General features: G+C 41.4%; 3 protein-coding genes and 1 long non-coding RNA gene across 11 annotated transcripts; 3 read left to right on the top strand and 1 right to left on the bottom strand.

The window, feature by feature from the left end:
* The first annotated feature begins 41,360 nt into the window (after positions 1 to 41,360).
* LOC140459730 (AP-3 complex subunit mu-2) lies at positions 41,361 to 78,166 on the top strand. The gene is made up of 8 exons (XM_072554182.1): positions 41,361 to 41,713; positions 54,655 to 54,826; positions 57,165 to 57,302; positions 59,562 to 59,647; positions 61,603 to 61,736; positions 67,539 to 67,746; positions 73,866 to 74,010; positions 76,078 to 78,166. Exons 1-8 carry the CDS (start codon positions 41,441 to 41,443, stop codon positions 76,176 to 76,178), a joined length of 1,257 nt encoding a protein of 418 aa, XP_072410283.1. The 5' UTR covers positions 41,361 to 41,440; the 3' UTR covers positions 76,179 to 78,166.
* Positions 78,167 to 81,513: 3,347 nt separating this feature from the next.
* LOC140459729 (deoxycytidine kinase 2-like) lies at positions 81,514 to 115,178 on the top strand. Of its 2 annotated transcripts, none has more exons than XR_011953855.1 (7): positions 81,514 to 82,109; positions 88,972 to 89,087; positions 98,776 to 98,969; positions 103,295 to 103,442; positions 109,985 to 110,100; positions 111,692 to 111,778; positions 112,787 to 112,892. XR_011953855.1 is itself a non-coding variant. In XM_072554181.1 (7 exons), exons 1-7 carry the CDS (start codon positions 81,761 to 81,763, stop codon positions 114,744 to 114,746), a joined length of 1,062 nt encoding a protein of 353 aa, XP_072410282.1. In that variant the 5' UTR covers positions 81,516 to 81,760; the 3' UTR covers positions 114,747 to 115,178. The 2 variants fall into 2 exon arrangements, 1 of the variants encoding a protein (XP_072410282.1); XM_072554181.1 differs by lacking the exon at positions 111,692 to 111,778 and adding an exon at positions 114,708 to 115,178 and having other exon boundaries at positions 81,516 to 82,109; positions 112,787 to 112,886.
* Positions 115,179 to 124,769: 9,591 nt separating this feature from the next.
* LOC140459728 (uncharacterized) lies at positions 124,770 to 148,213 on the bottom strand. The gene is made up of 3 exons (XR_011953854.1): positions 148,197 to 148,213; positions 126,681 to 126,891; positions 124,770 to 125,380 (listed from the first exon to the last, which is right to left on the bottom strand). It is a non-coding gene; the product is annotated as an uncharacterized lncRNA (long non-coding RNA).
* A 7,401-nt stretch (positions 148,214 to 155,614) lies between these two features.
* tet3 (tet methylcytosine dioxygenase 3) lies at positions 155,615 to 536,348 on the top strand. 7 transcript variants are annotated; one of them, XM_072554180.1, is made up of 12 exons: positions 155,615 to 155,982; positions 162,891 to 163,793; positions 240,538 to 240,594; positions 380,794 to 383,569; positions 408,307 to 408,397; positions 444,108 to 444,201; positions 454,435 to 454,643; positions 477,584 to 477,734; positions 490,670 to 490,759; positions 507,753 to 507,890; positions 509,527 to 509,866; positions 520,620 to 520,966. In XM_072554180.1, exons 2-12 carry the CDS (start codon positions 163,047 to 163,049, stop codon positions 520,682 to 520,684), a joined length of 4,758 nt encoding a protein of 1,585 aa, XP_072410281.1. In that variant the 5' UTR covers positions 155,615 to 155,982; positions 162,891 to 163,046; the 3' UTR covers positions 520,685 to 520,966. The 7 variants fall into 7 exon arrangements, with proteins under 7 accessions (XP_072410281.1, XP_072410274.1, XP_072410275.1 ...); XM_072554173.1 differs by lacking the exon at positions 520,620 to 520,966 and adding an exon at positions 525,376 to 536,348 and having other exon boundaries at positions 155,618 to 155,982; XM_072554174.1 differs by lacking the exons at positions 155,615 to 155,982; positions 520,620 to 520,966 and adding exons at positions 156,519 to 156,664; positions 525,376 to 536,348.
* Positions 536,349 to 547,267: the final 10,919 nt, after the last annotated feature.

The following is a 547,267-nucleotide window of genomic DNA, read 5'->3' as shown; positions in this document are numbered from 1 at the left end:
ATTGAAGAAATAAACCGGAATGAACCTTTACTTTAAAACTGCCTCTTTCCCCACCGTTTCTGTGCTAATATTGGGAACAAACTCTTAATAGAAACGTATGGCGTTCTGTCCCTTTCTCAGTCCCGGCTCAAGGAGAGGTATCTGTGACCAAGATATCCACTGCTGCTAGAAATCAATCACCATGGGATTTATGACAGTGTCCTTCTTCCTTCCATGTATGGAGGTGAGTCATCAGAAGTCCTGATGCTGTCAAACAACAAAGTGGGCGGAAGTGGGGACTACAGGTGAGAATCAAGATGAGAGTGGCGCTGGGAAAGCTCAGCAGGTCAGGCAGCACACCAGGAGCAGGAAAATCGACCTTTCTGGCAAAAAGCGCTTAATCGGGAAATATGTTTTCAATTCACCACTGATCCCATTGGTGTGATGCAGTGGCAGAGTTCATACTTCTGAGCCAGGAGGCCAGGTTCATGTCTTATCTGCTCCAGAAATGTCTGAACATGTGGATTAGGAAAATGTTTGGAGGCAGTGAAAGCTTGCCTTTCAACTTGTTTCCGGCTCCCTCACAAGCAGACCATGTTATGATGCTTCTTAATCCAGGAGAGTGTAACATTTCTCTATTTAGCAACATCTCTGTGTAATGGAATTCACCACCATTATCCTCTGGAGGCATCCTAAACTAATCAAATTGGTTTTCAATTAATCAGTTTAGAGAAGCAAGTACCACGTTGTATAATGAGTAAATGCCTTGAAAAAAAATTACAAACAATCCACAAGCAGCAAACTTATCTTTTGTTAAGGCTGGAATGTCCTTGGGTTATTTTTTTTAAAATTAAAAAAACACTTCCCTTCCTGCTCAACTCACTGATCCTCACCTCTTGGTGACAAAAGATTGACCAGCATTCTAAAGCTTCACTAATTGCTGTAGAACCATTCAGTTTTTTTTTGTCGTACAACCTCACATGAAAATGAAAGCAAACAGCATAAATGGCCTGACCTTTCTCAGGTGTTACAACTCACTGGAAGTTACAATCTCAGGCAAATGCTTAACGTGTTGCTGACATTCTTTTGTTGACAATGTGAACACAAGCATTACCTAGTTTGTTTTGAATAGGTTAACACCACCATTGGAAAAACAGACAAGGGGAATGCCATACAAACTCATTAAATGTTCATCCATTCACATTGCTAACAGTAATTTCTAGGCTAATGAGATGATGCCTTGTGAGATCTGCAGCACTCTCCTCCCTCACTTGTGTCATTATACAGTGTGTTTTAGCACTTGGCTTTAATTGGAAATTACAGTTTTGCCTACTTGTTCAACAGGATGAATGTACAAGATGATAATGAAGGGATAAACACAACCCCGAATGTTTGCGAAGGGGTAGCATCATAGTGTAAATTCTGCGGTGCAAATCCTTGGAATTTCCTGTTCCAAATGTGGTAGATCACATGCCAGAAACTCCAGTCTGTCAGGGACACTTATAAACACATGACAATATAGACCACCATGTTTAAATGTTGCTAAACATGACAAAGTTAGGCGGACAGGTAGGTCGTACTGAGGAGATGGGGAGGCTGTAGAAAGATTTAGACAGTTTTGGAGAGTGGTCCAGGAAATGGTTGATGGAAATTCAACATGAGCAAGTGCATGGACTATTTTTTAAACAGTGAGAAAATTCATAAAGCCAAAGTACAAAGGGATCTGTGAGTGCTAGTCCAGGATTCTCAAAAGGTTGATTTGCAAGTTGAGTCTGAGACGAAGAAAGCAAATGTAATGTTGTCATTTATCTCAAGAGAGTTGGAATATAAAAGCAGCGATATGTTTCTGAGACTTTATAAAGCTGTAGTTAGGCCCCATTGAGAATACTGTGTCCAGTTTTGGGCCTCACACCTCAGGAAGTACATACTGGCACTGGAGCGTGTCCAGCGGATTCATATGGATGATCCCTGAATGGTAGGCCTAATATATAGAACATAGAACATAGAACAATACAGCACAGAACAGGCCCTTCGGCCCACGATGTTGTGCCGAACTTCTAACCTAGATTAAGCACCCATCCATGTACCTATCCAAATGCCGCTTAAAGGTCGCCAATGATTCTGACTCTACCACTCCCACGGGCAGCGCATTCCATGCCCCCACCACTCTCTGGGTAAAGAACCCACCCCTGACATCTCCCCTATACCTTCCACCCTTCACCTTAAATTTATGTCCCCTTGTAACACTCTGTTGTACCCGGGGAAAAAGTTTCTGACTGTCTACTCTATCTATTCCTCTGATCATCTTATAAACCTCTATCAAGTCACCCCTCATCCTTCGCCGTTCCAACGAGAAAAGGCCGAGAACTCTCAACCTATCCTCGTACGACCTACTCTCCATTCCAGGCAACATCCTGGTAAATCTTCTCTGCACCCTCTCCAAAGCTTCCACATCTTTCCTAAAGTGAGGCGACCAGAACTGCACACAGTACTCCAACTGTGGCCTAACCAAAGTCCTGTACAGCTGCAACATCACTTCACGACTCTTGAATTCAATCCCTCTGCTAATGAACGATAATACTCCATAGGCCTTCTTACAAACTCTATCCACCTGAGTGGCAACCTTCAAAGATCTATGTACATAGACCCCAAGATCCCTCTGTTCCTCCACCTGACTAAGAACCCTACCATTAACCCTGTATTCAGCATTCTTATTTGTTCTTCCAAAATGGACAACCTCACACTTGGCAGGGTTGAATTCCATCTGCCATTCCTCAGCCCAGCTCTGCATCATATCTAATATATGATGATTGGCTGAGGATCCTGGGATTGTATTCATGAGAGTTGAGAAGGTTGAGAGGTGATCTAATAGAAACTTACAAGATAATGCATGGCTTAGAAAGGGTGGGCGCTGGGAAGTTGTTTCCATCAGGCGGGCTGATTATGACTCGTGGGCACAGCCTTAAAATTAGAGGGGGTCAATTTAGAACAGAAATGAGAAGACATTTCTTCAGCCAAAGACTGGTGGGCCTGTGGAATTCATTGCCATGGAGCGCAGTGGAGGATGGGACGTTGGGTATTTTCAGAAATTCTTCATCTCGCAAGGAATTAATAGCTACCGGGAGAATGCGGGTAAGTGGAATTGAAACGCCCATCAGCCATGATTAAATCGTGGAGTGGGCTCGATGGGCCAAATGGCTTTGCTTCCACTCCTATGTCTTATGGTCTTATGGCCTTCAATTTTGTTGTTCTGTGTTCTGGTCTCCGTAATAGAAAAAAGGGCATAAACATTTTCATTTTAACTAAGTCAAAAAACACTGATCAACATGCAAAAAAGATTTAGAAAGATGGAACATGAAAGGTGTAATTACAGCCATTCGGAAATATTGAACAGACTGGAGGTTTGTTTTGACTGGAGGTGACCTGATTGAGATCTTTAAAATGATGGATTAGTTGGACAGGATAGAAATAGAAGGTTTCCATTTCCAGAAGGATTCAACATTTTGAACCATAAATACAAAACTGTCATTGATGAATCCAGTAAGAAAATAAGATAAAGTGACAAGTATATAGAGCTCATTACATAGGAAGAAGATAACTAAGATGCTTTCAGAAGGAAACTAGATAGATCAGAGAGAAAGAAATCAATAGCAAGATATGGTAAAAGGTTGAGATAAGACAATATAGTGGGAGGAGATTTATGTGGCTATTTGGAGGGAGTATTCAATGAGATCCCAGGTCTCGCTGTTCATGCACACTCTGTAAAACAATACCATTAGCTTGTCTCACCTAATTCTTCTATCTAAAATGTATCAATTAAGTTGACCCACCATCCATCATGTCACCTCCTCTACCCTGCCGTTGTACATAAGTAAACACCAAATTTCCAGTTGGGATTGAACACTTGAAACAGTTCCAGATTTTGTATTGCATCCGTGACAGTGACACACACACAATCTTTAAAGAGGCAGCTACTAATTGGCCCAGAAGTGGGTTCACTGCCCAGTCTTAGGCATCTGGTGGTGCTGTCAGGAGGAATAAATTAAAGTCAGCTTCAGCTTGTCATTGTCTTTGCAAAAGGATGCACAGAGGGAGCCAAGGGTCAGGGCTGGTTTGGACGGTTATCCCCTGGGGAACCCACTTGTTTCTGATGCCTCCATCTTGGAGAAGATGATGTGTTGCACTGGGGTGGTCAAGGTCAGAAGTCACACAATAGGTTTATTTGAAATCACAAGCTATCAGAGCACTGCTGAATATTTTCACCTGATGAAGGAGAAGCACTCCGAAAGCTCATGGTTTCACATTAACCTGTGGAACTATAACCTGGTGTTGTGTGACTTCTGATCCATGGCAGACACTCAAAGGAGGCCGTGGAGGTCAGGAGGCAAGCAGTGTCAGAAAGGATAAGGGTCAATAATATCAGATAAAGTGTCCTTGAGTGCAAATAAATAGAGGTCATACTTGAAGAAAGCCATTTCTCGTCTGTACATTGCTGGAAGTGGTGAGCTTTCTTTAATGCTCCATCTCTTGATCCTGTCATGAAGTAGAGCACATCAAGGTTGTCAAAGGCTTTGAATGGGTGGTGGGATGGGCCAGCTTACTCTACTGGCCACAGTCGAAGAGGTATCACTGGAGTTGGCAAGGGTACTATTGCAGCCAAGGGAAATCAAGATACAGGATTTTGTTATTACAAAACAGGATTGTTTCACATCTCAGTCTCCAGGTCAGAGGTGTTTGGTCACTCCTATGTAGTCCACATTGTGTCTGTGGTGACTACTGTTATACATCACATTGAGTGTGCTGAAGTAGCTGCTAATTTGGGAAAGTTATCATGAATACCTTCCTGTGTCTCCCACAGGGCAATTGTGGTGGGGTCAATGGTTAGCAGAAATCCAGTTACCACTGGCCTCCTTAGCTGGTTAAACTGCATAGTATTTTGCATACAATCAGGGAACTCTGGACAAAGCACACCTCACACATGAGCAGCAGTCAAACAGTGAATGGTGGCATCTGCCTCTATTCAAGGATAGAGTGCAGATATAGCTTTGTTCCTTTAGGTGGAGATCATTCTGGGCCTCAGGTGTCACATTTAAAGAGGAATAGGAGCAGATTTGTTCCCACTCGGCCAGAGGCATGGGCTCACAACTGAGGAATTAATGTCCTCTGTAATATTTTAGGATTAGACTGCATGACAAGGTAGTCAACCTCTTTGAGATTCTGACTGGATGCAGGAGTAGCATCCTCACCTGCACTGCAGGAGTAACTCTGCAGCATGACTCTCAGTGTTACTGATGGTGCAACGGTGCATGGTGTGGACTGTAGTCACGTTCCTGCTAGTAGACCTACCCAGCATGCAATAGCAGTATTAAAGTACTTAAAGAGTTGAAGAGGACAATGGAGGAGCAAATGGAAGGAACCAGCATTATGTTTGCCTCCTTGGTCCCTCTGACTGAAGGATCTTTCATTCAGCAAGAGACTGTAACAGCACGTGTCCCTATCATGATACTGAAGTGTGAAAGGCACTGGCATCTCAACCAAGTGTAAAGAGACAAGTGAGCAGGCTTCCCTTCACCTTCAAGAGAGCACCCAGTAGGAATGGCCATTGGAGCAAATTGACTCATTGTTAAATACACATTCTGGACTCTTGGGTAATGTCTTTGAGTTTTTGTCCTTATCGTGTTCTCTATCACAACATTATCAATTCTGCCAATGGGCAGATTTTTATGTCCTCATTACTTGTTGTAGGTAAAGCCAGTATCTGAGTAATTTTCCACCAGTGGAAGGTGAGAGACAAATCCATCTATTATTCAGTCTGAGAACAACTCGGGTGAGTCTTTGGTGCATTAACATAGTCCTTGCATTATTGTCAGTCTGCTGATGGCCATCTAATGCCTGAACGTTTGTTTCTCTGCAGCTTCCCATTCTTCTTCCTTTTCCTCCTCTGCTATAATCTCCCCATCCTCATCGAAGGAAATGAGGGCATTGAAGATCACCCTCTCTCGCCCCATCTCCGGACTGCTGTGCAGTGTTGTGATGGGTAGCATGCAGCAGATGAACAAAATAAGAGACACTGCAGCAAGTTCACACTGGAGGGCACCGTGCAACAGGTGAAGACAGCAGAAACATATCTTCAAGAAAGGAATGGCTTGTTCCATGCAGATGCATGTTAGAAGATGGCGTTGGTTGCAGTTCCTCCCTGTAGTTGTGGCTGTGTATCAGAGAGATATCAGGTCACATGCTGTCAGAAGATAACCCTTGTTCACCAGCAGCCACCCATGGAATCTGGACAATAGCTTGGAGTGATCTGGTCAGTGGAAATGTTGGAAATTGAAGGCATCATGAGAGATGCCAAGGAAGCACGTGAGCTTCTGCAACTTCTGTTTCCTGTAGTCATTTCCAGGCAAAAAAGTGCAGATTCTGGAAATCTAAAACTAATGCAGACAAAGATGGAGAAGCTCATTTTCAGCAGGTGTCAGCAGAAACAGAGTTCCCATTTTCAGTCAAATATGATTTGTCTTTTGAACCAGAGTTCTACGAACAGTAACAGAGCAATTTACACTGCTGTTACACTATCTGACGGGAACCTATCTGGGGACCATTTAATTCTCTCTGACTTGTGTGGGTACATTGTCAGTGGTAAACTATTTCTCATCATTGGGCATGGTTTCTAATTTATGTAATCTGGTTCTGACATCCACTGGATAATGGATATTAGGGGAATATCAGCTCACAGGGGAATAATGGGAAGGGAGTGAAAGAAGCTGATAGGTTTGGGTGAGAGCTGCTCACAACAAGCTTACCAAGACAGTTGTGAGAACCTTTAATTCAGCCTGTTGCGTGGGTGTCACATTTCTGTCTCTGAACACCTGGATGTGTTCAAAACACTTTCATAATACCGGACGTATCATATCTGAGAACCACAGTGACAGCTGATAGAGTGTGCACTCTGAGCTTATCTATCTGTAACTTGATCTTGCTGTCACCGTGGAACACAGACATTCAGGCCAGATTTATAATTCTTTCCAAGAATTGAGTAGTACACTACCGTGTACTGAAGACTGCGTCTCACTCTCAGCAGAGCTGCGTCCAAAACAATCTCTTGTAGCTGAACAACTTTATCTCCAACAGGGATAAAGGCAGGGAAAACCTCCTTTGTGTCCAGTTCACAATGTGAGCGCTGTTAGTTCAAGCCCTACTGAAGAGACTTGAAGGTAAGCCCAATGCAGTATCACTGCACTGAAGTGGAAGTGTTGCAATATCCGAGGTATCATCCTTCAAATGGGTCATTGAATGATCCCAGGTGTGTCCTTTCAAGTGAATGTAAATAATTCCTTGGGACTGTTCAAAGAATAACAGAATTGTCTGCTGAGTTTAGAAGTCAGCAGTTGTCACTTCATCAACCTGACAAAATACAACAATATCTGACATAAAACCTCATGAAATTTGGGGACATTAACAGAAGAGAAACCCAACTGAGTTTATTTCTGGTTCCCTAATAGATGTCTTGATTTGAGATTTCTTGACTTGGATGGGCTGAAGTGTTTGTTCCTGTGCTGTACTGTGTTGTGTTGATTGTGTACCAGCATGTCATTGGTACATGATGGGACAACCTGGGGTTGAAGCTCAGTGTTTGGTCATTTCAGTGAGCAGATTCTCAGAATGAAAATTTGCTGCAGGGTTGCTTGAGTGAATCCCTGCAGATTTGGTCTCTCAGTTAAATAGTTAGATTATTGAGGGGAACCAGAGCATATGCTGCTTGTTCACTTTGAGAACAACTTAGAGTCATACAGTCATAGAGATGTACAGCACGGAAACAGACCCTTCAGTCCAACTTGTCCATGCCAACCAAATATCCCAACCTAATCTCGTCCTACCTGCTAGCAGCCAGCCCATATCCCTCCTTTTACACAGTCAGCTGTATCAAGGGACTCCACAGGAGTAATTGGACAAAATTTGACATCGAGCAGCAACAATGAAGTGTTCAGACAGGTGACTAAAAGTCGGTTAAGGAGCATCTTAAAGGAGGAGAGAGAGAGAAAGAGAGGACTGGTGAGGTTCAGGGGAGGGGACTGCAGAAGGTAAGGCCTCAGCAGTGCTAAGACACAACATCCAAAGGTGGTGTTAAAAATTGAGGTTGCACTAGGGAGTGGAATAGACCAGAGTAACTTTATTTGCCATTTCTATCATATAAAGCTGGTCCAACAAAAATGAGATAGTATTCCTCCAAGACCAGGGTGCAATATGAACACACAGAGGCTAGAATTAGAGAAAATGCAGACGTCTCAGAAGGTGGAATGGCCAAAGCAGATTGCAGAGATAAAGAGATGGTCAATGACATGGAGGAATTTGAACACGCACCAGAATTTTTCACAAAAACAGAAATTGATGGAAAAACTCAACAGATTTGGCAGCATCTGTGGAGAGAAATCAGAGTGAATGTTTTGGGTCCAGCGACCCTCCTTCAGACCCTTCTTTTGAAGGAAGGTCACTGGACCAGAAGCGTTAACTCTATTTTTTCTCCACCGATGCTGCTAGAACTGTTGAATTTTTCCATCAATTTCTGTTTTTGTTTCTGATTTCCAACATCTGCATTTTTTTGTATTTAGAACTTTTAATTTGAAGCTTTGCTGAACTGGGACACAATGTAGGTCAGTCCGTACTGAGATGTTGGGTGAACAGGACAGTTGAGATCTGCAACTATTTGCACAGGGGTGTGTGGAATAACATGGGCATCAATCCATGAGAGTTACAGCTCAATGCTGCATCCACACACAGAAATGCAAAACCACACAATAGAAAAAAAAACTTTGTTGTACAATACAATTCGAAAATGTTGAAATTTGAAAAAATTGAAAATAATCTTCATCGGAAAATAAGTGATCAACCTTCAGCTGAGTTTCAGACCAAGATATTCCTGGTGACACCTTTTCGGAAATTTCAAGACAGAAACTTGCTGTTGACATCTCTCTTAATAAAGGCAAATTACTGTGGATGTTGGAATCTGAAACCAAAAGAGAAAATGCTGGAAAATCTCAGCAGGTCTGGCAACATCTTATAAGGAGAGAAAAGAGCTGATGTTTCAAGTCTAACTGACCCTTTGTCAAAGCTAAAAAAAAAAGGGAGGTATTTATACGAGGCCGAGAGAAGGTGAGTCATGGCTCCAGAAGCAAAGGTAGCAATAAAGAGGTGATAATGACAGTGCATAAAGAGATTATAGGGAGATTAGGGGCAGTGAATGACCAAGGCTTAAACCAGTGGTATGTGACAAAATATGTGGGGGATGGAGGGGATGGGTGAAGCAGAGGCAAAATGGAAAACAGGGGAGAAGGATAGCAAAGGGGGAAGAGCAAGAGTTTATCAGAGCTGAAAAGTGTGTTGCTGGAAATTATAACAGTCCATCTTCCACAGCTACACTGGCACCACCCCCCACCTTTCCCTCCACTACATCGATGACTGTATCGGCGCTACCTCGTGCTCCCACGAGGAGGTTGAACAGTTCATCCACTTTACTAACACCTTCAACCCCGACCTCAAATTTACCTGGACCGTCTCAGACTCCTCCCTCCCCTTCCTAGACCTCTCCATTTCTATCTCGGGTGACCGACTCAACACGGACATTTACTATAAACCGAACGACTCCCACAGCTACCTAGATTACACCTTGATCCACCCTGCCCCATGCAAAAAATGCCATCCCATATTTCCAATTCCTTCGCCTCCGCCATATCTGCTCCCAGGAGGACCAATTCCAATACCGAACAACCCAAATGGCCTCCTTCTTCAAAGACCGCAATTTCCCCTCAGATGTGGTTGACGATGCTCTCCACTGCATCTCCTCCACTTCCCGCTCCTCCGCCCTTGAACCCCGCCCCTCCAATCGCCACCAGGACAGAACCCCACTGGTCCTCACCTACCTCCCCACCAACCTCCATATACATCGTATCATCCATCGTCATTTCCGCCACCTCCAAACAGACCCCACCACCAAGGATATATTTCCCTCCCCTCCCCTATCAGCGTTCCGGAAAGACCACTCCCTCCGCAACTCCCTCGTCAGGTCCACACCCCCCACCAACCCAACCTCCACTCCCGGCACCTTCCCTGCAACCGCAAGTAATGCAAAACCTGCGCCCACACCTCCCCCCTCACTTCCCTCCAAGGCCTCAAGGGATCCTTCCATATCCGTCACAAATTCACCTGCACCTCCAAACACATCATTTACTGCATCTGCTGCACCAGATGTGGCCTCCTCTACATTGGGGAGACAGGCCGCCTACTTGTGGAACATTTCAGAGAACACCTCTGGGACACCCGCACCAACCAACCAACCCAACTGCCCCGTGGCTGAACACTTTAACTCCCCCTCCCATTCCGCCAAGAACATGCAGGTCCTTGGCCTCTTCCATCGCCAGGTCATGGCAACACGACGCCTGGAGGAAGAGCGCCTCATCTTCCGCCTAGGAACCCTCCAACCACAAGGGATGAATGCAGATTTCTCCAGCCTCATTTCCCACCCCCCCCCCTCCCCACCTTATCTCAGTCCCAACCCTCGGACTCAGCACCGCCTTCTTGACCTGCAATCTTCTTCCCGACCTCTCTGCCCCCACCCCCTCTCCGGCCTATCAACCTCACCTTAACCTCCTTCCACCTATCACATTCCCAATCCCCCTCCCCCAAGTCCCTCCTCCCTACCTTTTATCTTAGCCTGCTTGGCACACCTTCCTCATTCCTTAAAAAGGACTCATGCCCGAATCATCGATTCTCCTGCTCTTTGGATTAGATTAGATTACTTACAGTGTGGAAACAGGCCCTTTGGCCCAACAAGTCCACACCAACCCACCGAAGCGCAATCCACCCATTCCCCTACATTTACCTAACACTAGGGGCAATTTAGCGTGGCCAGTTCACCTGAACTGCACATTTTTGGACTGTGGGAGGAAACCGGAGCACCCGGAGGAAACCCACGCAGACACGGGGAGAATGTGCAAACTCCACACAGTCAGTCGCCTGAGTTGGGAATTGATCCCGCGTCTCTGGCGCTGTGAGGCAGCAGTGCTAACCACTGTGCCACCGTGCCACCCACAAACAGGTGCTTGCCTGATGCTGCCCGACCTGCTGCGCTTTTCCAGCAACACATTTTTCAGCACTGGCTTCAGCCTTGGTCATTCACTGCTCCTAATCTCCCTATAATCTCTCTATGCACTGTCATTATCACCTCTTTATTGCTACCTTTGCGTCTGGAGCCATGACTCACCTTCTCTCAGCCTAGTATAAATACCTCCCTTTTTCTCCCTTTTTTCAGCTTTTTGGTGACATCTCTCTTACCTGCGTGGAATAGGTTGAGGCAGGTATGGTGCTGTTCACTTGTCTGTTCTGTTATTCATGGAGAGCAGTATCCTGACTCTTTCTGGTATGCTAACTCAAAAGTTGCCAGTTCTAAACTGAGTGAAATAAAAGCCAAAATTGGTGGAAAGCACCATTTGAAACAAAGGAAAGGCAGAGATTGCTGGAGGAGCATGGGAGGTTGGTAGCATCTGTTTAGATTAGGTTATATTCCCTACAGTATGGAGACAGGCCCTTCGGCCCAACAAGCCCACACTGACCCTCCGAAGAGCAACTCACCCAGGCCCATTCCCATAACCCTATATTTAAACCTGACTAATGCACCTAACACTGCGGGCAATTTAGCATGGCCAGTTCACCTGACCAGCACATCTTGGGACTGTGGGAGGAAATCGGAGCACCCGGAGGAAACCCACACAGACACGGGGAGATTGTGCAAACTCCACACAGACAGTTGCCTGAGGTGGGAATTGAACCCGGGTCAACGGTCCTGGACTGAAAGCATTGGCTCTGCTTTCTCTCCACAGATGTTGCCATGTCTGTTGAGCTTTTCCAGCAGTTTCTGTTTTTGTTGCTGATTATCCTGGTTTGATTTTTACTTCTTTACTATTTGAAAGAAGGATTGGTGATAATTGCTTTGCTAGCTTTGCAGTCGGTGACTGAGTTGCAGTTACTGTCTGGTTTTGTCCCTGCTGATTTATACCCTGTAGGGTATAAATGAAGGAGGTGATGTTGCAAGCCGGTCTCAAACTGGTGTTTATTGGCCAACTTCATTATTAGAGACTCTGACTTTAGGGTTGTTGCAGGAAGTTCTGTTTTTGACTTGGATTCAGCAACAACTGATCATCATCAGAAGACAAAATTATGGAGGAAGCACTGAGTGTGGCACAGACACAGAATGCTGTTTGGGTGGGGGACTGCATTGTCCAACATAGACAGTGGCTCAACAACGTCACTCCTGACCAAGCTGATCAATTCTATAGTGCTAGCCTGGGTCTGCAGCATGTGGTGAGGGAACCAACAACAGGGAAAAATCTACTTGAATCTGGATTAGAGTTGTAGTGGAAAAAAAGTGAGGACTGCAGATACTGGGAACCAGAGTCTAGATTAGAGTGGTGCTGGAAAAGCACAGCAAGTCAGGCAGCAACCAAGGAGCAGGAAAATCGACATTGCGGGCAAAAGTCCTTCATCAGGAATGGAGCTCCTGATGAAGGGCCTTTGCCCGTAACGTCGATTATTCTGCTCCTCGGATGCCGCCTGACCTGCTGTGCTTTTCCAGCACCACTCTAATCTAGACTCTGGTTCCCAGTATCTGCAGTCCTCACTTTTGCCGAGTCAAAAATCGACTTGATCTCATCCTGACCAATCTGCAGATACATCTGCCCACAATGGTGGGAGTGACCATTGCACAGTCATTGTGGAGTCACAGTTCCATCTTCATATCAAGGAAGATACGTAATGTTGCACTATCACGATGCTAATGGGATAGATTTCAAATTGATCCAGCAACTCAATACCAGACATCCACCATCAGCAGAGTTGTATTCACCCATAATTGATACTGCACATCTACCTGACGATGTGGAAAATTTACTAGGTATGTCCTATCCACACAAAGCAGGAAAAATCGAATGCAGCCAGTTGATCCCCTCCAACCCTTAGTCTACTCTCGATCATCAGTAAAGAGATGCAAGGCATTGACAAACAAGGGACTGGGGTTATCATGAAGGACTGTCCATCTTAACATTTCCCCTCGCTTGAGACATGATGATCCTCAGGTTAAACCACCACCAGTTGTTTTTCTTTAATGAGAGAGCAATTGTATGGTCTGGTAGGTGAAGGGACTTCACCTGATGAAGGAGCAGTGTTCTGAGAACTTGTGATTTCAAGTAAATCTGGTGGACTATAATCTGGTGTTTTATGAATTCTGACTTTGTCCACTCCTGTCCAATATCGACAGTCTGGTAGGATTGAGTATGGTGGTGGAGGGTTGTTTTTCAGACTGAAGGTCTGTGACCAGCAATGTGCCACAATGATTGATGCTGGGTCCGTTTCTTTTTATTATTTATATAATGTGAATATAGAAGGTATGATTCGTAAGCTGGAAGATGACACCAAAATTGAAGGTGTATTGGACAGCGAAGAAGATTACCTCAGATTACAACAGAATCTTGATCAGATGGGCCAATGGCTGAGGAGTGGCAGATGGAGTTTAGTCGAGATAAATGTGAAGCGCTGCATTTTGGAAAAGCAAATCAGATCAGGACTTATATACTTTATGGTAATGTTCTAGGGAGTGTTGCTGAACAAAGAGACCTTGGAGTGCAGGTTCATAGTTCCTTGAAAGTGGAGTCACAGGTCGATAGGATAGTGAAGAAGGCATTGAGTATGGGAGTTGGGAGGTCATGTTGCGGCTGTACAGGACACTGGTCAGGCTACAATTAGAAGACTGCATGCAATTCTGGTCTCCCCTGTTAGAGAAAGGATGTTGTGAAATATGAAAGGCTTCAGAAAAGATTTACAAGGATGTTGCCAGGATTGGAAGATTTGAGCTGTAGGATGAGGCTGAACAGGATGGGGCTGTTTTCTCTGGACTGTCAGAGGCTGAGGGGTGACCTTGTAGAGGTTTATAAAATCATGAAGGGCATGGATAGGATAAATAGACAATGTCTTTTCCCTGGGGTGGGGAAATTCAGAACTACTGGGTATAGATTAAGGTGAGAGGGGAAAGATATAGAAGGGATCTGAGGGGCAATTTTTTCACGCAGAGGGTGGTGCATGTATGGAATAAGCTGCCAGTGGAAGTGGTGGAGGCTGGTACAATTACAGTATTTAAAAGGCACCTGGATGTGTATATGAATAGGAAGGGTTTGGGGGGGATATGAGCCAAGTGTTGGCAAATGGAACTAGATTAACTTAGGATGTCTGGTTGGCATGGATGAGTTGCACTGAAGAGTTTGTTCCCATGCTGTACTTCTCTATGACTCCCCGACTGTTCCAGAATCTTTGCCTGTCTCAAGCTTATCAGCACAGAAATACTATTCGTTTTGACCTGAGCATTCCACTGAATTTTACGCTGTGCTGTAACAGGAGCTACACTTGGTGCATCAGCACCCCCTGGTGGTATACTCAGTCTCAGCTCAACATTTCTTGTGAAACACATCAGACCTTTGCTTTGACAGGAAGGTCTCTGATAGCCTTAGCCTGTGCCACTCAGAGATACAACCACCTATATGTGTAACAGGGGTGTGGACAGCTACTTCAACAGCTTGGACTGGGAAAGGCTTTTCTCAGCTATTTCAATAGGGTTTGATTAGATGAGATTCCCTCCAGTATGGAAACAAGCCCTTCGGTCCAACAAGTCCACATCGACCCTCTGAAGAGTAACCCACCCAGACCCATTCCCCTACCCTATATTTACCCCTGACTAATGCACCTAACACTATTCACCTGACCTGCACATCTTTGTGATTGTGGGAGGAAACCTACACAGACACGGGGAGAACGTGCAAACTTCACACACAGTCGCCCAAGGCCAGAATTGAACCTGGGTCTCTGGCGCTATGAGGCAGCAGTGCTAACCACTGAGCCACCCTGCTCATTGCAGTCAGACTGTACCACGGCATATGTCCCTCACGAAAATGTTTGTGCAGAAAAGCACTTTTTGATCACAAGTCTATCAGCTTGCAGTCCTACAGGAAAAGACTGCCAAAGTCATCTTGCAGAATGCCTCAAAAGCCGAACTTTCAAACAAGCGCTAACTTGGCTGATGGAGAGAAATTCCTTCCTTGTCAGATCCCTTCCACAGGTCCATAGTTTCAGCCCTTCTCTACATTAGCGGAGAGACAGCTGCCTTGGAGAAGAGGCTACAGACCACTACCTCGGAATTGTGCCTTTTCAGCGCAAGTCTGGAACAAGCTGCTGTGTTTTTTAGTCAAGTTTCATTCTGAGCATTAATCAGGGTGTGTCCATAGCCTGGTCAGCGAATTGAATTATCGTAGCTTGTTTGGTCCCTTTTTTAAAAATTTGTAATAATGTAAGTTTAGGAAGAGCAGGAGTAAGCATCTAGTTTAAACTGGTTGAAATTATTACTAGCTATTACTGAAGGTTCCTTATGAAAAAAGAGATAAAGTAATCAATTAAAATTACAGATACTAAGATATTAAAAGCAGTGATAAGACAAAAGCATACTGAAAAGCAAGTCCCTGTGTGTCTCTGTGGAACTGTATATCATTAGACTTTGCTCCTTGAATTCCTTAACACTTGAAGTCAGATCCAAGAACTGCAAAAGTTTTTGTAATTAAATAGGTCGTATTTTCTTGTATAGATTGCAGATGTTTGGTGTGAGAGAAGGTTCCTTGTCCCTGACTGGATCTTGGTTTTGGCATGTTCACACTGTTAAACACTACTTCAGCAGTTGGTTTCTCTGTATCTTTTCTCTTTCACCTCTCTCAATTAAATTTCCTGCTGAGAGTGATTCTTAAAGCTTCTTCTTGGCATTCTGCATCATGGAAGTTCTTAGCCAAGGTTGGTCCAGCTCAAAGCTCATAATGATCACATGTTAATTTTCAGGAATCAAGAGTTCCACAAATCAAAATGCCGAATATTAAAGTAAAAACTTCTCTTCACCAGATAGAAGGTATATATGGGCCTTACTGTTACAAGGAGATTCAGGAGTCCAAAGGATTACCATAAAGTCTGCCGTCTCGACCTTACCCCTCATCTGAGAAATAGTGACACTCAGGTTAAACTCACCATCAATGGTTTCTCTCTAATGAACGACCCATCCACTCCTTTGGACTACAACGATTTTACTTTTACCTCACATGATCTTGCTAAATCTCAAAGAACTCCGGGAGACTGAAAGAGAAAGGGAGAGATCGTGTAATTTAGATCAGACACACAGGAGCATTACATACTAAATAATTTATGAGTTCAGGGGGTAATGCAGCAATGTATCAAAGATTTTGGTAATAAAGTTATCAGCGTGTAGTCACAATATATTTTCAAAAGATGACAGCATATTTCATTGATATTATGGAAGAGAATCTCATCCTGCACATCACTCTGCATTTGACAATGACATTTAAAATGACAAACAAGCGAAAGTAACTAGATCTGCATCCATTACTCTTTATTGTTTATATTTAATAACTGCAAAAATATATCTATATATATTTATATGTATATATGGGACCAACTGTGTACAGAAAACAAGCTACTTGTGTGGCAGCTGACATAAGTTGCTCATGTCTGCATTGTCTGCTGGTAATGCAGTTTGCATGAGATATGCAATGAATTTCTCATAAACTAGCAGTTCCAAATATGCACCATCTGTACAATGGAAGACAGTAATGCAAATTGCATTGAAGCGCAATTTTAATGTTGACTTTCATTTCCTGTTGTGGATAATCATTTAATAAGTGTCACTGCTCAGTTTATAATCATGTACTCACACTCCACCATGTCAAAATTCACTGGCGTAAATGGAACCTAAAGAAAGAAACCAGTTGCTGACAATGGAGATCTGATTGGCTGGCAGCTCACAGACACGTGATTTCTAACTGAGTGGGACTAAATTGTTTGTGAGGCCTAACCACGGCCAGTTATCTGCCTGGGTGCACTTATATAGCTTCATGCCTCCTGGTAACAGTGCTGCTGAGAAGCCAGTCAACTGATAATATATAAAACACCTTTATATAAGATATATATAAAGCCCATATGCACTTTGGCCTGCATTTTATGAATCTCACTGGTGGTTGGGAAACCAACCTGGAATTATGTGGACCACTAATTCCTGTCCACCTTGATGAAAGACATCAGGTAACACACCCTGTGGGAAGCCAATTTGCTATTTGCAGGAACTTGTCAATTGGAAGATGGCAGATCTGGAAACAGAGAGGCTATGGACTGTAGGTTCGTCCTAGCAATCCATTTAAAGGCACACCCGGTAAGAAACTGTGGAAATTGCACCACGAGTCACTTTTTAGATGTTGAAGAACGTGTGGAAGAAATTAAAATCAAGTGAACTATACCACTAGTTAAGAGCTTCAGTTAAACGTGGATTGCTCATCTGCTATTCTGAAACATTCAAGATCTTTGCCAGGAATGAAAATGCTTTGGATTGCAACTGACCCATTCCCTAGACAGATTATACGTGTTAAGGGAAGTCTTCCAAATCAGTCCTTTAAATCTCTTTGATTTGCCACAGATGTGAAAGTGGAAGCAGGAACTGGGCTGGGCCCGAGACCAGGGTTTAATAATGATTCCTGCAAAGCTGTCTCCAAGTTGTAAGTGTCCTCATGCCTGTTGGTATGAAAATGTGACCTCCCAGACTGAACCAGCAAACATTGATCTGCATTATTCTCACACAATCTGAACATTTAATGACAAGTATCCTTTTCTGTTCATGAATGCTTCGGCTGTCCAGATAGTGCTTTTATAGGTGGATGGGGCAATGACTTATTCTTTCTCTCCATGGGAATCTGGTCAATACTGCAAAGCATCTGATTCTTTCTGCTTGACTTGCATTGTCACATGTATAACAGATACAATGACAGGCACATCTAAACATGGCATCCATGAATAGCTTATTGAAGTCATGTGCTGCAGACTGGATGATCGCACAAAGCCTCCATTTACTTATTAAATTATTTGGAGTTGAGGAAACTCAACTTTTAAGGCCATCAGCGTCAGTTGGCCACCCGCACAGTTGGAAACTAGTACACGTGTCCAAGTGATGTGACTGCTTTCCTTAATAGATACAGATTTGGAGACTTATCATTCTGGGCATCTCCAGATAACAGTCTAGCTCTGTGCTCTCATTTGGGAGGGTAGAACATCATCTAGCCCATCACTATTCAAGTGGTTTCCCAACATCATGGCCTCCTCCTTCTCCTCTTCCACGTCTCTTCCTTACAAATTCCTTTATCATTGATTTATAACACAAATAGTCGAGGACTCAATATTTCTGACAGCACTTCCTCTTTGCCCCCTTCCCTGGAGAGATGCCCTGATGTAGATATAGGTTGTGAAAACCAGAACTTTCAATATGAGCTAAGTCTCATAGTTTCTACAGCAGACTTTTATGTTAAAGTAAGCCATAGTCCCTCTTGCAGTGTTTATCTCCACCTTTCGAACAGTGCATGAGAAAATGGACCACCCACCAACCTTTTTTTCCCATGCATCCGTCACGTTATGGCTTGGGAAATGTTATTTTCCAGTCAAGTGGTTTTGCAAACAATCTTGTAAATCACATATGTAAAATTGGAATGTGAATTGTAGAATTTATGGCCAATTCCGGGCAGATTGGCGTGATGATGTTAAGTTTGCAAGTCAACGTCATGCTTCTGGATTTCAGGCAGACATGAGATGATGGCAGTACCCCTTCATAAACATGAAATTTTCACAACTAATGCAGTACCCTCATCTGTTATCTTATCAAAACTCAATCAGTTGTTAAACAGATTTATTACAAATAAAGCAACAATGTCTTTCCTGAAAGAGTCCACAGCTTTCCAGGGACTGTCAATGTTTGTAAAATCTTTGCCACAACCAAGGTTAAACTGGCTGGTTTGTGGTTGAATGATTTATTCTTACAGCTTTTGTGTTTACAACTCTGTAGTCTTTTGGGATTACCCAGTGCCCATTAAAAAGCATTGGGAGATAATGGCCAGTGCCTCTGTAACTTGCATCTTTGATCCTCCCAATTATGTATTTAAAAATATAAAGAAGTCTTCAGGATTTTTTTAGTTATTACACATCGTTTTTTTTTGCCCTTAGTTCAGTTTTCACTTTGCCTCTATATTTTCCATGTCATATGAATTAATAATCTGTATCAGCCAATTTTTCTGCTTCAGCCTACTCTCCAATCTTTGATCATCAGCTTGTAAGTACAAATTAGTGTTGCTGTGTGCACCTCTTCTAACTTCATTGCAATGCAGGGAAGAGCAGCTTCAACGAGCTCCAGAAAGTCAACGATCGTCTTCGCCATCAAATGCGCTTATTGATGGTTATCAGACAAACATCTCAATTCCAGTCCTGCTTGTGTCTCTTACAATCTGTGAGCAACATACTCAACTTATTGAGACAGGTACGAAAGGACATTGAAATACTTCAATCTAGATTTTAGTACAGGTACAAAATCCTTTATCCAAAATGCTCGGGACCAACTGTTTTTTGGAATTCTGAATTTTTCGGTTTTCAGAATGTGACAGTTTAATGGTGAAATTTTCAAAAATTCTTACCAGAGAAGCTGACTTAGAAGGTGCTCGGCCAACGCACCCCCCCCCCCCCCTCCCCTCTCATGTTGCATCTGAATGACACACACTGAGTGGGTGTTGACTTGGGGTGTTCACAGAGAAAGGCCAGGCCTGTTGGTGCTTGGCCACGCCCCCCATGTCACAACTGACTGACATACATGGAGTGGGTGTTGACTTGGGTTAACTGTTTGCTCGCCAAACAACTTTGTAAATGAGTAAAAAACTTCACAAAAAAAACCTTCCAACTTTGGAGCTTTTTGAATGTTTGGATGAAGGATCTTCTACCTGTATAGTATGATGCTGAAACTGTGTGTGTGTATGTGTGTGTGTGTTTATGTGTGCATGCATGTGTGTGTCTGTGAGTGTGTGTATTTGTGTCTATGTGTGCGTGCTTGTGTGTATGTCTATGTGTGCGCGCACATGTGTGTATGTGTGTGTGTCTGTGTATGTGTGTGCGCACACGCATGTGCGTGTGTGTGTGTGTGTGTGCATGTGTGTATCTATGTGTGTGTGCGTCTGTGTGCGTGTGTGCTGTCATTACCTTTCTGAAACTGACAGGAACTTTTGAATCAGCAGAAGCATGGAAATCTAGAAGCTGCAAGGCAAAAGTGAGGACTGCGGATGCTGGAAACCAGAGTTTAGATCAGAGTGATGCTGGAAAAGCACAGCAGGTCTGGCAGCATCCGAGGAGCAGGAAAATCGACGGTTTGGGCAAAAGTTATTGCTCTTTTCTGCTCTTTTTCCTGCTCTTTGGATGCTGCCTGACCTGCTGTGCTTTTCCAGCACCACTCTGATCTAAACATCCAGAAAGCTGCAGTCAATGCTTCCCTCCAGGATACATCAAAACAGACCCCCAGATGCAAATGGACATGACGAAACCATGAAATCGTGTTCCTTTTTTATCTTCACATCCAGAAGTACTCTTGTATACAACTGAATGGCTTTTCCACTACCAAATAACTGTGAATTATTTTCTTTTCATGTCATTAGTTTTATTTTAAGAATCAGTGAAAAGGCCAGACCTGATTGTGTGAGATTAACTCATTTTTTTGCTGGCGTTTCGGCAAAACAGCTTTATTGTCAGTAACAGACTAATTGTATCATCATGGAAAAAGTCCACACATCTTTTGGAATCTAATATTTTTTCTTTACTTTGTAATATGATATTTGGCTTGTACCTGAATCCCAATTCAAATCATTCATTTTGCTCTCATCATCAGTGAGAAGTTCAGTTTATTTTATTTCCTGTTTTCTTATCTCTTTGAATACTTCAATCCAATGAGGTGCTTACCCAAGCTAATTTCCCCACTGTGATTGGACACCTGGAAAGCTCTATGACTTAATATTTTCCCAAATACTTATGTTCCTCAGGAATGTATGGTCTGTACACATAAATTAGCCTTAATAAATGTCTGATAGATACTTCAAGACCACAATATCCATGCTCAGTTGATTTATGTTATGGGAACTAACATAATCATTGCTGCATCGAGTAAAATGCCCATTTGGAAGCATGAGTTCAACTCATCTGCAGTTACTAGTGTGGAAATGTGGCTGTCCACAAGCATTGTTCCATTGGATTTGCTATTTTTCCAGCAGGAATAGGTGAAAATTTCAACACAAGCAACATTTAGGGTAATCTGAATTTAATTTACTCCAATTGCACTGCATCAGCAAAAATAAAAATACAAGGCAAACTTATGGCAGGAATTTGCAAATAATTGGGAGGTTTGAGGTATAGTCATACCCTCCTGTCTCTGACCACTGACTGAATTTGAGGTAGTTAATCTAAGGGGTGTGAGTGCCTCCTGAAACACACTGTCCAGGTACCTTTCCTCCTTCCTTGATGTGTCACAGTGTTCGTAACTCAGACTCACAAAGCAGACGGCACTGTTGGGAGTGAGGGCATTACTGGCTAAGCCACCATTTATTAGCCATACCCAACTGCCTGGAGGGCAGTTAAGAGTCAACCACATTGTCAAGGGTCTTGAGTGACATGTTGTCCAGACCAGATAAGGGTGGCAATTTCCTTCCCAAAAGAACATCGGTGAACCAATTGGGGTTTTTCCCAATAATCGACACTAGTTTAATGGTCATCATCAGATTCCAGATTATTTTAATAGAATTCCAGATTATTTTAATAGAATTTAAAGTCTACCAACTGCCATGATGGGATTCTAACTCAGATCCCCAGAATATTACCTGGGTCTCTGGATTAACAGTCCAGTGATAATACTAGGGCATCACCTCCCCAGGTGGGTGAATCATGGGTGAATTAAATCTTTGTGTTGATTGGGTGTAGTAGTGATGACAAAGAATTCATAGATTGCATTCGGGATAGTTTCTGAAGCAATATGTCATGGAGACAACTAGGGAGCAAGCAATCTTGAATCTGATAATGGCAATAAGGCGGTTTAATGAATGACATCAGTGTAAATGATCCCCAAGGAAGTAGTGATCATAACATGATCAAATTTATTATTCAGTTCAAGAATGAGAAACCTGGGTCAGAAATGACTGTGTTTAACTTTAATAAAGGGAACTACAATAATAGATTTAGCGAAAGTGAATTGGGCAGATAGATTACCAGGAATGACAGGAGTTGAAAAGTGTGGTGCTGGAAAACCACAGCAGGTCAGGCAGCATCCAAGGAACAGGAGAGTCAATGTTTCGGGCTTACGCCCTTCAGCAGGAATGTGGAGGGGGGGGCGGGGGGGTGGAGGCAAGGGGGCTGAGAGATAAATTGCGGGGGGTTGGGGGTGGAGCTACGGGGAAGGTAGCTGGGACGGAGATAGGTAGATGCAGGTGGTGGGGGTTTGCTAGTGACAGGTTGGAAGGGGAGGGTGGAGTGAATGAATGGGAAGGAAGATGGACATGTAGGACAGTTCAAAAGGGTGGTGACGAGTTGGAGGGTTGGATTTAGGATGAGGTGGGGGAGGGGGAATAAGGAAACTGATAAAGTCAATGTTGATGCCATGTGTTTGAAGCGCTCCAAGGCGGAAGATGAGGCATTCTTCCTCCAGGCGTTGGGTAGCATGGATTTGGCGGCGGAGGAGGCCCAGGACTAGCATGTCCTTGGCGGAGTGGGAGGGGGAGTTGGAGTGGTTGGCCACAGGGCGGTGGGGTTGTTTGGTGCACGTGTCCCAGAGATGTTCCCTGAAAAGTTCTGTGAGTTGGCATTCTGTCTCCCCAATATAGAGGAAACCATATTGAGAGCAATGGACACAGCAGATGAGGTGTTTGATTGTGCAGAAAAATCTCTGCAAGATGTGAAAAAATCCTTTGTGGCCTTGGATGGAAGTGGAGGGGAGTTGAGGGCACAGGTTTTACACCTCTTGCATTGGCAAGGGAAGATGCTGGGAGTGGAGGGTGGGTTGGTGGGGGAGGGGGCATGAACCTAACGAGGGGCTCACAGAGGGAATGGTGTCTGTGGAATGCTGGTGGTGGCGTCTGGTTGTAGGTTGCAGAAATGGCAGAAAATAATGCGCTGTATCCAGAGATTAGTGGGGTGGAAGGTGAAGACCGAAGGTGGGGGAGGGAGGGTTTGATCCTTGTTGCGGTTGGAGGGGTGGGGTTCAAATGCAGAGGTGCGGGAAGTGGATGACATGCACTGGAGGGTATTGTTGATCATGTGGGAGGGGAAACTGTAGTCCTTGAAATTCAAGACCATCTGGGATTGGAATTGGTCCTCCTGGGTGCAGATACAGCGGAGGCAGAGTAATTGAGAGTAAGGGATCGCATTTTCACGGGGGGTGGGGTTGGGAGGAGCTGTAGTCCAGGTAGCTGTGGGAGTCGGTGGGTTTGGAATAGATATCTGTGTTGAGTCAGTCACCAGAGATGGAGACAGAGATCCAAAAAAAGGAGGGAGGTATCTGAGATGATCCAGATAAACTTAAAGTCAAGGTGGAAGGTTTTCATGAAGTTGATGAATTGTTCAGCCTTCTCGTGGGAGCACAAGGTGGCGCTAATACAGTTATTGATGTAGTGAAGGAAAAGGTGGGAAAGATGGTGCCAGTGTAATGACAGGAAGCAAGCAATGGCAGGCATTGAAGGAGGTAATTCATACCTCTCAGCAAAAAGACATCCCAATAAGGAGGAAACATTCTAAGAGAGGGATAAACCAAACATGGCAAACCAAAGAGATTTGGAAAGTATTAAGCTGTAAGAAAGAGCATATAGGGAGGCCAATGTCAGTGATAGCTTCAAAGACGAAAATAAAATCAGAATCCATCAAAGGAAGACTAAAAAGGAAATAAAGGCAGAGAAAATAAACTACAAAGGTAAATGAAATGAGGAAGATAAAAATTGACAATAAGAGCTTCTTTAAACATGTAAAAGGGAAGCGAGAGGTCAAAAGGACCCTTGGCACCTGAAAAAATGCATTTGGAGGGATGGTTTTGGGAAAAAGGAAATGGCAGAAGAGTTAAATAGATATTTTGCGTCAGTCTTTACAGTGAAAGAAAATGGGGGGTGGATTTAGTGTTATTACCATCACTCAAGGACTAGAAATAGACAAACTGATGAGGCTAAAGGCTGATAAGTTCCCGGCCCTAATGGCTTGCCTTCACAGATCCTAAAATTGACAGATATTGGATGTATTGGCTATAATTTTCCAAAAATCACTAGATTCTGGAGAAATACCAGAGGATTGGAAAACTATTAATTTGATGTCACTGTTTAAAATGAGATGGAGGCAAAAAAATGAGTTACTGTAGGCCAATTAGCCAAACAGCTCTTTTTGGAAACAAATATTGGAATCAACAATGGAGGAAGTGTTATGGGCTAGGCCAGACCACTCAAAACATTCTTAAGCAGGTGGCTAAGACCATAACTTTACAATTTGTTTTGGTAAGTGTACAGTGAGAATTACCTGGAGTAAGTTAGCTAGGTTGACTACCAGGTTTTAAAACAGACAAAAATGTAGTCACAAAATTACATAATGAACACAAAGAACAGAATAAAGAACCCCTACAGAACTCAGTCCATCCAAACTAGACTTAATTATACTGTTCCAAATCTACATAACAGTCCCAATAAACAAATCTCCTTAAACACAGTAAAAATGAAACCAAGTCTTACAGGTCAAAGTCAGAAGGGCAGTAGGAGAGAGAGTCTCGCAGCCTGTTTCCACACAGCACCAGAGCTGAACACCCTCACTAGTCCTAGACTGAACTGCTGAGCTTAACTTCAGTTTCCAGGACTGGCCACTCTCCTTTCATTGTACAGGTCACTTCTAAACATAAAAGCTTTGGCCTAAAATCTCACCTGTTTATGTATGAACAAAAAGGCCTTTCATCTCTGGACCAAACCCAGCTTTTTCGGAGCCTGGCCTGTTTATGACCCCTCTGAAAAAAAAACACAAGGACACAGCATCCTTGAGAAAAGGAACAACTTTTCGAGAAAATGGACCGGCTTTGAGATAGGAAGTAATAGCAGAACATTTGGAAAATCATACTCTATTCAAACAGAGTCAGCATGGCCTCATGAGAGGGAAATGGTGTTTGACTACTTTATTAGAGTTTTTCAAGGAAATCTCAACCAGAATGGAGAGAGGGGAACCCCAGTAGATGTGTTGTATTTGACTTCCAGAAGGCATTTGAGAAGGTACCTCACAAAGGTTAAGTCAATAAGAGCTCATGGTGTTGAAGGTAATGCATTGACACAGATAGAAAATTGGCTCATGTGCAGGAAATAGCAAATGGGGATAACGAGTTCTTTTTCAGGTTGGTGATTTGTAACCAATGGACTTCCACAGGGATCAGTGCTGGGACCGCAACTGATTATAATATATTTCAATGACTCAGAGGAAGTAGGTGAATATGCTAGAGCCAAGGTAGAAAAGCAGGTTGTGAAAGGGATACAAACAATTTACAGAGTGATGTTGATCGGTGATGTGAGTTGGCAAATGGAGCAGAATGTGGAAAAACGTGGACTTGTACATTTTGTAAGGGAGAACAAGAATGGTGAAATAAAAAAAAAAGCGCAGAAAGCTGCAACACAAAAAGACTTGGGGATGTTTGTGCATGAAACACAGACAGCTGGCATACAGGTGTGGTAGGTAATCTGGATGGCTAATGGAATATTGGCCCTGATTTCAAGGGAGTTGGAGCAGAAGAGTAGGGAAGTCTAACTGCTACTGGACAATGGCTAGGTGAGAGTATATGTGTAGCACTGTAAGCAGATTTGGTCCCATTATTTAAAGAAAGATATTTTTTCATTTGAGGCAGTTCAGAGAAGATTCACTCGGAAGACCCCTGGAATGGAAGGACTGTTGGATGAGCAAAGGCTAAACAGGTTGGGATTCTCCTCATTGGAAGCTTGAAGAATGAGTGGTGATCTCATTGAAACATATAAGATTTTTCAAGTGCTTGACAGAGTAAATGCTGAGAGGATGTTTCCCCTCATGGAAGGGTCTCGGACCAGAGAACGTCGTCTCAGAATTAAGTGGCACCAATTTAAAACCGAGGTGAGGAGGAATGTCTTCTCTCTGAGGGTCGTGAGTGTAAGGAACTCTTTGCAATACAGATGTGTGTATTTTTAAGGGAGTCGACGTTTCAGGTTGGGACCTTTTATTCAGTCCTGATGAAAGGTTCCGACCTGAAACATCAACTCCCCCTCTCCTCTGATGTTGCTTGACTTGGTGTGCTCTCTCCAGCTCAACTCTTTATCCACTCTGACTCTCCGGCACCTGCAGTTCTCATTATCTGCAAGTGTGCGTATGTTTAAGGCTCAGGTAGATAGATTCTTGACGAGTAGGGAAATCAAGGATTTTGGTGACAGCGTAGGAATGTGGACATGTACAATGTCAGATCAGCTGTGGTCCAGTTGAATGGTGGAGCAGATTCAAGGAGACAAAGAGCCTACTCTTGTTCCTACGTCTTATGGTCTTATGGAAGCGATGTCTGATTATTGGCTGTCCCTCGATTTGAAGGCGAAATCTTCTCACAGTCGAGAGAGGCTGCGATTGTGAGACTGAACAGGCCAATTCTCACCCCACAGATCTCTGAACACATGCGGCCGAATGTTCCATGAGGCAGAGGGTTTCAGGGTGCAGGGGTTCTTCCTTTTCTTTCCTCTGCTGTGTTATGGACCAGGCCAGACCCCCTCAAAACATTTCCAACTTAATGATGCTGTTCCAAACACTTGCCACATCCCCAAAAACACCCCCTTGGAAAAAAATCCAGCTTATTACAGGAGAGATGTCACAGAGAGAGAAGATCTGCATGGAAGATCTGGGTTCCCAGCTAAAACTTGACCAGCAGCTGCAATTAAAGTAACTTGCTAAAACCAAACCAAACCAAACTGAACTGGGAGAACTGGCCACTTCCTTTTCATTGTACAAGTGTTTTAAAGAAACACTTAAAAGCTTTTTCAAATAGATATTTCAAGATATATCAGAACCTCTGCCTTTATAAGCCCCCCGGAAAAAAAAGGACAACATTACCTTGTTAAAGGAGTCACGTTATCAGAGTTGTCACTGATCTGCCTTGACGTTCAGGCATTTGGACTCAAAAGTGCAATGTAGCTTGATGGATAGGATGTCGCTAATTTGTATAGTTACTAGCAAGTTGTTCCCTAAGCAAAAGTAGGTATTGCAGATGCTGGAGATTCGAGTCCAGATTAGAGTGGTGCTGGAAAAGCACAGCAGGTCAGGCAGCATCTGAGGAGCAGGAAAATCGACGTTTCAGGCAAAAGCCCTTCATCAGGAATGAGGCTGGGAACCTTGGGGGTGGAGACATAAATAGAAGGGGGTGGGGCTGGGGAAAAGGCAGCTGAAAGTGCAATAGGTGGATGGAGTTGGGGGTGAAAGTGATAGGTCGGAGAGGAGGGTAGAGCAGGCAGGTGGGAAGGAAGATTGACAAATGGGACAGGTCATGAGGATGGTGCTGCACTGGAAGGTTAGATCTGGGGTAAGGTGGGGGAAGGGGAAATGAGGAAACTGGTGAAGTCCACATTGATGCCCTGGGGTTGAAGGGTCCCGAGGCGGAAGATGAGGCGTTCTTCCTCCAGGCATCAGATGGTAAGGGAGTGGCGATGGAGGAGGCCCAGGACCTGCATGTCCTCGGCAGAGTGGGAGCGAGAGTTGAAATGTTTGGCCACAGAGCGGTGGGGTTGGTTGGTGCGAGTGCCCCGGAGATGTTCTCTGTTGTTCCCTGTCATTCATGCTGTGCTTCCAGGAAAGGTTCAAAGTACCTGTGAAGGTGCTTTTAGTCCTCCTCTAGAAACACTGGCCATTTGAAAGTTAGGTTAAAGAAACTTGGTGGTGGAGACTTATTCAACTACATGGACACAGAGTTCAGGTCATTGAAAATGATTTCACCAGGATTTTACCTTAATACATGCTTCAAGAAAAAGTGTTTGACAGTACTCCAACTGAATCCAAATGATGAGGGAGAGGTATTGCAAAAGGAATTTCAGTTGCACTCTTACTTGCTACTAGTACACTGTCCAGGTCTTCCTGAAGTACAGGAGTGTAGTCATGACAATTGTGTGACTTTTATTGACTAATCGAGGTCTTTGTTATCAAACATTCCCTGCCGTAGTTGAGTCAAGGTTCAACTGGAATAGTTGACTCTTTCTTGGCTCTTCTCATCAATGGAGTTGCCAAGCAATGATAAATGCTCAACATACTCTTCACCGGCTGACCCATTGTCTCAGCCTGCTCCTGTTCCACTGAACTCATCTCTGCATATCTTGACGCTGTCCTGTTCCCCTTCATCCAGGAACTCCCCACCTACGTTTGGGACACCACCCACGCCCTTCACCTCCTCCAAGACTTTTGTTTCTCCGAACCCCTATGCCTTGTTTGCGATATGAACATCCAGCCTCTGTACTATATCTATCTGCCATGACGAAAGCCACCAAGCCCTCCATTTCTCCCTCTCCCGCCGTCCTAACCAGTACCCTTCCACTGACTCTCTCATCTGCCTGGTTGAACTGGTCCTCACCCTTAACCCAATCCTCCCATTTCCTCCAAACCAAGTGGGTAGCCATGGGCCCCCACATGGGCCCCAGCTCTGCCTGCCTCTTCGTTGAGAACAAGGAACAGTCCATCTTCCGCAGCTACACCTGCACCATCACCCACCTTTTTCTCTGCTACACCGATGACTGTATCGGCACCATCTCATGCTCTCACGAGGAGGTTAAACAGTTCAGCAACTTCACTAACACCTTTCACCCTGGCCTCAAATTCAACTGGACCATCTCGGACACCTCCCTCCCCTTCCTGGACCTCTCCATCTCCATCACTGGTGACCAATTAACCACGGACATCTACTACAAAACCACTTATTGCCACAGCTACCTGGACAATACCTTCTCCCATCCTGCCTCCTGTAAACACGTCATCCCTTATTCCCAATTCCTCAACCTCCTCCTCATCTGTACCTAGAATGACCAACTCTACCATAGAAAATCCCAGATGGCCTCCTTCTTCAAAGATCACAATTGCCCCTCCCACGCAGTCAATGATGCCCTCCAGCACATCTCCTCATTTCCCGCATCTCCGCTCTTGAACCCCACCCCTCCCAACGCAACAAGGACAGAACCCTCCTGGTCCTCACCTTCCACCCCACCAACCTCTGTATACATGGCATCATCCTCCATCACTCTGCCACCTACAAACAGACCCCACCACCAGGGATATATTTCCCTCCCCACCTCTATCAGTGTTTCAGAGAGACCATTCCCTCCACGAGTCCCTTCTCAGATCCAAGCCTCCCCACCAGTCCTCGTGCCACTCCTAGCACTTTCCCCTGCCACCGCAGAAAATGTAAAACCTGCACTCACAGTCCCCCCTCACCTCTATCCAAGCCCCCAAAGAATCCTTCCACATCCGACAGAAATTTACCTGTACCTCCATAAACGTTATCTACTGCTTCCATTGCACCCGATGTGGTCTCCTCTACATTGGGGAGATAGGATGCCTTCTTGTGGGTCATTTCAGAGAACATCTCTGGGATACCCGCACCAACCAACCCCACCACCCCGTGGCTGATCACTTCAACTCCCCCTCCCACACCACCAAGGACATGCAGGTCCTGGGCCTCCTTCATCGCCAAACCCAAACTACCTGACGCCTGAAGGAAGAACACCTCATATTCTGCCTTGGGACCCTGCAACCACACGGTATTAGTGTGGATTTCACCAGTTTCCTCATTTCCCCTCCTCCCACCTTACCCTCGTCCCAAGCCTCCAACTCGGCACTGTCCTCTTGATCTGTCCATCATCTTTCCCATCCACCCTCTATCATCTATCCGCTCCACCCTCCCTTCCGACAGGATGCTGTCTCACCTGCTGTGCTTTTCCAGCCCCACGCTCTTGACTCTGATCTCCAGCAGTCCTCACTTTTCTCCTTGTTGAGCTCAACATATATTCTCTCACACTTAGGAAGTGGAGTATTTGGTAGAGAAGGTGTGGACTGATCTGATTTTTTTTGCAATACGAAGGATTGGTTCAGTCTCTAGTTCACAGAACTTCACAGAGATCAAAGTTGGTTTGCAAATCAGCTTCAGAGTGGCAACAACACAGACTATCTATGGGTTGGTAGATCATCAATAATAAGGTTTGTGAGTTTAATTTTGACACAGAAGTGATTGAGGTTAACGAGATGTCCATCAAGGTGGTATTTAACATTCACACCAGCAAACAGTTGATCCTAGATGAGGTGAACATTTTGTAATCAGTATGTATATTTTGAAATGAAGCAGTGTGTTTTTAACCCTTGAGTTTGTGGACACTTTGAAACACATCAGCAAGCTTTTTGTGAGTTTGATTAAAGACGATGATTTGTCCCCATGTTTACGCTCAAATCTAATATGTCACATGTGCTGAAAACAAAAAGTGCTGGAAATCGGAGGAAGCATCCATGGAGAGAGAGCAAGTTAACGTTCGATTCCGCATGACTCTTCATCAGAGCTGCTTTACCAGTTATACTTTATCAATTGTGTAATTGGCTTGCTATTAAAAACACACAGTGCAGGCCTGAGATCAAAGAGGGTTTCACTCCAAAACTGCCGTCTTGGTAAAACAACAGCCAAAATTATATGAAGTAGCATTATTGCAGGAATCTCTGAAAAAGGTGGGCTCTTTACTTGCCATGCAATAGTCTTCACATTGTGAGGAGGTTGTTCTTCTGTGTTGGTGAATTTGAAAAGGATCAGGCTTGGAGATTGGACGAGATTGCTGTCTCCAGATCTCACGGTATTGTGTGAGTGTGATTCTGAAAACAGGTGGCAAGTAAAGGAGTTCTTAATCGAATTCTGAGAACCTAATTTTGTTTGTATTTCACATTCAATATTGAACCAGTTTATTTACTGTTTGAATTTTAAATTTTATGCAGGGTCACGCAAGTTCTCTCCACGGGATAGTGGCTTAAGTTAGTAAATTAAGGAAAACAACTGAAACATGCAGAGTTCCTTGGAAGGCAAAGGGACAGAGAGGCATAAAGAACAAAGGATGTGCAAAGATCATGTGTTGTGGAGGGAAGGGTGGGGAGCAATCGGACATGGGAAGAGTGAAACACAGACAAATGGTTTGGAGACGACAGTGGGGTAAATGGCAGCGCTGAGATTTCCAGGAGAGTGCTGTGGGATACAGAGGAGTAGGGGGAAGAGTGCTGAGTAAGTTATTGAGGGATAGTTGGCACAGTGGGAAGTCAGGGATGACAGAAAGAAAAAGAGCAACTAGAGAGAGAGAGAGTAGGACCCTTTCAAACTCAACAAGGTGGTCTTTGTGTGGAACATCAGGATGTGGGAGAGATATTAAATGAATATTTTGTCAGTTTTACTGTGGAGAAAGAAATGAAGGCTAGAAAACTCAGAGAAATAAATAGTCATAGAGTTACAGAGATGTGCAGCATGGAAATAGATCCTTTGGTCCATGCCAACCAAATACCCTGAATTAATCTCATCTCATTTACCAGCACTTGACCCCTATGCCTCTAAACCCTTCCTATTCATATACCCATCCAGATGCCTTTTAAATGTTGTAATTGTACCAGCCTCCTTCACTTCCTCTGGCAGCTCGTCCCATACATGCACCGCCCTTTACATGAAAAAGTTGCCCTTTGCGTCCCTTTTAAATCTTTCCTATCTCAGTTCTAGACTCCACCACTCCAGGGAAAAGACTTTGTCTATTTAACCAATCCATGCCCCTCATGATTTTATGAACCTCTATAAAGTCACCCCTCAGCCTCTGATGCTACAAGGAAAACAGCCCCACCCTATTCAGCCTTTCCCTTTAGCTCAAACCCTCCAAACCTGGCAACATCCTTGTAAATCTTTCCTGAATCTTTTCAAATTTCACAATATCCTTCCTATAGGAGGAAGACCAGAATCGCATACAATATTCCAAAAGTAGCCTAAATCATGTCCAGTACAGCTGCAACATGACCTTTCAACTCCTATACTCAATGCTCTGACCAATAAAGGAAAACAACCCAGATGTCTTCTTCACGATCCTATCTACCTGCACTCCAAGGTCTCTTTGTTCAGCAACACTCCCCAGAACCTTACCATTAAGTGAATAAGTCCTGCTCTGATTTGCCTTTCCAAAATGTAGCACCTCACGTTTATCTAAACTAAACTCCATCTGCCACTCCTCAGCCCATTGGCCCATCTGATCAAGATCCCATTGTACTCTCAGGTAACCTTCTTCGCTGTCCACTACACCTCCAATTTTGGTGTCATCTGCAAACTTACGAACTATATCGCCTATGTTCAAATCCAACTCATTTACCGTATATACTTGAGTAACAGTCGATCTCATGTGCAAGTTGACCCCCTATTTTTGGCCAAATAATGTGGAGTTTTCCACGTATCTTGTGTAAATGTTGACCCTCGTTCTTCACAGATAACAGATCAACGTTTATGAGTCAGTGCGCCGGCCGTCACGTCCCGCTCCAGCTTTCCAGTCTGCTGGTTGTTTCATTCTTGCAGTTCACTGGCTGTTGTGTTCTGCTCTGGGTTTTCAGAATTACCGTAATTTTTTTTTTCCTTTATTCATTTAGAGATCAGTTGGGCTTCTGCTAATGATACGGTATGAATTCTGACAGGCATGAATTTCAGCCCCTCAGAAATAGTATCCATGTAATAGCTGACCCCAGAAATTTAACCTTAAAAAGTAGTCAAAACATTTGACTATTACTCAAGTATATATGATATAGAAATGATGAAATACAGTGGACCCAGCACCAATCCTTGTGGCACTCCACTGGTCACAGGCCTCCAGTCTGAAAGCCAACCCTTCACCACTACTCTCTGTCTTCCATCTTTGAGCCAGTTCAGTATCCAAATGGCTAGTTCTCCCTGTATTCCATGTGAATTGCTAAACAGTGTCGCATGAGGAATCTTGTCGAACGCCTTACTGAAGTCCATGTTGATCTCGTCCACAGCTCTGCCCTCATCAATCCTCTTTGTTACTTCAAAAACTCATTCAAGTTAGTGAGACATGATTTCCCACGCACAAAGCCATGTTGAATATCCCTAATCAGTTCTTGCCTTTCCAAATGCATCTAAATCCTGTCCCTTAGGATTCTCTCCAACAACTTGCCCACCACCGAGGTCAGGCTCACCGGTCTATAGTTCCCTGGCTTTTCCTTACCACCTTTCTGAAACAGTGGCACCGTTAGCCAACCTCCAGTCTTCCAGCACCTTACCCGTGACTATCGAAGATACAAATATTTCAGTGAGGGGTTCAGCAACCACTTCGCTACCTGATCAGGTGCTGGGGATTTATCCACTTTTATGCATTTCAAGACAATCAGCACTTCCTCCTCTGTAATATGGATATTTTTCAATATATCACCATCTATTTCCCTACAGTCCATATCTCCTGCGTCCTTCTCCACAGTAAACACTTTTGCAAAATACTCATTTAGTATATCCCCCATCTCCTGCAGTTCCTCACAAAGGCTGCCTTGCTGATCTTTGAGGGGTCCTATTCTCCCCCTAGTCCTTAATGTATTTATAAAATCCCTTTGGATTCTACTTAACCCTATTTGTCAAAGGTATCTCATATCCCCTTTTTGCTCTCCCGAATTTCCTCTTAAGTATACTCCTACTGCCTTTATACTCTTCCAAGGATTTACTCAATCTATCCTGTCTATACCTGACATATGCTTCCTTCTTTTTCTTGACCACAACCTCAATTTCTCTAGTCATTCAATGTGCTGTACACCCACTAGCCTTCCCTTTCACCCTAACAGGAGCATTTAGTCTCTGGATTCTCAATATCTCATTTTTGAAGGCTTCCCATTTTCCAGCCATCCCTTTACCTGTGAACATATGGACCCAATCAACGTTTGTAAGTTCTTGCCTAATACCATCAAAGTTGGCCTTCATTCAATTTATAACTATAACTCTTAGATCTGGTCTATCCTTTTCCATCGCTATTTTAAAACTAATAGAATTATGGTCGCTGGCCCCAAAGTGCTCCCCCACTGACACCTCAGTCACTTGCCCTGCCTTATTTCCCAAGAGTAGGTCAGGTTTTGCACCTTCTCTATTACGTACGTCCACATACTGAATCAGAAGATATTCATATACACACTTAGCAAATTCTTCTCCCGTAACACTATGGTAGTCCCAGTCTATGTCAGGCAAGTTAAAATCCCCTCCGATAACCACCCTATTATTCTTACAGATAACTTAGATCTCCTTACAAATTTGTTTCTCAATTTCCCACTGACTACTGCATAGTATTGTACAATCTCAATAAGGTGATCATCCCTTTCTTATTTCTCAGTTCCACCCAAATAACTTCCCTGGATGAAATCCCAGGAATATCCTCCCTCAGTACAGCTGTAATGTCATCCTTTATCAAAAATGCCACACCCCCTGCTGTCTTGTTCCCCCTTTCTATCCTTGCCAGTCGCATGTGTATCCTGGAACATTAAGTTGCCAGTCTTGTCCATCTCTAAGTAATGTTTCTGTACTTGCTATGATATCCCAGTCCAATGCCCTGAGTTCATCTGCCTTCCCTATTTGGCTTCTTGCATTGAAATAAATGCAGTTTAATTGATCAGTCCTACCACATTCTCTGTTTTGTCCCTGCCTGCCCTGACTGTTTGACTTGCTCCTTTTCCCAAATGTACCAGTCTCAGACTGATCTCTGTCCTCACTATGTCCCTGGCTCCCATCCCCCCACCTAAACTACTTTAAATCCTCCCGAGCAGCTCTAGGAAATCTCCCTGCCAATATATTAGTCCCCTTCCAATTCAGGTACAATCCATCTTTCTTATGCAGGTCATTTTTACTCCAGAAGAGATTCCAATGATGAAAAAATATGAACTCTTCTCCCTGCATCAGCTCCTCAGCCACATGTTCATCTGCTCTATCTTCCTATTCCTACCCTTACTACCTCGTAGCACCAGGAGTAATTAAGGAAGGACCTCGTTTTAAATTACTGCCTAACTTTCCATACTCCCCCTTCATTATCTCATCCTTGTCCCTTCCTATGATATGAGTTCCAATGTGTACAACGATCTCCTGCTGGTCCCACTCCCCTTTGAGAGTATCCTGAACTCTCTCCGAGACATCCTTGATCCTGGCAGTAGGAAGGCAACACACAATTATGATTTCATATTGTCAGCTGCAGAAACGTCTGTGTCTCTGACTAGAAAGTCCCCTATCACAATTGATTGTCTGGAACCTGACGTTACCTGATTACATTAGAGCCAGTCTCAGTACCAGAAACTTGGCTGTTCGTGCTACATTCCTGTGAGAGTCCATCACCCCCTACATTTTTCAAAACAGCATACTTGTTTGAGGTGGGGATAGCCACAGCAGACTCCTGCACTATCCATCTCCCTCTCCTACCTTTCCTGGTGGTAATCCATCCACCTGACTTTATCTGTGGTTTTTCTCCCTTTCTTTTACTGCCATGCATCACACCCTCTAATTCCTGTAAATTCCTCATTGCCTCTACTTGTCGCTCCAACTAATCCATGTGATCTGATTGGATTTGCAACCAAACACTTACTGCAGACATAATTATCAGTAACGTAAAAATTCTCCGTAATCTCTCATATCTGACAGGAATAGCTCACTACTCTCTTAAAGGCCATCTTTGCACCTTAACAATCTTTAAAATAGTACAATCTTACTGCTCTAAAAAACATTGCTCCAGGCTAACTTACTACCTGTGCGTTATATTTTTAAATTTTAATGAAGAGACAGATCTCAATATAACATATAACCAAAACGAACCCACTCTACTTACTCTTAAAAAAGACAGTTATTGATGTTTGGAAAATAGTTTACATAACAGAAGAGGAATTGCTGGCAGTCTTAGAAAACATTAAGGTGGATAAATCTCCAGGACCTGACTGAGTGTATTTCAGGATGTTGTGGAAACTTAGGAAGAAATTTCAGGGCCCAGAGCAGATACTTTTGTATGATCTATAACCACGGAGGAGTGAAAGGTGGCTAATGTTGTGCCTTTATTGAAGCAAACTAATAAGGAGAGCTGGGAACTGGAGGCCTGTGAGTCTGACATCGCTAGTGGGTGTGTGGTTGGATGTGATCCTGAAAGATAGGATTTCCATGCATTTGGAGAGGCAAAGAACGATTAGAAATAGTCAGTATTGTTTCATATGAGGGAAACCATGTCTCACAAACTTTTGTTTTTTTTTGAAGAATTAACCACAAAGATTGATGAGGTCAGAGCAGTAGATGCTGTTTACTTGGACTTTTGTAAAGCGTTTGGTAAGATTCCGCATGGTAGACTAATTTGTAAAATTAGATCACATGGGATTGAGGGTGAGCTTGCCAATTACAAAATTAGTTTTACGGTCGGAGACAAAGGGTGGTGGTGGAGGGTTTTATTTTGGATTGGATGCCAGTGACCAGCGATGTTCCATACGAATCAGTAGTATGGGTCCATTTTTGTTGGTCTCTTATATAAATGATTCGGATGTGAATATGGGAACCATAATTAGTAAATTTGTGAATGACACCAAAATTGTTGGGAAAGTGGACAGCGAAGAAGGTTATCTAAAATAACAGAGATCTTGATCAATTGGGACAAAGGGCCGAGGAGTGACAGATCGAGTTTAATTTGCATGTCTGTGAAATATTGCATTTTGATAAAACAAACAAGGGCAGGACTTAAATGATTGTTGGTAGGGCCCTGGGTAGTGTTATAGAACAGAGAGACCATGGGGTTCAGATACATGATTCTTTGAAATATGCATCACAGGTAGACAGAATGGTTATGAAGTTGTTTAGTACACTGGGGACTGCACAGTGGCTCAGTGTTTAGCACCGCTGCCTCTCAGCACCAGGGTCACAGGTTCGATTCCAGCCTCAGGCAACTGATGTGTGGAGTTTGCACATTCTCCCCGTGTCTGTGAGGGTTTCCTCCTGGTGCTCCGCTTTCTTCCCACAATCCGATCCAAAAATGTGCAGCTTAGGTGAATTGGCTGTGCTAAATTATCCATAGGGCTCAGGTATATGTAGATTAGGTGCATTAATCAGGGGTAAATACAGGGAATGGGTCTGGGTGGGTTACTCTTCGGAGGGTCAACGTGGACCTGTTGGGGCAAAGAACCTGTTTCCACACTGAAGGGATTCTATGGTAATGATGATATCACTTGCCCTCATTGTTCAGACCTTTGAGTATATGAGTTAGGATGTCATGCTGAGGTTGTGTAGGACTTGATGAGGCCTCTGTGGAGTCCTGTGTCCAGTTCTGGCCGCCCTGTTACAGGAAGGATATTACTGAACTGGAGCAGTTCAGAAAAGATTTACCAGGATATTGCCAGGAATGGAGGGTTTGAGTGATAAAAATAGGCTGGGAATTTGTTAATTGAAGCTTGGGAGGTTGAGCGATGATCTTATCGAGGTTTATAAAATCATGAGGGCATGGTAAGGTGAATAGCAAATGTCTTTTCCCTAAGGTGCAGGAGTTCAAAACTAGGAGCCACTTTTTAAGGTGAGAGGAGAAACGTTTAAAAAAGGACAGGAGGGGCAACATTTTGACACAGGGTGGTGGGTGTGTGGAATGAACCTCCAGAGGATGTAGTGGATGAGCATATAGTTACAACATTTAAAAGACATTTGGATAAGTATATGATTAGGAAACAATTAGAGGGATATGGGCCAGGAGCAGGCCGGTGGGACTAATTTAGTTTGGAAACATGGTCAGTGTGAACTCGTTCGACCAAAGGGTCTGTTTTCACGCTTATGACTCCATGATGCAGTGAGACACCCACTGACCTGGCAGGTCTGAAGCTTGAGCAGGCTTACTTGTATAAAATTTCATTGTCAATTTGCAAGGGGGTCTGTGGAGTTTGACTATCAAATCCAAATGATACTTTACGTTTTACTGATGCCTGAACAACTGCCCAGTTCCAGCCATTACTGTACTTTGGCAGGTGTACCAGCTGGAAGGTGAGCACCAGAATCAATGTCCTGCAACCCTTACCCCCGTTAGAGATTTGCTGGATAGTTGCGCCTACTATGCCCACTTCACATACCAGTGCATGAACATTCTGGGTTGGCAAGGGTCTTTAGCTGTGGCAGTGTCTAGTTGTTGCAATTCCCATTGAATGATAGCTATAACAAACAATGGTGCCTCTTCCTTGATCCCAAAGGTGTACACTGCCAGGAGGCAGTAAAGCTTTCGATCAAACTGGAATTTTTAATCAATCTGTTCAGAGAAATCCTGACATTCTGTACTGCAAGACCCTCTGCCCATTTCAAATAGTTCTGGATTGAGTATATTCCTTTCAAAAGAGTAAACAGTTAATTTGTTTCAGCCGTACCAATCCTAAATAATGTTTCTTTTTGCCGAGCAGTCTAAGTCATTGCGGGCTGTGTGATCAACAAGAGGAAAGCCGATTTTTCCATTCTCTGGAACTTTGAGGTCAGGAAAACTGCTGGAAAGACTTGGCAGGCCAGTCGATATCTCTCCAAAGAGTTCACGTTTTATGGGAACATGACGCTCGATGAGAACTGGAGAAATCAGCTGAGAGGAAATCTCAACCTTTAAATTTGTTTTCTTTCGCAGATGCTGCCTGGATTGTTGGATCCTCCATGCCATGTTTTGCTTACCTTTCAGATTTTCAGCACTGATTGGATTAGATTCCCTACAGTATGGAAACAGGCCCTTTGGCCCAACAAGTCCACACCAATCCTCCAAAGAGAACCCACTTGGACTCATTCCCCTACATTTACCCCTGACTAATGCACCTAACACTATGGGCAATTTAACATGGCCAATTCATCTGACCTGCACATCTTTGGATTGTGGGAGGAAACTGGAGCAAACCCATGCAGACACGGGGAGAATGTGCAAACTCCACACAGACAGTCACTCAACGTGGGAATCAAACCCAGGTCCCGGATGCTGTGAGGCAGCAGTACTAACCACTGAACCACCGTGCCATCCCATTTAGCTTTGGTGCTGTCGATTTTGGAGGTTTTCTGTGACCAAGACAAGTCACGACACAACTGGTCCTTTTCAGGGGGCGGAACAAGTTGACATGAGTGACAGAGGAAATCGATTTGCAAAAATGAAAGAAATTCCAACCACTTCATTTTACAGCATTGGGGGATGTGTGTGTTGGGGGGGGTGCACGTTGGTAAGGGAAGCAAAGCACGTCCTCTTTACCTGGTTGCCAAGTCACTGGAGAACGTGGAAAAAATTGTGTTGTTTATTTTCTATGTTGGTACGGCCAGTTTTGGGTTGTGAACGCATCTCCCATTGTTTCATTACATTGAATGAAATAGGGAAAGGTGCAGGAGTAACGGCTTCATCGTGGATGGGTGGCGGTTCTCCGGAAGGAGAAAGTGAGGACTGCAGAAAGTGAGGAAAAGCACAGCAGGTGCAGGCAGCATCTGAGGAGCAGGAAAATCGACATTTCGGGAAAAAGCCAGTGGTTCTCAGGAAGACTGTTCTCAGGTGACTCAGTGGTTAGTACTGCTATTCCACAGTGCAGAGGATGTGGGTTTGATTCCTGCCTCAGGTGACTGTCTGTGTGGAGTTTGCACATTCTCCCCATGTCTGCGTGGGTTTCCTCCCACAGTCTAAAGATGTATAGGCCAGGTGAATTGGTCATGCTAAATTGCCAATTTTACAATCCCACCGACTCCCACAGCTACCTGGATTACACCTCTTCCCACCCACCTCCTGCAAAAATGCCATCCCATATTCCCAATTCCTTCGCGTCCACTGTATCTGCTCCCAGGAGGACCAGTTCCACCACAGAACAAACTCGATGGCCTCCTTCTTTCAAGACTGCAATTTCCCTTCCCGCGTAGCTGAAGATGCCTTCCAACACATCTCATCCACATCCCGCACCTCAAACCCACCCCTCCAACCATAACAAGGACAGGACTCCCCCGGTCATCACTTTCCAACCTACCAACATTCGCATAAACTGCATCATCCGCCGACAATTCCGCCACTTCCAAACGGACCCCACCACTAGAGATATATTTCCCTCCCCACTCCTTTCCACATTCCACGTTCCCTCCATAACTACCTGGTCAGGTCCACGCCCCCCAACGACCTCCCGTCCTGGCACCCTCCTCTGCGACTGCAGAAATTGCAAAACCTGCACCCACACCTCCTCCCTCACCTCTATCCAAGGCCCTAAAGGAGCCTTCCACACCCATCAAGGTTTTACCTGCACATCCACTAATATCATTTATTGTATCCATTGCTCCCGATGCGGTCTCCTCTACATTGGGGAGACTGGATACCTCCTCGCAGAGCGCTTTTGGGAGCATCTCCGGGACACCCGCACCAATCAACCACATCGCCCAGTGGCCCAACATATCAACTCCCCTCCCACTCTGCCGAGGACATGCAGGCCCTGGGCCTCCTCCACTGCTGCTCCCTCACCACCCGCCTTCCTCAGATGGGAGGAAGAACACCTCATCTTCTGCCTCGGAACACTTCAATGCAGAGCATCAATGTGGACTTCACCAGTTTCCTCATTTCCCCTCCCCCCACCTTACCTCAGTTCCAACCTTCCAGCTCAGCACCGTCCTCATGACCTGTCCTACCTGCCAATCTCCCTTCCCACCTATCCGCTCCACCCTCTCCTCTGACCTATCACCTCCATCCCCACCCTCATTCACCTATTGTACTCTTTGCTACCTTCTCCCCAGCCCCACCCGCCCCAAATTATCTCTCCCTGCCTCTATTCCTGATGAAAGGCTTTTGCCTGAAATGTCGATTTTCCTGCTCCTGGGATGCTGACTGATGTGCTGTGCTTTTCCAGCACCACTCTAATCTAAATCATGCTAAATTGCCCATTGTTAAAAATCACACAACACCAGGTAATAGTGCAACAGATTTAATTGAAAGGACTCGCTTTCGGAGTGCTGCTCCTTCATCAAGTAGTGTTAGGTGCATTAGTCAGGGGTAAATACAGGGGAATGGGTCTGGGTGGGTTACTCTTCGGAGGGTCAGTGTGGACTTGTTGGACCGAAGGGCCTGTTTCCATCCTGTAGGGAATCTAATCAAAACAGGGTCTTGTATTCCACAACCACCTGATGAAGGAGCAGCGCTCCGAAAAAGCTTTGTGCTCCCAAATGAACCTGTTGGACTCTAACCTGGTGTTGTGTGATTTTTAACTTGGTCCACATCAATCCTCTCCTGTGACCACTGACCATTGAATGGGAGCACAGAAGCTGGTCCCATCGCTGACAAGTGAGAGTGCGCTGGTCATCCTCCAATCACTGGCCGTCCCGTTGAAGAAAGGGGCGGTGTTAGCGCGGGATTGGCCAATGAGACGGCAGGAGATCCCGGAAGCGATTGGAGAGGCGGAAGTTCGGGACTCAGCGGTGCAGAGCTGGCTGCAGACCGAACTGAGCCAGTCGCACCGGGGAACCTCGGCCGGAATTATGATCCACAGCTTGTTCCTCATCAACTCCTCTGGGGACATCTTCCTGGAGAAACACTGGAAGAGTGTGGTGAGCCGGTCGGTTTGCGATTACTTCTTCGAGGCGCAAGAGAAGGCGAGCGAGTCGGAGAATGTGCCCCCCGTCATCCCGACTCCACATCATTTCTTAATCAGCGTCTACCGGGATCGCATCTTCTTCGTGGCTGTCATCCAGAGTGAGGTGCCGCCGCTGTTTGTCATCGAGTTTCTCCATCGGGTGGTTGACACGTTTCAGGTCAGTCGGAAGTTATTAAACCATGTCCTTCTTTCGGGGAACACGAGCGGCATGGAGAGGTTAAATAGACAAGGTCTTTTCCTTGGGGTGGGTGGGTCCAGAACTAGAGGGGCATAGGTTGAGGGTGAGAGGGGCAAGATATAAAAGAGACCTAAGGGACAACTTTTTCACGCAGAGGGTGGTACGTGTATGGAATGAGCTGCCAGAGGAAGTGGTGGAGGCTGGTACAATTGCAACATTTAAAAGGCATCTGGATGGGTGTATGAAGAGGAAGGGTTGAAGGAATGTGGGCCGGGTGCTGGCAGTTGGGACTAGATTGGGTTGGGATATCTGGGTCAGCATGGATGGGTTGGACCGAAGGGTCTGTTTCCATGCTGTACATCTGTGACTCTATTATCCTAATAACTGGGAGGTATTCCACCAAAGATCATGAATGCATATCAAGTGTGAGGCAAATCATTCACCATAAAAATCAATTTCTAATGAGATTCTAAATGAGAAGCTGGCATTTCATTGTAAAAATCACAAAACAGCTATGTGGTGCTCCTGAGCTCCTTCTTACCTTTACCTTTCTGACTTTAGTATTGCTGGCCAAAGCTGACCAAAATCCTGCATGCAGCAACGTGAAGTTCTGGTTCATTGGTTCATTCTTACAACTCTTAACGTGGGCCTGTTCAAGAGTTTCTTCAACCCCCAGGGACGAGAGATATCAGACTAAGCCCATCGTACAATTAGCTTGCATTGTGATATTAACCATAAGCTCCCAAAATAAAGCCTTGTTCATACAATTATGAAAGGCATTGGCTTTTTGTTTTTTCGTGTTTCTGTGAATCTTATTGTACAGAACATGTACAGAAGCTTCAACTTCTGATTTAGATTGGTGACCTGTCCATGAGAAAATATCCCATTCAAGCTATGTCAAAATGATTGTTTGCTTGCAGCATTTTGATGACTGTTGCAGCTCTTGCAATCTGCTGAAGAACAACACTTGGACCAATTTTACTGTTGAATTTGTGTATGAGTTACTCAGTGAATGAGCGCTGGGAAAAATAATTTGTCTGAGGTCCCTATACAAGATTATTTCTCACATTTTATGGCTATAAATCTTCACATATTGACTTTTCTATGAGAGGTACAATTGGATGACACTCTTGAATCAGCTGTGTTATAGAAGTCTGACCCAGAAGGTTAGCTCTGCAAACAAGGACAGCGTGTAACAGAGCAAAATTAGTGGATAATTCAACAAAGAACATTACAGCACAGGAACAGGCCCTCTGGCTCCAGGTCCGTGCTGCCTCATTTTGCCCTTTCATACTAAAACTATCTTCTCTTACAGGATCTGTATCCCTCCCTATTCACGTATTAGTCCAGGTGCTTTTAGAATACTGCTCTTGTATCTGCTTCCACCACCAACTCTGGTACTCTGGTGTGTTTCAGGCACTCCCTACCCTTTTTGTGGAAATGTGGTTCTCACATCTCTCTTTTTAAACTTCCCCTTAAATTAAGTGGGTAAGCAGACTGCGTTGAGGATAGAAAATTACAGCTGGATATTCATAGGTGAGGAGAATGGGCCAGCATCTGACAGATGGAGTTTGATGTGAATAAGGGTGAGGTTGTCAGAGTCATTGAGTCGTATAGCATGGAAACAAGCCCTTCAGTTCAACTCATCTGTGCTGATTAGGTTTCCCACACTAAACTCAACCCATTGTCTGTTTGTCTAATTTCTCTCTAAATCTTCCCTATCTGCCCAAATGTCTTTTACAGGTTGTAACTGTATCTGCATCCAGCACTTCCTCTGGCAATTCATTCCACATACAACCCACTCTGTGTGAAAATGTCCGTATTGGTCAAAAATACGAGGGCAAATTGTGATTTAAATGGGAAGCAGATTCCAAGTGCATTGGTGCAGTTAGACCTGGGCAGTTTTGTGCGTGAATCACAAAGTGGCAATGCGGTTAGAACATATAACAAAGACAAATGAACTCCTTGGTATTTACTGCGAAAGGACTAGATTATAAAAGTAAAGTGTTGTCACAATTATGTAAGCTGTTGGTGAGACCACATCTGGAGCTTTGTGTCCAATTTGAAAGGATGTGGTTGCACGTGGGACTGTTCAGAGGAGGTTCATCTGATTAATTCCAGGGGTGAAAGGGCTATTGTAGGAGGTGCAGTTTGGCTTGGGCTTCTACTCATTGGAGTTCAGAAAGAATGAGAAGGGATCTGACCGAGGTATGTAAAATGCTAAACAGTTTGATAAAGTGGACATTGAACAGATGTTTTCCCTTTGTGGGATAGTCTCAAACAAGAGGTCATAGATATAGAGTGAGATGAGGTAGGTTCAAAACTCAGATGAGGACAAAGTACTTTTCAAGACAATTGTCAACTGAGGAGATTGTACATTTCCTGGTTATACATTTCTTTTCTTTAGAATCTCTTCAGGAAAAAAAAACTTCTGGTTTTGAGAATGTGTATTGGGTATGAGCAGGTTGGAAAGAGTTTTGTGAAATGAGGTTCAGCTGAGCATGACTCAGATCAGATAAGAACATACAATTAACAGTGGGGTGCTGGAGGCAAGGATAATGGGTTAACCATGTGGAAAAGCAGTCATTATGTAGTGCCATTTATCAATATTGGAAGCATACAGTATGTAAGGTCAGCTTAACAAGGGGAAAGGTATCATTATGTGAAGCCAGTTAACAAGGTTAAGAACATTGATTATATTACAGCAGAAGGCTTAATCTCTACTATTAACATTCGCTTATTGTAACAGTCACCCAATTAATATGTATGTTGCCTTATTTGGATGCTGTTTTCTTTGTCTTTCCTTTGTTTTTCTGCACTACACTGGCTGTGGCCAGCCAGTCCAGAGTCAGTCCTCAACTAAGGAGATTCTCATCTCCTGGTTTTTTTTTGAGGAGATTCTAAATCTCCTCTTTATATTTTTTCCTCTCCTGGTTATATATCTTTTCTTTAACAAGCACAAACAAACAATACAGAAACTCCCCAAAAAACAAATATCTTCCCTAAACAAAGGTGGGTGGGGGGGCAAAAACAAAGAAACTCTCCCCCTCTTCAACAGCAGGAACGCACTGACTGTTGCCCCAGCCAGCACAGAGCCAGTGCCCTAAACTGAGGAGATTCTAAATCTCCTGTTTATTTTATTATTTGTTTGGTTATTTTTTTCCCTTTTTTAAATCTCCTGTGTATTTTCTACGTGCCCCCCCCATTGTGTATGTACAGGGGTCTCCTGGTTATACTGGTCAGCCAAGGATTTCTTGATTGGGGCTGTTAACCTGGACCAATCAAACACTTTGCCGTTGACGAGGTCAACTTGATTCCAATCCCTACAATCGGCAAAAGAGAATGCTGCAAACAGAAGTTGACAGAATGCTACAGTCACTGCAAGTTCCTGGTTTTTCTTATATCAGAAGAGGCAAAAGAAAAATCTGTAGAAGTACATTATGGTATCAAATGCCTCCCGAATGATTAAGGGGTAGAGTACAAAACCATTTGTCTTGTTAAGTTCAAGACAATGGCTGATTCTATTTTACTGTTGATCTCACAGCTACAGCACAAATAGGAATCTTAACATCTTTAATTATTGTCAAGTGCATGACCCAGTCTGTGACACACAGGCCTGAGTTGCTTCATTGGGTTAACATAAGAGTCATTGTGTCCTGCTGTGATCTGGTTCATCATGTGTTGACTTCTGCAAACACACACACGATCATGTGCTACAATTCATTCTTCCAGATGAAGTAGGGAAGCTAAATTTAGGAGTTGATTTCTCTCCTTCTTTCTCATTAGCTCGCATTTTAAACCAACTGTGTGAAGTATTTCACTGCACTGAAACTTTCTGAACACAGCAAATCCACAACATTGCTTGCTTATGTTCAGTGAAAGAATACTTTGTGAAAACCAAAACAGACAAAATATGATCAGTCAAGCAAGAGTCCAGTCAAAAATCTGACTTGTCCAGTAATTATAGCATACGTCGGCTGAAATAATAACAGTACTTTACTGAAGAAACTCTGTTGTTAACGAGCCGCAAATAGAATTTACGTGGACAATGCCTTTTGCAGTTTGATGGCCAAGTTGAAAAACAAAGTGATGCATTGAGTGGAATGGAACAATGTTAATGGCTGGTATCGGTTTTGTACTGCTACCAGAGTTCGAAAGAAGCCAGTTGTCAGAGTGCTCCAGCTCAACTGTGGCCATGTTAATGGAGTTCCCGTTGGAATTTCATCGGTTTGAGGTAGAGTCAATTATTTGAGTCTGCATTTTCACAGCTTGTGTTTTGCAACCACTGTATATGCACATGTCCATTCCCCAAATCTATTTGGGGAAGAGACTGTCATCAGATCATTGCCCCATTCCTGCCCCAAGATAATTGTAAGTTATTTATCCCACCTGTTGCTATTCCCCTGACTAAATCTCAAACTCCAAATTTGAGGAATGAACAAATTTGTATGGCATGGTGAGATAGTGATAGTTCCTCTTCAAGAGATATTGAGATGGTCCTTGTCTGCTATCCACAACAACAGCTCAGCTCAGTCACACTCCTGCCTTTTCCACATAGCCATAAAAATTGTTTCTACTCTGGTGACTCACTGCCCTTTTCACAGCCACAATTGAATATATCTCTACCATATGCTTAGGCAGTGCATTTCAAGCACGAATCAGGCACTGTCTTTTTTTTTTAATCGGTAAGTGAAACATTTTTTTCTCAGCTTGCTGTTGGTACTTTGTCAGTTAGATTGATATTTCTGTCACCAGGCAATTGACCCTTCCACGAAAAGGACCAGTTCTTCTTTGGTGACTTCGTGTAGACCCTGTCATGATTTTGAACATCTTTCAAAATTTCCAAAGATGATAACCTCAGCTTCTCCAGTCTACCCACAAAATTCCTAATCCCTGGATCCTCTACCTTTAAATCTTTTCTGCATTCTTTCTAAAATGCAGTGCTTGAATTGGACACATTTCTTCTATTGAGGCCAAATCAGTGTTTCATAAAGGTTCATCCTAACTTCCTGACTCCTGTAGTCTGCTTCTGTACTTGGGGAAACTCAGAATCCCACCTTTCGAAATCACTTTTTATACCTTTTCTGCCACCTTCACCAACTCTGTGCACCCATCACACTTGGTTTCTCTGTTCCTGAACTCTCCTAAGAATTGCGATTTTTTTTTTTTTTTTTTTTTTTTTTTTTTCCCCATAACTACGCTCTTTGTTCTTCTGAATATATCCAGCAATTGAAATTGCATGACGATTATAAAAGAGGGATTCCTTATTCCATTGGCAATTGATCTTTATGAACTTTGATGGATTAGGGTAACTAACAGGAATAAAATGTTGACTATGCACATTAGCCTGATGCTGCAGATTTGAGAATATTGTTGGAGAGCGTCACTCCCGATTTCTAACCAGTCAGTTAACAAGTTCAGACACACTCATGCTCCCTTTCTCACACACTGCCTGACACGCGCACACGTGCACACACACTACCTGACACAAGCACACGTATATAAATCTATGGGGTGAATTTGCATTTGCAGATACATTCTATTTTGTTCAAAAAACACATGGTCTGTAGGCAGTCAGTCCATGTGGCTTTTTATCGATTCTCACTTTGGAAATAAAGCCAAGTCTGACTCCAGGTTGAGACACAAACAGACTCAAAACAAGGCCTCACACTTAAAATGCATTGTTTGACCTGAGATGTCACATTTATTCTGATAAAACCTGACGTTACCTTGGGGCAGTAAATTGAAAGAAATTCTGGGATTTACGTACCAATCTACCGAAACCTGCAGCTCTATTCTAACTGATTGATGGCCGTATAGGTTTGTTCAATACATTTGCATCAGTTTTGTGATCCTTTGATCTTTTACTATAAATTCTGCGTCTGATGTATTCTCACTCACTAGCCATCTGAGGAAGGAGGGGGACTTTGAAAGCTTGTGGTTTCAAATAAGCCTGTTGGACTATAAGGTGGTTTTGTGTGATTTTTGCCTGTGTCCACTGCAGTCCAACACTGGCACTTCCACCTCTTCTGTTATCATGACACCTCCCAGATATAATAAACCATCACCCTTGAACTCGATTCCAACTCCCAGCTTCTTTCCATCTCCCCTCTCTCCTCTTTTTTTTCTCTAATTTTGCTCTCTCTCTCATTTCTTTCGATACTTCTTCTTCTCTCTTTCTATTGTTCTTCCTTTTGGATGTAGGTTTGCTCGCTGAGCTGGAAGGTTCATTTCCAGACGTTTCATCACCCTACTAGGTAACATCTTCAGTGGGCCTCCAAGCGAAGCACTGTACATGATTCCTGCTTTCTATTTATAAGTTTGGGTTTCTTTGGGTTGCTGATGTCATTTCCTGTGGTGACATTATTTCCTGTTCCTTTTCTCAGGGGCTGGTAGATGGGATCGAACTTGATGTATTTGGTGCTAGAGTTCCAATTAGAATGCCACGCTTCTAGGAATTCCTGTGCGTGTCTCTGTTCGGCTTGTCCTAGGATAGATGTGTTGTCCCAGTCGAAGTGGTGTCCTCCTTTATCTGTCTGTAAGGATACTTGTGAGAGAGGGTCATGTCGTTTTGTGGCAAGTTGGTGTTCATGTATCCTGGTGGCTAGTTTTCTGCCTGTTTGTCCAATGTAGTGTTTGTGACAGTCCTTGCACAGTATTTTGTAAACAACATTAGTTTTGCTTGTTGTCTAAAGGGTCTTTCAAGTTCATTAGCTGCTGTTTTAGTGTGTTGGTGGGTTTGTGGGCTACCACGATGCCAAGAGGTCTGAGGAGTCTGGCAGTCATTTCTGAAATGTCTTTGTATGGGAGAGTGGCTAGGGTTTCTGGACAAGCTTTGTCTACTTGTTTGGGTTTGTTGCTGTGAAATTGGCAGACTGTGTTCATTGGGTATCCATTCTTTTTGAATACCTGGTATAGATGATTTTCCTCTGCTCTGCGTAGTTCCTGTGCTGCAGTGTGTGTTGGCTCGTTGAAATTATGTTCTGATGCAGCTTCATTTGTGGGTGTTGGGGCTGATGGCATCTGTAGTTCAAATTTGGTCTGTATGTGTTGTTTTCCTGTAGACGCAGGTTTGAAATTGCCCATTGGCTGCTCGCTCTACTGTGATATTTGGGAATGGCCGTTAATTGTCGTCTTCCTCTTTAGTGAACTTTATGCTAGTAAGGGTATTATTAATGGTCTTGAAGGTTTCCTCTAATTTGTTTCATTTTGTGATGACAAAGGTGTCATCCACATAGCAGACCCAAAGCTTGAGTTGGGTGGTTGGCAGAGTGGTTTGTTCGAGTCTCTGCATTACTGCCTCTGCTAAGAATCCTGATATTGGAGATCCCATGGGTATTGCGTTGGTTTGTCTGTAGGTTTGTTGTTGAAGGTGAAGTGTGTGGTAAGGCATAGGTCCACTAGCTTGACATTACTGTCCTTGCTGATGAAGTTAGTGGTGTTTGGTCTATGTGTCTTTGGGTCTTCTAATAGTGTAGTCAGTATTTTCTTGTCCAGGTTAATGTTGATTGATGTAAACAGGGCTGTTATATCAAAGGAGACCATTTTTCATCCTCTTCTATCTTAGTGACTTTAGTATTCAGGAATTCTTGGGTGGAGTGGATGGAGTGGCGTGAGTCTTCTACTAGATGTTTTAGTCTTTGGTGTAACTCTTTGGCTAATCTGGAGGTTCCAGATAGTGCGACTATGGGTCTGAGGGGGGGCTCCTGGTTTGTGAATTTTGGGTAGTCAGTAGAAGCGTGGTGTGTTGGCTTCATCTCGTTTCATTTTTTTTTTGGAAGTTGGTCTTATTTATTTCTCCAGATTTCTGAACGTTTTTTTTTTGAGTAAGGCTGTGATTTGGCTCTCAAGTTGTGGGTTTGGGCTATCGCCACTTGTTGGTAAGTGTTGGTATCTGTAAGTAGTGTGTTCGCTTTTTCAACGTAGTCTCTTCAATTTGAATGACTGTCAGGTGTCCTTTGTCTGCAGGTTGGATAACCATGTTTTTATCTTTTATTTTGTTTCTTCTTTCTTTCTCAGTCTTCTCTCTCTCTCTCTCATTCTTCTCTTTTCTCCCTCACTCGTCTTTCTCCTTCTCTACTTCTTTCTCCCTTCCTCCCCCTTCTCCCTCCCACCCTCCGTCTTCTTTCTCCCCTCCCCCTCCCTCCACTTTTCTTTCTCCCTCCACCTCCCTTCTCTCTGAGGCTTCTTAGTATTTATCAGTTTCATCTCTGTTGAAATACCCTTTCCTGGTTCTCGAGCCATCTGAGGCTTCCTGCTTGTAAATCCTGGCTTTCTGCTCCTTTGATTTTTCTCTTGCCCAATTGACCCAATCCCTTCCCAGTCGACCGAGGACACCACTCCCTGTAAGAAGGGGCCCAAAGTGCACTTTCCCCGTCCATTACCAATTTAGTTGGAGGCCCTACTACACTCTTCACATTTATCACTTCACACTTCTCAATAGTAAATTGCACCTTTCATGTGTCTACTTCTGTGCATGACCCTATCCAGGTTCTCTTCAAGAGTATCACTGTTCACCTTCTACATTTTTTTGGCTTCTTCACATTCTGATGATTGAGTTGAGATCATTATTTTTAGTCAAAATAGAGTTGGCCACAAACAAATCCCTGGAAAACCTCACTTCATACCATCCTGAAAAATACAGCTCCCCCCTCTCCCCTGACCTTTCCCTGTAGCCTTGCAATTTGTTCATTCCAATGTACAGACTACCAGTTCTACTGTGATGTATCCTGCCAATGTAACTAAGACAGAATAAAACCTGATCTGGACAGTGAACGTGATCCTCCGTCATTTAAATATTCATGTTAACAGACGCTGCGTAGCTCATGTTGTAGGTGACCCTTGCCACAGTTTGTGTTGCTTTGCAAGAAATAATTATTATTCTGTCCAATTGCAGTTGGCTGTGATCAGTTGATTTGACCATGAAATGCTTCTTTTTTTGCAAGAGTAGATCGTTACGAATGGATCAAGATTTGCAATGGTTGATTCCTGTTCAGAATGAATGAATGACTGACTGTGTAATATCTGTCTCTTTTTGTTTGGACCTCGCCAACTACTGAACCATATTATTTGACAAGATTATCCAGCTCAGCAGCTAGCTGTGTTCATCAATCAATATGATGAGGCACAAAATTAACTGTGTAGTTTTCTGCACTTGTGGTGAACTGTGACCATACAGAGACAGTGTACAGGTTCCAAGATAACTATTGAGCACTCCTTGTCACAAATGGACAAGAGAAAGGATCCATTGATAGACAGAGCACATGAAATCAAATCCTTAAGAAAGCATAGCAGAATCTTTGTCAGATTCCATGATCACCTGTCAAGTCATGTGATAGGTCTGATACTGCCCTCACGGAGCAAATTGCATAACTATAGGCTTATGCTTATTGGTTAGCCCTACTTGTCATATGCTCCTTCAAAATGATCAAAGGTGAGAAAATATGACCCTGATACTGTGGGTGCCAGCCACCTTAAGGGATGGAAACAGAGTGCATACAAGCCCAGTAGTTTCAAAACACTTTGGAACTGAAAATATGGTCCTGGTGTTCTGCATTTATAGACTAATGAACTTGCCTATTGATATCTAAAAAAAGAATAGAGTACTCTAGTAAGAGTGTCTGAAATGTTAAACATGTCGAATCAGTTGCGGGCAGCAAGAAGATTCTTTGAGCACCTTTTGGACCATCTTACACTCCAGACCACATGAAAAGTCTCCCAAGAATTGTAGAAAATTAAGGGGCAAACTTGACAGAGGAACTTAAAATACTCACCATCAATAGAGAAAAAGTACTGGAAGACTAGTCCCTTGGATCTGATGACTTGCATCCTTGCACTATTTTTAAAAAAAGAGGGTGTACAGACTGTGGACAGCTTGGTTGTCACCTTCTAAAGTTTTTTTAAATTGTGTGTAGGTCCTTGAAGACTGAAGAAGTGCAAATGTAATGCTTTTGGATTTCTTTAAGATATTTGATCACATGCCTCATGCTGCTCAACAGAGTTCAGTGTTGGGAGAAATATATTACCATGGCATGGACTTGTTTCACTGGCAGAAAACAGTCAGGATAAAAAAGTCATTTCAAGATTTGATAATCTGAAACAAATGGGGTGACCCTGGGGGTGGGCCCTGAACTATTTCTTATTTTTTATTCATGATTTAAATGAAAAGACTAAGTGTGCTAACAAATTTGCTAACAATACAAAATGGAGCTTTGACTTTGACTTTTTAGGAGAGACTGGGAATTTTTTCACTCTTTGAGGGATGGCTTTACAAAGGTTTATAAAACCATGAGGAGCATAGATAATGTGAATAGCAGGTGTTCTTTCCTGAGGATGGGTGGTTTTAAAACAAGGGGGCATATTTTTAAGGTAAGAGGAGAAAAACTTCAAAAAGACATGAGATTTTTTTTAATACAGGGAATGGTTCATATCTGGAATGAACTTCCAAAAGAAGTGGTGGCTGTGTGTACAATTACAGTGTTTAAAAGACATTTGCATGAATACATGAACAAGAAATGTTCAGAGGGATATGGGCTAAGCGCCAGCACGTAGGACTAATTTAGTTTGGGATTATGTTCAGCTTGGACTGAAGGGTCTGTTTCTGTGCTGTATGACTGCAGTAAGGAATGCCAATTGCGTGGAGGATGGATTGTGTCTGCAAATGAATATGAAGAGGTTAAGTCACTCGTTAAAATTTAGCATATACAGTAAAACATAGGGGAAATGTGAAGCTGTCCACTTTGGAAGGAAGAACAAAAGAGAAAAATAATTTGCGGTACATGGGATCTGAGTGTCCTTGTATTTGAATTAAAGTTAGCATAGAGTTCCAGCAAGTAATTAGTAAGGTAAATGTAATGTTGCATCTTCATAAAATTAGGGAAGTCTTGTATCACTCTAGAGGGCATTGGTAACACCACCTGCATTAGGTTTTGCAGTCTGTCTCATGACAGTGTGCTGTCCTTGTGACACAGTGGCTGACATCCCTGTTTCCAAGCCAGAGTCTTGTCTCACCTGAGGACTTGGTGGTCACAGAAAGTGCATACATGATGCAGCTAAACTGGTTGAATATTAACTTGCAAATCTTTCGAGCATAAACCAATGGCATGGCACGAAAGCAGGAGAGACTCTTGGTCAGATGGAAAGAAAATTGAATCCGTGATCATTCAAGAAAAACCTCAGAACATAGAAAGCAGGAGTAGTCTATTCAGGCCTTGCTGAACTCTACCGTGGCTGATTTTCCAACTTGGAACCTTGTTCTTGCTTTCCCTCTGTACCCTTTGATTCCTTTAGCCCTAAAGTGTGTCCTTCCACCTTGAAAACATTCAATATTTTGTCCTCAATCACTTCTGCAAGAGGGAGTGCGTGTTTAACAGCGTTTTCAACTTGCTGAGTAAATTATAACAGTGGCACCACTGTACGTGCATTGGAGGCAGTTTAGACAAGGTTGAGCGGGTTGATTCTTGGGATAGGTTTAGAATTTTGGAGTTTAGAAGAATGCAGCTGATATTTTTGGCACGAAGTTCTAAGGGGACTTGACAGTGTAGGTGCTGGGAAGATGTCTCCTTATGGCAGAGGGTGACCATTTCAATATGAGGGGTCCCCCCATTTAGGCAGATGAGGATTTTTGTTTCCTCTGGGTTGTTAATCTTAGAGAATTCTCTATCTTGAACATTTAGGCGGAAGGGGATTTGAGGAAAGGTTTTTTTTGCTCAGAGGCTGGTGAGGGTTTGGAGTACCCTTTTTGGAAAGATTAGATTACTTAGTGTGGAAACGGGCCCTTTGGCCCAAGTCCACACTGACCCGCCAAAGCGCAACCCACCCAGATCCATTCCCCTACATTTAACCCTTCACTTAACACTATGGGCAACACAGCCAATTCCCCTAACCTGCACATTTTTGGACTGTGGGAGGAAACCGGAGGACCCGGAGGAAACCCACGCAGACACAGGGAGAATGTGCAAACTCCACACAGTCAGTCGCCTGAGGCGGGAATTGAACCCAAGTCTCTGGCGCTGTGAGGCAGCAGTGCTAACTACTGCGCCACCGTGCCGCCCACAGATTGTCGAAACAGATAACCTCTCTACCTTATAGAAATTATGTAGATGAGCACTTCAAGTGTCATAACATCCAAAGCTGTGGACCACGTCCATGGAAATGGGACTAATGCAGGTGACTGGTTATTTTTCGCAGGATAGACTCATTGGGCCAAAGGGTCTCTTCTGTATTGTATGATTCTATGGTTCCTGGCTGTTAGCTTGTGGACTTATGGCATGGTAAGGCATTGTTTGATTAACTGTTGTGAAAATGGCATCCAGATAAGGATGCAAAATTATCACTTGGAGTTCTATCTTGCTCTCACCACACACAGATGGTCCTTCGTTAATGTTTGAGAGAGGCCATTCAATATAAATGAAATATGGGATCTTAACAAATATGTTGAGACACATGAACATGGACCTATTATAAATTCCCAGAATTCTAGGGTCTTGGCTACATTGAAGACAGTGAATCACAAAAAGATATAGAATAGGCCTTAGGCGATCATATCCCACAATTCAGAAAGCCAAGTTTCACAAGGTGTATCAATCTGAGAATGCTGGAGCGTTTTTTAATTGAATTTAATACATTGGCTATTTCAATGGTCAATGAATGGTGTCCACAGCATTATTTAAACCCAATATTTGAAAAAAATATAAAATTGAAGATGAGGTAATCAAATTCTGTTGAACAGCTATTAAGTTATATCCAATCTTTTTAGTTTTAAAATTATTATAATCAGTCCACTTTCATTAATTTCCCTGCCTCTGATTAAATCAGAGCTAAAAGTAATTCATAATGATTTGTTGGAATATTTTACTAAATCTCATATGTCTTAATTATTGCCAATATTGATGATGTTTGTTGATCTGCTTTCTATCTAGGATTATTTTGGAACCTGTTCAGAGGTGGCAATCAAAGACAATGTTGTGGTTGTATATGAGGTGTTGGAAGAGATGTTGGACAATGGCTTCCCATTGGCAACTGAGTCTAATATTTTAAAGGAGCTGATCAGACCCCCTACTATTCTCCGTACTGTTGTGAATACCATTACTGGTATGTATTGTGGCACATAGCAAGAGAAACTACAAAAATAATAGGAATTTATCATGTTTATGAGAGAGTCTTCATGTACCCTAGGCATAACTTACAAATGAGGAGAAACCAGCTATCTAATTTCTACTCCTTTAAGGCTGACAAGGTCCATTTCTCTCAAATATCAGTCATAGAAATCTACAGTACAGAAAGAGGCCATTCAGCCCATCATGTCTGCACTAGCATAAAACAAGAACCTATTCGAACATTTTCCAACATTTGGGCCAAAGCCTTCAATGTCTTGACATCACAGGTGCGCATCTCAATCTTTCTGAAATGTTGTGAGGGCTTGTGCTCCTACCATCCTGACAGGCAGTGAATTCCAAATTCCCAACACCCTCTGGGTGAAAACTTTTTTGCCATCCCCCCTCAACCTTCAGGCTATTGATCAATGATCCCTTCATCGAGGTGAAAAGTGTTTTCCTGTCCAGCCTATCTATATCCCTCATAATTTTATATATCAACATTTAAAGGCATCTGGATTGGTACACGAATAGGAAGGGTTTAGAAGACTATGGGGCAAATGCTGACCAATGAGTGTAGATTAATTTAGGAAATTTCGTCAGCATGAATGATTTGGACCGAAGGGTTTGTTTTTAAGCTGCACAGCTCTTTGACTCAATTGTGTCCCTTCTCACTCTGATCTGCTCCAAGGGGAAAAAATACCCAGTTTGTCTAATCTATCTTCAGAACTAAAACTCACCAGCCCAGGTAACATCCTGGTTAATCTCCTCTGGACCCTCTCCAGTGCTATTCCTCCTACAGTGTGAATTGCAGAACTGCATTCACTGCTCCAGCCATGGTCCAACCAATGTTTTATGCGGTTTTAGTATAAACCCCCTGCTCTTAATCTCTAAATCTTGGCTAATAAAAGAAAGTATATCATATGCTTTTGTAGCCACTTCATCAACCTGTCCTGATCCCTTCAGGGACTGGTGCACTTGCATGCCAAGGTCCTTCTGATCCTTAGTGCTTCCCAGGGTCCAGTCGTTCATCATGTATTCCCTTGTCTTGGTTTGTCCTGCATCACCTCATATTTATCCAGATTGAATTCTGTTTGTTTCCAATCAGCACATTGAGCAGCCTGACTCTAGCCTCTTGTAATCTGAGGCTATCCTGCTCACTATTTGCTTCCCACCAATTTTTATATCATCTGCCAACTCACTGACCAACCTTCCAACATTCATTTATTTACAACTCAAATAGCAAGTGCCCCAACACCGAACCCTGCTGGACATGACTTCCAATTACTAAAACACCCCCTCTATCATCACCATGAGCTTCCTGCCCCAAATTAGATTGTCGATCCAATAAGCCAGATTTCCTTGGATCCCATGGACTCTTGCTATAAGTCCCTTATGCAGGACCTGATCAAAAACCTTGCTGAATTCCAAATTGATGACATCAAAAGCATCGCTCTCGTCCACACACCTGGTCACCTCTTCGAAAAATTCAATCAAAAAGTCCTATCAGTTATATCGTCAGAGTGTTATACAGCATGGAAACAGGCCTTTCGGCCCAACACATTCATGCTGACCAGGTTTCCTTGCCCTGATTGCCTGCAGGCATGAAATGTAAGTTGGATATTGAAGACCTACTTGACATGTAATACTGCTTCAGTATCAGTGCAGTGAGGCACCTTCCCTTTTTTGTATAGTAGCAGTGAAATACAGAGGCATCATGGCTTATTCTTGATACTTCCACAATATTTCATTTGTCCATTTGCATGATTAAGCTGCACTACTTATTTGGCAACACATTTTAAAATATTGCTGCTTCTAATTGCATGACCAATGATATTTTACCTTAGAAATAGGTACAGTTGGTGCTGTTTCATGATACTCGGTAGAGTAGATGCTTTATACTGGATTGCCAGTATTGCCGTTGTCTGCCGAGGTGCAGTTCAATCCATGTGCTATGTCTTGGCAGCAGGACATTAATTGCTTGCAAGCAAAATATTGCATTCACAGGAAGATGTAGGTTTGTAAGGAGTACTCCTGAAGTATTTTGAAAGAATTCCTGAGTAAGATGTTCATAGCTGGCAGCTTTTGATCATGTAAAAATATTAAAACACGCATTGAATTTTAGGATTTGCTGAATCTTTTTTGAATGTAATTTTCTGTGGCAGTTTTTATTGAGATACTCTTTGAATCACAACATTCAATTAAACATTTTGAATCAAATATTTTATTGAGCAGTAGCTTTTCAATTTTTAATTTGTCTTGACTGATGAATTTTCCTGAGAGATGTAGCTTTTTCATTTTGTACTTTGCATTCTTCATGTTTGTGTTATTTGTAGGTAGTACCAATGTTGGGGACCATCTCCCCACAGGACAGCTGTCTGTGGTGCCCTGGCGCCGTACAGGAGTGAGATATGCTAACAATGAAGCCTACTTTGATGTGGTGGAAGAGATTGATGCTATCATTGACAAATCAGGTACACATGACGTTGTAGCATTCTTTGTTATTGATGAACATTGTTATGATACGGAACAGCTGAACCAAACCAAACTCTCTATATCTGTCTTCATACTACATAAAACTAAACCATCAAAGATTCCCAACTGACAATCCGATGGTTGCAAGCTAGACTTTGCGATAATGAAGTCCAGATTTTGAATAAGTAAATTTCAGACTCCCAGTTTTGGATCTTAAACAAAAGACTTTACTAAAATTATTGTGCATTTAATAAATAGTTGAGAGCAAACTTAAAAAAAAAACTAAGTTGATTATTGTCTGTACTTAAAACATGTGTTTTCGATCCCCACTTACACAAAGGACAGGCAAACACAGTTCAGGGATAGATAAAATCACAAACTAACTATGTAAATGACTTTCCTGCTGCATTGGTCACAGGCATAAATGTGGACTCTTTGACTGCTTTTCCTAACATGTGGTCCGTTCACTCTGGCAAAAGCAACAATACGTAACTCATCTCTCCACTCTTTTTTTTGGGTTTCTGGAAGCTAGTGGAGAGGTGCCAAAACTTCATGCTATCCCAGAAGCAGCCAAAAATCATCTTTGAGAAAGCATCGTTTAAAACAAACCTTTAATTCTGGTTCCGTCCTGATGGACTCTTCCCGGGGCCTTAATTACCATTCAACAGCTCCCTCTGCTTGAACACAGGATCCCTTCCAGACTTGCTGGAACCGATTCCCAGGGACTGATATTGTTAACCGCCAGCTTCTGCAATCAGATTAAGCTTCGCAGGGTCCCTACATGCATTGGAATCCCTTTAACTAAGAATCAGATTGCAGTTAGCCACCAGGCCTGGCCTTCTGAAAAAACAAAATTTGTTTGGTCTTTTTTTTCTGTTGCCACAAGCTGTCTGAAAGTGGTTCATTTCTGGCTTGCGCTTCAAAATTGATACAAGAATAATAACAAAAATAATGAAAAATCAGCGAGGGTTCTCATAAGACCCATTGTGTTTTGTTGCCCGAGAACTTAACATAGTTGACATTGAATGTAAACCATAATTTTCTATCCTGGCTGACTTGTGAGCTCAGCGTCCGTGTTTGAAAATTCCATCCAAATGCAGTATAAATAGACACGGACCTATCCTGTTTTACCTAAAACTATTCATTGCTATCACTAAAGCTGCCCCCAGGAAGTACGTAATGGAGCTGTAATTCAATCTTAATGCTCATGTAATACCTATGAGCTGATTAAGCTTAGGCACATCTTGATTCATTCGGAGTCCTGTTAAATGTTGCAAGCTGTCCATCATTGTTTGATATAGTTAAATGTGATTGCTTAACCTCTGTTAATGCTCCTATTTTAGTAGTTCTTCTCTTGACTGTTTGCTTTATGTGTAACCTCATCCCCATATTTGTTGGTAAATATTATTAGCCACTTGACCTGAATGTTAATGTTGACTACTTGACTGCTGTGCCAGACTGGACAGAAAGTGTATTCAGCCTAACCTCTTTCCAAACAAGTTACTGAGGTCTATTATTGCATGCGGCCTATGAATTGTAACAATGGTGCAGACATGAGATTGACTTCAGACTCTCAACCAGTCAGCTGACTTCAAAGTAACGTTTGATCAATAGAGGATATATTGCTTCAGCTGTTACTAAGGTCAGAAGTGTAGAAACATACTATTTTTTTTCCTTGAGCTCTTGCTACATTGATGGTGCATCGTGCTGATTCTATCTATATTTAGGCTGGTTCATTGAAAGAACTATTCAAGTTACCCACTTCTCTACTTTTGCACCAGGGCCCTGAAATATTTACTTTATAAATACTTTCCCTTTCAAAAGTTACTTTTGAATCTAATTACATCACCCTTTCTGCTTGAGAATTAGAGTTGAATATCGCCCATTATGTGTCACCATCTACAGTTAGCTGTGTAATAGTATTCAGAAAATCAGCTTTTGTGTTATGCTGTGTTTGTAAACTCTGTAGTGGTAAACGTCTGACACACTTGATCCCCATTGCTCATACCCCCTCAGAAGTGCAAGGCTAAATGGAGAAGTGTTCAGATAAGGCATGTGTGCTCCAGAATCAAAGGTGCGGTTTCTGAAAAATCATATCTTGTTTTGATTAAAATCAAAATACCTCCATTGGATGGTTCAGATTTCTCTGAAATTATTTGAATTATAAGCAAATATCTAATTGTTCATGCATGTAGTTCTGATTGCATTTTTTTTTGTCTGAATGGTTTTCATTAATGCTGATCTTACACTTGCTGCAGGTTCAACAGTATTTGCTGAAATACAGGGTGTCATTGATGCTTGTGTGAAACTGACTGGAATGCCGGATCTCACCCTCTCCTTCACGGTAAGATTTGCTGCGCAGTGCTTGAGCAATTTCAAATATCACTGAGAAAACATTTTCTACAAAATGATTATACGAGGCCTTTTGTTTTTAGCCTGTGGGTGAATTGGTCAGCTGAAAGCCAACATCTAAGATGATGGGGACTTGTGGAGGTGGCTAGGATTGGTGATCCTGTCAGCACTTTTGACTGAAGATGGTTAAGACATTTTTCAGACTTCTTCATTGACTCGTTTTGACTCTGGCATCGTTTAGGATGTGATGTTCATCGAGTTGTTTAGTTGGCTTTCACCATTCATGACAGGAAGTGACAGGACCAAAGAGCTTTCCTCTGTTAGCATGCATGGAGTACAGCAGTGTTGCTTCATTGGCTTGTCCCTCATTTCAGGTACCCCTTATTGCTAACATGCTCTTCTACATTTTTTCATGAAATCAGGGTTGGTCACTTGACTTGGTGACCATGATGGAATGAGGGTTAGGCGAACGATGTTACAAATCTTCGTGGAATACCAAGTTGCTGAAATGTTCTTTATTGCCTCATGGATGCCTAGTTTTTGAGGTTTGATCCGGGTTCTCCAACAATCCCATTTAGAATAGTGTTCATGCCACGCAAAACAATGAAGAACTTAACATAGTTTGTGTGAATTGTTTTCATACTTTGCAGTGGTCACTACTCTTGATATTACCACAGAATTGTGAAAGGCAGATTGGCAAAGTTGAGGCCAGGTAGATTTTTCTGCTGTTGGTTCTTTAGTCATCTACTACAAGTCTATACTGGATACTGCCAGCTCACTCAGTAGCAGTCCTACTGAGCTGCTATTGGGGATTGACATTGAAGTGCCTACCTAAAATAAAATTCTGTGTGTGGTATAGACAGTGCTGTTTAACACAATGTTCCTTTAATCATTCAGGGAATGTGGCCAGGTCACTATTTGTTACACATCCATAACTGACCTTTCAAAGGTGATGGGGTGTTGCCATTTTGAACTATTGTGGTTCATTTGGTGTAAATACTCACATAATATGGAGGAAGTCCCAGGATTTAAACCAATGACAGTGATGGAATACACACATACTTTGAAGTCTTGGAGGAGGAAATTACAAATGATGGTGTTGCCATAATAGATCTGCTGTCGTCACCCTTGTAGATGGTAGTAATTATGGACTTAGAAGATGGTGTCTAAGGATCTTGGGAGAATTTCTGCTGTGCATTTTGTACGTACTGAGTGCCAATGGTGGAGGGAGTGGATGTTTGTGGAGGTGATACCAATCAAGTAGCCTGCTTTGGTGTCAAGCTCCTTGAGTGTTGTTGGAGCTGCATTCATCTGGGCATACGGGGGAACGTGACCTTGCACTATTCGACTTGTGCCTTGTTGATGGTGGACAGGCTTTGGGGAGGTGAGTTACTTGCTGTAGATGTTATTTAAATAGTGAGTTCAGTTCAATTTCTGGCCAATGCTCTCCCCCAACCCCTGCCATATTGGTCATGGATGGTGCTCCCATTGAATGTGAAAAGATGATAATCATTGCTGAGCACTTGTGTGGCGCAAATGTTTACCGAAACCTGGATATTGTCCAGATTTCTCTGCTGAGTCATCAATGACTTAGGCGAGGAGAAAGCAATCAGCAAGTGGTTCCTTGCCTCCGTTTTATATAATGCCATGAACCAAGGCAGGTGCTCATACAGAGTTTCTATTGTCTTGAATTCACTATTGAAATGGACAATTGAGGTAAATGATGAAGTGCTTCGAGACTAGTGCGACCATAGAAATGAATGACTCTGCTTGACTTTCAGTCAAGGTTTGCTCTGTAAACTAAGAGGAAGGGTTGTGGAAAACTGTTGATGAGTTTGGGCTCGTGACAAATGAGGTGCTGTGCTCCTAACAAATTGGGGCTGATCATTGATGTAATGTTCTGAAAAGATCTGTGAGTAATCATATTACCTCTTGCCATGTTTGCAGAATCCTCGACTCTTGGATGATGTCAGCTTCCATCCTTGTGTACGTTTCAAGCGTTGGGAGTCAGAACGAATTCTTTCCTTCATACCACCTGATGGCAATTTTCGTCTCCTATCTTATCACGTCAGTTCCCAAAAGTAAGTAACACTTCTTTGGGTCAAAGAGTATTTGGAAGAATTATGAATATTTAATTCCCTTTCTAGATTTTTCTTTCATTTGGAGACCAATGTCTCAGCAGTGAATAGCCGAACAAGTCTAGTATTCACCTGTAGATGAACGGGGATATTCAGACCTTAATTTTAAGATCTCTATTTCCTTTTAATTTTGCACTGAAAGACTTACATGCCAAATGGATGTGTAGTTTGATAACTAATGCAGTTTTTATTTTGTTACTTGGATGTATTTTGCTGTAGCTGTCATTTTAAAAGCATGAAAGAGATATCAAAAAGTATGTATTTACAATCTGTCATCTGACTGAGTTACCTTTACCTTTGCCAAGTTTCATTGATTTATTTTGTTGTTTTAAGCAGAAGGATTGTCTGAATGAGGACTAGGAGTGGGACAGTTGGCTGCTTGAGCTGCTCCACAGTTTAATAAGACATGGCAGATTTAATTGTGGCCTTACCTCCATTTTACTGCTTGACTCCCTTAGTCAGTCAAAAATCTAACTTAGCCTTGAATGTTTGAATATATTCAATGACTCAGTCTCCAGTGTTCTCTATGAAGGAGAATTCCTAAGTTTAATAATGCTTCAAACAAAATAAATTCCTTCCTATGTCATGGGATACCCTAAATGTGTAAACTGTGGGCCGTAGTTGTACACTTCTCCACGAAGGGAAAGAGTCTCACACCCAGCCAAGCCCCCTCGGAATCTGATCTTTCAATAAGGTCATCTCCCATTCTTCTCAGCTCCCATGAATTTAGGACCAACAACTCCCCCTTCCCTTGTAAAACAACCCCTTCTTCCCAGAAGACAACCGAGTGAACATTCAGTTGTTTCCAATGCAGTTTTACCCTTTGTTAATTAAGGAGATAACAAAATTGTTTGCAGTACACTAGATGCAGTGTCATCACTGCCTTGTAGTATTAAAAACAATTTGCTGCTTTAATATTCTTTTTCCATTTGCAATAAAGGCCAATGTTTAATTGCCTTCCAAATCACTTGCTGCACCTACACACTTGCTGTTTGGTGAATCGTGTACCTATTGTTTCTCTGGTTAGTTGCATTCTGTTTCTCATGCTTTATTTTTCCTGCTGAATGAATTTTTGTCAGATTTTCCCACACTATATTCTACCACCATTTTTTTTTCTACCTCATCCATTAACCTGTCTATACTCCTTTGCAAGCTCTTTGTATCCTCCTACAGTTTGCTTTCCTAGTTATCCAAGTATAATTTGCAAATTTTGCTACAATACAGATTTTCTCTACTTCCAATTCATTACTATGGATTATAAATAGTCGTGGCCCTAACATTGATTCCTGATCTTTTGAAGCTAAAACTTGATAGAAGAGAGAACGTGTAATCTCTTTCCCTTTGACTGTGTACTACCATACTACTATTCCACTTCATGTGTCCCCTATGTATCAGTGCATGACAATTCTCTGGTGTATTGGGGATTATGTGGTCATTTGCTGATTCATTTATTTTTCTCATCTGACCTTAAATTATTTTTAATGTTGGATTAGAGTCGACAAGTCAAATATTCATTTTCTTTCAATATGCCAGTAATTTGAATACATTTAGGTCAAAGGATATTGTCACAGAGTCATAGAGATGTACAACACAGAAACACACCCTTCTGTCCAAGTTGTCCACGCTGACCTGACATCCTAACCCAATCTAGTCCCATTTCCCATGACTTGGCCCATATTCCTTCAAACCCTTCCTGTTCATGTACTCATCCAGATGCCTTTTAAATGTTGTAATTGTACCAGCTACCTCCACTTCCTTTGGCAGCTCATTCCATTCACGTACCACCCTTTGCATGAAAACGTTGCTCGTCAGTTCCCTTTTAAATCTTTCCCCTCTCACCCTAAACCTATACCCTCTAATTCTGGACTCCCCACCCCAGGGAAAAGACTTTGTCTATTTACCCTATCCATGCCCCTCATGATTTTATAAACCTCAATAACGTCACCCCCTCAGTCCAATTATAAAGAGGCCATCAAAACAATATTAAAAAGGTTTTTCTGATTAATATACAAATCAAGTAGACCATACCTTTATCCTTCAGTTGCAAACAAAACTGTAGTGTGATAGTAAAGAAAACAAATGTATCATTTAGCAAAGGAACTACACACTCCACTTTGTACCCATGGCTAACTTCAAATGCCTGGTTGTTAAATTCAAACATTGATCCTGTTTAATCTTGTATTCTGTTTAACTACAGATCACAACGTATTTACTACTGGATTTATTCAATAAGTGAAAACTCATTCCATTTCAGTACTAGTCTTTGGCTTTGTAACTCTAGGGTTGAGAGTGTGATGCTGGAAAAGCACAGCAGGTCAGGCAGTATCTGAGGAGCAGGAGAATCAATGTTTCGGGCAAAATTAAGCCCAAAATGTTGATTCTCCTGCTCCTGGATGCTGCCTGACTTGTTGTGCTTTATCCAGCACCACACTCTCAACTCTGACCTCCAGCATCTGCAGTTCTCTCTTGCTCCCACTGTAAATCCAGGGTCAAGGATATTTGATCGTAATTTTTCCCTATCTGCATGCTGGTTTTCTCTTTTACTATTGTGACTAGAAGGAGTAAGAATTGAAAACTAGCATATAGGTAGTTATTTTATGATGCGATAGTTGTATTCTTGTGCAACCCTGGTATTGTAGAAAAATTGTGCTTCAGTAACAGTTCTTAAAGAGTTGGCGATGTAATTGCATTGTAGCCAACATGTTGGAAATGTTCATGCTTTAGAAAGTGTCCCCAATTTCTCAATCGCATTATAGCGCATTTGTGTTGACGAAATTTGTGTTATAGCAAAATGACCTGTACTAGTCAGTCTTACTAGGTTAATTGAAAATATGTACAAATGATACAAGCACATTTTTCAAGACTGAGGATGTAATTGACGAGGTTAAATAGCAGACCTTTTGTAAATTTTATTCATCCTTGCACAAGGACCAGTTCTTTGATCATCTTAAATGTTTGAAATATCTAAGTAAGATTATTATTCAAAGATGACATTGATAATACAGTATGAACATCTTTCAACTGCAGATCGTCTTGCAATGGAGCAATACCTGTGTTTGCTGAATTATATTGGCAATTTAGATGGTTCGGGAGTTAGACGGTGCTGAATAAAGCTGGCAGGTCGAATTTAGCATTTTAGTACTTTTTTGGATATGTTAGCAGAATTGTTGCTACTTCCTGCCATTCACTGTAAGTAAGTTAGACTGTCAACATTTACTATATTTTGGGTTAATTTTTGAGGTGTTCAACATCCCCATGCAGTCTGTATTGCCTAATGAAATGGGAAAGTGTAATTATTGGTTTTGTAGTACACTATTCCCTCACGCCTATCGACTTTCTTTCATTCCTGCTCATTAGAACAGTCTGATGCCTATGAACACGACTGGAATTGTTGAAAGGAAACCTAACTACTTGCATATTTAGGAAATGTTGTCCTGTTGATGTTCTAATGTTAAGTAACTCTAAAAGTGAAATGTGAAATTAGCACCAACTCCAAAGTTGAATGGTTTAAGCTAGTAATATTACTTTTGATGCAGAATGTGAATGTTCAGGATAATTACATTGTATCTCCCAGGGAAAGGAGAATGCACGGGCTACAACGTTTCAAAACGGCAACTCACCATCGCCACCTTGAAGGCACCTAGGAACAGGCAATAAATGATGCCCAGCTTGCTCTGTCCATGTCCAACAAAAGCATTAAAAAAAAAATTCACATTTCCTTTTTAACCAATGTTTAGCTATTCCTGTCAAGTGAATTGTTCAAAACACAAAACCTAGCTGTTGTGTCGCACTTGTGAAACTAAAACCAACAGTCAGCTGAAGCAAAATATTGCCAATGTTCGAAATCTGAAACCAAAAGAGGTTGCAAATACTGAGCAGGTTAACAATACTTATGGATAATGAGAGTTCATATTTGTGGAGTTGTTGCAAATGAACAACTCCGCCTGAACAGCAAAGAAATCCACAAATTCATTCACCTCGGAAGAATTTCCTGCTCCTCTCCATCTTAAATTGGCAATCACTCCTTCTCAGATTATGCCCCAGTCCTCGACTCTCCCATGAGGGCAAACAACTTTTCCACATCTACCCTGTCAAGCCCTGTAAAACTCTTACATATTTTAATTAGGTAATTTATCATTCTTAGGAACTCCACTGAGTACAGGCCCCAACTACTCAACTTCTTGTTATAAGACAGTTTTTCCACATGGTACAGGTAGACAACCCTTTACCCGAAATCTGAAAAGCTCCGAAGTCCATAGGTTTTCTGTGAATTTTTATCTCATTAACAAGGTTGTTTGGCGTGCAAACAGTTGACCCAAGTCCACACCCACTCGATGCGTGTCTCTCGGATGCGCTGTGTGGGGGTCTGGCCCAGCACTGGCAGGCCTCCATTTTGTTTCAGAACCCGTTTTACTCACGTAAGTTTATTCTTTGGAAAGACTTTTTTTTTTAAATTTCACCATCAAACGGCCACTTATTCGAAAAAATCTGAATTCCAAATACCAGCTGGTCCCAAGCATTTCAGATAAAGGATTGTGCACCTGTGTCAGTCTAGTGAACCTTCACTGGACTGCCTCAAATGCAAACATATCTATCTATAGATTTGTGATCCAGAACTGTTCCCAGAATTCCAGCTGTGATTTGAATAGTGCCTTGTACACTTTAAGCAAGACTATTCCATTTTTACTTTATTCCCTTGACGTAAAGTCTGGCATCCCATGTCCCTTCTGTATTACCTGCAGAACTTGGAGGCTAGCCTTTTAAGATTTGAGGATTGCCAAACTCCTTTGTGCTGTAGCTTTCTGCTGACTTTGTCCATTTCAATAATCTTCAGCTCCTCTGTTCTTCCTTCTCTTATTAATGAAAAGATGTTACAATAGCAGTTTTCTAATCATCTGGGACCTCTCTAGAATCTAAGAATTCTTGGAAGATGATGACCTGTAGACCATAAGAAAAGAACATATGGTATCTCTGTTGCGACTTCCTCTCATATTTTAGAATGCAGGTCTCTGCTTTCCCTTGCACCTTTCCTGAAGTGATGTTCTTTGTATTTATTTCCTCTCTTCTCTTTGTCCCTTCATGGTTTTATAATTGCTATTGGCTGATGCCAAGACTGGGAGACAGTGAGGTCTGCAGATGCTAGAGATCAGAGTTGTGTGTGTTGCTGGAAAATCACAGTAGGTCAGGCAACATCCGAGGAGCAAAAAATCGACGTTTCGGGCTGGAGCCCTTCATCAGGAATCCAAGACTGTTCAACTCTTCTGCCATTTTTTGGTTCCCCATTCCCAGCCTCATTCTCTCCGGGGGTCTATGCTTACTTTGGCCCCTCTTGCTTTTTTATATATTTAAAGAATAGATCTGAAATGTTAGATGTGTATTGCTTTGCATGTGATGCTCACGACCTGAGTATTCAAGAACCTTTTTGCTTCGATCTGAGTAACAGCTGACCTTCTAACAGAATTGGATTTGGCTGTGATGCTGCCTCTGGTCAGATGTCCTTCTAGCTGCATGGCATCCAAATCTGGGGCCTTTCCATTCAAGATCTGAAGCTCACGCTAAAATAATCACCACTAGGTAAAGCATCCATCAGCCGTTTCATTGCAGGTTTCTTTAAGGATGGGTGAGTGGAAGAAATAACAAAAAAATGAAATGCTGATGATACTAATGGCTTTTCCCTCTTGCATTATATCTAGCCAATCTGAATAGATACAAACACTTTGACTGTCTGTATTTATTGCCTTACAGTTTGGTTGCCATTCCTGTCTACGTAAAGCACAACATCACCTTCCGGGATGGCAGCTCCATGGGACGGTTTGAAATTACTGTTGGCCCCAAACAAACAATGGGGAAGATGGTCGAAGGTACAGTAGTGACCAGCCAGCTGCCAAAGGTGGTTCTGAACATGAATCTCACCTCCACTCAAGGGAACTACACCTTTGACCCAGTCACCAAGGTAATTGGAAATGATGGCTGATAGCACATCAATGAGCACGTAACGATTCAAAAATAAACTCCAGATTGCAAAATTATTCATGTACAAATATATTGTTTCTCACCTAAAATATGAAACCAGAGATTTATAACTTAATCTAAACACAAGAAAAAAATTGTTGTACACACTGTCAGATAAAAATGTCTTCAGCTTCAGAGTCCACTGTCCTCATCTATTGAATGTTTTTGTTTCAAAATACATTTTGGTCATTGTCATACAGTCTCATAGAATAGAAAGAGGCCTTTTAGCCCACCATGTCTATGTGGACCAACAAACACCACTAATCCCATTTATATGCACTTGGTCCATAGCTTGCTACTCCCTGAATTCTGATGAAAATGTTTTGAAGCTGTTAATTACCAGTCCAAATTCTCAATGACCAAATACATTCAAGATTAATGTGAAAGTGCAGTGACTTTGTGCAGCTGTGGGAAGGTTAAAAGCTAGTTTTTGTTTTTGCAAGGCTAATCATGAAACAATGGCAAATCACATACCTTGAAAGGTCACTTGTTTCCACATTTACCAGCCTTATGATACATGCAAAATGGATCCAAGTTAGATGATTAAGTATGGAACAAAGCACAATTCCCTTTCATTAAAAGTAGGTTTAATCACAGGATGCAACCTTGCATGCTGACAACTATCCCGGTACCCCTGAGGACTCTCTGTCATGATCGTAATGAGGTCAGCCAAGAGGACCTCCTAGAATGAGTTCCCTGATTGGGGTTAATCTGATCTAATCGAGGAATCCTGGCTGACAACAGGATATAAACAGGAATATTGGTGGTTCTGTTCACTCAGAGTTGGCTCTGAGGAAGCTGGATCAGTGTCAAGGACTCTCTACATGTGAATGAAGGGTGACTTGGTGACTGGATACTGGCTTCAATAGAGTTATTTCGCTCTATTTTGCAGCTGACTCCCTTCATCAATGATCCCAGTACCACCTCAAACAATGCCCATCGGTCGTGTATAATTAATGTTTTTTTAAAATTATTTTATTAAAATGCATTCCAAATTCTTTTGACCAGTTGTATGAAAAAAAATAACTTCCTCATCTTGTCCTTTATAAATTCTGGACTGATACTTATTTTTCGTTCCTTCACTTTTGATTATCAGACCGGTAGAAATTAATTTTCTCAATTTCTCAAAGCTTTGAAACTTTCTATTCAAAGCTCTCCCTGTGCCACCCCAAGTTTTTATCTAATAAACCTGCGAGGACAGGTTTATTTTCTCCAGGTTTTCATAGTAATTGGATCCTCTCAGTCTTGTATTTGCTGAATAATACAACACAACAGTTTGTTTTTCTCTCCAAAAACAACAGATACTGCACTAAATGAGGCCTAACTAACCTTGTAAACACTGATCGTCACCTCTTAATTTGTTGTTAATCTGATTCAACACTCAAATGTGAATGGAGTTCAACAGATTTTGAAAACGTTCCGTCTGGATGTGTAATAATTGAATAGAGAGTGGGATGAGTATTGAAAAGCAGCTAAGTGGGAAATGTTATGTGGTTGAAATTGTGTTCTCGTTAAATATTATGCTTCCATCCAGAACAATATTTTAGGTCATACTGTCCTATGTTCATCCAAACAATGGGAAACAACAAGTGGTTTGGATTTTAAGAATTCTGCGAAATGGATAAAATGATTTCCCTTTGACGATCATCACACCTTTAAAAGTGTGGCCAGTAATAATTTCATTCCTTAGAATGGTTTTCAGTAGCTTGAGGTAATTGGCCTAAGTATTGAGAATCAATACTGTTTAACTATTTGAGTATACTGGACGCCATGACATGGAAACATTCAATGAAATAATGGAATTAGATGGAGCTGTACCATTGAACAAGTTATGCATGGGAAATAGCAAGTTAAAGCATTTATAAGAACCAACAATTGATGGTTGTGAATTAGTTATTTAGCATTTGGAGCCAATAAGTGGAAGCAGTGAAGTATACTTACAGGCTTGATGGCCAGAATTGGCCATTGCTATTCCTACAAATTACCACAAGAAATGATGTAGAAAATATCCGTTTTGAAGTTGAAACCTTGATACAACATAAAGTAAATCAGAATTAGGTCTCATTTGTGATATTTGGAATGGATAAAAGAATGATGTAGCACTGGAGGCCATTCAACTTATCAGCATCATCATGCTAGCTTTTGGCAGAGTCGCTAATTCATCCCATTCCTTTCTCTTCTTCTGTACCTCTGTTTCTTTTCCTCTGCATTATTTGTCCAAGTTGCCTTTTTATGTTACTCAGGAATCTGCATCCACCACCTTTTTTAGACAAGTCTATTTCCAACCATAGCTTGCTGCATGAAAATATTCTCCTTATGGTCATCCTCTGGTTTTTGCTCAATCAGAGATATTGTGTTTCTTAACCCTTGACACTTCTGATGTGGAACCGAGTATTTTTCTCATTTTAATCTGTCAAAATAATTCGTGGTTTTGAGGATTTCTGTCAAACTGTTTGTTCTTTGGAGAACAACCACCGCTTCCCACTGTTTTCATCCAGTTGAAGTTTTTTCACCATGATAGCGTTCCAGTCTATCTTCTGTGTACCCTCTCCAAGACCATGATGTTCTTGCTAACGTGTCGATCCCAGAAAGGAACACGAGACCTTTTCAAAGTACTTTTTGGGAATTCTTTGTTCCTCCTCTAAACAAACAAAAGACTCTGGTGTGTTTATTAAGGCAAGGTTTTTTCTTTTTCTTTTTTATAGTGTGCTGGTAAGTACTGTGATTGCAAAAAAAAATTTAGTTCCATTTATCTATTATTTGATATTATAGTTGAATTAAGTTCAGCTAAAGATTAAAAATGGCAGGAGATCTCAGACCTGCGTTATGCTCCTCTTGCTCTGTGTGGGAGCGCAGGGATATGTCTGATGTCCCTGATTACTTCACGTGCAGGAAGTGTGTCTAGTGCAGCTCTTGTTATACCACATGATGGCCCTGGAGTTGCGGATGGATTCACTTAGGAGCATCCGCGATGCTGAGGATGTCGTGATTTTGCACTTTTAGCGAATTGGTCACACCGCAGATTAGAATTGCTGAGGGAGGAAGGGCATGGATGACCAAAAAGCAGAGAACGAGCAGGAGGGCAGTGCAGGTGTCCCCTGTGTTCATCTCCCTCCAGTAAATGGAAAAGCCCGAGGGAAAATTGATGTAAAGAGATCTGGGTGGTCAGGTCCATTGTACCCTGAAGGTGGCAATGCAGGTCGATAAGAGTGGTCTAGAAGGCATACGGAATGCTTTCCTTCATTGAGTATTGAGTACAAGAGATGGCAGGACATGTGACAGTTGTGTCGGACTTTGGTTCAGCCATATTTGGAGTACTGTGTATAGTTCTGGTTGCCACATTACCAAAAGGATGTGGATGCTTGGGAGAGGGTGCAGAGGAGGCTTACCAAGATGTTTCCTGGTATGGAGGGTGCTAGCTATGAAGAGAGGTTGAGGAGATAAGGATTATTTTCATTGGAAAGACTGAGGTTGAGGGGCGACCTGACTGAGGTCTACAAAATCATGAGTGGTAAGGACAGGGTGGATAGCAAGAAGCTTTTTCCCAGAGTGGGGGACTCTATTACTAATTCAAAGTGAGAGGGGACATGGTTTTAAGGGAAATATGCATTGAATACCTTGCCAGTGGAGGTGGTAGAGGTGGGCATGATAGCATCATTTAAGATGTATCTAGATAATACACAAATGGGCAGGGAGCAGAGGGACACAGATCCTTAGAAAATAGGCGACAGGTTTCGATAGAGGATCTGGATTAGTGCAGGCATGGCGGGTTGAAGATCCTGTACCTGTGCTGTAATTTTCTTTGTGAGCATTAGACTAGATTAGCATTTATTGTGCCTCCGTAATTCACCTTAAAAATGTGATGATGCGCTGCTTTCTTGAATCACTGCAATCCATTTGATGTATGTACGTCTCTAAAGCATTAGGCAGGGAGTTTCGGGGTTTTGACTCCATGTCGGTTAAGGAGCAGGGATATATTTCCTACTCAAGACGGTGAGTGACTTTCAAGTAAAATATTGTAGGTGCTGGAAACCTGAAACTTTCAGAGAATCTTAGAATCCCTACAGTGTTGAAACAGGCCATTTGGCCCAACAAGTCCACACCGACCCTCAGAGTAAACCACCTAGACCCATTCCCCTACCCTATTACTCGACATTTCTCCTGACTAATGCATCTAGCCTTCACATCCCTCAACACCGTGGGCAATTTAGCATGGTCAATTCACCTCAGCTGCACATCATTGGACTGTGGGAGGAAACCCACACAAACATAAGGAGAATGTGCAAAGTCCACACAGACTGGAATCAAACATGGGTCCCTGGTGCAATGAGGCAGCAGCGCTAACCACTGAGCCACCGTGCTACCTCAAGAGTACTGGAGAAACTCAGCAGGTCTGTCAACATCTGTGAAGAACAAAATAGAGTTAAATGTTTCAAGTCTGGTATGACTACTTTCAAACCCCATCAGGATCTTTGGCAGGATATTGTGTTGCTTGGAAGGAAATTGGCAACCAGTGGTGTTCCCATGGATCATCTTCCAGATGGCATTAGTTTGGGGTTTGGAGGGTGCTGTTGATGGAGCCTTTGTGAATTAATGCAGTGCATCTTGTAGGTGGTATATATTGCTGCCATTGTGCATTTGGTGGTGAAGGAGGTGAATGTTGAAGTTCCCAATGATGTTGGCTGCATTGCCAAATGGTGTCAAGCTTCTTGAATGTTCTTCGAGCTGCACCCATCCAGGCAAGTGGACAGTATGACGATGCTGCTCGTTGAACAAGGTGAGGTTGCCCTTGTAAAGTTTTTTTTAAAAAACTTGTACAATGAAAGGGGAGTGGCCAGTTCTCCCAGCTCAGCTTTTCTCTGGTTTGGTTTGGTTTGGTTTGGTTTTGCTTTTTAGCAGCCTGGCTGTTCAGAGTTACTGGTCAGTTGTGAGCTGGGAATCTTAAAAGAAACCATTACATGGAAGGAGTTCCTTGTTGAATCTGTCTGCTATCTCTCTCGCTTGTAAGTCCCTGTGTTTGATTTTACCCTTTGTGCCATGGGGTGTTTACGGGGATTATTGCAAGTATTTGCAACAGCATTGTGAAGTTGGGATAATCTGTTGGGTTTCTAGACAGGTTAAGTTATTCTGTATTCTGTTATCTTCTGTTTGTGTTTCATTCAGTAGTCTGTACATAAATTCTGTTTTGTTTAACACCCAGGGGTTTTGACCAGCTGCATTACTCCTGGAAAATGCACTGTACACCTGCTCAAAACAGCTAGAAAAGTTCAGGTCTGGGCTACCTTCTTGAAATATTTTGAGGGTCTGGCCTGCTCCATAACATCAGTATTCCATTACAATCCTGGTTTATGCCTTGTAGATGGTCCACCGGCTTTGGGAGGCAGGAAGTCAGTTAACCACCATTGAAATCCTAGCCTGTGATGTGCTATGGTAGTCACAGTATTTATGTGGCTAATTCAGTAGTTTCTGGGCAGTGGTGACCCCCAGCATATTGTGATGGTGGATTCAGGAATGGAAATAACATTGAAAATCAAGGGTTAGATTATCTCATTGGAGATGGATGTTGCCTGGCACTTATTGGTGCGAACATTACTTGGCACTTACTTGTCCAAGCCTTACTCTGAATGGAAACAGACCGCTTTATAATAGGAAGAATCGCAAATGGTGAACCCCGGACGAGTTTGAATCAGCTTTACCAAAGTTTTGCAGAGCTTCCTTATTTTGGTATTTTATGCCAGTATTTTCAAGTCTTCTCAAGATGACCTTCCGACTTGAAAGATTTGTCTACACCCTGGTTATCTCTGTTCCTGCACCTGCTTTAAAATTGTACTCACCTTGTCTTTCCTCATTAATCTTTCCAAATATGTAACCATTCCGTTTCCTTCCGTACAGACCAACTATGCTTGGCTTTTTGGGGAACTTGGAACATTTTGGGAAATATTTACAGATTTCGTTTCTGCTTTAATGCAGTGAATGTTTTGTTTTCAATATGACAAATTTTGTGATTTGAGTACTTTTAAAACTGTAATAATACAATAATTTGTTCTCAACGTTTTGCAGATACTGTCATGGGATATCGGGAAGATTAATCCACAGAAGCTGCCCAGCTTGAAAGGTTCCATGAGTCTCCAGGCAGGTACACCCAAGCCTGATGAGAACCCCAATATTAACATCCAGTTCAAAATCCAGCAACTTGCAATTTCAGGTAAGAAAGGCAAAAAAACCCCTTGATTTTTAACTTGCTTTTCGGGGTGGTTACTTATCGACTCTGGGAGTAAAGGGTGCCCTTGTGCACCTGCATATTTTCATAAGCTTGGAGGTTTTCCTGCTGTTTAGAGAGCAGGACTGTCTGATTCCATGTGTGCTTTATTTTGAAGACCGTGGTTACCACGTTTTGCTTTCTCATTTTCATTCTTTCTGAATTTTTGCCCTGCTTATTGTAAATGAAGTCACCGTATGTGGAAATGGGCAGGCATTTCACTGAGGTAAAAGAGGCATAACTGGGTAGAAAGGACACTCCCATACACTTCTTCTACCTGCACATTTGTCTCTATTGTTCTGACATTTTGAATTCAAAAGAGGACAATTCTGCTTCTGAAAAATAAAGCCCAGAACATTGTACCCACTTCTCCCTGACCTTTAAACACATTTTAAGTTTTTTGAGTAGAATAGGTACAAGTGTAGAACTAGAATACCAAAGAAAGTCATGCAAAGAATCAGCTGTACAAAATTTGCAAGAAAAATATTGTTTTATGCTTTGTTGAATTTTGCTGCTTACAGTACTGTGAAATATTTTATTATTATGCTCTTTTTCTTCACATGAGTGAACTGAATTGAATTTATTGTCATGTGTACTGAGGCACAGTGAAAAGCTTTTGTCTTGCAAACAATATGGGCAGATCAGAGTTAAGTAGCACAGATAAGTAACAGGTAAACAGTGGCAAAAACAAAAAACACAGGTACAGGTGAATGTTATGAGTTTGTGTCCATTCAATATTCTAACAACAGCAGGGTAGAAACTGTTACAAAACCAGCTGGTGTGTGTGTTCAGGCTTCTGTACCTTCTCCCCGATGGTAGAGGTTATAGAAAAACATTGCCAGAGTGGGATGTCTCTTTGAGAATGCTGGCGGCCTTTCCTAGACAGTGGGCCTGGTAGGTGGAATGTATAGATGGGAGGTTGGCCTTTGTGATTGTCCGGGCCAAGTTCACCACTCTCTGTAACCATCTCCGATCTTGAATGGGTACAGTTCCCATACCAGATAGTGATATATCCAAGGGGACCTCACGAAATGGGTTGTATGTACTGATGATAAAATTGAGTGCAATGGAGTGTGGAAAGAGCCAAAAACATCTTTTTATGGATTTTGACAAGAACTTTAAATGGACTGAAAAGAATTATTTGATTGTGTTTAGTCTCTGTTAGGTATTATAGAAATAAATAAGAAATACTTGAACTTGTGCAGTATCTTTAGGCAGCTAATGTTTTGTCTTGAAGCAAATAAAGGATACAAAATGGGAGTTTTCTATTTTTAGGCATCATGCAGTGAGTTTCAGCATTAATCATTCTGTTTAAAAGTTGAAATTCACACATCAGGTTTCACACATGAGCTTTCAGAGTGCTCCACCTTCAGGTAGCTGTGAGGTAGGATCATAAGGCACAGCTGTCCAGAACTGCTCTACAGTTACCTGGTAAAGGAGCAATGCTCCGAAAGCTAGTGCTTTCATATAAATCTGTTGGACTATAACCTGGTGTTGTGTGATTTTTTTTTTTTAACTTTGTCCACCCCAGTCCAACATCAGCTCCTCCATATCATTCTGTTTTAAGTTTGAGGGGTTAGAAAAATCAAGTACACTTCGATTATAATTGGGTTTATTGTCACATGTATTCACATGAGTGCATTGCAAGTTTACCAAGTCACCAATTGCAGTGCCACCTTAAAGTACAAAGGTACCTAGGTACAGTGTGATGCTGTACCAATCTCAGAACAGCATTTTGTTTGACAGCTGTGTGATTTTTGATCCGTTATCATTATGACCACAGTGCTACTGCAAATGTGTTTTCTGCTGGAATATGGAACTAGATACAGATTATCAACTTGACTTTACAACTGCCAGAGTCTTTGGATTGTCCCTTCATTTCTTTCGACCCTTTTCATTTTGCGTACTGTGATCCACAAAATGCAATTTTAGTTCTATGGACTATACCTTATTGGCATTGACTTCCGAGTGGAATAAACCCTTTAACTGATATTGTGTTCCATCTTGTCTCAGGTTTGAAGGTAAATCGACTGGACATGTATGGTGAGAAATACAAACCATTTAAAGGCATCAAGTACATGACAAAAGCTGGAAAATTTCAAGTTCGAACATAACTCTTCTGAAGGCAACTGCTGCCGCAGCAAGACTTTCTTTGCCTCCCCGTTTGCTGACCAATTTAATCTTCCCTTTTCCTTGTGTGTTATGTTATTAGTACAACCAAATGACATCGTTAACCGTACTTGAGGGGCTTTTGAGTTGAACTCCAAGTTAACTTGCAGTGTTCTTGATGTGAGCCAAAGGGTTTATACTTGATGTGCCCTGCTGTGAAATTTATTTCCGTCATCCTGACTTTTAAGAAATGCTGTTTATTGTCATCAAAGAAAATTACTTAAATCTGTTAGATTCTAACTGGAAACATGCAGTTTCTGGGGCAAGATAAAAGCTGAAAAATTGCAAAGTGGTGTTAATTTTGCATTGCAGGGTTGGCATACGGAATAGAAAACGCAGTGTTATGGAGAGCAGTGATACTGTGTAGCACCTTCAACCAAACTCTCAAAAAACCGTTGTCCTTTGTTTTAATGTTGTTGTCATTATTGTCACTGTTGTCACTGAGGATTCTGATTTCCGAAGGTGAGGATTTAATTTTATGTTACTCCCCATCACAAGGATACGTGGTTTTCACGTGATCTTGTTGTTCTCCCTAAAGGAAAACTGATAGTCCAATCTTGAGGCAGCATAGTTAGTGGTGCACAAATCCCATAAAGGCTACATTTCTGAACCATGTTGGCTGGTGTCCTTGCATAACAACAATTATGTGCAGTACAGAATTCTCTCTTGGCATTTTCTTTGAAAGATGCGTTGTATTTTCTGCAGTGCAGTGGACTGCTGCAAGGCTATTTCTTGGATCAGATCTTTCAATCTGTTATCTTGGTTTATTTTCCAGACCATGCCCGTACGCTATAGTTTTTAAAAAGTGAATTGTCAACTCTTGTGTGTCCCTAATGTCGATGTGGAAATGATTTGTGAAGTCACTGAAATTATTCAACGATCTATATATTCTGTGACTGGAGCATTTGAGCATCCAAATGGGTATTCTATTAGAAAGGACCATATAAAATAATCTTTAGAAATGAAGCAAGATATGGTGAATGTTTGTAACAAAAACTTAACTTGAAAGTACATATTTAGACATCTGTTTGACATCCTTTCATGTTTCCTGATTTTCAATGTTGCCTTGTGCAAGAATGTCTCAGAGAGAAATATGCATTTTCCTGATTTTCATGTGTACTTGTTGGCACTCTTAATTTGAGGGGTAGTGGATTAAGTAGGAAACATCTACATTTCAAAGTATTATTTGTCAACAATCTTCAACTACGATGAGATTACAATTTTGGTGAATAAGATGATGTCCTTACAGTCAGCTTTATGAATTCACAGCACAAATTGTCATCTTCACTTGCTCTCTTGCCCTGGATTATTTTTCCCCACGCAATTCTTTGTGGAATTATTAAACTTCAAAAGCTATTGCTAAAGTAAATAGATCTTGCAGTTCTCCCAGTAACTTTTTTCCTCTTGTTTATTTTTGTTTCACCACCATTTTGATGTGCAAATCTGGAAATAGTAAACCTTTGTTGATGCAAATAATTGAATTCAACACTGAACACTATTAACTGAATTTGATAAGAAAGTGAGAGAGTATTTTCAGATAACAAAACAAAGCAAAATAGACATGTACTTTTTTTCTTTGTCATCTCATGAAGACTGAACTTCCTGTATTTGGTTCATTTAACCATGTTGACACCCAAATAAAATAAAGTAGATCCAGTCATTTAAAGATGTGACACAGGTTCGTGTGTAACAAACACCAAGATTACCTGAAACTGTTATGTCATTACATCCTTTTGGCAGATTTGGGTCATGTCTTGTATATGTTTTAATTTATTTTCTTTTAAGTATTTGGAAATATTTAACGAAATGAGTATTGGTGCAATTTCCTGTTGGTTAACGTTATTCCTGAGTATGATTCTGTAAGAATCTGATCATTTTGCTTGAGGAGTGTTATTCTTTAGCATTAAATAAAGTAAAACATTATTGTAACCGATATCTGCATAATGTGTTGTTGTGTCACTTGAAGTCCTTTCTCTAGGTGACATCCTCAGTGCTTGGGAGCCTCCTGTGAAGCCATTTGTAGTGGTTTGAATCTCCCGCTTCCACTTCCAGTTGTCAGTTGCAGTGGCTGGTATATTGGGTCCAGGTCGATGTGTTTGTTGATAGAGTCTGTGGATGAGTGCCATGCCTCTAGGAATTCCCTGGCTGTTCTCTCTTTGGCTTGTCCTATAATAGTAGTGTTGTCCCAGTCAAACTAATGTTGCTTGTCAAATTCGACAGAATTTGGCATAAGAATTAAGTAGGTACTTCAGAACTGTGTTCACTGGAGAAGACACCAGCAATCTCCCTGAGGTAACAGTGGCTGAAGGACCTGAACTGAAGGGAATTTATATTTGCCAGGATTTGGTGTTGGAGAGACTATTGGGTCTGAAGGTTGATAAGTCTCCGGGGCCTGATGGTCTACATCCCAGGGTACTGAAGGAGGTGGCTCGGGAAATCGTGGCTGCGTTGGTGATTATTTTCCAGAGTTCAATAGATTCGGGGTCGGTTCCTGAGGATTGGAAGGTGGCTAATGTTGTACCACTTTTTAAGAAAGGTGGGAGAGAGCAAGCAGGAAATTATAGACCAGTTAGTCTGACCTCAGTGGTGGGAAAGATGCTGGAGTCTATTATAAAGGATGAAATTACGACATATCTGGATAGTAGTAACAGGATAGGTCAGAGTCAGCATGGATTTGTGAAGGGGAAATCATGCTTGATTAATCTTGAATTTTTTGAGGATGTAACTCTGAAGATGGATGAGGGAGATCCAGTAGATGTAGTGTACCTGGACTTTCAGAAAGCTTTTGATAAAGTCCCACACAGGAGGTTAGTGAGTAAAATTAAGGTGCATGGTATTGGAGGCAAAGTACTAGATTGGATTGAAAATTGGTTGACTGATAGGAAACAAAGGGTAGTGATAAACAGCTCCATTTCGGAATGGCAGGCAGTGACCAGTGGGGTACCGCAGGGATCCGTGCTGGGACCGCAGCTTTTTACGATATATGTTAATGATATAGAAGATGGTATCAGCAATAACATGAGCAAATTTGCTGATGATACAAAGCTGGGTGGCAGGGTGAAATGTGAGGAGGATGTTAGGAGATTACAGGGTGACCTGGACAAGTTAGGTGAGTGGGCAGATGCATGGTAGATGCAGTTTAATGTGGATAAATGTATGGTTATCCACTTTGGTGGCAAGAACAGGAAGGCAGATTATTACCTCAATGGAATCAATTTAGATAAAAGGGCAGTACAGAGAGATCTGGGTGTTCTTGTATACCAGTCAGTGAAGGCAAGCATGCAGGTACAGCAGGTAGTGAAGAAGGCTAATAGCATGCTGGCCTTCATAACAAGAGGGATTGTGTATAGAAGCAGAGGTGCTTCTGCAGCTGTATAGGGCCCTGGTGAGACCACACCTGGAGTATTGTGTGCAGTTCTGGTCTCCAAATTTGAGGAAAGACATTCTGGCTATTAAGGGAGTGCAGCGTAGGTTCACGAGATCAATTCCTGGAATGGCGGGATTACCTTACACTGAAAGACTGGAGCGACTGGGCTTGTATACCCTTGAGTTTAGAAGACTGAGAGGGGATCTGATTGAGACATATAAGATTATGAAAGGATTGGACACTCTGGAGACAGGAAACATGTTTCCGCTGATGGGTGAGTGCCAAACCAGAGGACACAGCTTAAAAATACGGGGTAGACCATTTAGGACAGAGATGAGGAGAAACTTCTACACCCAGAGAGTGGTGGCTGTGTGGAATGCTCTGCCCCAGAGGGCAGTGGAGGCCCAGTCTCTGGAATCATTTAAGAAAGAGTTGGATAGAGCTCTCAAAGATAGTGGAATCAAGGGTTATGGAGATAAGGTAGGAAGAGGATACTGATTAGGAATGATCAGCCATGATATTGAATGGTGGTGCAGGCTCGAAGGGCTGAATGGCCTACTCCTGCACCTATTGTCAGAAATGTTCATATTCAATGTATAAACAAATAATACTGCACCCTCTCTCCCCACCTCACCCTGTTACTACATTGCTTGTTATTTGAATACAACATGCCTTAGAAATTGAAGTGGAGATGTCACTTTTTTAAAAATAATAGATTCTAACCTCACATATTTAATGCATTTTCTGATCTGAGATATTACTTTTTTTAAAAAAAACCTTGATATCTCAGGACTGTGGCTTGATAGAACTTCTGAAATTTACATATTATCAATTAAAAACCTGCATCCCCATTCGAAGTGATTAAAGACTCAACAGCAATCTACTTTTGTTCAATACACTGCATCAGATGTATGAAATTAGACCTTTTTAGTGTAAATTCTGTGTCCTATGATCCTGCCCCACTAGCTACTTGACGAAGGAGCGGCACTCCCAAAGCTTGTACGTTCAAATAAACTTGTTAGACTATAACCTGGTGTGGTGTGATTTTTTAACTAAGAAATTAAAGATCCATGCAGTTAACCAGCAAAGAAGGCCTCTTACACAATATTAAACTCAGACTTTCAGTTAACACACTCTGGCCAGGACAGCAAGTCGAGGACTATGTTCAGTGCCTGTCTTCCCTGTGAATTGTCTTATACTTTTAATTTGTATAAGTGATGGGAACCCAGGAGCAATCTTCTGATGTCACAGAATTGCATCTCAATAAGTTTAAAGATCACAGAGCGATTGGATCAGAACACTGGAGAAAAACTTTATTTCAAGTAATACTCGAACTCTTCGTACTGGGAGTCAAACTGAGAGCATATTAAGTTAGATCAGTTCTTACTGATTGTTATGGTAAGTCAGAGCCTGACAGACCAGTGATGATCACCGGCAGCAGTATTTAGTATTAATATTTAATAAACAATGTTACTTTTGAAGGCTAAACCTGAAAACGACTTTAATTTCTTCACCACCAGTCTGAAAAGAACCCAAACTCGGTGTGGCGTCCAACCACACAAGGTAAGATACTTTTCATATTCTTACGTTAAATGATTAAGTGCACAAAACTGACCCGCTTTAGTCTATGAGGTAAAAACAATGACTGCAGATGCTGAAAACCAAATACTGGATTAGTGGTGCTGGAAGAGCGCAGCATCCAACGAGCAGCGAAATCGACGTTTCGGGCAAAAGCCCTTCATCAGGAATAAAGGCGTCAAGACACTGAATTAGCCGTCGTTCCTTGAACATAACCTTGATACAAGCTGTCAGGCCATTTTAGCAGGAGGGATTGAAAAGCAAGAGACGGTGGCTAAGGCGAAGGGCAGGACAGGAAACCGCTTGGGGATGATACAGAGGGGTTGGACCAAATGCTCAAAGATGGTGCAGAAGAGGATGGATGCGAAGCGATCAATTGTGCATCACATTCGATTTTGTGGTTTTGTTTTCGCTTATATCATCCGCAGCCGGATATCTGGAATCCTCTTGAGATGAAAACAACCCAACCTCCTCCTCGGTGGAAAAGGGCTGCTGGAAAACCTACGTTGTTCAATTGCATTAACCCGGAACTGTTCCAGCAGAATGTGAGGAGGTTGGTTTCAGCAGAGAGGAAGCGAGGTGATGGAACGAGAACGTGAACTGCAGCATGATGTGTGCGGGGGTTCTGAGCACAGAGCTATTGAAATGGCTTTGTCCTTCAGAGCTCTCCTGATCGGGACAGGCGTGAAGTTCCCGCAGAGCCGGATGCTCCACAGAGTGGCGTGTTTATTCCCCGACCCACACAACGTTTTGCGAACCCGAGGACGGCGCTTGCTGCCCACCGTCAGCCCCCACTGGAAACCGGGCGATCGGGTCGAGCTGATGATGGGAACAGAAGCTGCTCGGAAACGCGTTTGTTCCACAACGGAGCCCGCTGAGATTCACAGTAAAAGTCAGGCACTTACCAGGATTTCAGTCGAGGGCAATATCGGTAGGGACTCCGCAAAGAACATTTGAAAAATATAAAATTATTTGCAGGAGACTTAACCATCGCGTGAATTGTTGGTTAAAGAAAATAGTGCAGAATTTTTTTTTGCTTGGAAAGGAACTGGAGCTATCATACAAAACGTGTTTGTTTTGAATAGTGGCAAAATTAAGCGGGTAAATGTGAAAATCTTGGATTGTGCGAGTTTTAATTTTCAAGTGCGCTGTCCGCTGGTTTCCTCGTGGCCATCGGGTTCAAACTAACATTCATTGCTTTGTTTTCAATCCCAACTTCCTTCAGGCCAAATTTACATATCAATTTGAAATCATTAAACTTCCCAGGCACTAAATTATATCGCGCAATCCCTCCTGCAACGTGTTGCTTTCTTTTGTTCCTTGTTGCTGTTTTAATTCTTTGCAGTTCACTTTAGTTTCTCAGTTTACAACTGTAATACAGATGTTGCAATTCTGAGATTGAAAATAAACTTTAAAACTAAACTGTACAACGAATTGAATTGAATTTATTGTCACGTGTACTGAGGCACAATGTAAAGCTTTGTTTGCGAGCAATATAGGCAGGTCACAGAGTTAAGTAGCATATATAAGTAAATAATAGGTAAACAGTGGCAAAACAAAAACACAGGATAGCTATGCTGCGTTGCCAAATACCAGACTAATGCCATTTACATGTTCACTGATGACACCAGCACAGTCAGTTGAGTCTCAGATGGTGACGAAACAGACTACAGATGGGAGGTCGAAGACCTGGAAAAATGGTGCACTGAGAACAACCGAGCTCTCAATGCCAGCAAAACCAAGGAACTCATTGTTGACTTTTGGCAGGATGTTACTTATGCCCCCACCCCACACATTAACAGCACAGAGGTGGAATTAGTGGAGAGTGTCAAGCTCCTGGGAGTGGTCATCCACAACAAGCTTTCTTGGACTCTTCATGTGGATGCACTGGTTACAAAGGCCCAACAATGTCTCTTCTTCCTCAGGCAGCTGAGGGAATTTGGCATGATGGCGAATACCCTCGCCAACTTTTATAGGTGTGCCATCGAGAGCATTCTGTCTAGATGTATCACTACCTGGAATGGCAACTGTATCATTCAAGATCGGAGACGGTTACAGAGAGTGGTGAACTCGGCCCAGACAATCCCAAAGGCCAACCTCCCATCGATAGAATCCATCTACCAGACCCACTGTCAAGGAAAGGGTACCAGCAATCCCAAAGATCCATCCCACCCTGGCAATGTTTTCCTACAACCTCTACCATCGGGGAGAAGGTACAGAAGCCTGAACACACGCACCAGCCGGTTTCATAACAGTTTCTACCCGACTGTTGATGGAATACTGAATGGACTTGCAAACTCTTAACATTCGCCTGTACCTGTGTTTTTGTTTTTGCTGCTGTTTACCTATTATTTACTTATCTATGCTACTTAACTCTGTGATGGGCCTGGATTGCTCACAAGACAAAGCTTTTCACTGTGTCTCGGTACACGTGACAATAAATTCATTTCATGTTGAGAGTTTGTGAATCCATTCAGTATTATAACAACAGTAGGGTAGAAACTGTTTTCAAACCGGCTGGTGCGTGTGTTCAGGATTCTGTGATTATAATATTTTTAAAGGTTTAGTCCTGTTAATAGATGTCATTGTCACGAAGTTTAAATAGTTTAACCACTCAGTAGATGCCTGCTCTCAACTTCATCCTGAAATACAAACATATAATAACACACACAATATCCTGGTGTTTATTAATAGGGACACAAAGTGCAAGCTGAAGGTTTGTGCTGAATTTTATAAGACATTATTTAAACCTCAGCTGGAGTGTTGTGTCCAGTTCTTGGCGCCATGTTTTTAGAATAATGTGAATACTAGCAAGTTGACAGACTTGTGCTATGAAAAGCGAGTGGTGAAATTGGGACTGTTTTCCTTTCAAAGGAGAAGGGTATGGGAAGATGTGACAGAGGTTCTCGATATCGTGAGCAACCTGGATAGTGTTGGGAGGGAAAGCCTGCCATTGGTCATAGTCATAGAGTCATCGAGATGTACAGCACGGAAACAGACCATTCGGCCCAACTCGTCCATGCCACCAGATATCCCGAACCAATCTAGTCCCACCTGCCAGCACCCAGCCCATTTCCCTCTTAAACCCTTCCTATTCATATATGTATCCAAATGCCTTTTAAATGTTGCAATCGTACTAGCCTCCACCACTCCCTCTGGCAGCTTATTCCACAAACATAACACGCTCTGCGTGAAAAAATTGCCCTTTAGGTCCCTTTTATTTCTTTCCTCTCTCACCCTAAACCTATTCTCTAGTTCTGGACTTCCCCACCCCAGGGACAACACTTTGTCTATTTATCCTGTCCAAGCCCCTCATGATGTTGTAGACCTCTACAAGGTCACCCCTCAGCCTCCGACGCTCCAGGGAAAACAGCCCCAGCCTATTCAACCTCTCCCTGTAGCTCAAATCCTCCAACCCTGGAAAAATTCTTGGAAATCTTTTCTGAACCATTTCAGGTTTCATAATATCCTTCCATTAGGAAGGAGACCAGAATTGAATGCAATACTCCAAAAGTGGCCTAACCAATACTCTGTACAGCCACAACATGACCTCCCAACTCCTGTACTCAATACTCTGACCAATAAAGGAAAGCATACCAAATGTCGTCTTCACTATCCTATCTACCTGAGACTACACTTTCAGGGAGCTCTGAACCTGCACTCCAAAATCTCTTTGTTCAGCAACACTCCCTATGACTTTACCATTAAGTGTATAAGTCCTCTTAAGATTTGCTTTCCAAAAATGCAGCACCTCATATCTATCTAAATTAAACTCCATCTGCTTCTTCTCAGCCCATTGACCCATCTGATCAAGATCCCGTTGTAATCTGAAGTAACCTTCTTTGCTGTCCACTACACCTCCAATTTTGGTGTCATCTGCAAACTTACTAACTATACCTCTTATGCTCACATCCAAATCATTTCTATAAATGATGAAAAGTAGTGGACCCAGCACTGATCCTAGTGGCATTCCACTGGTCACAGGCCTCCAGTCTGAAAAACAACCCTCCACCACCACCCTCTGTCTTCTACCTTTGAGCCAGTTCTGATTCCACAAGGCTAGTTCTCCCTGTATTCCATGAAATCTAACTTTGCTTATCAGTCTCCCTTGTCGAACACCTTACTGAAGTCTATATAGATCACGTCCACCACTCTGCCCTCATCAATCCTCTTTGTTACTTCTTCAAAAAACTCAATCAAGTTTGTGAGACATGATTTCCCATGCACTAAGCCATTTTGACTAACCCTAATCAATCCTTGCCTTTCCAAATACATGTACATCCTGTCCCTCAGGATTCCCCCCAACAACTTGCCCACCACCGATGTCAGGCTCACTGGTTTGTAGTTCCCTGGCTTGTCCTGACCACCCTTCTTAAACAGTGGCACCACATTAGCCAATCTCCAGTTTTCTGGCACCTTACTTGTGACAATCGATGATACAAATAGCTCAGCAAGGGACCCAGCAATCACTTCTCTAGCTTCCCACAGAGTTCAAGTGTACACCTGATCAAGTCTTGGGAATTTATCCACTTTTAAGCGTTTCAAGACATCGAGCACTTCCTCCTCTGTAATATGGACAGTATTCAAGATATTGCTATCTCTTTCCCTACATTCTATTCTTTCCATATCCTTTTCCACAGTAGATATGGATGCAAAATGCTTGTTTAGTATCTCCCCCATTTCCTGCAGTTCCACACAAAGACCGCCTTGCTGATCTTTGAGGGGCCATATTCTCTCCCTCGTTACCCTTTGTCCTTAATGTATTTGTAAAAACCCTTTCAATTCTCTTTAACTCTGTTTGCCAAAGCTATCTCATGTTCCCTTTTCGTCCTCCTGATTTCCCTCTTAAATATACTCCTACTGCCGTTATACTCTTCTAAGGATTCACTTGATCTATCTTGTCTGTACTTGACATTTGCTTCCTTCTTTTTCTTCACCAAACCCTCAATTTCTTCCGTCATCCAGCATTCCTTACACCTACCAGCCTTTCCTTTCACAGGAATAACCTAACCGGAATATACTGTCTCTTGACTGTCGTTCTCTCATTTCTGAAGGCTTCCCATTTTCCAACCGTCCCTTTACCTGCGAACATCTGCCCCAAATCAGCATTTGAAAGTTCTTGCCTAATACCGTCAAAATTAGCCTTCCTCCAAATTAGAACTTCAACTTTTAGATCTGGTCTATCCTTTTCCATCACTATTTTAAAACTAATAGAATTATGGTCGCTGGCCCCAAAGTGCTCCCCCACTGACACCTCAGTCACCTGCCCTGCCTTATTTCCCAAGAGTAGGTCAAGTTTTGCACCTTCTCTAGTCGGTACATCCACATACTGAATCAGAAAATGTTCTTGTACACACTTAACAAATTATTATCCATCTAAACCCTTCACATTATTGCAGTCCCAGTCTATGTTTGGAAAGTTAAAATCCTCTACCATAACCACCCTATTATTCTGACAGAAAACCAAGATCTCCTTACAAATCTGTTTCTCAATTTCTGCTGACTGTTCGGGGGTCTATAATACAATCCCAATAAGGTGATAATCCTTTTCTTATTTCTCAGTTCCACCCAAATAACTTCCCTGGATGTATTTCTGGGAATACCCTCCCTCAGTATAGCTGTAATGCTATCCCTTAGCAAAAATGCTCCCCTCCTCTCTTGCCTCCCTTTCTACCCTTCCTGTGGCACTTGTATCCTGGAACATTAAGCTGCCACATCCCTGAGCCACATTTCTGTTGTTGCTATCATATCCCAGACCCATGTAAGAAGACCGAGAATAAGAGGATACAGGAATTTTCTAAAGAAACCGCTGCAATTTGCGACCTGAGAAGAGATATTTTCATACAGTGAGTAGGTTGGGTTCAGAATGCACTGCCTGGAAGTGTGGCGGAGGCAGGTTCAAACAAAATATTCGAGAGGGAGGAGAATGTTACTTGTATTACATTATGGTGAGAAAGCAACAGCACAACAGTAACCCATTATACCGATTTGGACAGGTGCTGCTGACAGTGTCCTGAAGTACAATCTCATCTCTGTATTAACTGAAAAGCACAAGAGTGGCCATGTGTCTTCTGGAATGTACTTTGTAAGATTCTATGGAAAAACCGAAATCGCTGGAAAATCTCAGCAAGCCTGGCAGCATCTGTGAACAGAAATCCAAGTTCAAGTTTTGGGTTTGGTGACCCTTCCTCAGATTCATTTGAGATTCTGTGTCCATTTTGGAGAGAGATTTGCTTTCTTTCCAAAATGGATAATATTATAATTACAGGGGTTAGACAGGTCGAGATGGATATGAATAAGTAAATTGTGAGTGTTCTGTGAAAAGCATGCTCAGTGCAATAATAGCTTGTGTCCTTGAAGAACAGATTTTCAAAAATGTTAGGGTATTTTTCAAATGGGAGAGGTGAGCGTGGTTGGCTGTGCTAGCTTGTTTCGAGAAGTTGTGTTCCCGTGCATGTGCTGCACTTGTCTGAGGCCATAGAGGCGCAAGTGCTGTCAAAACATCATCGATGAGTTGCTGCGGTGCATCTGATGCATACTGTAGACACTACGCTGAGTGGAGGGTATGAATGTTTGTGATGGTGAGCCAAATGCCAACTGACCTATTCTTGTAACCACACTACGCAGCTGATCCAATTATGTTTTTAGTCCATTGGTAACCTCTAAGATGTTATCTGTGGGATTGTGCTGTGGTAATGCCATTCAGTATCAAGGTTAGATTGTGTTCTGCTGGAGGTGATCCTTGTCTGGTAACTGTGTGACACAAATGTTACTAGCCACTTATTATCTCAATCTTGAATGTTGTCTTGGTCTTGCTGCGTACGGCTGTGAATTAGATCAACATCTGAGGAGTCATAATGGTATTGAACATTGCACAGTTGTCAGTGATTCTGTCTTTGTGATGGGATGAAGGTCATTTATAAAGCAGCTGAAGATGATTGGACCGACTGAAGAACTCTTGCAATAACGACCTGAGTTGGGACAATGAGCCTCCAGTGATTACAACCACAACAATCTGTGTAAGTCTGATTCCAGACAAGATAGAATTTTCCACCTGATTACTATTCAGTTAGAATATCTTGGTGATTTCAAACAGATCTTTAGAAACTCTTTCGTGTTTTTCAAAGAGTGGATAGTATAGGAAGAAACACAAAGAACAGCCATACTCTAATCTATTTGTTCCAGTTACTTATCAAAACTCTTTAGTAAATCACTATCCATTTAAGAATGAGCAATTCCTTTTGGAAACTATACTTGTGATCACATAAAGTGCTGACACAATATGAGAATGTAACACAAGAAATAGGAACAGTAAGAGGCCATTTGATTCATCCCCAGCTTACCCTGTCGTTACATGAGATTTTGACTGACCTGGTTGTGGCCTTAACTCCATTTTCCTTTCCTTAACCTCTGACGCCCTTGTCAATCGAAAATCTGTCTAACTCAGCCTTGAATATATTCAGTGACGTAGCTTCAACTGCTCAGTAAGGAAGAGGAATTCGAGATACAAACAAGCCTCTGAGAGATAAAAAAAAATCCTCCTCCTCTCCACCTTGAATACAAAAGCAGAAAATGTTGGAAATACCTGACAGGTCCAGCAATGTCAGTGGAGCAACAAGTAAACTGAACATTTCAAGTCTGAAAGCTTTGGTTTTGGTGGTCAAAGTAGCCAGGAGGAACTGGTATGAGTATCTTACAGGGTAATCAAAATGCAAACAAAAGCTATTGAACACTTCATGATCATGCTATTGTATTTTGTGAAGACTGACCAATTTCTTTCTGCTTTTACTTAGCTGTTGGTAAATCCACATTTGCTGAACTGTTGGAGCAGGTAGCTAGTAAGCAGTGGGAAATTATTCGGGAGCCTATAGCCAAATGGTGCAACATTCCAACTTCCAGCGACAGTGAAGTAAGTATCATATCCTTACAATGTGATGAAAACTGACCAAATGTAGAGGAGACCGCATCGGGAGCAACGGATACAATAAATGATATTAGTGGATGTGCAAGTAAAACTTTGATGGATGCGGAAGGCTCCTTTAGGGCCTTGGATAGAGGTGAGGGAGGAGGTGTGGGCGCAGGTTTTACAGTTCCTGCGGTGGCAGGGGAAAGTGCCATGATGGGAGGGTGGGTTGTAGGGGGGCGTGGACCTGACCAGGTAGTCATGGAGGGAACGGTCTTTGCGGAAGGCGGAAAGGGGTGGGGAGAGAAATATATCCCTGGTGGTCGGGTCTGTTTGGAGGTGGCGGAAATGTCGGCGGATGATTTGGTTTATGCGAAGGTTGGTAGGGTGGAAAGTGAGCACCAGGGGCGTTCTGTCCTTGTTACGGTTGGAGGGGTGGGGTCTGAGGGCAGAGGTGCGGGATGTAGACGAGATGCGTTGGAGGGCATCTTTAACCATGTGGGAAGGGAAATTGTGGTCTCTAAAGAAGGAGGCCATCTGGTGTGTTCTGTGGTGGAACTGGTCCTCCTGGGAGCAGATCCAGCGAAGGCGGAGGAATTGGGAATACGGGATGGCATTTTTGCAAGAGGTAGGGTGGGAAGAGGTGTAATCCAGGTAGCTGTGGGAGTCGGTGGGTTTGTAAAATTTGTCAGTGTCAAGTCGGTCGTCATTAATGGAGATGAAGAGGTCCAGGAAGGGGAGGGAGGTGCCAGAGATGGTCCCGGTAAATTTAAGGTCAGGGTGGAATGTGTTGGTGAAGTTGATGAATTGCTCAACCTCCTCGCGGGAGCATGAGGTGGCGCCAATGCAGTCATCAATGTAGTGGAGGAAAAGGTGGGGAGTGGTGCCGGTGTAATTACGGAAGATCAACTGTTCCATGTTGATGAATTGCTCAACCTCCTCGCGGGAGCACAGGGTGGCACCAATGCAGTCATACGGTTTGGCAGTGGTGGAGGCCCAGGACCTGCATGTCCTTGATGGAGTGGGAGGGGGAGTTGAAGTTGAAGTGGATGATACATTCGTATGGTAATGGTAATTTCTGTTGACATCTGGACACATGTTTCTATTTGGACACAGCGAAGTAGAAATAGAAAAACTTTTATCAGTATTGTCAATAATTCTAAGAGAGGTGCAAGGCAGAAAATATAATTGAGAATCAACAGGAATACTGCTGGTGTATGGGGAGGTGAAACAGCAAATCAGAGAAGCAAATACAAGCCATGAGAAAAGACTATCAGCTCATATAAAAGGAAATCCTAAAAGCTTCTAGAGGCAAATAATTCGTAAGAAGGTCATTAAAGCCGGAGCAGGGCTTATGCGAGGCCAAAGGGAGGATTTGCGTTGGAGGCAAGGGCATATCTCAGGTTTTAAGTGAACACGTTGCATTTGTCCTTGCAAAAGAGGAGGATGCTGCCCAGGATAGTGGCAACAGAGGAGGAAATGTTCAAAATGAATAAGGCAGAAGTATTGAAGAGATTGTTAGGACATCATGTCAACAAGGCATTGGGGCTCGAGGAGATGCATTCAAGGATTTTGAAGGAAATGAGGGTGCAAATCTTGGGAGAAACCTTTCAGTCTTCTTGGACTTAAGGGTTGTGCCAGAAGACTGGAGAATTGCAAACATGGCCTTGTTCAAGAAAGATTATAAAGGTAATTACAGGCCAGTTACTTGAACTTCGGTGATGAGGGAAAGTTGAGAAACAACTAATTCGGAGGAAATTAGTCGTCATGTGGAAAGAGGTAGGTTGATGAGGAAGTATCAGCATGCATTTCTGAAGGGAAAATCATGTTTAACTAATGTATGAGAGTATTTGGAAGAGGTAACAAAAAGGGTCCAAGGCTCCATACGCATTATTGATATGGTATACATAGATTCCAGAAGGTTGAATAATAGACAGAGATCCGTAAGGATCTGAGTAAACGGTGGGGGGGGGGGGGGTGAAAGCTGCAGCCCTTTTGATTTGAAACTGGTACCAACTCATTTGCATTTAAATGACTTTTTTCTCCTCCTCATACTCCCCAGATACCTCCTCTGATCGTGATGCAAAGATTTCACTATCCCTACCTACAAGTTTGGTTTGGATGGCCATTTGTTGAACCATCTTTTCAAATGAGATGAAAAAGGCTTCCACGTCCTTCTTATTAAATTTAGGCAATGTTTGGACATACTTAAACTGTTTCTCACTAGGCTTCTGATTACCATGTGCTTGCTCATCCTCACTCTCTTCCTCACTGAGCATACCTTCAGCCTTCTCTCCATCCTTTTAAGCTGACTTTCCTATTTAAGTTTCAGTTTCTGATGTTCAAACTCTCTCTCTCTTTTTCTTTTTCTTCTGCTCAAGCCCTTCGTTCTTTTTCTTTCTCTCCTGTTTTTAACCGTAGCTCAGACTGTTTTCTGCTGCCCTTCCCTTATCTCTCGTCTCTAACTCAAGTTGCTTCATTTGCGGTTGAAGTTTTGCCATTTCTACAGATTCTCCAGCATGTTTAAAGGCTGAGCTACTGCTGTAATTATTTTTCCTTTCCTCACATAAGCAGGCAGTTCCAACCCCAGCTTCTCTGCTAATTCCTGCAGCTTGGTTTTATTCACCTTTTGCAAAACTTCCAAAGTCACTGCATCCACTTCCAGAAATCTTTTGGTGACTGAAAGAGCCATTACTATCCCAAAACTTGTCTCCCGAACCAAACCAACCCCCGACATAAAGACACTAGCACCTACCACTCACTGTTTAAAATCCCACAACTAGCCCCCAATCTGTTATCGACTAGGCCTGACCACTCAAAACATTCTGAAGCAGGCCATCCAGACCATAACTTTGCAATTTGTTTTGGTAAGTGCACAGTGAAAATTACCCGGATTAAGTTAGCTAGGTTGACAACCAGGTTTTAAAACAGACAAAGATTTACTCTCAGAATTACACAATGAAACACAAAGAACAGAATGGAGAACCCCTACAGAATTCAGTCTCTCCAAAACAGACTTAATTATGCTATTCTGAATATATACAACAATGCCAACAAACAAACTGCCTTAAACACAATAAAAATCAAACAAAGACTAACAGGTTGAGGTTAGAAGGGCAGGAGGAGAGAGAGTCTCACAGCCTGTTTCCACACAGCCCACAGCTGAACTCCCTCACTAGTTCTGCACTGAACTGCTAAGCTCGAGAGTTGGTCATGCTCCCTTGACTGATACAAGTTACTTCTAAAAACATAAAAACTTTGGCCTAAAGTCTCACCTGTTTACATATCAACAAAAAGCCTCTCTATACCTTTTAATCTCAACCAAACCAGACATTTCGGAGCCTGGAATGTTTTACGACACCTCTGGGAAAAAAAAGGATCCTTGAGAAAAGGAACAGCTTTTAAAAAAGGGACCAGTTTGTGTGGAACTCCAGAAGGACTTTGACAAGTAGTGGAATGGGCGGATAAGTGGCAAATGACATTCAATGTAGAGAAGTGTGAGGTGATGCATTTTGCTTAGAAGAGCATTGAGAGACAATGTAAAATAGTGGGTACAATTCAAAAGGGGGTGCGGGAGCAAAGACCTGGGTGTGTACATACACAGACAGTGGCAGAACAAGTGGAGAGAGCAGTAAATAAAGTGAACACTGTTCTCAGCTTTATTATTAGAGTGAAGGACATTTAACTTATACCAGAACTCAGCTGGAGTATTGTGTGCTATGTGTTGTGAGTGCCACGTCACAGGAAAGATGTGAATCAATTGGAGATAAGTTTCCAATAATGTTTCCAGTGATGAAAATTTTCAGTTATAATGGTAGACTGAAGAACTTGAGCCTGTTCCTGGAGAGAAGACGGTCACAAGAAGATTTGATAGAGATATTCCAAATCAGGAGCAAGCTGGACAAAGTAGATTCAGAGAAGCTGTTCACACTCACAAAAGAACGAGAGGGCCTGGATTAGCAGTGATGCGCAAGTGAGGCAAGGTGATGTGAGCAATAACTTTTTCACATTGTGAGTAGTTCGGGTAGGAATGCATTGTCTGGGGGAGGCTCAAGAGTGAGAGCAAGGCAGCCTGGCATTATAGAAACATTTCCTCAAACATTCCCGTGCTTTTACTGACAGGGAAATATCTCTGTGCTTGGTTGCTCCTAAGATTGAATTTTCATGTGAATTTTGGGAGGGTTTTGGGGTAGATTTTCCAGTCACCCCTACATGTTGTGAGTCCAGATTGAGTCCTAAGTCTGGTGATTCTTCTTCTTAAACAATTTGCCAGAATAAACCGAAGTATTAAACTTGAACCTCAAATGAAATTGTAACATTTTGCAATATCACACTGTTGCCTGCTTCTTGAACCAAAATACTTACATACACACTTAATAATAAAACTTGTGAAATGAACAAGAGATTTTTTTTGGGACTTGTTAATTTGGCTTTATTGCAGCTATGATTTGAAATTTTGGCTCGACTTCCTCTGAGAAAATGAAAGGACAAGCATGTGTTATCGACATTACATCTTGGCAGGATTGCGAATTTGAAAAGAAAATGCACCTTACTAAAATACAGTAATATCTTGCATTCTGTAGACCTGGGTGCTATTCATTGTTTTTTTCCTGAGGTTGCAAGGAGTTGATGAGCTATAGTGTCACTGAATTATCTCTAATCAAGGTGTGATTGATGTTTTTTAATAAACTGGGTCAGAACACTACTTTGAGATCATTGATCGCAGGTCCAAAAAAATTCCAGAAGTTGCTACTTTGTGCAATTATGTGGCTAGGTGGTGGTACTGCTGTGTCTGAGTCAGAAAACTGTGTGCTACTGCCACTGTGTCAAGCACAAAGAAGTTATTAACATGACAAGACAGTCCTGAGGTCTAATGTTTCATGGGCAGAGTTAATACTTTTGAGTGCGAGTGTAGTTGTGACAAAAGCAAGGAACACCGTTGTTAAACCCGAGATGAATTTATAAAAATCCTTGTTATCTCTCTATGTCTCAAAGTGCTTTATATGAAGAATCAACCAAACAGTTTGAGTTAACTTCTTGGAAACAATTGAAAAATTGGTTGATTCGATTCAGGGGAGGTTCATATGTTGCATTGTATCCAACAGTGAACCTTTCATGTTCCCAGATACGACAGCCATTTTAACTTTGCGATTACGGAGGTTACTAAAGTGAACGCAGTACATTCACTGCCCAAATTTTCACCAGCAATGTTGAGCCACCAAATTGCATGAAATCACATCTGTGTTCACATGCGTGAACCTGTAACTTATTTGAAGAATTGACTCCTCCGTTAAACTTATAACTTTCAATTTGTTGCAGTGACTCTACTTCTACTTTAGAAGATGAATAACAATAAGCAAAACATATCTGAAATTTCTTAGCAGTGAAACATTAAAAGGTAAATATTGTCTCTCTTTGTTAATATGAACAAGAAGATTGAAAGCATGAGACAATATAATGTTCACATCACAGATATGTCTATGTTTGCACAGAAGTAAATATTCAATTCATGTAAGGTTTCTGAAATTGTAAAATAGGAGAGTTAATGGGGGAAATCAGAAACCTGCATTCAAGGAGGAGGCAAGAGTGCAGAACTCAGGAGAGGTTACTAAAATCTCCAGCACAGGCATAAATAGAAGAGCATATGGAAGGGTTAGCCATCAAACTTCAAACACACTGGACAAGCAAATAACATTGAGAAGAGGGGTGGTTAATACAGGACTGAAGGGGTTATATCTGAATGCACGCAGTGTAAGGAATAAGGTAAATAAGCTTGTGGCACAGATCGAAATTGGCAGGTATGACATGGTGGACATCACAGTGACGTTATTGCAAGGGGATCAGGACTGGGAGCTGAATATTCAAGGATATACATCCTATCGAAAAGATAGGCAGGTGGGCAGAGGAGGTGGAGTTGCCTTATTAGTGAGAGTGGACTGAGAAAATCTGGTTGGTAGTCGATTGCAAGAAAAGGGATTTGTGGAATGTCTACGAGATAGCTTTTTGGAGCAGCTTGTGGTGGAGCCCATGAGGGATCAGGCCAAACTGGATTTAGTGTTTGACAATGAGGCAGACTAGATAAGGGAGCTTCAGGTGAAGGTGGCCTGAGGAGGCAGTGATCATAATATGATTGAATTTACTCTGCAATTTGAGGGGGAGAATATAGAATCTGAGGTCATGGTATTACAGCTGAATAAAGGCAACTACAGAGGTATGAGGGAGGAGCTGGGTAGAATAGACTGTGAGAGGAGCCGAGCAGGAAAGACAGTGGAAAAGCAATGGCAGAATTTCTGTGAGTAATTCAGGAGATTCAGCAGAGGTTCATCCCGAGGAAAAAGAAGCACAGTGCAGAGAGGATGAGGCAACCATGGCTGATTAGGGAAGTTAGAGATAGCATAAAACCAAAAGAGAAAGCATATATATAATGTGGGGAAGGGCAGTGGGAAGCCAGAGTATTGGGAAGCTTACAAAGACCAACAGAGGGCAACAAAAAAGTAATATGAAGGAAGACTGTAAGTTTCTTTAGAATGTGTAAAGAGCAAATGGGAAGCAAAAGTGGACATTGGGCCATTGGAAAATGACGCTAGAACGATAGGAGTGGGGAACAAGGAAATGGGAGAGGAACTGAATAATTACTTTGCGTCAATCATCATTTGTAAGACACTAGTAATATCCCAAAAATTCCAGAGAGTGAGGGGGCAGAGCTGAGTATGGTGAACATCACCAAGAGAAGATGCTCGAAAAACTGAATGGCTTGAAGGTGGATAAACCAGGTGGACTACACTCCAGAGTTATAAGGGAGGTAGCTGAAGAAATAGTGAACGTGTTAGGGGTTATTTTTCAGGAATTGCTCGAATCAGGAAGGGTTGCAGAGGACTGGAAAATCACTGAGGTGACATTCCGACTTAAAAAGTGAGTAAGGCAAAAGACAGAAAGTTACAGACTGATTAGCATAACCTCAGTCATGGGTAAGATCCTGGAATCCATTGTGAAAGGTGAGATTTCTGAATACTTGGAAGTGTTTGGTAAAATAGGGCAAGGTCAGTGTGGTTTCATCAATGAGAGGTCATACCTCAGAAATCCTCTAGAATTCTTTGAGGAAGTAACGGGCAGGTTAGACCAAGGAGAGCCAATGGATGTTATCGACCTGAATTTCAAGAAGGCCTTTGACAGGGTGCTGCACAAATGCTTCTGAGTAAGATGAGGGTCTGTGGTGTCAGAGGCAAGGTGCTTGCATGGATAGAAGCCTGGCTGTCTGGCAGAAAGCAGAGAGTGGGGATAAAAGAGTCCTTCTCAGGATAGCAGCTGGTGTTCCACAAGGTTCAATGTTGGGATCACAACTTTTCACTTTATACATTAACAATCTAAATGAAGGAATGGAGGGCATTCTGGCTAAGTTTGCAGATGACACAAAGATAGGTCGAGGGACAGATAGCATTGAGGTGATGGGGAGGCTGTAGAGGATTTGGACAGGTTAGTAGAGTGGGCAAAGAAATGGCCATTGGAGTACAATGTGGGAAAGTGTGAGGTCATGCACTTTGGTATGGAGAATAGAGCCATAGACTATTTTCTAAATGGGGAGAACATTCAGAAGTCTGAAGTACATAAAGACTTGGGAATTCTACTCCAGGATTCTCTCAAGATAAACTTGCAGGTTGAGTCATTAGTTAGGAAGGCAAATGCAGTAATGGCACTTATTTTGAGAGGACTTGAATATAAAAGCAGGGATGTACATCTGCGGCTCTAGAAGACTCTGCTCAGAGCACATTTGGAGTATTGTGCACAATTTTGGGCCCCATATCTCAGGAAGGGTGTACTGGTGTGAAGTGTGTTCAGAAAAGGTTCACTAGAATGGTCCCAGGAATGAAAAGCTGAACATATGAGCAACATTTGAAGATTCTGGGTCTATACTCAGTGGAGTTGAGAATGTTGAGGGGGGATCTCATTGAAACATACTGAATGGCCTGGACAGAGTAGATGTTTCCATTGATAGGAGAGTCGAGGACCCAAGGGAGTAACCTGAGAGTAAAGGGAAGACCTTTTAGAACAAAGGTAGGGAGAAACTTCCCCAGCCAGAGACTGGTGAACCTGTGAAATTCACTCCCACAGAAGGCTGTGGAGGCCAGGTCATTGAGTATATTTAAGACAGAGATAGATGGGTTCTTAATCATCAAGGAAATCAAGTGTTACATGGAGAAAACAAGAGAATGAGGTTGAGAAACTAATCAACCATGATTGAATGGCGAAGCAGATCCGATAGGCTGAATGGTGTAATTTCTGCCCCATGTCTGATGGTCTTCTGGGAAACAAATATGCAACTCAAATTGAATCATGTGAAAGGATTTCCACAAAGAATTTTGATTTTGTAGTAACATAGTTTACTGTGAGATTCCCAACAGAAGTGTTATCCTTGGAAATAATTCTGAATCATTCATTGTGCCGTAAAGAATTGATTATTGACTGCTCTGACTGCAGATGCTGGAATCCAAAGTCTACAGACAGGAGGCTGGAAGAACACAGCAAATCAGGCAGCATCAGGAGGTGGAGCAGTCGATGTTTCGGGTGTAACCCTTCTTCAGGTCCCACACCCAAAACTTCGACTTTTCTTCCTCCTGATGCTGTCTGATTTGCTGTGTTCTTCCAACCTCCTGCCTGGCTAAAAGGGAATTAAACAACTGAAATGATGGACCAAGAATCATAGATATCCAACAGTGTCGAATCAGGCCCTTGGCCCTTTGAACCTACAGCAATCCTCCGAAGAGCATCCCACCCACAACTCCCCTATCCCCACCCTATCCCTATAACCCTGCATTTCCCATGGCTGTTCCACCAAACCTGTACACGTTTGGATTGCGGGAGGAAACTAGAGCATCCAGAGTAAACCCACACAGACACAGGGAGAATGTGCAAACTCCAAATAGATAGTCGCCCAAGGATGGGTGGAGAAGTGTGGATAAAATTACTGAAGGATGATGGGGAAAAAAAGTGTTCCATGTGGCTGTTATCCTTGCTGATCTGTTTGTTAAATGATAAATAAAAACTCGAGCTAGTGGTAAAGCACTGTGTGTCACTTTCGCAAAGTTGCAACAAACTTGGCACATCTCATCTCAACCTCGGCTGATGCTCATGGGTAGAACTGATGAAGTGTTGCATTGTTGGGAGCCAAATCCATCAGCTGAGTGAAACCAAGAGCCCATTTGCCCAATTTGGTGGAGCATTTTGAGAAAGAGTCCTCCCTCATGATCTGGCTGATGTTTATCCCTCAACCAATGTGAAAAAGAAAGATTATGTTCTTACTATTTCACTTCTGTTTGTGTGTCCTTCCTGAGTGAAAATTGACTGTGAGATCTGCATAGATTATCACAGAAAGTATACTTGATAAGTACTTAATCGATTATCAAGTGCCATTGGGTATCCTCAGTGTAGGAAATACAGGTTATACAGTTTCTGTAAACGTAAAGTTAACAGCATGATATGGTATAAAATAAATCAAGCCAACAATGTCACAAGTCAGTCAGCAGAAAATGAAAATGGATTTGTGTTTCAAATGAAATTTGACTACAGTGGGATTATTCTGAAAATGACACCTCTCTTCCAGCTGCTGACTCAGCAGATGCAAATGTGCAATATTTTCCATTGTATTTCAGTATTCAGCTTTCGCAGTTTTTATTAACAAATGTTTGTTATTCCCCAGGAACTGTCTTCCACACAAAAGACTGCTGGTAATCTACTTCAGATGTTGTATCAGGATCCCCACCGTTGGTCCTATACCTTTCAGTCATACTCCTGTATGAGCCGGATCAAGGTCCATTTGGCACCAGTATCTCCCAGACTACTAAGTGCAGAACAACCAGTGCAGATATTTGAAAGATCAGTCTACAGTGACAGGTAACTTCATGGCTACAGTGTTGACTCTTAATGCTATCGACTTGGTGTGTCCACCAAAATGGAGTGGGAAGTGCAAAACTTCAGTCACCATCTATTTCAGTGGAATACCTCAGTGCCTCATTGGTGACTTCTCTGTTTTATTGAATGTATCCAGGAAAGACATAGTTAATCTTTTCGATCTTAAAGACATCAAGGAGTGTGGGGACAAAGTGGGAATGTGACATTGAGGGAAAGGATCAGCTATGATAATATTGAATAACAGAGCAGGCTCAAAGTGCCAAATAGCCTATTCCTGCTCCTAGTTTATTTGTTTCATTATGAGTTAACTACACTGAGACCGGTATCCTGTCACCAAGTTACCCTTTATTTGCACATGAATGGTCCTTGACCCTCATACTACCTCTTCAGCTCACAGAATGTCAGCATCTCTAATGCTCCCTTTTCTATCTTATCAGCCAGGGCTCCCTGATTGGACCACATTAACAGCCTCAGTTAGGGACCTCAGATTCTATGAGGTCCACAGACTGATCTCATTACAATCACGACACATTCCACTTATTGTCGTGAAGTGAGTAATTATGGATTTTTTTTGAGTTATCATTTGCATCTGTGAAATCCACAAGTAGCATAGTGGCAGTTTTCCTGGATCATTGATCCTAAGACCCAGGATAATAGTCTGGGAAGATGGGTTCCAAACTAAGGCAGCTAGTGGAATTCAGTTACTTAATCAAGCTGGATGATTTGATGGGAAGGTTATTGGGAAACAAAATCCGCACTGAAAAGTTAGTTTCTTGGTCAGTGTTCATGACACTATCAGATGATCATTTAAAAATGTCACTGGTTCACTAATATCCTTCAGGGAAGGAAATCCGCTGTTTTAAACTTGGTCTGGTCTACAGAGCAACACTGCTTGGTTGACTCTTGTGGGGTCTGGCCTAGTCCATAGCATGTCCCACAGGTCAATTGAGCAATATCCTGGAAATATCATACTCTCTGCACCCAATGTTCAGCAGACAATGGATCATACATATTCTTCACCATCCCTGTCTGAGCCACTTTTCCATGGACAGAGCAGATCCATCATAGAGAGTGGCAGCATTGATGACTGTTGGAAAGGAGCTACCATCTGAATACTTGATATTGAGTTTGAACCTCATGATTTGGGAAGGGAAATCTGTTGATTACCATCCACCCTGCCTCTGTTGAGGAACTAACATTATCCCATATTGAACACAACTTTGAAAGTCGTTGAGGGTGGCAAGGACAGAGAATGTCCTCTCGGCAGGGACAGTCATGTCCATCTCAAGAGTGGCTCAGTAGCATTACTAAAATCTGAACTGACCGAGTCCTGAAGGCTATTCTGGTTGTTGGTCACTCAGCTTACCCATCAAAATAACAGCACCATCCTTGTAGAGATGAAATCCCACCTTCACATTAACAGTACCATCCATCATGTTATCTAGCACAACAGTACTGAGAGCACTTAAACTGCTCAGACCTCTGTAATACTGGGTACTTGATCTTCAGGGAAATGATAGTGAAAGTTTCTTTCAACACATAAGAAACAAATGAGAGGCAAAAGTAGAAATTAGGCCGCTCCAAATTGATGCTGGAAGGCTCGAAATGGGAGATAAGGAAATAGCTGAAGAACTTAATGAATACTTTGTGTCAGTCTTCACCATAGAAGACGTGAGAAATATGTCAACAGTTAAGGAGAGTCAAGGACCAGAGTTGAGTATGGTCGCCATTACAAAAGAGAAAGTGCTAGAAAAGCTGAAAGGTCTTAAAAACTGATAAATCTCCTGGCCCCGATGGGCTACATCCTCAAGTTCTGAGGGAGGTGGCTGAGGAAATAGCAGAGACGTTGATTGTGATCTTTCAAAAATCACTGGACTCATGGAAAGTCCCAGATGATTGGAAAATGGTTATTGTAACCCCCTTATTCAAGAAAGGATCAAGACAAAAGATGGAAAATTATAGGCCAATTAGCTTAACCTCAGTTGTAGGTAAAATTCTAGACTCCACTGTTAAGAATGAGATTTCTAAATTCATGGAATTGCAGGGTCGGATTAGAACAAGTCAGCATGGATTTAGTAAGGGGAGGTCGTGCCTGACAAACCTGTTAGAATTCTTTGAAGAGATAACAAGTAGGTTAAACCAGGAAAACTCAGTGGATGTTATCTACCTAGATTTCCAAAAGGCCTTTGATAAGGTGCCTCATGGGAGGCTGCTGAGTAAGGTGAGGGCCCATGGTGTTCTAGGTGAGCTATTGGCATGGATTGAGAATTGGCTGTCTGACAGAAGGCAGAGAGTTGGGATACAAGGTTCTTTTTCGGAATGGCAGCTAGTGACAAGTGGTGTCCCACAAGGCTCAGTGTTGGGGCCGCAGCTGTTCACTTTATATATTAATGATCTGGATGAAGGGACTGGGGCCATTCTAGTGAAGTTTGGTGATGATACGAAGTTAGGCAGACAGTTAGGTGGTTCTGAGGAGGTGGGGAGGCTGCAGAAAGATTTGGACAGCTTAGGAGAGTGAAGATTAAAGTGCTGGAAAAGCGCAGCAGGTCAGGCAGCATCTGAGGAGCAGAAAAATTGACGTTTCGCCCAAAATGTCGATTTTCTGTTCCTTGGATGCTGTCTGACCTGCTGTGCTTTTCCAGCTCCACTCTAATCTTGACTGTAATCGCCAGTATCTGCAGTACCCATTTCTGCCTAGTTTTGGAGAGTGATCCAAGAAATGGCTGATGAAATTCAATGAGAGCAAATGCAAGGTCTTGCATTTTGGAAATAAGAATACAGGCATGGATTATTTTCTGAACGGTGAGAAAATTCATGAAGCCAAAGTACAAAGGTACCTAGGAGTGCTAGTTCAGGATTCTCTAAAGGTTGACTTACAGATTGAGTCTGTGGTTAAGAAAGCAAATGTAATGTTGTCACTTACCTCAAGAAGGTTCGAATGTAAAAATAGCGATGTGCTACTAAGACTTTATAAAGCTCTAGTTAGGCCCTATTTAGAATACTGCAACCAATTCTAGTCCCCACACCTCAGGAAGGATATACTGGCACTGGAGAGTGTCCAGCAGAGATTCACACGGATGATCCCTGGAATGGTAATGAACGGCTGAGGATCCTGGGATTGTGTTCATTAGAGTTTAGAAGGTTGAGGGGAGATCTAATAGAAACTTACAAATTAAAGTGTGGCTTAGAAAGGATGGACGCTGGGAATTTGTTTCCATTTCTGGGGATACTAGGACCTGTGGGCACACCCTTAGAATTAGAGGGCGTCAGTTTAGAACGGAAAAGAGGAGACATTCAGCAAGAGAGTGGTAGACCTGAGGAATTAATTGTCACGGAGTGCAGTGGAGGCCGGGACATTATTTGTCTTCAAGGCAGCGATTGATAAATTCTTGATCTCGCAAGGAATTAAGGGCTATGGGGAGAGTGCGGGTAAGTGGCCATCAGCCCATCAGCCATGATTGAATGGCGGAGTGGACTCATTGGGCCAAATGGCCTTACTTCCACTCCTGCGTCTTATGGTCTTATGGATACGTGCAAGCATTGTAACGAGTTGTCCTCTGTGAAAAACAGAGCCAACCTCTACTTGCATCCTCGGGACTGTCAAAATTAGAACCTTGCAGCCGCTGCCAACAGCATACTCCTAATATTGATACTTTTCTGAACATCACCATGAGCAACGAGTTGTACATAGACCCTGATAAGTAAGATTACTGTGAAGTTTAAGGGCTGTTTCCCGAGCTGTCTTTTTCTTTAACTTCTTGAACGAAACATGGCTCCATCATAGAATTGTCCAGCAGAACCAAACTCACTATTTGTAAGCTCTGAGGCTCAACACTTATTTGGAACAATGTTTAATCAAGGAAGCCAAAACTGACCCCCCCACCACCTTCCTTCAGCATCCAGTATCTGCATTTTCTATTGTGTATTGAAGAGGAAATAGAATTATAGTTGACTTTTTTCCTGTCCTCCCCTGAGCCATGGTGTAATTGATGTTTTGAGTAACCTTACTGCTGCCATAGCATAAAATAACTATTGTACAGAGGGGATTGAATTTGACCCTTGACCTGCTGTATTACTCAGCTGCTTTATGAATCAAGACACTGAACAATAGAGAATCCCTTCAAGGCTTCAATTGACTCTCCAACTTAAAATTAATTATTTCATCAACAGCTCGGATGCTGGAATTACCACCTGACTGGAAATTTGCAAGATGCGTGAAGAAGTTCCAAAGTAGAACTATACATTTCTCTGGTTGTTTTAAGGATTAAGAAACCTGAATTGAGTCATGTTTATGGTTCTCTATGCAGATATGTATTTGCATCCAATCTATATCAAATTGGTTGGTTGAATGAGATTGAATGGACCGTCTACCAGGACTGGCACACGTACCTTCTCAACCAATTTGGGAGTCGAGTGGCTTTGGAAGGAATTATCTACCTTCAAGCATCTCCTGAAGTAAGTTATGTGCTGAAGTCGAACAACACTGACTAATCATTTTTGATTTTGATGTTTTAACGTGCATAATTAATCAAATGGTATTGTGAAATCTGAGAGAGTATGTTTAAGCTTATAATGTGACCTATTTGGCACTTCCCACACTTCTGTGAAGGAAATTTGATGCAGGCAAATGCAACCAAATTAAATCTTTAAGTGAAAGAAACAAAAAATAAAGTGGTGGTGACTGTATGCAGAGTTCCACTCTATCATGCTAATAGTGGGAAGGCATTAAACAGGGAATTAGAAATGCAAGACATAAAGGTACAACTGCAAGTATGGGTGACATTAATCTGCATATAAATGGACAAAATTAAATTCCGTAACAATACCATTTGAGGAGCAGTTCCCAGAGTGTGTACAGGGAATGTTTTCTGGATGAATGCATTCAGGAACGAATGAGAGAACAGGCCATCCTAGACTGGGCATTGTGCAATGGGAAAGGACTAATTGACATTCTAGCTGTGTGAGGACTCTTGGGGAAGAGTGAATATAATATGACGGAATTCCTCATTAATAGAGAGAGTGATGTAGATGACTCCGAGACCAGGGTCTTGGACCAATACAAATGAAACTTTTCATGGTATGAGGCACGAGCTGGCTCTCATAAATTGGGGCATGTTATTGAAAGAGATGACGGTGGATAGGCAACACTAAAAAATAAAAAGAGCATTTGGATGACCTGGAACAGTTGTTCATTCCTGTCTGGCATAAAAGAAAAAGGGGAAAGGTAGTCTGACCATGGTCAACAAGTGAAATTAGGTTTGTATTAGATCAAAGAAGGTGTATACAAATTGAGTACAAAAATTAGCAGATTTGAGGATTGGGTGCAATTTAGATTGCAGCAAAGGAGGACAAAGGGATAAATTCAGAGGGAGAAAATAGAGTAAGTTTGGGGAGAGCATGAACACTGATTGTAAAAGCTTCCATAGATATGTGAAGAGGAAAAAAGAAGTGAAAACAAATATAAGTCCCTTATACTGGATTGGAATGGTGCTGGAAAAGCACAGCAGTTCAGGCAGCATCCGAGGAGCAGGAAAATAGACGTTTCGGGCAAAAAACTCTTCATCAGGAATAGAGGCAGAGTGCCTGAAGGGTGGAGAGATAAATAAGAGGAGGGTAGGGAGAAAGTAGCATAGAGTACAATAGGTGAGTGGGGGTGGGGATGAAGGTGATAGGTCAGGGAGGAGGGTGGGGGAAGGTAGCAAAGAGTACGATGGGTGAAAGGGGTTGGGATGAAGGTGATAGGTCAGAGAGGAGGGTGGAGTGGAAAGGTGGAAAGGAAGATAGGTAGGACAAGTCATGGGGACAGTGCTGAGCTGGAAGTTTGGAACTGGGGTGAGGTGGGGGAAGGGCAAATGAGGAAACTAGTGAAGTCCACATTGATGCCCTGGGGTTGAAGTGTTCTGAGGCAGAAGATGAGGCGTTCTTCCTCCAGGCGTCAGGTGGTGAGGGAGTGGCAGTGAAGGAGGCCCAGGACCTCCATGTCCTCGGCTGAATGGGAGGGGGAGTTGAAATGTTGGGCCACAGGGCGGTGTGGTTGATTGGTGCGAGTGTCCCAGAAATGTTCCCTAAAACGCTCTGCTAGGAGGTGTCCAGTCTCCCCAATGTCGAGGAGACCGCATCGGGAGCAACAGATACAATAATTGATATTGGTGGATATGCAGGTAAAACTTTGATGGATGTGGAAGGCTCCTCTGGGGCCTTGGTTGGAGGTGAGGGAGGAGGTGTGGGCGCAGGTTTTGCAATTCCTACGGTGGCAGGGGAAGGTGCCAGGATGGGAGAGTGGGTTGTTGGGGGGGCGTGGACCTGATCATGTAGTCACAGAGGGAACGGTCTTTGCGGAAGGTGGAAAGGGGTGAGGAAGGAAATATATCCCTGGTGGTGGGGTCTGTTTGGAGGTGGCGGAAATGTCGTCGGATGATTTGGTTTATGCGAAGGTTGGTAGGGTGGAAGGTGAGCACCAGGGGCGTTCTGTCCTTATTACGGTTGGAGGGGTGGGATCTGAGGGCAGAGGTGCGGGATGTGGATGAGATGCATTGGAGGGCATCTTTAACCACGTGGGAAGAGGTGCAATCCAGGTAGCTGTGGGAGTCGGTGGGTTTGTAAAAAATGTCAGTGAAAGTCGGTCATCATTAATAGACATGGAGAGGTCCAGGAAGGGGAGGGAGGTGTCAGAGATGGTCCCGGTAAATTTAAGGTCAGGGTGGAATGTGTTGGTGAAGTTGATGAATTGTTCAACCTCCTCGCGGGAGCACGAGGTGGCGCCAATGCAGTCATCAATGTAGCGGAGGAAGAGGTGGGGAGTGGTGCCGGTGTAATTACGCAAGATGGACTGTTCTACATAGCCAACAAAGAGACAGGCATAGCTGGTCATGCCCACCCCTTTGATCTGGAGGAAGTGGGAGGATTCGAAGGAGAACTTGTTAAGGGTGAGGACCAGTTCGGCCAAACGAATGAGAGTGTCGGTGGAAGGGTACTGTTGGGGACGTCGGGAGGGGAAGAAACGGAGGGCTGGGAGGCCCTGGTCATGGCTGATAGAGGTGTAGAGGGATTGGATATCCATGGTAAAGATGAGGCGTTGGGGGCTGGGGAAACCAAAATCTTGGAGGAGGTGGAGAGCATGGGTGGTGTCTCAAACGTAAGCCCCTTCTAGTGAGACACAGGCAAAGTTATAATGAGGAACAAAGAGCTGGCAGACAAAGTGAATAAATGCTTTGGTTCTGTCTTCACAATGGAAGATACAAATAACACCCCAAATATGTTGTGGAACATAGGTTTTCATGAGAGGGAGGAAATGAAGGAAATAATATTCGTTGAGAAATTGTATTGGGAAATTTGAAGTGATCCAATGCTGATAAATCCTGAGGGTCTGATAATCTACATTGAGTGAACTTGAGGAAGTGGCTGCAGAAAGAATTATTTCTGGTCATCTTTCGGGATTTTGTCATGACTGGGACAGTTTCTCTGGATTTGGAGCATAACCAATGTAACTCCACTGTTGAAAGGAGGAGGTAGAGAGAAAATGGAAACATTAACTGGCTTGCGTGGCATTGGTCCTTAGACTCACAGGTCCCTGGTGCTGTGAGGCAGCAGTGCTACCTAATGAGTCACCATAATGCCCTTTTTTTATTCTGTCGCCCCGGCTGACCTGTTAGCCTCCTCCTATTTCAGTTCAGCTCCTTTATATAACTGTTGATGTCCCCAATTTACACCCTTTAATGTCCCCACTGCTGGAATCTAGTGTGAAAGATTTACTAGCAGACCACTTGGAAAACACTGATAGGATTGAACATAGCCAACATAGATTTATGTAAGGGAAACTGGTTGACAAATCAATTGGAATTTTTTGAGGATGTAATTTCTTGTCGAATTGAGCATGGGGCTGGTGGATTTGGTTCACTTGGACTTCCAATAAGGTCCACAACAATTTAGTATCTAAATATATAATACATGGGCCTGGGGGTTGTGTAGAGAACCAGAAAAAAGAACTGGTTGGCAGGCAGAAATCAAAGAATAGGAATAACAGGTCTTTGTCTGAGTGGCACACAGTGACTAATCAAAGCTTGGACTCTGCTCTTTACAATATAATTATTTAGATGAGGGAAGTAGATGTAATATTTCCAAGTTTATAGACTACATGATGCTGGGTAGGAGGGTGAGCTATGAGGAAGATATAAAGATGCTTTAATGCCATTTGGACAAGTTCAGTACGTGGGGAAATGCTTGCTAGATGAAATGTAACAGGGATAAATATGAGGTTATCCAGTTTAGAAGCACGAACAAGGAGGCAGATTATGACCTAAATTGTGATAAATTGAAAAGGGGAAGGTGCAGCGAACCCTGGGTGTCATTTTTCATCAGTCACTGAAAGTAAGCATGCAGTTGCTGAAAAGGTCAAGTGATATGTTGGCCTTGATAGTGAAAGGATTCAAGTACAGGAGCAGGGAGGTCTTGGGGCAATTGTACAGGGCCTTGGTGAGACTACGCCTAGTGTTATAGGTGCAATTTTTGTCGTCTTATCTGAGGTAGGGTGTTCTTGCTGTGGAGGGAGTGCAGCAAAGGTTTCCCAGACTGATCCTTGGGATGGCAGGACTGACATATAAAGAAAGACTAGATTGATGAGGATAATGTTATTTGCGATTTAGAAGAGTAAGGGCAGATCTCCCAGAAACCTGTAAAATTCGAACGGGGCGAGACAGAGTAAATGCAAGAATGATATTCCTGATGACCATGGAATCCAGAACCAAGGGTCACAGTTTAAACATATGGGGAAGGCCATTTAGGACTGAGATGAGGAGAAATTCCTTCACTTTGAGAGTGGACAGTGGATGAGGTTAAAACATTGAATGCTTTTAAGAAGGAATTAGATTCATCGGCTATAGGGATCAAAGGCTAGTGGAAGAAAATGAGAACAGGATACTGTTTTGATCATATTAAATTGTGGAGCAAGTTCAAATCACTGAATGGTCTACTCCTGCTCCTAGTTTCAATACATTCCCTCACAAACATCTTTTTTCAACACCAGGACAACTTTCCTGATCATGTATTCCATCTTGACATTTTTTGTCCCTTATAGAGTCATAGAGTTGGACTGCATGGAAACAGACCCGTCCATGCTGACCAGATATCCCAACCTAATCTAGTCCCATTCACCAGCACTTGGCCCATTTCCCTCTAAACTCTTCCTATTCATATACCCATCCAGATGCCTTTTAAATGCTGCAATTGTACCAGCCTCCACCACTTCCTCTGGCAGCTCATTCCATACACACGCCTACCCTCTGTATGAAAACATTGCCCCTTAGGTCCCTTTTAAATTTCTTTCATAAAAACAGCTTCAAATCCCTTAGTCTGTCCTCGTAAGACCTTCCCTCCATACCAGGCAACATCCTCGTAAATCTCCTCTGAACCCTTTCCAAATCTTCCATATCCTTCCTATAATGTGACTAGAACTGCATGCAATACTCCAAGTGCAGTTTTGTCTGTAATCTATTTATAAAATCCCTTTGGATTCTCCTTAACCCTATTTGCTAAAGCAATCTCGTGTCCCCTTTTTGCCCTCCTGATTTCCCTCTTCAGTATACTCCTACTGCCTTTATACTCTTCTAAGGATTCACTCGATCGCTGCTTTCTGTACTACCCACGCTGAACATAATCCCAAGCTAAACTAGTCCCTTTTCCTGGCCCACATCCCTCCAAGTCTTTCCTATTTGTGTACCTCTCCAAATGTCTTTTCAACACTGTAATTGTGCCCACATCCACCACTTCCTCAGGAAGTTCATTCCACATGTGAACCACCCTCTGGAAAAAATTTGCCCCTTTTTCAATTTCTCTCCTTTCATTTTAAAAATGTGGTGCTGGTCTTGAAATCCCCGATCCTAGGGAAAAGACACCTACCGTTAATCGTACATATACCTGGTATGATTTTACAAACTTCTGTAAGGTCACTTGTCAACCTCCTGTGCTCGAGTGAAACAAGTCCCAGCTTTGCAGGCTTCCTTTATAACTCCAACTTTCCGTACCCAGCAACATCCTGGTAAATCTGACCCTCTCCAGCTTAATAATATCCTTCCTATAACTGGGCGACCTATCTTTTGTGAACTTTTTGTGAACTTTAATATTAGGTACCTAGTCCTTTCCACAATTGCCACTATATAATACTCCCACATCGCCATTTACATGTAGGTCACAAACTTTGTGCACCAGACAAACGTGAATCTGTTGTCACAATCTTTGTACAGGGTTTAAATGAGAAACATTAAGAGTACTGTGCACTTGTCTGGACTCCATGTTTCGGTAGAGATGGAGTGAGAGAACAGAAGATCAAACAAGATGGGCAAAATTGCTACCAGACGTAAAAGGTGATATCTATCTGGAAAGACTGAAAAGCCTGGAGCTCTTTTCAGTGGAAAATAAAAGGCCAAGAAGTTACCAGGAGGTCTTTAAAACTATGCAAGAGTTTAGGTGGGTAAATGTAAAGAAAGTCCCAAAAAACTGGGGTCATAAGAATAAAATATAAACATTGACTAAAAAAGGAAGCAATGTCGGAGTGTTTTCTTGCATTTGAAGAAGCCGTTGAGTGGTGTTTTTAACGGGATCAGTGCATGGTGAACTTATCTCTCATGTCTTATTTACATAAATGGGCTGGACTCTGAAATCACCTGCAAGGTTGTTGCATTTATGAATGATACTAAAGTAAGCAATACATTGAAAATGAGACTGCAGTGGGATATTTTCAAAGATACAAATAAAAATGAAGCTTATGACTCAACGCTGCGAAGTTTGCTCAGCAGGATGAGGAAAAGCTTCTGATCTACGTTTACAATGAGAGACTTTTCCCATATGATAGTGTTAAGTCTTGCTCCCCAAAGTGACATGACTTTTGACCAAAGAAAATTGATACATTTAACTGGTAATTGGAAATATGGGGTTACATGCATTATTTGAACTGTTTTCTGTCTCTGAAAGATTTTGAGAGAGCCATCATTTCTTTTCCATAGAAGTGTTTGGAAAGATTACACCGAAGGGGTAGAGATGAAGAAAAGGAAATTCAGCTGGAGTACCTGAAACAACTCCATTCACAACATGAAAACTGGCTTGTGAAACGCTGTACAGAGTAAGTGGTTTTGATTCTAATTCTTCTGTTCTTTTGCGTTTAATTTCATGGCAAATTGCAAATTCTAATGACAGCTGATGAAAATGGACTCAACATTGAGTTCTTCAATTTCAAGTAACCTCCCTTGCCTTCCCCCGACTCTCTTCTCAACCCCTCCTTCTTCCTTCCACTCCTCTCGGCCACCTACCGGATTCGTTCCTCCCATTGACCAACTAGGTCATACCCTTTACCTGCTTTCACCACCCTGCCTACGTCACCTCCTTTATCTGCAGCTACTCCTCCACTCACTCCCAGTCCTGAAGAAGGTTTACACCCAAAACATTGACTTCTCCACCTCCTGACGCTGCCTGGCTTGCTGTGTTCTCCCAGCCTCCTGCTTGTCTGCCACTGATCAAAATGGGATGATTTTTTTGTTCCCTGAACCTTAACTTAATGGTTCTTCCTGCCATTTTGCTATTCTTTTTCTGCTTTGCTTCTCAAAAAAGCACAATTCAACAACTGAGTCTGCAAAAATGCAGCTTAATGCCCAGAATTCTGTAAAAGTTAAATCATTGAATGATACGTCAGACTAGAGCTGTCCAGTGAGTCCCACTCTGCTGCAGTTTCCTTCTTTCCCTGGAAAATTTTCCTTTGCAATATTTAGCCAATCCTCTTTCAAAAATTACTATTGAATCTGCAAATGCCATACTTTTAGAGAATGCATTCCAGATCAATTTGCTGTGATACCCTTGGTGCCACTGACATTTCATTGTGTCTTCTCTCTGTTCTGTCACTAGAACTATCACTATTTCCTGCATTTGTGATTTTGTACCTCTGTGTTAGATCACTTCTTGGTATACGGTGCTCCAAGAAGAACAAGTTTTCTGGGCTCCCTCCAGGGCAACTTTTCCACAAAATTAAATGGAACAATCAGATGTTGTGTATTTAGTCAGTTTAGCGTAATTTCCCTATTTTTGAACTCTCCTTCTAAAATCATATGAAATAGGAGCAGGAGATGCCATTATCCCACTCGAACCTGCAGCACCTTTCAATGTGCTCATAGCTGATGCGGCCTTAACTTGGCTTACTTGACTGGTTTGTGTCCTTACTCTCTGGACTCCTTTGTCACTCAAACACTCTCCAATTCAGTCTTGAGGGTATTGAATGTCCTAGCCTGCACTGCTTTCTGGGGAAAACCATTCCACACAGTACCAACCCTCCCTTATTTATAAACTCTCCCCCTCTACTTCAGATCCCAAATGAGGGAAACATACTGTCAACATCTACCTTGCTGAGTCTCCTCAGAACCTTGAATATGTTCTATACTATAATGGGTACAGACCCAACTCTCTCAAGCTGCTCTTGCAAGACAGCCCCTTCATTTTAAGAATCAGCCTCATGAAGTTTTTTTGTGAATGCAAGTCTATCCCTTCTCGTGTAAAGAGATCAAAACTGTAAAGGAGATAAAAGGAAATTGAAATAACTGCACAGAGGCCAGTATCCTGTCACCAAGTCACCCATTATTTACTTGTGCACAGTATTCTGGCTGTGGCCCAGCCAGTACCTGAACTGAGGAGCTTCTAATCTCCTGTTTATATTTTTTCTGTCACAGAAAGCAAACATCTCCCTAGCCAAGGAAACACTCTTCCTCCTCACAGTACACTGACTGTGAGGCCAGCCAGCTGAGGACTGAACTGAGGTGATTTTCATCTCCTGGTTATGTTTCTTCTGTTTATATATATATTTTCAGCCCCCTAAACTGAGGAGACTCTAAATCTCCTGTTTTTTATTTAATCTATTCCCCTATACCACCTTACAGCGGTAGTGCTTATAGTGTGTGTGTGAAAGTGTGAGACACAGTGAAAGACAGCAGGTGTACAAATCTTTGTTCATTTTCCACTCACCAAGAAGAAAAGAAACACGAGACCGGCCAGTGACTACCAATTCCCTTCTCGTCAAAGGGCAATGCTGCGTGATCAAAAAAGTGAAGGGGAGGACAGGACTCTCTTGATTGGCCAGGTCGACAACCCCACTCAATGACCTCATCGTCTCTGAGGTTAACCTGCTTCCAATCATGACAGGAAGGGGGTCAAGAAGTGCTGGACTGTATGTGCAAGGCGACACCAGTAAAAATGAATCTTCCTCAATTTCTTACAGGCAGTATAGTACTTCCAGAAACTTTTGTGTTTTTTAAATCCTCTATATAAAGATTGAAACTTTGTAGCCAAATATTATTTTCAGTAAAAATGATCTGTAGCTGGATATTTACACTGGAGCAGTGCCCCCCCCCCCCCCCCACTTACCCTCACTAAAAAGTCAAGGCTGTCCCCTATCCGCAGTGATTTAGCATCACTTGGGCTAAAGGCATGATTTCTGCCCTATCTGACGTGAAGTCTCATGTCTCAGAGCTGCTAACTAATCAGAGGGCCAATAGATTTAAAGCACAACACTGCTTTGGGAATGCAGCCAGTGCCCATCAATGGTGATAGAATTCAGCTAAATATCATCCTGGATCTATTTTATCAGATGTAAGAACAGCACAGATCAGACATCACCCAGAAGGAGAGAACAAGTAATGATCATCCAGTGAGAACAGGGATGAAACGCTTTTAGTCAGTTTGCTAGCTGCAACCTGGAGAGGAATTATGATGTGTGGAAGAGTTTTTTTTCCATGAGGAATTATATCCACTCTTTTCATTTTCAACAGACTGCACTTTGAACATCTGAAGAACATTCCAGTCTTGGTGTTGGATGTCAATGAAGAGTTTGAAGATGATAAAACAAGACGAGAAAAGCTGTTTGAAGATGTAAAGTGCTGTTCTTTCTTGTGATTTATTTTGTTCGGTTTTCCTCAGTTTGTTTATTCATTGAATATAAGCTGAGAATTTGTTGTTCATCTCTAATTACCCTTGGATAGATACTGGTAAACTGTCTGTCGATCCATTCTAGTCCTCATGGTGAAGAGATTTCAGTAGTGCTGGTTGACAGTATGCTCCAGGATTTTGACCTAAAGATTCCGAAGGATTTCTGAAATATTCCTAAGTCAGTATGGAGCGGCACGGTGGCCCAGTGGTTAGCACTGCTGCCTCACAACACTAGGGACTCTAGTTCAATTCCAGTCTTAGGCGACTATCTGTGTGGATTTTGCATATTCTCCCTGTGTCTGCGTGGGTTTCCTCCGGGTGCTCCTGTTTCCTCCCACAGTCCGGGGATGTGCAGATCAGGTGAATCGGCCATGCTAAATTGCCCATAGTGTGGGGTGCATTAGTCAGAGGGAAATGGGTCTGGCTGGGTTACTCTTCGAAGGGTCATTGTGGACTTGTTGGGCCGAAGGGCCTGTTTCCACGCTGTAGGGGAATCGAGTAACATAGATAGAAATCAATCGATATTGGCACTCCCATACACTTGTGACCCTTGTCCTTCTTGGAGGTAGAGGTCACAAATTTGGGAAGCACTTAGTTGAAATCTTTTCACATGAAGTGAGTTTAGCATTGTTGGTGAGGTCACCATTTGTTGCCCGTCCCTCATTGCTCAAGAACTAGTGGTGAACTGCCTTCTTGAACCACTCCTGTCCTTATCATGGAGGTGCATCCCCAATTCTGTAATAAAGGGAGTTCCAGCTGTTGAAGAAACCAAGGCTGTTTGTTGCAACACATCTTGTAGTTGATATTCATACTGCAGCCACTATTTGTTGGTGGAGAAGTCAGTGTTTTGGGTGGTGGATCGGTGCCAAATCAGTGAGCTATTTGTCTAGATGGTGTCAAGTTTCCTGAGTATTATCGGCTTGGCCCTGCTCCAGGCAGATGCAGAGTATTCCATCATACCCCTGACTTATACCTTGCAGTCACTCACCACAGAATATAATTGAAGGAGGATTCCCATCTCCTCAAATGTTACTCCTTCCAAAGAATATATTGACATCCTGGTCCCAGGAGAACTTTAGTTTTGGGCTGAGTATTGAAATTCACAAAAGAGGCTACAGCATGGCATTCTGCAGTCACAAGCATCTGTTCACATTGTACTGTCTGTGGCTACGCAAGTGTACAACCACACCCACTTTCTCGCATGGGAACTTCAAGCAGAAACACCCATGCTGATCTCTTTAATATCAGCAAGGCTGCAGTATGAAATTGTGACCAGGAAGTTACTTCTGTATTTTATGTGCGAACTGGAGCATCAAGAAAACTTTTACAGGGATGCGGTCTTTCCATTGAGTTACATTACAATAGGCCGTCTCCAATCATCATGGTCAATTGAAACTTCTTCCAAATCCTACATATTCTGTGTGACAACATAAAAATTACTGCACATGTGCTGATAGTTGTCATGATGCATGAAGCTTTCAATATTTATCTGTCCTCAAAATCTTCAAGCAAAACAATCAAGGCCTATATTGTGCTCCCATGATTCTTAATCCCGCAGCATTACCTCGGCAGTAACAAGGGTGTTACATCAAGGCATAAAGTAATAATTGGGGTAACTGTTGGCAACAGTTGTGCAGAACATTGGTGATTGCTGCACACATTTCATTTTTGGTCCTGGTCCATGAAAGTTCCGGGTTTTGTTCATAAAAGAGGTTTTGATGTTGTACTGCAGTGTCTTATTTTTGGTTCTGCTTCCTCTTTCAGGTGAAGAAGTTTGTGAACAGTCTGAAGTTGGAAAAATGAAACACCCTTGTCATTTTGAGAACCTGTTTTGAATAGGAATAATGTAGAGTGAGCGAAGACTCGGTGACTGAGATATTCGTCCAGGTTTTAGTGCATCGTTCATGTCAAGCTCTATCCTTTATTTAAATAGGACTTGGGTTCAGTTGTGCAGATATTAACTCTTACTGTGTTAATGGATTTTCTGCAGAACATTGGGTGGTATTCTCATGGCGACACAGAAACGATTGGAAATGACAATTAATCTGGTCTCTTTCAATGGAATATTTAACACTCCATACTTTCATCCTATCCAATTTTGTTTTTTTTTAAACATAAACCATCACATGTAACACAAGATCAAAACTGATTTTTAACTTTTCTGCTGATTCTTGGTTTTGAACTGAGGATTGTTGGTAATTTATAATTTACTCAATAAAATTGCATGGTGGATCACTTCGAAGTAACTTTACTAGTGCCATATACTCAAGTAATAATCAATCTCATGTGAAAATTTGATCCCTAATATTTGGCCAATACTTCTTCATTTTTCACACATCTCTTAACAAGTCTACTGTCAGTTTTTTAAGACCCTCTGCTTTGAGTCTGCTTATTTTCTCACGGTGCACTAAGAAAAATAGAATAGAGATGGGTGTATGAAGCAACGGGCAAAAGTGAGGACTGCAGATGCTGGAGGTTAGAGTCGAGAGAGTGGTGCTGGAAAAGCATAGAAGGTCATGCAGCATCTGAACAGTAGGAAAATCAATGTTTCAGGCAAAAACCCTTAATCAGGAATGAGGCTGGGAACCTTAGAGGTGGAGAGATAAATGGGAGGGGAGTGGGGCTGGGGGGAAGGTAGCTGAGAGTGCATTAGGTGGATGGAGGTGGGGGTAATGGTGATTGGTTAGAGGGGAGGGTGGAGCGGAGAGGTGGGAAGGAAGATGGACAGGTAGGACAGGTCATGTGCTGGAAGGTTGGAACTAGGATAAGGTGGGGGAGGGTAAATGAGGAAACTGGTGAAATCCACATTGATCTCCCTGATTCAGTGCTTGATCATTGAGCGCAGTTTCTCCACTGAGGTACTGTGCAAATTTTAATTTAATTTCTCTTGGAAAAAGACTGAAAAAAACTGTAGAATCAGTGTAACTAGCACCTGTGCGCTGTCAGCAAATTATTTAAATTCCTCAGAAACTAATCTAAGCTCACTCAATTGTCATAAACAGCCAAATGGCCGTCTAGAAAAAGAAGAGATTATTGACAGCTTATTGAAAGAACTTTCTGAAGAGATGACAAAGGTGGACAGAGATAAGTCAATGGATGTTGTTATATGAACTTCCAAAAGGCTTTTGATAAAGTCCCACGCAAGAGATCATCAACCAAGGTGAAAGCCCACAGAATTGAGGGGGAAATTGAGGGCTGATATGGATAGGAAATTAGTCAAGTGTCAGGAAACAGGGTTGAAATCATGCTTAAGTGCTCAAGATGGTGGTTGGTGCAGAGATCTATGTTGGTGTCTCAGTTATTCATAGTATCAATTAACAATTTTGATAATTGCATGAAGTCAAATATCCGACAGCATAAACTTACAACAGGATATTACTAGATGAGGTGAATGGGCAAGGTTGTGGCAGACAGAAAAGGATAGATTGGGTTATTTTTAGAAAGCACCAAGTGAAATATGTACTGTCCAACAAGATTTAGGGGTTCAGGTGCTTAGCTCTTTAAAATGCCTGAACAAGTGCAGAAAATAGTCTGGAAGGCTAATGGAATGCTGGCTTTCATATCAAAAGAGGTGGAATATCGGGATGCAGATGTTATGCTGCAGTTCACAAAACCCAAGTTACACCTTACTTAGAGTACTGTGAGCAGATCTGGGCAACTCCCACCACCCACCCGTTAGGAAGGATGGCTTGGGTCTGTATGAAGATCAACATAGTTTAAAAGGATGCTATCTGGACTTCAGGGGTTATCAGGGGAATGATTTGATGGATTTAGCCTTTATACTGTGGAATGCAGAAGGTTAGGGGTGATCTGATTGAGGTTATTAACAGGAAAAGACAAGGCAGATAAAGATGAACTATTTCCACTGGTTGAAGGTTCTCGAACCAGAGGCATCATCTCAGAATCTGGGCCAGGCCATTCAGGGGAAATGTTAGAAAATACTCAACTCACAGACTAGTGGAGATTTGAAACACTGTTCCTCAAGCGGTGGTTGAAGCTAATTCAGTTGTGATATTTAAATCTGAGATAGATAGATTTTCATTCAGCAAGGGTATGAAGGGATATGGGCCAAAGACAGGCATGTAGAATTAGGCCACAGATCAACCATGATCTTATCGAGTGGCAGAAAAAGATCGAGGGGCTGAATGGACTGCCTCTGTTTCCATGTTCCAGTCCACTTAGTTGTGAACCATGTATGTCTGAGACTGAGATGTTAAAGATCTCGCATGGTTTTCTGTTTCTGTATCAGCCCTGAGCTTCAGCGTAACCCCCTTGACAATATTATCGATATAAGATTGATGGAGTAGCAGAAAGCAGAGGAAACTGTCAAAGAATACAGGAGAATATAGATAGACTGGAGAAATGGGTGGAGAATTGGCAGATGGAGTTCAATCCAGGTAAGTATGAGGTGATGCATTTTGGTAAGTCTAATTCTAAAATGAACTACACTGTAAACAGAAGAGCCTTAGGAAAAGTTGATGAGCAGAGAGATCTGGGAGTTCAGGACCATTGTACCTTGAAAGTGGCTGCGCAGGTGGATAGAGTGCTCAAGAAGGCATATGGTATGCTTGCCTTCATCGGACGGGGTATTGAGTATAAGAGCTGGCAGGTCATGTTAAAATTGTACAAGACTTTGGTTCAGCTGCATTTAGAATACTGTGCACAGTTCTGGTCGCCACATTACCAAAAGGATGTGAACGCTTTGGAGAGGGTACAGGGAAGGTTTATGAGGATGTTGCCTGGTATGGAAGGTTTTACCTATGAAGAGAGGTTGAGTAGGTTAGGATTGTTCTCATTAGAAAAAAGGAGATTGAGGGGGGACTTGATTGAGGTCTACAAAATCATGAAAGGAATAGACAGGGTGGAAAGAGTTAAGCTTTTTCCCAGAGTGAGGGATTCAATAACAAGAGGTCATGCATTCAAGGTGAGAGGTGAAAAGTTTCAGGGGGATACACATGCAAAGTACACAGAGGGTGGTAGGTGCTTGGAATGCATTGCCAGCAGAGGTAGTAGAGGCAGGCATGGTAGATTCATTGAAGGTGCGTCTGGACAGATGTCTGAGTAGGTGGGGAGCAGAGGGATACAGATCCTTAGAAATTGGGCAATAGGTTTCAATAGTGGATTTGGATCAGCACTGGCTTGGAAGGTCGAAGGGGCTGTAAATTTTCTTTGTTCTTCTTCTTTGTTCTTTGTATAATAGTTGACCCCTTAACTTGGTGAAAAAGGTGTCTCATATTTCACTGTGATACAAGTATACACAGCATATATTTTGACAATATTTTCTGCTGGTTTTCAGTTTTGACTGGTTCAGGTTAAGGTCATGTATGAACTTCCTCATCGGTTCAGTGCTGGTATTTCTGCTGGTGGAGGAGTCACTGTTTCCTGTGCCTATTTCTTCCAGCCTTATTATAGTCTTATGTTCGTAAGTGTAGCTGAAAAGAGAGTAACTTTGGAGGTTTATAATAATGCCAATAAATGTTAAAAACTTCCTGTTTAATATATCGCTCCTGACAGTCACTCAATGGTTATCCTGTTGTGCAGAATCACAATTCTCAGCTATTAGCTGTACAGATAAAACCTAGGGGTGACTTCACTGACAGAATACTTTCAAAGCATATATAAAGGAGCAGAAAAATCAAATTACTTGGAAGATTGAAATATTAATTACCGTGTTAAACTTCCACACTGTGACACAGCTAAAATTATACAGTGAAATAGAACTTTTGGGATGGCATTAAAATTGGACAGCATGTGATGGAAAAATGGGTCAGTGGGCACCGTTTCCTCGTGCTTTGTGTACAGGATTCTGGGCCCAGTGATTCAAGGTAAGTAGTAGTATACTTGCCTAAAGTTCACTGGCATGCCATTTCCTTGCCACAGTCCTCACTCTTGGCCATTCTGTTGCAGCTCAGCTTGGTCATAAGCAGCAATTAACTTTTTAAAATAATTTAGACTAATTAAGGCCTTGAACAGGGGTTGACTGGTTTCGTCCCCATCCTGCTATTGTTCATTCGCCTTCAAGCCTCACCTTCTCTGCCTGACCACTGCCAATATTGTGCGCTCACACAACTTAAAAAAAATGTTGATCAGATCTCTGACTGCCACCTACCTTCCTCACCCACATTTCCTTCTCATGGTCTGACCAGGATAGTTTCTTGCCACTCCTTCTAAGACTATCACATCTAAACTTTGTTGGGGAAACCGAACTGGATCTGTCTTATTTTCCTATAGCCTGGTCTAGATGCTGTCAGACGTGGAATATCTTGAGGAAGTCGCCAATTTTTATAGGTGTGCCATCAAGAGCATTCTATCTGCATGTATCACTACCTGGTACGGCAACTGTACCATGCAAGATCGGAGATGGTTACAGAGAGTGGTAAACTCGGCCCAGACAATCACAAAGGCCAACCTCCCATCTATAGAATCCATCTACCAGGCCCACTGTCAAGGAAAGGCTGCCTGCATTCTCAAAGATCCATCCCACCCTGGTAATGTTTTTCTACAACCTCTACCATTGCAGAGAAGGTACAGAAGCCTGAACACACGCACCAGCCAGTTTCTACCCTACTGTTTTTAGAATACTGAATGGACTCACAAACTCTTATTATTCGCCTGTCCCTGTGTTTTTGTTTTTGCTGCTGTTTACCTATCATTTACTTATCTATGCTACTTAACTCTGTGATCGGCCTGGATTTCTCACAAGACAAAGCTTTTCACTGTGCCTCGGTACACGTGACAATAAGTTCAATTCAATTTGTCAGGGGAAGTCCTGATACTGGTCCAGAGGTCTGTCAGTACAGACTTGCTCTGCCTCCATTTTGATCAAATGGTCAGTTGTTGAGTTCAGATGCAGCATTTTGCAGCCTTGTAGTTGGCTCCCTTCTAGTGAAAGATATTATTGAGAGTCCACCACACATGCCAGGTTAATAGATCAGAGTTCTCATGCTATTTTGCTTCTGCTGAAAAATGCAGTTGATGATTTTCAGATGCTACGTCTGTCTTCAATTGTGAAGCCAAACATAAGCGGTAAATATCAACTGTTATTTGTCAAGAATTGGGGATGCATTATCATTCAATAAACATGCACCGATTTTGTTCCTTGCCTGTTGATGAAACTGTTATATCTCATGATGCAGAATGCTTAACTATTCATAACGTGTTCATGCTTGTCTCCTGAATTGAAGTTTGCCTCGAGCAATTCCAACACTTGCAATTTATCAAAGCCTCCCCTTCTGTACAAATGAAAGTAAGAAGCCAATCACTTTAGGGAACATGCAAATGAATATGCATACAAGCAGCTCCCACAAATAGTGTGTCATACTGATCAGAATTTGTTTTTCTTTCTGTGTTTGAGGGATAAATATTGGACAGAGTCCTAGGAATATCTCTTGTACTATTCTTTGCATGTTGTAAATACTTTGCAGAACAGCTGATATCTTGGCTTCCTGTCTCATTTGGAAGATGGCACCTCTGAGATTGCAGCACTCCCTCAGTGCTGCACGAAAGTGACAACCTGAATTTCTGTCCTGAAGTTTTGAGAGTGGGACTTAAATTAATAAGTTTCCGTCTCAGAAGTTGCAATACTACCCGCTGAGCCTCAAATGACATGAATGAGCTGGTGAAACCTATTCAACTGATTACTGGATTTGCAGAATTTTGCTCAAACATTGGAAATTAAGAACCTATTGCCTTGGGTGCTCTTCAGAAGCTCTGGCCGGAAACTTTGAGGGGTCTGAGCAATGTGGCAAGATTTGTGGAAGTAATGGACAAGAAGTCAAGTGAGGCCAATCTTGATGTTAAGAGCAAGCCCGCTCCATCTTTCATGCTTTTCACAAGCAGCACAGCGAATTGCTGGTTTGTCAGGAGCAAGTTGCCAATTAAAGGGGATTATTGCTTCTTAAACTCCCCTTGACCCAACTCCCCTTATTAATATTCAACTTCCTGTCTTACTGAACTTGCCAAATAAGCTTGACATAGTGAAAATTCAACAAGGAAACTAGGGCACACTGAATCTGAGCAACTTCTGGTGTATTAGGTTAAAGTGTAGATCAGGGCACATTCCACATGCACCAGCTGCATGCATGCCTTGTCCATGTATGTTGTCATCTAGCATCTGCCAACCCTACATGACCAGCATGGCACTTCTCTGATACACTGGCAGAGTGCTCTGGAAGCACAGACGTATATTGCAATACACAACGACAACTAGCATTGGCAGGCTGCTGAGCAACAGTTTGCATACATGGACCTGAATCCAGCTGAGGAGTTGGACTGGGTTGCAACTCCGGGTTTTCTCTTTTTGTCCGTGCTAATTTAGCACTTACCTACATAGAGTCATAGAGATGTACAGCACGGAAACAGACCCTTCACTCCAACCCGTCCACGCCGACCAGATATCCCAACCCAATCTAGTCCCACCTGCCAGCACCCGGCCCATATCCCTCCAAACCCTTCCTATTCATATGCCCGTCCAGATGCCTTTTAAATGTTATAATTGTACCAGCCTCCACCACTTCCTCTGGCAGCTCATTCCATACACGTACCACCCTCGGCGTGAAAAGGTTGTCCCATAGGTCTTTTATATCTTTCCCCTCGTACCCTAAACCTATGCCTTCTCGTTCTGGACTTCCCCACCCCAGGGTTGGCAATCTCCATGCCTTGACCTACTGTACCAACTGGTGCAGTTACACAAGGGAATGGATGTCTTGCTGCACAGCTGTGTGCTGCAATAAGGATAGAACCCCTCTGGTCCTCATCTTCCACCCCGCCAATCTCCAAATACAACACATCATCCTTCGCCATTTCTGCCACCTACAGTCAGACCCCACCACCAGAGATATATTTCACTCAACACCCCTATCAGCATTCCACAGAAACCACCCACTCTGCAACTCCCTCATTAGGTCCATGTCCCCCCTCCCACCAACCCACCATCCACCTCTGGCACCTTCCCTTGCCACCTTCAAGAGGTGTAAAACCTGAGCCCACACCTTGCCCCTTAACTCCATCCAAGGTTCCAAAGGATCCTTTCACATCCGGCAGAGATTTTCCTGTGTATCCAAATACCTCATCTACTGTGTCTGTTGCTCCCGATGCGGTCTCCTCTACAGTGGGGAGACAGGACACCCACTTCGGAACATTTCAGGGAACATCTCCGGGACACGCGCATAAAACAACCCCACTGCCCCGTGGCTGACCACTTCAATTCCCCCTCCCACTCTGCCAGTGACATGCAAGTCCTGCGCCTCCTTCATTGCCAAATCTAAGCCACCCGATGCCTGGAGGAGGAATGTCTGGTCTACCTTGGGAAGCTCCAACCACTCGACATCAATGTCAATTTCACCAGTTTCCACATCTCCCCTACCCCTATCCTATCCCAGGTCCAACCCTCCGACTCGGCACCGCCCTCTTGATCTGTTCTACCTGTCCATCTTCCTTCCCACCTATCCGCTCCAATCTCTGCTCTGACCTATCACTATTACCCTCCCCCCCCACCTTCATCCACCTAACACCTTCCAAATTACCTTCCCTCCAGCATGCCCTCCCATTTATCTCTCAGCCCTCTTGCCTCCACCCCACATTTCTGAGGAAGGGCTTGTGCCCAAAACATCGACTCCCCTGCTGCTTGGATGCTCTCTGATCTGGTGTGCTTTTCCAGTTCCACGCTTTTTGACTCTGATCGAGAAAAAGACCCTTTATCCTGACTCTTTGTTTTTTGAGAGTCAACCAATCCTCTGTCCATGCTAATAACCTGCCCCTAAAGCGATGTGTTCCAAATTTAGTTCACAACCTCCTGTGAGGCACTTTGTCAAAGGTTAAATGGTGGGTTTAGAATTTTTTTCAAATTTACTATCACTGAGGTCCCCACATTGGAAATATAATGACTGAAATCACTCAAAGAATCTCATGTTAAACCAAAATGGCATGAATTTGATTCTTGGATTTCTTTAGAAATAGACGATCTTGGATGCTCATGTCCTCTGAATTGGACTGGGACTGGTGAAAATCACGACCACTGAACTATTACCGATAGCTCCTCGCCCACCTTAAATGACCAACAAAAGCAGCATTAGATTTTACCTGCGTGCTCAGTTCAGTGGCTCCCAATAAATGTACACACAATTTGCATTTCTTCTGTCATGCAATCTTGGAACCAGACAAATAAAACAGTGCATCATGTACAACTGGAAAAATCGCAACCATCATGCATGGTTCCAAAAATACAGATTTTAAAATGTAATGCCATTCCTCCATTCAGAGCAAATTGATTTAAAGTTGCATTTTCTTGTCTGAGTGTTGCAATTGACAAAGTGACACAATAACGTTCTTTGTTACGTACTTAAACACACCACATCCTCTCCTAGCACACGCCTAATTTATAGCTTTCACTGATCAAGAACCTGTGGTACATTCTCTTGATAATAGACTTCCGTTATGCCTCTGAAAGATAACATTACAATGGGTGTTCCACAATGCCTGAGGTACTGCAAGTCTCACAAACACACACACACATGCCGAAAAGAGTGAATGATTCAACTGTGAGAGCACACAATGTTTTATGTTACCAACAGGATACTTAAAACAGTATTTATAGCTCATGGATTGCTCTTAACTGTTAAAACATTAGTCACACGATGGGTTGTGCCAAATGAACTGTTCTCCAATTCTTTTCATAAACTGGAAATTGTACCAGGTTATAAATTCATAGAGGCATACAATATAGAAGCAGACCAATCAACCCATTGCGCCCATGCTAGCTCCAAAAAGAGCATTCATAATTTCCTCAACATCAAATTAAAAATTATTTATTCAAAATCCTAAAGTATTTGAGATCCCGACAACTTGAAGTTGAAAAAAAATTCTCAGATCTCCCCTCTAAATCTTTGTCAACCATTTTAAATAATAACCTCTGATTATTGATTCACTCACCAGCAGAAATGATTTTGCACTATCGACTCTTGTTTTCCTATTCGCACATGGGACATGTTTGTCGCTGGCATTTACTGCTTGTCCCCAGTTGCCCTTGAGAAGCTGGTGGTAAGCTACCTTGTTGAAGCCCTGCAGTTCACATCCTGTGGGTTGACTCACAATGCCGAGAATTTTGAGCCAGCAACACTGAAGAAACGTTGAAGTATTTCCAAGTCAGGACGGTGAGTGGCTTGGAGGGGAACTTACAGGGGGTCATGTTCCATTGTGTCAGCTGCCCTTAACTTTCTAGATGATACTGTACACACTGCTCTGACTGAGGGTCAGTGATAGAGAGAGTGGATGTTTGTGGATGTGGTGCCAATCAATTTATCCTGGATGGTGTCAAGCTTCTTGAGTGTTGTTGGAGCTGCACCCATCCAGGCAAGTGGGGAGTATTCCATCACAATCCTGATTTGTGCGTCATTGATAGTGCACAGGCTTTGTGGATTGAGGATGTGAGTTACCCACTGCAGTTTTCCTGGTCTATGACCTGCTCTTATAGTCACTGTGTTTTTGTGGTGAGTCCAGCTGAGCTTCCGATCAACAGTAACTCCCAGGATCTTGATAGCAGGGAATTCAGTGATGGTAACTGAGGGGGCATTGGTTAGATTGTCTCTTCTTGGCGATGGTCATTGCCTGACCATCCCCCATTTGTGTAGCACAAAATTGATCTGCTACTTTTCATCCCAAGCCCGGATACTGTCTAGATCTTGTTACCTTGCAAAGTAATTGAGGAGTCTGGACGGTGCTGAACATCTACAATTCTGACCTTATGATGGAAAAAAGGCCATTGATGAAGCAGCTGAAGACAGTTGGGCTGAGGACACTACCCTGAGAAACTCCTGCAAAGATGTCCTGGAGCCGACGTGACTGACCTCCAACGACCACATCCATCTTCCTCTGTGCCAGGTATGACTCCAATCAATGAAGTGTTTACCTCAATACTGATGAATTCCAGTTTTGGTAGGACTCCTTGAAGCCACACTCAGTCAAATACAGCCTTGCAGTGCTGTTACTCTTCCTGCACTTCTGGAATTCAGCTGTTTTGCCCATGTTTGAAGCAAAGATTGAATGAGGTTAAGAACTGAGTGGTCCTGGCGGAACCCCAACTGGAAATCAGTGTACATGTTATTGATAGTGCTGCCTGATAACACTGCTGATACCACCTTCCATCACTTCAGTGATGAGCCATGGGGCTGTCATTGGTCAGGTCTTGCTTTTTGTGCACAGAACATACCTGGGCAACTTTCTACATTGCTGGCAGATGCCAGTGTTGTAACTACTGAAAGAGCTTGGCTAAGGGAGTGGCAAGTTCTGGAGCATAAGTCTTCAGTAATATTGCTGGAATGTTGTGAGGGTTCATATCACATATAGTGAATCGATTTGGCTGAAGACTGGCGTCCATGATGCTGTGACCACTGGAGAAGGCAGAGATGGATCATCCACTCAGCATTTCTGGCTGCAGATTTCTGTGAATGAACATAGAACATAGAACATAGAAAAATACAGCGCAGTACAGGCCCTTCAGCCCTCGATGTTGCGCCGACCGAAGCCTACCTCACCTACACTAGCCCAATAACCTCCATATGCTTGTCCAATGCCCGCTTAAATGACCATAAAGAGGGAGAGTCCACCACTGCTACTGGCAGGGCATTCCATGAACTCACAACCCACTGAGTAAAAAATCTACCCCTAACATCTGTCCTATACCTACCACCCCTTAATTTAAAGCTGTGTCCCCTAGTAACAGCTGACTCCATACGCGGAAAAAGGTTCTCACTGTCAACCCTATCTAAACCCCTAATCATCTTGTACACCTCTATCAAATCTCCCCTAAACCTTCTTTTCTCCAATGAGAAAAGTCCCAAGTGCCTCAGCCTTTCCTCATACGATCTTCCTACCATGCCAGGCAACATCCTGGTAAACCTCCTCTGTACTCGTTCCAATGCCTCCACATCCTTCCTGTAGTATGGCGACCAAAACTGCACACAATACTCCAGATGAAGCCGCACCAGAGTCTTATACAACTGCAACATGACCTCAGGACTCCGGAACTCAATTCCTCTACCAATAAAGCCCAGTAAACCATATGCCTTCTTCACAGCACTATTTACCTGGGTGGCAACTTTCAAAGATCTGTGGACATGGACACCAAGATCCCTCTGCTCATCCACAAGTAGTCTACCATTAGCCCAGTAATCCATCTTCTTGTTACTCCTACCAAAGTGAATGACTTCACACTTGGCTACATTGAACTCCATAGTGATGTCAGGCAGCAGTGCTAACCACTGAGCCACTGTGCTGCCTTCTTGTTGGTTCCCTTACCACTTACTACACACCCAGTCTAGCAGCTATGTCCTTTTGGACCTGACCAGCTCAATCATTTGTGGTGCTACTGAGCCACTCTTGGTGGTGGACAGAGAAATCTCTCACGCAGAGTGCATTGAGCACCATTGTCATCCTCAGTGCTTGCTCAAAGTGTTTTTCAACATGGAGAATTCGTCATTTTTATCACTTCTTAACCTGCCCTGTTCTAAGGAGAACAGTTATACCTTTTCCAGTCTCTCCCTCTGGCTGTAGTCCCTCACCCCTCAGATCATAGTAATAATTTTCTGCTGTACTCCTTCAGAACCCTATGCCACTTACTTCTAGTGTATTGGCTATAGCTGTCCACAGTATGAAACAGTGATCAATAAAGAGCTAAGTCTTAAGAAGATTGCTTAACACATGAATGTTTGTCAAACTTCACACATTCATTCAATTCCTCACCTTTGCCTGAGACTTGTGTCACGAAGCAGTCAGCGGAAAATTGTTTCAACTCATCGTGTAATGATTCCACATCAAGGTCCATGTGTCGTGTGAACCCATATTCCCACAGAGGATATAAAGGAAGAGAGGGAGGGAGGTTCCTGAAGACCCAGCCATCAATGTTGAAGAGTTTAGACTTGGTAGAGAACTGAAGTATAGGGCTGTTGTTTTCCTGAAAAAGGTTTGCGGGAAAGAATGCACGTTTTAAAATCAAAGCAGGAAAGACAGACTTGAGAAATTCTGCAAGTTCAGATATCAGCAGCAGGCTTTTGAACAACCTCAAGGATAAAATGTGGGAGGCAAGCCAGGTTAAAATAATTAATTTACAAGATATGAATGAGGGGTTCAGCAGCATATGAGTTGAGACAGGGAATATCACAGAGGTGAAAATAAAAACTTGTAGAAAGGTGACAGAGAACTCAAATTTAGTGGAAACATAAATATAAATATAACAGGGCAGAAGTGGGTCCTGCAGATGTTGGAGATTAGAGTCAAGATTAGTATGGTGCTGGAAAAGCACTGTAGGTCAGGCAGCATCTGAGGAGCAGGAGAATCGATGTTTCAGGCAAAAGCCCTTCATCATAAATATAACAGCCAAGATTGTGCCCAGTCTTGTTCAACCTTATTGGGACTGGTGGTGAGGAAAAATAAGGCTAAATCTTACTTTTTTGGCTAAGTCTGAACTGCATCAAGGTTTTTGGAGAGATTTCCACCACAAGGGCCTTGTATGTTTTCTCATTGTATCTTATTAAATTTACTTGACATTAACTAAGTGCCTCCCCCCGACTGCAAACACCATGACCAGTTCTGGGCCCACCTTACCAGACACCGTTCCCAGAACAACTTGCCGATCAGAGGATAGCCACCAAAAGACCAGCACCCCCTAACCCTGTGCAATTTTTAAAACCAAACAATGTGTACCTGGAGGAACGTTGTCATATCAAAGCTGTCTTGCTCATGAAGGGGACAGATTGTAAACATTTCAGGAAGGGGAAGATGGCACTATGATTCCCTCTCACTTTGTCAAGCTACCACCCACATTACTGACAATGCATGGCCTCCGCACTGCCTCCTCAGCACACCTCACCACTATTCAAGCAGCACCATCCATGCCACCCACTTTCACCTCACTCATTAAAGATGAAGGCGGCCATAACAGTGCAAAGCAAGCCTGCTTGGGTGGATGGATGCCTGAAATTCAGCTGATCACTTCCTATGAGAAATAGTCCTGGTCCCGGTAGGAGAAAACCAGGACCGCCACTTCTGCATTCACATCCTGTTAAGTGAGTGAGTAACAAACTTCGTTCCACTGCGACTCTCACCTGAAACCCAGTGCCATTGTCGTTCGTTGCACATTACTTCAAAACCACTGGTTACAATGTCTTGTCTTTCATGTTGTGGGTCCAACCAGTATCTTAGCCACAGCTGCTGCCCTAGATGCCGTCTACACAATCTCGGAGAACAAGAGTACCATCAGCAATACTGCCTCCGGCAGTCTTCCCCATCAGCCCAGATACTGACACCTCGTTTGGAACGTTACGCCTAGAGAGTGTTTGAGCACAATCTTTTAAGCTCTTGACTGCAACAGTTCCACAGCTGGCTGAGGAAACAATGCCCCAGATCACTGGCACTCAGAGGACTGTCGGAGACCTGGCACTTGCTCAGCCACAGCTATGTGACGGTGGCAGTCAGGGACTTCATCAGCATGCACAGGAACAGGAGCAGCAGACAGTTATGTGGGTACAGTGAAGCTGCAGCGGTGCTATGAATTATGCAACTGTCTATTTGCCTCCAAAGACAGGTTGGTACAAGCCATGGAGAGCCTAGTTCAGCATCTTCAGGGTTTGCTGCTCTCTACTATCTTCACAATCAAAGACATGGGATGGGAACCTTGACACACACGCATGGGGTGGTCCATGAAGAACTAAGCTGAAGGGGGAAATGACATGCAGTCCCCTCAGAAGACTCCTCTTTGGACATGCCAGAGGTGGACAAGCCCTTCACCTCCATTCAGCCTATCCACCTCTGACAGCTCGAAGTTCATGCTGGGGATGGTCAACCTGCCTCTGACACCATCCAGACATAAACACTCTAGGGCCGCCCACCGAAACCTCCAGGGCCAACAGACTCCACTGCTGAGCCTGCTCCCTCCACATTTGCGATGGAACCAGGGATGACACTAAGATATCATGGGAGGGAGATGAAACAGAAAACCTACTGAGGCCACTTTCAGTGGCATATGTAAAAATGCACTGTCACTGATTTTGGACTTGTGTCAAAATGCCACTGATTTCACCTTACATTGGATTGCTTGCCTCTCTCTGTAGGCCCAGATGGCTTTGCAACAGCATCAGGCATCATTTCATGGCCACACGGACAATGTTCCATTGATGGAGGTCTGTGCAGAGAGCCTGCTGTATCGTCTTAAAGCAAGAAGAACAAGACATACACATGTCAAGTGTTCTCAAGCACACCCATGGTACTCCTGACCATAGATGAACACCCTTCTCCTGGCTGACCTGCTTTTCCTTATTCACCCATGCAGATATTGTTACTCCCTCTACAACTGCCATCCTCTCTTCCCCAATCCCCAGTGCCAAAAACTAACTTTATCGAGTCTTATTCTGCTGGGAACGGCTGCCACTGCACCCACCCCCAACTTCCCCAATGCCTTCTTTTTGCAGATACTCTCATCTAGAAGGGCCAGGGTAGCAGATATGTAGGAACACCACCTCAATATCCCCTCCAAGCCACTCACCACCCTGACTTGGAAATATATCACCATTCCTTTACTGTCGCTGGGTCAAATCTTGGAATTCCCTTCCTCATGGCATTGTGAATCAACCCACTGCAGGTGGCCTGCCACAGTTCAAGAAGGCAGCTCACGACTGCCTTCTCAACGGTAACTAGTGATGGGCAATAAATGCTGGCCAGCCACTGATGTCCATGTCCCACAAATGAATTTTATAAAATCTAGAGCCCTCCTCCCAGGGTGGCTCAGTGGTTAGCACTGTTGCCTCACAGCGCCAGGGACCTAGGTTCAATTCCCACCTCGGGTGACTGTCTGTGTGGAGTTTGCACATTCTCCCCGTGTCTGCGTGGGTTTCCTCTGGGTGCTCCAGTTTCCTCCCAGAGTCCAACGATGTGCAGGTCAGGTTAATTTGCAATGCTAAATTGCCCGTAATGTTAGGTTCATTAGTCAGGGGTAAATGTAGGGGAATGGGTCTGGGTGGGATATTCATTGGAGGGTCAGTGTGGACTTGTTGGGCCGAATGGCCTGCTTCCATACTGTAGGGAATCTAATCCCTCCTGAGAATGTCACATGTGGTTATTTGTTTGCTGCACATGCAGTTTGGTTTCTGCGAACACTGCTGGCACATGGTTAAGGTGCGAGATTAATGAGTTAGGTCCTTGATTAGTCAGAGGATCAAGGGTTCTGAGAAAGCAGGAGGATGCAGTTGATAAAGATATCAGCCATCGAGCAGACTCAATGAGGCATGTGGCCCAGTTCTACTTTTATATCTTATGGTGTTTTGGTCTTAACCATATATACATCAACAGGAACAGATAGGGATGAAATTATAACCTTCTGTTTGAAAAGGATAACTTCGCATCTATATTGGCTTCTATTATAAATGGTGTTAAAGTAGAAAATTTTGACCTTCACTTTGGAAAAAGCAATATTGAAAGTTAAGCTGAAACTCTATGCTTGTTGTGTAATGATGAGCATCATCTGTAACTGCTACATGTTATAAACATACATGTTCACATACGTGCTTGATTGTGAATAATCTTAACTAAAGTACACTCCCATTTTATGATCAAAAGGTGAATGCATTTTGTTCCTTTGATAAATCTCTTATGTCAGTGTAATATCCTGACTATATACGCACATAATTTTAAACTACCTATAGTCTAAGGCAGGGTTTCATATTTTGTTACATATTTATGTTGTTGCCTTGTTTGAGAATGAGACCATTTGGCTTTCTGATATTGCCAAAATTCAGTTACACAGGACAGCTGAGCCAACAGGGGGTGCCAATTGGCCTCATGTTGACAACAGCTCGACACCTGAACTTGCAGGAAGTGAGCAATCAATTCTGTTCACATTTCTTTACAATTAACTTGATGAAAGAGGATTTTTTTTATTGTAATGACAGAAGGAAGAGTTCCTAGTCTTTTAAAATCTGTTAGCCTACACTTCTAAATTTTTCACAAAAATACTTTGCGACTGAGAATCTGAAACGTGGTCTTTTTATTTAGTCCTATGAATGTTGCAGCAAGAGGTGACTGTGTGGAGTTTGCACATTCTCCCCGTGTCTGCGAATTTCCTCCGGGTGCTCTGGTTTCCTCCTACAGTTCAAAGATGTGCATGTTAGGTGAATTGGCCATTCTAAATTGCCCATAATGTTATGTGCATTAGTCAGATGGAAATGGGTCTGGGTGGGTTACTCTTTGGAGGGTCGGTGTGGACTTGTTGGGCCGAAGGGCCTATTTCCACACTGTAGGGAATCTAATCTAATCATCTAATCTAACCATGTGGTCCTTATGCACTGCACCAAATTTATTACGAAAGATGACCTTGCATAATTTCTTGATATTAACTCCTCCATAAAAATTTGCTCATATTCCCTGAGTACATTGAACCCAACACAATCTTAGGTTGGGCCAAATACCTGATCAGTTTGAAATTCTTAAAAGTTGCTTTTGAAAGAGAATTGTATTTATTTAGATGTAGCACAGACATTGCTGGAGGTACCTAAAAAAAGAAACCAAATCACTTCAAATCATTCGTTTTCCATTCAGGAAGTAGGCAGGAACCACATCAAGGATACTGCAGCTGAGATTCTAATCCTCGACTTGGTTTTGCTCATGAATTAATATACTGCCATCTCTCTGGCGTTGTTTCAAAATGATGGGGAATCCCTTTGTGTGAATGACAATGCAGAACTTTAGCCAACCAACTGTCTGCTCCTATCACGATCACTAGACATCTTAACTTATCACGGGACATCTTAACAGAATGCCAAGCAGCAGGGGAATGGCAAGCGAAGGGGCAGAAGACTAAATGATATTTCAGAGAACTGGAATGTCTAACCAATCTATTCACCCTGAACTTGACTAATGATGTTCCAAAAAATGTCCAAGGTGGCACCTATAGCATTAGGTACCAGCGTAGTTAAGGATTCTTTGGGGTCTGAGCATCAAGAGCACTCAGTGTCCTGTCACACAACCACCCTCTTCCAATTGACTAAAATGTAGTCGGGTGGAAATGGAAACAAGCCCATATTTGGGCACACAAGAGGAAAAGGATCTATACCCTCTTTCTAAATACTGAGGCCTGAGCTAACCCAATTTTACACTTTGGCATACTTCAAATTCATTTCATGTAATACAGTCAGTCAACCGGTGAAGAGGAGGATTTGTTGGAATAGCCAGAGGTTGTGATCTATGTTGGGATCAACAACATCAGAAGAAAGTGAAATGAAGCTTGGAAGCAGACTGATGAAGTTGTGTTGTAAATTGGAAAGCAGACTTCCAAAGTAGCAGTGTCCAGATTACCCAATCGTGCTATGCAGCTGTAAATATAGGACTGGAAGAACAGAGCAGATGAATGCATGGCTGAAGAGATGGTGCAGGAGGGAGGGCTTTAGATTTCTAAGGCTTTGGGAATGTTTCAGGGGGAGACAGTTCTCCACATGTTGGACAGGCTACACCTGAATAGGAATGGAACCGACATCCTCACTGGGAATTTTTCCAATGCTGTTGTGGTTCTGTTCGCCGAGCTGGGAATTTGTCTTGCAAATGTTTCGTCCCCTGTCCAGGTGACATCCTCAGTGCTTGGGAGCCTCCTGTGAAGCGCTTCTGTGCTGTTTTCTCTGGTATTTATAGTGGCCTGTCTCTGCCGCTTCCGGTTGTCAGTTTGAGCTGTCCACTGTAGTGGCCGGTATATTGGGTCCAGGTCGATGTGTTTGTTGATAGAGTCTGTGGATGAGTGCCATGCCTCTAGGAATTCCCTGGCTGTTCTCTGTTTGGCTTGCCCTATAATGGTAGTGTTGTCCCAGTCGAATTCATGTTGCTTGTCGTCTGTGTGTGTGGCTACTAAGGATAGCTGGTCGTGTCGTTTCGTGGCTAGTCGGTGTTCGTGTATACGGGTCGTTAACTGTCTTCCTGTTTGTCCGATGTAGTGTTTTCTGCAGTCCTTGCATGGGATTTTGTACACTACATTAGTTTTGCTCATAACAGCAACAAACCAACAGCCACGCTCAGACAACAACTCACCAGAACAAAGGACCCGATACCCAACATGAACAAAACTAACGTAGTGTACAAAATCCCATGCAAGGACTGCAGAAAACACTACATCGGACAAACAGGAAGACAGTTAACGACCCGTATACACGAACACCGACTAGCCACGAAACGACACGACCAGCTATCCTTAGTAGCCACACACACAGACAACAAGGGACAACACTACCATTATAGGGCAAGCCAAACAGAGAACAGCCAGGGAATTCCTAGAGGCATGGCACTCATCCACAGACTCATCGACCTGGACCCAATATACCGGCCACTACAGCAGACAGCTCGAACTGACAACCGGAAGCAGCAGAGACAGGCCACTATAAATACCGGAGAAAACAGCACAGAAGCGCTTCACAGGAGGCTCCCAAGCACTGAGGATGTCACCTAGACAGGGGACGAAACATTTGCAAGACAAATTCCCAGCTCGGCGAACAGAACCACAACAACGAGCACCCGAGCTACAAATCTTCTACCAAACTTTTTCCAATGCTGTTGGGGCAGATTTAATCGAAACTGGCAAGGGGATGTCATCTTTACCAGTAGTTTAGAAGGGAGAAAACCTGAAATTGGAATTAAGATGTTCAAACATGTGTGAGTGAGTTTGTATGAAAGAGGACACATACAAGATAAGAAAGAAATGAGTTTAGCAAGGCTAAAAGGAATATATTTTAATGCAAGGAGCCTTAGGAATAAAACATAAAAATGAGGGCACAGATATGCATGCCATAGAGTCACAGAGATGTACAGCACAGACCCAAACCCTTCTGTCCAACTCGTCCATGCGACCAGATATCCTAACCTAATCTAGTCCCATTTGCCAGCACCTTCCCCATCCAGGTGCCTTTTGAATGTTGTAATTGTACCAGCCTCCACCACTTCCTCTGACAGTTCATTCCACACACACACCACCCTCTGCATTAAAAAGTTTCCCCTCAGGTCTCTTTTACATCTTTCCCCTCTCACCTTAAACCTATGCCCTCTAGTTTTGGACTCCCCCCATGCAGGGAAAAGACCTTGTCTATTTATCCTATCCATGCCCCCCATAATTTTATAAACCTCTATAAGGTCACCCCTCAGACTCCAAAGCTCCAGGGAAAACAGCCCCAGTCTATTTAGCCTCTCCCTATAGCTCAAACCCTTCAAACTTGGCAAGATCACTGTTAATCTTTTCTGAACCCTATAGGAGGGAGACCAGAAATGCACATAACATTCCAAAAGTGGACAAACCAGTGGCCTGCATAGCCACAACATGACCTCCCAACTCCTTTACTCAGTGTTCTGACCAGTAAAGGAAAGCATATCAAATGCCTTCTTCATTATCCTACCTACCTGCGATTTCACTTGCAAGGAACTATGAACCTTCGTTCCAATGTCTCTTTGTTCAACAACACTCCCCAGGACTTAACCATTAAGTGAAAAGTGCTGCCTGATTTGACTTACCAAAATGCAACACCTCATTGTACACATTGGAACCAATGACATAGGAAGAGAAAAGGATGAGGTTCTGAAGGGAGAATATAAAAATTTATGCATGCATTTAAAAAGGTCCTCGAGAGTAGAAATTTCTGGATTAATCCCGGCGCTATGAGTTAGTGAGGGCAGGAATAGGAGGATAGAGCAGATTAATGTGTGGCTGAGGAGCTGGTGTATGGGAGAAGGATTCACATTTTTGGATCATCGGAATCTCTTTCGGGGTAGAAGTGATCTGTACAAGAAGGACGGATTGCACCTGAGTTGGAAGGGGGCTAATATACTGGCAGGAAGATTTGTGAGAGCTACTCGGGAGGATTTAAACGAGTAAGGTGGGGAGATAGTGAGAAAAGAGATCAATCTGAGACAGGAACAGTTGAGAAAAGAAGCGAGTCAAACAGTCGGGGCAGGCAGGAACAAAGCAGAGAACAAGGTAGGACTGATTAATTAAACTGCATTTATTTCAATGCAAGAGACCTAATAGGGAAGGCAGATGAACTCAGGGTATGGCTCGGAACATGGGACTGGGCTATCATAGCAATCACAGAAATGTGGCTCAGGGATGGACAGGACTGGCAGCTTAATATTCCCAGATACAAATGGTATAGGAAGGATAGAAGGGGAGGCAAGAGAGGAGGCGGAGTGGTATTTTTTGATAAAGGATAGCATTACAGCTGTAATTTGGAGATGCTGGTGTTAGAATGGGGTGTGCAAAGTTAAAAGTCACACAACACCAGGTTATAGTCCAACAGGTTTAATTGGAAGCACTAGCTTTCAGAGCGCCGCTCCTTCATCAGGTGGTCCTTCATCAGCTGTACTGAGGGAGGATATTCCTGGGAATTATCCAGGGAAGTTATTTGGGTGGAATTAAGAAATAAGAAAGGGACGATCACCTGATTGTGATTGTGTGACAGACCCCCTAATAGCAGGAAATTGAGAAGCAAATTTGTAAGGAGATTTCAGTTATCTGAAAGAATAATAGGGTGGTTATGGAAGGGGATTTTTAACTTTCCAAACATAGACTGGTTAAGAAAAAGAAGTAAGCATTTGTCACGTATAGACAGGATAAATCGAGTGAATCCTTAGACGAGTATAAAGGCAGGATGAATATACTTAAAAGGGAAATCAGGAGGGCAAAAAGGGGACATGAGTTAGCTTTGGCAAATATGGTTAAGGAAAATCCAAAGGGTTTTTATAAATACATTAAGGACAAAAGGGTAACTAGAGAGAAAATAGGGCCTCTCAAAGATCAGCAAGGCAGCCTTTGTGTGGAGCAGCAGGAGATGGGGGAGATATTAAATGAATATTTGGCATCAATGTTTACTGTGGGAAAGTATATTGAAGACATAGAATGTAGGGAAATAGATGGTGACATCTTGAAAAATATCTATATTACACAGGAGAAAGTGCTGGATGTCTTGAAATGCATAAAGGTGGATAAATCTCCAGTACACTAGAACTCTGTGGGAAGCTAGGGAAGTGATTGCTGGGCCCCTTGCTGAGATATTTCCATCATCGATAGTAACAGGTGAGGTGCCGGAAGACTCGAGGCTGGCTAACATGGTACCGCTATTTAAGAAAGGTGGTAAGGACAAGCCAGGGAATTATAGACCGGTGAGCCTGATGTTGGTGGTGGGCAAGTTGTTGGAGGGAATCCTGAGGCACATGATTTACATGTATTTGGAAAAGCAAGGACTGATTAGGGGTAGTTAACATGGTCTCCTTCCTATCAGAAGGATGTTGTGAAACTTGAAAGGGCTCAGAAAAGATTTACAAGGACATTGACAGGGTTGGAGGATTTGAGCTGTAGGGAGAAGTTGAACAGGCTGGGGCTGTTTTCCCTGGAGTGTTGGAGTCTGAATGGTGATCTCATAGAGCTTTAAAAAATCATGAGGGGGCATGGATAAGATAAATAGACAAAGTCTTTTCCCTGGTGTGGGGGAGTCCAGAATTAGAGGGCATAGGTTTGGTTTAAGGGGAAAAGATATAAAAGAGACCTAAGGGGCAACTGTTTCACGCAGAGGGTGGTACGTGTATGGAATGAGCTTCCAGAGGAACTGGTGGAGGCTGGTACAATTGCAACATTTAAAAGGCATCTGGATGGGTACATGAATAGGAAGAGTTTGGAGAGATATGGGCCATGTGCTGGCAAATGGATCTAGATTAGGTTGGGATATCTAGTCAGCATGGATGAGTTTGACCAAAGGGTCTGTTTCCATGCTGTACATCTCTATGACTCTATGACCTCACATTTATCTAAATTAAACTCCATCTGCCACTCCTCGGCCCATTGGCCCATCTGATAAAGGTCCTGTTGTACTTTGAGGTAACCTTCTTTGCTGTCCACTGCACCTCCAATTTTGGTGTCATCTGCAAACTTATTAACTATATCTCCTATGTTCACATTTAAGTCATTTGTACTTTTATTCTTATATAAGAAGCAAGCGGGTAACCAGAGAACGGATTGGTCCACTAAAGGATAATGAAGAAAGGCTGTGTGTCGAACATGAGAGAATGGTTATTTTGCATCAATATTCACTGAGGAGAGGGACATGGTGAATGTTGAGATTAGAGATAGAAGTTTGATTAGTCTGGATTGCATTGACTTAAGTAGGGAAGATGTGTTGGGTAGGCTAGAGGTTATTAAAGTGGACAAATCTCCAGGACTGGATGGGATCTAACCCAGGTTGCTGAGGGAGGCAAGAGAGGAAATAGTTGGGGCCCTGACAGATATTTTTGTTGCATCCTTAAATACAGGTGAGGTGCCGGAGGGTTGCTCATGTTGTCCCCTTTTACAAGAAGGTAGCAGGGATATTCTGGTTAACCACAGAGCAGTGAGCCTGACCATCAGTGGTGGGAAAGTTGCTGGAGAAGGTACTGAGGGATAGGATCTATTTATATTTAGAAAACAATGGGCTTATCAGTGATAAGCAACATGGTTTTGTGCAGGGGAGATTGTGTCTTACCAACTTAATAGAGTTCTTTGAAGAGGTGACCAAGTTGATAGATGAAGGAAGGGCTGTAGATGTCATATACATGGACTTTAGTAAGGTGCTTGAGAAGGTTCCCCATGGTAAGTTAACAGAGAAAGTGAAGTCACATGGTGTGCAGAGTGTTCTAGCTAGTTGGATAAAGAATTGATTGAGCAACAGGAGACAGACAGTAAGAGTTGAAGGTAGTTTCTCGAAATGGAGAAAGGTGACCAGTGGTGTTCCACAGGGATCAGTGCTGGTGCCAGTGTTGTTTGTGATACACATAAATGATCTAGAAGAGGGCACTGTTGTTATGATCAGCAAGTTTGTAGATGACACGAAGATTGGTGGAGTAGCAGAAAGCATAAGAGACTGTCAGAGAATACAGGAGGATATAGATAGATTGGAGAGTTGGGCAGAGAAGTGACAGATGGAGTTCAATCCAGGCAAATGTGAGGTGATGCATTTTGAGAAGTCTAATTATAGAGCAAATTATACAGTAAACGGAAGAGCCTTGGGAAAAGTTGATGAGCAGAGAAATCTGGGAGTTCAGGTTCATTGTACCCTGAAGGTTGCCACACAGGTGGATCGAGTGGTCAAGAAGGCATATGGTATGCGTGTCTTCATCAGACGGGGTATTGAGTATAAACGCTGGTAGGTCATGTTAACATTGTGCATGACTTTGGTTCAGCTGTATTTCGAGTATTGTGTACAGTTCTGGTCACCACATTACCAAAAAGATGTGGACACTTTGGAGAGGGTGCAGAGAAGGTGTACGAGGATGTTGCCTGGTATGGAAGGTGCTAGCTATGAAGAATGGTTGAGTTGGTTAGGATTGTTTTCATTAGAAAAAAGGAGATTGAAGGGGACCTGACTGAGGTCTACAAAATCATGAAAGGTATAGACAGGGTGGACAGAGATGAATATTTTCCCAGTTTGAAGGATTCAATAACGAGAGGTTACACTTTCAAGGTGAGAGGTGAAAGGTTTAAGGGGGATACACGCGACATGAACTTTACACAGAGGGTGGTAGGTGCCTGGAACGCGTTGCCAGCACAGGTGCTAAAGGCAGGCATGGTAGATTCATTTAAGGTGCATCTGGACAGATGCATGAGTAGGTGGAGAGCAGAGGGATACAGATGCTTAGGAATTGGGCGACAGGTTTAAACAGTAGATTTGGATCAGCTCAGGCTTGGAGGGTGGAAGGTCTTGTTCCTGAGCTGTAAATTTTCTTTGTTCTTTGTTCTATGATGAAAAGCAGTGAACCCAGCACCGATCCTTGTGGCATATCACTGGCCACTGGCCTCCAGTCTGAAAGGCAACCCTCCACCACTACCCTCTTTCTTCTTCTTTCAAGCCAGTTCTGAATCCAAATGGCTAGTTCTCTCTGTATTTCATGCGACCTAATCTTGCTAACCAGTCTACCATGATGAACTTTGTCGAACGTCGTACCGATGTCGGAGTATTATACCATAACTATGACTAAGACTTGGCTGAAAGATGGGAAAGATTGTCAGAGCAATATTTCAGGTTATACCAGAGTCAGGTGAAATGCAGAGGGGCATAGAAGGGGGTGCGGGGGGGTTGCAATATTGACTGAGCTATTCATTACATCAATGATGGGGGATGATTTCATGGAAGGATCATCATATGAGGCCACATGGCGAGAAGTAAAAATCACAAAAGGAGAAAAAAACACTATTCATTGGGTACTCTCGGTCCCCAACAGTCAGAGAGAACCAGAGAGTCAAATTTCATCAACGTTCAGGAGGGAAACATCTTGGACATAATGACTGTAATTCAGTTAGATTTATGATAGCTGTCTTAAAGAAGAAAGATGGGCCCAGAATAAAGGTTCGAAACCAGGGAGAGGCTAATTTTACTGAGATAAGATTTTGCTCAGATGGCTGGGGAACAGCTACTTTCAGATCAAACTTATTAAGAGCAGTGGGAGGCATTCAAGAAGGAAATAGTAAAAGTATAAGGCAACTAAGTTCCTGGGAAGACAAAGGATTGGATCAAGGCCGAAGAACTCTGAAGGTCAAGGTCTGAAGGATGAAGATAAAAGGAGAAGCTTGTGGGCTCAATACAACAGAGTTCCTACATGGTATAAAAAGCACAGGGAAGAACTTAGCAAGGAAATTAAGAAATTCAAGAGAATGCATGAGAAAGCCCTGGCTGGTCAAATAAAAGAAATGCCAAATGGTTTTGCCATGATGCTGCTCCTTTAACAAGGTAATGGGTTTTTCTTCAGAGAGGTCGTAAAAGCAGCGATTCTGAAATGTCTGGTTTAGATGGGTTTTAGGGCCAATTTGATTATAGCTAACAGATACTGCCTCAGGAAAAGGCTTTCAAGGTAAAGTAAAACACTTGTACAATGAAAAGGGAGTGGCCAGTTCTTCCAACTCAGCTTTACTGTGGTTTGGTTTGGTTTGGTTTTTATCTGTCTGGCTGTTCAGTGAAAGCAGTCAGGCAGTTTTGAGGCTGCTGATCAAAGAAACAGATACATGGAAGAGGGTGTTTTATATTGCTATCTCTCTCTCTCTCTCCTGAAAGACCCTATCTTATCTTTGGTGCTAAGCAGTGTTTATGGGGATTGTTGTAGGTACAGCATCATTAAATTAGGATAATCTGTTGGATTTTCAGATAGGTTAAGTTATTCTGTATTCTCTTCTCTTTGTTTTTCATTCGGTAATCTTGTAAATGAATTCTGTTTTGTTTAAAACCAAGTGATTTGACCATTTGCATTCCTCTTGGAATATCTGTGTTATACTTGCTGAAAGGAACTAGCAAAGTTAGGATCTAGGCTACTTTCTTGAAATGCTCTGAGGGGGTCTGGCCTAGTCCATAACAGATTGGGGGCTCATCTGGGATTTGTTCTATCGTTACAAATTGGGATTAGGATTGCTGGGCTCAAAGGCTGCGAATGGTAGGTGTTCGTGTCTTTTGTTGATTTCAGTTGGTTTAAACTGTGCTTGGGATTACAATGGCTCTTTCAGTCACAAAGAGATTTCTGGGGGTGGAAGAAGTGACTTCAGGGTATTTGTAAAAGTTGATTAGGGGCATGCTGCTGGAATTAGCAGACAAATGGAGCTGCAGCTGCCTCCTTCCATGAAGAAAGGAAAGATAATTACAGCATTTAAATTTGATGGAAACGCACCAGAATCTTTCGAGATGGCAAAAATTGAGTTGAAAATGAAGCATCTTGAGTTAGAGGCAAAAGACAAGGAAAGGGCAACAAAAATGAAACAGTTTGAATTGCAATTAAAAGCAGAGGCAAGAGAAGAAGAACAAATAACTTTAGCAAAACAAAAAGAAAAAGACAGAAAGGACAGCGAGAGAGGAAAGGAAGAAAAAGAGGGAGTTTGAATTTCATCAATTGGCACTTAGACAGGAAAGGCAAAAGTGAGGACAGCAGATGCTGGAGATTAACGTCGAGAATGTGGTGCTGGAAAAGCACAGCAGGTCAGGCAACATTCGAGGAGCAGGAGAATCGACATTTTGGGCAAAAGCCCTTAATGAGGAATGAGGCTGTGAACTGAGGGGGTGGTAAGATAAATGGGATGGGGGTATTGGGCTGGGGGGAAAGTGGCTGAGAGTGCAATAGGTAGATGGAGGTGGGGTGAAGGTGATAGGTCAGAGGGCAGGGTGGAGCAGATAGGTGGGAAGGAAAGTGGACAGGTATGACAGGTTATGAGGGTGCTGCCAAGTTGGAAAATTAGATCTAGGATAAGGTGGGGGGAGGAGAAATGAGGAAACTGGTGAAATCCACATTGATGTCGTGGGGTTGGAGGGTCCCGAAGCCGAAGATGATGGGCTCTTCCTCCAGACATCAGATGGTTAGGGAGTGGCGATGGAGGAGGCCCAGGACCTGCATCTCCTTGGTGGAGTGGGAGGGGGAGTTGAAGTGTTCAGCCTTCATGGGATTGGTTGGTGCGGGTGTCCCAGAGCTGTTCTCTGAAGTGCTCTGCGAATAGCCAGGAAAGTCAGCTTAAAAGGATGGAGATGAAGACTGAAGGCAAACTTAGTGAAGAATGGAGGGAGGATGAGCAAACATATCGCTGCCATGGGCCGAGTAGAATCTGTTTAAATATCTTCAAGCATTGCCTAAATTTGAGGAGAAGGATGCGAAAACCTTTTTCATCTCATTTGAAAAGGTGGCTAAACAAATGCGGTGGCCAAGCAAAACATGTAGGTAGGGCTAGTGAGGTATTTGCATCACTATAAGAGGAGGGATCTGGGGCATCTTAACATCATCTTAATGCATACGAGCTTATGCCAGAAGCCTACAGACAATGTTTTAAGAATCTAAGCAGGGACCCTAGTCAAATCTACATTGAGTTTGAAATAATCAAACAAAGTAATTTTGAGAGGTGGATAAGGTGGGTCAAAAACAGAGCAAACCTATGACGCTCTTCGAGAGACAATTATTTTGGAGGAGTTCAAAAATTCACTTCCTGAAGTAGTGAGAGCTCATGTGGAAAAGCAGAGAGTTTGAACAGCAAGATTAGGAGCTGGAATGGCTGCTGATTATGAGTTGGTCCATCAATGAAAGTTTGGCATCCCAAATAAATTTCAATCCATGAGAGGTGTAAATTGAGGAAAAGAGAAATCCTCACAGTCTAAGGGAAAGGCAGATCTCAGGGAGGGCCAAAAGGATAAAATGAAAACCCTTGAAGGTGAACCAGAAGTTAAAAAAGTTCCGATGTTTTCACTGCAATAAAATAGGCCACAGTATTGATGAATTAGGAAAAGCATTGGGAAGCCAGATGTAGGAAAACAGGATAAGCCAGTGAATTTTGTTGGAGTGGTAATGGAAAGGGCAGTGGAGGCTAGAAAGCTGCACCAGAATGTAAAAGAGGTTACAATATTAAGAGATACAGGATCCTCTCAATCAGTGGTGTTGGAAGATGAGGAGATATGTATCTCTGAAGGACTATTGCCAGAAAAGGTGCAAGTCATGGGAAATAATGGTGAGACAAGGAGCACTCCATTATGTAGAGTGAGGTTAAAGTGTCCAGTGAAGAGTAGGGAAGTCATGGTAGGAGTACTGGACAAACTCTCAGCTCTGGGAATACAATTTGTCCTTGCCAATGATATAGCTGGTTCACAGGTAGGATTGCTGGCTACTGTGGTTTAAAAGCCAATGGAAACTCAACTCAACTATTGTAGGACACATATCCTCAGAATTTTCCTGACTTTGTTTTAATGAGGTCACAAAGTCACCAATTGAAACAGGAGAGATCAAACAATATAGAGAAGAAAGTTGAAGTGGAATTAGCAAAGACCCTGTTTGATCAGATGGTTGAGACAAGCCAGGAGCAAATACATGACAAAGCAGACATCATTAGCTCAGATAAATTAACTGAGTTACAGCAGAAAGATAAATATTTAAAGCAATTGTCTCAAAAGGCACACCCAGAAAAAGAATCTGAATGTATCTCTGAATGTTATTATCTTAAAAATGGTGTCCTAATGAGGAAATGGAGACCATCACATATTTCGGCAGATGAGATGGGCAGGAGTTCATCAAGTCATATTGCCAGTGGGTTATAGAATGGAAATGTTGTGAGTGCCGCATGACTTACCAGGAGGGGATCATTTAAGAGTGGGAAAACCTCAAGCTAAAATACATAAGCATTTATCCTGGTCACCACACAATAGAACGACTGTGATTGCAGTAGAGAGGTGCAGATGAGATAACCTGAGTGGTGCATTGGCTAGAGGGTCAATCTGAGATATGAGGAAAGATTGGGTCGGCTCAGGTTGTTTTGCCTTGGAGCAGCAAAAGTTGAAAGGGGACCTTTTCGAGATGTATAAGATTATGAGGGGCATAGACAGAGTGATTAGGAATTCCCATTAATCACCAGGGGGCATAGGTTTAATAAGGCTCAGAGAAGAGCTGAGGAGAAACTTTTTTCATTCAGTGAGTTGTGGAAATCAAGAACTCACTACCTGGATGAGTGATTGAGTCAGAAACTCTTGTAACAGTTCAGCCGTATTTCAATCTTCACTTGTGTTTCCATCGCTTCCAGGGCTACATGGGCCAAGGGCTAGAAAATGAGATTAATGTTGCCGGATCTTTGTCAGCTGACATGGACAAACGATGGACTTTATGGCCTCCTTCTGTGCTGTGTGTGAGGCTTTGAGAACAATTTTGGACTGGTGGTAGCATTCTAATTGCAAATCAACCAGAGAATCATCAGGATTGGAGGTTGAAGGAGAGGATCATATGGGATGGGGTAGTATATAGGGAGTTTGGGTGGAAGGCAAGAGATAAGGGGAAGAATCAGAGACCATGAGGTCAGTTGGGGTTGTGAACACTATGAGCTTACTTTCAATGTTAATTCCTAATGAGCACACCAGACTCAGGTCGGGTAGTTTGAAAAAGCTAACATTAGGTGACAGTATGAAAGTCTTATTGACTGAGTGCAGTTTCAATTTCCTCTTGGTCTCAGATATATCCATTTAACAGGCTTTGGAAAGTCCAAATGATGGGTGCTACATAGCCGGATTAATAGTGCAAAATAGAACAATATGCATGAAGAAACAGGTTCTAAAATATTGATACATTTAATCCGTAATGAAACAAATCATATCGCATTATGTTGCGCTGAAATGAGGCGCTTTTGCACAGATTTCTGGGTATGTGCTTTACCCACCCCATTCAAATCTGGAACTAAGAATTTCATGGCTCTTTCCTCACCAAGAATACAGTGGTATTAAACTGATTTGATTCCGAGAGGTACACGTTGCTACTGCACATGCTGTCTCCCACTGAGGGAGATAGTGGATTTAGCTTGAAAGGAGAGGACAACGTTTATTTCTGGTATTCTACTCTGATATTTTGTTCATCGTCAGAATTTCAGACCATCGGTGCACCATCGAGAGCATTCTGTCTGGATGTATCTCTACGTGATACGGCAACAGGACCAGTCAGGTTCGGAGACAGTTACAGAGAGTGGGAACTCAGCTCGGACAATCACAAAGGCCAATCTCCCATCTATAGAATCCATCTACCAGGCTTGCTTCCAAGGAAAGGCCACCAGCATTCTCAAAGATCTATCCCACCTTGGCAACATTTCTACACAACCTCTACCGTCAGGGAGAAGGTACAGAAGCCTGAACATACACACCAGCCGGTTTTGTAACAGTTTCTACCGGACTGTTGTTAGAATACTGAATGGACTCATAAACTCTTAACATTCGCCTGTACCTGTGTTTTTGTTTTTGCCGTCGTTTACCTATCATTTACTTATCTATGCTACTTAACTCTGTGATCGGCCTGGATTGCTCATAAGACAAAGCTTTTCACTGTGCCTCGGTACACGTGACAATAAATTCAATTCAATTCAATTCAATCCAATTCAATACCATAGGCATAACCTCCTCACTCATTTATTATTTTTCCTGCTCCTACATTCACTGAAATCTAACAGGTAATGTTGAGAAAGTGGAGTGGCTGCAGGGCTTGGACAAGGGTAGGACAAGGAAGTGGTAGATGGAATACAATGTGAGAAAGTGTGAGGTTATGGACTTTGGTAGGAAGAATAGAGGCATAAACCATTTTCTACATAGGGAAAGGCTTCGGAAATCAGAAGCACAAAGGGAATTAGGAGTCTTTGTTCTGGATTCTTTTAAAGTTAACATGCAAGTTCAGTTGGCAGTTCGGAAGGCAAATGCCATGTTAGCATTCATCTCAAGAGGGCTACAATACAAGAGCAAAGATGTACAGCTGAGGCTGAATAAGGCTCTGGTCAGACCACATTTGGAATATGCTGAGAAGTTTTGGGCCTCATATCTAAGGAAAGGTATGCTGGTGTTGCAGGCAGGGTTTACAAGAAAGAGTCAAGATTAGTGTAGTGCTGGAAAAGTACAGCATTTTCTGAGGAGCAGGAAAATCGATGTTTTAGGCTTTTTCCCGAAACATCAATTTTCCTGCTCCTCGGATGTTACCTGACCTGTTGTGCTTTTCCAGCACCACTCTAATCTTGACTCTGATCTCCAGCATCTGCAGTCCTCATTTTCACCAGTTAACAAGAAAGACCCCAGGAATGAAAGGCTTGTCACATGAGAAGTGGTTGAGGACTCTGTGTCTAGACACTGTGAAGCTTTGAAGAATTGTGTGGGAAATCTCATTGAACCTTACAGAATACCATAAAACCTCGATAGACTGGACACAGAGAGATATTTCCACTGGTAGGAGAGACTAGGACCTGAGGGCACCGCCACAGAGAGAAGGCACGACCTTTGAGATGAGGTGGAATATCTTGATCCAGGGGGTGGCAAATCTGTGGAACTCAGTGCCACAGTCAGCTATGGAGGCCAAGTGAGTGAGTGTATTTAAGGCAGAGATAGAGGGGTTCTTGATTAGTCAGGAGATCCAAGAAGGTAGGAGAATGGGGTTGAGAAAGAGATCGGTCATGACTGAATAGCAGACCAGACTCCATGCCTAATTGTATTTCCCTGTTGATAATCTTCCAGAATATGTGACTGACCTATCCACTATCTTAATAGTCTGTTGTATCTTTGAAAAGAAATCCCTTACCTGTATAGTTTCAGCTCATTTGCTTTCATGTGATTTGGAACTTTCTGCCCTTTATGAAGATATTGCATGAAATACAGAATAATCTTCTGCTCCTAAAAGAGTGCTGAGTCCAAAGTGACTGTCTCCAAACAAAACACCTTTCATGCTTCAACCTTGATTCATTTATCAGCCAGTTGATGTCAGCACATCAACAATTGATATTGATCATCAAATATTGATCCAACAATTATGTTACTTGGGTTATCATCTGACGTGTGTTTTAAATATTTTGGAAATCAGTTAAAATTTAGTTAAAAATACAAACTGCTGACTAAAGACTGACAAGAAGTTCAAAAAGAACAAAATCACCAATTTCTCTCTTTAAGCGTGTGAGAAGAACATGGGAAGAGTGTAAAATTGTAGGGATTCTTCTTCTTCTTAAATAAAGGGTACTACGCCAAGGGTGACTAGGAGCAGAGAAACCTTGATGTATAGTGTACATCAGTCATCAAAAGTGGCAGGACAGGCACAGAAAACAATCAATATGGCATGCAGTATCCTAAGCTTCATTCATGAGAGTATAGAGTACAAAAGCAAGGATGTTATGCTGAATTTGTATGAGACATTATTGAAACCTCAGCTGGATTATTGATCCAGTGTGAGGACACACTGAGGAAGGATGTGAATGCATGAGGGAGAGTCCAGAAGTGATTTACAAAAATGGTTCCAGTGATGAGAACCTTCAGCTACAAAGATAAATCGCTGAAGTTAGGACTATTCCTCTTAGAGAGGAGATGGCTAAGAGGAGATCTGATTGAAGTTTTTGGAGTCATGAAGGGTCTGGACAAAGGAGGGAGAAACTATTCCTCCTTGTACATGGATCAAGAAAGAAAAGCCACAAATTTAAAGCAATTTGCAAAAGAAGCAAATGAAAAACAAGATCTTTTTTCACACAGCAGGTATTTAAGGGGTTAGAATGCATTGCTTGGAAGTGTGGAAGTAGAAATTTCAATCAAGGCTTTCAAACGGACATTAGATAATGATGGTAAAAAGAAAATGACTGGCAATTTTATTTGCTTAGCTGGTGCACATACTGTTATGAAGTTGTAGATGTGTACTGTACCTTTTAGGGGAGCTGAAATTTCTGGCTGGTGCACAGTGTGCTAAAAGATTTAAAAATGTAACATTTGATTGACACAAATAGCTGGTGAACATTGCCATGGTACAAAAACAAATTCAAATTCAGCAGTTTAAATTATGCCCCAGCCACCAAAATCCAATCAAATTTGAATTTTACTTTTTTGAATGACATCAAACCAATGAAATGATCTGATGTTTTGGGGTATAACATAGGAATTATGAACAGTTAGAGGGGGAACAGCAAAGAGCTGCCAAGCACCAACATAACAGCCAGCAGAATAGCTCTCTGAAAGGTACCTGTCCATAAGAAATTTGTGCAGCAAAACATCAAAGCCGACCAAGAGAAATCTGCAGAGAAAGTTCGACATCTGAAGACAATAATTGGGTTTGAAATTGATTTTGCCATAAATTTAAGACGGCATGTATCAGACCAGTATTGTAGAGTGGGTGGGGGATATAAATAGGCTTAAAAGAAAGGAGTTAAAAATATTTGTTGTTTATTGTTCTCATTTGGACTTAAAGAATAAAATTGTTACATTTTTTTCTTTAAATAATGGTATTTGGGATTATTCTTTGCCACTTGAAATTTTACAGATTAAGGCACAAGGTGAGCATTTCGGTATGGCTGGTTTAAATTAGCAGAGGGGTTTACCCCATGTTGTAACAATACGATGGGCCAAATGGCCTCTTTCTGCAATACAACAGTTCTGTGACTCAGTGATATTTTTGGGAGGTTGCTGTGCACAAATTGGCTGCCACAATTTTTGACAGTACCGACAGTTCAAAATTTACATCAATGCAGGTGAAGCACTTGGGGAAATCCTTAGGTTGTGAAAATTAATTCCAAATATTTTTTTTCTCTCGATCAAAGGTATGTTTTGCTGTTTCAGGCAACTGTGCAGTAACTCTCATTCATGTTTGTGATGGTGATTAAATTAAGCCAGTGGAGGCAAATCAACGGGAACTTTCTATTGTGTATATGCTTGACATAGATACCAAGAGATAAACTTCTTCTTTGGATAAAAATGCTTAAGTAGAATGGGGGAAGTAAATACGTACTGTTAAAGATGACCTTCATTCTTGTGATTCACAATATCTGCAAAGGATACAATATGGAAACAAATTAGAATCATGGATCATTTCAATGGTTCTAATCATGACATTTTAACTAAATTTCAATTCAACACACCTACATTTTGCAACAAAATGTAACCATATGTAGTTAAAAGTTTTAAAATTGTATGCTGAAACTTTGAAATAAAGACAGAAAACACTAGCACTTGGAAATAAAGACAGAAAACACTAGAACCACAAATAGATCAGGTATTATCTGTGAGCAAAGCAATAGTGGGTTAATATTTCAGGTCATTAGCTGTTCTTTTCTGTTCTTATTACCATATATTATAAAATTAAGCTACACTTGTACATTTCGACCATGCTTGTCCATGAGACGTGGCCATTGCAGGAGCCTGAAAGGTTCCCCAAGGTGATGGACAAAGTACAGACAAGTGTAAATGGATAATTTTGCATGAAACTGTACTTCTGGTCAGAAGTTATTTCTTAGCCGCATTTGTTGCTGAGGAGTTCAGGAGAACGAACGGAAACTATCAGAAAAAAATGCTGGAGAGAGACAGTCTGTGATTGGAGGATCAAAGAATGGTGCAACACAAGCGATTCACTCAGCTCAAATCCAGGAGCCGCATCAATGAGTCTGCAGCAGAAGGACTGAAAGGGCTCAGGAAGACAATGGCTTGGAGTGGACACCAATGAATGTTGGGCCAGTGACAGTGTTGGCATGAGAACTGAGAAGGCTGTGAGGGGTGGGGGAGAGGAGTTTGGCAAACTATGATGGATCTGAAAGGTGTAGGTTTGAGGGACTGGGAGAGATGGGTGAGTGAATAACTGGGTTGAGTTCGTGGCAAGTCAGTGGGATTGAGCTGGATTCAAATCCACCCTTCTGGCTTTTTCCCTCCTCTGAACCTCTACCATCAACTAACCATCCATTGACTCCCTTCTGATGCAAAAACCTGTCCACAAAATAGGCTGAGAGAGGAGGAATACCTGGGTTAAAAGGTAAGCTAGTCATGACCCTCAGTTTGAGGTGAATTCTACAGAAGTCAGCTTGGACCATGCCTCCCACCAGAGGTAAACAAATTTTGCATAGTCATGTGTTATGGACTAGGCCAAACCACTCAAAACATTCTTAAGCAGGCAGCCCAGACCATTACTTTGCAATTTGTTTCAGTAGGTGTACAGTGAAAAGTTAGCTAGGTTGACTACTAGGTTTTGAAACAGATAAAATATTTATTCACAAAATTACACAGTGAAACACAAAGAACAGAATAAAGAACTCCTACAGAACTTAAGTCTATCCAAATGACACTTTATTTGCTGTTCCGAATATACACACCCGTCTCAATAAGTAAACCCTCTTAAAAAACGTTATAAATGGAACAAATGCTTACAGGTTGAAGTTAGAAGGGCAGAAGGAGAGAGAGAGAGAGAGAGAGAGAGGGAGAGTTTCCACACAGCTCACTGTTGAATTCCTCATTAGTTCTGGACTGAACTGCTCAGCTAGAGAGCTGACCCTTCCCCTTTCATTGTATAGATCACTTCTAAAACATGACCACTTTGGCCTGAAGAAGGGCTTATGCCCAAAACATCGATTCTCCTGCTCCTCAGATGCTGACTGGCCTGCTGTGTTTTTCCAGCACCACATTTTTCGGCTCTGGTACTCCAGCATCTGCAGTCCTCACTTTCTTTCACTTTGGCCTGAAGTCTCATCTGTTTATATATAAACAAAAAGGCCTCTCAATACCTTTTAATCTCTGTACCAATCCAGTCTAATCAGCACCGGGAGTTGTTTACGACCCCTCTGAGAAAAACTAAGGACATAGTATCCTTGAGAAAAGGAAAAAGAGGAACCAGCTTTGTTACATTTCCCCCATAAAAAATGAACCACAATACCAAAAGATGGCTTCATTTTTAAAAAAACTTTCAAAACAAACTGGTAAGTAGTCTAAAACACACACATACACTATACTAACTATACACATGCAAACATGCACAACCACATGCAAACTCAGGCCATGGCACACCCACCACTGAACACCCCCCTATCTCATTCAAGTCTCGATAACACATCTGCAGTCATGTTTTCGCGACCTGCCACATGCACAATTGTCACACTGAATGGCTGCAACAACAAGCTCCATCTAAAAAGTCTGGTCTTCCTTATTATTAGCACATCAAGATCAACAGTGACCTGGAGTAGACCTTGTAAAATGTTCCCCATCATCCGCTGGAAAATTGCACAGGCTTATGATGTCCCAAATGGCAGTGTTGTATATTGGTACCAACTCTTATGGTTATGATTTGCAGCATACTTTTAGGAATCCTCATCTAACTGCAATTGCAAGTATGCATGTCTCATGTCCAACTTTGTGAAGGGCAAACCCTCTGCTACCTTTGTGTGTAACTCCTCCATATGAGTGATTGGGTACTTACTGAGCTGTGGAAAGCAGTTTACCATTTGTTTAAAATCCTCACAAATGGAACTTCACAATCAGTACAACTGGTACTGCCAATTCCACAAACTGGACAGGTTTCATATTTTCTTTGCTTTCCAGCCTTCTGAAAAACCTCTGGATATTTAATTAGGATTTCACTCAGGCATCCATTTTTGAACTTAAAAATGGTGACTTAATCAAGGTGAACCTTCCCCAACCAATGTTGCCGCATCAAGCTGGGGAGCCTTTTACCTCAATCAGTGGGAACTGAGCCAGCAGCTTCTCATAAGAGACCAGAACCGAAGTTGTCCCCTTGATCTGTAAAGGTTTCCCAGTGTAGGTTCTCAGACGAGCGAGGCCTTGCATAAAGTTAAAGGTTGGCATCCAGAGTGAATTTTGTTAAAACTGGTTTTGCGATCACTAAAAACGACTGTTTTAATTCACCTCCATTAGAACCGGATGACCACTTAACCCAGACGTTTATTTTGATTGGTTCTGATTTGGAAGCTGCTAAGTGTTCCAAACCAGTTATTGGTGGACTTTCCAGGCTGTGCAATTGCCTGCCGGCCTAAGAGTTAGTCTATTTGGGTCTGGTGCGACTCTCTCTGTCTCAAAACCACATACCGACAGCAACTGCAATGGCTTGCCAGCCTGGATCCTGAAAAAATTTTTATCTGTTCGGCTGAGGCTTGGCTTTGTTTTGAGATTTTGCTGTGGGCAAACTGAGAGTCCATTTGGTCTGGATAAGTCCTGGATGAGGCTCTGCAATTGTCTTCACTCAAGTGGTGTTCCCCATGCTCAGTCAGTCAGGAGAGGGTGCTACTTTCATCAGAATACCCTGCAACTCATATACTCCACTTGCCACATTTTCCAATGATAACCCCACCTGTAGTGCCTGTTTGAAGTCCAGCTGGATTTCAGCTTGTATGAGTTTTTGTATGGTTAAATCATTAATCCCACATTGCAAATGGTCTCTCAGCATCTCATTAAGGGTTAAATCAAAGTCACGGGTCTCGGCGAGTCATCTCAACCTAATCAAAAATCTTAATGCACCACAGGGAGTAGAGTGTTTTTTCCCCTCCAACTCTATTTTCATTTAATCCCTGTCCACCTCTTCACTTTTTTGATCACCCAGTGTTGCCCTTTGATGAGGAGCACACTGCTTGTCATTGGCCACTCGGGTGTTTCCTTTCTTCCGGGTGGTGGAATACAAATAAAGAATTAAACACCTGTTGTTCTTCACTGTGTCCTACACCTACACACACACACGACATGGGCGCTGGCACTACTGCAGTTCGGCGGTAGTCTGGGGATAAGGAAAGAAAAATCAGAAATCCTGATATGGATTCCCCTGCTTCATGAGTTTAGATTAGATTACATTACAGTGTGGAAACAGGCCCTTCAGCCCAACAAGTCCACACCGACCCACTGAAGCGCAACCCACCCATACCCCTAATCTAACACTATGGGCAATTTAGCATGGACAATTCACCTTACCTGCACATCTTTGGACTGTGGGAGGAAACCAGAGCACCCGGAGGAAACCCACGCAGACACGGGGAGAACGTGCAAACTCCACACAGTCAGTCGCTTGAGGTGGGAATGAACCCGGGTCTCTGGCGCTGTGAGGCAGCAGTGCTAACCACTGTGCCACCGTGCCGCCCACTGCCAAGTAAAAACAATGACGACTCAATTAGAGGAGGCTTGGGATCATAACATACCTTAACTAAATCCATTAAGTTTTGAAAGATCTTCGTATCTCGTGGCTCAGGGAAACCTAAACTCCCAATAACTGAAAAGGCTGCGGGTCTGTAAACAGTCAGGAGAATTGTTGCTTTTCATCTGCCCCAATGTCATTTGCCTGTAAAGAAAAATGCCCAGAAGGATCAAATGAGTCAAGATTACTTCATAAAAGCATGATGCCAAAAATGCTTACCCCTACTTAAAGGCAGCTATCGAGAGTGAATTTCTTCAGGGGTGTGGTTTGCTGTAATCACTACTGAAAAAAACTCCACATAGGCCAATACCCTGTCACCAAGTCACCCTTAATTTACACATGGAAAGTCCTTGACACTGATCCAGCTCTCTCAGCCAGGCAGGATGTCCGACATTGTTTTTACCTGTCAGCCTGGGCTCCCTAATTGAACCTGATTAGCATCCCCATTCTGGGAATTGATGTTCAATGTGGTATACCTGGCTGACCTTGTAACCATGGGAAATATCAGAATATCATTGGATTTCTTTCTTTCATTTTTGTTAAGATAAAATCTGAGATGAAATCCTTCTGATCTACTGTGATGGATTGAAAGTCAACTTTAGGGAGTTTTGCAACATATTTTGCAGTGAACGTCAGTTATGTCTCCATTATTCAATGCAAAATTGTTTCTTCCTCTACTTTATTGATACCTATGTTTGGTATACTGTTATAATCCTTCCTGATTTCATTGACAAATCATCTTCCCAAACTTTACTTCAGAATTAACATTAAAGCTTCAAGCACTCATTTCAGTGAATCACGTGTAAATTTAGACAAATTTAATTGAAAATGCGGTGCCAGTGAATTGTAAGTGTTCCATTATGTTACTGACTCCAACATGCAGGGCTTTAACTTTTACGAATATAAGAATAACAGCAGGAATGGACTATTCAATTCTTTTGGCCTGCTCAATCAGTCAATATGATCATGACTGAGCTTTGATTTCAACTCCACCACCCTGCCCATTCCCCATATCTCTCGATTACTTGAGAGATCTAACATTTTGCTCATGCCAATGTTGACTTTACTCAATGATAGAACCCTCTGATGAAGAATTCCAAAGAAGTAATTAATGCTTACTTTCGTCCTAAATGGATAACCCTTTACCCTGAACGTGCGCTTCTTGAAACCCTTGCCAGGAGAACAAACCTTTCAATATCAGCTCTGTCACGCCCCTTCAGAATCTTGTATGTTTCAATTCGATCAATTTTCATTCCTCTAAATGTTGGAAACCACAAGTCCAATTTACTCAGGTTTTTAGTGTCGACTGCATTCGCATTCCAGGAGCCACTCATGTAAATTTTTGATGGATCAGTTCCGATATCCTTAATAAACAGGTCAAAACTGTGTGCAGGTATGGTCTGTCAAAGTCTTACACAATTGTACCGAGACTTCCTTATTTTTGTATTCCAGTCCCATTGCATTTGAGTTCAACATGGCAATTTTCTACCTAATTACTTACCATACGTGCATCTGACATTTTTGTATTCATTGTACAAAGTAAACCCAAATTTCTTAGAACATCAGTATTTAAAAGTTTCACATTAAAAAAAGTTTGTTTCTCCTATTTCCAAAGTGAAGAACCTCAAACTTCTGAATCCACCACCATGTCACACAGTGTACCTATATCATCTTCATTTCATTCAGTCGTTTTGTGTGCTCCTCGAAGCTTACATTTCCCTACATTGGTTATTCGCTAACTTAGATATTTCATTCATTATCTTTGTATAAGTCATGGATATGGATTGTATACAATTACAAATTATTTTTCTTAATTTTTGGACAAAAAAAGATTAGATTTTTAAAATAGTCGCATTCCTAAAGGAAAGTGTTTCATTTTAATTGCTATTCTTTACATCATATTAAAATTACACATTGTATTAACATTAAGGCACGTGTGTAAATGCACACTGTTTTTTGATCAGAAGTCCAAAGGGGCTTCCTCCCACTCCTCTTCCCTTCTTCCTCCCCTTCTCCCCACACTTCTCCCTTCTCCTCATCTTTCCGTGCCACTTGACACAGACACACAATAAACACGAATGTCCTTGGCCAATCTCTTCCCATATAGCCTTTGCTTCCTGAACTTGAAATGAACAGTGAGTGGAAGTCAGCCGGCAGTTGAAAGTACCATATGTTTAACATAAAAATCTAAATCCTCCTCTTGAAACAAAATTTATTGATGTTTAATTAAAAACCAACATGCAAAATAATAGACCGACAATCGCAAAATTGTGTAGATTGTGTGATTATTAGTTTATAATTGATAAGGCACCCGAATAGCATATTTGCTGTGAATGGGAGTTGGGTGGATAATTATTGTAATTTAGTCTGATCAGTGGCACGACGAACATACATGTGCAACTCTCTTGAGATCCTGCAAAAAGTATTCCATATAATGCCTCATTTCGGATTTTAGACACAGTTGCACATTAAACAAAATTACAGAACGATACTTTACATTAATTTGGTGGTAGATTGTTGCCTTTGCCAATACTTCACTAATACGTCTTTTAATCCACATATTTTGAAAGGTTTAAATACGTTCAAAAATAAGTTTTCAACAAATAATTGTCGCAGGTGAGCATTTAATAGCTAGGATTTTCAGTCAGTATTATTTTCAATCAAGGCAGTAAAGGTAGAAAAATTAATTAGATTCAATTATAAAATGTGCATGATTTAGATGTTGCAAATAGACTAGAATTTAGCTTGTGAATTCTTGGAGCACTAACTTTAAAAATATGAACTTCTGTGTTTCTGCATTTGATTATGGGGAAAATGGCAACTGTCAATTTTTGAAGTAATTTCAGTAATCTGGGAGCTAAATCAGAAAAAATAATGTTTCCTGTAACAACTGATATACATAAGTCCTTACCTCCATTATCATCGGTTATAAACTGAAGGTTAAACTGAGATAAAAAAGCCTTTCAAATTAGCTTGTGCTTCAATCACGTTTTAAGTCAATGACTGACTTGGAGGAATATTCACCATGTAAAAATTTGGCAAAACCCGGAAAGTCCAGCTGTTGTGTCGCAATGCTTTTTTACAGGAGTTCAGTTAAGGACATCACATTTCCAGAGTACAAAGTACCAACCACGAATCGATTTAAGCGACTTAGACTGAAATCAGTCGAGACAAGGGAGATCTTGGGAAATATTTGCGACATTTATAAAGGTTTACTGCGGTGTTGATTTATATCAGACAGCTGTTCCTGGATTTGGCAAGAAAAGTCTCCCCTTTGCTCGTCAGGAAGACCGACTGTGATGATGCCTCCCACCGCCTCTCCCCCCAACCCCCAACCGCCCCGTCAGTTTCACAGTTTCTAAGCGACGGTTCTTACACATTAACCTCATTTTGCCGCTAAGGGGACGGGGGCCCGGGAGTGTTCTGCTAAACTGCTTCCCTTTTATCACTTGCAACACACGTTGCTTTTGGGCTTTACGCTTGCAACGTGCGTTGCCTTTCTGGGGACTCTTTCATCTTTCTGCAGACTTTTCAAACGATCACTTGCACTTTCACTGTCGTGAACAATGTGACTTCATTCTTCCAAAGACAACATTAGTTCAGGCGTTCCTTTCGCCCGGTAAGTCTGCTTTGTTCAGAGAACTATCTTCATTTGATATGTACGGATTCACTGACATTATAGTCACTATATATATTTTTTAAAAAGAACAGGCAACTCCAGGTTCTTTTCTTTAAAGTAACATCGAATCCCATAACAAAGCAACTCGGAAATTCAATGAGACAGACGGACGCGACGAGATCGAATTTGTCAAAAGAAACAATTGTGTCCAAAAAAAAAGTCATTTTAGTTGTTCAGTCCTTGTGTACCGTGCACTATATTACGATACATAGTCATATGCACGGCGGGCCTGTACATTTGCAATTTCATTCTATTGTTTGAGCCCGCCTGTGCTATTCCAAGCCAAGCGCGGCTGGGTCGGAGGTCTGGGATGCACACTATTGCAAACGGCTTGTGAATCCATTCTGTTCCCCGACCACGCACTTTGAAGAGATTCAAAGTATGGCACTTTAAAGTTCCCCTTTTTTTCTCAGCCACGTGCTGAGGGCTGGGGCTTTAGGGAAGTCTTGGAACTTTTTTTTTCCCCCGGCAACAGTCCGACCAGACTGATTGAAATGAGTTAGGGACTCATTTAAATGAAGAGAAGCGTATTGTTTGAACGTCAGGATAAACCAATCCCTGTGCAACTCGATCCCAGGAGCGGCGAAATCGTATTTTCACTCGGTTCCGGCCAAATATGTTGGTGAGCAGATCAGGCTTTGTCACACATCCATTGTTGGCAGAGGAAGTCATATCGCTATCACTGTTCGGAATACTTCCCAACCTGCATGAAAAGTTATTACAGTGTTTGCCCGCGTCAATTATTGAATCAATTCACATCAGAGAAATTCGTAAAGCTTAAGACGAAATAAGAGGCCTGTGCTGGCTTTGTGATCTGTCAGTTAATGACTAGATCCCGGTGATGGGAACAAAGACCTTCAAACTCAATTGCAAACACACAGCACTCCTCCCAATGTTTTTAATCTGGAATTGTAAACGCGCAAAGCTGATCGTTCGGGCATATTAACGATTAGAATTTTCCGGCAAAATTATTTTGAAATGAACAATTATCAAAAATAATTTCAAAGTATTCAAGTGGTAACGTTGAACAGTGACAAAGAAAAAGGGGGACATTTTCCAAGTTTGTCTTGTGGGTTCCTTTAGGCAAATGGATATGTTAAATACTTTATCAAAACAGAGAAGTCTAGGGAATCGATTACTTCTTAGAAATTCAAGGAAAAGTCCACTGGACCTATCAGGTGAATACCTAAACTTTCCAACTGGAGAACCTAATTTTCCACTTCACTCACCTTTAATTTTACTCAGGGATCCTGAATGTTTGAAATTGTGGTCTCCTGTGGATTGTGGAAGCTAAGGCTGACAAACAGGTCCTTGAACTAAAGGGCAGTGGAAAATCATGGTGAACCAGCTGAAATGTGAAATTGAGGCCATATCTGAATAGTCTTTTTGAAAAGCATAGCAAGCGCAGAGGCTGTGTGCCCAACTCATTGAGTCATAGTCGTAGAGTCATAGAGGTGTACAACATGGAAACAGACCCTTCGGCCCAACTCATCCATGCTGACCAGATATCCTAAATTAATCTAGTCTCACTTGCCAGCACTTGGCACATATCCCTCTAAACCCTTCCTATTCATGTACCCATCCAGGTGTCTTTTGAATGCTGTCATTGTATCAGCCTCCACCACTTCCTATGGCAGCTCATTCCATACACTCACCATCTCTGTGGGAAAAAGTTACACTTTAGGTCCCTTTTAAACCTTTCTCCTCTCAATTTAAGTCTATACCCTATAATTTTGGACTCCCCTCCAACACAGGGAAAAGACCTTTCTATTTATCCTATCCATGCCGCTCATAATTTTATAAACCCCTATGAGGTCACCCCTCAGCCTCCGATGCTCCAGAGATAACAGCCCCAGCCTATTCAACCTCTCCCTATAGCTCAAACCCTCCAGCCCTGGCAACATCCTTGTGAATCTTTTCTGAACCCTTTTAAGCTTCACAACATCCTTCCTAAAGGAGGGACATCAGGATTGCACACAATATACCAAAAGTGGCCTAACCAATGTCCTGTACAACATGAACTCCCAACTCATATACTTAGTGCTCTGACTAATAAAAGAAAGCATATTAAATGTCTTTTTCACTAGCCTATCTACCCGAGACTCCACTTTCAAGACTCCTCCCATATTTCTATTTTTTTGTTCTCTGCACTTCATTGGACATATTACTCTGAAACATTTATCAATTTTTAAGCATTTGCTTATTCTTATTTTTAATGAGTTGCTTTTTTTTCATGGTTTACTTTCCTATTTTCTTTAGAAGTAGCAGGTGATTGGTCATAAGAAACACTTACAATTCAATTTTTACTAATTCTCTAAACTCATTCTTGTGTGTGACAACAATATTTCCCTTCCTGAACAATTAAGATTGAATGGGTTCCAAAAACAAATTCCACAATGGGGACGATTGCACAATTTTGAAAGATAACTATCCCAGATGTTAATGTATCTTCTTTTTTTCAACTGTGAATCTATTTTAAGGTTTGAACATTGTTTTGACCCCTGGTGAAAACTGAGAGGCAGTGGGAAGGGAGTGTGGTGCAATTGGAGACCCGTGACAGTCATTAACAGGGAAGAGAAAACCTATGAGATTCAGGGTGGGGTGAAGCAAAGCAGCAGTAATTGCCATCTCAAAGGTCATGATACCAGAATTTCTGCTAGGAGACCCACCTAAGGTTTGAACTGCCGCTGTGAGAAGCTCTCGTTAAAGTCAAAGAGAGGAATTGACCCAAATCAAGCCATGCCGGATAAAGGTAAAGTCACTATTGTCCCACTCTTTCAGAGAGAAGTAACTACTGGTGATTTAACCTAAGAGTCATCATACATTAAGCAAAGTTGAGACCTTCAAGCTGGTAAACCCAAGGAACTCATTAATGACTTTCGGTGAGATGTTACTCATGCCCACCTACACATTAACAGCAAAGAGGTGGAATTAGTGGAAAGTGTCAAGCTCCTGGGAGTGGTCATCGACAACAAGCTTTCTTGGACTCTTCATGTGGATGCACTGGTTACAAAGGCCCAACAATGTCTCTTCTTCCTCAGGCAGCTGAGGAAATTTGGCATGACGGCGAATATCCTTGCCAAATTTTATAGGTGTGCCATTGAGAGCATTCTGTCTGGATGTATCACTACCTGGTATGGCAACTGTACCATTCAATATTGGAGACGGTTACATAGAGTGGTGAACTCAGCCCAGACAATCACAAAGGCCAATCTCCCATTTGTAGAATCCACCTACCAGGCCTGCTGTCAAGAAAAGGCTGCCAGCATTCTCAAAGATGCATCCGACCCTGGCAATGTTTTTCTACAACCTCTACCATCGGGGAGAAGGTATAGATACCTGAACACAGGCACCAGCTGATTTCGAAACAATTTCTACTCTACTGTTAGAATACTGAATGGACACAAACTCTTAACATTTGTCTGTCCCTGTGTTTTTGTTTTTGCTGCTGTTTATCTACTATTTACTTATCTATGCTACTTTGTAATCTGCCTGTATTGCTCGCAAGACAAAGCTTTGCACTGTGCTTCGGTCTGCGTGACAATATATTCAATTCAATTCAAAGTAACTTAAACAGTGAAGGAGTTGAAATCATAATGTTTGTCTCATTCTGCATTGCAAACCAGTCATCCAGCCAACTGAGCTAACCAACCCCCAAAGCCAACACTATACTTTAGGTATAAAAGGTTCCACTTTTCACCTTTATCATTTTTATTGGCAGTGATCTTAAGTTTGGAAACTGCTCTCGAAGGAGATTTGGTGAATTTCTGCAGTAGATCTTTATAGATGGTGAACAAAACTGATTGTTTGTGGGGAGCAGACTTGATGGGCCGAATTCTGATCATATATCTTTTGAACTCATGAGGGCTGTATGTTTATGGATGTGATGCTAATCAAGTAGGCTGCTTTGCCTTGAACGATGTTGAAGTTGCACTTATCCTGACAAGTGTGCATCAATCCATCACAGTCCTGATTCATACCTACCAGTTTGTGGATAGACTTTAGGAGTTGGGGGTGAGTTGCTCACTGCAAGATTCCAAGCCTCTGACCTGCCATTATAGCCACAATAATAATATGGCTTATCCAGTTCAGGTTCTCATCAATGGTAAAGTCCAGGTGTTGATACAGACGGATATTCAGTGATAGTAATGCCATGAAATATCAAGACACAATGGCCAGATTCTTTCTTGTTGAAGACAGTCATTGCCTGCAACTTGTCTGGCACAAATGTTACTTGTCAGTTTTCAGCCCAAACATGATATATTGCATTTGACATAGTCAGCTTCAGTATCTGAGGAGACACAAATGGTGCTGAACATTGTACAATCATCAATGGAACATGCCCACTTCTGACTTTACAATAAAGGAAGATCATTGATCAAGTGGCTGAAGATGGTTAGTCCTAAGGACCTCCTGCAGATATATCTGGGAGCTAAGATTACTGATCTTCAAAAACCACACTTGCCTTCCTTTGTGCCATTTATGACTCTAAATCCTCAGTGGACAATTTGCCCTCTGTATCCCAATGACTCCAGTTTTGCTCTGAGACATTAATGCCCCTCTTGCAGCCTTGATGTCAAGGGTTGTCACTCACATCTTACCTCTGGAATTTAGTGCTTTCGTCCTTGTTTAAACTAAGGCTGTAATGAGGTCAGGAGCTAAGTGGTCCTGAATATCAGTGAGCAGGTTATTACCGAAGCAAGTGCTGCCTGATAGTACTGTTGATGAGACCTCCCATCATTTCACTGCTGACTGAGTGTAGACCGATGAGGCACTCATTGGTCTGTTTTTTTGTAGAGGGTATACCTGGATAATTTTCCACATTGTTGCCGAGATGCCAGTTTTAAACCTGTACTGGAATAAGACTGCTCGGGATGTGGCAAAATCTACAGCACATATCTTCAGTACTTGTGCTAGGAACCTTAAACTTTACAGTATCCATTGCCTCCAGCTAATTCTTGATATCATGTGGAATGAATCGTATTTGCTGAAGACTAGTGCCTGTGATGCTGGGAATCTCTGGAAGAGGCCAAGATAGATCATTCACTCAGAATTTCTCACTCAAGATTGTTGAGAATTCCTCATCCTGATCTTTTGCATTTATGTGCTGGGATTCTCAATGATTCAAGATGGGGGCATTTGTGGAGCCTTCTCCTCCTCCAGTGAATTGTTTCCTTGTCCACCACAACTCATGTTGGGATGTGGCAGTAATGCACAGTTTACTGCTGATACATTGGTTAGACAAACACTCAGCTTTGTCTAGCACTTGATGTTCACGCAATTCAGCATGCAATTAACCTTGTTCTTTTTGTAGCTCACCAGGTTGACACCTCATTTTTATGTATGTCTGTTTCTGCCCCTGTCATGTCCTCCCACACTCTCCCGATTTGGTGGTAATGATAAAGTGGTGAACATGTTGGAGTGTGAAGCTGCAGATTGAAGTACAATTCAACTGCTACTAATGGTCTACAGTGCTTCACGGATGCCCAGTTGCTAGATCTGTTAGAAGTCTCTTCCATTTAGGACAGGGGTGGTGCCACACAACACAGTGCAAGGTATCATCAGTGTAAAGGCGGAACTTCAAAGCCACAGGGACTGTGTGGTGGTCACTCTTATTGATACTGTCGTGTAAAGATGCTACTGTGGCAGGCAAATTGGTGAGGGTGAGATCAAATGTGTGTTTCCCTCTTGTTGGTTCCCTCACTATCTTGCACAGACCCAGTCCAGTGTCTCAGCCCATAGGTCTCCACCAGCTCAGTCAGTAGTAATACTGCTGAACCTCTCTTGCAGTGGAAACTGAAGTCTCCCTTGCAGTGTATGTTCTGCACCCTTGACCCTATCAACGCTTCTCAGTATGGATGTATACTGATTGTTCACCCAGGCAGGATGGTATGTGGTAATCAGCAGGATGATTCCTCAGCCATGTTTGACCAGCTGATGAAGGAGCAGCGCTCGGAAAGCTAGTGCTTCCAAATAAACCTGTTGGACTATAAACTGGTGTCATGTGATTTTTAACTTTGTTAACCCCAGTCCGACACCTGTACCTCCAAATCATAAATAAGCAACAATACCGCGAAGCCATTGCCTTCCCCAAGTTTTAGGACACATTGAAATCATAATTGACACTGTTTTCAGTCAAGAAATTTAGTTTATACAATCACATGCCAATAATCTTAATTTTTCTTCCTGTTGCATTTTCCAAGTGTTACAATTTGCGTTTTGCAAACTGAACTGTTCCAATGTGAAGTAAAAATATCAACCACGTTCAATGCATTGCACACAAACGAAGTCGTTGATTCATCAAGAATGTTGAGCATTGAGGTGCCCTTCGTAGATCTTTTCATAAGAATGCACCTGATATAAAAACTAGGAAATTGGTAAAGGGGGACTCTTAAGGCTTTTGAACGCTTTCAGTCTCAGTTATTCAAAGGCTGATGATCTTCCACTTCAAGACCATTTTTTTCCCCCTGCGCTCTCCTTGTATCCCTTAATGTTTGTAATATGTAGACATTATCAATCTCAGTTTTGCAAAATGAGAAAACACACTAAAAACATCTGAGACTCCACTATCCGTTTGGGTACAGAATTCCAAAGATTTACCTCATGACAAGGGAAGAAATTCCGAGTCCCCTCAATTTTAAATAGCCCGTTCGTTAGTCTGAGACTGTGCGTCGCGTTGTCACCTCGTTCCCCAACCCCGCCCAAACATCCTTCAGGTACGCGCCCTGTGGAGATCTGTGTTTAGATGCGATCACGTCTCATTCCTTCTTGGTTTCAGTGAACTTCAGTTCAGAATTAAGGTTTACAATCAAACTTTGGTTTCAGTCACATTATTTTTTTCCTCTTAGACCTTTTTCACCGAACTCCGAACAAGACTTCTGATCCAAGCGAAAGCAACCAAGATGAAAAGCAGTGTGTGTGGAAGAAATTGGGCTCAGATGATGGCGATGAAGCACTGATAACTTGTTTTGAGGTGCTTTAGATGATGAAAACTGTGTTTGAACATGCTCGACTCCACAGAATATCATAACAGTACGTTATCAGAGAAAAACGGGCAGTGGACAAAAGAAGATTTGAGCCTGGTGGAAAAACCATTGGCCATCAATGGTGTGGAATCAGGGAAAATCAATCAACTGAATGGGAACTCAGTCCACGCATCTGGAAATTCTAATGCAGGATCGCGAAGACAGTACGCGTTTCATTCTTTTATAAACCAAACGGAAAGTCCTGTTCTCATCAAGCCCATTGGAAAGTCAAAAGGATTAGTTGGGTCTGACACCCAGAATTCAAAGATCAGGAATAAATCCGCAAAGAAATCCGTGTTATCTTCATCTTCTGCTATAACCTTCGTTTTCCCCAAGACAAAAAAGGCAATGCTGAAGAAGATGAAACCTGTGATTAACTCAGATAATAACTCAGCATTTACAAAGGAAACATCTGAAGAGGGCTTTGAGAGCGGGGCAACAATGGGAGACCATCAACTGACCGATGAGTATTCTAAGTCTAGCTATGAGGACTGCGATGTTGACACCATAATGATGCCATCTAAACTAAAAACATCGGTCTTGGGTTCAGTGGATACACCTGTTTATCAAAAGAAGAAACGCAAACGCTGTGGGGTATGTGATCCTTGCATGAGGAAAGATAATTGTGGGGAATGCAGCAATTGCAAGAATCGCAAGACTGGACATCAGATCTGCAAACAGAGGAAATGCGAAGAACTGAAAAAGAAACCTGGACTTTTTCATGAGGTGAGAGCATTTTCAAGTTTTGGGGATTAAGGGTTATAGGAATTTAACAATATGTGTAATTTGGAGATTTCTCATCTTTCTTATCAATTTGCAAGGAGCACAGAAGTGGGGGGGGGGGATCATTGTCAATTAAAAATAATATTAACACTACATAACAATACAAGAAGAAGCAGAACTTTTAAAAATGCCTTTTAAAATGTCAGTTTCTCTAGGTATAAGGATCAATCCAATAAATCAAGGATTCCAGCAAAAATAATTGACATGGAATCTGAAAAAAAAGCCTATCAGCTAGGATGGTCACATTACGATTATAATTTCAGTTGTTGCAAGCAATTCTAAAGCTGAGAAAGATATTGAATGTAATTCGGTAGACTGCAAAGACACAGATTGCTTAACCAGTATTAAAGATATGCTTTTGTATGACCTGGCGAAACTGGCTCAGCAGTGGCCTTCTAGGCTTGAAGTCAGAAAATTGAGGCTTTAAGTGTTGCTCCAGAGACTGAAGGCATAATATCCATGCTGACACTTCAGTATGGAAGAAGTGCTAACATTTTTCAAATAAAATGCCAAGCCAAGATGCCACATATGCTCAAAATACAGTGCAGGGGCCTTTGAGGGATGGAGACAAGCAAAGTCTGAGGGCTAATGCACAAAATGAGAGGAGGGCAAGTGCAGAAATTGGAAAGGAGATTTATTAAAATGGTGGAAATATAGACGTTAAATAGACGTGTAGCAAACACATTTATGGCATCTAAATGCTTCTTGAATTCCTTTGAGGGGCAAGTGAGTAAAAGAAAAACTTTTGATAATAGTAATTGAGATAATACTGCTCAAAGATTCGGTAAGAATGTTAGTCCTTTCTGATTCCTTGCTCTTGATCTGATTCTTTGCTCTGATTCCTTGAATTTTTGAGCCAATCAACATGATTGTGAAGATAGATCAAACATTTTATCATGTGCAGTTTTTTTTAACTGCTTAGATAAACAGCCATTAACAAAACGAGTCTTGAGAAGATTTGTAGCTCAGGTTGAGGTTCTGGAGGGTTCGTTTTCAGATGTTTCATCACCATACTAGGTGACATCTTCAGTGAGCCTCCAAATGAAGCACTGGTGGTGTAGCTTGCTTTTTATTTATATGTTTGAGTTTCCTAGGATTGGCGATGTCATTACGGTGGACAAACAGGCAGAAAACTAGCCACCAGGATACATGAATATCAACTAGCCACAAAATGACATGACCCACTCTCACTAGTATCCTTACATACTGATGAGGAAGGACACCACTTTGACTGGGACAACACATCCATCCTAGGACAAGCCAAACAGAGACACACATGAGAATTCCTAGAAGCATGGCATTCTAACCAGAACTCTACAAACAAACACATTGACTTGGATCCCATTTACCACCCCTGAGAAAAAGAACAGGAAATGACATCACTGTAGGAAATGATGTCACCACAGAAAATGACATTGCCAACCTGAGGAATCTCAAATATATAAATAGAAAGCGGGCTACACCACCAGTGCTTCATTCGGAGGATCACTGAAGATGTTACCTAGTATGGTGACGAAATGTCTGAAAACAAACCTTCCAGCTCAGTGAGCAAACCTACATCCAAAGTCATTAACAAAGTCACAGATTGAGTTGCAATCCTTCAGAATACATTGGTTTGCAAAATGCCATGGCAACCTCACGTCCAACTCAATTTAATTGTTGGTAACATCAGTTAGATTTTCAGATGACAGAAGTAAAGTTGCCATATTACTAGAGGACCGTTGGCTGCATTCTCCTTTGAGAGAGATGACTGGTGATGCATTTAATCTGGGGATTATTGTACGTGAAGTGAGGGGTGAGTTTGAGAATGTGGGAGCTTCTTGGTCCCCTCAGCTGGTGTGGCAATCAACCCCATGCTGTTAGCATTCATTTTTCATCACAAGATTGTCGGCTCGACACCCTTCAGATGACAAAGCACTTGCAGTAAAGATTACAAGAACTGGTAAGTAGAATATTAACAGGAAGGCATGAACTTTGGAAGGCAACTAAGACTTTGTCAAAATCAAAATGTTGCATTTCTCAAAGTCACCAAGCAGTGCTCAGATATTCAGAGAAGGAAGGGAAGCTGAACAGGTTCAGAAATTCAATTATTTAGGAAGCAGAGTATCAGCAATGGAAGATGCAACAAAGAAATACGAACAAGAATAGTCATGGGAAAGACCATACGAGGGAAGGAGAGATGGTCGCGAAATAGAAAGCTGAATAAACGTCTCAAAATGTGACCTGTAAAGTGCTTTATTTGGAGCATTGTTATGTATGAATGGGAGATTTTGACCTTTCAGGAGGAGGCGATCAACCAGGTGAATAGCTTTAAAATATAGATTTGGAGGAATCAAGAAAGGATCTCTTGGGCAGAGAAAGTAACAAGTGATGAAATGCTGGAGTGAACGGAAGAAATTTGTGGAACTCTGTTATGAAAAGGCAGAGACACTGAGGAGGACACATTAAAGAGGAAATCAACTTGTAGGAAACATTATGAAGCAGAAATGTCATGAAAAATAGCAAGGTAGCCAATATCAATCAGGAGGAAGAGATTATTAGGTGGGATTGCAGATATGAGATATCCAACCACTTCCTGCCCCTCTAAAATTAAATTTACATGGTTGACCATTGCAACCACTGCCAATTAGGAGCTGTGCAAGGTCAATTGACAACTGTTTGAAAGTCTCATCTTACCTGGGCTGAAATGATGTCAGCTTCACGAAGGATGGGGAAGGGCTGACCAATGCAAATTATAGATCGATATGGGTAGGCTGTCAGTTTGGTGATGAAGTGGCTTTTATCTGCAGCAATTGCATTAGACAAGTCTTTGAAGAGACACCCCCAACCTTGCTTTTGACATTGCTGGCCTCTCTTTCTGTAGCTTTCCCAATCCCCAGATCTCCACCCCGGAAAAACCCCTATCTTTCTGGGGATCTAGGCGGTAGTGTGCCAGGAGTACCCACAACCTCTGCTATGTACTGCGAGATCTGGAGAGGATGGAATTTGACTGGCCAGCACCTTTAGATGGGCAGAGCTTCCTACTATGGCTTTGTAATTCTGGCTGAAAGCTCTCTCATTGCCAATCTACTAACATATTACAATATGATTTAGCAGACTTTCTGGTCAAGTTAGGCTGTGGTTCTCTCACCTCTGAACTTTCATTCTGAGATGAAGTACCAGAAGATTCTGCACAATAGTTTCAGAATGTCTTTGCATTTCTACAGCTGTCATTCTGCTCATACAAATAGTTTCTTTCCATCTCTAACTATGCTCTGTGTCTTTCAATGACCACTTGTCTTCTCCATTTCTTTCTCACATATTTTCATTTATTATTATTTCTTTTTTTTTTAAATTTTCTATATGCTTTTGCTCTTTGGCTACCTTTTCTTTGGCAATTCATTCACTTTCTTAACTCTGATACTTTTTTCTGTAGTTCTTTCACAGTTTTCATTTATCTTAGGAGTTTATTTGAGCTGATCTGACTTTAAACATTGGGAAGACAGAAATCATTATATTTGGTCCCTGTTACAATTTCCCTAACTGTGGACTTCATCCCACTTTCAGACAACTGTCTCAAGCTGAACTAGACTCTTTGCAACCTTGGTGTCATACTTGAGAGTGAGACATGATTTCTCATGCACAAAGTCATTTTGACTATCCCTACTCAGTCCTTGGCTTTCAAAATACATGAAAATCCTGCCCCTCTGAACCCCTTCCAACAATTTACCCACCATTGATGTCAGGTTCACAGGTCTATATTCCCTGACTTTTCCTTACCACCTTTCTTAAATAGAGGCACCACTTTAGCCAACTTCCAGCCTTCTAGCAACTCACAAGGGGTCCAGCAATCTATCCCCTGGCTTCCCACAAAATTCCATGTGATCATGTTCCAGGGATTTATCCACCTTTAGGACATCCAGCACCTCCTTCTCTGCAATGTGAACACTTTTCAAGATGTCACTACTTATTCCCCCAAGATCGCTACCTTCCATATCCTTCTCCACACTGATGCAAAATACTCGTTTAGTATCATCATCCTGAATTACATATTGCATCATTATTCAATTAAAAGCTTTCACTTAGCCATGGTCCTACCATAAGTTTGAAATTTTCTTTGTTTTTAGGCATTTTGTATTAAGATTCAATGAATTAGTCACTTGTTAGATAACTTTTGGAAGTTTTCTTTCAAAGCTACAGTTTGAGTGAAATTCATTTCACATGCAAGTGAGCTTATATCCAGAATTTATGTACTATCCAATACTTTAGATCAGTTGAGCAGTAGAGTAATCTGAATTCCAAGACCTATTACATCTCTTCAAAATGGCAGTAGATTCAGAAATTTCCACTTATCGAAAGGAAAAGATTAAGATGACTATTAAGTATTCTATCCACAAATAGTAATTTGATGACATAACACTTAAATTACAGAAATTCATTTTTAAAAGTTGGATCCAAATTGCTGCGTGGACCTCAATGTCCAAATGTGTAAAAAACTTTGACAAAAGTAATAATGTTCTGAAAAGGTAAGATTAGATTAGATTAGATTACTTACAGTGTGGAAACAGGCCCTTCGGCCCAACAAGTCCACACCGCCCCGCCGAAGCGCAACCCACCCTTACCCCTACATCTACCCCTTACCTAACACTACGGGCAATTTAGCATGGCCAATTCACCTGACCTGCACATCTTTGGACTGTGGGAGGAAACCGGGGCACCCGGAGGAAACCCACGCAGACACGGGGAGAATGTGCAAACTCCACACAGTCAGTCGCCTGAGGCAGGAATTGAACTCAGGTCTCTGGTGCTGTGAGGCAGCAGTGCTAACCACTGTGCCACCGTCACAAGAAAATAGACATAGACATCCAGTCAGGACCAAATTTGCACGATAACAGCAATTCAGTCTTTTTCTTTATATTCACTGGGAACGGAACCCTAAAACCCATTTGCCCTTTTTAGACATTTTTAATTAGAGATGTTCAGAGATGTTACTACATGTGTGTGGAACAGGTGGGAGTAGAACCTGGGTCCTTTCTGGCTCAGAGGTAGGGGCACTAGCACTGTGCCACAAAAGCCTCTCTTTGCCCTTTTTGTACAGCAGGTAACGAGCTACTGTTTTCCTTGATTTGTCAGCAGTTACCCAAAACCCTTTCCCTAATTAGCGTACTTTATGTCTGTTCATATAAAATATACTTTTCCTTTCATTCATCCATTGTTTAATTAAGAGTGCAGAAGGGCATGCCAGGAGCAGCCTGAGGAATCCCGGAAAGGGAGGTCTTAACCTGGTGAAGCTACAAAACAGAACTGCTTGCATGCCAAATGGCGTTAGCAAGAAGTGATAGATGAAGATAAGCATTCCCACACCAATGGGTCAGATCTAAGCTCTACAATCCTGTCACGTACAGTCGTAAATGGTTGTGGACAATTAAACAACTCATTGGAGGAGGAGGCCCCACAAATGTCCCCATCCTCAATGACAGGGGTGCCCAGCACAGCAATGCAAAAGATAAGGCTGAAGCATTTGCAGCAATCTTCAGCCAGAAGTGCCAAGTGGATGATCTATCTTGGTCTCTTCCCATTGTCTCGAACATGACCAGTCTTCAGCCAATTGGATTCAGTGCATGTGACATTAAGAAATGGTTGGAGGCACTGGATACTGCAAAGACTATGGCCACTGAAAACATTCCGGCAATAGTACTGAAGATTTGTGATCCAGAATTTGTCATGTCCCTATCCAAGCTGTTCCATGACAGCTGTGACACCGGCATCTACCCAGCAAGATGGAAAATTGCCCAGTTATTTTCTGTACACAAAAACAGGACAAATCCAACCCAGCCAATTATTATCCCATCAGTGTACTCTTGATCATTAGTAAAATTTGGAAGGTGTCATCAAACAGCACTTCAATCGCAAACAACGTGGTCACTGACATCCAGTTTGGCTCCCACCAGTGCCAGTCCTGCTCCTGATCCCATTAGTTCTTGGTTCTAACATGGACAAAAGTGCTGAGGGTTTGAGGTGAGGGTGACTGCCCTCAAATCAATGCTCATTTGACTTCATGTGGCACCAGTTAACCTGAAATAAATTGGAGTCAATGGGATTCAGGGAAATACTCTCCATTGATTGGAGTCATACCAGGCACATAGGAAGTTGGTTGTGGTTGTTGGAGGTTAGTCATCTCCAGGACATCTCTGCAGGATTCTTCAGGGTAGTGTCTAGGTCCAAACAACGTAAGCTACTTCATCAATGACTTTATTGTCAAAACAGAGGTGGGGGTGTTTGCTGACAATTGTACAAAGTGTAGCACTATTCGTAACACCTCAGATACTGAAGCATTCCATGTCCAAATGCAGCAAGTTAACGTATAGCCATGGACTGAAAAGTGGGAAGTAACATTGCACAAATGCCAGGGACCATTTCAATAAGAGACAATCTAACCACTGTCTCTCAACATTCAATGGCATTACCATCACTATTTACTGCACTGTCAACATCTTGGGAGTTACCATTGACCAGAAACTGAACTGGAATAGCCATATAAACACTGTGGCTACAACAAGGACTCAGGGGCTAGGAATCTGACAGCAAGAAACTCAGATACTGATTTTCCAAAGCCTGTCATCTACAAGTTGGGATTGCGATGGAATACTCCACACTTCCTGGATGAATGCAGCTCTGGCAATGCTCAAGAAGTTTGACACCATCCAGGACAAAGCAGCCTGCTTAATTAGCATTATATTGATAAACATCTACACACTTCACCACCAACACAAAGTAATAAAAGTGTGAAGTACCAACAAAATGCACAGCAGAAATTCACCAATTTAGACAGCACCTTCTAAACCCACAACAGCTTCCACCTAGAAAGACAAGGGCAACAAATGTATGGAATTACCACCACCTGCGAATTCCCCTCCAAAACACTCACAATCCTGACTTGGAAATATATCACCATTACTGCAGCGTCACTGCATCAAAATCTTGGAATTCTCCCCAGCCTTCATAAAAAAAAACTGAGTGTCACACATCACCCTCTTGATTTTTCATGAATGGAACCAAGTTCAGATCTCAGATAGACTCGTAAACACTTTACAGGAGCCAGACTAGAGTACTCTAAGGTCTCATTCATTACCAAATAACCATCTTGGCTCACTCATGGACTCTGAAGTGATGGAGTCCACATAACTTGTTCAGTTTGACTTCAGGCCATCATACACTTAAGTAGTTCCTTGATCAGTAGTGCCCTGTAAACTCTGCCCAAAATGCCCAGCATGTTGGTTTTGAGGGAGGAGAGGTTTTGCGTGCAAGCACGTAACTCCGTGTGCACCTACCTACCTCCCCCAGGTGTGAATCTCTGCTGCAATAAAGAAGGAATGTGTTAGTGAATGAGTGATTTATGAGATTTGGAGCAGGCATCTATAATGGTGGAATCAGGTGCAGTTGGGAAAAGTAAAGGATGCAGCTTTCATGAGCGTAGGGACAAGGGGCATCTTGTGAAATGTGGAGGTTGCAAAGGTGATGTGAAGTAGAGAAGAAAGTTTTATTAATAGTGAGGCTGGAAATAATGCGAGTGTAGTCAAGGAACAAATGGAAGGGTTGAGAATACTCATGAGGTAATTACTTCCTACACTCCAGTCATGTCCTCATTGTTAACTTCCTGGTATTGACATTCTGTACGATCTCTTTCCACTGTCTCCTCAGTTGCACGGACACCTTCCTGGTCCCTGGTGGGAAGAGGATGGCCTACCTCCTCTTTGTCTAGACCGGGGCATTCAAAAGAACATCAGAGATGTTATGGACATTCCCAGTGTTTGCTGCAGACATATTAGTCTTTCAAGTGTGCTCTTCCTTTGCAAAGCAGAGTGCATTTCTACTTTAAGAGGTAATGTTAATTGAAGGTTCTGAATGTCAACCTTTCTCTCCACTTCAAACGCTCTTGTGGCAGTCAACAAATATCAGCAGGCAACACAAGTATTACAGGATACCTGAACTGACACTGAAAGATGTCTGCAGTCTCTGCCTGCAGTGTCCCTACTTTGTTTGAATTTCAAAGTCATTGCTTTCTTTCCTTTATCAAAACAAGCTTTCATAACCAGAGAAATTAAAATGTATGACGAACAGCTTCAGTCCACAATATCAACACGCTTGGCTTCAACAATGAGGTCATCTCAGCTACCTTTGCCTCAAATCAGTTGTGTGTCTTGCATGTCATCTTCCCAAAGGTAGCCAGGGATGTGTGGTGCATGGTATCCTGCAAGGTTTCCCACTTCTCTGTGGCACAGTTGCGAGACACTGAGTTCTCTCTGGAAAACCTCTGAGAACTCTTACACAAGGTCTGGCTGGGACATCTTGCTGACATTGGTGCAAGGTTTCCTCTGTTGCTGCATGCAATGGAATCTCTTAGGTTGTAGCCTGATCTCGCAACACACGAAGGAGCGGTCCATGTCAGAGTCCGCACTGTGGTAAGAGTGGGCGTGGAGAATATGTTTGATGGCGGCGTGCCTAAATAGGATCAGATCGAGTTGGTGCCAATGCTTTGAGCACGGGTGTCTGCAGGAAACCTTGCGCTGAGGTGTTGTCTGGAAGTAGGAGTTAGTGATGCACAAATTGTGGTAAGTGCACAGCTCGAGCAGTCGATGTCTGTTCTCATTCATTTTGCCCACACCAAAATGCCCAAGGCAGGAGGGCCACGAGTCATGGTCTGCACCCATTGAAGTCACCCAGAAGTGCAAGTTGCTTTTTTCGAAAGATGCTGCTCATGAGGGGTGCAAGATTGTCGTAGAATTTGTCCTTTGTGTCTGGCGTGGAGGACAGCATTGGGGCATATGTGCTGGCAAGGGTGACTGGAACTGGGGTGGTATTGAGGTGAAGAGTCATGAGTCACTCTGAGCCATTGCTGCCTGGTTCGACTGTGAACATCACGCTGTTCTTCACTGCGAAGCTGACTCCATGCCCTCTGGGCTCACCGGACCCCTTTCCCACCCAGTAAAGCACAGTGGCTCAGTGGTTAGCGCTGCTGCCACACAGTACCAGAGACCCAGGTTCCATTCCAGCCTTGGGTGACTGTCTGTGTGGAGTTTGCACGTTCTCCACGGGTCTGTGTGGGTTTCCTCCGGGTGCCCTGGTTTCCTCCCACAGTCCAAAGATGTGCAAGTCAGGTGAATTGGCCATGCTCAATTGCCGATTTATGTAATGTGCATTAGTCAGGGGTAAATATAGGGTTGGGGAATGGCTCTGGGTGGGTTATTCTTGAGAGGGTTGGTGTGGACACCTCTCCTCACCCTCCTTGCCCACATCTCTCATAACCCTCCTTATCCACATCTCTCCTAACCCACTCTCTGCCCACCTCTTCCTCTCACCAGGTCACCTCTCTCACTGCTAAGCTATTACAGTGGAGCTATGACACTAAGACCTAGATGACAATGTGGAACATGACCCATGAATGTTCTGTGCACATAAAGTAGTCCCAAATCCAAACCAGCCAATTGGCATCCTATCAGTCTCCTCCTTATTATCAGCCTCGTGGGGCAGGGTGTCATTGATATTGCTTTCAAGTGGCAGTTACAAAAGGATAACCTGCCCACTGATGGTCAGTTTGGGTTCCACCAGGGCCACTCAGCTCTGAACCTCATTACAGCCTCAGCCAAAATAGAGCCAAAAGAGACAGAGTGGAGAGGTTTGGTGGGATTGACCACCCTTGACATCGCAGGGCAGCATTCCACCAAGAATAGTATCAAGGAAATCTGGAAAAACTAAAGTCACCAGGAACTGAGAAAACCTTTGCTCTGCTTGGAATCCTCCCAAGCAGAATAGAAGATGGTTGTGGTCGTTGGAGGTCATCACCTCAGCCCAATAGAAGGAGTTGCCCAGGGTAGTGTCCTCAGCCCAACCATCTTCAGCTGCTGAGTCAATGACCTTCCCTCTATCATCAGGCCTGAACTGGAGATGTTCGCTGGTGAGTGCACAATATCCAGCACCATTTCTGTCTCCTCAGATACTGAAGGAGCCCATGTCCTGAACAAGACCTGAACTATATTCAGGTTTGGGTTGATAAGTCGGAAGTAATATGTACAGCACACGTGCCAGGCAATGAATTTCTCCCATAGAGAGAACTTGTCCCTTGATGTTCAATAGTGTTACCATTGCTAAAGCTGATATTATCAACATCATGGGGATTCCCATTTACTAGACACTGAACTTGTAAGACTGGAGGACTGTGACTAGTGGAGTGCCTTAGGGGCCATTGCTGGGCCCATTTCTGTTTGCGAACTATATCAATGATTTGGATGAGGATTTACAAGGCAATGATGAATAAGTTTGCGGACGACACTGAAATAGGCAGTTTTATGGACAGTGAGGAAGGTTATCAGAATTTGCAGCAGGACCTTGACCAGCTGGGGAAGTGGGCTGAGAAGTAGCAGATGGATTTTAATGTGGATAAGCATGAGATCTTGTGTTTTGGAAAGTCATTTCAAGGCAGAAGTTTCATGATGAATGGTAAGACCTTAAGGAGTGTAGTGGAACAGAGGGACCTTGGAGTTCGGGTTCACAGTTCTCTGAAAGTGGAATCACAGGTAGATAGGGCAGTGAAGAAGGCTTTTGGCACACTGGCCTTCATCAGTCAGGGCTTTGCATATAGAAGTTTGGAAGTTATGTTGCAGTTATACAGGACGTTAGTGAGGCTACACTTGGAGAATTGTGTTCAGTGTTGGTCACCTTGCTACAGGAAGGATGTTAGTAAACTGGAAAGAGTACAGAAGAAATTTACAAGGATGTTGCCAGGACTCAAGGGTCTGAGTTACAGGGGGAGGTTGGACAAGCTAGGACCTTTTCTTTAGAGCATGGGAGACTGAGGGGAGATCTTATAGAAGTGTATAAGATCATGAGAGGCATGGATAGAGTGAATGCACTCAGTCTTTTTCCCAGGGTTGGGGAATTGAGGACTAGAGGGCATCAGTTTAACATTAGAGGGGAAAGAATAAAAAGGAATGCAAAAGGCAACTTTTTTACACAGATACCTGCAGCTCCAACAACACTGAAAAAGTTTGAGACCATCCAGGAAAAACAGCCTATTTGATTGGTAGTGCGTCCAGAACTTGAACATCCGCCTCTTTCATTCCCAGTTCTCTTGCGTCAGGGTGCAACATCTACAAAATGCACTGTTGTAACTTATCCTGTTGAGTTGGTGAGGTGAGGACCCTATGACAGACAGTCAACATCACTGAAAGGAATGGATAACATGAGGATCCTTGCAAAGAGACAGACAGACAGACTACAGATCTGGGTGGGACTTTGGATATAAATAAGAAAAAGATTTCTCATCTATACTTAAGTTGGAGTAAGGGTAAAAAAAAATCAAGCGTCCATCAGGTTAAGGCATGTCTGGGGAGCTCAGGACTGTGATTTGCATATTGTTACACCACAGCAGTGAATCCTTCTGCTAATTAAACCAAACACCCAGAAAAGCTCACCTCACCTCATCACCTGTTAAAGTATGAGTGACAGAGAATACCCAACTTCCACTGTTTAAAGGAAAAATATCAATTTATTCTTTAAATCTAAAAGTGAACATTAAACAGCAACTATATACAAACCTTTAAAAGAAAGGAGGCTATTCTCTTAAATGCTTGTTATCTACCTCCAACTGCATCATAACCTACTGTTCCAATAGCCACCTGTATTGAAATTACATCAACTTAATTCCAAAATCAGACAGCGGCGGTCATCTCCGGTGTTCTCCTTGCTCTGGCTGTGGATCTCCCTGGATCATCTTTGGTCTTTTGCTGCAAAGATGTTTCAGATGAGAAAGGTACCTTTGATTGAGAGTGTTTTGCTCACAGTTACTCTGGCAATGGCAGTTGGTTGCTGTCTCTGGCCAACTCTCAAAATGCCGGCTCCTTTATACCCCAAACATCGGATTGTCTCATTGGTTCGATGTTGTCAAAACATTAAATTCAAATCCAATTGGGATTTTAGTATCCTGGGGCATAATTTAAACTGATTGGTTAAATTCAAATGGTTGTCAACATAACAGCCAAAACTAAGGTATTTGGTTCACAGCCAAATGTCACATTTTTTCCTGTTTTCCAGTACACTCTGAGACTGCTAATCAGTCACATGAGAGGTGCCTGCAATCTCTCAGTGCAAAACAGCTTTCACTCTCTGTTAAAGGTACAGTACATGCCTTCAACTTCAAAACAACATCCTGCACTAGGTGGGGAAGTTGTCGACACTCTTGGTCATCTGGATGACCATATACGCAGGAGGTGCCTTGAGCTGGAATAATTTGAGCTCTGAGTTTGGAGATTTAGTGGCTGCAGGATCTACAGTGCATTGACATGGCTGAGAGATTTACGGACAGTGCATTTCAGGGCATGGTCACCTCACAACTTAACAAAGTGCAAGCAGAGAGGGAATGTAGGCATGCAGGCCAGTCCTAAGGGAAAACCAAGATCTGGACATAATATTTGGAAATTACACCTTTATTCTTGCTACCAAAGGGCATAACTTTCCCTCATTGTATTCCATTTCCACTTTTTTGCCCACTCTCCTAGCCCATCCAACTCAATACTACTTGTCCATCCACCTATCTTTGTGTCATTTGCAAACTTAGCACCAGTGCCTTCAATTCTATCATCCAGGTCGTGAATATATGATGTGAGTAGTTGTGACCTCAAAACTGACTCCTGCAGAATTCCACAGCTGCCATTCTGAAAAAGACTCCTTTATCCACACTCCCTGCCTTCTGCCAGTCAGCTGTATCTATGCCAGTACCTCGCCCCTAATACAATGAATACAATGAGGGAAAGTTATGCCCTTTGGTAGCAAGAATAAAGGTGTAATTTAAGCAAGAATAAAGCTGGAATGGAACCTGGGTCTCTGCCTACATTCCCTCTCTGCTTGCACTTTCTTAAGTTGTGAGGTGACCATGCCCTGAATTGCACTGTCCATAAATCTCAGCAGCCTCATGTGCAGTGCCATGTCAAAGATGTTCTGGAAATTGAAATAGGTCACTCCATTGTTTGACTTACTTGTTACCTCCTCAAAATATTCGAACAGATTTGGCAGGCATGACCTTCCTTCGATGAAACCATGCTGACACGGCCTCATTTTGTCATGCACTTCCAACCACTGTGCAATCTTATCCTGAATAATGGACTCTAAAATCTTGCCTATGACTGAGGTCAGGCCAACCGGCCTTTAGCTTCTCATCTTCTGTCTCCCTCCCGTTTTAAACAGGCATGTTCCATTTTCTATTTTCTCATCCTCTGGGATGCTCCTGAGTTCACTGATTCCTCAAAGATCACCGCCCATACTTCCACACCCTCTGCAGCTATTTCCTTGAGAACTCCTTGTAGTCCATCTAGTCCAAGTGAGACCTTTCAGCTTCTCCACCACCTTCTCCTTAGTGATGGCCACTACATTCACCTCTTTCCCCTGACTTTCATGAAGTTCTAGTATGCTGCAGATATCTTCCACTGTGAATACTGACGCAAAGCACCTATTCTGTTCCGATGGCATTTCTTTGTTACCCATTATGATTTCTCCAGCCTCGTTTTCCAGCAATCCAATGTCCACTCTTGCCTTTCTTTACTTATATTCATCGAAAAATGTGTGCTTTAAAAATATTCCAAGGTATATTGAAAAGTTATAACTTGTGCATTAGATTGTTCAGAAAGAATTTGAGAATTGAATTTTCCTGGCCCCAAGAGGCCACAACAATATTGGGACCCATGTTGGGACACCTCAACCCATTCCTTTCTCTGGAGACTTTCTCTGTCGCTGGACCTGAGTCAGCTGCTGGTCTGTGGAAGCAGGCAGCCATTTTAGGCCCAATGGGAGGGCCATTGATAACAGCACTGATAATTGTCTTTGATTGGATTGCTACCTGCTCCTACGCTCAGTATTGGATGCCATTGACCTTTGGAACTGGAGGCTCCATGGTCCATTGATAGATTGGATGGCAGATTTAAAACTGAAATGAAGAGAAATTACTTCTCTCAAAGAGTTATGAATCTGTGGAATTTGGTACTCCAAAGTTCACAGGAATTGCTTTCAATTCTGATCCTCCTTTTCACCCGACATTTTATCTTTGCCTTTCCCCTCCCCCAACAGTCTTTTCTTTACCTTTATCCTTACTTGGAACAATTTTTTTTTAACAAAATTTAATATTTTAAAGGCTGAAATCTACTCATCCTTCTCCAAATACATCCACTGTTTTGAATCAATTCACACCAAAGTGTGCAATTTGAGTGGTCATCTTTATTTTCTTAATCCTTTGCTTTTCTCTCATTTCTTCGGGTGTCTGAGCTTTTTTCTGAGAAATGTTGACTTCTCACTCCCTTTATTTGCTGTAAGAGATTGGAAACTCTTAAAAAATGGATTCTGTCTCAAAGACTTCAGAGCTAGTAGTTGGAAGAAATTTAGAGAACTGGCGTCCAGACATTGATGACCAGCATCTTTTGAAATTTCTTTAACTAATCTCCATATATTTCAAGCCCATTACTTAAATTGTCTTTTGCGTATACTTATTCAGCTTCAATGATGTTTAGATCTTCAGCACCTGTATTATATTTAATGCTAAAAGCTGTCTACCCATGGAATATAAATTGACATAATATGGGACCAGTAGAACAGAGTAGGTTGCTAGCTGCAGTCTGTGGATGCAAGGATATTGAATAAATCTGAGTAGGAGAAAGATAGATTTTTAAGAAGTAATGGGTTAAAGGATTATGGAGAGTGGGACAAAAAGTGGAGTTGAACACAAGATAAGATCAGTCATGATTGTTTTAAAGCAACCTTGAGGGCCTGAATTGCTTTGACCTGCTCCTACTTTTTATATTCTTATGCACTTTTGATGTGACTCCAGGACCAGGGTCTACAAGGCTTGTTGATGAATTCCCCTTCATCTCAATTGCTCTTCTAGCTTCAGGCTATGTCAAGGTGTTCTTTCAAGCCTGCCTCATCAGTACCACCACTATTGATGGATCTGCTGGATTACTGCTACATTTCTGTGATTGGACCTCCCGCTTTGTACTGTATCTGCCATACTTAATTAGATAGGGCTTAAGGAGGAGGCTTCACTGGGCAGATCATGAATGATATTGCACCCGCTACATATGTGCCTATAATCCAGAATTCATTGGAGGATTATGATCCAACTTGGAGTGTTTGGGCCACTGTGTGAGAGAAGCCTAGTTTTAAATAACTTGTGACGATGCAGCTCCTTTAACAAGGTCATGCTGTCCTAGGCTTTTTTTGTCAGAGAGGTTGTAAATGACATGGACTCTGAAAAGTCTGGGGTTGAAGGGTTTTAGGGTCAATTTGAAAAGTCGGGTTGAAGGGTTTGATCATAGCTAATAGATACTGCCTCAGGCAGAAGGCTTTCAAGTTATTAAAAAAACACTTGTACAATGAAAGGGGTGTTGCCAGTTTTCTGAGCGCAGCTTTTCTCTGGTTTGGTTTGGTTTTAGCAATAGTGTGGGGAAAAAAAAGCTGCTGGACCCAAAAAATGGTGCTCAGAAAAATTTACACACATTAGGCAGTGGCATGGCTTTTGTGCTTTATGCATGTGGTTCTGGTGTGAAACTGTCTTCTAAGTTTTTTTGTGCTGTTAAATTGCAAAGCTAGATTCATAAATATCATATTCTCTGAGTTGGAAGTGCAGCAGATAATTTTTAAAAAATCTCTACATGACCTCTCTCCCCAGTTGTTTCAGACGCAAGGAAACAACTGGTTCTACATGCTTCTGATGATGTTGCATAGAAAGTGTGCTGTAAGCATACAGCAAACAGACCTGTGCAATTTTAATGGTTTAGGTTCCTTGGTTGCTTTCAGGAAACAGTGCTTGCTTTGGCCAAAGTTTGACAACTGACCATTTAGGAAATCACTTTGAGAGTAAGGCTCCATGTGCTTGAAGATCTTGAATTTTGGTCTGTGCAACAATTGAAGCAGCATTGACATAGCTGAGAATTGTACATTTTAACAGCCATTGTAGACCTAAGAGAGGCCCAAGGAAAGGGATGAAGAAACGGGATACTACAGCTGTCAGAACTAACAGTAATAGCATATTTAATAACAAGGAGCGATTTCATGGAAAAAGCTTGCAATTTGTTTCTTCAAGAATGAGAATAATTGAAAGCCAACATGAATTTTTTTTCGGACAGTAATGTATTTATAATGGGATTTTGGAAACTTGGTGGGGTGGCAGAGGGGCCTAGAGAAACACTGAGTTGCTCGTTTCAGGTATGCTGGAAGATTTCCAAGCAGTATTGCAGGAGCATTCCACAATTAATGCCATCCAACCCTCAGTCTTCCTGTCAGACGCAGTTGTTTGTTTATGAAGCGTCACAGTGTAATGGCATGCTTTGCCTCTTCCTTCACACTGTGCCCTTTCAGCCTTCTGCTTTTACAACAAGGGGATCAGTTAAATACTCCAGCAACCTTTGGTGCAATTTCCATTCTTCTACATTTTAAACTATCTTTACTCGTATGGCACAAATTAATCACAGCATTAGACTTCTGACCTTAAGGGGATGGAGGAAGGGAACTAGATAAGAGAAAGCTGATTGGGAACCTGTTATTTATTTTCACTTAAAATTTAGCATTTTCAACATCCGCAAAATCAGATTTGGTCAAAATTGTAAAAATTGACACGAAACTCCATGACTTTGGTGCTGGTTGAGATGAAAACTTCCCAATACTAAGAGTGAGACTAAAGGGATAGTAACTGGCCAAGCTGTATTTTTATCCTGACCATTATACTCAGATGCACAGCACACCACAGCATATAGCTCAAAGTGAATTTTGCTGTAAGTGGGCAAAGTTATTTATATTGTGCATCCTGGCATTTAACATTGCTGATAGCTTTGCTGTCTGTTTTTCACAGCATTTCGAAACACCAGCGAGGTGAAATTCTTTATATTGTATAGGCCTCCTACTCATTTGAGAGCTCAGGCCCCTCTGATTATCTCTTCCCTTTGATGGTGAGTCACACGGGTTTTACATGTGTTCGTAGCTCTCCCACCCCATTCCTTGTGTATTCATTAGAAATGAGTCTCATCAATGAGTAAGTTGCATGATAGCCTATGGATATAACATTAAACCAAGGACTTCTATCTTCTCCGGTAAATATATGCAAAAATCAAATGGCACTATTTCAGAGTAGTGGAGTTATACTCACCATCCTGGCAGATATTTAGCCCTCAATCAATAACACTGAAAACATTTATACTTATTATTACATTACTGTTGTGCAAGCATTTATGTAAATTGGCTGCCACATTTTCGACATTGCAATAGTGATAACTTATAAAGCAGTTAGTGGCCAGAAGGCACTCCTGGATATTGTGCGATCATAGATTGTGGTATATTGGTGCAAGTCTTCCTTTTGAAATATTACATTCAAGAGATATTTTTAATTCTTTCCCAAAAATTGTCAAATGCAATTTAGAACAGACACCAATAGGAAGTGAATTTTAGCAACATTCGGGGATTTAGATTAGATTCGATTCGATTAGATTCCCTACAGTGTGGAAATAGGCCCTTCGGCCCAACAAGTCCACACCGACCCTCCGCAGAGTAACCCACCCAGACCAATTTCCCTCTGCCTAATGCACCTAACACTATGGGCAATTTAGAATGGTTTAGGTTCTGTTTAAGAATGGTGGTAAAGACAAGCCAGGGAACTATAGACCAGTGAGCCTGACCTCGGTGGTGGGCAAGTTGTTGGAGGGAATCCTGAGGGACAGGAAGTACATGTATTTGGAAAGGTAAGGACTGATTAGGAATAGTCAATATGGCTTTGTGTATGGGAAATCATGTCTCACAAACTTGATTGAGTTTTTTGAAGAAGTAACAAAGAAGATTGATGAGGGCAGAGCAGTAGATGTGATCTATTTAGACTTCAGTAAGGCGTTTGACAAGGTTCCCCATGGGAGACTGATTAGCAAGGTTAGATCTCATGGAATAAAGGGAGAACTAGCCATTTGGATACAAAGGTAGAAGACAGAGGGTAGTGGTGGAGGGTTGTTTTTCAGACTGGAGGCCTGTGACCAGTGGAGTGCCACAAGGATCGGTGCTGGGCCCTCTACTTTTTGTCATTTACATAAATGATTTGGATGCGAGCATAAGAGGTACAGTTAGTAAGTTTGCAGATGACACCAAAATTGGAGGTGTAGTGGACAGCGAAGAGGGTTACCTCAGATTACAACAGGATCTGGACCAGATGGGCCAACGGGCTGAGAAGTGGCAGATGGAGTTTAATTCAGATAAATATGAGGTGCTGCATTTTGGGAAAGCAAATCTTAGCAGAACTTATTCACTTAATGGTAAGGTCCTAGGGAGTGTTGCTGAACAAAGAGACCTTGGAGTGCAGGTTCATAGCTCCTTGAAAGTGGAGTCGCAGGTAGATAGGATAGTGAAGAAGGCGTTTGGTATGCTTTCCTTCATTGGTCAGAGTATTGAGTAGAGGAGTTGGGAGCTCAAGTTGCGGCTGTACAGGACATTGGTTAGGCCACTTATGGAATATTGCGTGCAATTCTGGTCTCCTTCCTATCAAAAAGATGTTGTGAAACTTGAAAGGATTCAGAAAAGATTTACAAGGATATTGCTAGGGTTGGAGAATTTGAACTATAGGGAGAAGCTGAACAGGCTGGGGCTGTTTTCCCTGGAGCGTCGGAGGCTGAGGGATGACCTTATCGAGGTTTACAAAATTATGAGAGGCATGGATAGGATAAATAGACAAAGTCTTTTCCCTGCGGTCAGGGAGTCAAGAACTAGAGGGCATAGGTTTAGGGTGAGAGGGGAAAGATATAAAAGAGACCTAAGGGGCAACTTTTTCACGCAGAGGGTGGTACGTGAGCTGCCAGAGGATGTAGTGGAGCCTGGTACAATTGCAACATTTAAGAGGCATTTGGATGAGTATATGAATAGGAAGGGTTTGGAGGGATATGGGCCGGGTGCTGGCAGGTGGGACTAGATTGGGTTGGGATATCTGGGTCGGCATGGACGGGTTGGACCGAAGGGTCTGTTTCCGTGCTGTACATCTCTATGACTCTATGACCTGCCGATACCCTGACTTGATATCCACGAGTCTTGTCACCACGGACCCGCTATGGACCCACTCTTCATTTCACTACTCCAGATTTACTCTGTCCTTGCTTTCCACTGTATCTGAACCCATCCTTGCCCCCTTACTCATTCTGGCCCTGAACAGATCCTCCCTCAACTGTTCTAGACCCAACCCCACACTTCCCCTGCTTCGGATCTGGATCAAGCTCCCTTCACCCATGTTGAGGAACTCCCCATTCCTGCCCTGCTCTGGACTCAGTCTCTCTCTCTCACACACACAGACACACCTTAAACACAGCATCAGTTACGTGGCCCCCTTGCCACCTTTACCCTGGCACCCTAATCACCTGACAACGCAACCCCTAGCCATCTCGCACCCTACTCATCAGCAACCCTTCCCTTCCAGCAGCCTAACTTCACACTTGTCCTTTGAACTTAGTATTTGGCTGCAGCTGTCAAAGTTGCTGCCTGTGATTCTAGATCTTTAAGTTGCAGTACAGGAAGCTGGCTGCTGTGAAAAGGGGGACATGATTTGCCTGCCCCTGACAGTTTTGCACTGTGTGAGAACTGTAAGGATTTCTGAAAGAGCCCTGTTTGAAATCTCCAGTCAAAGATCTCTCCTTTTATTAAAAAGAAAGGGAAGAGTAGCAATCAGTTCAAAATGCCAACACCTTGGAAAGTCTGGCCTGATGTGTTCATTAATAATGGTTAATATTTCCCTTTTCAGCTCAGGTAATGTTACCATACTCCCAATGGACCATCAAACTGCCCTTTCATGAGAGGGAGAAGACTGGTGGTGGTTTAAACTGAGAATCGCCACTCAAGTGAGGGCAGTGCTTGAGAAGCAGAGACCTTCATAGTCACCTCAACTGGGACTGAAATTGAAACTGTACTGTTGGTGTGGCTCCACATTCACAAACTAGCCAATTTAACTAACTGACCCCCTAAAGTCGCCACAGTCCTAACAGACTATGGGACTGCTCTCTCATTTGAAAAAGACGACTGATGGGTGGTTTAACATGAGGTTGACCATGCCTCAGATGAGGGGAGAGGTTGAGAAGGATGGTCCTTCTTGATAACCATACTTTTGGTGCTATGCTGCGCTACAACTCAGCAGTCCAGCCAACTGAACTAACTGACCTGCTCATCTCAGATAACATAGAGCCAGTTGTAGTGCCACAACCCCATGTTGAAAAAAGTCAGGGTTGAAGCTTGTTCTTTTTCAGTATTTGTGTTGTCATGCAATGTATTTCACCACTGAACCACCAAAGGGTCCTTAACTCCACACCTGGTCCCTGAAGGACACCAAACCAACTTACAATAATAGTCTTGGGAATAAGCGTCTTGCACTGGCAGATGAGATTGTTTTCCTGCAATGCACTTTATAGAAACAAAGTACTTTTACACTGCAACCATAACTGTTACACAGGGAAAAGTGGCAGCTGATTGCTTAGAGCGAGTTGCCGTAAACAGCAATGAGTCAAACAATCTACGATAAAAAGCATCATGAGTGATTTTGGTGCAGGAGTGAATATTGACCAGGACGATTCTTTTGCACTTTAATCGGGCATAAGTTTAACGTTTAATTCAAAAAGCAACAGATTCAAAAGTGTCGCATTCCCTCCATATAATACTGAAGATTCAGGCTAATCTTGCATCGAAATGTCTGAAGTGAATCTTGAAAGCTTGACATTTTGTTTCAAAACAAAGAATGATCCAACTGAGCTCATATGGACTTCCTAATGGGTAATCTGTCATTGCACTGAAGGGCAAATCTTCCAAGCACATACTTTTCCTCAAATGCACAAGTCTATATTGAGTGAGCTGCCCATAATCTATTTTCCATGATTTTGCATAGGTTCTCACAGTGGCTGAGGTGAGGGAAACATTCCTCTTATCTAGTATTATTACGTGTATGCTGTATGCTAACTCAATTTGATGTCAAGTGTCATCCTGACATCCGTAATTGTTAATTTTCTGTTTCCTTCTTGTATTGGTTCCTTGTTGTTACTTGGTTCCACATCCCAAGTTAACTTCCAGTATTTGTAAGGCAAAAGTGAGGACTGCAGATGCTGGAGATTAGAGTTGAGAATATCGTGCTGGAAAAGCACAGCCAGTCAGGCAGCATCTGAGGAGCAGGAAAATCATCGTTTGGGACAAAACCGTTCATCAGGAATGAGGCAGGGAGCCTCGGGGGTGGAGATAAGTGGGAGGGGATGGGGCTAGGGGAAAGGTAGTTGAGTGCAATAGGTGGATGGAGATGGAGGTAAAGGAGATAGGTCGGAGGGGAGGGTGGAGTGGATAGGTGGGAAGGAAGACGGACAGGTGGGACAGGTATTTGCAGAAATGTACCCTGGTATTGCAATCCAAAATGCTGGAAGCCTAATTGACTGAACCATCTTATAGACACACAGTGTACTTCCAACTACAGTTGGCTGATTTCACTGAAAAATGGCAATTTAGAAAATAATGCCACTTCATAAAATACCTCCCATCTCTGTCCTTAAAAAGAAGCAATAATTTTTCGCGTGTTCCTTACTCCTGGTCTTATAATCAAGAGGAAACATCCTAGTCAGTTTTGAGAAGATTTGTAGCCCAGGTTGAGGTTTTGGATATATGTTTGAGTTTCTTTGGGGAAACCCAAATATCTAAATAGAAAGCAGGAATTTTCAGCATTGCTTCACCTGAGGCCCACTGAAGATGTTACCCCTAGTGAGGTAACGAAACATCTGGAAATGAACCTTGCAACTCAGCGAGCAAACCTATATCCAAAAGAAAACATCCTTTCCATATCCACCTCGTCAAGACCATTCAACATCCTGTTCACGTTCGGATCAAATTGCAGATCACACTTCTGAACTCTAGTGGAATCAAAATCAAACTGTCCAGTCCATCCTTTTGAGGGTAATGCATTCATTTCTGGTATCAAACTAGTGAGCAGGAACAGTGAGTGCTGGAGAAGTAGCAGAGAGAAAAACAGAATTAATGTTTCGAGTCTCCTGACTCTTTATCAGAACTGAAAGCAGCTGGGAAATCTTGCTATCTGTGTTGATAACGAGGTGGGCTGTAATTATGCCTGTTTCTTTGTGGGTTACAAAGAACATTTCTTGTTCCAGTCTTACTCTGGTCCCTCCCCACAACCCTTTCTACGGTATATCAACAATGCAATCGATGCTGCTTCCCTCATCTCATCTGGAATTGAAAGAACTTATCAATTTTGCTTCCAATTTCCACGCTGTTGTCACCTTCACCTTGTCCATCTCTGACTCCTCTCTTCCCTTTCTTTGGGTATAAGTTGTCCACTGATATCAGTGACAAAGCTACCGACTCCCACAGTTATCTTGACTATTCATGTTGACAGTCTGCTTCCAGCTTCTGTTCTCCCGGTTCCTCCCTCTGTTCTCATGATGCCACCTACCACAAGTAGGCCTCAGAAATAGTCGTCTTTTTACTCAACTGAAATTCCTTGCCACCATTGTTGATAGGGCCCTCAGTCGTTCCCATATTTCAGCCCTCACCTGCCTTCCTATCCGCCACAGCAATGATAGAGTTCCCCTTGTCCTCACTTTCTACTCACCAGCCTCCATTTCCAAAGAATCATAAGCCATCATTTTGTCTACCTCTAGCAATATGCCATTACCAGACACATATTCCCCTCTCCTCCCTTGTCATCATTCCACAGGGATCATTCCTTCCTGGACACTTTGGTCCACCTCTCCTATACTCTCAATATCTCCCACCCCCACTGTACGTTTCCATGTAATCATAAGAAATGCTATACTTGCCTGTTTACCTCCTTCTTCTCACCTTCCAAGTGAAGCAGTACTTTACTTGCACCTTCTTTCAATCTAGTCTCCTGTATTTGTTGCTTAAATTGTGGTCTCATCTACATTGGGGAGACAGAATGCAGGTGAAATGGTCATCGCTATGTTTGTAACCATAAAAGTGATCTTAAGCTTTCAGTTGTCTCCCACTTCAACTCACTATTGCATTTCATGTCAGCATTTCTGCCTTAGGTTTTCTGTAGTGCTCAAGCAAGCCTCAGTGCAATCCACCCTTCTGCCTCGGCATCTTACAGCCTTCAGGACTCAACATTGAGCCGAATAATTTCAGAATATGATCACACTGCTTCACTTTAATTACCGTACCCCCACACCTCTCGGTTCTGTGTTGAATAAGTTGCTCACTGCACAGCCACAACATTTTCACCTATTTTCCCTTCTTGTTCACACCCAGCCTAGCATTATTCTCTCTCAGCTCATCGTAAGCTTTATCTTTGCTTGCCCATCCTTTTGTTTTTCTCTGTCTCTGTCTCTGTCTTTGACTCTCTCTCTCTCTCTCTCTCTCGGTTCTATGTACTCAATTTATTACCCTCCCTCACCCCACACCCAATCAGCATTATTACCACCCTTGCCCAACTATTTTCAGGTCTGCCGAACGGTCACTGGATTTGAAATATTAAATCTATTTTTCTCTCTACAGATTCTGCCAGACCAATTGTGTTTCTCCAGCACTCCCTGTTCTTGTTTCAGATTTCCTGCATCCACAGTTCTTTGTGTTTATTACAATCAACCTAGGAAACCTCCAGTGCATTTATGTCCTTCATTAAATCAGGAGACCAAAGTTACACAGAGAATTCAAGATTACAAGAAATTCATTCATAGAGTAAGGACGTTGCTGGCTAGGCCAGTATTGACGGCCCATCTTAGAGGGCATTTAAGAGTCAGCCATATCGCTGTGGGTCTGGAGTCACATGTAGGCCAGACCAGGTAAAAGTGGCAGTTTCCTTCCCTGATGAACCAGATGGTTTTTACAACAATTGACCTTTGGTCATCATTAGACACTTAATTCCAGATTTTTACTGAGTTCCGTTTTCCACCATTTGCTGAACCCAGGTTCCTACTAGGTCGTCACTTTCCCAGTTCTGTCTCATGAATTCCCATATAACTGGAGAATAACTGCTCTCAGTTCCTTTCATACTAGAAAACAGTATTTCATTTCCTACTTAATCACTTGCTGTCCGTGCATGTGAGCTCCTTGATTGTTGCGCTAGAATGCCTAGATCCCTCAGCATCATGGAATTTTTCATACCTTTTTCATATACTTCTTTATTCTTCCTGCCAAAGTGAAATTTTTCATATTTTCCCACTTATGCTCCACCTTCGAAATTTTTGCCATTCACTTAATCTCTTGATATCCATCTGTATCCTCCTTATTTCATTTTCACACCATACTTGTCTTCCTATCTTTGCATCATTTGTAAATTTAGCCACCAAGTCTTTGTTCTAAACATCCAAGGCATTGACATCAATTGTAACAATTTGGGGACCCAGCACTGACCCATTTGTCATATTCCTCCAATCTGACAAAGCTTCATTTGTGCATTGTCTGTTTCCTGCCAGTTCATATTCTATCCATATTTGAATGTTTCTTCCTACACTGTAAGGTACTTCTTTGCAGAATAATTTTTTTGTGGCAACTTTTCGACAAACAGTAAATCAGCAGACTCCCCTTTATCCAAAATACATTACTCCTTCAGTGAATAATGGTAAATTGATTCAACATGATTTCCCATTCAAAAACCATGTTGACTCTTCCTGATTATCTTGAGTTTTTTCCCAACGCATAGCTATAAACTCCTTAATGAAGGATTTCAACTAGCCTGTAGTTTCCAGTTTTATGCCTCCTTCCCTTTATGAATAGAAGTGATAATATTTGTAACTTGTCAATAAAGTGGAAACTTTCCAGAAACGAACAAATTTTGGAAAATTAACAACACATCTACTACCTCATTCGGCACCTTTTCTAAAATCCAAGGATGAAGTTCATCAGGACACAGAAATTCCTCAGTTCTGGTCATAGAGTCATAAAGATACACAGCATGAAAACAGACCCTTCGGTCCAACTTGTTCATGCTGACCAGATATCCTAATCTCATCTAGTCGCATTTGCCAGCATTTGGCTCATACCCCTCTAAATCCTTCCTGTTCATATATCCATCCAGATGCCTTTTAAATGTTGAAATTGTACCAGCCTCCACCACTTCCTCTGGCAGCTCATCCCATACACGCATCACCTTCTGCGTGAAAAAGTTGCCCCTTAAGGCCCTTTTATGTCTTTCCCCGCTCACCCTAACTTTTGCCCTCTAGTTCTAGATTCTCCCACCCCAAAGAAAAGACTTTGTCTATTTACTCTATCCATGTCCCTCATGATCTTATAAATCTCTATAAGATCACCCCTCAACCTTCGACACTCCAGGGAAAACAGCCCCAGCCTATTCAGCCTTTCCCTATAGCTCAAACCCTCCATCCCTGACAACATCCTTGTTAACCTTATCTGAATCCTTTCAAGTTTCACAAGTTCCCTCCAATAGGCAGGAGACCAGAATTGCACTATCAATTTGCTCAGTATCACTTCACTAATGATTCTAATGTCACCAAGTTCCTTTCTTCCTTCAACCTCTTGGTTCACATGGATTTATGGCCTTTTTCGGTATCCTCTTCACTGAGGACACAAGCAACATATTTCTTTATAACTTCTGATACTTCTTTATGACCTTCATTTAACTTGCTATTCTCAGCTTCAAGAGTCCCAATATTCTGCTTACTATTTTACTTTTTTAATACCGATAGAAACTCTTGCTATTTGTTTTACATTGGTGGCTAGCTTTCACTGATGCTCAGATTTTGTTTTGTCCTGTTTACCTTTTGAGTTATTCTCTATTGTTCTTTATCTTCTGACTCACCATCTGACCTGTCACTCATCTTTGCCTAATTGTATATTTTCTCAATAAGTTTAATGTTTCCCCTAACGTATTTAGTTAATAATGGTTGGTAGGTCCTCTCTGAGATTTTCTCGTATGCCATTTTTTTTTCAGTATTCTGAAATGTCCCTTCAAATGTCTGCCACTGCTTCTCAACTGATCTATTTCATAGCTTAATAATCCAGTTCCCTTAAGCTAGCTCAATTTTCATGCCAAATAATTGTCCGTTTATTCATTTGAAAGTATTAGTCTCAGAATTACTCTTCTTTTCAAGATGGATATCATAATCACTTTGAGTTCCTTCAATTAATCCTTACCCAACACAAGTTCCATTAGAATGTGCTACTTTCAGAAATTACTTCCAAAGCATGTTATGAATTGAGGTTATTCTTGCCAACATGATTTTTGTAGGTGACAGCTCAATCAAAATCACCTATTGTCGTCCCTTTGTCAACAACACCCAAATTTCTTTCTGTACACTGTGGTTGTTGTTTGAGACAGATCTTTCCCTCTGGTGACTTCTCTCCTGAGTGTACCTCATCTCCAACCGAGCCAATTCTATGTACTGATTTCTTGAGCCAAGGTCATCTGTAACTATTGCCACAATATCATCTTTTATTTGGCTTTTCCTTTGCTGTTCATGAAAACCCACACTTTTAATCATTGCAAATTTACTCAGACAATGGAAGGCAACCTAAATTCTGCAATGGTCATCAATGTATGACAAATTAGCTGGCAGTTTCAGGGTATTAAGGGGTGTGTTGTTAGTTCCAAATCTTTGGAATTTGGCGGTCAATGTTTATTATTTCCTTGGCTGAAATAGTATATTTCCCTTAATTTCTACAATTCTTTTTTAAAAAACTCGCCAAATTTGCACGTTGCTTGCCGATTAAACACAACACCAAAATGCATGTTTAAACTATTTAAGTCCCTTTCTAACAACATAGCAATTGTTAATGAACGTCAATCAACTGCTCTGCCCCCAAAAATAAGCTGATCATGAGTTGTTGGTTGAGATTTTATGCATATCAAATATAAAATGAAAAAACATTCTTCCTGTTCTTTTTCTGAATACAAAATTCATTTCCCTTTCTGAGCCTGCTTTGGCAAATGTGCCTAACTTGAATACACCCTGTTTCTCAATTGTTTTTCTGCTTATATCTCAATTCTTAAATCTAATTAATTAAATCAGATATATACTTTGTTGCTTCTCCTGTTTATTAAGGCCAGACACCATAGCCATACAATTATCAATTCACATCTCTGTTAAATAAATGTGCTGAAATGTAGGATGTAGGTTTGCTTGCTGAGCTCAGCAAGCAAACCTACATCCAGAACCTCAACCTGAGCTACAAATCTTCTCGAAACTCGCTAATACTGAAATGTTTTGAGGTGCAGGTGAATGTCAGGAGTATCTGCAGGCCAGATATCTTGATATGCTGAACTCCAAAAGTTCTGGTACAAGAGAAGGGGATGAAATATCATGGCCTATGTAGATCATGGGAGTGGGGAGAGGGCAGTTGCTAATATGAACTTATTGGAGATGGGACAGTGGGGATGCCAATAACATGTTCAGTATTTGTGCTTTGTAGTGGACTGCTGGGGCTGTCTCACTCAGTTATGAGGCCTGCTTCCGCAAGTGTTTTGACTAATAAGAAAGGATGGGTTGGGGTGAGATGATGCCCCTAACTTACCAGAAGGAAGGGTTTCAAGTGAAAAAGGACTTGACAGGGGTCAGAATGCATATCTGATGTCAAATGGATCTGAAATGAGAAGGTAAAATATGATTAAAAAAAATTTTCCTTGGTAAGTTTATTCATCAGCTATAGCATTACAGATCTAGAACATAGAACATAGAACAATACAGCGCAGTACAGGTCCTTTGGCCCTCGATGTTGCGCCGATCCAAGCCCACCTAACCTACACTAGCCCACTATCCTCCATATGTCTATCCAATGCCTGTTTAAATGCCCATAAAGAGGGAGAGTCCACCACTGCTACTGGCAGAGCATTCCATGAACTCACGACTCGTTGAATAAAGAATCTACCCCTAACATTTGTCCTATACCTACCACCCCTTAATTTAAAGCTATGGACCCTCGTAATAGCTGACTCCATACGTGGGAAAAAGGTTCTCATGGTTCTCTCTGCCAATGAACTTAGTTGTTTTGGTTAATTGTGAGTTGCGTCAGGTATTTCGGTGTATTTTCACAATGAGGCCCAGCAAGATTCCTTGCCGTATGTTACCCAAACGTATCTAATTAATGACAAACCCACACCTACTGCATCCCTCATGTCTCAGGTCTATCTCTGTCTTATGATGTGCCGTTGCTAGAACAACTTTCCACTCATTGGATATTTACTAAAAGACCAGCATTCCTTGTACTCATACCATCTTTAGAAGCACTCTGCACCTAGACAAGGATTGCGAGCCCTGCATGTTCCTAACATTTGCTGCAGAGATGGTAGATTGAGAGAAATGGATGGCCCACTTCATAAACGGTGACCTGCTGGATGAGGTGATGCAGACACAGAAACATCTCATCCGCCAGAACCAGCAGAACCACCATGCCAGCCTAATTTGAGATTGCCACTTGAGTCAGTCCAATCTTAGCCACCTGGAGGTATGCATGGTATTGCAGGATGAAGATCAGAGTCCTTCTTCACTCTGTCAGTGTAAATATCACCATTCTCTCCAACACCTCACACTCATTCTGTCTACACAACTTTACCTTTGTACCACCAAGCCTCATGCCCTGCTATTCTCTCAGATATCGTTCGATTTGAGCATGGACTGCTTCAGTATCTGAGGAGTTGCAAATGGTGCTCACCATTGTACAATCAGAGGCAAACATCCCCACGTCTGACATTATGATGGAAGAAAGGTCATTTTTGAAGCAGCTGAAGACGTTTGGCCCAGGACACTATCCTGAGGAACTCCTGCAGAGATGTCCTGAAGCTGAGATGATTGACCTCCAACAACCACAACCATTTTCCTATGTGCCATGTATGACTCCAACCAGAGGAGAATTTGCTCCTGATACCCATTGATTTCAGTTTTGCGAGGGCTGAATGATCTAGGAGAAAGTGAGGACTGCAGATGCTGGAGATCAGAGCTGGAAAAGCGCAGCAGGTCAGGCAGCATCCAAGGAGCAGGAGAATCAACGTTTCAGGCATGAGCCCTTCTTTAGGAGTGGGGAGAGTATGCCAAACAGGCTAAGATAAAAGGTAGGGAGGAGGGAGGAGGGGGAGGGGCGTTGGAAATGCGATAGGTTGAAGGAGGTTAAGGTGAGGGTGACAGGCCGGAGTGGGGGTGAGGCGGAGAGGTCAGGATTGGAGGCCAAGCTCGGTTGAATGCAGCCTTGAGGCCAAGGTTAAGTGGATTATCCATGGTGATTGCAGGGGTACAGGGATATGGTGGAGGGTTGGATCGGGATGGGATACTTTTTCGATGGCTGGTGCAAACTCAATGGGCCAATTGGCCTCTTTCCACACTGTGGGGATTCCACACTTCTATGATTCTATGAAAAAATCTATATTGTAGAAAGTTATCATGGGTCAGTGCAGCCTTCGTGGGCTGAAGAGCCTGTTCCTGTTCTGCATGTTCTTTGTTCTTCATTGTTCTTTGAATTATAGTGTTAAAAATACATCAACATGGCATTACAAACAGTGACATGTGAAGGTGTGAAAATGCTCTTACCTTTCAGAATATTCCAAACTGATCCGTTGCCTTTCCATTTACTTCATGGTCCGTAGAACTAATATGCTTTCAAGGATCTTCCAAGTACAAACTTCCAGGTGAAAATGGTGTGCAGGAGAAAATCACTTTTTGTCCCCCATTTAAAATGGGAACCTGACTTCAGGATGTAGGAGGTGTGCATTTTGTAAGCAAGGCATTCCCAACCTGCAAAAAGGACAGAGGAAAAGGTCATCAAGTCCAACTGAGGGCTTCCTTCTGAAAATCCTAGGTATGGCCATTTATGCAGTGAAACACATTTCCAACAGTGACAAAAATTTCGACTCAAGTCCTTGAAGTAAGTAAATATGTGCTGTACATATTTGATGAGAAGACATTTTTGCTCAGACTAGGTGTAACTCAGGTGAAGATTTAATACCATACGAACATAAGAATTAGGAGCAGGAATCGGCACCTCAGCTCTTTGAGTCTGCTCTGTCATTCATACAATCCTGGTCAGAGACAAAAAACTGCAGATGCTGGGATCCAAAGTAGACAGGCAGCAGGCTGGAAGAACACAGCAAACCAGGCAGCTTCAGGAGATAGAGAAGTTGATGTTTCGGGTGTAACCCTTCTTCAGGACTGGGTGATCTCGCCATGGCCACAACTCCACTCTCCTGCCGGCTCTCCAAAACCTTGTGATACAACTTGTAACTAATTAAAAATCTGTCGATCTCCTTCTTACGTTTACTCAATGGCACAGCAGCCAGCGCACTCTGGGGGAGTGAGTTCCACAGATTCGTGACCCTTTGAGAGTAGCAATTTCTCCTCATGTCTCCTTTTAAATCTGTTCGCCTTTATCCTAAAACTATGATCTGTTATTCAAGATTACCCTGCAAGAGGAAGTAGCCTCGCTAAGTCTACATACTTAATCTCCTTTAGCATCTGATATATCTCAAGTAAGTCGAGTCATGGAGTCATACTGCATGGAAACAGACCCTTGGGTGTAACACGTCCATGCTAGGGTTCCTGAAATTACTTCACTAGCTTCCCACAACATCCTGGGACACATTTGATTCGGTCCCAGAGATTAATCCACCTGTATGTTTTTAAGGGCCCCAGTACCTCCTCTTCTAGTATGTGCGCTATTTTCGACTATTTATTTCCCCGATTTTCCTCGCCTCCATGTCTTTCTCCACAGTAAATGGAGACGTGAAATATTCCTTTAGTATCTCTCCCATCTCCTGTGGTTCCACACACAGGTGACCTTGTTGATCTTTAAGGGCCCTATTGGCTCCATTCACCTTAATGTACTGAAAGAATCTCTTTGAATTATCCTTACCCACATCTGCCAAGGTTACCATATCCCCTTATTGCCCCCCGATTTCCCTCTTAAGAATGCCCCTGCACACCTAATATGCTTGAAGAGATTCACTTGATACCACAGTTGCCTATACTTAACATATGCCACCTTCTTATTCTTGACCAGAGTCTCAATATCTTTATTCTTGCATCTACCAGCCTCACCCTTCACACTAAAAGGAACATACCTCCTCTGAACTCTCTTTATCTTACTTTTGAAACCACCCCACTTGCCAGTCATCCCTTTGCTTCAAACAGTCTGTGCCAATCAGTTGCTCAAATTCTCTTCATAAGACAAACCCTGGAATCCTCTGAACTGCCTCCAATGCAACTACATCCTTTCTCAAGTAAGAGGACCAAACCTGTTTGCAATACTTGAGGTGTGCTCGCAGTAATGACTTTTTCAAGTGCTTCAACACTTCCCTACTTTGGTACTCTCTTCCTGTCACAACTAATGCCAAATTCCATTTGCTTTTCTGATTACCGACATTACCTGCATATTCATTTTCAGTGATTCATGCACAGCCACATCCCAAAGCATTTTGAAGCTTCTCTCTATTTTGATAATAAATTGCTTTTTATTCTTCTGACCAAGGTCGGTGGCCACGTTAAACCCCATCTGCCAAAGTTTGACTCATTCACCTTGTCTATCCATATCCATTTGTAAAATTCTTGTTTCTTCATTGCAACTTACTTTCATACCTATTTCAGTGTCACCTGCAAACTTGGAAATTGTAATTTCTATCCCTGCATCCAAATCATTCATATCGATTGTACATGGTTGGCTCCCAAGGACCAAGTCCTGTGGCACCCCACTACTTAAATATTGCCAACAGAAAAAGCACTATCTGTTGCAAATTACAGCTTTCTGTTCTTTCGTCAGATGTCTATCCAAGCTAATAAATTACCTGTAACCTATATGAGCTTATCTTTTATGTTAACCTTTTGCGTGGCCCCTTATCAAATACCTTCTGGATGTCCAGATATACGACATCTACAAGATCCCTTTATCCATTTTGCTTGTTACATCTTCAAAAAATTCAAGCAAATAAATGAAACTCGATTTACCCTTCAGAAAATCATACTGACTCTGATAGATTAAGTTTTGGCTTTCTAAATGATCTGTTATTACTTCCTTAATAATGGTTTCCAACCATTTCCCAACAACAAATGGAAACAAACAGTTCCAAAGCTTCCTCCTTTTGAATAAAGCACATTCTGTTTGCATTTTTTCCATCCATTGGAACCATTCAAGCATTCAGGGAATTTTGGAATACTGTAACCAATGGATCCACTATCTTTGTTGCCACTTCCTTTAAGACCTGAGATGTAGACCATTTGCCTTCAATCCTAATAGTTTGCTCATTATTTCTTTCCCTTGTGCTGATGACTGTTGTAAATTCCTTGCTTTCTATAAACTCTGCATTGTTTGTTACAATTGGAATGGTACTAGTGTTCTTCACTATGAAAACTGAGACAAAATATTGATCCAGCATTTCTGTAACCCCACAATTAACTCCTCAATCTCCTCTTCCAAGGGACTGACATTAACTTTAGCTACTGTCTTCACTTTTAGAAACTTATAGAAACTTTCACTATTGGTTTTTATATTTTGTACTAGTTATCTTCCATAATTTACCTTTGCTCTTTAGTACTTTTTAAGTAACCCTTTGTCAATCTTTAAAAGTTTCCTGATCTTCTGGTCTGCCGCTTGTCTTTGCAGTGTGGTGAAGCTACATTTTTGGCTTTGTGTTATCTTTCACTTCCTTGCTTAGCTGTGAATATTTTTTCCCACATTACAAAATTTTTATGCTCTGGAATATATTTTCGTTGGAAGGAATTGAATATCTCCTTAAACATTTACCTGCACGATGCTATGAGAGAAAAGTATTAGAAACGTTGGAATTCTTGAACTCATAGTTGTTATTTTATGGAAATTCACTCACAGAATTTGTATTTTTACCTTTGGCATTACATTTTGAGATATATAAAGCCACTTATAACTCACTTCAAATATTAGCATATCGCTTGGATCCCAGCTAATTAGAATTAGAATTAGATTTTAATGTCATGTGTACTCAAGTACAGGGATATAAGACTACACTGAAAAGTGTACAATGTCGCCATTGAGGTACCATCTGAGGTACAAAGGTATCAAGATACATAATCTTAGGTACACACTAGAAAATTAAGGAAATATACTTATAAGTTCAACATTAATTTCCTGCTTTCTATCAAGTAGGAAAATAAAGAAATAAAATAAAACCTTGCAGTCCTTCTTATGTGCTTCGCCATGCTGGGCTTGCACTCCCCACAAGGGTTCCGTCTCCCCCATGATGGGCTTGATCTCCTCTGCGGTGGGTTCAATCTCCCCACGCTTGATGCCACTGCAGATGCCAGGAGACTTCAGGCTGCCTGCTTTTGCTGCTGCCACAGATGTCCGGGCACCTTGATCACGTTGGGTACATTCTCCTCTGTTTTGGTTTCATGCTCTTGTTCTTCCACATGCTGTCTCACTCTCCTCCATGTTGGGCACACTCTCTCGCTCCCCCTCCACGTGCTGGCTCGAATTCTCCATGAAAGATAAATAAGTTCAAGTAAGAAAACAAAAGCTGTGAAGGAAGAAAGAAAACGTCAAAGTGTTTGCAGCAGATGAGCTCTGGGCAGGAGCCCGCATGCCGAGCTGCTACAACACACCTTAGCAATGCTATTGTGATTAGTCATGGAAATATATTCACACAAGGCTGCCGATATTCTCAAATAACAGAACATAAGTTTATTTCACACACCAAAAAAGCTTGATACCTAAAATAGCCAGAAAGATATTCCCATCAACAGCAAAACAAAACTTCAATCTGTTTCCCAACACTCTCCTTTTCAGAATTTGGAGACATCGGTGTTGGACTGAGGTATACAAAGTTAAACATCACCTAACACCAGGTTACAGTCCACCAGGTTTATTTGGAAGCACTAGCTTCGGAGCACTGCTCCTTCATCAGGTGGTTGTGGAGTATAATATTGTAAGGCACAGATTTTATAACAAAAGTTTACAGTGTGATGTAACTGAAATTATATATTGAAAAAGACCTGGATTGTTTGTAATGCATTATCTGGGCCGACATGACACCAATTGTTAAAGTTCACTTGAGAATGTAACTTTTAAAGAAGTTTTGTGATTAAATATGAAAGAACTGAAACCAACACTGTCGTTCTAAAAGATGAGAGACTTAACAAACAATCCAGGTTCTTTTTCAATACATAATTTCAGTTACATCACACTGTAAACTTTAGCTATAAATTCTGTGTCTTACAATTTTGTTCTCCACAACCACCTGATGAAGGAGCAGTGCTCCAAAAGTTAGTGCTTCCAAATAAACCTGTTGGACTGTAACCTGGTGTTGTGTGATTTTTAACTTTGTACTCCTTTTCAGAGACTCTGTTCCAGAGAACTTTCAGTCTGTTTCTGAGCTCTTAAGTTTTGACTTTGCTGTCACCTTTCAATGTATGTTCCTTTCCAAATCTGCTGGCATGAACTTTTCAAAATGCTGATTGTCTATAAACTACAGTTTTAAGAACTTGAAGATTCCTATTCAAATTCCCAGCTTGGCAGTTCTGTGCACTAAAGCGTCTTGGTGAAAATGACTAGCTCTTCTGAATTAAAAGCTTGCTGAGAAAAATGGTTCGACCTTCTGAATTGAACTGCTGCTTTCTTCAGTATAGACACAACTTTCTAAAGCCATAATAAAACTTATAGCTTTCTGATCTGTTTTAAACTTAGCAGTGTAAACATTCTGTACATTAACACCATCATGGGTGCTGCCAGCTATTTAATTGCCACCATATCCTTTCTTGGAATTGATGTACTTGGGTCACTACTCAAAATTACTTTCTGATTTTCATTTTTAAAAACTTGTGTTCACAGTACTGTTGCACGATGAGCTGTGTTTATTGTAAAATCCAAATCCCAAAATACAATAAAGATACACTACACACCTTTCATCACAATAAAAAGTGGAGTGGGCATTATAGAGACCAAACGTTTAGGTAAAGATTAGTGGCATTGACATATACAGAAGAACATTTTTGAGGGATTGAATATTTGCAGGTTCTTGGGCATGATGATACTTTGTGGATTTTTTTTGTTTGCCATTGACTCATGACACGCATGACAAAGCCTGCAGGACCTGATTGGCAACATTTTGGAGCAGCCTATTCCCATCACTGCGATTCTCCCCCATTCACAACAACTTTTGCTTGTTTCTTTTCTTTTCCATCCTTCCTCATACACACGAATGATTGTGACTTCAATATGCACAATAATTGAAAGCTGTCAAATGATCAAAGGAGGGTGTTATGAGGTAGTTAAATTCTTGAACTGCGTTCCCATTGTTGGCCTGAATTGCTATAGCTTCTGAAACGCTTAATTGTTCCCACTGGCTTTTAACCCCGTGCCTGGAAGGCCTCCTGGTCCCTTGGGAATACTCGATTGCTCTCATTCCATCTCTTACCAAGATGTCCTTGCAGCATGATTCCCTGCACTTTTCTATGTTCAGCCATTTCTTTGTTTTTCTGCGGACACAAAGAAGTCTCAGCGGTTGATCCAGCAATGATGTACCTTCCAGTTCACAGTAGCAGGTCGTGATTTTAGATTTCTTGCGAATGCATGCAGCAAATCAACAGTGTAGTTTGTGCTGGCTGCATGCAGAAATCATCTTAGTAATCAGGCAGCAACAAGATGCCATGCTGCCTGCATTGCATCAAATAGGTATGCACATTATGATATTGATGCCCATTTTTGTGGGTTATCCAATTTAGCCCTGTCTTAATGTTTCTTTTGGCTGAAATTCCAGAAGATCATATTGGAGGTAAGATTCATGCTGGTTTGAAAACCATTTGCTCTCAATTCTAGATGAAATTCCTGGGTTTGGCTTACATGTGATAATCAGAAGGTCATGGACACCCCCCCCCCCCCCCCCACCCCCCACACCCAATCTAACAAGAAAACTAAGGAAGTTAACTATGTGCCAGCAAGGTAATTGTTAGACTGAAAATATTTTTGTCACATTGTACTTTGTTCTTGAAAAGCTTATTTCAGTACTACAAGAAATTATTTTGCAGGCAATGATCACTGGGAACCTCAGATACAGTCACAAGTCAGACAGACTCTTTGATCTAACTACCCACACCGACCATGTACCAAAACTAAACTAATTCCACTTGCATACATTTGGCCCATATCTCTCCAAATCTTTCCTATTCATGAACTTATTCAAATGTCTTTTAAACGTTGTAACTATACTTGCATCCACCATTTCCTCTGGCATTCATTTCACACACGAACCACTCTCTGTGTGAAAACGTTGTCCCTCAGGTGCTTTTTAAATCTTCCTCCTCTCACCTTAAAAATAAAACTCCTAGTTTTGAACTCCCCTATTCTAGGGAAAAAGATCCTTGCTATTCACCTTATCTATGCCCCTGATGATTTCATAAACCTTGATAAGTTCACCTCTCAACCTCCGACTCGTGAAAAAAGTCCCAGCCTATCCAGCCTATTTTTATAACTTAAACCTTCCATTTCCAACAAAATCCTGGCAAATTTTTCTGAACTTGTTTCAGTTTTATAATATCCTTCCAATAGCAGGGCAACGAAAACTGCATGCGGTACTTCAGAAGAGGGCTCACCTGTACAACCTCAGCACGACATCCCAATTCCTACACTCAGAGGTCTGAGCAATGAAGGCAAGCATGCTAATTGTCTTCTTAACTACCTTCTCTACTTGTGACGCAAATTTCAAAGAATTATGTGCCTGAACTCCTAAGTCTCTATTCTACAACACTACCCAGTGTCTAAAATTGAATTGCAATGTGAGTAACACAAGTGCCCTTTGTAAATCATGTGGCAAAGGGAAAATCCATAAGAAGTCAATTATGTGGAGTAATTTTAGCTTTGCCTACTTATTTGAGATCATTTATGACTATCTAATAAACAAATGTAAAAATATGAAAGTTATAAAAATAAGCATCATTACTTGAACATGGATGGAAGGTGCATGTAAGGGGCAGCACGGTGGCTCTGTGGTTAGCACTGCTGCCTCACAGCACCAGGGACCTGGGTTCAATTCTGTCTGTGTGGGGTTTGCATGTGTCTGTGTGGGTTTGCTCCAGTGCTCCAGTTTCAGCCCACAGTCCAAAGATGTGCAGGTCAGGTGGACTGGTCATGCTAAATTGCACATAGTATTAAGTGCATTAGTCAGGGGTAAATAATAGGGTCAGGGTGAGTTACTCTTTAGCAGGTTGGTGTGGACTTGTTGGGCCGAAGGGCCTGTTTCCATACTGTAGGTAATCTAATCATGTAGCTAGTGCCCGTGAAGAATACCTGAAATGCTGGTGATTGGCATTCAACATGGAGGTCTTTTGTAACAAGTAACAAGATGAAACTGTGAAGAACCTACTCAGTTTTGCATGTCACATTTACCGGATGGATAGTTTGCCTGGCAAGTTTGGTAAAGTAACATTCTGTGGTGGATTGTCTGTTCACAAAGTGTTTAGCAAACAATAATGAGTGTCAGTTGTAAACTCGTCACTGCCTACCAAGAATCTTGCCATGCTGCTTGAGCAATGTGTACAAGATGCAAAAGCATACAAGAGAGGCGGCACGGTGGCTCAGTGGTTAGCACTGCTGCCTCACAGCAATAGGGACCCGGGTTCGATTCCGGCCTCAGATAACGATGTGAGTTTGCACATTCTTCCTGTGTCTGCGTGGGTTTCCTCTGGGTGCTCCAGTTTCCTCCCACAATCCAAAGATGTGCAGGATAGGTGATTTGGCCATGCTAAATTGCCCATAGTGTTCGGTGCATTAGTCAAAGGGAAATGGGTCTGGGTGGGTTACTGTTTGGAGGGTCGGTGTGGACTTGTTGGGCTGAATGGCCTGTTTCCACACTGAAGATAATCGAATCTAAAAAATGCAGCAAGATGATCTCGATGTTGAGATGGAGCTCGCCAAATATTCTGACATTCATCTAGCCAGAACCCAGAAGCTGGTACCCCATCACTAAGTCACCCTTTATTTACATATGCACAGTACATAAACTGTGACAAACCAGATCCAAGTCAGTCCCAAGGCTGAGGTGACCTTCTGGATCTCCTGTTTACTTTTTTCGCAGTCACTTGCACCAGCTCCTCACAGTACATAGGCTGTGACCAGCCAGCTCCAAGCCAGTCCCTCAAATGAGAAGGTTCTCTAAATCTCCTGTTTATATTTGTCAGCCAGGCTCCCTGATTGGCCCAGGTCTTCCGATCACTGCACACCTAATGCTATGATGAAAAAAAGAGAATGATTCACAAGAAACCACCTTTGGAGGACTAAAGGGTGATTGGATACAACAGGTTTGAGAATGTTGGGGGACAAGTCAAGTGAAAGCCATAGAGGGATTTGAGATTTGGCCATAAGAAATCACAAAACTAATTTGTAACGCTTTTATCGGAAAGATGAATTCTTGGCACAGGGAATATTTATTAACTGTTCATTAGGAGCTCAATGATTTTCTACTCTGCTGCACAAGTGAATTTAAATCAGTTAAAGTCACAGTCATTTAGCGAACAGCTGAGTTGTGCAGATTTTGTACTATGTCATTACGTCGTTTCAGAAAATGTAAAAACCTATACGTCAAAATGAAGCTGGATATTTGCCTGCTGCTCTGATTTCATAATAACCTCACCTCATTTCCTGGATTAGGAGATATTAATTCTGTAATGTGACACACAGAGGGTGGTGGCTGCTGACTTAGAAGCTTCCTATACCTGGTGAGGTGTGAGGCAGAGAAAACATGTGCTTATGCTGTTTCTGCAGTTGGTTTTTCCTGGATGTCACCAGAAACTATAGCAGAGTAGTGCTATTTTACATCCAGTATGGCTGATAGGGAGACTCTTCTAAACTCGCTTCTTGTCATTGGCTTTATAACCAGATTCACAACTATTTAACCATTATGAAAGTCTTCTGATTTTTCAGAGAGAGACTTTGCCAACAATACCTCAGTCTAAGGCCAGACCTAAACATATTTGTAATTGAAGCCTTTTTTTAAAAAAAGTGCAAAATACGTTACAAGAATTTCCTTTTGGTGCGACTGATAAATGAGGGAATTTTCACATCAAAGACATGAAAGTGAGTATAGGGATAAAATCAGAGAAATGACTGCTTTTGTAAAGTGGCTCCAATTTGCCCACTTTAATTTCAACACATGAGGCTGTATATGCACATTAATCTTGAGGAATATCATTGGCAATTAGCATCTGTTAATTGCCCCATTAGATAAATATTTATAAAAGTTTTGAATTTTACATTGGATCCAAGCAGGTACAAAACAAAACTCTTCAGAAGATTCAAAGTAGGGTGAAGAGGATAGTAATTAAAATATAAAGTGCCTGCAGCAATGGACTAAGAGGCCGAGAATGCCCCTGTTAGTGTGAGGTTGACTTAGATTACATTAGTTAAAAAACCACTCAACACCAGTTTATAGTCCAGCAGGTTTATTTGGAAGCACTAGCTTTCGGGAGTGCTACTCCTTCATCAGGTGGTTGTGGAGAATAAGATTGTAAGACATAGAATTTATAGCCAAAGTTTACTGTGTGATGAACCAAAATCATGTATTTAAAAAGACCTGGGTTGTTCGTTAAGTCTCTCAGCTTTTAGAACGATCATGTCGGTTTCAGTCCTTTTATATGTAAATTGCAAAATTTTTTTAAAAATTACATTCTCAAGTAAACTTGAACAATTGGTGTTATGTCAGCCCAGACAATGCATTGAAGGTGTGAGCTGACCTGTGTGAGAATGTCTGTGCCACAAGGGTCAGACTAATTCTAATCTAAAAAAATAGATTTACAGAATCTTACATGGATACATGCAGTTTTTGAGCAAATTAAAATGTAATTCTGCAAGTGCAAGTTCAGCCCCCGAACTTATATGTGTGTGTATGTGTTCATGTGGGTGTGTGTGGGGGTAGGGGTTTATGAGTGTCTGTGAGAGTGTGTGTATATGTGTGAGTGTGAGTGTAAAGGGGGAAAGTCTGTGAGAGGGTGTGTGTGTGTGTGTGTAGATTACATTAGTGGAGCGAAGTCTTCAGTGTGTGAACAACACCTGCACCTGTATATTCCAATGTCACTGACAACAAGCATTCTTACAAACAAATAATTACCCTTTTATAGCACTCCCAGTTGCCTCCATTATTCAAGATCACCATCATCATAAAACAAATTTTTAAAAGTGATTAGTCATCCATCATCCCGCAACGCAAAAGATAGGAGCATTGTACAAATGATTAATACTTATGTGACCTAACTGAGGAGCTGAAATTTAACACACAACTCTATCTCAGACAACCATGTTCACACACCACTGCAACTGTTTCCAATTACTTTTCCTCGATTCTGTACACAATCTGAAGTGGAGGTTAAGGTACATTGTTGAAATCTCTGCCCTGACTGCTGGGATATTCTTAATTGTTTGGGGAAGGCTCTCAGTGCATTACACATAATGTATTGCTTTTCAATGACTCCCCTTTAAGAACTCTCACTCGCAGCTTCTATGGCAAATGGAATGGAGCTTGAAGAGGAATGTTTTTTTCAGTTCCTGCCAGCAACATCTGTTGTTGCTGCCTGTGAAGTGTGAAGAAACAGCAAAACACTCATAAAGATGCTTGACTTTCACGCCTTGCCAGTGCGTCTTGAATTTTAGTTTCCCAGAGATTTGCTCTGTATGATTTTGCTTTATGTCACTGAGCTTTTTGAGTAGGCAAATAGCGTGTTCCTAAATGTTGTTGAAAATCTGTGGTGTTGTCAACATCCAAAGTTGCAGACTCTGGCCCTGATATATCTGGAAGATATGAGAGACACCTGAAAGTCCTGTGTTCTGTGGGAAACCTGAAACAATTGCTTTTTGGTGAATCATTTAATCAGAATTTCACTGAATTTGCCATCCAATCAATGGTAGCTAGAGTGCTAGGAGCTCAAATAACTTGATCTCAACTGCAGTATTTAAAAGTGCAATTCCAAATGCAGTTTGGAGGAATTGGAATTGAAAAAGAAGTTAATGCTTAAATCAAGATATTTGAGGTTGAGCCTCAGTTCAGTAATATAGGGGTCAGGGCTGGATGTGGAAGTGCTGGGGACAGGGTGAAAACACTTGAGCTATCTGGCCTACTGGTTCCCCACCTTCATCTCACCCTGTGATATCAAGGAGCACATTTGAGAAGGCAAGGTGAGTGGATGGGGTGATGCATCTGCAGGATTTTGTACTTCTACTCACCATTCCTGACCTGGTTAGGCCATTGAAATGTTTCCTACATTGCATTTGGCGGTGGGTATAAGACTCCGGTTTCTCAGCTGAAGGGGAATTCCAACCGAACACAGGTTTCTTCCTCCAGTGTGCTCTCACTAGCTCCTCACATTAAGTGTCAATAACATACTTGAAAAATGCATTGACACATAAATTCATGTCAAGCAAATCTCCTGACACAATATGATCAAGGGTAATTCAAGAGGTATACAAAGCTTGCTCTATTTATGCAATAAATTAGGTATTTCAGTGCTATGTAAATGAAGTATGTATTCAAACTTATTCAGTTTTCTGTTATATATGACAAGCAACAGTTTCAACACCTTGCACTCTGCTACTGATTTCTGAGACATGGAATGAAAATCTTTGATAGGACATAACTACCGATGCATATCGGATATTAATGGAAACAAAAGTTGATACTGGTCAGTTTTGTTATTTTCTTTTATTTATCCCTTAAGTAGTGTGTTTGTTCATCTTTTGTGTGTTTTTGTGTGAATGGGGGCTGAAAGCAAATGTTTTGGGTTTAAAGCATTGACATTAAATAGAACATCTTGTTTAATTTTCTCTGTTAACAGTATCGTTGATTTTATAAATTAGGTCTTTTGTTAAAGATACAGGATTGGTGTCTGGATTTAATGTTTACAAAGTCTGGGTCTGGTTATTCGTAAGTCTGGTTCAGAACCATTGGACTGGCTATGGAGGGTCTTCAAAGAGTTTAGTTTGTGATGATGCTGCTCATTTAACAAGATTATGCTGTCCTTGCTTTTTTTCAGAGAGGTTGTAAAAGCAGCGATTCCGAAAAGTCTGGCTTGGGTGGAATTTAGAGCCAGTTTGGTTATAGTTAACAAATATTGCCTCAGTAAAAAGGCTTTCAAGTTAAAAAAAAGACTTGTACAATGAAAAGGGGAGTAGCCAGTTCTCCCAGCTCAGCTTTTCTCTGGTTTGGTTTGGCTTTGGAAGTCTGGCTGTTCACTGAAAGCAGGCAGTCAGTTTTGAGTCCACTGATCCAAGAAGCAAACACAGGAAAGAAGCTGGTACATGCTGATCCACTCTGTCTGACACCTCTCTCCTTATGATCCTGCTTTTGACTTTACGTTTTGTACTAAGGGGTGTTTATGGGGATTGTTGCAAGTATTTGGAACAGCATCATTACGTTGGTATAATCTGCTGGGATTTTGGACAGGTGAAGTTATTCTGCATTCTGTTCTCTTTTAGAGTCATAGAGTCATAGAGATGTACAACATGGAAACAGACCCTTTGGTCCAACCCATCCATGCTGACCAGATATCCCAACCCAATTTAGTCCTACCTGCCAGCACCCGGCCCATATCCCTCCAAACCTTTCCTATTCATATACCCATCCACAGACCTCTTGAATGTTGCAATTGTACCAGCCTCCACTACATCCTCTGGCAGCTCATTCCATACACGTACCACCCTCTGCGTGAAAAAGTTGTCCCTTAGGTCTCTTTTATATCTTTCTCCTCTCACCTTAACCTATGCCCTCTAGTTCTGGACTCCCCGACCCCAGGGAAAAGACTTTGTCTATTTATCCTATCCATGCCCCTCATAATTTTGTAAACCTCTATATGGTCACCCCTCAGCCTCCGACGCTCCAGGGAAAACAGCCCCAGCCTGTTCAGCCTCTCCCTGTAAATCAGATCCTCCAATCCTGGCAACATCCTTGTAAATCTTTTCTGAACCTTTTCAAGTTTCACAACATCTTTCCGATAGGAAGACCAGAATTGCACGCAATATTCCAACAGTGGCCTAACCAATGTCCTGTACAGCCGCAACATGACCTCCCAACTCCTGTACTCAATACTCTGACCAATAAAGGAAAGCATACTTCTTCACTATCCTATCTATCTGCGACTCCACTTTCAAGGAGCTATGAACATGCACTCCAAGGTCTGTTTGTTCAGCAACACTCCCCATGACCTTACCATTAAGTGTATAAGTCCTGCTAAGATTTGCTTTCCCAAAATGCAGCATCTCACATTTATCTGAATTAAACTCCATCTGCCATTTCTCAGCCCATTGGCCCATCTGGTCCAGATCCTGTTGTAATCTGAAGTAACCCTGTTCGCTGTCCAGTCCACCTCCAATTTTGGTGTCATCTGCAAACTTACTAAATGTACCTGTTATGCTCGCATCCAAATCATTTATGTAAATGACAAAAAGTAGAGGGTCCAGCACTGATCCTTGTGGCACTCCACTGGTCACAGGTCTCCAGTCTGAAAATCAACCCTCAACCACCACCCTCTGTCTTCTGTGTTTGAGCCAGTTCTGTATCCAAATGGCTAGTTCTCCCTGTATTCCATGAGATCTAACCTTGCTAATCAGTCTCCCATGGGGAACCTTGTCGAACGCCTTACTGAAGTCTAAATAGATCACATCTACTGCTCTGCCCTCATCAATCTTCTTTGTTACTTCTTCAATAAACTCAATCAAGTTTGTGAGACATGATTTCCCATGCACAAAGCCATGTTGACTCTCCCGAATCAGTCCTTGCCTTTCCAAATACGTGTACATCCTGTCCCTCAGGATTCCCTCCAACAACTTGCCCACCACCGAGGTCAGGCTCACCGGTCTATAGTTCCCTGGCTTTTCTTTACCACCCTTCTTAAACAGTGGCACCACGTTTGCCAACCTCCAGTCTTCCAGTACCTCACCTGTGACTTTCGATGATACAAATATCTCAGTAAGAGGCCCAGCAATCACTTCTCTAGCTTCCCACAGAGTTCTCGGGTACACTTGAGCAGGTCCTGTTGAACCGTTTTAAGACATCCAGCACTTCCTCCTCTGTAATCTGGACATTTTGCAAGATGTCACCATCTATTTCCCTCCAGTCTATATCTTCCATATCCTTTTCCGCAGTAAATACTGATGCAAAATATTTATTTAGTATCTCCCCCATTTTCTGTGGTTCCACACAAAGGCCGCCTTGCTGATCTTTGAGGGGCCCTATTCTCTCCCTAGTTACCCTTTTGTCCTTAATATATTTGTAAAAACTCTTTGGATTCTCCTTAATTCTATTTTCCAACGCTATTTCATGTCCCCGTTTCGCCCTCCTGATTTCCCTCTTAAGTATACTCCTACTTGCGTTCTACCCTTCTAAGGATTCACTCGATCTGTCCTGTCTATACCTGACATACGCTTCCTTCTTTTTCTTAACCAAACCCTCAATTTCTTTAGTCATCCAGCATTCCCTATACCTACCAGCCTTCTCTTTCAGCCTGACAGGAATATACTCTCTCTGGATTTTGTTTGTGTTTCATTCAGTAATCTTGTAAATAAATTCCGTTTTGTTTAAAACTGAGTGGTTTGACCAGCTGCACCACTCCCGGAATATCTGCGTTGCACCTCCTTAAAACAACTAGCAAAGTTAGGGTCTGGGCTACGTTCTTGAAATGTTTGAGGAGGTCTGGCCTGGATCAAAACAAATTTCACTGTGTTGCTAATTCAGAGGTAGAAAGACTGATTTGGTTTATTTTGGCTGTCTGTCTCCATGGTGAATGAATGTAGCATTGTGGAGTGGCCTTTCTGTGTGTATATGATGAAACAATTTCAAGGGTGAATACTGCATTTCTATTTGGTTTGAAATGGTATGGGTTGGAGAACCAGAGCGAAACAACAATCCTAATTTTAAAGGCCTTGAATTTTTCTATTGTGCTGGTGCTGTTTGACTAAAAGCCTTAAGTACTTTAAGTATTTTTATTTTCTTTGCATCAACTTTTAGCAGACTACTGGTAGATCACTTTGCAGATGACCATTCCTGGTACCTTATGATATTTCAACCTGTGTGTGGTACTGGGTAAGGTTTGTTCAAGGTGTTTTGTTAATACCAATTCTGCTTTGTTTTTGCTCTGCTTTGTTTTGGATCTATCTAGTGATCAATGATAGAGGACACCACACTGTGGAATATTTACACAAGAGGCGTGGATCTTAGGCAACAAAAAGGTTGATTGTCTGATATCACTACTTTTGGTCACTTATAATGAGGTTAGCATGTTGTGGAACTGGTACAGAAACAACTGCTCCCTCTGAAAGCGAGAGGAAGTAGTGCAAAGAGACTGTTCCCCACAAATACATAAAGTAGTTATGACAATAGACAATAGACAATAGATGCAGGAGTAGGCCATTCAGCCCTTCGAGCCTGCACCGCCATTCAATATGATCATGGCTGATCATTCCCAATCAGTATCCTGTTCCAGCCTTATCTCCATAACCCTTGACTCCACTATCTTTAAGAGCTCTATCCAATTCTTTCTTAAATGAATCCAGAGACTGGGCCTCCACTGCCCTCTGGGGCAGAGCATTCCACACAGCCACCACTCTCTGGGTGAAGTAGTTTCTCCTCATTTCTGTCCTAAATGGTCTACCCCGTATTTTTAAGTTGTGTCCTCTGGTTCGGCACTCCCCCATCAGCGGAAATATGTTTCCTGTCTCCAGAGTGTCCAATCCTTTCATAATCCTATACGTTTCAATCAGATCCCCTCTCAGTCTTCTAAACTCAAGGGTATACAAGCCCAGTCGCTTCAGTCTTTCCGTGTAAGGCAATCCTGCCATTCCAGGAATTGACCTCGTGAACCTACGCTGCACTCCCTCAATAGCCAGAATGTCTTTCCTCAAATTTGGAGACCAGAACTGTACACAGTACTCCAGGTGTGGTCTCACCAGGGCCCTGTACAGCTGCAGAAGCACCTCTTTGCTTCTATACTCAATCCCTCTTGTTATGAAGGCCAGCATGCTATTAGCCTTCTTCACGACCTGCTGTACTGCATGCTTGCCTTCATTGACTGGTGGACAAGAACACCCAGATCTCTCTGAACAGCCCCTTTACCTAATTTGATACCATTGAGGTAGTAATCTGCCTTCCTGTTCTTGCCACCAAAGTGGATAACCATACATTTATCCACATTAAACTGCATCTGCCATGCATCTGCCCACTCACCCAACTTGTCCAGGTCACCCTGTAATCTCCTAACATCCTCATCACATTTCACCCTACCACCCAGCTTTGTATCATCAGCAAATTTGCTAATGTTATTGCTGATACCATCTTCTATATCATTTACATATATTGTAAAAAGCTGCGGTCCCAGCACGGATCCCTGCGGTACCCCACTGGTCACTGCCTGCCATTCCGAAATGGAGCCGTTAATCGCTACCCTTTGTTTCCTATTAGCCAACCAATTCTCTATCCAATCTAGTACTTTGCCCCCAATACCGTGCGCCCTAATTTTACTCACTAACCTCTTGTGTGGGACTTTATCAAAAGCTTTCTGAAAGTCCAGGTCCACTACATCCACTGGATCTCCCTCGTCCATCTTCCAAGTTACATCCTCAAAAAATTCAAGAAGATTAGTCAAGCATGATTTCCCCTTCATAAATCCATGCTGACTCTGTCCTATCCTGTTACTATTATCCAGATGTGCCGTAATTTCATCCTTTATAATAGACTCCAGCATCTTTCCCACCACTGAGGTCAGACTAACTGGCCTATAATTTCCTGCTTTCTCCCGCCCACCCTTCTTAAAAAGTGGCACAACATTAGCCGCCCTCCAATCCTCAGGAACCGACCCCGATTCTATTGAACTCTGGAAAATAATCACCAGCGCATCCACGATTTCCCGAGCCACCTCCTTCAGTACCCTGGGATGCAGGCCATCAGGTCCCGGAGACTTATCAACCTTCAGACCTAACAGTCTCTCCAACACCAAATCCTGGCAAATATAAATTCCCTTCAGTTCAGGTCCTTCAGCCACTGTTACCTCAGGGAGATTGCTTGTGTCTTCCCCAGTGAACACAGATCTGAAGTAGCCATTTAATTCCTCTGCCATTTCTTTGTTCCCAGTAATATATTCCCCTGTTTCTGTCTTCAAGGGCCCAATTTTTGTCCTAACCATTTTTTTGCCTTGGACATACCTAAAAAAGCTTTTACTATCCTCCTTTATATTCTTGGCCAGTTTACCTTCGTACCTCATTTTTTCTCTGCGTATTTCCTTCTTACTAATCCTCTGTTGTTCTTTAAAAGCTTCCCAGTCCTCAGTTTTCCCACTTATCTTCGCTAAGTTATACTTTTTCTCTTTTAACTTTATATGTTTCTTTACTTCCCTCGTCAGCCACGGCCGCCCATGTCTCCTCCTGGGATCTTTCTTCCTTTTAGGAATGAACTGATCCTGCAACTTCTGCATTATACACAGAAATATCCGCCATTGTTCCTCCACGGTCTTCCCTGTTAAGGTATTGCACCATTGAACTTTGGCCAGTTGCTCCCTCATAGCTCCATATTTCCCTTTATTCAACTGAAATATTGTCACTTCCGATTGTACCCACTCCCTCTCAAATTGCAGATTGAAGCTTATTGTATTATGATCACTACTTCCCAATGGCTCCTTCACTTCGAGGTCACTGACCAATTCAGGTTCGTTACACAATACCAGATCCAGAATCGCCTTATCCCTGGTCGGCTCCAGCACCAGCTGCTCTAAAAATCCATCTCTGAGGCACTCCACAAAGTCTCTTTCTTGAGGCCCGATACCATCCTGATTCTCCCAGTCTACCTGCATGTTAAAATCCCCCATAACAACTGTAGTAACATCTTTGCGACAAGCCAATTTCAGCTCCTGATTCAACTTACATCCGACATCCAGACTACTGTTTGGGGGCCTGTAGATGACTCCCATGAGGGTCTTTTTACCCTTAGTGTTTCGAAGCTCTATCCACACTGACTCTACATCCCCTGACTCTAGGTCCCCCCGCGCAAGGGACTGAATATACTCCCTTACCAACAAGGCCACCCCACCCCCTCTGCCCGTCAGTCTGTCCTTACGATAGCACATGTAGCCTTGAATATTCATTTCCCAGGCCCTGTCCCCATGAAGCCACGTCTCAGTTATCCCCACAATATCGTATCTGCCAATTTCCAAAAGAGCCTCAAGCTCATCCACCTTGTGTCTAATGCTTCGTGCATTCATATATAGAATTTTTAATTTGTTACTGCTCTCACCCATCCCCTCAACCCTTATTTCACTCAACTTTACAGCATGATGCCTTTTCCAGTTTTCTGCCTCCTTGATACAGTTGTCTTTCTTGACTTCTCTTGTTCTAACTACCCCTTCAATTTCCTTTTTAAACATCCAGCTTGTCCCCTCCCCCCCGCTACTTAGTTATGGGAACTTTGACAATTCCAGTTTAGAAAGTCACACAAATGCTTATTCATGATTAGATTCCCTACAGGATGGAAACAGGCCCTTCAGCCCAACAAGTCCACATTGACCCTCTGAAGAGTAACCCACCCAGACCCATTATTTACCCCTGATTTAGCAGTTTATCTTGGCCAATTCACCTGACCTGCACATGTTTTGGATTGTGAGAGAAAACCAGAGCACCCAGAGGAAACTCATGCAGTGATAGGGAGAATGTGCAAAGTCCACAGAGACTGTCATCCAAGGCAGGAAATTGAACTCAGGTCCCTGGTGCTGTGAGACTGCAGTGCTAACCACTGAGCCACCGTACTGTCTATTTTTGTTTGTTCTCTTTCACAGGCTGATTTCCAGTAGAGTTCAGTTTGGCTTTGTATGAGATTCGACTCATGATAATGTCTACCGTACCAGAACCTTTAGCTGGGCTTCAGCAGCATGACTGATGAAATATTGACATCATATCATCATATTGGCATTGTTGTTGCCTGGAAACAAGAACATTGATTAAAAATAACCCTCAATAACATTAACAGTGAGTCAACATTGCTGTTGTGTTGATATGAAAGCCATGACCTAAATGGTGGAGGTGGGTACTGCAGATGCTGGAGATTAGAGTCAAGATTAGAGTGGTACTGGAAAAGCACAGCCGGTCAGGCAGCATCCAAGGAGCAGGAAAATCGATGTTTTGGGCAAAAGCCTCATTCCTGTTAAGGGCTTTTGCCGGAAACGTCGATTTTCTTGCTCCTCGGATGCTGCCTGACCTGCTGTGCTTTTCCATAACCTAAATGGTGATGATTTGCACCATTATGAGAGTGGAAGGTGGTATCATTAAATTTTCAAGGAAAGAATTTCAAAAGCAAGTAAAAGAAAATATGCCGGGAAGAATAATATCTCTTCAGTCGACCATTTTTACATTTTCTGGACTAAATTAACCGTCGCAGTTGCACTTCTAAAGTCATGCTGAACCATGTGACCAGACCGAAGATTTCTATATAATGCTTCATTTTGGAATGGAATCAGTGTGAGATTTACATCTCAAACATCTTTTCAGTATAATTTGCACTTTTATATTTCCTGGTTATAGATCAGAGAATTAGCAGATAGCGCAGACAAATAGGAAACCTCACTGCGCTATTATTTCAGTTTCAGTCATTCTAATTCACATGGTGGCAAAGACACAGAATTTGGTTCTATCTGTCCTTGTTATGTAGGTCAGTGTTTCCCAAACTTGACCCCACTGTGACCCCATCTCAACACTTGAAAATTGTCACGACCCTTGTTTTCCGGAAGTCGGGCATATATAATGCTTGTCTCCAAAGCATAAATGTTAAAATGTTACTATTATCTCCAAAGCATAAATGTGTGACAACTGTCAGAGTGAACAGGAAGGGGAGAACATTTATAAGAGCAAGAAGGGGGCAACATATCTGTGACAGCAGAGAAGGAGGAGGTGCTCTGTATGCCATTGTTGCATTAGAGCATACCATGTTGAAATTTCAGCTCCTGACTCTACTGGGAATAAAATGCACTCTTCTTTGATGGCAATGGAAAGTAAGTATCTGCATGGCTATTTACTTGGACGGTAAAAATATGTCCTCTCAAAATGATGGCACTTTTAAGAAATGATAGCTAGAGAGAAATCCACTATTAAGCCTGTGTTGGATACTGCATAGCAGAGAATGACTACTTGTGTCAGGGAATGAATTTATTTAGAGAATGAGGTCTCATTAATAGGTCAGTTTGCCTTCTGAATTTCAAGCCTGGATTATTATAAAATTGAACATACCAAAAGATACTTATCGATGTGTGTCTTGTGTCCAATTACTGCTTTCCCAGTTTACCTTATGCTGAGACTGAAAATCAATTTCCATCAATCAGGTCTTTGTTAATCAGAAAGATTTCTTTTCTTAGACTGAATGACACAATTATCTGCAAGAGGTCCAAACAACCTGATGTCTGGATAGAAGCTTTGCTTCGTTGTTAGCAAAACAGATTACTGTTTTCTGGAGGTCAGGAATATATAATGCTTGTCTTCAAAGCATAAATGTTAAAATGTCACTATTTGTATTGCAAGGTTTATCTCAGTATTGAATTGTGATAGATTTGAAGCAATTTTGCACAGCACAAGTTCGAGAACGTTGTTCCTTTGAATGGTAGTGAAAACTTGATGTCCTTTGGGACTTCCGTGTCATTGCAAAATGCATTGCATTAAGTGACACATTATTTTAACTTTGGTAATTGATGTAAATGTAGCAGTAATTTCACACAAGCTCCCACAAACTCTTAAAAATGTGATGGTGCCACCAACTGAGTTGTGGCTTGGTGAAAGGAAAGGCTGGTAGGTATAGGGAATGCTGGATGACTAGAGAAATTGAGGGTTTGGTTAAGAAAAAGAAGGAAGCGTATGTCAGGTATAGACAGGAGAGATCGAGTGAATCCTTAGAAGAGTATAAAGGCAGTAGGAGTATACTTAAGAGGGAAATCAGGAGGGCAAAAAGAGGATATGAAATAACTTTGTCAAATAGTGTTAAGGAAAATCCAAAGGGATTTTATAAATACACTAAAGACAAAAGGGTAACTAGGGACAGAATGGGGCTCCTCATAGATCAGCAAGGTAGCCTTTGTGTGGATCCACAGGAGATGGGGGAGATACTAAACAAGTATTTTGCATCAGTGTTTACTGTGGAGAAGGACATGGAAGATACAGAATGTGGGGAAATAGATTGTGACATCTTGAAAAATGTCCATATTACAGAGGAGGTGGTGCTGGATGTCTTGAAATGCATAAAAGTGGATAAATCCCTAGGACCTGATCAGGTGTACTCTAGAACTCTGTGTGAAGCCAGGGAAGTAATTGCTGGGCTCCTTGCTGAGATATTTGTATCATTGATAGTTACAGGTGAGGTGGTGGAAGACTGGACGTTGGCAAACGTGGTGCCACTGTTTAAGACGGATGGTAAGGACAAGCCAGGGAACTACAGACCAGTGAGCCTGACCTCGGTGGTGGGCAAGTTGTTGGAGGGAATCCTGAGGGACAGGATGTATATGTGTTTGGAAAGGCAAGGACTGATTAGGGATAGTCAGCATGGCTTTGTGCGTAGGAAATCATGTCTCACAAACTGGATTGATTTTTTTGAAGAAGTAACAAAGAGGACTAATGAGGGCGGAGTGGTGGACGTGATCTATAAGGACTTCAGTAAGGTGTTCGACAAGGTTTCCCATGGGAGACGGGTTAGCAAGGTTAGATCTCATGGAATACAGGGAGACCTAGCCATTTGAATGTAAAAGGCACGAAGGTCGAAGGTGGTGGTGAAGGGTTGTTTTTCAGACTGGAGGCCTGTGACCAGTGGAGTGTCACAAGGATCAGTGCTGGGCCCACTACTTATCGTCATTTATATAAATGATTTGGATGTGAGCAGAAGAGATATAGTTAATAAGTTTGCAGATGACACCAAAATTGGAGGTGTCGTGGACAGCGAAGAAGGTTATCTCAGAGTATAACAGGATTTTGATCAGATGGGCCAATGGGCTGAGGAGTGGCAGATGGAGTTTAATTTAGATAAATGTGAGGTGCTGCATTTTGGAAAAGCAAATCAGAGCAGGAGCAAAGAGACCTTAGAGGTTCACAGTTCCTTGAAAGTAGAGTCGCAGGTCAATAGGATAGTGAAGAAGGCATTTGGTATGCTTTCCTTTATTGGTCAAAGAATTGAGTATAGGAGTTGGGAGGTCATGTTGTGGCTGTACAGGATGTTGGTTATGTCACTTTTGGCATATTGTGTGCAATTCTGGTCTCCTTCCTTTCGGACGGACATTCTGAAACTTGAAAGGGTTCAGAAAAGATTGACAAGGATGTTGCCAGGGTTGGAGGATTTGAGCTATAGAGATAGGCTGAATAGGCTGGAGCTGTTTTGCCTGGAGTGTCAGAGGCTGAGGGGCGACCTGACAGAGGTTTATAAAATCATGAGGGGCATGGACAGGATAAATGGACAAAGTCTTTTCCCTGGGGTGGTTGACTCCAGAACTAGAGGGCATAGGTTCAGGATAAGAGGGGAAAGATGTAAAAAGATCCTTAAGGGCAACATTTTCATGCAGAGGGTGATGCATGGATAGGATAAATAGGCAAAGTCTTTTCCCTGGGGTGGGGGAGTCCAGAACTAGAGGGCGTAGGTTTAGGGTGAGAGGGGAAAGATATAAAAGGTACCTAAGGGGCAACTTTTTCACACAGTGGGTAGTACATGTATGGAATGACCTGCCAGAAGAAGTGGTGAAGGCTAGTACAATTATCACATTTAAAATGCATCTGGATGGGTATATAAGAACGGTTTAGAGGGATATGGGCCAAGTAGTGGCAAATGGGACTCGATTAGATTGGATATCTGGTTGGCATGGATGAGTTGGACCAAAAGGTCTGTTTCTGTGCTGTACCTCTCTATGAATCTTTGACTTGTGTACACAGAGCCACCTTTATGAATCCTAGCATGGTGGTTTTTAACATTAGCCATCATGCTTCAGTGCCAAGCAGAGGCTTAGTGGTACCCCATAGCGAAAAAAAAACAGGGACAATAAGAAGGAAAATTATTTAAGTTCATTTTTTCCTGCTGGCACACAGGCACACACCTGGAATCAGAAGACGTCAGTCCTCTCAATCTGGAATGGTGCACAGTCCAGAAAATGCTGTTCAGATTATCTAAATCAACTCACTTCTGATTGTCTGTTAAGGATTGTGCAGCATGCAAGGTGAACCTTTCACTTGCAGCATTTATTTTTATTTAATTAAAGCAATGTTTTCTGAAGGAACAAGTTATCATTTTGAAGGAAAATAAATGGAGGAAATGTACCTTGACATAACTGCAGGTACTCCTGCTGTATAGTTGATTCAAAAAAAGGATTTCTTCGAGAACTGAGTCATTTTATTATCATGACATGGCAGATGATGTGTTACCATGATCGGTTCTGTTCTGACCATGCCTGATCGTGCAGGGCCAACCTTATTTGCATAGTGTGGGCTGACTTCACACCCATGCTAAGCAATGACAGCTTGCTAGGGACTGGGCAACAGCATGCAGGACACGAAACACTTTGTCTGAACTGTGAAAATTAAACTTAATTGTTGGGTAGTTTTGACAAAGACTGCTAATATTTTAATACAGATTTCATCATCACTGACAAGACTCGCATTTATTGTCCATTCCTAACTGCCCTTGAGAAGGCTGCAGTGAGGCACCTGTTGAACAGTTGCGATCCTTGTGGTAAAGTCAAATCAGGAGTTCCAGGGTATTGATTTTCAAGTTGGGAAGGTGTGTGATGTGAAGGGGAGTTTAGAGGTGGTGGTGTTTTCATGCACCTGATGCCCTTGTGCTCCAAGATGGTGAAAGTCACTAGCTTTGGAGATACTGTTAAAAGATGCTTGCTGAGTGACTGCAATCTTAGATTTACAACCTGCAACCCATCCTGTAGTCTGATAATGATTGCAGGAGTCAATGTTGATGCAGTGGATGAGGTGTTAGTCCATAATTGATCTTGATGGCGTTGAGCCTTTGAGTGTTGTTGGAGCAGCAGTCATCCAGGCTACTGGATATTATTCACTCACTTGTCTTCTTTGTGCCTTGCAAATGATGAAACGAGTTTGCAAAGTCAGGGGATGAGTCACATGCCACAGAATACTGGTTTAGGTTTCTGGTCATTAAGAAGTTCAGGATTTTGATTGTAATATATTCATGGTGGCAATGCCATTAAATGTCAGGCGAGATTATTACTTGTCTCTTGTTGGAGATTCTAATTGTACCACCCAAGTGTCTGGCAAACATCACATGACACTGAGGAGTTACGTCGAAATGTTGTCCAGGTCTTGTATGTTGCAGCTGAGGATGTAGTATTTGACTACCTGAGGAGTTGTGATGGAAATGATCACTGTTCAATAAATCTCCTACTTTTAGTTTTATAATAGTCAGAAGATCGTTGATGAAGTAGCTGAAGGTGGATGGACGAAAAGATCCTACAACAATGCCTTGAGTTGAGTTAAATGCCTCCCTTGTGTTAGGTGGAGGATATTTTCCCTGACTGCCATTGACTGCAATTGATCTGTGCTTCCTTCATGCCCTATTTAGGCAAATGTTATTTTATTGTTAAGAGTCACTTTCAGCCCATGTTTGGGCAATGATTACAATAACATTGACAGCAATTAGTCCTGCTGGAACCCAAAATTACCCTTGGTGGGCAGATTATCGTAAATGCCACTTCTGTCATTTTCCTGCACCCCTTGGTCCAGGAACACCCCACGTACATTCAAGACACCACCCATGCTCTTCACCTCCTCTATGACTTCCAAATCTCTGACCCACAACACCACATCTTCACCATGGACATCCAATCCCTCTACACCTTTATCCCCATGAAGAGGGCCAAAAAGCCCTCCATTTCCTCCTCCACCTCTGACCCAACCAGTCTCCCTCCATCAACACTCTCATTCAACTAGCAGAACTGGTCCTCAAGTTAAATAACTTCGCCTTTGAATCCTCCCACTTCCTACAAATCAGAGGGGTGATTATGGGTACCCGCATTGGTCCCAGCTGTGCCTGTCTCTTTGTAGGATATGTGGAACAGTCCCTCTTCCACAGCTACACTGGCATAATCCCCCACCTTTTCCTATGTGACATTGATGATTATATCGGTGCTGCCCTCACACTCCCACAGGGAGCTTGAACAGTTCATCCACTACACCAACATCTTCCACCCTGACCTCAAATTCTCCTTGACCATCTCTGACACCTCCCTCCCCTTCCTGGGCCTCTCTGTCTTCATCCCCGGTGACTGATTCAACACTGACAACTACTTCAAACCCACTGACTCCACAGCTACCTTGGCTACATCTCCTCCCATGGCCCTCTTGTAAAAAGGTGATCTCTTACTCCTAATTCCTCCGCCTCTGCCGCATCAGCTCCCAGGATGAGTGATTCTACTTTGGACATCTCCAGGTGTCCTCCTACTTCAAGACCGTAATTTCTCCTCCCCTGTGATCAATAATGCCCTCAAACACATCTTCTGCATTTCCCGCACCCCCTGCCCTCGAACCCCAAGCCCTCAACCACAACAAGGAGAGAATCCCCCGGTCCTCACATTCCATCCCACTAATCTCCGAATCCAGCATATCATCCTTCACCATTTTCACCCCTGTAGTCAGATCCCACCATCAAAAATATATTTTCCTCCCCTATCTGCGCTCCATAGAGACTGTTGCCTCTGCGAAGCCCTCGTTAGGTCTACATTCCCACCAATCCCCTCTCATCACCTGGCACCTTCCCCTACTGCTGTAAGAGGTGCCTCATCACCATCCAAGGCCCCAAAGGATCATTCCAAATCCGGCAGAGATTTACTTGCATGTCCTCAAACCTCATTTGCTGCATCTGTTGCTCTGGATGTGGTCTCCTCGACATCAGAGAAACCGAGCGCAAACTCATGGAATGGTTCGGGGTGACCTCTGGTCCAACCCCACCTTCTGGTGGCCATCCATTTCAACTCCCCCTGTCATTCCCCTGATGACACACCCATTCTGGTCTTCCTCCACTACCTAAACAAGACCACCTACAAACTGGAGGAGGAACACTTCATCTTCCACCTTGGGAGCCTCCAACTACACGGCCTTAACATTAAATTCACCAGTTTCCAAATCTCCCCAGTCCCCACCCCATCCCAGATTCAATCCTCCAACATGGCACTGCCCTCTTGACTTGACCTACCTGTGCATCTTTCTTTCCACCTGTCTGCTCCATACTTCCCACCGACCTAGCAAAATCACCGCCTCCCTGCACCCACCTATTGCCATCCCATCTACTGTACATCTACAGCCCCATCCCCACTTCCCCCATTTATTTCTTAGCCCCCTTCTCCCTCCCCAGTCACGATGAAAGGGTTATGCCCAAAATGTTGACTCTTTTGCTCTCAAATGCTGCCTGACCTGCTTTGCTTTTTCCAGTGCCACATTTTATCGAGAATGTCAAACATGAAAATGAACTTCACTTCTGCATGGGTGTATTTGGCTTCTGTTGCATGATCACATGGTTCTCAGCTCCTTACATTGTGTATGTGGATATGTGAGTAATTAATGGAATCTTGTTGATGTGTTGGACAGGAAATGCATGATCCCTCCAGAACTTTCTGGGGTGGAAGTTTCATAGAACATAGAACATTACAGTGCAGTACAGGCCCTTCGTCCCTTGATGTTGTGCCGAACTGTCATACCAATCTGAAGCCCATCTAACCTACACTATTCCATGTACGTCCATATGCTTGTCCAAAGACGACTTAAATGTACTTGAAGTTGGTGAATCTACTATCATTGCAGGCAAAGTATTCCATACCCTTACTAATCTCTGAGTAAAGAAACTACCTCTGACATCTGTCCTATAACTATCAACTCTCAATTTAAAGCAATGCCCCTCATGCTCGCCATCACCATACTTGGAAAAAGGCTCTCCCTGTCCACCCTATCTAACCCTCTGATTATATTATATGTCTCTATTAAGTCACCTCTCAACCTTCTTCTTTCCAACAAAAACAGCCTCAAGTCCCTCATAAGACCTTCCTCCATATCAGGCAACATCCTAGTAAATCTCGTCTGCACCCTTGCTTCCACATCCTTCTAATAATGTGGTGACCAGAACTGTACACTATACTCCAAGTGAGACCGCACCAGAGTTTTGTACAGCTGCAGCATAACCTCATGGTTCTGGAACTCGATCCCTCTATTAATAAAAGCTAAAACACTGTATGCCTTCTTAACAACCCTGTCAACCTGGGTGGCAACTTTCAAGGATCTTTGTACATGGACACTGAGATCTCTCTGCTCATCTACACTACCAAGAATCTTACCATTAGCCCAGTACTTTGCATTCTGGTTACTCCAACCAAAGTGAATCACCTCACACTTATCTGCATTAAACTCCATTTGCCACCTCTCAGCCCAGCTCTGCTGCTTACCTATGTCTCTCTGTAACTCTGTAACATCCTTCGTCACTATCCACAACTCCATCGACCTTAGTGTCGTCTTCAAATTTACTAACCCACCCTTCTACGCCCTCATTCAGGTCGTTTATAAAAATGACGAAAAGCATATATATTTAAAAGACATCCAGACAGCTGATCTTTGTATACAATGGAAGCTGCGGCTCAACTGTCTGACCCTTCCATGATTTTCTGGTCATTGTGTCTCCCTTTCCAGGTCAGCCTGCTTCTTTAGCCAAACAGACTTCCATCCTTGGGCAGCTTCCTTTACTCATACCCGTCACTGTAAGATGCAACTTAAATTACCACCACCCAGTCCTCAATCATTGCATGGCATTGAGGTGCTTCCTAAAGACATCAAAGCAGTGAATATTTACTCCAACGTCGAGCTGCACATTGATAATATTCAGTTGGGGGAGCTTAATTCCAGTGAGCTGGGCTTTTAATCAGCATTCAAAATGAGATAGAGTCATAGAGATGTACAGCATGGAAACAGACCCTTTGGTCCAACTTGTCCATGCCAATCAGCTATCCGAACCTAATCTAGTCCCATTTGCCGGCACTTAGCCCATATCCCTTTAAGCCCTTCCTATTCATGTACCCATCCAGATGCCTTCTAAATGCTGTAATTGTACCAGCGTCCACCACTTCCTCTGGCAGTTCATTGCATGCACCACCCTCTGCGTGAAAACATTTCACCTTAGGTCCCTTTTATACCTTTCCCCTCTCACCCTGAACCTATACCCTCTTGTTCTGGACTTCCCCACCCCAGGGAAAGGACCCTGTCTATTTACCCTATCCATGCCCCTCATGATTTTATAAACCTCTATAAGGTAACTCCTCAGCCTCCGATGCTCCAGGGAAACCAGCCCCAGCCTATTCATCCTCTCCATACAGCTCAAATCCACCAATCCTGGCAACATCCTTGTACCTTTCAAGTTTCACAACATCCCTCTGATAGGAAGGAGACCAGAATTGCACACAGAACTCCAAAAGTGGCTGAACCAATGTCCTGGACAGCCGCAACGTGACCTCCCATCCCCTACACTCAATGCTGTGACCAATCAAGGAAAGTGTACCAAATGCCTTCTTCATTATGCTATCTATCTGTGCCTTGACTTTCAAGGAACTATGAACCTGCACTCCAAGGTCTCTTTGTTCAGCAATACACCACAGAACCTTACCATTAAGTGTATAAGTCTTGCTCTGATTTGCTTTTCCAAAATGTAGCACCTTTATCTAAAGTAAGCTTCATCTGCCACTCCTCAGCCCATTGGCCCATCTGATCAAGATCCCATTGTACTCTGAGGTAACCTTCTTTGCTATCCACTACATCTCCAATTTTGGTGTTATCTGAAAACTTACTAACTATACCTCCTATGTTCACATCCAAATCATTTATATAAATGATGAAATGCAGTGGACCCAGCATTGATCCTTGTGGCACTCCACTGGTCACAGGCCTCCAGCTTGAAAAACAACCCTCCACCACCACCCTCTGTCTTCTACTTTGAGCCAGTTCTGTACCCAAATGGCTAATTCTCCCTGTATTCCATGAGATCTAACCCTGCTAACCATTCTCCTATGGGGAACCTTGTCGTATGCTTTACTGAAGTCCATTTAGCTCACATCTACTGCTCTGCCCTCATCTTTGTTACTTCTTCAAAAAACTCAATCCAGTTTGTGAGACATAATTTCCCATGCACAAAGCCATGCTAACTATCGCTAATCAGTCCTTGCCTTTCCAAATACATGTAAATCCTGTCCCTCAGGATTCCCTCCAACAACTTGCCCACCATCAAGGTCAGGCTCACTGGTCTATAGTTCCCTGCCCTTTCCTTACCACCTTTCTTAAATACTTGATGGCAGGAAACTTGACCTGCCTTTAAAATTCGGTGAATTTAATTGCAAAAGCTCATCCTGTCAAAACTCTGAAATCTGGCTTCCAACCCAATTAAATTTTCCTGTCACCTTTCTTCCCATTTCTAGAACAGCACAAAATTCCACTCATGATGTTGAATTCTGTGAATCAATAACCTTAGGATGCTATTTACACATGGGTGGAAGAAATATATGCAATTTCCTTTAGTAATATTCAAGAAAATCAGCAGAAGAGCAAAATATATATCAGTGAGCAAGAAAATAGAACTCACACTGTCAATCACCTAAAGCAGACAGCTGCCGTCCATGGCAACTTGATGTATATGGTTGATTACTTCCGTTTACTATGAATTCACTTATCAACCTGTCTTGGAAATAATATTTTGTGGTTTATTTTTGTTTTACATTGTGGCCAAGCAGTTGTTGTAATAGCTCAAAGGCAAACTCAGAAGGAAATTACTGATGAAAGAGGAATTTTGCGTTTCAGTTACTGATCTTACACTCAGTTGAGTTCTTCACTCAGAATCTGGCCAGAAGGAGCCTGTTCCTCATCTTCTCCCTTCTTCTTTTTACTTTCTCCTCCTTACGCTTATTCTCATCAAATAGTGCCATGGTTTGTTCTCCCTTGATATCAAAATTATGCAATTGTGATGCTTGTTTTATTGAGTACTTCTGGGCTCTTTCAGAATGGCCCAGACAATGGAGGTTTTTTATTGAACCCATGTTTCCTCATCAACCTGTTCAGAGATGTTATTACACACCTCTGGAAGAGGTGGGACCTGAACCTAGGTCTCTCTGGTCAAGCAGTGAGAACACTACCACTGCACCACAAGACGCCTCCTCCAGGCAGTGGAAGCATTATTTTGGCATGTCAAACCCCTGCTGTATCCCTCTTCATACAACATTGTGCTTTCCATCAGTATCAGCACATATGTCATCAGTGGTTGACCTTTGTCACTTTGTAGCCATCCTTCAGTTTCCATGTTGGCTCAAATGTAGCTGGCACAGTGAATTGTTGGAGAATGAAGAATGAATAACCAACGAAGATAATGGGCATTACCTAGTACAATTCGTCACCTTTGGTTATACATCACTTATTTCTTGAGCAAGTGTCATTTCTCTCCACTCTCGTATCAGGCAGAATTGATAGACAGTGTCCAGCGAGTGACATACATTAAATCAGTGGCACTGTGTATCGTGGAAGTCTACAACAGTTGCAAAGCTGCCTGTTCAATCCACTTAATAGTCTCTGGTAAGGTTTAATGAAATGCTGTTAGCTCTCAATGAGTAGAGACTCTGAGTCACCTCATTACTCGAAGAACGATAGTAAACTACTGACAAGGCAGATGTTGCAAATATGGTGAAGATGAGGACTGCAGATGCTGGAGATTAGAGTCAAGATTAGAGTGGTAATGGAAAAGCACAGCAGGTCAGGCAGCATCCGAGGAGCAGGAAGATCGACGTTTCGGACAAAAGCTCAATATCTCCATTCCAGCCTGGCTCAAAACAGATGCATGAAAACTGGACATAGGTTTGCCCACTGAGCTGGAAGGTTCATTTTCAGATGTTTTTTCACCATTTGAGGTAATTATATATAAGTTGGAAAATGTGAGGTTATGCACTTTGGTAGGAATTGAATATTATTTAAATTGATAAACACTGCAGAAAGCTGCAACACAGGGAATTGGAGGCTCTTATGCATAACAACAAAATGAATTCTGGCCTTTATTTCAAAGGCACAAGAGTACAAGATTAGGGAAGTCTTGTAAAGAGTGTTAAGGGTTCCTCCACAGCTTGTACTTGTTAATAAATTTTGGCTGTTCACAGCAGTTGGCATATTGCAGTTGCATCAAGTGTGTAAGAATCTCAAGAAAAAGAACCTAACAGCTATTCAGAAAATGCCTTCCCTATCCATACACTTTGTTTTCTATTCGTTAACCAATTTTCCATCTGTACTCATATCATCCTCAGCCTTGTGTAGTACCTTGTTCAAATGCTTTTTGGAAATCGAAATCTATTCTGGTATCAGCTCATCCAATCCAAGATCATTTCTTGGTATCATACTTATCCTATTCAGTACTAAAAACAGCTACCCCACAACAATCTCCTTCCTGCATCATCTTTCAAAAGGTCTGCTATCACTGAATATTTACTTCCCAGTTTTGATCTGGTGCAACCGTGTCTCTGTAATGGTTATAAGGTCATGAACCTCTACTTGCACTGTTACTTCATTTACTTGTTTCACATTCTAAATGCAGCGAAAGACAGCACCATTAACTTTGTGTTTTTTTTGTGATTTTTCCCCTTTGACCCTACTTGATGCTTTTTCAATGTTTTCACATGCTGTCCCTTCCTGTCCCACTCAGGGTGTGAGTACCTAAATAGTTGCTGTATCATTTTGATTGGAAGCATACATATCCCCTCTCCAGAACCCACCCATCTCCAAGTTGTCGAAAGTCCTCTCCACAGCCTTAGTTATTCAATTCTAGAGCATTGGTTCCAAAACTGTTCAACTGAAGCTCGTACCACCAGAACAGCTTCCTTCTAGTCCAAAACTGGTGCCAGTGCCCCATCAACTGAAAGTCATTCCTCCCACACCAATCTTTGAGCCATACATGTAACACCTTGGCTTTATTTACACTGTTGCCAGTTTGCCTGTGGCTCTGATTGTCATGTCAAGATTAATTTGGAGGCTGTGCTTTTAAATCTTGCCCCAAATTTTTCAAACACCTTCATCAGAGTCTTCTTGGTAGTCCTGTCAATGTCATTGGTACAAATGTGGATAATGACAACTGGATCTCTCCACTCCCAAGTTTCTCTCCAGCCTGGAATAGATGACCCTGAACCTGGGCAGGCAACACAGCATTTACGACTCATGGTCACAGCTGGACAGAGCAGTATCTAAAACCTTAATCACACTGTCCCCTACCATCACCATGATTGCCCCCACTTAAATGAATGGCTTCTTGCCCCACAGGGTTGTGGTCAATTTGCTCATCCTCCCTGTAGTCCCCACTGTCATCCATGCAGCTTGCAACAACCTCTTAACTGTTGCACAAGTGCAGGGACTGAACTTCTTTGAGAGCTACCCTTTGGGACCCCATAGTACCACACCTGCAGTCATATGCACCTGGTACCTGATCACAAACCAGTTATGAAATCTGAGGAATGTGCCTCCATCCTGGGATTGAAGTGTTGAGATAACTTGTGCCCCCCCACCAGCTGGGGTGCCAACCCTGCAACCAACAATACCTAACAAGCTGTTTTTAGGTAAAAGAGAAAAACTTACGAGACTTAAAGATCTTACATTTACTTTAAAGACTTGAAATACTCACCAGTCCTGCTCACCAATCAGCTGCTTCCTTTAGACAAAAGTGACCAACCACTCTCTCCTTCCATTGCTTAACTCCTTGAGATTCTCAACTCTAACACTCTATTGTAAGTTGCTCCAAACTAAATTCGGCTACATTATGTTTTTACAGATTCAGGATTCAGAATTCCTTTCCCAGCAAATGCATGGACTAAATCCTAGCTTCAACTGAATTTGCTAGCTGAATTTATCAGCCTCCCCAGCAAAGGGACTAACTCAGTCACTTAATAATGATCTAGTTTGAACTGGTTCATAATTAATCTGCTGTTTCACTGTAAGCTTTCTGAAAAATATTCTATGCAAGGCTAGTACCTACATAATTTAAACTGCACATTTCAATTTAATCCCAACTGCAAACTAAATTTGACTAAATAACATTTGTACAAATTAAAGATTTAGATTTTCTTAACAAGTAAATACACATTTACTTCATACTCAGGAGCACTGATGTCTTACGCATTGGTCTTCACTGAGGTTTAGGAAGGACAATTGTTCCCTCAACATTGTTATGGGGATAATTAATCCTTCTCAGGGCCTGTCTCCTTGTTCCTCTTCCAACAGGCAGTCCTTTCCCACATGTCCTTTCTATTGATTCTCTGAGTCATGTTGCATTCCATGAATTGCCTACCAGGGAACCGATACTTGGGGCAGGTGATTGGTGTAGAAGACGTGAAATCACCAACAATGCTGTAGGCACCTGCCACGCCAAACTCTCTTTTACAGCTTGAAACAACTGTAGAAAGCACTGAAGAGTTGTAAAATTGAAGGAACAAAATTGAAGAAATGGTAGAAGAACTATGTAGTAAGCTGCTGAAATGTAAGACATAGTGTTTCTCGCTGCTGAACATGTGTTCAGTTGTCTAAACTTCTCTCTGAGTAACTGAGAAGGCACCCGGTTGGACATGATCACTCCATTAGTTAAGAAGGTACATTATCAGCTTGCCAAGGTCAAGGAGAAATGAGCAATAAATAGATGTTGGCTTGCCTGAATGCAGGAGCCATTGCTCCATGATTAGATTAGATTCCCTACAGTATGGAAACAGGCCGTTCAGCCCAATGAGTCCACACCAACCCTTCAAAGAGTAACCCACCATGTCCCTTTGACTAATGCACCTAATACTATGGGTAATTTAGCATGGCCAATTCACCTAACCTGCACATCTTTGGATTGTGGGAGGATACTGGGAGCATGCGGAGGAAACCCACGCAGACACGGGGGGGGAATGTGCAAACTCCACACAGGCAATCACCCAAGGCAGGCATCAAACCAGGGTCCTGGCACTGTGAGGCAGCAATGCTAACCACTGAGCCACCGCCGCATGATGTAGCATACTGCAACCCTGATGGATAAATATCTTTACTACCTTGCATGACAATCATTCTAATATTCTCAAAATTATTTACTACTTTCAATGACAAGGAGTAATAATTTTCTTTATCATTTGCAGTTATCATCCTAAAAAGATAGTTGAAAATGGTTAAAAAATGGTTGAAATGTTTCAGGTCAGAAACTGAGAAATTATATATGTATAATGTTTGACAAGTATCTTTTGATGAATATGACATAAATTAAAGCCATCATTGATAACTGACTTGTCAACAGCTGCTGAATGCTACATGCGATCCTCCTTTCTCATTTAGCTGAAGCCAATAGATAACTTGATTAATGAATTTTAAAAGTTGCAGCAACATTTACTATAAATGTATTCAGAACTTGCCTGCTCACAGCATCAATAATTTTATCTGTACTGATTATAAGTTTGCTCGCTGAGCTGGTAGATTTGATCTCAGACGTTTCATCACCATGTGCGGTAACATCATCAGTGATGTCACCATGCCAGGTAACATCATCAGTGAGCCTCCGATGAAGCGCTGATGTTATGTCCCGCTTTCTATATGTGTCTTGGTCTGTTGTGCTGGGTGATATCAATTCTGTTTCTTTTTCTGAGAGATTGGGAGATGGGGTCCACGTCAATATGCTTGTTAATGGAGTTCCGGTTTGAATACCAGGCCTCTAGGAATTTCTGTGCGCGTCCTTTGTTTATCCTGTCCCAGGATAGATGTATTGTCCCAGTCGAACTGGTATCCCTCTTTCTCTCAAACATATTGATTTGGACCCCATTGATCAATCTCTCAGAAAAAGAACTGGAAGTGATATCACCCACCACAACCAACCAAGAAATGTAAGTAGCAAACAGGACAGTGCACCAGCACTTCACTGGAGGCTCCTGATGATGTTACCTAGCATGATGGTGAAACGTCTGAGAACAAATCTACCAGCTCAGTGAGCAATCCTACAACCTCATTTACAACCTAAGCTACAAATCTTCTCTAAAATTGCATATATCTATACATTAAATAAAGTAATACCATTTGAGTATTGAACAAAGACACACATTGCGGAAGCTTTTTGATTTGGACTGTTGAAGAAAATTCACAACATCAGTGTGAAGTGAAAACTCTGCGTGAGAAGAGAGTGCTGACTGGTTGGCAAGTGGACTCTGATTATTTGAGGCATTGCCAGGGAGAATGCACAAGTCAGACGATGGGCAGGTGATTGCTCAGCTTTGTTTCAATTTTAAACCAGGCATGATGACTCTGATAGGTCAAGATATTGCAGAACTGAATCAGGGAATGGCTGTCACTGATGTCGTTGAATTGAAAGTGGCATAATCTGTGTGCATTCTGTTTCTGTCTGGCAATTACAAGGCTCTGTGTATTATTAAATGCTTCTGATCCCCGAAAAGGCATTTTCAAACTCTTCCCAGGTGTCCTTCCCTTGTGTGACAGACAAAAGATAGGGAACTAATTCAGATTTTAATTCAACAAACCCTCCTTTATTTAATGCTTTAAGTACCAATACTTAATTAAAACATACATTTGTGGCAACATTTACTTCTCTTTTCGTCTAACTGAACTTTAACTCACTTCATTTAACTTCAACTTACCTGACTTCACTTAATCCATGTGTAGCCCTAATTCTTAATTTAACTCTATAAGTTTGCCTTGAATCAAATACTCTAAATTATTCTTAGGTCTACATGTGCAGTTTATCCCTTGACTTCCACGTTCTACTAGCTACTGGCTACATAAGACCCAGACTAGTTGCTTCAGCTTGCTATGCTCTAATGGAATGCCTTTTGCCCATGCACAGCCACTTCCATGATTTTGACAAACCTTGTCCCCTGAAGTAAACTGCCTCTCTCACTTAGAGGAGTCTAGTGTCTGTCATTGGTGTTCCTGATGTCATTTCATCCCCCTCCCCCCAGGTCTGAGAAAATCAGATTTAACCTGCTACCATGCCTTCTCACCTTTACTAACTCTGCTGACACTGTCCCTGTAGTTGCATCAGGGGTGGTCCTATAATCAAACAGGACCAGGGACTGTTTGGTACCTCGAGACATTGTAGGGCAGTTTCTTTAAGCCTTCCTTCAAAGTTTGGTTGGCTGTTTCTGCTAGACAATTGGATGACAGATGGTATGGAGCTGTCCTTTCCTGCCAAATGCCATTTGACTTTAGGGAATGCTCAAATTTCCTGTTGGTAAATGATAGCCTGTGGTCTGTGACCAACACCTCAGGGAGTCTGTGTATTGCAAAAGATGCTTGTAGTTTTTCTATTGTTGTCCGCATGTTCAATGAATGAACTCTATGCATGTCCAACAACTTTGAATGGATGTCCAGAATGATTGAAAACATGGACCCCATGACACGACCGGTTTATTTGACGTGAGTCCAGGGTATAACCAACCATTTCTACGAATGTGGGGAGGCTGCTGTGTGATGCTGCTGCTCCTTTTAACAAGGTTATGTTGTCCTTGGTGTTTTTTTTTCAGATCAGTTGTCAAGACACAGGTTCCGGGGTGTCGAGGTTTAAAGGGTTTTAGGGCCAATTTGATAATAGCTAACAGATACTGCCTCATGCAGAAGGCTTTCAAGTTTAAAAGCAAAACACTTGCAACATGAGAGGCGACTGGCCAGTTCTGCCAGCTCAGCTTTTCTTTGGTTTTATTTGGTTTTAGCAAGCAGTATTAGTGAGGCTGTTGGATCCAAAGAAGCAGGCCCATGGCTCCAGATTACATAAGATTTCATTGTACATGGACGATGTCCTCATTTTTTTTTGTCAAATCCAGCAGTTTCAGTGCTTGCCTGATATAATGCATCAGCTTGTTTAGCACCCTTTCAGGGTACAAGATTAATTTTGCAAAATCAGAGGCTATGCCTATGGGTGATCTTACAAAGGTGCTTGGTCTTGAGGGCGAATCTCGATTCCCATTTAAGTGGTTACAGGGGTGTTTATGTATTGGGGCATATTCATCACTCTAGTTCTCGATCAGTTGTTCAAAGCTAATTTTGTTCAATTATTTGACAAAATCAAACAAGACCTCCAAAGATGGGAGGCGCTTCTGGTCTCATGGTTAGGTTGGATCGCTCTTATTAAGATGATTATTCCTGAACCATTTGTTATATCCTGTGTGGATGCTCCCCCTGATTTTCGATAAGCAAACATTCAAGAGACTGAACGGCTGGTTCAGCTCTTTTATTTAGCCCCTTATTAAGTTAGCTAAACTGCAATTCTCTCACAGACTGGAGGGAGTGGATCTCCTGGACATTAAAACTATCAACTAAACTTTCTTTTATCTTAGGTGAATGATTGGGCTTGTGGGGACCCTTTTTCAATATGGTTAGATATCGAAACTGCTCAGGCAAAGTGCTCCCTTACTATTTTGCTGTTTTTGGACAAAATGAGGACAGTTAAGGAATATTGCCATAATCTAATAGTTATCAATACTGCTAAAGCATGGAATGCAATTCGGCAGAGGGAAGGCAATACTGCCAAAACATCAATTCTTACACCTTGCATGGATGATTTATTTGAGGGAGATTCAATGATGTATTTTGATCAGTTAGCGTGGAAATACGAGCCATCTAGCAGGGGCCTCTTTTGTTTTTTTTCAAGTTAGGGGTTTTATTCAAAAAAGGACAGCACTTTTGACTGATCCCTATAAATCTGACATAGAAAGGAGGGTGCTCAGTGCAAAGAGTGCACTTTTTGTCAGCACTTTATATCATCAGTTGGTGGGCGATCCCTCAGATGAGTTTGATCGACTTTGCAGGGTGTGGGGGGAGAGAGCGAGGTGTTGAGATCTGCTCAGAGGCATGGGAAAATATTTTGTAAAACGCAAGAAAGATATCAATTTACAATAGGACCCATGCTTTACAGTTGGAAATTCTCCACAGAGTCCACTTGGCTCTGGATCTTTTGTCAAAATTTAAACCAGGGGTACCTTCAACATGCCCAAAGTGTAAAGTTAGTACAGGCACTCTTACCCATTGTCTCTAGTCCTTTGGTAGGCTTGAAACATGCTGGAGTGCTGTGGCAGGTGCAATGGAGGGGATTTTGGGTGTAAGGGTGGAGAAGGACCTGATCTCTCTACTTCTTGACCAGCCCAGTGTGTTCCCTGTAGAGGCGCCACAGAAAAAAACTTTTCAACATCCTCACTTTCTGCAAAATAAAGAATATTTTGTTAGGTTGGGTGTCTGAAAATCCCCAGGCTGTCAGGTTGCGTAAGATTGTTATGGAGTATGTCCCCTTGGATTTTCTTACAACTATGATACACCACAAAACTGAGAACTTCTACAAGACATTGCGGTCCTATTTGGACTACCTGGACACAGATTTGTCTGTCACACTAATAAAGGCTTTTATGTAGCCATAACAATTGTGCTGGACGAGTCCAATATCCAGAGAGGGGGAACTGCAAACACGTGAATATGTGGAAAGTAATAGTCTCGATATTCAAGAGTTAGTATTTTGTTTTGCTGAGCTGTATTATTATTACTTATTCGTTTGTTGTTAGTTATTATTTATTTAGTTAAGCAGTTGGGTCTTTTAAATATAGTTTTATATATTTATGCATTTGTTTATGAGGGCAGTTTGAGTTTTTAAAATGTTTCTTGGTGTTCTTCCTTGGTAGTAGTTTTGAATTGTTTTGTTTGTATTTGTTATAATATTTAAAAATCTATTTTTTGATGAAAATATATTTTTACAAAGGAGCAAACCCATAATGCTCTTAGAGAGATGCTTATTTTGGAGGAATTCAAAAATTCACTTCCTGAAGTAGTGAGAACTCATGGAAGAGCAGAGAGTTAAAACAGCAAGATTAGCAACTAAAACGATTGACAATTATGAGTTGGTCCATAAATCAAGATTTGGAGACGCTGGTGTTGGACTGAAGTGTACAAAGTTAAAAATCACACAACACCAGGTTATAGTCCAACAGGTTTAATTGGAAGCACACTAGCTTTCGGAGCGTTGCTCCAAAAGCTAGTGTGCTTCCAATTAAACCTGTTGGACTATAACCTGGTGTTGTGTGATTTTTAACTCCATAAATCAAAGTTTGGCTTCCAAAATCAATTTCAACCCATGAGGAATAGAAATTGGGGAAAAGAGAAATCCTCATGTGGAAAAGGAAAAGTAGATCTTGGTGAAGGTCATCAGGAAAACTTAGCACAGGGTAAAAAGGAAACTCTTGAAAGGGACAGAAGAGCTCTGGTGTTTTCACTGCAATAAAGTTAGCCACATGAAATCACAGTGTTGGTGGGTTAGGAAAAGCACTGGGAAGCCAGGTGTAGGAAAACAGGATAAGCTGGTGAATTGTTTTGGAGTGGTATCGGAAAGCACAGTGGAGGTTAGAAAGCTGCACCAGAATTTCCAAGCTCATTGGAGGTTGGTTAAGGAGGAAGTGCCAGATCTTCTTAAACCATATATTTGTAAAGGTAAAGTTTACTCATGTAGACCAAGAGCAGCAGGAAAGAGGTTACAATATTCAGAGAAACAGGATCCTCTCAATCTATGATGTTGAAAGATGAAGACAGATGTATCTCTGAAGGACTATTGAAAGAAAAGGTGCTTGTAATGGGAAATCACAATGAGACAAGAAGCGCTTGCTTATGTAGAGTGAGGTTGGAGTGTCCAGTGAAGAAGTTATAGTAGGAATACTGGACAAACTCTCAGCTCCAGGAATACAATTTGTCCTTGCAAACGATATAGCTGGTTCACAGGTAGGAGTGCTGCCTACCGTAGTTTAAAAGCCAGTAGAAACTCAGGCAACTCAACTATTGCAGGACATGTATCCTAGGAATTTTCCAGAATGTGTAGTAACGAGGTCACAAAGTCACCAGTTGAAACAGGAGAGATCAAACAGTACAGATAAGACAGTTGAAGTGGAATTAATGGAGACCCTGTTTGATCAGATGGTTGAGACAAGCCAGGAGCAGATAGATGATAAAGCAAACATCTTTCGCTCAGATAAATTAACTGAGTCATAGCAGAAAGATAGAAATTTAAAGCAATTGTATCAAGACGCACACATGCAGGAAGAATCTGAGTGTAGCCCTGCAGGCTAATATCTTAAAAATGATATCTTAATGAGGAAGTGGAGACCATCACATGTTCAGGCTAATGCAAAATGGGCAGGAGTTCATCAAGTCATATTGCCCGTGGGTTACAGAGGTGTTGTGACTGGCGCATAAGCTACCAGTAGGGGGTCATTTAGGCATGGGAAAATACAAAAACATTTTTACTGGACTGGACTGCACAAGGATGTAGTTGAACTTTGCCAGCCATGTCATACATGTCAGGTATTTGGAAAACCACAGGTAGTATTAAAGGTCGCACTTTTAATACTTATTCCTACATTTGAGGAATCTTTTACAAGAGTCATAATTGGTTGTGTAGGACCCCTACCTTAAACAAAAAATGGGAATCAGTATCTGTTAACAATAATGGACGAGTCCACTGGATTTCCAGAGGCAGTTCCGTTCCGCAATGTCACAGCTAAAAGGATTGTGGGAGAATTACTCAAATTTTTCACTAGATACAGACTACCCACAGAGATACAATCAGATCAAGGTTCAAACATCACATTAAAATTATTCAAAGAATCTGTGGACAGCTTAGGTATAAAACAATTCAAATCTACTGCATATCATCTGGAGTTGCAGGGAGTGCTAGTAAAATGACATCAGACATTTAAGACCATGTTGAGGGCTTATAGTCAAGATGATCCAGATGATTGGCATAAGGGAATTCTGTTTGTGCTTTTTGCCATCAGAGATGCACCAAATGAACTGATCAAATTCAGTCTATTTGAATTAGTTTTTGGGCAGGAAGTGAGAAGACCATTAAAATTGATTAGGGAGAAATTGGTAAGTCAAAATTCAGAGGCCACATAATTGGACTATGTGTCAAATTTTTAGGAACAGTTAAATAAAGCAGGGGAGATGGCTAGACAGCATTTAGAAGTATCAAAGTAAACAATGAAACAGGAAGCAGATAAGAAATCAAAAACTCGCAATTTTGCTGTCAGGGATCAGTTACTTCTAGTGATAGCTGAATCTTTAAAAACAAGGTTTAGTGGACCTTATCAAATCAAAAGGAAATTGAGTGAGGTGAACTATTTGATAAGGACTCCAGGCAGAAAGAAATCTCACAGAGTGTGCCATGTGAATACACTGAAAAGGTATTTTGAGAGGGAAGGAAAGCAAGAGGAGAAGGTGTTAATGATGACAGCACAGAGGGAAGAACCAAGTTCAGAGGATCCTGAATTGGGCATTCCTCAAATCAAATTGGACAATGAGGAAGTTGTCAGTAATTGGGATAAATTATTGAGTTACCTTCCAGAGGAAAATCACAATAACCTGGAAGAGTTATTACTATCATATAGGGACATATGTGGAAATAGGCTGGGAAATTACATCACTATCTAATCATGTGTGATGTAGAAATAGGAGATGCTGTTCTGATTAAGCACCATCCTTATAGGCATAACCCTCTGAAATTGACGCAGGTTCAAACGAGATTCAACGCACATTCCAAGACGACATAACTGTAGTGAGTTACAGTGAGTGGAGCTCACTCATAGTAATGGTGTCACAACCAGATAGTACCCAATGGTTATATGCCGACGATTGCAAAATCAATACAGTTACAAAGACTGATGCATATCTGATTCCACGTTTGGAAGACTGTGTTGAGAAGGTGGGACAAGTGATTTATATTTCTAATTAGGACTTGCTCAGAGGATACTGGCAGGTACCTTTGTCAGAAAGACAATTCAAACTTTTGTAATGCTGAATGGACTGTATAAGTTTAAAGTCATGCTGTTTGGTATGAAAAATGCACCAGCCACATTTGAGAGACTAACCAATAGGATCATTGCCAGATTACCCAATTGTGTCGTATATTTTGATGACCTGTTGATTTTTAGTCACACATGGAAGGAATAATTGCAACATTTATTAGTATTGTTCGAATGACTTCGGGATGCAGGTTTGGTGATGAACCTGGCTAAAAGTGAATTTGCCAAGTCACCTTCCTGGGCGATGTTATTGGGCACGGACAAATGGCCTATGGAATGCAAAAACAAAGGTAATTTGGGAGTTTCCCACACCATCGACAAAAAGAGCAGTACTACAATTCCTGGGATTGAATGGATTTTGTCAAAAATTTGTCCCAAATTTTTAACAGTGTGGCTGCTCCACTCACTAAAGAAAGGCAAAAGATTTCAGTGGACAGCGGACAGTCAGAAGGCGCTCAATAGCCTGAAAGCTGTGTTAACCACAGCCACTGTATTAGCCAGACCTAATAACGCAGAGCCTTTCAAGGTAGCTATCGATGTGAATGATGTGAGTGTGGGTGCTGTGCTCTCACAAGGACAGGACGAGAAGATAGAAAGACCTATCAGGTATTTTACCAGCAAATTGAACAGCAGAAATATTCGACAGTTGAGAAGGACACTTTGAGCTTGGTGTTGGCGTTACAACATTTCAATGTTTATGTTACCAATACCGTATCTTAGACAATCATATACACTGATCATAACCCATTGATGTTTGTGGAGAAATTTAAGGACAAAAATACCAGACTGTTTAGGTGGAGCTTGTTGTTACAGCCATTGAATTTGAAGATTGTGCATGTGCCAGGACGAGAAAACATGATTGCCGACACATTGTCGAGACTTGAGTGAGAAATGGAGATGTTTAGTGGCAGCAGTTAGACAGACTGAAACAGAATGTAGTCATGCATGTTTACATGATTATTGTCAATGTGATGTATATGTGTGTTGTAGTGTATGAACAATTTAAGATTAAGGGGTTTTAAAATGAAACCATGTTTGGATATTGATTTTTTTTGATGGGGGAAGTGTGACGATGCTGTTCTTTTAACAAGGTTTTGCTGTCCTTGGCTTCTTTTTTTCAGATAGGTCATAAAAGCGGCAATTCCAAAAAGTCTAGGTTTGAAGGGGTTTAGGGTCAGTTTGATAATAGCTAACAGATACTGCCTCAGGCAAAAGGCTTTCAAGTTTTAAAGAAAACACTTGTACAATGAAAGGGGAGTGGCCAGTTCTCCCAGCTCAGCTTTACTCTGGTTTGGTTTTGTTTTACTAAGCAGAGTTGTGAAGCTGCTTGACCAAAAGAATCAGGTCCACGCTGATCCTTCCTGTCTCTGATATCTCTCTTGTAAGACCCTGTGTTTGATTTTACCTTTCATGCCAAGGGGTGTTTATGGGGATTGCTGCAGGTATTTGGAACAGCATCATTATATTGGGATAATCTGTAAGGCGTTTGGATAGGTTAGGTTATTCTGTTCTCTTTCATATGTGTTTCATTTGGAAATCTTGTAAATACATTCTGTTTTGTTTAAAACTAAGTGGTTCGACCAGCTGCATTACTCCTGGAGTATCCACTGTACACCTGCTGAAAACAACAAGAAAAGTTAGGATCTGGGTTTCTTTCTTGAAATATTTTGAGGGGGTCTGGCCTGGTCCATAACAGCTGTCAGTAAAGTTGTCCTTGCTGGCACTCTGGGCACTGCCCCACCAATGCGGCTATGTCGGCATCCAATCCTGGCCACTAGATGTAACTTCTTGCCAATATCTTCATTCTGGAAACCCCTGGATGACGCTGGTGGAGTTCACCCAGTATCTTTGCTGACTTTGCTTAGAACAATCATTCTTGCTGCCCTTAATAATAGGCTGTGCTCTGTGGTGATCTGGTCTCACTGGGTCCAGAAAGGTTTCAATTCTAGTTGTGATGCCCCTTTTGTTTCCCCCATCACCACCATTTGTTTTAGTTTTGTCAGAATGAGATCTTTTTTGTGTCCAAGTAAGATATTACCAGGTGTGACCAGAAGGGGGTGTCCAGAAAACCATTACGGACCTCTTCCAGTGGTGGCACAACCAGTGGTATATCTGCCAATGGGAGACAGCTCAAGGCATCTACATTTGCCATTTGGCCTCCTGGATATTGTTCCAACTTGTGATTGTATGCACTCAAAATAAGAGTCCGCCACTGAATTTGACCTGAAGCTTTGGGCGCACAGCCCTATCCTTTTTAAGTAGCCCTAGCAGGGGTTTGTGGTCTGTTACTATTACACATTTATTTCGGTAAAAGTATTGATGGAATTTTCTCACATCAAAAATGACCGCCAAACCTTCCTCCTCTTTTTGGCCCATCTTCATTTGGCATCAACCAAAGTCCGGGAAGCACGTGCGGTTGGGCATTCCTCTAAACTGAGCCAACACTGCACCAAAGCCATATGGAGAGACGTTCCATATCAGCACCACATCTTGCTTGGGATCGTAATGTGACGACAGCTGCTGCACATCTCGAAAGGCTACATCTTGGCTGTGAGTCCATTCCCAAGGCTGAACCTTTTTCAACAGCAAGTGTAAGAGTGCCAGAATGAATTTTCCATGATAATTCACCAACTGGAGTAAAAAGCCTAAGCTTCTATACAGACGAAGGAGCCGGGGCACCTTTGATGATCCTCTCTTTATCTTCCAACAAGTGGAATGTGGTCTTGCTGACTCTGTACCCCAAGTAGCTTCCTTGGGGTGCCAGGAACACATGTTTCCCTCCTAAGGTGAACCCCAATCTTGGAGAAACCATTAAGCACTATTCCATGTTCTCTAAGTGGTCTTTATTATTGATCTTCCAGGTGATTAGCACGTCATCCAAATAAAGGTAGACCCTGTAAAATGTTTTTCATCATCTATTGGAAAATGGCACGGGCTAATGATACCCCAAAAGATAGCCTCATATGCTTATGGGTGTTAATTGTAGCATACCTCTGGGAATCATCACCTAATAGCAATTGCAGGTACACATGGTTCGTGTCTAGCTTTGAGAAGGTCAGCAACCCCCAGCCAGTTTTGCGTATATGTCCTGTATGTGAAGGAAAGGGTATTTATCCAGCTGAGATGAGAGGTTCACCATTTATTTGAAATCCATTTACACTTGTATACCATATGACACTGTCCCAGCTCGCACAGAGCTGGATCCTAAAGTGAGAAGAACTCCTAACACTCCTGTTTATATCCGTCAGCCATGACTCCCTGATTGTGCCAGGTTAACAGCTCCAATAAAGGAACTCAAATGCAATGAGACATCGTTCCATTCACTACAGAAAGTAATTATGAAAGCAGTGCATGTTAGGAGAATGTGTTGGGAAATAAGGAAAAACAGAAACCACAAGGACAAAAGGGGTAGTTGAAGAGAGTAAAAGAACGCAGTCAGAAGAGACAATCAAAAGCTAAAAGAGGAGCTTCTGCCTGAAAACAGGAGTGAGAGATGGAATATCAGGAACTGCTTGCAAACAATGGCAATTCAGAAACAGGACCTTCAAGAAATCAAAAGTGAACAGGAACAAATCAACCTGAGTCAATATAAAGAAACGGTGGTAAATACTGAAGCCAAGAGAATCTGAAGTGATGGAAGCATTTTGGTTCTGATCCGAAATTCCTGAGAATTCCAGCTTACGTTTACATTTTTTAAAAAAAATTGTTTTGTCCCATGAGAATCAGTTTCTAAGCAGTGCTTTTTAAAATTGCTGCGGGAGCAGAAATAGATTGAACAATATGTGGCGGTACTATTATTGTAGCAAACTTTGACCTTTGATCCAGGATATGAGGCTATATGCAACACGCTGTGAAGTGTGAGGACAGCTTTCTTATGCAACACACTAAGTGTAAAGAGAGTTTGTAGATTTAAAAAAAACTGTCAGATGTTTGATTCCAAAAATTAACAGGCAACAGCAAAACCTTTAAAGAACAATTCCGAACAATGCCTCATTTCTCTATGGCTATGTTGTGCTCCCTTCCCCCAAATGCATCTAGAATTACAGGGTTTACACGTGACTCATAAGGAAATGGGTCTTAGTTCAGCTGTGTGCAGCTGGTTTTGAGCCGGCACTTCCGTTCGCTACTCCACTCCACAGTTTACTGCTGATTTCATGCTGATGGCTTGCACAGATACCACATAGGGGTGGTATTGTTTAGGAAGCTTAAATGAGGAAGATACTTGACAAGTAACTAACATAACCAGCCCATCCTCCACTCTCTTTCTCCGGGTTTTTGCTGATTGGTTGTTCCGGAGGAGTCTGAGTAGGCAGTGGACATGCTTGTCACGTTTTAAGTCGCGACTGGTAGAGGGGGAAGTGGGGGCTGGGAAGGTTAGAGTGAGTGAGAGTGAGAGAGAAAGAGAGAGAGAGAGAGAGAGAGAGAGAGCGCTCAGCAGTACGATAATGATGCTCGAGTCAGGATAAAAAACCTAATGTACCACGGGTGCCCGTAACATAGCTCAAGGAGAAGGAGGCAAGATGGCTGCCTGGTAGCGTCTACCTCTGATGGAGGAAGTAGAGACTGTTACAGAGGAGTGTTGCAAGATAGAGGGTGTAGTGTAGGTATATATATCTTTAGAAGCTTTTGAAGGCTATTTTTTTTAAAAAAGGGCTCTAGTTCCCAGCTCCATCTGGTGTTATATTTTGTTATATTGTTAACGAACTGCAAACTATTCACAATATACTAATTTTGAAATAGATAATTGTTGCCTATGCTTGCAAAATGTATCTCTTAGTTTAATGACAATGCATCCAGGTCAATTTTATTGTCATTTTCAGTGTTATGGGCTCGCTTGTGTTAGATTTCTCTGTCGAATTTCTTAATTGATTTTTTTTGTGCTTGATTTTTTTTCTCTGCAGGTGGGGAACAAAGACAATACAAAAGCTCAGAGAAAGAAGCAAACACTGGCTGAAAAGGTAAATTCAGTGCATTTTGTGAAAGCTTTACTTTAATGTGAACAATAATTTTAATTGAGAGGGATCAAAGCTCTGACTCCAGTGGAAATAATGTGAAGAACAAGAGGGAAACATCGTCATATATTCATATCTGCTGTATTATGATTCAAATTAGAATTTGTTTTTTTTTGATGTGAAGAAGAATTTGAAAAAAATTCTCTTGTGTGGCCAACAAAAGCTTACCTTGTCAGAAAACAGGGTAATGTAAATTTTCTTCTGAAAGATAAGAATTGGGTACAACAGCTATGAAGCCAAAGATAGCAGGGCAGAAACAAAGGAAGCACCAAACTAAAAAATATCAAAGCATACACAAGTGTCTATGAAAATACTAGTGAGGATTGTGAAAAAGGATACTCTGTTTAATAGCCAGGTTCTGCATGTGTTTGGAATTTGTTCCTTCATAACCTTGGCACAAAGTTATTTGTGTGAAGCATTTCAGGCTACTTTTTTAGTAATATTGGAGTACTTTTACTGTTTCTGTAAGATCTAGTGGATGGTTTTTAATTTTATCTTGGAGAGTTGTACCAAGGTTATAAATTAGCAACTGAAATTTCTTTGGACTTTGCAGCCATCGGTTGATGTTGTATTTAAATGTTAACACTATAAAACATGCAAAAAATTCAAACTTATCAAACAAAATATGCCAGGAATTGCATTCTGAATTGAAGTGTCATTCTCTGTGCTTTTGTTTCACTGTTTGATGTAACTGAAGAGATTAAATAGTGTTTCAAGAGTTAGCAGATGCATTTTATCTGGTATATAATTATTGAAAAGGGTTGTCTAGAGGGGTGTGCTGTTGCAGTGTGCCCAATGTCTTAAGTAATTCCTCAGTCAAGTGCTTTTGCATGCTAACCTTCCTCTTTTTTTAATGAGTTTCCATCTCACAAAACTCACAGAAAAGCAGTCTGTATTTAAACTTTTAAGATTAATTAGCTACAATGTTTTCCAATGTGCATCATGTATTCTTTCACGTTCAAATTGACAAGGCATTTAATTTGTTCATAAATGAGCAATTAGTTATGCATTATCTCATGTAATTGATGAAATGTTAGTTGCCCCAAAAATAATCTCGCTATAATTTCCAAGGATCGGGTCAGACTTGTCGATGTTTTAGAAAAAGCAATTGATTCACAATATCACAAAATTAATCATAAATATGTTTAGTTATTTGCATGTGTAATACTTATATTGATCCATTAATTGACAGGAGTAGTCTTTATTTAATTATCTTTTCTAAAATTAGAAGTGCTATACTTTTTCATTTATTTGTCTGCAATCAATAGGTCAGTGTGAAATGCTGAGACTTGATGTAGCAAAATGGTTGGATCTCATAAACAAACAATAACAGTGACAACTTGCATCACACATGTTTGATGATATGGTCTGTGCAAATGGAAAGACGTATACTTGATACTGAGTCAAAAACAGCTCAAGGTTTTGCTTCCAAATTAATTTTTTCTAACATGCTGTATTTTAGGAAAAAAAATCATATTTACAAAATTCTGATGTAAATGAACTATTTGTAAATGAAATACAGTTGATGAGGAGAGTGGTGGTTGGACATGGTAAATACTTTTGGTTTTTTTGTACTAATACTGAAATTATGTTTAGCTCTGACATTCACGTGGTAAAGAGGCCTCATGGAAAGGTTAGAGAGATGGCATGCTAACTGTTTGGCAGGCAGTCTTGGCAAGTCATGCTGGCTGCACGCACATGGGCTTGAGGTTTACAAACAGTACTCCTGCACACGTCATCTGTGAGTCATCATATCAAGGCATGTAGCAGAAGGACCATACAAGAGGCGCCCGAAGAATAAATAATATTTTGATCGAAGAAAGAATCATACTTTTCCAAGAGTGATTTTTTTTTCTCTCTCTCAATAAGGGAAGCAGCTTCATTGTGCAGCTGGGCAGTTCCATTTGAGTTCCGTTTTTTAAAGAAATATTTGTCAGATCTTTCTATTCCAACAGGTGTTCTTTAGGTGCTTATTAATGAATAACCAAGTCGCATTATTCTTTTCCATTGTAAGTCTGAGGTGAGGGACACAGTTTAAAATAACATTATGCAGGTAAGTTGAAAGAATTAGTGCTCTTTAAAATTAATGGCTGTGCCATTTGTGTCTCGAATTAAATGTGAAGTTGATCAAACTATAATTCTGACCAAGGATTAAATTTTATAACTTCCTTCCGATGTCCCCACATTTACTGAGGTTGACAGTCATAAAGAGAATGAAAATAATTTAGCAAAGTAAGTTATTAATAACCTGAAAATTCCAGAATTTCATATGCATTCAATAAAAATACAAAGAACATGCACACTAATTTGTGTTTGAAACTGCTTTCATTTTTAATTGTAAATTATTATTTTATCCATTGACAGAAGATACTCTTTTCCCCATCAAACATCCACTCATATGTTACAAATGTAAGATTAATCTCACTAATTTTGTATTCAAATTAGACACAATATGGAGTAGAACTCATCTTTCTGCTGAGGAGCCATTGGAAAGAAATGCTTTCAGATGATTGAATGTTTTTTTCAAAGAATTTTGAAACCCAAAATGAAAGTAGTAACCACGATATTTAGGAAGGGGTATGTCTTAAGAAAGCTTTCGTGAGCACAGCTATTTATTTTCAACAAAAATAACCGAGTATAACTTGTTACTTATGAATAAGCTCCTATTTCAATTTCTTAGTTTCACATTTGCCTGGATTATAAATGAAATTGTCACACATCACTCACGGTTCACATTTTCCATGGGATGGTTTACTGACATCACATGGACTGCAGCGATTCAAGAAGATGGCTCGCCACCACTTTTTCAAGGGCAATTAGTGTTGAAAATTTTCATATTGAAAATAATTAATTTAAAAATATATCACTGTGAAGAGACAGGAACTGGGAATTACCCTGCCAGTTCCATGATGCATAGTGACAAAATATATGAATGATGTTAATTTTGAGATAGTTCAATCGTGTGAACTGATTGTCCTCAGAATACAAAGCACTACCAAAATAATCATCATTGTGGTATAGCAGCAAAGTCTCTGTCATTGTCCTCGTATGATGCAGTGGAGTGTTTTCAGCCTAACTATCTTCAGCTACTTTGAAAATTGCTGACAGACCTGCAATTTTAGTTTTGTTTCAGATTTTCAGCATCCACAATTCTTTGTTGTATACTAAAAATTAGCACCGAGTTAAAAATCGCACCAAGTTATAGTCCAGCAGGTTTAAATAGAAGCTCTTAACTTTTGGAGTGTTGCTCCATCATCAGGTGATTGTCCACTTGATGTGGGAGCAGCGCTTAGAAAGCTGGTGCTTCTACTTATATTTGTTGGACTATAACCTGGTGTTGTGTGATTTTTAACTTTGTACACCCCAGTCCAACACCGGCATCTCCAAATCAATTAGCATCTATGTTGCGATCCAGACTGTTCATAGTCACTCTTTAATTGACTAACCTATTGCATTTGGAGGATCTGCAACACAGATTCACCAGAATGACATTGGGTCTAAAAGAGTCAAATAAATAGCACAGTACAGGTTTACATAGGTTTGTGTTTCCTCAGATGTCAAAGATTAAAGGATGACCTGAAGGAGGTATTTAAGATGATTAAGGGATTTGATAAGGTATTGTCTTTAAGGAACTCCAGAACAAAGGGGCATAATCTTAAAATTAGACTTGGGGATTCAATAGTGATATGGGAAGCAATTCTTCCACATGTGGAAATCTGAGCATACCCCCAACCCCCAACCAAGCTCGACTGAAAAACTGTGGAAACTAAATGTGTTGAAATTTTCAAAACTAAGATTAATGGGTTAGGCAGGGGTGTACAGTGAAATTGAATGAACGTGAGTAAATGGAGTTAAAATTTCCATCTAGATTAGAGTGGTGCTGGTAAAGCACAGCAGGTCAGGCAGCATCCGCGGAGCAGGAAAATGGACGTTTCGGGTAAAAATCCTTCATCGCTTTTGCCCGAAACGTTGATTTTCCTGCTCCTCGGATGCTGCCTGACCGGCTGTGCTTTTCCAGTACCACTCTAATCTTGACTCTAATCTCCAGCATCTGCAGTACCCACCTCCACTTAAAATTTACATCAGCCAAGATTTAACTGAATTGTGTATTTAGCTCAAGGGACTGAATGGCTTACTTCTAACATGTAATATTGTTTCCAGACTGAGCATGTTGTTTCCAAATTTGAGTATTATTTCATCCATATTTTGATGGTATTTCCTCCAGTCAGGGTCCTATCACCCTCCTCCACATGCTCACCCACCTGAGGTTATTTTTAGATGGTTAAATTTGAATTTGGTAATGAAACATACAGTAAGTTTGTATTTTTGGGTATCTTGATTCTATACTTCCTGAAACTGGACATTGTTTTTTTTAGATTAGATTACTTACAGTGTGGAAACAGGTCCTTCTGCCCAACAACCCTCCGACCCCCCGAAGAGCAACCCACCCAGACCCATTCCCCTACATTTACCCCTTCACCTAACAGTGTGGGCAATTTTGCATGGCCAATTCACCTAACCTGTACATTTTTGGACTGTGGGAGGAAACCGGAGCACCCGGAGGAAACCCACGCAGACATGGGGAGAATGTGCAAACTTGTTATTGCAGTAGTTTATGCAGTATAGGACTGCTGGTCAAATAGTTTTCACCACTTGTCACTTGCCTTTTGTATACCATTCTTCATTATTTTTTAACAAAGGAGTATTGCAAATCCATGAATGAAAAACAAAGTAAGTAATTCAAAGAAAGTAATCTTTAGTACCTATGAGTGCAAAGAGGAGAAAGTGAGGACTGGAGATCAGAGCTGAAAGTGTGTTGCTGGAAAAGTGCAGCAGGTCAGGCAGCATCCAAGGAGCAGGAGAATTGATGTTTCGGGCATGAGCCCTTCTTACCTTTGAGTGCATAAGAGGAAGTTCTATTCTCTTGAGGATCTCTTAAGCACATTGAAAAGTACCAAACTGCTCATTTAATTCTCACCTAGATGCATCCAGAAGAAATTTTCAGTTTTAAAAACTGAATTTCAAAGATCAATTAACAAGCTGGATTAGTACTTAGTATATCCCTGTACATTACCTCTCTCAGGTGCTATTCCTCTACATTGAAAACTCCCATTATCGCTCCATTTTCAAAAACAAATACAGTGTACTCATTTTTCCTTTTCCAGTCCACAAATCAAACTAAACCTATACCTATCTGCAGCTACAGATTTGAACCTCTGATTGGATTTCTGTCCCAGTCAGACTGAAACGGTTCTAACTGGAAACACAAATGATAACCACTGATTACAGTGCATTATTTCATGTCATATGCATCAGTCTACAGTCTTTGACATAGTGGCCCACTATACATGACTCCTCTTGGTGCAGCGGAGTGCGACTGCCTTTGTTCATTCGTACCAATCTGAACATAGGGAGAATATTGTCTCCACAGTGTCTGCTTAATTTCTGCACCCAGGCTGTTATCTTTGGCATCTTCCCCAACAAGTTATCCTTACTCCTCCTTCTTCAGTTTCTCGTTTTCTCATGTTCATCTGCAAAGAGTAGGCCAATTCCCACATCTAGGCAGAGGTGGGTACTGCAGATGCTGAAGATTAGAGTGAAGATTAGAGTGGTGCTGGAAAAGCACAGCAGGTCAGGCAGCATCCGAGGAGCAGGAAAATTGACGTTTCAGCAAAAAATGTTCCTGATTAGATTACATTCCAGTGCGGAAACAGGCCCTTCGGCCCAACAAGTCCACACTGACCCACAACCCACCCATACCCCTAACCTAACACTACGGGCAATTTAGCATGGCCAATTCACCTGACCTGCACCTTTGGAGTGTGGGAGGAAACCGGAGCACCCGGAGGAAACCCACGCAGACACAGGGAGAACGTGCAAACTCCACACAGTCAGTCGCCTTGAGGCAGGAATTGAACCCGGGTCTCTGGCACTGTGAGGCAGCAGTGCTAACCACTGTGCCACCGTGCTGCCCACTAATGATGAAGGGCTTTTGCCCAAAATGTCGATTTTCCTGCTCCTTGGATGCTGCCTGGCCAGCTGTGCTTTTCCAGCACCACTCCAATCTTGACTCAACCATCACATCAAGATTAACTATATTCGCTTCTCTCTATTGTGCACCTCACCATATCCCTTCTGAATCAACTCTGTTGATAGAATACTCGTTCAGCATCTAGTCTCCAACAGATAAATATTGGGATTGCCAAAACCATTAATTTTAGCCTCATAACCAGTTTCATTTCTCTCCCTGTTTTGTAATAAATCAGATTTTTTGGCATTCTATTTGACCCAAGTTTCACAATTTCTATGATCCTATGATTTCCAATGCTAAGATTGCTGATTTCCACAATTACAGTGTCAATATCCTCCTCTATCGCTGTCCTTGAAATGCTCTAGTCAGGATTTTTGCATTTCTCACCTTTAACTTTGACTGTTCAAATGCTGTTCTGACTCACCAGCCATTCACCATCCTCAGTAAACTTCAAGGATAGTATTTGTTAGTCAAGGATAGTATAATGGTGGCTGAGAGAACTTTTGATAAGGATTCATCTACTGAGGTAGTGTGGGCTGAGCTTACAAACAGGAGAGGAGAGGTCACACTGCTTGGAGTTTTTTTATAGGCCTCCGCAGAGTTCCAGGGAGTTGGAAGAGAGGATTAGCAAAATTATTCTGGGCAGGAGTGAAAGGAATAGGGTGGTCATTATGGGGGACTTTAACTTCCCCAACATTAACTGGAAATGCTATAACTCCATTACGTTGGATGTCCAATGTGTACAGGAGGGTTTCCTGACACAGTATATCAAAGGGCCAACAAGAGGGGAAGCCACACTGGATCTGGTGCTTGGTAATGAACCAGGCCAGGTTTGATTTCAATGTAGGTGACCATTTTGGAGAGAGTGACCATAATTCAATTACGTTTAGTTTAGCGATGGAAAGGGATAGGTACATGCCACAGGTCAAGAGTTATCGATGGGTAAGGGCAATTATAAGGGAATTAGGATGCATGCGGTAGCAAAATGCAGGGGATGCAGACAATAGAAATGTGGAGCTGGTTTAAGGAACAGATATTGCGTGCCCTTGATAGGTATGTCCCTGCCAGGCAGGGAGGAAGTGATAAGGTAAGGGAACCGTGGTTTACAACAGAAATTGCATCTCTTGTTACGAAGAAGAAGGAGGCTTATGTGTTGATGAGGCAAGATGGTTCAGATGAGGCGATGGAGAGTTACAGGTCAGCTGGGAAGGATTTAAAGAGAGAGTTTAGAAGAGCAAAGAGAGGACACGAGCAGTCTTTAGCAAATAGAAGAAAGGAGAACCCTAAAGCTTTCTATAGGTATGTGAGGAATAAAAGGATGATTAGGGTAGGACTAGGGCCAGTCAAAGGCAGAAGTGGGAAGTTGAGTTTGAAGACAGAAGTGGGAAGTTGAGTGTGGACCCTGTGGAGATCGGAGAGGTGCTAAATGAACATTTCTCATCGGTTTTCACTTAGGAAAAGGAGAATATTGTAGAGGAGAAGAATGAGGTACGAGATATTAGACTAGAAACGATCGAGGTTAGAACAGGTGTTATCAATTCTAGAAGGAGTGAAAGTAGACAAGTCCCCTGGGCTGGATGAGATTTATCTGAGGATTCTCTGGGAAGCTAGGGAGGAGATAGCAGAGCCTTTGGCTTTGATATTTAAGTCGTCATTGTCGAAAGGTTTAGTACCAGAGGACTGGAGGATTGCAAACGTTGTGCCCTTGTTCAAGAAGGGCAGTAGAAATGACCCAGGTAATTATAGACCAGTGAGCCTTACTTCTGTTGTAGGAAAGGTTTTGGAAAGGATTATAAGAGATAAGATTTATAATCATCAAGCAAGCAACAATTTGATTTCAGACAGTCAATATGGTTTTGTCAAGGGCAGGTTGTGTCTCACAAACCTCATTGAGTTTTTTGAGAACGTGACCAAGCATGTAGATGAGGGTAGGGCAGTTGACATGGTATACATGGACTTCAGTAAAGCCTTTGATAAGGTTCCGCATGGAAGGCTCTTGGAGAAAATGCAGAGCCATGGAATTGATTTAGCAGTTTGGATTAGAAACTGGCTTTCTGAACGAAGGCAGTGAGTGGTGGTTGATGGAAAATATTCAGCCTGGAGTCTGGTTACTCGTGATGTGCCACAAGGATCTGTTTTGGGACCACTGCTGTTTGTCATTTTTATAAAGGATGACGCAGGCATAGGTGGATGGATTAGTAAATTTGCAGACGATACTAAAGTCGGTGGAATAGTGGACAGTTTGGAAGAATGTTACAGGTTGCAGGGGGTCTTGGATAAACTGCAGAATTGGGCTGGGAGGTGGCAAATGGAGTTCAATGCAGCTAAATCTGAGGTGATGCACTTTGGGAAGAATAACAGGAAAGCAGAGTACTGGGTCAATGGAAAGATTCTTGGTAGTGTGTATGTGCAGAGGGATCTTGGAGTCCGTGTACATAGATTCCTGAAAGTTGCCACCCAGGTGGATAGTGCTGTTAAGAAGGCATATGGTATGTTAGGTTTTATTCATAGAGGGATTGAGTTCTGGAGCCGCAATATCATGTTGCAACTATACAAAACACTGGTGCAGCCACACTTGGAATATTGTGTACAGTTCTGGTCCCCATATTTCAGGAAGGATGTGGAAGCATTGGAAAAGGTGCAGAGGAGATTTACCAGGATGGTGCCTGGTCTGGAGGGAAGGTCTTATGAGGAAAGGCTGAGAGACTTGGGTCTGTTCTAATTGGAAAGAAGGCTAAGAGGGGATTTGACAGAGACATACAAGATGATCAGAGGATTAGATAGGGTGGACAGTGTAAGTCGTTTTCCTAGGATGATGCTGTCAGCTTGTACGAGGGGGCAAAACTACAAACTGAGGGGTGATAGATTTAAGACAGATGACAGAGGCAGGTTCTTTATGCAGAGAGTGGTAAGGGCGTGGAATTCCCTACCTGCTAATGGAGTCAAGTCAGACACATTAGAGAGATTTAAACAATCCTTAGATAAGCACATGGATGATTTTGGGATAGTGTAGGGGACCGAGCTGAGAATAGTTCACAGTTCGGTGCAACATCGAGGGCCGAAGGGCCTGTTCTGCACTGTATGGTTCTATGTTCTATGTTCTAATCCAAGCTTTGCAACTCCTATCCAGTCCTGCGCTAAGTCTTATTTACCTGTCACCTTTGTACTTGATGCCTAATAGAGTCATAGAGATGTACAGCATGGAAACAGACCCTTCGGTCCAACCAATTCATGTTGACTAGATATCCCAACCCAATCTCGTCCCACCTGCCAGCACCCAGCCCATATCCCTCCAAACCCTTCCTATTCATATACTCATCCAAATGCCTCTTAAATGTTGCAATTGTACCAGCCTCCACCACATCCTCTGGCAGCTCATTCCATACATGTACCACCCTCTGCGTGAAAAAGTTGCCCCTTAGGTCTCTTTTGTATCTTTCCCCTCTCACCCTAAACCTATGCCCTCTAGTTCTGGACTCCCCAATCCCAGGGAAAAGACTTTGTCTATTTATCCTATCCATGCCCTTCATAATTTTGTAAACCTCTATAAGGTTACCCCCTCAGCCTCTGACGCTCCAGGGAAAACAGCCCCAGCCTGTTCAGCCTCTCCCTGTAGCTCTCAGATCCTCCAATCCTGGCAACATCCTTGTAAATCCTTTTTGAACCCTTTCAAGTTTCACAACATCTCTCCGACAGGAAGAAGACCAGAATTGCAAGCAATATTCCAACAGTGGCCTAACCAATGTCCTGTACAGCCGCAACATGACCTCCCAACTCCTGTACTCAATACTCTGACCAATAAAGGAAAGCATACCAAACGACTTCTTCACTATCCTACCTGCGACTCCACTTTCAAGGAGCTATGAATCTGCACTCCAAGGTCTCTTTGTTCAGAAACACTCCCTAGGACCTTACCATTAAGTGTATAAGTCCTGCAAAGATTTGCTTTCCCAAAATGCAGCACCTCGCATTTATCTGAATTAAACTCCATCTGCCACTTCTCAGCCCATTGGCCCATCTGGTCCAGATCCTTTTGTAATCTGAGCTAACCCTCTTCGTTGTCCACGACTCCTCCAATTTTGGTGTCATCTGCAAACTTACTAACTGTACCTCTTATGCTCGCATCCAAATCATTTATATACATGACACAAAGTAGAGGGCCCAGCACCGATCCTTGTGGCGCTCCACTGGTCACAGGCCTCCAGTCTGAAAAACAACCCTCCATCACCACCCTCTGTCTTCTACCTTTGAGCCAGTTCTGTATTCAAATGGCTAGTTCTCCCTGTATTCCATGAGATCTAACCTTGCTAATCAGTCTCCCATGGGGAACCTTGTCGAACACCTTACTGAAGTCCATATAGATCACATCTACTGCTCTGCCCTCATCAATCTTCTTTGTTACTTCATCAAAAAATTCAATCAAGTTTGTGAGTCATGATTTCCCACGCACAAAGCCATGTTGACTCTCCCGAATCAGTCCTTGCCTTTCCAAATACATGTACATCCTGTCCCTCAGGATTCCCTCCAACAACTTGCCCACAACCAAGGTCAGGATCACTGGTCTATAGTTCCCTGGCTTGTCCTTACCACCCTTCTTAAACAGTGGCACCACGTTTGCCAACCTCCAGTCTTCCGGTACCTCACCTGTGACTATCGATGATACAAGTATCTCAGCAAGAGGCCCAGCAATCACTTCTCTAGCTTCCCACAGAGTTCTTGGTTACACCTGATCAGGTCTTGGGGACCTATCCACCTTAAACCGTTTCAAGACATCCAGCACTTCCTCCTCTGTAATCTGGACATTTTGCAAGATGTCACCATCTATTTCCCGACAGTCTATATCTTCCATATCCTTTTCCACAGTAAATACTGATGTGAAATATTCATTTAATATCTCCCCCATTTTCTGTGGCTCCACACAAAGGCCACCTTGCTGATCTTTGAGGGGCCCTATTCTTTCCCTAGTTACCCTTTTGTCCTTAATATATTTGTAAAAACTTTTTGGATTCTCCTTAATTCTATTTGCCAAAGCTATCTCATGTCCCCGTTTTGCCCTCCTGATTTCCCTCTTAAGTATACTCCTACTTTCTTTATACTCTTCTAAGGATTCACTCGATCTATCCTGTCTGTACCTGACATGTGCTTCCTTCTTTTTCTTAACCAAACCCTCAATTTCTTTAGTCATCCAGCATTCCCTATAGTTACCAGCCTTCCCTTTCACCCTGACAGGAATATGCTTTCTCTGGATTCTTGTTATCTCATTTCTGAAAGCTTCCCATTTCCAGCCGTCCCTTTACCTGCGAACATCTGCCTCCATTCAGCTTTCGAAAGTTCTTGCCTAATACCGTCAAAATTGGCCTTGCTCCAATTTAGAACTTCAACTTTTAGATCTGGTCTATCCTTTTCCATCACTATTTTAAAACTAATAGAATTATGGTCACTGGCCTCAAAGTGCTCCCCCACTGACACCTCAGTCACCTGCCCTGCCTTATTTCCCAAGAGTAGGTCAGGTTTTGCACCTTCTCTAGTAGGAACATCCACATACTGAATCAGAAAATTGTCTTGTACCACTTAAGAAATTCCTCTCCATCTAAACCTTTAACAGTATGGCAGTCCCAGTTGATGTATGGAAAGTTAAAATCCCCTATTATTCTTCCAGATAGCTGAGATCTCCTGACAAGATTGTTTCTCAATTTCCCTCTGACTATTGGGGGGTCTATAATACAATCCCAAGAAGGTGATCATCCCTTTCTTATTTCTCAGTTCCACCCAACTAACTTCCCTGGATGTATTTCCGGGAATATCCTCCCTTAGCATAGCTGCAATATTATCCCTTATCAAAAATGCCACTCCCCCTCCTCTTTTGCCTCCCTTTCTATCCTTCCTGTAGCATTTGTATCCTGGAACATTCAGCTGCCCATCCCTGAGCCATGTTTCCATAATTGCTATGATATCCCAGTCCCATGTTCCTAACCATGCCCTGAGTTCATCTGCCTTCCATTAGGCCCCTTGCATTGAAATAAATGCAGTTTAATTTATTAGTCCTACCTTGTCCCTGCCTGCCCTGACTGTTTGACCCACTTCTGTTCTCAGCTGTATCCGTCTCAGATCAATCTCTTTCCTTACTATCTCCCTGGGTCCCACCCCCCACCTTACTAGTTTAAATCCTCCCAAGCAGTTCTAGCAAATTTCCCTGCCAGTAGATTATGCTGGCTTCTGGATTTGCTAGTGACTTAAATTTAAGGTTCACATCTCCATGTTGACATTAGTTGACATATGCTGCTTCTTTTCTTTGTGATCTTCTCCCTGACTAGTCCCACATTGTCTTATTCTCCAATTTGGCTTCTTGTGCACTCACCTCTTCTCTGCGTCTCAGCATTCTGTAATTTATCCTCATCTTGTGGAACTTCCTCTCAATACCTCTGCTTCTTCACTTCTCTCTCCCCATTTAAACTCCTCCCCAAAAAAAAATCACCTCTTCTATCGAGCATTTAGTCACCTTTTCAAATATATACTTGGGCACAGATTTCTTTTTTCATTTCACCTCTGTGAAATGTTTTCTATACAGAAGGTGCTGCATACCTAGTATCTATTATTATGATCGAATCAAAGTGTGAGTTTGGAACAACATTAACATACAATTGGGTTGCATAATCTCATAGTGAAACACAATAATGTTATTACTTGGCAAATGTTGTAGGATTTTTGTGATAATTTGTAGCTCAGGTTATGGTTCAGGTTATCCGTTTGCTCGCTGAGCTGGAAGATTTGTTCTCAGACGTTTCATCACCATGCTAGGTAACATCATCAGTGAGCCCCAGTTGAAGCACTGGTGTACTGTCCAGCTTTCTATCTATGTGTCGTGGTCTGTTGTGGTGGGTGATACCACATCCGGTTCTTTATTTGAGAGGTTGGTAAATGGAGTCCAGATCGATGTGTTTGTTGGTAGAGTTCCGGTTTCAATGCCAGGCATCGAGAAATTAATGGGTATTTCTTTGTTTAGCCTATCCCAGGATGGATGTATTGTCCAAATTGAACTGGTGCCCTCGTTGTCTGAGTGCAAGGACACTAGTTGGGCGTCTTTTTTGGTGGCTAGTTTCCTGCCAGTCTGTCCGATGTAAGCTGTTGCAGTCCTTGCAGGGTATTTTGTACATGATGTTTCTTCTGCTGGTTGTTGGTACAGAATCTTTTGGATTCATCAAGAGCCCCTTGGCATCGTGGTAGCCCACAAACCTGCCAACACACTGAAACAGCTCTTGATAAATCTGTATATACAATGTCATATACAAAATACCCTGCAAGGACTGCAACAAACATTACAACGGGCAGACTGGCAGGAAACCAACCACTAGGATACAAGAGCACCATCAAAAGACACGACCAACTATCACTAGTATCCTTACACACAGACAACAAGGGACTGGGACAATACATCTATCCTGGGACAGGCTAAACATTCAAACCAGAACTCCATCAACAAATATTTGACCCCATTTACCAACCTCTCAGAAAAAAGAACTGGAAGTGATATTACCTACTACAACAGACCAAGGCACATAAATAGAAAGCTGGACAGAACACCAGCATTTCACAGGAGGCTCACTGACGATGTTACCCAGCATGGTGACGACACGTCTGAAAACAAATCTTTTAACTCAGTGAGCAAACTTACAATGTATTTGGAAATATTCACAATTATTCAAATAATTATATCGATGTAAGGTTGAATGAAAGACCAGATTTTGAAACCTCTTTCGAGCCTTCAGTAATTGGCAATTAAGCTTGTACAAGTTGATATTTCAGTTTCAGCATGACTTTCAGTATCTCATACTCTAATAATTTCAATAATATAGTTAATTATTCAATCTTCTTATTTATTCATGTGTCACAGACATATGAAACGTTAGCATCTTTCGACCCCTTGCCCCCGTTTGGTATGCTTTCCTTTATTGTTCAGGGCATTGAGTATAGTAGTTGGGAGGTCATGTTGATTCTGTACAGGTCATTGGTTCGGCCACTTTTGGAATATTGCATGCAATTCTGGTCTCCTTCCTATCGGAAAGATGTTGTGAAACTTGAAAGGGTTCAGAACAGATTTACAAGGATGTTGCCAGGATTAGAGTACTTGAGCTATAGGGAGAGGTTGCATAGGCTGGGGCTGTTTTCTCTGGAGTGTCAGAGGCTGAAGGGTGAAATTATGGAGGCTTATAAAATAATGAAGGGCATGGATAGGATAAATAGTCTTTTCCCTGGGGTGGAAGAGTCCAGAACTAGCAGGCATAGGTTTAGGATGAGGGGGGAAAGATATAAAAGAGACCTAAGGAGCAACATTTTCACGCAGAGGGTGATGCATGAATGGAATGAGCTGTCAGAGGAAGTGGTGGAGGCTGGCGCAATTGCAAAATTGACAAGGCATCTGGACGGGTATATGGATAGGAAGGGTTTGGGGGGATATGGGCCAAGTGCTGGCAAATGGGACTGGATGGGGTTGGAATATCTGGTCAGCATGGATGATTTGGAGTGAAGGGTCTGTTCAGTGCTTACATCTCTATGACTCTGTGACTCTATGACTCAATCAGTTGCACCTATTATGGACCAGGCCAGACCCCCTCAAAACATTTCAAGAAAGTTGCCCAGACCCTAACTTTGCTCGTTGTCTTAAGCAGGTGTAACATGGATATTCCAAGAGAGATGCAGCTGGTCAAACTACCTCATTTTAAACAAAACAGAATTTATTTGCAAGATTATTGAATGAAACACAAACATCAGAAAAAATAATACCGAAAAACCTATCTTATCCAAAAACCCAACAGACGCTATTCCAAATAGTTGCAACAATTCCCATAAACACCCCGCAACACAAAAGGTAAAATCAAACATAGGTTCTGACAGGAGAGATGTGAGCGAGAGAGTACCAGCCTGGACCTGCTTCTTTGGGTCTAGTAACCTTTCTTTACATTACTGCGAAAAAAATAACCAAACCAGAGAAAACCTGAGCTGGGAGAATTGGCCACTTCTCTTTCATTGTACAAATTCTTTTTCGAACTTGGAAGCCTTCTGTCTGCGGCGGTATCTGTTAGTTATTATCCAATTGGCCCTAAAATCCCACATACCAGACTTTTTGGAGTCTGTGTCATTTACGATCTATCAAAAAAGAAAGAAACCAGGGACTGCATAACCTTGTTAAAGGAGCAGATTCATCACACATCCATGATGTAAGCTATTATTTTTTCTCCCGTGTGAAGTACCTTGTGCTTTATTGTTAAATGCCATCAACTAGTGTTCTGTTCATTTATAGACTTGTGTAATGGCTTTTGAAAATTTCTGACTGCTTCCTCAGATTCAGTTCTCCCCTACTCCAGTTAATTAAGACAATTCTATCCAAAAATAATTTTGTAGGTTTGTCACAATAATTAATTTCTGTGCATTGAATTAGTTTGTGCAAAGCCAACATGATCAGGTAATTAAATATTTTATCTTCCAAATGAAGAAAGTATCACACAGAATGGGTTATTAAAGAAAGGACACAATATAAAAGAAAAATAATTAGGATTAATTTGTAATTAAAAATGAGAATGCTGATAATGTTAAGCTGATCGGACTGCGTAGGTGAAGAGAGAAGGAGAGCTCACCTTAGGTCAATTAACATACATTATTTAGCATCTTACCACACTCTCAGGATATTCCAAAATCCAATGCAGAAATGGATTACTTTTGAAGTACAGTCAATGGTTTAAGATTTGGTAACTTCTTTGTTTGACAATTTGAATCATTTCGGGTACACTGAATTTCAATATTGAGAAGGACATAATGTTAGATATTCCAAGGTGCCCAAATTGGCACATAGCTTAGAGATGGGTTTCTTTGGTACAAAAGTAACTCTCCAAATCTGGGGGTCCCTTTGCAAAGAAAAAGAAAGGTTTCATGAAAGAAATTAAACCATGTTAGATGCTGATTAAACTGAACCTGAGATTATCACATCCAATGTTAAATTGGAAGATTTTGCTTCTTCAGATTTCCTACCTGTTTTCCTTCATTCCCACCCCACCCAGGAATCCAGCAAAGATGCCTTCTCTTGGATTCTGCCTGGTAAGCCTCATATTATGTAAGCTTAAATGGTGACTACTGCCACATTATTTGTAACTCGGAACATCATAGCTCAGTCCCATTTTCACACAATGTAAGTATAATGATCAGATGAACAGCCCAGTTTGATTTTGTGAACTTTGCAGAACCAAGGTTTCTGAGGACCTCACATTACCCATGGGCAGAAAATTTAACAAAAACGATAGAGTACGCTTTGGATCTAGCTGTTTTGTATGCTAGATGGTACATTTATCCTCATAGCCATGAGGGCAACAACAAAAAGAATTGCTATTCCATTTTCCATAAAGTCCTTGCATATCTGGGCAAGTTGAGTTAGATAATCTAGCATTGATACCTTCATCAAATTTGCCTTCATTTAAGACTGTAAGACCGTAAGACCAAAGATGCAGGAGAATAACCTAATATGTCATTCAGCAGACAGTGATGTCATTCAGCTCATGGTGTCTGCTCTGTCATTAAAAGCTATCATGCTTCTCCTCAACTCCACTTCCCTGCTTTTACCTCATAATTGATTATTCCCTTATGAATTAAACATCTATCTGTTTCAAAGAATTACAGAATTGTTACGGTGCAGAAGGAGGCCTTTCAGCCCAGACATTACAGCACAAGAACAGGCCCTTTGGCCCACCAAGACTGCAGTGACCCAGGATGCCTTTCAAAGCTAAAAACCTTTTTCTTCCAAGTGGTTTGTCTAACTCTGTTCCCTGCTTATTCATTTATCCATCAAGACGCCTCTTAAATGTTGCTGTTGTATCAGCCTCCACCACTAACATTCCAGCCACTTTCAACCCTCTGAATAAAGAAACTTGCCTCTCAATTCTTCTTTGAACATAACCCCTTTGACTATTCCAAAGTTTACTAAAGTTCTATATAGCTGCAACATTGTCAATTTTTATCCTCTATTCCCCGAGTGATGAAGGCAAGTATACGAGGTGCCTTCTTGACCACCTTATCCACTTGTATTGCCACTTTCAGGAAACTGTGGACATGTACATCTGGATCCCTCTGTATGTTTACCATTAAAAGAGCAAATAATAAAGAACAGGTATGGCACAGGATCAGGCACTTGGGCATACCAAGCTTGCACCAACCCATGACACCTTTCTCAGCTAAAAATGTTTTGCCTTTATACAGTTCATATCCCTCTATTCCTTGCCTATTCTTGTATCTGTTGCAATGTTGCTCTTCCACCACTACATCTAGAAAGTGCATTCCAGGCACATACCACCCTCTCTGCAAAATAAAAGTTCCTCTCACATCTGCTTTAAACGTTCCCAGTTTTACCTTTAAACGTATGTCCCCTCGGGGATCTGCCATCCTGCATTTTATTCCAAAATGCATTACCTCGTGTTTGTCTGGATTAAACTGTATCTGCCATTTCTCTGCCCAAGCACCCAGCCTCCTGTATCCTGCTGGATCCTCTGGCAATCCTCACGAACCGCAGCTCCCCCAATCTTTGTGTCATTTGCCAATTGACTAATCTGGCCACCTATATTCTCCTCAGAATCATTTATATGTAGTTATAAACTGCATGGGTCCCATTATTGATCTCTGTGGAACACCTCTGGTCACAGATCTCCAATCAAAAAAATACTTTTCCACTGCAACTCTCTGCCTTCTATGGCCAAGCTAGTTCTGTGTCCATCTTGCCAGCTCACCATGGAACCCATGTAACTTCACCTTTTGTATTAGCCTGCTATGAGGACCTTGTCAACAGACTTGCTAAAATCCATGTGGACAACTTCTACTGCCCTGCCCTCATCAAACATCTTCATCACTTCCTCAAAAATCTCAACCTAGTTTGTGACACACAAGCTTCCCTGAACAAAGCCATTCTACCTATCACTATTAAGTCTACATTTTTCCAAATGTTAGTAAATCCTTTTCCTAACAATCTTATCCAATAATTTCCCTATCTCTAATGAAAGGTTCACCAGCCTACAATTTCCCAGATTTTCCCTCTTGCTCTTCTTAAACAAAGGAACCCTGTTGACTATTCTCCAGTCCTCTGGGACCTCTCCTGTGATTAAATATATAAAGGTGGCACAGTGACTCAGTGGTTAGCACCACTACCTAACAGCACCAGGGTCCCAAGTTCAATTCCAGCCTTGGGTGACTGTGTGGAGTTTGCACATTGTCCCCATGTCTGTGTGGGTTTTCTCTGGGTGCTCTGGTTTCCTCCCACAGTCCAAAGATGTGTAGTTCAGATGAATTGGCGATGCTAAATTGCCTGTAGTGTTAGGTGCATTAGTCAGAGAGGGGTGAGTTAGTCTTCAGAGGGTAGGTGTGGACTTGTTGGGCCAAAGGGCCTGTTTCCACACTGCAGGGAATCTAATCTAAAAATATTTTGGCCGAGGTCCCAACAATTTCCTCACCTACCTATTCTCAGCATTCTGGGAGAGATTCCATCAGGTCTTGTGACTCATTCATCTTAATGCTTTCTGAAACTTCGAACACCTTTTTTTATATTGACATGCCCCAGAATATCAGCATACTCCTTTCGAGACTCATGATCCACCATGTCCTTCTTCTTTGTGAATACTAATGCAAAGTATTCACTCAGGACCTCACCCACTTCCTCTGGCTCCGTGCATAAATTCCCTCCTTTGTCCTTGAATGGACCTACCCTTTCCCTAGCTGCACTTTTGCTCCTTAACCATGCATAAAACACTTGAGATTTTCCATAATCCTATTTGCAAAGACATTTTCTGCTCCCTTTTAGCTCTCCTAATTCCTTGTTTGAGTTCTTTCCTGCTATTCTTCAAGGGCTCTGTCTCATCACCAGTTTCCTTAATCTTACATATGTCTCCTTTTTTCTTTCGACTAAGCTCTCAATTTCTCTTGGATGACTCCAAGATTCTCAAATCTCGCTATCCTTAACCTTCATTTCCACCGGAACATGCTTGTCCTGAACTTTAATCAACTGCTCTTTAAAAGATTCCAATATGGCAGTTGTGGATTAACCCTCAAACTGCTGTCCACAATCCTCATTCCCCAGTTCCTGCCTAATTCTTCCATATCTAATTTCCAAATCAGATACCTTGAGCCAATATCCTGCCCACCCCTCAACATCCCTGCACACCATTTCTATCCCCATAATTAACCAATACCTCTTGACTTCATCAATTGCAGGCAGTGCATTCCATACTTTAATTCTTGATGCAGACTCGCAGGGCCAAAGAACCTCTCTGTACTGTATGATTCCATGATTTTCCATGAAGATCACTCATTTTTTTTAAAAAACCTCTATCAAAGCTCCTTTAAGCTATCTTCTCTCCAAAGAGAACAGTTTCAACTTCCTCATTGATTTCTCATAACTGAAGTTCTTCATTCCTGGAAACATTTTTGGAAATGGCTTCTGTATTCTCTCCGATGGATTTTTTCCCATAAGGTGGGACCCATAGCTTTACACAACATTCCAGCTGAGGTCTAACAAGTGCAATGTAGAAGTTCAACATTACCTCGCTGCTTTTGAAATCTACGACGCTATTGATAAAGCCGAGAACACTTGCACACTTCATTAACTGCACTCACATGTCCTGTCACCTTTCATAATCTGTGCACATTAACACCTAGGTACCTTTGCTCCTCCAACCTCTTTAGAATTATACATCCTATTTTAAATAGTCTTTCAGGGTTCTTTCAATCAAAGTGCATTACCTCACATTTCTATTACTATTCAGTCTTGAATATATCAATTGTCACAGCCTTGACAGTTCTCTGTAGAAAGAATCGTACCGATCACTACCATCTGAAAGAAGAAATTCCTCATAACTTCTGTCTTAAATGTGTGACCCTTATTCTGAGATTATGCCTTCTGGTTCTAGACTCTCCCAGAAGAGGAAACAATCTTTCTGCGTCTTCTCTGTCAAGTCCGTGAAGAATTTTCTATGTTTCAATAAGGTCACCTCCCATTCTTGGAAATTCCAATGAGCACAGGTCTAACCCACTCAACCTCTCCTCCTATGACAATGCCTCCATACCTGGTAATGGCTTCCTGTGATAAAGAATTCCACACATTCACTACCCTCTGAGAGACATATGTTTGAGGTGAGAGGGGAAAAATTTAAAAAGGACCTGGTGGGTAATTGTTTCATGCAGGTGTCACAGAATGACCTGCCAGAGGAAGTGGTGGAGGCGGGTATAGTTACAACATATAAAAGGCATCTGGAAGGGTATATGAATGGGAAGTGTTTTGAGAGAAATAGGCCGAATGTTGGCAAATGGGACCAGGTCAGATTGGCAAGTCTGATTGGTGGGACGCGTTGGACTGAAAGGTCTGTTTTAGTGCTGTAAGATGTTATGACTCTCACAAATTCCTCCTCTTCTCATTAAGTAGGTAATCCCTTATTCTGAGATTATGCCCTCTGGTCCAAGACTCTCCTATTACACCCTCAGAATTTTATGTGTTTCAATAAGATTATCTCTCATTCCTCTCAGCTCCAATAAATTTAGATCCAAAATCCTCAATCTTTGTTTGGCTGAAAATCCCTCCATTCCCAGGATCTACAAAGTGAACCTTCCTTGAACTGCCCCAAATCATTCACAGCATTCCAGCTATGGATGACTAGTTTTTGCAACACCCCCTTACTTTTATTCACCATTCCCCTTGAAATAAAGGACAATATTGCATTTTCTTTTCATATTACCCTGCTGAACTTGGATGTTAGCTTATTTGATTCATTCATGGGGATTCCCACTTGTCTGCAGTCTTTCTCCATTTCAATTATACTTTGCTGCTCTATTCTTCCTGCTGGAAGTGCAGAATCTTATATTTCCTGGCATTATATTCCATCTGCCAAATCTTTGCCCATTCTCTTTGTATCATTGTTTCTGATTTTTGCATCATCTACAAATTTGACTATCACTTTCCTCATGCAAGTCATTAATAAATGTTGTAAATAATTGAGACCTCATCATTGATCCATGAGGTACATATTACTGTCCTGAATATGCCTGTGGCCCCAATTTTCTGAATTATATTTGTTACCCAACCCTCTATCCATGCTTACATATTACCTCTTGCACCATGGGCTCTTACATTCTTGAAGAACATAATGTCTGGTATGTTATCAAACGGCTTCTGAAAATCCAATATATTATATCCACTCCTTTCTCTTTATCTATCCTGTTTGTAGCATTAAGCCCATCAAATGTGCTCTGGCATTCAATGATATTTGTCCAAAAAAGCATCAATAATTGAACATGTATATATTGATGGGTATATGCATTCAAGTGTCTGACATGTTTTGTCTGACATGTATCAACATGTGGGATAGGATCTACTTTGAATCAGGAATTCTCATCTTCCATAGCAAATGTCAATTTTATGACTTCACTCGTAGATTGGTTTAAAGTGGCTATTAATTTTCTGTAAAGCTATTTATGCACAAGATGATTTGTGTTCCCCACACCGGAACTTAGACTGTGTGAACAGAGTTAATCAGTTCCTTATGTGATGGCTTGTTTAGAAATGCACAAACAACCATTTGACATGAGCAGGAAGATAGAAGGAGTGTCTGAAAGTAAAAGACACAACCACTGGAGCTGGATCTTATTAAATCTTTTGTGTCATTAAATACGTTCAATATGTTGTACAAAATGCATTATCTGAGCTATCTTGGATTTACCTAATTTATCAACTGATCGCATTACACAATACAGTACATACAATTCTATTTCATATAGTAAATATATAGTATTGCATTTGTTTAAGCTGCTCTATCAAAATATCTCAAACGGATATACAAGAGTATCAGAAGGGAAACTCATGAATAGCATACATGAAAGTTATAATGAGTAAGTATAAATCCTTAAGTAACAGAAGTCGAAACTTTACAATGTTTATATTTATTAAATTTTTATTATATGTAAATGAACCACAAAAATCTTATGTTACTTACTCCCAACAACTTTTGAAATGTCAAAAACTCATCTTTAAATAGTATGTATAATGCACACAGGGAAATTGTGTAAAGCCGAACTTGATGAGACTATTTCTTGATAACATCGAGAAATGTTCCATTCTATTGCCTCTTCATCAGCTTTCTGAATTTCCAGTCACAAAGCTCTGAACTTGGAACACAGTTTTATAGGGTTACACTTGAGCTTCTGACTTGATTATGGCATTAAGCTCAGTATTTCACTGAACTAAAATAATAGTTGACCATGAATCCTCTATTGTCTTCTGAGCAATCTCGTGTAAAATACAGGGAAGTGTTTTTTGGGAGGACAGTATTAATGCATCAAGATAATAAATTGATAATGCCATAAAAATAGGATGGTGATAGCGATCTTAACACTCCCAATGCCTGGGAATGCTACTGATAAATAAAAAGGCGAGAAGAATGGATACATTTTAGATTAATCTTGCACGTGGCGAATAATTACTGGGCGAAGACTATCCATCAATAATTAAGTGAGCTTTCCCTGCTGTGAGTTTTTAATAATCAGATTTGGTAGTAAAATAGAACAGAAAACAAAATCAAGCAATATATACAAACTGCAGACAAGTCATAATCTGATGACATTGCTGGAGGAAACTAGTTTGGATTATTTTTCACTACTGTGTATACAAGAATATAAAGTGCTTGTTGCTCATTCTTGTTCTGGAAATAGAGCAGAAAATGTCAAATACTCAACAGTGCAACTATCGTGCATCTAGAAATGAAAACGAAATAGTTTTCTGCAGCCATGAAGTCAACATTTACTGTTCAAAGAAAGATGAGCATGATATGTGAAGCAAAGCTTAAGACGATTACTTTAAAAAAGATTTTCTGTTCCTGGTATATAATAGAAAGAATATTTCCTTTGAACATAATTTTGCTCCAGAATACATTTCCAGCAGACCTAGCTGACAGCACAATATTCAAAGTCAAGTCACAAGCCTGAACAGCTACTTGTCGACACTTTAAACATCGAATTGGGTATTTCAGACAGCTGTTGATATTCTATCACGAAAAACTAGGAGTGCATTTTGTAATGACTGAATGTAGCAGCGGGCAAAACAAAATTAATTCTGACCAGTTTTAGGAACAAATTTCATTTGATAACAAGGTTTTGCTGACATTTCCACTAAATGTCAAACAGGCTGAAATTCATCTGAAAATTCATAAAGCTGCGAAATAAGTTATTACATTTCATCACTGAGACAATTTAATCTGCAACTTTACATATAGTTACTTAAAATCTACAGCATATGAACAGGCCATTTAGTACCATTGTTCTTTGCCTGAGTTTAAACTCCATAAATGCCACCTCTCTGACCCGAAATCACTTAGTTCCAATCTGCATAACGTTTTACCATTTTCTCCTTCAACTACTTATATAATTTCCGTTGTGGTATTCAACCCACCTGCTCCATTGGGTAGGAGCTTGAAATTCCAATTTTCAGAACTGAAAATATCTTCATCCAAATTATTATTGCATTTATCAGATCACCTTAAAGTCTGATTCCAGAGAAAAGAAACCTCCAAAATGATTGAATTGGTCCATTAATGGAGTATATCAAACAAAGTCCCCTAAAGCAGAAAGTTTCATAGTTCGTGATGTGACACATTCATAATTTGAGAAGAGAAGCAATGTGTCATGGAACGTTTTCATAACTTTAATATGTTGGAATAAAATTGGGCACTTTAAATCTAGCAGTCTTCAAGAATTACTGCAACTACTCCTACCAAACAATGCAATAAGATTTTGTGGCAGTATTTCTTACATCTCAAAGTCTCTACCTCTTTTGGAGCCTTTAGAAAATGCTGAGGCATGGTCAAAATAGGACAGTCGGCAAACAGATCAGTCCATTTTTGTATGCAATAAATGACTGTGCTGATGACACTGTGGCTCAGTGGTTAGCACTGCTGCCTCAGAGCGCCAGGGTCCCAGGTTCGATTCCAGCCTTGAGTGACCGTCTGTGTGGAGTTTGCACACTCTCCTCATGTCTGCATGGGTTTCCTCCGTGTGCTCCGGTTTCCTCCCACAATCCAAAGGTGTGCAGGTCAGGTGAATTGACCATGCTATATTGCCCATAGCGTTAGGTGCATTAATCAGGGATAAATATTGGGTAAGGGAATGGGTCTGGGTGGGTTACTCTTTGGAGTGTCAGTGTGGATTTGTCAGGCTGAAGGGCCTGTTTCCATACTGTGGGGAATCTAATGTAATCATCAAACCTGGGGATCAATGAGTGTAAAGCCACAAATGTCAAAGTTATTGGCATGAGCAGCATTGTGGAATATTAAAAATTCAACAAATGTACCAAGAGAAATTGGAAAAGTATCAATGATTTGCAGAAGGCTGATAATCTGCTAGATGAGATCATTTGTGACAAAATAATCGCTGAAGTAGCAAATGATTCATTATCAAATAATTTGCAGTGATGTCAATGATGCAATTAAGTGGGTAAGCTGAAATCAGAGGCAGAAGATGTTGGCAATGAAAGCAAAGAAGGGGACAGCCTAGATTCAAAAGAATGTAATTCATCAGCTGTATAAAAGGAAAAATACAGAGAATGAGGCAGTTGTGGCATGAAAATAATTAACTAGTGAAGCCCAAATGAGCTATTGCTGATGCAGGAGAGAAGACAGAAATGTGGGAGTTACCTTGATAAAGGCACATGATGTCATTGTTGCAAAAGGATGGGAAATATTCAGGCAGTTTATTGCAATTAGAAGAAAAATCACAGAGCACTCAAAGTTTTAAAAGGAGATTGAATTCATGAAGTGTAAGATTCACAAGAAATTGAAATAATCTTAGTTTCTAAAGCCAAACTGTTCCAAAAGAAATATAGGTTACCTCATATAACTCAACAAAACTAAAAAGAAAAGCCCATCTCATATTATCAATAGATGGGAGTTTTGTCAAATTGGAGAAAAGCCTAATTTTTAAAAATTAGATGCCAGGAGGGGATTTTTGCAAATACCACTATCAGAGGAGTCCACATTTCTCACAACTTTTATAACAAAATTCAGAAGACTCTGTTTTAATAGGTTCTCCTTTGTTAGAACATCAACATGAGATCTTTCAAAGAATAATTCCAAATACTTCATAAGGTTGACAAAAAAACCCTTGAATTGCTAGCCATGTGGAATACATGCTGAGACATGGGCCCACTAAAGTTGAGTATATCGTAAAACTAGTGCTGAGAAGATGGATGATTTCCAATCAGCAGTAAATGGGAGTTTTTCACGAACAGCAAAGATGTTTTTGGTTACAAAGTGAGTACCATCAGGAACAAATCTTCATCCATTAAAGACTGAAGTCTTAAAAGAATTTCCAACTCTAAGGAACAGTGTGGAGTCAGAGGACTATGGGAATAGTGGACCAAGTGGCATTATTTCTCAATAAATCTTGACTGGTGTCCTGTCATGTTGAGTTCTATTCTTAGGCTAAAACAATGAGTGATGTTAGAAAAAAGCACATCAGAAATCATTTGGAAAAAATCAAGAAAAAGCTGATGTCATCAGAGACATTAGCACATTATGAATTGGAATTATCTACAATAATAGCAGCAGATGCCTCCTCTACAGGATTGGGGACAGTACTGTTTAATGGTACAAAGAGATGGAAATGCAGTCTGTCACGCATCATAGTCAGGAACAGATAATTAGAAGAGATATGCAGTTGTCTAAAAGAAATTATCAGCAATGATGTGGGCATGTGAGACATTTACTGACTACATCTTAGGTCTCCACAGTACAAAGAAAACAGCTCACAAGCTTTTTGACAATGTACTGAATTCAAAAGAGGTTGCTGCGATACTGTCAAGAGTGCAAAGGTTTAATTTAAGACTGAGGAGGTTTGATACTCAGATGGTGCATGTCCAAGGAAACAACAGGGCAGAGCAGATACATTATCATGCATTGAAACAGAGAATTGAGAATAATGCAACCATGAACTGTGGAAGAACATGATGAGTTTGGTTTTATAATAGGCCACACATTACCAAAAATGTTATACTGAGAAGTTAAAGCAAAGAGGCTTAAAGTAAGGAGTGAAATCAGATTAAATATTTTTTAGTTGAGGAGAGCCAACATAAATGGCACATAGCTTTATCTTGAGGCCATATTTCAAACAATGAGCACATCTGACGATAATCAAGATTTACTAGCTCACAATGATCAAATAGTAAACCCAAGAAAACTGAAACTTGAAATGCTACAAGGTAAGTTAGGTATTGCTATGTGCAAGCCAGAGCACAGTATTCAGTTTGGTGGCCAGGTCTCACGAGGAAAATTGGAACCAGATGTATCATGTACAATTCAGAAACTGGAATCATTTTATTTTCCTGCAATGTCACAGAAATGCATAAGAATGGAATTGTCTGATTGTAAAGGGAAAGTATTCCTAATAGTAGTAAATTAATATTTGAGGTGGATTGAAGTAACACGTTTACATGGCCACACTTAAGCAATGATACCTTCAGTGAAACTATATTTTTTTTCCATGGTGGAGTTTTTGTTTTTGTGATAACAGTTGACATTTCTCATTTCCAAATACAGATTTCAAGAGTTTTCAAGAATCATTTGAATGAAAAGGATGAGGATTTTTATTCAGCAGTCTTGAGTTGTAGATCCTCTTCCTTGCAAAATAGGATTGCTTCGTGAGAGTTACTCAAGGGAGGAAGATTGTGAATACAGTCCTACCACATACATTAACACAGGGTCAAAAACACAGGGTAGAGTCTTCCCAGGCACTGACAACTTGGGTATTGGCAAGAATGTTGGGAGAAATGCACAAGATGAGCAGTGAGAAACTTGCTGGCATCAGGAGCAGAGTCAAATTGTCCATCCAATTGTTGAATGTCAAGATAAGCTTCTCTATACTGAGTGGCGGTGGGGGGTGCATTTTTGCATGCATTAACAATCCTTATTATTATGTTGCGTTGCGTCTTTGGTGAGCAGTTTTCAATTCTCCCACCCACTGGATTGAAACCAGATAGTGATGATTTGCAACTTGGAAGTCAGAACGATAACAACTTGCTCCTCCAACCCTCTATCAGAAGGACACATTATAAAGACACAATTAATGTTTATTGGTATAATAGAAGACATGGATCTCAAGGGGGAAAAAAAGGAGAAAAAAAAGAACAACAGAACAATAGAAAGAGCAAGGAAAAACACAATTGCCAAAGAGAGCACTCAAAGTTGCTACATTTCACACAAGTCTTTGTTTAGTTATGTTCCAATTGACTAGGAGACTGAAGCATTGAATTTCCTCTAAATTTCGCTAAATGTCAATTTCAGGGAGTTTCAAGGAGGTTTTCCATCAGTGAGCACCAGCAGCTTTTCTCACGATTTTATTCTGCTCACTTCATTAAGTATGCAACACAATTTTGTGGTGCAGTTCTCACTCAACCTTCTGTTAGCAGTGACAGAGGTGCCCATCAGTGCTGGAACCTTAAAACTGTTCTTGTCACAGGTGTGACATTTAAACCCCAACAATGCAGCAATTCAAACGTTGCCAACCTGGTCTTAAGTTGCCACCTGGGTCAGTGCGGTACCCATGGTCCAAAGGAATGAGCTGCAACACAGCAAAGCTGCAAGGACAAGTACCACCATTTTTTCTCTGTATCACTCACTGATTCCATCTCTGCCATTGCACCCACTTCTACCACTGCTGACCACATATTGTTCCCACTATGGCTCTCGCTGACCCATCCCCCTCAATAAACTACTACCCCTTTCCGCCCTCTGCGCTTCCCACTGAATCAGTCAGGACACCTCATCACCATGTTTCCTGAGGACAGGTCCAGCTCCTAACTGACCATTGTCTTTCATGACTGGACTGTGGACTACCCTTCCACCTCTTCAGACATTCAAACGTGGCCATTTGGTTGAAGTACATGCAGTGTTTGCCCCATAAGCTGCTGCCTTGTGCTGTTGGGATGATATTGACATAAAACAATATTGTCCACCAACATTTCCCCTTGCTTGTTCATTGTTGGCAATCATAGCTGCCTTGCTGCTTTTGTTAAAGGCAAGGCAAGGTCAAATGCTAGAAGTGCAAAGTGAGTGAGCACTAAGAAAGCATACCATAAGCCCTGCACTGCATCTTGCTATGATGTAGGAGATGAGTGTCCATTCCTGCGTACAAAGCAGCCTCATAGCAGCATTGCAAACTCAGATATTGGTGAGCTCCAAAGTGCAATATTAAAATGCTGAATTGTATCATATGTTAGTCTGACATGTGTCATGATGGTGTGTTTTGCCAATGCCAACCTCTGTGGATGGAGGTGCAGGTTGTCACTGGCCCATGGAGCATCCCTGAGAAGTTGGGGGTTACTGGCCAGGGTGGCTGCCTGGAGAAGACACGAGCAAGCTGCAGCCACCAAAATACTGCTCTAACTTTTAAGAGGTAAATTGGTACCATCTAGTTTCTCTCTGACAGCTGGGAGAATAGAAATTTGCATACAAATGAGATGAGGCAATAATAAGATGTTAATGCATGCAAATAAAGGTGAAGTCATTACCATCCTACCTGATCAGAGGGCTGCTCTCTTATTAGGGAGAGATGATATGTGGTGGTTTGAGCATCACTATGTCTCTGATGAGGGGAGAGGCTGAGAAGGAGAGTGCTTCATGGTTGCCTCATTCAGTGCAAGAATTGAATCCATGCTGTTGACATTACTCTATATCACAAACGTCAGTTAACTAGATGGTTGGATTGAGAGGCACAGTGACACCGACAGTGCGGGTTCAGGTTTCTGCACTGGCTGAAGTTTACACGATGAACCTTCCTTCTCAACCTCTCCCTTTTCTTGGGAATTTGTGACCCTCAGAGCAAATGACCACCAGTTGTCTCATCTGCCGGTAAGTAGGACTCATGATATTCTCATCCAGCTGCTGAAACCTGATGTGGAAAGTCATGCATTTATCGCAAAATCAAGAATCTCACATTTTTGTTCTCACTATATTTTCTCAACTATCTTGCCGTTGTCCATATCGTTCAGAATCTGGGAAAATACAGTCAGTTACTTTCATTGAAGTTCAGAGAGCATTGAATTCAGAACAGAGACTGGAATGGGGAGTAAAGATGTAGTATCATTGCATAGGGAAGACCAAGTTCCATAAAGAATTCACTATAATAGCCTGTGATATCATCAAAGGAAGTAACATACATGCATGATCAGAAAGTTGAAGAGAAAGTATCGTGGAAAAAAGCTGTTGTAAGGAAGTGGTCTTATAAGTGTAAATAATAAATGTTATAATAAAGTTAAGAGTAGGATAAAAATCTTGGCAAGTTGCTAAAGTATTCTGAATGAACAACACAATAATATAGTTTTGATTAGAGTGGTACTGGAAAAGCACAGCAGGTCAGGCAGCATCCGAGGAGCAGGAAAATCAATGTTTCGGGCAAAAGCTCTTCATCAGGAATAGAGGCAAGGTGCCTGCAGAGTGGAGAGATAAATGAGACGGGGGTGGGGGTGGGGAGAAAGTAGCATAGAGTGCAATAGGTGAATGGAGGTGGGGATGAAGGTGATCGGTCAGAGAGGAGGGTGGAGCGGATAGGTGGAAAGGAAGATAGGCAGATAGGACAGGTCATGAGGGCTGGAAGGCTGGAGCTGGAGTGAGGTGAGGGAAGGGGAAATGAGGAAACTGGTGAAATCTACATTGATGCCCTGGGGTTGAAGTGTTCCGAGGCGGAAGATGAGGCGTTCTTCCTCCAGGCGTTGGGTGTTGAGGGAGTGGTGGTGCAGGAGGCCCAGGACCTGCATGTCCTCGGTAGAGTGGGAGGGGGAGTTGAAATGTTGGGCCACAGGGCGGTGAGGTTGATTGGTGTGGGTGTCCCGGAGATGTTCACTAAAGCGCTCTGTTAGGAGGTGTCCAGTCTCCCCAATGTAGAGAAGACCGCACTGGGAGCAACGGATACAATAAATGATGTTGGTGGATGTGCAGGTAAAACATTGATGGATGTGGAAGGCTCCTTTGGGGCCTTGGATGGAGGTGAAGGAGGAGGTGTGGGCGCAGGTTTTGCAATTTCTGCGGTGGCAGGGGAAGGTGCCAGGACGGGAGGGTGGGTTGTTGGGGGGCATGGACCTGCCCAGGTAGTCACGGAGGGATCGGTCTTTGTGGAATTCGGAAATGGGTGGGGAGTGTTCAGTATAAATAAGAAATCAGAAACTTATCAAAATTCCAATTTTAATAACCTTGAATTGAACATTTACTGATAGAGTTTGGAAAAGCAGAAAATTTTCTAACCTGAGAGCTTGTCATTCAACATAAAATGTTCTTAAATTTCACTTGTTATGAATTTTAAAATTGCTTCTGAGAAACATATTTTCATGATTCCTCACCCCACCTCTTGAAAATCATTTTTCTCCCCCACAGCATGAAATTTTCGGTTGTTTTTAATGTTGAAGCGTAGAGGCTTACAGCACATAAATAGTTTATTCAGCCTGACGTGTCTTTGCTAGCTCTTTGCAATAGCCAAATACTGCAGTTCCAGGCTCAGCTTTGTTCCCACATTGACACTGGGGACAAAAGCCTCCAACTTTCGATATGACAGCAAACGTTCTTTGCAACCAAATCTTCTGAACTCTCTTTCATTATTAGACAAAGTTTCGAATAAATTAAAAATGCATGAAGGATTCTTAAGGTTGGATGAAAAAGACCAGTTACAGAAACAATTAATGAGCATGGTGCTGGTGGAAAATATCTCAGGGACTCCTTTAGTACTGGACAGTAGACTAGGAAGAAAATAGTTTTAAGGCATTTATAAATGTTCCTTGTTCAACCAAGCAGTTTCAAGACATCTGTGTTTCCTAGTTTTTTGGCTCAGTCTGAGTTGCATTGAGTTTTTTGGGTTTTTTGACTTAAGACTGAATGGTTTTCCTTGCTGTATTTTAACAATGCCCACTGAAAGACTAGCATTCCTTGCATCCACACCACCTTTGAAAGACTGTTGTGCATCTGGAAGTGCCAGCAATGCCCCTCACTGGCAACATTATTGCTCAGCAGCCACAATGTCATGTTGACATGACTGGAACTCTGTTGCACATACAACTCCATTTTCTTCCCCTATTCCCAGTTTAAATGCCCATACCAACACATTTAATCGTCCAAATCTATATCCCAGCTGAATACACTCTTGGTCAGCACTACCTTGTCTCCAATACCCACTGTAGACCTTCACCTTGGCATTGTCCAGGAGGGAAACATCAAATACAGACAAGCAATCAGTTAAGTCCAGAGACATGAGTTTGTATTTGGGCAAAGCAAAAGGTAACACAAACAAAATCTATTGAGGCTGATATTTGTGTCTTGTTCATTGGTGCAAACCAGGTTTCTCATGATGATCTCATGATGATCACTGATTAATTTACAGTCTGCAATCATCTGCTTCACCCAGCTCTCATGTATTCAAAACATCACTGAGATCTTGTCTATTTTGTAATGCCTGATACCGCCGAGATCTGAAATGAACAGTGACAGTATCTTCCTCCTCCTCACTAAAGTCATCCTTCTTCTCCTCAGAAGAAGATTGCTCCCATTCTCCCAGTTTCTCTGCATCCAGCACATTACCTCATTGACTGCTGCAATTATGTGGAGCACACCATGCCAGGATGATGCAGCACATTCTGTCTGGAATGTATTGGAAGATTCCCTAAACCAGTCCAAGCAGAACTATATCTTCAATAGTCCTGTACTCTGCTAAAATGTGGCCCTGGTTGTGGCACAAATGGTGTTAAACCTGCATTCCACATCAGTGCACAATGTTCTCATGTTCCCCACTAACCAACCTGGTAAGGCACTCAACTAGGTACATAAAGGTACTTCAGGATGTAAGCAAATGCCAGGGTAGCCAGTATGTGACTCCATGGAGTGAGAATGATTCTGAGGAAGAGTCATTGGACCTGAAATGTTAATTCTGATTTCTCTTCACAGATGCTGCCAGGCCTGCTGAGCTTTTCCAGCAACTTCTGTTTTTGGAAGGGACTCAAGCAGGTATATAGGAGCACTTCAGGATGTATGTAACTGTCAGGGTAGCAGGTATGCGGCTCCTGGAAGTGGGAATGGTGATCACAGGTGACCATAGATTAATTGAATAGAACCCGTTCCTGTTGATGAATTACACAAGCATTGTGATTTGGCCTTCCGAGTGTGTGCAGTTGATAGGTGGATATTCCAGGAGTGATGCAGCTGGTCAAGCAATTCAGTTTTAAATAAAACAGAATTTGTTTACAGACTACCAAATCAAACATGAACAAAAGAGAACAGAACATAGAATAACATAACCGATCTGGAAACCCAATCAACTCTATCGCAACTAAACAATGCTGTTCCAATTTCCTGCAACATCCCATGAACACACTCCTTGGCAAAAAGATAAACTCAAACACAGATTCTTACAGGAAAGGTGTCAGGGAGAATCAGCTAGGGATCATTTGCTGAATGGAATCTCTTTTCACTCCAGTTGTTTCTCTCGGTCCCCAGCTAAAAAAGTAAACTAAAATAGAAAATTCCCTGAACCGGGAGAACTGGTCACTCCCCTTTCATTGTACAAGTGTTTTTAAAAAAAACCTATAGGCCCTTTTCCTTGATTGCTGCCTTAGGCAGTGTGCCTGTCAGCCATAATCAAATGGCCTAATCCCAGACAAATTGGAACCTCTGCCTTTTACAACCCCTTTTGAAAAAAGCTCAAGGACAGCATAATCTTGTTAAAGAAGCAGCATCAGCAGGATACTGATAAAGGAGCCCAGTTGCAGCACTAACCACATCGTTGGGGAACAAAATGAGTGATGTGACCCTTGCACAGATGTATTTGTGGGTATATGACTGAGAAATCCAATGCTGGTCACCTGTTGCTCCCTGGAAGTTCAGAGTGACCTCCCACTCCTGCAATCCTCAGGTTCTGCTCCAGTATCTGAAACAATTTCATCATTGTATCACAGGGCATATGGAGCCTGCATCACCCTTGTGTGCACTGAGCCCCACGAAATGGAGTTGGTGTCAGAAAATTCTAGACCTTCTGTGCACCCTGAGACCTCTCTCTCGGAGCTAGGTGCTCTTCTTCCTCTGCACAATTCTGCTACTGCTCTTGGGCTTACCACAGCCCTGGTCCTTCTTCATCCCACATTGCCTTTTTATATTGGCAGCCACTCCAACCAACATTCCACCAATGTCATGGCTGATCACTCTGGATGGAAAAGACCTAAATAGGGAAGATGGGCGTGAAAGGGTTTCTTAGACTTCAGAACATTATCAGCAGCATACCAATGAGAGCTAGACACATACAGTTAGACATGCTGCACTCTAAAATCAAGGGCACATCCCCATCACCAATCCAAGTTTAGGATCAACATGTTCAGCCAACTTGGTGAAGGTGCCACACTGGCTATGTGACCACCTAATGCCATTAAGAATGGAGTGCCTGTAGGGCACCAACACCCCACCAACACTGGGCCCACATCATAAGCTAAACTTTACAGTGTAATCAGTACATAGAGTTACATAACAGATAACAAAGCAATGATGTTTGGTTCATAAGACAATTGGCAATTTGATGAGTTGTGACTCTCATTCAAACAGCATTGGCCTATTTTAGTGTCATTGCTAGTCACTTCCATTTTACTGAGATGCCCAAGTTTAATTTGCAAGCAGTAATGACCCGTGGCAAATTGCCTTTGCCCAGCAGATGACCCCTAAGTACCTTTGCTCAGCATGTGGAGCAAATGGGTGATGGAATGATTACAAAGTAAATGAAGTTGTGCTTTGCAAACAGTCACTTCATGTATTTGTTGCTACAGTGTCCTAGCATCCAGCAAATGTGAATCCCATGCTACTCCCATCAAACAGATACTTACTTTGCCTACCCTGGGTGTTGTTCCAGCAATTTTCTAGTAAGACCACATTGAGAGAGGGGAAAATGATGGTGGAGAACATTGACATTGTAAGTACTGAACCCACCTCGTCACTTGGTACTCCCAAAGCTACCATGTCCCCTCTTAGCTTGCACTACCCGGACAGCCAAGTTCAACCCATCCCGTAATGTGGATGCCCATCACACTGAGTTTCACCTACAATTGTCGTCCTTATCCTGAACCCTGGCATTACACTATATTGACATGCACAATGTTCTTCTATGCTTCCCCTGCGGAAGCCTTGGTGGTGGTCACTGTCAGTAACAGGCAGGACATGGCAAAGCAATGTAAGACATGAATGGTATGAGTATGAAGTGTTAATTGTGTGTGTGTGATGATGCAGCTCCTTTAACAAGGTTATGCTGTCCTTGTCTTTTTTTTAAGAGAAGTTGTAAAAGACACAGACTATGAAAAGTCGGGAGTTAAACATTTTTGAGGCCAGTTTGATTATAGTTAGCAGATCCTACCTCAACAGAAGGTGTTCAAGTTGTTAAAAAAAACTTGTACAATGAAAGGGAGTGGCCAGTTCTCCCAGCCCTGTTTTACTCTGGTTTGGTTTGGTTTTAGGACAGTAGTGTTCTGAAGCTGCTGGACCCCAAAGAAGCAGAGTCCATGCTCCACTCCTATCTCTCTCTCTCTGACTTCCCTCCTGTAAGACCCTGGGTTTGGTTTTACCTTCTGTGCCAAAGTATGTTCGTGGGAATTGTTGCAAGTATTTGGAACAGCATCATTAAGTTGGGATGACCTGCTGTGTATTTGGATAGGTTAACGTGTTTGGTATTCTGTTCTCTTTGTTTGTGTTTCATTCGGTAATCTTGTAAGTAGATTCTGTTCTGTTTAAAACTACATAGATTGACCAACTGTATCCCTCCTGGAGTGTCCTTGTTACACCTGCTTAAAACAACTCGCAAAATTAGGGTCTGAGCTGCTTTTTTGTAATGTTTTGAGGAGGTCTGGCCTCGTCCATAACAGTGAGCACTAAGAGAACAAGGGAGCTGCCCTGAGATAGTCATAGAAGCACACGGTATGACCCTTTCCCTCCATGTAAAGTGTCCATGCAACAATCTTTCAATCCTCATTTCCAGACCATCTTGAAATGCAAATTTGTACTTCTTCTGCTCGTATATTGGAGACATGCTACGATGCCAGTGGCTGTGGAAGAGGGATGTGTTTGTAGCTGGTACCAGTGGATTATGATTTGAGTTGCAGCTTGGTTGTGTGCAACATAGAAGTCATTTGGTTCAGGTGGTGAGCTGAATCCACCAGATACATTCTCTGGTCGTGATGTCAACAAGGTGTTCAGCGAGGCCAATTGCAACTCACTGCTGTCTTGGAAGAAGCTCACCATACCACTTGTGAAAAGCATTAAAAATGGCACCAGTTGTTCTTGATGTTGAACTGGACGTCCTATCTGATTCTGTCACCCATCTCACCATAGCTCATGCCACTCAGCTCCCTCTTAAATTCTGCCCAGTAACCACCATTCATTTAATTATTCAAATTAAACACATGAGAAAGCAAAAAGAATAACATTGAATAAAGTACTCTGAAGTGCAAAGTTGCTATTCTGTCTTTGAGTTATTTGTTAATCAACAACCAGTTCAAGTCACTATAATACCTAATGAACATTCAGAGACACGGTCCTGTCGAATCAATTTTCATGAGTTAAATGTAGATAGGCTCTGGAAGAACATCCATTCTTCATAAGTTTATTCAAGTGGTCCAGAAAATTTCAAGGGGCTGTTTGAATACCTTAACATTCTCCTCATCCCACAATAATTTGCCACATCTTTGTACTTTATTACATGAACTTATTTGAGATGTGTAAACATAGGTATAAAAAGACATTCAAAGGAAATACACGTATTGGGAAATATTTCATTAGATTTGTTAAAAATTTAGGCTCTCGCGGTCTGGGGCGGGGGGAGAAGGGTGGTGGAGAGGGGAGATGGTGGTGGGGTGGGGAGGGGGGTTAACTAGGAATGCTTGCTAAGTTTCAGTATCAACTATTGCCAAAGCATGCTGAGCGAGCAGAACAATAGCGGCACTACCAATTCAGTGCTGTACTTACAAAAAATTTCACTTGTCTTTTTTAAACAGGCTCAGCTAGCTGCACTGCCCCAACCTTTCCTTAACAGCCCCTTGATGGAATTAGTCCCAACCCTGGGAACTTACGTAAAACATGCAAATCACCCCAGATCCAGAAAATCAGCTGGAATCAGAGAGACCCTTGAAGTAAGGGAAAATAATACTTAACCAAAAAGACACTATATTCCTACCAGCACAGACTATCCTGGTCCAGTGTGCAGTCATTAGTCGACAGACAAATAACTGTGCAGTTTATTTTTTTAATGGCTATTGAAGTAGAGATATGCTGCATCGTGTGATTTTGAGTGTGGCTGTCCTACATTTCACTTCACAACATCAAAACTGTCTGGAATGAGGTGCAAGTAGGCTTGAATTCACAGTTGACTACTATTGTTAGCTCTGTACTGCATGCTAATTGCAAGTCATCTACCAACAGTTGACATGGATCTGGTTCGGATTCTGCAGACCTGGAGCATATGAAGACAGTTAATGCCAACTAGGTTGAGGCAACAATTCCAATGAAAATAATTGGGACAACTTGGCAGTAGCAGTTGAGTAGGCTGTGCTGGCTAATGATGATGCTATTGGGTGAACAGTCCCAGATTCTGTTGATTCTAAGTCTTTCCAACTTTGCCAGCAGATGCAGGGATGCACACATTGGCACTGGGGCATCGAACACATCTTCTTCAACCTGCTCTACTTGGCTTTTACTCGTGGAGCTTCTTGTCTGACCGAGCACTTTTAATAAAATGTCAGCAGCCCATAAGTGATTTGATTTATTATTGTCACATGTACTGAGATACAATGAAAAGTGTGCTAACCAGACAAATAATACCTTACATAAGGTTAATCGAACAGAATGAAGAATATAGTGTTACAGCTACAAGAAGATGCAGAGAAAGAACAGCTCCAATATATGATAGGGCTGTTCATAAGTCTGATAACAGCAGGAAAGAAGCTGTTCTTAAATCTGCTGTACGTATTTTCAATCTTTTGTATCTGCTGCCTGATGGAAGATGGTGGAAGAGAGTATAACTGGAGTGGGAAGAGTCTTTGATTATGTTGGGTGCTCTCCTGAAGCAGTGGAAAATGTAAATGGTTTCAGTGGAAGGAAGGTTGGTTTTCGTGATGGACTGGGCTGAATTCACAACTCTCTGTAATTTCTTGTGGTCTTGGAAAGGCCAGTTGCCATACCAAGCTGTGATGAATCCGGTTAGCATGTGCAAATATAAAATTGGTAAGAGTCATTGTGGACTTGCATGACCAGAAACTTGGCTTTAGCACTGACCAAGTGCTGCACCCTGAGGGTAGCCATGATTTGAATGCAAACAATGCTTTGTCCACCCTTCTCAGTAGATGTAAAACAACCCATGGTACTATTCAAAGAAAGGTAAAGATTTCCTGGTTTTGTGGTCAAACTTTAATAATCAGTCAACAAAATAGATTATCTTTTCACTTACCTTGTGCTGTTTGAGGAATTTAGCTATGTACAAATTAGCTGTTAAATTGTTCCAAAAATTACTTCAAAAATAGATAATTGGTTGTGAAGCAGTTTGGGATACTGTAAGATTACAAAATAGTCCAAAATGAATATATGCACTTTCTTTACTCACTCTTTCCTATTCACCTTACTGCTGCAATTGTGTGCAATATAAATATTGCAAAAGAGGACATTTATTTTGCAAGATTAATTTACTTTTGAATATTCTTAAGTGTTGGCACTATCACAGGGACTAACTGGAATAAGATGTTCTTCATGGCATTTTTAAAAATGCTACATGCAGGAACAAGAATACATAAAGAATAATGTGCAGTGTATTGTGTGTAAGAAGTTAGCAACATACTTGGAGGTTGAATTATATCATACATTCTGACATCAGGGCTATAAGTATGGTCATCATTATCTTCATCCCAGTATATCCAACTGAACCACATTGAGACTGTTCTCGATGGTGATGTAATTATTTGAGCTTGCTGTTATTTTTTTCAGTGACGGGGCTAATGGGTAGTAATGACAAAGGTTTCCAGACTGCATCCAAAGGATTTAACGTTTCAGTACTGATATATCACATAATTTGCAAAATAAAATGTAATAGACACGGCAGGAATAGCAATAAATCTAACCCAAGCATACAGACAAACACCTCTGTACATCTGATAACTGATAAGGATGCCGTCAGACTTTTCACAGCTTTGTTTCTTGTTTCCAGAAAAGAAACAGAAGGAAAATTATTATAAGCAACCCAAAACTGAATTGAATACGGTTTATTTATCAGCATGTCTTTTTGACAATTTAACTGACTCTGTTAAAATCTGTTAATTCATACACAACTATTGTTTGGGATTCAAATTTCAGATATGTGAACAGATTTATCTTGCTTTTTTAAAAATCCTGGTTCCTGTTCTCACCTTGTGTGAAGCGATTAAAATTCTGAATACGACAATGTAGCTCTATTGGTGAAACAGTAGACATCAAACATCAAAGCTTTTACTCCTTTAAAGCAGCAAGTCAAATTTAAATTGTTTAGACATCCTCCATTCATGGTTCAGTGACCATAGATTCATTTTGGTCTGAACATTAACAGGATTTAATCTTATTGGGTGCGAGGGATTAGCATAAAGTTCTAACATTTTAGAACAGCTTTAATTGTTGCCACAGTAACAGTAATTTGACATTTTGAAAAGTATTGAGATGCTGAATAGCTAAAGAAGCATGGATGAACCTTCATCAAAAATGTACAGCATTGCCATGATATTGGAAAATTCATGTCCAACTTTTAACCTATAATTCAGAGATTACAAAGTTCCTTTATTTACAAATGCTTTGGCCTGGAAAATTCAAAGACGTTTTGGATTGGTGAACTATTCAATAAGTGGCAACATGTGAAATGGATCTGTCAACTTACCATTTCACATATGACTATAACAGGAATAACTTAGAGTTCAATATGGCACCTGTAACATAGTAAAACATCCAATAGCACTTCACAGTGATTTAAAATAGTGTTTTGGAAAACCTCAGGAGGTTAATAGTTACCAAATCTCCCTTCTCCTCAGAGTGGTGGAAGTAGATTCATTTAATAGTTTTAAGGCAGTGGAAGATGGAATTTTTGATGAAGAAGCAAACTTTGGGGTATAAGAAATGAACAGGGATATGAAGCTAAAATAATGTACACATAAGTTATGATCTTATTACATGGTGGAACAGGCTTGAGGAAGTGAATAGTCTACTCCTGCTCCTAATTTTGGGCATTTCTACAATTAACTATAAAAAATTTGCACCAAACTCTATGAAGTAACATTTGCTGTACACAAATGACAGTCAATGATCATCTCCAATAAAAGACAATCAGGCCACTGTCCCTTGCCATTCAGTGATGGTATCATCACTGAATTCCCCCACTATTACCCTCCTGAGGGTTACCATTGACGAGAAACTCTCCATATAAATAGAATTCCTGAAAGAGCAGGTCAGCGGCTGGGAATGTTGTGGCGAGTAACTCACCACCTGACTCCCCAAAGCCTGTTCACCATCTCCAAGGCTCAAGTCAGTGGTGTGATGGAATAATCCCCATTTGCTTGGACCATATAGCACTATGTAACAGTCAAGGAACACGGCACCATCCAGGACAAAGCAGCCTGCTTGATTGGCACCACACCCACAAGCATCCATTCCCTTCACCATTGACGCTCAGTAGCAACAGTGTGTCCAATTGACAAAATGCAGAAATTCACCAAATATCCTCAAGACAGCCCCTTCCAAACCTCTGACTACTTCCACCTGAAAAGACAAAGGCAGCATATACATATGAACACCACCCCCTGCAAGTTCTCCTCCAAGCCATTCACCATCTTGATTTGGAAATATGTAACTGTTCCTTCACTGTCCCTTGATCAAAATCCTGGAATTCCCTCACTGAGGGTCTACCTTCCACACATGGACTGCAGAGTTCAAGAAAGCAGCTCATCACCATCTTCTCAAGGGCAGCTAAGGATGGGCAATAAATACTGGTCAGCCAGTGACGTCTATGTCCCATGAGTGAATAGAAAGAGAAAAAAGAGGGCACATGATCAAAAACTTAGCTAAAGGAATATGTTTTGTCATGATTGGAAAGAGGTTGGCCAATTGAATCTCATTGAGTATGTGTTCCCTATTGGGATTGTTAACATGTGCCAATGAGGGGGTCTTGGCTGATAGATACAACAAGAGTCTCAGGGATTCTCCTCACTCTGGCTCTGGGGTAGGGTAGCTGTGCACAGGTAAATAAAGGGTGACTTGGTGACAGGATACCAGCCTCTGTGGAGTTATTTCAGATTTTAAGAAGTGTTTGGGAAAGAGTAAGGACATAAGATCGAGAGGATCAGAGAGGGAATTTCAGAGCTTCAGGCCAAGGCAGCTGAAGTTATGAATCAGGGATATTCATGGCATGCAAGAAGGCCATTCAGCCCATTTACTGCTGGTTCATTATGGAGTGATCCAATCTGCTTATTTTCCTAGCCTTGGGTGCTGAAGTCAGCTGCATTTGGGGACTGAGATCAACCAACTCATGATGTGGAGGAATCATCTATTTTGTGTCCCTGAGATAATTGCTGGCAAAATTTGTCATGCACTTTGTACTAAATACTCCTACTGTTTGGTGACAACATGCAGACCATGAAGTTAATATCTGTCTTTTATATCTAGAGTTCTGATATCCAGAAGTGTTCTTACAGACAACTGTGTGTTGTTTTTACCCTTCCAATCTCTCAAACACCCAATGTCCACTGCTTCTTGTCAGGGAAATTTCAAAGACAGTTGACCCGTTGAGACAAAAAAAAACTGTTCCCTAGATTTAGATTCTTCTTTGAGTGGAAGCATCTTCTCAACATCTACGCTGTCAACCCCTCGCTGAATTTTACATGTTTTGTTGAGATTGCTTCTAATTGTTCTACACTCTAGTGAGTATAGTCTCAAACAGCTCAACCCTTCGTACAAAAACAGCCTAAAGAACCTTAACTGAACTCAGAATGTCACTGTGTTAGTAGTCCAGAAGAGCAGACATCTGGAGACTACAGCTGGTAGAACATAATTTCATCTTAAACAATTGGTGACCACAAAGCCATTGTCTAGAGTAATAAAAAAAAACTGACTGGTTCACCAAATTCCTTTGGGGCAGGAAATCTGCATCCTTATGTGGTCTAGCCTTTGTGTGACTCCAGACTCTCAGCAATGTGGTTGCCTCTTAAATGCCTTCTGAACTGGTCTAACAAGCTGTTCATCCTCTTGCAAGGATGCCTGCCTTGAAGAAGTTTTCCTCCTCTCTCTACAAGAATCTCAGGGAGTCCCTCTCCCACTGCAACTCCCAGGTCATTTCCTCTGCCCTGAAGCTCTTCAACCATGTCCTGAAACAAACTCGCTACCACAGCCACATTTGTTTCCTTAGTGCCTGCCTCCGTAACCAACTCATCCCACACGGACTCCGGACCACCTTTCAACCAGCAGAGTTCGGACCCGAACAGGACAAACAGCACAGACTACAGATTCAAAAACACCAGCAACAGTTCTCCTTCAAGATCCTCCGCTCCACGCTTGCAGCAATGCGCCGGCACCTAACCTCTCTCCAGTCAGCCCTGCCTCAGCTGAGGGCCACACTCTCTCAGAATTGCAAAGGACCCACTCTGTACTACATCCTCAGGAGAATTCATACTCTTAACAAACAGTATTTCAATTCCATCTCAAACATCAAAAACTGTAAGTACAACAAACTTTTATCCACCCACCTCCATAACCAGCACTCCTCAAACATTCCAGAACATTCCACTGGCCTCGGAACCTATTCCACCATTAGCCATGTGGCTGATGCAGCTGCCACCCCCACGCTGATTGATGATGTCACTTTCGCCCCCATCATGGCCACTCCCACAACCACTTCCACCCCTCACAATTCCTCATGCATCACACCTGACATCACTTCTGCCCTTCACATCAGCGCTGATGCCACATGCTCAGTGACTCCTGCCACCCCTACTGCCGTGGTCACCACCACTTCCGCCCCCACCAGCACCACTCACCTGCATTCTGCTCACATGCCCCCCACAGACCCCACTGTCACTATCCCCCCCCCCACAGAACCCCAAGGGGAACACTACCCCTGCTCATGACTCCACTCCCATTCCCCCCACCATCACACCCACTCCAGTTACAGGTTCCGCCCCCACTCCCAGCTCTACACCCACACCAGATCCCATTTCCCAGCCCTGCCGAGTTTTCATCATTTCCCCCCAGACCTCCCCCTCACTGAGGACGAACGACCAGTCCTCAGCAAAGGACTCACCTTCATCCCCCTCCGTCCACGCATCAATGAATTTAATACACGCCGTGATGTCGAACAATTCTTCCGTCGCCTCCGCCTCCGAGCTTACTTTCACAATCAGGACTCCCGCCCACCTTCCGAGGACCTCTTCGCCCACCTCCAACACACTGCATCCACCTGGACACCCCGCGCTGGCCTATTACCTGCCCTCGACCTCTTCATTTCCAACTGCCGCCGGGACATTAACCGCCTCAACCTGTCTACCTCCCTCCCCCTCTCCAACCTCTCACCCTCACAACGCGCAGCCCTCCAATCCCTCTGCTCCAATCCCAACCTCACCATCAAGCCAGCGGATAAAGGGGGCGCAGTGGTAGCCTGGCGCACTGACCTCTATACCGCTGAAGCCAAACGTCAACTCGAGGACACCTCTTCCTACTGCCCCCTCGACCATGACCCCACCCCCCATCACCAAACCATCATCTCCCAGACCATACAGAACCTCATCACCTCAGGAGATCTCCCACCCACAGCTTCCGACCTCATAGTCCGGGAACCCCGCACTGCCCGGTTCTACCTCCTTCCCAAGATCCACAAGCCTGACCAGCCTGGCCGACCCATTGTCTCAGCATGCTTCTGCCCCACTGAACTCATCTCTACCTACTTTGACACTGCCCTATCCCCCCTAGTCCAGAAACTCCCCACATACATTCGAGACACCACCCACGCCCTCCACCTCCCCCAAGACTTCTGTTTCCCCGGCCCCCAACGCCTCATCTTCACCATGGATATCCAATCCCTCTACACCTCCATCCGCCATGACCAGGGCCTCCAAGCCCTCCGTTTTTTTCCTCTCCAGACGTCCCCAACAGTCCCCTTCCTCCGACACTCTCATTCGTTTGTCCGAACTGGTCCTCACCCTTAACAATTTTTTTTTTAATCCTCCCACTTCCTCCAGACCAACGGGGTAGCCATAGACACACGTATGGGCCCCAGCTATGCCTGTCTTTTTGTTGGCTACGTAGAGCAGTTGATCTTCCGTAATTACACCGGCACCACTCCCCACCTTTTCCTCCACTACATTGATGACTGCATTGGCGCCACCTCATGCTCCCGCGAGGAGGTTGAGCAATTCATCAACTTCACCAATACATTCCACCCTGACCTTAAATTTACCTGGACCATCTCTGACACCTCCCTCCCCTTCCTGGACCTCTCCATCTCCATTAATGATGACCGACTTGACATTGACATTTTTTACAAACCCACCGACTCCCACAGTTACCTGGATTACACTTCTTCCCACCCTACCTCTTGCAAAAATGCCATCCTGTATTCCCAATTCCTCCGCCTCCGCTGGATCTGCTCCCAGGAGGACCAGTTCCACCACAGAACACACCAGATGGCCTCCTTCTTTAGAGACCGCAATTTCCCTTCCCACGTGGTTAAAGATGCCCTCCAATGCATCTCGTCTACATCCCGCACCTCCGCCCTCAGTCCCCACCCCTCCAACCGTAACAAGGCCAGAACGCCCCTGGTGCTCACCTTCCACCCTACCAACCTTCGCATAAACCAAATCATCCGCCGACATTTCCGCCACCTCCAAACAGACCCCACTACCAGGGATATATTTCCCTCCCCACCCCTTTCCGCCTTCCGCAAAGACCATTCTCTCCGCGACTACCTGGTCAGGTCCACGCCCCCAACCAACCCACCCTCCAATCCTGGCACTTTCCCCTGCCACCGCAGGAACTGTAAAACCTGCGCCCACACCTCCCCCCTCACCTCTGTCCAATGCCCTAAAGGAGCCTTTCACATCCATCAAAGTTTTACTTGCACATCCACTAATATCATTTATTGTATCCGTTGCTCCCAATGCGGTCTCCTCTACATTGGGGAAACTGGGCGCCTCTTAGCAGAGCGCTTCAGGGAACATCTCCAGGACACCCACACCAATCAACCACACCGCCCCGTGGCCCAACATTTCAACTCTCCCTCCCACTCTGCCGAGGACATGGAGGTCCTGGGCCTCCTTCACTGCTGCTCCCTCACCACCAGGCGCCTGGAGGAAGAACGCCTCATCTTCCGCCTCGGAACACTTCAACCCCAGGGCATTAATGTAGATTTCACCAGTTTCCTCATTTCCCCTTCCCTCACCTCACCCTAGTTCTAAACTTCCAGCTCAGTAACTGAAACATTTTTATTCAAGTGCAGGCAATCAGATGCGCAAAGGTAACCTTGTTCATCAAATGTTTTTGGGCTTGTTTCTTAGAGCAGGGTGTTTTGGAGCCAACCAGAAGCCAGGTTATACTCAATCCACATTTGTGCAATGTGATAGGTTTAATTAATGAGCTCACAGTGAAAGCACCCCCAGGTAGCATGAGAGAATTGAATTTTACATCTAATTGGACGGAGAAAAGAGTTGGGGGAGACTACTTTTGTAAACATAGATAAGGGAAGTTATCGACACATGAAAGCAGAGATAACTCAAGTGAAATGGCAAACTAGGTTAAAGGATAGGTTAACAAAGATGCAGGAGCAGATGTTTAGGGAGATATTTCGGAATACACTGAATAAATACATTCCAAGAATAAGAAAAATTCTCGAAGATGCACCTACCATCTTTAGTTAATTGGAAAGTTTAACAGTAGTATCAAACTTGAAGACATTGCAAAAGCAGTTGGCATGTTACCAGATTGGACAAAGAATAGTAAAAATATCAATAAAGAGGGGAAAAATACAATATGAGAGAAAACTAACCAGAAACATAAAAACAGATAGTAGGACTCTTTCTGAATATTTCAAGAGGAAAATAATCAATGAATTGAGCATTTGCCCAAAAACAAGTGATTTCGGAAAATTGACAATGAAAACTAAAGCGACCACAGATGAATTGTAAACATATTTTCCATCAGTTGTCACTAAAGAGGATACAAGTTGTGTTCTCGAAGCAGCTATAACTCAGGCAATGGAAGCAAGTGAGGATCTCAGGAAAATTACAATCACCATGGAAATAGTCCTGAATGAATTGTTAGATCTGTGGGTTAAAATGTGCCTGGGTACTGTTGAACTTCATCCTGGGGTCTTAAAAGTAGCTAGTGCAATAGTTGATTTTAATTTTCCACAACTCTCCAGATTCCTATTAGATTGGAAGTAACGCCAATATTCAAAGAGACAGTTATGTCCAAAACAGCCAGTTGGCTTAAGATATGTCTTCGCAAAAATGTTAAAAGCTATTGCAGACAGAGCTAGATGATCTACACTAATCTTTGGGCTAAGTATTCAACTCTTTGACGTTACTTGTCCTATGCCAATTTGCTCATGACTTATGTAATGACCCTGTTATATTTCTGTCATTTCTGGATGTAGGTTTGTTCGCTGAGCTGGAAGGCTCGTTTTCAGACGTTTCATCACCATACTAGGTAACATCTTCAGTGTGCCTCTGGACGAAACACTGGTGGCACGGCCCGCTTTTTATTTATGTTTTTAGGTAACCTTGGGTTGGTAATGTAATTTCCTGTGGTGATGACATTTCAGGAAATAGCATCACCAACCCAAGGAAACCTCAACACTTACAATAGAATGCAGGCCATGCCACCAATGCTTCATCCGGAGGCAAGACAAAGCGCATAAAAGATTGCTTCATTGTAGAAGAGGTGAGCACCATGCTATGCAAATAGAAGCTCCATTCTTGTTGTTTGCATTATGTTTCTCCATATCAGATATTTAAGATCAACATTTGTGACAATTAATTATTTGGAATTTCCATTCTCAGTCAAGGTGGCTCCCAAGCACATGCTTTTGATTCTGGAGCTTCCCATAACTATTTTGGAACTATATTGATGATTGACAGTATTGCACATAGGTATTCTGAACTTTTTGTTCATATGCATGAAAAGACGTTGAAGAGTATTTTGTTTTGCAGTTGTTGTGGTTATGTTTGTGTGACTGGGAACTTGGTTTGCAGATGTTTTGTTTGTTCCCTTTCTCGGTGATATCTTCAGTGCTCTGGAGTCTCCTGATTGTGTCAGTTGGAATTAATTTGATTCCTTTCAGCTGCTTCTGATTGCTGGTTCCAGTTGTTTGTTGCAGTGGTCGGTATATTGGGTCCAGGTCAATGTGTTTATTGATGGAGTCAGTGGGTGTGTGCCAAGCTTCTTGGAATTCTCTGGCTGTCCTCCATTTGGCGTGTCCTAATATTGTTGTGTTGGCCCAGTCGAATTTATGGTCCTTGTCCTCTGTGTGTGTATAAATACATGGCGTTTAGTGACTAGTTGATGTTCATGAATGCGGATGGCTAGTTGTCTGCCTGTTTATCCTACATAGTGTTTCATGCAGTCTCTGCATGGAATCTTGGACATCTTAGGACAAATAAATTCCAAAGTACAGCAGAATTTCACAGGGGCTGCACAGCACTGAGGATGTCATCTAGACAGGATACGAAATGTCTGTGAACCAAAATCCCACTCAGCAAACATACCCACAACAATTGCAATTGGCAGCCGACCTTCACACAAACCTTGAAATATTTGGTTTTGTGGCAACACCACCAAAAACATACAGTTAAATTTTCTTTGTAAAATGCATTAAAGGGTGAAGAAAATTTCAGACAATTTTGTCCTGCAGGGTTTCAATGGCTGTTACCAAATGTCATCAGACATTGTTCTGCACCATTGCTACCCTTTTTTATGGTATTCTTTGATTTTATATTGGCATCCCTGGCTTAGCAAGTCATGTCAGAGAGCATTTAAAAGTCATGATTTGGAGATGCTGGTGTTGGACTGGGGTATACAAAGTTAAAAATTTTTGAAAGAATGTCAATGTTTGAAAGAATGCTTTTTAAAAAAGCATTTTGCGATTGACATATGAAAGAACTGAAACCAACATGGTCATTCTAACAGATGAAAGACTTAACAAACAACCAGGTCTTTTTCAATATATGATTTCAGTTACATTACATGTAAACTTTTGCTATAAATTCTGTGTTATACTCCACAGCTGCCTGATGAAGGAGCAGCGCTCCGAAAGCTAGTGCTTCCAAATAAACCTGTTGGACTACAACCTGATGTTGCATGATTTTTAACATTTAAAAGTCATCCTTATTGTGTAATCCAAAGATGTGCAGGTCAGGTGAATTGGCCATGCTAAATTGCCCATAGTGTTAGTTGCATTAGTCAGGAGTAAATATAGGGTAGGGGAATGGGTCTGGGTGGTTACTCTTTGGAGGGTTGATGTCAACTTGTTGAGCTGAAGGGCCTGTTTCCATACTGTAGGGAATCTAATCTAATCCAATACAATGTTGTTGTGGGTGTGAAGTCATTTGTAGGCCAGATCAGATAAGGATAACATATTTCCTTCCCAAAGGACATTAATGGGTTTTTGTAGTAAACGATGATAGTTTGCCAACTTTCAATTGGAGGATTTTAACAATATAATTTAAACCCCCTCATTTGCCATGGAGGTGGTTGTGATTTGAACCTATGTTCCCAGAGCATTAGTTTGGGCTTTTGCTTTCACACTCCATCCTCCTCTCACCATCAACCTAATCCATCTCTGAATCTTTTCTTCTCTTCCTTGACTTCTCTGCTTCCATCCCCTAATATTCACAGTTACATTGACAACACTTTCTTATACCTTGCTTCCTGTAAGGACTTAATTCCATTCTCCCACATTTTCCACCCTTGTTGTCTGTGTTCCGCTGATGTGCATGGGTGCTTCTACCATGTCTCATATTTTCACCTGTAATGAGTGAGAGAATAGAAGAAGGACGCCAAAGGGGAGTGATGCATAGTTCATGCGTGTTTGGGAAGTAAGCAAAAGAAACTTTGCTACACCTCGCAGAGAGATGCTGTTGATGAAAATTAGCATTTAAATAAGATTAAAAGAAGTTGTGTTAGTCTTCCTGTTATCCTCAACAAATAATACTCTCCACTGTGGTTGACAAAGCCCTAAGTTGTTCCTGACCTATTTTCTGAATTTCTGTTCTCGTCCTCACTCTCAAAAAAAAGTCATATATTCTCTCATTCTCACTTTCCACCCACAAGCTGCTACATTCAAAGAATCGCCTTCTTATCATTTCTGTTTCCTCCAGCAACATATTGCCACCATAAGCATCTTACCCTCCCCTCATGGCATCTTCCTGTGTAATCATGGAAGGTGGAATACTTTGCCCCCTTATCACTTACCTCCTCAAGACCATCGCCCCAAACAAATCTTCCAGGTGAAGCAGCAAACTATTTGTCCTTCTTTCGATCTACTTACTTGTATTCACCATTCACAATGCAACCTCCTCTTCCTTGGTGAAACCAAACACAAACAGGATGACTACTTTGCAGATTAGCCCCACTCTGTCCTAACGAATGACTCTGACCTTGCCACCACTTGCTATTTCAATTCACTATCTTGCTCTCAAGCTAAAATTTCTGTCCTCGGCTTTTTGCGGTGTTCCATTGAAGCCCAGTGCAAACTGGAGAAACAGCAGCTAATGTTTTGTTCAGGCAGTTTACAGCCTTCAGGAATCAACATTCAGTGCAGTAACTTCAGGTCAGTGTCTCTGTCCTCCATTTTTGCAACCCCACAACACCTGCCCAGTGTCTCATTTGCATGGGTTTTCTTTCAGTGAGCTGACTTTGACCATCAACATCTGCTGTTAACACATGTCTTCATGTTTATCTTTTCATCACGGCCACTGTCATTTTCTTTTGCCTTTAACTCTGTTTCCCTTCTGCTGGAACTGCTGAGTTTCTCAAACATTTCCTATTTTTATTTTCAGTCGCCAGAATCTGCAGAATTTTGTATTTGTTATACTAGCTGGATTACTGGTTCAATGGCATTACCACTGTGCCACCATATCCCTCTTGATATTTCTGTTGGAATTGGGTGACTGTTTAACCAGATGTTTATTTTGATTGGTTCTGATTTGGATGTTGCTTAGCAATTTAACTGTTCCAAATCAGGTATGGGTGGATATTCTAGGATGTGCACTCTGCTGGATACCGGTCTATGAGTTCTCTTACTCAGTTTAGATCCAGTGGGACTCTTTAACTGTCTCAAGTCTATATGCTGGCAGAAAATACAATGGCTTGCCAGCCTGAGTCCTGAAAAAAAAATTAACCATTTGGCTGAGGCTTGGCTTTATTTTGGAGTTTTGCTGTGGGTTTACCTAGAGTCCCTCTGTTCAAAATATGTCCTGAGTGAGGCTATGCAATTGCCTGAACTCAAGTGGTGTCTCTTAGGCTCAGTCGGACTGAGGAGAGTGTCCTCTCCATCAGAATACCCTGCAACTCACATGCTCCACTTGCTGCATTTTCTAACAACAAAGCCAGTAGTAGCGCCTGTTTGAAGTCCAGTTGGACTTCAACTAGTAGGCATTTTTGGATGGTTACATCATTAATCCCACATATCTAATATGGTTTCCCAGCATCTCAGTAAGGATGAAACGAGAGCCATTTGCCTCTGGCAGTCATCTTAACTGAATAAAAAATCCAAATACCGATTTCCCTGGATCTCGAATTGCCGAGTGAAAAACGATAGTGTCTCAGAATTAGAGGAGGCTTGGAATCACAATATTCTTAACTAAATCCATCAGCTCTTGCAAGGTTTTCTTATCTGGTGCTTCAGGGAAAGTTAGGATCCTCCAAACCCGCTTGTGCAGGTCCACAAGCTATCAGGAAAATTACCCATGCCTTCTCATCTGCTCCAATGTCATTTGTTCAGAAAACAATAATGCATCCTTTTCACATACTGGACCCATGCTTCGATAACAGGATTGAATGAGTCAAATTTCCTGAGAAAGACATGATGCCAGAAATATTTATCTCACTCAAAGGCTGCTGTACAAGTGAATTTCTTCAAGAGTGTGCTTTGCTCTCATTGCCACTGAACGAGCTGCACAGAGGCCAGTATCTTGCACCAAGTCACCCCTTAATTACACGTGGAGAGGCCTTAGCACTGATCCAGCTTCCTCAGAACCAGCTGTCAGAGTGACCAGGACCTCTGATACTCTTGCTCATATCCAGGGCTCCCTGTTTGGATCAGACTAACAGCCACCATAAGGGAACTCTTATTCTATGATGTCTGCCTGGCTGACCTTGTTACAATCACTACATGTTGGTATCAGCCAGTATGGTGTCTTGCTTGGGCAGGTTTGTTGACTGAGAAATATGACTTAAAAATGTGTTGCTGGAAAAGCGCAGCAGGTCAGGCAGCATCAAAGGAGCAGGAGAATCAAAGTTTCAGGCATAAGGCCTTCTTCAGGAATCAACACATTTGATTTCCAGCAACACATTTTTAAGCTCTGATCTCCAGCATCTGCAGTCCTCACTTTCTCCTGAGAAATATGACTGACTGAAAACAATTAGATAATTATCAGTCAATTTAATTAGGCAACAAACAGACAGAAACTTAATGTTAACAATTAAAATTGGTTATTCTGAAGTTGTCAGTAATGAACATAGTACAATGGAAGATCTGTACCCTTACATAGAATCCTTCACTTGCGGGCACTTTTTTTGTGAAAAGAAAATTGTGTTTCTCAAATTTTGTTTTGTGGAGGTGAGATATCCTGAAAGGCCATGATGTGTTGACAGATTTCAGCATGATTTGTATCATTGCCAAATGAATTTGAAAATTGAATTTTAAAGATTATGCTAATATTTAATCATGAATATGATGCAACTTCAACATTTCAAAATTATAAAATATTTGTAATTCCAGTGTAAATAGACAATCAAATTTTGAAGATAAATTAAAGGTCACACAACACCAGGTTATATTCCAACAGGTTTATTTGGAAGCACTAGCTTTTGGAGCGCTGCTCCTTTATCAGGTGTTTGTGGAGAATAAGATTGTAAGACACAGAATTTATAGCAAAAGTTTACAGTGTGATGTAACCGAAATTATATATTGAAAAAGACCTGGATTGTTTGTTAAGTCTCATGTTTTACAATGACAGTGTTGGTTTCAGTTCTTTCATATGTAAATCACAAAACTTTTTTTAAAAGTTACATTCTCAAGTGAAAAAAAGTTTTGTAATTTACATATGAAAGAACTGAAACCAAAATAGTCATTCTAAAACATGAGAGACTTAACAAACAATCCAGGTCTTTTTCAATATATAATTTCAGTTACTTCACACTGTAAACCTTTCCTATAAATTCTATGTCTTACAATCTTATTCTCCACAACCACCTGGTGAAGGAGCAGTGCTCCGAAAGCTAGTGCTTCCAAATAAACCTGTTGGACTATAACCTGGTGTTGTGTGATCTTTAACTTTGTACACCCCAGTTCAATACCGGTGTCTCCAAATCTTAAAGAAAAATGTTATACTTGGAATTATAAATGGAATAATTCTTCCCTTGTGGGAGAGTCTAGGACCACAGGACGTAATCTCAGAATAAGGGGCCTCACATTTAAGACAAGGATGAGGAAGAATGTATTCTCTCCATGGGGAGTGAATCTGTCGAATTCTTTCTCATGGAGGGCTGTTAAGCAAATTTACGCTTGAAATAGTCAGATTTCTAATCAGTAAAGGAATCATATACTATGGAAAAAGAGCAGGAAAATGGATTAAGGATCAGACCAGCCATGATCTTATTGAAAGGCAGGGTAGACTTGATAGCTGAACTGCCTTCTTCTACTCCAACGACTTCTGAACTTACAAAATTATCTGAACACTTATTAGGAGATGCTCATTTTTGTTATTTATATGTTATAAAAGCTCCCAGCCAAGAATATTTGCATTGAATTTACCCCACTTAATGAGGAATAAAGAGGTCAGATGGTCAATGAGTGAAAACAGTGACAAGACAACAATCAGAATATTTCTTCATAGTTCTAATCAGTCATGCGTTCTTAATCATTTATGAGTTAACATGTAAATCATATTTTGGAATGAATGTTATTACAGAGCAAACTGCTATCATCGTAGCTGATGGTATTACTGGACAAGTCAGATCCCAGGAGGGAAACTTGGCTTTATAGACCATGACACTAATTTTTTGCAATATGTTTACCATGGTAATCAGTCACAATACATTCCCAAAAGGCTTTCAGTGTACTTCTAGGAAAGTCCATCAATGCTTGTTTCTCAAAAGGAAATCACACAAACTGTATTTACACTAGATAGCAGTTATTTGAAATCACCTTGTTACAAATATCATAAATAAAGATTCAACTCTTTTAGCCTCTACAACAACCTTACAGATAGTCCTTGCTCAGTGTATTTAGTGAAAATGTCATGGAGGCATTCAAGAAGGAATTGGAATGATCATTTGGAATTGAAACCCTCTGCAAGGATATGGGGAAGAAAGTAGGTAATGATGTTTGTGAGGCATGATGGGTTGCAACATCTTTCAAATGTCAGTGAGATAATTTTCTGGGAGATAGCATAACATTCAATCTAACTTTTCAAGCACCTTCTGTATGAGGCAAAATTAATACTGGAATGTCAACTTTTGAATTTTCAATTTTTGATTGATCCTTGAATTGCTCTGATTTTTATTTCACTTGATTTCTTTTACCATTCTTCAGTACACTTCCCTCCTGTGTGCACTCCCCATCATAGTAACATTTTCACATGTGTAATGAACGATGTGTATTTGTCTTGTTTTAAAGAAGTTAGGCAAATGGAAATGATTAGTGCTGTGAAGACTTTTTAAGAAAAGGTCAGAAAATGAACTGTTCCAGGAAACTTGAGAATGTAACTTTTTTAAAAAATGTTTTGCAATTTACATTTGAAAAAACTGAAACCAACATGGTCATTCTGAAAGATGAGAGACTTAACAAACAATCCAGGTCTTTTTCAAAATATAATTTTAGTTACATCACACTGAAAACGTTTGCTATAAATTCTGTGTCTTACAATCTTATAATCCACAACCACCTGATGAAGGAGCAGCATTAAGAAAGCTAATGCTTCCAAGTAAACCTATTGGACTATATCCTGGTGTTGTGTGATTTTTAACATTGTTTCAGGAAAACATGTGATGAAAGTCAAGGCCTTGGGAGAACCTTTGGAGTGTTAATAGAATAAGATGTTTCTACCTTTGTGTTTATGGAAAGCTGTGTAAACACATTAAGGCAATAGTTTTTTCAGTTCACTTCAGAAAATACCAGAGTTTTAGTTCGTTGAGTTCAGAAACCAGTTTTGGTTTCTCACTTAGCAGGGTGCATTTCAGTTCAAAGGAAACTAATCACTGCAGTAGCAGTGTTTTATTTTGTTCTGGTTTTTGAAGATTTCAAGCCAGGAGAGCTTTATTGTTAGAACTGGAAAAAGTTTACGTGATTAGACTTGTGAAAAGTTCATGCCATCAGACTTGAGGGGGGAATCACAAAGTTGTCTTTACAATTCACGAAAGGGAAACTGGAAGGAGTCAGTTAACTAGTAACTTAAAAGCGTTGAGACAGTAATACAATTTCTCTGGACCTAGTCTCTGTAAGGGATAGTGTTGTGAAACAGTGTGAAACGTTGTGACAGACTTATGACCACATGTATAAGAAACAAGAATTCATCACTCAACCCTTTGAGCCTACTCCGCCAATCAGTAAGCTCGATTTTAACCTCAACTCTTCACTCCTGCAGACCCCCGATTAAAAAACATTCCCTTGGTAATCAAGAATCTGTCTCCCTCTGCCTGAAAAATATTTCAAAATTCTGTATTCGCTGCCTTTTGAGGAAGGGAATTCCAAAGACTATCAAACCTCTGAAATAATTTTTTTTTGCCATCTCTGTCTTAAATGTGACGTCTTATTTTTTATTCTAAGATCTCCCGTTACAGATTTTCTCATGAGAGGAAACATCCACCTGGTCATGTCCCCTCAGGATTTTACATTTAAATTAAGTCACCTCTGACTCTTGTAATTTCTGAAGCTACAGACCCAGCTTGTCCAGACTTTCTTGATAAGGCAATCTTCTCATTCCATCTTTTAGTTTAGTAAACCTTCTTTGAACTGTTTCCAATGCAATAACATCCTTCTGTAAGGACAGTGATCAATAACGTACACAGTACTCCAGATGTGGTCTTACCAATGCCATGTGTAACCACAGCATAACCTCCTCACTATCGTATTCCGTTCCCCCTGCAATAAAACATAAGTTTGTTAGCTTTCTTATTACTTACTGTACCTGCATCCTAACTATCTCTGATTCATGTACGAGAACACCCACATCTCTCTGCATCTCATAGTTCTGCAACCTTTCATTATTTAGATAATATGTTTCCTTTTAATTCTTTATGCTAAAGTAGACAATTATACTTATCTTTGCCCACTGACTTAACTATCTATATCCCTTTGTGGCATGTTAAGATCTTTCCAACTGCAATATACATAAACGTTGGTTCGATTTTTTTTGCATAATAAACTTGTATATTTTGTTAAAGAACATCTGCAACATCGTATGAAATATATTTCATTGACTAACCATTATGTCAGTATGCTAAACAAAATAGAATTAAACATATGATTGATAAAACCATATTTCATTCTGGGGTCTGACTTGCCCAAGTAGTACCATCAGCTGAGATCATAACACAAGGCACACTTGCTGAATTTTTTCTTGTATCTGTAGAACGTATTACATAATTCACGATTTGGAGATGCCGGACTGGGGTGTACAAAGTTAAAAATCACACAACACCAGGTTATAGTCCAACGAGTTAATTTGGAAGTACTAGCTTTCGGAGCGCTGCTCCTTCATCAGGTGGTTGTGGAGTATAAGATCCTAAGACACAGAATTTATTGCAAAAGTTTGCAGTGTGATGTAACTGAAATTATACATTGAAAAAGACCTGGATTGTTTGTTAAGTCTCTCAACTTTTAGAATGACCATGTTAGTTTCAGTTCTTTCAAATGTAAATCCCAGAACTTTTTTAAAAGTTACATTCTCAAGTGAACTTTAAAAATTGGTGTCATGTCAACCCAGGTAATGCATTGACACACATAATTCACATCATTGATTTTCTTTTTGATTTGATAAAGTCCAGAGACCCTCTTAATTATTCCCCATAGACAGGTGACAGTACTGATACTTATAGCTCGTTCTTATATTTCTTTTAAATATATCTGAGTTTCACTGAGCTTTTTTGGACAGAATTCTGCCCTGAAGCCCAATGTGGTTTCTTTCAAAAGACTCATTAACTACTTGCTCTGCCCCTTGGCATCCTTCTATCTGATTCTGGCCTCGTCTTACCATAAGCTGTTCTCAGATCAACCCTCCACTCAGTTGATGTCTGAGAACACACCAGCATCCCTTGCCTTTGCACCAACTTTAGTACCCGTTGTGTGCCCAGAGAAGCTCCATCAGTCTTCAGCTGCCCTGCGTGATTCCTGACATTTGCCCTGGATGTTAAATTGGATGGGTAGTGGACACCTAGTAGACAGGACCAACAGTGGAGGCCACAATGTCAACCTGATCCGAGGTTGTCACCATGGTTACTGCAGTCTCAGTTTATTGAGCTTTGATCATGTTGGAGACTGCTACACTGCCCTGCCACTGTTACATGGTTTTCCTGTCTTACCTGCTCCTCTCTCTGAGAGAAACTTGCCCACTCACTAACCTACTTGATGGGTCTTTCTTTATTTCTGAAAGGAGACTTGTTTCTGTCTCTACCTCCTTTAATCATAGGACACATTGTTGCAATGTAATAGCCTATTTTGTTAATTCTTCTACCCTTGTTTTCTGAAATACTAACCTATTCACCTAAAGGATTTTCTAAAAAAGTCATCATTCAAATGCATGTAAACAAACTGCAGTGCTACTCACTGATCTCAAAATCTAAAATGAAATGAAACTATATTTTCATCCTTCTGAACGCAAACAATAAGGAATTACAAATCAAACTTAAGCTATTGTGATGATGCTGTCATGTTAAAAGAGTCATTTTGTCCTTGGGTATCTTTCAAGAGAGGTCATGAAGGCAGAGGTACTGAAATGTCTACTTTAACAATGAAGGTGCCGGTGTTGGACTGGGGTGGACAAAGTTAAAAATCACACAACACCAGGTTATAGTCCAACAGGTTTATTTGAAAGTACACGCTTTCAGAGCACAGCTCCTTCATCAGGTAACTAATGGGACAGGATCATTCGACACAAAATGTATAGTAAAAGATCAGAGTGTCATACAGCTCAAAAAGTCATAGAGATGCACAGCAGGGAAACAGACCCTTTGGTCCAACCCCATCCATGCCGACCAGATATCCCAACTCAATCTAGTCCCACCTGCCAGCACCCGGCCCATATCCCTCCAAACCCTTCCTATTCATATACCCATCCAAATGCCTCTTTAATGTTGCAATTGTACCAGCCTCCACCACCTCCTCTGGCAGCTCATTCCATACACGTACCACCCTCTGTATGAAAAAGGTGCCCCTTAGGTCTCTTTCATATCTTTCCCCTCTCACCCTAAAGCTATGCCCTCTAGCTCTGGACTCCCCAGCCCCAGGGAAAAGACTTTTCCTATTTACCTTTTCCATGTCCCTCATATTTTTGTAAACCTCTATAAGGTCACCCCTCAGCCTCCGATGTTCTAGGGAAAACAGCCCCAGCCTGTTCAGCCTCTCCCTGTAGCTCAAATCCTCCAACCCTGGCAACATCCTTTTAATCTTTTCTGCATCCTTTCAAGTTTCACAACATCTTTCCAATAGGAAGGAGACCAGAATTGCACACAATATTCCAACAGTGGCCGAACCAATGTCCTTTACAGCTGCAGTATGACCTCCCAACTCTTGTACTCAATAGTCTGACCAATAAAGGAAAGCATACCAAACGCCTTCTTCACTATCCCATCTACCTGTGACTCCACTTTCAAGGAGCTGTGAACCTGCGCTTCAAGGTCTCTTTGTTCAGCAACACTCCGAGGACCTTACCATTAAGTGTATAAGTCCTGATGTGATGTATTGAACAAACCTTGATTGCTGTTAAATCGTTAATCACTTAGAAAGGGGATGCAGGTTTTGATTGATTAATACGTAAATCCCAGAACTTCTTCCAAGTCACAGCCCCGAGACCTTTTAAAGTTTTATCAGTTTAAAGGAAGGTGTCATCTCAGCTCAGACAATGCATTAAAGGTTACAGTCTGTCTGTGTTTCAACTGTAATGTTTAAGTAAACCCTGTTTTGCTTAAAGCCAAGTGGTGTGATCAGCTACCATTGTTAAAGTAAAAATCACACAACACGAGGTCATAATCCAGCAGGTTTATCTTGAAAGTACAAGCTTTCAAAGTGTTGCTACTTCACACCTGGAATATCCACTTCACATTTACCTTCTATATAAAAATAGTTAAGGTCTGGCTTGACCCATAACAATATATATGGTTCTGTCTATTTCCAAAGTAGGAATTTAAAAATATATCACATGGACTGACTGCCTACAGATTGTGTGTATGTTGAACAAAAGAGAATGTATCTGGCAAATATAAGTCTGCAAATGCAAATTCACCTCGTAGTCTTATATTTGTGTATGTGTGCATGTGTGTGAGGGGGAGGGACAGAGAGAGAGAGTAAATATGTGTCTGAGAGAGAGAGAGAGAGAGAGAGAGAGAGAGAGCATGTGTGTGTGTGTATGAGAGAAGGGCACGTGTATGAGAGACTGACCGCATGAGTGTGCAAGTATGATCATGTGTAAGAGTATGTAAGTTTGTTTAATACATCGCATCAGTTGTACAAGACTGATCTTTTACTATAAATTCTGCGTCCTATGAACCTGCCCCACTCGCTACCTGATGAAGGAGGAGTGCTTCGAAATCTTGTACTTTCAAAATAAACCTGTTGGACGATAACCTCATGTTGTGTGAGTTTTACTTTAACAATGACAGGGAAGTGTCAGTTCTCCCAGTTCAGGATTTTTTGTAGTTTGGTTTCAGTGAGAAACTGCTGGTTTAGCTGTAGCAGAGAAGCTGCTGCAGACCAAAGAAAGGCTCCAAGCTTCAACAGATGATTCTTCTCTCTGAAATCTCTCCTGTCTATAAGAACCTATGTTTGAATTTACTTTTTGCCAAAGAGAGTGTATATGGGATATGGGATATGGATTCAAACAGTTCCTTAGTTAAGTTGCTATGTCAGGTCAGTTAAGGTTTCCAAGAATTGTTTAGATTAGATTAGATTACAGTGTAGAAACAGGCCCTTTGGCCCAACAAGTCCACACCGACCTGCCAAGCGCAACCCACCCATACCCCTACATTTACCCCTCACCTAACACTACAGGAAATCTAGCATGGCCAATTCACCTGACCTGCACATCTTTGGACTGTGGGAGGAAACCGGAGCACCCGGAGGAAACCCACGCAGACACGGGGAGAACGTGCAAACTCCACACAGTCAGTCGCCTGAGGTGGGAATTGAACCCGGGTCTCTGGCGCTGTGAGGCAGCAGTGCTAACCACTGTGCCACCGTGCCGCCCACTTAAGAGTATCCCATTCCGCCACCCCTATTTCCCCTCACTAATGCACCTAACCTACATATTCCTGGACATTATGGGCAATTTAGCATGACCAATTCACCTAACCTGCACATCTTTGGACTGTAGGAGGAAACCCATGCAGACATGGGGAGAATGTGCAAACTCCACACAGACAGTCACCCAAGGCTGGAATTGAACCCAGGTCCCTGGCGCTGTGAGGCAGCAGTGCTAACCATTGAGCCACTGTGCTGGCGCCCTTGTTGTTCTAGATTCCATTTTCTTTTGGTTTGTGTTTCAACTGTGGTGTTCAAATAAGTTCTGTTTTGCTTAAAGTCAAGTGGTTTGACCAGCTGCATTGCACCTGGAATATCCTCTTCATATCTGCCTTTAAAGTTAAAAAGAAGGTAGGGTCTCGGCTACCTTCTTGGAATATTTTGAGGGGGTCTGGCCTGGCCCATAACAGTATATATTTCTGTCTACTTCAGACCTGAAGTTTTCAAATCATAATAATAACAATAATAATGGAACATGAATGTTCATCATAATACCTATTCAAAATGTACTACACTCGTGTTCCTTCTGAGGATCTTCCTACTTTCTCCTAAAGTGCTAAAGCTGGCTTAAATAACATCCAAAACATCCAACGGAGCTGTCTGTATTGGCTCTAAGTTTATGTGCATTGATGTTATGTGCTGCGAGATTGAGAGAATTTTGCTATATATAACATGCATTGGGAATTCCTGATGTAAGTTTCGACACTTGCACAATTATTTCTGCTGAGTTATATTAACTCTATTTTTAATTGCTGAAGAAACTGATATGAATATTGGTGCAATTGTGGCATGTTAGATTGAAGAACTTCCAACTGGACTTAGCGAGTATTTGGAAAGTAGTTTAAAACAAAGACTGCTGTCTGTTGTTTTACACAATGAACTCCCACATTTTTCATTTTCACACAATGCTTGGTTAATGTTCATCTGCAAACTTTGTTGAAACAATGCATACTTTATCTTAATGTTTCAGTTTTGTCACTTGGTGACCTTCTGCTTTCTTGTGTAGATATAAAGGCTAGAATTATGGTGAAATTTTAATTTACACTCTATTTTCTTTCAGTGTGTGTGCGCTTTTTTGAGACTCATCCCGCAAAGGTAGCAGCAGTCTTGCTGTTTGTGGCTCGTCCAGCTACCCCAGTTGGGGGCGTGGGGGTCTGACAGGTGGTGGGGGCATGCGAGGGTGGTGGGGCAGCCTAGTCGGACGCGGGGGGCTGGGGTGTGGACAGTGAGTGGGGTGGCAATGGACAGGGTTGGACGGGGTTAATGGGCGGAGGTGGGGGCAGGCAGGGGTGGGGTCTCGCGTGTGGTGTGCTGCTGCCCAGTCTCCTGAACAAGGAGCGGAATTAGCAAATGCTAGCTGTGTCAATCCCATTGAACTGATGGGGGCGGGTGGGGAAGTGCAGGGGTGGAGAACACGGGAGGCTTCAGCAATGCTGCAGGCCCCTTACACACAAGTGTGTGTCTGCTCGGAAATAAACCCTGAGACAGAGAGAGGGAGCAAAGCAGGCAGAGCAAGGAAAAAGGAAACTTCAGAAAACTCCGAGCCCCAGAGGAGAGGCATTGAAGTCATTAACCAAATAGTCAATTATCTGAATGAAATACTGCCCACCAATCTCGTTCAGATAATTGACGTTCCTCTGTATATGTTGATCACACACTGAAAGGTGATCTATAGCTAAAAGAAATGAGGATCAAAAATGCTTTAGATAACTTTGAGAAGTGAAGAGACTTGGGGACATACAACAAAAGAACTAACCCCAAAAATATCAAAGTGTCATCAATGAATGTTTCAGGTGGATTCAAAATACCATTATGCCATGAACTGTCCCAAATGGTATAATAGAACTTTCAAAACTAAACATGGAATGAAAAATTTAGAAGAAGAAGATACACAGAACAAAGAGAGGGCGTAATACTGATCAAAAGTTTCATCCCATTGTTGAATGTGTTGGTAACAGTCTCAATTGTGCAGTACTAGACAGTGGATGCACATTCACAGTGTGCAAAATAGACTGGCTAAAATGCCAGCTACACACTCTCATAAATAAAGTTTGGGACAAAGTTTTAGGAATTTGAGACTTTAATTAGTTTCAGAGTAGGAGATGATAACATATAAAAATATTTGAGGAGCAGTCGTTCCTCATAAAATAGACAGAATCAATCATTTTATTTGTCTGAATGTAGTGTCCATTGAAATAACTTGGGCATTAAGCAAGCCAGAAATGAAGAAAGCATGGATGAAATAGATGTGGAAACCAATAAAGATGTTGTGTTTGGAAACTGTGAATCAAGACATAATGGTACTCCTTTAATTCAACATAACCTCTCCAAAAGAAGGAATTAAAGAGGTGTTATAGAATCAATGGTTAAAGTTTAGAAGACAAAGTCAATTGTATAAAAGTTGTATCGGCAATTTATCCACTCATCATCGAGAAAGTTAATTTTTAAAATAAAATATGCAGGAATAAGAGGCAAAAGTGAGGACTGCAGATGCTGGAAATCAGAGTCTAGATTAGAGTGGTGCTGGAAAAGCACAGCCGGTCAGGCAGCATCCGAGGAGCCTCCCAGGCTTCAGTCCTGATGAAGGGCTTTTGCCCGAAACGTCGATTTTCCTGCTCCTCGGATGCTACCTGACCGGCTGTGCTTTTCCAGCACCACTGTAATCTGCAGGAATAATAGTTGCTTCGTACAATAAGCTCATAGAAGAGATATAAATGATAAATATCAGACTTATAGGAATTAAGGCCACCATCATTGTCTGTTCTCAGCAAGAGATTTCAATGAGATGGTGGCAATGGAATTTAGGAAATAAAACAAGAACTGTTAACTCTGTTTTCTCTCCACAGATGCTGCCAGATCTGCTGAGTTTTTTCAGCAATTTCTGTTCTTGTGCGTTGTGGATTTAAAAACCTGGGATAAAGGGGTAAAAAACACTTTTCCTTTTTGTAGATTGGGCAGCTGGATTTTGTTAGTCAATAGTAATACATACTAGAGACAAAATAATTGCAGACAAGGTAATGGAAAATTGGACAGGGTTCAAGTTTAAATGTCTGATAGCATTTCTCATAGTTCGTGGTGAAGAATTTGATAATGAATAATTTAGAGGTACTTGCAAGAATATGAACTTTTAGCAATAGTAGTTGTATAAGGAATTAATGCAGTAACAAATAGAATGCTTCATCAAATGTTGGCAGATCAGCCCAATTGTGAATTGCCATTTACATTTGTATAGATTGTTCATGTTAAGAATTTGTTGCAGATAATTGTATGATATATTCCACATCAATTATTTCTTGGTAGTAACCGAAAGTCTCATCACAAAGAAATGATCAGCTCTCAGCTTGGGAAGCAGCTATCGTTAGTTCAATTTGTTTGCAGCATTTGAATTGAATTACAACTCAGCAGAAAAGCTTTATTTAAAGCCAAGTTCACCAAAGAATTTGGGTCGCCTTAAAATATTCCGACTGGTTGTCGGAAACCAGTCTCAATTCATGAGACATAAGAGTTAGGAGCTTAAAGAATAGAGAAACCCTGGGAAGATTATTGATAAGGATTGAAAAACAACAAGTTGACAGAATGGGAACCAGACTGAATGGGTGACCTCTTCAGCCATGCTTGTATGGCTTACAAATTTGCAGATTCTGAAGGAGTTATAGAAAATAACAAAGTATCAGTTCTGCCTTTTGATCATGGCTAACATATCTCTCAACCCTATTTTCCTGCCTTCTCCCTAGAAACCTTGATCCCTTCCCAATCAAGGATTTATCTCACTTTGTCTTAAATGCTCTCAATCACTGGGCCTCCACAGCCCTCTGCGACAATGAGGTCCAAAGATTAACCACCATTTACCTGAAAGAATTCCTTCTCATCTCAATTTTAAAGGGTCATCCTTTCACTCTGAGACTGTGCACCCTGGGTACTCGTGTCTTCTATCAGTGGAAACATCTCCATGTCCACTGTATCCAGACATCTATTCTTCAAATTTCAAACAGATCTCCCCTCATCGTGGCACAGTGGCTCACTGGTTAGCACTGCTGTCTCACAGCGCCAGGGACCCAGGTTCGATTCCAGTCTCCTTTTGCCTGTGTGGGTTTCCTCCAGGTGCTGTGGCTTCCTCCAACAGTACAAAGATGTGCAGGTTAGGTGGTTTGACTGTGCTAAATTGCCCATAATTTGCAGGCTAGGTGGATTCGCCAGGGGGAATACAGAGATAGGGTAGGGGTTGAGTCTGGGTGGGATGCTCTTAGGAACGTTAGTGTGAACTGGATGAGCTGAATGACCTGCTTCCACACTGAAGGGATTCTGTTCTATAATTCGGTGATTCGTCCTTTGAAACTCATTGAATATGGACCTAGAGCCCTCAACCGCTCCTCATGTGACAAGTCCTTCATCCCCAGCATCATTCTTGTGAACGTCCTATGGCGACCCCCCCCCCCCCCATCCCTCCCCCCACCCCCCTGTAAAGCCAGCACATCCTTCCTTAGATATGGGGCCTGAAACAGCTCACAATATTCCAAGTGCAGTCTGACTGGAGCCTTATACAACCTCAGCAGTACATTTCTGCTCTTACATTTTGTGTCTCTTCAAATGAATGCTAACATTGCATTTGCCTTCCTAACAACTAAAAGTACCTAATTGTTAACCTTAATAGAAACCTGAACTAGCACTCCCAATGTCTCATCACACTTCAGATTTCTGAAACCTTTCCCCGTTTAGAAAATAGGAGAAAGTGAGGACTGCAGATTCTGGAGAGTCAGAGTCAAAAAGGACAGCGCTGGAAAAGCACAGCAGGTCAGGCAGCATCCGAGGAGCAGGATAGTTGTCAATTTGGGCCCCCTATCATCCCACCCCCCCACACACAGCACAGGTTGTGTAAAAACAGGTTGCCCACACCTCCCCCTCACCTTCATCCAGGGCCCCAATGGATCTTTTCGCATCCAGCAGAGATTGTCCTGCACATCCACCCACCTCACCTAGGGCATCTGTTGCTCTCGATGTGGTCTCCTGTACATCGGGGAGACAGGATGCCAAACCACAGAGCGTTTCAGGGAACATCTCTGGGATGCACACACACTAAGTAACCCCGCTGCTCTGTGACCGACGATTTAAATGCCCCCAAGGATATGCAAGTCCTGGGCCGCCTCCACCACCAAATCAAATCCACCCGTCAACCGGAAGAGCAACGTATCAGCTTCCACCTTGTGACCCTTCAAACACACGGCATCAACATCAGTTTCCCTCCCCCAATTTCATCCCAGATCCAACCTTCCAACTCGGCACCACCCTCTTGACCTGTCCTACATGTTGATCTTCCTTCCCACCTATCCGTTCCACCCTCCCCACTGACCTAACCACCTGCATCCACCTTATCACCTACCTTACCCCCAGCCCCACCTCCATCTCCACCCGCTATTTATCTCTAATCCTCTTTCCCCCTCCACATTCCTGATGAATGGTTTATGCCCGAAATATCAACTCTCCTGTGCGATGTTGCTGCTCCTTTAACAAGGATATGTTGTCCTTGGTTTCTTTTTCAGAAAGGTCGTAAAAGACACAGACTCCAAAAAGTCTAAGTTGAAGGGTTTTAAGACCAATTTGATTGCAGCTAACAGATACTGCCTCAGAAAAAAAAGGCTTTCAAGTTTATAACACACACTTGTACAATGAAAGGGGAGCGGCCAGTTCTTCCAGCTCAGCTTATCTCTGGTTTGATTTGATTTTTGGCACTCTGGCTATTCATTGAAAGCAGTTAAGCAGTTGTAAAAGCTGCTGGACCCCAAAGAAACAGGTCAATGTGATCCTCCTCTCTCTGTGATATCTCTCCTGTATGATCCTGTGTTTGATTTTATCTTTTGTGCCAAGGGTTGTTTATGAGAATTTTTGCAAGTATTTGGAACAGCATCATTAAGTTGGGATGATCTGTTAGGTTTTCAGATAGATTAAGTTATTCAGCATTCTGTTCTCTTTTGTTTGTGTTTCATTCGGTAGTCTTGTAAATAAATTCTGTTTTGTTTAAAATTAAGTGGTTTGACATGCTGCATCTTTCCCATCTACTCAAACAACTAGCAAAGTTAGGATCTGGTCTACTTTCTTGAAATGATTGAGGGCGTCTGGCCTGGTCCATAACACCAGCTCCTCGGATGCTGCATGACCAACTGTACTTTTCCAGTGCCACCCATTTTGAAAATAGTCCACTTATCTATTCTTCCTATGAGAGTGCATAACTTCACACGTCCCCACTTTGTATTTCATCTGCCACTTTGCCCACTGTCCTAGCCCGCCCACGTCCTTTTGCAGTCTCCCCACTTCCTCAGCACCGTGTATCCCTCCACCTGTCTTTGTGTCACCTGCAAATTTATCAACAATGCCCTCAGTTCCTTCATCCAGATCGTTTATGTATAATGCAATTAGTTGTGGTCCCAACACTGACCCATGTGAAACTCCACTAGTCACTGGCTACCAACCTGACAAAGACCTCTTCTGCCAGTCAGCCAATCCTCTATCAATGCCAGTACATTGCACCTAACATCAAGGGGCTTTTATGGAATTTAGCAGCCTCCTGTGCATCACCTTGTCAAAGACCTTCTGGAAATCCAAATGGATCATGTCCACAGGTTGTTCCTTGTCTAACTAGCTCATTATGTTACCAAAGAATCCTAACAGATTCATCAGGCATGACCTCACCTTGACAAAGTCATGCTGACTCAGCCCTATGTTAGCATGCACTTCCAAATACTGCACAATCTCATCCTTAATAATGGACTCGAAAGTCTTACCCATGACCAAGGTCAGCCTTATTGGCCTTTAGTCTCCTGTCTTCTGCCTCCGTTCTTAAATATGAGTCATTTTTCAGTCCTCTGGGACCCTTATGGATTCCAGTGACTCCTGAAAAATCACCAGCAATGCCTCTACAATGTTCAACACTATCTCCTTCAGAATTGTGTGTGTAGCCCTGTTTTGCCAAATGATTAAGAGTTGTTGAGTCATCCATCCAGCATGGAAACAAACCTGTCGGGCCAAACAGTCCATGCCGACTATTTTCCCAAACTAAACTAGACCCACCTGCCTGTGTAAGGCCCATATAAAGCCCAAAGCTATCCCATTCATGTACTTATCCAAATGTCTTTTAAGCATTGTAACTGTACCTGCATCTATCATTTACTTTGCCAGTTCATTCCACACGCACACACGTACCAACGTACAATGGTCAGTTTTTGCATCTTCTCTATGAACCTCACTCTCTTCCACATTGGTCCACATCTCAGACCTGTTAGATGAAGGATGAGAAAATCTGTAAGGAAAAGCCAGGGAACTACAGACAGTGAGCCTTACATCAGTGGTGGGTAAGTTGTTGGAGGGGATTCTGAGGGACTGAATTTACATACATTTGGAAAGGCAGGGTCTGATTAGGGACAATCAATATGGCTTTGTGCACAGGAAATCATGTCTCACGAATGTGAATGAGTTTTTTGAAGAGGTGACAAAGAAGATTGATGAAGGCAGAGTGGTAGACATTGTCAGTATGGACTTCAGCAAAGCATGCAACAAGGTCCCGCATGGCATACTACTTAGTCAGGTTACATCCCATGGGATTTGGGGGAGCTAGCCAATTGGACATAAAATTGGCTTTTAGGAAGGAGACAGAGGATGGTGATAGAGGGGTGCTTTAAAAGAGTGGATTGAACTTTACTCTGTACTTAACCTGATAATGTTCTTGACTTAGGAGCGTCTGACAGGGGTGGTGTTGCAATGGTGGGGAGGGGGAGGCTGGACATGAGTTTTCTGCTTGTATTTTTTGGTTAAAAGAGGATAGCTTTTCGGACTGGAAGCCTGTGACCAGAAATATGCCACAAAGATAGGTGCCTGGTGCACTGCTTTTCGTCATTTACATAAATGCTTTGAATGTGAATATAAGAGGTATGGTTATTAACTTTGCAGATGACACCAAACTAGGTAGTTTAGTGGACAGTGAAGAAGATTATCTTAGAATACAAAAGGACTTTGCTCAGATGGGCCAATCGGCCGAGAAATGCTAGTTGGAGTTTAATTTAGATAAATGAGAGGTATTGCATTTTGGTGAGGCAAACCAGAGCGGGACTTATACAATTCATGGCAGGACCCTGGGGAGTGTTGCCAATCAAAGAAACCTCAAGGTACAGGTGTACAGTTCCTTGAAAGTTGAGTTGCAGGGAGTCAGGGTGGTGAAGAAGGCATTTGGCACGCTTGTCTTCTTTGGTCAATACATTAATCGTCGGAATTAGGATGTCATGTTGCAGCTGTACAGGACTTTGGTGAGGCTACTTTTAGAATACCGCATGCCATTCTAGTTGCCGTTCAATATTGGAGATTGATAAATTTGAGAGTTCAGAAAGGACTTGCAAGAATGTTGCTGGCACTGGAGGGTTTGAGTTGGAGGACGAGGTTGAATAGGCTGAGGCCTTTTTCCCTGGAGCGTCAGCGTTATGGAACAGACCAGACGTTCCACAAGATATATTAAGAAGGCAGACAATAGACAACAGACAATAGGTGCAGGAGTAGGCCATTCTGCCCTTCGAGCCTGCACCACCATTCAATATGATCATGGCTGATCAGCCTTAATCAGTATCCTGTTCCTGCCTTATCTTCATAACCCTTGATTCCACAATTCTTGAGAGCTCTATCCAACTCTTTTTTAAATGAATCCAGAGACTGGGCCTCCACTGCCCTCTGGGGCAGAGCATTCCACACAGCCACCACTCTCTGGGTGAAGACGTTTCTCCTCATCTCTGTCCTAAATGGTCTACCCCGTATTTTTAAGCTGTGTCCTCTGGTTCGGCACTCACCCATCAGCGGAAACATGTTTCCTGCCTCCAGAGTGTCCAATCCTTTAATAATCTTATATGTCTCAATCAGATCCCCTCTCAGTCTTCTAAACTCAAGGGTATACAAGCCCAGTCGCTCCAGTCTTTCAGTGTAAGGTAATCCCGCCATTCCAGGAATTGACCTCGTGAACCTCCGCTGCACTCCCTCAATAGCCAGAATGTCTTTCCTCAAATTTGGAGACCAGAACTGCACACAATACTCCAGGTGTGGTCTCACCAGAGCCCTGTACAGCTGCAGAAGAACCTCTTTGCTTCTATACTCAATCCCTCTTGTTATGAAGGCCAGCATGCTATTAGCCTTCTTCACTACCTGCTGTACCTGCATGCTTTCCTTCATCGACTGGTGTACAAGAACACCCAGATCTCTCTGTACTGGCCCTTTACCTAAATTGATTCCATTTAGGTAGTAGCTTGCTTTCCTGTTCTTGCCACCAAAGTGGATAACCATACATTTATCCACATTAAACTGCATCTGCCATGCATCTGACCACGCACCTAACTTGTCCAGGTCACCCTGTAATCTCCTAACATCCTCATCACATTTCACCCTGCCACCCAGCTTAGTATCATCAGCAAATTTGCTAATGTTATTACTAATACCATCAAAGTAGTCTCGATCATAACTTCTCTTATTTTAAAGGTGCTATCTTCCAGATTCAATTTGGTTGGTTCAACTACTTGACATGAAGCAAAATACAATTTATTCGAATACTACAGTCAAAATACAACAAAAGAAGGAAGTACTTGGAATAACTTAACTCCATTGGAAAATGTAACAGTATAGTACATATAGTAGCTGTTACTAATTAACTGTTCCAACATAGTAACTTACCATAAACATCACTTGGCAAAAGGCAAACTCAGAATACTGATTATCTCACATGCAGTCTGGCAGCTTAGGAAGAGAACCTCCAGCTTTTTGCTGAAATCAAGAGTGGGAGAATAACTTCCACTCCTTCAAGACCTCAACAGCAACTGCTGGAAGCTAACTAAACATTTTGGATCTGTGAGCGCTTGACCACACCCACTCAGGCTGCTTCTATTGTTACCACTTTTTAAAAAGTCCCCAAAGCCCCACAAGTTATCTACCTTCTCATAGACCACTCACACCCGTGCCTCAAACTGTCTCTAAAAGAAACCAGGATGAAACACACATCTTAAAGTCACAACATTGGACTGCTGGAGGCTGAGGGGTGACCTTATAGAGGTTTATACAATCATGAGGGGCATGGATAGGATGACTAGCCAAGGTCTGTTTCCTAGAAGGGGGAAAGTGCAAAACTAGAGGGCATAGGTTTAAGGGGAGAGGGGAAAGATTATAAAGGGACATCAGGGGCATTTTTTTCAGGCAGAGAGTGGTGCAGGTATGGTCTGAGCTGCCAGAGGAAGTGGTGAAAGTGAGTACAATGACCACTTTTAAAAGGCATCTGGATGGATATATGAAAAGGAAGGGTTTAGCGGGAAATGGGCCAAATGCTAGCAAATGGGATTAGGTCAGATTGGGACGTCTGATCAGCGCAGACAAGTTGGACTGAAAGGTCTGTTTCCATGCGGTGTTCTGACTCTATGACAAGCACAAGGGCTGAGACTCCTTCTGCATTACCACCTATATCCCTTTACATGCTTCACTGGTCGTCACGCCCTCCTGTCCCAGACTACTGACTGGATTTGAGGTAGTTCATCAACACTGAACTGCAGTTTCTCAAGCAACCAACAGTTGATACAAATGTGGTCACAATGAACCACAATGGGGTCCACCAGTTCCCACATCATGCAGTTACAACACATCGCCTGGTCCACCAATCTATTTTAATTAATGAGTTCTTAACTCAATTTTTTAAAAAAGTCACACTAATCTTTTACTTTATAGCCTGTAAATATTTCCCCGATTGATCTTCAATCTGCAAGTAACCAAAAATATATAGTCAAATCAATAGCTATTAACAACCAATGAACTTATGGTTTGCCTGTGATGTCACTCTTTTTTACTCGGCTCTATTTGGCTTCAATTTATCCTGTTAAAAAATACTCACAATCTCAGTGCCAACAGAAGAACAACCGAACTGCACCTCTTCCCCCCTGCACCTAATTGCCTCCAAATTTCCCAAACTATATATTCACTCAGGCTGTGTCTTACTCTGAATCTCTCCTTCCTGACTGAGCTAAGTTTTACTGAATCAGAAACATTTCTTTTTTGGAGATGGAAAGTAGATACATAAAATCTATGTACTGGTTTACCTTAGCACATCTGCTTGTTCTAAGATCCCAAATACATTTCCTCTATCTCTCCACCTCTCTACATTTTTTCTCCTTTTGGAAACTTCTCAAAGTTACTGCTTTAACCAATAACTCTTCATGTCGCTTAGTGTCCTAATTCATTTTATAATGGTCCTGTGAATATTAAAGCTACTAAAATGATGAAGTATTGTAATTCTTTTGAGGCACACATCCCATTCCAACCACCAATATCAATGTATTTTATTGGCTGAGAAGTGTTGAAGTCTTTCATATGATTATGTATTAGTAGCCAGGCCAGAATTTGATGTCCATTCCTAAGCGTCCTTGAGAAAATGGCAGTCCACTGCCTTCTTAAATCACTGCATTTCTTATCGTGTCTATACATCCACAATGCTATTAGGAAGAGATTTCAAGGCTTTTATGGAGTCATAAAGATGTACAGCATAGAAACAGACCCTTTGGTCCACCCCGTCCATGCCGACCAGATATCCCAAACTAACCTGGTCCCACTTGCCAGCACCTGGCCCATATCTCTCCAAACCCTTCCTATTCACATACCCATCCAGATGCCTTTTAAATGTTGCATTTGTACCAGATTCCACCACTTCCTCTGGCAGCTCATTTCGTACACTTATCACCCTCAATGTGAAAACATTGCCTCTTGGATAGTTTTTCCCTCTCACTCTAAACCTATGCCCTGTAATTCTGGACTCCGCTACCCCAGGGAAAAGACTTTGTCTATTGATCCTATCTATGCCCCCCCCACCCATAATTTTATAAACCTTTATAAGGTCACCCCTCAGCCTCTGACGCTCCAGGGAAAACAGCCCTAGTTTATTCAACCTTTCCCTATAGCTCAAATCCTCCAACCCTAGCAATATCTTTGCAAATCTTTTCTGAACCCTTTCAAGTTTCACAATATTCTCCCGTAGGAAGGAGACCAGAATTGCATGCAATATTCCAAAAGTGGCCTAACCAATCAATGTACTATACAGCTGCAGTATGACCTCCCAACTCCTGTACTCAATACTCTGACCAATAAAGGAAAGCATACCAAACGCCTTCTTCACTATCCTAACTGCCTGCAACTCTACTTTCTAGGAGCTATGAACCTGCACTCCAAGGTCCCTTTGTTTCAGCAATACTCCCTAGGACCTTACCATTAAGTGTATAAGTCCTGCTAAGATTTGCTTTCGCAAAATGCGCCATCTCGCATTTATCTAAATTAAACTCTATCTGCCACTCCTCAGCTCATTGGCCCATTTGACCAAGATCCTGTTGTAATCTGAGGTAACCTTCTTCGCTGTTCACTACACCTCCAATTTTGGTGTCACCTGTAAACTTATTAACGATTCCTCTTATGCTCACATCCAAATTTTGATCCAACTAAAGTGAAGAGATGATAAATCTGAGTCAGGATGGAGGGGAATTTGCAGGTGCTGATATTTGTAGAGGTGAACTCCTCCTGCCATTCAACTCTGGTTCTCTGGATGCTGACAGTGTTTTATACACTATAAATGTATTCAGTCTTCACATTTTTGCCTGAAAATTAGTGTCGGTCATCTATTTGAATCACTGGATAAATGTGCTGTCCCATGGAGCTGGAGTTTTTGTTTGGAGGCAGGAGGCTTTAACAAATGTAATTCTCTACTTCAGAAGATTGTGATGGCTAAGGCAGTGAAGATGTTTAACAAAGAAATAGATTTCTCGTGAGTAAAAGGGCAGTAGAGGTTTTGCAATTGAGAAATTCTGTCAACAGAAGGATAGATGTTCCTGCGCTGCAAGTTGTATATGGCATACACTGCTGCTATAATGTGAGTTGTAAAGGGAGTGAATGTTTAATGTGGCTGATGGGTGATGCCAATCAAATGAGCTAAACTCTGTTGGATGGCAGTGAGCTACATGACTGTTGTTGGAGTTGCAATCATCAGGCAAGTGGAGAGTGTTCCACTGCTTTTTGTTTCACAAAATTAATGCACTGATATTTATGTATACCCTTCATTTATAGATCATGAACAATACTAAGGTTTGCTTTTAGGAAATAATATAGTTCAGCAGTATGTGCCATGCTTTATTCTCATGGTTAAGAACATCTCTTAGCTCCAAATTTTATTGTATTGTAAAACACTACGAACAATGCATTTTTAAAAAATGCAATTTTTACGAAATATTATTGTACACAAGTTGAGGTTTGGAACATTTCAACTGCTAACAGTAAGTGACCCAAATTAGATGGTGAGTGATGATTACAACTGCATGCAGACTACGTCAAGACGTTGCATTTGGGCACAACCTTAAGGTGGGAAATCCCCTTTGTGTACAGTGACATCCATGACTTTGTGGAAAGAAATATGCTGGCCTTAATGAAGATAATTCAGCTTTAAATAATGGCTAAAAATCTCAGTTAAATCCATGTTCTAATACTTATTATAATCTCAATAATATTCTGTGCCTGCATACATGTTTGAAATCATGAACTCTAAAGGGGAAGAGAGGCCACCTCTTCATTTTGCTGAGTGTTATGAGCTCGGGGGTGCTTGAAATGAGTCACAACTTACGATGGAGCACATGGCAACATTTTTACTGTTAATACCCAGGAGAACATCACAATTACGGTAAAAAGAACAGCAATGAGAAATCTGAAATTGTGATTCATACACTCGTGATAACAGGTTTCAGAGGAACAAATGACAAAGGTCACTGTTGGAAGATCATATTTGCTGCAGGATAAAATATAAAGGAGTTAAACATTCTGGCACTTTGTGCATCATAGCTACACCAGTACTTCATTTTTAATTGTTTACTGTCATTATGGGTGCCAATTCATTTCTCTCAAAACATCATTGCTGTCTGGATCTCTACAAACATTGACTGGATTATTCTTGTTGGTTTACTGCTTTGAGAAGTTCATGTATTTGAGAACTTTTCAGGCAAAACATCCTTTTCATCTTTTTGCCTCATATCACTGGGTAAGTACCATAATTTGTGAAATTTTCATTTTATCTTTTTTCTCAGTATGCTTCTAATGGAGGTCAGTAACTTTAAGCTTTAAGTTTTTCACCTTTGCAGTAATATTATTCCAATATCAATCTATACCTTGAATACTGAGAAATAATATCAAAAAATGTATTTTCATAATTATTAATTATTTAGTACAATAACCTTTATAACATTGCCAACTGTTCAAAAATGGTCTTGATTTAATAAATATTTTACAACCTGTATGCACATTTAGATTCTAATGAAGTTCTTACAAAGTCATTCACTGAACAAGCAATAAAGACAAATACTGATTAAAAAATATTTCTTTCAGGATGTATGAACAGTAACATTACTCACTTTCATTACAACCTCTAGTTGATAATTTTATTCCATTTGTGTGACTTAGGCAGTCATTGTACATTAGTTGAAAAGAATTTGAATTAAACTACTCTTTTTATGGTTATCTGGAAAATGCAGTAAATGAAATATTTATTTTATTATATTAAATTTCTGTAACTTTGTTAATTTAAGTACATTCTTTCATTCATTCTTGAACATCTTCTTTTAAGAAGCAGCTACAATTCGGCAGAAAATGGCTCAGTACAACATTCTGTAACGAAAACTTTAAAACAATTGAACAAGAAAATGAACACAAAAAACATGCCAATGTCATACTGTGGAATATTGAAATGATGCAAAGTTTTTTTTTAATGTAACAGTTTCAGTTGCTGCATTGAAATTACCTTTTCCCAAAATTGAAAATGAACTAAAACTTCTCGTGAGTTCTAATCTGGCTGCAATGTTAGGGTTTGATTTTGACCCGACCTGCCTGGTTCAAAGTCGGCAGTTAGTGCTTATGTAATTAAGGTCCTGCTGCAATTTATTTTGGCCTCACCAGGCAAATTACGGGAGGTTTTCCTGCTAGCCTACTTCAAATCTGAAGACTGAAAATGTGTGACCTGGTAAATCTGCCTTTGCTCACTGGGGACAAGTGAAACAAAAGTTTTCTCTGTACTTGCAAGCAAAGTTGTGACTTCCTCAGTTTCACCTTCACCAATTCATTTTTCACTCCATTGAGACACTCCCAAAAAACCTTCCACCACTTCAACTGAATCAGAGACTCCCTCCATTGGCAAAATGCTGAGCAGAAGGACAAGGAGGTGAGATCTGGACCTGTGGAGATTATTGAGTGAGAAATTAGGACTGTTTGCAACCAATTGTCTAGCATTAAAAATGTTGAGACCACTGCTTTTTTTATTTTATTTCCCTAATTTTTGGTTTGGAACTTTGCATTGCAGATTAGAATTAAACTTCAAACAATAGCTTTTTTTTAAATAAAAGAAGAGAGAGCAAAAAGCTAATTTTGGTTTTGGGAATTGGCCTGGAAAGATAATGCAGGTTAATGATTGTCCTAAAAATACTGCAGATGAACTGGAACCAAAGTGTTGTTTTGGTCAGGGACTGGTGTCTGCTTGGATGTTGATTTGTTCCTGTAAGGGGGGACCAGTGCTGTCCAGCTAATCATCGAGAATATTGAGAAAAATAATACAAAGTGTGAGCTGCCTTTGACTGGGCTTTGGGCAGGAGACAGTTTTGCTTTGGGGGCTGCAGGACTGGGCTGGTTTTTGGTTTTGCATTCTAGTTATTTTGCAGTTAATGACTCATTGAAAGTTCTGAGAAAAAAACACCAATGTATGAGACCTAAGTAAAAGTCTCCGGAGGTCTGTGGTAGCTATTGGCATTGACCATCTCTTAGGAATTCAAGCAAAGTACAGTCTTATATGCTTGTCATACTGCTCATTGTCCAAGGATTTTACTGAAATGATTATTGAACTAGCCAATCAAATTATTTTTTCTAATTTATCTATTAACTGTGATTGTTTGTTGGTGTGTGACTGTGAGTCAATGTTCAAAGAAAATTGGGCTTAGGTCATAGATATTAATTAGATTGCCTTATTCTGCCAAAGTTAAGTTTGTTAAATTGTTCATTTTTTCAAAACTATAAACCTCGGGTCCAAGGCTTATTGTTTGAAAATTGAGCAGTTTTGAGGGTCATTGAATGTTTTAAGATCACTATGTTGTGAATCCACTGAGAGTGAGGCTGATGTGGTATGGCTTGCTGTCCCTATGTCATAACAATGTCAACATTTTTGGGAGAATTGCAACAAATGAAATACTCTTCATGGTGGTAGTGTGCACATAGTTCATCAGAAGTATGTAAAGCACATGGATCATGACATAAATCTGTATAATGTAACATTGACATCAGCAGTACCATACTGGAGCTCAACACTCTGGGTCACACTAATCTCTAAATCTTGTGAGCTGAAAATAAATTCCATAAGTCTATCATAAGACCAAATAACATCGGAGCAGAAGTAGACCTTTCAGCCTATCAAGTCTGCTCTGCCATTCAATGAAATCAAGGCTGATCTGATGATCCTTCATCTACTTTCCTGCTTTTACCCCATAGCTCTTGATTCCCATACTGATTAAAAATCTGTCTGTCTCAGTCTTGAATATACATAGTAACCCAGGCTGATCAGCTCTCTGCGATAAAGAATTCTGCAGATTCACTATCCACTGGGAGAATTCTTTGTCATCTCTGTATTAAGTGCACAATCTTATCCTTAACCAGATTTTTTTTTGAAAATTAAAGGAAGTAAGGGATATAGTGCGAGTGCGGGTAAGTGGAGCTGAGTCCATGCAGTGATCTTATTGAGTAGCAGACCAGGTTTGATGGGCCGGATGGCCTTCTCATGCTCCATGTTCTTATATTCTTATGTTCTAACCCTATCTTTTGTATGCTAAGATGGTGCCTGATCTAGTCATTTCCTTTTACTTTGGCTGTTTCTTTTATTTCTGCTTTTATTTTTAATCCTGTCTTTTGTGTGCTAAGATGGCGCTGGAAAATGGCAATTTTGTTCACTTTTCACCTGTACTCCTGTATTTCTGTATTCGCGTGCACATGACAAAAAAATCTAAATCTAAATCTCTTGTCCAAAAGAAGCAGATGGAATGAGTACAGGACTGCACTAGGACTGCATTGTTATGATCCCTTTAGTCTGTACCAGTCTACTGTTCCAGCGACATTGGAGTCACCATGGCGAAGTATGGCTTCTGGGTGAAAAAGGCTATCTTTTGATAATATTTCTGATAACTACTGTGCAATTCTCAAATACATACATAGCTTGTTCATAAAAACTGCTATGCTGCCACATGAGATATGACATAACTGAACACAGGGATATGCTGAAACAATGTTTCAATTGTTTGGACCATTCTGGAGGAACCATGAATATATTTGCGAAAATGGTTTCACCATTTTCTTGTCGTCTTGTCGTCTACACAATCTGGAGATGATCGAGGGATAGTCCCTCACCATGAGGTACAAGCAGCAAAGGAGCAGGAGCTTTAAGAAAAAAAAACATGCTTAGCTCCAATTTAAAATTGAAAAGCAACACAAAATAAATATTCTGTATTTGGCTTGAAATCAGGTTACATGCAACAGTGAATGATTACTTTTATCCACTCCCTTCGAACATGTCGTCTATGTGTCTTTGTTTATCCTGTGAGAACCCTGTAACTGAGCATGTGTAGTAGAACGTTGCTGATCTTCTGGGAAGAACACATCAAATAGTATTGCTGAAGAAAGAGACAATGAACTATCAGACAATGCACTCTCAGAAATTAAGGAGTTTCTTTCAGTTTCACATCAAACAGGAAGAGGTAAAAGCTGAGTTTGAAGTCCTCTATTTCCAGTCACCCCACCTGAAACCATTGACGCCGAAGGTGAATTGTTGCATGCAGACCTAATTGATCTTGCACTCGAGTATTACAGGACTTCAAATGTCATGTCTGACTTTCACGTGCAACACAAATATCTGACAGTGTTGAAAGGCCTCAAGGCCAATGTGGATGTACATAACAGTAAGCAAGACAAAGTGACAAGAATAGTCATCCTTCTTCATGTAATGAACTCAATGAAATGTGCACCATTCTTAATGACATATCCACATTCATATCCATTGGATTGCTGCTTATTATAATGGGACAGTCTTACTTAAAAAAAGCTAAGACATGATTGCTGCTCTCGTGTGAGAAGGGCAATCAGCCTGTTGATTTATCTACAATAGGATTGGTCCTCACCTCTCAGCGTGCGTATGAACTTTCCAAGGTACACAAAAGTGATGTCTTTTCACATCCTATCTTATCTGTGATTGGTTCTGTGCAACAGGAGCTAGCCAAGTGATTGAGTGAATTGCTGAAAGAAGTTTTCAGCAGGTTTTTCCACATGCGTGGTGAAGGATTCCTTCATTTTACAAAATCCATAAAGGACCTTCCCATAGATAACAATGATGTATCCCTGCACTAAATTGACATTGCCAGCCTATTCACCAGTGAACTACTCAAGGAAGCTATAGATATCTGAATTGCAGCTCTTTATCATGGTGGCCTACACCCCTCATGTTATGTGAATCAACATTCATTGAACTTATAAACTTACCAGGTCACACAGCTGCATTCACTTTTCGCAATGCCATGTATGCCCAAATAGCTGGTGTTACAATAGAATTGCTGCAAGGCCCAGCAGTCACAAACATCTTTGCTGTGATCCATGATAAATGGGTCTTCAATGGAATGACATCAGATAGAGTCATAGATATGTACAGTACGACCCTTCAGTCCAACTCGTCCATGCTGACCAGATATCCTAAGTTAATCTAATCACATTTGCCAACATTTGGCTCATATCCCTCTCAACCTTTCTTATTCATATACCCATATAGATGCCTTTTAAATTTTGCATTTGGACCAGCCTCCACCACTTTCTCCACTTCATTCCATAAACGCACCACTGGTCTGTGTGAAAAGTTGCCCCTTAGGTCCCTTTTAAATCTTTTCCCTCTCATCTTTGACCTATGCCATTTAGTTTTGGACTCTCCACCCTGGGGAAAAGACCTTGACTATTCACTCTATCTATGCCCCTTATGAGGTTACCTCTCAACACCTGACGCTCCAGGGAAAATAGCCCTGGCCTTTTCCTTATGGCTCAAACCCTCCAAACCTGTAAAGCTTTTCCAAACCCTTTCAAGTTTCACAACATCGTTACAATAGCAGGGAGACCAGAATTGAACACAGTATTCCAAAAGTGACCGAACCAATGACTTGTACAGCCACAACATGACCTCCCAACTCCTGTACTCAATGCACTAACCAATCAAGGGGAGCATACCAAACGTCTTCTTCAGCGCCCTGTCTATATGCACTCCAAGGTCTCTTTGTTTGGAAACTCTCCCCAGGACTTTTCCAATAATTGTCTAAGTCCTGCCCTGATTTGCCTTTCCAAATTGCAGCACCTCACATTTATCTAAATTAAACTCCATCTGCCACTCCTCGGCCCACGGGCCCAACCGATCAGGTCCAGTTGTATTCTGAGGGAACCTTCTTTGCTGTCCACTGCACCACCAATTTTGGTATCATCTACAAATTTACAAACTATACTTCCTATATTCACATCCAAATCATTTCTAGAAATGACAAAAAGCAGTGAACCCAGCACCCATCCCTTTGGCACACCGCTGATCACCGGCCTCCAGTCCAAAAGCCAACCCTCCATTACCACCCTAAGACTCCTACCTTCTAGGTAATTTTGTATCCAAATCACTAGTTATCCCAGTATTTCATGTGATCTTACCTTGTTAACCGGTTTACCATGCAGAACCTTGTCCAACGCCTTGCTAAAGTCCATATGGACAACGTCCACGGTTCTGCCTTTATCAACCCCTTTCATCATATCTTCATAAAACTCAATCAAGTTACTGATTGCCCATGCACAAAGCCATGTGGACTATCCCTAATCAGTCACTGCCTTTCCTAATACATGTAAATCCTGTCCCTCAGAATCCCCTCCAACAACTTCCCTACCACTGATGTCAGGCTTACCGGTTTATAGTTCCCTGGCATTTCCTTACAGCCTTTCTTAAGTAATGGCACCACATTTGCCAACCTCCAGTCTTCCGGCGCCTCACTCATGGTTTTTGGTGATACAAATATCTCAGCAAGGGACCCAGAAATCACTACCCTAGCTTCTCACAAAGTTCTTAGGTTTACCTGACCTGGTTCCAGGGATTTATTCGCCTTTATGCATTTCGAGACTCTCCTCTGTCTTTTCATGTTTGCAATGTGCAGATGATAGATTTGTTATCTATGGTGACATGCAACTGTTTCTTTACACATGTTACTGGGCTCCATTCTGCATTCACATTCACTCTTGAGATGGAGCAGTAAATTACCTCACTTTCCAGGGTGTCCTTGTTGAGAAACTGGTCAGATATTTCTCTACTACTGTTTCCCCTTCAATGATTGATATGTTTACTGGGGTTCTGACAATGTCATGGAGTGCAAAATTAGTCTTATTGCAACCTTGTAAGCGATTTGTGAACTGTGCAAGCTGATCCTGAAATACAGTGCATCAAAGCCATTGTGCAGGGTATTGGCTGCCCTGATAAGATTATTTTTCATTTTGTACAACGTAGACTCATGAATGGTCCAAAGGCTATCAAGATTAGTACTGACAAGTACCTAGTTTTAAATGGTAAGTTTTAAGTTACACTGTTATAGATTAGGAATCCTTTTTTTCTCTCTGCCACTTGCTAAAATTAAATATGTTACAATAATAGGAATATTTTCAGTTCATGATAAAATCTGTTACGAATTGCTTACATCCTGAAAAGCAGTCAGTCATGAAAACTGGTCATCTTGTGGTCGAATTGGGATTTATTCTTTAGTGATGATTCCTAGAAAAGTGGGATATTATTACTGGCACACTCTTCCCATTTAAATTATGACAGTAGACAGAAAGAACATCTACTCATGTTGTGCTTACTGTAGCTCACAAAACAGGTGGCAGCCATTCTCCGGTTCATTTCTTCAGATAGTACCAAGACCAATCAGATTCAACCTGCCAAGTTTAAAACTTAAACAACTCTTGGCAGGAGTAACTGTCAGTCTTCATCTAGCTGATGCATTTTCAATGGCAAAGTCTCTGTCAGTCAGGCTCCACTGCAAACCAATCAGCACTTTCTCCTCGTGCAACATAAAAAGATGAGTTCCCTTTACAATGGTATTTCTTGTGAACTGCCCTGATGAGTGCAAGATAGAAAGCTTCAAGAGAATGTTTCCTTTCTCAGTACTACTCAAGTTCCGTATGACCAAATAACTAACAACAGTTGGTCTTGAAGGATGACCTCGGGCAACTCTGGACTTAAAAGGCAAATTGCATCCTCGCGGTTTTGGCAGCAGCAGTCTAGACTGCTTGGTTACAAAACATTAACAGAGGCGCTGGGAATTAACAGGAGTGGCAGGACAAATGTTGATCTCCTGTGACTAGATAATAGGTTTGAGATCAATGGAGCAGCTTTCACTTTCATGGGGTGCTGCACACCAATCCTCATTGTCTATTGGAAGAGGGGCTCTTCATAAGTCAGTCCTGCTGTCCCGGGAATCACTTATCAATCTTCGTCACATTCCCCCAATAGCTAAGACATCCCTAAGATGAGGAGACTAAAACTGAATGCAATACTCTACATTTGGTCTCACTTGTAAAATAGCAGCAAGACATCCCTGTTCTTCAGCTCAACATCCTTCCAGTATGAAGGCCAACATGCCATTTGCTTTCTTCACTGCCTGCTGCACCTGCATGCTTACTTTCAGCGAGGAGTGTACAAAGACACCAGTCTACTTGTGCCTCCCCTTTCCCAAACAATCGACACTCAGATAATAACCTGCTTCCCTGCTTTTGCTACAAAAGTGAATAACATCACATTATAATTTATCTGCCATGCATTTGCCAGTCCCTTTAAAAAAAACTCTCAACTTATCCAAATCTCACCTGAAGCATCCCATCCTCCCATCCAGCTTTGCATCATCTGTAAACCTGGCGACATTACATTTAGTTCTCTCATCTAAATCATTAATATATATTTTGAATAGCTGGGATCTCAGCACTAAATGCTCCAGTACCCCACTCATTACTGTCTGCCAGTTGGAGAAAGTGCATCCCTACTAATTTTTTTTTCTCTGTGTGCAAATTAGTTATCTCTGTCAGTACATTAGCCCCCAGTCTCATGCATTTTAATTTTACATGCTCATCTCTCATGCAGGACCTTATCGAAAGCCTTCAGGCAAACTACATTCACCGGTTGCAACACAACAGAATTATTATTTCTGATCCAATGACTTTCTTTTGAAGTTCTGAAGAAGGGTCACTAGACCCAAAGCATTAACTCTGCTTTCTCTGCACAGATGATGTCAGAACTGTTGAGTTTTTCCAGCACTTTCTGCAGTTCTTTCTGACTTCCAGTGCCTGTAGTTCTTTGGTTTTTCACATTCACTGATTCCTCCTTATCATCCCAACCAGTTACGTCCTTGAAAAATTCCAATAGATTTGTCAAACATGATTTTTCTTTCATACATCCATGTTGTCTCTGTCTAATCCTGTCACCCTTTTCCAAGTACTCTGCTATTAAATATTTTTTATAACTGATTCTTGCTAAAACAGTGAATGATGTTAGCTAAAATTCTGAAATTGTGCAAAAAAATCAAACAGACAACACTAAATAAAAAGTGCTGCACAGGGTTAAGCATGATAATTTAAACCAAATGTGGAGAATATCAGGCTCTGAAAGCCAAGGAAACAAAGGGGAAAGTAAAGATGAATTTGGTTATGTAAATTGAAGACAGAGAAATCAAACTGCGTTCATAAGATTAGAAGAAGTTGTTTGCTGGAAAATAATTGTGGGTCAGACTAAATTGACTAGGATGAGTTTCTCCTCACTTGGCTGTGGCTGACTGAACTGAAAATAAGCTTGTTTGATTTTGATTTGGAGAATTGTAAAATAAATACCAGTGTATAATGTTACTCTTATAAGCTGGGACAAAAAGATTGTTCTATTATGAATGTGCACCACATTTTCAATCCATGATTCCTGTCAGCAATGCAGGAAGCTATTCGAGGATTTGCACTAATTTTTTTTTCAAATCTACTGCATTTAAATGAGAACATTGCTGTGACAAGCTCTATTTTCAAAATTCTGAATAGAAGTTACACCCAGTGTTAAGTTAAATCACTCTAAATGTATACTGAAGCAAATTTTGTAAAGGAGCTTGTCAAGTGAGTTACAGAAACTAACTGCAATAGCAATTTGCTACTCAACATATGGAATCAACAAGTCTTCATACAGAGAGCATTTTTCATCACCACAGTCCTGAATCAAACATTTTATCAGCCGTGCCTCAAGCCCATCCTCCAGATTCAGTGAGAAGACTGTTGAACAAATAGTGTTGTTCTTGATGCCAAATCCACAGCATTTAGACAAAGCCTCCACAAAATCAACTTGAATGGACTGAACACTGTCCTGATAGCTGATAAGCATCTCCCTGCCAATTTTTCTTTAACCTCAAACGGCCACCTTTCTAGGGAAGGACAAAGAAAACACTTCAGAGATTTCTTGAATCACTCCTTGAAGCAGCAGCACAGACATTGATGATTGGAAGATGCTTGCTACCAGTTATTCCAAATGGTGTCAACGTTTCCATCAAAATAAATCATGCTTTGAGTCTAAACAGTGAACAAAATGACAGCAGAAAAGGGGAGATGAGAAGCAAATTCTGCACTCTGGATTCCATTAATCCATGGAGGTCCTGCCCCATTTACCCAAAGATCTGTGGGTAAGAATCACCCTGTTGTATCACATTAAGACTCAATGCAGGAACTCATGACTCTGAGTAAATGCCATCCTCGAATCAAGAGACAACCAGTGATGAACAATAATGATGACTTGGGGCTGTATTGCAAAATTTCCCAACTACATGATTTGCTGCTTGTAATCAAGAACGATAAAATACATCTGGGAGGTTAGATGACACAACAAAGAGCCCACACTAAACACAACATCTTTGCACAAACATCTGGTGATATCTGCTGCTTCAGCAGTCCTTCACAAGTTTACCTCTACCCTCAAATATTGTACTCCCATTTCATTCCAGCCACGAAATGGAACGACATTATTTGCCATAGAATCAGACAATTTTCTGCCAGTGGCTTTTTTCCCATGAATCATAGCAACAGCAGCAGGATGGTTCATTTGATTAATTTAATTGGTGTCCAGGAATTTTGCATGCTATGAATTAGGGAAACAAAATTTCCAATGTCCATTGCTGTTGTGCCATGTTTGGATACTTTTATTATAAATTGGTGATTTGTATCAGTTAGGGTTTCTGAACCTGACTGAAAATATTTGATGATGGAGGGAGTACGGTGCACAAAAGAGAAGAACATCGGCATAGTTGTAATTCATTTTAAAAATAGGCTGCAGCATGAGATGAAAACAACTCTTACAGTCACAAGATAAATTAATGTAATGCTTAGTTCAAGAAACATTATAAAGTGTTAACATTAGTGGATACTTTAAAATTATATTCTCCTGCTACGTCAGTTGGAGATTGGATTTCTCTGTCATTGCAAAATATCTTGCAACAGAAAATATAATAGCTTAATGTAACAGTGAAGTTACGTTGCAAGTCTTGACATTCTGTATCTGTGGGTATTTGAAACAATAGCTATTACTTAATACAAGTCTTCCTTTTTGTGTTGAGTGAATTTGATAACAGAAGCATTCTTCCAGTGAATTATCAAAAATAGCAGCATGTACCACCCTGCAGATCGAAGATATAATGGAAAATTCATATGCTTTGTAACAAGACTATCCTATTTTGTTTAACTGGTTGTATCCATAATTAAGTCACAGGTTATATATTGAAATTGTGTTTAATTTTTGAATACATAATCAATATGAATCATCATTAATTATTTTATTCCAATTTAAATCAAATTATTCATTTTATTTACAAGCTTCAATATTTAATTATCTGCTTTGATTTTAAAGATGCTGGACCATCCCTTATGTGTCTGATAACAAATTATGCATGAAGTGTAGTGAGTCTCTTGTAAGTCATTGCCACTTAAGGTAAGTAAGGTTCTTCACACTGACTAACCACAAAGGAACCTTTCGGGTGTTAATTGGCTATCACATAGCCTTAAAAGACTACCTGCTCCTTTGTAAGACGTGTAGATGGAAGCGTTCATTCATGAATATGATCATGTAGTCCATGTAGGCCATAAGTGTGGAACATATGAGTGGAGGCAAAGACCTGAGTCAGGGTTTTCACATTAATATTGGTCTCCGCGATCCCCTCACTAAAATGCTGGGTCTTGGTTGCACTCATGAACGTAACGTTTGAAGGATGTCTGAGATCTGTTGCCATCCAAAATAATTGACAAAGTTGAGCAGTGCTGTGCTATAACTTCTATTCATCTTGGGATTTATGAAGAGGCTGCTTGACTCTGACATGTTAACCCATTCTAATATTTAAATTAGTAGATTAGATATGTAATTATTTGAAGAACAGCTGTATTTCAAGATGTTTGACTGTATTTACAATGAAGTGTCACCTTCAGAGTGTCTTATTTTCATGCTGTCACATTTTGTCTCGATTTCAGTGTCTGCACATGTGGTCGAATGAGCATGGTCTGTGCTGAAGTCTGTTGGCCAGAAGATTTGGGCTGTATGTGGTTGGAGGTCCAAACATACTAACAGTGTTCTGCCCACATGTAGGCTCACCCTTCTTGGTTGCAACTTCCACAGATTTGGGGTCATAGGCAGGGTGGAGGTGGACAGGTCAGGCACCCCTGGGTGACCTTGGGAGGAGACCTTCTGAGGGGGCCTCTGTATGTTTGTGTGATTTATGCTCTGTCTGGGTGCCTGTTAGCACCACTGTATCTGTTTGACAGAAAGGGAAACCTAGAGTGAGGGCAAGGTCCTTCATCCCAAACTTGCCTTGCATTGCATGCTGAGCACTGATGGCTAGAATAATGGTATGCAGGTCTGCGTGCATTTTCAACAGCCCCTGAGCATTTAGCTGGACCTGGATCTCGATGATCATATGGAGACAGACAGACGCACGCCATAACCAGCATAATACTGATAAAGTCAGTGGATGCCTCCAACCTTCATTCCAGTCTGCCTAATGTCTCTTGGGACTATCTGTGGATTTGAACAAAGTCATTAATGGCTGACACCGTTGGGTCATCTTCTGCCTGGGAATGAGTAGATGCCCAGGCTCTGGCAGTTCTTTGTGTGCCAGTGACCCAGAACATTTCACCTTTGAAGCAGCTGTGGAGATATGTAAATCATACGTACACTGGAATGTGCTCTTCCATTTAATCCAGGAAGTGAGCCTCTGAGTTGAAAGTCTCTGAGTTGGTGGAGAGTGCAGGAGAAAATCTTGCTGTTACAACACCTTAGGGATCACTGGTTTCTGCGTCAGAGGTTGAAGAAGAACTGGTCTCTTTGTGATTGAGTAAAAACAATGACTGCAGATGCAGGAAACCAGATTCTGGATTAGTGGTGCTGGAAAAGCACAGCAGTTCAGGCAGGATTTTACTGCTCCTCAGATGCTGCCTGAACTGCTGTGCTCTTCCAGCACCACTAATCCAGAATCTTTGTGATTGAGGCCTTGTGGGTGCCTTCAGTGACTGCATATGAAGAGAGAGGTTATTAGTTGTGCAATAGTGATAGAAGTTACTGCATGTTAAAAATACATTCACAGTGATGATAATGGGAGGGCAGCATAATAGAGCACAATGAGGTTTATCTGGTTGCCTTGACAGTGGAAACCTTGGCATCCCCACATGAATGGGGGGTCAAGGATGTGGTGCTGAAAAAGCACAGCAGGTCAGGCAGCATCCGAGGAGCAGGAGAATCGATGTTTCGGGCTTAAATCCCTTCATCAGAAATCACTTTCTCCTGACTTTCTCTATCCCCACATGAATGGTCATGACCTCTTCTGCCATTTCGAGGATCTTCTCCCAAAGGGAGTGAGAACACAAATGTCAACACCCTACTTGCTGTCTTTGTCCTTTCCACACTGTTGTTTGACATTTTCTCCTGCAATGTGACAAAAGGGTGTAATGAGTGAAATGAAAGAGGCTGAAAGAACTATTAGTGATGCAGGAGCAGGAAAGATGGTGAGATATCCCAACTGAATGAGTAGGAAGTAGAAAAAGTTTGGGGGAAGGGGATGGTCAGAATTTTGAAAAGATGAAGTAGCTGACAGTCTTGAGTGGAGGTGCTGCATGCGATAGTGAGACTAGTAAATCATGAGTTTTGTTGGGAAGTTTGTGCAATGGTGAAGGGAGAGTGATTGTGAGGTAGCAGAGAGAAAATGACATGTGATGTAGGGCATGAGATTTATGTTTATTTTAAGATAATTTATTTTTAGGTTTGAAATTTTGAATTTTGAACTGAAGGGGTTTAATGATTAATTACTGGCTATATCTGTCGCCATGGTGATTTATTTTAAACCATGAACAAAGTATCCAGTCTAGCATATTTGACTTTTTGATGGAAAAGTCTGGACTTGTGTTTTATACGTTTATGGGAGAAAAACTTTTCAGATTTAGTACGAGTTGAGGACTGTTCTGCATGGTTCTTAGCAGATGATGGATTTTTAAAACAGTTGTTGCTGAGAAGGTGTGATAGTTTTGATTTGTTAAAAAAACAGATTATCTTGGAGGAATGAGTTTAGTAATAGTTCTAGACCAGAAATATTTGGATTAAACCCTAAAAGGATCACTTAACTCTGAGAAAATGTATGCTCAATCATATTAAGATTCCAGGAAGAAGCTATCAGATTCTCCACAATGGGAGTTGAAACCACAGTTAAAGTAAGCCTGGAGTGGTGATCGAAAAGGAAATTCTCTCTCATGTGATGACTGTAAAGGAGTGCTTTGCGATCTGTAAAGTAGTATTTTTGGGAGTTATGGAATTATATTTTTATTATGTTTCAAAACCCTTAAATTTGAACAGTATGTAAATAGTTTGGTTTCAACATAGATGAACATTTCTTTTCATCCTGGAAACAACATTGGCAGTGTCTGCCAACCACACCTGCCTTTGACAGTTCAGAAGGAAGAGGATGGCCCTTCCCTCCAACATCCTGTCAACCAGGATTTCCAGATCTCTGTTGGCAAACAGGGATGCCAAGCTTCCCTTTTTCAGCCATGTATTTAGTAATAATGTGAATGCCAGAAGGTCCCTACTACAGCAGGTATGTTTGCATCTGTGACTGCTCAATTGAAGAAGAAGGATGTCTCAAGAGCCCAAATGTATAAATAATTAGATGGGGAGTGAAGATTGTAAGAGAAAAGTTGCTATTGTCCACACAAATGACACAACCAAAAACATGGGAAAATTCAGTCCATAGAGTTCAGGATATTGCGAGGCACTGTTGAAGGAGGCTACAGAGGTAAAACCACTTTGAAATTTCCTAAGTGGAGAGAAAGATAGGAAATGGAGTAGGCTATTTAGCTCCCTGACTCTACTCCGACTTTCAAGGATTGTGTTGATCATTTATCTAAATCTATCTTTGACTCATAGATGTGAAGACTTTTGTTATCCAAAGGTATTTCCAATGTCAGATTTTAATTTTTTATCCACTTCTTCATGGAATGTGGGTGCTGCTTACTTATTGCCCATCTTTAATTGCCTGAGAAAGTGTTGAGTAGCAACTGCCTTGGACCACTACAATCTGAGAGATATAGTTACAGTTACAGTGTTTTAAGAGATCGAATTCCAGATGATTTGTCCAGAGGCGGTGAAAGAAGGGCAAATCAGAGGGTAGTACATGTATGGACTGAGCTGCCAGAGGAAGTGGTGAAGGCTAGTATGATTGCAACATTTAAAAGGCATCTGGATGGGTATATGAATAGGAAGGATTTGGAGGGATATGAGCCAGGTGCTGGCAGATGGGATTAGACTGGATTGGGATATCTGGACAGCATGGACGAGTTGGACCAAAGGGTCTGTTTCTGTGCTGTACATCTCTATGAATCTATATAACGTTATGAAGATGTGGGTGAAATGTACCTTTAAGAAAGTTAAAATATAGTAGAACTACCTGACAGCATCAAATGTTCTCAACACAATACAATGTAGCATGTGGCTCAGCAGTTAGTGTAGCTGGTTGCCTGGACACATAACAGATTTGAATTAGGCGAATCAGTTTAAATTATAGCCCAAAAATACCAAACTCCAATCCAATTTGAATTTAGTATATTGAAGCATAATCCCCAAGAAGAAGAGGAAGACAGGAATACAAAGAAGAACTGAAAGCTGCTTAGTTTTGAGATGAGTTTTGTTTTGTAAATCTTAATCGGGATTTTTATTGGGCCAGTATTATAGAGGGGAAAGTAAAAGATAGGTTAGAGGAAGGAGTTGTAAATAGTTGTGAGTTAATTATTCTCTGTCAGACTCTCAGAAATAAAGTTGTTAATTTTTACTCTAAATAGTTCTTGGCCTCTCGAATTTTCACAGATTACTGCACAAGATAAATCTTTTCTGTGTGGCTGGTTTGAATTAAGCAGGAGGGTTTACCCCATGTCATAACTGTTTAACTCTCTCTCATTTCTTTCTATTTTTCTGTCTTTCTATTGTGTTCCTGATTAAGATTTACAAAACAAAACTTCTTATCTCAAAACCAGGCAGCTTTCGGTTCTTCTCTGTATTCCAGTCTTCTTTTCTTCTTGGGAATTCTGCTTCACAGTTTACTGATCGATAAAGGTACCTTTAAGAGAACTATTTTTCGGGCAATCTTCACATGTTGGTGAATTGGTGGTTCTCCTCCCAACTGTTCAATTTTCCCGGGTCTTATACCCCCAAAGCATTCGATTGTGTCATTGGCTTTTAAGATTGTCAATATACTAAATTCAAACTGGATTGGGTTTTTTTTTTGAGTGGGGTATTATTTAAACTGATTTGCCTAATTCGAATTTGTTGATGTCTCCGGGCAACCAGCTACCCTAACTGCTGGGCGACATGCTACATTGTATCTTGTTAAGAATACTTGGTACTGTCAGGTAGTTCTACTATCTTTTAACTTTCTTAAAGGTACAGTACACCCACATCTTCATTACAATAACTTCGCAAGGAATTTGCAGATCGTGGTGTTCCCATTCAACTGCTGTTTTCATTTTTCTCGGTGCTTGCCAGCATTAATTGCAATTTGCGTAAGTATACTCCAAATTTCTACCACCATTATGTGTGTGGGTGCACTTCCTAATATCACTCGTCAAAGACCTGGTTCTAATTTTGAACGATGTCCCTTCACAAAAAGTTAAAATTGCTTCACTCCATTCCTCTATGTGTTCTCTTTAATATCCTGAAAACATCCATTATATCTTGTAACTGTCTAAATTCCTAAATAAGTACCTTTTTAAATGAGACTCAGGATCTTGCAGAATACTAAGACTTCCTATCAACCTGTGGAAGCAGTGTATCAACAGTTACTATCAATGATTTCAAGGCTGTAATGAAATATTGTTCCAAGCAAGTATGCTCACTGAAAAAGAGTTATTTTTGGTTTCTTGTTGTTACATTTTTAAGATTTATGAATGTAGTTCAGTATGTTTAAATTTAATCACATTTAAATTTTTAAATTTGTTCTTCAAAAACATTATGCTCAGTCACTGTGCTATATAGCCATACAAAAGTTATTTCAGTTAATTACAACAGGAATCCTTTTTGAAGAATGACAAACAGTGAAAAGGTACAGAGCAGATTTGTTAGAACTTTGGCAGAGATCAGATTACTGTTACAGAAATTGATCTGAGGGGTTATAAAGTTTTAATAGTGTTAACAAGGAAGAAGTGGCACTCCACTGATTAGAGTTTGTCAACTTGAGAAAATCCATTTATCCCTATTCTGTGCTCCTTTTTAGCCAACCATCTTTGTTTTCTACCTCTGATGTGATACCTTATCAAATGCCTTTCAAAATCAAAGCACACAACGTCTACAGGTGTACATCTGCGCCACATTTTATTCATCTCTAAACTCTAATAACTGAGTTAAATATGACTTCCCTTTCAAAAAAGTCATGTTGACTCTACCTATGTTATGATTTTCTAAGTATCGTGCTATAACCTCCTTAATAATGGATTCCAGCAATTTCCTATGATATCTGTTAAGTTAATTAGCCTATTGTATCCTGCTTTCTGTCTCCCCCTTTCCTTGAATGAAGGTGTGGCATGTGTTATTTTCCAATCCACTGGGACCATTCCAGAAATTACAAATGTTTTGAAGATTAAGACCAATATGTTCATGATCCAAACTGCTACTTCTCTTAAAAGACATGATATGCAGACCGTTTGGCCCACAGGACTTCTCAGCCTTTAAGCCTAATAGGTTTCCCATTACTTTTTCACTTGGTGATTACTTCAAGTTCCTCCCTTCTGTTCACATCTTGATATCTTGGATGGTTTGGGGGTGGGGGAGCAACCTCAGTTTTGACTGGGAGTCCCTGTAGGCCATTGAGCATAGCTACAAAAGGAGATTGAGATTTGTCATACATTAAGATACCAGAAACAATATTTTGAATGTCCTCGAGTACAGAGGACAGAATATGGGAAACTAGCCAAGAGTACTTGTTATGAAATGCAAAATGAAACAGATTGGACTGGATTCTTCTTTGTGATCAGACCCAAACATTGATAGAGTTGTTGCTGAACAGGTTGTGAATTCAGACAGGGAACTCACACCAACACTGTCTTATGCTACCCTCCAGCTTTTCCACTTTGGTGCGAAGCAAGGCTTTTGATTTGGCATTTCTTCCCGTCTTCAGAATGTTTTTGTCCATTGACATTATTCAGATCTTTTCATGTGCCGTCATGGCGAATCTGCTGTAAATTCAACAGAATTTTCTTCTATGGCAGCAGGTTTCTTATTGCTGGAGGTCACACTTTTAGAAGTCTGTCCTGCAGACCAACCAGAAGACTGAAATAGGAGTACTGGAAAACTGCATTCCTCTCAGTTGAACAGTTGAGCACAGAAAAAAGCATATTTGACCAGACGGGAATCTTCAAACCAGCTAACTTTTCTAGAACTACCTCTTTACTCATATTATTTTAGTTCCTCAGTTTCACAAGTTCCTTGTTCACTGAGATTTCTGGGAAATTTTCTTTACCTTATTCCATGAAGGCAGAAACAAAGTAACTGTTTAGTTTCTCCATTTTCCTGTCCTCCAATATGAATTCTCCTGCCCATACTGTACTGGGCCCATATTTGTCTCAGCTAATCTTTTCCTTTTCACATACCTAAAGGAGCTCTTACAGTCTGCCTTTATGTTCCTCATTAGTTTGTATTCATATTCTCTTTTCACTTTATTAATTGGTTCCTTAGTCTTCCTTTGCTGATCTTTAAGTTGCCCCCAGTCCTTAGGTTTACAACTTTTTCTAGCATCCTTATAAACCACATCCTCAGATCTAAATAAAAACCGAAAGAACTGTGGATGCACTTCTGAGGAAGAGTCACTCGACCTAAAATGTAATTCTCATTTCTCTCCATAGATGCTGCCAGACCTGTTGAGCTTTTTCAGCAATTTCTGTTTTTGTTCTTCAGATCTAATGCGATCTTGAACCTCCTGCATTACCAATGTTGACTTTTCTTGCCTTGTGTGATTTATAGCTGTGTATATCTGTTGTGGGCTGTGTCACATTTCTTTAAATACTGGCCATTGCCTGTCCACTGTCAAATTTCTTTAGCTATTTTTCTCATCCACCAGAGTCAATTTAGAATCCCTACAGTGTGGAATCAGGCCATTCGGGCCATCAAGTCCACACTGACACTCTGAGGAGCATCACCTCCAGACCCACCTCCCATCTTATCCTTATAAGATTGCATTCTCATGACTAATCCACCTCATCTGCATAAACCTGGACACTATTGGAAATTTAGCATAACTAATCTAACTAACTTGCACATCTTTGGACTCTGCGAGGAAACCAGATAACCTGGAAGAAACCCATGCAGAGATGGAGGGAATGCGCAATCCCCACATAGTCAGTTGCCCGACGGTTGCATTGAACCTGATCCATGGCACCATGAGGCAGTAGTGCTAACCACTAGGCCACCGGGCCACCCACCTTCATAATTTCCTTTCTTAGGATTAGATTGCTTACAGTGTGGAAACAGGCCCTTCGGCCCAACAAGTCCACACCGACCCACCGAAGCTCAACCCATCCAGACCTATTCCCCTACATTTACCCCTTCACCTAACACTATGGGCAATTTAGCATGGCCAACTCACCTAACCTGCACATTTTTGGATTGTGGGAGGAAACCGGAGCACCCGGAGGAAACCCACGCAGACACGGATAGAATGTGCAAACTCCACGCAGTCAGTCGCCTGAGGCGGGAATTGAACCCGGGTCTCTGGCGCTGTGAGGCAACAGTGCTAACCACTGTGCCACTGTGCCGCCCACTGCCAATGTGCCGCCTACACAGTCAGCATTTTCAGAATGAACCACATCACATTTCAGCTTACTGCACAATTCTATCACATTCTGCTCAGTATTTCCCAAAAGTTCCTTTCCAGCAAGGTTGTTAATTATGTCTTAGGAGAAAGTGAGGACTGCAGATGCTGGAGATCAGAGCTGAAAATGTGTTGCTGGAAAAGCGCAGCAGGTCAGCATCCAAGGTGCAGGAGAATCGACGTTTCGGGCATGAGCCCTTCTTCAGGAGGGCTCATTATGTTAATTATGTCTTACCTATTACACAACATGAAATCCAAAATAACTTAATCCCTTGATGCCTCCTCAACATACAGCTAGCTCCAAGCAACCCATCTTTACATGCTCCAGGAAATCATCCTCCACAGCATTAATGCTGATTTGCTGTTTACATGTAAATTGAACTTTTCCATTGTTACTCAGGTTATTTGGATCTCGGGTTTCCTTATCTAAATTATGATGGACATTACAATGATGGTTACAAACACTCCCAATGTTTGTTGCCTTTTGCTGTTTCTTAGTTCTGCCAAACTAGTTGTACATTAAGATCCTTCAATCTAAAATTTTCTTTTATGTATGAAGTGATTTTGTTCAGAATTAAGAACGCTCCCATCACTCATTCTCCTTTCTTCCTGTCTGTCGTAAATGCCAGACATTCTTGGATACTTGGTTCCCAATCTCGGTCACCTTGCAATCATACCTCCACAACAGCAACGAAATCATACTGATTAACATGAAATTGTGCAGTCAAATCATCAAGCTTTTTGTGAATGTTACATACACTCGGATTGGATGCCTTTAACTCTGCTTTTTTTAACGTTCTGAAATGGAATCCTATTTGATGCTTGCCTATGTTTAATCTGTCTTCTGTTTTTGCTTCCTACTTTTCTAATTCCTTTTACTAGTTTTTCTTACCTCAATCTGAGCTCCCACTCAAGTTCCCAATGCCATTTTGAGCTAATTTAATCCCCACCCAATAGCATTAGCAAACCTCACTGCAAACATGTTAGCCCTTGACCTACTAATAAACAGTTCCCACCTGAACAGAGGCAGGTCCAATTGGTCATAAATCTGATGCTCTCTCTCTGTAGCACGTCCAGCCCCATGTTCAATTCTGTTATTTCATGAGAATGTGCGACTGGAAGTAATTCTGAAACTACTGCTTTTGAGATTCTACTTTTCAATCTCCTGCTTTTTTTTCATAGAATCCCGACAGTGTGGAAACAGGTCCTTCGTTTCTTGCACAAGTTATTGTCTACGTGAACCATGACCTCTGGCTGTTCAGGCTCACCCAGAAAAATATTCTGCAAACATTCCTTCCTCTCTTGACCCACATCAGGAAGGCAGCAGGCCATCCTGGAGTCAGAGCTATGGGCACAGAAATGCCTGTCTGTTCCCCGAACTAATTAATCTTCATCTTCTACAATGAATTCTGTGTTAGAAACAATCATAGCAAATTAAGACATAGAGTTATAGAGATGTACAGTATGGAAACAGACCCTTCAGTCCAACTTATCCATGCTGACCAGATATCCCAACCCAATGTAGTCCCACCTACCAGCACCCAGCCCATATCCCTTCAAATCCTTCCTTTTCATACAGCCATTCAGATGCCTTTTAAATGTTGCATTTGTACTAGCCTCCACCTCTTCCTCTGGCAGCTCATTCCACATTTGCACCACGGTCTGTGTGAAAAAGTTGACATTTTGAACAAACTCACGTGTAAACAATGTTGTGATGGAGGTATTAAAACAATGCCTGTATCGATGAACACCAGTGATCAGAATGTACCAGAGATGGGTTGGATGGCAAGTATTCACTGGCAAAAAAAATGCACTGAAAAGTGCGAATTTGGCAGATGCGTTCTTGAAGTTAACGCAGTCAAATGTCAATTGTCAGTCAAATGAAAACCTCGAACTAAGTGAACATCATAAAATAGATGGAACCTCATTATGACAGCCAACATTTTTGTCATATTATGTAGAAACCCTTGAAGCGAGAAACGGACAAAAATTGTGGCGTTAAAGCATGCCAAGGCATGTGATTGGCAGCAAGACTGGATGTGTGAGGTATGTTGGGTGGATTCCTTTGGTATCAGCTGTTCGGCATTCAGAGATTACATCAGAGAGACCACTGAGAAGTTTTTTTAAAAAAAAGGGATTGTCGTTCAGCTCTTCACGTCAGTGGCTACGGCACAATATCAGTTAAGCGCAGCGCTCATAGCAACGCTCCGACTGGAGTTCCCACAGGGAGGAACCAGCTATTTTTTCAAAAGGGCAGAGCCTCTATTTCGCATTCACAGGCCCTTTAAACACGCCTTCTTTGCTGAGGCTTTTAAAGATTTATAATCTAATCAAACATGAACACTCAGGATGTGAACTGCAGACTGAAGGAAAAAATAATACTGGCGTTTCCTAAGATTATAAGACCACGTAGTACTGGTTAAGCACGACAAGGATTTAATAGAATAGGTTTTGTTTTTACTCCTTTTTTTATTCTTTTCACAGGCAGGCCTAATCGTACTGAGAAGCACTTTTTGTTTGGACTATGTACGTGCGCTGTGTGATAGGGATAATGGCCCCTACAGCTGTTAGGATGGGGGTGGGGGAGGTGTATGTAGGCTGAATAACTAACCATATCACTGCTTCCTGCTTTATGCTCTCAGTTGTGGTATCACATTTACACAGGACTCTACATGGTTCAGCTTCCTTTAAGTCCTTCATTTTGTAATTCTTTTTTTGGACTTGTAAGATGTAAGTACGTTTTGCTTGCCTTTTTATTCCGGTGGTATGTTTGTTTTGATTTTTCGATGTCGGAAATAGAAAATAAGCCCTAAAACCTGTTTTCCTGGTACTTTCACTGAAACCACAGAAGATTTAAATGCTTGCTATGTTGAAAGCTGTATTTTTTCTGCCTGTCATGTCTTGAATTTACTGGGAATCATTATAAACAGTACTTTAATATTTCAGCAGATCGCTTGAAATTCAATTCAACGATTTAATATTGTTTCAAGTTTTGTGAGTGTTGCCTTAATTTATTTAACATGTTGCTGTAATACATTATTAGAGAGGCTTTACAAATAAATGTCTTTGGAATGTTGAACTTTTCCCAATCTATTTGGTTGTTATCTCAGCAAGGTTGTTTTAAAAATATCTGTTTGTCTTGTTGACTGCACCCTACTGGGGTATCGTTGGTGTCCTTAAACTCTCCTAAACTGTGTCAGAACATGTGAAATATTAATTCTTTATCCAACATAAAAACAATTTTATATGTTGTACTGAAATGTGACAGCTGTTAACCATATTTAATTCAGATTATTATGAGGTTGTTAATCATAGCAAAGCTGGTTTGTTAGAAGGATGTAAGGGTATTATTAACTTTCCATACTATTGAAATAAGGGGAGTTTTAATTGAGATCTAATTTATTGCTGTGTAGTAATAGCTGCCAAGGTGTTTGCTCCTTTGTTAATAAACTAAGTGTTAAATGAAGAGGGGAGTCAAATGCTTATGCAATGTTTTCATTAGCCATTTGATGAAACAAAGGAGCTGGAGTAAGAGATGGTCATCTGTCAAACACATTCAAGTGCTGTAGATTCATGAACTAAGAATCTTACCCTGATTAGTCTGGGATACAGCTGAACAAGAATTGTTTATGTCCAAGTATATTGACGTTTTCATGAGATACTCCTGCGTGAAGCTGCTGTAAATGCAATCAGAAATCTGACCTGTTTCCATTGTCAAAGGCACAGGAGTGGCTTTCTGTGTCTGCTAATCGTTCAATGCCGCGGAAGACAGTGAGAATCTACCTAGGCTTCTGCTTAGTCAGACGGAAAAAGTAGTGGCGGTGCAGGCAAAAATGGGACAGGCCATCAGGGACCTCTGCTGTGTCCGCAGCACCAGCTGCAATGAATCCTTTGTCTGGGAAGTAGCAGCAGGGTCATTCATCTGTTCCCAGGGCTGTTGACAGTGACACAATATGGAGATCAGGTTGGAGAATGCCACCACTGATGCTTTTTTATGAGAGTAATCCATTCAAAAATGATGGGATTTGGGGGGACGAGGGTGGGAAGGTGGAAGTGGAAACTAATGACAGATTTAAGCCACAATTCCCTGATATTGGTCATATTAGTCAGTGCTTGAAGTTTTGGATTTCTTTTTCAATTGAGATAGACGTCAGCGTTTCTCTTTTTTTTAAAAAAGACAAGTGGAATAACATAGTTAATGCCAGTTAGTCGTTAAAGTGAAAGAAACATGTAAACAAAAATAAATTGTGAACAGATGGCACTGTGTAGAGGTGGGGTAGAGGGGTTATACAACTGTTTTTAAAAAAAAATGTAAGATAAAAATAAAAGATTTTTTAATTTTCAGTGCAGTCTTGATACCTAGTATACTTTGCATGAACTACCTTCTTGGAAGAGGCCTAAAATTGGCTTTCAACCCTTACTAACTTAAGGGGCCTAATATCAATTTCAGAAAACCATCAGGATACTTGTGTTCAGTCAACATGAGGTGTAGCAACCTTGAGGTAAGAAAGACAGCAACCTAATATTGGGCTAGAAATGTATAAAAAATCCAACAAAATTTTAGAGAGAACTTCCACCCCTTTTATTTTGAACTGTTAACTTGTTTTTTCATGCTGCTGTTGATCGACAGTCTGATGTGCGAAACTGAGAAAAGGCCATGGCCTGTTGATTGTGTTATGTTCGTGTTGTTTTGCCTTGCTGAACTGGGGATACCCTAAAGTTAAGTTCCAGCATGTTGCGTTGTGCCACGACTATGCTAAATAATGTAAATTGACAACCAGTACAGCTAGTCAAAACTGGGCATCTATGAAATGATGTCGACCATCATCAGCAGAGTTGCATTCAACTGTCCTCCCATAGCCTGGCATTTTCTCCACTCTATTTATCATCAAGTCAAGGGATCAATTGTTCTTCAATGAAGATTGCCAGAAGGCATGTCAGGAACAGCCCCATATCAACCTTATGAAGCTCCACAATATTGACATGCCAAACAGTGGAAACGGAATGTGACTGACAAATCTAAACTATCTCACAACAAATAGATCTGATTGAAGATTTACAGTGGCTTGAATCGTGGTGTACAAGTGTTAAAAAACTAACAGGAGAATACTCTGTAATTCTTCCTATCCTCAGAGGAGACCGGTGCATTGAAGCATTTAGAACTGTCATCAGTCAGAAGGACTGAATAAGTTAATCCATTTGACATTGTGGTGCGATCTCGGATACTGATCTTCAGCCAACTTGATTCACTTGGTGTGATATTATGAAACAGCTGAAGGCACTGGATCCTGCGAAGTCCATAAATTTGTTTGGGAAATAGTAAAGATTTGTTTTGCAGAACTAGCTTTGTCGCTGGTCAATCCATTGCAGAACAGCTATGATACTGGTATCAACCTGATGTTAGGGAAGTTAGTCAAATTCTGTCCTGCGATATCTTCTAATCAACCTGTTCGGAGGTGTTCTTCCACACTTCTGAAGTAAATGGAGCTTGAATCTGCGCATCCTTGTCCAGAGATGGGGACACTACCATTGTAGCACAGAGCCCTAAATCTGTCCTGTCCACCCAATAGCTGTCCCTTAAGCCAACACTCTATTATGAGCAAAGTGGTGGAAGGTATCACTGACAATGTTATCAAGTAACACTTGCACAGAGAAAACTGAGCAAAGAGCAGGTTGAAGTTTCACTTGGGCCAATTGACTCAGACAGTAGTACAACATGGGTATAATCATAGACAAAGAGCTGAACTCGATGAAAGGAGGGTGATAGCAGCATTTGACTAAATGTGGCTAATGTCAAAGACTATGAGAAGAATGCACAGCACATATCATTTGTTTTTGGAGGCCAGGTAGTCTTAATAGGACAAAGTGAGGACTGCAGCTGTTGTAGATCAGTCAAAAAGTGTAGTGCTGGAAACGCACAGCCGGTCAGGCAGCATCCGTGCAGCAAGAGAGCTGATGTTTTGAGTATAAGCTTTTCAAGGCATTCCTGACGAAGAGCTTATGCTCAAAACATCGATTCTCCTCGGATGCTGCCTGACCAGCTGTGCTTTTCCAGCAACAGAGGCAATACTGCAGGAGTTCCTAAAAGTACGGCAATTCAGATCTTTTAATTACACTAGAACATTTAGATGGCATAGTGGCTTAGTAGTTAGCACAGCTGCCTCACCGTGCTAGGGACCAGAGTTTGATTCCAGCCTTGGGTGACTGTCTGTCTGTGTGGAGTTTGCACATTCTCCTCATTGTTTGTGTACGTTTCCACTGGGTGCTCCGGTCCCCCCCCCCCCAATCGTCCAGAGATATGCAGGTTAGGTGAATTAGCCATGCTAAATTGCCCAGAGTGTTCAGGAGTGTGTAGGTTAGATGCATTAGTCAGGAGTTAATGTAGAGTAACAGGGTAGGGAAATCGGTCTGGGTGGATTACTCTTTTGGAGGGTCGGTGTGAACTTATTGGGCCAATTGGCCTGTTTCCACACTAGGGATTCTATGATCCACCTGCTCAAGAGGTTATTCATAATCAACCTCCATAAAGATGCTGTGACACCCCTCCAGACCACTTTGGACTTGAACCTGTTTAGAGGTAAGGACATCATCACTGCATCAAAAGAATCCCTGTTTCTCAGCATAGTATCTGAGGTGCACCACCTTCAGATGGTCGAACAATGACCGTCCTTTCTTCATTAATGTCAATATTGGGATGTTTATTGACAGTTGGATAACATTAAGTACTATGGCAACTCTTCATGCACAGAAGTAATTTACAGCAAGACTGAGACAATCTTCAGGCTTCAGCTGATGAGTGGGAACAAACATCTGTGCCCTACAAATACAAGGCAATGACATCACCAACCAGAGAATCTAATCATCTCCCCATTACATTGAGTGGCATTGCCATCACTGAATCTCCCACAGTCAATTAGCTGGAGAGATACCGTTGACCAGAAACTGAATTGCATGTACTGTGGCAACAAGAGCAAGTCCCAACATGGGGCTGATTTAAGTCCAAGCCTGCAAGTACTTTGTGACAAGGAGTCATGTAATCATAGCAACTTAATGATGCATGTCAAATGTAAATGTTTCCAGTTTACTTCAAATGGGTGCAATTATTAAACTTAAAATGTTGATCGTAGAATTATACACTGCAGAAGAGGCCCAAGTCTGTACCAGCAAACATATAAAATTTTCCATTTGTTTATCTTCCATCATGGTTACGATTGTGTGCCAGTACATTTGTTTGAATTCATAAGTGTTATCTCAGTCATTCAGCATGTTAATGTGTAATGTGTTAGGGGACACAATGCAGGTTGCTATCAATAGTTAGACCGGAATATGATTGATTTTATTTTCTATCTGTTCATTTATAGTTCAAAGAATTGAAACTTAAATTTCCATAATTTAAGCCAATTATATTTTGCTTGATGTGACAAAGCTGCTCCTTTCACAAGGTTATGCAGTCCTTGTGGTTTTATTTTTGAGAGGTCGTAAATGACACAGACTCAAAGTTCGGGGTGTTGCTTTTTAGGAATAATTTGATAATAGCTAACAGATACTGTCTCAGGCAGAAGGCTTTCAAGTTTAAAAAAAACACTTGTACAATTCTCCCAGCTCAGCTTTTGTCTTTTTTGTTTTCTTTTTAGTGGGGCGAGGGCAGAGGGGGAAGCTGCTGGACCCACAAAAACTGGTCCAGGGTAGTACATTCTCTCTGACCTCTCTCCTGTAAGAACTTGTTTGATTTTACATTTTGTGCCAAGGGTTGTTTATGGGGATTGTTGCAAGTATTTGGAACAGCATCGTTAAGTTGACATCTGTTAGGTTTTCGGATAGGTTAAGGTATTCGGTTTTGTGTGGTTTGTGTTTCATTCAGTAATGTTGTAAGTTTTTTTTTGGTTTTGTTTAAATGGTTTGACCAGTGGCATTTCTCCTGGAATATTCACTTTCCACCTGCTTAAAAATAACAGCCAAATTAGGGTCTGGGCTTCCTTTTTGAAATGTTTTGAGGGGGCTGTCCTGGTTCATAACATTAAATGATTGCTTGTGCCCTAAACGGTCATATGATTTATGTTTGTTTTGAACTTCAGTACATCTGATTTTGTTGGGAAAGTACTTGACATCAGGAAAAGTCAACTTCTATTTATTCAAACTCTTCCACACCTTGGCCCACTCTATTTGTACAATTTTCACCAGCTGCCCTACACTGCACGATCCCTGACCTTAAATTCCAGCCTTTTGAGCAGCTTTTGATATTGATTGCCTCCAGCCTGCTGGCTGTTTTCAGTGACCAAGGTTGTGTGCTTTCCCTTACATCTCTCTACCTTTTATGTCTTTCTTTCATCATTGCTTAAAACCAAACTGTTAACTCCTTCTGTGCCTTGGTGTTGTATTTTGGTTTTATCATGCTCCTGTGAATTGTAGCACCTGGACATCATTGTTTCTCTATACATGGACTTTGACTAATTAGAACAGATTTCCCCAATGGGATCAGCCACAATCTTTTTAAACTAATCTAAGTCACATTTCTGAAATTCATTTTGCAACATTTGTTCAACCAATTACAAACTGAATATTCAATTTGTTTTTAACTTTCAACAATGTCGTCAGATTCAACTTTCCTTGCTGATCCATTCACCACCTGTAGCTTTTGGGACCCAAGGAATGAGAAGGTCAACTACCTAGTACTTATAGGTGAAAGTGAGGACTGCACATGCTGGAGAGTCCAGAGTCAAGAGCGAATCTTCCAAATTAAGTTATCGAGAAAGGGTTAAACCAGAAACGTTGACTTCTCCATCTGATGCTGCCCGGTTTACTGTGTTCTTCCAGCCTCCTGCTTGTCATAGAGATGTACAGCATGGAAACAGACCCTTTGGTCTAACCTGTCCGTGCTGACCAGATATCCCAATTTTAACACTCATGCGGACAAGGCAGCATGCTTGATCAGAACCCCATTCGACACCTTTTAAATATTCATTCACTCACCCCATGACCAATGCTGAGTGGCAGGAGTATATACCATCTGCAAGATATCCTGCAACAACTACCAAGGCTCATTCAAGAACAGCTTCTAAAACTGTGTATCTTTCCTACTTGAATTTGGTAATAGCAGCAGACTTACCTATCGTGTTCCTATTGCAGCCACACACCATCCTGTCTTGGAACTAGATCACTGTTGCTGATCAAAATTTGTGGAACTCACTTTCTAACAGCACTGGGTGTTGTTGTACAAGATGACAGTCTATAGCAGTTCCTCGTCATGTTCATTGTTAGGTTTCTCATATCAATGGAACTAATGCAAATGGCGGGAGGAGGAAGGTGAACTGCAGTAATTTCAAAGGCATAATTCCTGAAGGACTTAATTTAATAGATTTTCTTTTGTATTTCTTGCATATGAAGGATACGCAGAAGAGAACATTTAATTTTACATATCCCCAATCACAACTTTGACTTCAAAGTTTTGTTCCAAAAATTATTCATGCCCAACCTTTTGATCATGCTGGGAGGAAAAGTACGACAAATCTGTTCACATCCCTCGTCTGGCATCGCACAGTGATTTTTAAGAAGGTCTAATGACTTAACCAGCTTTGCATGGATTTGAATTCACCTCTTAAGATATGGGTATCCAAAGCATCTTTATGAATTTCTCAATGTTTAAGTGATAAATTGACTGACTGCTTTCAATAAACGAGTCTTAAGAATCCCTTTTGTAAGACAGCATTGAAAATGTGCCTCTTTGTGCGAGTTTATGTTCCACCAAAGATTTCAGAAATTTCGATGCAATCTTATCGTTACTGTTAATACTTGTTATTAATTATACAATTCCGTTGTATGTTTCAGAGAGGTTATTTGTTATCTTAGGTATATGTACCTTTTTGGATAGTAACATTTCCTGTCTTGAACTCCTAACAGACTTCAATGATTCACACGAACAATTAATAAACCATATCCATCAGTTGTCCGTGTCTATTAACAAATTAAACTGTCAGTCAGTGACATTATATGATTGCACTTTGCACTTTGGTTTCCAGGTATTTGTATACAACCATAAACTAAGACTTTTTTTAACCCAAACAAAGAATTTCATTCTTTCAGCATTTTTGGCAAGATGTGCATCTGCTATTTCTTTTTGACCTTAATTATGTTTTTCCATTTCCCATATTCATTCCTGTACTAATTTCCGGTACAACACTGTTAAACATTACTATATGTGGTAAACTTCCCAAATAACCTTTACTCATCATTTCTTGAATTTTGGGGGAAGAAAAGGTACTCCATGCAAAATTCTGTATAAGTTTTTTTAAAAAAAATTGGATTCCTGGCACATTGACAAAGAAGGGAGAAAAGGGCAGGTCGTGCAAAACCTAACACACATGCACATCATTGTTTAGACCTGTGGAATGAGTGCCTGTGCTGAAAAAGATGTGGTCTTTGTCAGTTAATGTCATGTCTTGTAATATGAAACAGTCAAAATATCTTTGTCGGGGGTGGATGGTCTGGTGAGATTGGAATTTTATTTACTTCCCATAACTAGACACCTGCAGTCACTTTTATTTGAGAAAGCTGAGAAGATTGCAATAGTGTTTAAAAATCTTCAGATTTTTAGGGGTGGCACGGTGGCTCAGTGGTTAGCACTGCTGCTTCACAGCTCCAGGGTCCCAGATTCGATTCCAGCCTTGGGTGACTGTGTGCAAACTCCACACAGACATTCTCCCCGTGTCTCTGTGGGTTTCCTCCCTTAGTCCAAAGGTGTGCAGGTTAGGTGAATTGGCCACGTTAAATTGCCTGTAGTGTTTAGTGCATTAGTCAGAGGTAAATCAGACTGGGTGCGTTACTCTTCGGAGGGTCGGTGTGGACTTGTTGGGCTCAAAGGGCCTGTTTCCACGCTGTAGGGAATCTAATCATCTCATCTAAATTAGAATTCCCAATATGAAAATTGATTAACTAGAATGGCTGCTCAAACAATTTTGGAATAGTTCTCAAAAGAACACTGAAGGTCAACATAAATGCAACAATGGTCTGCTCCCATTAGAGAGCTCCTTTTAAATATGCTTGTTGAAGGCCGCATTTTAATATCTCTAGTTCAAACTCGTGTTAGTTGAGCTGGGGTCACAAGGTCACTGAACATATTCTGACCTAATCATTGCATGTATTGTGACAAAGTCATGTCAATAAATTTTTCAACACTCTTTAGTAGAGAGGCATGTTCTGGAACAGGCATTCCAAGAAAGTGGCTCAGATCCTAACTTCACTAGTTTAGTTTAAGCAGGTATAAAGTGGGTATTCAAGGAACAATGCTGCTGGTCAAACCACCTCGTGTTAAACCAAACAATTTATTTTCAAGATTACCGAATTCAACCCAAACAAAATACAGAATAACTTAACCTATCTGAAACCCTCCCCGCACCACCACCACCACCACCTCAGTCGAAGCAAAACGCTCAGAGACATAGTGTAGTTTTACCTCCTTCATCTTTATTCCGGGCCTAGGAGGGAGAGAGAACCATCGCCCGTGTGCACAGGGACAGGAGTTCACGGTCTTCTCTGGACCAACAGTTTCTCAATTAACAATATAGTCATTTCACAGGAAGGAGCATCCAGATAAGGCAACATACTCATTGATTGATTGTAATGGTCACCCAATTAATATGTATGAATCGCAGAGACTAAGCCCTTTACTGTTATACAATGAAAGTTCTTAACTGGATTCATACAATGGATACTTTTCCTCTTGTTAGCTAACCTTGAATATTGAATGCTTCCAATATTGTTAAATGGCTATACATGATGACTGGTTTTCCACCTTGTTAACCCATTACCCTTGCCTCCAGCACCCCTTTGTTACCTGTAAGTTCTTTTCTGAGTCATGCTCAGCTAAACCCCTTGTTTCACAAAACTCAGAACTTAACTCTTTCCCTGCCTGCTTATTACCCTATACACATTCCCATTCCTTCCTTTTATTATTTCATGGTAACCACAGAGATGGCACTACCACCTTTCATAAGACTCTGGCTGCCAGTATTTAAGCAAGTTATTGACACACAGTATACAATGATTATAACAACAAAATTTACTAGTCTGTTATAGTAATTAGAGTTTGAAGAATCCTACCATGTTGAAAAAAAATTCACCAGTTAAGTTCTTAAGTCCACAGCCCTTAGTGGCCACTCTATCCCCTCCAAGTCCAGTGGAAATGAGCCAGTTCTCCAAGATCTCCTTCAGTAAAGTCCAACCTGAAAACAAAAAATTCAGTCTGTTCTTGCATCACTCCTCTGAAAAATCTGATTTCTTCGTTAAGGGCAGTTAAATGCTTCACAAAACTGACGAGACTTCCATCCTTGCAGCGATGCTTCAGATGGAGGAGACCAGCGCGTCTGAGTGTGCAGTGCAGCAGCAGCAGGCTAGGTGAATGCAGCATTCTTTGCTGCTTCTGCTCCCACCATGTTGTTAAATGTAACAAAGCCTGTTGTGATGTTAGCTTAATCAGTGAACCATCATATCCCTTAAATGATCAAAAGACAGGGTAAAGCTCACGTGGTCTAATGTCCGTAGGAAGGCCACTGACCAAAAGTGTATAGACCTCCTTTTCACTGTTGTTAATTTCTTCACTTTACATACTCATGCCTGAGGACCTAATTGAGTCTGTTGGATCAGGTTGTGGAGGAGTGGGTGGTGGTTCGAAGGTGTGCTGTACCTGTGAATGTCTCTGGAGATTCTCCAATGTTGGCTGCTGAAAGTATGTTTGCATTTCCTCTGATTCCTTCCTTGCCAAAGTGGTTATCAGTATGAAGACAGTCACACATTTAACTACACTAAATTGTTTCTGCCTATTTTGACATTCTTTGAACTTGCAATATGAAGGGGCCAGTGAAGTCTTAACAATAATTAACAGAACTGAAACAGCTCAGTCTCAAGTTCTAATATTCTCTCAAATCTTAGCAAAACATCAAACTAAAAATGCACTCTTTTTGTGAATTCTCTGCATTAAAAACACAGCAGCAAAGATATTTTAATACAATACTCTCATCTGGTTAAAGCATGACCACTGACCAACTGTTTCTTTCTAAACCGGCATTGTAGAATTTCAAACACAGTGAGGGCTCAAGGCACTCAAACAATTTGTTTAAAGGTTATAAGTTTGATAATTTTTTAAAAAAGGACATAATGTTGTACAATTTCAATGTTAAAAACAAAATCTGCCCCATTACACAGCCCACAAGACACACTGAATTAAGATCCTGATTCAAATAAGGCAAAACAGTTCAAGGGATTTTCTGAACCAGTATTTTAACAAACCAAAACATTTAAACATCAAACACTCTCAGGATGGCACAATTTACATTGAAACTTCCCTCCAGCCTAAGTACTAGTACAACCTTAATTTCAGCGTTTTTTGTTTTTTTTTTGCATCCTTTCACTGAAGTTACACTGACCACATGGCACCACAATCCAAGCCACTCTCTTCCACAGAACAAAGACTCGCAGAGCCTCAAATTACACAATGAGGGGTCTTTAACCCCTTTCTCCCTTTACTCCTCATGGGGGCTTGAACCCACTGAAACACAGAGACCCCGAATCCCATTTAAACACAGAAGGCTCAAATCTCACTGAAACAGAGACAGCCAGAATTCCAATTAAACACAGAAAGCTTGAAGCTCAGCATAGTGAACCTCCAATCAACCCACCCACGAGATTCAAGCCACACTACCATGCAGAGGAGTCAAACTCAGTCTTTCTCTCTGTCTTTGTCTCTCTCTCTCTCTCACACACACACACACACACACACACACACACACACACACACACACACACACACAGAGTCACAGAGGATTCTCTTTTTAATGAAGGAGATGTAAACCTGCTTTAACATTGTGATTATTGATATGGGCACATAATTCACAAAATTTACTGTCATTGTTACTGCTATAACTTAATATGCAACAATTAACTATCACTTAGACTCTTAAAACACATTACTTGTAAAGATATATCTTTTGAAGGAACAGTCAGTTAAATGCAAGCAAGAGGTTAACACAGAAGGGAATATTTTTTCCTTCAAAATCCCCATTTAGCTTTAAACTAATGAAGATTTATCCTACAATTGATACATGAGCCAATAGTCCTGGTATTTTTCACCTCCAGTAAACGTAAATGCTCAGTAATGAGATGTAAAGATGTAGTCTAATAATATTTTTAAAAAGTGGACTGTATTTTACAAATCAGTTGAGAAGAATTTTCAGGTGTTCTGCCAATCCTCTGCTTAACTTTTTAAGAGGATCAACTGATGTAAAGACAAATGCTGTTAAACTAACTGATATTACTCTAATCTTTCCATTAACATTTTGCTCAAGTTTCAGGAAGAGAGCTGGAGACAGTTAAAAATTATAACGTGTTATTTTTATGGTTTTCCAGCCCAATGGAATGCATGGGTCCACCAAATAACAACTACTCTTTCAATTGTGCAGTGAGGACTGAATTGAGCATGGCTTTGTGCTACATTCCAAATTTTGCACAGCAAATGTTGTCCAATTAGAGTCATAGCATCATAAGACCCTTTGGTCTAACTCGTTGATATCCTAACCTAACCTGGTCTCATTTGCCAGCACTTAGCCCATATCTCTCTCAATCCTTCCGATTCATATACCCATCCAGATGCCTTTTAAATGTAATTGTACCAGCCTCCACCATTTCCTCTGGCAGCTTTTTCCATACATGCACCACCCTCTGCATGAAAAAGTTGCCCCTTAGGTATCTCTCATATCTTGCCCCTCTCACCCTAAACCTATGCCCTCTAGTTCTGGACTCCAAGAAAAAGACCTTGTCTATTTACCCTGTCCAGGCCCCTTCTGATTTTATATACTTCTATAAGGTCACCCCTCAGCCTCTGACACTCCAGAGAAAACAGCCCTAGCCTGTTCAGCCTCTCCCTAAAGCTCAAATCTTCCAACCCTCCATCATTGTAAATCTTTTCTGAACCCTTTTAAGTTTCCCAAAATCCTTCCGATAGGAGGGAAACCAGAATTGCACACAGTATTCCAAAGTGGTCTCACCAATGTCCTGTACGGCTGCAACATGACCTCCCAACTCCTGTACTCAATACTTTGACCAATAAAGGAAAGCATACCAAACGCCGCCTTCACTATCCTATCTATCTGCGACTCCACTTTCAAGGAGCTATGAACCTGCACTCCAAGGTCTCTTTGTTCAGCAGCACTCCCCAAGACCTTACCATTAAGTGTGTAAGTCCTACTCTGATGTGCCTTTCCAAAAAGCAGCACGTCACATTTATTGAAATTAAACTCCATCTGCCACTCCTCAGCCCATTGGCCCAACTGAAAAAGGTACTGTGAGATGACCTTCTCCGCTATGCACTACACCTCCAGTTTTGGTGTTATCTGCAAACTTGCTAACAGTATCTCCTATGTTCAACTCCAAATCATTTATATAAGTGATGAAAAGCAGGTGGTAATGGTAGGGGATTTTAACTTGCCACACGTAGACTGGGAGAAAGTGAGGACTGCAGATGCTGGAGTTCCGAGCTGAAAATGTGTTGCTGGAAAAGCGCAGCAGGTCAGGCAGCATCCAAGGAGCAGGAGAATCGATGTTTCGGGCATGAGCCCTTCTTCAGGAAGACTGGGACTGCCATAGTGTGAAGGGTTTAGATGGAGAGGAATTTGTGAAGTGTGTTCAAGAAAACTTTCTGATTCTTTATTTGGATGTACCTACTAGAGAAGGTGCAACTGTTGGGCCTACTGTTGGGAAATAAGGCAGGACTGGTGACTGAGATGTCAGTGGGGGAGCACTTTGGGGCCAGCGACCATAATTCTATTAATTTTAAAATAGGGATGGAAAAAGATAGACGGTTTTAGGCAAGAACTTTCAAAAGCTGATTGAGGGCAGATGTTTGCAGTAAAGGGACTGGAAGATGGGAAGCCTTCAGAAATGACATGATGAGAGTCCAGAGACAGTATATTTCTGTTAGGGTGAAAGGAAAGGTAAGCATAGAGAATACTGGATGTCTAAAGAAATTGAGGGCTTGGTTAAAGAGAAGAAGGAAGCATATGTCAGGTATGGACAGGATAGATCGAGTGAATCCTTAGAAGGGTATAAAGGCAGTATGAGTATACTTAAGAAGGAAATCAGGAGGACAAAAAGGGTATGTGAGATAGCTTTGGCACATAGGGTTAAGGAGAATCCAAAGGGTTTTTACAAATACATTAAAGACAAAAGGGTAACTAGGGAGAGAACAGGGCCCCTCAAAGATCAGCAAGGTGGCCTTTGTGTGGAGCCGCAGGAAATGGGGGAGATACTAAATGAGTATTTTGCATCAGTATTTACTGTGGAAAAAGACCTGGAAGATGTAGAATGTCGGAAAATACATGGTGACATCTTGAAAAATGTCCATACTACAGAGAAGGGAGTGCTGGATGTCTTGAAATGCATAAAAGTGGATAAATCCCCAGGACCTGATCAGGTGTACCCTAGACCTCTGTGGAAAGTTAGGGAAGTGATTGCTGGGCCCCTTATTGAGATATTTGTATCATCGATAGTCGCAGGTGAGGTGGTGGAAGATTGGAGGTTGGCTAACGTAGTCCCACTACTTAAAAAAAGGTGGTAAGAACAATGCAGAGAACTACAGACCAGTGAGCCTGACGTCTGTGGTGGGCAAGTTGTTGGAGGGAATCCTAAGGGACAAGATTTACACCTATTTAGAAAGGCAAGGACCGATTAGGGATAGTCAACATGATTTTGTGCATGGGAAATCATGTCTCACAAACTTGATTGAGTTTTTTGAAGAAGTAACAAAGAAGATTGATGAGGGCGGAGCGGTAGATATGATACATATGGACTTCAGTAAGGCGTTTGAAAAAGGTTCCCAATGGGAGACTGGTTTGCATGGTTAGAACTCGTGGAATACAGGGAGAACTAGCCTTTTGGATACAGAATTGGCTTGAAAGTAGAAAACAGAGGGTGGTGGTGGAGGGTTGTTTTTCAGACTGGAGCCCCTTGACCAGTGGAGTGCCATAAGGATCAGTGCTGGGTCCACTACTTTTCGTCATTTATATAAATGATTTGGATGTGAGTATAAGAGGTATAGCTAGTAAGTTTGCAGATGATACCAAAATTAGAGTTAAAATGGACAGCAAAGAAGGTTACCTCTGATTACAATGGGATCTTGATCAGATGGGCCACTGGGCTGAGGTGTGCTAGATGGAGTTTAATTTAGATAAATGCGATGTGCTGCATTTTTGGAAAGCAAATCTTAGCAGAATTTATGCACTTCATGGAAAAGCCCTTTGGAGTGTTGCTGGACAAAGAGACCTTGGCGTGCAGGTTCATAGCTCCTTGAAAGTGGAGTCGCAGGGAGATAGGATAGTGAAAAGGTGTTTGGTATGGTTTCCTTTATTGGTCAGAGTATTGCGGTTGTACAGAACATTGGTTAGGGTACTGTTGGAATGTTGCGTGCAATTCTGGTCTCCTTCCTATCGGAAAGATGTCCTGAAGCTTGAAAGGGTTCAGACGAGATTGACAAGGATGTTGCCAGGGTTGGTGGATTTGAGCTTAAAGAGAAGTTGAATAGCTGGGACTGTTTTCCCTGGAGCGTCAGAAGCTGAGGGGTGACCTTATCGAGGTTCATAAAATCATGCGGGGCATGGATAGGGTAAATAGGGTCTTTTCCCTGGATTGGGGGTGTCCAGAACTCGTGGGGCATAGGATTAGGCTGAGAGGGGAAAGATACGAAGCCTAAGGGTCAACGTTTTCACGCAGGGGATGGTGCGTGTATGGAATGGACTGTCAAAGGAAGTGGTGGAGGCTGGTACAATTGGAACATTTAAAAAGCATCTGGATGTGAATATGAATAGGAAGGGTTTAGAGGGATACGGGTTGGGTGCTGACAGATGGGACTAAATTGGGTTGTGTTATCTGATATCATGGACGAGTTAGACTGAAGAGTCTGTTTCTGTGATGTACATCTGTATGACTCTTAAATGAAACAGCTTCAATTTCCTGATTTTGATGCTCCTAAAACTAGAAATAATGGAAATCACAATGCAGTATTAGATTATAATCAATGGTTTCCAGTTATTCAGAAAATTCCACTTGTTTACTGCATGGGATTGTGGACGTTCTTCTGGTCCTATGAATTCTTCCAAGAGTATTTGCGGATCTGGGCTTTAAGTAGATACTATTGATCAATCTTTTCGGTTATGTTTCGATACAGTTTTTGGGCAGGTCAAAGTTGAACCTGGGCCCTCTGACCCAAAGGAAGGGATGTTACAACAGTGCCATAAGAGCCCTTTTAAGGTCTTAAAGTATATTTTCTAATCAAGGTATTCAGAGATGTTATTGCGCACCATGGAAACAGGTGGGACTTGAACCCAAGCCTCCTGGTGCAGAGGTAAGGATGCCATAATTGTGTCATGAGCCCCTTGAGCTTGAAGTAAAACAGTGTGGTCAACTGAAACCAATTGCAAAGCATTTAATAAATAATTACTTGAGGAAATTAGCAATGATCATTTCGCCAGCTGCTTCAATCTGTTTCATTGTTAGTTTTGATCATGTCTGACTGAACTTCATTTGAGTTTCTTTTTTTTTGATATCTCATCCATTACCACTGTTTTGCTGAGCAGTCTTTTGGAGCAAGATATTTCCAGACTGGTAGCTTTGAGTTCTCCATTTGCTCCTAAAACTTGACTTTTCAGATAATTTCCCCTTTATCTTGATTGCTCTTTACTAACTCTTTTTGAAATCCTTCAAATATTTAAAATACTTTAACCAGATCACTCCTTAACTTTCTATATCCATCGAGGGTATGGAAGACAGATTTATGCAGCCTTTTTTCAAAATTTAACTTCCATATTCAACACTATTCTGGTGGAGGAAGAAAAGACAAATTGCTGGAGGAACTCAGTAGGTCTGGAAGCATCTGATGGGAGAAAACAGTGTCCAGTGATCTGTATTCAGAAATATTAGTAGCTAGGAAAAGGTGTATGTATATTGAAGATGGGGTTGGGGGTAAGGGAGGGAAGGACTAAGCAATAGGTGGAAATATAGCCCATGGAGATAGGGAAAGACAGGCAGGCAGGCTAAAGGATGGATGAAGGAAAGCAGGGAGAAATAAAAGCTGATAATAGCAACCATAAGCAGGTGAAAATGGATAGACTATGCTGAAAGTAGCCCATGTCATTGACAGGACCCGGGATTTGGGGGTTGATAAAGAATATAAAGGATGGTGTTCAGATATTGATGAAACTTCTTAACTCTGCTTTTGAGTTTAGCCTGGTTCCTGACTCGGACATCACCTTTGAGACCTGCATTTTACTGTGGTTTCAGAACTGCTGTCAGGTCAACACACATGTCTTGGGCCAACAATTTCTGATAGTATGATTGGCTCTCTGATTTTCCCACAGATAGCCAATGATATGGTTGTCTGTTTGCTCACTGTGCATTTCAATGTGCTGGGCAGGCTCTGGGGTGTCCCTGCCCCAGACAAAGATTTTGGAATGATGAAGTCTCAGCAGCCCAACTTGTGCTGCTGGGGCAGGAACAAAACTTCAAGGGCACTTCAAAAGGAAGGGAGCCATGCGTGATATGTTCTGCAGGACCTGGAGGAAATTCTTGCAAAAGGACCATTGAAGCCATGAAGGTGGGCCCATAAAATGGCTATAATTTGGTGTATAATAATGTAAATGGTTGCCTGCCACCGGGAAGTCTTTCCGGTGCCCAGAATGCATCAAGGAACTGGCCAAACTTGGCTCCTCACTATTCTACTGACTCTGCCAATTGCTGGGGACAGGGTTTGGATACAAACCTGACAGGGTTGGCATACTAAATGTTTTTCTTCCGTCGTGAATAGTTTAACTGTTGCTTACTTGCCTATGACTTTGAAGCAGGTTTATAAAATAAACTTGCAAAGCCCTTGCAACTCATATTATTCCAGCTACAAAACCAATTGCTCGAGATTGATATTTGAACTGGAAAAACTGAAGATCTCAGGTATACAATTTGTTGAGATTTTGAATAACACTTTTGATAAAGTACCTATTCAAAACGGCTCAAGGAATCCCTGATGGACTTGACCTGTAAGCCTCTCTTGGTTTGTCCTGGAGATTGTACTCTGTCATAGTCTGGAATATAAAACTCTTACGGAGAGTTTAGTTTAAATTATTACCTTTATTTACCAATGGCTTCAATGTTACATGGGTACCTACAAGCCAGGCTTGCGCTAAGGTTCTAAAACCATTCCCAGAGTAGTCGTGCCAGCTCTTATCCCTAAGAGCTCTCTCAGGCTACTCTCCTTATTGCTGCAAGCAACTGTCTTTATACAGAATTTGGTATTAACATTACAAAAACGCCACATGTCCTTAATCAGATAAGCAGCAATAAAATGGCAGAAGTTTGCAGAGGAAGAGAAACTCATTGGCAGATCTTAGTATGCTTGACTCTTTAAGCTACGTGCATATCACAGTGGGAAACCATGATCAAGCCAGGCCCCAAATGGCTGATTACTTTGGCTAGATAACCTTCCTTTTTAACAGTACATCATAACGAGGGACTAGTCTAAACTATGTGGAAAAGTCATGAGGTAACCTTGCTCAGCTAACATGTCCAGTATCATTGTCCTATAAAATGGCTGTTTCTTTTAAAATCATCTTCGATTCCCAGAATGCAGATTAAATTCTTAACCTTCCTGGGTCTCGAGCTCCAGGGAACAACATGCAAACATCAAGCCAGTGTTCACTCAAATCATACCACAAATCTTTCCACCAGCTTCCATCCTCTCTCTCTGTCTGTCTGTCTCTGTCTCTGTCTCTGTCTGTCTCTCTCTCTCTCTGGCCCTTGAACACTTTGGTCAGTGAATGTAATTAATAGAAGAATGTTTACTCTCTCATTCACAAATGGACATCTTCCAACTTCCTTACTATGTAAATTTTCAGCGTTTGTGTTTCCTAGCCTGTAGGGTAATGAGTCATTCACATTCCAGAACACTCAAGATGAGGGAGCTAGGCTTCATAAATTCAAATTTGCTCAGTGTTGTATCCATGAAAATGTATTAGGATTGTTCTGTTACGTGTATATTCCACTCCGCGTATTAAATTACCAGTTTTTATCCTATTCATTATGAGTCTTGTTAAGAGTCTTCGATATAACCAGAATTCTAGTTGTCCGACATCCAACTGTGAAATATGTGCAATCTTTCAGCCCCCTGTGTGAGAAGGAAGTACTGCCACACATTCCACAAGTGAACAAATGTTATCAGCTTTACATCGATCCATTGACACTAAGAACGAATGGCCCCAATTCTTCTGAACAAATGGGCCCCTCCCTGCTGTGGTCAAGCACTTTACCACATCTCCTGTAACACACGTCACATGTAAGGCTACAAGCTTTCTCACTTTGTCATTTCGTAAAATAATTATGAAAACTGGTCAAAAGCTTAATTGAGTTTATTTTACATATTCTTTCATGGGATGTGGGCATTACTAGCAAACCCAACATTTATTCCCAATTCCTATTTGCATATGGAAAGGTGGTGGTGTGCTGACTTGTTGAAATAGTGTATCTAGTGTAATGAAGGCTCTCCTGCAGTGTGATTAGGTAGGAATTCCTTGAAAGAATGCTGAAAGAAATATACACTGATTTGAAAAATGCTGACATGGAGATTTTGGTAAGTTTCCGCAGTGCATGTTGTCAATTGTACACAGTAAAGCTATGTTGTGTTCGTGATAGTGAGTGAGTGTTTAAGGTTACAGATGGAATGCCAACTGTGAATTGCGTCATCCTGGATAGTCTGGAACTGCTTCAGTTGTTGGAACTGCACCCAGCACAGGAAATGCTTTGCAGCATCAGATTATCAACATGGAATTTAGTGGTGAGGAAATGTACAGCCAATTGTCAGATCAGAAAACTATTGACTATGGGTTGTCTTGCAGCTTTGCATTTGTTCTCAGTGTCTCCTGTAACCTGCTTTTGGAACAGGATTCACAACCACTATTGTGATTGCATAATGGTTAAAATCATTCTGAGACAAAGGTCAAATATGAAGGGAGATGCTGATTAAGACCAAGTTCTGTTGTCTGTTGATATGAATGGAAAGTACATTTCCCATAAAAATTCACCATTATTTATTTATTCCATATTTATTGTGGAACTAATTGTTTTGTTGATCAATTAACTGCTCGTGGAAAGGCCTTTTGCTCTTAGTTGGAATGGTTTAATATTTTACAAGCTTGATATTAATGTAATTGAACTCCCAAGTGAAAGCTTGTCCATATCAGAGGTACTCAACGTTTTGTTTGGTTTCTCAGATCCCCTCTCCAATGTTCTTTGTATATATGAAAATGAGCTATACAGCTAACTATGCAATTGCTATTTATGTTTTGTGTACTTGGTTTGAAACTTGTTGCTGAGCAACACTGCTTTCAGAATATGCATGTGTTTTGGCCAACACGTACACGTTATTGTCATTATTCAAATTAAAAACCTTAGATATGCTGAAATGAACAGCCTGGAATTGATAAAGTGTTGTTCAAGGTGGTAGATTTATACTGGAATCAACAGACTGTCAATCAATTTTGTGAAGTGTCAATGAACCTGATTAAAGTACTGATGAGACTGATGATATTGCCTCTCAACAGCATAGGGTAGATTTGTTTTCATGGATTGTTAGTGGAGATTGCTAGAAGCTTGACAATTGATAACTTTAGCTTTCATAAAACAACTTTTGAATAACTCATAGGATAAAACTTATCACAGGGCTTGACACAGACTATACCTCCACAGAGTCCGTTGACATATGATCACTTACACACTTACATCAGTGATGATATAGATTGACTACTTTCTACTTGGAACAAAGTATAACTTTAAGTTTAATGTACATTTTGTTTAGTGTATGTTGAATGAGACATATTGGTTGAATTCATCTTAGATGATTTTGGAAATTGAATTAGAATCCCTACAGTGTGGGAACAAGCCCTTCTGCCCAACATGTCCACACCGACCCTCCAAAGTGTAACCCACCCAAACCCATTCCCTGACATTTAACCCCTGACTAATACAGTCAACCAACATATCCTTGAATACTTTAGATGATTTAGTATGGCCAATTCACCTAACCTGCACATCTTTGGATTGTGGGAGGAAACCGGAGCACCTGGAGGAAACCCGGCAGACATGGGGAGAATGTGCAAACTCCACACAGACATTCACCTGAGGGTGGAATCAAACCTGGGTCCCTGGTGCTGTGAGGCAGTGGTGCTAATCACTGAGCCACCATGCTGCTCCATTTTGTTTGTTTCAAAATGGAGCTCCAAGAAGACCAGATTAATTTCCTAGTATTACTGTTCATTGGAGCTTCACTGAAGAATTGGAGCTTTCAAATTTGTGGGAGCTTCGTGCTGGAGAGACAGGAGGCTTGATGTTTGCAACTGATGGGATGAGTTTATGGGGAGTAGTAGTCCAGAACATTTTTAAAAAATGTGTTGTTGCCTCCTGATTAAGGATTTAGGAGCACAGAGAGACATATGCAAATCTTGGTCAGTCAGTCAGGTGGAGTGGATGTGTGCCAGAGGAAAAACTGTTGCAACCTGAGTTTCGGGAACTTGTGTTTGCTTTGATATTTAACTAGTAGTGAAGTTTAGTTTGCAGTTTGTTTATTGTGTCTCAGGGAGAGATGCCAATAAAGGAAAAAGCATGTCATGAATGTGCAGAGATTTGCTGTAAAGGTATTGAATGTCCTGTGCAAGCTTGAGCAAGACACCTGGGTGTGAAAACATGAGGAACTTGCCATTAGTGTTTTGGTGTTTGGAAACATATTGCTGTAATAAAGTGAATAGTGAAATGTTAAATCTTTCTCTGATGTTTGCAATTAATTATTTCCAACCTTTTTTTTTCGCATATATAGTGCTTTTTTCACTTTAAATAAACGTTTTATTCTTTGTGGTAAAAGTACATTGGCAGACTTTGGTGAAATGTGTTCAGCAATTGATACCTTGTTTTTGAAAAAACAAAGTCAGGAATGACCAAGCCAAGTTTCATGCTGCAGCCTAACCATCCTTAATATTAGGTCGGATGACTCCATTACATATTTAGCATTAACACTTTGTTGCCGTAGTATCAGACCATAGGGGCTTCTCTTTCGTTAGAGAGAGAAGCGACTGGCGATGATTTAACCTGAGGGCCGCCAAACCTCAGGCGAGGGAACAGATTGGGAAGGAGAGCCCTTCATGATAATCTCAGATCAGTGCTGGAAATTGAACCCATGCTGTTGGCTTCATACTGCTCTGTTGTCCAACGATCCAGCCAACTGAGCTAATCCCATTCCCATTAACCCTTTATGCTTCATTGGCCACATCACTTCTTGCTTCTCCATTAGTCTGTTTCTGAAAAGCTGATTGCACCTGTTAAGATCGAATGTCATTTCATGGATAACATGGTGGACCAATCACAATGTGCTTCTGTCACTGTGTGACGATTTTGAGTTTCTGAAGTCCATGTTAACATGACAGTTAGAGAACAAGTTGATACGATACTAGTGTTAATTGGTATCTCAGGCTTGGAAGGTGAAACTTTGTGTTCTGAGTACTATAACTTTCGAGAATTGATAAAGAGTCATTGTTAAATTCTCTTGTGCAGACCTCACTTTACCCCTGAGGTCACAGAGGTTCTGCTTCAGAACCTATGATCAAAGCTTTAAACTGTCCACAGAATGCCACCCAGCAATAAAGAGATTTTCCAGATTTAAATCTCTTATCAAATTAGCAAGCACCAAGGTGTAGACCCAAAATAACTTGTGAAACTAAATTAAAAGATTTGTTGATGGTTGCAAGGCAAATGTCACACGGGTTTCACAGGTTATAGTTGAAAAGTTAAAGCCGAATTATCTTTGTGATGGTCAAGACCAGCTGTTGGAGCTCAAAGTGGAAGGTGACCTGGCAGATGAAGAGCCCCTGGAGTGGCCAATGTTGGCAGCTTCTGCCACCCCATCATGTCAGTAACAAGACTTGACAGTTCCGGTTGACGCAATTGCAATGGGGAAAGAGGGCATGTTCGTTGCCACCTGCTTGTTCACCCACACCTGAAAAGAAAAGATTGAGGCTGCTGGCACAAAAGAAGGCCATTTCGCCAATTAAGCCCTTACCTGCTTTCTGAAGAGCAATCAGTTGAGTTCAGTTTATCTACTTGTATCCAGTTCCGATCATGTTTTTATTAAGTTAAAATAATGAACGTCCCTCATAGCTGTGAAGGATAAAATACAGGTATAACATTCACTCTGATCTCAAGTGGAAAGTGTAAAATGTTGGATGCTGAATTAAAGTAGTTTGGGCTTTGGCTTTTATGTTCCAGTTCACACATGAAGAATAGTCATGTGTTTCACACACTATCCACTGAAGGCAGATAGAAATGGTGCTGAGACAGCATTCTTCTTTCACATGTAAGCACCAGGAGGTTCAGATCTCAATGATCTGCACAAGGAGAGGAACAGTTTACGACTGTTATTTGATGTAGAATCAGATAACATAATGACAGCTCAGAAGCAGACCATCAGCCTGCTATGACTGCTGTTCTACAAGAGCAACTCCGCTTGACCCGTTTGTCCTTTTCTTTTCCCTGTAGCCCTGCAAATATTTTCACCAGGAAGCCACATCTGAAACTGCGTTCACCACACACTCAGGTAGTGAGTCACTATGTCGAAAAGATTTCCCGCTGGTCCTTTTGACATCACTTCAAATTGCTATACATTGGTTATTAACTCTTCCATCAGTATGGTCAATTAGGAGTAATTTGGCATTCTCCTGTCTTCTCATAAACCTGAACATACTGTTCTTTTAGATCACAGTCGAATTCCGTTTTCAGAGCTTCAATTAACCTGCTTGCATCACACTTTCAGGCAGTGCATTCCATACTTTGACCACTTGTTGCATAAGGAATTTTTCCCTTGTGTTGCTTTTGCTTATTTTTTCCAATCACTTGAAATCTGTGTCCTGTTCCTCTTGATCATTTCACAAGTAAGAAGATTCCCCCCCTCCGCAACACCTATTCTAACCAACAGCATCGTGATTTTGATTGCAGCACTGACATTTACCTGAAAATGTAGAAAATTGCCCCAACTGTGTCCTGTGCACTAAAAAGCAGCATAAATTGAGCTGGTTCAATTACTGCCCCATCATTCTCATCTCGATCATCATTAGCACACTGCTTAACAATGACTTGAACACGTGCATTCAATTTGGGTTCTGTCAGAGCCACTTGGCTCCTGACCTTTTTAAAGCCTTTGTCCAAACATGGTCCAAAGAGCTAAACTCCAGAGGTAAGGTAAAAGACCATTGATTTCAAGGGCAATATTGGACCAAGTGTGGCATTAAGGAACTGTAGAAAAACTGGAGTCAGTGAAAACTATGGAGAAAATTCAGCTGTTTGCAGTGACACTGTGCACAAAGGAAGATGTTTGTGATTGTTGGAGATCAATCATTTCAACAGTGGGACTGCTCTGTTGTAGTTCCTCAGGATATCGTCTGAAACCAAACATCTTCAGCTGCTTCATCCAAGACCTACCTCCCTCATAAGGTCAGAATTGGCCATGTGCAATCATCAATGAACGATATTCAGCGCAACTCACAACTCTCAATTCTCAACATAATGGAGCAGTCTATAGCAAGTTTTGAGAAGATTTGTAGCTCATGTTGAGGTTCTGGATGTAGGTTTGCTCGCTGAGCTGAAAGTTTCATTTTCAGATGTTTCGTCACCGTACTAGGTAACATCTTCAGTGAGCCTCCGGGTGAAGCACTGCTAGTGTTTCCTGCTTTCTGTTTGTATGTTTGAGTTTCCTTGGGCTGATGATGTCATTTCCTGTTCTTTTTCTTGGGGTAGGAGGGGGTGGTCAGTGTGGTGGTAATTGGGGTCTCATTCGATGTGTTTGTGTATAGAGCTCCGATTGGGATGCCATGCTTCTAGGAATTCTCATGCGTTTCTCAGTTTGGCTCATCCTAGGATGGATGTGTTGTCCCAGTCGAAGTGGTGTCCTTCCTTATCTGTATGCAAGAATTCTAGTGAGAGTGGGTCATGTCGTTTTGTGGCTAGTTGATGTTCATGTATCCTGGTGGCTAGCTTTCTACCTGTTTGCCCAATGCAGTGTTTGTTACAGTTCTTGCAAGTATTGTTTTTGAAAATTTAAATTTCAATTGAAAAAAATACCGTGCAAGAACTGTAACAAATAGTTCAGCTTTCCTCCCACGATCCAAAGATGTGCAGGTCAGGTGAATTGGCCATGCTAAATTGCCGATAGTATTAGGTGCATTAGTCACGGATAAATATAGGGTAGGGAAAAGTTTGAGTAAGTTACTCTTTGGAGGGTCGGTATGGAGTTGTTGGGCCAAAGGGCCTGTTTCCATACTGTAGGGAATCTAATATGAAAATATATGCGTATCCTTATTGCAAGCCATAAACTATTTTCTTAAATCTCTGCCAGTGTTCCTCATCTGTCTTTGTCGGAAACTTCTCTTTCAATCCATACTAGCTCCGTCTGTCCTCCTTCCTTTGTAATTATTTATTTATTCCCCTTATGTAATTTTAGCATAAAAGTTGACCATCTCAAACTGAACGCTAAATTCTACCATTTTGCGGTGACTGTTTTCTGGGAGATCTTTTTCTCTGGCATCATTTGTTAAACCTGCCTTATTACACACTACCAGATTGAAAATAGCCTGATTTCTGATTGGATCGACAACATATTGTTCTGGCAGTTTGTCACAGACACACTTTGAATTCATCCTCACCGTTACCTCTGCTAGTTTAATTTCCTAATTTACACCACAATTAAATCACACATGATTACTGCTGTTTTCAATGCTCTCATTCTCTCATGACTTATTCTCTGATCAACTAGATAGCTACTGTTAGAGGGCTGAGACAGTTCCCACCATAAGATCACAAGATGTCGTAGTAGAAGTAGGCCATTCAATGCATGAAATCTGGTCTGATATTCAGTGAGATCACTGCTGAACTGATCATCCTTAACTCCCCTTTTCTGCCTTATTGTCGTAACCCTTGATTCCCTTCATGTTAACCGCACATCGATGAATCTCTGTGATAAAGAATTCCACAACTTCACCACCCTCAGAGGGAAAAGATTCCCTCATATCTCTCTCTTAAATAGGTGACTCCTTACTCTGACGTGATGCCCTCTGGTCCTAGTCTCTACCACAGGGAAAGCAACCTCTCTGCATTTCCCTTTTTAAGCCCCCTAAGAATCTTACATCAGGTCTCCTCTCCCAACCTACTCAACCTTTCCTCATGCAAAAACTCTCTCCATACCAGCCACCAGAATCTTCCTCTTGTTATTTCTTACTTTCTCCTATATGAATTCTAAATTATTCATTGAGCATTTCTTGCTTTCATACTTCTTCCATTGTGTACTAACAAAGCTTCCTCACCGCTCCATTCCTTCCTGCCATTTGAAACATCGCATATCACCGAATTTTAAGTTCTCAGTTTTGATTTCCTTGTAACAGTGTTTCTACAATCACTATAAGACAATACTTAAAAAGTCTAGAAACAGTTATTCAGGATAGAATTAGTAGTCACATGCTAATAAGGACAGTAGTAATGTGGAAACAAAATTGTTTTGTACGGCACAGTGGCTCCATGGTTGGCACTGCTGCCTCACAGGCCAGGGACCTGGGTTCGAATGCCAGCCTCTGGCGACTGTGTGGCGATGGCACATTCTCCCCATGTCTGCGTAGGCTTTCTCCAGGTGCTCCGATTTCCTCACACAAAAGATATACAGGTTAGAGGAATTTAGTTGTGCTAAATTGCCCACATTATTCAGGGATGTGTAGGTTTATTTGCATTAGTTGGAGGTAAATGTAGAGTAATAGGGCAGGCGAATGGGTTTGGGTGGATTACTCTTCGGAGGGTGGATGTGGACTTGTTGGGCCAAATGGCCTGTTTCCACACTGTCCGGGGTATGATTCTATGAAACAGTAGTGGTCAATGGATGTTTTTCAGATTGGAGGACAATTCGTAGTGGAGTTCCCCAAAGGTTGTCAGGTTCCCTTCTTGAGATTCTTACACACTTGATGCAACTGCAATATGCCACTTTCTGCAGACAGCCACAATTTATTTAAGCAAATATAAGTTTTGGAGGATCATGTCACACTCTTCATGATGCTTGCAGAGCATGTCAAGCTAGGCTGTCTGAACAAATGAACCGTCCTATTTTTATACCGGATTTTACATCACAGTCAGTCGTGCATGCATGACACCACCCCCTCCACTTCCCCATAGTCACATGCCACCCAAAAACAATATGTGATTAGGTTATTCCTTAAAACTACAGCATTTACAGAGTATGATTAGATTGTCACATTCTGCCTGCAAGACAACCTCCCCGGCACCCGATTTCTTAGGTGTCAGCAGAATAAATTAACCCTTTAACATCTCAAGGTCAGTGTCAGAACCCTTGCTGTTGCAAATATATATTAATGACACTGTGATGAGGACTGTGTGAAACTCTAGAAGAACAGAGACAAAATGATGCAGTGCGCAGATAGGTGGCAGATCATTTCAATGTATAGAAAAATGGGGCAATACTTTTTGGTAGGATGAACATGGAAAGACGATATAAGATAAGGGGTCAAATTCTAAATGGGGTGCAGGAGCAGAGACACCTGATGTACTGATCAGATGGCAAGGCAGGTTGGGAAAGCAATTAATAAAGCAGATTATATTCTCAGCTCTATTAATGGGGCATTGGGTACATAGCTATGGAGAAGGAGAGGATTAGGCAAAATGGGAGGATATTTAATTGGGGAAGAGGAAACTATGATGCGATTAGACATGAGTTAGGAAGCATGGACTGGGAGCAATTGTTCCATGGTAAAGACACTATAGACATGTGGAGACTGTTTAAGGAACAGTTGTTGCAAGTGATGAATAAATATGTCCCTCTGAGACAGGCAAGAAGTGGTAAGATAAAGGAACTTTTGGTGACGAGAGCGGTGGAGCTTCTCGTCAAAAGGAAAAAGGTAGTTTACATAAGGTGGAGGAAGCTAGGGTCGAGCTCAGCTCTAGGGGATTACAGGCAGGCGAGGAAGGAGGTCAAAAATGGTCTGAGGAGAGCCAGTTGGGGGCACGAGAAAGGCTTGGCAGAACGGATTAGGGAGAACACAAAGGCATTTTACACTTTTGTGAGGAATAACAGAATGGTCAAAGAAAGAGTAGGGCCAATCAGGGATAGCATAGGGAACTTGTGTGTGGAGTCTGAGGTGGTAGGGGAAGCCCTAAATGAGTTTTTTTTTTTTGCTTCTGTCTTTACGAAAGAAACGAACTTTGTAGTGAATGAAACCTTTGAAGAGCAGGTGTGCATGCTGGAATGGATAGAGATAGAGGAAGCTGATGTGCTGAAAATTTTGTCAAATGTTAAGATTGACAAGTCACCAGGCCCGGACCAGATTTGTCCTCGGCTGTTTTGGGGAACGAGAAATGCAATTGCGGCTCCGCTTGCGAAGATGTTTGCATCCTCGCTCTCCTCTGGAGTCATTCCTGAGGACTGGAGAGAGGCAAATGTAATTCCTCCCTTCAAGAAAGGAAATAGGGAAATCCCTGGCAATTACAGACCAGTAAGTCTCACGTCTGTCACCTGCAAGGTGTTAGAAAGGATTCTGACGGATAGGATTTATGACCATCTGGAAGAGCATGGCTTGATTAAATGCAGTCAACACGGCTTTGTGAGGGGCAGGTCATGCCTCCCAAACCTTATCGAGTTCTTTGAGGATATGACTAGAAAAGTTGATGAGGGTCGAGCTGTGGATGTGGTGTGTATGGAGTTTAGCAAGGCATTTGATAAGGTTCCCCATGGTAGGCTCATTTAGAAGGTCAGGAGGAATAGGATACAGGGGAACTTAGCTGTCTGGATACAGAATTGGCTGGCCAGCAGAAGACAGCGAGTGGTCGTAGAAGGAAATTATTCTGCCTGAAAGTCTGTGGTGAGTGGTGTTCCACAGGGCTCTGTCCTTGGGCCTCTACTGTTTGTAATTTTTATTAATGACTTGGATGAGGGGATTGAAGGATGGGTCAGCAAGTTTGCAGACGACACAAAGGTTGGAGGTGTCATTGACAGTATAGAGGGCTGGAATAGGCTGCAGCTGGACATTGACAGGATGCAGAGATGGACTGAGAGGTGGCAGATGGAGTTCAACCTGGATAAATGCGAGGTGATGCATTTTGGAAGGTCGAATTTGAAAGCTGAGTACAGGATTGAAAATAGGATTCTTGGCAGTGTGGAGGAACAGAGGGATCTTGGTGTGCAGGTACATAGATCCCTTAAAATGGCCACCCAAGTAGACAGGGTTGTTAAGAAAGCATATGGTGTTTTGGCTTTCATTAACAGGGGGATTGAGTTTAAGAGTCATGAGATCTTGTTGCACCTCTATTAAACTTTGGTTAGACTGCACTTGGAATACTGCATCCAGTTCTGGTCGTCATATTATAGGAAAGATGTGGATGCTTTGGAGAGGGTTCAGAGGAGGTTGACCAGGATGCTGTCTGGACTGGAGGGCTTATCTTACGAAGAGAGGTTGACTGAGCTCGGACTTTTTTCATTGGTGAAAAGGAGGAGGTGAGGGGACCTAATTGAGGTCTACAAGATAATGAGAGGCATAGATAGAGTCGATAGCCAGAGACTATTTCCCAGAGCAGAAATTACTAACACGAGGGGTCATAGTTTTAAGCTGGTTGAAGGAAAGTATAGAGGGGATGTCAGAGGCGGGTTCTTTACACAGAGGGTTGTGAGAACATGGAATGCGTTGCCAGCAGCAGTTGTGGAAGCAAGGTCACTGGGGACATTTAAGAGACTACTGGACATGCATATGGTCACAGAAATTTGAGGGTGCATACATGAGGATCAGTGATCGGCACAACATCATGGGCTGAAGGGCCTGTTCTGTGCTGTACTGTTCTATGTTCTAAGAGCGAGGTGGTGAGATTGAACTTGTACAAGGCACTTGTTCAACCTCAGTTGGAGTATTGTGGACAGTTCTGGGAGCCACGTTAAAGCTAAGATATGAATGCAGTTAAGAGAGTGCGGAATATTCTGAAGATGGATCAGTGGACTGAAATGTTACCTCTGCTTTCTTTCCACAGCAGCTGCCAGAACTGCTGAGTTTCTCTTCTAACTTTTGTCATTTTTTTTCAGATTTCCAGCATACCCCGTTCTTCATTTTATTTTGGTATCCTAATGTTGCATGTGATTTTGAGAGTAGTAGATCATGAGTCTTTGGAGGTATGTGCAATCAACGAAAGGAATAAAAAAGAAGATTGTAGCACTTGGCCTCACAGACTGCAGGAAGTAATTGACCTTGTGGCATTGTGACATGTTCCCCTGAACACGGAAAGCAGCACTGACACATCTGACACCCTCAAGCCAAGCTGGCATTGTCTGGTGCCATTATAATCTCTGCCAGACCTAAGGCATGAGGATGGCTGTCCTCTGCATTATGCCATCCACTAGGATTACCTACTAGCAGAACATAGAGCCAATATCCCTCTTTCCAACCTTTCTGAGTCAATTGACATGCAGTGCGCAGGTGCATGCGTGCCCAAGTTTAAAGATGGTGTCGTGTAAGGAATCCTGGAATATCCTGACTGTAGTGAAAACTTCTACCTTCGGTGAGTGGCAGAAAGCACTGATCTCAATAGCAGTGTGGTGCATTGATAATGAGAAGTTTGGTAAGATGTGGTGAGAAAATATGGTAGGCCTTGTGAAAAGACCCCCTCCATGAAAGTCGACAAAATTGACACTTCGGCTGAATGTCACCAGAAAGTAGCCGAGTGCCAACTTCTCAGACAGTATTCACTTGTATGACTGATAGTAATCCATGCATTAAATTATAGAGTGACACCTTGTGCACTTTATCTGTGTCATAGGATTGAATGTAGATGCCCAAAAGACTACATTTATGCTATAAACTGCAGGGAATTTTGTCATCTAGAGGATTCCATTGCATTCACTTCCAAATGCCAAGTCAAACAATTGATTTTAATTATTTTTAAAACATTGCTTTAAAAAAAAGATATTAAAGCTTTTTGTTTTGCACTCATCAGAACTAAGATGCAAGAAGGAGCCTTGAACAATGAGACACCGTTATAGACATTCTGATGGAGTGTGCTGAGAGATTGGCTGCCATTGACATGAAGATACAGCAAGAATAGTTAGCTGTTAATCTTCATGGGGCTGAAGCAGTGACTGACTGAATGTCTCCATGACCCATTTTCTTTTTTAAAAAGGTGCAATTTGTGTTTCCCTTCACCACCTTTCCTCCATTTGTGGCAGCATGAATAGCTGTGCCAGCATATTCATCTCAGTCAATCTCTCCCTTTGCATGAACAGCCAAGTTGGATCATGCAGTGCCCAACGTTCAGCTTCTCACCCCCTATGAGGAGAGAAATTCTGATTCTGACCACCCTGAGCAACTAAATGACTACTCCCCTTAAACTTTGAGGCGTGGTCATTTGGTTGAAGCACATTAAGTGTAGTTACCGTGTCAGCTGTTGGCACATGGTACAAGTGTGATAATGCAACCTGGTGCTCGACAACAATATGCCTGCCCTTTGATGACTGCTGGCAATTTCAAGAAGTTGTTTGTTTGTACCTGCTAAAGGGCTAATCAAGACAGAAGTATTGTGAGCTTTTACACTTTGCCTGAGGGAGCAAAGTGCAGAAGTGCTTGCAGTCAAGATGACAGTGGAATAGGGCTCGTGTGCCAGAGTTCGTCTGCTCCAAGTGGTTTTCTTTTCTTCTCTCTTTTTTTTTGTACTCACTTACCTTGTCCTGAGCGTGGATGGAATTGGCAGTGGCGAGAGCCCAGTGTGTAGACCCAGGATGCTGACCTTGAGCAATCATAAGCCGGGCCAAGGCATGGACCTTGAGCCTGGCCCAGGGCGAAAACCTCAGGTGGGCTTACTGTGGACCTCGGGAGGACCTAGAACAGAGGAGAGTGAGCTCTTACTTACTTTTCTGGAGCAAGTACAGAAATGGGAATTGCAGCTGCTGCATCGGCAGAGGTGATGTCAGTGAGGTAGGCTCAGCAGTAAAAGATGGCATCTGAGGATCACTAACTTCGTTGTTGATTGCATCCAGAGCTGGCGGCAATGAAGGAGTGGCAGAACAGCATCATGGTGGGCCCAGCGGCAAGAGACATGATTCTAACATCTGTTGATCTGGTGCAGGAGACAGTGGCAGAAGAGCAACACCATCAAAGATGGCATCTGAGGATCAACGACTTTGATGTTTTTTGGGTCAATAATAGACAGTGGTGAAGCGGTGACAGAGGAAAGGTGGCACAGACATCGTTGACGGTGATGAGCTGCCTCAGGACTGACAGACTCTCTTCAAGCTATAGTTTGTTTTGCCTTCCTCATTCTTAAATTATTCAAAATGATTCTGTTTCATGGTAACAAATGAAAGCTTCTCACTATTTTATTGTATGCTTAATATAAAATACATGTGGCAACAAAATCACATCCAAATCAAAAAGGAAAGGCAAAGTCGATATGTTGTGAGGATCCGAGTAGGCACAAACTAAATGAGCATTATAAGACCAAGTGAGGAGTCCTGAGATGCACCCTGGTCGAATTCACGAGTCAGGTGCCCGTCCCTGCATGCCGTGTATGCTGGCAGAAATTTTCCAATGATTGGTGAACTTTGGAATTCAACAGCACCTTTGAAGTGCAGAGTAGAGATGTGCCATGAGGACATCTCTTCTGCAAGAACCTGTGTTTGAACTTACCTTTTTTTCCAAAGGGGTGTGTTCATGGTGATGTTGCAGGAAATTGGAACAGCTCCTTTGCTAAGTTACGGGGATATCATGTTGGTTGGTAGGTGTTATTCTAAATTCTGTTTCCTTTTGCTTGTGTTTCATTTAGTGGTGTGTAAAAAAAATTCTGTTTTACTTGGAGCCAAGTGATTTGACCAGCTGCATCACTCCTGGAATAGCCACCTTATACCTCCTAAAACAAATATAAAAAGGTCTGGGCTACCTTCCTGGAATGTTTTGGTGGGGTCTGGTGTGATCCATAACATCAGGACATGACTAATTATCCCTGTTTCATTAAACAGGGGTAGTATCTAAGTTTTATCATGAGCATGTTCCACACTGTAGTTCTCTCAGCATATGTCGTGCCTGTCTGGTTAGTCTGGTACCTGTCTGATGCCAGTGTCCATAGATGTTGCTCTTGGGTTGTCAGTGTCTGTGGAACCTGCTCTGACATGGTTTTGACTGCCCTCCGTGATGGAGGACTGGAGGAGCATGTCGTGAGCTGGAGTCACCAGGATACTGTTTGACTTTCATGTTGGGAGTTGTCACCAATGACTTTCCATCTGCCAGGTGTTGAATAGGAAACTGAGGTGAGATTAACTAATCATGAAATGCTAATGCATAGCAGTGAATGCAAAGCGACATCTTGTTGCTTACTAGGGAGAATCTTGACTCACTATTGAACTCCTTGTTAGAAAACGAGACTTTTGCTGTCGACATGGAAGTGCTCCTTACTACCTATCTCAGGCAATTTATCCGCCTTTCTCAACAATGTCCATAGTGTTCAGTGATCGAGAAGTTTCTGCCTGAAATGTCAGATGATAGAAAATCAATTATATGCTCCTCCCTCCTTGGCAAATTGGAGCATGAAAATACCTGTATATATGGTTTCATGAGTGATGCCAGATGAGAGGTTTCTGTTTTTGCTGTTGTCTGATTCAAACAGTCAGTGCACAATAGCAATATAAGTGAAGACAAACAGAGCAGAATATGAAGAGATTAGAGTTTAGCAAAGTTAATACACCAATGAATAATTAGATTACATTACAGTGTGGAAACAGGCCCTTCGGCCCAACAAGTCCACACCGAGCCACCACCCACCCATACCCCTATATTTACCCCTTACCTAACACTACAGGCAATTTAGCATGGCCAATTCACCTGACCTGCACATCTTTGGATTGTGGGAGGAAACCGGAGCACCCGGAGGAAACCCACGCAGACACGGGGAGAATGTGCAAACTCTACACAGTCAGTCGCCTGAGACGGGAATTGAACCCGGGTCTCTGGTGCTGTGAGGCAGCAGTGCTAACCACTGAGCCACCGTGCCGCCCGTGTAAGTTTAAAAAAATATGTTAGATCTTTTATTTGAATGACTGCACGAAAACAAAATGACCTGCTACAAAATAGTGATCTAATGACCATTAGAAAGACACTGTTCCGAAGGTGATCACATTGGGAAATATATTTTTCAGGCTACACAATGTTTCTGATAGATGGGCAAAGGAGTAGAAATATCTCATATAGTAAAGGAGAATGGAAGGGGATCAGTGAAGCAGTGTCTGGCTTCAAAAGGTCGTGAAATAGAATCCCCGTGTTTGGAAATTAGGAATTGAGAGTCAGAATCCGCTGATGGGAGTTATTTATATAACAATTATCTGATTGTTTATAAAAAAAGCCAAATCATAAATCATTGTGGTAACATTGGACAGAACGTAAAACAAAAAAAATTGGAGCTTGCAAACTGATAGCTGTGACAGGTTGGAAAGAGTACTCCAGAAGTTAAGTTTGTAGAATGTTGGCACGACATATGCTGAGAGAACTACATTGTGGAACGTGCTCATGAGAAAACTTAGATACTACCCCTGTTTAATGAAACGGATAATTAGTCATGTCCTGATGTTATGGATCAGGCCAGACCCCCTCAAAACATTCCAGGAAGGTAGCCCAGACCCTAAGTTTTTATAGTTGTTTTAGGGAGATGTAAGGTGGCTATTCCAGGAGTGATGCAGCTGGTCAAACCACTTGGCTCCAAGTAAAACAGAATTTTTTTACACACCACTGACTGAAACACAAACAAAAGGAAACCGAATTTAGAATAACACCTACCAACCAACACGATATCCCTGCAACTTAGCAAAGGAGCTGTTCCAATTTCCTGCAACATCACCATGAACACACCCCTTTGGAAAAAAAGGTAAATTCAAACACAGGTTCTTGCAGAAGAGTTGTTAAAGAGAGATGGTCAGCCAGAAACATCAGGGAACTTTTGTTTCCCAGCAGCTTGCTTTAACAAGCAACTTTGAACAGACTGCTTACTAAAACCAAACTAAACCAGAAAACAAAACCCTGAACTGGGAGAACTTGCCACTCCCCTTTCATTGTACAAGTGTTTTAAAAAAAATCTAAAAGCCTTTTCCCTGAGTGTTGCCTTAGGCAGTATCTGTTAGCCATTAGCAATGACCCTAATCCCAGACAAATCAGAACCTCTCCCTTTTACAACTCTCTGGGGGCAAAAAACAAGTACAACGTAACCTTCTGAAAGGAGCAGTATTGTCACAATAGTAAAAGATCCTCTGGAAAACAGTGATCATAATACCTCTGAATTCCATTTTGTTTGAAAGTGATGTACTCCAAAATGTAAACAACACTTTGAATTGAAGCAAAGCCAAGGTTTAATGATAGAAACGGCGAAGGCTCATTAGGTTAACAACCTAAAGATTACACCTGTACACTGGACACTGGGCAACACAGGAAGTTTAGTATCATATTTGATTAAGAGGACAGACTTAAGAATGCAGTTAAACAGTACCAAATCTGAGGTTTGGGATTCATTCAGAAATCAGTAACCATCTATAGAAAAATTGATGATCAGAGTAAACTAGCCAGAATGCCACCAATCATTGAAGTATTATGCTGGAAATCAAGTCCTGCTATTCCCAGAGTGACTATAAACATAAAAGATTTTTTTAAAAATTAGGAAAAGATTTCTCAATATACCTATACATGATGCCAGTTGATAGAAAGCACAGATCAGTGTGAAAAATTATTATTCATTACAATTAATTAGATTCCAGTCAGAGGCAGCCAAAAACCATTAGCCTATAACACCCCTGATTATCACTCTAATTCCCTTACATCTTCCACCTTACACACAAAGCAGCGTTACAAAACACATGGACAAAGAAAAAAAAACTGGGAAAACAATTCAGGAATTTGGTTCAAAAAATGTTGCCTTAATTCTCGCAGATCATAAAGTTACTTCTCAGGCTTGTTTTTTCAAATGCTTCTGCTGGTTTGCAAGAGGCACAGGGTGGCTGGTTGATTTGTAAAAAGATCTTTCACTGACAAAACATTGGTGAGGCCACTTTTGTTTACTGCATACTGTTCTGGTTGCTGTCCTACAGGAAGGATGTTATTAAACTGGAAAGGGTGCAGTGAAGACTTGTAATAATATTCATGGGACTGAAATAGTTATAAGGATAGTCTGGGACTTTTCTTTCCTGGGAGAATAGGAGTTTGAGAGGTGACTTAGTGATTTTTAAAATCCATGAGAGGCATAGCTAAGGTGAATACCCAAGGTCTTTTCCGGAGGGTTGGGGAGTCCAAACTAGAGCATATAGTTTTAAGGTGTGAGGGGAAAGATTTAAACGGACCTGAGGTGCAACTTTTTTTTTACAGAGAGGGTAGTGCATATACAGAATGAACAGCCAAGGCACTGTTAGAGGCAGGTACAGTTATAACATTTACAAGTCATTTGAACTGGTACATCAATAAGAAAGGTTTTAAAAGATACAGGTCAAACCCAGGCAAATGAGACTGGCTTAGTTTGGGAAACCTGCTCAGCATAGAGTCACAGAGATGTACAGCATGGAAACAGACCCTTCGGTCCAACCCGTCCATGCCGACCAGATATCCCAACCCAATCTAGTCCCAGCTGCCAGCACCCGGCCCATATCCCTCCAAACACTTCCTATTCATATACCCATCCAAATGGCTGTTAAATGTTGCAATTGTACCAGCCTCCACCACTTCCTCTGGCAACCCATTCCATACACGTACCACCCTCTGTGTGAAAAAGTTGCCCCATAGGTCTCTTTTATATCTTTCCCCTCTCACCCTAAACCTATGCCCTCTATTCTGGACTCCCCAACCCCAGGGAAAAGACTTTGCCTATTTACCCTATCCATGCCCCTCATAATTTTGTAAACCTCTACTGAACGGTTTGTTTCCATGCTGTACGACTCTAAACTGCTGAAGGAAAGAGAAACTAGTGTTCTTTCAGGTTTCAAGTGGCTTCGTGCAGAGAATAGGGAGAGTTAGCTCCTGGCTGGTTGGAGGTTAATCACTGCTGACTTTTGTTTCTACCCCATGTTCTCCGAATCAATCACAGTTGTTTCTGAGCAAAAGGCCTTGATCATCAATAACTGATCATTCGTCACGAGACCAATCAAAGTCCCATCCATAATCAACCCCTTGGCTCCAATTCATAACACTTCAACTACTGCTTCTCCAAGTAGCTGCTTCAACAGTACTGGCCATAAAAGTCAGGTGACTTGCTTTAAAAACACAGCTCAATCCTTGGAAACACTCTTTTTTTAAAAGAGATATTTCTCATTTCAGTTCACAATTTCAAAAATCACACAAATAAAAAGATACAGTCTTTGCACCAAATAAGATCTGCACAAGTATATGAAAGATAAGAGTAAACATAGGACCCTTAGAATCAGAAAAAGAAAAAATTCTCATCAACAAATGGCACACATATTGAGAAAATGTTTTGAGTCTGTCTTTATAGCCTGGACCATTTTCAAGTTGGCAGGTAGTAAATATTGGATTGCCACAAGGGTCAGTGGTGAGGCTTCAGCTATTTAGAATTTTCATGGATGTCTTTGATAAAGAAAGAGTCATGTCTTGATGATTGCTTATGAGACAAAGCCATTGGAAAGTTAAGTTGTGAGGAGGACACAAAGAAGCTGTGGAAAGGTATAGTGAGTGGGTACAAGATAGCAAATTGACAATAATGTACAAAAGTGTGATATTATTCACTTCAGTTATAAGAGTAGAAGAACAGATTTATTTTTGAAGTTTAAAATCTGTAAGTGTTGTTACTTACAAGAGAAGTAACAGAGAAGAGTGTTCATGCAAGGTGCACAGAAAGTTAGCATGCAGGTCCAGCAAGCAATTAGGAAGTCAAATGGCATGTTCACGTTTAGTGCAAAAGGAGTGGAATGCAGTGTTATGCAGGGTTGTATTGAGACCACGTCTCGAGTAAATGTGTGCAGTTTGATCTTTATATTTAAAATCTGCTTTGGAGATAATGAACAAAGTTTCACTGAACTATCTTATCATAAAAGACTGAACCAAATTTGATCTATATTCTCTCAAATTTAAAAGAATGAGAGACAATTACAGAAATGTGGCTCAGGGATGGACAGGACTGGCAGCTTAATGTTCCCAGATACAAATGCTACAGGAAGGATAGAAGGGGAGTTAAGAGAGGAGCTGGAGTGGTATTTTTGATAAAGGATAGCATTATAGCTGTAATTTGGAGATGCCGGTGTTGGGCTGGGGTGTACAAAGTTAAAAATCGCACATCAGGTTATAGTACAACAGGTTTAATTGGAAGCACTAGCTTTTGGACCACTGCTCCAAACCACCTGATGAAGGAACAGCGGTCCGAAAGCTAGCGCTTCCAGTTAAACCTGTTGGACTATAACCTGGTGTTGCGTGATTTTTAACATTAAACAAGATTCAGAAGTGTCTTCATCCAGTGGATGTTGAGAGGCGGTGCTGGTCAGGGAATCTTAAACACAGAGCAGTCTCAGGACAAGGGGCCTGAGATGAGGAACCATCTCATCACTGGAATTGTTGTGAAGCTTTAGAATTGTTTTCCACAGATATTTGTGCAGTTTCTATTATTATGGTGGGAATGGCAGATTATGGTCTTTCATGGAATCAAGGGACCTGGGATTGGGCAGGAAAGTGGAGTTACGTGTATACAAGGGGCAATATTTGGGTGTTAGGCCTTTCAAGATTACCCTTCCATTCGATAAGATTTTTACTTCCGCTCAACATTCCTGCTTATCCCCAAAATTCTTTCATCCACTTGGTGATAAAGAATCTATCCACTTTAGCCTTAAAGATATTTAAAGATTCAGCGGCCACTGCCTTTTGAGGAAGAAATTCCAAACTCTCAGAACCCGTTGAAAGAAGAAAAATGATTCCTCATCTCTGTTTTAAATAGATGATCCTTTATTTTGAAACTATGATGCCTAATTCTGGTGTAGTGGGAAATGACAAATGCCCCACTTCTTCAAGGGAAGTTTCCCAGGATTAAGGATGACTTTCTACTATTTTGGTATTCTGGGATCTGGGAAGATTAAACCGTCAAATATTAGATCCAGAAACTTTGACACAAGAAGGGCAAGGAGTGCTGACTAAATTGGGTACGTGGGTGGGATGGTTGGGTTTTTGCACCCTCTTGTTGTTTGCTTTTGGCCTCCATCTATATCTGTCGAAGACTCTCAAAATACTTGACTAATTTCTTGATGCTTGTCTTCCAAATTAAGTGGCCTTTGACTTGAGCTTCCCAGGAATCATTGGCGATATTTAGACTATAAGACATAGGTGCAGGCATTAGACCATTCAGCCCATCGAGTCTGCTGTGCCATTCAATTTGGCTGTAAGGTTTTCAACCCCATTCTCCCACTTTCTCCCTGAAACCCTTGATCCCCTTGATATGCAAATCTATCTGTCTCAGTCTTAAATATATCAATGACCTGGCCTTCTCAGCCTTCTGTGACAATTAATTCTATAGATTCATCACTCTCTACCTAAAGCAGTTTCTCCTTATCTCCATTCTAAAAGGTTTTCCCTTTTTATTGAGCGGCTTTGAGGACATTTTTAAAGCATATCCTCTGCCCTCTGGCAACTGCTTGCTGTGACAAAACCCAGAGTCCAAAGCTTTGGATGTCTCGTGTCAGGTGTGTGGGTGTCATGGCCTGTTTAATAAAGCTGATGGACTGACTGTAACCAGTGTCTCAATAATGGGGATTTTAGTTGGGAGAGGACGCTGATGTTGGCATGCCTAGCCTGCCAGTGGATTTGCAGGATATTTGAAGGCATAGCTGGTAATATTTCCTAAGGATCTCTGGTATCTACTGGACATTGTTCAGATCTCCAATACATATTGGAGAACTGGCAATACTGCCATCCTGTTCATCATGAATTTAATGTCTTGATTTCGGGCTTTGCCATCAACCACTCTGTTCTCCTGATGGCCAAAGTCTGCACAGGCACAGTGAAAGTGAAGTTTTTAGCCACTGAGAGGAAGCTAAAAAAGGTGTAGGAATGAATCCACATTGTAGCTCACCTTGGATCTTGATAATCATAAGGAAGTGTTGAGTAGTGGGAGCAAGTGGATACAAGGTCTGTGTCTTCTGGACATTTTACCTCACTCCTTTTGTCTTGTCTGCCTCGATTAATTCATTGACAGTGATTTGGAGCTCAGCCTCTGAGTGTGTGCAAACGCACGTATCATCTGCATGCTACTGTTCATTGTCAGTGTTGTAGACCAGGCAAGACCCCCTCAAACCATTTCAAGTAAATAGCCCAGATCCTAACTTTGCTAGTGGTTTTAAGCAGGTGTAAAGTGGATAATCCAGAAGTGATGCAATTGGCCCAACCACTTAGTCTTAAACAAAGCAGAATTTATTTGCAAAATTACTGAACGAAACACAGACAAAAGAGAACAGAGTACAGAATAACTTAACCTATCTTAAGACCCAATAGATTACCCCAACTTCATGATGCTATTCTCTAAATACTTGCAACAATTCCTATCAACACCCCTCGACAAAAAAGATAAAATCTTAGAGGAGGGATGTCAGAGAGATTCTGGATGGAACACCTTCTTCCATGTAGCTATTTCTTGGACCAGTAGCCTCAAAACTGACTGCTTTCAGTGAACAGCCAGACTGCTAAAAACCAAAGAAAAGCTGAGCTGGGAGGACTGGACATTCCCCTTTCATTGTCCAAGTGTTATTTTTGAAAACTTGTAAGCCTTTTTTCCAGGCAGTAGCTGTTAGCTATAATCAAATTGGCCCTAAAACTCTTCAAACCTCGACTTTTCGCAATCACTGCTTTTATGACCTCTCTGAGAAAAATACCAAGGGCAGCATAACCTTGTTGAAGGAGCAGCATTGTCACAATCAAAAATTGAGGTGATCTTGGTTCTCGACTGGAGGTGATAAAAGTTGAGCAGTTTCCTACTTATCCGGTTGATTAGTTCCACAAAGTTAAGGTGAAGTTTAATTCTGTATCAGCAGGCAGCTTCATGGTGGAGTCTTGCAGCAAGGAAGATGCAGAAGAGTGTTAGTATGATGACACAGCCTTGCTTCACCCCAGTTTGCACACGCTAGATCTGTGTTGGACCCATTGGTGTTGGTGACTTATCTTTAGTCATGGGTTATTGGTTGGATTTGCATCTTCATTTGTCTGGTGTCTTTCCCTCTAACATTGGTGATGTTCTCAGTTCTGGATTGCCTTGTGCTTTGGATTTAACAGCTCCATGATCTCTCGGTCATTTGCATCAAACCCAAAGTCTCTTTGCAATTCCTGTTTGTGATGGATTTGAAGGTAGATTGGGCCTTGTGGATTTTCCGTTGTTGTTCATGAGGCGTTGTCAGGTTGACTGTCATGCAGCAAGTGGAGAATGGGGATGAATTTCTGTGGTTACCAAATTTTAGGAAGATGCTCCATAAGCTGTCTTGAATGACAATCAAAGACCTTTATGAGATTTAAAAGAAGCCATAGGTAAAGGCTATTGCTGTTCTCTGCACTTTCCTTGAATCTGTCTTGCTTTAAAGATCACTTCATTGTTTCATGTGATGATCAGACTGCATTGTGACCTCCTGCCATGCATCTCTTTATTACTGAGTGGGGGCAATTGAGGAAGATGTTTACAATGACCTTCCCTGTGGGAGAGAGCAATAATTCCATTCTGTAATTACCACAACAGGTTTAACATCTTCCTTAAAGGTGGTCACAATAACAATGTCTCGGGAGATCTCTGGACATACTGTTCTTCTAGTTGAGGGACATGTGATCGTGTATACAAGCCAAGTGTGCTTCACCACTGTATTTCAGGATTTCAAGCAGGGATTTCATCTGCTTCAGCAGCCTTGCTGATTTTTCAGCTGTCAGTTGTCCTTTTCAACTTCTTATCAATCTGGGACTATTTTGAGATGGTGCCTAGTGGCATGTGTGGGGTATGATTGAGGCAATTTACATTGAGGACTCTTGTCTCATAAAAACACCTAAAGAGCTGCTATAACTCAGAAACAAAATCAGAAAATGACTGGAAAAACTCAGCAGGTCAGGCAACATCTATGGAGAGAAGTTCACAACCATAAGACATTGGATTGGGCCCATTGCATCAAACCCAAAGTCTCCTTGCAATTCCTGTTGGTGATGGATTTGAAGGTAAATTGGGCCTTGTGGATTTTCCGTTGTTGTTGTCCATGAGGCGTTGTCAGGTTGACTGTCAGATGCTGACTGCGTAGGTCCTTTAGTCCATCAAAGTTGAATATCCTGTAACACTGTTTCGCTGCTACTACCGCTTTTGGGACAGGCTGATGGACATAATAGACCAGATGATATGACAGCTTGTCCTATGTTCATCTGCCCCGCCAAATGTGCAGATGATGCAGTCATCTGTGAGGTTGCTTGCTCAGAGATGCATAATCAGTCAGGTCCTAATGTCTGGACTGAGCATTTTGTGATGACGTCTTGTCTGATGAAATAAGGTGCTTGTAATGACCAAGAAATGTTTTCAGCATTTCATCACGAAAAGAACTCTGTTGCTGTTTGCTTTCCCTCTGTCTTCCTTGCTGATCATGCCTTTCTAGAGATGTGTATCCATCCAATTCTGGCATTGTAATCACTAAAGAAAATCAAGTTGTCTCCCTTTGAGATACAGGATATCAACCCATGGGATGAACACCGTACAAAGGTGGGAGAAGGTTGGGTGAGTGGGTTAGTTTAATTACAGTAGATGTCGGCATAGCTGCATACCCTCCTCTGGGTACCTGGGTTGCTAGATATAATAAATGAGGTTCTGTTTTTCAGATCATCAGAACCATTTAAATTCAGCAGATTTGGAGTTGGTTTTCCAGCACTTGGAGCTGCTCGATCCATTGGACAATGTTTTTCAATGCTGCTTGATGTCCAGAAGGAGTGGGTTGTTTCTCTCCCCGTATACCCCCTGTGATTGTGATTATGTGTGTTCCCAATACATTCATGCTGCAATGTGGTGCTCTTGTCCAGTTCAGCAGGACCTTCACATCCTTGATATTTCTAGATTCCCTGATTACAAATGTGTTCTAAATCCCTCCCATGAATTGTGAGGCCCAAGTATTTTGAAAATTTTTTAGTAGATTAGATTAGATTGCTTACAGTGTGGAAACAGGCCCTTCGGCCCAACAAGTCCACACCGCCCCCTGAGCAGTTTTGGTTTCTTCTCACCACTTTTCACCATTCCTGACTGTTCATTTCCATCTTAATTCATTAATTTGAAAAGAAGGTGATGGTTACTACTTCAAAGATTTATATTTTATTTTTATGCTTTCTTGGTTTTAACTCACTTTTTAATTTAATGATTAAAATATACAATTATCAGATTGAAAGATGAATATTTACCACATGTATCATCTAATTACATAACTTATCTGAAGGTTTATCAGGATATTCAGAACTTTAAACCTTCAGTCAAGTGTTTATAATTTGCTTTGGTAATTTTCAGACATGTAGCCCAAGTTTATACAGAGGAAATGTTAGAGAGAGTACAGAGTTGATATTGCTGAGGTAGTTCATAAAATGCATTCGCAGCATGGTGGCTCAGTGGTTAGCACTGCTGCTTCACAGCGCCAGGGTCCCAGGTTCGACTGTCTGTGTGGAGTTTGCACATTCTCCCCATGTCTGCGTGGGTTTCCTCCCACATTCCAAAGATGTGCAGGTCAGGTGAATTGGCCATGCTAAATTGTCCATAGTGTTCGGTGCATTAGTCAGAGGGGGGTGGGTTACTCTTCAGAGGGTCGGTGTGGACTTGTTGGGCTGAAGGACCTGTCTCCACACTGTAGGGAATCTAATCTAATCTAAACTACCTGACAGACCAAATGGGACCAAATCTAGTCCTGTATAAATGTAGACTTTTCAATCTAATTTTCATTCTTCAGTACCAGTAACTAAAATGGAGTGTTTCCCAAATTCTTTATGAATATCCCGCACAATCCTTTCCTTGAAATTAAATTGCTTTTAATTGGCTTTGAAATATTGTTTTTAAATTACAAAATATTGTCATTTTACTGTGAAAATATTGCAATGACCAGCTGACTTGGCACAGCACGGAGACCAAACACTCGTTTGGATGGTATGGGTTCCCACCAAGTAGCACCAGCAGTCTTCACTTTAACTTTAATTCATTGTATTAAGCAAAATATCATTTATTTTCATCAATTTTGAAAGATTTGATTTCAAAACTATACAGAGTTCAGAATTTAACTTTAATATTACTTTAACACAATTTATATATTAACATTTTGCTCTTGTTGCCATTCCTCAATGGTTTTTTAAATGAACAGTATTCAAATTTCAGTCACGGATTGTTTGAAACGAAGATTGATGATATCACTTGGATAGATTGAGGATTGCTGGATTTTATAACAGAATGTAATAAAATATCAGAATAGAAGGTTATTTGTTTTTTAAAAAATTGCCTATGTTTTCTCCTCCTCAGAAGCAGCAGACAGATGGGCAAGTAATCAGGCTAGTGATACCTGCCACCTTGGCAATTTAGTTCTGAACAGGAAGCTTGACGGGTGACCTTGTTGATTTATAACTAATCAAAGCCCTGAAGTGATCAATTAACAGTTGTTTAAAGGCCTCAACCACCCAATAGTTTGATTACCTGCTTTTCCAGTGAGAAAAGTAGGTACCTTTCCAACAGGGAAACTAGGATGGCTGACCTGCTCGGTTTTAGGGGGGTGCTTTATTTGCCCCAAATCTGGGGAAATAGGGGCCAAGGATACTGGGTGAATCAGGTGGCCGCTAAAAGAGACACTCTCCCTTCTTGTTGTTGCAGCCTACATCTCCAGTCTCACTCCTCAGGTTCCAGAATCTGCCAACTTCTAATTTGCCAACATCATCTGGTGGATCAGAACTTCAGTGTCTCGGCGATTGATAAGCTGAGAAACCCACCCGTGAGCTCTTAAGGGGCTGGTTGGAGCTTAATCCAACCGGCTTACTGCGAGCGCACTTAATGTCGACACAGCACACTTGATAGCTAAGATTTTGTGTCTAATGTTAAGGCACAAAGTAGTTAATTTTGAGAAAGAACATACTCATTTCATTGTGATTTGTCTTTGAAGATCAGTTAAATCTCACTTCATGAGAATAGTTAACATTCAATTGCAGAGTATAGATTGATGAGAGCATGTACAAATAATATATTTGGTTCAAAAGAAACACAAAGCTGTGTTTCAAACAACCTTCCTTGAAGCTTGATTACATTTGAACACTCAGGCACAGTTATGTTGTAAGCATCAGCTAAGTTGGCTTGATTGCAGTTCTGCAGTGGTTCAAGAAGCCAGCTCACTATCAACTTCTCAAGGGCAACTGGGGTTGAGCAATAAATGCTGACCAGCCACCGATGCCCATGTCCCTTGAGTGAATTAAAAAAAACGACAATTAAAGCAACTATGTAACATGAGTTAGAATTACTTTTGGATGCTGTGGAAAATATTCTGGATGCCTGTGGACATGAAAGCATGTTGACCAAAACTAACTTTATGTGCAGTTTGAGGCAGCAAACTGTGTTTGACCAACTCGTTAATGAAAGCCTGTAATATAAATGATTTACATTTTATACCACTTTTTGGTATATACTTGAATACATGCAAATACAGATTCAAAACAATATGCTATTGTTTTAACCTATTCAATTCATTTTCTATAGACAGGTTCAGAAAGGAGCACAGTGGATGGCCCCCGAACAGACCAAATGGAAGAGGGGTCAACCAACCATGTTGGTGAAAGCAGGTTAAGATTAGAAATGGCACCAAGTCTGGTGAACGGATTATGTAATCAAGATGGACATACCGTTGATGTGGAATCAAATGAGTGGATGGATAACCAGAGACTCCCTCAACACCCCAATGGAAACAACAATCGAGGAACAACTCCAATACTGAACCAAGTTAGGAACCATGTCAAGGAAGATCTGACTACTACTGAGGATACTGTCATCCTGGATGATGCTAGAAAGTTAACTGTACTCCCTGAAACGGTAGTAAGCATACCTTCATATAACTCACCAGCAGAAAACTCTCAGCCTTTACACAGAATTAACCTTACAGAGAAATGTAAACTAGAGATTAATAACAGCAGTGACGCAGTGAATATGAATGATGATTGTCCTCCAAATAATGATTTGGGCACTTTGACCACTGCATGGACCCTTGCAAAAAAACATGGGAAGAAACCACCAAATTGCAATTGTGATGGGCCAGAATGCCCAGATTATCTAGAATGGCTTGAGAAAAAAATAAAAGCTGTTCTTAATGAAGAACATAATAGGACTTCACAAATCCCTGATAAAATCAGTGATATGCCTGTGGAAAATGGTGCTTTACCGAATCATTTGCCTGTTTTGGAGGAAGCATCCAATTTTGATTCCTCTGATGTTCCTCAATATTCTCAGAGTGCATTAACCATTGCAAAAGAGAAAAACATAAGTCTTCAGACAGCAATTGCCATTGAAGCCCTTACACAACTGTCATCAACACTTCCGCAGCCATTGTCAGAAGCTTCATCACAGATCAACAGCACCTCTCAAATTGGCGATGCCTCGTCTGGTTCCATTGAGGAAAACAATGTTCCGTTGTCTGCATCTTCTGATGCCATTCAGGGCATGCAAGAAGACCTCAATCATCAGCAGAAGAATAGGCATCCTTCTCTACAAGAACATCCTGGTCAGCAAATGTTTCCAGAATTACGTTCTCAAGTGCAAACTCAGTGGGAACATCTAAAGAAAACAGCACAGATTGAAGCTCACTACATTCCAGCCATGAAAACATTACCAGATCCATTTAATAACTTTACAAATTCAATATCAACTATAAAACAAACTGACGAAGTCTCTGCTCAGAGGAGGAATACAGTCAGTGCTGAAGGAAACATGCCAGTGTTCAATGTTCATCAGCCAGTTACTTCAATAAGTGACCCTATGACTGAATTAAAGCAGCTATTAGACATTAACAATAGTAACAAACACCCTGTATCATTGTTTAAAATGCCTAGCTTAATTATGCATGAAGATGCAGGCATAAAAACCCAACAAAATTTATCAATGCCATTCTCCAACTTGGTAACTGGAGTTGAGTTTTATGGAATGCAGACTGAACAACAGTCATCTCAGTCCATGCAACAAATAGATATGCATCAAAGAAGTAAACATCAAAAAACACAGGCAGCATTACAACAACATCTACATCATAAACGCAACCTGTTTCAAGTGCACTGTCAAAAACAGAACCATCTACATGAGCAGCAAAAATGGTGGTCACAACATCAACCACATCTAAAAAGGCAGAAACAAAAGAAACCGGTACACGAAAAGAAGAAATTACAGCCAACATATAAGCAGCGTAAAGAAACCCAGTTTCAAAAGACGCAAAATATTCAACAGCAACTTTTCTTGTTTCAACTTCAACAAATGCAACAAAAGAAATTACAACAAAGTCTGCAGCATCATTCATTACCACAACAGAAACAGGCCTTGGATGGATTCCATCAAGTGGAAAAAATACAGAGTAATTATGGAACAGGGGAAAATGAAGCACAGTTACTACCACAACAGGATCTTCTTAAGGAACAGCAGATACAGATAGCACTTCAACCAACTTCTGAAGTTTCTCAGCAGAAGCAACCAGATCACAGTGAGTCAGCAATTAATCAGGAGAGTCCCACCTTTAACAGGTCAGTGTCAAAGGAAATCTACAGATCTCAACTAGATTCATTCTTGTCTAATGAAAACATTGAAAAATATCCACGATCAACTCCATTGAAGAATATCCTTGCCAGATGTGCTGATGATAAAGATTCACATACTAATTCAGTCTCCTTGCCTATTCAAATACAACAAAATGATGTATCAGGACACAGTCCTCGCTCTTTTGAAGAAAAAATTGAGGAACTCTTAAAACAATTTGAAGCTGAATTTGAACCAGGCTCAACATCACAGCAATTCCAGTTTACTCCTCAGAATAACTCAGCATCTCAGGGAGAACCAAATCAAAACCAGACACTTTCCACTGGCTCTCAGCTTTCATTTCTCAGTCAATCTGGTGATTCACACCAGAGTAATCACATATTGTTTTCTGGGAAAAGTCCTTCTCATGAACAACATGAGCGCAAACTGACCAATATAAACAACAAAACCAATTCCACTTTGCAGGATAATACAAAATGTTGTAATGACACTTTTTTGACCGGATACTCCAAACACATGAAAGTTGAAAGCTCTGGTGCTATTACAGTATTGTCAACAGTTTACTCTGGAGAAAATATCGAGGGATCTTCAGAAGGCACACCCACAAAAAGTACACCACTCACCCCTTCCCTCAGTGGCTTTTTGGAATCTCCTTTGAAATATTTGGATACCCCAACTAAAAGCTTGCTGGATACCCCATCAAAAAAAGCCCAAATGGAATTTCCATCATGTGACTGTGTTGGTAAGTTTCAAAAGGATCACCTTGCTTCATTTTATAAAAGAAATTTAAGTACAATAAGTTTAGAAAAGATAGGTCAGGAAATAAGGGAGGTGGGTGGCAGTACTGATTTGGGAATTATGCTGGAATGTGTTAATCTCTGTTCGAGTGACATTATACCAGCTGAGCTGCATTTTCTTTTCCTTATGGTATGTGACAGAAAATGTGCTGAACATGAGAAAGTAGATAATTGCATATTGCCTATCACTGTTCAAATCTACACTCAAATACTTATGTTTCCCTGTGCTTCTGATGCTTTACCATTTAAAAAGATGCTCTAACCTCTTCAACCACAGAATCCAACAATTTCTGCTTTTCAGTCAATGTTTTGGTGATTGACAAATTGGATACAAGATATACAAATACACTCTGAATATAAGGTGATGGCCGATATAAATTACACAGTGGTTGGTCACGCTTTTAGGCCATAATAAATGATGAGAGGCACCATTTGCCTCTGATTCTGCAGTAATGCAAAATGCTCAAAGTTTCAATTTTATTAATTATTAATTACTGTATGGGACATTTATTAGGCCACTTTTGGAATATTGTGTGCAGTTCTCGTCTCCTTCCTATCGGAAGGATGTTGTGAAACTTGAAAGGGTTCAAAAAAAGATTTATAGGGATGTTGCCAGGGTTGTAGGGTTTGAGCTAAGGGGAGAGGTTGAACAGCCTAGGGCTGTTTTCCCTCGAGCATCAGAGGCTGAGGGTTGACCTTATAGAGGTTTATAAAATCTTGAGGAGCATGGATAGGGTAAATAGACAAAGTCTGTTCCCTGAGGTGGGGGAGTCCAGAACTAGAGGGACATAGGTTTAAGGCAAGAGGGGAAAGATATAAAAGGGACCTAAGGGGCAACTTTTTCACGCAGAGAGTGGGGTGCATGTATGGAATGAGCTGCCGGAAGAAGTGGTGGAGGCTGGTACAATTACAACATTAAAAGGCATCTGGATGGGTAAATGAATAGGAAAGGTTTGGAGGGATATGGGCTGGGTGCTGGCAGGTGGGACGAGATTGGGTTGGGATACTGATCGGCATGGACAGGTTGGACCAAAGGGCCTGTTTCCATGCTGTACATCTCTATGACTCCATGACTGCTTATTTGGTTCACACAGACATTTCAAAGAAGACAGTGAAACATCAGAAAATTCTATCACTGTCACAACTACCATGCTCTGTGTTTCTGTAATTTTTTGAAAAGCTTTTATTCTGCAAAATAACAGAACAAAGAACATTTTGTGAGTGAGTTTATTAAAAGATTCCATGAGGGTTCAAGGTGACTTGCTGGAATGTGGAATTGGCGGAGGGGCCTTCATCAATTTGAAATAATTTGTCTCCTGTCACCCATCAAAAAAATACATCAGTCAGTATTACAATTTATTTTGCAGCTTGGTCTTAAATCCAACTCAAAACCTGAAAAAACCCACTTTTTATGCAGGATCCCATCACCTGCACATCCCACTCCCAAAAGACAGTGAACTTCAGTCTTGTTTTTATTCACGGTTAGTTTGCATTAGTCTGATATTGCCAAAATCTTAATAACAAACCATATTTGATGATAGAATCTCTGAACCAATCTGAACTTAACCTCGTATTATAATTTTGTGAATAAAACACATTTTGTTGAAGCATTTTATCTTGCACTCATCCGGACAATATGCATAACTACAAGGGAGGAATGGCCCAGTGGTATTATTGCTCAACTGGTAATCCAAAGTTCCAGGTAATGTTCTGGGGGCCTGGGTTCAAATCCCACCGTGGCAGATTCAATCGAAGAAAATCTGGAACTAGGAAGTTCATGATGGTCTTGAAACTGTCATTGATTGTTGGAAAAACTCATCTGGGTTCATTTCCTGGTCTGGCCAACATATGACTCCAGATCCACAGCAACATAGTTGACTCTTAACTGCCTTTTGGGCATTAGATATGTGCAATAAGTGCTGGCCTAGCCAGTGATGCCCACAACCTGTGAATGTGTTTCTTTTAAAAAAAACGGGAAAATAAGATTTATTATATATGGGAGAATAGCGCTGATTGGTTCGCAAGTAGACTTTGGTGGAAGTATTACCATGGAGAATGAACTCATTAATGAAAAGCCATTTTTATTTGTGTACTTAACAAGAATGATTATTTATTACAATTGAATAGACCAAACTACAGATACACCATTACAAAACGTTGAAATACAACTTTACTGGGTAAATCTCAAGTCCCTTAAAAAAACACCCTGACAGATACATGCAGAAATATAAATGTGGGTGTTATAGACAGACAGAACAACTAACTGGGAAGGCAGTTTACAGGTGCTTGTCTGCAGGCTTCATGGAAAGAATCCCTTTGGTTTGTCAGGCATGAGCACATAGGGGCCAAAGCAGGTCATTCACCCCTCCTAGCCTGCTCCACCCTTCAATGGGATCATCCAACTCAGTACCTCTGTCATTGTCTTCTCATAACTTATCACTCTCGCCCCAAGAACTCTATCCAACTCCTTCTTGGAATCATTCAATATTTTGGCCTCAACCACTTTCTATGACAAAGAATTCCCCAGGCTCATCACTCACTGGGTGAAGAAATTTCTCTTTTCTTGGTCTTTTTTTTTAGCCATTCTTAACCAACCAGCTTATGCTTGCAAAACTTACAACACCATATGTAATTGGACATTTGTGAAACAGTCCTGTATCAGGTTGATAGTGTGGTGCACTTATATGTACGAGAAGTTGCATATATTAATCCTGACACAGGGCCCTGTTTTTTGCAGGCAGATAAAAACATGTATACATACAGTTTTAACTTGACAAAGCAAATGACGTGACTCTCTGGTTCATTTCTCAGGGCAATGCATTGACTAAGTACAGTCAACTGGCTTGGTTTAAAATTCAAACATAAAGTTTGGCATGGAACTGTCTGTCATTATTAACTGGTCCATTCTCCACATTAATGTGGAGATTAATCGGAATTAATTTGCTCATCAATTAGGATTGTCCTCTCAAAGGATAAATGTTGTTTTCCCCTTTCTTTGGCATTTCATAAAAATTGTTTGGATGAGTGTTAAGACAAAGGTGTTGACAAAATGAGTCTTTTTCAGCGATTTTTGTGGAAATCATTGCAAGGAGTTTCTTTCTTACATATAACTTAATGAACAGCACCTGCAATTTTCAGTGTAACACAAGCCTTCCTTCTGATGAGAACTGCAATCGAAACTTGTCAAAACTAAGTATAGTTGAACTGTAGGTTTGACCTCCCATGTATACCATACTGCCCGCAAAAGTATGCGGTCTTAATATTAACTTTGTGTCTCACCTTCCTTCTAACAGTGGGAGAAATGGTTTAGAGGAACAGTGATAAAGCAAGTAAACAAAGCAAAGGAGTATGAAAGTTGAATGCAACTACACCAGTCAGTTCAGTGTCGGTGTTTGGATAATTTGGAGAAATAATAATTTGAGACAAACTTAATCACCATATTGACAAATGTAGGTTAATTAAGGATAGCCAGCATGAATGTCTTGAGGCAAAGTCATGTTTAACTAACTCAGTGGAGTTTTTCCATGAAGTAACATTGCTAGTTAATCAGACTGATGTGGTATATACTGGATTAGTAGTGCTGGAAGAGCACATCAGTTCAGGCAGCATCCAACGAGCAGCGAAATCGACGTTTCGGGCAAAAGCCCTTCATCAGGAATAAAGGCAGTGAGCCTGAAGCAAGGAGAGATAAGCTAGAGGAGGGTGGGGGTGGGGAGAGAGTAGCATAGAGTACAATGGGTGAGTGGGGTAGGAGATGAAGGTGATAAGTCACGGAGGAGAGGGTGGAGTGGATCGGTGGAAAAGGAGATAGGCAGGTTCGACAAGTCCGGACCAGTCAAGGAGAGTGTGCTGAGCTGGAAGTTTGAAACTAGGATGAGGTGGGGGAAGGGAAAATGAGGAAGCTGTTGAAGTCCACATTGATGCCCTGGGGTTGAAGTGTTCCGAGGCGGAAGATGAGGCGTCTTCCTCCAGGAGTCTGGTGGTGAGGGAGCGGCAGTGAAGGAGGCCAGGACCTCCATGTCCTTGGCAGAGTGGGAGGGGGAGTTGAAATGTTGGGCCACGGGGCGGTTTGGTTGATTGGTGCGGGTGTCTCAGAGGTGTCCCCTAAAGCGCTCTGCTAAGAGGCGCCCAGTCTCCCCAATGTAGAGGAGACCACATCGGGAGCAACGGATACAATAAATGATATTAGTGGATGTGCAGGTGAAACTTTGATGGATGTGGAAGGCTCCTTTAGGGCCTTGGATAGAGGTGAGGGAAGAGGTGTGGGCACAGGTTTTACAGTTCCTGCGGTGGCAGGGGAAAGTGCCAGGATTGGAGGGTGGGTTGTTGGGGGGTGTGGACCTGACCAGGTAGTCGCGGAGGGAATATGTGGACTCCCAGAAGGCATTTGATTCACTGCCACACAACTGACATGTGAGAAAAGTTCGAGTTGATGGAATAAAAGGGCCAGTAATAATTTGGATACAAAATTAATTTAGTGATAGGAAACCTTCCTCAAATGCATTACCTCACAGTTGCTTGCATTGAATTCCTATTGTCACTTTTCTGCACACCGACTAAATCCATTGATGTCTTCCTGCAATCTACAACTTTGTTCCTCGCTATCAACCACATGACCAATCTTTGCAGCAGCATCTGTAAACTTGCACATATGTATATACCAAGGAAAATGTAAAACCTCGTCCTGAAACTGCAGAACCTCACCAAGAATGGTCTTCCAGTTGCAAATGTACCTGTGAATAATCACCCTTTGTTTTCTGTCACTAAACCAATTTCATCACTTTCTCTTAAGTGAGTCTAAAATGCATGGCAGGGTGGACATGATTGACTGTATGAACTATTGCTATGCTTGGATGATATAGGTCTGGCTGATCACTCTTTGCCTTATCTAGAATAAGATTAGAAAAGATATGCAGATTTCAAAAATAGAATGATGTGACTCACAATAACAATGTATGCTTTGTTAGCCATGAGTGAAGAAGACACAAGAACAAAGAAAAGCAATGCAACGTGTTAGTGACCCTTCCCACATTCTGATACCCATCATGTATTGTAGCAACCAATTCTTGCCAGGATTTTGAAGATTCTTTTTATACGGCAGTAAATTTAAATGTTGGGGATTAGGATTAATAACCTATCATTCATTTGTGATTGAATTTGTTTAACTATTTATTGCAAAATCTCATTGACTTGTATCAACACAGTCTGGCCTCATTCATCTCTATTTAAAACTGCCCACTATCCAGGGGAGCAATGATAATGTATTTTGCCCACTGCCAAGCATCTCCTTAAACTTTCCCCCACTCCCTCTATTCCCAAAGTCAGCATCTGATTTGAGAAGCTGATATATTTATTTGCCTTTCTGAGTCACCAGATTGAGACTATCCATTCAGCTGTCTCTCCTGTCTCCACTATTTCCACTTATTATTTTAAAAAAAGCTCCCTCTCCTGGTACCTGCCATTGACTTTACCCTTGAATCCAATCCCTCTTTAGTTTCTAAGTCATCTTCTCTCGTAATCGTTCCAATGAGATTCATGAGATACATGTCCTGCTCTCTTTCCTCAATTCACATGAATTGACAAGCACCCATTTTCACAGGTCCCAAAGCTGGTTACAGTGGCAATGGTTTACGTTCCTTCACTATCCTGTCTTCCAAGAGAACTGTAATCATCCATCCTCAAAAAACCTCTTCAATCCTGATCCTTGTATACTACCACACCATCTTCTACTTAATTAATCCTCTCGAATCCTTGAATGTATTTTTGTCTTTCAATTCATTTCTCATTTTCACTCTCCATCAAAAATTGTCTAATCAGAATTTATCCATGACACAAAACCAACTATCTCTAACTAATGATAATAGGGACGGTATCAATGGTGTATCATCCTCATCCTTCTTGCTGATACTGCTACTTTTCACAAAGTGGACAAATCATTCTTGACCAACGCCTGTCCTGCATCACCACTTCAAGGGTAACTATCCTCATTTGGCTCCATTGTTACCAATCTGATTGCAACCACAATGTCTTGATCAGCAACTTCTCTTCCCTTTTGGAGATGAATACTTTGGGAATTCACAAGACATGTATCTTTGACCTCCCCTTCATTCAGATTTCACCGCTTAGAAACATCATCCTCAGACTTATAGACAGCAATATGAATATGGTGACGATACCCAAATCCACCACTTCTTGGAAAACTCCATTACCTCTAACTCCTCAGACTACTTGACCAACAACCATCATATTCTCGTTGATTGGTGGGAAGCTCAAAACCACTGTGGCTGAATCTTATCATGTATTAAAAACTTTGCCATCAATTCTTGCCACATCCTATGAAATTGACTGTAGTTGAACCACACTTCTCATAACCAATCATCCAATTCAACGCTAAAGTGTTTTTAAAATTTGAACATGGTTGCCCTAACATGGTATCGAGGAGTGGATGTAGTGAGGACCCTGACACATGCAGTCAGCAACACTGACATAGTGGGCAAAGTGAGGATCTTGAGGTAGGCAGTCCAAGACAGAGCTAGATTAATTGTAGATGACTGGAAATGAATGTTGCTCTGTAACAGGACAAAGAGAGTGTCTATGGTAAGTGGTAAAGATCTTTCTTTCCTATTCTTAAGTTTTAATACAGTACACATAAAAAACAAAATAGTATCATTTAAAAAAAACTCAAAGATGGTAGTCGTCAGCAATCATTCACTAATTAGTACAATTGTCCAACTGGGAAATTTCGTGCCACTGGTCATAGATTCTGTGGGTCTTTGTGTGGCTGATGATCCTGATCCTGATCTTGATCCTAGAGTCTTATCTCTGACCACACATTCGGCAAGTGTTTCCTGGAGATGGAATTGGCCTTTGGCTTTGAGATTGCTGGCACTCCTTTCTCAGGTTCCCTTTTTGTACTACTTTTGCTGATGGGTCGTCTTGAAGAATTAAGTCCTCAGAGATTCCTCTAAGTTGGTTTCTTCTGAATGAGGATCTACTAAGTGTTGACATTGAGTTTGCATTTCTTAAGATAATCTTTCAAGGAGTCTTGAAGCACTGCCTTGGTCCACTTCTTGTTTGTGTGCCTTCCTTAAGCTGGATAAAGAAGACTGGAAAGTAAAACACAAAAATGCTAAAACATTTCAGCAGATCTGGCAGCATCTGTGGAGAGAAATCAGAGATAAAGTTTCAGTCCAGTGATGCTTCTTGAGAACATTCACAACAGAAAGGAGATTCGCTTTGGTAGTCAGAATGTGGGCACCCTAAACATGTGGCCAGCCTAGTGGAGTTAATTTTGGATGATCATGGCCTCAATGCTGGTGCTATTGGCTCCTTCAAGGACACTGATGATTGTATCTCCTCTCAGCTGATGTAGAGAATCCATCTGAAGCCGCATTGATGGTATTACATCAGGGCCTTGGGGTGGCATCGATATGTAATCCAAGCTTTGAAGCCATATCGAAGAATCAGAAGAATGATTGCCTTATAAACAAGGATCGTGGTACAAGTATGGATGGTGTGGTCATCAAAATCTCTCATCTTTCGGCATCAAATGTGTCGCTCATGATTTGCGTGCATCAGTGTTGGCCTCGGATAAGAGCGAGCTCCCTGGATAGGGGAAATGTTCGAAGTTTGGGAAGATTTCTCAGTTGATCTTAATGGAGGGGATAGACTGAAATGTCCCCGAGGAGAGGTTGATAATGGACTTGAGCTTTCTTGAGATTGAGGCTGGCACTAATTCTTCAGTATGTTTCCATGAAGATGTTAAGATTCTCTTTTGAGAGAGCAAAGATGACATTGTCATCTGCATACTGAAGTTCCATGCGTGATGTCATGAGCATTTTCTTCTTGGATTTCAACGGGTTGAGTTTGAAACGTTTTCTGTCCATACTGGAGTCAATGTCCATGCCACTTGAAAAGCTCATGCTTGACAATATGAAGAATTGTAACGATAAAGATGGGGAAATGGGTGGGAGTGATAATACATCCCTGCTTGACTCCTGTCTTGATCTTGACTCCTGTCTTGATCTCAAAGGATTCTCCCAGATTACCATCAGTGAGTACTGTCAGAATTCCAAAGTAATTCTCCCACTCATCAATATTGAATGCCAGCTGGTTATCACTGACACACTATTCCACCAAAAAGACAAGTTCACCATTTCTTGCAGGCATCCACAATCTAAGCAATGGCACATGATTGATCCCATTTGTCTTTTGATCCTGAGGACAAAACGATGAGGTGTGCAGATAACTGCTGGACAGACCATTGGCTCATCTACTATTCCATGTCCTTCAAATCACACCAAAAGCAGCTGAAGGTGAAGAAATAGTTCAAAATAAAATTCAGTGTGAGCAACTTCAAAATCAAGCTAACAACGTCTTTCACAAAATCTTGAAATCATCCATTTTAATGGAGTGGTGGGAAGCTGTAAAGAGCCAAAGACAGCTATCATCTCATCCTGCGACGAAACCAGGAGACACCAAGGCTGGTTCAACAAGAACAACCATATTACCAAGATCTCATTGACAAGAAGAAGAAAGCTCTTCAAGCCTATTAAAACAACATCACCAACAAGGCAAAGATGACAACTCATCAAGCAGTAAACATGACAAAGGAAAAGAAACAAGGTAGATGTTGCAATCATCAAAAAAGACCATCTAAACGCTCTGTATCTGACTCTGCACAGCAAAGGAAACAATTGATAGATCTGATCACCATTTCGGAAACATGACTTCGGGATAGAAAGGGTTGGGTCCTATTTTCGATTTGAATATGACATTAAAGAAAAATATGAAGCGAGCTAACAGTGCAGGGGAGCTCTGATGAAAATGTATAACACTTATGCAATACTTAGAGATGAACTTGGTTCAGTAAATCAGAACATAGAATCAATTTGGATGGAGATGAGTAAGTGTTAAGGAATGAAGTTACTACGAGGCGTGGTCTACAGATTTCCTAACAGTAAACCACAATGTGGGACAAAATGGTCAAGAAGAAATATTGGGTGTTTGTAATAAAGGAATGGCAGTAATCATGAGTGAGTTTAATTTATGTATAAACTGGAAAAAAAATCAGCTTGTGAGTAGTGGCTTGGATGGGGAGTTCATAGAATACTCAAGAATTTTTCATAAGGTAACATGTTTTGGAATTGGCCAAGTAGCTGGTTACGTTAGACTTGATATTGTGTAATGTCACAGAATTAATTCATCACCACACATTTATGACACCCCTATATTGCATCACAATGTGATTGCATTTTACATCCGGTTTGAAACAGAGAAGACTGAGTCCGAGACTAGTATTCACTACTTAAATAAAAACAACTATGTGGACATGAAAATTGAGTTAGTTAAAGTAAACTGGCATTCTATAATGGGCTTGGATAATAGATTAATAGACAGAATGGCAGATATTGTATACTTCTACAGTGAAGAAAACTTCAAAAGGGAGGAACCACCAGCCATTGTTAACTAAGGAGTTTCGGGAAGGCATGAAACTTGAAGAAAAATCATATAATTATGTGAAATATCAGTGGCAGGACAGATTATTGGTCCGAATATAAAGAACAGCAGAGCATGACTAATTGGTTCATTAGAAGGAAGAAATTAGACTATGAGAGGAATGTAAAAAAACCGAGAACAAGATTTCTCTGGGAATTTTCAAGCAAAAAGATTGAGAAAAGAGAATGTTGGTCCTCCAGAGAAGAAGGAGTTGATAGACAACACAGCAATGGCAGATGAAGTGTTCAAATACTTTTGCTTCTGTCTTCATGGCAGAGGATACAAAAAAAATTTGAAGTATATCTCTAAATCAAGACAACATTACAATAACAAGGGTATGAAGGAAACTGGGAGCTGGAAAAGGCTCTTGGCCAAATAGACTTCATCCTGTGTTCTTAAAAGAACTTCTTTTTTTATTATAGATATTTTTATTAGAAATTTAACATTTTTACAAGTTTACAAAAATAAACAAAACACTCAAGTACAAACATTGATATACAATTAAATCTTAAATATATAATAACCAAAATTTAACAAAAGAAAAATACTGAGAAAAATAAACAAAACTCAACTAACTACTAATCTAACCTACAACTAACCAGAGTGTATATTTAAGTCTCTTACATTATTCAAATAAGAGAAAGAGGAAAAAAAAAACAGCGGATAACATAGAAATTGGGTAGTGAGATACATGCTCGGAATGTGTTAACATCAAATGTAACAAAACCCGTATTCGTGCGGGATTCCTCACCCAAGGGGCCCCAGACCAGCCAGGTTCGTAATCTCAATTAAGTAAAAGCCCTTGTTAGGATAGCTGAAATATCTGTATTCATATAATTCAAGAAGGGCTGCCATATTTTATAAAATAATTCTGTCTTTCGGTGCACCATATTTGTAAGGAAGTCAAGGGGGATACATTCCATAATTAATCTGTGTCAGTTTGAAAGTCCAGGGGGGCCCTCAGCCACCCAGTTTACCAAAATATTTTTCCTTGCACAGAAAGAGAGAATAGAAAATAGTGTTTTCCCATGCATGTCCAGGGAGGATAAGTTCAAAAAGCCCAAAAGGAGAGATACGGGGTCCACTTTAATTTCCGTTCCTAAAATTTCTGTCAGGGCACTTGCTACTTTTGTCCAGTATCTACGGATCTTATGACAGGTCCATAAACAATGTACAAGAGTGCCCACCTCTTTTTACAGTTGGGACACATTAGAGATGCCCCTGCCTTAAATTTTGCCAATCGATCCGGTGCTATATGGGCCCTATGAAGTATCTTCAGCTGGATAGCCTGAGTTCTGTTACAGATGGTGATTCTTCTGGCGTTTTCCCAAATGTCATTCCACGTTTTTATAGAGATTTCTAGTCCCAATTCCTGATCCCATGTTTTAAGCAGATTGTCCATATCTCCCGATTCTTCATCATGTCGTAAATGATAAATAGTACTGATGGAGGATACCCCCATTGGTTGTAGTTCTCTATCTGATTTATAAAGACTATCTAATAACGTAGTCTTCTTCTGTATATAGTCTCGAATTTGGAAGTCTCCATTTGGTAATCCGAATTTCTGACGCAGCTGTTCAAAAGACATCTTTAAATAGATCCCCTAAACATGAGATACCCCTGGATCTCCAGAGTTTAAAAGTGGCGTCTGTAAACCCCGGTTGGAATCCCCATGCTCCCACTATCAGTGCATAGGGGGGTGTTTTATGTGAGTTGCCCTCATTTTGCCACATTATATTCCAAGCTTTAATTGTATTCAGTATTATAGGGTTTTTACAGTGATCCGTAATGATTTTCCTTTTGTCTGAAAATAAAAGGCTAATAAGTGGGCATTTTACTTGAGAAGCCTCGATGTCCAGCCAGATTGATTGTGGATCAAACAAGACCCAATCAGCTATGTAACTTAATAAGGAACTTAACTGATATTTCCTAAAATCTGGGAAGTCCAATCCTCCCCTTGCCTGTGGAAGCTGTAGCTTCTTCAGCTTAATGAGAGGCCGTCTATGATTCCAGATAAAGGAACCCAACCAGCCATCTAATTTACGTAGTACCAGCCTCAGCAGCATCACCGGAAGCATTCTCATAGGGTATAGGAGACGGAGCAGGACATTCATTTTAATTAGTGCTATCCTACCCAGCCAGGAAATTGGAAGGTCTCCCCATCGCTGGAGGTCCTGCCTTATCCTTTCCAGTAAATACACAAAGTTAGCCTTGTATAACTGACCAAATACTGGGGTAATAAAAAATGCCTAAATGTAAGAAACCCTCCAGGGACCAACGAAAGGGAAAATGGGATCCGTCCAATAAGTGGGGTATCATAGCAAGGCCACCCATTGGCATAGCCTCTGATTTTGAGAAGTTAATTTTATAGCCTGAGAATGCGCTAAATGTATTAATAACTTGGATTAGCTATACTACCTATTTTACAGGATGATATGGAATTTTTAAAAATCTAGGGGGCAAAAAACATATCAATTCTGGTATGGCATTTATGTGGATTGAAGTAAAAAGAAAAATCTCTGCCCTCTGGATGAAGACATCTCCATACATCTACTAATCCTAATTCTTTGTTCAGATCCACCAATTGTCTTGATCTGGGAGATACTCCTGCAGTACTCTTGGGAATCCTATCTATTTCTGGATCCATAATACAATTAAAATCTCCCCCTATAATTGTATGACGGGCACCAAGAGCCTTCAATTTTGAGAAGGCTTCCGTTATAAATTTAAAGGGGTGTGCCGGGGGGCAGTACAAATTTAAAATCCCATATTCCTCTCCATTTATAAGGGCTTTAATCAGAATATATCGTCCAGATTAGTCTTTTATCTGATTTAGGATTTTGAAAGGGAAATTCTTCCGAACAAGAATAACAACTCCCCTACTTTTTGAGCTAAAAGAAGAAAAAAAGGCCTGATCAAATCCACCCTGTCGTAATTTCAAGCGTTCTTTATCCAACAGATGCCTCTCCTGTTGGAGAGCTATATCAACTCTTTCTTTCTTAAGATTTGATAATATTTTCTTCCTTTTGACTGGCGAATTACTTCTCTTAACATTCCAGGTGTACCACTTAACCGACTGATCAACCATAATCATCTGGGCAAATCCGAGACCCCTCGGGAGGGGAAATTGTGGGGATAACTGAGACGTGGCTTCAAGTGGACAGGGCCTGGGAAATGAATATTCAAGGCTACACGTGCTATCGTAAGGATGGACTGACGGGCAGAGGGGGTGGGGTGGCCTTGTTGGTAAGGGAGGATATTCAGTCCCATGCGCGGTGGGGACCTAGAGTCAGGGGATGTAGAGTCAGTGTGGATAGAGCTGCTAAATACTAAGGGTAAAAAGACCCTCTTGGGAGTCATCTACAGGACCCCAAAAAGTAGTCTGGATGTCGGATGTAAGTTGAATCAGGAGCTGAAATTGGCCTGTCGCAAAGATGTTATTACAGTTGTTATGGGGGATTTTAACATGCAGGTAGACTGGGAGAATCAGGATGGTATTGGACCTCAAGAAAGAGACTTTGTGGAGTGCCTCAGAGATGGATTCTTAAGAGCAGCTGGTGCTGGAGCCGACCAGGGAGAAGGCAATTCTGGATCTGGTATTGTGTAACGAACCAGGATTGGTCAGAGACCTCGAAGTGAAGGAGCCATTGGGAAGTAGTGACCGTAATACATTAAGCTTCAATCTGCAATTTGAGAGGGAGAGGGTACAGTCGGAAGTGACAGTACTTCTGTTGAATAAAGGGAACTATGGAGCTATGAGGGAGGAGCTGGCCAAAGTTCAGTGGTGCAATACCCTAGCAGGGATGACTGTGGAGTCATCCACAATGGTGGATATTTCTGAGTATAATGCAGGAGTTACAGGATCAGTTCATTCTTAAAAGGAAGAAAGATCCTAGGAGGAGGCATGGGTGGCCGTGGCTTACGAGGGAAGTTAAGAAACATATAAAGTTAAAAGAGAAAAAGTATAACATAGCAAAGATAAGTGGGAAAACTGAGGACTGGGAAGCTTTTAAAGAGCAACAGAGGATTACTAAGAAGGAAATACGCAGAGGGAAAATGAGGTACGAAGGTAAACTGGCCAATAATATAAAGGAGGATAGTAAAAGCTTTTTTAGGTATGTGCAAGGCAAAAAAATGGTTCGGACTAAAATTGGGCCCTTGAAGACAAACAGAGGAATATATTATTGGGAACAAAGAAATGGCAGAAGAATTAAATGGGTACTTCAGATCTGTGTTCTCTGGGGAAGACACAAGCAATCTCCCTGAGGTAACAGTGGCTGAAGGACCTGAACTTAAGGGAATTTATATTTGCCAGGATTTGATGTTGGAGAGACTGTTAGGTCTGAAGGTTGATAAGTCTCCGGGGCCTGATGGTCTACATCCCAGGGTACTGAAGGAGGTGGCTCCAGAAATCGTGGATGCGTTGGTGATTATTTTCCAGAGTTCAATAGATTCGGTGTCGGTTCCTGAGGATTGGAGGTTGGCTAATGTTATACCACTTTTTAAGAAAGGTGGGAGAGAGCAAGCAGGAAATTATAGACCAGTTAGTCTGACCTCAGTGGTGGGAAAGATGCTGGAGTCTATTATAAAGGATGAAATTACGACACATCTGGATAGTAGTAACAGGATAGGTCAGAGTCAGCACGGATTTATGAAGGGGCAATCATGCTTGACTAATCTTCTTGAATTTTTTGAGGATGGAAGAGGGAGATCCAGTAGATGTAGTGTACCTGGACTTTCAGAAAGCTTTTGATAAAGTCCCACACAGGAGGTTAGTGAGTAAAATTAGGGCGCATGGAATTGGGGGCAAAGTACTAGATTGTTTCCTATCAGCCAACCAATTTTCAGTCCAAAGGGTAGTGATAAACGGCTCCATTTCGGAATGGCAGGCAGTGACCAGTGGGGTATCGCAGGGATCCGTGCTGGGACCGCAGCTTTTAACGATATATGTTAATGATATAGAAGATGGTATCAGCAATAACATTAGCAAATTTGCTGATGATACAAAGCTGGGTGGCAGGGTGAAATGTGAGGAGGATGTTAGGAGATTACAGAATGACCTGGACAAGTTAGGTGAGTGGTCAGATGCATGGCAGATGCAGTTTAATGTGGATAAATGTATGGTTATCCACTTTGGTGGCAAGAACAGGAAGGCAGATTACTACCTCAATGGAATCAATTTAGGTAAAGGGGCAGTACAGAGAGATCTGGGTGTTTTTGTACCCACCAGTCAATGAAGGCAAGCATGCAGGTACAGCAGCTAGTGAAGAAGGCTTATAGCATGTTGGCCTTCATAACAAGAGGAATTGAGTATAGAAGCAGAGGTGCTTATGCAGCTGTACAGGGCCCTGGTGAGACCACACCTGGAGTATTGTGTGCAGTTCTGGTCTCCAAATTTGAGGAAAGACATTCTGGCTATTGAGGGAGTGCAGCGGAGGTTCACGAGATCAATTCCTGGAATGGCGGGATTACCTTACACTGAAAGACTGAAGCGACTGGGCTTGTATTCCCTTGAGTTTAGAAGACTGAGAGGGGATCTGATTGAGACATATAAGATTATGAAAGGATTGGACACTCTGGCAGCAGGAAACATGTTTCCGCTGATGGGTGAGTGCCGAACCAGAGGATACAGCTTAAAAATACTGGGTAGACCATTTAGGGCAGAGATGAGGAGAAACGTCTACACCCAGAGAGTGGTGGCTGTGTGGAATGCTCTGCCTCAGAGGGCAGTGGAGGCCCAGTCTCTGGAATCATTTAAGAAAGAGTTGGATAGAGCTCTCAAAGATAGTGGAATCAAGGGTTATGGAGATAAGGCAGGAAGAGGATACTGATTAGGAATGATCAGCCATGATCATATTGAATGGCGGTGCAGGCTTGAAGGGCTGAATGGCCTACTCCTGCACCTATTGTCTATTGTCTATTGTCAAAACATCCCGAGCATAGAGCATATAAAATTCACAAAAATAAAGGCTCTCTAATACACTCACAACAGTATAATAAAAAACTATTTCTAAATAATTAAAAAAAACATATTTAAATGGAGATTTTCCCCGTTGTTCACAGAGGGTGTCACTTCCTTTCCAAAGGTCCATCGTATTCTCTCCCAACCAATGCCCCACCCTTGACCCAGGCGCTCCTCAATAGGATGAAGAGAATTCAGATATAATCCAAAGCTAGAGGTAACAGTGAGCACCCTATACCACCCCCCCCCCACACCTGGATATATTTGGTAATGTTAATACCATGTATAAACTTATATAACTATAAAATTACAACCTCAACAAATAATAATTAAATACAATAATACAAAATAGCAAGGGAAAACAACCCCGCTCCTAGAGACAGAGGTAAAATAGAATAAGGTAACCACCTCCCCCCACCAACATTAACTAAACCTCCCGGCTTATATACACACATACATACATAGAATAATAAAAATAAACCCCGGGGGGGGGAGAAAATCATTAAATAGAGAACAAATAAATAAATCCCTCTCCCCATCCCCCAAGATAATATTAAACAATAAGGTAAGGACAAAAAGGGGGGGGGATATAAACCGGAGTGGGGGAAAGGCAAACCAACATCCATTGTCTCTTACAATTTATCTAAGAGAGTCCAAAAATTCCTTAGCCTTTTCTGGCGATCCGAAGTTATACACGGATCCTTCATGGTTAAAGCGTAGCATCGCTGGGTAGCGTAAGGAGTACTGAATATTTAAGTCCCTTAAACACTTCTTTGCCTCATCGAATGCCTTCCTCTTTCGGACCAGAGTTGGGGAAACGTCCTAGAATAATATGATCTTGGATTTCTTATAGATCATGGCTTGGGAATCTTTTCCAAGATTTCTAGAGGCTTCTAGGAGTATCTGCCTCTCCCTATAGCTCTACAGCCAGAACAGCACTGGGCGAAGGCGCTGGTTCGAGCCGGGCCCGCGTATTGCGACCTGGTAGGCCCATTCTACCCTTACCTGGCTTGATCCAGCTTCCAGATTTAAAAGCTGTGGTAGCCACTGCTCGAGAAACACTATAAGCTGACCTTCCTCTTCTGAGGATAATTTGCAAAGTCCAGTCTTGTTTCCACTGGAGTTCAAAAGAGTTGAGAGATGACTTAATTGAAATGTGTAAGATCCTGAATGGTCTTGACAATGGGAATGTGGGAAGGATGTACAGCTGAGTTCACACCTGAGGGTAGTATTCTGAAATTGGCGATTGCTCTTTTCGGATGTAGATGGAGTCTTTTCTTCCCTTAGAGAGTTGTGCAACTCTGGAACTCTGCCTCATCAATTAATGAACCAAAGTGCGTATCTTACCTACAGTTAGAGCAACAGAATGGTAATTTCTGTCTCTAGTTTTCGACTTCCTGACAACTGCAGAATAAATTCCTTTTCAATTGTATTGTTTACTGATTGTCAAAAGTATTTTAACAATAATGAAAAATGGATTAAATTAGTTTCTCTTCATCAATTCTTGATTCTTAATTTTGACAGTTGAGAAATGGCACTTTGCTAATACATTTAAAAATAGAAATGACAGCGATTCCTTCTTCGGGCACCAATATTTGGCTTGTCTTCATGTACAAGTCTCAGAATCAATAACAGTCATTTCAATATATATTCGCAAATATATAAATTGTTGGGAATAAATACTTCATCAGAGACTGACATATAACCTCTGCTCTCATCCAGCAATTGTTCTACCGAAGTGATTTCAATCACAACTCAGCTCATCTTGCTTTCCCTTCTGAATTCTTTCCTCAGTGAATGTCTCTCTCCATTATTAATTACCATGGTCTGATCACACACTCAATCTTGCTATCTCACATGACTCTGCCATTCCCATCATAGCTATCTTGATATTACTTTCCACTTACATTTCCCTTCCTTCTCCCATTCCAACTTCTTTTTGACTCTTCCCTAGGAAAAATAAATCTTATTGAGGTCATGACAAGTAATTATTATAGGAGATTCTATAATTAAGGGGACAGATCTTAAACTTTGAAGCCAGATCATAAATTCTGCATGGTGTGTTGCCTGACCGGTGCCAGGGTGCAGGACATCTCTGACCAATTTGAAAGGGTATTTGTGCAGGAGGAAGAGGCTTCAGTTGTTGTGGTCCACACTGACACAAACAACAAAGGCAAGGCTAGGAGGGAGGACCTGTTTGGGGAGTATCAAGCACTAGGAAGGAAATTGAAGAACAGGTCCTCGAGGGTCATAATCTCTGGATTACTGCCCAAGCCGTATGTTAATTGGCATAGGGATAAGAAAATTAGGCAAGTAAAACATGGCTAAGAGATTGGTGTGGAAAAGAGGGATTCCATTTCATGGGGCATTGGCATGTTTTGGAACCGGAGCGATCTGTGCTGATGGATGGTCTCCACCTGAACCAATGTGGAACCAGTGTTCTGGCGAAAAGGATAAGTAAGGTGGTCACTACAACTTTAAACTTGAGTTGGAGGAAAGGGAAAGCAACAGGGAGTATGGAGTCAAGTATAAAGATAAGCAGCAGGTTAGTGTGTGTGCAGGTCTTGAGTTTGAGGGAGACTAGGAATGAAGGAAAAAGAAAGGATAACGTAGGACATATTACGAGAGGTGATGGAACCCATCAGTATAAGAAAATTAGCATTAAGGTGCTTTGTCTGAATGCTCATAGTATTCGTAATAAAGTAGATGAATTAATAGCACAAATCATCATGAATGATTGATGTGGCAGGCATCACAAAGACGTTGCAGGGGGTTCAGGGCTGGCAGTTAAACATCGAAGGATTTGCAACTTATCGAAAAGACAGGGAGGTGGGCATGGTTACCTTGTTAATTAAGAATGAAATTAAATCTATGGCACTAGATGACGGAGGATCAGATGATGTGGAGTCGTGTAGGTGGAGTTGAGGAACCACAAGGGAGAAAACCATAATGGGAGTTAGGTACAGACCTCCCAGCAGTGGCCAGGACCAGGGATGCAAGATATACTAGGAAATAGATGGGGCATGTCAGAAAGGCAAGGTCAGGGTGATCATGGGGCACTTCACTCTGCAAATGGCCTGGGTGAATAATGTTGCCGGTGGATCCAAAGAAAGAGATTTCATGGAATGCTTACAGGATGGCATTTTGGAACAGCTTATGATGGAGCCCACAATGGAGTATGCTATTCTGGACTTAGTGCTATGTAATGAACCAGACTTTATAAAAGATCTTAAAGTAACGGAACACTTAGGCAGCGATTATATTATAGTAGAGTTTAGTCTACAGTTTGAAAGAGAGAAGGCAAAATCGGATGTAATGGTGTTACAGTTAAATAAAGCCAATTACAAGGGCATGAGAGAGGAACTGACGAAAATCGACTGGAAGCAGAGCTTAGTAGGGCAGACAGTAGAGCAGCAATGGCTGGAGTGTCTGGATGTAATGGAGAATACAGTTCAGAGTTCATCCCAAAGAAAAGAAAGATTATCTGGGGGGTGAGGGGGTGGAAATGACACAGCCATGGCTGAAAAAGGAAGTCAGGAAATGTATCATCAAAAAACAGACAGCCTATAAAGTGGTCAAGAGCACTGGGAATTCAGAAGATTGGGAAGACTACAAAAATAAACAGAGGATAACAAAAAGAGCAATAAGGAAGGAGAGGATCAAATATGAAGGTAATATTAGAAATGATAGTAAAAGTTTCTTTCAATATGTAGGAAACAAATGAGAGGCAAAAGTAGAAATTAGGCCGCTCCAAATTATGCAAGAAGGCTAGTGATGGGAGATGAGGAAATAGCTGAAGAAATTCATAAGTACTTTGCATCAGTCTTCACATCGGAAGTCATGAGTAATATCCCACCAATTACATAGCGTCAAGGGGCAGAGTTGAGTATGATGGCAATTACAAAAGAGAAAGTGCTAGAAAAGCTAAAAGGTCTAAAAATGGATAAATCTGCTGGCCTCAATGGGCTACATCCTAGAGCTCTGAGGGAGGTGACTGAAGAAATTGGTTGTAATCTTTCAAAAATCAATGGAGTCAGGGAAGGTCCCAGATGATTGGAAGGTCGCTGTTGTAACCCCCTTGTTCAAGAAAGGATCTCGACAAAAGATGGAAAACTATAGGCCGATTGGCCTAACCTCGGTTTTTTTTTAGATTAGATTCCCTACAGTGTGGAAACAGGCCCTTCAACCTAACCAGTCATACCGACCCTCCGGACAGTAACCCACCTAGACCCATTTCCCTCTGACTAATGCACCTAACACTATGGGCAATTTAGCATGGCCAATTCTCCTGACCTCTACATCTTTGGATTGTGGGAGGAAATCGGAGCACCTAGAGAAAACCCACGCAGACACAGGGAGAATGTGCAAACTCCACACAGACAGTCACCTGAGGCTGGAATCGAACCTGGGACCCTGGTGCTGTGAGGCAGCAGTGCTAACCACTGAGCCACTATGCCCAACACCTCAGGAAGGTTGGAGGTAAAATTCTAGAACCCATCGTTAAGGATGACATTTCTAAATTCTTGGAAGTGCAGGGTCGGATTAGAACAAGTCAGCATGGATTTAGTAAGAGAATGTCGTGCCTGACAAACCCGTTAGAATTCTTTGAAGAGGTTTCCAAAAGGCCTTTGATCAGGTGCCTCACAGGAGGCTGCAGAGTAAGGTGAGGGCCAATGGCGTTCAAGGTGAGCTACTGGCATGGATTGAGGGTTGGCTGTATGACAGAAGGCAGAGAGTTGGGATAAAAGGTTCTTTTTCGGAATGGCAGCTAGTGACAAGTGGTGTCCCACAGGGTTCAGTGTTGGGGCCACAGCTGTTCACTTAATGTATTAATGATCTGGATGAAGAGACTGGGGGCACTCTGGCGAAGTTTGCTGATAATACGAAGTTAGACAGACAGGCAGGTAGTTCTGAGGAGGTGGGGAGGCTGCAGAAAGATTTAGTCAGTTCAGGAGTGTGATCCAAGAAATTCAATGTGAGCAAGTACGAGGTCTTGCACTTTGGAAAAAAGAATACAGGCATGGACTATTTTCTAAACGGTGAGAAAATTCATCAAGTACAAAGGGATCTGGGAGTGCTAGTCCAGGATTCTCTAAAGGTTGACTTACAGGTTGAGTCCATGGTTAAGAAAGCAAATGTAATGTTGTCATTTATCTCAAAAGGGTTGGAATGTAAAAACTCTTGTTAGGCCCCATTTGAAATACTGTGTTCAGTTTTGAGCCCCACACATCAGGAAACGACAAACTGGCACTGGAGTGTGTCCAGTGGAGATTCACACGGATGATCCCTGGAATGGTTGAGGATCCTGGGAATGTATTCATTAGAGTTTAAAAGGTTGAGGGGAGATCTAATAGAAACTTATAAAATAATGCATGGCTTTGAAAGGGTGGACATTGGGAATTTGTTTCTGTCAGTTGGGAACATGAAGACTCTTAGGCACAGCCTTAGAATTAGAGGGGTCAATTTCGAATGGAAATGAGGAAACATTTCTTCAGTCAGAGAGTGGTGGGCCTGTGGAATTCATTGCCAACAGAGCGCAGTGGAGGCTGGGACACTAAATGTCTTCAAGGCAGAGATTGATAAATTCTTAATCTCGCAAGGAATTGAAAGATACTGGGAGAAGGCGGGTAAGTGGCGCTGAAATGTCCATCTGCCATGATTGAATGGTAGAGTGGACTCGATGGACTGAAAGACCTTACTTCCACTCCTATGTCTTATGGTCTTATCTTCAAATTTCAAATAATCTAGCCTTTGCTTATAATGCTTTCTGACATTTCTGCAGCTACCAATTTACTGAATCAGTCTGTGAACCAGCGTAACCTCTCAGCTGAAGAGCTACGCAGCCACTCTGAGAGTCCCGTGCGCCATTCAGCATGCCACCGCCACTCCAGTTTTGGAAGGAGTTGCTGCACACAAGCCTTGCAAGTCCTCACAGAAGAAAATAAAATTGATAGGAAGGAAGCTGTCAATCTCCTTTAATGCCTATTCCCCCATTAAGAGCAATGTTGCTTTTCATCATTGTAGTTCCCTTTGACTTATCCCTCATCTTCATGTGATGAAGTCCAAATGGCTGAGATTTGAATAGATTTTGATGACAACTGGTTGAATTATTGTCACAAGATCTGGCTGGACCACAGAAAGGATTATTTGCTGTGACTTTCCAAAAGGCTATTAAAAATCAACCATGCTGTGTGGGTCTGAAGTCATGCAAAAACCAGCCAAGGTAAAGCTGAAGCTTTCCTTGCCTCCAGAACCTCAGTGAGCTTGTTGGATCCAGCTGAACAATCCAACTGCTTCATTATCACTTCTATCGATAAGTTTTTTTTTATTTTGCAGATATCTAATACAAACTAGAAATTAATAAACTTTTGAGTCTGGATTCTTTGTCCATGCTTCTAGACGCTGAATTAGGCAAGTAAAATAGGGCGGAGTCTTGTGGAGGTATCAGGGTCCTATCTTCTGGTTGGAGATTTATAGAGGGATCCCCACTTTTTTGGGAAAGCCGGCCAACTCGCAAGTCAGTCAGGTACGTGATTGATTTTCCCTTCAAATCAAGTCCCTAGGGATAGAGATGTCATTTGCTGTGAGTTTCCAACCAGAGGCCAACAGCTCTTGTCAACAGTACCATAAGGAAGGCCGTGGCTGCTGCAGAGAAAACTATGCAGTTCCAAGATTGCATTTTGACATAGACCACATTACTGAAACCACGCATACAGTGCAGTTTTTGTCACATTATTGATGGGATATATTTTCCTTGGAGAGAGTTCCGAGAAGATTTACTACATTGATTCCAGTGATAAAGGAATTATTTTAGCATTTAAGTCTCCCATTCAAGAGAAAGACAAGGAGGACTTCCTTTTTTAAAAAAGTTGTTGACCTTTGCAGTTCTCTAACCCAGTATGCAAGGTAGGCTGGATCAGGTTTTTCATCTGCAAAGTGGCCACAATCTTCGTGCCTGAAAACAGGCTCATGGGAGCAAGTGATCTATTCCTCCTTCTAATTCTTATGTTCTTATATGCTGTGTTTCAAAGAATTGCCAAGATGGTGGTAGGCTGGATTTTAGCAAAAGTGAGGCAGTAGATTCGGTCATCTAATTAATTTCCATGTTCTACTATCCCATTCTCATTCAAATATGGGGACTTAAATCCACATTGAAGATTCTAAGTAGACTATAGAAGCTGTGGTGAAATTGATGGGTTTTTTTTGAGAAAGACCCTAATGAAAAGGGAAACTGAACAGAAACTGACAGCTTTAGTTTCCAAAGAAACTAAGACTGAAAATTAGATTGAAAGCCAAAACTGATACTGGATGAAACTATACAAAAGGACATCGAGCTATTGGTTTTCAAATCACCATTGTGTCCTGAAGGAAGGCTAAGGAAATAGAGACCAAATCCAGATGCTGAAAATAGGCAAACATACAGTTTATTCAGATGTTTTTGTTACTTTGAAGAGAACATTAATGGATCTATGCCATCTCGATTGCTGTAAGCTGGGAATGATGTTAATTTCAAGAAAGTGAAATTCTTCATGAAGAGCAAAGAGTTTTAAAGGACCTTGAGACTGGGATCAAAAATATAAATGCTGAGTGGACTGCCAAGCCAATTTGTAAGATCTATCTTAGTTGTACTGGGTCATTGTGTGTAACTTCTAGTTTATTGACCAAGATTAAAGTAGGCTGGATTTTATTGACCTATTCATTCATCTCAAACTTCTGTTGATTGTGAGTTTTAAAGTATACATGCTGACCCAAGATAGTATTTAGAGTATGTTTTTTTTCAAATACATGGAATCTTTATTGGCTCATTTGTTCACTAAATAACTGGGATTATTGATTTTTCTTCTTTAAAAAGTGACTGGTTTTGATTAATACTACTGACAAAATTTGAGGCTTCACAGGACAGATCATTAAACACTAAGGTAAAGATCCAGCAATAATCGTAGTTACTTCTTTGTACCCTATATCTGGTGTATAAGGTGAACACACTTTCATAACAAATCCAGGAGTAAAATCAATACAGAAATCAAACAAATCACATGATGCAATCATGAGAACCTGCTGTTCACTGTGACGTCCATTGTGCGCGTAACATTTCTACGTGAATGTCAAATCCCAAATTTCCAATATATGTGTTAAACTTTTCGATCTCCTATTGTATTTTCCACAATGCATTTTTGGATTTGTGGTTGTAAATATGGCTGTGTCAAGTACCAATGGAATTATTCAGTGCAGGTCACTGTTGGGAAAGTCTGCTGACACAAAATTTAGTTATCGGTTGCATTAAATGTTATTCCACTACCTGTTGCATAACACATTATGTAGTAGTCCTCATTATAACAGATGATTGTTTAAAAAAATGATGATCTATGATTTGATTAAGAGACACTACAGCACTACATCAAACAGAGAGTCCCCTGGACACACCTTTGTTTGATCCATTGCACAATCTTAACCAGGCTTGAGAAAACTTTGGATCAGTTTCAACCAGGAGCAAGACAACTGCAGAGTTCTAACTTGCTGAGATAATTGTAAAGTTCATAGCCAGTCAAATTGGGGATGGTCAAAGAAACTGGAAATTCAATGACGATAATACCATTGAATGTCTGAGACAATGGTCTGAACCTTTCATGTTGGAGAATGTCATTGCCTGGCAGTTGGGCAGTTACTTGCCACTTAGCAGCCCAAGCCACTTAGCATTGCCAAGGTCTTGCTGTATGTGGACACAGACTGCTACTGAGGAGTGCTGTATTTTGAGCAATCATCACTTCTGATGTTATAATAAAAGCAAGGTGATTGATATAGCAGTTGAAGACTTAAAGGTATTAAAGATTTAAGGGCTTAAAAGCATCATTCTGAGGAATTTCTACAGACATATTCTGGAGGTCATTTCACTGAAACATCCACTCCTACACTTAAGGATGAATTTAGTGCTTTGTGCACCAAATGTGTGTAACTCAAGAGTGAGCAAGCTCTGAAAATGTGACTGCTTTCTCTCATATTTACTATTCCAGAATTCATTGATGATCTCCGCTTCAGTGTCATTCCATCAGGCTGTTAAATGGGATTTAAATTTCAAGACTCATAGGTTTTTGTACAACTAAAAATTTAAACTTTTGTAGCTGTACTCTGAATGGTATTCTTGATTTTATATTCTCCACAACTTTGACAAGTGGAAATAAAACTAGTTAAGTAATGTAATTTTCAATTTTTACTTAATTGCAGAACAAATCATAGAAAAAGATGAAGGTCCATACTACACACATCTTGGTTCTGGACCTACTGTGGCAGCAATTCGTGAACTAATGGAAGAAAGGTATGTTGCTGGCAAATTTCTACTCTCTTTAAATTGGAAACAGGCAACATGATGAAAAGTTAGACAGGAGAAACTAAAGGTCAAAGGTAACCAGGAAATCCTGGTTAGTATGAAAGAATCATTCAGACATCAGTGTGATCTGACAAAGCGCACATAGGAGGTAGTGTTAGATGAGTTTGCAGTGAATGTATGAAAATACATGCTGTGTGGAAAGTAAGGTTGGTGAGTTTCACATACTCACATACATTACGATGTGGAGCTATGATATGTTCAAAATAAGAGGACTGGCTCAAAGAAGGGAAGAATAAAAGAGGTGAGTGGAATGGTATTATTGGTCAAAAAAGACTTGTTATTACGCTGGAGTTAGATATGTCATTGGAGTTAAAAGACTGAAAAGTTTTGAGCATTATGGGATATAGGAGCTACAACACAATTAGATCTATACTATATATTGCTAAGCTGCTGAATAGTGGAGTAGAGGTAGAGGTAGATACTTGCATGTAACTTGCAGAATGATGTGAGAAATTCAGGGCTTTGGTGTTCAAGGATTTAATTATCAAATATGGTACTGCATAATGACAAAGCACTGAAGAATTTCCTGAAATGTGCATAAGAACCTTCTTGATTGTTGAGGAAGGCAGCAGTTCTAGCTCTTGTCCCTTTCTCTCCATTCCCCCCCCCCCCCCCCCCCCCACCTCTCTCACTCTCCCACTCTCTGTGTATCTCTCTCTCTCTCTCTCTCTTCATGAAATGAAGAAAGTGAAACCTGTTTCTGGGAAAGCATTCGGAGAGCATTGATCATAATATTCTCAAGTCGTAGGAAACTTTTTTAAAAAGACAAAGAACCGTCAATTGTAGAAATACTCAACTGGATAAGAGCTAATTCCTTTGAAAACGATCTGACCAGTAGAGACAAATCAAAAATTGCTATCTTAAGCATGTATAGAGTTGACAGATTACCAGGAGAGAAACAAAGAAAACACATCCAAAACTGGAGTTTCCTTGATGGCTAGAAACATTGAAGTCCAACTTAAATGGACAAAGGACATTTATGATCATTTTACCATTCATAGTATAGTTCAGAAGTAGGCTGCTTCGAGAAAGTGGTGGGGAGATCTAAAAGCACAAAAAAAAATTTTAAAAAGAGTATAAGAATAACTTAGTGGATCACGTGAATGGAAATCCAAAACTCTTATGCAACTATAGATAGGAAAGTAGGACAATTGGAGATCAAAAGAAAATATTTCTGTGGGCAATCTGCATGGTTGAGTTACTAAATGAGTACTTGGCAGTCACTCTTCTTCAGAGAAGAGAAGATGATTGTGTCAAGGTAGTAGTAAAGCAGAGCCAATTTAAAAAAAACAGATGAAGTAGAGGTATTTAAAGAGTTGCATAACTTGAAATAGAACATAAATTTTTGGGATGCATTCTGTGAGGAAAGTGAGTGTTGAAATTGCAGAGGCTTTGGCCACAATCTTCCAAGCCTCCTTGCACAGGGAAAATTTGTCAGAGGACTGGAAGATGGCAAATGTTGCATCCCTGGTTGTAAAATGGAGAGAAGGATAAACCTGACAACTAAAGGATAATGTGTTGAATATATGGTAGAAAGCTTTCAGAGACGATAATTCAGGACAAAACTAATTAGCATTTAGAAAATTATGGGCAAACAAATGAAAGTCAGCATGGATTTGTTAAAGGCCAAAGATGATGGACTAATGTGAATGAGTTATTTGATGAAGCAGGAAAATGCATTGATGAAGGTAGTGATTTTTTAAAAATGTCTAGCGACTTTCAAAAGGTGCTTGACTAAGTACCACATAAAGATTGATTAAAATCCATGGGATTGAAAGAACAGCAACAGTATGAGCGTACAATTGTGGAAGGGACAGATAGCAGGCTACACAAAACAGTTGTTTTTTTCGATAGGAGGGAGGTAGGTTTCCTGGCATTAGTGTGTGACCACTGGTCTGTAAGATATGTATTAGTGATCTTGACTTGGGTTCAAAGGGCACAATGTTACAGATAATACAATGTTCAAACATGTAGTAGAAGGAAGGGACGAATGGACAGGCCTTAAAAGGGCAATGACAGATTGGTAAAACAGACAGATGTGATACAGCACCAAGATATTTGAAATTACTCACTTTTCTTGAGAAATGAGAGGCAAGAATGAACAATTTTAAAGGAGGTGAAGGAACAATGGATTTTGCAAACAAATGTTCATTAATTTAAGAACCACTTAGGAAACGTTTGAAAAATAATGTTCTTGGCATTATTAATCAGTTACAAAAACAAGAAAGTTGTGAAAAAAACCTATAGGAAACATTGTTTCACCCTCAATTTAGGGTTGTTCAATAGGTGCACTACACTTTAGGAACAATGCCAATGTATTGGTAAGGTGTAGAAGAAATTTACTAGAATGGTTATAGAAATAAGGGACTTTAATTAACTGGAGAAGAGTGAAGAGGAAAGCTGCAATGAGAGCAGCAAAGGGATGTTGCGAGTGTGGTGGAGGGAGCAAGGGCTGGGGGAGAGGGATTCTGCAAGGGGAGAGTAGATGGATTCAATGGCGGGGGGGGGGGGTGAAAGGAGAAGGAGGCTGCAAAGGGGTTTTAGAGCGATGGAGACTAAAAAATAAAGCGAACAGTTTTAAACTGGCAAAAGGAACATGCAACAAAGTAACAGCAGGAAAACTTTAACTCATTAAAATTATTAATTCCTTGCAAATTAATGTGGAATGTCTGGCTTAAAGCTATGTAATTCAGGAGTTATTGTGGGTGCAAAATGAACATGTTATAAAAGTATGGAACACCATATCAATGGTTAAATTTAAATCTGAGATTGAGATCTATGATGTGGTAAATGTCTGGTTAAAGTCTTCCAGTTTTGTGCATATGTGATGAAAACATACTTGCTGTGACCTCAATTCGTCTGTAAAAGGCAAGACTGGGGTGATGGCATTTTTTGTGAATGTGTGTCAGGTATTTGGAAAAGAAAACTTGTTTGTTAACTTTTGTTTAATCTTAGGCAAAGTTATGCATTGTGGTGTTGAGGAAATTATTATTTTCCTGCTGTGTTGTGGCTTTAAGTTTATTGGAGGGATGATGTGTGTTGAGGATATTGTTGAAGTTTTTTAATGGTGCTTCTGTATGAGATCAAACACGCCATATGTTGAACATGGAAGGCATTGTTTTCATGAATGTATCATCCAAAATGCGAGTTAGTGAGCATGAAAAGGGAGTCCTGAAAAACAAATTGTAGACCCTCGAAACCAAAAGTTGCACTTTAGAAAATCTCAACAAGAGCCTTTGAAAAATAAAGTTTGAGCCCTGGTTAGAGATATTCAAAATTATCAATGATTTTGTCAAAATATACAAGGAGAAATTGCTTCCAATGCAAATTGTCAAAGAGCCACAGATACAAATTGAAGGTGACGGTCAAAAGAACCAGCTCAATTATGCAATTGAGTACAATTTGGATTATTAAATAAATTTGGAACAGTTATGGTACCGAAGAGAGTACTGGATGGTTGGTTGAAAAACGTATCGGGCAGGATTTATTCAGAAGCCAAGATTTTCTGTTCTGCCCCCTCGGAGTTAATAGAGGACACAACCCTGCTACTGCCAGCTGGCTGCAACCATTAACCTCAGTGGGGCATTAATTGGTGAAGGACAAAACTTTCATCCTCATCCCATTTATTTGTTGGCAGCTCTGTAATCCAGCAGTGCAGTGTTCAGTTGATGACCACCTCATTCATATGCACCCAGTTACCTGTCAAGATTCCACTCCAGACAGCCTACATTGTTTGGAAACGCTAATGCCAGTTTTCTTATTCCCTTATTTAGAAGGATATCAAGTATTCATTAGGCTAATGGTCTGCTTTGTCTCTGGGCACACTGGCTTTTACTTTGGGTCACAGGCAGAAATAATAATGGCAGGAATTATTGGCATTCTTGTAGAGTCTTCAGTGTAGGAGAACCTAATGTGCCTCACAGATACAGGAGCTCATTATGAGCAGAAAAACAGATCGAGCAAAAGAAGGAAATATCAGAAGTTGTAGAAAAATGAGTGGTCAAAGATTTAGGTTCTGTGGAAGATCTTAAAATCAAAATTAGTGGTGTAGTAGACTGTGAAGAAGGTTGTCTAAGAGTTCAATGGAATCTTGATGAACTGGGCCAGTTACCAAGGTATGGAGATATACTGTACCTTTAAGAGAGTTGAAAGACTTAGCAAGCACACAGAGTGCTGGAGAATTTACATTGTAACATTTGGTCCAGCAGCTAACAGTACTTGGGTTGCTATGAGACAAAAACAAATTCAAATTCAGCCAATCAGTTTAAATTATGTCCCAAGATACTAAACTCCAATCAAATTTGAATTTGGGATTTTGACAATATCAAAACCAATGAAACAATCCAATGCTTTGGGGTACAAGACCAGGAAAGATCTGACAGTTGGAGGAGAACTGCAACCAACATATGCAGACTGCCCCCAGAATAGCTCTCTTAAAGCTACCTTTATCTATTAACAACCTGTGAAACAGAAACCCTAAGAAGAAAAGAAGACCGAGGAAGATACAGAGAGAAGGTTCGACAGCTGGCTGGTTTTGAAAATTGAACCTTTTTGGTAAATCTTCATCAGGGTTTTTAATGGACCAGTATTAAAGATAGGAAACTAAAAGATATGTTGGAGAAAGGAATTGTTAGTTAATTATTCTCTGTTTTAAAAAACAAAGTTGTTAATTTTTACTTTAATTAGTGATCGCTGGGATAATTCTTGGCCTCTCGAATTTTCATAGATTACCACACGGGATAAATCTTGTCTGCGTTGCCGATTTAATTCAGCAGGGGGTTTTTACCCTGTGACATAATAATTTAGGTGTTTTCGTCCGGGATTTGAACTGGTTTTGACAGATTTAAATAGATTTAGGGGTATGAAAAATCCCAGCAGATTTCAACACTTGCAGGTTAATGCCCTCAATTTTAAATAAAACATAGGTGAGACAATTTGCTTAATTTCAGTGACTTGTGGTTGATTAATTTGGAAGTGAGAGAAATGGCTCTTAAAATTGCTAAAGAGGTTCTGGGATTTGAAGATGACTCTCAAATTTGCCAGGTAAGTATAGAAGGAAAGAAGTAGAATTAGCAAAGAAGTTAGATTTGGGTTTAACCAAGGACAAAAATAAAGCTGAAACTGTAAGGCAGTTACTCAACTGCTTAGGTGTTTTTATTATATAAAAGACTGGGTCAGGCAATCTACTAACTTACTTTCTTCTATGTATGAGCCAAGTCCTGCGTGTTCTTTAAATGAAGCAATAGGGGAAGATATTCGGTCTCACACTTTTAGTTTATTTTAGCAGTAAGTGGATAAAGCATACAGACATCTGGGTGTAGATCTTTCCGTCCCTGACAAACTATACAGTGTGTCAGGGACGGAAAGGTCTACACCCAGAGCTCTGTATGCTTTATCCACTAACTGCTAAAATAAACTAAAAGTATGAGACTGAATATCTTCTCCTATTGCTTCATTTAAAGAACACGCAGGACTTGGCTCACACATAGAAGAAAGTAAGTTAGTAGATTGAGCCAAAGTCCGACAGTGTGTCAGAGAAACAGACAAATGCTGTAGAGGTAGAAAAACTTACATTATAATTGAGGAAAATGGAGTTAGAAGATAACAAGAGAGCGAAGGTTCTTAGCTGAGCAAAGAGAGAGAGCGAGAAGAAAGTTAAAGACAAAAAGAGAGAGAATTTGAACTTGAAGTTGTGACTTAGTCAGAAAAGTCAAGTTAATAGGATGGAGATTAAAAGAAAAGGTAGTGCGATATATAAATAAGTCAAAACTCTGCCACATTTTGATGAGAAAGTTGTTGAAGCCTTCTTTATTTCATTTGAAAAATTGCCTAGGTAGATGGAGTGTTCCAAGGATTTATGTGTAATGCTAGTGCAGACTAAACTGGTAGGCAGAGCTAGTGAGGTGTTTGCCGCATTGTCAGATGAGGTATCAATGGATTATGAAGAGGTTAAACAGGCTGTTTTTAAGTGCTTATGAATTAGTATGAGAAGCATATAGATAGCACTTCAGAAACATAAAGAAGGAACCAGGTCAGAGTGATATTGAGTTTGAAAGAATTAACATAGTCATTTTGATAGATGGGTACGTGCTTTAAAAATAGTTAGGACCTTTGAGGCTCTTGAGAGATTACTTTGCTGTAAGAGTTTAAAAACGTACTTCCAGAGATGATTAGTATTCACATGGAGGAACAGGAAGTGAGAATGGCAGCAGAATAGCAGATTAATACATGTTGGTGCATAAGCCACGTTTCCAGCCAGAATTTTGTCCTCTGAGCAATATAATTTGGGAGAAGGGGGGGCGGGGATGCTACACTGTGTAAGAAAGAGAAGAGAAAACTGGTAGGAATTTACCACAGATTAAAAAATAAGCCCAAGAGCGTGGAAAGGAGGTGAAAGGCCTCAGGTGTCTCCACTGTGGTAAAGTGGAACACATAAAGTCATAGTGCTGGTCATTCAAGAAAGACGTTGTGGGAAAATATATGGTACAAGAAGCTAAGGCAGTGGCATTAATGAAGATAGTAAAGGAGACCCCAAGAAAAGCCGAGGAGCTGCAGGAGAGTGCAGAGTCTAGGCAGGGGCTGGGTATGGATTTAGTACCTAATCTCTGCAAAGAATTCGCCTCTGTGGAAAAAGCTTACTCAGAAAGAACAGGAGGAGAAGGACAAGAAATTTTTTGCGAGATACAGGATCTAACCAGTCGCTGATAGTAAGAGATGAATTAATATGCTCTCTTTCTGATCTGTTACCCAAGAGTGTGGGATAGATGGACAGAAATTTAGCATTCCCCTATGTAAGATCAGATTGGAATGCCAACTCAATGTGGGAATAATTGACCGAGTTTCAGTTCATTCAGTTTATTCTTGGGAATTGGTAGGATCCAAGGTGGGAGTGACAAAACTTGTTGTAGAGAAGCCCAAGAAAGACCAGAAAACTGAGGAGTTAAAGCAGAAATATCCTAGTATTTTCCCAGAATGTGTAGTAATCAGATCCCACTATCATAAGTCACAACACGAAGTGAAAAGTAAAGAGAAAGGTGAAGGAGTTGAGTTTCAGTTAGCAGGCACCCTGTTTGACATAATGGTGCTGGAAAAACCTGAACAGGCAGCAGGTCAGATAGAAGTGTTTAGTCCTGAAAGGCTAAAAGACTTGCAAAGCAAGACAAGACGTTAAAAGATATATGCGTACTCTGCAAAGGAGGGAGAGAATGTTTCGGAGGGCTATTATCTGAAAGAAAGAATCCTAAGACGGAGACCACAGCAGGTTTATTTGGAAGCGCTAGCTTTTGGAGCGTTGCTTCTTCAGGTGGTTGTTAAGATTGTAAGACAGAATTTATATCAAAAGTTTACAGTATGATGCAATTGAGATGATACATTGAAAAAGACCTGGATTGTTTGTTAAGTCTCTCATCTTTTAGCATGTTGGTTTCAGATTTTTCATATGTAAACCCCTGAACTTTTTTCAAGTTACATTCTCAAGCAAACTTTAACAATAGGTGCTATGTCAGCTCAGATAATGATTGAAGGTATAAGGTTAAAGTCTGTCTGTGTGCCAATGTTCAGACTGATTATATTTCTAAAGAAAGGATTTACAGAATCTTACATGGATTCATGCAGTTTTTGAGAAAAATAAACTGTAATTCTGCAAGTTTCAATTAACCCCACTAACTTATATGCATGTGTGTGCATGTAGATATGTGTGTGTTGGGTGGGTGGGGGGGGGGGGAGGTGCTGTGGGTGTTTGAGTGTCTATGAGAGTATGTGGATGTATGTGTGAGTGTAAACGGGTATAAGTATGTGTGTGGGGTGTGTGTATTTGTCCTTGTGTATGAGAGAGGGTCTGCATGAGTGTGTAGGTCTGCAGGAGTGTGTGTGCGAGAGTGTGTGTCGTGCAGTGGGGTCACCTGTAGTATGACATGAACCCAAGGTCCCAGTTGAGGTCATCCCCATGGGTACTGAACTTAGATATCAGCCTCTGCATGGCCACGTTGCATTGTTGCCTGTCCTGAAGTCCACCTTGGAGGATGGTCGCCTGAAAATCCAAGGCTGAGTGTCCCGGACCACTGAAGTGTTCCCCAATTGGGAGGGAACATTCCTGGCTGGTGATTGTTGTGCTGCGTCCATTTATCCGTTGTCGTAGCCTCTGCTCGGTCTTGCCAATGTACCATTTGAAAGCTAGTGCTTCCAATTAATCCTGTTGCACTATCACCTGGTATTGTGTGATTCTTTTTTAAGTAAATATTGCTTTCAACTCATGAGAAACAGAAATGTTCATTTTGCTCCTCTGTCTGATTTGGAAGTATCTCAGTTGCTTTTTCCTCTCCCTATTTCCTTTGTTGCCACCACATGTCTATCATTTGACTGAGCAGTAGGTCATTGCTGTAAAACAAGTCAACTCGTACCTGTTTTGTTTGAAAGGTCAAATTGCCTTTGGAGAGATGACAGCAACTGTTAGCTTGCCTGGTCTATTTTAATGAAGCCCAGGCCTTCCACTTCAGAAGTACAATGTTGCAACCTTTGCATTTGAAACTGTGGAGCCACTCTGTTCAATTTTCCTTTTCAGATGCATTTAGTTGGCATTCATACCTTAGTTATGATTGCAGTTTACCAAAGGCTTGTCTCTATTTGGATGTTAGGTTTACTTGTATTTGTGATGAAATTCTGCATAAGGGAAAATCTTAAGACGAATTCAATTTGAGGTTTGGATTGCTGCTCAGGATTTAGGAAAATAGATTGTTCAAGTAAAATTTATGCCTGATCAAATGTTGTTTGCTTTATCATTATTAGTAATTGATTGGGGGTAGCACAGAACTTAAATACTGCTGAAAAGAGACATAAAGTTCAAGCTTTTTGTATTGTTATCATCAGGATGGGGATGCAGCAAACAAAACTTCAAAAGGGAACATTAATTTGTGCAGACTGAGTGGAGGATGTTGATGGGTGGGATCATAATTGGCAAGTAGTTAAAACAGGAACTATTAATTGTCAATCTTAGGCGAAAGTGAGACTGCAGATGCTGGAGATCAGAGTCCAGATTAGAGTGGTGCAAGTCAGGCAGCATCCAAGAAGCAGGGAAATCGACGTTTCCGGGCAAAAGCCCTTCATCAGGAATGCGGCAGGGAGCCTCCAGGGTGGAGGCTGTTCAGTTCTACTTGCCTTGGTAGTTAAGTTTCACTAGTTCTGAAGCCTTTAAGATACCACAAATCTTTTTTGTGACAGCTTACTCTTTTTAACTCTTAGAATCCAACAGACATACAGAATAAAATTTAAAAATAATTTTTCACATGACTGACACTTTCACATCCTGTTCTGCTCTCAAAAAAAGCTTTTGTGAGCCGGCTTTAACAGGTACATAAGTAATGTTAATTTTTCTCATTACATGCTGTGTTTCACTGATTATACTTTATATACCTCTGTTTTCAAAAACATTTATACATTTTCATAAACTCTAAATATTCTGTGATATGATCCAATAATGTTTCTGCTACCACAAGTGACAGTTCCATAACTATTTAAAAAATTAGTCTGTGCACATTTTTAACCCAATACAAGCTTCTAGTCTCCTTCACTTTCACCATGTTTCATCCAAAAGGCAAGCAATACAACATAATCTCAAGTGCTGTTGTTAAGCCATTTATTAGAAAATACACACAAGGAGTCGAAGGCGACACAATTTATGATTTATTTTATTATACTTTAATGAAAAATACCTGCAGCATTGTAGCTCTAAATTTATAATATATTTTGCTTATCATCTGGATTTGATGAATAGCAGTAATGTTTCAAAACTGATTTTTGGGTTTTTGGGTCTTATTATCATCATCATATGTTGTCATCATTGCATCTCAAGTTATGTTGGAGTTTCTTGTTTGCAATTGAGTACCATGGGACAAAGTGAATAATTCCAGTAATCTTAAAACTCACGTTTGCAATAGCACAACCATTTAACTAAATTTGCACAGAACCAAAAAAAATGAACTTATACTATTGTCATGTTTTAGCTACTTTTCACAAATGATTATATTAGCAATAAAGTTCTTGCTGCATACAAAACTGTGTCATTTAATGCCTGCGGTGTCTCATAACTTGGTGTTGGTGGAGTTGATAAGAAAGTATTTTCATTATAATGAACTGACTGAATTGTGCAGGCATTCAGTTTGGTGAGCCTGCTGCATCATTCACACAAATCATTGTTTATCAGCCAACTCTACACTGTTTTTGCATATGGTCCTCATATCCCTTGATGTCATTGGCCATCCAGAAATGTTTTGGTTTCAACATTCACAACATTTTGAAGTTCAGATTTTCAAACATTCCCTATTTTGGGAGTGAAGAATGTTTGCTCATCTCGGCTTCAGTTGGCCTGCTTCTTATTCTGAAACTGTCACCTGACTCTTGACTCACGAGCCAAAAGAAATATTCTATCCACACCAACCCTGCAGGAGTTTTGTAGGTTTCAGTTTTCAGTCCATAACAGATGTATTTCAAGTGCAATCCTGCTTGTTCTAATTTTGTTGACAAATCTGTTCGTTGTTTTTGTTGTCTCAGCTCTCTCAGCTAACTCTGGCCTTTATCTTGATAGTGCAGAAGGACTTATGTACTGAACAAAGATTGTTTGACTTATCAGAAAATAATACGTTTCTGGCTAAGAAACTGGAATTGAAAAAAAACTGCTTTCTTTCGATGTTTGTCTTGCAGATGTTCACAGCGCAAAGTAAGCTGAAGCGGAACCCCTGATATTACAATTATAACTTATTTGTCTGTCTTTTGAAAGCAAGGAAATAATATCAAATAATTGAGTCACACCAATGATTATTGACCTGATACTGTGTTGTTGGCCTTTGCTTTTGCAGTGTATTTGTTTCTGATGAGGCAATATTTATGTAAGGTCCCACCGTGTAACAGCTAATTGTGGGTAACCTACTTCTAAGAGATCTATCAGACGGTTATTACAGCTCTTGCATATATAACAGTCAGAGGCACTTCAGTGTCTGGGCTAATACTAAACCAATTGATGACAAACAATAGAAAGTTCCCATCAGAGTGTCATGCTTCATATTGCCTTATTAGGGTGATGACTGAGACCTTGATATCTTTGAGTCACATGCTATGATACTATGAAAATGACATGTCATGTTTGGGACAGGATTTATAATTCCTGACAAATTTTCTGGCATTTTTGTTGTGGCAGAGGCACTGTCCATCCTGTCCATCTTTGAGTCATGTGCTCTGATACAGTGAAAATGAGCATGTCTCTTAAAGATACATTGTGTACTAGCTGTGAGACATAACACAACAATTATCAGATTGCGAATTGCTTATTTGAATACTAAAGCATTCACTAATCTTGTTTAACTTCTTTAAGAGGTCACTGACATAACGTACAGAAGAGCATTCATTGATGTTTTATTCCAAAAAGCATCTGATAAGGTCCTGCACAATATATCATAAGTGAATTGGAGATAACCTTTTAACAGGCTGATAATTGATAGGAGAATACAGTGTAAGGGTAAGATCATTGTACTGTTATTGACACCATAAAGTAAGTGTTGTTGGCCACAACCTGCCTGAAAATCAATAAATTAGAGGGGGTCTATATACAGGTTTTCAGATAGTCATAGAGATATACAGCATGGAAACACCCTTCAGTCCAACTCGTCCGTGCTGACCAGATATCCTATGAATCCTAATCCAGTCCCATTTGCCAGCTCTTGGTCCATATCCCTCTATATCCTTCCTATTCATATATCTACCCAGATGCCTTTTAAATACTATAATTATACCAGCCTCCATCGCTTCCTCTGGCAGCTCATTCCATACACGCACCACAGTCTGCGTGAAAAAGTTGTCCCTGAGATCCCTTTTATATGTTTCCCCTCTCACCCTAAACCTATGCCTTCTCATTCTGGACTCCTCCACCCCAGGGAAAAGACCTTGTTGATTTATTCTATCCATGCCCCTCATGATTTTATAAATCTCTTTAAGGTCACTCCTCAGCCTCCGATGCTCCAGGATAAACAGCAGCAGTCTATTCAGCTGCTCCCTATAGCTCAAACCTCCAAACCTGGCAACATCCATGCAAATCTTTTCTGAACCCTTTCAAGTTTCACAACATCCTTCCGATTGGAAGGAGACCAGACTTGCTTGCAATATTCCAAAGTGGCCTCACCAATGTCCTGTACAGCTACAACATGACCTCCCAACTCCGATACTCAATGCTCTGACCAATAAAGGAAAACATACCAAACGCCTTCTTCACTATCCTATCTCCCTTTGACTCCACTTTCAAGGAACTAAGAACCTGCACACCAAGGTCTCTTTGTTCAACAACACTCCCCAGGATTTCACCATTAAGTGTATAAGTCCTGCTCTGATTTGCTCTTCCAAAATGTAGCACCTCACATGTATCTAAATTAAACTCCATCTGCCAATCCTTAGCCCATTGGCCCATCTGATCAAGATCTTATTGTACTGAGGTAACTTTCATTGTCTATTACATCTCCAATTTTGGTGTCATCTGCAAACTATACCTCCTATGTTCACACCCAAATCATTTACATAAATGACAAAAAGTAGTGCACCCAGAACTGACCCTTGTGGCACACTACTAGTCACAGGCCTCCACTCTGACAAGCAATCCTCCACCACCACCCTCAGTCTTCTACCTTTGAGCCTGTTCTGCATCCAAATGGCTAGTTCTCCCTATATTCCATGAGATCTAAACTTACCAGTTTCCTTGAGGAACCTTATCGAACGCCTTACTGAAGTCCAAATAGATCACATCCACTGCTCTGCCCTCATCAATCCTCTTTGTTACTTCTTCAAAATCTCAGTCAAGTTCATGAGACATGATCTTCCATGCGCAAAGTCATGCTGTCTATCACTAATCAGTCCTTGCCTTCCAAATAAATGTAAACCTTATCCCTTAGGATTCCGTCCAACAACTTGCCCACCACCGATGTCAGGCTCACCAGTGTATAGTTCCCTGGCTTTTCTTTACCACCTTTGTTAAATAGTGGCATCACGTTAGCCAACGTCCAGTCCCGGCACCTCACATCTGGAAGATACACAGTATGACCCTGATTTCTGACAGGATGGACACTGTCTCTGCCACATCAGAAATGCCAGAAATTGAGAGGAATGGCAAATCCTGTCCTAAACCTGGCTTCTCATTTTCATGGGGGTGAAATTGGGGGCAGACTGTGGTTCCTAGAAACAGCTGACCATTTAAATGACCAGCAACTTCCATTGAAATAGCATTTTTGGAGTTCCTGATGTCTGGAATCTGGAGATTAGATCAGGTAAGAACAGGTCCGTTCTTCGTGCATTTCCTTTGGATAATGAGACCTCTTCAAAGAGCTGACAAAACTCCCAGGATAAGATCTCAGGACACGGTGGAGAGCCAAAGATTCTTTGAGACAACACAGAGAGGTGGGTGTCTAATATCCTGTGGGTTGGAGGTCACAGATCCTTTGAAGTGAACTGTTTGCCCAGTTCTGAGGAAGGGTCACTTGACCCAAAACCTTCACTCTGATTTCTCTCCACAGATGCTGCCAGGCTTGCTGAGGTTTTCCAGCAATTTCTGCTTTTGTTTGTGTCTCTACCCTTTGGGACAATTAACTATGGAGATACTTGTCTGTAACTTGTAGAGAAATCTCATATAACTTTCCAACTTGAAAAGATGTCAACAAGTATTAATCTGCGATCAAGTGTCTAGAATTCTCAAAATGCATTGTCCAGAAACTGAACTAAACCAGCCATATAGATACTGTGACTACGTGAACAAAGCAGAGACTAAAATGTCTGCAGTGAATAACTCATATCATGGCTCTTCACAACCTGATCACCATTTACAATGCATGAATCAAGACTACGATGGAACACTCTCTACTTGTTTGGATGAGCCCCAACCAATCGAGATCAGCACCATCCAGGACAAACCAGCCCACTTGCTTAATACTGCATCCAACATATTCTACAATTATTTCTTCTCATACTGACTAACAGTGGCAGAATTGTGTGACATCCACAAGAAACACTGCAAAAATTCAGCATGCTCCTTAGAATTAATTGACGAGGTAGATCAAGAGAGAAAAAGTGGTGGACACAACTCAGCACTAAGTTGGCATTGAAGTAAGACAGATCATGGTGGACAGGCAAAGAAAATTAGGTTACATGGATGAAGGAACATGGAGAGTATGTGAGAATGAAGGGGTGTGAGGAGTGAGTGCAGTCAGAATGTTTTATTTTTTTCCTATTGTGTAGAAGTAAAATACTCATTTTGTAGTGGTAAAGCACCCCTCCTGGAAAGATAAAACACTCTTTGGGATTGTAATAAAGTATGCTTTTGCAAATCAAGTCATAGAGTCACAGAGTCATAGAGATGTATAGCATGGAAACAGACACTTCGGTCCAACCTGTCCACACTGACCAACCCAATCTAGTCCCACCTGCCAGGACCCGGCCCATATCCCTCCAAACCCTTCCTATTCATATCCCCATCCAAATGCCTCTTAAATGTTGCAATTGTACCAGCCTCCACCACATCCTCTGGCAGCTCATTCCATACACAAACCACCCTCTGCATGAAAACGTTGCCCCTTAGGTCTCTTTTATATCTGTTTCCTCTCACCCTAAACCTATGCCCTCTAGTTCTGGACTCCCCGATCCCAGGGAAAAGATTTTGTCTGTTCATCCTATCCATGCACCTCATAATTTTGTAAACCTCTATAAGGTCACTCCTCAGCCTCCAACACTCCAGGGAAAACAGCCCCAACCTGTTCAGCTTCTCCCTATAACTCAAATCCTCCAACCCTGACAACATCCTTGTAAATCTCTTCTGAATCCTTTCAAGTTTCACATCTTTCCGATAGGAGATGACTAGAATTGCACGCAATATTCCAACAGTGGCCTAACCAATATCCTGTACAGCCGCAACATGAGCTCCCAACTCCTCTACTCAATACTCTGACCAATAAAGGAAAGCATACTAAATGCCTTCACTATCCTATCTACCTGCGACTCCACTTTCAAGGAGCTATGAACCTGCACTCCAAGGTCTCTTTGTTCAGCAACCTTCCCCAGGACCTTACCATTAAGTGTATAAGTCCTGCTAAGATTTGTTTTCCCAAAATGCAGCACCTCGCATTTATCTGCATTAAACTCCATCTGCCACTTCTCAGCCCATTGGCCCATCTGGTCCAGATCCTGTTGTAAACTGAGGTAACCCTCTTTACTATCCACTACATCTCAAATTTTGGTTTCATCTGCAAACTTACTAACTGTACCTCTTATGCTCGCATCCAAATCATTTATATAAATGACAAAAAGTAGAGGACCCAGCATCGATCCTTGTGGCACTCCACTGGTCACAGGCCTCCAGTCTGAAAAACAACCCCCCACCACCACCCTCTATCTTCTACCTTTGAGCCAGTTCTGTAACCAAATGGCTAGTTCTCCCTGTATTCCGTGAGAGCTAACCTTGCTAATCAGTCTTCCATGAAGAACCTTGTCGAATGCCTTACTTAAGTCTAAATAGATCACATCTACTGCTCTGCCCTCATCAATCTTCTTTGTTACTTCTTCAATAAACTCAATCAAGATTGTGAGACATGACTTCCCATGCACAAAGCCATGTGAGCAGTCCTTGCCTTTCCAAATACATGTACATCCTGTCCCTAAGGATTCCCTCCAACAACTTGCCCACCACTGAGGTCAGGCTCACCAGTCTATAGTTCCCTGGCTTGTCTTTACTGCCATTCTTCAACAGTGGCATCACGGTTGCCAACTTCCAGTCTTCCGGCACCTCACCTGTGACTATCGATGATACAAATATCTCAGCAAGAGGCCCAGCAATCACTTCTCTAGCTTCCCACAGAGTTCTCGGGTACACCTGATCAGGTCTTGGGGATTTATCCACCTTCAACCGTTTCAAGACATCCAGCACTTCCTCCTCTGTAATCTGGACATTTTGCAAGATGTAACCATCTATTTCCCTCCAGGCTATATCTTCCATATCCTTTTACACAGTAAATATTGATGCAAAATATTCATTTAGTATCTCCCCCATTTTCTGTGGCTCCACACAAAGGCCGCCTTGCTGATCTTTGAGGGGCCCTATTCTCTCCCTCGTTACCCTTTTGTCCTTTAATATATTTGGATTCTCCTTAATTCTATTTGCCAATGCAATCTCATGTCCCCATTTTGCCCTCCTGATTTCCCTCTTAAGTATACTCCTACTTCCTTTATACTCTTCAAAGTATTCACTCTATTTATCCTGTCTATATCGGACATATGCTCCCTCCTTTTTCTTAACCAAACCCTCAATTTCTTTAGTCATCCAGCATTCCCTATACCTACCAGCCTTCCCTTTCACCCTGACAGGAATATACTTTCTCTGGATTCTTGTCTCATTTCTGAAGGCTTCCCATTTTCCAGCCGTCCCTTTACCTGCGAACATCTGCCTCCAATCAGCTTTCGAAAGTTCTTGCCTAATACCATCAAAATTGGCCTTTCTCCAATTTAGAACTTCAACTTTTAGATCTGGTCTATCCTTTTCCATCACTATTTTAAAACGAATAGAATTATGGTCGCTGGCCCCAAAGTGCTCCCCCACTGACACCTCAGTCATCTGCCCTGCCTTTTTTCCCCAAGAGTAGGTCAAGTTTTACACCTTCTCTAGTGGGTACACCCGCATACTGAATCAGAAAATTGTCTTGTACGCACTTAGCAAATTCCTCTCCATCTAAACCTTTAACACTATGGCAGTCCCAGTCGATGTTTGGAAAGTTAAAATCCCCTACCATAACTACCCTATTATTCTGACAGATAGCTGAGATCTCCTTACAAGTTTGTTTCTGAATTTCCCTCTGACTTCTGGGGGGTCTATAATACAATCCCAATAAGGTGATCATCCCTTTCTTATTTCTCAGTTCCACCCAAATAACTTCCCTGAATGTATTTCCGGGAATATCCTCCCTCAGCACTGTTGTAATGCTATCCCTTATCAAAATGTCACTCCCCCTCCTCTCTTGCCTCCATTTTTATCCTTCCGGTAGCATTTGTATCCTGGAACATGAAGCTGCCAGTCCTGCCTATCCCTGAGCCACATTTCTGTAATTGCTATGATATCCCAGTCCCATGTTCCTAACCATGTCCTGAGTTCATCTACCTTCCCTGTTAGGCCCCTTGCATTGAAATAAATGTAGTTTAATTTATTAGTCCCACCTTGTCCCTGCCTGCCCTGACTGTTTGACTCACTTCTGTTCTCAACTGTACCAGTCTCAGATTGATCTCTTTCCTCACTACCTCCCTGGGTCCTTACTAGTTTAAATCCTCCCAAGCAGTTCTAGCAAATTTCCCTGCCAGTATATTAGAAGTGAAGAAACACTTCTAATATTTGCAAAGAAAATGTCTGGAAAGAAACTGTGATTTGTATCTGACAGTGTCTGGTTGTTCAAGGGATATATGCTGCAAAGATTATCATTCTCACAGTGGATGTCTATTGATAGATAGCTCCACCTACTTACTGAATGGAAATTTCCATTTTAACTACTTGAGTGAGATATTTATTCACATAAAATATTAACCACTTAAGTGAAATGCTCGTTAAAGTAAGTCATTGAACATGAACGTGAAATGTGCAGTTTCACTGTATTGGATATTTGTTTTTTTTAGCAAAGTACCTTTTCTCAGTGAGTTTATTGGTCACTTTATTCTCTGTCAAATGCCTCCTGATTAATGCCTACAAGATGATAGGCAAGTTGGCATGAAGAGAGATGGGCATAGGGTGACAGTATGGAAAATCATAGTTATCATCGTGGCTGTTAAAGATCCTGAGGTGATTGGAGGCATATAGGGCTTGAGGTATGCATTCGAGATATGCATAGTGAGTATGAGGAGACAATGGGGCTGGATGGATTGGATAGCACAAGTGTTTTGAGGGGTGATTGGATTTAACAGCTTGGGCATACAAACTGAGGGGAGTAAATGGGGTGGGAGCAGGAGGAATGGTTTCTATTTAATCTTTATTTTTACATTGTGCATACAGTCCCAGAGATTCCAAACAGGCTTTCCATGCAAGCTGCCTTGGAAAAAGGTGGGTTTCTTAGACTTTTCCCAGGTCACTCAGCCCAAGTCCTAATCCAGCCCACAATACAGACCAAAATCCCGTGTGCAGGCAGCCAATTTTAAAAGTTAGGATCACGGAACCAGGCCTCCCTCTGCTTTGGATTCAGGAAAGGAAATTGAGGCTTAAATTGCATAGCTGAGAGGGAAAACTTTCTGCTGCTGTGAGCAACAAAACATTGGAAAAATAGAGCAAGAATGAAAAAAAATTCTTGACATCAAGAAAGAAGTCTTGATTTTGCTTCTGAAATTTAAGTGACGATTTCTGAATTTTAATGAGCAGTGACTACCTTAATTCAATGCATTTTAATCTCATTATTAGCTAATCTCATTTCATTTCTATGCAATCCCACATTCTGTCATGTTTTCTGAGAAACTAGACAGTGCCAATTCACAAGATCAAGTGCCATTAGCAGCTCACTGCTTTCTTCTCTCGGCCTTCATCTGGTTGCATGATCACCACCATAGCCTGCATGCTCAATGGAAATGTCCTCTTCCACACTTCCTCCACACAATGAGCACCACCAAACCATGTGCTTCATCACATGATTATGGCTGCCTTTGGCAAGTCACATATGACTTCAGATCTTGAGGACTTTATTTTGGAGCTCAAGAACACTTCGGCCTTGCATGCTTTGAGTGCAGGGGATAGCTCATGCATCCAAAAAGAAGGTATCTTCAGGCTCTTGGCTGATTTGGCTTGTGCTCACCCACTTTCTGCTTATTTGATGGCTGCCAGCTTTGCTGGTTTGCATTGCTTTTTAACACAAAGCATCTTCAGTCCTAAATTACAGGCTACCTCTGTTGTTTGCATTGCCTGTTAGCACACAGGCTCTTCAGCCATAACTAAAAGCAGCTGATTCTTTGGCTTGCATTTCTTTTTAACACAGAGACCCAGGCAGCTTGCTAATGATGACAGTACTGAACAGTCAAGGGTCTCGACAGTTTCTGTGAGGTGCCAGGCTGCATAAATGTCACACCTACAGCATGGGCCAGCAGCATATGTGGCAAAAACACTGCATGGGCTTCAAGTAAATGGACATGCTTAAAAGCCAAAAGGAAGTAGTCCTTAGAGGGTTCAGATGGTCCAGGCTCAGTCAGGGAATAATGTCACAGTTTGTTAAAATGTTCTTCTGATGTCAGTCTAGGGAGTTGGCGACAGTCATTCAAGAGCAAATCAGAGGATAGGACTCTGCAGCAAGTTCCTGACTTCTCAATTCCGGTCTGTCAACTACAAAGCACAAGTTAGGATTACTATGGAATACTCCCCATTTGCCTTGACGAATGTATTTCCAACAACATAATGACAAAACATCTTCAAGGTAGCTTGATTGCTACCATTCCACATTCACTGTCTTCACTGCCAGTGCACAATGGCAGTAGTGTGTACCAACCACAAGAAATGCTGCAGAAATTCGTCTTGGACAGCATTTTCCAATCTCACAACCATTGGCACCTAGAAGAATACAGGCAGCTGATACATGGAATCACCACCACCTGCAGGTTCCCTCTCTAAGCCACTCACAGTCCTGACTTGGAAATCTGTTATCATTTCTTCAGTCACTGGGTCAGAATCCTGAAACCTCATTCCTGATGGCATTGTTGATCGACCAACACCAAATGGTCTGCAGTGGTTCAAGAAGGTAGGTCTCCACCACCTGCTCAAGGACAATAGGAATAGGTAATAAATGCTGGATTATCCAGCAATGTCCAACATGCCATAAATGGGAAAAAAAGCACACAGCTTTGCACATGACTATGTATATGGGCACCCACATGGTTTGTTGGAAATCCCAAAGCTAATGTACCACCTTGCTTTGCTTGTGTGCCTTGGAGAAACGTTCCAGATCTTACGGCATGCAAATATTGTCACAAACCATGACCAAAATCAGAAATTGATGAAAAGACTCAGCAGGTGTGGCAGCATCCATGGAGAGAAAGCAAAGTTAATTTTTCAGGTTAAATTATGCTTCTTCAGAACACAAAATGTGTATCTCTCCTTGATCTGTAGTATACTTTCTATGCTGAATCCCTTATGTATTTTATGGATGATCTCTCTGGAATGCCATGATAATCAACTCCATTATTTCTTCTCAAAATTACACAACAGAAGCTACATGCTTTTGATTTCTCGGTGTTGGGTAACAAGATCATCCAAACTCTCACTGGCTGTCTCTAATATAATATTCCTCTAAAATTTACTTCAAGTTTATGCTGATTTTCTCATGGTGCCCACAGCTTTGGTAGATTCTTCTCGTCAGCATCAAACAAAGCAGATTTTTATTTCAGATGGTAATTACAATTTTGATTAGTTGCTTTTCTGCATCCACATTTTATGAATGAGAAAGCGTAGTTCAATCCTCTGCCTAAATAGTTGAGTATTCCTGATCTAGCAGATGTCTTCCAGTTCACTCCTGGACACCTGGGAGCCACCGGCTAAGCCTCCTAATTTTTTCTTTCACTGCAGGGCAAACATTGCTTTAAAATTTACAACAAGCTTCGCCATCTGCAGAATTGAGCAGAAGTCATACCCTGAGCAATATTGCTACAGTGGATTGGGTTCTGGTGGTTTTCAGCTAATGATGCTGAAGTGTGGCAACAGATGGGGGAAAAAAAAATCTACTAAAGCACAATGTTGAGCTGATTGCTTTGACTGAAGCTGCAGTTGATTTTTGTGTATTGCCAACTTGGGACAAAATGGCAGGTGCACCCAAATTACCCAAATACTATTGTCCTCCCAGTGTGAGAACTGTGATCTGGTTACTGCACTTCAGGTGAGCCTTCTGACTTGCATTGATATTTTCAACTGTTGATCAGTGCTGTTGACAAACAAGCTGCTCTTCTGCTTTCTCATCTCATTCACAAGGTATGGAAGTTGAATACAAGCTTGATTTGAGACTTGTTGCTGTTTCAGTTTACAAATGCTAACTAACTGTGTAAGAGAAATGAATAACTTTATATTTCATAATTTCTGTTTGGCCAAATCAACATAAACATATATTTCATTGAATATATTTAATATACCAATAATATAGGATCAAACCAACAACAACTACTTGCCTATTACTGTTAAGTAGGATCTCCTCCATTTTGCTATACTTTTGAGATGGGAGGGATATAAATGAAGTTCTTTGTCAGGCTTTCTGAACTGCCATAAAACTTTCAACCTTTGGGTTTTCTGAGTTAAAATCAATCCTTAATATCCTTAACCAAAAACAAGCTCATGGCTTTCAATGTTTACACTCTGTCATAAACCAGCATTACAGAAACAATATTTGATTAGCACTCCAGGTCTTCCCTATTCTCTGACACAAAACGGATTAAATAATTGTTCCAGAAGGCCTGTTTGACAGCGCTATTTATTTTTAAAACTTTACTTAACAGCAACCAACCTCACCTGCCACTGTTTAACATTTAAATTCTAAACATTATGTATAAAATATCTTTAATCACACAATGCACATTTATAAAAGTTTTGAACTTTTGTGGATGGAGTTTTGGTTCACCATCTCATTCCCATATGTAAATTCTGAAGCAGTCTTTTTCTATGTATTTACGAAAATTCAGGTAGTTTATTTTGGGTTGACCATGAACCTTGATCGGACAGCAACCTGAGTGTAACTAACCAAAATATTGTTGGAAAAATAAATGTTAAATCTGTTTGAAGGCAAATAATTGCAACAAACATAATATCAATTCAAATATCTTTATTTCAGTGTTCAATTTAAATGCTGGCCTACAGCAATTTAGATTTGCACCTGAGTCCAACTGTCAACGTGATTATTGAAATTTTCCATGATATTCTCACGTTTCCAAGCTTTGATGTCGGCATAACGTTGGTTTCAGCCATTGAGTAACTTACTGCTGTTACATCACAATGCTCCTCTGGTTTATCTTAAAAGATCAAATTTGCACCCTTTTGGCAGTGAGCAAGTCACAATTGACCATTCCTTAGACACAGCATCTCATAACAGTTAGCCATTTAGGATTTGATATGAAGAGGAATGGCTTAGCCAAAAGATTGTGTATCTTTATAATCCTCTCCCCCAGAAGGCTGAGAATGTTGAATTTTTAAAATTGATTTTATGCGACAATGTAATCACCGCTGTCATAACTCATTTTAGCATGACTACTCTCGAGAGAAAGCATACATTTGTTTCTGGTATATGCTAATTTAAGGCAGATACATTACACCATGCAATTTCAGGCACTGAAATCTTTCGCAATACACTAATAGCTGCTGGAAAATGTTGGAAAAAAAAACATCCATTGTACTGAAGATGGTTTTTAATTTAGCGTCAGCTCCTCTACAAGTATCTCATGTCAGTTGACATGGGATTGGTTTGTGTTATTAGTTTCTACATGAGCTGTCACCCAAGAGTATGCAGCAGAGCATGGGAACTTGTTTAGACATGTCACAAAGTCTGCATGGATTGCCCAGATTACTCTTGACAAAATTAGCTCCTGATGGTAGAAATGCTGTCCTGACCTGGAAAATGTTAATATATTGATTTTGTCATTCAGCTTTTTATCTTTCTGTTTTTTGTGAAGATACGTTAGTCAAATAAAACAGTGACTGGCCTACAAGTGCTGCTGGCAATGTATAGCTTTTGTGGCTTTTGTTTTGTAACTCACCTGTACATTTATTTCCCTTCTGAGAAATTTTATAAGTTTTGAAATTGAAGTGGAAAATAACTAGCAATCTGTATAATCTAAAAGTAAACTAAAGTCTTGTGGAGTTATAAAGAAATATTGACAATGCCTGTATTCATTTTTAAAAGGTAGTTTGTTCAGTATTATAGAATCTCTAACTTAAGGATGAGTATATTTTTCTACTATGAGCACATCATTATGTGAATAAATATGTTCAAGTACAGTGTACTTCAGAGTATTTCATATAATCAGATATTGAGCCTCTTTTAACATTTTCAGAAAACGTCAATCATTTTATAATCTGAATGATCAGCTCAGACTTTTCCCTGTTCTCATTCAGATGAAGAAAACTGACTTGGAGGGAATTTTGCAGATGGTGCCAGTCCCATACGTCTGCTGTCCTTTTCCATCCAAGTGGTCAAGTTTGCAGGTTTGGACACTCTGTTCAAGGAGTGTTGATGTCAAGGGCAGTCGCTGTCACTTTACTTTTGGAATTCAGATTTTTGTCCATACTTTTGGAATTCAGATTTTTGTCCATACTTGGACCAAGTACACCAAACTGATATGGAACTAATTGCTGCTCCTTCACTGTCACAAACGTGGAACAACCTCCCTAACAGCACCGTGTGTATGCTGACACCACACTGGTGGAGTTCAAGAATATGACTCGTCACCGTTTTCTCAAAGGCAGTAATGAATGGTGTGTTATGTCTCTCAGCAGAAGTGCAATGTACCTTTTAAGGTACTTGCTTACGATGGCGGCACTGTATCATGGTATGTGACCTAATGGTACAAAACTCACAGATTCCTTCTTGCTTGTCTCTGTTCTCTTGCAGTGTGATAGATGGAGGAATGCTTAGCTTGAACCAAGGCACACAAGTGTCTGTTATTGAGGTGTATTTATGTAAACATGTAATAAAAGTTATTTTCATTCTTCAGCACTATGGGGCTGTCTCATCCTTATGTTGTGTGAACATACGTATCACCGCATATCATCCGTGTATCATGCTGCCACACATCCAATGGACAATGAATGCTGGTCATTTTGCCTTTTAAGAAAAATCACAAATGCATGAAAAAATCTTTCTAAGATATTTCTTTGTGATGTATGTTGTTCAACATAATTGTGATAGGATACATTTGCTGAAAATTAGAGATTTTGTAAGTGAATATTGCTGCCTTTGTTCACCAGAAATGTGTTTGACACTGGTGAAATATTGGATCATAATAGATGGTTATCTCACTTATCTGATTTTAATTGTTACATATTTTCTGATTAACACATTTGCAACAGCATTAAGGTTACTGTTTAGTATTTCTGAAGTATTAGCAAAGTAACATGGCTTTATGGTTTACATGATGAATGTCAGTTTTGAAGAGCGTACAAAATAAAATTGGTGACAAGTAGATTGGTGACCAAGCCCTAACTTCTCAGTTCCAATGAAGCATGCCCTGTGGCAGATTAAGTTGGATTCCAGACCTTAATTGCATCGCACATACACAAATAATCTGGATGACCTTGGTATATGAAAACAATTGCACTTGGAACAGGTGGGGCATTGGTAGTAGCCCCAGAGTAAGCTTTGGAAGAAAAGGCTAAGCAATCAAGATGGTGTCGTCTATTTCAGTATGGTCACTAGAAGGTTTAATTTTCGAGTCAGGTTGTGAATTTTGGCTCAAAATCAGTGTTCAACTAATTGTCCGACATGAAGACCTCACTTCCTTTTCAGCTTAGCCAATTTTCATTGTGTTAATTTTGAACGTATTATTGAAAACATTGTGAGCAACAACTTGTATCAAATTCACATTTTTTAATGTGAAGCTTTCCAAGGAAAATTGCAGGCAAAAAATAGAACAGGATAAGCCACAGAAGAAGATTTTGAGCCAAATGATCAAATCACTGGTCAAACAAGTAGGTTTAAGGAGCATCTGAAAAGAGGCAAGCACACTGGTGATTTAGGGAAGAAATTCCAGAGTTTAGGACTTTGCCAACTGAAGGCACAGCTACCAGCAGGTGAGTTGAGAGACCAGAATTCAAAAAGCCTAAATATCTTAAAGGAATGTGTGATAAAAGAGATTACATTAAATGCACAAATTGAGCATTTTTAAATTATGGTTTCCTTAACTGGTAGCTTACTCACATTAGTGAACATAGTTACTCTGAGTGAATGGGAATTGATTAAATTAAGACAAAGGCAACAAATTTTTGGATAACCCTAAGTTTACAGAGGTAAAACATGGGAGGCCAGACAGTAGAAAATTAGCAAAGGCAAAAGCTTCTACTTTGACCCGACAGGTTGTTCTGCTATAACGTGTGTCTTGTTAACGCAAATTCACTGTAACGCGATTGGGGACTCTTTCTAAAGTGTGAACTTTTAAAATGTGTGTTGGCTGTAACGTGATTACATCACTAACACTTTAAGTGCTGTTTCTAAAGTGTGATTTTTCTGTAATGCAGGGTTGCAAAAGAACGCAACCATCAAGTTATAAAAGAATTGCCTGTACATAATCAGCTTATTCTATCCTGGAATTCTGTAACTGAAACCATTCATTTTACCGATTGAAAGCAGACTTGTTAATTCAGGTGAAACCATTTTATTTTGACCAAGATATGTTATAATAATTTTTCATAGTCTACGTTTTTTAAGATTATTATTTAAGATTTACTAATGACTTTATTGACTGTTAGTGAATTCACTTTTGTCATTTTATGTAAGTTCTTCATTTGGGTGTGTTTGAAATGTTGTGGGCCAGAGCGAGCAAACAATGAGCAAATAATCAGTTTTGGACCTGAGATATTTAATTCTTGGGTTTCATTTATTTTCTGCTGGTCAGCCATCCGTCCAGCAGTGGAAAGAGACAACTGGTTGACAGATCAGTAACAAATAATTCAGAATCCACTCAATGGAACCAAGGTGGAAGGAATAAAGGTTGCAACTCTTCTATTTTTGTGATCATGTTTCACATGTTCGAGGAGCCCCTCTTACTGACCATGTTTCAAAGAAGGCAGCCATGGTGGTCCCCATTCAGTAGGCCAGAAAATAATTTCAAATATTGAAGACATCATTTGACCCCAAGTTGCATGTTAATAAGGCTGACTTGAATACCTAATAGCTCCCAATTAAGAAAGTGGAGAAGGAGTATTTACAAGATTTGTCAATTCATTCCTGGAATGTGCATGTTGTTGGGCCAGCATTTATTGTTCATCCCAGTTGTCCTTGAGAAGGTGGTAGTGTGCTGCCATCTTGAACTGCGTCATTGATAAGAATAAGAATTCCATGTTTTGTAGGTACACAATGACGTTAGGGAGCACGCTCCAGGATTTTGACACACTGACACTGAAGGATTGATGTCAGGAATGGTGAGTGGCTTGGAGGAAACTTGCAGATGGTGGTGTTCCCATGTATCTGGGCGGCAAAGTGGCTCAGTGGTTAGCACTGCTGCCTCACAGCGCCAGGGACCTGGGTTCAATTCCAATGTCGGGCAACTGTCTGTGTGGAGTTTGCACATTCTCCCTGTGTCTGCGTGGGTTTCCTCTGGGTGCTCCAGTTTCCTCCCACAGTCCAAAGATGTGCAGGTTAGGTGAATTGGCCATGCCAAATTGCCTGTAGTGTTAGATGCATTAGTTAGGGGAATGGGTCTGGGTGGTTGCTCTTCGGAGGGTCGGTGTGGATTTGTTGGGCCGAAGGGCCTGTTTCCACACTATAGGGAATGTAATCTAATCTGCTGCCCTGGTTCAGAAAAATGGAAGTAGTCAAGACTTTGGATGATGCTATCTTAAGAGCCTTGGTGAATTTCTGCAGTGCATCTTGTTAATGGAAGACACTGCTGCATTGATGGTGGAGGGAGTAGATATTTGTGAATGTGGTGCCAATCAGGCAGGTTGCTTTTCTCTCGGATAGTGTCAAGCTTACTGGGTATTGCTAAACCTGAAAGCAAGGGGTATTCCATCACACTCTTGACTTGTGTTTGGTACATGGGGGTGGACACTTTTTTTGAGAAATTAGGAAGTGAATTACAAGCTGCAGGATCCTAGTTTCTGACCTGTTTTTGCAGCCACCATGTCCATGTGTATGGTGAGACCAGGTCCATTTCTGATCAATGGTAACGTCCCAGGAAGTTGTCAGTGGGGAATTCAGCATGAGTCATGCATTTGAATATCAAGGGATGATGGTTAGATTCTCTTGCCTGGAGATTGCGGTTGCCTGCCATTTGTGTACTGTGGGTGCTACTGTCACTTTTCAGCCCAAGCCTGGAGGTGGTCCAGGTCTTGTTACATTTGGACATGAACTGTTTTAGTATCTGAGGGATCCTAAATGTGTACTGAGCATTGTGTAATCATGGAGTCATAGAGATGTACAGCATGGAAACAGAACCTTCGATCCAAGCGGTCCATGCCGACCAGATATCCCAACCCAATCTAGTCCCATCTGCCAGCACCCGGCCCATATCCCTCCAAACCCTTCCTATTTATATACCCATCCAAATGCCTCTTGAATGTTGAAATTGTACCAGCCTCCACCACTGCCTCTGGCAGCTCATTCCATATTCGTACCACCCTCTGTGTGAAAAAGTTGCCCCTTAGGTCTGTTTTATATCTTTCCCCTCTCACCCTAAACCTATGCCCTCTAGTTCTGGACTGATGACCCCAGGGAAAAGACTTTGCCTATTTACCCTATCCATGTCCCTCATAATTTTGTAAACCTCTATAAAGTCACTCCTCAGCCTCCGACACCCCAGGGAAAACAGCCCCAGCCTGTTCAGCCTCTCCCTATAGCTCAAATCCTCCAACCCTGGCAACATCCTTGTAAATCTTTTCTGAACCCTTTCAAGTTTCACAACATCTTTCCGATAGGAAGGAGACCAGAATTGCACGCAATATTCCAAAAGTGGCCTAACCAATGTACTGTACAGCCGCAACATGAGCTCGCAACTCCTGTACTCAATACTCTGACCAACAAAGGAAAGCATACCAAACGTCGTCTTCACTATCCTATCTACCTGTGACTCCACTTTCAAGGAGCTATCAACCTGCACTCCAAGGTCTCTTTGTTCAGCAGCACTCCTCATGACCTTACCATTAAGTGTACAAGTCCTGCTAAGATTTGCTTTCCCAAAATGCAGCACTCGCATTTATCTGAATTAAACTCCATCTGCTACTTCTCAGCCCATCGGCCCATTTGGTCAAGATCCTGTTGTAATCTGAGGTTACCCTCTTTGCTGTCTCCTACACTTCAATTTTGGTGTCATCTGCAAACTTACTAACTGTACCTCTTATGCTCGCATCCAAATCATTCATATAAATGACAAAAAGTAGAGGACCCAGCACCGATACTTGTGGCACTCCACTGGTCACAGGCCTCCAGTCTGAAAAACAACCCTCCACCACCACCCTCTGTCTTCTACCTTTGAACCAATTCTGTATCCAAATGGCTAGTTCTCCCTGTAGTCCATGAGACTTAACCTTGCTAATCTCCCATGGGGAACCTTGTCTAACGCCTTACTGAAGGCCGTATAGATCGCATCTACTGTACAGCCCTGATGATTTATCCACCTTTACCCGTTTCAAGACGTCCAGCACTTCCTCCTCTGTAATCTGGACATTTTTCAAGTTGTCACCATCTATTTCCCCCATTTTCTGTGGCTCCACACAAAGGCCGCCTTGCTGATCTTTGAGAGGCCCTATTCTCTCCCTAGTTACCCTTTTGTCCTTAATGTATTTGTAAAAACCCTTTGGGTTCTCCTTAATTTTATTTGCCAAAGCTATCTCATGTCCCCTTTGTGCCCTCCTGATTTCTCTCTTAAGTATACTCCTACTTCCTTTTTACTCTTCTAAGGATTCACTTGGTTTATCCTGTTTATACCTGACATATGCTTCCTTCTTTTTCTTAACTAAATCCTCAATTTCTTTAGTCATCCAGCATTCCCTATACCTACCAACCTTCCCTTTCACCCTGACAGGAATATACTTTCTCTGGATTCTCGTTATCTCATTTCTGAAGGCTTCCCATTTTCCAGCCGTCCCTTTACCTTCGAATATCTGCCCCCAATCACCTTTCGAAAGTTCTTGCCTAATACCGTGAAAATTGGCCTTTCTCCAATTTAGAACTTCAACTTTTAGATCTGGTCTATCCTTTTCCATCACTATTTTAAAATGAATAGAATTATGGTCGCTGGCCCCAAAGTGCTCCCCCACTGACACCTCAGTCATCTGCCCTGCCTTTTTTCCCCAAGAGTAGGTCAAGTTTTACACCTTCTCTAGTAGGCACATCCACATACTGAATCAGAACATTGTCTTGTACGCACTTAGCAAATTCCTCTCCATCTAAACCTTTAACACTATGGAAGTCCCAGTCGATGTTTGGAAAGTTAAAATCCCCTACCATAACTACCCTATTATTCTGACAGATAGCTGAGATCTCCTTACAAGTTTGTTTCTGAATTTCCCTCTGACTATTGGGGGGGTCTATAATACAATCCCAATAAGGTGATCATCCCTTTCTTATTTCTCAGTTCCACCCAAATAACTTCCCTGAATGTATTTCTGGGAATATCCTCCCTCAGCGCTGCTGTAATGCTATCCCTTATCAAAAATGCCACTCCCCCTCCTCTCTTGCCTCCCTTTTTATCCTTCCTGTAGCATTTGTATCCTGCAACATGAAGCTGCCAGTCCTGCCTCTCCCTGAGCCACATTTCTGTAATTGCTATGATATCCCAGTCCCATGTTCCTAACCATGTCCTGAGTTCATCTGCCTTCCCTGTTAGGCCCCTTGCATTGAAATAAATGTCGTTTAATTTATTAGTCCCACCTTGTCCTTGCCTGAACATCCACACTTCTGACTTTTATAATGGAGGGAAGATCACTGATGAAGCAGTTGTTATCTACCTGGACTTCAAGAAGGCTTTTGACAAGGTGCCACACAGGTATCTTACTTGAGTAAGATATGGCCCGTGGTGTCGGAGGCAAGGTGCAAGCATGGATAGAAGCTTGGCTGTCAGGCAGAAACCAGAGAGTGGGGATAAAAGGGTCCTTCTCAGGATGGCAGCTAGTGACAAGTGGTGTTCCACAAGGCTCAGTGTTGGGATCACAACTTGTCACTTTATACATTAACAATCTAGATGAAGGAACTAAGGGCATTCTGGCTAATTTTGCAGATGATACAACGATAGGTAGAGGGCCATGTACCATTGAGGATGCAGGGAGACTGCAGAAGAATTTGGACAGGTTCGGAGAGTGGGCAAAGAAGTGGCAAATGGCGTACAATGTGGGAAAGTGTGAGGTCATACACCTGGGTAGGAAGAATAGAGAGATGGATGATTTTCTAAATGGGGAGAAAATTCACAAATCTAAAATGCAAAGAGACTTGGGCGTTCTAGTCCAGGGTATCCTCAAGGCAAACTTGCAGGTTGTGTCAGGAATTAGGAAGTCACATGCAATGATGGCATTTATTTTGAGAGGATGTACTTCTGAGTCTGTATAAGATTCTGGTCAGATGACATTTGGAGTATTGTGCGCAGTTTTGAGCCCGACATCTCAGGAAGGATGTACTGACTCTGGAGCAGGTTCAGAGGAGATTCACGAGAATGGTCCCAGGAATGAAAAGCTTAACAAATGAGCAATGTTTGAGGACATTGGGTCTGTACTCGATTGAATTTAGAAGGATGACAGGGGATCTAATTGAAATGTACAGAATACTCAGTGGCCTGGACAGAGTAGATTTTGGGAAGATGTTTCTCTTGGTAGGGGAGTCTAGGACCTGAGGGCATAGCCTTAGCGTAAAGGGAGTCATTTTAGAAAGGAGCTAAGGAGAAACTTCTTCAGCCAGAGAGTGATGAATCTATAGAATTCACTGCCACAGAAGGCTGTGGATGCTTTGTCACTGAGTATATTTAAGACTAAGATAGCTAGGTTATTGACTATCAAGGGTTACAGAGAGAAAGCAGGAGAATGGGGTTGAGAAACTTATCAGCCATGATTGATTGGCAAAACAGACTCGTTGGGCTGAATGCCTAATTTCTGCTCCTTTGTCTTATGGTTTTATGGTTGGGCCTCGGAAAGTACCTTGAGGAGCTTCTGCATTGATATCCTGGAGTAGAAATGACTGATCTCCAACAAACAAAATCATCTTCCTTTGTGTTAGAAGTGATTCCAACCAGTGGAGAGTTGACGTCTCATACCCATTGCCTTCAGGTTTGAAAGATCCCCAATGCCACTTTCAGTCAAATGTGGCCTTGATGTCAAAGTGGTCACTCTCCCCTCACCTCCAGAATTCAGCATTTTTAATCCACGTTTGAGTTAAAGTCAAGTGACTTTAGCAAGGTCAGCAACTGAGTTGCCCTGGTAGAATCCAAACTGGGCAGGTTATTGCTGAGCAAGTGCTACTCAGTAGCACTGTTGATTAAAACCTCCACTGCTTTACTGATGACTGAGAGTACCCTAATGGGGTGGTAATTGGCTGTTGCATTTGTCATGAATTTTGTATGTAAGGAACGTACCTGGGCAATTTTCCACATGATCGGGCAGATGGCACTGTTGTTACAGCACTGGAATAGCTTGGCTAGGGTTGATACTAGTTGTGGTGGGCATGTCTTTCGTGCGATTGTCAGAATGTCGTTTGATTCCATGTGGAGTGAATCAAATCGATGAAAACTGGCATTTGTAATGCAGTGGACCTCTGAGGAGGCCAAGCTAGATCGTCCACGTGGCATTTCTGTCTAAGAAGTTTGTGAATTCTTTGGCCTTACCTTTTGCACTGTTGGGCTGGGCTCTGCTGCCATTGAGGATAGAGATGTATGTAGACCCTCCTACTCCATTGAATTAAGTGTCCACCACCATTGATGACAGGATATAATAAGATTGCAGAACTTAAATCTGAGCCATTGGCTGTGGAATTGCTTTGCTGTGTCTCTCACTTGCTACTTATGCAATTTTGTATGTAAATAGTCTTGTTTTGTGGCTTCACAGCTCATTTTTAAGTATGCCTGGTGCTGCTCCTGACATGCCCTTCCTAACTCTTCATTCAGCCATCGATCTGCTGACTTGTTGGTCATGTTAAAGTTGGTGATAAGCCAAGTTATGAGGCTGCAGATTGTGATCGAGAACAATTCTGCTGCTGTTGATGGCCCCCAATGCCCCAAGGATGCCTCGTCTTGAGTTGCTCAATCTGTTTGAAGTTGAAACTGTGTAATATGATAGTGCCACACAACACAATGTAAGGTATTCTCAGTGTAAAGGCAGGACTTCGTCTTCACAAGGTCTATGCGGTGGTCTCTTTTCCAAATATCACAGACAGATACATCTGTGGCAAAAATAAATTAATGAGAGTGAGGTTAAGTTTGTTTTCTCCTCGATTGTTCCCTCACTAAATGCCATAGACCCAGTCTGCAGTCAAGATCCAGTCCTTGAGGACTTGAACAGCGTGATCAGTAGTAGCGTTGCTGCCAAGTCACTCTTGGTGGTGGACATGGAAATCCCTACTGAGAGTACATTCTGTACATTTGCCACACTCGGTGCTTCCTCCAAGTGGTGTACTAATTCATCAGCCAAGGATGGGGCATGAATTTAGTAATCAGCAATTGCCCATATTTGACCTGAAGACTTGAGAAGCACGGGCTAATGCCCTCCTAACTGCACAGCACTGTGACATTACTTCTGCTGGGTCTGTGCTGCTGGTGAAACAGAAATATCCAAAGCTGATGATGATGTCTAGACATTGTCTGTCTGAAATGTATGATTCCATGAGAATGATTATGTCAAGCTTTTGTTAGAATAGTCTGTGATACCACTCTCCCAATTTTGGCACGAGACCCAAATTTTGTATGGAGGACTTTACAGCGTCAACAGGGTTGTGTTTATTCTTGTCATTTCTGGTACCAAGGTCAACGTCAGGATTTCTGTCCATTTCTTATTTGAGACTTCCTGGCAATTGATAGAACTGAGTGGCTTACCGAGCCATTTCAGAGAGTACTTGAGAAACAACCACATTGCTGTGGGCCTGGACCAAGTTCGACCAAGTACAGAAGGCAGTTTCTTTCCCTGAAGGGCATTAGTGAACCAGATGGACTTTTCTGATAATATATTAGACTTTTAATTCCAGGTTTTTTTTATTGATTTGAAATTTGACTTGTTGGGATTCAAACCAGCGTCCCCAAAATATCGAGTCTATGGATTGCTGGTCTAGTGATAACATAACTATGACATTACCTTGTCTCCCAAGTTCCACTTTAAACATTATCCACGATTCAGATTTTTAATTCGGAGGGATTCATAGTCATATTGAACTTAGCCAGGTAAACCATTGTGTACCAATCAAAAACAAATACACATTAAATTGCAAAATTATTGTACATTATTATAGCAACAGTGCTAAACTGAGAGTGACAGCCTTTGACATCAAGGCCTTCTTCAATCGTGTGTGGCAACAACAAACGCATGCAAAACTGGAATCGATGGAAATTAGGTCCAAAGTCTCTGGTTGGAGTCATAACTGGTACATGGGAAGATGGTTGAGTCACTCATTTCAGCTCCAGGGCATCTCTGCAGGAGTTCCTCAGGGTAGTGTACTAGGCCCAATTATCTTCAGCTGTTTCATCAATGATCCTCCCTCCTTCACAAGGTTAGAGGTGGGTATGCCCGCTGATGATTGCAAAATGCTCAGCACTATTCGCGAATTCTTGGATACTGGCCTGTGTTCAAATGCAACAAAATCTGGACAATGTCCAGACTTGGCTGACAAGTGGCAAGTAACTGTCATGCCGCGTAACTGACCATCTCAAATAAGAGACAATCTAACAACTGCCCATTCAATGGGTGTTAACATCACTGAATCCCCCGCTATTAAAATCTTGGGGGTTACCAGTGATCAGAAACTCCACCAGACTCACCACATAAGTACAGTGGCTACAAGGGCACGTCACAGGCTAGGAATACTGTGGCAAGTAACTCAACCGTTGAGTCTCCATGACCTATCCACCATCTACAAGTCTCAAATCAGGAGCGTGATGGCATACTCTCCACCTGCCTAGATGGCTGAAGTTTCAACAACACTTGAGAAGCTTGACACCATCCAGAACAAAGGAGACCACTTGATTGACACTCCATCCACAAGCATCCACTCCTTCCACCACTGATGCCCAGTTGCAGCAGTGTCAAGAAGCAATGCAGAAATTCACCAAAAGTCCTTAGACAGCACCTTCCAAACCATGACCAATTCCATCCAGAAGAATAAGGGCAATAGATACTGGGAACACCATTAACTGCAAGTAGCTTCCAAGCTATTTGGAAATATATTGCCATCTTTCATGGTCACATTGTCAAAATCCTGGAATTCCCGCCCTTCGGGCACCGTGGGTCAACCAAAACACAAGGGCAACTCTGAATGAGCAATAAATGTTGGCTGGCCAGCCAGCCAGCCATGCCCATAACCAAATTTTTTAAAATGTGAAAATGCAGATTAACTTACTTAAATACATTGTTGTTCAAACCTCAGTGGAACAGAACCAGGTCACTGATTGTTGATTTTATATCAGCACTTTCCGGGAAATCTACAGATTTGAGTTGTGATTTGATTTGTTTAAATTACAGTTTGATGGAAATTTTTGACGCCTGACATGGTTTTGACAATGACTCTGCCTTCTTTGCGTGTGTTTACGATTTGCGCATGTGGAAATAAAGCCTTCAGTTGGTATCGTGAATTAAAGTTATTTTAAAGCACAAACACCCAAATCTAATGGTGCGGTGAATTGAGGTTGCCCACATTGTTTGTTTTCTCCTTTTCCAACATGGATCATTCAAACCTTGGGGCACAGATGGTATTGTTTGTTCGCCACAATAACATCACAATCAATTGAAAGTAACACTCTTCGGCTGTGTATCAGTGAAAAATATTTGTGTCACCTTCATGGGGAACAATAAATTACCAGATGGGGCCACATGTAATGATGATTCCTGGTTCATCATTGGAAAAACATGTATAATACAGTTGGGGTCTTCTAACCTTGAATAATTTAAGTAAATAATGTTGATTAAGTAGGTTGGAGCATGTTGCAAAATAACAACATTTTCGGACATTGAGATTTTAGTTATTTAGAAGTGCAATAATCTCAACTCTAAAATAATTTACCTGTTCCTTTGATTTAGTGTATAATGTATTCATTGTGAGATTTTCTCAGTGATCAGAAAACTAGCTTGAATTAAGTTTCTGGGAGCAGTTTTCCATTGGCTTGTTTTTTCTTGAAGCTAAATGATTTTGAAGCTCAACAATATCACTTGACCAGAAGCAATATTGTACATGTTGAATTGAAATAATATTGAAGTTTAGTTAATTTCGTGGTGTACCAGTGAAGATTTTCATGGACGATTTATTTTATCAAAATTTGAGCTATTTGAAGCTTCAGAAATTGTTTTTCCAATGAGCAGTTAATAATTAGGGGGTTGCCTGCATTATGAAACACTAGTCTTAGCAGTATAAATTTCTATTTTAAAAAATCTCCCCAAAAAATAGCTAAATATAGCATTTGCATCTAGAAAGATGTAAGAGAAGAATAATTTTGAGTAACAAAGAGTTGAAACCATTCTAACTTTTCTTTAGTCTATCTCTAGGCATTGAAATGAAATAATTACAGTTAAACCATTCCCAAATTTAGAAGCAAGTATTGTCTAGATGTGAAGACTTGTGCCAAGTTATACATTGTAATTATGTATCTTTAACAAAACAATTAAAAAAAGATATGCACTACAGTTTGAAATAAGACATCAGTTACCAGATAACTCTAAACTGAAAACATGAAAACCTTCTCTGTAGTATGGTAATCTTTAATCTTTCTAAAGGTTTAACTTACCCATAATTTTTATTTCTTTCAGATATGGAGAGAAAGGGAAAGCAGTTAGAATTGAGAAAGTCATTTACACAGGCAAAGAAGGAAAAAGTTCCCAGGGTTGTCCAATTGCTAAATGGGTAAGTGTTGAGTTCTGTTTGTTGGTTCATTTTCTTTTCTCCTTCATCCTTCCACTTCTGAAAGCAATTATTTACACATTTTGTAGTTGTGGGCAGCCTCCAGTATTTTATGTAAATAGACATTTTAGTACAAGTTTGCATCATCAGTGTTAGTCAACCGCTTACTGTAGGAGTTTAAACAATGTAGCCTGATCCTGTCTTCACCCACTATCCACACCAACACACTGCTACAGTGTTAAATTGATAAAGCTCAGTAATAGGAAGCAAATTCTTTATTTATGAAATAAAGACAGAAGCACTTGAAGTACTCAGCTTGTCTGGCAGCAACTGTGGAGAGAGAAACGAGGTATTTAAGGTTGCCACCTTTCATCAGACTGGGGAAATGTTAGAAATGTAATCGCTTTTCTTAAAGTAAAATAGTGGAATTTGTACAAAGAATGAAAGAGAGGGTCTGTGATAGAATGGAAGACAGGAGACATTAAATGACAAGAACTTTGGACGGTCAGAGCCTAAAATATTGGAAATGGGGCTAGTAATTAAACATAGGGTGAGTCCACAGGAGATGTGCAGGGTCATGTGTTGAGAAGTTCTGCATTTCTGTTTATATTTCGCATTCTGGCACCTACAGTATTTTGCTTTTGGATTAGTTGTGGGCATTAACTAGCCATTCAAACCGGAACAGACAGTGGGTTGAATTAAGGAGGTGTGTGTGTTTGTTTTGTGCATCTCTGTTTCACTGAATAAATGCTTATAAATGTGCAAAAAGAATGGTAACTTTTTTATACTTCACCACTGGGCTGTCTGGAGAGTGGGTGTTGACTGATTTATTATTTTATATTCCCTGATCAAGATATCAAGACCAGCTTTTGCACATTGGCCACTGGTTTGAGTGCTCCATTTTACATTATTCCCCACTCACCTTCTTGACCACCAGAATGTTTCATACTTTGATAAATATAATTATTTTCCATCAAAGTTCTGAGAAGGTAGTATGAAACCTTAAGTAAGTCTTTTTCACATTTATGTCAGAAATACAAATACAATATGCAAATGCTACAAAGCTTACAAAAACTTTTCAATAGCCAGAGATCCACATTCAGACCACTGCAAAAAAAAACATTTTAATTGCACTGAATTCTTCCCTGTACCTGAGGTAGGATACATGCATTGAATTCACCTGTTATACCTTCTCTTCAAGTATGTAGCATGAACAACTCTTAAGCTGCATCAAAAATAGAATTGCTGAGATGCTTATGCAAGAATTAAATTGCTTAAGCCTAAATTTTTCACTTTTTCCACATATGAAAGTCAAATGGTTTTATAATATTTAGTTGGACATGAATGGTAGTGTGTTTTGCTCTAATCTTCTAGGACAGCTTATTAGCGTAGCTTCAGATTTGGATGAATGGGCATGTTATGTCGCAAGCAGAAAATTGGCTGAGTAAATTTAAGAGTTAAGTGATTGACAGAAGAAGTTGAGACAAATTATTGAATTATTTGAAAAGCTTCAAAACACAGCTCAACATTCTCGTTGCCTTTGCCAAAGGAGTCAGAGAGTAAGAAATGAGAAGCAAACCTGAGAGTAAAGGAAAGCTCATGTGGAGGTATTATTTTTTGGACAAATGTTTGAGTAGCCCAATACCTAATTCAAAATGTTAACTTTGTTTCTCTCTACGGATTCAGTTTTTTTTGTGTTTCTCCAGAATATTATTTTCCAGCATCTGCAGTATTTTGCTTTTATTTTTGTTCTGAGAGAATTCCATCCTACTGGTTGTAAGTGTTTTCCAACACTTTGGAGGTCATGTCTTTTATTTTGGACTTTTAAAAAATTGGTTGACACTTCCTTGCTGTCAATGCAACATGTGAACAGCTCATTTGACTCCATGTTAGACCTCTGATAAGGAACAAAAGGAGCAATACACCAACATCAGCAATAGTAGTCTTCTCCTTAGCCACCTGCCATTCCACAGGATAGAGGAAATGAGCATAGCCTCCGATTCAAAGAAAGCAAGATCTTCAATAGAATATCGATTTTCTGAAGGTGGCCAAGCAGTACTTCAGGAGACTGATATGGAGGTGCCGGTGTTGGATTGGTGTGGACAAAGTTAAAAATCACACAACACCAGGAACAGAAAACACTGCTCCTTTGGAAATAGGACCAGTCTGACTCAAGATTAGGATACATACACACTCTAACCTCACACCTTGTCTGAGCTGGGGTGTCATCTTCTTTTGACATAAAACCTTGAGTTAGCTCAAGAATGAGACTTAAAAGAAGTTCTGGGATTTACATATTAATGAACCGAAACCTGCAACCCATTCTAAAAGGTGAAAGACTGAGAGCAATCGAGGTTTGTTTAGTATATAGTTTCAGTTGCATGACACTGTAATCTTTTGCTATAAAACCTGTGTCTTATGATATTGCTCCACAGCTACCTGATGAAGAAGCAACACTCCAAAAGCTATTGCTTCCAAATAAACCTGTTGGACTATAACCTGGGTTATGTGATTTTTAACTCCGGAGATGGAGACTTCTTCAGCAAGTCATTACTGACCGCTTCAGTCTCCAGAACAAAGACAGTTTTCCAACTGGCCCAGAGGGATACTGAAAGTTAAGGGAGGTCAAGGTCATCATGAACCTGAATTGTGTAATTTCCAGCAATCTGCTGGTGGTATCTACAGAATTTCATTATCTGCATTGCACAAATACATCTCCAGGCTGACCCATGCCAGATTTATCAGGCCTGCTACTTCATATCCACTTTGCTGCTGATGATGACAGACAAAGTAAGAGAGCTGCTGAATTTTCTGCCATGTCCAGACACTTCACAGTACAATGGAGTTGTGATGAGATGTACAGCATGGAAACAGACCCTTCAGTCCAACTCATCCATGCCGACCAGATATCCTAAATAAGTCCAGTCCCGTTTGCTAACATTTGGCCTGTATCCCTCTAAGTCCTTCCTGTTCATATATCTATCCCAGTGCCTTTTAAATGTTGTAATTGTACCAGCCTCCACCACTTCCTCTGGCAGCTCATTCCATACATTCCAACATGTGAAAAAGTTGTCTCTTAGGTCCCTTTTAAATCTTCGTCTTTTCACCTTAAACCAATGCTCTCTAGTTTTGGACTCCCCCACCCAGGGAACAGACTTGTCTACTTTCCTTATCTATGCCCCTCGTGATTTTCTAAACCTCTATAAGGTCACCCTTCAGCCTACTGAAGCTCCAGGAAAAATAGCCCCAGCCTGTTTAGTCTCTCCCTGTAGCTCAAATCCTTCAATCCTGGCAATATCCGTGTAAATCTTTCCTGAATCCTTTCAAGCTTTACAACATCCTTGAACTGAAGGTTACTTTAAATCACCCATGGTTATCAATTAATTGACAGGCATCCACTCCAATCGTGGTCTGTTGTTGTTGTGTAACAAGCAAAACATTTTCATTTGTTTCTATACAAGTTGTCCTGAAAACTGCTATGTTGCTTTTATTCTGCACCAATCGTGATTCCCACAGATATTGATAAAGGTTGATAATATGTTGGTTATTGCTTGGGAATTTCACTCCTCACGTAGAAGTAAATCGATTTTAATTTTCATTTCATGAAGGTGATTTGTTTCTTTTAAATCAGAAAGTCATTTTGAGCAAATGAGTTTAAACATCATTTCCAAGAAAGCATGTGACTTGAGCTAAATGACTGGATCAGCTACTTGGGATGTTAGTTATTGAATATTTATCAAGTTGAACTTTTATGTCCTTTAGAGAAACAGATGGCCAGGGGCCAGCACAGGTTAATTTCAGAAGACTAGTCTTCCTTGCTAAGGGCCTTTTTCTTTTAGATTGTACCAGCTACTTGGCTGTGATAGTTGGAATAATTGAAAAGGTTGTCAGAATTGGAAAGAGGTATCCACACCATTTGAGCTGGAAAGAAGATTTAAGCTGCTTCAGCAGTCCAAGGAGAAAGGCGAGAAAATCGTTGGAGTAAGAGAGAGTCAAGATAAAAGAGATGCTGAACTGAGACTGAGTGACTACAAAGGATTGCCTCTATCTTCATGCGGTTGTGTTGAGATCATTCTGAATTTTATCATCTAGCTTTGATGTTTTTCTTTTGCATAATAAATTGTTTTTTTTAAAAAAACATTGAAATATTTACACAAGGCTCCTAGTGACAACCACCACAGTAACCACAAAAACAAAACTTAAATTCTGTGAAGCCAGCTTTCATTGTGAGTCCTGACCTGTTCACTATTGCTATCAAGATCATAACAACTTCCAAACCGAGTCAGTGACTGGCTTCAAGCATGTGGCTGATGACATCTGTGAGAAACTCCACAGTTAATGTCAAGGAAATGTATAGCCAAAGCCACAAAACAGTCCTAAAACGAGCCCCTGGTTTGCTGAAGATACAATTCAAGTGCCTGGAGGGATCTTCAGGCATTCTCCATGTGCACGAGTAAATGTTAACCCAATGTAGTGATCTGCATTTTAATCTATAATATATCACAAGCTGCAGGAGGAGGAAGGTCATGACTGCTATACATATATAAGAGAAGGAGGAGAAAGAGAACGGAGCAGTGGAAGGAGAAGGAACTTAATGTGGTTACACCTGTGCTTTCAGTGGAGATGCTTCCCTTCAGTGGAAGTGTTACTGAGCTGTTTGTGGCCCATATCCTCTAATTTTTTAGACCAATGAAGACCTGAGCAAAGACTGCCCCATCTGGACCTGTGCATGAGAACTTGCCAGTCAAAACAAGATGCAGCATGTGGGCTGTGAGGGTTAGGAGAGATGGTGGTGAGACAGGGTGTCAGGGAAGAAATAGGAACGGGAGACCTTTGAACAAAGATCCTATTTCCATATGTCCTGTCTCTATCCTTTCTCTCAGAAACTAGATAAAACTGAATATCGGTGGCAGTATGAGAGTGCATTGAGAGAGGGGAATGGGTGGAATTAACAAACTATGTCAAGGCTAAGAAGCTTTGTTCAGGAGAATGCAGGAAAATTTCAAGTTTAATTGGCACTTGAATACCATATTCACTTCAGTTGAATTTGGGGAACACAGAAATGAAGTGCTCATGCTGTGACTTTATTGTCAAGTCATAGCAAAATCCACTCAAGAACTTTCAGCATGAGCCTTCCCCACTGTAATAAGTATAATTTCTTAAGGATCTTATTGATTTTCACTTGTTATGACTCTATTTAAGATTATTGCTTTCAACGTCATTGATCCTTCTAAAAACCATACCAGAGTTCAGAATGATCTGACTAACAGTTGGACAGAACCAATATGTCTATTCAGTTTCTTTGTTCCTGTTCAATCAGTTTTATATAAAAATTTCATCATGCACAGCACACCTTTTCTTCTATGAAAGTATGAACTTTGGAAAGAAACTAGAAGAAAAGCTAAGCACTGATAACAAAAGCTTCTATAAGTAAATAAAAAGGAAGAGAATAGTGAAAGTAAATGTTGGCCATTTAAAGGATGAAAATGTTGAGGAAATGACAGAGGCACTAAAGCTGTATTTTCTCTCTATTTTCACAGTGTTCACATAGTTTCTTCCCAAAACCTGTAGTTACTTGGTGAGATTTCTGTGACTAGGGAGCAAGTATTATTTAAACTGATAGGATTAAAATAAGTCCCCAGGGCCTTATGGTCTGCAGAGATAGTAGATGCATTAGTTACGATATTCTAAAATTTCCTGGATTCTGGGAAGATACTGGTAGATTGGAGCTGTGCTAATGTGACACCCTTATTCAGAAACGGAGATGGGCAAAAAGTGGGAAACTATAGACCAGTTAGTTTGACCTCTATAGTGGGGAAGTTGCTGGAGTCAATCATAACAGAGGAGATAACTGAACAATTGGTAAAACAAAGCTCAGTTTACAGATGGCGAATTCACACTTGACAAACTTGCTGAACTTCTTGGAAGATGCAAGCAGCAAGATGGATAATAGGGAGCCGGTGTACGTGGTATATCTAAACTTTCAGAAGGCATTTGACAAGGTGTCACATGAAAGACTGATCCACAAGATTAAATCCCAGGGATTTAAGTGTAGAATATTGACTTGGATAAAGGATTGGCTGACTGACAGAAAGCAGAGGTTCAGGATAAATGGGTCCTTTTCTTGATGATGAACTGTAGCTAGTGGGATGTCGCAGGGTTCAGGTCTTGGACTTCAACTATTTTCATTTATATGAATGATTTGCAAGGAGGTGCAGAGTGTAACATGGCAAAATTAGCAGATGATCATAAACTAAGTGGGAAAGCAGGTTTTGATGAGGAGGTTAAGGTTAGGAGAATGGGCCAAAATCTGGCAAATGGAGTTTAATGTGGATAATTGCGAGGTTGTCCATTTTGGCTGGAAAAATAGCAATGCAAATTATTATTTTTATGGGAAGCAAATTCAAATTGCGCCAATGCATAGGGATCTGTGCAAATATCACAGAAAGTTGGTATGCAGGTACAGCATATAACAAGAAACGGAAATGGAATTCTGGAATTTACTGCAAAAGGAGTGGATTATCAAAGTAAAGAAGTGTTGAAATGAATTGAATTTATTGTCACGTACACTGAGGCATAGTGAAAAGCTTTATCTTGTGAGCAATACAGACAGATCACATAGTTAAATAGTGTAGATGAGTAAATGATAGGTAAACAGCAGCAAAAGTCAAAACACAGGTACAGGTGAATGCTAAGAGTTTGTGAGTTCATTCAGTATTCTAACAACAGTAGGGTAGAAACTGTTACGAAACCGGCTGGTGTATATGTTCAGGCTTCTGTACCTACTCCCTGATGGCAGAGGTTGTAGAAAAGCATTGCCAGGGTGGGATGGATCTTTGAGAATGCTGGCAGCCTTTCCTTGATAGTGGGTCGGGTAGATGGATTCTACAGATGGGAGGTTGGCCTTTGTGATTGTCCGGGCCGTGTTGAACCACTCTCTGTAACTGTCTCTGATTTTGAATGGTACAGTTGCCAGACCAGGTAGTGATACATCCAGACAGAATGTTCTCAATGGCGCACCTATAAAAGTTGGCAAGGGTATTCGCCGTCATGCCACATTTCCTCAGCTGCCTGAGGAGGAAGACACGTTGTTGGGCCTTTGTAACCAGTGAGTCCACATGAAGAGTCCAAGAAAGCTTGTTGTTGTTGAGGAGCTTGGCACTCTCTACTCGTTCCACCTCTGTGCTGTTAGTGTGTTGGTGGTGGTGAGGGGGGGCAGCATGAGTAAATCCTGCCAAAAGTCAATAATGAGTTCCTTGGTTTTGCTGGCATTGAAAACTAGGTTGTTCTCAGTGCACCATTTTTCTAGGTCTTCGAGCTCCCGTCTGTAGTCAGTTTTGTCGCCATCTGAGATTCAATCGACTATGGTGGTGTCATCAGCAAACTTGTAAAAGGCATTAGTCTGGTATTTGGCTACGCAGTCATGGGTATACAATGAGTACAATAGGGGGCTGAGAATACACCTGGGGGGCGGGAGGGGGGACGTGGGGGCTCCAGTGTTGAGTGTTAGTAACGTTGAAATATTGTCCCCAATCTTCACTGATTGAGGCCTGTGTGTCAGGAAACTGAGGATCCACTTGCAGAGAGTGGGGCTTAGTCCAAGATTACTAAGTTTAGTAATCAGTCTCAAGGAGAAAGTAGTCCACGAGTAGGATTCTTACATAGCTGTACTTGGTGTTAAGATGTTCTAGAGAGGAGTGAAGGGCAAGTGATATGGCATCTGACGTGTATCTGTTGGTCCGAGAGGCAAATTGGAGTAGGTCAAGTGTAGTGGAGACACTGGAGTTGATTAATGCCATGACCAGCTTTTCAAAGCACTTCATGACAGCTGAGGTTAGGGCCACTGGGCGGCAGTCATTGAGACATGCTGCATGAGCCTTCTTAGGCATAGGGATGATGTTAGCCGCCTTGAAACAGGCTGGGACAGTGGTCTGCTGCAGGGAGAGGTTGAAGATGTTCGAGAAGACCTCTGCCAGTTGATCTGTGCATGCTGTCTGGTCCCATCCTTGAATTCATACGAAAGAAAACTGATCTGACCTCTGATGCAGTGACTGTTGGGATAGGTTCATCAGGACTTGTCGGAATAGGTGTTACCTCTCTGCCGCAATTCTGCTCAAAGTGAGCATAGAAGCATTGAGATGATCTGGGAGGGATGTGTCAGTGTCTGCTATCTTGCACTGTCTCTGTTTAGAGCCTGTGATGTCATTCAGTCCTTGCCATAGTCGCCTGGTCTCTGCCTGGGTGTCTAGTTTGGATCAGTATTGGTCCTTGGCTGTCTTAATGGCTCTGCGAAGGTCATACTTGGATTCCTCAAATTTGAGTGTGTCTCCTGATCTGAAGGCCTTGCATCTGGTTTTTAGCAGATTCTGTATGTCCTGATTCATCCAGGGTTTCCTGTTGGGGAAAACCCAGATTGACTTCCTCAGTATGCAGTCCTCAACATACTTGCTGATAAAGTCTGTGACGGTGGTGGCTTACTCATCCAAGATCCCTGCAGACTGTTTGAACATGGCCCAATCAGCCGATTCCAGACAGCACTGGAGTTGATCCTCTGCCTCCTCTGACCAGCGCTGGGCCTGTATCCATGAGGGGGTCTCCTGCTTGAGCTTTTGCCTGTAAGCTGGGAGACGAAACATGGCATTGTGGTCGAAGTTCCCAAAATGAGGATGAAATATTCCTGAAATGTTGTTACGATTAGAGAAGGCATTGGTGAGACCACACCTGGAGTGTTGTGTCCAATTTTGGTCTCCTTACTTGAGGAAGGGTGTGGTGACACTGGAGGCAGTTCAGGTGAAGTACACCAATTTGATTCCAGGGATGAAAAGGCAGTTCTATGAGGAGAGGTTAATTAGCTTGGGCTCGTACTCATTGGACTTCAGAACAAGGAGGGGTGAATCTGGTGATTGAGGCAAATAAAATACTAAAGGGTGGATAAAGTGAATAGATGTTACCTCTTGTGGGACACTCTTGAATTAGAGTGAGAGGAGGTGGGTTCAAAGCTGAGATGAGGAGGAACTACTTCTCTCAAAGGGTTGTGAATCTGTGAAAGTGCTGTGGAGGCAGAATCAATCAAAAGACTCAAGAAAGAGACCGATATGTTTTTGATGAAAAGCAGGGTAAAGGGCTGTGCGCAGCAGGCAGGAAAGTGGAGTTGATGCTCGGAGAAATTCAGTCATGATCATGTCAAATCGGGGCTCAAAGAACTGAATTGTCGACTGCTCCTAATTCTTATGTTTCTTCTCACACACTGGACAAATCAACCAGTCAGTGCTTCATCACCAGAGTCAGAAGAAAATTGCAAGTCATTTAGTGTCTTTGCTGATTTCAGAGTAAACTGAATGAATTCAATCAAAAATTGAATGTTAACTTTGTTAGGCTTTCATTGTCTTGTATGCATGCCAACACAGAGAATGCAAAAGAGAAACAAATTGGGAAATATCAAAATAAAGCCAATAAGTTGGGAGCAACATCCAACACTATAGGTTGAAACAATTTATGCATTGAAATTTTTAACACAAATAGAAGTTCTATTTCGACCCAGAGTGGCTGAGGTAATCTGAAAAAAAATTAGAAGAAACCTGCAAGTCTCCGAGGGAATTGCAGGATTAGAAATGTAATAAAAATCATCCAGAAAGCGTGTGACAATGATAAATGATATATGATTTAATTTCAGTTTATTTTATGATACATTAGGTAAGTTTAGGTCTTAGCATGTTTGTTACTAGTATTCCTTATTCTATGAAATATTGCCAGTGAAACAGCGTCACACACATTCTATGAAAGATGTTGCTTTTTTGTTTAAAGTATTCCCACTTTCAGAGAAAAATAATTATATTTTCACCAGATACTTATTTGACTATTTTTTAAAAACAAGAATTTAGAAGTCCTCAAGTAGGTTCTCCCTCATTAATTTCAGGGGATGTCCCAAATGCATTTCAGAAGGGCTCCATTGCAAGCAGCAGGGTACTCAAATTCAGACAAGCCTGAGGGCGATACTGGAGCTGCCTGACCTTGAGAAATCCGCTACAGGATGGAGAATTTGTATTCCCAGTAGTATAGTATCCCAGGTTGGCACTACAATTGACATGTTTCATAAAAAAAGAAAATCATGGTAAGAGCATCATTTTCTTGTATGAAAAGGAGTACTTCAAACAAAAAAGGATTTCTTTCTTTTTTCTAGTGCTTTCAGTCCTTTAGAAACACTCACCAAAGAAATCTTTCACTAATTATCTATAGATAATAAGAAGAGCGAATGAAGAAGAAAAGGTCCTCTGCCTTGTACGTGAGCGTGCTGGTCATCACTGTCAGAATGCTGTTGTTATTATCCTTATACTTGCATGGGAAGGCATTCCTCGAGCTTTTGGGGACAAGCTGTATGATGAACTCACAGAAACTTTAACAAAGTATGGGAATCCTACATGTCGCCGGTGTGGATTGAATGATGAGTAAGTTTACTTATTTAGCTTTATTTAACTTTAAGAGCCTCTCATTAGTCCTTAATTTTAGTTAAATATTTCAAATGAAGAAACTCTTCCATTAGCCTTTTGGAACTATTTTGTTCTTTTAACCAAATTCACCAAAGATCCTCAGACAGCACCTTCCAAACTCACAACCACTTCCATATAGAAGGGCGAGGGCAGCAGTTATTTGGGATCACCACCATCTTCAAGTTACCCTCCAACCACTCGCCACCTGACTCGGAAACTTTATTGCTGTTTCTTCACTGTTGCTGGGTCGAAATCCTAGAATTGCCTCCCCAATAGCATTCTGGGTCAACACACAGCAGATGGACTTAAGTGGTTCAAGAAGGCATCCCGCAAGAGAATACATGAATAAAACCCTGTTACAATGAAACTGCTGACCATTCAATTGACCTCCATGACCACACATTAGCTGATATTGCAAATGGTTCCTTTTTTAACCACTGACTTATCCTTTTCAAAGTTATCATCACCCCTTACTCAAAACACCCATCATTTGCTTGTCTGATCTTGCTAGATGTCTTCCAATCTCCAAACTTCCTTTCTTCACCAAAATCCATTGATGTGTTCCCACATCTAAAGCTACAACCCAGAGTTTTCTGCAACTGCATAAATTAATCCTTCTGATTATATTTTTGCCATTGCAACAGCATCAAAACAACCAGAGCTAATAACATCCTTTGCAGTTGCACTTATAATGTATTACCGTTTCTTATTCTCGGTGACCACATTGTTGCAAATGACATACTTAACCAGACAATTCTCCTTCAGTGCTTTTCTTCCATTGACCATTTCAATTGCAATGGTCTCAGTTGCACTCTTCCTAATCTGACTACTTAATATGACATCTTCCCCTAAAGAAGGAATGTGGAGCAAACTCTCCAATCAGCAGATGAGACCTACTGTCGCCTGAATTAAATTCCACACAAGGTGTTACTGCACATGAAGGTTGACATATATAAGTACATGTCCTTGTTGCAAGTCCCTTATTTGCTAACCAGAAAGTGTTCAGAGGCACGTCAGAGAGGAGCATTCTTTCAGTTATTTCTTTCTTTATTTCTGTAGAATGAGATCTATAGAATCTTCGGTCCTGAGAATTTTTCCAAATTTCAGTCCCATGAATCCCACTGGGGCAGCATGGTGGCTGTGGTTAGCACTGCAGCCTAACAGCACCAAGGACCCAGGTTCAATTCCAGCCTCGGACAACTGTCTGTGTGGAGTTTGCACATTCTCCCCGTATCTGCGTGAGTTTCCTCCGGGTGCTCCGGTTTCCTCCCACAGTCCAAAGATGTGCTGATCAGGTGGACTGGCCATGCTAAATTGTCCATAGTGTTTGGTGCGTTAGTCAGAGGGAAATGGGTCTGGGTGGGTTGCTCTTCGGAGGATCGGTGTGGACTTGTTGGGCCTAAGGGCCTGTTTCCACACTGTAGGGAATCTAATCTGTATGGAATCTAATTTCTCCAATTTTTTGAAAAACTAATTTTGTTTCATTCCTCATTCTCATTAATTCCCTGGGATCTTCCAATTTCTTCCGTGAATGTAATTAAAAAATAATTATTTCACATCTCTGACTTTTCCCATTATAAATTCTCCTGTTTCTGCCTTTATTGGGTCCACATATGTATTTCCTAATGCTTTCCTTTATACATACCTATTGAAGCTTTTACATTCATTTTTATGCTTCTTGTCCATTTACACTGATATTTTGTTATCCATTTTCTTTATCAGTTTCTTGGTCCTCCTTCATTGAATGTTAAAATGTTCCCAATACTCAGACTGAGCACTTTCCTTTCTCTTTGTAGACCTCCTTTGATTTAACATAATCTTCCACTTCCTTTGTTAGCCACAGTTAACCAAGCTTTTCCTGTTAGGATTTTGTGCCTTAAAGGAATGTTTTTTTTTATAAAATACAGATCACTTCATCAAAGATGAACAATTGCCATTTACCATCATATCTTTTCATGTATTTTCTGAATTCATTACAATCAAATTGCTCCTCATTCCTTCAGAGTTACCTTTGTTTAGATTTCAGACCCTAGTTCAAATTAAACTACGTTGTATGAAAACTTAATGGAAAGTTCTATCATGTTAAAGGTAACTCTTCACTAACTTTTACAACAAGATTATTAATTAATCTCTTCTTATCATACAATACCAGATCTAAAATAGCTAGCTCTGCAGTTACTTCCTCAGTATACTGATCTCGAAAACCACTTTGTATACTTTTTTAATTCATTCACGGGATGTGGATGTTGCTGACTTGGCCAGCATTTATTGCACAATGGGCTGTTAAGAGTCAACCACATTGTTACGGGTCTGGAGTCAAAAGTAGGCCAGAATGGGTAAGAACAGCTTTGATGCCATTACAATGGCAAAAATCCGATGAGAGAGATTAATAGAACGTAGAACAGTACAGCACAGAACAGGCCCTTCAGCCCACGATGTTGTGCCAACCACTGATCCTCATGTATGCACCCTCAAATTTCTGTGACCATTTGCATGTCCAGTAGTCTCTTAAATGTCCCCAATAACATTGCTTCCACAACTGCTGCTGGCAACACATTCCATACTCTCACAACTCTCTGTGTAAAGAACCCGCCTCTGACATCCCCTCTATACTTTCCTCCAACCAGCTTAAAACTATTTGTTCTTCAATCCACTTTCTCCAGATTCTTTTCACTTCTTTGCAAGAGGAACAGGGTGATTGGTACACTAACTACAAAGTAGAATCATAGAATCCCTACAGTGGGAAAGCAGGTCCTTCAGCCAATCAAATCCACATCAACCCTCCAAAGAGTAACCCCACCCCAGACCCATTCTCCTACCCTATTACTCTACACTTACACCTGACTAATGCACTTCCCTGAACAATATGGGCAATTTAGCTTGGCCAATTCACCAAACCTGCAGATCTTTGGATTGTGGGAGGAAACCAGAGCACCTGGAGGAAACCCCATGCAGACACCGGGGAAATGTGAAAACTCCACAGAGAGTGTGGCACGAGGGTGGAATCGAACCTGGGTCCCTGGTGCTGTGAGACAACAGTGGTAACCACTGAGCCAACATGCCATTCCTTGTCTCTTAGTGGGAGCAGATTATTGCAGGTGCTGGAATTTGTACTGAAAACAAAAAACTCTGGAGATCCCAGTGGACCAGGCAGCATCCACGGAGAGAAAAAGCAAGCCAATGTTCCGAGTCTAGATGACTCCTCATCAGAGCTGACATGAAGTGTCGAGGGAATAGCATTGATGCAATAGTGAGGGGACGTACAGTAATGGAGTGCTGGGGGACAAAGGATGTTGATAGTTCAATTAAGTGATCGGAATGTGAGAATGGCAGAACAATGATGTGTCTAACTGCAAATCTGGAAAGAACAGACAGTCCCACGAAGGTGAGGGGAGGGGAGAGAGGATATGGTGATTTAGAATATAACAAACAAAGTTAGAAGAAAGGGAAGGAATGAGAGTGGGTTCACAATTTGAAGATGTTGAATTCAATATAACTCAATTAATTCCAAAAGGTTGTAAAGTTCCTCGACTGGAAATGAGATGTTGTTCCTCCAGTTTGCACTGTGATTTATCTGGAGCACTGCAGTATGCTATAGGACAGCGGGCATGTGAGCAGGGCACTGTGTTACAGTGAAGGTTGGGAACATGCTTGCCTACAGACTGGAGGTGTTCTGTAAAGCAGTCACCCAGTCTGCACTTGGTTTCTCGGATGTAGAATAGGCCACATTGGGACGAGGTATAGGTGAAATGCTGCTTCACCTGGAAAGACTGTTTAGGCCCTTGGATGGTGAGCAGGAAGGAGGTGAAGGGCTGGTGTTGCATCTTCTGTGATTACATGGGAAGTGGTTGGATGGGGTGTTGGTTGGGGCGGGGGTGGTGGGGAGGGGGAGGTGTTAATGGTTGAGGAACATACTTGGGTGTCCCAGAGGGAACAATGCAGACATGGGGAGTGAAGGCAAGGTATGTTTGGTGATGGTGTTCTGCTGGCACTCTGATAAAGAGTCATTTAGACCCGAAATGTTAGCCCGCTCTCTCTCCATGGATGCCACCTGGCTGGCTGTGATCCCCAGCATTTTCCATTCTCAGTAAAGTCTCTTACTTAATGATTAAAGGCAATAGAAACTATTCCAGCATCCCATTTACGTAGCTTCTTTAGCATAAGGCACCCAGTAACCTTGCAACATTGGTAAACTGAAACCAGCAGTCACAGAGCACAGGAACAGGCCCTTTGAACTACAATGTCTGCTCCATGATGCTGTTTTAAACTAATCCGATCTGCCTGCTCATGGTCTGTATCCTTCTATTCCTTGCGTGCTTAAAAGTCTATCTAAATGTCTTTTAAACATTGCAATCATACCTGATTCTATCACCTCTCCTGGCATCGTATTAAAGGATTGGACACTCTGGAGGCAGGAAACATGTTTCCGCTGATGGGTTAGTGCCGAACCAGAAGTCACAGCTTAAAAATATGGGGTAGATCATTTAGGACAGAGATGAGGAGAAACTACTTCACCCAGAGAGTGGTGGCTGTGTGGAATGCTCTGCCCCAGAGGGCAGTGGAGGCCCAGTCTCTGGATTAATTTAAGAAAGAGTTGGATAGAGCTCTCAGGGATAGTGGAATCAAGGGTTATGGAGATAAGGCAGGAACAGGATACTGATTAAGGATGATCAGCCATGATCATATTGAATGGCGGTGCAGGCTCGAAGGGCAGAATGGCCTACTCCTGCAGCTATTGTCTATTGTATTCCATAGAGTCACAGAGATGTAAAGCACGGTAACAGACCCTTTGGTCAGACCCGTCCATGCCAACCAGTTATCCCAACCCAATCTAGTCCCACCTGCCAGCACCCGGCCCATATCCCTCCAAACCCTTCTTATTCATATACCCATCCAAGTTCTTTTTAAATATTGCAATTGTACCAGCCTCCACCACTTGCTCTGGCAGCTCATTTCATACGCGCACCACCCTCTGTGTGAAAAGGGACCCTTTGGTCCCTTTTATACCTTTGCCCTCTCACCCTAAACCTATGCCCTCTGGTTCTGGACTGCCCCAACCCAGGGAAAAGACTTTATCTATTTATCCTATCCATGCCCCTCATAATTTTGAAAACCTCAATAAGGTCACCGCTCAGCCTCCGATGCTCGAGGGAAAACAGCCCCAGCCCGTTCAGCCTCTCCCTATAGCTCAAATCCTCCAACCCTGGCAACATTCTTGTAAATCTTTTTTGAACCCTTTCAAGTTTCACAATATCTTTCCGATAGGAAGGAGACTAGAATTGCACTTAATATTCCAACAGTGGCCTAACCAATGTCCTGTACAGCCGCAACATGACCTTCCAATTCCTGTACTCAATACTCTGACCAATAAAGGAAATCAAACCAATAGCCGCATTCACTATCCTATCTATCTGCAACTTTCCTTTCAAGGAGCTATGAACCTGCACTCCAAGGTCTCTCTGTTCAGCAACGCTTCCTAGGACCTTACCATTAAGTGTATAAGCTCTGCTAAGATTTGCTTTCCCAAAATGCAGCACCTCGCATTTATCTGAATTAAACTCCATCTGCCACTTCTCAGCCAATTGGCCCATCTGATCAAGATCCTGTTGTAATCTGAGGTAACCCTCTTCGCTGTCCACGCCATCTCCAATTTTGGTGTCATCTGCAAACTTACTAATGCTATCTCTTATGCTCACATCCAAACCATTTATATAAATAATAAAAAGTAGAGGACTCAGCACCGATCCTTGTGGCACTCCACTGGTCACAGGCCTCCAGTCTGAAAAACAACCCTCCACCACCACCCTCTGTCTTCTATCTTTGAGCAAGTTCTGTATCCAGTTGGCTAGTTCTCCTGTATTCCGTGCGATCTACCTTGCTAAGCAGTCTCCCACGGGGAACCTTGTCGAATGCCTTACTGAAGTCCATATAAATCACATCTACTGCTCTGCCCTCATCAATCCTCTTTGTTACTTTTCAGATTAGATTAGATTCCCTATAGTGTCGAAACATGCCCTTCGGCCCAACCAGTCCACATCAACCCTCCGAAAAGTAACCCACCGAGACCCATTTCCCTCTGACTAACATACCTAACACTATGGGAAATTTAACATGGCCAATTCATCTGATCTGCACATCTTTGGACTGTGGGAGGAAACTGGAGCACCCGGAGGAAACCCATGCAGACACAAGGAGACTGTCTGTGTGGAGTTAGCACAGTCTCCAGAGGCTGGAATCAAACCTGGGACCCTGGCGCTGTGAGGCAGCAGTGCTAACCACTGTGCTATCGTGCAGCCCCTCTTCAAAAATTCAATCTAATTTGTGAGACATGATTTCCTACACACAAAGCCGTATTGACTACCCCTAATCAGTCCTTGCCTTTCCAAATACATGTACATCCTGTCCCTCAGGATTCCCTCCAACAACTTGCCCACCACCAACATCAGGCTCACTGGTCTATAGTTCCCTGGCTTGTCCTTACTACCCTTCTTAAACAGTGGCACCATGTTGGCCAGCCTTCTGTCTTCCGGCACCTCGGCTCTGACTATCGATGATTCAAATATCTCAGCAAGAGGCCCAGCAATCACTTCTGTAGCTTCCCACAGAGGTCTAGGTTACACCTGATCAGGCCCTGGGGATTTATCCACTTTTATGCGTTTCAAGACATCCAGCACTTCCTCCTCTTGAAAAATGTCCATATTACAGATGTCACTATTTCCCGATATACTATATCTTATATGTTCTTTTCCACAGTAAATACTGCTGCAAAATACTCATTTAGTATCTCCCCTATTTTCTGCGGCTCCACACAAAGGCCGCCTTGCCTCTCTTTTTCTCTCTATTCTCTCCCTATTCTCTCCCTAGTTACCCTTTTATCCTTAATGTATTTATAAAGGATTCTCCTTAATTCTATTTGCCAAAGCTATCTCATGTTCTCTTTTTGCCCTCCTGATTTCCCTTTTAAGTATACTCCTACTGCCTTTATACTCTTCTAAGGTTTCACTCGATCTATCTTGTCTATGCCTGACATATGCTTCCTTCTTTTTCTTAACCAAACCCTCAATTTCTTTAGTCATCCAGCATTCCCTATGCCTACAAACCTTTCCTTTCACCCTGACAGGAATATACTTTCTCTGGCTTCTCGTTATCTCATTTCTGAACTCTTCCCATTTTCCAGCCGTGCCTTTACCTGCAAAATCTGACCCCAATCAGCTTTTGAAAGTTCTTGCCTAATACCGTCAACATCTACCATCCTCTGTGCGAAAAGCTTTCCGTGCACATCTCCTTAAACATTCCCCTTCTCAACTTAAACCTAAGCTCCCTAGTATTTGACATTTCCACCTGGGAAGAAAATTCATCCTATCCATGCCTCACTAAATTTTATATACTTCTATGAAGTCACCCCCTCAGCTTCCAATGTTCTAGTGAAAATAATCCAAGTTTGCCCAACCTCTTCTCCTCACGAAAACACTCCAAACTGGGAAACATCCTGTTAAATCTCTTCGCACCTTCTCCAAAACATTTACATTCTTCTTCTTATGTGATGATCATAATACTCCAAATATGACCTAACTGCATTTATATAGCTGAAACAATGACATGGCAACTTTTGCACTCAATGCCCTGACTGATGAAGGCAAGCATGCCATACACCTTCTTTACCACCCTATTCACTTGTGTTGCCACTTCCAGGAAGCTATGTACTTGCATTCCAAGATCCCTCTGTATCTCAAAGCACCTATGTACTGTATACTTATCTTTTGCATCAGACCTCCCAAAATGCATTACATCGCACTTAATTGGATTAAACTCCATCTGACACTTCTCCAATCCAGCCTTTCTATATCCTGCTGTACCTTTGATGGTAGACAAGCAGGAGGCTGGAAAAACACAACAAACCAGGCAGCATCAGGAGGTGGAGAAGTTAACGTTTCAGGTATAACCCTTCTTCAGGACTGGGGTTGGGGGTAAGGGGAGCTACAGATTAAGAGGTGAGGGGGCAGGGTTTTGGGTGGGGAGAGGTGCGAAGTGATAAGGTGGTGATAGGTGAGACACAGGTATAGGGTACAGCCTGGTTGGTCGATGGGAGGAATGAATCCAGTTGGTAGCTGGAAAGAAGGATCGGTCAGAGGAATGGAAGGGAGGGGCGTGGCTGGAAAGAGAGTCGGGGAATGGAAGGGAGGTTATTTGAAATTGGAGAACTCAATATTGGGTCCTCCAGGCGGTAGGCCGCCTAGGTGGAAGATGAGGTGGTGTTCCTCCAATCTGCAGTCTGATTCATTGAAGCAAAAGAGGAAGCCAAGAATGGTCATGTCAGAAAGGGAGTGGAAAGGGGAGTTAAAATGGGAAGGGACTGGGAGGTCAGGTCGGCCCTGGTGGGTCCGGTTGACATGCTCGGTAAAACATGCTCTTAGTTTATGTTGGGTCTCCCTGATGTAGAGAAGACCACATTGGGAGCACTAGATATAGTAAACTAGGTTGGAGGAGAGGCAGGTGAACTTGTGTCTCAACTGGCAGGATTATTTGGGACCCTGGATGGAAGTGAGGGGAGAGGAAGATGTTCTTGGTAGTGGGGTCTAGTTGGAGTTAGTGTTTAAGAATGATGCATTGGTTGCAGAGACTGTGGGTGGAAGGTGAGGGAGGACAAGGGGGAACTCCACCTTTATTGTGTTTGGTGGGGGGGTGTGGGATGGGGATGAGGCTTTCGAGCAGTGGAGCAGGGAACGGAGGAAGAGCAATGTGGGGCTTTTGGATGATGGGGGAGCTAAAGCATGTTGTTCAAAATAGATGGACATCTGGGTTGCTTGGGAGTGGAACATCTCCTTATCTGAGCAGATGCATTTGGAAGGGATTGGGAAAATGGAATTGAGTTCTTGAAGGATACTGGATGGTAGGAGATGTAGTCCAGGTAGTTATGGGAGTCTGTGGGTTTATAGTGAACATCTGTCTGTAGACTGTCACTGGAGATGGAAATGAAGAAGTCATGAAAGGGGAGGGAGAGGTCAGAGATAGACCATGTGAATTTAAGGGTGTGGTAGAAATTGCAGGTGAAGTCAATGAACTGCTTCAGTTCGGCCTGGGTGCAGGATGCAGCACTGATGCAGTCATAGATGTAACAGCGAAGAGGTAGGGCACAGTTCCTGTGTAGGTACTGAAGAGGGACTGTTTGTCGTAGCTGACAAAGAGTAGCTAGGGTCCATCTGAGTGCCCATGACCATCCCCTGGATTTGGAGGAAATGGGAAAAGTTGAAGGAATTGAGGGTGAGGACAAGTTCGGTGAGGCGGGGAGGGTATTGGTGGAGGGGGACTGGATGGGTCTGTTGGAGATGAAGAAGCTGAGGGCCTTAAGGCTGTCCTTGTGGGGTATGGGTGCGTATATGGCCTGCACATTAATGATGGAGATAAAGCGTTGGGCCCGGGAAACTGGAAGTTACTGAAGAGGTAGAGGGCACGCTTAGTATTGCGGATGTAAGTGGAAGTGTCTGGACCAAGGTGGAGAGGATTGAGTCGTGATAGAAAGAAATTAGTTCGGTAGGGCAGGAGCAGCGGTGATTAGATTAGATTAGATTCCCTACAGTGATGGGTTAGCTGGGGTAGTTGGGCTTGTGGATTTTGGGGAGCAGGTAGAACCAGGCAGTGTGGGGCTGGGGGACTATTACGTTGGAGGAAGTGGAGGGGACATCACCAGAGACGATTAGGTCATGAACAGTGCGAGTAATTTTGGCCTTATGGGCTACAGTTGGGTCATGGTCAAGGGGGAGGTAGGAAGCGGTGTCAGAGTGCTGACACTTGGCCTCTTTGACATAGAGATCAGACTACCTTTGTCAGTGGGTTTGATAGTGAAATGGGGGATTCATGTGGAGTGGCTGTCATACGGACAATAGCTATTTGGTTGAGATATTGGAAGGTTTTTTGGTGCCACTGAAGCAAACACTTTTGTAAGTCTCACTCAACAGCAAACAGGATCAGGGACCTTGATTGATTTGCATTCTCCACACCTACACTACGATGGAATGAGGGAACTACTGTCATTTGAAGTAAAGATTGGATAGTTTGGCAGATCATGAGAGGATTGGTCAGTCAGATCTTGTCAAGCTCTGACCAGCCAACCTATAGTCTCAACATGCTTTAAATGTATAGGAACAGGATAGTTGCAGAACTATCATTCCTCTTACTTTCCAAAGTGATGCCATTTCCTTTTTAGATTTTGTTTTTGGTCTCACTGTTCATAATTGGCATCAATTTTATCCCCAATTCAAATTCACAATATTGCTGGTCTTGCCAATTTTTAATAGACATTATCCATTTGCAAATGTACAGATTCTGAAGGACGTTGTGGATCTTAGTTAAGGTGGGAATTCTTGCAAAGATGCATAGTTTGGTATTTACCTGATTGCATAGTAAACAGCAATATGGTTGGCATGTCCACTCACTCCGTCTTGATCAAAGGTCAACACCAAGCATTGGCTTGAAACATCAGAGGTGGGAACACATTAATGGATTTTGGAGAAGAAAGGAAGTTTGGTAATTAAAAGGCTTATTGTATTCTTCCAACTTCCTGATTGTCTACTCTGGATCCCAGTATCTGCAGTTTTTTTTTTGTCTCCAATTGGAAGACATCCAGCAAGATCAAATGAGCAAATGATAGGTGTTTTCAATAAGGAGTAATGGCAGCTTTGAAAGAGACAGAAGTTTGCTCCCCAATAGGATATTAGTGAACCAGATGTTTTTTGTGACAATTGCCCATGGTTTCATCGTCATTATTAGACACTGAATTCTAGATTTCTTTTGAATTCAAATTCCACCATTTGCCAGAGCAGGATTGAAACCTGGGTTGTGGATTAATAGTGCAGCAATAATACCACTGGGCCACCACCTCACTGTTACAGGAACTCATCCTCCACAGTAATGATATTAATTAGATTTATTCAATTTACATGTGGTTTGAAATCATCCATGATTACTGTATTATCCTTGTTATATTGCTATGGACCAGACCAGACCCCCTCAAAAATATTTGAAGAAGGTAGCCCAGACTTTAAAATTTTCTTATTTTAAAGGTGAATGTAAATTGTCTGTTCCAGATGCAATGTGACTGGTCAAACTACTTAATGTTACGCAAAACACAATTTACTTAAACACTGTAATTAAAATACAACCAAAGAAAGAGGAATTTAGAATATCTTAACTCTATTGGAAAACTTCACACAATAATGGATACAGGAACTGCTACTAATTAACTGTTCCAATATAGTCACATCTCCTAAACACTCCCTTTGGTACAAAAGAAAAATTCAGAACAGATTATCACATACAGTTCTCCCATCCAGGAGGAAACAAAAGAAACCAAAAGAAAATTCAGAGAGAGTAGCAGCCAGTAGACATTCACTTAAGTTTCCGACTCTATTGAGACCCTGTATATATGTCAAATTTTCCAAGACGTAATCACAGTGGCCCTGATATGAACCCCTCCCTCCTGCATGATTTCTCATGTTTCCATTCTCTCAATCTTAATATTTCTTTACTTATGACCATGTGAATAATCTTCTTTTAACCTTCTGTCTTTGGTTCCAAGATGGATTACAATCTCTAGCTGTTCATCCTCCCCCAAAACCATTTCTTGCAGCTGCTTGGTGACATCCTTGACCGTCATGTCAGGGATGCAACGTATGACCCAAGAATTGTGTCTCATGCAGCAAAAACAGCTGTCTGTTCACTAAATAATCATTGTTCATATTATCCTTTGACTTTCCTTCCTTCTCCCCAATCCACAATGCCCAGCTGATCCATTCATAGGGCCACAAACATAGCTCTCGACATTTCTGTCAAAGAAACCATCATGTACGCCTTCACCAGTATCCAAAATGGAATGTTTGTTCCTGAGCAACAGAGACTCAGGAGACTCTGGTTTTACTTGTCTGATACTCGTAGACTGTCTGGTGGTCAGCCATTCCATTTTAGCCTTCATGTTCCTAACCTGCAGTATGACTGGCTTCTTAAACTTGCTATTCATGGAGTTCTCACCTTTGTGGATACACCATAGCCATGCCAACCATCGCTCGACTTCTAAAGCCTCGAGTTCAAATTTCTGTTCATGGTCATTTAGGCCATGTGAACATTATGATTTAGACCAAACCAAACCAACCTCAAAACATATCAAGGAGATAGCATAGACCTGAACATTTATCTTGTTTAAAGGCAAGTGCATTTCACATATGATTCAATTGATCAAACTACTCAGCTTTAAACAAAACACACTTTATTCTTACACAACAGTTAAAATAGAAACAAAAAAGAAGAAATGATATAATTTTAGCTCTGTTGAAATACTTAACAAAATAAATTATTATTCAACTATTACTCATCAACCATTCCAATATAACACAGCATCCCAAAGGCAAATTCAGCAAAACAAATTTCCATCACTTGCTATCTCCTCTATTTGAGGAGAAGTAACACCAACAGAATGAATTTAGCAACAGAGAGACAATTCGAGCTTTTACAGCATTTCTGTATCAAGCAGCTTCAATTCTTGAAACCCTAGTTGAACCAATGAAAGCAAAAACTAAAACCTTGGGTCTGTGTGAGCCTGACTCTATCCACTCATGCTTAATTTTAAACAAATCCAACACTATTTATTCTGTTGTTCATAGAGAAGACACCTCAGCACCAGATTTCTCTTCAAGAAAAATGGGACAGAAAAAATCCCTCCTAAAGGCACATTTTGTCACCGCTCTCCCTTTAAAATTGAGCCGTCTAGATGCGAAGATGGCCTCATTTAGTTTCACTACATAATGTATATATATTACATTAAACCTAAGCATTCAATACTAGTCGTTTCAGTCTGTTTCTTCTGCCACTGAATACCTTCCAGCTTCCTTCATCAAAGTTGTGACAAAGTGTCAGCAATTTTGTTCTCTCATCGTGTTACACACATAATTTTTGTATTGAATGGCTGTAACAATAAATTTCATCCAAACAGTCTGGTATTTTTATCCTTAACCCCTTAACATTTTTGGAAAAATTCATGATCAGCACATACAATTGTCTCAAATACATTACTGACAACATAAATGTTGAAGTATTGCAATGTGAACACAAGGTCTTTTACTAAGTGCGGAATCTTTCTTTTGATGAGTATTCAACTTTTGGGAGAAATACCCGATAAGTCTTTCTATCCTCGTGTCTTCTTATAAGAGTATAGGACTGACACATTTGACTTGCATCGATAGCCACTTTGAATGGCTTTGCTTAGTTAGGTATTGCTAACACTGGAGCAGTGGTCAACACAGCTTTCAATCTGTCAAATGCCTTCAGAGGCTCCTTTGTTAACTGAAATTATCTTCAACTTCTTCAACAGGTCAGAACTTTGGATAAAAAACCCAGTCAGTCCCAGAAATTGTAGTACTTCCATCTTCATTGATCGTATGAGAAACACCCTGTCAAGCCATATGCCTATGTCCAATGATATGGCCTAGGAATGTGACATGGGCTTTTGTGAACTCACTGTTAGCCTGATTTATCACTAAGCCCACCTCCTGAAGTTGATTGAATAATTCTACTAGATGCTTCAAATGTGGGATGAAGAATCACTAGATCATCTTTTATACCACACAATTGGGTAATCCTGAAATAGCCTTATTGCTTAGTCTTTGAAATGAGGCTGTAACATTCTTCATACCAAACGGCATTATTTTAATTTGTAAAGTCCACTCAGTGCCATAATAGCCAAAATTTCCTTCACTGTTTTGGACAAAAGTACCTGCCGTTATCCTCTGAGTTAGAAATATAAGTTGCTTGTCCCACCTTTGCAATACAGCTTTCCAAATGTGGAATCGGATGCAAATCTGATTTGGTAACTACATTGACTTTGCAGTAGTCCAAACATAATCATTGTATACCATCTGGTTTCAGCACCATTACTACGTGTGTCTACCACACTGCATCTCATTTCATTTATGTCGTCTCTAAGCAAGTTTTCAACCTATTTTTAAACCTGTGCCAATTTTAGACAGTTAAGCCGATAAGGATGTTGCTTAATTGGAACAACATTTACTGTGTCTACATTATGCATTATTAGTTTAGTACTTCCCAGCTTATTCCCATCTATTTCTCCATGTGATTGTAATTTTGATTTTCTTTTGGAAGGTAACTCAATAATTTATCCCAATTTTTGAGAACTTCCTCATTGTCTAATTTAACTTGAGCAGTGTCAAATTCACTTTCATCTGGATTTGGTTCTTCACTCTGCTTTATAACCAGTGACACATTCTCCTTTTGCTTTTTTTCCCTATCAAAATACTGTTTGAGTTTATTCACATGACGTAATCACTATGATTTCCTACTATTTGGCAATCTTATCAACAATTCGACTCACTAAAATTTCTTTCAATTTGATAAAGCCCATGAAGGTTTTAAAGGTTTTAAAGCCTTTAAAGGTTCACCCACCCCTTGTCATAATACTAACACTTTTGTCTCCACTTGCAAAATATACAAATTTTGGATCTCTTGTCTGCTTCCTGTTTTGTCATATGTGGTGCTACTTTTAAATGCTGTCAGCCAAATCACCGGCTCCATTTAATCTCTCCGTAAAATTTGACATCTCGTCAAAATATGTAGTCTCTGAATTCTAACTCACCAATTTTTCCTTAATTAATTTCTGTGGTCCTCTCACCTCATACCCCAAAACTAATTCAAATGGACTGAATTTAGTTGATTCATAAGGTGCAACCCTAGTTGCAAAAAGTACAGATGGAATTCCTTTGTACCAATCCTCTAGATTGTCTTGACTATCGGCCCTCAATGTGGTCTTCAAACTTTGATGCCACCATTCTAATGCTCTCTGTGATTCTGGATGGTACACAGTAGATTTAAATTGTTTTATTTCGAAGATATTCATGATTTTCCTGAATAATTTAAATGTAAAATTTAATCCTTGACCTGATCGATTCTCTGTGGGTAGTCTGTATCTTATAAATAAATTTGAGTAACGCTTCTACAACCCTTTTAGCCAATGATACTGTGTAATGTAATGGCCTCTGGAAATTTGGTAGACACATTCATTACTGTCAACAAATACTGATTCCCACTTGTTGATTTAGGGAGGAGTCCAATGTAATTAGCTGAGATTCTTGTTATCGCTTCCTTAAATACTAGAATGGGTATTAAGAGTGCTGGATTTATCACTGCCTAAGGTTTGTCTTTTACCTGATTTGTCCTGCAAAATTCAACCATAGCTTCATGCAGTCCTGGCCAATAAAAATGTTTTTGTATCTTTAATTTGAGTTTTCCTTATTCCCAAATGATCTCCTACTGGTAACTCGTGCTACCCGCAACACCACCTTTCTATAACCCACCAGAAAACAACTTGATAACCTTCTGCCTATTTTTCACATGCCTGAGTATGTGATGATCTCCATTTCCTTATCAAGACTTTTTAAGATGGTAATATTCTGGGATACACTCAGATTCTTCCGTGTCTGCTTTTTTATACAACTGCTTTATTTTCATACCTTTCTGTTAAAATTTCGTTAACTTCTCTGAATTAAAAATATCCACCCGTTCCTTTTGTTTTCAACCGTTTGACCAAACATAGTTTCTGGTAATTGAATTTCAACTTTCTTAGCTTTACTCTTTGATTTTTCCTCCTGTTTCACTGTGAGCTTTGTGATCTTGTTAACACACAGGAGAATTCCCAGGATATACTTTCTAGAACACCTCAGTTTTTTGATTTTTGCACTGGTTTTTTAATCACAGTAGGCATTACTTTCACCTTTGGTTCAGCTATATCAGTACTAAAGATAAACTGTATTTCCTCCTACTACCCACTTTACTACTTTTCACCAGATCCTCCAACCTCACTTTATATAATGAAACACTATTCTTCTCACCACAGATTTTTCTGGCAGTACTCCTTCTGAATTAAATACTCCTCATCTCCCAGCATCAAAGATGGACTTGCCTCATATCTTTTAAAATCTTAATTTCCTTATCTATTCCTGGCATACATGAGTAAGCCTTACCCATGCAAGCAAATTCTTTGAAGAGATTTGGCACTTTCTTCTCAACCAACCCCTGACCAGCTGTACATTCTTTTGCAGCTTTTTAATTCCTTGTGTGCTTTCCTTTACCATTTAAACAAAACCCACCGGCTTATTCCGTTTTCCCACATCCATCTTCCCAGTGCTTTTTTTAAATCACCAACATGGTGACTCATGTATCCTAATTTATTGTAGTGAAAACACTTGAGCATTTTTACTTCTGTCCCCCCCTCCCAGCCCTCAAAGGTTTCCTTTTTACCCTATGGTAAGCTATCTTAAATGAGATTTCCTTTCCCTTCTCACCTTAGGATTTCCCTTTTACCCAATTCTATCATTCACAGATTGAACTTGATGTCAGATGTCAAACTTTGATTTATGAACTAACCCATAATCATCTGCCATTTCTGCTAGTTTTAACTCTCTGCTCTTCTACTTAGAGTCATAGAGATGCACAGCACAGAAACAAACCCTTCAGTTCAACTCATCTGTGCCAACTAGATATTCTAAATTAACCTAGACCCATTTGGCAGCATTTGGCCTTATAGCCCTTTCAATCCTTCCTCATCGTATACACATCCAGATGCCTTTTAAATGTAATTGTACCAGTTTCCATCACCTTCTCTGACAGCTGATTCCAAACACACATCATCCTCTGCATGAAAATGTTGTCTCTTAGGTTCCTTTTAAACCTTTCTCCTTTCACTTAAACCTATGTCCTCTAGTTTTGGACCTTGACTATTCATCCTATCCGTGCCCCTCATGATTTTATAAACTTCAATAAGGTCACCCCTCAGTCTCTGATGTTCTGGGGAAAATAGCCACAGCCTCTTCTGCCTCTCCCTCTACCTCAAGCCCACCAATCCTGGCAACATCCTTGTAAATATTTTCTGGACCCTTTCAAGTTTCACAACATCTTTCCTGTAGCAGAGAGACCAGAACTGAATGCACTGTTCAAAAAGTGGCTGAACCAATGTACAGTTGTATCAGGACTTCCCAACTCCTATCCTCAATACAGTGGTCAATAAAGGCAAGTGTACCAAAAGCCGCCTTCATTACCCTGTCTACTTGCGGCTCCACTGTTGTGAATTCTCAGTATGTCAGAAAGTGAATTTTTGAACGCCTCCAAAATAACAGTCACTCTAGTCATATGTCTGAACTATTTCCGGTGCCCTTATCCACCTACCAAAGTTACTTTGTTTGATCCTTTCAAACTCGATGTGTACTTCCCAAGGTTCCCTCCGTTGATTCTGAAAATATTGGCTTCTGGCAGCAGTTCATATGCACATAAGATGGTTTTTTTCTCTTTCTCATACTCCCCAGATGCCTCCTCTGATAGTGATGCAAGCAGCTCACCAGCTGTACCTACCAATTTTGTTTGAATCAATAATACTCACATGGCCAGTGGCAGTTTCATTTGTTTAGACATTTTCTCAAATGAAATGTAAAAGGCTTCTACTTGCTTCTTATTGAACCTTGGCAATGCTTGGACAGACACAGATCCCCACCCAGCCTTTGGCTACAATGGGTTTGCTCTTCTTCACGATTGTCATCACTACTCCCACCTTAGACCTCTACATCTGTCATTTTAAGTTGAGTTTCGCTTTTCAGTTCCAACATCTGAAGTTCAAAAGTTCTCTCTTTCTCCCTTTTTTCTCTCTATCTCTTCCTTCTCTCTCTTTATCCTGTTCTTCCATTCGGACTATTCTTTTAATTTTTCTGCTTTCAATTATAATTTAAACTGTTCCATTTCCTTTCCATAGTCAAGCTGTTCTATGCAATTGAATTTTATCCATTTTCAATAATTGCATTTGCATTTCTGGCAATTGTAAATGCTGTCTATTGCTGCAACTACTTCCCCTTTGCTCATGACAAAGGCAACCTTAGCTCCAGCTTGTCCACCAATTCTAAAAGCTTTGCCTTGCTTATCTTCTGTAAACCACAATTCTTCTGCACCCAAGAAACTCTTGGCCACTGAAACAGCCATTATTACATAAGGCACAACCTATTTAAACCAACCAAATGCAGCACCTAAAAAGAGAACACCAACATTCACTATTCACTATTTTTGAGTCTAATAATCCTAAACCCATCCTCCTGCAAAGGCTTTAAGCAAAAGACACTCTATTTTTGACATCAGAGTTAAAATAGAAAGAAAAAAGAAGAATTGTTATAACTTTAACTGTATTGAGATACTTAACAAAATAACATATTATTTTACTATTACTCATCAACCATTCCATGCAGCAGCCTCACATAAATGCATCCTTTGGAAAAGGAAAATTCAACAAAACATTTTTTTTCACTTACTATCTTCTCTAGTCCAGAAGAAGGAACACCAACAGAATGAATCTAACAATAGAGACAGAATCAAGCTTTTTACAGTAGCAGCTTCAATTCAAAAACCTCAATTTCAACCACTGAAAGCAAAAACTAAAACCTTGGGTCTGTGTGAGCATGACTTAACCCACTCACGCTCTATTTTAAACAATACCCAAAGCTATTCACTCTGTCTTCCAAGGAGCAGATACCTCGCACCAGATTTATAATGCCCCTCTTCAAGAGAAACCAGACAGAACAAATGCTTCTTAAAGGCACATTTCATGACAATTGCATTGGCTTAGCTGCCCTGTCATATCATAAACATACATGAAGACTATTTACCATAAAATGACAGATTAAAAAGTCAAGTTGCTCATCCTTTCCAATTACCACCTCCTTCTGTACCGATAAAGGAGATACTTGCGAGTTATGCAAAACTTATACATTGTTCTATACTCCAGCTGTTTACATATTTTTCTTAATGGGAATGAATTACTCTAGCTATTTGCCACAGACACTTTTCGAAGGCATTCAGTGAACAATAAACTTCAACTTTGCTGTGATGTTACTAGAGCTTCCTTCCAGTATGGAATTACAATTTTGAAAGAAACAAACCAACTACTCACGAAGCAATCCCTTACTTGTTTCCTTGTGACCTCAGAAGCTGCAGTCACTAGAGTGTCACTTTCCCTGTCATGCTACTTGAAACTTATGAAGATCCACCGCCCTCACTCGCCACCCATTTGTTACATATTACTGTTAGTTCATCTTTTAAATCTATTTTAGATCACATCCTGCAACAAATTACCCTACTCATCAAATGTCTAACTTTACAGCCTGTGACTTGCTGCACTGTGCCAAGACCTGTTGCTTTTGTGCTGCTTGTGCAAGGCCAAAAGTACTCTGGGAGCTCTAATTAATTACTTTCATCACTTACTCCTATAAAATCCTAAGTAATCTGCTTTTGTAAGTGTAGTATTTTTGAAAATTTGTTCGGGTTATGTGGTTATTGTTGGCAGGGCCAGAATTTACTGCCCACTCTGCAGATAAGCGTCAGTTACATTGTTGTGGATCTGGAATATATAGAACAGTACAGTGCAGTACAGACCCTTCGGCGCTCAATGTTGTGCCGATCTCTTTTCCTATTCTAAGATCAAAGTAACCTATGTACCCACCACTATCTGTAAAGAACCTACCTATGACCTAAACATTCCTCCAATCACCTGAAAATTATGCCCCTCATGATAGCCATTTCTGCCCTGGGAAAAAGTCTCTGGCTGTACACACTATCTATGCCTCTCATCGTCTTGTACACTTCTGCTAAGTCAGCTCCCATGCTTCTTTGTTCCAATGAGAAAAGCCCTAGCTCCCTCAACCTTTCTTCATAAGACATGCCTTCCCATCCATGCAACATCCTGGTAAATCTCCTCTGTATCCTCCCGAAGGCTTCCACATTCTCTTATAATGAGGCGACTAGAACTGTACACTATACTCCAAGTGTGGTCGAACCATGACTTTATGGAGCTGCAACATAACCTTGTGGCTCTTACACTCAATCCCCCTGCTAATGAAAGCCAACACACCATACACCTTCTGAACAACCCTATCACCTTGGATGGCAACTTTGAGGGATCTGTGGACCTGGACCCCAGGATTCCCCTGTTCTTCCACACTGCCAAGAATCCTGCCTTTAACCCTGTAATCTGCATTCAAATTCAGCCTTCCAAAATGAATTGCCTAATACTTTCCCAGATTTAAATCCATCTACCACTCTCAGTCCAGCTCTGCATCCTGTCAATGTCCCGTTGCAACCCTCCACACTATCTACAACTCCAACAACCTTCGTGTCATTGGCACACTTACTAACCCACCTTTCCATTTCCTCATCCAAGTGATTTATAAACAGTTGCCTGCGGAACAGCACTGGTCACCAAGCTCCAGGTTGTATACTTTCCATCTCCTACCATCCTTTGTTTTCTCTGGGCCAGCCAATTCTATATCCAGACAGGTAAATTTCGCTGCATCCCATGCCTCCTTACTTTCTGAATGCGCCTACCATGGGGAACCTTATCAAACGCCTTGCTAAAATCCATTTCCACCACATCCACTGCTCTACCTTCATCAATGTATTTTGTCACATCCTCAAAAAATTCAATATGGCTGTCAGGCATGTCCTGCCCCTGCTGATGCTGACTATCTCTAATCAAGCTATGCTTTTCTAAATAATCATAAATCATATCTCTCGGAATCCTCTCTCCAATAATTTGCCCACCGCCAACGTAAGAGTGACTGGTCTGTAATTCCCGTGGTTGTCCCTATTCCCTTTCTTGACCAAGGGAATAACATTTGCCACCCTCCAATCATCTGGTACTACTCCAGTGGACAGTGAGAACGCAAAGGCGCAGTCCCTTCCCTCGCTTCCTGTAGTAGCCTAGGGTACATCCTGTCTGGCCCAGAGGACTCATCTATCCTTTCGTTTTTCAAAATTTCCAGCACATCCTCCTTCAAAACATCAACCAGTTCGAGCATATCAGTCTGTTTCACGCTCTCCTCACAAATGACAAGGTCCCTCTCACGAGTGAATACTGAAGCAAAGTATTCATTAAATACTTCCCCTACCTCCTCTGACTCCACGCACAAGTTCCCTCCACTATCACTGACTGGCCCTACCCTCACTGTGGCCATTCTCTTGTTCCTTACATAAGTGTAGAATAGCTTGGGACTTTCCTTAATCCTACCCACCAAGGCTTTTTCTCTTAATCCTACCCCCAAGGCTTTTTCATGCTGCCTTCTTGCTCTCCTAAGTTCCTTCCTGGCGACCTTGTAACCCTCTAGAGCCCTGTCTGATCCTTGCTTCCTCAACTTTAAGTTAACTTCTTCCTACCTTTTGACTAGATGCTCCAGATCTCTTGTCCTTCAAGGTTCTTTCACCTTACCATCCCTTCCTTGCCGCAGTGTGACAAACATATCCAGCACTCGCAGCAAGTGCTCCCCAAACAACCTCTATATTTCTATTGTGCACTTCCCTGAGAATATCTGCTCCCAATTGATGTTCCACAGTTCCTGTCTAAGAGTGTTTGTAATTCTCCTTCCCCCAATTACTTTCCCATACCGTCTGCTCCTTTCCCTCTCCATGACTATAGTAAAGGTCAGGGAGTTGTGATGACTGTAACAGAAATGCTCTCCCACCGAGGGATTTGACACCTGATCTGGTTCGTTGCCAAGCACCAAGTCTAATAATGCCTCCCCTCCATTCAACATATCTACACATTAAGTCAGGAATCCTTCCTGGACACACCTGACAAAATCTGCTCCATTCAAACTATTTGCACAAAGGAGGTTTTATTCAATATTAGGTTAGTCAAAGTTAACCATGACAAAACCCTGTTACTTCTGCACCTTTCCAAAATCTGCCTCCCAATCTGATCTGTCATGTCTCTTTGCTATTGGGAGGTCTACAGAAAATTCCCAATAAAGTGACTAGTCCTTTCCTGTTTCTGACTTCCACCCACACTGACTCAATAGACCAACCCTCCTCGATGACCTACCTTTCTGCAGCAGTGATACTATCCTTGGTTAGTAATGCCATTCCCCTGCCTCTTTTACCTCTCTCCCTACTCCTTTTGAAACATCTAAACCTTGCAACATCCAACAACCATTCCTGCCCCTGTGACATCCAAGTCTCTGCAATGGCCACAGCATCGTAGCTCCAAGTACTGATCCACGCTCTAAATTTGTCACCTTTATTCCTGACACATCTTGCATTAAAGTAGATAGACTTCAACCCATTGCATTGACTGCAACTTTGCCCGATCAACTGTCTGTCGTTCCTCACAGACACTCTGCACGCTGTATCCGCCTGTTCACCAGCCTCTGATCTGTAGCTCCAGTTCCCATCCCCCTGCCAAACTATGTAGGCCAGAACAGGGAAGGATGGCGGATTACTTCCCTCATGAACAGTGATTAGTGAACTAGCTAGGTTTTTACAACAATTGACATGAGTTATGTTGTTGATGGTAAACTCAAGTGTGTATTCCAAACTGTTTTTGAATTTATATTTCACTGTTGGATTCAAACCTATGTCCCCAGTATATGAGCCTGGGGTTCTGTATTCCAAGTCCAGTTACTGTAGCGTTATACCACCACCTGAGCAATTTGTAAAAAAAAGGAAACCAGTTCACACTGAAGCACTGTAAATGCATCCCAAAACTGAGACCTGCAGCACAGAGGTCAAAGAGAGGGGTAATATCAGGATTAATTATTTTCAATCAACTTTTTCAGTTGATTGTTATAGTTCATTCAACAGGATAGATGCGAAAATATTCTTGCATACTTTAGCATCTATTCTGTTGAATATCTACAGTGCAAATTTTGGAAACCAAAAGTCCAATGAAAAGAAATAACCTATAATGACAGATGATCAATGTTCAGGCCATATGTATAGTCTATGTAACAATTCATACAAATCTTTTGATCGCCATTTCTGAAGCTGCTAAAAGGATTAAAATAGTTACTGGTTTAATTTTAATTTCATTTCAGCCGCACATGTGCATGTCAGGGAAAGGATCCTGAGACCTGTGGTGCTTCCTTTTCCTTTGGCTGTTCTTGGAGCATGTACTTCAACGGATGCAAATATGCCCGCAGCAAGCATCCTCGAAAGTTTAGACTCCTGGGGGACAACCCTAAAGAGGTTGGTTTAGTTCACAAAATTTTAATACAAGAATGCATTTACAATTGTCATTTTTCATTGCTGTTACAGTCCCATATTGAGAGAAGGCAACTAAATTGACAGTCTTGGTTCAGTGCTGTTGAGTTGGTTGATCGTAAGTTCCCGAACAACTTGAGAGGTTTTAACAATCAGAATGAATATTTCAGCACTGTGCCAAGGAAGAGGTGCAGTATCTTTATGATGAAACATTTTACCAACACTTTGGCTGTCTTCAGTCAACATAAAGGATCCCATGGCACATTTGGAGAACAGCCAATAAGTTCTTGAGGGACTTGGCTGACATTTATCCCTCTACAATTTATCTCAGAGTGTTCGCAGACCAGTGTTGTGTGCAAATTGGTGCTGTTTCTCCAAATACTAAAAGAATGACTCACTTCAGTGGCTGTGATGCAATTTCAAATATTTTTAAAAATTCAAGAGAGGCAATATGTAAATTCTGTAGTGTTGTAGTCCAAGGCTCAGGAAAAGTTATAACTACAGCTTAAGAATCAGTTGAAATGTACCAATGATTCAAAACCATAAAACATAATATGAAAGGCAATTTGAACACAGGTACTGCATATAGATGATGAAACAGGGAATCTGTATTCCACTGGTAACAAATGTTGGTAGACATGGGTAGAAAAGCATAATTTAGAGGAATGAACAACTTGGAGTTGATATTCACCTGATATTCCAGATCTTTAATCAGCTGAGTAGCCGAGTTCCATTATTAGAATGTATTGTGACCATGAGACAAGGCATGGTCATATTGGTCAATGCAAGCATCTTGTCTCCCATATAGAAAGGGGATCTTCCTCACTTCTTGAACTCAAATAGTTTTGCTGAGATGGTTCACCTAGGTCTCGTGTCACTCCATTTCCACTTCTGCCTCTCAGCATCTCGACCCTGGCTCCTCAATGCTCTGATCCACTAGTCTGGAACTCTGCTCCTGCTCCCATTAAGTTCCTGCAGCTTAGGGGGGGCTGCCAGTCGGTCTGAGTATCGAGCATTAGCCAGCTTATTTCAATTCCCTTTCCTGGTTTTGTAGCCACTGTCAGAGGGTCTCCAGACATTACAGAAGTCCTGGATTTTTCACGCATTTTTCTTTGTCCCTTGACCTAATGCATCTGGTTTTGCCCCTCACCTTACCAAACACACTACTCCCTGCTCGGAGAGGCCCATAGAAACTGATTAGTTCCCTGCTTTGTGGTTTCCCTCAGCAATGTTACTTGCTGCTGGAGACCATGCTACACATTTTATTGCTTCAGAGCTGTCATGCATGTCATATCACAAGGTGACTGATGCTGATCAATCATGTCATCAGCAGGTTCACTTCAGCTATGACAGCTGCTTTCTGAGTAAGAAATGAAAATAAATCAATAGTAAGAAATGAAGTAGAGTCAGATGGTGTAGAATCTGTGGGGTTAGAATTGAGGAACCGTAAAGGTAAAAAATACTATAGTTGGAGTTATGTACAGGCATCCAAAAGGTAGTCAGGAGCTGGGGTGCAAGATACACCAGGAAATAGAAAAGATATGTAGGAAAGTCAAAGTTATAGAGACCATGGGGGATTTCAATATGCAGGTGAACTGGGAAAATCAGGTTGGTTGTGGATTGCAAGAAAAGGAATTTGTGGAATGTCTATGAGATGGCTTTTTGGAGCAGCTTGTGGTGGAGCACACGAGGGAACAGACAATACTGGATTTAGTGTTGTACAATGAGGCAGACTTGATAAGGGAGCTTGAGGTAAAGGAGGCCTTCGGAGGCAGTGATCATGATATGATTGAATTTACTCTGCAATTTGAGAGGGAGAAGATAGAATCAGAGGTAATGGTATTACAGCTGAATAAAGGCAACTACAGAGGCATGAGGGAGGAGCTAAGTAGAATTAACTGTGAGAGGAGCCTAGCAGGAAAGACAGTGGAACAGCAATGACAGAGTTTCTGGGAGTAATTCAGGAGAGACAGCAGAGATTCATCCCGAGGCAAAAGCAGCATGATACAGGGAGAATAGGCAACCATGTCTGATGAGGGAAGTCAGGGATTAGCATAAAAACAAAACAGAAAACCTACAATGTGGCGAAGGGCAGTGGGAAACCAGAGGATTGGGAAGCTTACAAAGACACAGAGGGCAACAAAAAAAGAAATAAGGAGGGAAAAGATTAAATATGACGGTAGGCTAGCCAGTAATATAAAGGAAGACTTCAGATATATAAAGAGGAAAAGAGAAGTGTAAGTGGACATTGGGCCGCTGAAAAATGACGCAAGAGAGATAAGAGTGGGAAACAAGGAAATGGCTGAGAAACTGAATAATTACTTGGCATCAGTCTTCACGGTGGAAGACACAAGTAATATCCTAAAAATTCAAGAGAGTGAGGAGGCAGAGCTGAATATGGTGACCATCACCAAGGAGAAGGTGCTAGAAAACTAAATGGCCTGAAGGTGGATAAATCACCTGGACCAGATGGACTACACCCCAGAGTTCCAAGGGAGGTAACTGAAGAGATAGTGGACGCGTTAGTGGTGATTTTTCAGGAATTGATAGAACCAGGATGGGTCCCAGAGGATTGAAAATCGCTAACATGACACCTCTGTTTTTTTAAAAAAAGGAGAACAGCAAAAGAGGGAAAATTACAGACTGATTAGCCTGAACTTGGTCATGGGTAAGATCCTGAAATTCATTGTGAAGGATAAGGTTTCTAAATACTTTGAAGTGTACAGTTAAATAGGGCAAAGTCAGCATGGTTTCATCAAGGGGAGGTCACCCCTGACAAATCTGCTAGAATTCTTTGAGGAAGTAACAAGCAGATTTGACCAAGGTGAACCAATGGCCATTATCTATCTGGACTTCAAGAAGGCAGCCTTTGACAAGGTGCCAAACAGGAGGCTGCTGAGAAAGATAAAGGCCCATCGTGTCATAGGCAAGGTGCTAGCATAGATAGAAGCTTGGCTGTCTGGCAGTAAGCAGAGAGTCCTTCTCAAGATGGCAGCCGGTGACAAGTGTTCTGCGAGGCTCAGTGTTGAGACTATAACTTTTCACTTTATACATTAACAATCTAGATGAAGGAACTGAGGACATTCTGGCTAAGTGTGCAGATGATACAAAGATAGGTAGAGGGACAGGTAGCATTGAGGAGGCAGGGAGACTGCAGAAGGATTTGGACAGGTTAGGAGATTTGGCAAAGAAGTGGCAGATGGAGTATGATGTGGGCGAATGAGAGATCATGCACTTTGGTGGGAAGAATAGAGGAATGGACTCTTTTCTAAATGGGGAGAAAATTCAGAAGTCTGAAGTGCAGAGAGACTTGGGATTTCTAGTCCAGGATTCTCTCAAGGTAAACTTGCGGATTGAGTCAATAAATAGGAAGGCAAATGCAATGATGGCATTTATTTTGAGAGGACTTGAATATAAAAGCAGGGATGTACTTCTGAGACTCTATAAGGCTCTGGTAAGACCACATTTCGAGTATTGTGTGCAGATTCGGCCCCATATCGCAGGAAGGATGTACTGGTCTTGGAGTGTGTTCAGAGGAGATTCACAAGAATAGTCCCAGGAATGAAAAGCTTAACATACGAGAAACATTTGAGGTGTCTGGGTCTACACCCAGTGAAAGTGAGAAATATGGGTTGAGAGGTCTAATTGAAGCATACAGAATACTGAATAGCCTGGACAGAATAGATGTTGGGAAGATGTTTCCATTTGTAGGAGAGACTAGGGTCCGAGGACACAACCTTAGAGTAAAGGGAAGACTTTTCAGAGTGGAGATAAGGAGAAATATCTTCAGCCAGAGAGTGATGAATCTATGGAATTCATTGCCATAGAAGGCTGTGGAGGCCAGGTCATTGAGTATATTTAAGACAGAGATAGATAGGTTCTTGAGTATAAAGGGGATCAAGGGTCACGGGGAGAAAGCGGGAGAGTTGGGCTGAGAAACTTATCAGCCATAATCAAATGGTGGAGCAGACTCAATGAGCTGAATGGCCTAATTTCTGCTCCTATGTCTTAAGGTTATATGGCATGTTCAAGTCCAGGTTTGTGGGAGCATTCCCTTTGTCCATCAGCAAAATGCAGGAATGGTTTGGGTTTGTGTTGATGACCAACACACTCAAGGTGAACTTCTCAGCCTCTCTTCTGAACTGATACCTTCAATAATGTTTTGATAGGTAAATGTGATCAAACTGACATCAGTCATGTCTACCAAGTCTGCTTGATCAACAATCATGGTTGCTTCAGTTGCAGTCTCCCTGTATGATAGCTGTGCATCATCTTCCAGCACAAAAATCGATGCTTTCATACTGAATGCAACAACGGATCCCATTGGTACACAGTCCAGGATTCCATCTCAGTTTCCAACACCTCTTCATGTGCACCGCTGTTGATTGGCATACCAGTTAGTGGGTTGCCTTCCTAATATCATCCACTGGTGTTCTGAGATTGAGAAACTCAACTCTGGATCCAGTCCTCTGAGGTGTTGTTCAAGTTATGGGCCTCATGTCATTACTGTAACCACAAGTATTGAAATACTTCTCTGCATTGGCCAAAGTGCAATTCTCACAGGTCTGGCAGTAGTTGGCAGTATGGCAGCCATCTCTGAGCTGTGACACCATTTTGGCAGTGCAGCTGACTTTTCCACTACTAGATCTGAACTGTTTGTGGACAGCTTGCAAAATGTGAGGCTTGAAACCATTCGGAAGGATGAATTGCTTCACTCTTTCCTGTTATCGTGGATCAGCCGTTGCAGAATGTCACCTTCCTCCCTGATCCTCTTCCAGCACTAGATGGGACCACTGTAACTGATATCACTGGTATCTGTTGTTCGTGAGGGCAGTCTTGTTTGAAGTCCTAATACTGCTACAATTTTAGCTGCTCTTTGGAGCCCTTGGACAGATTTAGCTATGAGGCTCACTGTAAAAGTAGAACAAGAACTGGATCTTTACTTGCTATGCAGCAGTCTGTTCCATCTGCCTTTTCAACATGAGGTCAACAGCCACATTTGTGCGAACTGTCAATTCTCTGATGGTGGCCTCTATTCGCATTTTAAGAGTGCAGTCTTTCTCCATGATCCACATGATGAAATCACATGCATCAAAGAAAGACTCACTGTGGCTTATCACCATTAATCCTCCTCGGTTGCATTCAGACACTTCCATATCTATTTCAGCTGATTTTTTACTTTCATGTCCCTTGTAGATTTGATAGAAGGATCCAAGATGATATTGTCATAGACATAGAGACAGCAACAGACCCTTTGGTCCAGTTCATCCATGCCAACCAGATATTCTAAATTAATGTAGTCCCATTTGCCAGTACTTAGTTCCTATTAACCATTGTTATTCATATACTCTTTCAGGTGCCTTCTAAATGTTGAAATTATATCGGTCTGTACCACTTCCTCTGGCAGCTCATTCCATATAGGCATCACCCTCTGCGAGAAAAGGTTGACCCTTTGTCCCTTTTAAATCTTTCCCTTCTCACGCGAAACCCATGTCCTCTAGTTTTGGATTCCCAAACCCAGGGAAAAGACTTTGTCCATTTACCCAAACCATGTCCCTTATGATATTATAAACCTCTAATTTTGGTGTCACCTGCAAACTTATTAACTATACCCCCAATGTTCACATCTAAATCATTTATATAAATGACGAAAAGCAGTGGACTGAGCACCAATCCTTGCGGCACATCACTGGTCATAGGCCTCCAGTCTGAAAAGCAACCCTCCACCACCAGCCTCTGTCTTCTACCTTCCAGCCAGTTCTGTATCCAAATGGCTGGTTCTCCTTGTATTCCATGTGATCTAACCTCGGAACATCTGCACCTAATCAACTTTTCTTGCCTAATAATATCAAAATTGGCCTTCCTCCAATTTCGATCTTTAATTTTTAGATCTGGTCTATCCTTTTCTATCACTGTTTTAAAACTAATAAAATTATGGTCACTGGCCCCAAAGTTCTCCCCCACTGACACCTCCATCATGTGCCCTGCCTTATTTCCCCAGAGTATGTCAAGTTTTGTACCATCTCCAGTAGGTACATCCACAAACTGAATCAGAAAACCTTCTTGTACACACTTAACAAATTCCTCTTCATCTAAACACTTAACACTATAGCAGTCCCAGTCTATATCTAGAAGGTTAAAATCCCCTACCATAATCTTACAGATAACTGAGATCTCCTTACAAATTTGTTTCTCAATTTCCCGCTGACTATTGGAGGGTATATAGTACAATCCCACTAAGGTGATCATCCCTTTCTTATTTCTCAATTCCACCCAAATAACGTTCCTGGACATATTTTCAGGAATATCCTCCCTCAGTGCAGCCATAATGTTATTATCCCTTATCAAAAATGTCACTCCGTCTCCTCTGTTGCCCCCCTTCTGAGAGCATTTGTATCCTGGAACATTAAGCTGCTAGTCCTGTCCATCCTTGAGCCACATCTCTGTCATTGCTGTGATATCCTAGTCCCATGCCCGAGTTCATCTGCTTTCCCTGATAGGCCTCTTCCATTGAAATAAATGCAGTTTAACTTACCAGTCCTACCTCGGTCTCTGCTTTGTTCTTGCCTGCCCTGACTGTTCGACTTGCTCCTTTTCCCAATAGAACCAGTCTCAGACTGATCTCTTTCCTCACTATCTTCCTGGGTTCCATCCCCCCCACCTTAACTAGTTTAAATCCGACCGAGCAGCTCTAGCGAATCTCCCTGCCAGTATATTAGTCCTCTTCTAATTCAGATGTAATCTGTCCTTCTTAGACAGGTCACTTCTACCCCAGAAGAGGTTTAATGATCCAAAAATGTGAACCCTTCTCCCGTGCACTAGCTCCTCCAGTAATACATTCATCTGCTCTATCCTCCTATTCCTAACCTTACTAGCTTGTAGAACTAGGAGTAATCCAGATCTTACTATCCTCAGGGACTTTCTTTTTAAATTTCTGCCAAATTTCCTATATTCTCCCTTCATAATCTCATCCTTTTTCCTTCCTATATTGTTAGTTCCAATATGTATAATGACCTGCTGCTGGTCCCACTCCCCTTTGAGAATATTCTGCACTGTCTCAGAGGTATCCTTGATCCTGGCAGCAGGGAGGCAACACACCATTCTGATTTTATACTGCAGAAACATCTGTCTGTGGATCTGACTGGAGAGTCCCCTTCGCGTTCGATCGCTTGGAACCTGACGTAACCCTTTTTACATTACAGCCAGCCTTAGTACCAGACACTTGGCTGTTCGTGCTGCAATCTCTGAGAGGCCATCACCCCCTGCAGTTTCCAAACCAGCATACTTGTTTGAGTTGGGGATAGCCACAAGAGACTCCTGCACTACCTGCCTCCCTCTTCTACTGTTCCTGACGGGAACCCATCTATCTGACTGTATCTGTGTTTTTTTTTCCTTCCTATAATTGCCATGCATCACAATCCCAAACTCCTGAAATTTCCTCATTGCCTCTAACTGCTGCTCCAACGAATCCATGCAATCTGATAGAATTTGCAACCAAACACACTTCCTGCAGCCATAATCATCAGTAACATGGAAATTCTTCTGAATTACACACATCTGACAGGAAGAGCACATCACTCTATGAAAGGTCATCTTTGCACCTTAACAATCTACAGACCCAGAAAATAGCACAATCTTACTGCTCTGCAAAACATTGCTCCAGGCTAACTTAGTACCTATGTTTTATATTTTTAAATTTTAATCCAGAGACTGATCGCCATAAATACAGAACCAAAAAGGAACCCAATCTACTCACTATTACAAAAAGATAGCAAGGTTATACTTAAAAACCATGCACTTATCTGCTCCTCTGCTGTAGGCTCTCTCACACAGATTCCTCCAAGGTCTGCTGTGAATTTTGCAGTTTGTTCATTTTTCCTAGATGCACTTCAATGTTCAGACGTGTTTTAACTCAAACATCAAAGGCAGTAGCTGTGTAGCTTCAGTGCTGTATCAGACATCAGTGTAGGTTTCTTTCTCTCTCTCATGGTCAAACAACCTTACCAGCTCTGGAAAATGGAGACCCCAATTCCTCTCCTGTGGCCCATTTGTATTTGTGAAACCTGTGCTGCAGCTGCTGTAGTCTGGCTATCCTCAAGCAGACTCGCCAGTCTATGAAATATTTGCTGTGGAGTTCTTTGGACACTCATACTTCGCTCAGTATTTCCCACTTCTCCACTCTTACATTCCATCATGAAAGTTGCCTGCTCTCTCTCTCTCTGGATGCCCTCACCAGTTGTGTCCCTTCAATCTAATCCTCATCCAATGGATGGTTATACATCTTTTGATTTCCACCACATCTGACCAGCTCTTCATTCATTCGCAGATAGAATATCCTTGATAGGATATTCATCTGTAGTCAATTATGTTAAAGGAGAACATGCTGGAATCCAGCTTTGTTTATTCATTCACAGAATGAGGGCTATACTGGCTATACCAGCATTTTTGCCCATCCCTAATTGCCCAGAGGGCAGTTAAATGTCAACCACATTGCTGTAGGTGTTGGGTCATGTGTAGGCCGGATCAGGTAAGGATGGCAGTCCCCTTCCCTTAAGGACATAAGTGAGTAATGTTTTTTCTCTGACAGTTGACAATAGATTCATTGTCATCGTTAGACTCAGGATTCCAGATTTTGTTTTTAATTAAATCTAAATTCGACCATCTAGCAGGATTCAAGCTTGGGCCCCCAGAACATTACTTTGTTCTCTGAATTAACAGTCCATCAATAAAGCCATTAGGCCATCATCTCCCTTCTGGTCACCACTTCATCTGTCATCTTCATCCAATTAAGTGAGCATCTCAGCTAGAGCAGCAGCTGTATCAGCCACCTTCACTGACAGGTCAGTTCCCATCCTTCCATCCTTCACTTCTTTCAACCACCATGATTCATTCATTCCTTGCATTGTAAAGTCTGACCCACTGCACCAAAATGTAGCAGATGATTTTAACTTATGCATGACACGAAAATTATAAAACAGACTTCTTCATTCCACTGACAACAGACCTTACAGTCATTAATGGAAAAGCATAACTTAGAGAAAATTTAACTATTTAGATTGAGTATTCATCTGATTGGTCCAAAACAGGTAGTTGTGTCCCATTGGTGGATGTGTGCACCCAGGTGTCTCTGTTCCTGCACCCGCTTTCAGAGTTGTGCCCTTTATTTTGCATTGTCTTTCAATGTTCTTCCAATTGGGGTACATTGCTTCTCACATTTCTGCATTGAACCTCATCTGCCACCTTACTGCTCACTTCACTGTCAGTGGCCTTTTGGAGTTCCACACTATCATGCTCACAGTTTACAACTCTTCCAAGTTTTATCTGCGAACTGAGAAATTGTTCCTTTGCACCCAGGTCCAGATGTTTATTGTGAGGCAGCAGGCATGCTGGTGCGAAACCCTGGGGACTCTGCCGTGGGTCCTCCTCCAGTCCAAAAAAAAATCCATTGACCATTTCTTCCTGTTCCATCACTCAGCCAACTTTGCATCCATGTTACTGTTGTCCCTTTTATACCCTTTTAATCCTCAAAGGTTGTTTTATAAGCTTGTATCAAATCCCTTCTGGAAGTCCATGTACCACGAGTACATCATTCTCCTCATTAAACTTTTTTGTTACCTCATTTAAAAACTCCAGCAAGTTAGTTGAATGTGATTTCCCCTTTAGAAATCTATGCTGACTCTTCCTAATTGATCCATCAGTTGATGCTGTGTAAATAGACATTCAAACCTCAGATATCTTTTCGCCCCCAGGGTGGTGAAAGTCACTGTAAAAGTGATAGAAGCAGAAACCCTCAGGAAATTTAATACGCACTTAGATCAGTGTTTTAATTTCTGGTGACATATTACTACATAACTTGTCTCCCAGATAAAACAGGAATATTGCTACCCTCATGGCCCCTCAAACTCAGGGTTTTTTTTCAAATGGTTCAATTAGGCCTTCGAGAACACTACTACTTACCAAATTTTAGTCAACATCATTTCCATGATTTGTCATCCTGACTGGCCCATCACTGTGAAGCTCTGCTCCAAATTTTAGTTGTTGCTTTGCTGGCTCTCGGTGCATAAGGCTTCTTCGTCTCAAGGGTGCCCCATGTTGATCTAGCTGGATATCTGCTTCTTGTAGGCCTGCTTCAAGATCCCTGTCTTCTTTCCCCAATTTGGATAAGTGACTTGCTCTGCAAATCTGGGCCTGCTGCTCCTTTTCCAGGTCTCTGGCCACCATTGGTGGCTTCTGTGTGTTCTTCCAATGACCCTTGTTCCTCAATGCTGTGATGCACCAGTTTGGAATTCCACTCTTGCCCTGCTGTATTTTCTCTCCCTTCATTTAGGCTTTTGCATCTCAGGACCTGCCAGTCAGTCTGGCTCAGTATCCAGTATTTGCCTGCTTGCTTCTATTCCCCTCACTGGCTGTTAGCCACCGTCAGAGCTTTCAGTCACTACTAAGTTTGAGGCTTCCACTCCATTTTACATTGTCATCAGCTACTTTTGAAGCTCCTGGTACAATCTGAAATGTCAGGAATCAAGAAAGGATATTAAGTCCGGGAAAAGTTCAGAGCTCAACTTAGTCCCCTTCCACAGCAATGTGTGATGTTTGAATAATTATACAGTTAATTGTCTGGAATGGCGAGGAAGGGAGAAAGCAGAATATGTTTTTCTAATAAATCAAATTCACCCTGGAATATAATCAGGAAAGAAAATTAATGTATTGCAGTTTCAAAGCAGTTGTCAATTGAAAAGTAAACTCCTGTTCAAAGATGAAGAAATAATAAAATTTGTTTCATTAACAAATAATTCAATTAACTGAACTCTCTTTTATTTGTTTCACTTTGTTTTGAGAAGGAGCAATTTAGTCATGATTTCTCAATTGCAGGATTTTTCAGAAAATATTATCTTACTAGTTTCATCCAGCGACAGGCAAATCATGATTCCCTCACCATAACTTCAAGTTTACTGCCTCTTGAACAGTCGCTGTTTTTCATAAAATTGACAATAATAATTCTGATATTGGAAATAATGCTTAATGGTCAGCAGATATATATATCATCAACAAGTGTGGCGCTGGAAAAGCAGAGCCAGTCAGGCAGCATCCAAGGAGCAGGAGAGTCGACGTTTCGAGCATAAGCTCTTTATCAGGATTGTAGGGGGGTCCCGAGGGGGCTGAGAGATAAATAGGAGCATGTGTGGCTGAAGGGAAGGTAGCCAGGAATGCGATAGGTAGATGAAAATGGGGGGTGATGGTGATAGGTCAGAGTGGAGGGTGGAGCGGAGTGGTGGGAATGAAGATAGACAGGTAGGACAGTTCAAGAGGACAGTGCTGAGTTTGGTTGGATCTGGGATAAGGTGGGGGAGGGGGATGAGGAAACTGGTGAAATCAGCATTGATCCCGCACTGTTGGAGAGTCTCCGGCAGAAGATGAGGTATTCTTCCTCCAGTCGTCAGGTGGCTAGGATTTGGTGGTGGAAGAGGCCCGGGATGTGCATGTCTTTGGCGGAGTGGGCGGGGTAGTTGAATTATTCGGCCACAGGGTTGACTGGTGCATGTGCCCCGGACATGTTCTCTGAAACGTTCTGCAAGTTGGCATCTTGTCTCCCAAATGTAGAGGAGGCCGGCCACATCGAGAGCAAAGGACACAGTAGATGAGATGTTTGCAAGTGCAGGAAAATCTCTGCTGGATGTGGAAGGTTCCTTTGAGGCATTGGATGGATGTGAGGAAGGAGGTGTGGGCATAGGTTTTACACCTCTTAAGGTGGCAAGGGAAGATGCTAGGAATTGAAGGTGGGTTGGTGGGAAGCGTGGACCTAATGGAGCAGTCGCAGATGGCATGGTCTCTGTGGAATGCTGGAAGGGGTGTGAAAAGAAATGTATCTCTGGTGGTGGGGTCTGACATATATGATCACTGACAACCTTAGGATGTAATCACGTGGATTTCATTAAAGATGCACAAGCGCAAAATACACATGCATCTTTACAGTAGTGGCAAATTATAAATCATTCCTGGATCCAAAATCCACAAGATACCTTAAAATTAAATTTGCATCTGTGAAGAAACTCAACCTACGGACTTGAGAATGGCAGTTTTACATCCCAAGTAACTCCAAGATTTAGCTAATAGCAAAATGTTTGAGAAGAGTGTTTTGAGATGTCTTTTTTACGTCGGTTAACTAAACCAGTCAAAAGCCAAGAAATCATTCATTTTTGAAGAGTCCACTGTAGTCAAGAAGTCCAAAGAATACACTCCAACATCAGCATGGACTTTTTTTTTAAACATTAGGATTCCGGGATTCTCACTGCAACATTAAGCTGAGTTCCATTCTGTTTCAAAAAAATTGCTTCATGACTTATCTGGCAAATCTTCGAAGTTTGGGCTGATCCAGGCATATTCCTTGTCCTGCAGGCTTTGCTACAAGCTATCAGGATCCAATAGAAAGCAGCACTATAAAATTTAATGAACAACTGTGGTAGGAAAAACTGTAGATGCTTCTTCCAGTGCAAAACAAGAGTGGCACTGCAAAAGCAGACAACCAAATTACCAATTAGTATTTGGTAGATTCTTCGAATTATGAAACAATTCAATGAAATTTTAACAATTTTCATTTATTGCTTTACCAAATGAGAGGTAAAAGTGAAGTTTACTGCAAATTCTAAATCTGCGTAACTATGGTTGATATTTGAATTTTGTTTAACTGCACTTAACTGTACATTCCATTCATTCCAAGTAAGGTTCTACAATACATCACAATATAGTTAACTTAAGCAACACTTCAATTGTAATTGTTTCAAATTATCAAAGAATAATTCTCACATGGAATTAAACATTGTCAGGGGAATCAGTAACACTACTAGTAAACGTCATACATTTTATTGCAATGAGTCCCGTTTTAGTGTCAAGGCATTAATTTATTTATTGTTCTTCCCCCTCAGGAAGATTTACTTAAAGAGAGATTACAAACTCTCGCCACAGAAGTTGCACCAATATATAAGCAGCTTGCACCCCAAGCCTTCAAAAATCAGGTAACTTATTGCTCTGGAACAATCGACTCTATTAATTTTGGAACTGTCAGTCAGTGCTCCTAAAAAGAAGTGTACAAATTGTTTAGTATTTTAGTCATTCACAAAAATGGATGATCGTGTGCAGAGTCTGCGGTTTAGATTTCTTCAGGCAACAGATAGATAGTTTAACATATGTGTAAAAAGATTTTGATATTTGACTATTTGGTTACAGTTGTAAGTCATTTTGTAAATCATAAACCATTGTGTGCCAGAAGAAATGAAATTCACTTGCATTCATATGCTGGTTTATAGAATGGCTTGAGTTAGTACACACCCAGTCAGTTCCCAATCTCTCTCATTTTACTTAAAAGGTATTTTCAAGCCATGTCAAGATGTTCCAACAGACAAAGCAGAGAAATCAGAAACTAAATTGAGCCAATTACTTGTAAGACAAGGCAATAATGACGAATACCCTCCATGACTTGGTACTATGACTGCAACCCTTTTTGAAATACATTTATGACCTGGATTTGGCACAGGAAACAAAATTTCAAAAGTTGAAGATGATACATCTCTTTGAGAATTGTGTTGGAGGAGGACAGTGGTAAACTGAGATAGATGAGTGAAACAAGAAGACATAGAATATAACACAGACAATATATAATCCGTGTAAGTGTGAACAGGATTATTTTGGAAGTTTGTTTGGAGCAAACGTAAGACGGTGCAGAAATCGAGGCACCAGGTATTCAGCTGAAAAAATATTTTGAAGTGTTATTGCATCCATCCCAATAGCATCCTCTTCTCTGTGTGGAATCTGGCTGGAAGCATTTGAAGACTGATTGTATATTAAAATGCTACGGTTTTGGCTTGTCACTCTTTCATGGAATAATATTTGAGGCTACAAGTGAATGTGTGAAACCTTTCATTTCTGAAGCTTGTTATGCACAGTTTCTAATCACAGTTTTGTTTTACCACTTCCCCTCGCCGGCCCAGCACACATCTCATGTCTGTATTAGATGTCAGGTACCTACGGAGGAGGATACCTGTCGGAGTGTCTTAAAAGAAAAGAGTCATAGAGTTATACATTATGGAAACAGACTTTGGAGTCCAGAGATAAGAGAGGCCAGATTTGGAACATTAAGGGCTCATGGGTTGGAAGGCATTACAGACTTAAGAGGGTTGAGACTATGGAGTTATTGAGACCAAAATTGAGTAGCTGAAATAGTCCAGCAGCAGCATGGGGCAGTAGCATGAGGATGATGGATGACACATTGCAGATGAGAAACCAATGACATCTGTTTTCCCTCTTGGATTTTACTGAGATATTGTTATGTTAGATGACTTCAAAAGAAGTTGATACATTTCCAAAGGATTGAGATTGTGCATGTGTTACAAATTTTAGGTTGATTTATGGCATTGCCAAAAAGATTTCTGAGAAGAAAGTAAATCTTCACATCTGGACATTAGAACTAAGAGCAAGAGCAAGAGTGAGCAATTCAGCCCCTCAAAACTGTTCTGCCATTTAATACAATCATAGCTGACCTTGTCTCAGCATCAACTCCACTTTCCTGCTCACTACCCACCACCCTTTAACTGCTGCAAAGTAAAAATCTATCTCCTCAAATATATTCACTGACCTAGTGTCCATTGCACTATGGAGTGTTGAATTCCATGGACTCATGATCCTTTGAGAAAAGTAATATCTCCTCATCTCAATTCCAGACAGTACAAGCCTAAACTGTTAAATCTCTCTTCATATGACAAACCCCTCACCTCTGTCCTTTGCTGCTTCAACTTATATTGACAGTTTTGCATCATGCCACAAAGTTGTTTCTTCATTAATATTTTCACAATGTAGCTGATGTATAACTGTAATGAGTTGACAAATATCTCATCATTAAAATATAGTCTTTGAAATCAGGCTTACAGTCATGTACATCTGTGCACATCTGCTCACATGGATGTGGGGGGGATTGAAATTTATGGCAAGAACATGTTTGATCAGTAAGCTGTGCAGCCAGCAATATCTGCAATGTTTCTTTGATGCCATGGTCATTAAATCACTTAAAAGGCAGCCAACATCTCTTCACTTTATTGGCACCTGTGATTGTAGCCAAGATGGATCATCTATTTGAAAAGAACAGTTAAGTCATCACTGCTGCAGTTTTAATCTCTGCTTCATTTATTATTTTTATTGTAAGACATGCAACACACATTATGATGTTTGCTGTGGCTTGCTATAAGATCAGGAATGCTATTCTCAGATCTTCTCTTGCCATAGTCTTGTGTTCAAGATCCAAAACTTCACATGGTTCCAAGATTGATATTAAAGTTGTAGATTCTTGCTATATTTCATGCGGGTCATTAAACCAATTTAAACTCCACACTCTATGCAGATTCTTTGAAGAGAAGTGTTGTAATTGGTCTAAACCGCCAGCTTGTCCCTTGTTGTTGTACGTAATTTGTGGACTGATTTTTTGAAGATATTTTCAAATTAATCTGTTCGAGGATGTTACGACACACCTCTGGAACAAACTATCTAGTCGTCATGAGGCCAAACAGTTAACTTAGTGACAACTGGAAATATTTCACTGTAAAATAAATTATGGTTGCACTCTATAACCATCTATGATAACTGTTTATAGATCAGTTACAATATACTTCAGCAATTAATATTTCTGTAAAAAGCTTTTCAACATTCAGTGAGCTCAGAAAACCAAAAGCTCCATGATGCTTTCCTTGTTTGAACCTGGGCAGCCTGGCTCAAAGGTAGGAAAACCACCACCGTGCCACAGAGCCAAATATCTACTTTTTGAAAAGTTAGTGTTGCAAATGCTTTCACCACCTTTTCAGATAGTGAAAACAATTTCCTAAAATTAGTTTTCCCTTCTTCGCACTTTTGACCAGATCTCCAGAATCTGTTGTATTTTAATTTTATCCTTCCTTCCTTATTGAGCCTGAAGAAATTTGGGTGTTTGAATGAGATCACCTCTTATTCTACTAAACTCCAATGTGCATGCACTAGTTCCCCTTTCTCCCCTCACCTCCATGCAAAATATGAACCAGAGTGGGAAATTTAAATTGCATGTCATTGTGGTTCAATAATGCCACCCTCAAAGTCAGAAGCTCTCTGAAAAGTCCCAAGTTTATGCTGGTATCCTGACAGATAATTATTCTTCAACCAATACCTAAAAATAATTATTTCAACGTTCTGCAGACGCGACAGTGCTATATGCTAAGTGACTGTTACATGAAATATGGCTTCCTGCAGACAAAATCAAAATCTTTGCAGCCCACTCTCATTCACCCATCCATCTCGTGCTTCTGGCCAGCGCTGGTTGCGAGTCCAGCGATTCGAATTTTAAATTTTCATACGTGATCTCAAATTACGATGTCTGTCAGTTCTTCCAACCCTTTAACTTTCACTATTCCAAACCTGGCATGTGTTGTTATTCATCTTTCCTGTTGAAGAATGAATGCTTGGGCATTCAGCTACCTCGGCTCCAGACATCAGACTGATGTCTCTCCAACTCTTTACTTCTCACTTCTCTTTGAATACATGCCTCAAAATGTAGGTGTTGGACCAAACTTGGCAATTGTCCTAATATGCCTCAAGATTTTTGGGTCCAATTTGACTTACATAAAACATTGGAGTATTGTGTACAGTTCTTGGGACCACATACTGTTCTGTGTGCCACAATTTTGGCAACAAGTGAATGCAGTAGAGAGAGTGCAGGAGAGGTCTATAAGAACGATTCCAGGCATGAGACACTCCAGTTATGAGGAAAAATTGGAGAAGTTAGGCCTGCTTACCTTGTAAAGGAGAAGGCTAAGAAGAAATGCGATATAAGTTTTCAAAATTATTTGGGATCTGGACAGAGTGGATAGGGACAACCTATTGCCACTTGTAAGCTGCTCAGAGAACAAGAGGGTATGGATATGTTTTCCAAAAAGAAACGCAGATGTGAGGTTTGAATAACTACTTACTGCAGCAAATTTTAGGGTACGGAATACACTGCCTGAAGTGTGGTAGAGGCAATTCAAATTAGCAACTCAAGGGCTGAGTGGATAATGCTTTAAATAGAAACAATGTGCAAGGTGACATGGAAAAGACAGGAAATTGGCACCAAGTCAAAATACTCAAGAGAGCTACCAAAGACACAGTGAGATAAATGGCTTCCTTCTGCACTATAATAATTATGCCTGCAACTGAGATGACTGACCTCTAATGACCACAAACATCTTCCCTTAGCCTCCTCAGGACTCCAACTAACAGAATGTTTACCCCTCATCACCATTGACTCTAGTTTTGTTCGGGTTTCTCGGTGCAACATTTAGTCAAATCAGCCTTGATTTCAAGGACAGTCACTCTCACCTCTTCTCCAGATTTTAGTTCTTTTGTCCGTGTTCGTGCCAAGGTTGTAATGAGGTCAGGAGCAGAGAAGCTCTGGTGGAACCCAAAGCGAGTGTCAGGGAGCAGGTTATTTATTGCTAAGCAGATTCTGCTTGTTTGCACAGTTGATGACACCATAATTTTACAATAATTGGCCAGGTTGAATTTGTCCTGCTTTTGTATACAGGGCGTACCTGGCAATGTTCCACATTGTTGGTTAAATGCCACTGTTGTAGTTGTCCTGGAATATTCTGGCTAAGGCTGAGGCAAGTTGTGTAGCACACGTTTTCAGGATTATTGCCTTAAGTTACTGGGTTCTCTTGTCCTTGCAATATCAAGTGCCTTCACCCATTTCTTCATATCATGTGGAATGAATTGAATGGAATCAAGATTGGCACCTGAGACGCTACGAAGCAAGGAGGAATCATCCATTTGACAATTTCTTCTGAAGATTGTTGCAAGTGCTTTAGCCTTTTCTTTTGTACTGATGTCTTTGGCTCCCCCATCATTGAGAATGGGGCTATTTGTGGAGCCTCCTTGTCCAGTGAATTTAATTGTTGATCATCATTCACCATTTAATGTGGTAGGACTGCAGTGATTCAATCTGATCCGTTAATTGTGTGATCATTTGTTGCTGTGCTGCAAGGCAACACAAGGAATCCTGTGTTGTAGCTTGACCAGGTTGACACCTCATTTTTAGACATGCCTCGTGCTGCTCTTAGTATGCCCTTCTGCACTTCTCATTGAACCAGAGTTGATTTCCTGGCTTAAAAGCAATGGTAGAATGGGGAATGTGCTCACCTGTGAAGTTGAAGATTGTGTTTAAATACAATTTTGCTGTTGATATTGGCTAACCCTGCCTCATGGATGCTGAATTTTGAGTTTCTAAATCTGTTCAAATGTACCCTCAGCACGGTGCCATTCAAGACGATGGAGGTTTTCCTTAATGTTAAGATAGGCCTTTGTTTCTGTAAAGACTGTGCAGCAGTCACTCCTCCTGACACTGTCCTGGACAAACATATCAGCTGCTGACAGATTGGTGAGGATAAGGTCAGTTTTGTTCTTCCTTCCTGTTGGTTCCCTCATCACTTGCTTCAGATAGATTCTATCAGTTCCACCTTTTAGGACTCCCCCAGCATAGTTCATAGTGACACTGCTCTTTTGACTGTGACAAGGTCAGCCTTGTTTGAATAGTGTCAGAAATGCTGACATTCTGGGAGCTGAAGAAGCAGCACTAGAGTCAAAGACTGTTCATGTGTAAACAAAGGGTGACTTGGTGACTGGATACCAGTCTCTGTGGGGTTATTTCATTGGTGACAAGAGTAAAGCACATTCCTGAGGAAACTCATTCACGACAGTCATCTTTGACTTGGGGTAATAAGCATTTCTTACATTCTGCCTTTATTTGGGAAGTTTGACTTGTTTAACCCTGCTGTTGCGGACTCGGCCCAACACGTGGAAAGAATGCTGTATTTTGTCCGGACAACTGACATTGTGGCAGATGAAAAGCAACAAGTAATTCTCCTGACAATATGTAGAGCTGCAGCATTTTCTGTTATTAGGAGCATAACTTTTCCTGAAGCACCAGATACCAAACCTTTCAAGGATTAATGGACATAGTTAAAGAATACTATGATCTCCCAAGCTGCTTCTAATGCTGAGACGCTTTCGTTTTCACTCAGCAAATTGAGAACCAGGGAGATCCATATCAGGCTTTTTGACCAGGTTAAGATTACTGGCAGAAGCAGGAAATTTTGGTTTAACCCTAAATGAGATGTTTCAAGACCATTTGGTCTGTGGGAGTAATAATGTGACTATGCAAAAATGCTTCCTAGTTGAAGCTCAACTGGACTTCAAACAGGTGCTACAACTGACTTTATCATTGAAAAATGCAGCAATGAAGCAGATGAGATGCAGGATATTCCGTTGGAAAGAGACACTCTTGTCAGTCCGACCGAGTTTGGGGCACAACACTTGAGTGCATAACCTCACTTAGAACGTATTCTCATCTGTTGAAAGATAAAGTGAAGGTGATGAAAGGTGCTCCAGCTCGCATGCCTATCATTTCTTGAGCTGGTAAATTATTATGGGATGTTCGTACTTAACTTGGCCTGCATCCTGGTACCTTTGCATCAACTCTGAAAAATGGATCAGCCCTGGAAATAGTCAGACGAGGCCAAGCTTTCGCTGAAGTAAAGAAACAGTTATTATCTTGGGTGTTGGCACATTGTAATCCCACAAAAGATCTGGTATTGACATGTGATGCCTCCCCGTAAGCATCAGGATGGTATGAGTGACCGAATGGAGAGGAACACCCAATAGCATTCAGGACTTCAGCTAATGCAGAGTATAATTATGCTCTGATGGAGAAAGAAGGATTGGTGGTCATATATGGAGTCAAAAGTTCCACCAATACCTTTTTGGATGAAATTTTGTGATAATAACAAACCACAAACCCCGCCTCGATCTGTTTAAAGAGAATAAGGCAGTGCTACCCATAGTTTTGGGTGACATTCAGCAGTGGTCTCTCATACTAAGTGCTTACAATTACAAGTTATAACACCATCCTGGACGTCGACTCGCGAATACAGATACATTGAACTGCTTCTCATTAGCAGAAAGGCCACTGGTGACGTCACAGTCACCGGTGACAATATCGGACTTCAAACGCAGAAAGATCTCGTCCTGTCAAAATTGAAACAGTGGGTGGTGATGGAGGAAACCAAAGGGCCATCACAACTAAACCAGCTCCCAGTGGAGGGCAGCATATTGTTATGGGGAGCAAGAGTGATTGCCCCGAACAAAGGACATTGTCAAAATACTGGCTGAATTCCACTAGAGTGTAGCAGCCTGGCCTGGTGTCAGATAGTGTTGCATTGGGGCAGTGCCCAGAGTGCCAACAAGGACAAAAATTATTGCCAACAGCCTCCACACATTCTCTCCCCCACCCCACACACACACACACACACACACACACACACACACATATCCATGGGAAATTTGGGTAAACTTGGATTTGGTTGCCCATCGACTGTGCAGGTCCTTTCATGGATTCAGTGTTCTTTTTCCTTGTAGATTTGAAGTGGTTGGACATGCATAGGTCCATCCATCAAACGTGGGTACCATGATAGAAAAACTGTGCGCATCTTTTCCAACACACAAAGTCCTGGAAGTGGTGGTCACAGATAGTGGGATATTGTTTAGCATCAGGAAATTTGGTTACTTCCTAAAGTTGAATGGGATTCAACGTATAAGGACATATCTCCATGGGGAGGTGATGGCCTAGTGGTCTTATCACTGGACTGTCAACCCAGAGACCCTGATAATGCTTGGGCACCCAGGTTCGAATCCTGTGACGGCAGATGGTGGAATTTAAATTCAATAAAAATATCTGGAATTAGGAGTCTGACGATGACCATGAATCCATTGTCAGGAAAACCCATCTCGTTCACTCATTTCCTATGTGTGAGCCCAGACCCACAGCAACGTGATTGACTCATAACTGCCCTCTGGGCGATTACAGATCAATGATGACCTTGTCCTGTAAATGAATAAAGAAAAAAAAAGCACCCATTACCAATGGCCTGTCAGAAAGAGCAGTCCAAACTTTGAAGGCTGGCTTGGAGAAACAAGCTAGATACCAAGATGTCACAGTTCTTCAATAAAAATTGAAATCAGAAACAAAAATGGAAATTGCTGGAAAAGCTCAGCGGGTCTAGCAGCATTTGTGGAGAGAAATCAGAGTTAACGTTTTTGTCAAGTAACCCTTTCTCAGAAGGAAGAGTCACTCAACCCGAAACGTCAATTCCGATTTCTCTCCACAAATGCTGCCAGACCTGCTCAGCTTTTCCAGCAATTTCTGTTTTTAATCACAGTTCTTAATTCATTACAGGACTATCCTATATGCAACTATAGGGATAACATCAGCAGAGTTACTTATGTGGTAGAATACTCCATACCAGATTAAGTCTGATGGCAGGGGGGGTTTTGGGTGGGTGGGTTGGTGGTGAAATGGTATCAGAAATGCCACAGGCTGGACACAAAACTCTGCCAAGTGAGACAGATGGTTTGAGACAGTTTGGTGTAAGAATCACGAAAATGGGTAAGGAGGTATGGTCAACGCCAGATCGGGACCAGTAATGTGTGAGGTTTGGGTAGGTGCAATAGTCGTGAACAAGCTTGTGGACCATATGGAAGTGCTGATTTACAAATGGTGAAGGAACAAAACATGCTCTGACCCTTGGGTCATTTGGAAAAGCTGCCAGAGCCCTGTATCCGTCAAACATTGACAAGTCCTCAGAATCTGAGGTGGACATGACAGATGTAGCTGCTTCAATACCTTTGCTGTTAGAAAAGGAGTGTGAAATTCTACCAAAGTGCTTCTGATGCAAGAGGCAAGCTCCCAAGCCGACTGTATCAGACACCAAGTTGAAAGAACCTAACCTGGTACAAAAATGCCCGTGAGGCTCTCCAAGAATAAAGATCGGCCTATGTCCTCGGACTCTGAGGGGAAATGGTGTAGTGATTGTAATAAGGTAAAGCCAGCTGGATCTCATAGAATGAGTTCCCTGATTGGGCCTGTTAATCTTGTCCAATCAGGGTGCCCTGGCTGATAGATTAAAAAGAGAAGAGTAAAAATATCGCTTCACACAGCATTGCCCTTTGATGTGAAGGGCACTGCTTGTCACTGCCCACTCAGGTAAAAAAAAATAAAAAGAGAAGAGTTAGAGATGCTGACATTCAGGGAATGGATTCTGAAGAGGCAGTATTGAAGTCAAGGACTGTTTGTGTATAAATGAAGGGTAAAAAGCTGAAAATGTGTTGCTGGAAAAGCGCAGCAGGTCAGGGAGCATCCAAGGAACAGGAGAATCGACGTTTCGGGCATAAGCCCTTCTTCAGGAATGAGGAAAGTGTGTCCAGCAGGCTAAGATAAAAGGTAGGGAGGAGGGACTTGGGGGAGGGCCGTCGGAAATGCGATTGGTGGAAGGAGGTCAAGGTGAGGGTGATCGGCCGGAGTGGGGTGGGGGCGGAGAGGTCAGGAAGAAGATTGTAGGTTAGGAAGGCGGTGCTGAGTTCGAGGGATTTGACTGAAACAAGGTGGGGGAAGGGGAAATGAAACTGGAGAAATCGGAGTTCATCCCTTGTGGTTGGAGGGTTCCTAGGCGGAAGATGAGGCGCTCTTCCTCCAACCGTCGTGTTGCTATGGTCTGGCGATGGAGGAGTTCAAGGACCTGCATGTCCTTGGTGGAGTGGGAGGGGGAGTTGAAGTGGGTCAAAACAATGACTGCAGATGCTGAAAACCAAATACTGGATTAGTGGTGCTGGAAGAGCACAGCAGTTCAGGCAGCATCCAACGAGCAGCGAACGTTGAAGTGTTGAGCTACGGGGTGGTTGGGTTGGTTGGTCCGGGTGTCCCAGAGGTGTTCTCTGAAACGTTCCGCAAGTAGGCAGCCTGTCTCCCCAATATAGAGGAGGCCACATCAGGTGCAGCGGATGCAATAGATGATTTGTGTGGAGGTGCAGGTGAATTTGTGGCGGATATGGAAGTGTCCCTTGGGGCCTTGGAGGGAAGTAAGGGGGGAGGTGTGGGCGCAAGTTTTGCATTTCTTGCAGTTGCAGGGGAAGGTGCCGGGAGTGGAGGTTGGGTTGGTGGGGGGTGTGGACCTGACGAGGGAGTCACGGAGGGAGTGGTCTTTTTGGAACGCTGATAGGGGAGGGAAGGGAAATATATCCCTGGTGGTGGGGTCCGTTTGGAGGTGGCGGAAATGACGGCGAATGATACGCTGTACATGGAGGTTGATGGGGTGGTAGGTGAGGACCAGTGGGGTTCTGTCCTGGTGGCGGTTGGAGGGGCGGGGCTCAAGGGCGGAGGAGCGGGAAGTGGAAGAGATGCGGTGGAGGGCATCGTCGACCATGTCTGGGGGGAAATTGCGGTCCTTGAAGAAGGAGGCCATCTGGGTTGTACGGTTTTGGAACTGGTTCTCCTGGGAGCAGATACGGCGGAGACGAAGCAATTGGGAATATGGGATGGCCTTTTTACAGGGGGCAGGGTGGGAGGAGGTGTAGTCTAGGTAGCTGTGGGAGTCGAGGGTGACTTGGTGATGGGGCACCAGCCTCAATACAGTTATTTTCACTATTGTGCTGCACTCATGGATAGATGTCGCCCAGCCAGAGTACCTTCTGCACCATTGCCACCCTCCACTGCTTTCTTGATGTTCATTATGGGGGAGTATTGTCTCATCAGGGATTTGGGGGTTGGTTCAGTCTGATAAACAGCTGGATGTTTCCTTGGCCACGTTTCAGCTGATGCCGTGATACTTCATGAGGTCTTGAGTCAACAATGGTTACTCCTCGGGCAACTCCCTTCAAATTGTGTACGACTGTTGCATGACTATCTGTAGAAATGGATTTGAAATCCAATAGGGTTTCCCCACGAGGTTCAAACCCTGCTCACAGCACCAAATGTAGAAATGGATTAAAACTAGCTATGGGACTGAGAGCGAAACAAACTCAACAAAAATTCAACAAAACTTGGTCTGGCAAAATAATCGGTCTTTATTAACAAGGAAACTGCATGCAGAGTGGCTGAACATGGAAAAGTGAGTTGATTACAGGTCTGAGTCTCTCTCACAAGTTTACAATTACAGAGAGAAAAGCATAAATCCTTGTACTTCAAAATTATCAATACCTATCAATAACTATCACTAGAGGTTAGTCATCCATTAGGCCGGTACATTGAATTATGATCTACACTATTACTTCCGAGGTTTGTCATATTGACTTCCCAAAACGTACCACATACGTCTCATAATCTTGTCCTTGTTGGAGGCTCAGATTTGGGCTTAGTATTATGAAGGTGTAAGGGGTATTATGAAGGTGTAAGGGGTATTATGAAGGACTTTGTAAGCACACAGAGTGCTGGAGAATTTACAATGTAACATTTGGTCTAGCAGCTAGCAATACCTGGGTTACAGTGAGACAAAAAAAATAAATTCACATTCAGCCAGTTTTAACTAAGCCCCAAGATGACAACCTCCAATCAAGTTTGAATTTAGTATTGTGACAATATTAAAACCAATGAAATGATCCAATGCTTTGGGGTATAAGACACGGAAAAACTGAACAGTTGGGGAGCCAAGCTGCCAATATACGCACACTTACCAGAGAATACTCTCTTAAAGTACCTTTATCTATCAATGACCTCTAAAACAGAAATCCCTAAGAAGAAAAGATGACGGAGGAAGATGCAAAAAGAAGATTCGACAGCTGGCTGGTTTTGAAATTTGAATTTTTTGGTATATCTTAATTGGGGGTTTTATCGAACCAATATTGTAGAGGGGAAGGTAAAAGATAGGTTTGGATAAATGAGTTGTCAACAGCTGTTAGTCAATTATTCTCTGCTAGACTTTAAAAATTAAAGTTGTTCATTTTTACTTTAAATAGTGACTTTTGGGACAGGTCTTTGCCTCTCAAATTTTCACAGATTATAGCACAGAGTAAATCTTTTCTGTGTGTCGGGTTTAAATTAGCAGAGGGGTTTAACTCCATGCCATAACATTAGTCAGTATCCCAGAATTTATGTGGAGCCAGCCGAATCAAGCTCTGCCGAGATTTAGCAAGGTTAAAAATTTATGTGGACTTAGCCTACTTCAAATCCTGCTGAAGTTTGCAATACTTTGACCTTTGTTATAGTTTTAACTTGTGTTGTGTTACAATCAGGAGTTGGCCAGTTTTCCCATCATGCAACTGTCTGTTTCACACAATTCCACATATCTGTGAGACAGGGTTTTCCAGTTTTGGCACAAATTCTCAGATGTTAGTAAGGAGGACTTTGCAGGGTTAACAACGCTGAGTTTGCTGTTATCATTTTCAGTGCCTAAATTGATGCCAGGTGGTACGGATACCTTACTTGCCATAATAGAGGACAGTTAAGAGTGTGTTTGGAATCAAATCAAGTGTGGACTTGATTGTGTTTGGAATCAAATTAAGCAGATTTCTTTCTCTAAAGGACATTAGTGAATCAGATGGCTTTCATGGGAATTGGACTTTTAATTCCAGACTTCATAAAATGGTATGAATTGAGGTGGATCCCCAGAATATTTCCTGGGTCTCTCGAATACTAGTCTAGTAACACCAACAACCCATGTCATGTACGGGCCAAAACAAAAATGGAATGAAACTGGATGGACCACTTTAGCATCAACAAAGCCTCCGAAAATGACAATGGCCAAATTCATCCTGTGCTGTTTTCCTCTGCAACATTTGGGGACTAGAACCAAAACTACAAGAGCTGTCTCACAAACGAGTCAAGCAACAGCCTGAATAGTATTTTATTGACAAGGTGTCAGATGACACCATCCTTATCCCTGGATATGTCCTGTCCGACCAGCAAAGTTGGTGGCATAATAGTACACAGTTGCAAGGGATTTGCCTTGGGAATTTTAAACATTGTTTTGGCACCCCATGAAGTCTTGTAATATCAGCTCATGCACACGCTGGGAAACCACCTACTCATTATGATATTTCACAGCACCTCACCCTCAGCTGATGATTCAATACTCCTCAAGGTTGCACACCACTTGGAAGAAACATTGAGGATGGCATGGGCACAAAATGTATTTTGAGTGAAGGACTTCAATGTCCTCGAGCAAGAATGTATCAGCAGCATCAATGATCAAGCTGGTCCAATCCTGAATGATACCTACCAGACTGGGACTGTGACAGGTGGTGAAAGAATAACAAGAGATTAAAAACACAGTTGACCTTTTTCTCATTAATATGCCTGCTGCAGATGCTTGATCTATGGCAGTATCACTAGAAGTGAACACTGTACAGTCAGTGATGAAGTTGATAATGTTTTGTGTTCACATTGAGTATACTTGTTGTGTACATTGTGTATCACCATACTAAATGGGAAACACTTTGAACAGATCTAGCACGTCAAGACTGGTATTCATGAGGCAGTGTTGGCCATCAGCAGTATCAGCATTGTACTTCTACACAACCCACAATCTCATAATCCATCATATTTCACCTCTTCTCCATGCTACTACTCTACGGTTACCATCAAGCCGAGGCATCGGGCTGGTTCAATGAAGAGTGCAGGACGGCAAGCCAAGAACAGCAGCAGGCATACTTAAAAATGAGGTGTCAACCTGGTAAATCTACAATACAGGACTTTTTGCATGTCAAAAAGCATAGAGAGCAGGTGATAAACAATATAAGGGAATCCACTACCAATAAATTTGATTTAAAATCTGCAGCCCTGCCACATTCAGTCTTGACTGTTGGCAGACAATTAATCAACTTACTGGAGGAGGTAACACCACAAATATCCCCATCCTCAATAATGGATGATCCCAGCAAAACATAAAGCTAAATCATTTGCAACAGTCTTCAGTTGGTAATACCAAGTAGATGATTCATATTGGCTTCTTCCATAATTCACCAGCATCACAAATGTTAGTGTTCAGTCAATTCCATTCAACCATGCGAAATGAAGAAATGTTTGGAAGCTGTGGCTACTGCCAAGGTTATGAGCCTGAACAACATTTATGCAATAATAATGAACATGTGTGCTCCGTAACTTGCCGCACCCTTAGCCAAGCTCTTCTCGTGCAGCTTACAACACTGGCATCTCCCTGATAGTGTGAAAATTGCCCATGTTGTCCAGTACACAAAATGCAGGACAAATCAAACATGACTAATTACTGTCCCATTAATCTACTCGAGATCATGAGTGATATGATGGAAGGTGTCATCAGTGCTATCAAATGCATTTGCTTCACAATAACCTGCTCACTGACACTCAGTTTGGGTTCTGCCAAGACCATCTACCTCCGGACATCATTTGAACCTTGGTTCAACCTTGGTCAAAAGAGCCAAATTCCAGTGATGAGGCGAGAATTGCTGCCCTTGATATTAATTTCTGAGTGCGTGTGGCATCAAAGAGCCCGAGCAAAATGAGAATCAAAGGGAAAACTCTTCACTGGTTGGAGTCATGCTTGGCTCAAAGAAAGATGGTTGTAGTTTTTGGAAGATGGGTCATCTAAGATGCGAGACATTCATGCACAAGTTTCACAGGATATTGTCCTTGGCCCTAATGTCTTGGACTGCTTTACCAATGAACTTGGCATCCATCAAAAGATCAAATGTGGGAATGTTTGGAAATGATTACACAGTGTTCAGCACTATTCATGATTCCTCAGACACGGAAGCAGTCAATATCCAAATGCAGTGGGATTTGGACAATATCCATGTTTGGGCTGACAAATGCCAAGTAACATTCATATCATACTAATTTCAGACAATGATTATATTTACTAGGAGAGATGAACTATCATCCCTTCATACTTAATGGAATTAATGTCACGGGAGCATGTGTTATCATCATTCTACGGTTACCATTGACCAGAAACTGAACTGGACGAGCTATACAGGAACTGTGGCAACAAGAGCATGTCAAAGGTTAGGAATCCTGCAATGAGTCATTCACATCCTTCCGCCCCAAAGCCTGTTCACCATCTACAAGGCACAAGTTAGGAGTCTGATGGAACACTCCCTATTGCTTGGATGAGTGGAGCTCTAACAACACTCAAAAAGCTTAATACCATCCAGAGAAAGCAGCCAGCTTGATTGGCACTACATCCATAAGTATCTATTCCCTCCACTACTGTCACTGAGTATTTTTTTCAAGACATACTACAAAGTTCACCAAAGCTCGTTAGATGTGCCTTCCAAACCAATGATCATGACCATCTAGAAGAACAAGGGTAGCAAATACACAAGAACACCACTACCTACCAGGTCTCACCATTCTGACTTGGAAATATATCATTGTTCCTTCAGTGTTGCTGGTTCAAAGTCCTGTAATTCCCTCCCAAATGGCATTGTGGGATACCTACATCAAAGACATATCAGAGCTAACTCACTGACAACTCAGACCCCTGGGAATCTTAGTGACCCACAAACCAGTAAACACTTTCCACCAGTTCCTCACAAAGGTTGAAGACCCGACTCCCACATCCAACAGGATGAATGTTATCTACAAGATACCCTGTAAAGGCTGAAAAACACTACATAGGACAAACAGGAAGAAAACTGACCATTTAATGCATGAACATCAGCTTGCCACATCCAGCACTCTCATTTCTAACCACACAGACAACAAAGGACACAAATTCACCTGGGACGATGTAACCATCTAAGCACAAGCAAACCAGAGACATATCAGAGAATTCCTTGAAGCCTGTCACTTCAATCGGAACTCAATCAATAGACACATTGAACTGGATCTCATATACAAACCACTCGGATACAGAATCGCAAGTACCAACAAACAGTGATGTATAAATACCAAGTGGAACAGACCACCAACACCTTATTAAAGATGCACTGATCATGTCACCTAGCAAGGTGATGAAATGTTTGCAGAAAAACAGACTGGATCATCAAACAAATCAATGACGTCATCTGCAGCCTGAGTGACAAATCTTCTCAAGACCTTTACCTACACACAGTTGATTGCAATGGTTCAAGAAGGGAGCTCACCACAAACTTCTCAAAGGCAACTATGGATGAACAACCCTCATTGACCACACCTGCTTCACGTGAATTAAGTTTGAAAAAAAACTCTCATTATTTGAATCTATGACGCTAGGACAATAAATTTGGAAAAAAAAAATGAATCAATGGTCACGAATCTGCTGAGAAAAATTGCTACTCAAAGTGTAACAATGTTTTGCAGAGGTATAGCACTTGGGGGGAGAAAAAAGATTTGAACTTTCTAAAGCAACTGGCTTGTGAACTAAGAAAAATCTTGGTCAGATTTAACCATGAATCCAATAAAGTATGTGAGACATCATTTAACACTGCCATGAATTATACTTTAACACAGTTGCTTGAGAGGAATATTTTGCTGCACAAGAATGACATAAAAAAACTGTCAGAAAGCTAAGTGGGGTAAAAAGGCAAATATAACAGAGATGCATTCGTTAATTCTGAAAATGGATTGACTTCCAGGGGAACTAATCTTCAGTAGAGTTGACGATATTGCACAAGACTGGTGGTTTGTGCCTTTTCAGAACGGGCTGAGCCATAGCATTTCTCCTTAATAGTAAGAAGTATACAAGGTCAAGATCGACACGGAGATTTTAGCGCACACAGTATTCCAACCTGATACATCACTTTAATACAAAATAAGTTTTAAGTGCCATCTGTTCGAGTAAACCCTTGTTTTCTCAGTTGCAGCCATTATCACTTTTCTGAGAACTGGGTTGCAGCTCCCTGGGTGCTTAGTGTACCCCACCAATACCTTGCTGCATACAAACTGGTCATCCCAGTATACTAGTCACGGCACTTCGTAATTGGTTTTGAATTGCATTGGAGCATTCAGATCACAAATACAGATTTAAATGCAGGGACTCTGTTTCCTTATAACAGTTAATTTGCAGTTCATTAGTAGAATTGCAAAAATCTCCAGTTCTTTGAGATCATTCATCTTTAATAAATAATGTGAAACATAATGATTACAAGATAACTGCAAATCACTGATCTCTAAAACATGCATCCAAACGTGATTAAAACAAAACTAATTAAGTACACTATTCATTACCTCTACAGGTGACAAATGAACAAATAGCCCCCGACTGCAGACTTGGGAAAAAAGAAGGAAAACCATTTTCTGGTGTAACTGCATGTATGGACTTCTGTGCCCATGCTCACAAAGATCAGCATAATATGTACAATGGGTGTACTGTGGTATGTAAGCTAATACTTTGTATGAAATCAATATTTGTGCAGTTTCGTGCCTCAAACAAAACCAAGAATCCCATATTTTCCAAATCATGTTGCATTCAAATTTTTTTTATTTTTAAACTATTGTTTGGTCAAATAACTGCCTTCAGGAAAACTTCAAAGTGCAATGGGTTAGATACAGACCTTTCATTTCTTGGATCCAAGTCCAAATCGAACTGCAAACTATGGAACAAGAGATCTGTTGGCTGTAAGAGTTGCAATGTCAAATGAGTTTAGACCATCTCAACTCTTTGCTCAAGAATTTTAACATTAATTAAATAAACCTCAAATTATTATTTCAGCAGAAACCAAGACTTTGTTCGTGTTTTCGGTTCTGACATTCCTCTGAAATGTAAGGCAGTTCTAAAAGCTCAACTTTAGAAGCATTGACCATTTTCACTGCTTGACATGCATCACAAAATGAACATTTCACACACAACTGAATGAAAATAAATTACATTCGAAACTGTTCTTTTGGTGCCTGTATGTTTATTAAATGTGTTACTGCTGTCTGTGATATTTAGAAAGGTGACAGTTCCCTTCAGAAGAACAGATCTAAAGGTGATATTTGAAAATAAAGGTGCAAGCATGTAAATAAATGCTGAGCCATGTTTAGATTTAGCATTTTCCTCACAGGATGTGTTAAAATGATATTGTATAGTATAGTGTACACCTTCACGATGCAACACTGCCACATGCTGCCAATGCTTGGTACTGCATAGAGTTTCACTCCTGAAGGGAGACACTTTGTAAGGGAGAAGGGGAGAATATCAGGATTTATTTAAATATTAAAGGCAGATATTATAACATTCACTAGTTTAGATAGTATCTCTAGAAAGATAAACAGAGTTAAAAGTTTCAGATTGATGACTTGTCAATCACAATTAACAATGTGGCCAGGGTCATGGCTGATACGAAGCACCTCTGGTCCTCCTTGTGCCACAAGCAGTGCTGGAAAGACACTTTTGGATCTGACCATTATTCATTTCATTCAGCCTCCAAATGTTCAAACTCTATACAAATCAGGTAGCCAGATTCTAATATCAAATTTAGGAAGCTACCTTTGGAATATATGTTCATTTTCACTCTGCACATTCCCATTAAAAATAGAAATGATCATGTGGGAAGCAGGCTGTTTGCTTTTCCAGCTTTTTATGTATTTTAAGCCGTCCTTGCTGGTGTTTCACTGTTCTCAAGATGTCTTTCCAAACATTGTATTTTAAATTCAGATGTTCTACTACACAACACTGTAAAGATCAACGCTTAAATAATTTAGTGCGAGAACCAAGGTGATGGGCACCATTGCATTCAACTTTGCACGTTGATTTAATGTTGAAATAAAATCAGACACATTGTTTTAAAAATGACCCTCTTCCTGATTCAGAAAATTTTGCAACTGCACCTGTATAGAATTTGTTGAAAACCAAGTTCCATTTCTGTCAGATTACAGGTATTCAGCAGTTTATATTTCAAATTGCACATTTGTGCTAGTGTATCTGAATTATAAAAGCTAGATAACAAACAAAGGAATGTTTCTGATCTCTATAGGTATACTTAGCAATGTGTGAGGTACTTAACGGTTTGGTATAATTATTCATAGGTTTGTACATTAACGAAAGAAGACAATCGCAAGATAGGAACGACCCCAGACGATGAACAATTGCATGTGCTTCCGTTGTACAAGGTGTCAACAACTGATGAATATGGTAGTGAAGAGAATCAGAATGAGAAGATTAAAGCTGGAGCAATACAAGTGCTTACAGCATTCCCCAGGGAAGTCAGAATGCTGCCTGAACCAGTTAAATCAGCACGTCAAAAGAAACTAGAAGCAAAGAGAGCAGCTGAGAAACAGAGAAACCAAGCAAAGAAACTTCTGGCTGGAAAACTAAAACAGGAAGCTTTGCAGGAAGATTTGCAGTGCAGTGCTCCACAAAACAAAGGTATTTTGTTTTATTGTAAATTACATATTAGCTTTTCACAGCACTGCTGTGAACATAAATTCGAAGAATTACTTCAGTTAAATACTGTGTAGTCTAGTTGCCCTGGGTGTGATTAAATTGGAGAGGGTTCAGAAAAGATGTACCAGGATGTTGGCGGGAATGGAGGGTTTGACTTATGAGGAGAAGCTGGATAGACTGTGACTTTTTCACTAGATGTAGGAAGTTGAGCATGACCTTAAAGAGATTTATAAAATCATGAGAGACACAGATAAGGTGAATAGCAAAGATCTTTTCTGATTTAAAAGGCACCTGAGGGGCAACTTTTTCTCTCAGAGCTTGGTTTGTATGTGGAATGAACTGCCAGAGGAATTGGTAGATGCAGGTACAGTAACAACCTGTAAAAGACATTCCACAGATACTTGAATAGGGACGATTTAGAGGAATATGTGCCAAATGTGGGCAAATGGGACTAGTTCCGATAAGGAAACCAAGTCGCCATTGTCGAGTTAGGCTGAAGGCTTTGTATCCACACTAAATAATTCTATGACTCTATGCCTATTCAAACCTATCTATTTCCTAAAAATATTTTGAGTGTGTTATGATCCAGATAGGAAGCAGGAACTTTATAAAGGAGACGAGCTTGAAATTCCAGTTACTCACTAAATGAATAAAGCCATAAGATTCCGTTATATTAAATAAAGAAAATAAATTTGACTATACCAAGATAGTTAATACCATCTACATATATTCTAACAACCAGCATTAATATGAGATAAACAGAATATAACAGGCAAACCATGATCTAATACAAACCACACATCAAACGGCAGAAAATCAAGAGAAGTTTTCCACCCAGATGCCAGTGAGCTCTGTGAGTTGCCAACTGGATCTTCCTTATGAGAGATTTCAGCTCCTCTTCTTCAAGATTTAATCTTGGTTTTCCCATCAATAGGATCCACAACTCAACCAGGACGCCCTTTTCTTCTTCTGCCTGCAATGAGTTTTCACGGCACAGGACTCCAACTGTTGCCCAACTATTGCTCACGTGGCAATTGCTCAGGCTCTTCTGAGACCCCACCATTGTGCGTAAATCCAGCATCTATTCACTCGCAGAATTCCTATTCTTTCACTGCACTGAGCAAACATCAGTTCAGCTTCACAGTGCTGACACTGCTCCCCGACTCCATTGAGCAACAATTGGCTCCAGTACCTTCTCCCAGCTGAACAGAGCTCACAAAGTCAATTCAGCTATACAGAACCCACTATCCTCTGTTCCTGATTACATGTTCTTGTGGATCAATTTTTTGTACCCAAAATCCAGACCCCAGTTACTCTTTGTCATGTACTGCTCAGATCCTTCAAATCCAACACAAGTGAGGCTCTCAGCCTGAAATCTCCAGAAAGTAATGCCTGAAAGTCATCTTTGAGCGTGAGCACCCTGTGCACTTCCACCACCTTGTTGATATCTATGCTTGCAACAAAGCTATTGGCATGGCAGGTGTTGAAGGTCTCAGCCTTCATTTTGGAAATAATCAACTCAAACCCAAAAATACAGATTCCTTTTCAGTTGTTTTATTTAGATTGTTGTTGATTGTTTCATCAGCTGGCAATTCAGCAATTTGTCAAGGTGTCAAAATGTGAGTAGAAGGAGCATGTTATTAAATATGAATTTGCTTCAACCTTCCTCAGTAGAGAAGTGGGGGTCTTAAGTTTCTCAGCTTTACAGCTACAGAACATTAAGACCATAAGGAGTAGGCTATTCATCTCCTTGAGACCATTCAATATCATTCGATACGAACATGGCTGATCTGGAATATCTCATGTAATGCACTAGGCCAGACCACTCAAAACATCCTTGAGCAGGCAACCCAGACCGTAACTTTGCAATTTGTTTTGGAAAGTGTACAGTGAGAATTACCCAGAGTAAGCTTTCTAGGTTGACTACTAGCAGACAGACAGTAATTTATTCACAAAATTACACTATGACACACAAAGAACTACAGTGCTCAGTCTATCCAAACTAGACTTAATTATGCTGTTTGGAATATACACAACAGTCCCAATAAGCAAACCCCCTTAAAACAGGGTAAAACTATGGAACAGATGCTTACTGGTTGAAGTTAGAAGGGCAGAAAGAGAGAGAGAGAGAGAGAGTTTCCATAGAGCTTACTGTTGAACTCCTAACTAGTTCTGGACTGAACTGCTCAGCTAGAGAGCTGACCATGATACAGGTCACTTCTAAAACATGACAACATTGGCCTGAAGTCTCATCTATTTACATAAAAACAAAAAGGCCTCTCAATGCCCTTTAATCTCTGTACCAAACCAGTCGAATTGGCACTGGGAGCGTTTACGACCCCTCTGACAAAAAACAAGGAACAGCTTTTACAAAAGAAAGGAACCAGCTTTGTGACGCTCACAAGAATCTATCTATCTCAGCCTTAAATATACACAAAGGCTCTGCAACTAGAACTCCCTGTGGCAAAGAGTTCCAAAGACTCTCAACCTTCTGAGATAAGAAATGCCTCCACATTGCAGTGGTACATTAGTACCCCTTTATTCTGTAATACGCTCTCTGTTCCTAGATTCTCCAATGAGGGGAAACATCCTCTCAACATTTATCCTGTTAAGCCCCTTCAGAATCCTATATATACCAATGAGATCACCTTTCATTCTTCTAAACTCCAATAAGGAGAGTTCCTGAGTCAATATTAAGTGGCAGAGACGTGGATACTGTCTTCATTTGTATTTGGTCCTGCACGTCTGTCTCTATTTAAATTATGTTTTGATTTTCTAGACTTTATGCCTCACGTTTTCCCTTCACTTAACTTATCTGCCTTTTGCAGAATGTTTGTATCTGCATGACTTGCTTGCCAACTTAGTTGATATTGTTGACAGGTTTGGCGACGATACTTGTTGATCCCTTCATCCAAGTCATTAATATAGATCATCATAGTTAAGACCCCAGCTGATCCCTTTGGCCCTTTTCTTGTTGCAGTTTACAAATCTGAAAATGATATGTTTATTCTGGCCCTGTTCCCTGTGAGTCAATTCTCTATCCATATCAATTTTCATTCCAGAGCCATAAGTTATTACCTTATGTTTTATGTTACACCTTATGAAATGCTTCTTTGAAATCCGAATGTGCGACATTTGCTGGTTCCTCTTTGTTCATCATCTTGTATACTTTAATCCCTTGGTTTAGTTTTCCTATAATATTTTCTTTAGTGATCTGATTATTTAATTCCTCCCTCCTTTTACCTCTTGATTTGCTTCAATACTTGTTCAAAGCCTCCACGATTTTCTTGTTTTCCATTATTGATGCCTCAGTCTCACCATCTTAGAAGTCATCATTTCCTTGAGCTACATAGTCTTTTTTTAATAACTGTTTATTTTTAAACAACCTGCTTAGACATGTTATGGCACAGTTCTGGAACTTGAACCCAGATCATCTGCCCAAAAGTAGGAACACTACCCTTCTGCTTCAAGACCCTTTTTTATATATTTGCAGAAGCTTTTACTGCCTTTTATTATATTTCCATATTGGTAGAGATAAGAAATAAAAATATGAAGACACTAGTAGGAATAATTTGAAGCCCCCTAACAGTAGCTTGTAGCTGGACAGAGAATAAACAGAAGGTAGTGAGGGCATGTGCAAAAAGCAGTAACATAATCATCATGGCTGACTTTAATCTTCATGTAGGTTGGGATAGTCAGATTGGCAAAGGTAACTACAAGGAAGAATTCATAAAGTACATTCAGGACAGTTTCATAGAACAGTGTGTTGTAGATCAAATCAGGGGTCAAGCTAATTTTGGATCTGGTGATTTTTAATGAGGTAGGTTCAGTAACTATCTCCAGTAAAATATCCTCAAGGAAATAATGACCATAACATGATAGAATTCAACATTCAGTTTGAGAGGGAGGAACTTGGATTTCACACAACTATGCTCAGCTTGAATAGTAGTAAATACAAAAGAATGAGGGATGAGCAAGCTGGAATGGACTGAGAGCGGAGTTCAGCAGCAAAGATGGTTAAGAAAAAAATGGTAGATGTTTAATATTTCATGTCTTACGCAAAGTTTTATTCCAGTGAGAAAGAAGGATTTGAGGAAGGGGATAAACCAACCATCGTAAACTAGGGAAGTTAAGGATAACATCAAGTTAGTCTCTGTATGTCCTCACCAAGGCCCTATACAATTTCAGTAAGAGATTCCCACTCCTGTATCCAAATCCTATCATTTTTAAGGCCAACATAACATCTGCTTCCTTCATCGCCTGCTGCACCTGCATACTTTGACTGATTGGTGAACAAGATCTCGTTGCACCTCTCCATTTCCCAATCTATTGCCATTCAGATTATAATTGATTTCCTGTTTTGCTGGCAAAATGGGAACCTCACGTTTATCCACATCATACTGCTTCTGCCATGCTTTAACCACTTATATGGCCAAATCACACTGAAGCATCTCTGCAACCTTCTCACAGCTTACCCTCCCACTCAGCTTTGTGTCATCTTGGAGATATGACATTTAGTTCCCTGTTCTAATCAGTAAAGTATACTGTGAATAATTGGGGTCCAAGTTGCTGTGCCCACTAGTCACAGCATGCCGCTCAGCAAAAGATGTTTTTATCTATAACCCTTGTTTTTCTGTCTGCCAACCAGTTCTCTATCCATGTCAGTACAGAAACACCAATTCCAAACTCTTTAATTTTACACACTAATTGTTTCTTATATGAGACCATATTGAAAGCCTAAGTAAACTACATCCACTGGCTCCCCCTTATCATTTCTACCAGTTATATCCTCAAAACATGCTGTCCAATCATTTCATTGTTTTCCAAGTGTTCTGCTTTAAATCTTTTATGAAGGACTGTAGCATTTTCCCCATTGGAGATGTCAGGATAACCAGTCTATAATTCCCTGTTTTCTTATACCTCCTTTTTAAAATAGTGGGGCCACATTAGTTACCCTTCAGTCATAGGAACTGTTCCATGGTCGGTAGAATCTTGAAACATGATCACCAATGTGTGCACCATTGATGGTATCAGTTCCTTAAATTCTCTGAGATGTAGATTATCGGATTCTGGGGATTTATCAACGTCTAATCCCATCAATTAACCTACTAATATTGATTTCTTCATTTCCTCCTGCTGACTGGATCTTACATTCTCAACATTTTTGGGATGTTATTTGGGTCCTCCTTTCTAAATACATCTGTTTCTTTGTTTACCATTATAACCCACTGTTTCTGACGATAAGGCAGCAACATTTGTCTTCATTTAACTTTTTCTCTTCACATACCAGTGGAAACTTTTATAATCTGTTTGCATGTTCCCCACAAGTTTACTTTCCTTCCCCCACTCCTGAATCAATTGCTTTGTCCTCCTTTGCTGAAATCTAAACAGCTCCCAGTCCTCGGGTCTGCTGCACGTTTTTGGCTGATTTGTATGCCTTTCCTTGGTTCTAATCTTATCCCTAATTTCCCTTGTTAGCCATGATCAGACTACCTTTTCCATTTTATTTATGTGCCAGACAAAGATAAGACTGAAGCTTTTTACACCAATCTTCAGCCAGAGATGCCGAGCGGATGCTCCATCTCAGCCTCTTCTAGTGGTCCCCAGCATTAGAGATGCCTGTCTTCAGCCAAATCGGTTCACTCTACGTTATATCAAGAAACAGTTGGAGGCACTGCTTACTGCAAAGGCTACAGACCCTTACAACATTCCAGCAATAGTACTGAAGACTTGTGCTCCAGAACTTGGTGCTCCCCTAACCAAGCTATTCCAGTACAGTTACAGCACTGGCAATGTGGAAATTTGTCTAAATCTGTCCTGTACATAAAAGGCAGGGCAAATCCAACCCGGCCAATTACCGTCCCATCAGTCTACTCTTGATCATCAGTAAAATGATGGAAGATGTCAGTAACAGTGCTATCGAGCAGCACCTATACAACTCAATGAGGCCCAGTTTGGGTTCCACCAGGGCCACTCAGCTCCTGATCTCATTATAGCCTTGGTTCAAACATGGACAAAAAAGTGGAATTCCAGAGGCAAGTTGAGAGTCACAGTTCTTGATATCAAGCTGCATTTGACCAACTGTGGCATCACGGAGCCCTAGCAAAATTGGAATCAGTGGGTATCAGGGGAAACTCTCCAGTGTTTAGAGTCATACCTGACACATAGGAAGGTAGTCGTGGTTGTTGGAGCTCAGTCATCTCGGCTCCAAGATATCTCTGTAGGAGCTCCTCAGGGTAGTGTCCTAGGCCCAACCATCTTCAGCTGCTTCATCAATGACCTTCCCTCCATCAAAAGGTAGGAGGTGGAGATGTTCATCGATGATTGAGCAATGTTCAACACTATTCACGACTCCTCAGAAACTGAAGCCGTCTGTGTCCAAATGCACAGGATTTGGACAATATCTATGCTTGGGTGGACAAGTAGCAAATAACATTCATGCCACACACATGCCGGGCTATGACCATCACAATAAGAGATAATCAAACCACTGCCCTTTGATATTCATTGTGTTACCATCACTGAACCCCCCACAATCAACATCCTGGGAGGTATTATTGAATAGATACTCAATTGGACTCACCACATAAATGAAGTGGCCATAAGAGCAGGTCAGAGGCTCAGAATACTGCGGTGAATAACTCACCACCAGTATCGCCAAAACTTGTCCACCGTCGATAAGGCACAAGTCAGGAGTGTAATGGAATACTTCCCACTTGCGTGGATGCATGCAGTCCCAAAAACACTCGAAGCTTGACACGATCCAGGACAAAGCAGCCCGCTTGATTGGCCCTGCATCCATAAGCATCCACCTCCTTCATCATTGATGCTCAGTCACAGCAGTGTGTGCTATCTGCAAGATGCACAGCAGAAATTCAAGAAAGATCCTCAGAAAGCACCTTCCAAACCCACGACCATCTCCATCTGAAAGGACATGGGCAGCAGATTTATGGGAACACCACCAGCTTCAAGTTCTCTTCCAAGCTACTCACCATCCTGACTTGGAAATAAATCACCCTTCCTTCATTGTTGCTGGGACAAAATCCTGGAATTCCCCCTAATGACATTGTGGGTCAACACACAGCAAATGGACCATCGCGGTTCAAGAAGGCCACTCACCACTACCTTCGTAAGTGCAACTAGGAACGGGCAATAAATGCTGGCCAGCCAGTGACACCCACATCCCACAAAATGAATAAATTTTCAAAAAGACAGGATTGAACAATTGTTGCATGTGCTTTTTAAATATTTACCATTGCTTATCCACTGTCATCCTGTTAAGTGAATTTCCCACTTTATCAGAGTCAGCTGCTATCTTATATCATTGTAAGTTTTCTTTGGGTACCTATTCTTTTTGAATACGTTGATTTGGGTCCGACAAATGGATGACACCTTTGTCATCACTGAACAAAACAAATTAGAGGAAACCTTCAAGACCATCAATAATACCCTTACTGGCATAAAATTCACGAAAAAGGAGGAAAACAACAACAAACTGCCATTCCTCGATGTCACAGTAGAGCGAACAGCCAATGGGGAACTTCAAACCAGCGTCTACAGGAAAACAACACATACGGACCAAATATTGAACTACAGATGCCATCATCCCCAACACCCACAAACGAAGCTGCATCAGAACATTATTTCAATGAGCCAACACACACTGCAGCACAGAGGAACTAAACAGAGCAAAGGAAAATCACCTATACCGTATATTCAAAAAGAATGGCTACCCAATGAATACAGTCTGCTGATTTCTCAGCAACAAACCCAAACAAGCAGACAAAACACTAAGCCTCGTGGGGTACATCCTAGGATATTAAATGGACTAGCCACAGAGATAGCAGATATACTGGTGGTCATAGTCCAAGAAGCCTTAGATTATGGAAAACTGCCAAAGTAACACCTTTATCTAGAAAGGAAGCAGACAAAAATAAACAGGTATCTTTAGGCCAGTTAGCTTAACATCTGTTATTGGGAAAATGTTGGCATCTGTTCCAAAAATGTAATCACAGAGCATTTAGAATTACATAATATGATCAAGCACAGTCAGCATTATGCTTGACAAATTTATTAGAATTCTTTGAGCAGGTAACAAGTAAGATGGATCAAAGGGTAGATGGCAGTGTAACACATTTGTATGTAATTGAATGCAATAAATTTGGATTTCCAGAGGACGTTTGATATGATACTACTTATTAAGTTATTTTATAAAACCCTGTCGTTTAGAAGATATGATTTGGAGATACTGGTGTTGGACTGGTGTACAAAGTTAAAAATCACACAACAGCAGGTTATAGACCAACAGGTTTTTTTGGAAACACTAGCTTTCGGAGCGCTGCTCCTTCATCAGGTAGTTGTGATGAAGGAGCAGCACTCCAAAAGCTAGTGTTTCCAAATAAACCTGTTGGAATATAACCTGGTATTGTTCGGTTTAGGAGATAATGTATCAGCATGAATAGAGGATTGGCTAATTAATAGAAGGCAGAGTGTTGGGTAAGAATTTGCAAATTGCAAAATTAAAGGGTTGAGTCTTAGATCAATCATTTTATTGTTCCTCTTAAGTGCAATAAAATATACAACTCAAGCACTGAGGGAGATGTGGGATTATTCCAAACAAATTTTAAAATCTTTGGTGAAAGTGGGTACTGCAGATGCTGGAGATAAGAGTCAAAATTAGAGTAGTATAAGTTAGAGTCATATTCTTTAAAAAAAAGGGTGGCACAGTGGTTAGCACTGCTGCCTCACAGTGCCAGAGACCCAGGTTCAATTCCCGCCTCAGGCAACTGTTGGTGTGGAGTTTGCACATTCTCCCCGTGTCTGCATGGGTTTCCTTCAGGTGCTCCGGTTTCCTCCCATAGTCCAAAAATATGCAGGCTAGGTGAATTGGCTGTGTTAAATTGCCCGTAGTGTTAGGTGAAGAGGTAAAAGTAGGGGAATGGGTCTGGATGGGTTGCTCTTCGGAGGGTCGGTGTGGACTTGTTGGGCGAAAGGGCCTGTTTGCACACTGTAAGTAATCTAATCTAATCTAGTGCTGGAAAAGCACAGCAGGTTGGGCAGGAGCCCTTCATCAGCCCTTCCTAACATCAATTTTCCTGCTCCTTGGATGCTGCCTGACCTGCTGAAATTTTAAAATCTTGCCAAGGCCTGCAATTTTTATTCAACAATCATTTACTGTTAACATGACTGATTCAATACATTGGTAGACTAGATATGTTGCTGAAGCCCCAGCCCATTTTCAAATGGTTACCAAGCCTTAGTATCAACTGATTTGCCTGAATCGGCCCAGAGACAACAGGCTCAATTTAACTCTGTGGTAAGCTTTTAGGCATGATAAGCTGTAGAATTATTAATCACTTGGATAAATGTCATTAAATAGAATAAGTATATGGATCTTTTGAGAGGAAATGAGTTTAATTAATTTGACCGTTTTTTTTATGATTATGTGGTGTACATCAGCTTCCAAAAGGAATTTGATGAGGTGTCACATAACAAGCTTGTTAATAAAGTCAAAGCATAAACAAAGAAAATTTACAGCCCAGGAACAGGCCCTTCAGCCATCCAAGCCTGAGCCAATCCAAGTGTCTAAATCTGTCAGTCAATTCCTAAGCATCTGTATCCCTCTGCTCCCCACCTACTCATGCATTTGTCCAGACTCATCTTAAATTAATCTACAGTGCCTGCCTCTACCACCTCTGCTGGCAACACATTCCAAACGCCCACCACCCTGTGTGTGAAAACCACCCTGCATGTGGAATAAAAGGGACAGTGGCAGCAAAGATGTGAAGTTGGTTGTGTGGCAGGAAGCAAAGTAGTGTAAATGATTGTTTTCAGACTGGAGGAAGATATAGGTTGGTCCTGGGATTACTGCTTTTCTTGATCTTTTTTCAGAGCCTTGACTTGGGTGCTTCAGGCAAAATTTTGAAATTTTCTGATGACACACACGGAAGCATTTTGAACTGTGAGGAAGACAGTTAGGACATGTGGAATGAATAAACATGTGGCAGATGAAATGTAATGGAGGGAAATGTGAAGTTGTACATTACATTAGAGAGAAAAAGGAGCATTAATGCAAAATAAAGGATGCAATTCTCAAAGAAGTGCAACAGCAGGGCTTATCTGTCCATAAATCTTCAATGATGACAGGGCTGATTAAAAGAATGGACATTGAGACAGATAGGATCCTGAGTTTTACAAATGAGGACAAAAGTAAAGGAATTATGGTGAACCTTTTAAAAAACGACTATTATGTCCAGTTTGTGGCATCACATTATCCAAATTCATCTCTTGTCCGAACTCAGTTTGGTTCATTTTATCAGAAAATTGAATCACTGCCGACTGTCACTCCTCATCCACAATGATCTATTATAGATTAATTCTATAATACTCATTTCATGGACTATCAGATTCTCAAATGAACCAAATGCATCAAAGCAAGTTTCTCCAATATAATAATCCTAATTTCCTTATTCATCAAACTAATTAATCAATTATGATTCCTGCATTTGTTGCTTTATTTTTGCCTTACAGGATGTAGGTATAGAAATCAGGGAGGGGGCTTGTGACATACTTTAAGAAGTTAGCATAGACAGAGAGAAGCTTTTGAGTAGTCTGGGAGGCTTAAAAGTAGGTAAATCTCCTGAGCCAGGTGAAATATGTCCCAAGATTTTGAGTGAGGCAAGGGTGGAAATAGCAAGGGCATTGGCAATAATTTTCAATTCTTCCCTGACCACAGGAGAAGTGCCAAAGGACTGGAGGACAGCTAAGATAAATCAGGAAACTACAGGACAGTTAGTCTAACCTCAAGGATGGGAAAACTATTGGAAGAAATTACTCTACACTTGGAGAGGTGGGCAATAATCAAGAACAGTCAGCATGGTTTTCTTCAGGAGAGGTCATGTCTCATCAACTAAATTGAATTTTTCACAGAGCTGACCAGGTGAGGGAAAATACATACAAAGTAGTCTACTTGGACTTCATCAAGGCACTTGACAAGGTCCCGCATGATAGCAAAAGTAGGAACTCATAAATTGGAAGGAAATTTGGTTCATGGATCCAGACTTGGCTGAGTGGCAGGAAGCAAATGTTTATGGTCAAGTTGTTTTTTTGTGTCCAATGGGGTTCCACAGGGCTCAGTGTAGGGATCTTTGCAGTTTATGATAATACATAAATAATTTAATTGTCAATGTAGGAAAGATATTTTCAAGGATGATTAAAAAGAAAGTTGGTGGGGTAGTAAATCGTGCAAATAGCCTGAGTTTACAGGCAGATAAAGGAGGTAAAATGTGTTGATCAGTGGCAAATAGAATTCAGTCCAGATTAGTGTGATGTATTTGGGAATGACAAATAATGCAAGGGAATACATGATGAACAGTAGGAGCCTGGGAAGCACTGAGGATTGGAGGGCCCTTGACATGCATGTCCACCAGTCCCTTAAGGTAGCAGGACAAGTAAATAGTGTTTCTTTTTACTCATTCATGGGATGAGGGTGTCACTGGCTGGGCCAACACTTATTGTCCATCCCTTATTGCCCACCCCTAATTGTCCAGAGGACCGTTAGGAGCCAACCACATTGTTGTGGGTCTGGAGTCACATGTAGGCCAGACTAGGTTTAGGGTGGGTTTCCCTACCTAAGGACATTATTGAGCCAGACGGATCTTTCTGACAATCGACAATAGATTTATAGTTGCTGTCAGATTCTTAATTCCAGATATTTATTGAATTTTAATTCCGCCATTTGCTGTGGTGGGATTCAAACCTAGGTCTCCAGAATATTACCTGGGTCTCTGGATTAATAGTCCAGTGATAATACCACTGCGTCATTGCCTCCTCTAAAGAAGGCATGTGGCTTACTTGTCTTTATTACCCAACGCATACATTTCACAAGCAGGGACACAACTGTATAAAACATTGATTCGTCTCGAGTATTGTGTACAGTTCTGGAATTTAAAAAGAGGGATGTGAAAGCACTGGAGAGGGTGCAGAGAAGATTTACCAGGTTGTTTCCTGGGCTGGAGAGTTTTAGTTCTGAAGAGAGGTTGGACGGACTGGGCTTGTTTTCCTTGGAGCAAAGGTGACTAAGGAGGATATGGTTGAAATTTGTAAAATGACAAGGGGCATGGATAAGGTTGACAGGAAGGAACATTTTCCTTTGGTGGAGGGATCAATGGGCAGGGGTCATAGATGTAAGGTAAGGAGTAGAAGGCTTAGGGGAGTTGTAAGAAAAAATATTTTCACCCAGAAGCAGGTGGAAAACTGGAGGTCACTGCCCATAACGGTGGTAAAGGAAAAGAATTCTCAACGTTTAAGAAGTATTTTGATGTCCACTTGTGATACCAAGATATGCAAGGTCAAAAGTTGAAAAATTGGACAAGATAATTATTTTTGATGGTGAAGACTTGACGGACTGAAGGACCGTTTTCTATGCTGTAGACTACTATATCCAAGAATTTATGTTGCTGACATTATAGGTTTGCGGAACTAACCAAGACCAGTTAATGGTTGGGGTACAGTGTTGCCACGAATCCTTCTTTCCATACTATGTCTGATGTACTATTTGGTTTACAGTGGTAACGGGTAGTAAGTCTTAACAAGAGGAGGCACTCTTTTTAATAGCAAGAGGCAGCACAGTGGCTCAGTAGTTAGCACTACTGACTCTCAGCGCCAGGGACCCGGGTTCAATTTCAGCCTCGTCAACTGTCTGTGTGGAGTTTCCACATCCTCCTCATGTCTGCGTTGGTTTCCTCCTGGCGCTCTTGTTTCCTCACACAATCCAAAGGTATGCAGGTTAGGTGAATTGGCCACGGTAAGTTGCCCATAGTGTTCAGGGATGTGTAGGTTAGGTTCATTAATTAGGGGTAAATGTAGAGTAATAGGGTAGGGAAATGGGTCTGGGTGGGTTACTCTTCAGAGGGTTGGTGTGGACTTGTTGGGCCAAATGGCCTGTTTCCACACTGTAAGCATTCGATGATTCTATGAAGAGGTAGTTTATTTCAGGTAGCAACAGGTCCAATTTACATTGATGAGTTACACAGAATTACTTAGACTATCAGGAGCAAGGGACAGCACTTATGACCTGATCACGATCTCAATCTGGACTCTGTAATTCTCTCCCTAGACTCCCAGATTGGCTGATGGCTTTTGCAGCCTCCTCTAGTAACCTTTTAGGACCATTAATTTATATAACAGCTCTCACTGAATCTATTACCTGCAAACCTTTTACAATCATTGCACGTCGGAAGTTATTGCTAGTTCACGTGTTCCCTTTCAAGCAAGCAAGAAAAAAAAGGAAAAATAATTCCCATGAATAGAACAGCTTCATACTTTGCTTGACAACAGTCGTTTCAATTCTTTTTAAAAATTGTTAGAAATTGAATGACCTCGACAAATTGTGTCAATCATATCCATGGAGCAGTAATTTCATAAATGCTGCCTTTCATTTTGATATTATTCAGATTTATATAAGAAACACATAATCAAATAATTCTACTTCTGCAAAATGTTAAAAAAACAAATTTTCACTAAGCAAGTTCCTTAATTGTTACTCCAGATAATGGCATTTCTTTTCAAATGAAATCAGAAATACAGTTTTAAATAAGTCAACCAACTTGGTCGGATGGAAGACAGACAATTTTTCACATGTAGAATGTTTTCAATAAGTTTGAGGAGCACCTGGATACTATTATTTTAATGCTGAAATCTAGGAATAGTGGAAGCCCAAGAAGACGCAGGAGCCACTCGCACTGATTACTAAACCGCAATACATTAAAAAAAATCATCACAAAGACTAATAGAATGTAAGCCCTTCTAATTTACCACATCGACTATAAAGAACAGGATATTTTCTACTGTATATATAGCCCTAGTTAGATTGCAACTGGAATACAAAATCAAGTTTGAAGTACAGCACTTAAAGCATATAGTGACCTTGGACACAGTATAGCTCAGGTTAATTGGAATGTCACCTTATGATGTGAGGTTACATAAACAGGGCTTTTTTTCATTGTCTAGAATAGAGATGGTGAAGAATGATTTGGTTGAGACTCTTAGATTTGCTTACTAATCAAATGTGAATTTTAAACAGCTCTGCGAAGAGATAATTTCAATTCAAGGTGATAAAAATTTGAAATAATCTGCACAATCCAGATTGTGGGCAGTGTGAGATGGAGTAGAAGAGATATAAGCACAATGTGTTAAAAGTTCTTTCCTTGTTCTGAAATTGAATTGAATTGAGTTGAATTGAATTTATTGTCACGTATACCGAGGCACAGTGAAAAGTTTTGTCCTGCGAGCAATACAGGCAGATCACAGAGTTAAGTAGTATAGATAAGTAAATAATAGGTAAACAGCAGAAAAAGCAAAAACACAGGTACAGGCGAATGTTAAGAGTTTGTGAGTCCATTCAGTATTTGAACAACAGTAGTGTAGAAGCTGTTACGAAACTAGCTCGTGCGTGTTGAGGCTTCTGTACTTTCTCCCCGATGGTAGAGGTTGTAGAAAAACATTGCTAGAGTGGGATGGATCTTTGAGAATGCTGGCAGCCTTTCTTTGACAAGCGAGCCTGGTAGATGGATTCTATCGATGGGAGGTTGGCCTTCGTGATTGTCCGGGCCGAGTTCACCACTCTCTGTAACCGTCTCCGATCTTGAATCCGGACAGAATGCACTCGATGGTGCACCTATATAAATTGGCAAGGGTATTCGCCATCATGCCAAATTTCCTCAGCTGCTTGAGGAGGAAGAGACGTTGTTGGACCTTTGTAACCAGTGCATCCACATGAAGAGTCCAAGGAAGCTTGTCGTGGATAACCAGTCCCAGGAGATTGATAACCAGTCCCAGGAGATTGATACTCTCCACTTGTTCCACCTCGGTGCTGTTAATGTGTAGGGGGGCATGAGTGTCATCCTGCCAAAAGTCAATAATGAGTTCCTTGGTTTTTCCAGCATTGAGAGCTAGCTTGTTCTCAGTGCACCACTTTCTACCTCCCGTCTATAGTCTGTTTCGTCGTCATCTGAGATTCAACCGATTTTGTGGTGTCATCAGCGAACTTGTAAATGGCATTAGTCTGCTATGTGGTGATGCAGTCATGGATATAAAGTGAATACAGTCGGGGGCACACCGGGGGAGGGAGGGAGCTCTAGTGCTGAGTGTTAGTGAGAATGAAATATCGTGCCCAATTTTGACTGTGGCCTGTGGGTCAGGAAACTGAGGATCCAGTTGCAGAGAGTGGGGCTTAGTCCGAGATCACTAAGTTTAGTAATCAGTCTCGAGGGGATAATAGTGTTGAAAGCCTTTTTGATAAACTTTGTTTATGCTTTTATTTTGTGCTTTCTTTTCAATTTTAAATTAAATTTTTGATAATAAATAAAAGTAATTATGTCTAATGTGTCATAACCGCAATGGTTACATGAGATTGATTAGTTTTGGCATTTAAAATTGGCTGTATGAGTTATGAATAATTCTAGTGCATCTTGCTTTTTCTTATATTCCAGATATGACAATGGCAACCGCAACACCCCAACATCACATTACACCTTCAATCAAAATAGAACCGCAAGATCACTACAATTCCTACAAACACAGTGGAAATTCAGTTGTTGAGAGTTACACAGTGCTTGGTAGCTGTAGACCCTCCAACTCTTACAGTCTGGGAAATGTCTATCCTTATCATTCTTACTATGCAAGGCCAACCCTGCCTTCCATTAACAATTTTCATCCAAGGTATTCATTCTCATATGGATATTATGGTTATACAAGTGACCAATTATTTCCCACATCATTCCTTAACTATGGCAGAAATGATACAAGACCAGGGAGTTTCTCAGGAAACAGCTTTGAGAAGAAGCCTGATGTACAGGAGCTGTGTGCTAATTTCAATCTTGCCCTCAGAAGTAACAGGATTGATTGCTCCGAACAGGCTGCAGAGATGACACCAAAGCAGAATCATCAACCCATGTTCCAAGGAGGATCAGGATTAGTTTCTCAAACATCGTTATCTACAACGTCCAATCAATCACATCAAATACCTGAGGAAGTCAAAAGAGTTCCACAAAATGCAAACAGTGTCAATCGATTTATCAAGCAAGAGCCAGATGACTCTGTTTCCTATTCACAATCCTGTCGTGGGATATCTATGAATGTCCATGCAGTAAGCAGTACCTTTTCTCCTCTACAAATGCCACCTAATATAGCCCATCAAAGAAAATCATGGGATATGTTTAAACCAAATGGTAGTTTAATATCAGCTGGAACATCTGGTCATGAAAAAACATGGGGCTTATTCAATCCTACTGATAATGCCAACTTAATTAACACAAATGTTCATGAAAAATGGAATTCGACAACATTGAATAGGAATGCAACAGGAATACCTGCAACAAATATGCAAGAAAAGCCTTGGAATTTGCTTACAGATAGTAGAAGTGCACCACCAGTGCAAAGTGCAAATCTCCAGGAAGCAATGTGGGATTCATTCAAAACAGGTGAAACCAGATCACCACCCTCAATCTCATCTAATGTGAATCTTAAAGACAAATTATGGGAACCTGTGAAAATACAGAACAACTTGTCAATTATATCAGGACCTAGTCTACAAGATAAACCATGGGATTTGTATAAAATAAGTAACAGTAAGCCCTCAGTATCCAGCATAAACCCGCATGAGAAAGTATGGGGTGAAAATGGAACGATGTTACCCAGCACAAATTTGGAAGGCAAGCAGTGGGATCTTTACAAAGTAAACGAAAATAAGTCAGTATTACAGAGTGCAGACCTACAGGAACAACTGTGGGATCCTTACTGCATGAACGAAAGCATGGAAGATTTGCCTCCTGAGAATGTTAAAGAGGAAGAAGAGGAAGTTTGGTCTGACAGTGAACATAATTTTTTGGATGGGAACATTGGTGGAGTTGCTGTGGCACCAGCTCATGGTTCTATTTTAATTGAATGTGCCAGAAGAGAGCTTCATGCCACGACTCCATTAAAAAAACCAAACCGGTGTCACCCCACACGGATATCGCTTGTGTTCTACCAGCATAAGAACTTAAATCAGCCAAACCATGGCTTAGCTCTCTGGGAAGCAAAGATGAAAATTCTTGCAGAAAGAGCAAAACAAAGACAGGAAGAAGCAGCAAGATTAGGCTTGCCACTGGTAAACACCAAGCTTCTTGGGAAAAAACGCAAGTGGGGCAGTGCACCAACTGCAGATATTGAACATGACAAAAAAGACTACTTTCCCACACGTCAGGCTATGACCATCACAACAAACACTGTTATCACTGTGTCTTCATATGCCTATACCCAGGTAACAGGACCCTACAACCGCTGGATTTGAGATATGTACAACCTTGTGGCCATTTTACCTCACTACAGCAGCTGTTTCTGTTGCTGGTTGCGGTGCTTTCCTCTGATGAATATACTGTAGAGGGGAAATTCCACTCAAGTGCAAATCATCTCGAAAGCTGCACTCTGAGCAAAGAATTTTAATTACAATTGAAAATTTCCAGTTTTAGTAATCTAATTTATATATCTACATGTTTTTGAACTTATAATTGCCCATCATACTGAGGGGTAAAAAGAAAACTTTCTATGTCAAATTAGAAGAATAGTATTTATTGTACACCTTTTGTTGTCTTTGTTGTTCAAAAAATAATCATTTGTTAGAGAAGCAGCTACTACTTCAGGGCCAGGTTAATTCTGACAGCTAATAACATCTCGACCTGTTGAATTATATGTGTAGGGCATCGTCTGAAGCAAAACTAAAAGAAAAAGAAATTGGTGCTTTTAAAAAGAATAAGTTTACAGCACAGAGTTCATTTTTTAGTCACAACAGTAAAAATCATCGACACAACCCTTAGCCCAGCAACTTAAATTTGTAAATGTATTTCGCTGGCCTGGCTTGTTGGTGCTCTAAACCTTATTAGCCTGATGTTTCAATTGAAGCATCAAACACATGCACTTATATGTAAAAAAAAAATTCCCATTGTGCCGTTCAGAGGTAGACTATATGGCAATTACTATCATGGTGCTCCTCCAGCTCATTGTTTTTACAATTTTCATAACATCTCATTTCATTGAAAAAAGAAATTTACAGTACATCTAATGTACTACTCAAGGCAAGCTTAATTGATAATCCTGAAGTCATTTTATGATTGATCATCCAGTTGTGTTTCACGAAACATCTAACTTGTAATTGCAGTAGAACCTGTACTTTCGTTATCTCAATTTGTGAGCAGCCGTTTTTCTGTCTCAGCTGTACCAGTGCAAACAAAGATTGATTAGGTAACCACATTAACAAAATTGTTTTCTTTTATTGCAACTGCAATTAAAATAAAACTATTTGAGAATGTTGTAAATTTAGACTAAATCATAGATGCGACAACAGAACTGTACCATTGATTACCAAATTTGTGTCTTCTGTCAAGCAAACTAAAATTTTTAGAGCTTCAAATGTACTAAAGATACATAATCTGCTTCACTCAATTACTAAATATAGGGTTTACTATGATGACAATGTACCGCCAGTCTAAAAGGGATGCCTGTCACTATTTTGTTGTTATTAGAACTGCATTCAGGTGCCTATTCAGATTGCTGGGATTCGCATGACAGTTGAGTTGATTTTTGTTGTTTTCCTCATTTTTACACATTGGTATAAAAAGAACAGCAGGTTGTGTATTTCACCTGCATCCTATATCCTCCAATTTTAAACTGTAAATATATTAAAAACATTTTAAAGCACTTTCACATTGATTTAAAAATGACAACTTGAAGTAGTTTATTTAACAGATAATTATTGGGAGAACTACTGTAAATAGCTGCAGAATTTTTAGCAAAATATTTCTCCACCCTCCTACATTTTTCCCCTAATCTTCCAAAACCATGTTTAGACATTAATAATAAATAATAATCAGTTAGTAAATTGGTTCTTGAAACTACTCATGTTTTGACACTGATTAAAACCAAAAAAGTAACTAGAGTTAATTTTTGGGATTGCTGAAATACTTGTTTTGATTAGAAACCATTATTTAAATAGCTCATATAAAGTACCAGTTATTTTGCCACATTGAAGCAAGCATAGTGATGTCAAATTTGATGCATAAATCACAATTTGTAACTGCTTAATTTACACAATTATCAATCCAACCTACAGTATTTCTAAAGCAGATGTAGAAATAAGGAGTGTTTTATGATCCAGGCTTACTATACTTAACAATTGTTTCACCTTGCAATCAGTCGGTATTTATCCAGTTTCACATTTTAAAATGCATGTTTTATTTAATACGAGTTTCTAAAGTGGGGTATTGAATTACTTGCATGAAAATAGATCTACTGATTTTTGTATAAAAACTTAATATTTTTGACCAAATTTCCTCCGCTGAGCTTTTGTTCAGTTTTGAGGAATTGGCTGTACAGTTTAAAAATGGCACTTTTCTTTCTCTATCCATCGACAGTATACAAATGTACATCCAATGTAATGTTTGACATACATCAGAAAGTACTGCAATTTTTAAAAAAAATCAATTGTGTACATCACAATGCAAGTTAATTCGATCTTAATTTCAAGTATAAAAGGAAATGTAATAAAGATCTACTGTTCCTCAGGCATATTGCCCTCTATCCTCCACAGAAAGAACAATAAATATTTGAATTTTGGGGGGGTTTAATTCAAATGGATTCATGTGCCTTCCTTGATTATTTTGCGTCTAATGTCCAAAGTCAACAAGCCAACTGATGAACAAAATTTAAGCCTTATTTCTATCCCGATACAAAGTTTAAAGTCATTCCAATATTGGACAAACAATATTCAAATGCATATTATTAGCTGGACATCATATTCCCCAATCTGACTATTTAATCAAATATTTACATGATACACTGAAGATTCATAGTTTGGATTCTACCATCAATAGAGATATTGGTCTAAATTATATTACAGTTCACATGTCACAGACACCATTCTTAAATTACCTCAGATCTTAAATTTGTTCAACAACTGAATGTGTTTTCTGAACAGGTTTCTGAACACGTTAATCTTATGAGGATTATACTAACATTTGCAATGTTAGGAAAGTAATTCCTAAAGCTTTTTAGGCAATAATGGTGTTATAAGAACATTAATGAAAGCTTATTTTGAAACACATTCATTGTTTGCATCATTAATTATATTATTCCATTCAAGGTTGGATTGATCCCACCGTATAAAATAGAATGACCAAATTATTAGCTTTTTGCCCTCGTTTCATCACTTTTATCGCAAAATGTTGCTATGTTTCACAAGACTGTGTGAAAGATGAGTGCTTTGACAGAGCAGGACTAATATAGCCAATTATCCTCCAGGCATTTACCACCCTGCAGGTAACTTAATCCTTTTCCATACAGTGCTCATTTTAGCAACTCTGCTATGAACTGAGGAAGAGATTTTTTTCAAGAGCTGATGTTCAAAACACATGATCCTTATTTCAGAGTTCAATAAACTGTCCGTGTATCAGCTATCAAATAAGCTATTAAAAAACAACTGTTCAGCTTGATACACAAAAATGTAGTACTGAAAGGATTGACTGAAATGTTATTGCACTCCTGCATGCCAAATTGCAGCAATGTTTCAAGAATAATGCGAACTTTTCCCCTTATCCCGAATGTACTCAGGCCAATCTATAAAAGATTGCGGTTTATAAGAATCTATTCCCCTTGTTACTAAAAGTGCAGTGTAAAAGCTCTCCTGAACAACAGGTAATTTTAATTCCTGAAATTAAACCTCAGGCATTATTTCTATACATGCAAACACTAAAGGGTGCTAAAATAAATAATTAAATGTGAAATACCAGCAATATTTACTCACTGTAACAGCCTGACATAACTTGAATTAAATGCAGGATAGCATTTCTTACTGATTCATAACTTAATGTGGCTAAATACCACTAACATGCTACTTGTATTTTTGCTGGTTAATTGTAGAGAAGTACAGTATTTGCTTTCAAATCTCAAATGATCTGAGTTGAGCAAATTTGTCACTGACAAATATATTAATGTCACTGATAAAATTTCGATGCAAATGTCACATTAGGTTTTGTACAAAACAGAAGTGAAAGCTGCTCATTAAAATCCATTGTACTGTGAAAATCAAAAATTCTTGAAAAAAGAAAGCTAAGATCAGAATTTGGCTTTGAGCCTCATTCAGTGAATATCAGTAAATTACTTAAGCCTCAAAACTAAATTTCTAGCAGCAGATCTTTTAAATTCTTTCATGTGATAATTCCCTCATCAAATGTCAAATGCAATGTTGAAACCTCTAAAAATAGATAAGTAAACCAACCAGAATGAATTAAAATCAAAGAATCATGAGAATAAACGATCCTCATGTTTTAAAGGGAATTATTTTCAAGGGAAAAAAAAAATTGCAATGAATTATTTATGTGTAATCTTTTGGTGAAATCAGATTAAAATGCATCATTACATCACTTGCATGCGACTTTGCTGTGGCAGGAATGATAAACTGCTATTTTTACTCTCCAGACAACAAAACACATGTCACAAACATATTTGCAAGAAGAAAATAAGGACCAGCTCTTCAAATCAATATCTAATGTCAGACCCAAACAGATAGTGATGAATTAGATTTAAACACATTGAAGTAAATCATTTCTTTAGAACATAATGTAGAAAGAAAATGATTTGGGATTCCGAAATCTTTAATTTGCACATTGTGCAAGTAAACCTTATCTAGCGATAGAATGCTGATTGCCAACATTGAAAATCCACTAGCCATCAGCTCATCAAATAGAATGGCATTTAACATTGCCATTGAGTCCTGGCATTATTTAAAGAGATAGTCCTCACTTAAGTCTGGAAAAATATTGAATATTAAACTCAGCAATGTTGTCAACAGACATTCAAAAATAGCTCGGCAGTAAAAAAGCACAAAACCAATTGAACTATATTTTCTGCTGAACATGAATCAGTGAAACAGATTTTGAGAATCATTTATAATGTGACCTGTTGAAAGGTGCTACAAAAATCTTCAATAAAGTGCTGCAGTGGTCAATGTAATATTCACACACTTTCCAAGATTAGAAATTTAATTTGAAGTTAAAATATTTCCAGTGTCACAACATAAATTTTTTGTCATAAAGAAAATTTATTCAAAAATCCTTACATTACAGCCTCAATTTAGTTTAAGGAGACAATTATCAATACTTCGCAACTATTGTTATCAGTGGAGACTCACACCGCACTCAATTATGCGTGGTGACAGAAAATGTTCACAATTCGTTAAACAGAAGTTTTGTGTAGAAAATGTGACTTCTTCGAGGAAGTATGTTAAATGTGTGTATTTTCGGTGCAACCTTATCGTAAAATGATTTAAGGCAGCTGAGCTTCATACAGCATTTCTGGTTTTTTCAATGACAAAGATGTTAGCTTTTGTTACCCATTCTGAAGCAACATGCTTGCATTGCCTGTGCTCAAATGTTGGCATAAATTTATGCTTTATCCATGTGGCTTTATTTTGTATATCAGTATTTGTAAATATGAAGTATGTTTTAAACTTCTTTCAAATTGCTTTTATATTTTCTTTTGTTTTATTTGAGGTGCTATTCAATTTGTCCAGTCAGGTGTTCCTCCCCCTTTTTTTAATAAATGTTTGTGTTTTGGTTGTACAGAAATATGGATTCTGTTTGGTGACTTCCTTGTCCTAAAACCCAGGAATATGTGTTTTCTACATTCCTTGTATAACTTCTAACATTAGGGCAATCTTGCAGTTCAGATGCAAATAAGCATGTCTTTCAAAAAAACTGTATTTTCAAAACCGACAAAATTGGGCATGCTTTCTTCACTTTTATAACTGTTTTTCTGGCAGAATGTATTTATGCATTTCCTTTACAGGCAAGAGGGTACATTTTTCAATAGGTAGATAGGAAAAAGTAACGTGGGTATTCCCACACAGATGCTAAATTTTAAAGATTCACGGGTAAAATATTCCATTTTTGTTGCATTAGAGCCACTCCTAGGGTTGACTTCAGAACATTATATTGCTTAGGTGTACATTTCTTGTTCAGAATGACAAAAGACTTGGCTGGGAGTCAGGGCTTTTGCATCCTTGTTAGGAGCTGGTGGGTGACTGAGGAGTCTTTCATATTCCCTCATCTTGCAGATTATATTAGGGAAAATGGTCTGGAAACACAGTAATAAACTACACTGTGTACACTGTTGCATTTGCAATTTTATCTGCTGCAACCCATGCAGACCAAATAACAACTAACACAATGACATCCAGCTTTCAAATGGAATTACCTTGAGCAGGAATATCCTCAGATATTAGCACAATTGACATGTTTTAAATATCAGAGTTAAAAATCTCACAACACCAGATTATAGTCCAACAGGACCATTTGGAAGAAGTAGTTTTTGGAGCACTGCTCCTTTAGCTACCTTACGAAGGACCAGCGCTCCGAAAGCTACTACCTCCAAATGAACCTGTTGGACTATAATCTGGTGTTCTGTGATTTTTAACTTAGTCCACCCCAGTCCAATACCAGCACCTCCTCATCTTAAATATCAGAAAAAGTGACTTGTGCTTTTGACAATGATAACTGCATTTCAGACCAGGCAGTATTCACTCTCTGCCATCTGGCTCAAATTTCATTATCCCTGTTGAAAAAGTAAGTGCATTCACAGAGCTCTACTTTTAACAGTAAATACAGGTAACACCTGTATTTTCTAAGCATTTAAGTTTACTTCAGGTAAGAAACTCAGCTGGTTCAATGGACCTTTGAGCACTTTTTTTTATGGCAGTTTAAAACACCTGAATTTAATGGTGTCCAAAGCAAGCTGTGTGAGACAACTGCCTGTCAGGGCTGGCTGTGGAGTTCAGGGATGGTTTCAATTTTACTTCTGAAGTCAGTTCAGGTTCTGACTCCATTGCAACTTGCTGCAAATCAAAAATGCTTAATAATGTCAACGATGTAATATAGAGACACCTTTAAACACATCAAAACACTGCAATTGTGTTACTTTTTTGGGGTGACTTCGGAGGAGGTATCGTCCTTTCTCTGTTATGGAAGAACGTAGAAACGATTTACACATTTTCAGTTGCCCTGTTCAACTGAATGTTACATCAAGGAGCTAATGTATATACTTATCTTTATTTGTGGAAATTGTAAATTCCTAATGGCTTGCAGTATTCCAAGATTGCCTCAGATCCTTGCAGCATGTAAATCAGCAAGCACCTTTTTGATGTAAAAATATCCTATTAATCATGTGATTGGTGGAAGGACATTGCAAGGATTGCAATTCCAGTGAGCTACTATGTTGTACACTTTGTATATTCTTGTAAAGAGAAAATTACTCTGCTTTCCTTTTAGTGATTTGGCTTTCATATCTTTTATAATTTATCTGTACTGGCAAGGATACCAAGTGTGGAAAATATGAATAATAAGCTGAAATGATTTTTGTCAATAATTGATGGTGAATAACAAGCAAATTAGTATGGGATTCCATATTTCACTTGTTTACAATAAAATCAGTCAGAACAGTACTTAAATCTGAATTTCAGTGTGATATGTTTTGAAAATGAATTTGTTCCTTTAAACAGGATATTTGACCAAACACCAATAATTTATAGTTTTAAAGAGTGTGTCTTCCATTTAACTTGAAAGGCAAATTTGAAACAAGCTCAAAATTTCCACAAAACATTTTTAACTGAGCTCTTGCCAAATTGAGACAATGCTTACAAATGAAAAGTATACTTTTAATAGGCCTGAAACAAATGAATAAGTGTTGCACTTTGTCATGAAAGATGTCACTTCTTAAGATTAAATATTTGTCTTTAATTCAAATTTTGTTGCTGGAAGCTGTACATTATTAGTTTTTGGATTATAATTGTCAGTTAAAGTTTTTGAAGAGCTCAGGGCTATAAGCTTCTCTGTAGAGAACAGTTTATTCCTGAGTGGAAAATATGGCTTTGACCTGTTTAATTGATTATGGAAAATATGGACTTAGGAAACCATTGCTACTTTGAATACCTTTGGACAATGCAGATGTACGTATTCCACAGATGTCGTCAGAGTAGGGTTTTTTTTGCATTGGACAGGTAAAAATAAACTTGTGATGCATCTTCAGGCACTTGCTAACCATTGTTTTCTTATAGCCCTGTGATCAAAATCATCTTAACAGAACAAGATTGAGTAGTAACCAGGGTTTTGGACTTGAGCCTAGGTCTTGAATACATATATTTTATGTCTGAGTAGAAATGTTTTAAGAACCTGGAATATCTAACATAATTGAAACATTGCTCTCATGATTTCAAATTCTACTTATTAATTACTAATTGTTTAATGCAGCAAAGCTGTGAGAGAGTTATCATCCTGTAGATTTAATTTTTGCCTTATGGCAAATAAATGGAAGACAACTCTTTAAAACTAGACAATGAGCTGTTTCTTTTGAGTTCACCTGCAGTTGGCTGTAAATAGTTATAATTAAGAATGCTGCAGTTTAACTTTTATGGCACAACCACTGCTGTAAATGTTGCACAGTCGATTCAAAGTCACTTTGATATGTTTGATTGAAAATCTATATTTAAAATGGTGCAAACATATTCGGTTCTGTGCTTCTTTTAATTTGCTTTATGTTGAAAGAAGTATGATGTTAATGTCCCAAACTAATTTGAATAGTTGCCTAAAGAAAATAAAACATAGACTATTGTGTGGTCTAATTTAACTTTACTTTCCACTCTGACATCAGGGATACTTTTAACTGCGATGTATCGGTATGCCATCTCTGTTTATTTTATCATACATCTTTCAGGGATTTTATTTTTGGCTTACAATACTTCTGTTCATGTTGTAAGTGTGACAAATAAGCTTATTCTGATGCTTTGGTTAACTAAAAAAACTTTGTACATTATGTCAAAGCAGTAGTGTATAATGTTCTAAAGCCTATTGTCTTTTTTATTATTTTGTAATGTATTTAAGGAATTAGGGGTGAGAAAAGATGATCATGAAAGTATAAAACAATAGGAAAATATTGTTCAAATTTGTTTCTTTGTATTCAATTGTTGACCATAAAAATGTTATACATACTGTATGACAAGTTCCTCAGATTCAAGAGGTTAACTTGTAACCCATACTTGAAACTTTCTTTGGAAATGTCACTGTCGGCTACTTGAAATGAAGTTTGCAGTTTAATGGATGAAAGTAGCGTTTAAAAAGTCCAAATGGAATAGGATCTTATGTACCTTACTGCAGATATTAGTACAGTAAATATTTTGCTGAAAGTTTTACTTTGGGTTGATTTATTCTTTAATTTTCTTTGAATTCTTTTTCAGTGGTCTTATTCAGTGGTCTATAATTGTATTATTAAGGCTCTGATTCAAGACTAAGATTCTTTTTAATTTGTACTGTATTGTATACAAAAAGGTTGTTTGCAAGAACTTCCTTGTAAATGTATTCTTCATGATCATTTTGAAATATTGTGGGTGTTTTAATAAATTTTATATTTATTTTTTGCACTCAAAGCTTTGACTTTTGTTAACATTTGTGAGACTCAAAATTGTATTGAGGTATTTGGACAAGATCGCAATTATTATTTAACACATCATTAGATGACACCACTGATTCATTTTCAAAGGCAAACAATGTAAGAAAAAATCAGGATTATCTACATTTCAGCCATGCATGATCTGTTTTTAAAATTTGATTTAATCCCTTTCTATTAATATTTCAATGTTGACATTTTGAGAGCTTTTATGTTATGTCAAGGAACTGAAGAATCTACACTGTTAGTTTAAGAGCTATCTGATCAGCTAAAAAATAAAAGAATTGAGGCAGGACCAGGTTATATGACTCCTCAACCCTTCCCTGCCATTCAATAAAATCATGGCTGAGCTGAGCTTGGTCTCAGCCCCTTGAATATATTAAATGATTTAGTGCCCATCTGGAGAATTCCAAGGTTTTGCAGAATTTCTTCTCTCAGCACATTCTCCTCTCCCTCTTAAATGAGTGACTGTGTCTTCTGAAAATTGCCTCCTAGTTCTAGATCCCTCATGGGAGAATATATCTATTCAGCATTCATCTTGTCAATTCCTGCAGAAATTTCAAGAAAATCATCTCTCGTTCTCCCAAACTCAAAAATCACAACACCAAGTTATAGTCCAACAGGTTTATTTGGAAGCACTAGCTTTCAAAACGTTGCTTCTTCAACTACCTGTTTGTGATTTTTAACCTTGGGTGAAAGTGAGGACTGCATATGCTGGAGATTAGAGTCAAGATTAGAGTGGTGCTGGAAATGTACAGCAGGTTAGGCAGCATCCAAGGAGCAGGAAAATCGACGTTTCCGGCAGGACCCCTTCATTTCTGATGGAGAGCTCCTGCCCAAAACATTGAGTTTCCTGCTCCTCGAATACTGCCTGATCTGCTGTGCATTTCCAGCACCACACTAATGTTGATTTTTAACCTTGTCCCCCCTCCAGTCCAACACCGGCACCTCCAAATCATGTCTTCCAAACTCCCGTGAGTAAAGGCCTAATGCACTCTACATTTCCCCAAAAGACATACCAATTATCCGAGCAATGACCCTCATTAACTTTCCCTCAATTGCCTCCACAGATACACTTTCCTAAATAAGGAAATCAAAACTATATATGTATATTCCAGAAATGGTTCAGCTTTGTCCAGTTTTTTTTCATTCGTGGTTTTGGAGCAATATTTTCTGACTTTTATACTCTATGCCAATTAAGTCGAATGGTTCTCTGTTTTCCTAACTATTACCTTAACAAAGTTAACACCTGTGTTTCATATACAAGGACACCCAGATCCCATTGTGTTGTGGCACTCTGTAACGCGTCTTTTGGTTTTCTCTTATTCCTAGCAAAGTGCATAACCTCGCATTTTCCAACATGACTATGCATTTGTCAATTTTTTGTTCAATGCTTTAACTTATCTCAAGCTGTTGGAACTCTTTGGGCTGAATTTAACAAGCCAAAGTACAGAAGTAAAGTTTCTCAGCAGCGAGCACAAGCCATGCTCGGGTGTGAATCGGCTACCTTCAGGACGAAAGGATACAGAAAATTTCTGCTTTTAAATGCCCTGTTATGGAATTATTAAGTGGGACCGTGAGCATTTTGCTTATGGTGAGCAAACGTGGGGATATGAGGAAACCATTGGAGCCAGCTGCTCCAGGCCTTCGAAGTGCTGCAAGCAGAAAAGCCAGCACTCACAATTGTAGGTAACATCCTTCCCTCCCCAATCCACTTGTTCCCCAACCCAAAAGGGTTTTTCCTTTTAGTATGAAATGGCAGTTTCACTTCGTGGCATCACCATTTTTTGAGGAACAGAGGAGTTTTCTGGGAAGAGAATGTGTTTGATTAAAAATTTTAGATTGCATTTTAATTAATTTGCCCACCAAAGACTCGTGGTCTGCTAGCATCCTCAGCAATGTTCACATCTGTGGTGCTATAATGGCTTGAGAGAATATGGCCCTGTGATTGAGCCAACAATACTCAATCGATTTAAAAAGACAACTCGAGGAAAATCAATGAGCAGGATCCCTGCAATCTTGGGATTTGTTCCATTCTGATATCAGGATCGTGAAAACAAAGTAAAATTCAGCCTGTGTCATTCTCACAAGATGCTTTCCAACAACTTTGTATTGACTGCAAATTTGGCTACATTACACTTGAGTCCTTCATCTAAGACCTAAGTGTAGATTGCGGAAATCAATCCCTGCAGCAATCCCACTCGTTACAGATTGCCAATGATCCATTTATCCTGACTCTCTTTTCCTATTTGTTAATGAATCCTCTAACTAGATTTATCCCCACCATATGAGCTCTTGTGAAGCACTGACACTTCAAGTATTCTGGGAATCCAAATCTGCCCTTTTATACCCTCTATTTCCCTTGCTGATTACATCTTCAAAAGCTCTGACGGGTGTTGTTCTAAGAAAGAAACAATGACAAATAAATATGATTTCAGATGGAAATGCTTGATTAGATGTGACAAAAGTGTTAATTATTTAAACCATTGACGTTCTGTCACTTGAAAAGTCAAAAGGGTGAGTTAGCCATTTGGGGGTGGGGTTTGAGGATTTAAGGGTCCTGCAGAACAGGGAATTGTGTCATGCGGGGTGACTGAATTAGGTGGAAGCTGAAATTGCAATTTTCCAAGTTGTTTGAGATGCGATAGTCAGCACACCATCTGCGACATATCAGGCTTCACGTGATTGTATGGTGTACTGCCATGTGTAATACATTTGCAATCCATAAATATTTGTATCCAATAAACATTTCCTTAATTACACCTTTCCTTCAAGATAAAACCTGTGCCATACCAGAATATCATGGCACCCAAATCACATTGATTTAAAGGTGACATGCAAGAGATGACTGTTTTGCATATTTGATCTAAGGTCAGAGAGTTCTTTGACTCATCGGGGACATGGACTTCACAGGCTGAGCCAATTTTTATTATCCAACCCTAGGATATCCTTGAGAAACTGTGGTCCGCTGCCTTCTTGAAATACTGCTGTCCATCTGATGTAGTCACATCCACAATGGTATTCAGGAGGGAATTCCAGATTTTGATCCAGCAATTTTGAAAGAATGACAATGTATTTCCGAGTCAGGTTAGTAAGTGACTTAGGAGAAAATGTTCATGTGATAATGCTTCCATGTATCTGCTGACCTTTTCCTTCGAGATCGTAGCCATCAAAGCCTTTGAAGGTGCTATCTAAGGAGCCTCAGTGATTTTCTATCATCCATCTTGGAGAAGATATATTACTGCTGTGACTGAGCATCAGTGGTGGAGGATGTGAATGTTTGTGGAAATCAAGCCAGCTGCTTTGTCCTGGTTAGTGTGAAGCTTCTTGAGTGTTGATGGAGCTGTTGATGGACAAATTCCATGCATGTAGGGGTATTCCATCTCACTCTTGTGCATCATTGAAATTGACCAGGGATCAGCCAGATCGGAGATGAGTTATTTACTGCACTGATCCGAGCCTCTGACCTGCCCTTGTAGCCATGGTATTTATACAGCTGATACAGGTCTGTTTATGGTCATGGTCACACCCAGGTTGTTGTTAGTAGGGATTCTGCAATGATAAAGGCACTGGATGTTAATAGGTGAGAGTTCTCTCTTGTTGGAGATGGCCATTGGCTGGTATCCAAGTGCTGCAAACAATATTTGCCACAGGCTGTGGGGGTGTAACTGCATTGGTGGAAGTTTCTGATGAGAAAGGTGATGGTGCTTTCTCCAGAGATTTTTTTTGTTGATGGAGATGTGGGTATCATTGGTTTTATTGCTCAGCCCTAATTGCCCTTAGACTGAGTGGTTTGTTCATTTCAGAAGATGGTTAAGAGTCCATTACTAGGCTGTAGATCTGGACAACATGTAGCTTGACTGGGTAAGGTTATTTGTGAATCAAAGAGTTTTTTTCGATGATCAAATGATAATTTCATGGTCACCATTACTGATACCAGCTTTCAATTCCAAATGTTAATTGATTTTAAACTCTATTAATTGCCATTGTGGGATTTGAACTGCTGCCCCAAAAGCAAGGACTTGAATCTTTGGATTATTCATTGATATCATTATCCGCACACCACTGTCTCTCCCTCAATCGGCTCCATCATCCCCAGAGGTCCCAGAAGGTTGTGTCGTGTTTTTCACAGACCTAACCTATAGAACAGATCCACATTATGATTCCTAACAGTGTGACCACTTAACCTTTCACATAGGTCAACATCCTGTGTGCCCATACAGCAGCATAAGGATGGCTGGATCTTCCTTTTTATGAACAGTTGGTACAGCTTTGCTTCTGCAATCATCTACCCCACTACCACAACAATTTCCACTACTCTTAGCTGCCGTGATAAGTTTGTGGTGAGTGACTTCATCTCCTGTATGACTACTTTCCTTGGGATTATAAATACCTGTCATGCATAATGAAGGACCACTTTCACCTCCTGGAAACACCCCCCAAATGCATTGTCAGGGATGCTGCTCTCGGATCGGGCTCATCAGCCACGCGAGGAACCACAGAACCCATGAACAGTAACACAGAATTTCCGATGTGGACAACTGTACTCATTTGGCGAAAGTGAGGACAGCAGATGCTGGAAATTAGGAGTCAAGATTAGAGTGGTGCTGGAAAAGTACAGCAGGTCAGGTAGCACCTGAGAAGCAGGAAGGGCCGATGAAGGGCTCCTGCCCGAAATGTCAGTTTTCCTGCTCCTCGGATGCTGCCTGACCTGCTGTGCTTTTCCAGCACCACTCTAATCTCAACGTATTCATTGGTGAATGATTGCCAATGATGATAAAGTGTGTCATGACATATCAAGTGACATGTGTGTCTGAGTGCATCACCACTCATATACGCATGACTTCAAAGTGCATTCAAAAGCCAAATTTCTACATGTTTGGCCTCAATTGCCATGGGACAATTAAATGTAACATGAGATTTGAACAAATAGGCAACCCAAAGATCATAACGCAGCCATTCTTTATCCAGACCCTTGGAATTTCTTTAACCAGATGGAAACCAAACTGTCTGATCCTTGTCCCCTCGAGATTTTTTTCTCCAAAATACATCCTTTCCGTCAGGTTGATTTCTCCAGTTGGGCTGCCTGACATCCTCCAAAACCATCATCACTTCCTGCTGGAGCTCCCAGCACAATTGCTCCAGTGGCCATGCACAATACGTTCCCTCACCATTATCACCTATGGCTGGAGGTTCCATTACACACTGCCATGCTTGAGACATGCTGTCCTGGAATTACACCCAGGTCCACTCCTTTTCCACTCTCAACACCTCTACAATACCTTTATGCACCATCCCATGCAAATGCAGAAGGTGCTTGCCTGTTTCACTCCTTCCTCCTCAAAATCCAGGTGAAGTAGCAATTTATTCTGCACTTTGTGACCTCTACATTGGACACATAAAATACAAACTGGGTAACCGCTTTGTGGAATAATTCCACTCCACCCGTATAAAAGTGACCCTGAGCTTCCACTTGCCTGCCACATACCCTCCGTTGCACCCAATGTGCTTTTCTTCCAGAGGGAACATTTCACCGAGCATCTCAGCTGGGCCTGTGGGGGCCAACCAGACCTCCCAGTTGCCGCCAATTTTAATTCCTTTTCCTACTCCCTTTCCGACATGATCATCCTTGGCCTCCAAACCAAACCACAAATTGGAGGAACAATACCTCATCTTCTGCTTAGGCAACCTACAGCCCAGAGAACTCAATACTGAGTTCTCCAATTTCAAATAACCTCCCTTCCCATCCCGACTCGCTTCCCAGCCCCTCACCCTCCCTTCCACTCATCCCTACTATCAACTGGATTCATTCCTCCCATTAACCAATCAGATCGTAACCTCCACCTGTCTTGACCTATCCCCACTTCACTACCCTGCCATGCCACCCCCTTTATCTACAGCTTCTCCTCCACCCACCCCCCTCAGTCCTGAAGAAGGGTTCCACCCGAAACATTGACTTCTCTGCCTTCTGATGCTGCCTGTCTACTTTGGATTTCAGCATCCGCAGTTTTCATGTCACTTCAATACACCACCATGTTCCCATGCCAATATTTCTGTCTCTGAACTGCTGCAGTACTCAAGCGCAGCACAATGGAAGCCGGAAGAACAAATGCATAATCTTCTATTTAGATATGTAACAGACCTTAGGACTTAGGAGTTTAACAACCTCAAAGCATGAAAACCTTCTTCCATGTTTGTTCTCCCCTACACCTGCCCAGCTCCTGGCTTGTATGGATTGCTTCCAGCACAGCCAATCCATTTTCAGTTATTCATACCTCTTGTTCACTCCCATTCAATATTTTGGCTTATCGGCAATTCTTCATTTGCTTCTCTTTTCTCCCTCTCTGTTCACTCTCTGCATTTATTCTTCATCAGCATTAATACCAGTATTGGTACTTTTAGTCTGTCAAAGAGTCATTAGTCTCAAAATATTAACTGTTTTTCTCTCCACAGGTGCTGCCAGATCTGCTGAGTTTCTCTATCATTTTCAGATTTTGTTTCAGATCTCCAACATCCTCAATTCTTTGTTGATGTGAAACCTGTTAAGTGGTATTGCCATTCAACTTTTCTGCTTTCCTCATAACCTTAAAGCTCATGAGGCACTCTTCTCTAGATTCAAGGGACCATACATCTGCTGTTCATTTCCTCAACCATTTCTATCCATTCTGGCTTGATTGGAGAGGTTGGCCTTTATCTCATCCTTGGAAAATTTCATTTCAGTTAATTCACTCAGACACCACAGCAGGATATGGAAGTAAGAGTACAAGAAACAAAGTTTCCAGGGTTCTATTCCATTTCTATAATTGCTGAAGCAACAGGAATCAATTTACTATTCAGTCTTCCAATCCCTGACAGGGACCAATTAAATGGGAACCCTTTAACAGATTTGTCACATCATTTCCCCATTTCTTCTGGCCAGGAAAGGTGAAAACAGGATGTTAATATGGCTTAGCTAAGGAGCTAAGAAAAGGCCCGATTCAAATGCAAATGAGTTCTCAAATCGATACACATTTTCACATTTCATTCATGCTGGTTTGCTTCAGATTCCACCTATTCGCTTCAGGTGTCCTGCCCCCTTCCTAGTTAGTGTTAGATAAAATCAGAATGTTCATAATCTTGAAGTTGCATTTGACGCTAAGCCATACCTTCTCCACCTTCGTAAAAACGGTGTATCATAAAAACGATTTCATCATGAAGCATGACACCGCACGAAGGAGCTGCAAGTCGTTATTGGTATATTGCCTATTCTCAAAATAAGTGAAATGCGCAAGACAATTTTGTTGCATTTCCTGCACTTTCTTCCTCCCACAGTTCAACTGTCCTTCCAGAGGGAGTCACAGTGGATTTGCCTCTTCTATTCCAGCTTGAGCAACTCTCCTTTGCAGGTCACGCCTGGAGTTCTTCTTCTTCTTCTATCCCAAATCATTTGGTTGGTCTGAAATGTTTCTCACACTGATTGCGCCTCAGGAACCTGCACCCGGACTTGTCCTGCACTTATTTCTGACTCAGAAGTGGCGATTCAAAAGGAATGCACGGGGTGGTGGAGGGATGAGAGTGGTTAATAACATCCCTGAACAGGTCGATGAGGTAAATAGGTTAGTAATAACAAAACGAAGTTCACGCATTACACAAACGTGGAAAAAGTGGAATTAAGTTGGGAAAATTACACTTGACTTGGCAGCTCCTCCTGCTGCATGGGCGAATGAGTCATTCTGCACACAAGACCGTCCCAACAACCGACACAACAAAGAACGAACAATTAATCGGGTTTTGGTTTTATTTGACGGAGAAATGATGGCCAGGCCATTGAGGAGAACGCCGCGATCTTAAGATGTCCAACAACGCCGAAACTGAAGAGAGGAGACACCGAATAACATGAGCACAGTCTGTCCGGAGGTGAGTGACAGCCACTTACCTGCCTTCTTCCTCACGCACTCCTGTCCGAAACGTCGATATTCCTGCTCCTCGGCTGCTGCGCTTTTTCCGGCAACACAATCTCAACTTGTTCCTCACGGCCACTTACCTGCTCGCCTTCCTCACTCCAAAAGCGCCGACCAGCAATGAAATCACGTTCAACATTTGTCGAAACCTGCTAATGGACCCGGGGGGGGGGGTTTGCTGAAGGAAGGAGAGTGTGGTCTGTGCTATTAGGTATTTCAGTTCAAAATTCGACATGCTGAAACCTGTGCCAGGCGTGGCCACCAGTAACTGGTCATCCGTCATTTTAAGAGCCGAAGCAAAAAGGGAGTCGCACGTGCTTGCGAACAGCTTAGCCACGGTCGTACGTCAAACAACTATTTCGTTGTGTTCTTTCCAAAGTAAACAAACAGAATACCTAAATTGCCCTACCTTAATATTTTTTTTCTTTCCCCCTCGACGGGAAGGGCGGGAGGTGGATTTGGGTTTGTTGCGCCCCAGAAGGTCTCACCGTTTTGACCGTTGGGCGGCCGGATCCGAGAAGTGGCACGCGAGCGTTTTGAAAAGCCAACCGCCCACGCACGCGGCCACCCCGACGCCCACCCCCTGGCCCCTTTGCAAAGAGCAGAGGCTCGCGCAGTTGCAGTTGCCCCGCGCCCAGCTCAGCCCTCCCCGCCGGCGCACTCTCTCCCCCTCGAATGCATTTCAACTTTGTTCCGTAGTGCCAATACGCACCGCTCGTGGCTTGTAAATGCCGCAAAAAAAAAAATTGGCTTAGCTCCCTCGGTCAAATGCAATGCAAAGCCGTTGAGCCCCCTGTTTTAAGTCACAGCTCGGGACTGTGATGGCATATGCCCCGCTGAGCTTAAATTGTCGGCTGAAGTGGAAGCCGTCCACAAAAATACTCCCTGCCACACCAGCGCTCAAGCACAGTGCTTACGCCCCATCCATTTGCACTTCATCAGTTTGCCAACCCCTGACCATTACCTCTGACCAGGTCAGCGGATTCGTTGGAGCATGATCGCTTCCAAATCCTCCTAAAGCTACGCAGCAGCCTGACTTGGAACTGGATTAGTTTTCATTCAGCGTAGTTGTACCAAGAACCTGCAATACTTACCCTGCCCAAAGCGATTGTGTACCAAAGCCAGCATAGAGTACATTCCATGAGCGAACGACATATCACTTCAGTCTTTTACAGAAACGGTAATAAGATGTCAACCATGGCTTTGGGTTTCAAAATAGACTAATGGGTGATGGCAAAGGATCATATTCCTTCCACAAGCCCGAATCCAACGTGTTGTCAGAAAGTAGATAAGGTGGGGAGTACTCTGATGTGCAATGAAGGGACGCTTCTACTGTTGTGGTCAAAATAGGTACAGTAAGCATGCAAGGTTCACTTCACAAGCGAGGGAAGGACAGGGAGAGATCTTCAAGCGATTGGAATTGAGAAAGTTTCGGCTTTCAAATACGGGAAGTATGGAAAGGATGGATCGTCAGCCTCGTCAACAGGAAAAAAGTTATCCGTTGTCAAAGTAAGGAGGAATCACAAGAGATTAAGATGGAGTTTACTTGACCTGACCTGGAATCTCATTAAAACATGGGGGCAGGAAATGCAGAGAAACATGGTATCATTTTCATCTTTATAGACATACAGTTTTGATTTGTAATTTTTCCATGAGTGTAATGGCTCAGTTGTGGAGATCAAAAAGGGATTTTACAGAGGGAAAAGGCACAAAAACATTGCATTTGCCATAACCTTTATAAAAGAGACCGACGAGGCAACTTTTTCACAGAGAGGGTGGTATGGGTATGGAATGAGCTGCCAGAGGAAGTGGTAGAGGCTAGTACAATTGCAACATTTTAAAAAACCTGGATTGATACATGAATAGGAAGGGTGTGGAGGAATATGGGCCAGGTGCTGGCAGGTGGGACTAAATTGGGTTGGGATGTCTGGTTGGCCTGGACGATTTGGACTGAAGGGTCTATTTCCATGCTGAACATCTATTACTCTAACTAAAAAAAATACACTAGCCTAGACATCAAACATGTCAGGTATAGGCTCATGCAAGAATAAAGATTTGAATTCCACAGTTGAAAACTTTCCAATATTTTTGGAACTAGGGTATGAAGATAGGTCTAATTGCTGGGGTTGTCAGCTCATGTTTGGTGGAAAGAAACTTATTGAAATAATGATTCAGGATTGAATTAGCAGTCACAAAACAATGTGGAACGATGCAAAGAAATTAGCATCAATGTATTCCCCCCCATATTTTATCTCAGCCCGCTTGGCACACCAGCCTCATTCCTGAAGAAGGGTTTATGCCCGAAATGTCGATTTCTCCTGGCCTCTTTGGCTAAAGGTTACTGAACCCAACAACTAAAATGCCACATCATATTCTTCCTTACAAAACCAGAGAACTCTGTGGTAAGCTAGAGAAGTGATTGCTGGGCCTCTTGCTGAGATATTTGTATCATTGATAGCCACAGGTGAGGTGCCAGATGACTGGAGGTTGGCAAATGTGGTGCCACTGTTTAAGAAGGGCAGTAAAGACAAGCCAGGGAACTATAGACCGGTGAGCCCAACTTCTGTGGTGGGCAGGTTGTTGGAGGGAATCCTGAGGGACAGGATGTACATGTATTTGGAAAGGCAAAGACTGATATGGGCTAGTCAACATGGCTTTGTGCATGGGAAATCATGTCTCACAAACTTGATTGAGTTTTTTTGAAGAAGTAACAAAGAGGATTGATGAGGGCACAGTGGTGGGCATGATCTATATGGACTTCAGTAAGGTGTTTGACAAGGTTCCCCATGGGAGACTGGTGAGCAAGGTTAGATCTCATGGAATACAGGGAAAACTAGCCATTTGGATACAGAACTGGCTCAAAAGATAGAAGACACAGGGTGGTGGTGGAGGGTTGTTTTTCAGACTGGAGGCCTGT

This window comes from Chiloscyllium punctatum, chromosome 35, assembly GCF_047496795.1.
Source record: "Chiloscyllium punctatum isolate Juve2018m chromosome 35, sChiPun1.3, whole genome shotgun sequence".
In the NCBI taxonomy this organism is placed as follows: domain Eukaryota; kingdom Metazoa; phylum Chordata; class Chondrichthyes; order Orectolobiformes; family Hemiscylliidae; genus Chiloscyllium; species Chiloscyllium punctatum.
The sequence above is the reverse complement of the archived record's forward strand: the minus strand, read 5'-3'. Positions and strand labels throughout refer to the sequence as shown.

Coding starts and splice junctions, on each gene's coding strand:
- tet3 (XM_072554173.1), top strand. CDS start 163,047: ATGCTCGACTCCACAGAATATCATAACAGTACGTTATCAGAGAAAAAC. Junction 163,794..240,537: donor AACCTGGACTTTTTCATGAG/GTGAGAGCATTT, acceptor TTTTCTCTGCAG/GTGGGGAACAAAGACAATAC. Junction 507,891..509,526: donor TGTACAATGGGTGTACTGTG/GTATGTAAGCTA, acceptor AATTATTCATAG/GTTTGTACATTAACGAAAGA.
- LOC140459729 (XM_072554181.1), top strand. CDS start 81,761: ATGGAACGAGAACGTGAACTGCAGCATGATGTGTGCGGGGGTTCTGAG. Junction 89,088..98,775: donor CAACTTCCAGCGACAGTGAA/GTAAGTATCATA, acceptor GTTATTCCCCAG/GAACTGTCTTCCACACAAAA. Junction 103,443..109,984: donor ACCTTCAAGCATCTCCTGAA/GTAAGTTATGTG, acceptor TCTTTTCCATAG/AAGTGTTTGGAAAGATTACA.
- LOC140459730 (XM_072554182.1), top strand. CDS start 41,441: ATGATCCACAGCTTGTTCCTCATCAACTCCTCTGGGGACATCTTCCTG. Junction 57,303..59,561: donor TGCTATCATTGACAAATCAG/GTACACATGACG, acceptor CACTTGCTGCAG/GTTCAACAGTATTTGCTGAA. Junction 67,747..73,865: donor CCTTTGACCCAGTCACCAAG/GTAATTGGAAAT, acceptor AACGTTTTGCAG/ATACTGTCATGGGATATCGG.